This window comes from Heterodontus francisci, chromosome 7 (assembly GCF_036365525.1).
Source record: "Heterodontus francisci isolate sHetFra1 chromosome 7, sHetFra1.hap1, whole genome shotgun sequence".
NCBI lineage: Eukaryota > Metazoa > Chordata > Chondrichthyes > Heterodontiformes > Heterodontidae > Heterodontus > Heterodontus francisci.
This window is the reverse complement of record NC_090377.1, coordinates 96,482,150-96,962,713: the sequence shown is the minus strand read 5'-3', so window position 1 is coordinate 96,962,713 and position 480,564 is coordinate 96,482,150. Positions and strand designations below refer to the sequence as shown.

Below are 480,564 nucleotides of genomic sequence, written 5' to 3'. Positions count from 1 at the left end.
TATTAATATTGGTATGTTGTATTACTATTGGTGAGGTTATTACTACTATTGGTAATGTTTTAGTATTGGTAGGCTGTATTAATTGTGGTAAGCTAGATTAGTATTGGTAAAATTTATTATTAGCAGTGGTAAGGATATTATTATTATTGGCCAGGTTATTATTATAAGAGTTGGCTGTGGTGGGGAAGAGACGGTCGCACACCTCCTCCTGGAATGTGCCTTTGCAAAGCAGGTGTGGAAAGAGATGCAGTGGTTTTTGTCAAGGTTCATCCCAAGCAGCTCTGTAACACAGGAGTCTGTGCTCTACGGGCTGTTCCCAGGGACGCACACCGAGACAAACATCAACTGCTGCTGGAGGACTATCAATTCGGTGAAAGACGCCCTTTGGTCTGCCCGAAACTTGCTGGTCTTCCAGCGCAAAGAGTTGTCCACCACCGAATGTTGCAGACTGGCACATTCCAAGGTCCAGGACTACGTGCTGAGGGACGCACTAAAGCTTGGGGCAGCCGCAGCAAAGGCTCAATGGGGAAAGACCACAGTGTAAGGTTCCCCCACCAAGCTGGACTGAGGGGCTGGATCCATGGGAAACCCCTCGAACTGTATCGTTAATATTCTCAATTGCTGTAAATGTAAAACTGTAATTGACATGACAATTGTGAAACGGAAGGGTTGGGAAGAAACTCATGACCGTATTGAAGGAAACTGATCTCCCTTGCAATGTTTGTATTTTTTGGTGCTGTTTGGAAACTGTTTGGCAATGTAATTTTTACAGATTTTTATGAATAAAGTATATTTTGGAAATTAAAAAAAAATATTATTATAAGAGTTATCATTGTATCATAAGGTTTAGACTAGTAATGCAGAAAAGCAAGGAACAAAATAAGGTAGAATGTCTAGATTGGAAGAAGGCTAATTTCAATGCAATGAGAAGGGATCTAACCAGGTAGAATGGAACCAAAGACTGGCAGGAAGAGTTGTATCAGAACAATGGGATATCTTTAAGGAACACATGCTTCAGGGACAGGCTAGGAACATTCCAACAAGGGTGAAAGGTAGGGGAACGAAGAACAGGGCTCCTTGGTTGACGAGGGAGAGAGAGATGATGATGAAACAAAAAAAGAGGGTGTATGATGCATGTCAGGTGAATTCATCAAGGGAAAACCAGACTACATACAATAAGTTGAGAGGGCAGGTGAAGAGGAAAATAAGACTGGTAAAAAGGGAATATGAAAACAGGATGGCAGCAAGGAAACTCAAAGACCTTCTGGCATGTAAATAGTAAGTGAGTAGTAAGAGGAGGAGTGGGGCCTATTAGGGACAGTGAGGCTAATATAGTAATATATGCTTAGAGATGCAGGGCAAGGCTAATGTACACAATGAGTACTTTAGCCTCGAGTGTTCACTAAAGAAATGAAAGCTGACAAAATATCAGTCAAAGCAGAGAGAGTAGAGGCAATGGATAGGATAAAAATTGAGAGGGGAGAGGCACTAAAAAGGTAGGCTACACTTAGGGTTGATAAGTCACCTGGTCCGGATGGCTTGCAACCCAGGTTGCTAAAGGAAGTGGAGATGGAGATAGCAGAAGGGCTTGCCATAATCTTCCAATCTTCCCTGGATACAGGGGAGATGCCAAAGGATTGGAGAGTGACAAATGTGACACCCTTATTCAAGAAAGGGTGTAAGGACAGCCCTAGCAACTACAGATCAGTTAGTTTCACATCAGTGGTGGGTAAGGTTTTAGAAACTATAATCAGGGAAAATATTAATGGACATTGAGAGGTTCAAGTTAATTAAGTATAGCCAGCGTGGATTTGTAAAAGGCAGATCATGCTTGACTAATCTAATTGAATTCTTTGATGAAGTAACAGAGATGGATGATGAAGGGAATGTGGTGGATGTCGTTTATATGGATTTTAAGAAAGCACTTGATAAAGTGCCACATAAAAGGCTGGTTAACAAAATTGAGGCTTATGGAATAGGAGGGTCAGTGGTCAATTGGATAAATAATTGGCTTAAAGACAGAAAACAGCGAGTTATAGTAAATGGTTGTTTTTCAGACTGGAGGATGGTAGACAGTGGTGTTCCCCAAGGGTCAGTGCTGGGCCCACTGCTTTTTTGCCATACATAAAAGACTTGGATCTTGAAATACAGTGTAGAATCACATCGAGACAAACAGTGAGGATGAAATGAACTGCCTGCAACACTGTAGGAGTTTCTCAGGGTAGTGTCCTAGGCCCAACCATCTTCAGCTGCTTCATCAATGACCTTCCTTCAATCATAAGGTCAGAAGTGGGGATGTTCACGGATGATTGCACAATGTTCAGCACCATTCATGACTTCTCAGATACTGAAGCAGTCTGTATACCTACCCCAAATGGACTGCAGCGGTTCAAGAAGGCAGCTCACCACCACCTTCTCAAGGGCAATTAGGGATGGGCAATAAATGCTGGCCTGGCCAGCAACGCCCACATCCCATGAATGAATTAAAAAAACCAGGATATAGATAGGCTAGCAGAATGGGCAGACAGGTGGCAGAAGGAATTTAATACTGACAAGTGTGAAGTGATGCATTTTGGCAGCAGGAATAGGGAGAGGCAATATTTACTTAATAGCACAGTTCTAAAGAGTGTACAGGAACAGAGGGACCCGGGGTGCATGTGCATAGATCTTTGAAAGTGGCAGGACATATTGAGAGAGTGGCGAGGAAAGCATATGGACTCTTGGGCTTTATAAATAGAGGCATTGAATACAAATGCAGGGAAGTTATGCTGAACTTTTATAACGCTCTGGTTAGGTCCCAATTGGAGTACAGCACCCAGTTCTGGTCACCACACTTTCGGAAGGATATGAGAGCCCTTGAGAGGGTACAGAGGAGATTTACCAGAATGGTTCCAGGGATGGAGGATTTTAGTTACAAGGTTAGGTTGGAAAATCTGTGTTTGTTCTCCTTGGAACAAAGGAGATTGAGGGGAGATTTAATAGAAGTGTACATGATTATGACAGACTTAGATAAGTTAGACAAGGAAAAACTGTTCCCATTAACTAATGGTACAATGACTAGGGGACACAGATTGAAAGCTTTGGCAAAAGATGAAGGGGGAATATGAGGAAGCACTTTTTTACGCAGCGGGTGGTAATGACCTGGAATGTGCTGACCACAACGGTGGTGGAAGCAGAAACTATTTAATCTACGTTGCCTCCAGTCCAGAACCAAGGCCACTCCAACCTCTGTCATTGAGCTGCAGTACACTGACAATGTTTGCATACGTGCACACTCAGAGGCTGAGCTTCAAACCCTCGTTGATGCATTCACAGAGGCGTATGAAAGAATGGGCCTTAAGCTCAACATCCGGAAGACAAAGGTCCTCCACCAGCTGCTCCCGCAGTGCAACACTGTCCCCCAACTATCAAGATCCATGGTGAACCACTGGACAATGTGGATCACTTCACATACCTTGGGAGCCTCCTCTTAGCAAGGGCAGACACCGCTGATGAAACTCAGCATCGTCTCCAGTGTGCCAGCACAGCCTTCAGTTGTCTGAGGAAAAGATTGCTTGACGACAAAGACCTCAAACCTGGCACCAAGCTCATGTTCTGCAGGGCCGCAGTGTTACCTGCCCTCCTGTACGCGTCGAAAACATGGACACTATACAGCAGACATCTCAAAGCCCTGGAGAGATATCACCAGTGGTGCCTCCGCAAGATCCTGCAAATTCAGTGGCAGGACAGGCACTCCAATATCAGTGTCCTCTTTCAGGCCAACATCCCCAGTATCGAGACACTGGTCATGGCTAGTCAGTTAAGTTGGGCGGGCCACATCGTCTGCATGCCTGACACAAGACTCCCAAAACAAGCTTTCTACTCTGAACTCTGTCACGGCAAGTGGCTACCAGGAGGGCAGAGGAAACACTACAAGGATGTCTTTAAAGCCTCCCTGAAAAAATGTGGCATCTCCACTGATTCATGGGAATCTCTTGCCCGACACCACCCAAAATGGAGAAGAAGCATCTGCCAATGTGCCAGCCAGTTTGACATTCCCAGGCAGTGACCAAGTGAAAACAGCAGAAGGAGCATTCGGAAATTCGAGCATCCCATTCATTCGCCTCACCAAACACTACCTGCCCTACCTGTGGCAGAGTGTATGGATCCAGAATTGGACTATTCAGTCACCTAAGGACCCACAACCCTGGAATGAAAGAAAGTCATCCTCGTTCCTGAGGGACTACCTACGAAGGAGGAGGAGGAAGCGGAGATGATCAATGACTTCAAGAGAGGCCACCTGAGAGAAATAGACTTTCAGGGCCACAGGGATCAAGCTGAGGAGTGGAACTGACTGCACAGCTCCGTGGACAGCCGGCATGATGAACTGAATGGCCTTCTGTGCCGTAAATGACTCTATGACTCACTTAGGCTGTATTTGTACTGCAGCTACTGATCAGAAATATGTTTGCATTGCTTGACTGTTACCTGGTTGGAAGTTTTCTGCCCCATTCAGAGAAAGCTCTGTGTATGCATGAATATATGTATGGGCAGAGCCATCTCCCCAGAGTTACAAATTAAAATCTTTAGAGAATGGGGAGCCATTCAAACTAAGGAACATAAAAAATAAGCCTAAATCACAGGAAGGAAGAAAGACACATTCATATAGTGTCTTTCATGACCACCGGATGACCCAAAGTGCTGTACAGTCAATGAAGTACTTTTGAAGAAGAGTCACTTTTGTCAATCATGATCATGTTTTCCTCATCAATTATACTCTTAATGTCTTGAGTTGCCCACCAGTCACAGAATGATCTGGAGTTACGTTGGGGTCCTGGATTTACAGTCTGTTTAGTGTCAGTACAAAGCTACAATTGCTCTACATCTATGCTAAATTTGCAGTGTAAATGCCACCTTAATGACATGTTGTACTGAAACATGTTTTAATATTATGAAAAGGTGTCACATAAAAGGTTACTACACAAGATAAGAGCTCATGGTGTTGGGGTAATATATTAACATGGATAGAGAATTGACTAACAATAAACAGAGAGTTGGAATAAATGGGACATTTGCAGGTTAGCAAACTAACTAGTGGAGTGCCACAGGGGTCAGTGCTGGGGCCTCAACTATTCACAACCCAAATTAATGACTTGGATGAAGGAACCAAGTGTATTGTAGCCATTTTTGCTGATGATACAAAGATAAGTAGGAAAGCAAGTTGTGAGGAGGTCACAGAATCTGCAAAGGGATATGGATAGGTTAAGTGAGTGGGAAAAATTTTTGCAGTTGGTTGTCCACTTTGGCAGGAAGAATAGAAAAGCAGAATATTATTTAAATGGAAAGAGATTGCAGAATGCTGCAGTACAGAGGGTGTCCTTGTACATAAATCATAAAAAGTCAGCATGCAGGTACAGCAAGTAATTAGGAAGGGAAATAGAATGTTGGCCTTTATTGCAAGGGGGATGGAGTATAAAAGTAGAGATGTCTTGCTATAATTGTACAGGGCATTGGTGAGACTGCACCTGGAGTACTGCGTACAGTATTGATCTCCTTACTTAAAGAGGGATATACTTGCATTGGAAGCAGTTCAGAAATGATTGACTAGACTGATTCCTGGGATGAAGGGCTTGTCTTATGAGGAAAGTTTGAGCAGGTTGAGCCTATACTCGTTGGAGCTTAGAAGAATGAGAGGAGATCTTATTGAAACATATAGGAGGATTGACAGGGTAGATGCTGAGAGGATGCTTCTCCTTGTGGAGGAATCTAAAACTAAGAGCACATTTTAAAAATTAGGGGTTTCCCATTTAAGATGGAAAGGAAAAGGAATTTCTTCTCTGAGGGTGGTTAATCTTTGGAATTCTCTTCCCCAGACAGCAGTGGAGGCTGGGTCATTTAATATATTTAGGGCTGAATTAGACAAATTTTTGATCTACAAGGGAGTCAAGGATTACGGCGGGCCGGCAGGAAAGTGGAGTTAAGGCCATAATCAGATCATGATCATATTGAATGGTGGAGCAGGCTCGAGGGGCCAAATGGCCTACTCCTGTTCATATTTCTTGTGCTGTGCTGCTGTGGAGAAACAGTGATTCCACTATGACAATGAGCATTACCAGAAATAGATCATTATTACGCCCTCTTCTCTGCAGAAGTTGCATGCCTCCATGCCCCAGGGAATTTTGATAGTGGGATCTTAGGAACATTTAAAATAGGACACTGCAATCATACAAAAGCATTTGGCATTTTTAAAAACTTATTAGCCAAACACAACACCTGATTAACAACAAAATACTGTGGATGCTGGAAATCTGAAAGATTTAAAGTTAATGTTTCAGGTCTGTGGCAGGCAGGTCAGTTCTGATGAAAGGTCACAAACCTGAAAGTTAACTCTGTTTCTCTCTCCACAGATGTTGCCAGACCTGCTGAGTATTTCTAGCACTTTCTGTTTTTACATTACCTGATTATGTGGGATGAGGGACTGTAGTTCTGTGGGGAGAATAGAGAAGCTGGGATTGTTCTTTTTAAAGCAGAGAAGGGTAAGGGGAGATTTAACAGAAATGATCAAATGATAAATGGTTCTGATGGAGAAAATAAGGAGAAACTGTTTCCAGAGGCTCGAGGGCCGGTAACCAGAAGACGTAAATTTAAGATAATTGACGAAAGAGCCATAGGGGAGATGAGAATTATTTACACAACCGTTGTTATAATCTGGAATGCACTACCCGAGAGAATGCTGGAAGCAGATTCAGTCCTTCTCTCAAAATGAATTGAATATGTACTGGAAAAATAAACTTTTGCAGGGCTATGCAGAATGAGCAGGGGTATGGGATTAATTGGATAGCTCTTTCAGAGAGCCTGCACAGGCACAATGGACTGAATTGCCTCCTTCTGTGCTGGACGATTATGTAATCTGCATCCAAACGTATTATTGCTTGTCGCTGATGGTATTACGATAACATAGTGCGGCTTTTCTGACTCCATCCATACGGTGTACCTTCCAGATTTATTTTCTGTAACCCTTTTGCGCTTTGTTTACAACTCATGCATCTTAAAAGATGCAGTTTGGACGGCTATATTTCCAGCGATTCTTCAAAAGCAAAATCGGAGGCTTGGGGGGGGAAAAACGCACGGAGCCCGCAAAACAACTGAATGCAAACGATTGTGTAAATGAACAAATTGCCAATGCAACCAACCTCCTGAAGAGATGAAGCGGTGGCAGAGCACATTTCAAAGGCAAGTGCAGAAGCGGGGACGCGGTGGGACTGTGTGTTGCAGCGCTCGCGCTCTGCCTGATGCTGGCGTTCGAATGACATCAGTGGAAGGAATCCTATCGGGTCGGGCTGCTCGCGCGACTTCCGTTCCGAGGGTTGGTGGAGGCGGCGCGTGGGGCGGCCGTTGCGTTGCTCTCGGTTTTAAAAATTAATTTCCATCATCAGTCGGCGAGAAGGGGAAGGAAGTAAAAAAATCCACAACCGTCATCGGTGCTACTGCGAGCGGCAGGACGAGGTGGGAGGGGGGGTGTGCATGTGAGCGGCAGAGGAATGGGTGTCCTCAAGCTGACGGAGCAGGTAAGAAGCTCTGAGACCGGGACCAGGGGGAAGATGGAGGAGGGGAGGGGAAAGGAGTGAGAGGGCAATGGAGAGGAGAGGAGGGAGACCTGCCAACTTGCACAAGCGTCGAGCTGAAAGGAGAGTTGGGCCGGGATATGAAGCAGAAGCATCTCCGACCTCCGTATTCACCCTCACCGCATCCTGCAGCCGAGCTACATTGTGGGCTCGGGTGGGGGGGTGAGTGTGGGGTCGAGGCCAGGCACCGCTCAGCGCTGTCAAAAGGAGCTGTTAACCGTCGTGCTTTAAACCAAAGCCAGCTCAAATGCTGATCTCGCCAGTGGAACGTGAATAGCTTGTGATGGGGTTTTGCATTTTTAAAATATTTCGATTTTTACTGTGGAGTAATGCCGTGCAACGGCTTATTTGTAAGGAAAGAAGCTCCGGGCTGTGTTGCTGTTCTGAGAGCGGCTGCTCGGACCCTGCTGAGAATAAAAAATACATTTCATATGTTTCTCTTCGTTTTATGTTTAAACTCTACATTGAAATAACATTACAAGACTCCTGTTTGCAGCAATTCAATTAGATTAGTTGTCAGAAAGATGAAAGCTTCGTGAGCAAGCAGCTGTCGGATCTTATAAGGGGGAGGGCAGGTGGAGGGTGTGGGAAACATTAGTTAATATATGTATATATATATATATATTTTTTTTTTCTTCATTGTAGCCTCGTAATTAAAATGATTTGTGTGATGTACGAAAGTACTTACTGGTATATGTCACCATGAGATGTTCGCTTCAGAGTGTGTGAGAAAAGGAAAATGATAAAATCTTGAAGATTTGCTCCCCTCTTCCCTACACTAAAATGTTAGTTACGTTTTGGATCAAGCCTGTTCAGTAATCTACTTCATCTTGACTTCCTCTTTCGAGATGTTGCGAAGAGTGAGATGCGTGGTTTTTGGTATTTCAATCCCGGCAAGCGGAAGGAACTGCAGTGGGGGATTATAACATTGAGACATATTATTTAAAGCTAGTCATTATATGTATTTCAATTGATTTTTTAAAAAACTTTTGAGTTGACATGGCGTTCCAGTTTAAAGCTTTGTAGCAAAGTTAGATACAGTTTGACAGGAGTTGGAAAGAATTGTCTTTCATGTGATTTTTCTAATTTGATATGCTCGTTAAGCAAATGTTTTGGATTGTTTCTTGTTTTGGTTGCAGATTATTGTAGGAGATCTGCTATGTTAATAAGAACAGTCCTTTGTAAACGATTAGTTTTTGCATTCCTTAACTACAATTGGTGCAAACTACACTGAAAGCAAATACTGCAGAGTAGAACATGTTGTGATCAGAAATGTAAAGTTTATTTAAAAGAAGTTGAAGTAAATTGTTTAAAAAGGCATCACCAAAAGTTTTAACATTTTTGTAAAATGTCTACATATAGTCACTGTGTCATACATGCCTTGTGTCACACTTTGATGCAAAATTTGACTGCTCTTTGGACTTTATTTTGCCCTTCTGTAGTACAGTAAAGATTTCCTCCTATCAATTGATGCAATCAGATCAATAATAAAAGCAGAAAATGTGAGAAACACTCATCAGGTCATGCAGCTCCTGTGGAAATACCTGGATTAATGTTTCAGATGTGGACCCATTGACAAAAGTGCTTTGAAGGGTCCACCCCTGAAATGTTAGTTCATCAGTTTTCTCCACAGATGCTGTCAATTTGTGTTTCCAGTAGTTTTCTGGTTTTTGTTTCTGTTTTTCAGTGCTTTGCAGATTTTTGCTTTGTTATATCAATCAAATTCTAATGCCATCAAAGAAGGAAAAAAATCGAATTTATGTAGTGACAGTCACAATCTCAGGATGTGCCAAAGCACTTCACAGCTAATGAAGTACTTTTGGTGTACAGTCATTGTTGTACTGCAGGGAACTGCAGCAGCCAAATTATGCCCTGCATGGGCCCTCATACAAAAATTAGATAAGTGTCCAGATCACCTGTTTTTGGAACGTAAAGCTTTTATTAGCATCCCTTCCCATAAGTTTAACTGTTACCAACTGCTGTTTGTCTGTTCATATCATTGAAAAGTATTTTAGTGGTTGTGTGCAACATTTCAATTTGAGGTTTGGTAGGTATGTAGTCCACCTGCTAAAGTTAGTCTTTTGAAAATGAAGGAGCGGGATTCTGAAAATTGGTAGCCTTTAATGTTTCATGATCTTCGATAAATTAACTTTTCAGGTGCATTCAAAAGGATCATGCTGCAAATTATTTTATATTCCTAAATTCCCTTCTATAGGTCTCTGTGAACCATCAAGGAGGGTGTGGGATGACTAATCCCAGACAATTGACAGCACCACATTTCAGCAGTTACTAAGGAGAGTGTGTTGGTTTTGCCATTTTTATTTTCAACTTTTTCTTGTGCAAAGTGCTTGGTTGTGTCTCAGCATCTTATGTTGTTAGTATGGGTTATAATTCTGTTATTGTTTGGGACATTGGGATGCAAATCCAAAACTCCAGAGATTTGAACAAATAGGAATAGAGTTTGCACATTGGCGCAATCGACGATCTGGGCACAAATTGTGCTTAAAATGGTACTAGTTTTCTGAATTAAATTTTTTGCTCAAGTTTCTGCTCAAACTTATTTGCATATTGTCCAATGTGAAATCTTCAGTGACCCAGCGTAAATTGGACCGCATTTTATAATTACTTTTTTTCTTGCATTTAAGAAGTATTCCTTGATACATGTAAGAGTAGAAACCTGTTGCAGTTTTACTGATAAAGCTGAAATGGGTTTATCACAAAAAAGCACCTTTAATAGAAATGCCTAGTCCACCACCTGATTTTAAATAATTGAAAATGACTTCAAAAAAAACTATACAGAACCATTTACTTGTATCCTTGGTGTATAATCAATAATATAAGTCAGTTTCTTGGAAAATTATTTAATATTTAAAAGTTTTTCAAAAGTTGCCCTTGCACTAAAAATATGCTTATTTCAAGCACCATGTTTGAATTCTTCCAAACATCAGGTTTCCGCCCCTGCCACAGTACTGAAATGGCTCTCACCAGAGTCACAAATGACATCCTATGGGACTGTGACAAATGTAAACTATCCCGCTTCATCCTTCTTGACTTCTCTGCAGCCTTTGAACAGCTTAATAAAGAGGGAAAAAATTGATTGTGGAAGTAAATTGGCAAGAAATATGAAAACAAACAGCAAGAGTATATAAGAGTATATAGGTATATAAAAAGAGAGTAGCTAAAGTGAGCGTGGGGCCCTTGGAGGATGCGACTGGAGAATTGATAACGGGGAACAGGGAAATGGCAGATAATTTAAACCAATATTTTGCATCGCTCTTCGCTGTGGAGGACACTATAAACATCCCACAGATAGCAGATAAGCAAGGAGCTAATGGGAGGATAGATCTTGTAATAGTCTCTATCACGAGGGACAAGGTATTTGACAAACTAATGGTACTAAAGGCAGACACCTCGCCAGGACTTGATGGCCTACATCCAACGGTTTTAAAGGAGGTGGCTGCAGAGATAGCGGAGGCATTGGTCGAAATATTCCAGAACTCACTGGATTCCGGGAGGGTCCCAGCGGATTGAAAAACCGCCAATGTGATGCCCCTGTTCAAGAAGGGAGGGAGACAAAAAGCAGGGAACTATAGGCCAGTCAGCCTAACATCGGTTGTTGGGAAAATGCTAGAGTCCATTACTAAGAAAGAAATAGCAGGACATTTAGAAAAGCTTAACACAATCAAACAGTCAACATGGTTTGTGAAAGGGAAATCATGTTTGACAAATTTTCAAGAGTTCTTTGAGGATATAACAAGCAGAGTTGATAAAGGGGAACTGGTAGATGTAGTGTATTTGGATTTCCAGAAGGCATTCGATAAGGTGCCACATAAAAGATTATTGCACAAGATAGGAGCTCACGGTATAGGGGGTAATGTATTAGCATGGATTGAGGATTGGTTAACACACAGAAGACAGAGAGTCGGGATTAATGGTTTTTTTTCAGGTTGTAAAGACGTAACTAGTGGAGTACCACAAGGATCAGTCCTAGGGCTCAATTATTTGCTATCTATAGTAATGACTTAGAGGGGGCAGAGTGTAATATATCCACATTTGCTGATGATCCAAAAATAGGTTGGAGGACATGTTGTGATGAGGACATAAGGAATCTGAAAGGGGATACAGATAGGTTGAGTGAGTGGGCAAAAACTTGGCAGATGGAGTTTAATGTAGGAAATTGTGAGGTCATGTACTTTGGTATGAAGAATCAAAAGGCAGACTATTATTTAAATGGAGAGAGACTCAAAAAAGGTGCAGCACGGAGGGATCTGTGTGTTCTTGTACATGAAACACAAAAAGTTAGCATGCAGGTGCAGCAAGTAATTAAGAAGGCAAATGGAATTTTGGCCTTTATTGCTAGGGGATTGGAGTTTAAAAATAGGGAAGTCTTGTTGCAACTGTACAGGGTGTTGGTGAGGCCGCACCTGGAGTACTGTGTACAGTTTTGGTCCCCGTGTTTAAGAAAGGATGTATTGGCCTTGGAGGCAGTTCAAAAGAGATTCACTAGGCTGATTCCTGGGATGAAGGGGTTGACTTATCAAGAAAGGCTAAACAGGTTTGGTCTTTATTAGCGTCATAGAGTCGTACAGCATAGAAACAGGCCCTTCGGCCCACCGCGTCCATGCCAACCATAATGCCTATCTATACTAATCCCACCTGTCTGCATTAATTCCATAACCCTCTATGCCTTGCTCATTCAAGTACCTGTCCAGATGCCTCTTAAATGTTGCTACTGTTCCTGCCTCCATCACCACCTCTGGCAGCTCATTCCAGATACCCACTATTCTTTGTGTGAAAAAGCTACCCGTTTGATCCCTTTAAACCTCCTCCCTCTCACCTTAAATCTATGCCCTCTAGTTTTAGTCACCCCTATCATGGGAAACATACTCTGGCTATCTACCCTATCTATGCCTCTTATAATTTTATATACCTCTGTCATGTCCCCTCTCAGCCTCCTGCGCTCCAGGGAAAACAGACCCAGCCTATCCAATCTCTCTTTATAACTCAAGCCCTCCAAACCAGGCAACATCCTCGTGAATATTTTCTGCACCCTCTCTAGCTTAATCACATCTTTCCTGTAGTGCGGCCACCAGAACTGCACACAGTGCTCCAAATGCGGTCTAACCAACGTTATGTACAACTGTAACATGACGTCCCAACTCTTGTACTCACTGCCTCGGCCGATGAAGGCAAGCATGCCATATGCCTTCTTCACCACCCTGTTTACCTGTGTTGCCACTTTCAGGAAACTATGTACTTGCACCCCAAGGTCTCTCTGCTCAACAATACTCCCCAAGGTCCTGCCATTCACTGTATATGTCCTGCCCTGGTTTAACTTCCCAAAATGCATCACTTTGCACTTGTCTGCATTAAATTCCATTTGCCAATCCCTTGCCCACTCTCCCAGTTTATCTATATCCTGTTGTAACCTTAGACAACCTTCTTCACTGTCCACTATATCACCAATTTTGGTGTCATCTGCAAACTTACTAATCATGCCCCCTACATTCACATCCAAGTCATTAATATATATGACAAACAACAGATGGCCCAGCACCGATCCCTGCAGCACACCACTGGTCACCCGCCTCCAATCTGAAAAACAAACCTCCACTACCACCCTCTGCCTCCTGTCACCAAGCCAATTTTGTATCCAATTGGCTAGCTCACCCTGGATCCCATGTGTTCAAACCTTCCGGACCAGCCTACCATGTGGGACCTTGTCAAAGGCCTTGCGAAAGTCCATGTAGACAACGTCCACCGCCCTCCCCTCGTCAATCCTCTTGGTCACCTCCTCAAAAAACTCAATCAAATTTGTGAGACATGATTTCCCACACACAAAGCCATGCTGATTATCCCTAATCAGGCCTTGCCTTTCCAAATGCATATAAATCCTGTCTGTCAGAATCCCTTCCAATAACTTTCCCACCACTGATGTAAGGCTCACTGGCCTGTAGTTCCCTGGCTTATCCCTGCTGCCCTTCTTAAATAAAAGCACAACATTAGCTATCCTCCATCTTCTGGTACTTCACCCGTAGCTAACGATGATGCAAAAATCTCTGCCAGGGCCCCAGAAATCTTCTCCCTTGCTTCCCATAGCATCCTAGGATACACCTGGTCAGGCCCTGGGGATTTATCCACCTGAATGCGCTTCAGAACCTCCAACACCTCCTCCTTTGTAATGTTGATATGCTCCAGGATATCGCTGTTCCCTCCCTTGAACTCACTAGCTTCCATGACCTTCTCCACGGTAATTACAGACAAGAAGTATTCATTTAAGACCTCGCCCATTTCCCGTGGCTCCACACATAGATTACCACACTGATCCTTAAGGGGACCTACTCTCTCCCTACCTACCCTTTTACTCTTAATATACTTATAGAATCTTTTATCTGCCAGGGAAATCTCATGGCCCCTTTTCGCCCTCCTAATTTCCTTCTTAAGTGTACTCCTTACATTCCCTATACTCCTCGAGGGACTTGCTTGATCCCAGCTGCCTATACCTGACATATGCTTCCTTCTTTGTCCTGACCAGACCCTCAATATCCCTCGTCAACCAAGGTTCCCTAAACTTGCCAGCCTTGCCCTTCCATCTAACAGGAACATGCCGGCCCTGAACTCTTCCTATCTCACTTTTAAAAGCCTCCCACTTGCCAGACGTCCCTTTACCTGTAAACAGCCTCTCCCATTCAACTTTTGAGAGTTCCTGTCCGATGCCATCGAAATTTGCCTTCCCCCAATTTAGGACTTCAACTTGAGGACCAGTCCTATCCTTTTCCATAGCTATCTTGAAGCTAATAGAATTATGGTCACTGGTCCCAAAGTGCTCCCCCACTGACACATCAACCACCTGCCCAGCCTCATTTCCTAAGAGGAGGTCGAGTGTAACCTCTTCTCTAGTAGGGCCATCCACATACTGCTTCAGAAAACTATCCTGGACACACTTAACAAATTCTTCCCCATCTGATCCCTTAGCACAAATGCAGTCCCAGTCAATATTAGGGAAGTTAAAATCACCTACTATTACAACCCTATAATTCCTACACCTATCAGTGATTTCCCTACATATATGCTCCTCCAATTCCCTCTGACTATTGGGGGGCCTATAGTATAATCCCATCAAAGTGATCACCCCTTTCTTATTTCTAAGTTCTATCCATATGGCGTCGCTGGACGTTTCCCCCGTGATATCCTCCCTAATCAACAGTGCAACTGCCCCTCCTCTCTTAGCTCTACCTCTGTCACACTGGAAGCATCGGTACCCCGGACCATTGAGCTGCCAGTCCTGCCCATCCCTCAACCACATTTCCGTAATAGCTATAAAATCACAATCCCATGTACCGATCCATGCTCAGAGTTCACCTGCTTTACCTGTAAGGCTTCTTGCGGCACAGTGGCGCAGTGGTTAGCACCGCAGCCTCACAGCTCCAGCGACCTGGGTTCAGTTCTGGGTAGTGCCTGTGCGGAGTTTGCAAGTTCTCCCTGTGTCTGCATGGGTTTCCGCCGGGTGCTCCGGTTTCCTCCCACAGCCAAAGACTTGCAGGTTGATAGGTAAATTGGCCATTGTAAATTGCCCCTAGTGTAGGTAGGTGGTAGGAGAATGGTGGGGATGTGGTAGAGAATATGGGGTTAATGTAGGATTAGTATAAATGGGTGGTCCCGTTGGAGGCTCCCGCTCACTCGGCCGCTCCGCGCTGTTTCCACGCGGGCTTTCCCCGCGGCTCTGGCTCGGCTCCCGGGTCCCGATCCCAGTGGCAGTGCATCATTGTGGGGGGGACGATGGTGGGAGCTGGTGAGGTGTTTTGTTGCCTGCACCCCCTTCCCCTCGCACCCCTCTCCCCTACCCCCTGCTGCCTCCTTCCCGGCTCCCCCTCACACCATCTTCCCCTCGCGCCCCCTTCCCCTGCACCCCTCTCCCCTACCCCCTGCAGCCCCCTTCCCGGCTCCCCCTTGCACCATCTTCCCCTCGCGCCCCCTTCCCCTGCACCCCTCTCCCCTACCCCCTGCTGCTCCCTTCCCTGCTCCCCCTCGCACCATCTTCCTCTCCCGCCCCCTTCCCCTGCACCCCTCTCCCCTACCCCCTGCAGCCCCCTTCCCGGCTCCCCCTTGCACCATCTTCCCCTCGCGCCCCCTTCCCCTGCACCCCTCTCCCCTACCCCCTGCAGCCACCATCCCAGCTCCCCCCTCGCACTATCTTCCCCTAGCACCCCCTTCCTCTGCACCCCGCACCCCCTTCCCCCCACCTCCTCCCACCGGCATCCACCTACCCCTGTGTAGGGGCCCTAACAACTCCACTGCCTTGTGGGCGTCTCGGGAGAGACCAAGGCTAAGGGAGTAAACCCTAACAGAAAATCCGGAGCGGAACCCTGAAGGCGGTCATGTGTCACCTTTGGCATGTTTCCGGCAGTTCCTGCAGCCATACCGGTGCCAAACGTCGTGCTCTGCACTCCTTTGGACCCACCAGGAAGGCCAAGAGGGGGATTTTGACGCTTGGGCAGCTCACAACCTCCATACATCCGCCCAAGCATGCGCCATGGAGAGGTCACCATAGTCGTCTCACAGCGACCAAATCAACACGGAAGGCAGCAGTTACGGGTTCTAAGTCCAGCTCAATTGGCATAGAGATTGGGCGTCATGGGTTGCTTTTGTCGGTGGGAGAGGTCATCGCATCTCACTGGACAGCTACCACCCGCCTCAAACAGGGCAGCCCCCGGTCAGTAAGGTTCTGTCCCACCACAGTCCACCTGCTTCAATGGGTGCTTGGAGCTCAGGGTCATTGCCCGACAAGTGGACTGCAACACCACACCAAACGGCACGACCAAAAAAGGAAAGAAGGTACCAGCCCTTCGTTTTACAAGCTGGAATGTCAGAACTATGTGTCCTGGCCTGTCGGAAGACCTTACACAAATCAACGATTCTCGGAAGACCATTAACAACGAGCTCAGTAGACTCAATGTAGACATTGCAGCACTTCAGGAGACACGCCTCCCTGCGAACAGATCTCTAAGAGAGCAAGACTACACCTCCTTCTGGCAGGGTAGGGATCCTGAAGAAACAAGACAGCATGGAGTGGGCTTCGCCATCAGAAACTCTTTGCTCAGCATGATAGAGCCACCCTCAAATGGCTCGGAATGCATATTGTCCATCCGACTGTTCACCGCCTCTGGTCTAGTACACCTACTCAGCATCTATTCTCCAACACTCTGCTCCACACCTGAAGCTAAAGACCAGTTCTACGAGGAACTCCATAAGGTCATTAGTAGCATCCCCCTGCTGGGGGACTTTTATGCCAGGGTTGGGGCCTACCATGACTCATGGCCCTCCTGCCTTGGGCGCTATGGCACTGGTAAGATGAATGAGAATGGTCAGAGACTGCTTGAGTTATGTACCTATCATAACCTCTGCATCACCAACTAATTCTTTCACACTAAACCCTGTCACCAGGTTTCTTGGAGGCACCCAAGATCACACCGTTGGCACTAGCTGGACCTCATCGTCACAAGGCGAGCCTCTCTAAACAGCGTTCAAATCACACGCCGCTTCCACAGTGCGGACTGCGACACTGACCACTCCCTGGTTAGCCTCAAACCAAAGAAGCTGCATTACTCCAAGCAGAAGGGCCGCCCGCGCATCAACACGAGCCGAATTTCTCATCCACAGCTGTTAAGTAAGTTTCTAAATTCACTTGAAAAAGCCCTTCAAAACACTCCTACAGGGGATGCAGAGACTAAGTGGGCCCACATCAGAGACGCCATCTATGACTCAGCAATGACCACCTATGGCAAACGTGTGAAGTGGAATGCAGACTGGTTTCAATCTCACATTGAAGAGCTGGAACCTGTCATAGCCGCTAAGCGCATTGCCCTGCTGAACTACAAGAAAGCCCCCAGTGAGTTAACATCCGTAGCACTTAAAGCAGCCAGAAGCACTGCACAAGGAACAGCCAGGCGCTGCGCAAATGACTACTGGCAACACCTATGCAGTCATATTCAGCTGGCCTCAGACACCGGAAATATCAGAGGAATGTATGATGGCATTAAGAGGGCTTTTGGGCCAACCATCATTAGGATTTCCACCCTCAAATCTAAATCAGGGGACGCAATCACTGTCCAACGCAAGCAAATGGACTGCTGGGTGGAACACTACCTAGAACTGTACTCCAGGGAAAATTTTGTCACTGAGACCGCCCTCAATGCAGCCCAGTCTCTGCCACTCATGGATGAGCTGGACGTACAGCCAACAAAATCGGAACTCAGTGATGCCATTGATTCTCTCTCTAGCCAGCGGAAAAGCCCCTGGGAAGGACGGCATTACCCCTGAAATCATCAAGAGTGCCAAGCCTGCTATACTTTCAGCACTGTACGAACTGCTTTACCTGTGCTGGGACGAGGGAGCAGTACCACAGGACATGCGCGATGCCAATATCATCACTCTCTATAAGAGCAAGGGTGACCGCGGTGACTGCAACAACTACCGTGAAATCTCCCTGCTCAGCATAGTGGGGAAAGTCCGCTCGAGTCGCTTTAAACAGGCTCCAGAAGCTGGCTGAGCGTGTCTACCCTGAGGCACAGTGTGGCTTTCGAGCAGAGAGATCCACCATGGACATGCTGTTCTCCCTTCGCCAGCTACAGGAGAAATGCCGTGAACAACAGATGCCCCTCCACGTTGCTTTCATTGATCTCATCAAAGCCTTTGATCTTGTCAGCAGATGTGGTCTCTTCAGACTACTAGAAAAGATTAGATGTCCACCAAAGCTATTAAGTATCATCACCTCATTCCATGACAATATGAAAGGCACAATTCAGCATAGCGGCGCCTCATCAGACCCCTTTCCTATCCTAAGTGGCGTGAAACAGGGCTGTGTTCTCGCACCTACACTGTTTGGGATCTTCTTCTCCCTGCTGCTCTCACATGCGTTCAAGTCTTCAGAAGAAGGAATTTTCCTCCACACAAGATCAGGTGGCAGGTTGTTCAACCTTGCCCATCTAAGAGCGAAGACCAAAGTACGGAAAGTCCTCATCAGGGAACTCCTCTTTGCTGACTATGCTGCATTAACATCTCACACTGAAGAGTGTCTGCAGAGACTCATGGACAGATTTGCAGCTGCCTGCAACGAATTTGGCCTAACCATCAGCCTCAAGAAAACGAACATCATGGGACAGGACATCACAAATGCCCCATCCATAAATATCGGCGACCACCCTCTGGAAGTGGTTCAAGAGTTCACCTACCTAGGCTCAACTATCAGCAGTAACCTGTCTCTTGATGCAGAAATCAACAAGCGCATGGGAAAGGCTTCCTCTGCTATGTCCAGACTGGCCAAGAGAGTGTGGGAAAATGGCGCACTGACATGGAACACAAAAGTCCGAGTGTATCAAGCCTGTGTCCTCAGTACCTTGCTCTACGGCAGCGAGGCCTGGACAACGTATGTCAGCCAAGAGCGACGTCTCCATTCATTCCATCTTCGCTGCCTCCGGAGAATCTTTGGCATCAGGTGGCAGGACTGTATCTCCAACACTGAAGTCCTCGAGGCGGCCAATATCCCCAGCATATACACCCTACTGAGTCAGCGGCGCCTGAGATGGCTTGGGCATGTGAGCCGCATGGAAGATGGCAGGATCCCCAAGGACACATTGTACAGCGAGCTTGTCACTGGTAACAGACCCACCGGCCGTCCTTGTCTCCGCTTTAAAGACGTCTGCAAACGCGACATGAAATCGTGTGACATTGATCACAAGTCGTGGGAGTCAGTTGCCAGCGATCGCCAGAGCTGGCGGGCAACCATAAAGGCAGGGTTAAAGCGTGGCGAGTCGAAGAGAAAAGTCAGAGCGCAAGGAAAGAGCCAACTACGTAACAGCCCTGTCAACCAATTTTATCTGCAGCACCTGTGGAAGAGTCTGCCACTCTAGAGTTGGCCTTTATAGCCACTCCAGGCGCTGCTTCACAAACCACTGACCACCTCCAGGCGCTTACCCATTGTCTCTCGAGACAAGGAGGCCGAAGAAAGAGAAAGAAGAAGAAGAATAAATGGGTGGTTGTTGGTCGGCACAGACTCGGTGGGCCGAAGGGCCTGTTTCAGTGCTGTATCTCTAAATAAAAAAAATAAGAATGAAAGTAAATGCACTTTCGCCTACCAGACCTTCCACGCTCCCTGTCCTGCCTGCCTACTGGACTTGCTTGCTTTAACCTCTACATTTGTCTCAACGATCTCATCAGAGAGACTACTACTTTGGGTCCCACCTCCTGCCAGACTAGTTTAAACCCTCCCGAGTAGTACTAGCAAACCTCCCCGCAAGGATATTGGTCCCCTTCCAGTTCAGGTGCAACCCGTCCCTCTTGTACAGGTCACCTCTGCACCAGAAAAGATCCCAATGATCCAAGTAGCTGAAGCCCTCCTGCCTACACCAGCACTTCAGCCATGCATTCATTTGCCTAATCCTCCTATTCCTACCCTCACTAGCACGTGGCACAGGGAGTAATCCTGAGATTACAACCCTAGAGGTCCTGCTTTTTAACCTTCTACCTAACTCCCTATATTCACTTTGCAGGACCTCATCTCTCTTCCTGCCTATGTCGTTGGTACCAATATGGACCAAGACCTCTGGCTGCTCACCCTCCCTTTCAGAATGTCCTGCAGCCGCTCCGAGACATCCTTGGCCCTAGCACCAGGGAGGCAACATACCATCCTGGAGCCTCGTTTGTGGCCACAGAAACGCCTATCTGCACCCCTTACGATCGAATCACCTATCGCTATAGCTCTTCCACCCCTTTTCCTCCCCTGCTGTGCAGCAGAGCTCTCCGTGGCGCCACGAACGTGGCTGTTGCTGCTTTCCCCTGGGAGGTCATTACTCCCAAAAGTATCCAAAGCGGTATATCTGTTTGAGAGGGGGATGGCCACAGGGGACTCCTGCACTACCTGCCTGCGCCGCCTACTATGTCTGGTGGTCACCCATCCCTTTTCTGCCTGTGCAGCCATTACCTGCAGTGTGACCACCCCACTAAACGTGCTATCCACAACGTCCTCAGCATCGCGGATGCTCCACAGTGAATCCGCCCGCAGCTGCAGCTCCGTAATGCGGGTAATCAGTAGCTGCAGGTGGATACATTTCCTGCACAAATGGTCGTCAGAGACACTGGAAGCATCCCTGATTTCCCACATAGTGCAGGAGGAGCTTTTCACGGGGCTGAGCTCTCCTGACATGACTTACCCTTCGATTAATTAGTTACTCCCTGAATTAAAAAATACTAATTACACGAGGGGCCTTGTTCTACCCACTCAAATCTAAAGTCCTCAATAAGCTACACTGAATTAAAAAAAACACTTTAGTAGTACTCATCTTATCACCAGAGTTTTTTTTTCAAACAAAAAAAACTTTCCCCTTATTTTTTTAAGAAATTTAAATGCACTCACAGCAGTGACTCACCCAACCAATCACCTTGCAGCTCTCCTCTGATGTCACTGTTGGCTTTTTTTCTTTTTTTTTCAAAACTCCGGCGCGCTGGAAGAGCTCCTCTCCGCTCCCCTCCCTGAAGGTAAGAGACTAGGCCTCGATCCTCGGGCTGGATTTATAGGCTCCGCTCTCGGCATTCTCCCCACAGGTCCGCTCTGCTCTTGGAAGGTAAGAGTTTAGAAGAATGAGTGGTGATCTTATTGAAACGTACAAGATTCTGAGGGGGCTTGACAGGATAGATGTTGAGAAGATGTTTCCACTAGTGGAGGAATCTCGAACTAGGGGACATAGTTACAGAATAAGGGGGCACTCATTTAAAACCGAAATGCGAAGGAATTTCGGTAGTGAATGTCTGGAATTCTCTACCCCAGAGAGTTGTGGAGGTACGAAAGAGGAGTTGAGGTCTGGGGCAGATAAGCCATGATCTTACTGATTGGCGGGGCAGGCTTGAGAGGCCGAATAGCCTCCTCCTGCTCCTATTTATGATCTTATGACCATACCATCCCCTCCAACAGCTCTCTACTGTCATCCAGCTGGCTGGGACTGCTCTTGCCTGGTTCCATTCCTACCTATCTAAACGTATCCAAAATATCACTTGCAATAGCTTCTCTTCCTGTTCCTGCACCTTACCTCTGGTGTCCCCCAAGGATCTATCCTTGGATCCCTCCTATTTCTCATCTACATTCTGCCCCTCAGTGACATCACTCGAAAGTATACACTGACGATACCCAGCTATACCTCGCCACCACCTCTCTCGACTCCTCCACTGTTAAATTATCATCTGCTTTTCGATATCCAGTGCTGGATGAGCAGAAAGTTCCTCCAATTAAATATTGGGAATATTGGCCCCCGCTCCAAACTCTGTTCCCTATCTACCGACTCCATCTTTCTCCCTGGCAACAATCTGAGGCAAAACCAGACTTTGTTTGCAACCTTGGTGTCATTTCCAAGCACACATTCCACCTATTTCAATCTCTGTAACTTTACCCCTGCCTCAGCTCACCTGCTGCTGAAACCCTTATGTTTTCTACCTCTAGACTTGACTGTTCCAACACACTCCTCGCTGGTGTCCCGCATTCTACTCTCCATAAACTTGAGGTCCTCCAAAACTCTGCCCATGTTTTAACTTTCACCGGTCCCATTCAGCTATCACTCCTATGCACGTTGACCTACATTGGCTCCTGGTCAAGCAAGGTATTTGATTTTAAAAGTCTCGTTCTTATTTTCCAAGGCTGCACCCCTCCCTATCTCTGTCATCTCCTCCAGCTCCAAAACTCTGAGGTATTTGTGCTCATCAAATTCTGGTTTCTGATCACCGGTTTTAATTGCTCCACCATTGGTGGCTGTGCTTACATATGCCCTAAGCACTGCAATTCTCTCCCTACACCTCCGCCTCTACTTTTTTCTTTTCTCCTGTAAGATATGCCTTAAAACTACCTCTTTGACCAAGCTTTTGGTCATCTGACCTAATATCTCCTTATGTGGCTCGTGTCACATTTTCTTTTATAATGCTCCTGTGAAGTGCCTTATTAAGGAGATATTAGGACAGATGGAAGTCAAAATCCCATGGCACTATTAGAAGAAGAGTAGGGGAGATATTTCAATGTCTTGGCCATTACTTATCCCAAAACCAGCATAACTAAAACAGAGTAAGTGGTCACTTATTTCATTGCTTCTTGTGGGAGGTTGCCATATGCAAATTCGCTGCTGAGTTTCCCTACATTACTAAAGTGACTACACTTAAAAGTACTTTGTTGGCAGTGAAACATTTTGGGCTGTCCTGAAGTTGTGAAAGGCAGTCTATGAATCTAAGTTCTTAATCAAATAATGTGTTGGTTACCCCATTCATGCCCTATTTAAAATGGAGTTGGGGTCCTTTGAATAAAATAAGACCCAAATTACATAAATTCAAGGCAGGTGAACCATCTGCTTGTGGAACCCTGCAGGTTAAAATCAGCCACGTTGCGAAAGCGTCCTGTTATGAGTGAGTAAATAACCTTTATTTTAACTGTCCTCCTGTTCCTGCTGGGTGGGTGGGATTAAATTCAATCTTCAAGTGTTTCACCAATTTTATTTGGGGGTGGTGGGGGGTGGCGGGGTGCTAAACGCACAAGAAGAAATGCATTAAAGTATGAAATCAAAAACGAAAACTCAAATTATCACCTGTGTTTGATCATTAATAATAGCATTGACATTTTCTTACAGTTGTGAGAGTGTGAAAGACATAGGCCGGAATTTTGCGCCCTCTGCTCCTCTTTCTCCCCTCTCTCCCCCCCCCCCCACCGCCTCCCGAGCGTGGAGGTGGAGTGGCACGTAAAAATCGAGAGGGAGGCTGAGGGTGCTGTTCCCGTTGTCAACCCGTCCCCGCTGCCATTTTACCAGTAGCGGGGCAGGTGAAAAAGCACCTTCCCCTGGCGAATTGAGGCCCTTTAAGTGGCCAATTAATTGCCACAAGTGTCTCCTCCTGCGGCCACTGGTGTATTACCAGCCGTGGCCGGGCACTTTGCCAGCTGAGAAGGCTGCCGGTAATACCTGGCCTCTTGATTGGGCACCCTGAACCCCATGTAGGGCACCTCCAGCGGCACCAGCCACCCCTCTGGACCACCTCCCTTGGCCCTGTCAATCAACCCAACTCCCCCCACCTCACTGGGGCTCAGTCGATTGTCCCCGGTGAGGCCCCACATACATATCTCTGTTCCGGGGCCTGCTCCATCTAGCTGGTCCTGGCTGGGTTGAGTCCAAGCAGTGCCCAACACTCCCAGTGGTCTTACCTGCTATCTTGTTTATTCTGCTCTTGAAAACTGGTAAGGAATTAAAAATTATGCAGGTGAAGGGATACTAAAAACAAAGGCAGTTTTTACAGAATAATGGCAGGATTGAGGAAATAATCTCCAAAGCACTAGTAAAAGTCTCAGAATACCACTTACTAAAACCAGAATTTGAGATCTTCAGACATTATAACTAAAATTAAAAGAACATTTTCATATACTATCATGGCTCAGGATTATATTGCTACACTTTTCCATTTAAAAATCAGGTAAGCACAAAATGCGATATCATATCCTTTCAATATGTGTTCAATTGATCTGTTCATTTCAACTTAAAATAACTGGGGAATGTTACCTACATAACAGCCCATTGTATAAAACTGCAAATCCTCTGCCTTACTGAGAAATGCCACAGGAGGTCCGCATGCATTCTCTTGCCTGTATAAGAATGGTACAAAAAGAAAGACTTGCATTTATATAGTGCTTTTCATGATCACCAGATGTTTCAAAACGCTTTACAGCCATCTAAGTACTTCTGAAGCATGGTCTGCACCTGAAGAACTGGGACAAATATTCTTGCAGGAAGGTTTGCTAGTCCTGTTGGGGATGGTTTAAACTAGCTTTGCAGGGGGATGGGAACCTGAGTGCAGTCTTAGATGGGACCAATTTGGGGCAGGGAACAGGAGGCAGAAAATTAGCGAGAGACTCTGAAAGACAGAAGAAGCAAAGGTTTAAAAAGTGTGCAGCACAGGAATTTGGCAGTGTTAAAGGGTATTTATTTAAATGCAAGGAGTATATTAAATGAAGCCGATGAGCTGAGGGTACAGGTAGACACATGGCAACACGATATCGTTGCTAAAACGGAAACTAGGCTTAAGGAGGGGCAAGAATGGCAACTCAACATCCCTGGATATAGAGTTTTCAGGTGTGATAGAGAGGGAAATAAAAAATCAGGGGGTGTTGCATTATTATTTAAGGAATCAATAACTGCTTTGAGGAAGAGTGTTATGCTAAATAAATCATCAAATGAGGCCATATGGGTGGAGCTCAGAAGTAAAAAAAGGGGCAGCCACACTACTAGGAGTGTACTATAGACCCCCAATTAGTGAGAGGGAGGTAGAAGAACAAATGTAGGCAAATTTCTGAGTGCAAAAACTATAGGGCAATAATAGTTGGGGATTTCAACTACCCCAATATCAACTGGGATACAAACAGTGTGAAGGGCACAGAGGGGACAAAATTCTTGAACTGCAGTTGAGAACTTTTTTAGCCAGCACGTAACAAGCCCAACAAGAGGGGGTGCAATTCTACATTTAGTCTTCAGTAATGAAACTGGGCAAGTGGAGGAAGGAACAGTGGGTGACCATTTTGGAAATAGTGACCTTAATACAGTAAGTTTTAGCATAATCATAGAAAAGGACAAAGATAAAACAGGAGTAAAAGTTCTAAATTGGGGGAAGGTAAATTTTAAGAATCTGAGAGGTGACCTGGCAAAAGTGGACTGGTTACAGCTATTTGAAGGAAAATCAGTGGCAAACCAGTGGGAGGCATTCAAAAGCGAGATACTACAGGCACAGTGTAGGCATGTCCCCACAAAGATAAAGGGTGGTACTGTCAAATCTAGAGCCCCCTGGTTATCTAGAAGCTTTCAGGGTAAGTTAAAGCAGAAAAAGAAAGCTTATGACGATCACAAAAATCTTAATACATGAGAAAGCCTATAGGAGTATAGAAAGTGCAGGGGTGAAGTAAGAAAGGAAATTAGAAAAGCAAAGAAAGGACATGAAAAGTTATTGGCAGGTAAGATCAAGGAAAACCCAAAGATGTTTTATCAGTAAGAGCAAGAGGATAACTAAGGAAAGGGTAGGGCCTATCAGAGATGTACAAGGCAACTTATGCGTGGATGCAGAAGATGTGGGCAGGGTTCTTAATGAGATTTTTGTCTCTGTCTTCACAAAGGCGAGGGTTGATGTAGATATTGTAGTTAAAGAAGAGGGGTGTGAAATATTAGATACGATAAGCATAATGAGAGAGGAAGTACTAGAGGGTTTGACATCCTTGAAAGTGGATAAATCACCAGTGCCAGATGGATTGCATCCTAGGTTGTTAAAGGAAGCCAGGGAGGAAATAGCAGATGTGCTAAGGATCATCTTCAAATCCTCACTAGATACAGGAGAGGTACCAAACGATTGGAGGTCTGCGAACGTTGTACTATTGTTTAAAAAGGGTGCGAGGGATAGACCAAATAATTATAGGCCTGTCGGTCTGACCTGGGTGGTGGGTAAATTGTTAGAATCTATTCTGAAGGACAGGATTAACTGCTACTTAGAAAGGCACGGATTAATCAGGGATAGTCAGCATGGATTTGTTAAGGGAAGGTCATGTCTTGCTGACTTAACTGAGTTTTTTGAGGAAGTAACAAGAAGGATTGATGAGGGTAGTGCAGTGGATGTGGTCTACATGGATTTTAGTCAGGCATTTGACAAGGTCCCACATGGCAGACTGGTCAGTAAAATTAAAGCCCATGGGATGCAGGGGAATGTGGCAGGTTGGATCCAGAATTGGCTTAGTGACACAAAACAAAGGGTAGTAGTCGACGGATGTTTTTGTGAATGGAAAGCTGTTTCCGGTTGCGTTCCACATGGCTCAGTGTTGTGTCCCTTGCTGTTTATGGTATACATTAATGATTTGGACTTAAATGTGGGAGGCATAATTGGGAAATTTGCCAATAACACAAAAGTTGTCAGTGTAGTTGTTAGTGAAGAGGATAGCCGTAGACTCCATAAAGATATCAATGGTTTGGTTGAATGGGCGGAAAAGTGACAAATGGAATTTAATCCAGAAAAGTGTGAGGTAATGCATTTGGGGAGGGCAAAAAAACGAGGGAATACACAATAAATGGGAGGATATTGAGAGGGGTAGAAGAAGTGAGCGACCTTGGAGTGCATGTCCACTGTTCCCTGAAGGTGGCAGGACAGGTAGATAGAGTGGTGAAGAAGGCATATGGAATGCTTTCCTTTATTGGCTGAGGTATAGTATTCACAAGCAGGGATGTAATGCTGGAACTGTATAAAACGCTGGATCGGCCACAGTTGGAGTATTGCCTACAGTTCTGGACACCACATGACAGAAAGGTCATAATTGCTCGGGAGAGAGTACAGAGGAGATTTACAAGAATGTGGCCAGTGCTCAAAAGTTGCAGCTATGAGGAAAGAAGGTCAGAAGTGGGGATGTTCACGGATGATTGCACAATGTTCAGCACCATTCGTGACTCCTCAGATACTGAAGCAGTCCGTGTCGAAATGCAGCAAGACCTGGACAATATCCAGGCTTGGGCTGATAAGTGGCAAGTAACATTCGCGCCACAGAAGTGCCAGGCAATGACCATCTCCAACAAGAGAGAATCTAACCATCTACCCTTGACATTCAACGGCATTACCATCGCTGAATCCCCCACTATCAACATTTTAGGGGCTGCCATTGACCAGAAACTGAACTGGAGAAGCCATATAAATACCGTGGCTACAAGAGCAGGTCAGAGGCTAGGAATCCTGAGGCGAGTAACTCAGCTCCTGACTCCCCAAAGCCTGTCCACCATCTACAAGGCACAAGTCAGGAGTATGATGGAATACTCTCCACTTGCCTGGATGGGTGCAGCTCCAACAACACTCAAGAAGCTCGACACCATCCAGGACAAAGCAGCCCGCTTGATTGGCACCCATCTACAAACATTCACTCCCTCCACCACCGACGCACAGTGGCAACAGTGTGTACCATCTACAAGATGCACTGCAGCAGTGCACCAAGGCTCCTTAGACAGCACGTTCCAAACCCGCGACCTCTACCAACTAGAAGGACAAGGGCAGCAAATACATGGGAACACCACCACCTGCAGGTTCCCCTCCAAGTCACACAGCATCCTGACTTGGAACTATATCGCCGTTCCTTCACGGTCGCTGGGTCAAAATCCTGGAACTCCCTTCCTAACAGCACTGTGGGTATACCTACCCCAAATGGACTGCAGCGGTTCAAGAAGGCAGCTCACCACCACCTTCACGAGGGCAATTAGGGGTGGGCAATAAATGCTGGCCTGGCCAGCATCGCCCACATCCCACGAATGAATAAAAAAAAAAGAATGGATAGGCTAGGGTTGTTTTCCTTGGAACAGAGGATGCTGAGGGGTGAATTAATTGTGTACAAAATTATGAGGGGCCTAGATAGAATAGACAGGAAGGACCTGTTTCCCTTAGCGGTGAGGTCAATTACCAGGGGGCACAGATTTAAGGTGGTTGGTAGAAGGGTTAGAGGGGACATGAGGAAAAACCTTTTCACTGATGGTGGTGGGTGTCTGGAATTCATTGGCAGGAACGGTGGTGGAGGCAGACACCCTCAACTCTTTTTGAAAGGTACCTGGACATGCACCTGAAGTGCTGTATCTGGCAAGGCTATGGACCAGGTGCTGGAAAGTGGGATTTGATTGGGCGTCTAGTTTTTTTTTCCGGCTGGCACGAACATGACGGGCTGAATGGCCTCCTTCTGTGCCGTAAGTTTTCTATGGTTTTATGGTCACTGTTGAAATTTATGAAACGGGGCAGCCAAACTGTGCACAGCAAACTACCACAAATGTGATAATGACCAGATAATCTGTTTTTTGTGAAGTTGGGGATAAGTGTTGGTCAGGACACCTGGGGATATTTCCCCTCCTCTTATTCATGATAGTGCTATAGGATTTTTTTGCATTTACCCGAGAGGGCAGCTAGGGCCTCGGTTTGACATCTTATCCAAAAGACAGCACCTCCGACAGTGCAGCATTCCCTCAGCACTGTGTTGGACTGTCGGCCTTGAACCTGGGACTTGGAACTCTCGCCTGAATCACATCAGCTGAGCCACAGCTGACACTGATGCAGACTGTTTTGAGATTTGTAAAATTTTAAGGTGACATTTTGAAAGTGTGTTCTAACACTATTTAAACATGTTCTACACTCCCCACAGTTATTTTAAGTTCAATTGGACAGCTCATTTGAACACATTGAAGGGATATGATATTGTACTTTGTGCTTACCTGATTTCTAAATGGAAAAGTTTAGCAATATTAATCCTGAGCCTTGATAGTATATTAAAATGTTCATTTAATTTTAATTTGGTTTTTAGAAAAACATCTTGGCTTGTGCTTTGACATTAATGCAGTGCAAGGTTTATCAAATGGCCAATATATGAGCTCTGAAATGAGGTTTGTGGAGCAGCTGTTCCTGGTTGTTCTATGAATAGTTTGCAGAAGCATTTTCTCTTTCTATAACAGACAAGTGTCTTTTTAAAAAAAAAATTACAACATTAATTTAGCTAATATTGCTCTTCATCTTTCCTCGTCTCCTGTCCCCAAATAAAATCACACAAATGTTCCTTTTTAAGAGACTGCAGCCAGTAACCAGGACCTCCCTCCCGCCTTTCTGCCTTCCTCCAAGAAGTCCTTCCTTACTCCTTTGTGGATCAGTGCCTGGGGGCTGCCTGCTATTTTCCCTCCCATAGACCAACTTCGATTGGGATCTTTTGACATCGAAAATTCAAGGTGAAAATGCTTATATTGCTCAATGACGCTGTACATTGTTAGCCAATTGCTGTACTACTTGAGCTTTTGATAAAAATCCATCCAAAATGAAGGAAAAAAGTGATGGAAAGCAATTGGGTGAGTTGCTGAGGATTATTGGAAGAATCCTGGGGATGAGGCTTCTGAAAAGAAAAATGGCCACTAAACAGGAATTCTTAAATGTAGCTTTGAAATATTTGTATGCATCTCTCTGCACTCTTTAGAGAAACGGTTTTTAACCTGTGGTTAGGATGTGTACAGTATGGCTAGATTGCCTCATTCTACTGAAAATTGACACTATTCATGTCCTAGATTTTATTTTACTTATTTTAGAAGCATCTCGACCAATTTGGCCTGTTGACTGAAATTAGTATTTCAAACCTACAATAAAGCATTCCTTTGTCGAGAGTTAATTATCACTCTTTAGTATGCGCCATGTATGCACAGTTACTGAGCAAACTGTGTTAAGATCTTGTTCCTTTGTGGCTGTCGTAGAAAAACAAAATGTACGTATTTAGTTGTGGTTTAACAGTTTTCTATCAAGTTGAATGAAACACGTGCACATTCTGTCGCTGTCGATTTAGGTTTTGCTCATGCTTTGAAAAAATGGTAGGCGAAAAAATGGTAGGCGAGAAGATTTCAGGATGTCCTATTACCAGAATGTACAATAAGTTGTGATGGTAAACTTGAGTATATTTAGTGGAAATCTGAATTTAAAAACAAAAATTTCTCTTTATATGACGGGACCACTGGCACCTGAAAAGAGAGAAGCCATTAGCTTGGATTTTATGTCAATAATAATGGTGAGGCTAATAGCTCTCACCATTATAATGGAGTAAATCTGGCATCCAAACATGTACATTTGAACACGGAAATCTGGAAATCACTGTCGGTCACCTCGCTGCTCCACAGGGTATATTGTAACAGTCCTCATCGATGGGCTCTGCACTGAAATCAGTGAAATGGTGTGAAGTTGGGTTCTTGGTTTCCCACCAAAGGTGCCCAAAAAAAGTTGGGGCTGATGTGTTCAAGAAAAAGTGAATTTTTAATGGTGTGTTAAGTGATAATTACTGCCCAACAATTTCTCTAGCCCTGAAAATTTAATTTTACAAGTGAGAAGTGTCATTCCTTCTGATGTTAATTGTTGGAGATTTAGGAAAAAAACTTGATACATTTTGTTTTACTTTTTCTGTCTGCATCTTTTATCTTCTCACTCCCATCTGTCTTTTCCAATCTTGATTTTTCTTTCTGTCCATTTGTTTAAACCAGGTAATGTAATTTGGATTTACATACTGCATGTCTCAGCGAGGATTCTTCAATCTCGTTGAAGAACCTTGGTGTTTCTGTCCCTGCTCAGATACCACGGATACCCTACGAAGCGTACTGTGCTGGATGAGATGCCGGGTTTGAGCAAGTCCCCATTCAGAAGCCTGCAAAAACTTTGTGGGCAGCTGTCAGCGAGGTGAAGTGTGAGCACCATCCCCTCATGACTGACTGCAAATTCTAGGCCGGTATAATTAGTTGGGTGAAACGGCTTTGCTAGTTGTAGGTGTTGGACAGAGATGGAGAATTGAATAAGCAAGTACTGTGATGTGGAAGTTGTATGGAAGCATACTATAATATATGCCTATTTGCCTGTTAGACCTTATATTTGCATGTTTTTGGATTTTATATTTGAAAAGAGTTAAACTTTTTTGAAAGCATTCATTGTGCATGCAATGATTTCCAAAATTTTATATTTGAAGTTTTATTATTGTGACTGTCATTTTTGAATTTTAATGTGTGTAACACTGTTAGAGTGCCACAAATAGAAATAACATTTTGGGTTTATTTAAAGAAAAAATTGACACCTGAAGAAGTGGAGGGTACAAGCTGAAAAATGTATTTGGGTGAGATAAATGCTGACCTGGGTTATTAAAATGAGAAGGGTTGTGTGCACAAATAAAGAATATGGCGGCGCAGTGGTTAGCACTGCAGCCTCACAGCTCCAGGGACCCGGGTTCAATTCTGGGTACTGCCTGTGTGGAGTTTGCAAGTTCTCCCTGTGTCTGCGTGGGTTTTCTCCGGGTGCTCCGGTTTCCTCCCACAAGCCAAAAGACTTGCAGGTTGATAGGTAAATTGGCCATTATAAATTGTCACTAGTATAGGTAGGTGGTAGGGAAATATAGGGACAGGTGGGGATGTTTGGTAGGAATATGGGATTAGTGTAGGATTAGTATAAATAGGTGGTTGATGGTCGGCACAGACTTGGTGGGCCGAAGGGCCTGTTTCAGTGCTGTATCTCTAATCTAATCTAATCATGATTAGAGAGCTAAGATGGGTCATTAAAGTGTATTATCCATGGAGCGAGGAATGCTTATCACAATTTTTGTCATACGTGCATAGAATAAAATGGTATTCCATGTCTGTACAACTTTATGTGTATATAACCTGCCATTGATGAAATGGAATGGTCATTTCTTTAATACTTAGTGGATTGTGGGTCTACTATCTTATCAGTTACCGCAATGGTTTATTTAACAGTCGTTCAAAATAATTTGAACAGTAAATCGGATTAGAATCAACAAAGAATTACCATTTTCTCATGATCCGTCTCTCTCTGTGCCCGTCTCGGGCGCTCTCTCTTCCTGTGCGTGCGAGCGCGCGTGTGTGTGTGTCTCGCAGTCCCTCTGTGACAGAGAGGGCGAGAGAGAACGAGCGCTCTCGTGTCTCTCCATTCCAGCTTGCAAGCTTCGATCTCTGCCTGCTGACTGACCACCTCTGGCTACAATCCGAAATCCCTTTGGAGGAATTCATCTGCATCACTGTGACCGAGGGACCAACCAAATCAGTCATCTATCTCTTCAAACTAAAAGTCTCAGGAGCACCGAATTCAGCTAGAAGCCAGCTGAATCACCAAACTCCACATGCTGCATACCCCTTTATTATATGGTCTCTAATTTGACCAATCTCCCCTTTCCCCTGTCTGTATCCTATTTGTGTGTGTGTGTGAAAGTTTGAGCATACTTTATTATTTTACTTAGTTCATTTTAAGTACAATAAAGTTAACCTCTTTCTTGGTTAAACTCAAGAAATCCTGTCTGGTTCTGTTTATAATCATAGCAAATAAGTAATCAAACACTTAATGAATTGGCCAGTACATCCACTTTTAAAAAAAGAATTTAACCTATTGTGGTCAAACAAGGAGAGGGAAAAGAGGGAAGCCCTTCTACCCTTCCTCGTCTGACCATAACAATAGGAATGAAATTAAACACAAGACTAGCCAGCAGTAAACTTGATTTAAAAACAAGAACTGCTGGAAATACTCAGCAGGTCTGGCAGCATCAGTGGAGAGAGAAACAGAGTTAACGTTTCAGGTCAGTGACCCTTCGTCAGAACTGGCAAAGGTTAGAAATGTAATAGGTTTTAAGCAAATAAAGGGGGGGGAGCGGGGCGGTGGGGCAAGAGCTAACAAAAGGCAAGGTGTTGATAGGACAGGGTCGCAGAGAATAACTGACCAGAAGGTCATGGAGCAAAGGCAATGGTATGTTAATAGTGTGTTGAAAGACAAAGTGTTAGTGCAGAGAGGGTTATAATGGACAGAAAAATGAATAGCCCTGGCCCAAAGCACAAACATGAAAAAAAAAAGCGGGCAGGCACACGGTAAGAAAAATGAATGATCAAACAAACTATAATAAAATAAAGAAGAAAGAAATAACTCAAAATAAAGGGTGGGGGTGGGTGGTGGGCCGTCATGCTCTGAAATGATTGAACTTAATGTTCAGTCTGGCAGGCTGTAGCGTGCCTAACTGCTAAATGAGATGCTGTTCCTCAAGCTTGTGTTGATGCTCACTGGAACACTGCAGCAGGACAGATATGTGGGCATGAGAGCAGGGGGGGAGTGTAAACTTGATTTGCTGCATGATTCTGTTTCCCTTATAGAAAGATCTAGAGAAGGAGGAAATGGTTACTGAATTGAATGAAGCCTTGCAAGCAACAAAGATGCAGGAACTTGTGGTTGATTGCTGACTTTGAACGAAACTGAATGATGCCACATGTAGCCTATAGGAACCAGAAGAAGGCATTTCCTTTTCAAATAGATCATGATAGAATCCATATTCTGTTGCTTTTTTTTATTTATATATATATATATATATATATATATATATATATATATATAAAATGTTTAGAAATCTTTTATTTGTGAAGGACAATTTTTATCTAAGATCTTTAAATCTGTTGTTTGATGTACACCAGCTGTTGGCAGACTTTTCTTTGTACGGCACACAATTTGAGTTGTGGCCATTCATAGCAAAAGTAGTGCTATCATTGCAGAAAATGTTTATTAGTATACAGCAAGATAGTGAATATGCTGGTAAGTTAGTAAGTATAGAGTTTTGTCTTTGGGGAACTTGCTTTTATTTTGGGTCATAGAGTCGTTTATGGCAGAAGAAGGCCATTCAGCCCATCGAGTCTGTGCGGGTCTCCATAGAGCAATCCAGTCACTCGCATTCCATCATTCTACCCTGAAAGCTTATTTCCTTTTGAAATCGTTGACCACTTCCATCACCTTCATATACAGTGAATTCCAGGTCATTCGCACTCGGTGTGTAAAAATGTTCTTCCTCACCTCTCCACTTCCCCAAAACCTTAAATTTGTGTCCTGTAGTTCTTGTGCCATCAGATAATGGGAACAGTTTTTCTTTGTCTAACTTATCCAAACCTGTCATAATCTTGTACACCTCTATCAAATCTCCCCGCAATCCCCTTTGCTCCAAAGAAAAGAATCCCAACTTCTCCAACCTAACCTTGTAACTTAAATCCCTCATCCCTGGAACCATCCTGGTAAATCTCCTCTGCATACTCTCAAGGACCCTCCCATCCTTCCTAAAGTGTGGTGACAAGAACTGGATGCAGAACTCCAGTTGTGGCTTAAGTAATTAATTAAATTTATTAATGGAATTTATCAATTAATTAAAAAAATCTGGAATTGAAAGCTAGTCTCCGTAATGGTGCCATGAAACCATCATTGATCGTCGTAAAATCCCATCTAGTTCTCTAATGTCCTTTAGAAAAGGAAATTTGCCCTCCTTACCTGGTCTGACCTCCATGTGACTCCAGACCCACAGCAATGTGGTTGCCTCTTACCTGTCCTCTGAAATGGCCTTGCAAGCTACCCAGTTGTACCAAACCACTACAGAAAGGTCAAAAAGGAATAAAACCAGACGGAGCACCTGGCATCGACTTGGCACTGAAAATGACAACGGCACACCCAATCCTGCAAAGTCCTCCTTTAATAACATCTGGTGGCTTCTGCCTAAATTGGGAGAGCTGTCCCACAGACTAGTCAAGCAACAGCCTGACAAAGTCATAGTCTCAGAATCATACCTTACAGTCAATGTCCCGGACACCACCATCACCATCCCTGGGTATGTCCATTATGTGCAGAGGGTTTGCATACTATGCTTTTCCTTTGCAGTCTTTTCCTGCCAAATTTTCACTTGTCTCCATGCTTTCATATATACTCAGGCACCAACTGTATTCTTCTGCCAGCACACTTGACACTCCAATTGTCTAACTGCCTATTTTAAGTCTTGGATGCCCCATTAACTACTTCAGTTATGCATCAAGACTGAAAGCACCTTGCTTGGCTCCCGCCAAAAGCTTTCTACCTCAAATGCCCCTATTTCATTCCCATTTGCTTGTCTGAGTGAATCACCAACAATAACAACTTGCATTTATAGAGCATCTTTAACAACATAATAAAACATATCAAGGTGCTTCACGGGAGCATTATGGAACAAAGTTTGACACCGAGGCACAAAAAGAATATTGAGCTCGATGGCGAATAGCTTGATCCAAGAGATAGGGTTTAAGGAGTGTCTTAAAGGAGGAAGGAGAGACAGCGAGGCAGAGTGATGTAGGGAGGGAACTCGAGAACTTTGAGGAGTGATTAAAATCAGGACTGCTCAATAGGCCAGAAATTGCAGAGTGCTGCGATTTGGTGGGGGTGCGGTGTTGTAGAGCTGAAGGATATTAGAGATGGGGAGGGGAGAGGCCATGAAATGATTTGAGAACAAGATGAGAATTTTAAAATTAGCTTCTGGTCAAGCAATGCCTCAATGTAGATTAGTGAACACGGGTGATGGGTGAGCGGGACTTGGTGTGCGTTAGGACACAGGCAGCTGAATTTTGAATGACTACAAGCTTGCAGAGGGTAGAATGCATGAGACCAGACCAGAGAATGTATTGGAATAATCAAGCCTAGAAGTAACAAAGAGATGGATGTGAGTTTCAGGAGCAGATAAGCTGAGACAAGGTCAAAATCGGGCAATAATACGGAGGTGGTCTTGGTGCGGATATCTGGTCGGAAGTTCATCTCCTGGTCAGATATAACACCATGGTTGTGAACTGTCTGATTCAGCTGCCGACTGTTGCCAGGAAGAAGGATGGAGTTGGTGGCTAGGAAATGGAGTTGTGACAGGGACTGAAAACAATGGCTCCTGTTTTCCCAATATTTAATTGGAGAAAATTCTTGCTCATCCAGTACGGGATATCGAGCAACTTACAGACAGAGGAGTGGTCAAGGTGGAAAGGTAGAGCTTGCTATTGTCAGCATACATTTGGAAACTGATGCCATGATTTCAGATGATGTTGCTGAGCTTCAGCTTGTAGATGAGAAAGAGGAGCGGGCCAAGGATGTCTCCTTGGGGAATGCCAGAGGTAACTGTATGAGAGTGAAAAGAGTAGCCATTGCAGATGATTTTCTTCCGATGACAGGATAGATACAAATGGAACCAGGCAAGTGCAATCCTGCCCAGCCAGATGAGAGTGGAAAGGCGTTGGAGTAGAATTTTGTGGTCAACCATTTCCAAGGCTACAGACAGGTCGAGGAGGGATAGTTTACCTTTGTCACAGTCAATTAAGATGGCATTTGTGACTTTGGTAAAAGCAGTCTCAATACGATAACTGGGTGGAAAGCTGTTTGCAGGGATTCAAGCAAGTAGTTCCAAGTAAGATGGGCAACGATTTGGGAGGTGACAGCATCTTCAAGAACTCTGGAGAGGAAAGGGAGGTTCAAGATGGGGTGGTAGTTTGCAAGGACAGAGGGGTCAGGGTTTTTTTTTTGAGAAGGGTGATGGTTGATATGAAGGACAGGATCAGAACCTGAGGAGAGGGAACCATTACACATACCTATGTTAACTGGCATTGTTATGTCCTGTCCCACAGCAGGACTGATCCACCAGAGGTGACACATTTGTATACAGTTGTGAAGGAGTGGCCCTGGGAGTCTTCAACATTGACTCTGGATCACATGAAGTCTCATGGCATCAGGTCAAACATGGGCAAAGAAACCTCTTGCTGATTACTGTCTACTGCCCTCCCTCAGCTGAGTCAGTACTCCTCCACGTTGAACACCCACTTGTAAGAAGTGCTGAGGATAGCAAGGGCACAGAATGTACTCTGGTCCCCAATGTACATCACCAAGAGTGGCTCAGTAGCACCATTACTGACTGAGCTCACTGAGCCCTGAATGACATAGCTACCAGACTGGGTCTGAGGCAGGTGATGAAAGAACTAACACAAGGGAATAACATACTTGACCTCGTCCTCATTAATCTACTTGTCACAGATGCAACTATCCACAACACTATTGGTAGGAGTGACTATCATACAGTCTTTCAGAAGATGAAGTCCTGTCTTCTCACTGAGGGCATCCTTCATTGTGTTGTTTGGCACTATCACTGTGCTGAATGGGATAGGCACGAAGGCAATGTAATAATTGTGGGGGACTTTAATCTTCATATAGACTGGGACAATGAAATTGGCAGGAGTGGTCTAGAAGATGAGTTTGTCGAATGGAGCAATACGTTGTGGAGCCAACTAGGGATAAAGCTATCTTAGATCCAGTATTGTGTAATGAAGCAAGGTTAATTAGCAATGTCATAATAAAAGATCTGCTGCGAAACAGTGATCACAATACCATTGAGTTCCATGTTAAGTTTGAAAGTGACATGTTCCAATCACAAACAAGAATCTTAAACTTAAAGCCAATTATGTAGGTGTGGGGGAAGAACTGGCTTGGGTAAATTGGGTAAATAGACTAAAAGGTATGGTGGTAAATGAATAGTTGGAAACCTTTAAAGAAACAATTCAAAATATTCAACAAAAATACTTTCCATTGAAAAACAAAAGCTAGCAAGAAAAACCCATCTGTTGCTTACTCAGGAAGTTAAAGATTGTATTAGATTAAAAGAGGCTTACAATGTTGCAAAAAAGAGTAACACTCTGAAGATTGGAAGTGTTTTAGGAACCAGCAAAGGACCACTAAAAAGTTGATGATAAAGGAAAAAATAGGAGAGTAAACTAGCCAGTAATATACCAAAAAAAGTTCTTACAATCTGTTTTTTTATATCACAAGGAGATTACCTAAAGTTCCGAAGAAGGGTCACTGACCCGAAATGTTAACTCTGCTTCTCTTTCCACAGATGCTGCCAGACCTGCTGAGTGGTTCCAGCATTTCTTGTTTTTATTACCTAAAGTAAACGTTGGTCCCTTAGAAGCAGAGACAGGAGAAGTTATCATGGGGAATGAGGAAATGGCAGAGGCATTGAACAAATATTTTGTGTTTGTCTTCACAGTAGAAGACATAATTTTTATACCAGAAATAAACAGTAACTTAGGGACTAAAAAGAATGAAGAAATTAAGGAAATTAATATAATCGGAGAAAAAGTATTGGAGAAACTTAAGGAATTAAAATCTGACAAATCTCCAGGACCTGATAGCCTACACCCTCGGGTTCTAAAAGAGGTAGCTGCAGAGATGGTGGATGCGCAAGCTATGATTTTCCAAAATTCCTTAGATTCGGAAACGGTCCCATCAGATTGGAAGTTGGAAAATGTTACATTGCTTTTCGAGACAGGATGGAGAGAGAAAACAGGGAATTAACTACAGGCCAGTAGGCCTAATATCAGTCGTTGGGAAAATGCTGGAATCTATTTTTAAGGAAGTCTTAACAATGCACTTAGAAAAGCACAATATGATTAGAACAAGTCAGCATGGTTTTACTAAAGGGAGATCCTGTTTGACAAATTTATTAGAGTTTTTTGAGGATGTAACTAGTAGGGTAGATAAAGGGGAACCAGTAGATGTAGTATACCTGGATTTCCAAAAGGCATTTGATAAGGTGCCACACAAAAGATTAATAAGTAAGATGAGGGCTATAATCTATATTAATGACTTGAACGAAGAGACTGAGAGTAATGTATCTTAGTTTGCTGATGATACAAAGGTAGGTGGAAAGGGCAGCTGTAGGGATGACATAGGCTGCAAAGAGATAGTGACAGGTCAAGTGAGTGGACAACAAGATGGCAGCTGGAGTATAATGTGGGGAAGTGTGAAGTTATTCACTTTGGTCGTAAGAATAGAAAAGCAAAATATTTTTTAAAAGGTGTGAAACTTGTAAGTGTCGATGTTCAGAGAGACTTGGGTGTGCTTGTGCAAGGAACTCAAAGTTAGCATACAGGTACAGCAAGTAATTAGGAAGGCAAATAGCATGTTGCCTTTATTGCAAGGGGATTGGAGTACAGAAATAAGTAAGTCTTGCTACAGTTGTACAGGGTTTTGGTGAAATTACATTGGGAGTACTGTGTGCAGTTTTGATCTCCACATTTCAGAAAAGATATACTTGCCTTGGAGGTGGTACAGCAAAGGTTCACTAAATTGGTCCCTGGAATGAGGGGGTTGCCCTATGATAGGCTATGTAAATTGGGCCTATATTCTCTGGCGTTTAGAAGCATGAGAGGTGATCTCATTGAAACATAGAAGTTACTGATGGGCTGGATAGGGTAGACGCTAAGATTGTTTGCGCTGGTCGAGGAGTCTAAAACATGAGGGCACAGTCTCTGGATAAGGGGTTAATCATTTAGGACTGAAATGAGGAGAAATTACTTCACTCAAAGGGTTGTGAATCTTTGGAATTCTCCACCCCAGAGGGTTGTGGATGCTCCATCATTGAGTATATTTAAGGCTGGGATAGACAGATTCTTGGTCTCTCAGGGAATCGAGGGATATGGTAAGCAGGCTGAAAGGTAGAGTTGAGGCCTAAGATCAGCCATGATTGTTCTGAGTGGCGGAGCAGGCGAGATGGGCCATATGGTCTACTCCTGCTCCTATTTCTTGTGTTCTTTATTCTTGTACTCTAATCCCCATGCAGTTGAGGCCAATGTGCCATTTACCTTCCTAATTGCATGCTGTAACTGCATGCTAATTTTCTGTGTTCCTTGTACAAGTACATCCAAGTCCCTCTGAACATCAACATTTACAAGTTTCACACCTTTTAAAAAAAAAATTCTGCTTTTCTATTCTTGCTATCAAAGTGAATAACCTCATACTTCCCCACATTATACTCCATCAGCCACCTTGTTACTCACTGTTACGACCAACCGCTCCAGTCAAAGCCCCCAATCAAAATATACGATTCTGATTGTGGTGGGAGAAACGCACTGTTAATTCAATCCCGTCCCTCCACAGATCGCCTAACAATCATTTTAAACTTTCCAAATTAAAGAAAGACCCAGCAAATTTGTACCCTCTATTAACCCCCGAATGAGGTTAACCAAACCATGTGTCTTTAAATCAACAAATTAACTGTTTAATTAGAAAAGCTAAATTCTTAAACACTAAGACATAAACAACATTTAAAATAGAAAAAATTAGAGTCCTTGCAGGTTTATGCTCTTGCCAGATGTGGAACAGTCCAAGGTTACTTGAAGTCCTCACAGCTGTCTAGTGGGGGGATAAAAAAGGTTCTTCAACAGTAGAACAGTCCGTAGTCTAATTCAGAAGTCGAAATAGTTGCTCCTTTTCCAGCGATGGATTTCAACAATTAACAACTTGCAAACACTTTTTAATGAATCAATTTGGCTTTAGAATTTTTGAGGGATAAACGATTGTTACAGTCTAACTTCCCTTCCTTCAGTTTAAATTATCAGAGATCTCTGTTTTGGCTTGACTTTTTGGAATTTTGAGAGAGAATAATAAATAGACTAAATTCTCTTCCTTCAGTTTAAATGGTTTAAGAGCTCTTCTTTTCAGGCGCTAACACACAGCTGTCTGTCTGTTTCTCCTGTTGCAACAGTCTGTCTCAACTAAAACGCCAGTTCAAAAGATAATTGCAATGGTATTTGGTCTCTGAATGGCTGCCAGGTAACCAGGATGCATTCTTTGAAGCTGGTTGGTTCCCTCTCCATATGGTTGTATCCAACGGCAACAGAAATGCACTTTCTCTAACTCCTGAGGCTTGCTGGTTCTTAAAGCAGTACGGCTCCTTTTCCAGCCTTAAAGGCACACCGCATTCTTCCCGGAAAAAAAACTACATGTCATAACACCACTCACTTCGCTTGTCTATATCTCTTTACAGCCTCTTTGTGCTTTCCTCACAGCTTACACTCCCACCTAGCTTTGTATTACTAACATACTTAGATACATTACTCTTGGTCTCTTCATCTAAGTCATTAATATAGATTGTAAAATAGCTGAGGCTCCAGCACTGATCCTTGTGGTGCTCTGCTGTTCACAACCTGCGAACTTGAAAATGCCCTGATTATCCTGACTCTCTGCTTCCTGTCCGTTAATCAATCCTCTATCTATGGTCGTGTATTGCCCCCAACTCCATGAGCATCTTGTGTATCAAATGTCATACTTTATTACCAACTGAATATGTTCCAAAATAAATAAAACGGAACATCAAGTTTCACAGCTGTGTCGCAGAAATGTAGCAAATTTATGGCACAGAAAGAGGCCATTTGGCTCGTCATTTGCAGTCACAAAAGAGTGATCCAGCCTAATCCCACTTTCCAGCTCTTGGTCCATAGCCCTGTAGGTTACGGCACTTCAAGTTGATAGGCAAGTATTTTTTTTAAATGTGAGAAGGGTTTCTGCCTCTACCACCCTTTCAGGCACTGAATTGCAGGTCCACACCAACCTCTGGGTGAAAAAAAATTCTCTTCAATTCACCTCTAATTCTTCTGCCAATTTACTTTAAATCTATGCTGCCTGGTTATTGACCTCTCTGCCAAGGGAAATAGGTCCTTCCTATCTGCTCTATCTAGACCCCTCATAATTTTATGCACCTGAATTAAATCTCAAATGTCAAAATGATACTGATCACCATCATTCTTCTAACTAACAATTTAGAATTTCTGTAATACCTATTCTTCAATAACTACCAAGCTGCATTTGGTAAATGCTGGTGTTTGCAGCATTTTTTAAGTTTTACTTTTTGCTCTTCAATGGGTGTCACCAAATGAGGTTACTGTTATTTATTTGGAAAGTGTGATACTTGGTGAATCGGAGGATTAATTGTTAAACTGAATAATTTTGGATGCTACTATGTGGGCAGTTGCTTCAACCCCATCTTGTCTTTTTAATTAATATTTGTGAAAATACCACTGTAGTGGTTTTTTAAAAAAAAAAGAGAAAAAAAAATCAGCCTCTAATTTTTCCAGGTCTCTTTTTTAAAAAAAATCTGGAAAAGTCAAGAGTTACAAAACAATATGGGTCAATGCAATAATTCAAGAGAAACTTTGAGTTTACAATATCCTTCAGTCAGTGCTTAAAAAAAAAAGCACTGACTGAAGGATACCCAGGCAAGCTTCAGGCTTGGCTTGATAAGTGGCAACTAACATTTGCACCACACAAGTGCCAGGTAATAACTGTCCTCAATAAGAATCTAATCATCTCCCCTTGATGTTAAAAGGGATTACTGGTGCTGAATTCCCCACCATCAACATCCTGGGGTCACCGTTAACTGGAAACCTAACTGGACCAACTACATAAATACTGTGGCTACAAGGACAGAGCAGAGCTTTGCCACTCTGGCAAGTAAATCAACTCTTGACTTCTCAGAGCCTTTCCATTGTATACAAGGCACAAGTCAAGAGTGTGATGGAATACTCCTCACTTGCTGGAGCTGCACTCATCCAAGCAACACTCTGAGTTTGACACCATCCAGAACAAAGCAGCCTACTTGATTGGCACCTCATCCACCGCCTTAAATATTCATTCACTTCCTCCACCAGTGGTGTACTGTATCTGCAGTATGTACCACTTACAAGCAACTCGCCAAGGCTCCTACCATAGCATGTTCTAAACCCGCGATCTCTACTGCCCAGAAGAACAACGTCAGCAGATACATTGGAATACCACCATGTGAAAGTTCCCCTCCAAGCCACACACCATCCTGAATTGGAACTATATCGCTGTTCCTTCACTGTTGCTGGGTCAAAATCCTGAACTCCCTACCTAGCAGCGCTGCAGGTGTACCTACATCACACAGACTGCGGTGGTTTAAGAAGGCGGTTCTTCATCACCTTCTCGAGGGCAAAAAGAGATGGGACATAAATGCTGGCCTTCCATGAACGAATGAGTTCAAAAAAGAGCTGTTTTAAATGTTGGAAGAATGCAACTATGATCAAGTTCTTCATGGAATGTTATTGGAATAAAATTGTCCAGTTGCCAAATTAAAATGCAATATGATAAATGAGTACTGTATGTAGTTGGAAATAATATTGAGTCTGGTTAATGGAATTTTTTTGAAGGTCTATTAACAGAACTGCATTCGAAAAAGACCTAAAACTCGTAAATTGTACATGATTATAATCTGTACTCGGCAAGGTGGGGCTGGGGGATGAAAAGGAGAGTCATGAGAACCAGTGAAAGGTTGGTCAGATATTGTGTAACAATATTTAAATATGGTGCACAACTTGTAGCTTTTTAATACTGTACCCTGTTTATTGTGTGTGAGCATTCTGAAGTAACTGAGAGCTGTTTACATATTTATATAGTGTATCTTTTTTATTTTATTTTTTAAAAATATTCAGTCTTACAATAGTAGGTGACACTTCCAAATCTGGGTAGTCTGATGTTGGATTTATACTTTGGACTTGGGAAGTCAAACTAGTATGAGAGAGTCTCTTGATGGGGGTTTCACATATTTTGATGGCATTGATCGTGGGATAAATGTTGGCTAGGACAGCAGAACAACTTAACTCTTCAAATAATACCATGGGATCTTTTAAATCCCCTTGAACAGGCATCCAAAAGATGGGTTTCAAAGCCAATCAATGAAACCCACGCAGAGCCTTTGTATTCATGATGGACCTGATATTGAAACCGATTTTGTTCTGATAAATATCAGGCCTTTTGCTTTCTGTTTCTATTAGGATTATATCAATGCTTTGCTAGAAAGCTTTTGGATTCACTGTAAATATTGTGCTGTGAACAAAGACCTGGAAAGTGGGATTAGGTGTAATAGCTCTTGGCCGCACGGACACAATGGGCCAAATGGCGGCCTCCTGTACGGTAAATTTTCTATGTAAACAAATTATTTTGCAATGGGGGCTGCAGGCGGCTCTGCTTGACACTACTCCTTCTGAAATGTCCAACCCAAGTTGAAAGAGCTGAAGGAAGAACATGTATTTTATAAGTTGGCTGTGTTGTCCTCAAGATGCTCAAAGTTCTTAGGAGCCAGTTAAGTACTTAAGTGCAGTCGCTATTGTAATGTAAGGGAACACAGCTGATTTGAAAAGTTGCACAAATAGCAATGATTAATGTGTTTTTCTTAATGATATTGGTTGAGGGGTATATGTTGGCGATGGCACTGGGAGAATGCCCTTGCTTGGTGATGCAATCTTTTACGTTATACTGAGACCCAACCTGCCCCCCTCTGGTGAATTTCTCACACAAAAGATGGCATTCTGTGCAGCATGCTCTCCGTGCTACATTTTAGTGTCAGCCTCGATTTATGTGCTTTAATTTCTGGAGCAAGGCTTGAATGAAAGCGAGTTCTGTACACAGTTGGATGAAATACAAGGAATTTACTGAGACCAACAACAGGATATCGATCCATCAGTAGAGCTGGAGATGAGCTTTGCTTGAATCAAACTTGATGGTGCATCCAGTTTGTTTGGTGCTAGCAGGCTTGATTTTCCATAGAAAGAAATTCAGATAAAACACTTGTATTTCATGCTGTGTAGCAGAAAATGTTAAATTACTCATAAATAGGCCAGATCCTGAAGAACAACACTCACTTTGTAGCAAATAAAGAGACATTGGAGACAGAAATAGTTTGTTTTTCCAGTTGCAGTCCAGTTGTACTGTGTGGACTATCTTGCAAGTTGTTTCTCATACTTTTTTCATTTCCACTCTGAACTTTCTATATTTAGCTTGGTTCAACCTGACATCTGTCATACGTACCCTTTTTCTGCATCATCTTACTCTCTATCATAATCCAGGGAGTTTGTCCTACCTTTTCCCCTTGTGAGAATGTACCCCGACTGTATCGAAACCATCTCTTCTTCAAAGGCAGCCCATTGTTCCATTACAGTTGTGCCTGCCAATCTTTGATTCCAATTTACTTTGGCCAGGTCCCTTCTCACCCTACTGATATTGACCCCCCCAATTAACTATTTTTACTCCGGATTGCTCCTTGTCCTTTTTCCATAGCTAACCTAAACCTTATGATGCTATGATCACTGTCCCCTAAATATTGCCCTACTGACAGTTGATCCACTTGACCCACCTCATTCCCCAGAACCAGATCTGGCAATGCTTCCTCCTTCGTTGAGCAGGAAACATACTGATATAGAAAATTCTCCTGAATACACTTCAGAAAGCCATCTTCTCTGCCCTTTACACTATTACTATCCCAGTCTATATTAGTACAATTAAAGTTCCCCATTATCACTAACTATAGTTTTTGTGCCTCTCTAATTTCCTTGCAAATTTGTTTCTCTACATCTTTTCCACTAGTTGATGGTCGACAGAATATACCCAGTAGTGTAATAGTACCTCCATTGTTTCTTAGCTCAAACCAAATAGATTCTGTCCTTGACCCTTCTAGGACATTGTCTCCTTCCAGCACTAACATTCTCCTTAATCAGTACTGCCACCCCTCCTCTTTTTTCTTTTGTTGCCTGTCTTTCCTGAACACCTTGTATCCAAGAATATTTAGTACCCAGTTATGCCCTTTTTGTTTGAATCAGGTCTCCGTTATCACCATTACATCATATTTCCCCCCACCCCATGTCTGTCTGAGCCTGCAGCTCACTGACCTTTTCTACTACGCTTAGTGCATAAACCTAATTTGGACCTTATTGCATTCCCTCTTACTCTGACCCCAACTAAAGCCTCACTATTTCTTACTCTAGTGCAGTCTGTCTTTTCCAGTCCTTTTGTGCATCTTGTTTTTCCTTTCTAATGTTACATCCTGATTCCTATCCCCGTTAAGTTAGTTTAAACACTCCTCAATACTAATAGCAAACTGCCCTGCAAGGACATTGGTTCCAGCCCTGTTGAGGTGCAACTCATCCAGCCTGTGCAGTTCCCATCTTCCCTAGAATTGGTCCCAAGAATCTATGACCCTCCCTCCTGCAGCACCTCTCCAGCCACGGAGTCATATGCTCTATCCTGCTATTTCTGTACTCACTAGTGCATTGTACCAGAAGTAATCCAGAGATTACTACCTTTGAGGTCCTGCTTGCGAGTCTCCTTTGTAGCTCCCTAAAATCTGCCTGCAGGACTTCATTCCTCTTTCTACCTATGTCGTTGGTGCCGATATGGACCATGACCGCTGGCTGTTCACCCTCCCCCCTCAGTGTGCTCTGGAGCTGCTCAGTGACATCCTTGACCCTGGTGCCAGGGAGGCCATCCTGGATTCATGTCTGCGGCTGCAGAAATGCTTGTCTGTTCCCCTATCTATGGACCTCCCTATCATTATTGCTTTCCCATTCTTCCTCCTGACCCCTTGTATAGCTGTGCCAGTAAAAGGGTGGGATGGAGATGTCTCTTAGATTTGGGCCTGCGCAGCACTGTGTTTCATCAATGATCCAAGCCGTAAAGTCAAGAACAACCCAGATATGGAAACATTTTGGTCCTGTTCCTGATTGCATTGAAAGAGAGACAAATTAAGCTGGGCACTAGAACCAACTTCTGTACTTTGGATGCTAGAGAATTGAGGAGAACACTGTTTATGGAGATGATCTGAGACAAAAGATAAAGATTTGTTATAATTACTGAATAGCCTTTAAATGTTGTTTTAAAACAGTTGTAAAAAGTTCCAAAACATTAACTAGTTAATTTTATTTCTCCATTGACAGTAAGTAATATGCAGTTTGTTGGTCCAACTCATCAACTGGAAACCCCCTCACATCTATTGACAGTCTGATAACTTTATGGTTGTGAACAGAGGAAGATAAAGCATAGTCAGTCAGCTTTTTGAAATGGAAAGCTGCAGAGCAGCCACCCCAACCAGACTAATGGATTACAAATGCTTAGGGACATTTAGAAGTGATCTTGTTCGTCGACCGGTGTTGGGGAGTGCGCATGTGAAAGTCTTCAGGTCACAATAGAGTGTTGTGGTACACGCCCATGTTAGGCTACCATACAAGCAGATATAGGGCAGTATAGATCAACTTCCATAAAAGAGAGTCACTCAGACTGCTCAGGAAACTGATGGCATTGAATCTGAGAAGCTATGTAATGTGAGCCCCTAAACTTGTTATATCAATGTAGTAGAAAGTATTGCAGAAACATAAAGTTATTGTAGAGAGAAAGTACTTTAAGGATTGGACTGTTTGTGCTTCACTTGAACAGCCATTGCCTTCCCTCTCCCCGACCCTCTCTTTGGTGTTATTGGAAAAATTTATCCAATTTTTAGTTACTGAATGAAGAATGCTGTTCCCAGAAAAGATAGCTCCAGTGGGCTGCAATTCTCAGTGTTGGTCTTTCCCCAAGTGTGAGAGAAGTCCACAGTAGTTTGAGTCATTCTGCACTGCTTGTACATAACGACTAATGACAAGTTGATTGTCGTAGAGACCTGGAAACTGGTTGTTTCCTTGTCTTCCTCTGGAATGAGACCAGGCCTGTGATTGGGCATTCTTTTATTGCTGATATCCTGTTGCTTTTTCTAGCACAAACTGAACAAATCTAGATTTTTTATTCTATTTCACTTTACTGTCGCTTTTTCTTTTAATCCATTCAGTATTACTTTCAAAAAGAAGCAAATTAATTGGTCTGCAAACCAGCCATTTTGAGACAACCACACCATACTTCCTTGCTATTTTCAACAAAATGGGTGTAAATTCCAGCAATTTGCAGTACCAGGTTTGTACCCCTTCTTTGTCAACTGAATAACATCTAAAGCTCTGTGTCTGTCAGTTAGTTAAAACTGAGTTCTTAGATTTTCTAAATTGTTGCCTTGAGGATGGTTTGGAACCTTGGTTCATGGGCTAAATCTGAACCACTTCTGAATCTAAGACTCCTAATAAAAATGTAATTCAGTTGCCACCACCAGTTCTGAATGGATATGAATTGACATTTCTGAACCAGAGGAGCGCAAAACTTACCCATTTTTGTTTATTGTATGAACCACTTGTCACCAAGACTGCTCACAGGTGCTTAGCTTTTAGCAATTTTAAGAAGAAACATGCAGACACCTTTTTAATTCTCCAAGATCTGCTATTAAGTCATTTTCTATTGCAGCCAGTTTCTGAGGGCTACTGTGCAGGGAATGGAAAAATGCAAAAGCCAGTTACTGTTGGCTGTCGCTGTGCTGCTGGAAGTGGATTTGGAAGAAGCAAAGATGTTGGATCTTTGGCTGTGAAATAACGTATGGCACAAAGGGCAACGGATAAAATAAAATTTAGAACTGGGGAGATGAAACTTAAAATCCATGGGAAAGAAGATGGAGAACAAAAATAGATGTCGCTGTTTCAGAATTGTTTCCATTCTGAACAGGTAAAGATTTGCAAATCTGATTTGTTAAATTTGTAAGTGAAGGGATTAAAATGATTTTATAGATAGAGCAATAGTTATCAAAGGATGAATTAAATGTGTATATTGACTCACTGGTTTCATGTCTGTACATAAGCTAATGAGGTTTGCACATTTTTCCAAATTATCTTTTTCAAGTATCATTTTGTATGATGTCTTGTTTGTGTTATGAAAAAACAACCAATATTGTCATTTTGTGATCTACAAAAGAAGAGAATGCCTTCTGGTAATTGAGTTATAAATGTCATAGAGTCATTTACGGCACAGAAGGAGGCCATTCGGCCCATCAAGTCCATGCTGGCTCTCCACGGAGCTGTGCAGTCAGTCCCACTCCCCGGTTTGATTCCTGTAGCCCTGCAAGTCTCTCTTTTCTCTCTGGTGGCCATCCAACTTCCTCTTAGTCATTGACCATCTCTGCTTCCACCACCCTTGTGGACAGCGAGTTCCAGGTCATTACCACCCGCTGCGTTTCAAAAAAAAAAAATGCTTCCTCATATACCCCCTGCATTTTGCAAAACTTTCACTCTGTGTCCCCTAGTCCAAGTACTATTTGTTAAATGGGAACAGTTTTCCTTGTCTAACTTCTCATAATCTTATACACTTCTATTAAATCTCCCCTCAATCTCCTTTGTTCTAAGAAGAACAAACTCAGCTTTTTCAACCTAACCTTGCAACTAAAATCCTCACCCCTGGAACTGTTCTGGTAAATCTCCTCTGCACCCTCTCACGGACCCTTACATCCTTCCTAAAGTATGGTGACCAGAACTGGATGCAATACTAATCAGAGCTTTATAAAGGTTCAGCATAACCTCCCTGCTTTTGTATTCAATGCCTTTATTTATGAAGCCCAAGATCCCATATGCTTTACTAACCACTCTCTATTTCCTGCCACCTTCAAAGATCTGTGCACATGCACCCCCAGGTCCCTCTGTTCCTGCAAGCACTTTAGAACTGTGCCATTAAGTGTATATTGTCTCTCCCCATTCCTTCTGCCAAAATGCATCACCTCACACTTACCAGTATTTTCCCCTAACCTCCCATCTAATTGATTTCCTGATTTACTTTAACTTGTGTCCTCTCATAATTGACTCACTGGTCAGTGTTGCCAAATTATCAACACTTAACTCAGCATGACCCTTCATAATCACAGTTTGCATATATGTCATTTGGTCTCATTAGTCAATTTTGATATTAACTAAATTCCTAAATCCTCTTTTATGTTTTTTCTATTAGTTCTTGGGATGTAAGTGTCACTCTCAAGGCCAGCATTTGTTGCCCAACCCTAATTGCCCTCAAAAGTGGTGGTGAGCCACCTTTTTGAACTGCTGCAGTCTATGCGGTGTGGATTCACCTACAGTGCTGTTTGGAAGGAAGTTCTAGGATTTTGACCCATCAACAGTGAAGAATGGCCATGTAGTTCCAAGTCCGGATGTGTGGCTTGGAGGGGAACCTGCAGGTGGTGGTGTTCCCAAGCATCTTTTCCTTCTAGGAAGTAGAGGTCATGGGTTTGGTAGGTGCTGTCAAAGGAGGCCTAATGAGTTGCTTCAGTGCATCTTGTATATGGTACACACTGCTGCCACTGTGGGCCAGTGGTGAAAGGAGTAAATGTTTAGGGTGGTAGATAGGATTTTGATCAAGCAAGCTACTTTGTCCTGGAACGTGTGGAGCTTCTTGAGTGTTGTTGGAGCTGCACTCATCCAGGCAAGGGGTGAGTATTCCATTGCACTTTTGGCATGCCTTGTAGATGGTGGACAGGCTTTGGGAGTCAGAAGGTGAGATACTTGCAGTAGAATTCCCAGACTCTGACCTGTTCTTTTAGCCACAGAATTTATATGGCTGGTCAATGGTAACTCCCCATGATGTTGATAGTGGGGGGATTTAGCAATTGTAATGCCATTGAATATCAAGGGGAGATGGTTAGATTCTCTCTTGTTGGAGATGGTCATTGTCTGGCACTTGTGTGCTGGAATCCATGGTTTGTGGGACAAGTGGGAGAGTGTGTCTGAGATGGTGTCTGAACAGTCGACATGTCTAAAATGGGTGGTATTTCAAAACTATTGCACACCTGCTTCTTGAGTCAAGAATGCTTCTCTGTCGTCTAGCTGGGTGGACTGCCCTCACCTGATTTTATTCTTACCTAGCCAGAGAATCAACTGTAATGGCTCCCCTTCTCACTCCTGTGCAGACCTTAAGGGATCTGTACTTGGTCCCCTCCTATTACTCATCTACATGCTGCCCTTTGGTGACATTATCTGAAAGCACAATGTTAGGTTCCACCTGTATGCTGATGACACCCAGCTGTACCTCACCACCACCACCTGTCTTGACCCTTCCACTGTCTGTGATTTGTCTCGCTAATTCAGCAGAAATTTCCACCAACTCTTTGTCCAAGGCCGAACCAGACCATCTGCAATCCTGGTATCCTTTTTGACCTTGAGATGAGCTTCCAACCACATCTGCTTCAGCAAGACCGCCTACTTCCAGCTCCATAACATCACCCATCTTCACCCCGGCCTCTGCTCATTTGCTGATGAAACCCTCATCCATGTCTATGTTACCTCTAGACTTGACTATTCCCAATGCTTTCCTGGTGGGCCTCATACCTTCCACCCTCCATAAACTTGAACTCATCCAAAATTCTGCTGCCCATATCCTAACTCGCATTGAGTCCCGTTCACCCATCACCTCTGTGTTTCCTGACCTACATTGGCTACAAGATTACAAATGTTCAGATTTGAAATTCTCATCCTTGTGTTCAAATTCTTCGATGGCCTCTGTCTCTCCCCCACTGCATTGCTACAACTCTGGTCTCTTGTGTATCTCCTATTCCATTTGCTCCACCATTGGCAGCATGCCTTTAGCCTTCTAGGTCTGAAACTCTAATTCCCTCCCTCAACCTCTACTTTTCCTCCTTTATGACACTTGTTATGATCAGGTGAGAAGGGGTCACAAGACTCCTTCCTTGTCCTCCTCCTGGTTTGACTGCAACAGGGTTTATTCTCTTTTAAAATAGTGGTTGTACTTACCACTTCAGTGAGTGTTTTACCTTTGTTGTGATCATAAAGAACCAATCGGATAGGTTTCCTTGAGTTTAAACAAGAAAAAGGTGAGTTTATTGTACTAAAAAAACTAAACCGAATCTAGATAAAATCATAAAATTACGCTACACTTCCACTCACACATGCACACGAGAATCATACACACGCAATTAGAGTACAGAGTGATAAGAAATAATTTGGTTTGGATTAGAGTCCAGCACAAGTAAAGATTAATACAGTCTGTGGGGTTGGGTGATTCTGTTGTCTTCTGGCTGATGTTGTGATCCTGAAACTCTGGGTTGATAGTTGTTCTTGGAGACAGTTGAGCAGGAGGTGTCCTTCCCAGGGTCTTTGTCTTTGATCTAGCAGCTGGCAGCTAGGCTTCACATGCCCCACAGGAGGTCTTCTGGAGAGAGAGAAAGAGAGGCATACACCCCTCCTGGCTCTGCACAGATTTAGTCTCTGGTTTGTTTGCTGTCTGTAACAAAACTCCCAGTTTTACACAGCCTGGTGGGGGACTGTCACATGGTTCTCTCAATTACCTTTGTTTTTAATGAGTTCCAAAGTCTAAAACCCAAAACCTTTCTCGGGGCATTGTCATTGTTTACCACCTGGAGGGATGTTTCCACTCATGAAAGTCTCAAGATGGCTATGAATGTCCTGCTAATGAAAGCAATCTTGGGTAGTTCAATCAGTAGGACAAGCCATTGTGTTGGGGACGTACACCTCCCTTTGATGCCTTGGAATGTTTCGGATGGAAATTGCGGTGGCTATCTTGGCTGCCAGCTTTTTAAAAGTTAACTGTAGGATTCCAGCTTTTTTTTTTCCATTAAAATTTTAATGTAGGTTTTAATGATGAAATTTTAAAAAAATCTTCATTTGGCATAGCAGGTTTTCTTGTCACGCTCCTTAAAACCTACCTCAAAGTTTTTAGTCAATCCTCCACTATTTCCGTTCTGACGAATGGTTATCGACCTGAAACACTAACTCTGTTTCTCTATCCACAGATGCTGCCTGACATGCTGAATATTTCAGGAATTTCTATTTTATTTCAGATTTCCAGCATCTGCAGTATTTTGCTTTTGCTCCAATATCTCCTTTTGACAGTGTCAATTCTTGTCTTATTTCACTCCTGTGAAGCACACTTCCTATCTTAAAGGCACTATTTAATACAAGTTGTATATTCATTTTTAATTTTTTAAAATCTTAGTTGCAAAAGGAGCTAATTTGTAGAATACCTTAACTCTTTTTGTTACGATGCACAAGTTGCCATGCATTTCATCGGAGTTTCAACATATAAATTGAGAGCAAGCAAAATTCTCATAGTATGTCATGTCTCTTGGCCATAAAGTGAGTTTCTTTCCAGCTTTGTGGCTTTTACATAATTTATACCCCACTATTTAAAGGAAAGTTTATTGGATTATAGTGTCCCTGTTCCTGCTGCTCCCAATTCGGTGTACAATTCCTCAGAGACTGTCCTCGACTTTAGTTTTATGTTTCTACTACTCTGTTTACTTTTCCTTCCATATTTGAATAAATGTAAAGAACATTAATGATTGCAATCTTTCCACTGCTGTTTTAGCTCCACACCTCAGCTGAATGACTACCTCAGTTCAGACCTTGTCCTGTCCTGTGACCGTATCCTATCAACATCTTCTCTTTGGTTATCTCTTGCCCCAGCCCCGCTTTATTTGCTTAACACCTGATACATTTCTAATATTTTGCCAGTTCTGATGAAGGGTGACTGACCTGAAATGTTAACTCTGCTTCTCTCTCTGTAGATACTGCCAGACCTGCTGAGTATTTCCAGCATTTCTTGCCCTTTTAATTGCTGTTTTAATTGGAGGGAGCAATGGCAGCTGTGGGAATGGAATGCCTTGCTACTCTTCGCATTCAGTGTCTGCATCAAACACCTTTTGGATTGGGAATAAAGTCAGGGTGGGGTTTGTTGCAGCATTAGGCTCCAGTTTTTTAAAAAAAAAGTACCTTCTACAGCATATTATGACATTTTCAGCTACTCTGGCCTCTGCTTTGTAAATTTCGTGCTGAATTACATGCTGCAAATTGGCATATAATACTTATCCTTGAAGGTGACGCCCTTTTAATCTGATTTCAATGTGGAACCCAGGTAACTTGATTTTGTGGTGTTTTTCTTTATTTGGTGAAAGGAAGAGAAAACACCCACTGTGGCACTGGTAATATTTGCAGAGGAATAAATTGGATCCTCAAATTGATCTTCAATGGTGTCAACACTTGCCATGTTTGTCATTGGTATGTTCGTTGTTGATGAGCAAATTAGATGTTTTTTCATTAACTATGGTACACATGCATCTTTATTTTGTTCCCGTTTTACATACATTAATTTATTGAGTATTAGATTTAATGATATCAGCTATATCCTATGTCTAAAATAATGTGCAGTATAGCTTTTTAAATAGCACAAAATGCCCATTTGCTGCAGTTTTGACAAAATGCATTTTGTTCCTTTCAATCTTAAACATCTGCGAGTAAAAAGTAGAGAAGATAAAGCATTGTGCCTCCACACCTGGCTGAGTGAGTAGCAAAGATTGGAGAACTGTTGTATGTGGGGATTGAAAGATATAAACTTATGTTCTACAGTGTACCATTGTATGACTCGGAGCTTCATGTGGTGTGCTCCTGTGCTGTCCTCTCAGTGGAAATACAGAAAAAGTCACTGACTGAAAGGAGGAAAGAACTTTTGATGTAAAATGTTTGTGTAGAAAACAAAAAAACCCCCTGAAAATTTAGCATAAGTAGACCAAGACTTTTTGCTCCTGAAGAATATTGCTCTGGCAAGGTGGCAGTGTGCATTAGGGCCACTGTTGTCCATAGAATTGTAACACACTGATTTGTAGCCAGAATCATTCCAACACAGAGCTCCTTTATTTGGTCTTTCTGTTGCGGTGAAATTGGAGGGCAAGTCACTTTCAGCTATTGTAGCTGAATATTTGAATCCTGATTTGAAAACTACTTTTGCAGAAGCCTGCACCTACTTGCCCTTGTCTGTTTCCCAGCAAGGTGTGAGACAAATGCAAGATAGTGCCTTTTTAAAAATCAAAGACTGTTCCAAATGGCCACCACTTTTAATTTTAACAGTTTATTTTACATTTTTGATTGATCAGTTGTTGACTTTCTCCTAGCCTCCTGCCTTTGTTTCCAAGCCACAGCCTGGTAGTACAGCACCACTGGGCTGGACCGTACTGCGCACTGTCTGCTGGTCGTAGCTTGCCTGTCTGTTTGCTCACTTGCCTCCCATCCTGTCATGCTAGGGTGCCAGCAGACTATCTGCTATTTGCTGGCCATAGTCTGCCATCATCTTTTGCTGCTCACTGCCCCAGGTCTCCTCTATGGTGTTTGCCAATAAACCAGCATTTCAGTTCTGGAAGTGCTTTTAATAAAATTTCAGTTAAGTGGTGAAGATCAGAGATGAGGCCTGAGGAGTCACACACAAAGCAAATGGGGAAGGTGATGGGCAACATAGCCTCTGATTTACTGAGTTGTGCTGTAGAATATATAGATAGCTTTCAAGAATCTTTCTCAAAAAATATTCTTTGGCAAGCATTGAATTAAAATGACAAGCAGAAATAGGTTTATAATTTCCCCAATTTCATTTGCTTGGAATTTGATTGTTGACTTGGTGTAAAGAGATTTTCATCAAATGTGTTTTTGCCTTGTTAAAATATTTACAATTAATGGGAATATGAGAGGTTCTTGGGGTACTGCTGAGGTGGATATTACAGTAAGGTATTTATACTCTTCTAAGTCCCACAGCTTTCGTTAAAAGTGAAGTAACGTAACAACAATAACATAAAACAAGTTTTTAAATAATTAGCTCTCCTTTGCAAGCATCTAGGTCTCTCCATTCAGTTGTCTCTTTCCAGATATTGAATCAAATGTGAAGCAGATGTATTTTTTAAATAAAAAAAACACAGTTGGAAATACAGTTTGTCAATATTGGAAGCAGTGTAGTGCATTCTAACAGATGCTGAGAATAGGAGTCAAACCTTTGGGACCCAGGAAGCAGTGCAATGAATTACAATTTGAAATGCCTGGGAAGCAGCTGAATCAATTCCTCTTGATTTTCATTCCTGTAGTTTCATTGTGCTTCCCTTTTACCTCTCCTTAGTTTCTTGTTGGTTTTTAAATGTAATGCTACAATTTGGAAACATATTTGTCAATGTTCTTTTAGAAAAAATACTATTATAGTATTGGATTTTAAAACAGCAAGTAGAGACCTCCTAATGGAAGACAATATATGTAAATGAACATACCGGTGGTGGGAAAGCTTTTAGGATTGATAAAATGCTAGTTACTTGGACAAGTGTGGATTAAGGACTGCCAGCAGGGATTTGTTGAAGGCAAATCGTGTTTAACTAATTTGATTGAGTTTTTTGATGAGCTAACAGAGAGGGTTGATGAAGGTGAGGGTACATGGACTTCCAAAAGGCGTTTGGTAAAGTGTCACAAAACCAGGGGTCAGCAACGTGTCAGTGTTTTTTTAAAAAAAAGGTTAAGGTCCGTAACTGGTCAGCAAAGGCAGCCTTTAAAATTACAATGCAACCACTAGGTGGTGCAGTACTGGCACATGTGCAAATGCAGCCTTATTGACTGAAACGTCAATATCTGCGACGTCTCAGGCAGCTGCAATCTTAGCCATTTGGACATGAGGCAGCTTGTGAAGTACCAAGTGGGGTTGGGGAGTGGTGGAAGGTGCATTGGGTGAGAAGTGGCTTTGAGCAGAATTCCCATTTCCATGTCCCCTTTCACCATCATCCCTCTCACGGCCCAGCTGTATTTCCCTGCAAGCAATGTGCTGGAGAGCACATTACTTCAGATCAGTGGGCATCAGAATGGCATCATAATTAAGGTGACATTCGCAGTGTGCAAACCATTAGTGAAGGCCTGCATGCATTTGTAATTACTGCATTTGATGGTCCATGCAAGTGGCCAGTCTTTCCATGGACGAAGACATCATTGCAAAGGCCTGCGACATCATGCCACTCATGCTTGAGACGGACTTCTCCAGTCTCTCTAAGCATGCACAGTGCAACTGGAACACTTACCAGTAAATTGCACATTCTCTGCTGCTGCTCCAGAAGTATTGTGTTCATCGGTCCCCGAGATACTTCATCTGCATCCAGCTGAGCAGCACTTGGGAGCATCCTGCACCCTCTGCCACAGAATGTCCACTGCTCTCCATGTCGTCGTCTTCTGCTTTTGCTCACTTGTGATGTGTGAGTCAGCAGGTGAAAACCCAGCTATCTGCCTTGCGAGTCCCACTGAAGTGCCAGTAACTGAACTGGTGCATGATCTGCGACATGTGTCCTCATAGCACATCCTCAGAGGGAGTGACCTCCACGAAGATGTCAGCACTGGCGGCTGTGACAATGACCTGGACCACCACCAGCTGGACACGTGAAGGCCCTGGCTGTGGAAGATAAAAGACATGAACCAGTACTGTCAAATTAAGACTGTTTGTTTGAAATTATTATGCACATAACCATATTTCACTCTGACTACAAGTGAGTGTTGTATGCCTTGTGGATGTCTGATATTTAATTCTGTCACCAGGCAGCTAGGAGACCCCCATCAAATGGCCAGGCGAGTTGAGATTCCACTAATTTCCAGCACCTGCATCTTAGTTGTGAGATGGCTGCAAGGCCATCTTTGGTTCTGTGCCTCTTACTGGTGTTCTGTGCCTCTTACTGGTGTTCTGTGCCTCTTACTGGTGTTCTGTGCCTCTTACTGGTGTTCTGTGCCTCTTACTGGTGTTCTGTGCCTCCTACTGGTGTTCTGTGCTCTCTCCTCCAGCAAGGAGGGAAAGAAGAGATCTTTGAGTGATGAATGGAGAGCATTTGTTCAGGATGACTGAGGGAGAGGCACGACATTGTAAAAGGATGAGGGTGAGTATCAATGATTGATGGACAAGTGGGGATGTGAGGATGTGCATTGACAGAGAGGGATGGGTGGCTGTACTTTCAAAGTAAGTTGGTGTGAGGAGTGTTGTCTTAGAGTAGGCTTGAGAAGGCAGAGTGAGGAGGTTGGGGTGATATGCACATCAGGATTTAGGTGAATGTGCCATTGTTTTCACCTTTACTTTTTTGTTTATACCATTGAGCCATTTCCTGAATTGTTTCCAGGAGCATGGCAGCATGTTCCTGCTGCTGACCTCTTGTGTCACCTCCAACCATGCCTTCTTGGTGTCACCAGTTGGCGGATACTTCCTGCTACTAGGGGACAGTATATCCCTCCAGAGTTCCACAGCCACCAGTAGCACATCCAAGGGGGCATCGGTGAAGTGGGGTGCAGCCTTTGACCTTTCATGGCACTACTTCTTCCTATCTCTGACTACTTCAACTTGCATGTTTGGAGTGTTCCTTCAAATAGTGGAGTTGAAATTGTGTCATGCAGGTGTCCATCATGCCTGCTGACATTAATTGGCTGCTGACATTAATCGGTTGCAAAACTGACAAATCATATGTTGAGATAATGGCTGTGTTAAAAAGCCAGTGACAAACGTGCTTGGTATACTTCTGGATTTCTCATGCTTTATTGGGCTCATTTACTGTCAGCGTGACTGAACATTAAAATCCAGGCCAAAGGCATTAAAGGTGAGTTTTTTGAGGGACTCTCAATGACTGGTTTTGAAAGGAAAGGGGTCAGTGCCTGAGGAGAGGAAAAAAAATTACGTAGTCAGCTAGCCTAGGGCCAGGAAGGGAAGTTGGGTGGTCAACTGTTTTGAGAAGGTGCCAAATATGCAGGGAGTGAGTCTTATGGACAAGATGAACTTGAAGGAAATGAGGTAAGAAAGGGAAGCTAGAGGGGGCACTTAGTGCAGAGGCTGAGGAAGGATGGGAGGGAGGATATAATGGTGAGAAAGTGGAATTTGGAAAGATGACAGAGAACTTGAAGGAGAGATAGGAGTGAGCATGCTGAGGTGCTTGATGTACTAGAGGAGTAAGGGGAGAGACCAAGGTGGGAAGTTTTGTTATGAAGGCCATATTGCCACTGTGACAGTTTGGGCAGGCCAGGTGATAGAAAGTATTACCTGGTGGGGAGCAAGGTGTTATGTGAGCCAAGTTTTAGTCAAATCCAAGATGTCAATGTAATCATTCTCAATAAGGTAGTAGATGACAAGGACTTGTTTGTGGCTTCGTGGACATTCTGGAGGGAAATGTGGAGGGGGCAGTAATTATTTATTTGCTGGCAGAGTCCAAGCTAACAATGGTGGGTGGGATATTTGGGATGGGAATCACAATGGCAAGTTTTAATCCCAGCAGCTGCACTGAGAGGTAAGGTTGGTGAGAAAGGAGGATGGGGATGAGTTGTTCATGGAAACAGCGCTGGGTGTCTTGACTGGCCCTCTGGAAAAATGACAGGAGGCACAGAGGGTAGCTGTGGTCTTATCTAAGGGGCATTTAAACCTGGAACAGTGGCTGGAAAGTTAGAAGGAAAAGAAGAAATGTGGGGGAAAATACTGAAGAGGGGAAATGAAAGGTCCCATGACTGATGGGAAGGGGAGGAGAGAAGGGTCAAGAGAGAGAAAAAGATAGAATTAGGGGGCTGTGCTCTGGAGCAGTTGCCAAAATGTGCATGCAAATGGACATGGTTCCATATGCCTAGCAGAGATTACAATAGACAACTCCTGGTTGTAAACAGAAAACTTTTCCCCATATTCCAGGTGCGTTGTATTAAATCGGTGTCAAAAAATTCTGCACACCTCTGTGATGCCCCCTTTTCCTCTGTGCCAATCCTTGACAACTTCATAGAGACCAACTAGCTTCGGCATGCAAGGTTACTTGTTGAATTGTTTTTCTGCTCAGTTCACCCTCCATGTTCCAGAAAGCAATGACTTTTTCTTCTGGATTTGTTTCCACGTGCACCAGTTGTCCTCTGGTAGATCGGTCAAATGACTATTCGATAGTGCAAGTCAGTGGTAGTGTTTAAAGGCTACTGTCTGCAGAGAGATCCTCATGGAACTTGATCCCATCCTGCCCAATGATTACGTGCTTGCACTTTCTGCAGGTGTTGCTGGAAAGCAGTTAAGAGCAGGAATCCCTGTTCTGCTACCCTGCTACAACAGTAAAATAGTTGTGCAATAGCTCACTTAACTTGTTATAATATAGGTTATTAAGTTGATGGAGTTGAGAGCTTTTGTTAATTGAGATGATTAAAAGACTACTTGTGCAGCCAAGCTCTCTCAATATTGCTGGAGGGAGGGAAGAGAATTGCATTGCATCACACAAAATATCTGTATTATGATCTGTTTAACAGAATGGACAAAGTATAGAAAAGTTGATGGTTTGTAGAGTTTTCTCCAGACTTTGTTAAAAGTGTAGATGTCATTGCCATTTCAAATTGGAGCAACTGGTAAGCAATGTTCTCTCTAATTTTTTTTTGGAGTTCACAGGTGATTTATTTAAGTGTGTAGCCCCTTTAATTTTTTTTTCATATGGCCTCATATGCGTGGTAACTTAGAGGTCGCCTTGTGCGCGACCTGCGCGGGGACTTTCCGGTTGCTGTGTGGCTGTGCAGTTTACAGGGAACATTGCTGGAAAGCCATCTTTTAGCTATTAGAATAACGATGCATTTGTTATTCATTCAAGTGCCAGATATTTCTTTTTTTTTTAGTGTCTCCGCACAGGGTATTACTATCTGTAATGTTATGCTTCGGTGACATCCAACTTCTGTGTAAACTCTGGCTGAAACCTTTCGTTTTTTGAAATAGGAACAGCATTTGATAGAATGCGAAACCTCCAGTTACAGGGTGCAAGAATATAACAGAAGACAGGAATAGGCTGTTTAGCACCTTGAGCCTGTTCTGCCATGCAGTGAGCTCATTGCTCATCTGCAACCTAACTCCATATTCCCCACATTTGCCATATATCCCTTAAAACCTTAAAACAAAAGTCTATCAATCCCAGATTTAAAATAAACAATTGACCTTGCATTAATTTCTGTTCGCAAAAGAGTTCCAAACTTCTACCACCCTTCCCATGTGGAAGTGTTTCCTAAATTCACTGCTGAAAGGTTTGGTTATAATTTTCAGACTAGGCACCCAGTCTGATACTGCACAACCAGGGGAAATAGTTTCTCTCTATCTACCCTGTTCCCCTTAATACTTTAAATGTCAATCAGATCACCCTTAACCTACCGATTTTTCCAATGAATGCAACCTCAGTTTGTGTAATCTTGCCTTGTAATTGAAATTCTGGTAAATCTATGCTGCACTCCCTTCTAGGCCAATATATCCTTCCTAAGGAATGGTACCTAGAACTAACAGTATTCCAGGTATGGTCGGACGAGGGCTTTGTATAGCTGAAGCATGACTTTTACCCCCCTGCATTCTTGTCCTCCATCTATATAGGCCAGCATCCTATTAACCTTTTGATTATTTTCTGTACCTGTTCATGATATTTAAATGATCTATGTACCTGGACCACCACTGTTTGTAGTTTTTCACCATTTAGAAAGTACCCTGTTAGAACCATTTTAAGTCCTAAGTGGATGACCTCACATTTGCCAACATTGAAATCCATTTGCCATAGTTTATCCCATTCAGTTCACTTAATCTATCAATATCTCTTTGTAATTTTATGCTAACATCTACACTGCTTACAATGCTGTCTATCTTTGTGTCGTAGGCAAATTTGGATATGTGGCTTTCTATCCCATCATCTTAGTCATTACTCAGTACGGCGAATAGTTGAGGCCCCAACAGAAATCCTTGTAGGACACCACTGGTCACATCCTGCCAATTAGAGTACCTGCCCATTTTCCCTACTCGGTTTCCTGCTACTCAGACAATTTCCTAACCAGGTCAATAATTTGTCTTGAATTCCGTGGGATTCAACTTTAGCTAATTGTCTCTTATGAGGGATTTTATCAAATGCCTTCTGGCAGCCCATATGAGTAACATTCATAGATATTCCCCTGTCCACTACTTTAGCCACCTCTTCAGAAATTCAATTAGGTCTGTCAGGGAGGACCTACCCTTTACAAATCTATGCTGGTTGTCTCTGGTCAGCTGAAAATTTTCAAGGTGTTCAGTCAATCTATCCTACAGACCCTAGTAATTTCTTGACAACCGATTTTAGGCTAACTGGTCTGTAATTCTCTGTATTCTCTGTCACCTTTCTTTAATAGCAGAGTGACATGCACAATTTTCCAATCGAACAAAAGGGTTCCTGAATCGAGAGAACTTTGCAGATGTCCCAACTATAAATTTCTAATGTTCTCTCCTACTTCCTTCAAAACTCTTAAGATGGAAAACCTCTGGTGCTGGGGATTTATCACTCCTCAATGCTGTTATTCTCTACATTACCATTATTTTGCTCATGTTAATTTTGGTGAGTCCCTGCCCTGATTCAATGTTTTCCTTGGGCTATCTAGCATGCTGAGTTTTTTCTCTGCTGTAAATACTGACGCAAAGTCTTCTTTGGCCTCCTTATCTCGAGAGACAATGGGTAAGCGCCTGGAGGTGGTCAGTGGTGTGTGGAGCAGCGCCTGGAGTGGCTATAAAGGCCAATTCTAGAGTGACTGGCTCTTCCACAGGTGCTGCAGAAAAATTTGATTGTCGGGGCTGTTACACAGTTGGCTCTTCCCTTGCGCCTCTGTCTTTTTTCCTGCCAACTGCTAAATCTCTTCGACTCGACACACTTTAGCCCCGCCTTTATGGCTGTCTGCCAGCTCTGGCGAACGCTGACGGCTGACTCCCACGGCTTGTGATCAATGTCACAGGATTTCATGTCGCGTTTGCAGACGTCTTTAAAGCGGAGACATGGACGGCCGATGGGTCTGATACCAGTGGCGAGCTCGCTGTACAATGTGTCTTTGGGGATCCTGCTATCTTCCATGCGGCTCACATGGCCAAGCCATCTCAAGCACCGCTGACTCAGTAGTGTGTATAAGCTGGGGATGTTGGCTGCCTCGAGGACTTCTGTGTTGGAGATAAGGTCCTGCCACCTGATGCCAAGTATTCTCCGGAGGCAGCGAAGATGGAATGAATTGAGACGTCGCTCTTGGCTGACATACGTTGTCCAGGCCTCGCTGCCATAGAGCAAGGAACTGAGGACACAGGCTTGATACACCCGGACTTCTGTGTTCCGTGTCTGTGCGCCATTTTCCCACACTCTCTTGGCCAGTCTGGACATAGCAGTGGAAGCCTTTCCCATGCGCTTGTTGATTTCTGCATCTAGAAACAGGTTACTGGTGATAGTTGAGCCTAGGTAGGTGAACTCTTGAACCACTTCCAGAGCGTGGTCGCCGATATTGATGGATGGAGCATTTCTGACGTCCTGCCCCATGATGTTCGTTTTCTTGAGGCTGATGGTTCGGCCAAATTCATTGCAGGCAGCCGCAAACCTGTCGATGAGACTCTGCAGGCACTCTTCAGTGTGAGATGTTAAAGCAGCATCGTCAGCAAAGAGGAGTTCCCTGATGAGGACTTTCCGTACTTTGGACTTCGCTCTTAGACGGGCAAGGTTGAACAACCTGCCCCCTGATCTTGTGTGGAGGAAAATTCCTTCTTCCGAGGACTTGAACGCATGTGAAAGCAGTAGGGAGAAGAAAATCCCAAAAAGTGTGGGTGCGAGAACACAGCCCTGTTTCACGCCACTCAGGATAGGAAAGGGGTCTGATGAGGAGCCACCATGTTGAATTGTGCCTTTCATATTGTCATGGAATGAGGTGATGATACTTAGTAGCTTTGGTGGGCATCCAATCTTTTCTAGTAGTCTGAAGAGACCACGTCTGCTGACGAGGTCAAAGGCTTTGGTGAGATCAATGAAAGCAATGTAGAGGGGCATCTGTTGTTCGCGGCATTTCTCCTGTATCTGACGAAGGGAGAACAGCATGTCGACGGTCGATCTCTCTGCACGAAAGCCACACTGTGCCTCAGGGTAGACGCGCTCGGCCAGCTTCTGGAGCCTGTGTAGAGCGACTCGAGCAAAGACTTTCCCCACGATGCTGAGCAGGGAGATTCCACGGTAGTTGTTGCAGTCACTCGGTCACCTTTGTTTTTATAGAGGGTGATGATATTGGCATCGCGCATGTCCTGAGGTACTGCTCCCTCGTCCCAGCACAGGCATAGCAGTTCATGTAGTGCTGAGAGTATAGCAGGCTTGGCACTCTTGATTATTTCAGGGGTAATGCTGTCCTTCCCAGGGGCTTTTCCGCTGGCTAGAGAATCAATGGCATCACTGAGTTCCGATTTGGTTGGCTGTATGTCCAGCTCATCCATGACTGGTAGAGGCTGGGCTGCCTTGAGGGCAGTCTCAGTGACAACATTCTCCCTGGAGTACAGTTCTAGGTAGTGCTCAACCCAGCGGTCCATTTGTTTGCGTTGGTCAGTGATTATATCTCCTGATTTAGATTTGAGGGGGGCGATCTTCTTGATGGTTGGCCCAAGAGCTCTTTTAATGTAAATACTGACGCAAAGTAAATGTTTAATATACACCGTGCGTTTGTATAAAGGCTGCTTATTTGGGCTACACGCCCTAACCTGTCCTTCCGCTGTAATGTTTTACTCACGTGTTTCTTATTTCTCTCTCTCCTGCTTTAATTAATTACATCTTTTAGTTTTCTCTTTCCTGGTAGTGCCTTAAGCACAATTTCTGACTGTTACTCTCTTTCGTTTATTTTGGAACTATTGTTTATGCTGCCTTTTCCACCTGAGCCCACCTCCCCCACCCCCCCTCTTATATTTCAAATTTATTAAAGTTCTTGTGACCATCCTATTTATCCTTTCCTCGGACTCTGTTCCTTGACCGGGTCAGGTGGAACCTGTCTCAACAGTAGAGTTCCTTCCTGTGCCAGTGTCCCATGAAATGGAACCCATCTTTCCCACACCACTCCTTTAGTAACATAGGTTCACCTTGCCAACCTTGCTTATCCCTATGCCAGTTTGCATGTGGCTCAGGTAATAATCCAGAAGCTATAGCTCTTGAGGTCCTGTTCTTCAATTTAGCTCCTAGTTCCTGATACTCTGCAAACAGGACATATTGCCTACTCTTCCCTATATTATTTATCCCAACACAGATCACAACAACTGGATCAAGCTGGTTTGAGCTGTCTTCACACTCGCACCAGGTAGGCAACATGCCATGTGGGACTCTCAGTCTTTCTTACAAAGGTTTCTATCTGTCCCCTAATTATGGAATTTCCCCACAACTATCACATTACGTTTCCCCTTTTCCTTCTGTTCCCTGCCCAAGCCTCCTGCTCCAAGCTGCCATGGTCCATATTCTGGCTATCCTTCTGACAGTCTTTATCCCTGTTCACACAAGTAAGAAGTACATTGTTTCAGTTTAGTTTCAGGATCCTCATTCACTGTCTCATGGGTTCCCCTTAATCTGTACTTTGTCAGTCGCACCAACTCTGTTCTGAACCTGAGCCTCTGTATGAGGTGTGACCGAAGTCTGGAGCAAACTGTCCAGATACTGCCACGTTCCCCCTCCCATGTGCGTTGCAGTGTCTCCAATTCCCACTGCAGCTCAATGACTTTGAGCCAGAGAGATTAGAGATGGAGACATCTATTGCAAATGTGCTTGCTTGGGACACTTGCTGTCCACAAACTCCCACATACTGCAGTCCAGCCACACAACCTGCTCTGCTGTATCTTAGTCTAAGTTGTTTGCATTATTTATTTCTGCTTTTCAGTTTGTTGTAAGTTTTTTTTTTCTGTTTCTTTTTCTACACACTAACTTGCACTAAAATATTGGACAAAAATTTTAACTACTTACTGCTTCAAGCTTACATGTCTTTCAATGACTATAAGTATTGGAGGCAAAAAACAGCATGCCCTTCTCCCTCTGCACTGAATTTCCACACTCACCGAATTCCCAACTTTTGCACTCCTTTAATGACCACACTGTGTGACAAGACTCAAAGAAGACATTTTTAAAAAATAGTGTTCATTACGAAATGCACTTTCTTAGACAATTACAAACATGACTTGAATAGATAGGTAACTTTACTTGGATTTGCATTTGCTTTCTTGAGGTTGTGTTTGTCCTCTAGATGAGGTTTTTTTTTAATGAACAGCGGCTATTCAAATAACCATTCTGGGTTCCGCCATTGCTAGTGTGATGTTTCTAGTAACCTTTTGGCAAGGGAATCAAGCATGCCACCTATTTGGCAGTTTGTTTTTTTCATCAAATGATTGCTTTTATTTTTGTCTTGTTTTGTCAAATCTAAAATCTTAAGTCTTTTGTAGCTATCTGGTGGCACAGTATATTGGCACACAAATGCTGCACCACAATAATAGTAAGAATGGCTTAGTATCTGAACATTCCTTTGTGGTAAGTCCTGCATTTATTAATTTGGTATTAGTGATGTTGAGACTGAGAGACTCAATTTAACTCTGGTAGACAAGAATGTGGCCCTTTTGTCTTATATAAATCCAATAAGAACTTCCATGCAAGCCAGCACTAAGAAGTAAATGTTAACATGATTTTTAAAAAACTTATCCTGTTTGATTCTTACTGAATATGCCTCGGTACAGCTAAGATTGAAATTCTTTCACACAATATTTACTGCTATGGAAGTTTGCAATGCAAATGCTAAGATGATAAACAAAGGCCATAAAGTTTTGAATGTGAAAAGGAATCAAATATATTCTACAGTGTAAAACATTTAACCCAGGAGTGCCCAACCTTTTCGCGTGAGGGGCCACATTATGTGGCACCTTATCGAATGCCTTCCGGAAATCCAAATACACTACATCTACTGGTACCCCTTTATCAACTCTGCTTGTTATATCCTCAAAGAACTCTAGCAAATTTGTCAAACAAAACCCTTTCACAAAACCATGTTGACTCTCTTTGATTGCATTAAGCTTTTCTAAAGTCCTGCTATTTCTTCCTTAATAATAGACTCTAGCATTTTCCCAACAACCGATGTTAGGCTGACTGGCCTATAGTTACCTGCTTTTTGTCTCCCTCCCTTCTTGAACAGGGGTGTCACATTAGTGGCTTTCCAATCCGCTGGGACCCTCCCGGAATCCAGTGAGTTCTGGAATATTTCGACCAATGCCTCCACTATCTCTGCAATTCCAAGGGCTGACATTAAATCACTGATGTTGATATTGCAGAGAATTCCAACCAGTCGGTCAACTTTAAATTTTCTGAGCCTAGGTTGTTATGAAACAGTGCTTCAGATTCTCTGGTCAGTAACAACAAATACCACCATGTACTGTGTGTGCTTCCAAGGGTAATTCCCCATTGCAATAAACTCCAGTGACTGACAACTGACATAATAAAGACTAAAAAGTATGTCCGTGCATCTGCTTTCTGGTAAAGCATATTTTTGGAATGCATGCCAACTCATACAGGTCCAGAATACCATCTGTAAAGACAAAATTAGAACAAAACAGTTTGCTTATTTATTTAATACGACAGACAGCCAATCCAGTGTAACCAAGATACTGGCTAATCCCAATGCATAGCATTAACATTTTTCTCTAGAAGATCAATATAAAGAGTTAGTACCATGTTTCCAGTTGATGTATTAATGCAGCAAGCAGCTCTCTCAGTATTTCAAATTGGAAGTAAAATTTTTGATATGTTTAGCATTCTGTAGCCGCATTCTTCTGCCATGAAAACAGTTCTTTCTATTTTTCTAGTCGGATGGCAGAAAACTATTGAACATGTTTGTGGTACGAAAGTGAGATATATTCCCTCTTTTTGCACCCCATGTTTTAAACCAGCAACTGCCAGAGTTCAGAGACTTATAATTTGCTGAAGTTATAATTTGCAACTTGCAACCTCATTTAAACTCCTTGATTTGTTACTGTCTGGTATTATAATTCCTTTCTTCCTGTCCTTTTATTTTTGGTGTCAGTGTATTACAATATTTCCATGACAGGGCATGTATTTTGAAAACAAAGCCAGGGAATATGCCAGGGAATGAGGGACTTGAATTATGTGGAGACACTAGAGAAGGTTGGATTGTTCTCCTTCAAGCAGCAGAGAAGGTTATGGAGAGATTTATAGAGGGTGTTCAAAATTATGAAAGGTTTTAATGAAGATAAATGAGAGATTTTTTGCACTGGTAACAAGAAGACACCAATTTAAGATAATTGGTAAAATAATTATCTTAGGGCAGATGAGGATTTTTTTTAATGCAGTGAATTGTTATGATCTGAAATGCACTGCCTGAAAGTGTGATGGAAGCAGATTCAATAGTAACTGTCAAAAGAGAATTATATATATATATACTTGGTGAAATTTGCAGGACTATGGGGAAAGAGCAGGGAAGTGGCACTAATTCAAAGATCCAAGAGCCTGCACGATGGGCTGAATGGTTCCTTCTATGTATTATTCTATGATATTGGTCAGTGGAAATAGAAGGAACAATCTAATCTGTACTGTCCTTTTTGAAGAGGACTTTTTGTGGTTTTCAACCAACTTTTACAATGTTGGCAGAGTTTCTGTTCTGGAATTGGACAGTACTATGTTGAATCATGAGTATTAAATCAGCTGTATTGTCTGGGCTGCAAATGAGGAAAGATTCTTATTTCAGTTCTTTGAACTCATCAAAAAGTGACAGACAATTGAGGTATCAAGCTTAATGCAGCTGTCAGCTGTTGACGTAGATGCTTTTAATTACTTGATGAAACAAATGGAAAAATGTAAATATAATAACCAAAATATTTATGACTTGGGATACCTAAGCAGATAAGCAGTGAAGAAATTATTCATTAAGTTGTCCCCTTCTTGCAGATTACCTTTTTAAACTAGAAATTTAATTCAATTCAGAAAAGTAAATTTCAAGTTTCTAAATGTATGTAGTTTCTGTTTGTACTAGTTCATCCATAACATTACATTGAACTAATGGGTTTGAGTTCTGAGATGGGCAAAAATAAGAATTTAAATCTTGCATTGCTGTGAAACTTCAAAATCCATCTTAATATTTAATTTCTATTGTGATTTTCTATTTTTGTGTGTTCTAGATAAACTAGTGAAAATAATTACTTGCTAGAGATGGCTTGTAATGGGGTCACTGTTGACTTTGTGAAACAATAAAGGCAGATGTTGAAAGAATTTGAATATTTCCAAGAATTGTGCTTGTATTGGTTGTATATGTAGTATGATGTACATAAGCTATGCTGATACATTGTATATGGTATAACATTTCTATTATGTGTACATTGTTTGGTGTATGGTTACAATTCAATCTGTAGTGCATCAGATTTCCAAATAAATCTAAGGCATGGACATGATTGGTCACATAATTATTACTTTCACTCCTCTCTCTTATTATCTGCTCCCATCCTTTGATGTTCTGGCTGACACCAACTTCTCTGTCCCATCAGTGGTCCACCACACTTAGCATTGTGGAGGCAATCTGACAAAAACATTTAACAGCGTGTATTTTTATAATCTACGCTCAGACTTGTCTATTATATGTAGCATAAAGGATGTAGCTCCACATCTCCAGATTCAGATGGTGTATGATAAACAGATTGAGCTTCTCTTTCTCAGTTTTATGGCTTCTGAAATCAATCTTGTGGTATATCATTGCAAGTCACACCTTTTTTAATTATAATGCATACAAAGGATTTTCTCCAGTGTAAATCCTTGCATTCTCATGGGTACTGCTAGTATTATAATTATAACGCTGGTTGTACATCGTTGGCACACTATCTGTCTTATGCAAAGTCGTACAAAAAAGTTCAGTGACCATAGTAATTGGTGACAGGAATGGGATGTATGAATTATTGACTGACTTAAATAGGAAATCTATGACATGTAAGAGAAAGCTACTTACATTTACAATATAATCTTGATGCAAATCATGTTAATCAGTTGACCTGCATCTTTGCGGCTTATGATATTATTTGAGCACAGAGACAGTTTTTGGAAGATCCTAGCAACCCGCAATGTTCCCAGTAACTGTTCCTCTATTACATGGTCAAATTAAGAACGGGGAAACTTCCAATGGTCTGTGCAACTTTGTAGCAACACCTTTTGTTCAGTCTAAAGGAAAAATAGTTCCTTGCGCAAATACAAAGAAGGCTATGTTTTTCAAACCTTTTTTAATATGCAAGATACTTCCATGTCTTGAGAGAAATTTTATGTGCAAGGGCAGCTATAATGTATTGTCTTGATTATTGTGTTGTACTCCATAGTCCTTCTTTATCAAGGGAAGCCATTTAATTTCTTAAAATGAGGTGGTAGAATCAGCAACCATCCAAATGAAAACATTTATACTTGTCCAGTGGGACTAATTGCAGTTTTTTTGGCAATACATTTAGTTGTATTGCAATATGCACAGGCTCAAGACTTGTAAACAAGGATAAGTTGACTGAAATTATTTTCTTTTGCCTGTCTGCTCTCTTAGATATAGAATCCTAAATAACATTATGTTGCTCCTAGGTTTGGTCTAATTTTGTTGACCGCTGAGGCATGGATTAGTAATACAGACATTGCATTGTTCCTGCAGAAGCAATGTACAAGCAAACAGTAGTACGCTTTGTGATTGAAGTGACACATGACCCCTACGAGTTTTTTTTTAGATTAAGGATGCTATTCTGAAGGAATGCTGCTGGCTGAAATTATTTGGGGTAGTGTGTTCATGTTCTCAATTTGTGGCGAAGAAAATTTCTAAAATCTGGCGCTTCAGAGATTCTCCTTTTCCAGAGGTGCTGGTAGAGAACTACTGGTAGGATTGCCAACTCTCCAAGATTATCCTAGACTCTCCAGGCCTTTAAAGATTAATCTCCTGGAGACTGCTGTGAGTATTCTGGGTGAAAATTCATAAGGGCAGTAGGAAAAATATGTTTTTCCTTATTTTCTTTGAATACTTCCTTGTTTATTAGTTATAACAATATTGGGGATGGGGTGAAAAGCTAATTGAAGACTGGAGGTCATGTGATAAAACCCTGCAGGAACATAATATGTCCGAACAAAGTTGGCAACCCGAAGAGTAACTCTGCCACATTTTACCTTCAGCCTCTGCCAACGTTAGCTGTTATTAGGCAGGGAAGGTTCAATTGCAAGAAAGTGTTGAAAATTCAACAATGATTCTCAAATTGAGTTTATTCTGTCGAAAGACTCAAATAGCATCAAGATGACTTTGAAAGATGCTAATTTTTTTTACTGCAATTATTTTAGTATATTAGAAACTGCTTTGTAGCAAAGCCTTCAGGGTTACTAATGTGCTTTCCTGTAACAGCCAAGAGTCTGTCATTATATGAAATGATACTGCAGAATATAAGGATACTTTCCAATTAGACATTTGGAAAATTTCTGCCTTAGTTCTGTATTATAATAACGTTCTTCTTTTCTTCCTCCTCCTCCTGCTCCATTTTTGAAGGTATCAGCTCCTTTGGGATGTTAGTTTTATCAATGCTGCTTGTCCTCCAGTACCTCACTCAAGTGGCCATATGTAATGCTACATATCATTACATACTTCATATGTAATGCTACATATCATTTGAGTAGCTTGCCACTGTGAGCATTGTCAAGGTGTTGAATGGCTTCGCAACTTAGCCTGATCCACTTACCCTAAATCTACGCATGCATTTCTCAGCCTGCTAATTGTCTGAGGCTGAATCAGATTTCACAACCACAATGTTGTATTTGACCCTGAGATGAGCTTCCAACCACATACACCGCCACTAAGATTGCCGAGACTAAGATTGCCTATTTCCACCTAAGTAACACTGCCTGACTCCACCTTTGCCTCAGCTCATCTGCTGGTGAAACCTTCATCCATGCCTTTGTTACCTCTGGATTTGACTATTCCAATGTACTCCTCGCCATCCTCCAACATTCTACCCTGCATAAACTTGACGTCTGCTTCCCATGTCCTAACTTGTATCAAGTCTCACTCACCCATCACCCTGAGCTTGCTGACCTACATTGGCTCCTGGTTAAGTAATGCAGCCATTTAAAAAATTCTCATCAGTGGTTTCAAATCACTCCATGATCTCCCTCTACGGCTTCCAACCTCATAGTCCCACAACCCCGGACAGCCCGCTTCTACCTCCTTCCCAAAATCCACAAACTGGACTGTCCCGGCAGACCCATTGTGTCAGCCTGCTCCTGCCCCACTGAACCTATTTCTTCCTATCTAGACTCTATCTTTTCTCCGCTGGTCCAGTCTCTTCCCACCTACATCCGTGACTCTTCTGATGCCCTACGTCATTTTGACAATTTCCAGTTTCCTGGTCCCAACCGCCGCCTCTTCACTATGGACGTCCAATCGCTCTACACCTCCATCCCCCACCAGGATGGTTTGAGGGCTCTCCGCTTCTTCCTGGAACAGAGGCCCAACCAGTCCCCATCCACCACCACCCTCCTCTGCCTGGCTGAACTTGTTCTCACATTGAACAACTTCTCCTTCAACTCCACGCACTTCCTTCAAGTAAAAGGTGTCGCTATGGGTACCCGCATGGGTCCTAGTTATGCCTGTCTTTTTGTGGGATATGTCGAGCATTCTTTGTTCCAGTCCTACTCAGGCCCCCTCCCCCAACTCTTTTTCCGGTACATTGATGACTGTATCGGTGCCGTTTCCTGCTCCCGCCCCGAACTAGAAAACTTTATCAACTTTGCTTCCAATTTCCACCCTTCTCTCACCTTTACATGGTCCATCTCTGACACTTCCCTTCCCTTCCTCGACTTCTCTGTCTCCACCTCTGGGGATAGGTTGTCTACCAATATCCATTATAAGCCCACCGACTCCCACAGCTACCTCGACTACACTTCTTCACACCCTACCTCCTGTAAGGACTCCATTCCATTCTCCCAGTTTCTCCGTCTCCGACGCATCTGCTCTGATGATGCTACCTTCCATGACGGTGCTTCTGATATGACCTCCTTTTTCCTCAACCGAGGATTTCCCCCCACTGTGGTTGACGGGGCCCTCAAGCGTGTCCGACCCATTCCGCGCACCTCTACCCTCACCCCTTCCCCTCCCTCCCAGAACCGTGACAGGGTTCCCCTTGTCCTCACTTTTCATCCCACCAGCCTCCATATCCAAAGGATCATCCTCCGCCATTTTCGCCACCTCCAGCGTGATGCCACTACCAGTCGCATCTTCCCCTCCCTTCCCCTGTCAGCATTCCGAAGGGATCGTTCCCTCCGCGACACCCTGGTCCACTCCTCCATTACCCCCACCACCTCGTCCCTGTCCCAGGGCACCTTCCCCTGCAATCGCAGGAGGTGTAATACCTGCCCATTTACCTCCCCTCTCCTCACTATCCCAGGCCCCAAACACTCCTTTCAGGTGAAGCAACGATTTACTTGTACTTCTTTCAATGTAGTATACTGTATTCGCTGCTCACAGTGTGGTCTCCTCTACATTGGGGAGTCCAAGCGCAGACTGGGTGACCGCTTTGCGGAACATCTCCGCTCAGTCCGCAAGCAGGACCCTGAGCTTCCGGTTGCTTGCCATTTCAACACTCCCCCCTGCTCTCATGCTCACATCTCTGTCCTGGGATTGCTGCAGTGTTCCAGTGAACATCAACGCAAGCTTGAGGAACAGCATCTCATCTACCGATTAGGCACACTACAGCCTGCCGGACTGAACATTGAGTTCAATAATTTCAGAGCATGACAGCCCCCCATTTTACTTTCATTTTTAGTTATTTTTTCTTCCTTTTTTTTACATTCCTTTTTACATTTTTTACTATCTTTTTTTGCATTTATTTCATTTCATCTTAGTTTGTTCAGTTTGCTTACCCACTGTTTTTTTTCAGGTTTTTTTTCAGGTTTGCACTTGCTGCTGTTCAATATTCAGTGTATTCACACCTAATCTGTACTAATGCTTTGTCTTTCAACACACCATTAACATATTGTTTGCCTTTGCTCTGTGACCTTTTGGTCAGCTATGTGGCCTGGTCCAATCTGTACCTTCTCCTTTGTTATCTCTTGCCCCACCCCCACCTCACTTGCTTATAATCTGTGACTTTTCTAATATTTGTCAGTTCCGAAGAAGGGTCACTGACCCGAAACGTTAACTCTGCTTCTCTTTCCACAGATGCTGCCAGACCTGCTGAGTGATTCCAGCATTTCTTGTTTTTGTTTCAGATTTCCAGCATCCGCAGTATTTTGCTTTTATTACTCCATGATCTCATTGCTCCCTATTTCGGTAACCTCCTGTAGTCCTACAATCCTCCAGGATGTTTGCCCTCCTCCAATTCTAGCCTCTTGAACATCCCCAATTTTAATTGCTTCCACCATTGCCAACTGTGCCTTCAGGTGCCTCGACCTTAAGCTCTGGTGTTCCCTTCTTAAACTCCTCCATCTCACTCCCTCTCTTTCTTCCTTTAAGACGCTCCTTAAGGCCTACTTTGCCCAAGCTTTTGGCCATCTGCCCAAATATCATCTTAGGTGGCTCAGTGTCAGATTTTGTTTGATAACACTCCTGTGAAGTGCCTTGGGGTGCTTTACTACGTTAAAGGCATTATATACAAGCTGTTGTTGCAGAGGGCATTGAATGATGCCAGATCATATTTGTAAAGTCAATATGCAATTGGGTGCTTATTAACAGGGCTCTTTTACTGGACATAGTATGTTGTTTTCTGAATTTTTTTCCATGTTGACTCAACTACTAATTTCATACTTGAGTTAGTGTACATTTTCTTTTGTTTTGAGGGTTGGAAGCTTGATTTGGAAATCAAATATTCCATGCTATCGTTGCTTTTTTTCCTTTAGTACCATTTAAGTAACCTGTGAAGTAGAGACAATAATGTATTTATTGTAGAAAATTATGTAATGTTTTACTAGCATTAGCACTGCTTTGTAAAAGGGGATAGTTAATTTTGTATATTGCTGGCAGTTTTTCTTTTTTAGTATCCCCTATCCTGGATGTTTGATTCTGAAGCTGTAATTAATGGGACAGCACCAGATTGACTGTGTGCTGGTCATTGTTTTATAGTCTCTAGTTTCTCCCATGAAAGCAGAATTTAGGGTTGAGAATTATGTAACTAGTTAAACTAACAGCATTCAAAATATGCTAATGTTTCAGATGTGGTTTTTTTTTAGGGGTGGTGAAAATCTGTGCTTTATATGCTTCCACCGTCCATATTGTTCCTTCCTAAATTGAAAGCACCAGAAGACAAGATAAATATACTGTTTCCGTGATTTTGAGGTTTTACATTAAAAACATGTTGTGACCCTTGAAATATACGTAGCTCATGATTGCCAAAATGGCTTTCAGTGAATATATGGAGCAAAGCTTATTTTTATAAGCGCTGTGTTCTGAAATAAACAAACTTCTGACATTTCGATTTTGTCATTGAGATGCAACTATGAGGTTTGTTTGTGACATGAGCTGTTTTTGGACAAAAACTACTTAACTTTCTCACAGTGTGTAGTTCTAATTAAGGTGGAGTAATCTCTGGAAGAAAGCATACTGTAATTATGGTGCAGTATTGTTACATTTGTATTGTAATACTGAAAGTATACAAGGTGAAAAAGAGGGAAAGTACAGGCATTACAAATAGGGAAGATACAATCCTAAAGGATTGTTACCGATCTAGATCTCTCTACTAACTGTGCACAGGACATTATGTTTTAGATTTTTGTTCAGAAGAAAGGGGGCGGGAGAATATTTTATTTTATACAGTATATCATACTGTTTTGTAATACTGAAATTGGATTAATCTAAACTTGTGATCTTTTGTGAATTTTGAAAGGCAAATATTCAATGAGAAATAGTGTGCCACAGAATGGTAGGAGGTGGGTTTTTACCTGCAATTTTCTTGCATGATGAGTTCCTAATCTCATCAACAACATGGGAAAAACATAGCAGAAGTTGAACATTTCCCTGCCTAGAAGGAGGAAGGATGGAATTGTCAGTCACTCTGAGCTGATCTTGCATATCTACTAGTGACCAACATTTGTCAAGACCCAATAACAGGTTTCCTTTCAGCAGAGAATATGCATGGTCCTGGAAAACCAGAAAGGAATGATGACATGGGGAGGATGGTAAGGAAAGGTACAACAAAGGGATAAACTGAAATCTCTTCTCTGAATAAACTATCTTTTGTATATGTGAAAGTAAAATTAAAATTTTGTAAGTGTACATTTTACTTTTCTGTAGTTATTTGCATATGTTTACACACCAACTGCAGCATAATCCACAATGTCAACATTACAGATTTCTCTTATCAGAGTTCAAATGCCAAGTTCCACCAGACAAGATAGAAGCATGTGTTTAATGTATATTAGTTTGATGTATTTCACTCGTACTGTGCTAGTAGATCTAATTAATGTTTTATTCAGCAAGTACCTGACAGCAAAATAATGGCATTAAATTTAAGATCCTAGCAACAAAAAAAAACTGCTATCTTGCAACATTAAATCAGTTCATAGGAAGTTTATCTTGGATAAAGGTACAATAGTGAAAAAAAAATTCAGTCAGACTCACTTTTGTGTAAGTGGACAAAATCAAACTCAGCTAGAAGTGGTAAAAATTGATCATCAGGATCACCCATTTTAGGTGTTATTTTAGAATAGCATTGGAGTAAACCTAATTATAGAATTGATGTGGATGTGCATTCTCGAGTTACTTTTAAAATCAAACTTGTAAGCTTCCACCTTTATTGATGGGAAATGATACCAGACTTGAAAATTCACTGTCATTATTCAATTCTTAAATATTTGAAGATCCATGTGGTTAAATAGTATGCTTGAAATCCTATACATTCTACTTCTTTTCCTTTGGCATTTAAAAAAAAAAGTTCATTCTTGTACCTTGGAGGGTTAAACTTCATTAATTTTTTAAATGCATAATACAGTTTATGTCAGTTTGTTGAAAGTTGGGCTATTTCAAGCAACGCAAACCATAGAAAGGCAGGGGAGTGGGACAAGCTGAGTTGCTCTTAGAGAGAGCTGGCACGGACACGATGGACCGAATGGTCTCGTTTGGTGCTGTAACCAATTTATGAATTTATAAAACCTGTAAAATTTGCTCTGTGTTGACTTCAGTATTGTTGATAGAAATAAAAAAGTAGCAAGTAATGTTTGAGTGGTTTGAAGAAAAACAAGGATGCTGTAAATCTGAAATGAAAACACGAAATGCTCAACAGGTCAGGCAGCAACTGTGGAGACAGAGAGTGAAAGAGAAACAGAGCTACCGTTTCAGATCGATGTTGACCCTGTTCGTCTTTCCACAGAGGCTGTGTGACCAGAGTATTTCCAGCATTTTCTGTTACCTTATATGAAAATTGAATGTTTTGCTTTGGTAGTTTATCTTTACTATTTTAGCTTCTCAATAATGAGTTCTGCAGTACTTATTGGAAAACTGTTAAATTTATTAGTTTTCTTGGAGTATTGAGGCACCTTTTGTTTAATGTACTCTAATGAAAAGAAGGGGCCACAATTGAGCAGCTGTCCTAAAGTTTGGAACATGCCATATAAGTTGAATATAGGAATGTTGTGTGCTGTCAACCTGTTTTCTGAGTTCTTCATTACAGATATTTGATTCTTTTGAAATTGTATACATATTTTCTAAATGATGTAAAATTACCAAATAGAAAAAGTTGTTTTTTTTCTCTTCTAGCCTCCGTTGGTCCAGGCAATATTTAATGGTGATCCTGATGAAGTGCGGATGTTAATTTATAAAACTGAAGATGTCAATGCTTTGGTAGGTCACTGTTAAGGTTTTGCCAAAAATGTGTTTCCAGAACACACACACTTCCTTTATTGAATAGTTCATAGATTTGGATCTATAAATTTGGGTCACTGGCTGGTCAACTTCAACTGACTGGACACCAGAGTCAAATATTGCACGGTTCACAAACCCAAGCGTATATTGGCAAAACCAGGCATTTCTCAATGGTTATATTTGGCTGACATCATTCATTCCAAGAATAGTTTGCCAAATACTTGAAAAAATGCCATTGGAATTAGATTTCTCTCTCTACTGTGGGAGGTTTGTGGTTTGAAATCTAATTTACATGACGTGTATAGATGGCCCTGTAAGATGTAGGCCAAATGAATGAACCTATTTATCACACTATAGGGTTCTATTGTACACAAGCCACCATGCATACAGTTCATTTGCATGTAATGCTGTACCTTACCTGAGGACAATGAACTCAATTTTCCTGATTGGGAATTTGTTGAAAAGGCTAAATATGCAAGATTCATTTGAAGAATTCATTTTAAGTATATCAACATTACTATGCCATAGTATCACCATTTTCTTCTCATCTGGCTCTTCTAGCCAGTTTCACAGTTATTCATTTATTGCTTGTGTGTTTTCCATGGTAACAGTCACACTCTGCCACCTTGGCCAACTGAATATTATTTATGTTTAATCCTTGGCAGAGTGTTCACAGGCCATTTTATCACGGGAGGCATCACAGCCAAGCTGAACCCTTTTTCCCAACCAGCGTTCACAAACATCCTTCAAGCAAAGGTCATTGAAGAGCAATTTAGAGTGTGATGCCTTGCTGGCGTTTTTTAACTCTTCCCTAATTTTGAGATGCTGAAGCATACTGTAGCTTCGCTGAAGTAATCCATAGCTTCCAAACTCCTTCAGCAGAACCTCATTCCTCGTTGTACCTATGTTGCTGGTTCCTGTATGTACTGGTGCCAGTGCCCCACAAATCAAAATCCCAATTTCCCACACCACCCTTTGAGCTACGCATTTAACTCTCCGATGTGTTTGACCCTGTGCCAATTTGGGCATGGCTCAGGTAGTAATCTAATGGGATTTGCAAAATAAGCAAATATACTGGAATATTCCTCCCTCAGTTTCAACTGCTGTCAGCTTGGCTTAGTTGGAAACGTCTTCACTGAGTACAGCAGATCATTCAAGTTGGGGGAGGGTGTGGTGAAAAGCAATGTGGAGGTGGTAGGGGACAGTAGAGTCAGGGGAATAAATACTGCTCTCTGCAGCCACAACTGGGAGTTCTAAAGGTTGCGTTGCTGACTTGGTGCCAGGGATAAGGACATCCCCTCGCAGCTGAAGAAGAATCTGGAGGGGGAGGATCCAGTTGTCATGGTCCATATAGGAACCAGCAACATAGGTACAATGAGGAATGAGGTTCTGCAGAAGGAGTTTGGAAGCTAGGGTCCAAATTAATGAGCAGAACCTGAAAGGTTATAGTCTTTAGATGAGCCCAAAGTTGAATGCATAGCTCAGAAGGTGGTTTTGGAAATGGGGATTTTGATTTGTGGAGCACTGGCACCAGTACTGGAGAAACAGGGAGCTGTTTGTTTGGATTGGCTGCGCTTAAACCAGGCTGGGACCTTTTTTGTCCTGGCGAATAACTAGGGCTTTGAACTAAAAAAATTGGGGTGAGGGAGGGTTGAAATAAGAGAAAATTTATAAATCTGAAAAGTCAAGGCCACAGAGCAGTGTAGAAATTTGTATAAAGATAAGTAACGTGCGACAAAAAGTTTAACGGTAATCGTGCATCAGTGAATAAGGTCGTTAGGAAAAAATGATAAGTAAAAATTGAAAGTGCTTTATCTGAATGCTCGAAGTATTTGTAATGAGATGGATTAATTAATTAAATAGAGATAAATGAGTTTGGTCTAATAACCACTTCAGAGAAGTGGTTGCATGATGGCCAAGGTTGGGAACAACATATTCCAGGGTACTTAACGTTTTGTAAAGAGACACAAAATCAAAAGGGTAAAATGGTGGTAGCCTTGATGAAGGACAGTAGTGAGGAAGGATCTTGGCTTGGAAAAACAAGAAGTAGAATCAATAGAGATGAGAAATAACAAGGCTCAGAAAACACTGGTGGGAGTAGTTTATAAGATCGCTAACGGTAGCGTATATTGTTGGACAGAGAATGAGTCACGAAAAAAGGAGGAGCTTGTAACAAAGGCAATGCAATATTCATGGGAAACTATGATCTTCATATAGACTGGAGAAATCAAATTGGCGAAAGTGGTTTGGAGTTCCAGTTCATGGAATGTATTCCAGACAGTTTCCTAGAACAGTACATCATGGAACCAACCAGGGAAGAGGCTATTTTGGATCTTGTATAAGGAGACAGGGTTGGTTAGTAATCTCATAGTAAGGAGTGCTCATAATATGATAGAATTTTACACTGAGTTTGAGAGTGACGTGCAGAAGTCCAAAACTAGATTATTTAACTTAAATAAAGCCAATTACATAGGTTTGAGGGACGAGTTGACTAAGGTAAATTGGGAAATTCGATTAAAAGGTATGATAGTAGGTGAACAATGGTAAAGAAATCTTCCATAATTCTCAACAAATCTAAATTTCATTGAGAAATAAAAAACTCCATGGGAAAAGAGATCTATCCGTGGTATATTGAAGAGTTTAAGGATAGTTTTAGCTTAAAAGAAGAGGTTTATAATATTGGCAAGAATAGTCAGCCTGAGGATTTGGAGAGTTTTATAAACCAGCAAAGGATCACCAAAAGGGAGAAAGTAGAATATGAAAGGAAGCTATAAATATTAAAACATATTCTGTGATCTTTTATAAGTATGTAGAAAGGAAGAGAGTAGTGAAAGTAAGTGTGTGTCCTTTAGGGGCTGAGACAGGACAAATTATAATAGCGAAGAAGGAAATGGCAGAGACATTAAACAAATATATTATGTCTACAGTAGAAGACACAAAGAAATACCAGAAATAGTGGGGAACCAAGGGTCTAATGAGAGTGATGAAGCTAAAGTGATTAATTGTAAAGAAAAAGTACTGGAGAAATTAATGGGACTGAAAACCAACAAATTCCCTGGACCTGATGGCTATATCCTAGGGTTCTAAAAGAGGTGGCTGCAGAACTAGTTGTGATCTTCTGAAATTCCCGAGATTTTGGAATGGTCCCAGTGGATTGGAAGGTTGAAAATGTAACACTGCTCTTCAAGAAAGGAGGAAGAGAGAAAACAGGGTACTGCAGGCCAGTTAGCCTGACAGTCATTGGGAAAATGCTGGAATCCATTATTAAGGAAGTGAAAATAAGGCACTTAGAAAATCATATAGTTAGGCAGAAAATCATAATATGATTAGGCAGAGTCAACATGGTTTTATAAAAGGGAAATCACATTTGACAAATCTATTATAGTTTTTTTGAGGATATAACTGGCAGGGTAGATAAAGGGAAACCAGTGAATGTAGTATATTTGGATTTTTAGAAGACATGAAAGGCTGTTGTACAAGATCAGTTCATGAGGTTGGGGGTACTATATGAGCTTGGATATACGATTGGTAAAAGGACAGAAAACGGAGTAGGAAAAACGGGTCATTTTCATGTTGGCAGGCTGTTCCTAGTGAGGTCCTGCAAGAATCCGTGCTGGGGCCTCAGTTATTTTACATCTATATTACTACAAAAGTATATTCGTATTAATATAGATGTAAATGCCTGAGGCCCCAGCACTGATGACTTTTTATTTTTTTTTTATTTAGAGATACACCACTGAAACAGGCCCTTCGGCCCACCGAGTCTGTGCCAACCAACAAGCACCCATTTATACTAATCCTACATTAACCCCATATTCTCTACCACATCCCCACCATTCTCCGACCACCGACCTATACTAGGGGCAATTTACAATGGCCAATTTACCTATCAACCTGCAAGTCTTTGGCTGTGGGAGGAAACCGGAGCAAACCCACTTGAATAAAGGGACTGAGTGTAATGTATACAAGTTTTCTGTCAATACAAAGTTTGGTGGGAAAGTAAGCTGCGAGGAGTACACAATCTGCAAAGGGATGTAGACAGGTCGTGAGTGGTCAAGAAGGTGGCAAATGGAGTAAAATGTGATGTTATTCATTTTGGTAGTAAGAATAGAAAAACCATTTTTTTTAAATGGTGAGTAACTATTGAATGTTGGTGTTCAGAGGGATTTGGGTGTCCTTGTATAAGAAACACATGTAGGTACAGCAAGCAATTAGGAAGGCAGATGGTATGTTGGCCTTTATTGCAAGGAGTTGGAATATAGGAATAAGGACGTCTTCCTACAATTGTACAGAGCTTTCGTGAGACCACGCTTGGAGCACTGTGTATTGTTGTGGTCTCCGGAATAAAGAAAGGATACACTTAAAGGGGATGCAATGAAAGTTCACTAGAGTGATTCCTAGGATGATGGGGTTTACCAATGAGGAGAGTTTGAGTAGAATGGCCTATACTTTCTTGAGTTTGGAAGAATGAGAGGTGATCTCATGGAAGCCAAAGATCCTGCAAGCATTTGACAGAGTAGATGCTGAGAGGCTGGAGAGTCTAAATCTAGGGAGCATAGTCTCAGGATAAGGGCTCGGCCATTTCAGACTGAGATGAGGAGAAATTTCTTCATTAAGAGGGTTGTGAATCTTTGGAATTCTTTGCCCAAGAGGGTTGAGTATATTCAAGTCTGAGATTATAGACTTTTGGACTCCAGGGGAATCATGGGATATGGGATCAGGTAGGGAAGTGGAGTCAAGGTCAAGAATCAGCCATGATATTCTTAAATGGTGGGGCAGATTTGAGGAACAGTACGGCCTACTCCTGCTCCTATTTCATATGTTCTTAGGTGAAGTGGGACAGCTTCAAGATGTGATGTATTGCTACATAAATGAATGTGAAATGCTTTCTTATTCAACGATTTAACTCTCAGCTGTTGGGGGAAGTCCAGTTTTTAATGTATTAAATCAAAAAAGAGAAAAGGCTGGAGAAACTGGGACTGTTTTGTGTTCAAATGACGTGCCTGAAAGGGAACTTTATATAGTTACATTAAATAAAATAAATCTATTGCAATGCTTCAAGCAAAAGGACGTACAAACTTGCATTTCTTTAGCACCTTTATCATCCTCAGAGTGCTTCACAATCAATAAATTCCTTGAATTGCCATCAAATGGCCAGCTGCATGTAGCAAAGTTGCACACTCAGAAAAGAATTTAAGTGATGAGTTAATCGCTTTTTGATGCTGTAGGTTTGGGGACTTTTAGCCAGGGCCTCAAGAACTCCCTGAATTCCATTAAATAGTGCCTGGAGTAGGCGCGAACAGAAGAATAAGGCAACATGTAAGTTAGTAAAAAGGTCAGTTTAGGACTGAGTTTAGGAGCAACATCATGCTGATGCTCATTGGAGCAGTCATCTTGAAAGCTGGGCAGTGGAAACAAAAAGATTAGATTCAGTCAAGAACCTGTTAAATGCTATGAAGGGGCTGTAGTCCGCTGTTTTCCTGAATTAATGAGCAAATATGGTTTGAATGGCCAACCTCATTGTGATCCAGTGATATGCACTGCACTGTTTATACATTTTTTTTCTAGCTAAAGCTTTTGGATTCTTCCTTCCCAACCTCCACCCTCCCCCCGACCCCCCCCCGCCCCCAACAAATTCTCATCTCCCATCCTATGCACCATTTCCTTAATTGAAAATTACGGGTTGGTTGTGGGTCAGACAGTCTATTACCTGGTGTCTGCCGACACCACTATTGCTCCCTTTCGTTCCTAATTGATGAGAGAGAAGACTTGCCCAACACGCAGGAATTTCTATAGCTGCATTCTGTAATGTTCCTTAACTAGTGCACCAAGAATTGTAAATGAAAGTCCCACCTCTGAATGCCAAGGAAATGTGAATCGAAACCAGGATTCTTCATATTCAGCTCGGCTCTCAAAAAGATCTGATCTAGACTTATAGTTACCAGCCTAACCCCCTTCCTGCAAGTATGGTTTAGTTTTTTTTTTCCTGCTTATCAACTTTAATTTGCCTTCTTTACTTTGTAACTTGGTTTATGTCTTGTTCCTGCTATTTGACAGAATTATCAGTAATTGTTACGTCTTCAATGCAGCTTTGATTCTCAGAGCTTTGAGCTTTATAAATAAGCCAGGCTAAGATCACCTAATGTAGAATAACACAGTTCTGTACAGTATAGTTCCAGTGTGGTCACTGCATTTAGTAACGAGGAGTAGCCTCAAGAATTTTTAATGGAACTAATTTACATTTATAACAAGTATGTGCACCAGACTGGTATATCAAAGTCTGGTAGAAATCTGGATCATATTCACAATTCCCTTTGGAGTCACCATCTCGATTGGCTGACGGAAGAGGGCGAGGGGACTCGGTAAGTTTCCTGAGCTTTTTCCCAGTGATTAGCTTTTTTAATGCTTTCGTGGGGTGTGGGCATCGCTGGCAAGGCCAGCATTTGTTGCCCATCCCTAATTGCACTTGACAACTGCGTGACTTGCTAGACCTTTTCAAAGGGCAGTTAAGAGTCAACCACATTGCTGTGGGTCTGGAGTCACATGTAGATCAGACCAGTTAAGGACAGCAGATTGCCTTCCTTAAAGGACATTAGTGAACCAGATGCATTTTTACAACAATTGATGATCTATTTATGGCACCATTACTGAGACTAGCTTTCAATTTCAGATAAAAGCAAGTTGCTGGAAATCTGAAATAAAAACAAAGTGCTAGAATACTCAACAGGTCTGACAGCATCTGTGGAGAGAGAGACAGAGCTAATCTTTCAGGTCTGTGACCTTTCATCAGGCTTTGAGCAAGTGAAAAGGGGGAGGGGGAAGAAGAACAAAAGGAAAGGTGGATGATGGGGCAGAGAGCAGGAGGGATTAAATGCCAAAGATGTCATGGGACAAAGGGAGTGCGAATAGTTGTGTTAAATAAAGCAATACTCCAAAGAGTGTGTTAACGGCAGAATAATGAACAGCTCTGTCCAAAAGCAAAAACCTGTAAAACATATTTAAAACAGGCTCATGGTTAAAAAAATAAAAAACTAAATTTAAAAAAAAAAGGCAGTCATGCTCTGAAATTGTTGAACTCAATGTTGAGTCCAGAAGGCTGTAGAGTGCCTAATTGGAAGATGAGGTGCTTTTCTTTGAGCTTGCGTTGAGGTGCACTGGAACACTGCAGCAGCCCAGGACAGAAATGTTGGCATGGGAGCAGGGTGGTGAATTAAAATGGCAAACAGCTGGAAACTTGGTGTCATGCTTGCGGACTGATCGGAGGTGTTCCACAAAGCAATCACCCCATCTGCATTTGGTCTCCCAATGTAGAGGAGACCGCATTGTGAGCAGTGAATACAGTATACTAAATTGAATGAAGTGCAAGTAAATCACTGCTTCACCAGGAAAGAGTGTTTGAGGTCCTGGATGGTGAGGAGAAGGGAGGTAAAAGGGCAGGTATTACACATCCTGTGATTGCATGTGAAAGTGCCGTGGGAAGGGGATGAGGTGTTGGGGATGATGGAGCAGTGAACCAGGGTGTCGCAGAGGGAACAATCCCTTGGAATGCTGACAGGGAAGGGGAAGGGACGATGTGTTTGTTGGTGACATCATACTGGAGGTGGCAGAAATGGCGGAGGATGATCCTTTGGATGTGGAGGCTGGTGGGGTGGAAAGTGAGGACAAGGGGGAACCCTGTCGCGATTCTGGGAGGGAGGGGAAGGGGTGAGGGCAGAAGTGCGGGAAATGGGTTGGACACAGACAAGGGCCCTGTCAACCACAGTGAGGGGGTGGGGGGGAAAGACTTATCAGAAGCCCTGTTGCGGAAGGTAGTATTATCAGAACAGATGCATCGGAGACAGAGAAACTGGGGGAATGAAATGGAGTTCTTCGAGGGGGAGGGTGTGAGGAAGTGTAGTCGAGGTCGCTGACGGTGTCGGGCTTATAATGAATATTAGTGGACAGCCTATCCCCAGCAATGGAGACAGAGAAGTTTGAGAAGGGAAGTGTCGGAGATGGACTGTATAAATGTGAGAGAGGGTGGAAATTGGAAGCCAAGTTGATGAAGTTTTACAGTTTGTGCAGGAGCAGGAAACTGCACTGAGTCATCAATGTACCGGAAAAGGAGTTGGAGGAGGGGGCCTGAGTAGGACTGCAACAAGGAATGTTCGACATACCCCACAAAAAGACAGGCATAACAGGGACCCATGCAGATACCCATACCTTTTATTTGGAGGAAGTGAGTGGAGTTGAAGGAGAAGTTGTTCAAAGTGAGAACAGGTTCAGCCAGGCGGAGGAGTGTGGGGGTGGATGGGGATTGGTTGGGCCGCTGTTGAAGGAAGTAGTGGAGAGCCCTCAGACCGTCCTGGTGAGGGATTGAAGTACAGAGGGATTGGACGTCCATAGTGAAGAGGAGACAGTTAGGGCCAGCAAACTGGAAATTGTCAAAATGACATAGGGTGTTAGAGTCATAGATGTAGGTGCGAAGAGACTGGACCGGGAGAAAAAATAGTCAAGATGGGAAGAAATAAGTTCAGTGGGGCAGGAACCGGCTGAAACGATGGGTCAACCGGAACAGACCTGTTTGTGGATTTTGGGAAGGAGGCAGAAGCAGGCTGTGTGGGGTTGTGGAACTATGAGTTGGGAAGCTGTAGAAGGAAGATATATACAAACATACGAATTAGGAGCAGGAGTGGGCTATTTAGCCCCTTGAACCTGCTCCGCTGTTCAACAAGATCATGGCTGATATGATTTCTAACCTCAACTCCACATTCCCGCCTACCCCCAATAAGCTTTCACACCCTTGCTTATCAAGAATCTATCTACCTGTGCTTTAAAAATACTTAAAGACTCTGCTTTCACTGCCTTTTGAGTAAGAGAGTTCTAAAGACTCATGATCCTCTTAGAGAAAGTTCTCCTCAAATGGGCAACCCCTTATTTTTAAACAGACCCCTAGTTCTAGATTCTCTCACAAGGAGAAACATCCTTTCCACATGCACCCCTGTCAAGACCCCTCAAGATCTTATATTTTTCAATCAAGTCGCCTCTTACTCTCCTAAACTCCAGTGGATACAAGCCTAGCCTGTCCAACTTTTCCTAGTTAAGACAACCCGCCCATTCCAGGTGTTAGTCTAGTAAACCTTCTCTGGACTGCTTCCAACGCATTTCCATTTTTCCTTAAATAAGGAGACCAATACTGTACACAGTACTCCAGATGTGGTCTCACCAATGCACATCATAACTGAAGCATAACCTCCCTACTTTTGTATTCAATTTCCCTTGCAATAAATGATAACATTCTGTCAGCTTTCCTAATTACTTTCTGAACCTGCATACTAACCTTTTGCGATTCATGTGCTAGGACACCCAGATCCCTCTGTCTGAGAGCTCAGCAATCTCTCACCATTTTATTCTTCCTGCCAAAATGGACAATTTCACATTTTCCCACATTATACTCTCTTTGCCAGATCTTTGCCCACTCACGTAACCTATCTATATCCCTTTGTAGCCTCCTTATGTCCTATTCACAACTTACTTTCCTACCTATCTTTGTGTCATCAGCAAATTTAGCAACCATACCTTCAGTCCCTTCATCCAAGTCATTTATATAAATTGTAAAAAGTTGAGGCCCCAATACAGATCCCTGTGGCACACCACTCGTTACATCTTGCTAACCAGAAAATGACCCATTTAGGCCTACTCTCTGTTTCCTGTTAGCTAGCCAATCTTCTATCCATGTCAATATGTTACCCCCCCCCCCCTACACCATGTGCTTTTATTTTCTGCAATAAACTATGATCAAGAACACCAGAAATAGGAGCAGGAGTAGACCATATGGTCCATCGAGCCTGCTGCGCGATTCAATACGATCATGGCTGATCTTGGGCTTCAATTCCACTTTCCTGCCCACTCTCCATATCCCTTGATTCCCTGTGAGACCAAAAATGTATCTATCCCAGCCTTAAATATATTCAATGATGGAGCATCCACCAACTCTCTGGGGTAAAGAATTCCAAAGGTTCAGAACCCTTTGAGTGAAGTAATTTCTCCTCATCACAGTCCTGAATGATCGACCCCTTATCCTGAGTGTGTCCCCTTGTTCTAGATTCCCTGACCAGTGGGAACAATCTCTCAGCTTCTACCCTATCAAGCCCTTTTAGAATCTCGTATGTCTCAATTAGATTGTCTCTCATTCTTCTAAACTCCAGAGAATATAGGCCCAATTTACTCAGCCTCTCATCATAGGACAACCCCCTTGTCCCAGGGACCAATTTAGTAAATCTTCACTGCACTGTTTCCTGTGCAAGTATATCTTTTCTTAAATGTGGACCAAAACTGTACACCGTTTTCCAGGTGCAGTCCCACCAAAGCCCTGTTCAATTTTAGTAAGACTTCTTTATTCCTGTACTCCAATCACCTTGCAATAAAGGCCAGCATGCCATTTTCCTTCCTAATAGCCTGCTGCACCTGCATGTTAACTTTGTGCTTTCTTGTACACGTATGCCCAAGTCTCTCTGAACATGAACACTTACCAGTTTCACGCTTTTAAGAAATATTTTGCTTTTCTATTTTTCCATCCAAAGTGAACATCTTCACATTTCCCTACATTATACTCCATTTGCCATCTTGTTGCCCACTCACTTAACCTGTCTATATCTCTTTGCAGCCTCTCTACATCCTCCCCGCAGCTGATCTTTCCACCTAGCTTTGTATCATCAGCAAACTTAGATACATTACTCTCTGTCTCTTCATCCAAGTCATTAATATAGATTGTAAATAGCTGAGGCCTCCAGCACTGAACCTTGCAGCACCCCGCTATTCACTGCATGCCAACTTGAAAATCCACCATTTATGCCCACTCTCTGCTACCTGTCTGTTAACCAATCCTCTATCCACACTAATATCTTAGCAGTGCTTTTTGAAAATCCAGGTATACTATATCTACTGGTTCCCCTTTATCCTACTAGTTACATCCTCAAAAAACTCTAATAAATTTGTCAAGCAGGATCTCCCTTTAGTAAAACCATGCTGACTTGTTCTAATCATGCTATGCTTTTCCAAGTGCAATGTTAAGAATTCTTTAATAATAGTTTCCAGCATCTTCCCAACGACTAATGTTAGGCTAACTGGCCTGTAGTTCCATGTTTCCTCTCTACCTCCTTTCTTGAAAAGCGGTGTAACATTTGCCAACTTCCAATCTGACGCGACCATTCCTGAATCTAAGGAATTCTGGAAAATCATAGCCAGCGCATCCACCATCTCTGCAGCTATCTCTTTTAGAACTCTTAAGATGTTGGCAGTTACGTCCCAGGGACCTGTCAGATTTTAGTCCCTCAAGTTTCTCCAATACTTTCTCTCGGCTGATATCCATCTCCTTAATTTCCTCACTCTGTTTTTAGCCCCTAGGTTACTGCCTATTCCTTGTGTCTTGGAACTTGTGTCTTCTACTGTGAAGACAGACACAAAATATTTGTTCAATGCCTCTGCAATTTCCTCATTCCCCATGATGATTTCTCCTGTGTCTGCCAACATCTATGTTAGCTACTCTCTTCCTTTTTATGTCCTTATAAAAGCTCTTACAATCTGTTTTTATATTGCTGGCTAGTTTACTGTCATTCTATTTTTTCCCTTTTTATCAACTTTTTGATGGCCGTTTGCTGGTTTCTAAAACACTTCAAATCCTCAGACTTGCTACGATTTTTTGCAACATTGTAAGCTGTTTCTTTTAGTCTAATTCTCTCCTTAACGTCCTGAGTGAGCCACTGATGGGTCATTCTTGATGAATTTTTGTTTTTAAATGGCATGTACTTTTGTTGAACCCTTTGAATTATTTCTTTAAATGTTTCCCACTGTTCATTTACCATCATACCTTCCAGTTTTATTTACCCAATTAACCTTAGCTAGTTCTCCCCTCATACCTTCGTAATTGGCTTTGTTTAAGTTTAAGATTCTTGTTTGTGATTGAAATGTGCCACTTTCAAGCTTAACATGCAATTCAGTGGTATTATGATCACTATTTCCCAGTGGATCTTTTACTATGACATTGTTTTTTAACACTGCTTCATTACACAATAAGAGACCTAAGATCGCTTTATACCTAGTCGGTTCTACAATGTATTGCTCCAAGAAACTGTCACAAAAGCATTCTACAAATTCACCTTCTAGACCAATTTGATTGTCCTAGTCTGTATGCAGATTAAATTCCCCCACAATCAATACATTACCTTTTCTACATGCTCCAATAATTTCCCATTTAATGTTCTGTCCAATAATATAACTACCATTTTGGGGCCTGTAAACTACTGCCATCAGTGTTTTCTGACTCCTGCTATTCCTAATTTCCACCCAAACTTCTACCTCATGATTTTCTGTGGCCAGATCCCTTCTTAAATGTCCTTATGCCATCCTTTACTATCACGGCTACCCCTCCTTCTTTGCCATTCTGTCTGTCTCTCCGAAATATTGTGTATCCTGGAATATTCATTTCTCAACTTTGATTTCCTTGTAACCATGTCTCGGTAATGGCATTTAGATCGACATCATTTACCTCTCTTCGCTCCGCTAGTTCATCTATCTTATTACAGATGCTTTGTGCATTCAGATAAAGGAACTTTAATTTCATTTTTTTTTACCTCTGTTCCCTGCAGTGACCTTATTTGCCAATGTACATTTTTTGTTAAACTCTCCGTCCCTTCCTGTCCCATTCTGTTGGGCGTTACCCACAACGCTATCCTGCTCCGATGTCCTGACCTCTCTTTGGATTTCTAAATTTCCCTTTACCCAAACCCTCCCCCACTCTCTCTTAGTTTAAAGCCCTAGTTATGCAATTGGCCAAGACACTGGTTCCAGCCCGGTTCAAGTGAAGCCCATCCCAACAGAATAGCTCGCTCTTCCCTGAGTACTGATGCCACTGCCCCAAGAAGCTTATAAGGTGGCACCTTATCAAATGCCTTCTAGAAATCCACCAGTTCCCCTTTATCCACAGCATATGTTAATACTTCGAAGAACTCCAATAAATATGTTAAACATGATTTCCCTTTCACAAAAGCATGTTGACTCTGTCTGATTACATTGAATTTTTCTAATTTCCCTGCTATAATGTCTTTAATAATAGCTTCTAACATTTTCCCTATGACAGATGTTAAGCTAACTGGCCTGTAGTTTCCTGCTTTCTTTCTGTCTCCCTTTTTGAATAAAAGAGTTACATTGGCTATTTTCCAATCTAATGGAACCTTCTCCGAATCTAGGGAATTTTGGAATGTCAAAACCAACGCATCAACTATCTCACTAGCTGCTTCTTGTAGGACCCTAGGGTGAAGTCCATCAAGACCCGAGGACTTGTCAGTCTGCAGCTCCAACAATTCGTTCAGTACCACTTCCCTGGTGTTACGACCAGGTGAGAAAAGTGTCTCGGGGTCCCTTTTAGCCTTCACCTGGTCTTATTGTAACAGGAACTTTTAAACACCATGTTTTGAGCTTCCCCTTGGTGAATCCTTGTTCCCCACTTTCCAATTATAAGGCAAAAAAATGAGCACAAACAGACCATCTTAGGTTTAAAGAAGAAAAGTGAAATTTATTCAAACTTAATCTTTAATTCAGTTAATGCCCACGGATATACGACGCGCCCACGCTATCATACACACGCGATACACGCAAATAGGGACTGAAGAGAAAAAAAAAATAAAGTAGAGAGGTTTGAAGCAATATCAGAAGAGTTTCTTGTTTTCTGTGCTTCGAGCTCACTGTAGTCCTTTTTGTAAGTTGGGGCCCAGTATTATTCTTAAACCTTATTCACTGTAGGAGACTTTTCTCTCTTGGGGTTCATGTGCCTTCAATGGGTCTTCAGTTCTGTGAGAAAGAGGTGAGAGCAGACAGGAGAGAGATGTTCTCAGTCCAGGAGCAAAGAGCTTTCTCTGTTTCAAACACTCAGTGGCAAGTTCAAATTCAAACAGCCAGTTAGTCATGAGATAAACTGGTCTGACCAGGTCTTCTGTGTATTGGCGAAGCAGGGACTGGGTCTTTTGTTCCAACACTGTCTGCTAGTATGCAAAAAAAGGTCTTTCCGGCAAGGGGCCTAGCAATTCCTTGTGATAGGCCCTCTTTTCTTTCCAGCAACATTTTAACATTTTTTCAAGTTCTTGGTGAAATAATGTGTGCCTCATTCTTGGCAGGTGGGGGCCTTCATGACACTGATGATTGTAATTTTCTTGAGTTCCTCCCTCCCTTCCATTTACTATTTCTTGGATGTTACTTGTATCCTCTATAGTGAAGACAGATACAAAATATCTGTTCAATTCTTCTGCCATCTCATTTTCCCTTAGTAATTCCCCAGACTCCCTTTCTATAGGACCAACGCTCACTTTAACTTTTGTTTTTTAAGTATCTACTGAATCTCTTACTAACTCTTATTATGTTTCGAGCTAGCTTTCTCTCGTTCTCTAATTTTTCCCTTCTTATTAATCTCTTAGCTATTCTTTGATCTTTATATTGTTATGAAAGTGCTTCCTTTATCAATATTTTTTGAGGACTCTTGGTTAAAAATTATGGAGATGGATTCCTTTAAAGACTGAGGAGATTCCATAGATGGTGGACTTTTTTTTTGAAAGGTCACTGGATGGGCTTTGGGACTTTGTTAGAAAATGCACTTACTGGAAGTCAGTAAGCTAAGTAAACAGCAGAAGCCTTCTGACTAGGGGAGTTATTTACAGGGAAGTGACATGTCAAGATTTATGGTGGTCAAGAGTTGGTTTCATTTTGGATATTGTTTTGGTTCAGTTGGAGGTAAACCTGCGAAGAGAAACCATCAGCTCATCCTTTTTCTGCCACTTTGAGAACCCCTGAGAATCCAGTGTGATAGCTGAAACCCTAATGTAGTGATTTCTCCTGGAAAGCCTGCCAGACTAATCCTCAACGTCACCTGAAGAGAACTGCTCCAAAAAGATCCCATTGACATCAGTCTACGTGTATTGGGACGCCAGAATAAAGGGACGACTGAGATGATTCCACCTCTTATCCTTTTCTTTCTTCAATAATTAACTAGTATTTGGCCGAAGTATTTTTTTGTAAAGAGACCTCTACAGAGAAAACTTTATTTTTTCTTTAACTTGAGTGTGTGTGTGTGTGTACGCACTTGTGCGCGTGTGGTGGGTTAATTTAGAAGGGAACTTTCATATTTCAAGCTGTGTGTTAATGCGCTTTGCATCTTTCCTGAAGAAGTCTTGTTTTATAATAAATTAATAATTCTGTTCATTAAAGAAACCTGGTTGGTGGGTTTTATTCTGAAATAAAGATGGGGTATAATTGGCCGTAATAGTAGCTGGGTAAAACACTTTAAATATATGTTGTGACCCGTGGAGAAGTGGAACTAGAGAAAGACAGTGCACTCTTCCAGCCTTGATCGTAACAATATTCTGTCCAAATGTCTGACCTGCTACCCATCTTTGCGTAATTAAATGCTTTTTCTTTGTTTGATACCATCTTTAACTTTTGTAGTTAACCACGGATAGTGGGTTCTCCCCTTGGAATTTTTTTTCTCATTGGAATGTATCCATTCTGTGTATTCTGAAATATCCCTGTAAATGTCTGCCACTGCATCTCTATTTGTCAGTTCATTTTAGCTAGCTCTGCTTTCATACCCTCATAATTGCCCTTCTTTAAGTTTAAAATACTAGCCCTAGTCCCACTTTTCTCTCCATCAAACTGAATGTAAAATTCAATCAGATTATGATCACTGCTGCCTAGGGGTGCCTTCACGTTGAGGTCATTAATTAATCCTATCTCGTTGGACAATAGCAGGTCTAGTATAGCCTGCTCTTTGGCTCCAGAATGTGATGTTCGAAGAAATTATGCCAAAAACATTCTATGAACTCCTCATCTAGGCTATCAGATTTTTCCAGTCTATATGTGGATTAAAATTCCCTATGATTATTGCACCTTTCTGACAAGCTCCCATTATTTTTTCCTTTTGTACTCTGTCTTACCACGTGGTTATTGTTAGCACGGTTCAGGTGTAGACCGTTCTGACGGTACAGCCCCCATTTACCCCAGTGTCAGTGTTGATGCCAGTGTCCCACAAACTGGAACCCACTTCTACCACACCAGTTTTTGAGCCATGCATTCATTTCTCTATCTTATTTGCCCTATGCCAATTTTCACGTGGCTCAGGTAATAATCCAGAGATTATTACCTTTTGAAGTTCTGCTTCTTAATTTGGTGCCTAGCTCCTCATATTGACGATGCAGAACCTCCTTTCTTGTTCTGCCTATGTCATTGGTACCTACATGGACCACAACGACTGGATCCTCCCCCTCCCACTGTAAGTTCCTCTCCAGCCTTAAGCAGATGTCCAGACCCTGGCACCGGGCAGGCAATACAGCCTTCTGGACTCTCGCTGTTTGCTGCAGAGAACAGTGACAATCCCCTTCACGATACTGTCCCCTACTACCACTGCATTTATGTTTGCTCCCCCCACTTGAATGGCTTCCTGTACCATGGTGTCTAGTCAGTTAGCTCATCCACCCTGCAGCCCCCACTCTCATCCAGACAAGCTGAGAACCTCAAACCTGTTCGAGAATTGTAAAGGTTGAGGCTTCTGTCCTCTGGGTCCCCTTACCTGCCAGAGCTGCAGCCACACTCTACTGTCTCTGACCACTGACTAAATTAGAAGACGCTATCCTAAGGGGTGTGACCGCCTCCTGATACAAAGTGTCCAGGTAACTTAACCCCTCCCTGATGTGTCGCAGTATCTGCAACTTGGCCTCCAGCTCAATGACTCTGAGCCGAAGCTCCTCGACCCATAAATACTTACTGCATGCATGTTTACCCTGGGTCACACTGGCATCCATTATTAGTGTGTAGCATCACATCCTGCAGCCGTGACAAATCACCTGACCTGCCACCCTTAATGTGTTTTAATTAACTACTTAATTATTTTACTGAATTATTTATTTTCCTTTTTTAATATGTTTTATTAATCTTACTACCAGTTCTTGTACTATTTTAAACCTTAGAAATAGAATAGACCTTAACCATTTAACAGATACTCACCAAACAGCTAGCTTCTTCCCCAAACGCCCAGCACTCTGTTCAAGTTGCACTCTCAATTCTCTCCTCTCCCGTTGCTTCTCTCCAAATCTCTAGAGGAGATGAGATCAGTAACAGTCCTGGAGACGGTGGCTTGAATTTCAATGGTGGGGTCATAGTCCAGGGGGAGGGTAGGGAGAAGTGTCTGAGAGTTGGCGCTCAGCCTCTTCAAGGTAGAGGTCTATACGCCAGACAGCAGCAGGTTTGATCACAATGTCAGGGTTAGACCTGAGGGAACAGAGTGCAGTAAGTTAAGAGGGAGATAGGTTTGGGTGAGTGATGGGAATGGAGAAATTAAGACGGCCGATGTCATGCCGACAAGTGCAGATATTTTATTAATTGATTTTTAAAAAAAGTCCACCAGCTGCTGTGGTTGGATTTGAGCCCATGTCCCCAGGGTATTAGTCCAGGCCACTAAGATTATTAGTCCAGTGACATTATAACAAGCGGGCATAGATTTAAGGTAAGGTGCAGGAGGTTTAGAGAGGATTTGAGGAAAACTTTTTTCACCCAGAGGATGGTTGGTATCTGGAACGTGCTGCCTGAAGAGGTGGTAGAGGCAGGAACCCTCACAACATTTAAGTATCTAGATGAGCACTTGAAACACCATAGCATACAAGGCTACGGGCCAAGTGCTAGCAAATGGGATTAGAATAGTTAGGTGCTTGATGGCCGGCACAGACACAATGGGCCGAAGGGCCTCTTTCTGTGCTGTATAACTCTATGACTCTATTACCACTAGGCCACTGTAAGTGGTATAGGTGGCTGCCCACAGTGTGGTGAATAGGAAAGTAAATTTGAGAGAGAATAAAAATTGAAAAGGAAGAAATGAATGAAAGCCTGATCAGCCATGCTTTGGACAACATTCCCAGTTCAAATCCATATCTGCTAGGTTTCTTAATCCCAGAATCTGGGATTCGAAATGCAAGGTACCTCTGCAGTACATTGTTTTTCTACTCTGGTTGTGGTGGCAAATACAAAGTTGTTCCCTGCACATGAACAAATTGTACCAGAGAACTGAGTGATTTGGTGCACCTACACGCTTGATTTAAACTGATTAGTTCACTTGCATTTTAACCTTGGACAAGCCATTTTAACCCAGTTGGCTCAGGATTCTCCGGTCAATTGATTGGCAAGGTTGATTTTTAATCCATGTCCCCCAACTCCAAGTTATTTACTAATGGCATTTGGAAGAAAAAGTTGTATGTAATTGGTTTCAATATGCTCCATTGTAATTTTTTCAAAAGGATTCTGAGAAGCGGACACCCCTGCATGCGGCTGCCTTTCTTGGTGATGCTGAAATTATTGAGCTCCTCATCTTGTCAGGTATGTCCAGCAGGTAGCATTGCTATATTTGTGCGAGTTAATTCTGAAGAGCAGTGCTAATGCGTACAGCATTGTGTGGAATCAAACATTGTGCTCATTAAAAATTCAAGAAATAGTTGTTGGAAGTGTCCTGCAGTTCATGCATGCTATTTTTACTTTTTCCCCTGTTCCCTTCCTCTCCCCCCAACCTCCCCACCCCCAACCCCTTCCCGCCCCATCACAGAGACATTATGACCCTGTTGGAAGAAGGCTATTGGCATATATCTACCTGTATTATTGGTTTCATGTTGTGTAATATGGAGGAAAACCTCTGCAGTATTAAGAAAACATTTCCCAAGATCTCATACTTGCAAGATTTCTATAATTCCTAAGATATGTGGATCCATGAAAAAGCTTTAGTGATTTTTTTTTCAACACCCTTGGAAATATTTAGTGTTTCTTGCACATAAAACAATACTTGACTTGCATCTAATGTCAGTAGCAAAATGATGCATGCCGTCAATATACAGAGTTTTCAACTGTGGAACATGCAAGAATCCTACGAAGCTAAACTGAGTTCTTTTTTGCATTTTAGGGTCTAGCATTCTTTATCTGTTGCAACAGCAGCAACCTGTGTTTATTATATAGTAAGGACATGAAAGGTGCTTTACAAATGTACGTTCTTTATAAAAGGTAGTTTGCAGCTGAGTCAGGTCACAGAGCCTAGCCATTCAATCCAGTGTTTACTGTATAGTAGCCTTCTGCACCTCCTTGGCAGTCTGGGAATTACTGGTATTCAATTTGAAATTTCCACATCTAATCAAATAAGTCCCTCTGAACTCCCAACAACAACTTGTATTTACATAGTGCCTTGAACATAGTAAAATGTCCATAAAATATGTTAGGATAGGTGATCGAAAGCTTTGTCAAAGCAGTAGGTTTGAAGAGTGACCTAAAGAAGGGGAAGGAGGTGAAGAGGCTGAGAGGTTCAGGGAGGGAATGCCAGAGCTTAGGGCCGAGGCTGTTGGAAGGCACAGCCAGCAGTGGTCGAACGAAGGAGATCAGGAATGAGCAAGAGGCCAGAATTGGAGGAATGCAGGGCTGGATAGGCCACAGGGAGGGGTGAGGCCTTGGAGGGATTTGAAAATAAGAATGAGAATTTGAAGATTAAGGTGTTGCAAGATCAAGAACCAATGTTTGTCAGCAAGCACAGGTGTGATTAGTGGATGTGACCTGCTGCGAGTTAGGATACGAGCAACAGGTTTTGGATGAGCTCAGTAGTGTGAAGGATGGTTAGTGGGAGGCCAACCAGGAGTGCATTCGAACATTCAAAGAACTGCTGTTGTCAAAACATATTCAACAAGATCATCAATCCTGATAAACTGGCTTAGAGACAGCAGTTTGTGATTCATTTTTGTGCCAATTTGAATTATGTATTCATGAATCTTTTTGTTGATGCCACTTGCCCTAATTTAGTAACTTCAAAAGGAGTGTAACATTGTAGTTTTAAAGAGGAATAAATGGCATCCTTAATGCAAGGTACCAAGGAAGAACTTTCGCAGTGCTTGTGTTTATTTTAAATAAACAAGGAAAAATTATTGTATTTGCCTTTCTTACTTTACAGGAGCTCGTGTTAATGCTAAAGATAACATGTGGTTAACCCCACTTCATCGTGCCATTGCGTCACGGAGTGATGTAAGTTTTTCAACCTGATGTTTGTACTGTTCTTTGGACAACATTTTGGAAGGAGATTTAAGGGGCTTCTTAATTATCAAACCAAATATTTTTAAATTGTTGAACTTTGGTTGCTATGATTGCACATATAAAATGACATTACCACCTCATATAAAATCATTTTTTATGTTGCTGTGCTTTTGTTCGACTTTTAATAGGTTAAATATTTAGAAATAAAATAATTTATAGTAGTTACAGGTTAGTTACTTTGGGCTTTATTTCATACTTCTGAGTGTCTAACCAGAAGAAATTTCTATTTTGATACCCAATACAGGTTAAAGCATCTGAATAAATGATATGAATTAGCTTGCATGCATTTCTAGCACAGAAGTTCCCAGGAATCCAGTACTGCAGGAAATATTGGAAGTACCATTTCCTCTCATGTCAGATAAATCATTTGGTTCATAAAGGCATGATCTCACTTGGCAAGTGTGGATCCATTCAAAAAAAAATCAATCTTCTGTGAAGGACCTTGAGGGTCTGCCTATATTTGGTGTCTCCTATTTCTTGGACCTTCCCTATAATACAATAAATAAGGCGGATTTAACACTGGAGTTGCTTATTCCAGTACTACATGTACATTTACAGTTCCAATATTCACTATAAATGACGTAGTAAAGGAGCAGTTACCCAAAGAACATTGTGTCTTTTTATTTATTCGTTCGGGGGATGTGGGCGCCGCTGGCTATGCCAGCATTTATTGCCCATCCCTAATTGCCCTTGAGAAGGTGGTGGTGAGCTGCCTTCTTGAACCGCTGCAGTCCTTGGGCTGTAGGTACACCAATAGTGCTATTAGGAAAAGAAATCCAGGATTTTGACCCAGCGACAGTGAAGGGATGGCGATAGAGTTCCAAGTCAGTATGGTGTGTGTCTTGGAGGGGAACTTGCAGGTGGTGGTGTTCCCATGTATCTGCTGCCCTTGTCCTTGTAGTTGGTAGAGGTCGTGGGTTTGGACGGTGCTGTTGCTGCAGTGCATCTTGTAGATGGTACATACTGTTGCCACTATGTATTGGTGCTGGAGGGAGTGAATGTTGAAGGTGGTGGATGGGGTGTCAATAAAGTGGGCTGCTTTGTCCTGGTTGGTGTCGAGCTTCTTGAGTGTTGGAGCTGCACCCATCCAGGCAAGTGGAGAATATTCCATCACACTCCTGACTTGTGCTTTTGTAGATGGTGGACAGGCATTGGGGAGTCAGAAGGTGAGTTACTTGCTGCAGAATTCCCAGCCTCTGACCTGTTCTTATAGCCACAGCATTTATGTGGCTGGTCCAGTTCAGTTTCTGGTCAATGGTGACCCCCAGGATGTTATTAGTGGGGGATTCAGTGATGGTAATGTCATTGGATGTCAAGGGGATATGGTTAGATTCTCTCTTCTTTGAGATGGTCATTGCCTGGCATTTGTGTGGCATGAATGTTATTTGCCACTTAATAGCCCAAGCCTGGATGTTGTGCAGGTCTTGCTGCATTTCTACACTGACTGCTTCAGTATCTGAGAAGTCGCAAATGGTGCTGAATATAGTGCAATCATCAGCAAACATCCCCACTTCTGACCATATGGAGGAAAGGTCATTGATGAAGCAGCTGAAGATGGTTGGGCTGAGGACACTACCCTGAGGAACTCATGCAGTAATGTCCTGGGACTGAGATGATTGACCTCCAACAACCACAACCATCTTCCTTTGTGCTAGGTATGACTTCAACCAGCGGAGAGTTTTCCCCCGCGATTCCCATTGACTCCAGTTTTGCTAGGGCTTCTTGATGACATTCTGGTCAAATGCAGCCTTGATGTCAAGGCAGTCACTCTCACCTCTCCTCTGGAGTTCAGCTCTTTTGTCCATGTTTGGACCAAGGCTGTAATGAGGTCAAGAGCTGAGTGGCCTTGGCGGAACCCAGACTGAGCATCAGTGAGCAAGTGCCACTTGATAGCATGGTCGATGACCCCTTCCATTGCTTTGTTGATGATGGGAAGTCGACTGATGGGGCGGTAATTGGGCGGGTCAGATTTGTCCTGCTTTTTGTGCACATTGCCGGATAGCTGCCAGTGTTGTAACTGTACTAGAACAGCTTGGCTAGGGGCGCGAGTTCTGGAGCACAGGTCTTCAGTGCTATTGTCGGAATGTTGTCAGGGCCCATAGCCTTTGCAGTGTCCAGTGCCTTCAGAACTTTCTTTATTTCACCTGGAGTGAATCAGATTGGCTGAAGTCTGGCGTCTGTGATGTGGGAGACCTCAGGAGGAGGCCGAGATGGATCATTCACTCGGCACTTCTGGCTGAAGATGGATGCAAATGCTTCAGTCTTGTCTTTTGCACTGATGTGCTGGGCTCCTCCAGTGTTGCAGATGGAGATATTTGTGGAGCCTCTTCCTCCTGTCAGTTGTTTAATTGTCCACCACCGTTCACGCCTGGATGTGGCAGATCTGCAGAGTTTACATCTGATCCATTGGTTGTAGGATTTCTTAGCCAGATGTTGGTATGGAGGGCTTAGCAGGGTCGAAAGGGCTGGGTTTGCAGTTCGTTGTTTCCAGTGCCTAGGTCAATGTCAGGTGGTCTGTCCGATTTCATTCTTTTTCTTAGACTTCTTAGTGGTTTGATACAACTGAGTGGCTCAGTCCATGTCAGAGGTCATTTAAGAGTCAACCACATTGCTGTGGGTCTGGAGTCACATGTAGGCCAGACCAGGTAAGTATGGCAGATTTCTTCCCTAAAGGACATAAGTGAACCAGATGGGTTTTTATAACAATCAACAATGGTTTCATGATCAGCACGAGACTAGTTTTTTTAAGTCCAGATTTATTATTTGAATTCAAATTCCACCATCTGCCTTGATGAGATTCAAACCCATGTCTGCAGAGCATTAGCCTGGGGCTCTGGGTTTCTAGTCCAGTGACATTACCACTACGTCACCACCTCTGTGAAGTTTATTGGCTTATGAACAAACCCATGATATTTGGCAGGGAACTTTAATAGAACATAACGTACGAATTAGGAGCAGGAGTAGGCCACTCAGCCCCTCGATCTTGCTCTACCATTCAAAAAGATCTTGACTGATCGGATTGTAACCTCAACTCCACAATCCCGCCTACCCCCAGTAACCTTTCACCTCCTTGCTTATCAAGAATCTATCTACCTCTGCCTTAAAAATATTCAGACTTTGCTTCCACTGCCTTTGGAGTAAGAGAGTTTCAAAGACTCACGACTCAGAAAAAAATTCTCCTCATCTGTCTTGAATGGGTGACACCTTATTTTTAAACAGTGACCCCCCCTCGTTCTAGATTCTCCCACAAGTGGAAACATCCTTCCCACAAGTGGAAATATCCTTTCCACATCCACCATGTCAAGCCCCCTCAGGATCTTATGTTTCAATCAAGTCGCCTCTCACCCTTCTAAACTCCAGTGGGTGCAAGCCTAGCCTGTCCAACCTTTCCTCATAAGACAACCCAGCCATTCCAGGTATTAGTCCAGTAAACCTTCTCTGAACTGCTTCCAATGCATTTACATCTTTCCTTAAAAAAGGAGACCAATACTGTACACAGTACTCCAGATGTGGTCTCACCAATGCCCAGTATAACTGCAGCATAACCTCCCTACTTTTGTATTCAATTTCCCTCGCAATGAATGATAGCATTCTATTAGCTTTCCTAATTACTTGCTGTGTCTTGCATACTAGCCTTTTGCGATTCATGCACTAGCAGACCCAGATCCCACTGCATCTCAGCTCTGCAGTCTCTCACCATTTAGATAATATGCTTTTTAATCTTCCTGCCAAAATGGACAATTTCACATTTTCCCACATTATACTCTATTTGCCAGATCTTTTTCCACTCAGTTAACCTGTCTGTATCATAAAAGCAAAATACTGCAGATGCTGGAAATCTGAAACAAAAACAAAATGTGCTGGAAATACTCAGCTGGTCTGGCAGCATCTGTGGAGAGAGGAGCAAAAGTTAACGTTTCAGGTCTGTGACCTTTCATCTGATCAGTTCTGATGAAAGGTCACAGACCTGAAACGTTAACTTTGCTCCTCTCTCCACAGGTGCTGCCAGACCTGCTGAGTATTTCCAGCACTTTTTGTTTGCGTAACCTGTCTGTATCCCTTTGTAGCCTCCTTATGTCCTTTTCACAACTTACTTTCCGACCTATCTTTGTGTCATCAGCAAATTTAGCAACCATACCTTCGGTCCCTTCATCCACGTGCTAGGTTCCCGTCTATTTCTGGCATGAAACTTGTGTCTTCTACGATGAAGACAGAGACAAGATATTTGTTCAGTGCCTCTGCCATTTCCTCATTCCCCATGATAATTTCCCCTCTGCTTCTAAGGGACCAGTGTTTACTTGAACTACTCTTTTCCTTTTTATATACCTATAAAACCTCTTCTAATCTGTTTTTATGCTACTGGCTAGTTTACTCTCTCTATTTTTTTCCTTTCTCATCAACTTTTCGTTTTCTAAAACACTTCCAATTCTCGGACTTGCTACTCCTTTTTGCAACATTGTAAGCCTCTTCTAATCGAATACTCTACTTCCTGAGTGAGCCTCAGATGGGACTTGCTTGCTGAGTTTTTTTTCAAATAGAATGTATTTTTTTTGAATTTGTTGTTTGATTCGCTTCTTTAAAGGTTTCCCATGTTCAGTTACTGCCATACCTTTTAGTCTATTTCCCCAATTTACCTTAGCCAGTTCTCCCCTCAAAGCTATGTAATTGGCTTTGTTTAAGATTCTTGTTTGTGATTTGGAGTATGTCACTTTATATATGGGATTAGGCTGGGTGGCTCATTATTCGGCCGGCACAGACACAGTTGGTCAAGTGGCCTCTTTCTGTGCCGTAAACGTACTATGATTCTATGACTTTCAGACTTAACGTGGAATTCAATGGTATTATGATCACTATTTCCCAGTGGATCTTTTACTATGACATTACTAATTAACCCTGCCTCATTACACAATACTCGATTCAAGATAACTTTATCCCTAGTCGATTCCATAATTTATTGCTCCAAGAAACTGTCCTGAAGACATTCTACAAACTCCTCTTCTAGACCACTGTTGCCAATTTCATTGTCCTAGTCTGTATGAAGATTAAGATCCCGCACAATTATTACATTGCCTTTGTTACAAGGTCCAATAATTTCTTCTTTAATGCTCTGTCCAATGGTATAACTACTTTTAAGGAACCTATAAACCACTCCCACCAGTGTTTTCTGATTCTTTCTATTCCTAATTTCTACCCATACTGATTCTACTTCATGATCTTCTGAGGCCAGATCCTTTCTCACTAATGTCCTTATGTCATCCTTTACTATTAGGGCTACACCTCCTTTGCTATTATGTCTGTCTTTCTGCAATATTGTGTACCCTAGAATATTTATCTCCTAACCTTGATCACCTTGTAACTATGTCTCTGTAATGACGATTAGATATAAATCATTTACCTCTATTTGTGCCACTAGTTCATCGATATTATTGCAGCTGCTTCATGCAGATAAAGAACCTTTTTAATTTCATATTTTTTTACTTCTGTTCCGTTATTCGCAGATGTACAATTTTTGTTAAACTCTCTGTCCCTTCCTGTCCCATTCTGCTTGTCTTTACCCACAATGCTGTTCTGATGCCTCGACCTTTCTCTTTGGATTTCTAAATCTCCCTTCACCCGAAACCTCCCCTCGCCACCCCACCCCCCCGGCCCCCCACCACCATTAGTTCACAACTTTCTAGCCTTATTTGATGGTGCACTCTTAAGTTTGTATGCTCTGTCCCTTCCTGCCACATTCTGATTATTGTTGCCCTTATTGCTGTTTTGCCTTCTCCTCTCTCTTTAAATTGTCACATCTGTCCTCACTTGATCCCTTGCCCCCACTATTTAGTTTAAAGTCCTCTCTACTGCCCTAGTTATATGACTCACCAGAACACTGGTCCCAGCACGGTTCAGTACTGGTGTCAGTGCCATGAATCAAAACCCTTTTCTCCCACACCAATCTTTGAGCCACACATTTAACACTCTAATCTTTATTTACCCACACCAGTTTGCTCATGGCTCAGATAATAACCCAGAGATTATTACCTTTTGAGGTTCTTTTTAATTTAGCCGCTAGCTGCTCATACTCGTTGTGTAGAACCTCTTTCCGAGTCCTGTTTGTCATTGAAACCCGTGGGGATCACAACAACTGGATCGTCCCTCCAACTGCAAGTTCCTCCTCCTCCCACTATAAGTTCCTCTCCAGCCCTGAGCAGATGTCCCGAATTCTGGCACCAGGCAGGCAACACAACCTTCTGGACTCTTGCTCTTGGCTGCAGAGGATGGTATCTACCCCCTGACTATACTATATCCTACTACTTCTTCTTTGGCCTCCTTGTCTCGAGAGACAATGGGTAAGCGCCTGGAGGTGGTCAGTGGTTTGTGCAGCAGCGCCTGGAGTGGCTATAAACGCCAATTTTAGAGTGATAGACTCTTCCACAGGTGCTGCAGATAAAATTGGTTGTCGGGGCTGCTACACAGTTGGCTCTCTCCTTGCGCTTCTGTCTTTTTCCCTGCCAACTGCTAAGTCTCTTCGACTCGCCACGCTTTAGCCCCGCCTTTATGGTTGCCCGCCAGCTCTGGCGATCGCTGGCAACTGACTCCCACGACATGTGATCAATGTCACAGGACTTCATGTTGCGTTTGCAGACGTCTTTAAAGCGGAGCCATGGACGGCTGGTGAGTCTGATACCAGTGACGAGCTCACTGTACAATGTGTCCTTGGGGATCCTGCCATCTTCCATGCGGCTCACATGGCCAAGCCATCTCAGGCGCCGCTGGCTTAGTAGGGTGTATATGCTGGGGATGTTGGCCGCCTCCAGGACTTGACTGTTGGAGATACGGTCCTGCCACCTGATGCCAAGGATTCTCCGGAGGCAGCGAAGATGGAATGAATTGAGACGTCGCTTTTGGCTGACATACGTTGTCCAGGCCTCGCTGCCGTAGAGCAAGGTACTGAGGACACAGGCTTGATACACTTGGACATTTGTGTTCTGTGTCAGTGCGCCATTTTCCCACACTCTCTTGGCCAGACATAGCAGAGGAAGCCTTTCCCATGCGCTTGTTTAATTCTGCATCGAAAGACAGGTTACTGGTGATAGTTGAGCCTAGGTAGGTGAACTCTTGAACCACTTGCAGAGTGTGGTCGCCGATATTGATAGATGGAGCATTTCTGACGTCCTGTCCCATGATGTTCGTTTTTTTGAGGCTGATGGTTAGGCCAAATTCATTGCAGGCAGCCGCAAACCTGTCGATGAGTCTCTGCAGACACTCTTCAGTGTGAGATGTTAATGCAGCATAGTCAGCAAAGAGGAGTTCCCTGATGAGGACTTTCCGTACTTTGGTCTTCGCTTTTAGACGGGCAAGGTTGAACAATCTGCCACCTGATCTTGTGTGGAGGAAAATCCCTTCTTCTGAGGACTTGAATGCATGTGAGAGCAGCAGGGAGAAGAAGATCCCAAACAGTGTAGGTGCGAGAACACAGCCCTGTTTCACGCCACTCAGGATTGGAAAGGGGTCTGATGAGGCGCAGCTTTGGTGGGCATCCAATCTTTTCTAGTAGTCTGAAGAGACCATTTCTGCTGACGAGGTCAACGGCTTTGGTGAGATCAATGAAAGCAACGTAGAGGGGCATCTGTTGTTCACGGCATTTCTCCTGTAGCTGGCGAAGGGAGAACAGCATGTCAATGGTGGATCTCTCTGCTCGAAAGCCACACTGTGCCTCAGGATAGACACGCTCAGCCAGCTTCTGGAGCCTGTTTAAAGCGACACGAGCGAAGACTTTCCCAACTATGCTGAGCAGGGAGATTCCACAGTAGTTGTTGCAGTCACCGCGGTCACCCTTGTTCTTATAGAGAGTGATGATATTGGCATCGCGCATGTCCTGTGGTACTGCTCCCTCGTCCCAGCACAGACAAAGCAGTTCGTGCAGAGCTGAAATTATAGCAGGCTTGGCACTCTTGATGATTTCAGGGGTAATGCCGTCCTTCCCAGGGGCTTTTCCGCTGGCTAGAGAATCAGTGGCATCACTGAGTTCCGATTTTGTTGGCTGTACGTCCAGCTCATCCATGACTGGCAGAGATAGGGTTGCATTGAGGGCGGTCTCAGTGACCACATCTTCCCTGGAGTACAGTTCTAGGTAGTGTTCCACCCAGCGGTCCATTTGCTTGCGTTGGTCAGTAATTGTGTCCCCTGATTTAGATTTGAGGGGGGCGATCTTCTTGACAGTTGGCCCAAAAGCCCTCTTAATGCCATCATACATCCCTCTGATATTTCCTGTGTCAGAGGCCAGCTGAATATGACTGCTTAGGTGTTGCCAGTATTCATTTGCGCAGCGCCTGGCTGTTCCTGGTGCAGTGCTTCTGGCTGTTTTAAGTGCTACGGATATTAACTCGCTGGGGGCTTTCTTGTAGTTCAGCAGGGCAATGCGCTTAGCGGCTATGACAGGTTCCAGCTCTTCAATGTGAGATTGAAACCAGTCTGTATTCCGCTTCACACAATTGCCATAGGTGGTTATTGCTGAGTCATAGATGGCGTCTCTGATGTGGGCCCACTTGGTCCCTGCATCCCCTGTGGGAGTGTTTTGGAGGGCTTTTTCAAGTGAATTTAGAAACTTGCGTAACAGCTGTGGATGAGAAGTTCTGCTAGTGTTGATGCGTGGGCGGCCCTTCTGGTTGGAGTGATGCAGCTTCTTTGGTTTGAGGCGAACCTTGCTGCACACCAGGGAGTGGTCGGTGTCGCAGTCCGCACTGTGGAAGCTCTGTGTGATTTGAACACTGTTTGAAGAGGCTCGTCTTGTGACGATGAGGTCCAACTGGTGCCAACGACGTGATCTTGGCTGCCTCCAAGAAACCTGGTGACAGGGTTTAGTGTGAAAGAATGAGTTGGTGATGCAGAAGTACACAACTCAAGCACTACTACATTCCTATTTACTCCCCCTGCTTGAATGGCTTCCTCTACCACAGTACCATGGTCAGTTCGCTCATCCACCCTGCAGCCGTCGTTCTCATCCATATTAGTTGAAAGAACCTCAAACCTGTTGGACAATTGCAAGGGTTGAGGCTGCCTTCTTGATCCCCTTACCTGCATCACTTGCAGTCACACCCTCCTGTCCCTGACCAAATCAGAAAACCTTATTTTAGCGGGTGTGACTGCCTTCTGGAACAAAGTCTCCAGATGACTTTCCCCCTCCCTAATGCATTGCAGTGTCTGTAGCTCAGCCTCCAGCTCACTGACTCTGAGGTGATACTTCTTGAGCTGCAGACATGTTTGCCGTAGACTCCACTGGCGTCCACCATCTCCCACATATGTTTTCTAAATTAATTTATCATTAATAACCCCAGTACGAATAAGCTGGTAAACCTTACTACAACTAATAAAATCTTACTAAAAAATTACCTGAGTTGCAGAAGATTCATCTTGTTATTTCAATTAATGTTTTACTAACCCCAATTAAAATTCCTTAGTTTGGATCATTGGTTGTTGAGCATTTTCTCTTTTCAATCAGTTATTTTCTGTGCTGGAGCATCTTACATCAATTCCACTCCCTCCACTCCCCCCACCCCCCCACACATTGAATTCCCATGTGAACTAAATTCCCACTTCACATTCTGAATACGTTTCACTCAGGTGAGGTCTCCACTCGGTTCTCGACCCTTCTGCTAATGGGAAGTTTTTCTCTACTCTCGACCCCTTATGATTTTGAACACCTCTATCAGATCTCCTCTCAACCTTCTCTTACATACAAACATACGAATTCAGAGCAGGCGAAGGCCACTCAACCCTTCGAGCCTGCTCTGCCATCAATGAGATCATGGCTGATCTGATTGTAACCTCAACTCCACATTCCCGCCTATCCGAGATAACTTTTCATCCCCTTGCTTATTAAGAATCTATCTACTCTTGCCTTAAAAATGTTCAAAGACTCTGCTTCCACTGCCTTTTGAGGAAGAGAGTTCCAAAGACTCATGAACCCCTCTGAGGGAAAACATTTCTCCTCATCCTTGTCTTAAATGGGTGACCCCTTATTGTTACAGTGACCCCTAGTTCTAGATTCTTCCACAAGAGAATCCTTTCCAGATCCACCCTGTCAAGACCCCTCAGGATCTTATATGTTTCAATCAAGTCGCCTCTTACTCTTCTAAACTCCAGCGGATACAAGCCTAGCCTGTCCAACCTTTCCTCATAAGACAATACACCCATTCCAGGTATTAGTCCAGTAAACCAGCTCTGAACTGCTTCCAACGTATTTACATCCTTCCTTAAATATGGAGACCAATACTGTACACAGAACTCCAGATGTGGTCTCGCCAATCCTTATATAGCTGAAGCATAATCTCACTACTTTTGTATTCAATTCCCTCGCAATAAACAATAGGCTGCATTTGCTGACAATGCAACCACTAGGTGGTGCTGCAATGGCACATGCACAAATGCAGCCTGTGCCAGTAAAATGTCGCTGTCTGCGATGTCAGGCAGCTGCCAGGATTAAAGATGGCGCTGCTCAAATAATCACAAGATGGCAAGCAAAACACATGGCAGCACACAATAGCTGGGGAGGGGGTGGGCAGTGAACGAGCGGGGAGGGGAAGGGAGAGCGCGGGCGGGTGGCACTGCAGAATGCAGCGCATGCACAGAGGGTAGGAACCAATTTGCGCATGTGCGCATATTGGCGCGGTCGGATGACGTTAGCTGCTGGCTGCGTTGTCAATAATCACTGTGTAAATGATAACATTCTATTAGCTTTCCTAATTACTTGCTGTACGTGCATTCCAACCTTTTGCGATTCATGCACTAGGACACCCAGCTGCTTCTGCATCTCAGAGCTCTGCATCTCTCACTATTTAGATAATCTTATTTATTCTTCCTGCCAAAATGGACAATTTTACATTTTCCCACATTATACTCCATTTGCCACATTTTTTTCCCACTCAGCTAATCTGTCTATATCCCTTTGACGCCTCCTTATGTCCTCTTCACAACTTTCTTTCCTACCTATCTTTGTGTCATCAGCAAATTTAGCAACCATACCTTCGGCCCCTTCATCCAAGTCATTTATATAAATTGTAAGAAGTTGAGGCCCCAGCACTGAACCCTGTGGCACACCACTCGTTATATCTTGCTAACCAGAAAATGATCCATTTATGCCTACTCTCTGTTTCCTGTTGGCTCACCAATCTTCTATCCATGCCAATATGTTACTCCCTACACCATGAGCTTTTATTTTCTGCAAGAACAAAGAACAGTACAGCACAGGAACAGGCCATTCAGCACTCCAAGCCTGTGCCCATCTTGATGCCTGTCTAAACTAAAACCTTCTGCACTTCCGGGGACTGTATCCCTCTATTTCCATCCTATTCATATATTTGTCAAGATGCCTTTTAAACTTAACTATCGTACTTGCTTCCACCACCTCCCCCGGCAGAAAGTTCCAGGCACTCACCACCCTCTGTGTAAAGAACTTGTCTCGCACATCCCCTCTAAACTTTTCCCCTCGCACCTTAAACCTATGTCCCCTAGTAACTGACTCTTCCACCCTGGGAAAAAGCTTCTGACTATCCACTCTGTCCATGCCACGCATAACTTTGTAAACCTCTATCATGTCGCCCCTCCACCTCCGCCGTTCCAGTGAAAAAAATCCGAGTTTATCCAGCCTCCCCTCATAGCCAACGCCCTCCAGACCAGGCAACATCCTGGTAAACCTCTTCTATACCCTCTCCAAAGTCTCCACCTCCTTCTGGTAGTGTGGCGACCCAGAATTGCACACAATATTCCAAGTATGGCCTAACTAAAGTTCTGTACAGCTGCAGCATGACTTGCCAATATTTATACTCTATACCCCGACCGATGAAGACAAGCATGCCGTATGCCTTCTTGACTGCCTTATCCACATGTGTTGCCACTTTCAGTGACCTGTGGACCTGTACGCCCAGATCTCTCTGCCTGTCAATATTCCTAAGGGTTCTGCCATTTACTATATACTTCCCACCCGTATTAGATCTTCCAAAATGCATTACCTCACATTTGTCCGGATTAAACTCCATCTGCCATTTTTCCGCCCAAGTCTCCAACCGATCTATATCCTGCTGTATCCTCGGACAATCCTCATCACTATCCGCAACTCCACCAACCTTTGTGTCGTCCGCAAACTTACTAATCAGACCAGCTACATTTTCCTCCAAATCATTTATATATACTACAAACAGCAAAGGTCCCAGCACTGATCCCTGCGGAACACCACTAGTCTCAGCCCTCCATTCAGAAAAGCACCCTTCCACTGCTACCCTCTGTCTTCTGTGACCGAGCCAGTTCTGTATCCATCTTGCCAGCTCACCTCTGATCCCGTGTGACTTCACCTTTTGTACCAGTCCGCCATGAGGGACCTTGTCAAAGGCTTTACTGAAGTGCATATAGACAACATCCACTGCCCTTCCTTCATCAATCAACTTTGTCACTTCTTCAAAAAACTCGATCAAGTTAGTGAGACACGACCTCCCCTTCACAAAACGATGCTGCCTCTCGCTAATAAGTTCATTTGTTTCCAAATGGGAGTAAATCCTGTCCCAAAGAATCCTCTCTAATAATTTCCCTACCACTGAGGTAAGGCTCACCGGCCTATAATTTCCTGAATTATCCTTGCTACCCTTCTTAAACAAAGGAATAACATTGGCTATTCTCCAGTCCTCTGGGACCTCACCTGTAGCCAATGAGGATGCAAAGATTTCTGTCAAGGCCCCAGCAATTTCTTCCCTTGCCTCCCTCAGTATTCTGGGTAGATCCCATCAGGCTCTGGGGACTTATCTACCTTAATGCTTTGCAAGACACCCAACACCACCTCCTTTTTGATAGCGGCATGACCAAGACTATCTACACTCCCTTCCCCAGACTCATCATCCACCGTCCTTCTCTTTGGTGAATACTGATGTGAAGTACTCATTTAGTACCTCGCCCATTTCCTCTGGCTCCACACATAGATTCCCTCCTCTGTCCTTGAGTGGGCCAACCCTTTCCCTGGTTACCTTTGATGTGGCACCTTATCAAATGCCTTCTGGATATCTAAGTACAGTGCATCCACCGCATATGTTCCTTCTTCAAAAAAACTCCAATAAATTGGTTAAACCTGCTTTCTCTTCCACAAAACCATGTTGACTGTCTGATTACCCTGAATTTTTCTAAGTTCCCTGCTATGACATCTTTAATAATAGCTTCTAACATTTTCCCTGTGACAGATGTTAAGCTAACTGGCCTGTAGTTTCCTGCTTTCTGTTTCCCTCCCTTTTTGAATAAAGGAGTTAAATTCGCTATTTTCCAATCTAGTGGACTTTCCCAGAATCTCGGGAATTTTGGAAAATTAAAACCAACGCATCAGCTAATTCACTAGCCACTTCTTTTAAGATCCTAAAATGAAGTCAGACCACCTCTCCAACAATTTGCTCAGTACCACTTCCCTTGTGGTTGCAATTTTCTTGAGTTCCTCCCTCCCTTCCATTTCCTGATTAGAGCTTATACTGGGATATTACTTGTATCCTTTATAGTGAAGACTGATGCAAAATACCTGTTCAATTCATCTGCCATCTCCTTTTTTCCCCTTATTAATTCCCCAGACTCACTTTCTACAGGACTGACACTCACTTTGTTAACTCTTTTTTAAATATCTAAAACTCTTATTATCCGTTTTTATATTTCTAGCTAGCTTTCTCTTGTACTCTAATTTTTCCCTCCTTATTAATATTTTAGTCATTCTTTGCTTTTTATATTCTGTCCATTCTTCAGACCTGCTGCCCATCTTTGCTCAATTATATGCTTTTTCTTTAATTTTGATACTATCTTTAACTTTTTTAGTTAACCATGGGTGGGGAATCCTCCCCTTGGAATTTTTCTTTCTCATAGGAATGTATTTATTCTGTGTATTCAGGATTATCCCTGTAAATGTCTGCCGCTGCATCTCTATTGACCTATCCCTTAACCTAATTTGCCAGTTCACTTTAGCTAGCTCTGCTTCCATGCCCTCATAATTGCTCTTATTTAAGTTTTAAAATACTTGTCTTAGACCTACTCTTCTCTCCCTCAAACTGAATGTAAAATTCAATCATATTATGATCGCTGCTGCCTAGGGGCGCCTTCACTATGAGGTCATTAATTAATCCTATCTCGTTGCACAATAGCAGGTCTAGTATAACCTGCTCTCTTGCTCTAAAATGTGCTGTTCTAGGAAGCTATCCCGAAAACATACTATGAACTCTTCATCTGGACTACCTTTGCCCATCTGATTTTTCCAGTTGATATGTAGATTAAAATCCCCCATGATTATCACCATACCTTTCTGACAAGCTCTCATTATTTCTTCCTTTTATCCCTATTGTGTGATTACTGTTAGGGGGCCTGTGCACCACTCCCACAAGTGACTTCTTGCCTTTATCATTTTCCATCTTGACCCAAACCGCTTCTACATCCTGGTTTCCTGAGCTTAGGTCATCCCCCTCTATTGCACTAATACCATCATTAATTAACAGAGCCACCCCTACGCCTTTTCCTCGCTTCCTGTCCTTCTTAAATGCCATGTACCCTTCAATATTCAGCTCCCAATCTATGTCATCCTGCAGCCATGTCTCTGAAATGGTTATCAGATCGTACTTATTTAATTCTATTTGTGCTATCAGTTCATCTGTTTTGTTTCGAATGCTACGTGCATTCAGATACAGAGCCTTTAGTTTTGTCCTTTTTATTATTTTTGTAACCTCTAGCCTTATCTGCTGATTCACACTTAAATTTGTACACTCTGTCCCTACCTGTTACAGTCTGTTTATCATTTCCCATATTAATACTTTTCTCTAAGGGGAACAGTCTCAGCTTTTCCAATCTATCCACGTTACTGAAGTCCCTCATCCCTGGAATCATTCTCAGAAATCTTTTCTGCACGCTCACTATAAAGCCTTTGCATCCATCCTAAAGTGTGGCGCCCAGAATTGGATACCGTACTCCAGTTGAGGCCGAACCACTGTTTTATAAAGGTTCACCTTAACTTCCTTGCTTTTGTACTCTATGCTTCTGTTTAAAGCCCTGGATCCGTTATGCATTATTAACCACTTTCTCAACCTGCCCTGCCATCTTCAACGATTTGTGTGCATACAATCCTAGGTCCCTCTGCTCCTGCACCCCTTTTACAATTGTATCCTTTATATTGCCTCCTCTTGTTCTTCTTACCAAAATGCATCATTTCACGCTTCTCTGCAGTTAGTTTCATCATGTGTCCACACATTCCACCAGCCTGTCTAGCTCCTCTTAAAGATCATTACTATTCTCTTCACAGTTTGCAATACTTTTCAAGTTTTGTATCATCTGCAAATTTTTAAGTTGCGCCCTGTACTCCCAAGTTTAGGCCATTAATATGGATCAAGAAACGCAGTGGTCCTAGTGTCGACCACTGGGAAACCCCACTGTATACTTCCCTCCAGACTAAAAAAGAAATTCACCAATCTCTGCTTCCTATCACTCAGCCAACTTGGTATCAGTGCTGCCACTGTCCCTTTTATTCTATGGGCTTTAACTTCACTGCCAAGCCTGTTATGTGGGACTTTATCAAACGCCTTTTGGAAGTCCATGTACACCATAGCAACTGCATTACCCTCATCAACCCTTTCTGTTACCTCATTAAAAAAACAATCAATTTAGATCTACATGATTTGCTTTTAACAAATTCGTGCTGGCTTTCCTTAATTAGTCCACATTTGTCCTAGTGACTGTTAATTTTGTCCTGGATCATTTGTTTCTAAAAGCTTTCCCACCACCAAGGTTAAACTGACTGACCTGTAGTTGCTGGGCTTATCCTTTAACGTCCCTTTTTGAACAAGGAGGTAACATTTGCAATTCTCCAGTCCTCTGGCACAACCCCAGTAACTAAGGGGGATTGGGAGATTATTGCCAGTGCTTCCACAATTTCCACCCTTACTTTCTTCAGTGTCCTCAGATGTATTTCATCTGGTCTTGGTGACTTATCGACTTTTAAGTGCAGCCAACCTTTCTAATAGTTCTTCTTTATCAATTTTTAACCCACCAGTGATTCAGCTACCTCCTCTTTCACTATGACTTTGGCAGCATCTTCTTCCTTAGTAAAGACAAATGCAAATTACCCATGTCCTCTGTCTCCATGCTTGGATTCCCTTTTTGGTCCCTAGTTGTCTCCACCTCCCTTATTACCCTTTTACTAGAAGACTTATGAATTCTTTTATGTTAGTTTCCAGTTTCTTCTCATAATCCCTCTTTGCTTCTCTTATCGCTTCCCCTCTGAATGTTTTATATTCAGCCTGGTTCTCACTTATACTATCAAGCTGACATCTGTCATATGCACCCTTTTTCTGCTTCATCTTACTCTATCACTTTCGTCATCCAGAAAGCTCTGACTTTGTTTGTCCCACCTTTCCCCCTCGTGAAAATGTACCTTGACTGTACGCAAACCATCTCTTTAAAGGTAGCCCATTGTTTGATTACAGTTGTGCCTGCCAATCTTTGATTTCAGTTTACCTGGACTCATTCTCACCTCAGTGAATTTGGTCCTCCCCAATCAATTTTTACTCTGGATTGCTCCTTGTCCTTTTTCCACAGCTAACTTAAACGGTATGATACTATAATCACTGTCCCTAAATATTTCCCTTCTGATTCCTGATCAAGTTGACCCACCTCATTCCCCAGAACCAGATCCAGCAATGCCTCCTTCCTCGTTGGGCCAGAAACATACTGATCTAGAAAATTCTCCTGAACACACTTCAGAAACTCTTCCCTCTCTCTGCTCTTTACACTATTACTATTCCAGTCTATATTTGGATAATTAAAGTCCCCCGTTGTAACTGTCCTATGGTTTTTGCATCTCACTCTAATTTCCTTGCAAATTTGTTCCTCGATATCTTTTCCACTAGTTGGTACCCTATAGAATACACCCAATAGTGTAATGGTGCCTCTGTTGTTTCTTAGTTCTAATAGAATAGATTCTCTCCTTGACCCTTCTAGGACATCCTCTCTCTAGCATTATAATATTCTCAATCAGTGCTGCCACCCCTCCCACTTTCCTTCCCTATCTTTCCTAAACGCCATGTATCCTTATACCCAGTCCTCCGCTTTTTGAATACTGAATCTGGAACTTTTTTGATTCTGTTTCTCTGTACAACATCATACAATTTATTTATTCACTGAGCCATCATTAGAGCTCATAAAATGCAATTTTAGTGGAATGTATCATCTTTGAGAGGACTGGCACATTTTTTTTTAATTCCCCCTATTTCCTGAAGACACACATTCCTCTTAGGATATGGTTATAAAGGCACTAGATACAGTCTGATACGTCACCCAAATACTTGTTCTTTAATAGTGAGTACTGCAAGGCAATTGAGTTGATGCGAATGCAAAAGCTGAGCACAATTCTTTATCTGATCACATGTACTTTCGAGCAGAGTTGCTGGGTAGGGAAGTCTTTACCAGATTTTTTTTATCTTCCTCTTAGCCATGGGGGCTGAGTTATATGTACACCTATTGCTACCCTGGCTGAGATCAGCCAGCACAGTACAGACAGGGATGATATTTGGATCTTACTAGGACTCATTTTCATACAAACATAAGTGCAGATGAGGCAGGCCTTTAATTTCATTTTGCTCATCTGTCCCTTGAAACTTACAATTCGCCCCCCTTCACTCCACCCAAAGTATCTAAAGGGCCTCTAGGGTATGGTAGCTATGATACTGGATACTGGACCAGTAATCCAGAGGTCTCAACAACTATTTGGGAAACATGAGTTCAAATCCCACCACGGCAACTGGGGAATTTAAATTCAGTTAATTGAATAAATCTGGAATAAAAAGCTAGCATCAGTAATGGTGAACTAGAAACGACCAGATTGTTGCATCGACTCACCTGGTTCAGTAATGGCCTTTAGGGAAGGAAATCTGCTGTCCTTATCCAGTGTGTGACTTCAGAACCACAGCAATGTGGTTGGCTCTTTATTTGCCTCTGAAATAATCTAGCAAGCCAGTCAGTTGTATTAAACCGCTATGAAAACATCTAGTGAGAATAAACCCAGATGGATCATCTGGCATTGACCCAGACACCACACATGACAAAGGCACACCCAGCCAAGTTGACCCTGCAAAGTGATCCAGACTGACATCTAGGGACTTGTGCCAAAATTGGGAGAGCTGTCCCACAGACCAGTCAAGCAACAGACTGACATAGTCACTGGATCATAACCTTTCAGCCAACGCCCCAGACTCCTGGGTATGTCCTTTCCCACTGGCAGGACAAACCCACCAATGGTGGTGGTGCAGTGGTCTACAGTTGGGAAGGAGTGGCCCTGGAAGTTCTCAGCATTGACTCTGGACCCCATGAAGTCTCTCAGCATCAGGTCAAGAATGGGCAAGGAAACCTCTTGCTGATTGCTGCCTACTGTTTTGCGCCAGCTGATGAAGCGGTACTCCTCCATATTGAATACCATTCGGAAGAAGCACTGAGGGTAGCGAGGGCACAGAATATAACCTCCCATCAGTCTTCTCTCAATCATCAGCGAAGTGATGGAAGTTGCTGACAACACCTTCCATAAAACAACATCTACTCATGAACTAGCTGCTCGCTGATGCTCAGTTTGGGTTCTGCCAGGACCACTCTGCTTCAGACCTGGACAACATTCAGGCTTGGGCTGATAAGTAAGATTCGGAGTCTGACCACCTACCCTTGACTTTCAATGGGATTACCATCGCTGAATCCCCCACTATCAACATCCTGAGGATCATCATTGACCAGAACCTTAACAGGACAAGGCACATAAATACTGTGGCTACAAGAGCAGGTCAGAGGCTGGGTATTTTATGGCAAGTAGCTCACCTCCTGACTCCCAAAAGCCTTTCCACCATCTACAACGCACCTGTCAGGAGTGTGATAGAATACTGTCCACTTGCCTGGATGAGTGACGCTCAACACCATTCAGAACAAAGCATCCCACTTGTTTGGCACCCCAGCCATCACCTCAGATATTCACTCCCTCCACCACAGGCACACTGTGGCTGCAGTTTATACCATTTTCATTTGGTGTCTTTCAAGGCTGTAAGAGTCAAGATTTTCAAACACTTTCTCACAGCTCAGTCCCTTAATATAACAGACCAGCATCATGGCCCTAGTCTACACTGCTTCTGAGCGTGTATGCTTCCCTGTGCTTTGGTGACGAGAACTAAATGCTGCATTTAGATGCAGTCTGGCAAGAGTACTATACGCTTCAGTATGGCATCAAGACGTATTCTACTAAATTGGCATTTTATGCCCTCAACATATGGTTCTGAAAATATAACAAAGTGAACTATGTTTATACTTCCCTTCCCTCATAGATTTTGTCCCTCAAAGCAAAAGTGACATAAGTGTGGAAAAAAGTAAAAAGAAAGTGCAGCCTAAATGGTGGTGCTAAGGCATTTAAAAATAGAGTCCTTAGTATCTAGTAGATACAGATTGATTTGTATAGAATGCAAAACACAAAGTTTACAACCTGAGAAAATTGCCTCTAAAATTACTTCATTTGTATCTGTTAATTAAAGTGTTCTGAAAGCAATTTTTCAAATAGTCTATGTGCTATACAACTCCTTTTTTGCTGAGCTTGGATTTTCATTTGAGTAATCCCTCAGACAGCAGAATGTGTATAATAATAGTGCAGCTAAAGCTGCCCTAGATTTATCTAATATCCTTGGTATAAGTATTGAGAACTGAAATTATTTCAAATTGAAAGTGGCTCTTGAATATAAATTTTACTTGAATCATTTTCTGGGTTGTGTGTGCATCACCAGTGACCACTTTTTGAATTGATTTAAATTGTTGTCTTAAAACTGGTTGCTCCCAAATGAATTTTTTAAATCACATACTTGTTTCCTATGGAACGCATTTGGTGAGAGATGATCTGTACCCTGAATTTCAGAGTAACATAGGAACAGGAGTAGGCTAATTAGCCCCTTAAGTCTGTTCGGCCATTCAGTGAGGTCATGGCTTATCTGTGACCTAACTCCATGTTCCTTATGCCCTATCTTCCTTAATACCTTTGGTTAACAAATATCTATCCACCTCAGACTTTAAAATTAACAATTGATCGAGCATCAGTTGCAGTTTGTGGAAGAGTTCAAAACTTCTACCACTCTTTGTGTGTAGAGGTTTTTCTAATTTAACTCCTGAAAGATCTATCTCTAATTTTTAGACCTTGCCCCAAGTCCTAGACACCTCAACCAGCAGAGTTTCTCTCTACCTACCCTATCTGTTCACCTTAACATCTTGCAAACTTTGATCAAATCACCCTTTTAACCATCTAAATTCCAGGAAATAGAGTGCTAGTTTGTGTAATTTCTCTTCATAGTTTAACCCTTGGAGTTCAGGTATCATTTTGGTAAATCTACTCTGCACTTCTTCCAAGCCCAAAATATTATATCCTTTCAATAGTGTGTTCAGAACGGTTCACAGTACCCAGTTGTGATCTAACCAGTGCTTTGTACAGCTGTATCCCAATGATATGCTTCCTTCCTTTTCCAATATTGGTGCAGGTTCCTCATGAAATGGAACCCCTTTTTCCACAGCACTCCTTCAGCCATGTGTTCACCTCCTTAATCTGTTTACCCTTATGCCAATTTGCATGTGGCTCGGGTCATAATCCTGAGACTTATAACTCTTGAGGCCCTAGCTTCTAGTTCCTTGTACTGTCCAAACAATATTGTTACGTTAGATGAATCTGATAATTTGATTGAGGCACCATTGTTGCGGCCACACAAGGTATTGAAAACATTGACCTATAGCATTAGGATATATTTTACTTTGAAGTAAAACTTATTGGAATTATTACGTAGAACTGCAATAGGTTTCAGGAGTGTTAAATACAGCTTCTGATAGTTATACTTGTTTTTTTGTTTGTGCTTTGTAAAGGTTTTTAAATTGTGGAGGTAAGTAAAAATGGCTGGCTCTTAATCAGTTACCAGTATTTATATTGAATTTTTGGTTGCCGTTAGGTCACTGCAGTGGACATCAATATTCCAGAAGTAGTGAAACTCTCCTGTAGGTGCATGGTTTAAACCATCCTCATACAGCCAGCATATGTATTGGAAACTAAATAGCAAATAGCAATCTTTTCCCTTGCTTTTTGGCTTGAATGGCTGGCATGGAGGTACGCAGCTGTGACGGATGAATAAAGGAAAGTGAATGAGCACTGCTACTGATTTCTTATAACTGAGTATTCAACAGGTCAATAAATGTGAAATAAAAACTGAAAATGTGAGAAGTACTCAACAGGCCTGGGAGCCATCTGTGGATAGAGAAATGGAGTTGATGTTTCAGGTCAGTGACCATCAGAACTGGGAGTGCTTAGCAATGCAAACAGTTTTTAAAATTTTAGAGCAGGGTTGTCCAGTGTTTTCGGGTGGAGGGCCGCCTTCGGATATTTGCTTGGCCCGAGAGGCCGGTGAACAAATTTCAAAAGATAAAGGCATTAAAGATTTATCTTACGACTAAAAACAACAACAAATGTGCATTTTTGTGAAGAAGCTTTAAATGAGAAGACTAATTTATTGACTTACTTTCTTGTCACTATTTTGAAAACTGATTTAGTGACATAGCTGGCATTGTTTTTGCTTGTATAAGTAGTCAATCTGTGCCCACACACTTGATGTAGCGATGCAGAGTATTCTGGATAGATTTCCATGTCGGGAGCGTGTGCGTGCGTGCGTGCACGTCCCTCTTCCCCATCGTTCTGTCTCCAGCCCTGCTTGGGTCTGCAAAACAACAAACCCAACCCGAGCCCAACAGAACCATATCCAACCCAAGCCTGGCCCGGCCCAAGTCCTTCCATGTTTTTCCACGCCCGACCATCAGATTAGATTAGAGATACAGCACTGAAACAAGCCCTTCGGCCCACCGAGTCTGTGCCGACCATCAACCACCCAATTATACTAATCCTACACTAATCCCATATTCCTACCAAACATCCCCACCTGTCCCTATATTTCCCTACCACCTATCTATACTAATGACAATTTATAATGGCCAATTTACCTACCAACCTGCAAGTCTTTTGGCTTGTGGGAGGAAACCGGAGCACCCGGAGAAAACCCACGCAGATACAGGGAGAACTTGCAAACTCCACACAGGCAGTACCCAGAATTGAACCCGGGTCGCTGGAGCTGTGAGGCTGCAGTGCTAACCACTGCACCACTGTGCCGCCCTCAGTTAACGTACCTTCCGTTTTTCACTTTGTTGCTGATCTGCACAAGCTTAAACAACTGTAACAAAACCACCTTTCTACTCCAAAAACTAAATTAACGTCGGAGCCACTTACTTGTGATATAGCGTGTCCGACCCAGCTGGACCCGGAAGTGCAACCCAAACCTGACGTATGTCGTCGGATTCAGGTCGGGTAGCCGACCTTTACCGTGTTCCCAGTTCCCTGCTCCCCGTTCCCCACTCAGTGTTTCCCGCTCAGTGTTCCTTGCAGCAGCCATTGCCACAACAAGATACTTACCCTGCCTGTTTTATTTAAGTTGGGCTGAGCGGAGTCGGGAACCTGCCCATTGTGCAGGATACAGGACATTTACTGATTAGCGTGAAAGCAACAGGGGTGGCTGATCCAAGGGTACCTGTGCCGCAATCCACCAATCAGTGCTAATGCTGCCTGGGAAGCCCCCGTCAGTCACAGGGAATGACCAATCACAGACAGGGAGACCCTGCCCGTCCGACACCATTCCCATCTACATCCTCCGCCTGACATGCAGAGGAGCCATGAATCAGAGCTGAGCCACTGGCAGATTGGCGGGCCAGTTGGAAATCTTTGGTGGGCCAGATTCTGGCCCGCGGGCCGTATGTTGGATAACCCTGTTTTTGGGAAAGCGGGGAGGGGAGCAGAGGAAGAAGGAATAAAGGGCAATGTCTGTGATCGGTTGGAATGCAGGAGTGAAAAATGATAAAAGGGATGGTAATGGGACAAGCGCACAAACGAAAGGTGCTCGAGAGGACGCGTAAATGGGAAAAGCAAGAACTGACGTCAAAACAAAAGGTTGGAGGTTATGAAATTGTTGAACTCCGTGTTGAGTTTGGAAGGCTGTAAAGTGCCGAATTGAAGAACTGTTCTCTCTAAGCACTCCCAGTTCTGATGAAGGGTCACTGACCTGAAGCAGTTCTCTCTCCACAGATGCTGCCAGACCTGCTGAGTATTTCCAGTATTTTCTGTTTTTATTTCATATTTCCTGCTTCCCATAGTACTTTGATCTTGTAATAATTGTGAAATTGGAGTGGTTCAGGTAATATGTCTTGTGTTTTAACCACGATTGTGTCTAAGAAATCCTGATTCTTTCAGGAAGCAGTTCACGTTTTGATCAAGCACTCTGCAGATGTCAATGCTCGTGACAAAAATTGGCAGACGCCGTTGCATGTAGCAGCTGCAAATAAGGCAATGAAGTGTGCAGAAGCAATCATTCCATTGCTTAGCAGTGTCAATGTTTCTGATAGAGGAGGCAGGACAGCCTTGCATCATGCTGCACTCAATGGACATATAGAGGTACGTCAAACATTCCTAATCTTGCATGTCTCTGTGGGAAAGTGGAAAAGGGGATTTGTGCTTGGAAGCAGATGCTCACACTATAATTATAATTAACAGTAAAAGTTTCCAAGTCTGTTCTCGGTAAAATACTGACTGCATTGTCAACCCTTAAAGATGTATGTCATAGAGCCATTACGGTGCAGAAGGCTATTCAGCCGATCAAGTCCATGTCGACTCTCTGTCGAGCAATCTGTTCAGTCCCATTCCCCTGCTCGATACCCGTAGCCCTGCAAGTTTATTTCCCTCAAATGCCCATCCAATTTCCTTAAATGACCAACAGTGTAGGTTGGATCGGTTGATGCTGCTGCAGGACAACGTGGAAATCCAGTGGACTGGGAGAGCTATAATAATAACAATGGGATTAAAAAACAAGGAATTGGAAAAACTTACAAGGGATAGGAAGCTAACAGCAGGATTTTTACAAATATGAGAAAGACAGGAAGGGCAGATGCAGGCGAGGCTATAATGGATAATATGAAATGGCAGGCTTGTTAAATCTGTAATTTTTAACCATTTTTCACAGTGGAGTAAGACAACAAAATATCAATGATACAAGGAAATCTAAAAATCAAAGGGAGGAACATTAGCGGATTTAATATAAGTAGAACAATGGTAATGGAGAAAATAATTGGACTTGGAATAGACAAATCTCCAGAACCTAATGGTTTCCACCTCCATGTATGAAAAGAAAAAGGTGAGGAAACTGTAGTCAAATCAATCAACAAGGGGGCATGCATATTAGATTTAGTAATGAGCAATGAGTCCGATTTAGTTCACAGCCTAACATTTGTGAGCATTTATCTATTCATGACCATAATATGATCAAGTTCAGTGTAGTGTTTGAAAGTGAGAAATACGAAGCAGATACTAAGGGCTGGATTTTATGGGCCCCCCTGAGACGGGAGGGGGGCTGCCCATAGAATCGTGGTGGGGGACAGAGGGCCTGTTGCCAAGCGATTCTGCTGGGGGCGGAATAGGCCAATGATGGCCTTCCCACCCAGAGGCCAATTGAGGCTCTTAAGTTATTAACAACCACTTAAGGGCTTCCCCCTCCACCCTTGCCTCTGGGATTTAACCAGTGGCAGGGGGTGCCTCTGCCACGTGGCAAGGGCTCCCAGTAATATGAGGCGCCCTCCCTGGGTTCTTGTGTGGGTGGAGGTCCCTCCTCCGTGGGCAATCTGTGGCCCACGGAGGATGCCTGCTGGGAAAACATACACCTTCATGGACACCTCCCTCCCCCCCCCACACCGGGGCCTTCCAGACTGGCCCCGGCGACCCCGCCTCACTTAACTGTGGTCCAGGGTTCCAGCGCTGGGCCTGGATCCAAGGCCTATGCAGTACAGGCAGTGGCCAGTGCTCCCAATGGCGCTGCTGATACTGGTGAGCTGCCGTCGAATCACAGCTCTTGGAGTTGGGATCCCCATCTTTAAAGGAATGGAGATCCCGGCGCCTGGGAGGGTCTTGAAAAGGCAGAGGCGGGTTTCCTTCGCCTTTTCGGCCCAGCACTGGGAGCCCTGCCTGCTGCACAAAGTCCAGCCCTAAGATTCTAGATTTGAGAAAGGCTGCCTTCAGTGGGATGAGCGAGAGATTCTCCATTGTAAACTAGCTAAGTCTGTTAATGTGTAAAGCAACAGCAGTTTGGTGGGACTTTTTCAAAAAGGAATTCAATCTAATACTGAGCCAGTTTATACCCCTCAGGGGAAAGAGCTCTATTTGGCTAAAAAGACTGCCATGGACAACTGAAGAGGTATGAGCCAACATAAAACTAAAAGGAAAAGTATATAAAAATTCAAAAAGTAGCATCGAACCTGGCAAATGGGAAAAATACCAAGAACAGCAAAGGGTGACAAAATAGATAGTAAGAGCCACAAAAAGGGAGTATGAAAAGAAACTTGCAGGGGATATCAGAATCAACACTCATGATTTTTACTATCATATTAGGAAAAAGAGGGTGGTCAGGATCATTGTGGGTCCCTTTAAAACCGATAATATGGTCAATTAAGCTAAGGAAATGGCAGACATGTTGAAAAATTACTTTGCATCAATATTACAGTAGGGGAAGAGGTCAACATGCTGGAAATCTCAAGGAAACTAGTACTGAATTGTTGTCAAGACACTAAAAGCTTTCCAAGAATATTAGCAAATCGAGGGGAAAAAGGGAGGGAAGAACTTGAAACAATCACTATCACTAGAGAAAAAGTATGAGGAAAACTAATGGGACTAAAGGCTGATAAATCCCCTGAATCTGTTGGACTGCATCCTGGGGTCTTAAAAGAAGTGGCTGCAGAGATAGTGGATGAATTGGTTGTTATCTTCCGAAATTCCCTAGATTCTGGAAAGGTTCCAGAGGATTGGAAATGTAACACCTCTATTCAAGAAAGGAGGGAGACCATAGATCAGTTACCATAACATCAGTCATATTGGGGAAAATGATGGAATCCATTATTAAGGAAGACGTAGCAGGACATTTAGAAAAGTATCGTACAATCAAGCAGAGCCAACATGGTTTATGAAAGGGAAGCCGTGTTTGGCAAATTTATCAGAGTTCTATGAGGATATAACGAACTGGGTGGCTAAGGGGGAGCCAGTAGATTTAGTGTATTTGGATTTCCAAAAGGCATTCAATAAGGTGCCACATAAAATATTACTACACAAGATAAGAGCTCATGGTGTAGGGGGTAATATAATCATGAATAGAGGATTGACTAAGTACTAGGAAATAGAGTGTCAGGTTAAATGGGGCATTTTCAGGTTGGCAAACTGTAACTAGTGGGATGCCACAGAGATGAGTGCTGGGGCCTCAACTATTTACAATCTATATTAATGACTTAGGAAATAGGAGCAGGACGTGGATGAAGGGGGAGAGTGCATTGTCGCCAAATTTGCTGATGACACTGTTATGACCTCAGTGAGACGGTTATTATTAAAACAGGAAATATGAACTCTCCAGACCAATTTCAAGAATTACATGACAATATTTCCCATTTTAAGACTTTTATTAGAACAACTAAACTAAAAGAAATCCCCATGAACTAAATAGTACTTTGTAAGTAGTTGATACCCCAAATTACATAGAAAGGTATTTTCTTCCCTTATTAAAACACTTGACAACTGTACACCACACTTATGCGTTACACAGACTTCCTTGATGGCGAAATCTTAGCAGTTAAAAGTCCCAAATTCCTCACAATAGCAATGGGTTGGATCTCTCAGACCTTTCTCAAAGTCGATGTCCTCCTTGCTCCAAGCACTTTCGACCAGGACTTCCGTGAAAAAGGTGATCCCCAGTGATCCTCTTGGTCTTTTTGTTTTCAACTTTCAAAACAGGTTCAAGTCTTCGCAGCCTTTCACTCTATCAGTCTTCTGAGAGCAGGTGTTCCCTCTCTCTCTGAGGCTGCTACCATTTGTCGTCTTCCTTACAGCCTGCTCGCCTTCAGAAAATTTGTTGAATTTATCCGGAATCAAAAGTCAATAGTCTTTTATAATATGCAGAGTCCACAAATCTGGCTACAGCAGAGCCAACCAGACTTCCATTGTTACCAGGTATTAACTGCCATTCGTATTTACATTTTCAAAACTGGTGACTTTGTTTACGATCTGCAAGTCTGGGAGGTGCAACCCATTGTTCTTCACATGTTATGCCCCTGCAGTCTCTGCTTTTGAAAAAGATCTTTGATCTGGATTCTTTGTTGTCCTAGTAACTGAGATCCCTGTCTTGTCTTTAAGCAGAGTTGATGTGAGGTCACCTGACTTCTCTGATTCCTTTTTAAACCACATTAAACATCACAGTTTTGAAAACAAAGTCCAGCGTTCAAAACAATACAATGTTAGATAGGAAACCAGGTAGTCAACAGTTTACAAAGAGTCTGCAAAGGGATATAGATAGATTAAGTGAGTGGGCAGAAATTTTGCAAATGGAGCATTAATGTGGGAAAATGTGAGGTTATCTACTTTTGGTAGAGAGAATAGAAAAGCAGAATATTTAATTGGAGAGAGATTACAGAATGCTATGGTACAGGGATCTGGGTGTCTTCGTACATGAATTGTAAAAAGTTACCATGCAGGTACAGCAAGTAATTAGGAAGGCAAATGGAATATTGGCTTTTATTGCAAGGGGAATGGAATATAAAAGTAGGATATCTTGCTACAACTGTACAAGGTGTTGGTGAGACCACACCTGGAATACTGCGTACAGTTTTGGTCTCCTTATTTAAGGAGAGATATACTTGCATCGGAGGCAGTTAATTCACGAGGTTGATTCCTGGGATGAATGGGTTGTTTTAGGAAAGGTTGAGCAGATTGAACCTACACTCATTGGAGTTTAGAAGAATTAGAGGTGATCTTACTGAAGATTCTGAGGAGGCTTGACAGGGTAGATGCTGAGAGGATGTTTCCCCTCGTGGAGGAATCTAGAACGTGGGGCGCAGAGTTTCAGAATAAGGGGTCTCCCACTTAAGACGGAGATGAGGAGGAATTTCTTCTCTAGGGTGGTCGTTAATCTTGGGAATTCTCTTCCCCAGAGAGCAGTGGAACCTGGGTCATTAAATATTTTCAAGACTGAGTTAGAGAAATTTTTGATCTACAAGGGAGTCGTGGGTTATGGGGGCAGGCAGGAAAGTGGAGTTAAAGCCACAGTCAGATTAGCCATGATCTTATTGGTGGAGCAGGCTCGAGGGGCCAAATGGCCTACTTCTCCTATTTTTTATGTTCTTGAGCTCACAGGGATGAAGAAAGTAATGGCACTAAAGAGTGACAAATCCCCAGGATCAGCTGGTTTCCATCCAAGAATTTTAAAGGAAGTAGGTGAGAACATTGCAAATGCCGTAACTATAATCTTTGACGGTTCTCTCGATTCAGGGACCATTCCATTAGCTTGGAAGATTGCGCATACCACTCCACTGTTTAAGGAGGGAGAGGGAGGAAGCCAGAGAATTTTGGACCTGTTGTCAGGAAATTACTAGGTCTATAATTAAGGATAGGGTGACTGAACACCTTAAAAATTTTCATCTGATCAAAGAGAGCCAGCATGGAATGTTGAAGGGTTGGTCCTGCCAGATGAGCCTGATCAAATTTGTTTGAAGAGGTGTCTGGGGAATGTCAATGGATGCTATTTATATGGCCTTCAGAAGACATTTGATAAAGTCCCTCATAAGAAACCTTTAGCTAAAGTTGAATCCTGTGCAATTGAAGGCAAATTATTGACCTGGTTAGGAAACTGGTTGCAAATTGGAAGGAGACAGAGAGTAGGGGTAATAGGCAGCTACTCTAATTAGCAGGGCATGACTCGTGGTGTCCCACAAGGATCTGTGTTGGAGCTTCAACTATTTTCTGTATTTACTAATGATGGAATAGAAAGCCACATATCCAAATTTGCCAATTACATAAAATTAGCGGCATTGTAATATAGATGGATGCATAAAATTGCAAAGAGATATTGACAGATTAAGTGAATGGGCAAAACAGTGACAAATGGATTTGTAGACAAATGTTTATCCACTTAGAACTTAAAAAGGACAGAACAGGGTACTTTCTAAATAGCAAAGAACTAGTAATGGTGGAGGTACAAAGATACTTGGCGGTCCAGGTACACAGATCATTAAAATATCATGGACAGGTACAGAAAATAATCAAAAAGGGTATTGGGATGCTGTTTTTTATATCTAGTTGTATTCCCTCAAATTTAGAAGACTAAGTGATAATTTGATATAAGTTTTCAAGATATGATGGGGAGCAGGGTGGATAAAGAGAAACTATTTCTGCTGGTTGGGGTGTCTAGGACCAGGGGGCATAAACTAACAATTAGAGCAGACCTTTCAGGAGTGAACTTGGGAAACACTTCTGCACGCAAAGGGCTGGCTGGATTTTGCTCCCAGCCCCATCGGGTTCCCTGGCCATGGTGGCGGGGCGGGGTGGGGGGGGAAGAAAATCAGAATGGCAGCTGCCGACACGGAATACAATGCTGGGATTTTCAGGCCATAGCTTTCCAGTGGCGGGGAAGCTCCGTGGTGGCCCCTCTGCCACTCTGCAACAAGACCCGACTTAGCATATTTAAATAACACATTGCATGAATTAAAATATAAACCACAGCGATCTCGCCTTCAGTTCCTGATCCTCAGCACGACGAGTGACACTTGCACCTTCAATTTCCTGTCCAGGGAATGCTGGCGCCACCGAGGTGGGGAGGGGTGAACTCTGCACTCTGATGGGTGGGGGCGGGGGGGGGGTATGTTGAAGGGGAGGGGTGAACTCTGGACTCTGATGGGTGAGGAGGGCATGGGTTAAATCTGCATTTTGTATATAGGAAAGGGGTGAACTTTGCACCTTGTGTATAGGCAAGTGGGGGAAGGGGTCAACTCTGCACTTTGTTGAACTGTCTGCAGGGCTGGCAGCCTTTTCAAAATGACACCAGCATCTGCTTCCAGATCGGTGATGCCATGAATGGCGTTGCCAATGCTGCGCCTGCCATGTGATTGGGGCAGTAGGGGCAGCTGCCATGAATAGCGGCGGCGCCGGTCTCATGTGGGACGGCTGCCATTTTCTGTGCAAAATCCAGCCCAAAGAGTGGTACAAATGTGGAACACTCTTCTGTAAACGGCAATTGATGCTAGATCAGTTTTGAATTTTACATGCTAGATTGTTGAGGCTGTTGTTAACCAAAGGTATTAAGCAATTTGGGGAAAAGACTGGTATAGAGTTAGGTCGCAGATCAGTCATGATCTCAATGAATGGCAGAACCGGCTCAAGTGACTAAATGGCCTAATGTCATAATATTCTAATGTTCTCTAGATTCAGGAATTATGCCTTTAGATTGGAAAATTGCATCATTTAAGAAGGGAGGGAGAAAGCTGGTTACTCCAGACCTGTCAGTTTAACAGCAGTTGTGGGGAAGTAAGTATAATCCACCATCAAAGATAAGGTGACTGAATACTTGGACAAGTATCAGCTGATTGAAGGAAGTCAGCATGAATTTGTGAAGGGTTGGTCATTTCTGCACTGCACTGCACTGCTGAATTACAAGAAAGCCCCCAGCGAGTTAACATCCTTAGCACTTAAAGCCGCCAGAAGCAACGCGCAAAGAACAGTCAGGCGTTGTGCAAATGACCACTGGCAACACCTATGCAGTCGTATTCAGCTGGCCTCTGACACAGGAAACATCAGAGGAATGTATGATGGCATTAAGAGAGCTTTTGGGCTAACCATCAAGATGACTGCACCCTCCCACCCCGCCCCCCCCCCCCCCCCCCCAAGACTAAATCAGGGGAAACAAGCAAATGGACCGCTGGGTGGAGCACTACCTAGAACTGTTCTCCAGGGAAAATGATGTCACTGATACCGCCCTCAATGCAGCCCAGTCTCTGCCAGTGATGGATGAGCTGAACGAACAGCCAACAAATTCGGAACTCAGTGATGCCATTGATTCTATAGCCAATGGAAAAGCCCCTGGAAAGGACGGCATTAACCCGAAATAATCAAGAGTGCCAAGCCTGCTATACTCTCAGCACTCCATGTACTGCTTTGCCTGTGCTGGGGTGAGGGAGCAGTACCACAGGACATGCGTGATGCCAATATCATCACCCTCTAGAAGAACAAGGGTGACTGCAGTCACTACAACAACTACCGTGGAATCTCCCTGCTCAGCATAGTGGGGAAAGCCTTCGCTCGAGTCGTTTTAAACAGACTCCAGAAGCTGGCTGAGCGTGTCTACCCTGAGGCACAGTGCAGCTTTCGAGCAGAGAGATCCACCATGGACATGCTGTTCTCCCTTCGTCAGCTACAGGAGAAATGTCATGAACAACGGATGCCCCTCGACGTTGCCTTCCTAGATCTCACCAAAGCCTTTGACCTCGTCAGCAGACGTAGTCGCTTCAGACTACTAGCAAAGATCAGATGCCCACCAAAGCTACTAAGTATCATTACCTCATTCCATGACAATATGAAAGGCACAATTCAGCATAACGGTGCCTCATCAGACCCCTTTCTTATCCTGAGTGGCATGAAACAGGGCTGTGTTCTCGCATCTACACTGTTTGGGATCTTCTCACTGTTGCTCTCACATGCGTTTAAGTCTTCAGAAGAATTTTGCTCCACACAAGATCAGATGGCAGGTTGTTCAACCTTGCCCATCTTAGAGCTAAGACCAAAGTACGGAAAGTCCTCATCAGGGAACTCCTCTTTGCTGACGAATTTGCATTAACATCCCACACAGAAGAGTGCCTGCAGAGACTCATCGACAGGGTTGCGGCTGCCTGCAACCAATTTGGCCTAACCATCAGCCTCAAGAAAACGAACATCATGGGACAAGATGCCAGAAATGACCCATCCATCAATATCGGCGACCACGCTCTGGAAGTGGTTCAAGAGTTCACCTACCTAGGCTCAACTATGACCAGTAACCTGTCTCTTGATGCAGAAATCAAAAAGCGCATGGGAAAGGCGTCTGCTGCTATGTCCACACTGGCCAAGAGGGTGTGGGAAAATGGGGCACTGACACGGAACACAAAAGTCTGAGTGTTTCAAGCCTGTGTCCTCAGTACCTTGCTCTACGGCAGCGAGGCCTGGAGAACGTATGTCAGCCAAGAGCGCCCTCTCAACACATTCCATCTTCGCTGTCTCCAGAGAATCCTTGGCATCAGGTGGCAGGACCGTATTTCCAACACAGAAGTCCTGGAGGCGGCCAACATCCTCAACATATACGCCCTACTGAGCCAGCGGCGCTTGAGATGGCTTGGCCATGTGAACCGCATGGAAGATGGCAGGATCCCCAAGGACGCATTGTACAGTGAGCTTGTCACTGGTATCAGACCCACTGGCCGTCCATGTCTCCGCTTTAAAGACGTCTGCAAATGCGACATGAAGTCCTGTGACATTGACCACAAGTTGTGGGAGTCTGTTGCCAGCGATTGCCAGAGCTGGCGGACAGCCATAAAGGCGGGGCTAAGGAGAGGCGAGTCAAAGAGACTTAGCAGTTGGCAGGAAAAGTGACAAAAGTGTAAGGAGAGAGCCAACTGTGTAACAGCCCCAACAACTAATTTTATGTGCAGCGTCTGTGGAAGAGTCTGTCACTCTAGAATTGGCCTTTATAACCACTCCAGGCGCTGCTCCACAACCACTGACCACCTCTAGGCGCTTACCCATTGTCTCTCGAGACAAGGAGGCCAAAGAAGAGGTCATTTCTGACTAATTAATTAGTGGAATTTATTCAGGAGGTCACGAGCATGTTGAATAGGAGAATGCCCATGGATGTTGTGTGTATGACATCCAGAAGGCATTTAATAAGATTCAACAAAAGGGATTATTAGCGAAAATGAGAGTGTACGGAATGGGTCAGCAATTGTTTAGAAGGTAGGAAACAGAAAGGAGGAATGAAGGGTTTGTTCTTTAATTGGTGGGATATGACAAGTGGTGTTTCCTGGGGACCTGTACTGGGGGCTCAGCTTTTCACTATATATATATATATATTTAATGACGGATGAGGGAATAGAGTTGTATACCCTAGTTTGCAGAGGAAGCACAGTTAGTTGAGTATTGAGTACATGGGAGCAGGAAGTTTAAAAAGGGGCATGCACAGACAGAGTGAATGAGGAAAACTATAACAAATAGATTTCAATGTGGGAAACTGAGGTCGACCATTTTGGGTCTGTAAAAGAGAAATTGCATATTTTCTTGATGGTAGACTAAGACCTTCAAAAAAGCAGAAACAGCACCACGAATGCTGATCGTTCAAGGCTGCCTCAATTACATCGAGAATATGTGAAAACAAGTCGTTCCTCTGGCTTTGTAACTTAAGCCATGGGTATGTCAAAAATTCTTTCACTTGAGACGATAAATGCAATACATCAAAGCCCAAAGCAGAAAGTACAAAAGATGAAGTCACAAACGTCTTGTTGCATTACTTGCATGATTTTAAGCATTTTATGCTTCACAGTGGATATATTTTTAATCTTTTTATTTTAAAAATGGGTTTTTAATAGACTAACCAAACCATAATTTTCTGCAAAGTTACTATCATTCTCCCACATCTAACCTCTACCGTTGTTCACAGAGACAGTATATCCCATCTGCCTCCCAAACCCTTTTAAAATGATCCTCTCTTTCAGTCGTCCCAATTCACACTGGCACCATGCTAACCATTGGGAAATCCACTTCGATATTTAGGTGTTACATCTGTAATTATGAACACCCACTTGAAAATAATCAAGGCAAGGTCACTCCGAAATATAAAAGGAAAATAAACATTTGTGGTTGCTCAAGAATTGGATCCAGCTCAAATGGTAAAATAAACCAATAATGAGAGACTGTTTTACCATTTTGTGAAAATTTATGACAATGACTACACTTCAAAAGTACTTAATTGATGGTCGAACCCTTTGGGATCCCCACCCAAGGCTGTGAAAACTTCTAAATAAATGCAAATATTTATTTTGCTACAAGCCAGGAAACGCTAGTCTGTGTGAGTTACCTCTCAACTGAGGTAGTGTGAGAGGTGCTACCAGTGGCCTCCGTATGCTTCTGAGTTAAGGTCTCTGCTCTCAGGCACATTGTGGAGAGAACACTTTTGAGACAGGGTCAGCGAATTGGTGTTTGCTGATAAGAATCAGAGACCAAGCCCATACTCGTCAGCGCTGTTTCTACCAAAGACCTGCTGCTAATGCAAGAAATTCACGTTGCTACAGAATTCTCATGAGGAAAGCAGTTCTTGTTGGGATCCTCTCCAGTAGCAGCCACATTCAGGTTGAATCAGAGCAGAGAGGAAATGAAAGGAAAATAAATGAAGGTGAGAGAAATGGGACAGAGGCAGAAAGCAGTCCTTGGGGACTTGTCCTCTTAAATTTAATCTGGCATTCTTCTCCTCCAAGTAAGCAGGTATTCTTCCATTCTCCCATTCAAGTTAGCATTTCCAAAATTCTTTGTGGCACTTTTTCTTCCCCCTCCCATGCTTATGTTATTGTTGCCACTCTCCATTCCACCCAACTACTTTACTCTTTCCCGCCCCTCCCCAAGGATTTCTTTCTGCTTCTGTCCTATTTCTCTCACCTTAATTTATTTTCCTTTCCTTTCCTCTCTGCTCTGATTCAACCTGAATGTGGCTGCGACAAGAGAGGATCCCAACAAGAACTGCTGTCCTCATGAGAATTCTGTAGCAACGTTGGTTTCTTGCATTAGCAGCAGGTCTTTGGTAGAAATAGCACTGACGAGTATGGGCTTGATCTCTGATTCTTATCAGCAAACATTAATTTGCTGACCCTGTCTCAAAAGTGTTCTCTCCGCAACACGCCTGAGAACCTAACCCAGAAGAGTACTGAGGCCACTGGTGGCTCCTCTCACACCACCTCAGTTGAGAGGTAACTCACACAGACTAGTGTTTCCTGGCCTGTGGCAAAAGAAATATTTGCATTTATTTAGAACTTTTCACAACCTTGGGGATCCCAAAGGGCTCGATTATCAATTAAGTACTTTTGAAGTGTAGTCATTGTCATAAATTTTCACAAAATGGTAAAACAGTCTCTCATTTTTGGTTTATTTTACCATTAGAGCTGGATCTAATGTTTGCAAATCTTGAACAACCACAAATGTTTATTTTTCTTTTATATTTTGGAGGGACTTTGCCTTGATTATTTTCAAGTGGGTGTTCATGATTACAGATGTAACACCTAAATATCGCAGTGGATTTCCCAGTGGTTAGCATGGTGCCAGTTGTCATTAAGTCATGCAAATACTAAAATAATGCAAACGTATTTTGTGGCTAAAATACTGCTGGTGTTAAAACATTGAAAACATATATTTACTTAGAGAAACTGCTTGTATGTACTTTCCTCGCTTCATGGAATTTTTACTTTGTTTTTGATGTCAGTGCATTGGGTATCTCTCTTCAAAGAGGAATTGTGTAAATGTTGAAATTTTTGTGGTGACAAGGCTATGACACACAATAGATGATGCAGTGACATTTGCAGTTTTTTCATTTACTGCATTTTCTGGCTGTCACACTTCGAGAGAACTCTCTTCAGCATCATTCACTTTTCACATTGGAAATTTGTGTCTGTTATACCGACTGTTACTTTAGAAAACTTTATCTCCATTAGATCCAATTTGTATTGACATTCAAATCCAAATGATGCAATGATTTTGAATTTTTTAAACTTTTACTGCAGTATTTTTCTTTCTCTTCCTTCCTTTCCCTCGGCTTCAAGATGGTAAATCTCTTATTAGCAAAAGGGGCCAATATTAATGCTTTTGATAAGAAGGACAGAAGGGCCTTGCACTGGGCAGCTTACATGGGTAAGTAATATTGTGTTCCAAGTATCTCTGAATGATTAAACTGATTATGCAATATTTAATCTGCATATGAACTGATAATGTATCAAGTTTCATTTGTTTATGAAAGATGAAATTATTTTTCATTTGACGTTGGCACCTATCCATTACAATTTTGTCCTTTTCCTCGGACATGAATTCTTCCATGAATTCTGTTTCTTGTTTGATTACCACGTAGACAAATGTGGGAAGGCACGGCAGATTTCCTGAATTTTGTTCCCTTTTACGTGTTTGTGTAAATATTCTGATCCATTTCATGTCATGTTGTGAAGAAATTCAGGTTGTGACATGAAATCTCTTTGTGAAATATTTCTTTGCACAGTGCATTATGAGCAACCTAAATGATATGACTACATGCATTCTACTATTTTCTAATAAATTTGATTCTGAATTTTGACCAGTAATGTGGGTGTGAGTTCTGACTCCCTTACTTCCAAAGCCTTTTGACCAGGTGCAAGCCTGCATGACACAACCCAGGAATGTGATGGAACACTCTCCATTTGCCTGATGCATGCAGCTACAACAACACTCAAAAAGCTCAACATCAGTTGGGATCAAGCAGTCCACTTGATCAGCACCTCATCCACTTGCCTAAACATCCACCTTCTTCAGAACTGGAGTACCATAGCTGCAGCATGCATCATCTACAGGATGCACTGCAACAGCACACCAAGGCTGTTTTGACAGGACCACCCAAACCCACGACTTTCACTAGCTAGAAGGACAAAGGCAACAGGTGTATGGGAACACCATCACCTCCAATTCATGCACCATCATGATATGGAGATAAAAACAGAAAGTGCTGGAAATACACAGCAGGTCTGGCAGCATCTGTGGAGCGAGAAAGAGTTAACATTTCAGGTCTGTGACCTTTCATCAGAGTTCTGATGAAAGGTCACAGATCTGAAACATTACTGTTTCTGTCTCCACAGATCTGCCAGACCTGCTGTGTATATCCAGCACTTTCTGTTTTTATTTAAGATTTCCAGCATCTGCAGTATTTTGCTCTCATGATATGGAGATATATTCCTTGCTGGATCAAAATTCTGGAATTCTCTACCAAATAAAATTGTGGACTCATCTTCACCCATGGACTGCAGCAATTCATGAAAATCCATTATTATTTTCTCAGGCCAACTAGGGATGGGCAATAAGTGCCAGTGTTGCCTACATCATGAAAATGAATAAACTAAAACAAAAATTAGAATTTGCTGTGCAGAGAGCCTGCATCTATTTTATCCCATGATATCTAATTTTATTTATATTCTGTTTAACATCAGAAATTTATAGTAAAATAAACGTCTAGGTTTGGAAAGTCATGAAGACTTAATGGGTGTTGAGGGTTTGGCGTATTTTGTCCATTCTCCATGTAAAAACAACAGGGAAAGGTGATGTATTTCATTCTATGTATAATATGAAATTTTGTACTGTAGGTCATGTAGAAGTAGTTTCTTTGCTGTTGAATCATGGAGCCGAAGTTACTTGCAAGGATAAAAAGGGTTATACTCCACTACATGCAGCTGCATCTAATGGACAGATTAATGTGGTGAAACTACTGATTAATCTTGCTGTGGAGGTAAGTGTTGTTTCCTTGCAAAATGTAAGGAGCTAGTGTGTTTATTTTCTCCTCAAAAAGTGCAGTGAAAAAAATGTACAATCAAATAGGTGAGAAGCCAGCAGGTGAATAGAAACAGAACAAAAGGTACATTTCTAGCTCTCATTTGTGTTTTGCTCCCAAAAAGCATTAGCTTGGCTCAGTGGTAATATATTGTCAGAAGGTTGTTGGTTCAGACCTCACTTCAAAGATTTGAACATACAATCCAGCTTAAAACTTCATTGCAGTATTGAGGGGAGTGCTGCATTGGTGGAAGTGCTGTCTTTTGCATAAGATGTTAAACTGAGGGCCCCGTCTGCCTGTTCAGGTGGATGTAAACAAAAATCCCTAGTACTATTGGAAGAAGAGCAGAAGGTTTGCCTGGTGTACTGGTTAATATTTATCTCACAACCAACACTGCCAAAAATAATTAATTGGTACATTATTTTATTGTTATGCACAAATTAGTTGCCATGTAACTATGACTACTCTTCAAATCATTGCGTGTGAAGCATTTTGGTATGTCCTGAGGACATGAAAGGGTCTGTATAAATATAAGACTTTTTTCGTAAAAAGATGAAAGAATTTTTTTTTAAATGTGCTTTTTTAGAGCTGTTGGCTTCATTAAAGCACCATTAAGATTCAGCATGGGAAGTACAAAATTGAACTGCCATTCAGAAGAGGGGCCGATCATAGTGTCATAGAGTTACACAACACAGAAACAGGCCCTTCGGCCCATCGTGTCTGTGCCAGCCATCAAGCACTTAACTATTCTAATCCCATTTTCCAACACTTGGCCCGTAGCTTTGTATGCAATGGCGTTTCAAGTGCTCATCTAAATACTTCTTAAATGTTGAGGGTTCCTGCCTCTACCACCTCTTCAGGCAGTGCGTTCCAGAATCCAACCACCCTTTGGGTGAAAAATATTTTCCTCAAATCCCCTCTAAACCTCCTGCCCCTTACCTTAAATCTATGCCCCCTGGTTCTTGACCTCTCTGCTAAGGGAAAAAGTTTCTTCCTATCTAACCTATCAATGCCCCTCATAATTTTGTATACCTCAATCAGGTGTTCCCTTCAGCCTTCTCTGCTCTAAGGAAAACAACCCTAGCCTATCCAGTCTCTCTTCATAGCTGAAATGCTCCAGCCCAGGCAACATCCTGGTGAATCTCCTCTGTACTCTCTCCAGTGCAATCACATCATTCCTATAGTGTGGTGCCCAGAACTGTACACAGAATCCAGCTGTGGCCTAACTAGCATTTTATACAGCTCCATCATAACCTCCCTGCTCTTATATTCTATGCCTTGGCTAATAAAGGCAAGTATCCCATATGCCTGCCTAACCACCTTATCTACCTGTGCTGCTGCCTTCAGTGATCTATGGACAAGTGCACCAAGGTCCCTCTGTACTTCCTAGGGTCCTACAATCCATTGTATATTCCCTTGTCTTGGTAGTCCTCCCACAATGCATCACCTCACACTTCTCAGGATTAAATTCCATTTGTCACTGCTCCGCCCATCTTACCAGCCCATCTATATCGTCCTGTAATCTAAGGTTTTCCTCCTCACTATTTACGACACTACCAATTTTCGTGTCATCTGCGAACTTACTGATCATACCTCCTATATTGACGTCTAAATCATTAATGTACACTACAAGCAGCAAGGGTCCCAGCACCGATCCCTGCGGTACACCACTGGTCACAGGCTTCCACTCGCAAAAACAACCCTTGACCATCACCCTCTGCCTCCTGTCACTAAGCCAATTTTGGATCCATTTTGCCAAATTGCCCTGGATCCCATGGGCTCTTACCTTCTTAACCAATCTCCCATGTGGGACCTTGGTTATCAAAAGCCTTACTGAAGTCCATGCAGACTACCATCAGCTGCTTTACCCTCATCTACACATCTCGTCACCGCCTCAAAATTCAATCAAGTTAGTGAGACACAATCTCCCCCTGACAAAGCCATACTGATTATCCCTGATTAATCCCTGCCTCTCCAAGTGGAGATTAATCCTGTCCTTCAGAATTTTTTTCAGTAGTTTCCCTACCACTGATGTTGGACTGACCGTGCTGTAATTACCTGGTTTATCCCTGCTACCCTTCTTGAATAATGGTACCACATTTGCTGTCCTCCAATCCTCTGGTACCTCTCCTGTGGCCAGAGAGTATTTGAAAATTTGTGTCAGAGCCCCTGCTATCTCCTCCCTTGCCTCACACAGCCTGGGATACAACTCATCTGGGCCTGGGGATTTATCCACTTTTAAGCCCACTAATGCCCTTTCAATGCTAATATGTTCAAGTATATCACAATCCCTCTCCCTGATCTCTACACCTACATCGTCCTTCTCCATAGTTAACACAGATGAAAAGTAATCATTTAAAACCTCACCTACGTCCTCCGGCTTCCCACACACATTGCCACTTTGGTCCCTAATGGGCCTTACTCTTTCCCTGGTTATCCTTTTGTCCTGGTTATCCTCTTGCCCTTAATATACTTATAAAATGCCTTAGGATTTTCCTTTATCTTGCCCGCCAGTATTTTTTTCATGTCCCCTGTTCACTCTCCTAATTACTTTTTTAAGTACACTACTTTTTGAACTACACTTTCTATACTCCTCTAGTGCCTCTGCTGTTTTCAGGGCTCTGAATCTGCCATAAGCCTCCTTTTTTTCCTTATCCAATCCTCTATATCCCTTGACATCCAGGGTTCCCTGGACTTGGTCCTGCCCTTCACCTTAACTGGAACAGGTTGGCTCTGAACTCTCACTATTTCATCTTTGAATGACTCCCTGATGTAGACTTTCCTACAAGTCGGTGCTCCCAGTCCACTTTGGCAAGATCCTGTTTTATCATATTGAAATCTGCCTTCTTCCAATTCACTACCTTTATTTCCAGTCCATCTTTGTCCTTTTCCATAACTACCTTAAATCTTAGAGTTATGGTCACTATCCCCGAAATGCTGCCCCACTGACACATCTACCACTTATCTGGCTTCATTCCCTAGGATTAGGTCCAGTACTGCCCCTTCTCTTTTAAGACTTTCTACGCGCTGGCTCAAAAAGCTCTCTCCTATATGCATTTTAAGCATTCCGCCCCCTTTTAAATAATAAATAATAATTCAAATAACAGATGATGCCTATATTGGAAAAATTATCAGTGATGGAAAAAGAATGTGCGGTCACATAGTCTTTATTAATCTGACCGCCATTGCTGACACTGACACTTAGGTGACTGCCAGTTCATACATTTCATTCACTTATTTCAGTGAAGGTATTGCATTCATCCATATTAAGACTCGCTGACAATGTTGGCTATAATTAATTATTTTGAGTGTGTGAACTTGCAACAAGAGTAGGAGCTTTGCTTCTAATGGGGGTTGTTGAGGAACTACTTATTTGTCAAAATATCTGACAGTGGCTTCATGTTCCAATCTGTAAAACTAGTTACATTAAATTTTTGAGTCATTTTGGTTCAGCTTTGTGAATCCCTATGAGATTGTGTGCTAATTTCGCTGTTTGAAATGTGTACTGTTACAACTGCAGCGATTGGCTGGTTTTCCGCTATTAGTTTCTCTGGTAATATTGGGGGCACCCACCTTTTTTATTGGTGGGTGTACATGTGACAGAAGGTAGTTGCTTAACTCATTTTAAGCAGAAGAGGAAAATAAACCCACAGGTGTTTTAAATCCTTTTAAGGAATCTGACTTTTTTTTTACAAGTTTAGTGTTTTTAAGTTGCATAAATGAAGTTTAAAAAAATAAATAATCCATATATGTCTGAAGGAAAAGGGTATTTAAGGAAAGTTAAATTTTAGATACAAATGTATAATTTGCAATTTTTCCTCTAATATGTTTTTTTTAAATGAAGGCATAAGACCTGGTTCAGCATGGTGACTAGTTAATGTGGGGCAGAATTAGCATTGAGTGACTTCTTTCTGTCTCATTCATTCATGCTACCTTACTCTATTCATTTCAACCTACGAATGTTTCATATCATGCCCTTGAGTTACTACCCCATATGGGACATTCCCTATAAATTTAATGTTGACTTTAGATTTTAAAATAGTACTAATAGTTTTATTACAAATACTAATGCTAAATGTGTTTACCTTCTCTACACTTGAATTATACAAAATTTACTGTCCACGGCAGATTGATGAACCGAATGTATATGGAAATACGGCACTCCACATTGCATGCTACAATGGACAAGATGCTGTGGTCAATGAACTTATTGACTATGGTGCTAATGTGAATCAGCCCAACAACAAGGGATTTACTCCTTTGCACTTTGCTGCTGCTTCAACCCATGGTGCTTTGTGTCTTGAACTATTAGTAAATAATGGAGCAGATGTCAACTTCCAGGTAAATCTAAATCTTTATCTCTTGTTCCTTTAAAGGGAATATAATTTTTTTATATGCCATTTGTTTATGGAGGGCAAGTAGAATTGTTCTACAAGTCTTGATTTTTCTTTTGAGTCTAACTCTTGTGTCTTTTCAAAATAAGAACCTGCTTTAATCTATGAGTGTTAGTGATCATTGCAGAGTACCTAAATGTCTTATCCAGTTGCTGAAGATTCATTATTACATGCCAGATGCCAATGGGATACCAGTGCTGTTGATCAGTTTAAAACTCATTGGTGCTCTTCTGTAATCCTAAAAGGCATACGTAATGAACTTTGAGTGCATTTGAGTTTTGTTTGTCTTTTTCTTGAAAGAACCAAGAATCAAGGGCTCACTTGATGGCTCAGTTGCCAGAGTCTGCATGTAGCTGAGTTATACAGATTGGGTTTAGTTCTCTGTGTCGTTAGTTCACTTGACCTCTACAGCTACAGCATTTATAATATGCTTAGTCTTCCCCTGGAGTATTTCCTGTATAAATTGAAATCTAATTATTAGTTTTCCATATAAGTGTTATTTGGATTTAAAAGCTGTCTGTACACAAATATAAACTGCTGGTTCAGAAGTATTCTATGTTGAACATTTTACAGATCCCTGTGTTTTTGAATAAATGTATGCAATTTTCTGAAATGTGTTTTGTTACAGTGACTTTAGGATTATGTCTCATGCAAAAAAGGAAATAAAGGGTTTTAAAGAAATATCTTTTATATACTTCAATAATTCCAATCAAGTGATGTTTCTCTATCCTGTTGTAAATAGGAACAATGTTCTTTACTTTCTAAGAAAGGATACAGATCAGTAACTTTCAGAATTTATGGGGTGGAATTTTGTGCTGGCGGTCGGAGTCTTGATGTTAGGGGATACCGAGGCCGAGATCCCCGTGTCGGCTCTTGTACGGAAGGCCTGCAAAATTTAGTGCCAATCAGGCACTTCTCTAGATAGCGCGGGCCTTCCGTACGATTTAGAAACCCATCGCCAGAAGTCCCATCTTTGCAGAGCTATCGGCCATTCAGAATTTGGCAGCTGCAGCGCCACCGGAGAGTGGCTAATTGCAGCTGCGGCGGGAAGAGGCCCTTAATTAGGGGTTAATTACCCAGTTAAGGGTCTCAATTGGCAGCAGGGCAGGAAGGCCGTTCGCAGGCCTTTCTACCGAGGACTAAATTTTGGCAGACGCGAGATGGTGACGGGGTCCTCCTCGCCACAATCCCACTGGATTTTATGCTCTTCCTGTCTCCAAACCTGCCACGGGGGGGAAGAGCATAAAATTCCACCATGGATACTAAATTGAAAGACAGCATATTCACTTGTAATTGAAATTTGTCATCTCAAAATGCAGTGATTCTGGGCTCAGCACAAGATTGCCGAACTAGTTAGAGTCTTTGATAAACCATATTTTCTTTGTACAGGGGGGAAGCTAGTGTCTTGTGTGACATCTGGTGAGCTGCTGAACTGAATTAGCAGTTTTCTGAAGAGAAACAAGCATCAGGCGTAAGCAGGGTTTCTCAAGGAACTGTGCTTGGTCCTCTCTCTCTTACTCATTTTAATCAACCTATTTTCTATCTTCTATGAAATATTTTCCAACTAAGAAGACATGACCATTTTGTATGTGCATATGGTGTTGGATTATCTGCGATCACATTCAGTAGATGATTACCTGTAAACTTTTAAGTGAAATATGTACCTTTATTATTTTACAGAGTAAAGATGGCAAGAATCCATTGCACATGACTGCTGTCCATGGCCGATTCACACGATCACAAACGCTCATTCAAAATGGTACATTTGGATTTTTTTGCGCTCTAATCTGTTATAGAAGTTTAACAAATCCTTGCATGCATAACTTTTTTTGTAAGAGTCATCATGGCTAAAATCCAAATTTTAAACGAAAACTAAGGACTGCTCATGCTTTTGATGCAGTTGGAAAAAAAACCTTGGGTATCTTAACTTACTAAGCACATAGCATTTGGAACCAGGAAGATTGTTCTGTTGTTCACAGTATCTATTCATGAAGTTTTGCTGTTATTGACTCACCTCGTTAACAGTGCTATATCAAAGTTTTTCTTAATGAATTTAGTTTTCATTGTGCATAAATATTTATTCATTAACCCAGAGTGTATGGATTCCTTTTGATTATAACATTTTTACTTTTGAATTTTCATTATTATAAAATCAAAAATATGTATAATGAAGTGCTGTAGTCTGTTGAGGTATATCCCAAGGGGAACTTGCAAAAAGGTAACGAAGTGCAGTTTATGCTGTTGAGTATAGTGTCCAAAAAACAAAAAATAAGAAGGTATTTGGTTAAAGCTGTTTACATATGTAGTTCTTCTTTGGCCTCCTTATCTCGAGAGACAATGGGTAAGTGCCTGGAGGTGGTCAGTGGTGTGTGGAGCAGTGCCTGGAGTGGCTATAAAGGCCAATTCTAGAGTGACTGGCTCTGCTACAGGTGCTGCAGAAAAATTTGTTTGTCGGGGCTGTTACACAGTTGGCTCTCCCCTTGCGCTTCTGTCTTTTTTCCTGCCAACTGCTAAGTCTCTTCGACTCGCCACACTCTAGCCCCGCCTTTGTGGCTGCCCGCCAGTTCTGGCGATCGCTGGCAACTGACTCCCACGACTTGTGATCAGTGTCACAGGACTTCATGTCGCGTTTGCAGACGTCTTTAAAGCGGAGACATGGACGGCCGGTGGGTCTGATAGCAGTGGCGAGCTCGCCGTACAATGTGTCTTTGGGGATCCTGCCATATGTAGTATAGATGTAATCAGACATTTTGAAAAGAAAATCTACTTCGAAAAATTAAATTTGCATTGTATTTGTCTCTTTAGTTTGACGTTCCTACAATAAGGTTCATGACTAAGATTTTAATGATTTGTCACTGGGATATTGTTTATAGGGATAGATGGAAGGGGATATACAGGCAAAAATACTGCTATTGTAAATTACCTTGCTGCAAGTATATTTTTAAATAAATGTGGAATATCTTCAGAGATGTTCAAGAGTATTCCAATGAAAAAATAATCTTCCAGAAAACAGCCAGTTTGTGCTTTCCGCCCAAAGAAAAGCCACCTATCTAATGGGGTCAATTTTGGTTGGCTGCCATTGCAGTGAGGAGGGATTCTTATCCCTTGCAGTCCTTGATACTAATCTATACTCCAGTGTATCTAAAGTTTAACAGCAGTCAGGTTTCCAGCTGACCACTTTTTCTAGGGAGGACTGAGGCTACCTTCTATCAGGTCGGAGACATTCTTGTTAATCATTTATCCTTACAAGATGTCTGGAGGATGTACTTATGCTTGAAACTTCTTCTTCTTTCCCTGTTCAAATCATTGTGTTGCATCATTTGAGTTAAATATAGAGCAACCAGTTTATGTTGTACTTGAATTAAAGATTTATTTTTATACTTCCAATTAAATTTAACCTCCTTGTAAATGATCACTCACCCTCTCTCCCACCTCCCCGTTTTCAGTCAAACTGTTCTGATGTCAAGAATCTAGGCAGCTTGCTCTCAGTTGACCCTAAGTTTCCTGTGATTAGCCCCCATGCATATACAAGTGGGTTTCTTCCTTCAGCTTCCCTCCACTGCAGGAGATACTGTATTCTTACCTGGAGATTCCCTCTTTCTGCCCTTCCCTTGCTGCAGCTCAAATTGGATACTGAATAGAGAAGAGCTTTTCCAAATCAATGGTTCTAACCAGTTGTTCTCAAAAGTCCAAACCTCTGCACCAACTTCTTCAGGATTCTTCAATGAGATTTATCTTGAGATTTAATCTCAAAACAGTTGATGAAATCCATGTGTATACCAGTTGATTAAATTTTAGTATTGATTCAGACTACTTTGCTCTCACTGTAAGATAACTATTATAAATGGGTGGTTGATGTTCGGCACAGACTCGGTGGGCCGAAGGGCCTGTTTCAGTGCTGTATCTCTAATCATAATCATAATCATAATCATTATTTCTTTGGTGTATTTAGAACAAAAGGTTCAAGTTGTGTGCTTGGCAGTAATGGCCCATGACATTAATATATTTGCCATATGCCAGTGGATTAGATATTTTCCTGATATAAATGTTAAATCACCTGGAATGTAATAGATCTTTGAATTATAATAATTTGAAACAGCCCTTTGTTCAGAAACTATTGTGGAGTTGGTTGTATGATAGACTTCTTGCTCCATCTGAAGTAAATGAGTACTGGGGAAAGGTATGTGAAATAGTCATTCTTTTGTTCCATGCAAAATATTTCCTGCATGAAGAAAAACTGCAAGCATTTCTGAACTCTTATTTCTGAACACTTGACATTGTGGATTTTCAAAATTGATGTGCAAGGGAAAATGTAAGTATGCTCATCCCCTGTCTCTGTCCCCCACCACCCAATCTATGAAGAGTTTTAAATCCATTTTTACTGAACAGGTTGAGGAGTACTTTATACTGGAATGCCCTTCCCCACTTGTACTTTATCAAGTAAAAGATGTACTTGAAAGTGAGCAATTCAATTTTTGGAAATGGACTTATTTAAGCAGTTGTGATTGTAAATCTTTTTGTATGAGGAAAAGATCCAGCCATCTCAGTCTTGACTATCTATTATTAGCAAATCATTGTTATAATGTGTAAAAAAAAATGTATCTGCTGTAAATTGACATTTGGAGTTCTTTAGATTTAAGAAGGTAGTACTATCCACTGGAAATATTAAAAGCCACTTTTCTTGTCAAATTTCAAACATTGATTTATAAATTTTAATCTTTTGAATTATGCTGCACATGGTGCTATTTGATATTTCTCCACCTCATCACAAGTATGACCACGTTTTGGCTTCATTTGAGTGTCTTGTGGTTGTTCTCTCTAATCATTCCTTAGAGATTGCACAGAGTTCAAACTCTAGACATTTTTACCAAAATATGTTTGTTTTTCCCATCATGTCTTAAAGAAAGACTTTGTTTTTTGAAGTCAACCAAATGATTTTAGGCAAATCCTCATTCACTATAACATTATGTGGCAGCGTGCTGCTGCTTTTGTTTACAAATCACAGTAAAATTTCTGAGGAAACGCAAATGACACTTTCTCTATGTAAATTTTCAGCTTACCAATCAATTTTTGTGTATTGCTGGGCAGGTAACATGATCTTTGGGCAGCTATGACTCTATTCATAGACCTTCTTCCGAATTAGTGTGAATTGCAAAAGATAATGCAAAAAGTAAAAAGTCATTATAACTAAATGCCAAACCAAGAGCTCATTCATATTTTATCCAGTGATGGAACAAAGCATAGAAAACCTGAAATATAAAGGAACTGTTTAGTAAACTGCCATTTAACCACCATTCAACAAAATAATGGCAGGCAATTGATTGTGTCAGAACAAGAAACTATTGAATGCACATTTGCTAGCTGACTAATAATCTTCTTTGTGCTGCCTTCTGTTAGAGTGGGGCATGTTAATACGGTATTCTCTGTTTCAATTTTCTGTTGAATGTAATTTCTAATATATACAGAATCATTAGTAGGTAATTCCGTGAATGCCGTGCCATGGTGGTGGTCTGCCCAAGTGTAGGTCCTCTGCTCTTTTTCTCCACGCAGGAGAGAGATGTGCATGACTATGGAAGAGGGTATATGAGGTGGTTTCCCGTGGCCTTCCTCAGAGTGGAACGGGAATTGAACCGGCGCTGTTGACATTGTTCTGAACCACACGCTGACCATCCAGCCAACTGAGCTACCCGGTCCGCCAATTCCCAAATACAAGGTTTGGGCGGCACAGTGGTTAGCACCGCAGCCTCACAGCTCCAGCGAGCCGGGTTCAGTTCTGGGTACTGCCTGTGCGGAGTTTGCAAGTTCTCCCTGTGACGGCGTGGGTTTTCGCCGGGTGCTCCGGTTTCCTCCCACAGCCAAAGACTTGCAGGTTGATAGGTAAATTGGCCATTATAAATTGCCCCTAGTATAGTTAGGTGGTAGGGGATGGGGTAGGAATATGGGATCAATGTAGGATTAGTATAAATGGGTGGTTGATGGTCGGCACAGAATTGGTGGGCCGAAGGGCCTGTTTCAGTGCTGTAGCTCTAAAGAAAGAATAAATAAATAAAAAATGTGTGAACTGATGTTTGACAATGTTTTGATCATAACTGTTGGACTTAAAAACACTGATCTATGTCAGGAATTTAGAGGAAATTCAAAATGGGGGAAAGATTTATGAATAGTGTTACGACTGAGGTGGGAGGAGTGCATTGTCTTTTCTCGTTCTACTACTTCACAGGTCACAACATATGTTTAAATGTTTTCTCAGTTACCGATGCGGTAAATCATATACTCTACTCTTTATCCCAGAATAAAATACATCAATCAGGTTGCTTGAATAAACAACAAAATTATCAGTTTATTATAAAACAGGACTTAACGAGAAAAGAAGCAAAGCATTAATACAGAGTGAAATATGAAAGTTCCTGTTTACCTTAGCCCGTGTGTGTCTCTCTCTCTCTCTCTCTCGCACACGCACCAGTTAACTGAAAAATAGAGATTTTTTTCTTTAGCTCTGTTACAAAAAAAACGACAAAAAAAATAATTTGGCCAAATACATGCTAATTCTTGAAGATAAAAAGAGAAGATTTCGAACGATGTCAGTTGTCCCTTTTTGGTTTGGCATCCCAAATACGGCCGTCTCTGGGATCTTCCCAGAACAGTTCTTTTCTGGGGACTTTGAGGATCGGTTAGGCAGGCTTTCCAGAAGAAACGTGACAACAGGGATTTCTGGCAGGTTTTTCAGGAGAAATGCAGCATCAATTTCTCTAATTCTTACACTCGCTTCTAAGAGCTTCTCAAAGAGATGGAAAAGCTGGCAGGCTTTTCAAAGAGATGGAAAAGGGCAAAGCAGGGTTTTGTCCCAGGCAGGTTGATTCTTAAACTCCTTTCATAACACTGTACAAACCCCAAATCATTGTCCAAAGCGAAACCAAAAACAGCATCTCAAGAGTCAAGCCTCGTGACCCTTATAAATCTCGACCTGTCACTTCTCTGTAAACATCTTCCCCAGGTCAACAAAAACCCCCGCTGGGTATTTATCTGAAGACAGGTGAGTTCCAGCAAATGTTGTTTTCAAACAAGACCTCTCTGTGTCCCTTCAATGACCCCAGTGAAAAATAATCCATGGAATAAACTAATGTTCATAATTCTAAAATACATGAGGCCTCAGAAAGATACTTAAAGATAAACGTACTGTCATAACACCTCCATCCCTGGAGGAATGAAACACCATTTTCAAATGTGTTTCATTACAAAGAGTGGGGGATCAAAACAGAAGATGAGAAATATTTCAAAACGCATTTCACACGCACACTCATTCAGTCTTTACCTATAGCTAATACAGTTCTGCTTTGTGCCATCTTTGCACTCAGATAACTCAAAGCAAAGTTAAATCCTGGACAAAACATCCGCAATTACATTATTTTATCCCGCAGTGTGGATAATCTTTAAGCGATAAGGTTGCAATCGTAAACTCCATCAGAATAGTCTGGCATTCGGGTTTTTGAATTTTTCCACAAAGGCTAGGGGATTATGATCAGCATATACCAGTGTCTCTCTAGTCGTGGCAGACATAGACCTCAAAATGCTTAAGAGCTAGTAATAAGCCTCGGGTTTCTTTTTCCACTGTTGAAAGCTTTTTTGGTGTCGATTTTAGCTTTTTGGAAAAGTATTCCACTGGCCTTTCTATGCCTAATTCATCATCATGTAACAGGACTGTACCAACCCCCAGGTCACTAGCATCAGTTGCTACCTTGAAGGGCTTAGTGAAATTTGGGGCAGCCAGCACTGGTTCATTGATCAAAATGGCTTTCAGCCCCTCAAAAGATGTTTGACACCCCCCCGACCACACTACCTTGGTTTCTTTTGTAGCAAATCTGTCAAGGGAGCAGCTGTAGTACTAAAACTTGATACAAACTTGCAGTGGAAACCACACATCCCCAAGAACCTCATGATTTCTCACTTAGTCCTAGGGCATGGGGAACTCCACCAATGCTTGTATTTTCGCTGTTCTTGGCAACATTTGTCCTTGCCCGACTCTATGCCTGAGGTAGGGGCGGCGCAGTGGTTAGCACCGCAGCCTCACAGCTCCAGCGACCTGGGTTCAATTCTGGGTACTGCCTGTGCGGAGTTTGCAAGTTCTCCCTGTGACCGCGTGGGTTTTCACTGGGTGCTCCGGTTTCCTCCCACCGCCAAAGACTTGCAGGTGATAGGTAAATTGGCCATTGTAAATTGCCCCTAGTGTAGGTTGGTGGTAGGGAATATGGGATTACTGTAGAGTTAGTATAAATGGGTGGTTGTTGGTCGGCACAGACTCGGTGGGCCGAAGGGCCTGTTTCAGTGCTGTATCTCTAAATAAATAGGTTACTCTGGCTTTTGCAAATTCACTTTTGGCAAGGTTTATCACTAAATCAGCCGATTGTAATTTTCTAAACAGAGCTTCTAGTTGTTCCAAGTGGTCCTGCCAAGGGTCACTGTATCCCAGCACATCATCAAGGTAAACCACACACTTAGGAACACTGACTACCACTTGGTTCATTAATCTCTGAAAAGTTTTTAGCCCGAATGGTATCACTCGGCATTGGGAAAGACCATCTGGTGTGACATAGGCCGATATTTCTTTAGCTTGGGGTGTGAAAGGAATCTGCCAGTATCCCTTGAACAAATCTATTTTTGTCAGAAATGTGGCACTGCCCACTCTGTCAATACAGTCTTTCAGGCGACGAATTGGCTAGAAGTCTGCCTTTTGTTACTGTATTAACCTTTCTGTAGTCTATACAGAGTCTCGTTGAACCATCAGGTTTAGGCTGTAACACCACTGGAGAACTCCAGCTGCTTTGACTAGGTTCAATTAGGTGGTTTTCCAGCATAGAACCATAGAAAAATGACAGCACAGAAGGAGGCCATTCAGCCCGTCGTGTCCATGCTGGCCGAAAATACTAGCCGCCCAATCTAATTCCACCTTCCAGAACCTGCTCCATAGCCTTGCAAGTTTCAGCATTTCAGTTGCATGTCCAGGTACCTTTTGAAAGAATCAAGGGTTTCTGTCTCCATCACTGTTCCTGGCAGTGAATTCCAGACACCTACCACCCTCTGGGTGAAAAAGTTTTTCCTCATGTCCCCTCTAACCCTCCTACCAATCGCCTTAAATCTGTGCCCCCTGGTAATTGACCTGTAATTGCCTGTATTGGATTTCTGCTTTTACCTGGGCCTGTTGCTCTGGACTTGAGCGATAAGGATGCTGTTTTATAGGAAAGGATTCCCCTCCATCCACAACATGTATGGCTAAGGTTGTACATCCTGGTTTGTCCCTACAGACTTTTTAAAATGCTGTGAGTAACCTTGTTAGGTCTGCTCGTTGTTCTGCATTCAAATAGGAAAGCATAATGTCCAATCTCCCAGCACTTCAGTGTTGGCTAACCAGATAGTAGGAAGTTCAGTTTGAGAATTGTCTCGGCCTCCTTCTGCCTCATTCTCATTATCCCTTTAATCCTTCGCTGTCACTACTACCTGACATACCTGTGCTTGCTTATCCTCCTGCCGGCGATGATATTGTTTCAACATATTGATATGACACTGCCAATACTTTTTCCAGCAATCTGGGGTGTCAATCAAATAATTGACTTTACCAATTCTTTTGACCATTTTATGTGGACCACTGAACCGTGCTTTCAGCGGTTCTCCCTGTAAAGGCAGTAATACTAACACCTTACCCTTGGTTGAAATGTTCGGATCTTGGCATGCTTGTCTGCCCATTTCTTCATGGTTTTTTGGGAAGCTTTAAGGTGTTCCTGAGCTACTTTGCAGGCTCTCATGAGCCGTTCCTGGAATACGGATACATAATCTAACACAGAAGATTCGTCCCTCTGTTGTAAAAACCTTTCTTTAGTTTTAGAGGACCTCTTATCTTATGTCCATAAACTAATTCAAAATGCCTAAAATCTAGTGGCAAACAAGAAATTCTAACCCTTTATCCCAGTCATGGGGATATTAATGACCGTATACCCTGATCATCGTTTTGAGGGTCTGATGGTACCTTTCCAAAGCCCCTTGTGTCTGTGGGTGATATGCTGAAGACTTTTACTGTGTTATACCCAAATTACCCATAACTTCATGTAAAATTGGGCGGCACAGTGGGGCAGTGGTTAGCACCGCAGCCTCACAGCTCGAGCGGCACGGGTTCGATTCTGGGTACTGCCTGTGCAGAGTTTGCAAGTTCTCCCTGTGACCGCGTGGGTTTTCGCTGGGTGCTCCGGTTTCCTCCCACAGCCAAAGACTTGCAGGTTGATAGGTAAGTTGGCCATTGTAAATTGCCCCTAGTGTAGGTAGGTGGTAGGGAATATGGGATTACTGTAGGGTTAGTATTAATGGGTGGTTGTTGGTCAGCACAGACTTGGTGGGCCGAAGGGCCTGTTTCAGTGCTGTATCTCTATGACTATGACTATGAGTAGGTCAACTTCGTCTACAGGCAAACTGTGGCCAACTCCTACAGTTACCATTCCAGACATTAGGTCACACTCTCTAGGTACACATGATGCAAAGTTACGGGTATATACTCCCTGCTGATACCATTCACTGAAACCTTGGTATTCAGTGCACTCTCTGGAAAAGTTATGCCTTTCCCCAGCAAAAGAATTTGGGTGGCTCAGGTATCTCTAAGTATAATTATAGGTTTATCTGCCTCATTTGAGGGATAAGGAGTTACCTTTCCTTTTGACAAGAATTCCCTATAACTCTCTGTCTTACAACCCCTGCACTCACATTTTGTTTTTGTACTTGGCCTTACAGCTGCAGTCAGAGCTACAGCCAGATCTGTCATACTCTCAGTCAGGGCCCCCTTCTCTACATTGGCTTTGTGTACCCCAATAAATACCATGGGTTTACCCCGCATCTTCCGGCATTCTGCACGAAGGTGTCCTACCTTGTGGCAGTGGTAGTCTTATGGCTTGCGCACCTCACTTCCACCCTCAGCATCTTCCTTTCTGGCCTGAGGAGGAATCCTAGGGTGTTGCCGGCTGTCCCATCTTGTCCCTGGCTACTTGTCTTCCTGTCACCCTCCCAGCTTCTATCCTTCTTGGATTTGTGGGGTTGATGGACAAAGGATTTGGGCTTATAAACAAGCTTGTAATTATCAATTTCCGTTGCCTGTCTGGCCGTTGATACTTTCTGGTTCTCTATATGGGTTATTACTAACTGAGGGAGTAAATTTTTTAATTCTTCCAGGAGAATTAGTTCCCTAAGATTCTCATGCGTGGTCCCAACCTTTAGTGCCCGCATCCAATGATCAAAATTAATTTGCTTTACCTTCTCATTCTATATAAGTCTGCCCAGACAATCTCCAGATGTTCCGAAATTTCTGCTGGTAAGCTTCAGGGACCAATTCATAAAGAGCGAGAATAGCCTTTTTTGCCACCTCATAATTTGCAGAAGTCTCCTCAGAATGCATGGCATGAGCTCTGCCCATCAACCTGCTTTGCATAAGCAGTGTCCAGCTTTCCTTTGGCCACTTCATCTGTTTGGCTGTCTTTTCAAAAGAAACGGAAAATGCCTCTACGTCCCTTTCCTCAAACTTAAGGAGGACTTGTACAAATTTAAACAGCTCTCTACTGGGTTCTGGGCTGGAGACAGGTCTTTCCCCACCCAAATTTTCATTGGGGTCACGGGCATCTCTTTTTGTCTAGTTCTAGTCTTCTAATCTGGTATTCCCTTTCTCATTTTCTTCTTTTTCTCATGCCCTTTCTCCTGCTGCTCTGCTTGCTTGAAAGACTCTCTTGCCCTTTCTTCAAGTTCAAGCTGCATCATCTGCAACAGAATTTTAGCTAATTCAATAGCACTACCATCTGGTTTGCCGCTGCTTTCTTCCAATTGGAAATGTTGTGCTATTACTTCAATTATGTCTTTTTTTGGCACCTGGTTTTAACTCTAATGCCAACAGGTCTGCCAGCTCCTTTAGTCTAACCTTGTTTTTTCTCAAATTGCTCAGGGATACATTCTCCTTCCCCAGAAAGCTTGTAGCAACTAGCAAAAACATTCTGATAGTGTAAACTTTATTCTAATGCACGAGAAACCTGTTTTTTCCTTTTCCTTTTTTTCAATTATTACCCCACTTACAATTGCACATAGTCGGCGTTGGGTTATCCAGCACAGAGCACCCAATTATATGTTATGACCAAGGTGGGAGGAGTGCACTGTGTTTTCTAGTTCCACTTCTCCACAGGTCACAATATATATTTAAAGGTTTACCCAGTTACCGATGCGGTCAATCATGTACTCTACTCTTTATCCCAGAACAAAATACACCAACCAGGTTTCTTTAATAAACAACAAAACTATCAGTTTATTAAAAAAACAAGATTTAACCAGTAATGAAGCAAAGCATTAATACAGAGTGAAACATGAAAGTTCCTTTTTACCTTAGCCCCCCTCTCACACACACACGCACACCCCTTCCCCCCCCCCACTAGTTAACAGAAAAGTAGAGATTTTTTTTCTTTAGAGCTCACTTTTTTTTAAAAAGACAAAAAAGAATACTTTGGCCAAATACTTGCTAATTCTTGAAGTAAAAAAGAGAAGCTATAGAAATATGTCAGTTGTCCCTTTTTGGTTTGGCATCCCAAATACGCATAGACAGCTGTCTCTGGGATCATCTTAGAACGGTTCTTTTCTGGCAACGTTGAGGATTGGTTCGGCAGGCTTTCCAGAAGAAACACGGCAACAGGGGTTTCTGGCAGGCTTTACAGGAGGAATGCAACATCAATTTCTTACACTCGCTTCTAAGAGCTTCTCAGATGTAAAAGCTGGCAGGCTTTTCAAAGAGATGGAAAAAGGCTGAGCTGGAGTTTTGTCCTTGACAGGTTGATTCTTAAATTCCTTTCAGAACGTTGTCCTAACCCCAACTCACTGTCCAAAAGCAAAACCAAAAATAACATCTCAAGAGTCAAGCCTCCTGACCCCTATAAATCTTGACCTGTCACTTCACTGTAAGCATTTTCCCTAGGTTAGCTAAGACCCTGCTGGTTATTTATCTGAAGACAGGTGATTTCCAGAAAATGTTGTTTTCAAACAAGACCTCTCAGTGTCTCTTCAATGACCCCAGTGAAAAAAACATCCATGGAATCCCTTTCAGTTTTCCCAAATAAAACACTGTCCATAATTCTAAAATACATGAGTCCTCAAAAGAAATACTTAACAAAAAATATAGTAGGACCATCATAACAATTGTTGATTGTATGGTGGGACTTTTAAGGTAGTCTTTGTACAAGGGGATCATCAAGAAATCTTGTGGGTGCCATGCAATTTGATTGATTCTCCTTCTCTCTTCCTTAAGCATGAAATAAAGTGTTCAAAAATGCATATTTCAGAACAAATTTGCGTCAAATTGTTTGACAAACAGAATTTAGGTACTGGTTTCATTTTAGTGCTGAATTAGGTCACAAATTAAGTGCAATGGCATGATATGATTTGTCGCTCCTGTTAGTGGTATGCTGAGGAATAGCGATAAATTAGGCAAATATTCCCTTGTAAAAGAAGCGGGAGGTTGAATGTTGGAGGACCACATTGGCCACCACTTTGTAGCCCAGAGCAACATGACAATGACCCAGGGTAGAGGCCTGGAAGCAAATCACTTGTCCAATTTTGTGCACGGTCAGACGAAATGGGCAAATATTCTTGGGATGGGTGGTGTTGGGGTTTGGGTGAAGTTAAGAGTTGCAAGCAGGGGATGAAGAGAAGGCTAATAGTAGAAATCGTAAAAGTGCATTTGAAGATGAGGGGAGAGGTAGTGAGGTTTGGAAGAAAATTCCTGATTGCAGGGTATGTTGGCTGAAGTCTTCACTACCAATAGTGAAAGGAGGGGAATGCATAGTAAGCTAGAATTGGAAGATTGGAGGCGTGCACTGCGATGTAAAACTTGGAGAAGATTACTGAGGTAGAAGGGAGGGAGGCCATGGAGGAATTTGAAAATGAGGACAAGTGTTTCTAAATTGACACACTTGTGGAAAGGAAACCAATAGATTTTGGCATGACTATGGGTATATAAAGCCTGGCTACCCGACCCGAACCCGACTTCATGTATCAGGGTCTGGTCGGGTTGAAATTCCGAGTCCAGCATTTGGCCTTGGCTCGGGTGGGGCTGGACACTGCTTCCGGGAAGTCATTGGATCAGGCTTACCCATGATTCCCCACAACTCCAGCTGCAGGAATCGCCTGCTGCTTGAATAGACGAAGGAGCTTCGGATCGGGTCAGGCGCAAAACAAAATTCTCGGGCTCGGGTCAGGTTCGGGTTGGCTGTGGTTGGGTCGGGCCCGGGTCGGGTTTTAATTTTATAGCCGAGCCAGGCTTTAGGGGTGTAGGATTTGGTACAGAACAGGATATGAGTTCTGATTGAGTTGGACTTTAAGTAAGGTAGAACTTGAGAGGTCACTAAGAATTATATTGGGAAAATTGAGCCTGGAGATGGCCAAGCTGTACATCAGGTGGTGTGGGAATGTGGGCAGGTGATCTTTGGAACATGGAAGACTTTCACACCAATATAGCCTGTATAATGGTATAATTTCCTATCCTGAGTGGCGTGAAACAGCCACTCGGGTGTTCTCGCACCCACACTTCTTGGGTTTTTCTTCTCCCTGCTGCTTTCACATGTGTTCAAGTCTTCTGAAGAAGGAATTTTCCTCCACAGAAGATCAGGGGGCAGGTTGTTCAACCTTGCCCGTCTAAGAGCGAAGTCCTAAGTACGGAAAGTCCTCATCAGGGAACTCCTCTTTGCTGACGCTGCTGCTTTAACATCTCACACTGAAGAGTGCCTGCAGAGTCTCATGGACAGGTTTGCGGCTGCCTGCAATGAATTTGGCCTAACCATCAGCCTCAAGAAAACGCACATCATGGGGCAGGACATCAGAAATACTCCATCCATCAATATCGGCGACCACGCTCTGGAAGTGGTTCAAGAGTTCACCTACCTAGGCTCAACTATCACCAGTAACCTGTCTCTAGATGCAGATATCAACAAGTGCATGGGAAAGGCTTCCACTGCTATGTCCAGATTGGCCAAGAGAGTGTGGGAAAATGGCGCACTGACACGGAACACAAAAGTCCGAGTGCATCAAGCCTGTGTCCTCAGTACCTTGCTCTACGGCAGCGAGGCCTGGACAACGTATGTCAGCCAAGAGCGACGTCTCAATTCATTCCATCTTCGCTGCCTCCGGAGAATACTTGGCATCAGGTGGCAGGACCGTATCTCCATCACAGAAGTCCTTGTGGTGGCCAACATCCCCAGCTTATACACACTACTGAGTCAGCGGCGCTTGAGATGGCTTGGCCATGTGAGCCGCATGGAATATGGCAGGATCCCTAAAGACACATTGTACAGTGAGCTCGCCACTGGTATCAGAACCACTGGCCGTCCATGCCTCCACTTTAAAGATGTCTGCAAACGCGACATGAAGTCCTGTGATATTGATCACAAGTCGTGGGAGTCAGTTGCCAGCGTTCGCCAGAGCTGGCGGGCAGTCATAAAGGCGAGTCGAAGAGACTTAGCAGTTGGCAGGAAAAAAGACAAAAGCGCAAGGGGACAGCCAACTGTGTAACAGCCCCGAAAACAAATTTTTCTGCAGCACCTGTGGAAGAGCCTGTTACTCTAGAATTGGCCTTTATAGCCGCTGCAGAAAAATTTGTTTTCGGGGCTGTTACACAGTTGGCTGTCCCCTTGCGCTTACCCATTGTCTCTCGAGATAAGGAGGCCAAAGAAGAAGAATGGTACAATACTGAAATATTTTGTGTAGGTAATCTGTATTATCTGCAATTTGTTTAAAAAAAATTTTTTTTTTTTCTTGAAGGTGGTGAGATAGACTGTGTTGATAAAGATGGCAATACACCATTGCATGTGGCAGCCAGATATGGACATGAGCTTCTGATTAATACCTTGATAACCAGCGGAGCTGAAACAGCAAAGTAAGTTTCCAAAGGAACGCTGTTCTGAATGACTCTGCATGTCATCTTAAACTGCTTTTAACATTTCAATACAAACTGCTCGTGTTTATTTTTCCAGTTGTTAACTTGGCATGTAGGTTTGCTGTAGTTTCAAACTGCAGAAAAGACTGCCATGCATTTTCCCCCCAGAGCAATTCCAAATAAGTCACATTTGTTTGAATTATAGGACTTATGAAGTTAATATTGTTTCATTCTGCCCAATTGTGTTCTCCACAGAAAGCAAGTTCACTTCACTGGTCGCACATTAGTTAGTTGCTTAAAGAGGTTTCACGTGAGCTTCTCCATCGAACGGTTCAATGTAATTTTTCATCCCTAGCCAACACCACGCACCCCCCACCCTCCCCGCCCTTGTTTGCTATTTCCAGTTTTTCAACTAAGTGTAAACTATTTTTGTTGAAGCATATGTGGAAAGATAGGGAGATTTCCATTTTACAGTAGTTCGAGTAAATAAGATTTTAAAAATTGCAGTACATTAGCTGTTTCTTAAAAGAAACATGATTAGTTCAAATATGTCCTTGTGGCTGGGCAGTCTGTCTTTGAAATGTGGATGTATGAGGTCTTGTGCATTTAACAGGAATGTATTTGTCCAGAAATATACAAACAAATCTGATCTGAAAACTTGTTAGATTATATGGCGTAATTGTAATGTTTCTTTCTTAGGTGTGGCATCCATGGTATGTTTCCTTTGCATTTGGCAGCATTAAACGCACATGCAGACTGCTGCAGGAAGTTATTGTCATCAGGCAAGTGTTTTAAAAACAGTATTGGACCACTTTAATTCCATGGACAGCTATATTTTTGTTGACTTATTGCTGAATGATTTCCTGTGCTGTTCTGTTCTCTAATGTGTGTCTCATTATGATGGTAATTCTGCACAACACATGGCTTTCCTGAATGGCTGTGTGTCAATAGTTGCAGCATCCTGTATTATTTTAGAAATCAATGGGCTGATTTGTTTATCTTGGCACAAGTTGAGACAGTGCTGACTACTGATTGTTGGCAATTGCCAGTTTCCACACGATTCTTAAAAAGCAGCTTTTGTGTCAATGAATAATCCTGTTAATTTTACTGTCTCAAGTGCACTATAACTATTTCGCTAATCTTGTGTACATTTCAGAAGTTATACTGCTTTTCTGCCTAACTGTAAGCAATAGGCAGCAAATCTAGCTCGAAATTTGGTATGAAAAGATTTTTGGCACCTTGTTTACAGAGAAGCAGAAAAACCGATAATGTACTCTGCTTTAAAAAAAAGTTTGTCTTTTCAGTAGATGTAACGTAGTAGAAATTGAGTTAAAAACTAATAGAATGTAATTGTATGTATCTAAAATTACCTAATATTTGAAATTTAACTCTTGTTTCCTGAAGTGCCACCTTAATTTTATAAGATTTAGTGACTTTTTAATCAGTTTCAAAGGAAACCAGTTGATTGGGCAGTTTGTGAACCTTTTCCTATGCTAATTTGATTTCTGTCTTTACAACATTTCTTGTGGTCTACTAGGACAAAAATATAGCATAGTGTCATCATTTAGTAATGAACACGTGCTGTCTGCAGGCTTTGAGATAGACACGCCTGATAATTTTGGAAGGACTTGTCTTCATGCTGCTGCTGCAGGAGGGTGAGTTCATTTCTGAATAATCATGCATTTCTCAAATGCAATTTATATTGCTTTTCTCTATTAAATTCTTTTTTCATTATTCATTTAAGTCCTGAGTTCTCTGACTTGAAAATCAGCACTTTAGAAAGGATCATTTTACTTTTTATCAATGTTTTAGGAAAACTTCTCGTTGCTCCATGTAATGTTTTGTTCTCATAATGTTAATGTTTTGTTTGTAATTTAGTTTGGGTGTTTGACCTCAATGAGAGGGCATATTTGTTATTAGATTGGTCGTACACTATTTCACTCTAACATACCATATGTTTCATCACACAGCAATGTTGATTGTATAAAACTACTACTGAGTAGTGGAGCAGCTTTCAATAACAAGGACAAATGTGGGAGGTGTGTGGCTTACTCTCAATTTTCATAATAAATCCAATCAGCAAAACCACAATCTAACAACAGCCAACAGCATATGGCTTGCAGCATAAATTTATACTTATTTTTGCTTTTGTATCGAGATGATTTGAAGAATTGAATTTAAAGTAGAGAGTATAATGTACAAACGTGTATTGATGATTTGTTGGCACAAGTTAAATGATAGTTAATAAAACCAAAAAATGCTGAAAATACTCAGCAGGTCTGGCAGCATTTGTGGAGAGAGAAGCAGAGGTAACGTTTCAGGTCAGTGACCTTTCATTAAAAAGGTCACTGACCTGAAACGTTAGCTCTGCTTCTCTCTCCACAGATGCTGCCAGACCTGCTGAGCATTTCCAGCATTTTTTAGTTTTATTTCAGATTTCCAGCATCTGCAGTATTTTATTTTTAATTAAATGATAGTTAAGTCTGGATGTTTGTGGAGAGCTTTTCAGAATACCCACCTCTTGGACGTTTTGCTGTCCGTGACATGAGACAAACTGTGGCTGTAGGTGTGATCAAGTCAGTTTCTAAGAAGGAATCTTCTGTGAAAACTACCAAGGCTGCAAGTAAAATATTAAAGAAGTGAATATCACCACTGAGCCCTAGCATTCAGCAAACGCTGTTGAGACTGACATCATGAAAGTGTTTGATTTTTTTCCCCAAAACTCCTTAAACAGTTAACTGGTACATTCAAGTCACAGTTTTTAAAAAAGCTAATTCTTTCTTAAGGTTTGGATATGACTGAAAATAGTTTTAAAAATCCATTTCTATGTATTGTTGTTTTGCAGGACTCCATTGCACTATGCAGCTGCGAATTGTAATTACCAATCTATCATGACATTGGTGTCAACAGGGGCCAATATTAATGAAACAGATGAACGAGGTTGCACTGCTTTGCACTATGCGGCAGCATCTGATATGGACAGAAAGTAAGGGCAGCTGTTTATATGTGGTCTAGAGTTATGAGCTGCAGCACTGTCCTGCAGCTGATGACTCCTGTGCTGTAACGCTTTGACCAAATAAGTTTTCAGTGCTTATTTAACACACACTGGACATGAATTCACTTTGAAGTAAGCCTACTTGAATTTTTCACAGTTCGTGGGGGCCAGAAAAGCCCTTCTTGTACATTTTCAATATAAGAACAAATTCAATACTTTCAAACCACAAAATTACTTAGAATTTAATTTGATAATATTGGATTTTGGGTATTTTGTGATAATGATGCAATTGGTTTGTTAAAAACGAAGAAGTATGACTAAAGGGGAAGGAACTACAATTTAAAAACAGCTTGGAAATCCTCCCAAATGTTTTTCTAATGATGAAAAGAATAGGGTAACAATGGCTTTATTTTGAAATCATAGTTAATTAAATTAAACGCCCTAAACCTCCTGAATGTTTTGATTCTTTCACCAAGGAAAAAAAATATCTTGGGAAATTCAGATGCAAATGTCGAAGAGCTTGATAACACAAATGAGACGAAAGAGAAAGAGGCCTCGTTGTAAGTTGAAATTTTCCAGACATAATGGTTGAATTAAAACATCTGTGGTGGTTCTTTCTTCTTTTTGGGCTTCAACTTTACGATTTTTGTTAACTTTTGAGTGTGATTTGCTGTAAGTTGGGACTAAATAGTTTTCTTTAAGCTTCAACATTGAAGGATTTTCTTCATTTTTGGAGTGTTCTATATCATGTGTATTCTGCCAGTTTCTCACTTTTTGGCTGAAATGGGTGCACTGCTGCACTGAGCAAGTTTATAAGAAAGTTACTGGCCAGACGAGCTAGATGGTTGCGTAAAATGGAGAGGGAGGCTCCGGGAGGCCTTCCCAACCCGCTTCTGCCTCCCTTTACGTGGGACTGAGGGGGTGAACAATGACCCGCCCACCCCAGGCCAATCAAGGCCATTAAGTGGCCACTTAAGGGCCTTCGCCTGCCTGCACACGGATTTTACATGTGACAAGCAGGCATCCTGGAGCCAGGAAAAGCAGCATCCTGGGGGGAGGCCCTGCTCATCGGGTACAGGGTACCCGATGGAGGGCCACCCCCGCTTCCCCAACCACCCCAAAGACCCAACACACCCCCCTTCCTCCTCCCCCCCCCCCCCCCCCACCCCAAAAACAAACGAGCACTTTTGCCTCACCGGGGCCCAACTGATTACCCCCGGCGAGGCAACCAAAACATACCTTATTTCCCGGCTCCCAGGCATCCTGTTGCCTTGCTGGGCTGTAGTCCCAGCAGTGGCCACCGCTTCCAGAGGCGCTGCTTGGACTAAGAGCTGCCGGTCCTTTGGCTGGCAGCTGTATTAGGCGGGACTTCCTACCTCAAGCGGGTGCAAGTCCTGCCTCTCATCAATTAAAGACTGGGGACTCATAAAACACGAAACGGCAAGGCAGAAGCGTGTTTGCTGCCTGCTCCTGTCTGCCCACTGTAAAATCCAGCCCAATGTCTTAAATTGCCTCCTTTTACACCTTTATCTTTAAACATTTTCTGTAGGTTTACCTTATACACAAGCATACATGAACATGCACACACACACACCCCTACCCTCACCCAATGATACCATAAAACTTAATTTTCCCATTCTTTTATGAAAACTGAATTCAGTGAAGGTATGGGCTCTTCCTGCACCTGGTTACCGATAAGTACGGAGGGCGATGCAACTTCAAAATTAGGCCTTATCGTTAATAAATTGTTTATGTAAAGCTGCTCTTCACTGACTTTTATTTCAGTGCTGCTCATAAATCTTTGTCGTGGTTAAATCTATAGACGTAAATTGCCTATGAGGCAAGAAGTATAAGTTTTTTTTATGTGATCTTAAGGATATTTTAAGTCTTCAACAAACCTTTCCCCTCAAAATATTTAATAATTGGTGTATTTGATGGCAGAAAATATGGGAAATACAATTTTATGCACTGAAACTGTCTCTATGTTCTGAGCAGCTTCTTTCGCATGCTTTGTCTGCATTGTACTAAACCTGCTGTTTATATTTTCCTGTTGACTGTTGCAACCTGTGCTTGTGTATAAACTGCTAAACAGCAATTTAATTCTTCCCTGATAGTTTTTGCTTGCTTTGAAACGTGACTGAAGCCATTGCCTTTGGTCGCCGCCATGAACTCCGCTCCCTTGCCACCGACTTCATCCATCTCGGTGCAACCTCGGTGTCATATTTGACCCTGAGATGTGCTTTTGACCACATTCACCCGCCAACCCTCCACCCCCACCCCGCACCATCACTAAGACCACCTATTTCCACTTTCGTAACATTGCTCGACTTTACCCCTGCCTCAGTTCATCTGCTTCTGAAACCCTCACCCAGGCCTTTGTTAACTCCTACTTGACTATTCTAACACACTCCTGGCTGGCCACCCACATTCTACCCTATGTAAACTTGACATCATCCAAATCTCTGCTGCCCATGTCCTAACTCGCAGCAAGTCCCATTTACTCATCACCCCTGTGCTCACTGACTTAAACTGGCACCCAGTTAAGCAGCACCTCAATTTTTAAATTCTCATCCTTGTTTTCAAATCCCTCCATGGCCTGGCCCTTCCCTATCTCTCTAATCTCCTCCGGCCCTACAACCCTCTGATATATCTGTGTAATTTTAGTAATTGTAAGTTTTTATTCATAGTAGTCAGGTTTACTCATAGCGATAAAGCTTATTAGATTGGCTGGTGAGTATTTCCTATTTATCTTAACTCGGGAATTTCAATCGGGTTAAGTAGAACATTTATTGAAATATGAATATAAGCACAGGCAGAACTGGAAACCTCAATTAAAACTTAATCAGTAAAATAATTAATGAATTGAACGCTACAAAGATGGCAGGGCAGGTGGTGTGTGGTGGCTGCAGAATGCGGGTGCTCATGATCCAAGGCGAACACGTGCAGTGAGTGTTTGCGGTTGGAGAAACTTCGGCTCAGAGTCTTTGAGCTGGAGGCCGAGCTGCAGACCCTGCGACACATCGGGGAGGGGGAAAGTTACCTGGACACTTTGTTACAGGAGGTGGTCACACCTCTTAGGATAGGGTCGTCTGATTTGGTCCATGGTCAGGGACAGAAGTGTGACTGCGAGTGAGGCAGGTATGAGGATTGAGAAGGTAGAAGTGGAAGAGCCTCAGCCCTTGCAATAGTTTTGAGGTTCTTTCAAGTAGTATGGTTGAGAGGGAGGGCTGCAGGGTAGATGAGTGAATTGAACATAGCACTGTGGTACAGGAAGCCATTCAAGTGGGGTGAGTTAATAGAAATGTAGTGTTAGTGGGGGATAGACACTGTTCTGTACAGCTGAGAGTGAGTGTCCATAAGGCTGTGTTGCCTACCCTGTGCCCGGGTTCTGGACATCTGCTCTGGGATGGAGAAGAACTTGCAGTGAGAGGGGGAGGATCCAGTTGCCGTGGTTCACGTAGGTACCAACGACATAGGTAGGACTAGGAAAGAGGTTCTGCTTAGACAGTATGAGCAGCTAGGGGCTAAATTTAAAAAGCAGAACTTCAAAGGTAGTATCTCCGGATTATTACCTGAGCCATGAGCAAACTGGTGTAGGGTAGATAAGATTAGAGAGTTAAATGTGTGGCTCAAAGAGTAGTATTGGAGAAAAGGGTTTTGATGTATGGGGTATTGGCACCAGTATTGGCGAAAGTGGGAGGTATACCGTTGGGGCAGTCTTCACCTGAACCATGTTGGGACCAGTGTTCTGGCGAGTCGTATAACTGGGGTGGTAGAGAGGGCTTTAAACTAAATAGTGGGGACGAGGGATCAAGTGAGGGAAAATGTGATGAATTAAAGAAAAAGGACAAAGCAAGAGAGCAAGGTAGCAATAAGGGAATTGATAATCTGAATGTGGCAAGAAGGGACAGAGCGTACAAACTTTAGCATGCACCAGCAGAATAAGGCGAGAGGTTACAAAACTAATAAAAAGACCAAATTAAAGGCACTCTATCTGAATGCACATAGCGTTCGCAGCAAGGAAGTTGGATTGATGGCACAAATGGAAGTAAACAGGTATGATCTAATTGCCATTATGGAGACTGGCTGCAGGGTGATCAAGCTGGGAACTGCATATCCAAGGGTATTCAAGATTTGGGAAGGATAAGCAAAAAGGAAAAGAAGGTGGGGTAGCGCAGTTAATAAAGGATGGGATCAGTGCATTAGATCGGAAAATCAAGATGTAGAATCAGTTTGGGTAGAGCTAAGGAACAGCAAGGGGCAGTAAACATTGGTAGGAGTTTTTTATAGACCACCAAACAGGAGTGGTAATGTAGGACATGGTATAAATCAGGAAATTAGAGGTGCATGTAATAAGGGTAATACAGTAATCATGGGGGATTTGAATTTACATACAGACTGGGTAAATCTAATTAGCACTAATGCTGTGGAGGACGAATTCCTGGAATGTACATGAAATGGTTTTCCAGAACATTATGTTGAGGAACCAACTAGAGAAAGGGCTATTTTAGATCTAGTATTGTGCAACGAGGAAGGGCTACTTGATCTTGTTGTAAAGGAGCCTCTAGCGAAGAGTGACCATAATATGATAGAATTTTATGTTAAGTTTGAAAGTGATCCAGTTCAATCCAAAACTAGGCCTTTTAAATTTAAACAAAGGAAACTACGAAGGTATGAGGGGCAAATTTGCTGTGGTAAATTGGAACACTGTATGAAAAGATATGACAGTAGACAGGCAATAGTTAGCATTTAAAGAATTAATACATAGTTTACAACAAATTTACATTCCTTTGAGGCACAAAAACCCAGCAGGAAAGATGATCCAACCATGGCTAACAAGAGAAGTTAAAGATTGTATAAGATCAAAGGAAGAGGCTCATAAAGTTGCCAAAAAACTAGTAAGCCTGAGGATTGGAGCATTTTAAAATTGAACAAAGGAGGACCAAGAAACTGATAAAGAGAAAATAGAATTTGAAAGTAAACTATCGAGAAACATAAAAATGGACTGTAAAAGCTCCTATAGGTATGTAAAAAAGGTTAGCAAAGAGAAATGTAGGCCCACTACAGGTAGAGCCAGGAGAATTTATAATGGGGAATAAGGAAATGGCAGAGAAACTAAAATACTTGGTGTCTGTCTTCACAGAGGAAAATACAAAGCAGTGACCAGCTATACTAGAGAACCAAGGGACTAGCGAGAATGAGGAACTGAAAGAAATTAGTATTAGTAAAAAAAAAAAGTATTGGAGAAACTAATGGGACTGAAAGTTGATAAATCCTCTAGACCTGATGATTGACATCCCAGAGTGTTGAAAGAGGTGGCTGTAGAGATAGCAGATGCATTGGTGGTCATCTTCCAAAATTCTATAAATTGTCGTTTGGTCGTGCAGAACTTGAGAATTGCTGAAAATAGAGACAGTTTGTCGAAGCTTTTTGTCTTGCACTCATCAGGATACTCATAAAGAATACCAATGTAAGGGAAAACAACGACTTTATACTGTGTGAGAAGAGAGTGCTGATTGGTTGGCAAGTGAACTATGTTTGGGAGACACGTTGCCATAGAGAATGCACCAGTTTACTGTGACTGACAGTTAAATGCCAAGCTTTGTTTGAAATTTAAGCCAGGCAGCTTGACTCTGGTCAAGGCATTGCCCTGAGGAATGAACCAGCGAATGTCTGTCACCTATTTTGTTTAGCTGAAACAGGCGCAATGTTTGTACATGTTCTTTCTGTCTACAAAGAACAGGGCCCTTTGTATTAATATATGTAGCTTCCAGTACGCGCAAATGCGCCACACTGTGAGCCCTATTGACAATCTTAAATTGGTTGTTAGCGTAATTCTTAGCACACTGCGGATTATTTAGCAAATGTTGTCCAATCATGGAATCACATCTAATGTTGGACACTGTGTTTTGAGTTTTGCAAGCGTAGGCTGGTTGGGTACAGCCTGTACCTTGCCCATTGCGAACAATAGAAGGGACATATTGTTTGATACGATCTGCCAATCTTTGGGACGTACAGCCTATATACCGAGCATCACATTGGCATGGAAATTCATATATCATATTACCCATTTGTGTGATAGGCAGGACATCTTTTTGGCTCGACGGCAGCATCCTGTTAGTGGCAAACAGCACACGTGGGTAATTTGAGGTAGACTGGGCACTTTTCAGGGTCGAAAATGAAGGCTTGAAGCCCGTTCATAAGTTTGCGCGTTATACAGCGAGAAATTATCTGATCAGGGTAGCCATTGTCACGCAGGATGTCTTTGATTCGCCCTATTTCAGCATCAAGCTTGCATGGTGAGTAAATGGCTTGGGTTCTGAAACCTTTTTTGAGGATGTAACTAGTAGAATAGATAAGGGGGAACCAGTGGATGTGGTGTATTTGGATTTTCGGAAGGCTTTCGATAAGGTCCCACACAGGAGGCTAGTAAGCAAAATTAGGACACATGGGATTGGGCATAATATACTGGCATAGATTGAGAATTGGTTAATGGACAGAAAACAGAGTAGGAATAAGCAGGTCATTCTCAGGTTGGCAGGCTGTGACTAGTGGGGTATGGCGGGGTATGGCAGAGTTCAATGCTGGGGCCCCAGCTATTCACAATCTATTTCAGTGATTTGGATTTGAGGACCAAATGTTTCCAAGTTTGTTGATGACACAAAACTAGATGGAAATGTGAGTTGTGAGGAGGTTGCAAAGAGGCTTCGATGGGATTCAGACAGGCTAAGTGAGTGGGCAAGAACATGGCAGTTGGAATATAATGTGGAAAAATGTGAGGTTATCCACTTTGGTAAGAAATGCAGAGTATTTCTTAAATGGTGAGATATTGGAAATTATTCATGTCCAAAGGGACCTGGATGTCATTGTTAAGTCACTGAAAGCTAACATGCAGGTGCAGCAAGCAGTTAGTAAGTCAAATGGTATGTTGGCTTTTAGTGCAAAAAGGATTTGAATACAGGAGTAAAGCAATCTTGCTGCAATTCTATATAGCCTTGATGAGACTGTACCTGGAGTATTGTGTACATTTTTGGTCTCCTTACCTAAGGCAGGATATACTTGCCATAGAGGGAGTGCAACGAAGGTTCATCAGACTGAACCCTGGGATAGTGGGATTATCCTATATGGAGAAATTGGGAAGACTTTGCCTATATTCTCTGGAGTTTAGAAGAATGAGAGGTGATCTCATTGGAGCATACAAAATTTTTACAGGGCTCAATTGGGTAGATGCAGAAAGGATGTTTACCCTGGCTGGGGGGTTGAGAACCAGGAGACATAGCCTCAGAATAAGAGCCATATAGGACTGAGATGAGGAGGAATTTCTTCACGCAGAGGATGGTGAATTTTTTGGAATTCTCTGCCTCAGAGTGCTGTGGAGGCTCAGTCATTGAGTATATTCAGGACACAGATTGATAGATTTCTTTATGTTGAAGCTGTGGGGATAGTGCAGGAACATGGCGTTAAGGTTGAAGATCAGCCATGATCTAGCTGAATGACACAGCAGGCAGGAGGGGCCAAATGGCCTACTCCTGCTCCTGTTTCTTATGTTCCTCTAATTCCAGCCCCTTGAAAATCCCTGATTTTAATTGCTCCACCATTGGTGGCCATACCTTCAACTGCCTAGGCCCGAAGCTCTGGAATTCCCTCCCAAGACCTCTCCGTCTCTCTACCCGTCTGTCCCACGTTATAGGCGCTATATAATATGCAAGTTGTTGTGTTAGATTTCTTTTCTCCAGCACATTTATAATATAAACCAATGGAGAGGGTTTTAAATCAGTTCAGAGTAAAGGGACATAACTTGTATTAATATGGCACTTTAAATGAAAAGGGGTCTCGAGGCACTTCAGAGATGAAGCATCTGCCAAGCCAGAATCGAAAAGTTTAGAAAGAATGATGAAATCATGGTTGAAGGTTGGAGTTTGAGACAATTTTTAAAGAAAAGAAAAGTGGAAAAGATTAGGGCGACGCAGTGGTTAGCACTGCAGCCTCACAGCTCCAGCGACCCGGGTTCAATTCTGGGTACTGCATGTGTGGAGTTTGCAAGTTCTCCCTGTGTCTGCGTGGGTTTCCTCCGGGTGCTCCGGTTTCCTCCCACATGTCAAAAGACTTGCAGGTTGATCGGTAAATTGGCCATTATAAATTGCCCCTAGTATAGGTAGGTGGTAGGGAAATATAGGGACAGGTGGGGATGTGGTAGGAATATGGAATTAGTGTAGGATTAGTATAAATGGGTGGTTGATGGTCGGCACAGACTTAGTGGGCCGAAGGGCCTGTTTCAGTGCTGTATCTCTAACTAACTAACTAACTAACTAACTAACTAACTAAGATGAGAAGCTAGATTGTTAAACATCCTGCTATGAATGGGAAAAAGGGCAGGGTTCAGGGAAATGAGTATCAGACCAGAATCAGAAGAAGAAACTTTTTTGGGGGGTGGGGGGAGCATGTCTAGTTAGAGGAGGTTTGAGAAATGGGATAAGTCAAGGTAATGAGATTAAAAGACAAATGTGAGGATTTAAAATGTCATACCTTTGGAGATGGGAGCCAGCAAGGACAGAGTGATGGAAGAGCAGGGGTAATATGGAATAGTATTTGTGTCACAGATTTTTGGACATTGTGTTTGTAGAGGATGGGGGAAGAGAGGCCGCTAAGGACTTCATTGGAGTAATTGGACGTGGAGGTAACAAATATTGTGATGACAATTTCAACAAAAGTCTTGAATTGGGCAATGTTTTGGAATTAGAAGTTTGGCTTTGTGATGGAAAGGAGGCGGAGTCTGAAACTAAGCTCAATATGGAATTCTTAATTACAAATGAAACACAATTTAATCTGAAACTTTCCAGCAGAAATTGAGATCTCTGATGGAGTAAGACAGCACATTTCAAATCTTTGGGCTATCCTAAAGTGCTTTACAACCAGTGAGCTACTTTGGTACTGTAGTCACTGTTTTTTTTCGGTAAATATAGCAACCAATTTACTCAATGAGGTAAGTGACCAGTTAGTCTGTTTATGATAGGAATTTATGATACGAATTTGGCCTAACCATCAGCCTCAAGAAAACGAACATCATGGGACAGGATGTCAGTAATGCTCCATCCATCAATATCGGCGACCACGCTCTGGAAGTGGTTCAAGAGTTCACCTACCTGGGCTCAACTATCACCAGTAACCTGTGTCTCGGTGCAGAAATCAACAAGCGCATGGGAAAGGCTTCCTCTGCTATGTCCAGACTGGCCAAGAGAGTGTGGGAAAATGGCGCACTGACACGGAACACAAACGTCCGCGTGTATCAAGCCTGTGTCCTCAGTACCTTGCTCTACGGCAGCGAGGCCTGGACAACGTATGTCAGCCAAGAGCGACGTCTCAATTCATTCCATCTTCGCTGCCTCCAGAGAATCCTTGGCATCAGGTGGCAGGACCGTATCTCCAACACAGAAGTCCTCGAGGCAGCCAACATCCCCAGCTTATACACCCTACTGAGTCAGTGGCGCTTGAGATGGCTTGGCCATGTGAGCCGCATGGAAGATGGCAGGATCCCCAAGGACACATTGTACAGCGAGCTCGCCACTGGTATCAGACCCATCAGCCATCCATGTCTCCACTTTAAAGACGTCTGCAAACGCGACATGAAGTCCTGTGACATTGATCACAAGTCGTGGGAGTCGGTTGCCAGCGATCGCCAGAGCTGGCGGGCAGCCATAAAGGCGGGGCTAAAGTGTGGCGTGTCGAAGAGACTTAGCAGTTGGCAGGAAAAAAGACAGAAGTGCAAGGGAAGAGCCAACTGCGAAACAGCCCTGACAACCAATTTTATCTGCAGCACCTGTGGAAGAGTCTGTCACTCTAGTATTGGCCTTCATAGCCACTCCAGGCGCTGCTCCACAAATGACTGACCACCCATTGTCTTCCGAGACAAGGAGGCCAAAGAAGATAGTGTTAGTTGAGAGATGAATGTTGGCTGGGGATTTCGCGCAGTGCCCTGCTCTTTGAATAGTACTATAGGATTTTTTTATGTCCAGCTGAGGGGGCAGATGGAACCTTGGTTTAACGTCTCACGAAAGGCAATGTGATAATTCCTCAGGATTGCACTGAATGTAATCTAGATTGAGTTGAAGTACTGCAGTAGGGCTAGAACCCATGACCTTTAGGCAAGAATGCTAACAGTAAACCAGGGCTGGCACCTCAAGAAATATTGATGCTTTTGGATGAATATTGACTGGTGCACTGGACTTAGAAACTGTCTTTTCTATTATGGGAACGAGATTAAATTGTAGCTCCATCTGCTAAAATAGTCTCCTCTCTCACGTGCATGTGAGGTATTAATTAAAACAAACAGTTTGCAAACTAAATTCTGCTTGGGATGAGTCCACTGTATCTAACTAATAAAATAGCATTTTAAATTAAAGGAGGCCACAAGGATGGTTCTTGTCGGAAATGGGGAAATTGCATTGGTGTAAGAGGTAGCCTTCTGATATTGGAGCTTAAGATGTGAGAGAGAATAGCGTTCATAGAGCGTTCCTTGTTATTTGTATTTGCATGGAAATGCACGATGATGGCATTGATTACTAAATGGGTAATTGTTGACCTTCCCAGCACTGACATTCCTTACCATTACAATCAAATGTGGTCAAAGAACCTGTACAGCATTTTACAATCTGAGCAAGTATTAAATGAGATGCATCTGAACTGGCAAAATACCAACCTATCTTGACCCATTTTCCAGCAAGCCATCCTAATTGATTCTTGGGTGATTTTTTTCCCCCTTCCTCTGCCCCCTTTTCTTGGCTAAGGTAACATCCAGACCAAACTCAAGGCACTACTTTGAATTTCTTGGGTACATGCATCACAAAGGCTTTGAATAATTATTGGCAGCTTGCTGTTTGGGCAAATATTATCAAGCACAGTAAGGATCTGCTTATGATCTAATACTTGTTTTTCATGGCACCTTCACTAACATAATCCACATAATATGCCTGTCTAATCTGCCTCTTCCAATTGCTTTCAGTATGTGTTTCTGAAAGCCCATATTCTTGACAAATATTAGCTTAATACAGTTTATTAGGGTCTATTAGTACAAACTGTTGCTGTTGGGTTTGTATGAACTGTTAATGTTGATGCAGTTTGTAAAATGTTATTCAACTTGTAGCTTGTCATCATTTTAGTGCATATACAATGAATTGTCATATGTATGACATTCATTTTGTTGGAACAACTGATTTGAGCAACAGTATCAAGGGTGTTTAACATTTTCTTAGAAATTCTGAAATTGAAATTGCCTATAGTGGTGGATGGTGCAAAATATTTTAGTATTAAAGTGCTGTGCTACCGAATATTGGCGGGTGGTGATTCTCCACCTAATATGTTCTTTACTGTTGATACAGTTTGAAGACATAATGCTGGTATAAGCTTTTCGAGGTACAGTGCTTTCTGCACAGGAAGAAAGGAGAAGACCACCAAGGCCAAGTCAATAGATACTATGCTTCCACACATCCTGGTGGCTGGTATAAGCTTATGGGTTTACTGCCCTCTTGGTTGAAAATTGCAATGCTTTTCTGGAGTAGGGGAAGGAGAAATCGATAAGAACTAAATTGATTTATATATGGTGGCCAAATTTGTAATATCTATTAAGAGAAGGCTGAATTCATCATTGTCCTGCAGCTTTTTCCTTGCTGCCCTTTCATCATAAATATTCAGTTTATAAAATAATCACTTAGCAGATTAAAGAAATATTCCTTTTGAATGAAAATACTCCACAGGTTAGCATTACCTGACAACAGCAAAAACCTTTATTGTCGATTAGTTATGCACAGCTTTAAATTATCATACTTTAAAAAAGATTAGAAAACATATATTTTACACAGTTGCTATACCATTTTGTGTTCCAGTGCCTACAGGAAAGTATATTGACACATTTGGTGTTGCTACTGCAGTTTGTGACTCCCAAGGGTTTTGCTGGGCCCAGGCGATCCAAGGTCCTGCTTGATAAACCAGACTACAGCAGCACTGCCCTGTGCGACTTGTTGAGAGGGTCCATCAGTGGGTCAAAGTACAGATCCAGGTGGATTGGCTCTGTTTTGTAATGTGGCCAGGTCCTCAAAATGTATTTAATTTGGAGGCTGCTGGATGAGCTGAACGTGCCTGCCAATTGGAAGGCTGTGGGGTGGGGGTTGGGAAAAGAGAGGAAGGAGGGGAGGAAATTAGAAGAATACAACACTGCTTAATTCTTTATCTTTTGTCAAATGTGTTACAGCTGTTTGCAGTATTTACTTCACAATGATGCCAATCCAGCAATAAGAGACAAGCAGGGTTATAATGCAGTTCACTATGCTGCTGCATACGGGCATAAACAGTGTCTGGAACTGGTAAGCGATTTTATTTATATTCAATGTAGACACTTCTTTTGAAAGCTTTTTTTTCTATTAATGTTGATTGAAACCTGTAAATGTCATTTAGCTACAGTTAGTGTTGATTGCTTGACTAGGCTGAGATGAATACAATGCATTTATGATGGCAACTAGTAACTTTATGGTGTTTGAGGGTATATTTACAAAAAAAACTTCTGCAATAAGTTGTAGTAACACAAACTGCATCATAATGTTCTTAAAGCTGCTGTTTTCAAAAAATGAACCATTCATACAAATTATATACTTGATAATACTTGATTTCTTTGGGTTGAGACTTTCTAATGTAACTTACTTTTTTTTTGAACCAACTTCATTATCCTTGAACTGGCCTCAGTTACCCCAATTCCAATATTAATAATTTAGACTTGAACTACTGGTCTATTAATATCATATAAATTCAGAGTTGCCCATCATAGACAGACTTTCATGTGTGTTAATAGTTTGCCCAGTACACTGGAATAAATCTGCTGGGTTATATTTTTCACATGCTGGCAATAAACTTGCAAAACATGCCTTATGGTGTGTACTGTCTTCCTTTTAACAAGTGTTCCAGGAATATTTTTTGAATTCTCGAAATTGAATAGAGCATCAGAACAAATGCGCTCGAGTAGCATTTTCAAAATGTTTTAAATCACATTGGGAGTGCCTTCTCTTGATCTTCCTGCATGCCACAGAACTAAGCTTATGAGGGGAACCTCAAATTTAGAAACCATGTTACATATTTTATGCTCATTATAGTCTCTTGAGTTAGGCACCTTCAACTTGCACCACTAAAATGGATTAGTAAACTTAACTATTTTTGTGGACTCTTGTGATCTCCTGCCTTGCCCTCTTTAGAGAAATAATGACCACAGACTGACAAAATTGGACAAATCAAGGATATACAGATTTTCTGAAAGATGTTGCATTGAAAAACTCAGCTCTTTCAGTTGAAAGTTTTGAAATTACAGCCATTTCATATTGATCTTCATGCATTCTTACCACATGGTGCAGTTACAAAACTACAGCACTGCAACTTAATTGAGGCCCAGTGAGGAGACTGATAGAAAACTCTTAACTATTGAAAAATATTCAGAGAGCAACAATAGTTGAAGATTTCCTATTTGTGAGTACAGTTTTGTGATTTCGAGCTCGATGCACTTGAATTTAAAAAGGAAGTAAAGGAAGTAATTCAATACAATTTAAGTATACAAAGACCTTTGACGCCCTGTGATTGAGAAACCCAAATGTGCAAGTATGTATGGAATGCATGTAAATGTCATTCTTCTGATGGAATTCTTGCACTGCTGACAGCTGAAAAACAGGTGTTAATAGCAGGAATATATTGGGAATTATAAACAACTCTGTGTCAATGTACAGCATTTTTTGCCAACTTCTTTGGCCTCCTTATCTCGAGAGACAATGGGTAAGCGCCTGGAGGTGGTCAGTGGTGTGTGGAGCAGCGCCTGGAGTGGCTATAAAGGCCAATTCTAGAGTGACAGGCTCTTCCACAGTTGCTGCAGAAAAATTTGTTTGTCGGGGCTGTTACACAGTTGGCAACAATGCTTGAATATCAATGTGAAATGTCTGTGCACTCGTTTGAACTGTCCCAAAGAAGTGGTTAACATTTGCACTATTAAAATACATCTTTTTATGTATTGCAATTTTTTATGAAGTTACATTGTATCAACTTTACTGTAAGGATGTATCGCATGCAGATTTTGTATTTGTTGAATAAGATCATAAGAAATATAAGATCATAAGTTGGCCATCTAGGCCCTTGAGCCTGCTCCGCCATTCAATAAGACATTGCTAATCTGATTGTGGCCTTAACGTCACTTTCCTGCCACCCCCCCCCACCCCTCCCCCATAACCCTTGACTCCCTTGCAGATCAAAAATCTGTCTAAATTGGCCTTGAATATATTCAATGATCCAGCCTCCACTGCTCTCTGGGGAAAAGAACTCCAAAGATTAATGACCCTCTGAAAGAAGAAATTCCTCCTCATTTCTGTCTTAAATGGGAGACCTCTTATTTTTAAACTGTGCCCCCCGCCCCCCCCCCAAGTTCTAGATTCCCTTGTGAGGGAAAATATCCTCTCATCTACCCTGTTAAGCCCCCACAGAATCTTATATGTTTCAATAAGATCACCTCTCATTCTTCAAAACGCCAATGAGTGTAGGTCCAACTTGCTCAACCTTTCCTCATAAGACAATCCCTTCATCCCAGGAATCAGTCTAGTGAAGCTTCCCTGAACTGCTTCCAATGCAAGTATATCCTTCCTTAAGTAAGGAGATCAAAATTGTACGCAGTACTCATCAATGTCCTGTATTGTTGTAAAAAAAACTTCCCTACTTTTATACTCCATCCCCCTTGCAATAAAGGCCAACATTCCAGTTGCCTTCCTAATTATTTGCTGTACCTGCTTGCTAACTTTTTGTGATTCATGTACTGCAGCATTCTGCAGTTTCTCTCCATATAAATAATATTCTGCTTTTCTATTTTTACTGCCAAAGTGGACAACCTCACACTTTCCCACATTATATTCCACCTGCCAAATTTTTGCACACTCACTTAACCTATCTATATCCTTTTGCAGACACTTTACGTCCTCCTCACAACTTGCTTTCCGACCCATCTTTGTATTGTCAGCAAATTTGGCTATAATACACTTGGGCCCTTCATCCAACTCATGCATATAGATCGTAAATAGTTGAGGCCCCAGCATTAATCCCTGTGGGATCCCCCTAGTTACAGTTTGCCAACCTGAACACAAGAAATAGGAACAGGAGTAGGCCATTTAGCCCTTCGAGCCCGCTCCACCATTCAATGAGATCATGGCTGATTTTCTACTTTATTACTACCAGATGAGAAAGATGTCTAGGGGTCCCTTTTGGCCTTAATCTGCTCTTATTGTAACAGGGTTTATGTTTTTAAACAGTGTTTTGAGCTTCCCTCCTTGGTGAATCCTTGTTCATTGCTTTCCAATTATAAGGCAAAGAAATGAGCACAAACAGGCTTTCTTAGGTTTCAAGAAAAAAAGTGAAATTCATGAAAGCAAACGTAAATTCTAATTCAGTTAACACCTACGGCGACACGCCACGCCCCACGCTAGCACGCATACGCAATATGCACATGCAAATAGAGACTGAAGAAAGCAGAAGAAAAATAGTGGAGAGGTTTGAGGCAATCTTTGAAGAGGGTTGTTTTTTTTTTTACTGTGCTTCAAGCTCGCTGTAGTCCTTGCTTGTGGTAGTTCTTGCTTTTCGTTAAGGCCCAGTATTCTTCTTAAACCTTGTTCACTGTAGGAGACTTTTCTCTCTCGGGGTTCATATGTCTTCAATGGAAAACGAAGCTGGTGAGAACGAGATGAGAGCAGGAGAGAGGTCTTTTCCAGTCCAGGAGCAAACAGCAAACACTGTTTCTCCAATTTAAAACTCCCCTAGTTGGCCAACAGTCATGACTGACTGGTTTGACCAGGTCTCTCTTGTGTATTGGGGAGCAGGGACTGGTTCCTTTGTTCCAACGCTGTCTGCCAGAAGGCAAAAAATGTCTCTCCAATCAGGGGCTTGGCAATCCCTTATAATAGACCTTCTTTTCTTCCTAGCAACAATTTTAAAATTTAATGTCCATGTGGCAAATTATATGTGCCTCATTCTTGGCAGGTGGGGGGGCATGCATGACACCTCCACAGGGGAATGAAATGCGATTTGGGAAAATAAGGCACATTTCATTAAAAAGGTTTGAGAGAAATATAAGATACAGAAAGAAAAACCATGCATTTCTCTCATTCATTTCCATTCATTCATCAATCTTCAAGCATTTTAAAATTGTCTTTTAGTTTAGTTTAGAGATACAGCACTGAAACAGGTCCTTCGGCCCACCGAGTCTGTGCCGACCATCAACCACCCATTTATACTAATCCTACACTAATCCCATATTCCTACCACATCCCCACCTGTCCCTATATTTCCCTACCACCTACCTATACTAGGGGCAATTTATACTGGCCAATTTACCTACCAACCTGCAAGTCCTTTGGCTTGTGGGAGGAAACTGGAGCACCCGGAGAAAACCCACGCAGACACAGGGAGAACTTGCAAACTCCACGCAGGCAGTACCCAGAATTGAACCCGGGTCGCTGGAGCTGTGAGGCTAACCACTGCGCCACTGTGCAGTGTCAGTGCTGCTTTAATTTCCCCTTTTTGGCATCCCAGTAACCATGTGGTTCTTTGGGGAAGCTTTTCTTCAGTTTTCCCATTGCCATGACTGCCTAGGGTTTTGTTTCTGTTGAGGTAATGTTTTTTTTCAGGAGCGTTAGTAGTGGGCGGTTCTATCCTGAACACTCTTTCTGTGCTTTGCTGAGTCATGCAAAGACTTTTGACTTCAGGGTGGTTCCCTTTCCCTCTGAGCGTGGGGGAAGATTCTTTGTTAATCTCCCCTTTGTTCTCTGGGACACTGCTACCTGCACTTGTTTGTGCAGACTTGACTGCACTCTCCTGTGGCACTTCGACTAGGTGAGGCATCACCCTCACGGTTTCTGTGCCCCCTAGAGATGTCTCTTCGTCTCTGAAAGTTCTTGTAAATGCTGTTAGCAACTCTGGTGGGGTGCTTCTAGAATCTGCATTTGCATAGGAGGATGTGGGGTTGAACATTTCATATTTTTCGGGGTTGACTGACCAGACAATAGGGGTTTTCATCTGGGATTCCTCCTGGACTTCCTTTAACCTGCCTTCTTGGTCACTTTTTTCCCTTCTCTTTCCAAAGTTTTGCCAGCCATGTGCCTGCCTATTCCCTTTTGTTCTCAGCGGGGGTCCTTTACAGTTCACCAGCGCTCTCCTGGAGGGTCCTCCTAACAGTGGTACTGGGCTTAGGGGTGCAGGTTTCACTGTAGGTTGGGGTTTCCCCTCAACCCGGCACATGTGGCAACTCCTGCAGGACTCCACCACATCTTTGTGGAGTTTTGGCCAGTCAAGCTACTGTCTTATGTGGGCTTTGGTCTTTCGTATACTGGCATGTACAGCCACTGTAGTCTCGTGGGCCCTTCTTAATACTTCTCCCGGGTACCTCTGTGGCACCACTAACTGATGAACTACTGTCCACTCCTTGTCCTCAGATCTATGAGGAGAACTCCATTTCCTCATCAGTACCTCATTCTTTAAATAGTAGCAATCAGGGATTCCCTCTGCTTCACTTTCAGACTGGGCAGCCTGTGCTAACTCTTGCAATACTGGGTCAGCTCACTGAGCCTCACATAGGGAAAATCCATTGAATTCATTGCCTGGGCCTCCTAACTTTCCAAAGAAAGTCTCGGACAGGCAGCTCTCATGGTCATCTGCCTGCAGTGCCAATGCAGTCTCCTCTGGGGGCGCTGGTTTGATCATGGTCTGACCCACTACACATTCCGGGCCACTGCAGGGGGCTGTCTCCTGCCACTGCCCTGTCTCTCTGACCTCCTGCGGTCTTTCTTTCACTACTGGGAGTGCTACTACCTTCACCACCGCCAGATCATTACCTTAGAGCAGGTCAACCCCATCCACAGGCAAACTAGGGACAATCCCTGCGGTCACCGGTCCTGAAACTAGGTCGCGCTCCAGGTGCACTCAGTGTACAGGTACAGGTATACACTGACCTCCAATACCATTCAGCACCATTTTGGTGTTCACTGCACTCTCTTGGGGGAAAAATCAGGTCTTTTCCCTGTAAAAGGTATCTAGTGGCCCTTGTGTCCATGAGAATCGCTATGGGCTTGCTTGCCCCATTTGAGGGGTATGGGGTTACTTTCCCTTCGGACACAAAACCCTGACAACCTTCAGGAATCCTATTAAGTTTTTCTGCACTGGCTGTAGTAAGCTTCCTGGGTTGTACTCTTACTGCACTTAAAGCCACAGATTCCATCAGGGTCCCGTCTTCACTGAGCGGGTGTGCCCTGATTAACCCTACCAGTTTTCCCTTTATTTCCAGCCATAGCTTTTAAATGCCCTGTCTTATTATAATGGAAGCACACAGGTCTCCAGGTTTCACTCTTGCTCACAGCAATTTCCTTTTTGGCTGAAGGAGGGTCCCCTGTGTCTCCTGCTTTCTTTTCTCTCCAGGACTGCCTGGGCAGAGATCCCCTTCCCACCCTTTGACCTTTTCAGATTTGTGGGGGTGATTAGGAAAGGTTCTCCCCATAAATTAAAGCAAACTCATCAGCCAGAACTGCCACTTGCCATGCTCCCTGAACCCGCTGCTCCTCTACATAGGTCTTTATTGAGAGTGGGAGAGAGTTTTTAAATTCCTCTAACAGAATTACTTCTCTGAGAGTCTCATAGCTGAGCTGATTTTTAAGAGCCCTCAGCCACTGGTCAAAAGCTAGCTGCTTACTACTTTCAAACTTATTGAGGGTTCTAAACTTTTGGCGGTAGGCTTCAGGTACTAATACATATGCCCCGAGGATAGCATTTTTGGTCAGTTCATAGTTTGATGAACTCTCATCTGGCAACAGAAGGGCAACGTTGAACAACCTGCCACCTGATCTGGTGTGGAGGAAAATTCCTTCTTCTGAAGACTTGACCTATAGGGCTGAATTTTACGCCACCCCAAAGAGCGGGGGGAGGGGGGGGTGGCGGTGGTAGCGTAAAATGGAGCGGGAGGCTCCAGGAGCTCTTTCCAACCCACTCCCACCTCTGCTGCCACTTAATGCAGTTCGCCCGCCCCAGGCCAATCAAGCCCTTAAGTGACCACTTAACGGCCACTTAAGGGCCTTCACCTACCTCCACATGGATTTTATGCGTGGCAAGCGGGCGTCCTAGACCCGAGAGAAGCCACCTGACAAAATCAGGCAGCTCTTGAACGACCGGGGGGTGGGGGGGAGTCCCTCCTGCTCGGGCACCCTGTGCCTGATGAAGGGCCGCACCCGCTACCCCAATCACCAGCTTCCCCCAACACACCCCCCCCCCCCCCCCCCTCATCAATCGAGCGCCCTTGCCTCACCGGGGTCCAACCGATTACCCCTGGCAAGGCAACCAAAACATACCTTTGCTCCAGGCTCCCCGATAACTTTTCTTTTCTTCACGCTGGGCTGCAGTCCCATCAGTGGCCACCACTCCTGGTGGTGCTGCTGGGACTAAGAGCAGCCGGCCCAAAGCTCGGCGGCCCGCATAATACGGGTTGGCTCCCCATGCGAGGCGAAAGCGGGATTGCCTCCAACTTCTCAGTCGGTGGCCGCCTCCCAGCTGCCAAGGGTAATATCCCAGCCATAGTTTTCTGTTTTCTGTCTCCCTCCTTTCTTGAATATAGGTGTTACATTTGCAGTTTTCCAATTTGCTGGGAGCTTTCTGGAATCTAGGGGGTTTTGGAAGATTACGACCAATGCATTCACGATCTCTGCACCACCTCTTTTCAGACCCCAGAATGCAGGCTATCAGGTCCATGGGACTTGTCAGCCTTTAGCCCCATTAGTTTTCCTAGTATTTTCCTCCAGGTATAGTGATTGTTTTAAGTTCCTCCCTCCCTTTTGCCTCTTTATTTTCAATGATTCTTGGGATGCTTTTTGTGTCTTCTGCTGTGAAGACAGATACAAAATATTTGTTCAAAGTCTCTACTATTTCCATGTTTCCCAATATTAATTCCCAGTCTCATCCTATAAGGAACCAATACTTACTTTAGCTGCTCCTTTTCTTTTTATATACTTGCAGAAGCTTTTACTGTCTATTTTTATATTCCTTGCTAGTTTACTCTCATACTCATACTGGAAAGAAACCGGACGGACCAGCCGGCATCGACCTAGGCAACGAAAACGACAAACCCAGTCCTGTCGACCCTGCAAAGTCCTCCTTACTAACATCTGGGGGCTTGTGCTAAAATTGGGAGAGCTGTCCCACAGACTAGTCAAGCAACAGCCTGACATAGTCATACTCACGGAATCATACCTGACAGACAATGTCCCAGACACTGCCATCACCATCCCCGGGTATGTCCTGTCCCACCGGCAGGACAGACCCACCAGAGGTGGCGGGACAGTGGCATACAGTAGGGAGGGAGTTGTCCTGGGAGTTCTCAACATCGACTCTTGAGCCCATGAAGTCTCATGGCATCAGGTCAAACATGGACAAGGAAACCTTCTGCTGATTACCACCTACTGCCCTCCCTCAGCTGATGAATCAGTACTCCTCCATGTTGAACACCACTTGGAGGAAGCACTGAGGGTGGCGAGGGCACAGAATGTATTCTGGATGGGGGACTTCAATGTCCATCACCAAGACTGGCTCGGTAGCACCACTACTGACCGAGCTGGCCGAGTCCTAAAGGACATAGCTGCTAGACTGGGTCTGCGGCAGGTGGTAAGGGAACCAACACAAGGGGAAAGCATACTTGACCTCGTCCTCACCAATCTGCCTGCCGCAGGTGCATCTGTCCATGACAGTATTGGTAGGAGTGACCACCGCACAATCCTTGTGGAGAAGAAGTCCCGCCTTCACATTGAGAATACCCTCCATCGTGTTGTGTGGCACTACCACCATGCTAAATGGGATAGATTTCGAACAGATCTAGCAATGCAAAACTGGGCATCCATGAGGCGCTGTGGACCATCAGCAGCAGCAGAATTGTACTCAACCACAATCTGTAAGCCCATGGCCCGGCATATCCCCCACTCTACGATTACCATCAAGCCAGGTGACCAACCCTGGGTCAATGAAGAGTGCAGGAGGGCATGCCAGGAGCAGCACCAGGCATACCTCAAAATGAGGTGTCCACCTGGTGAAGCTACAATCTGCGTGCCAAACTACATTAGCAGCATGCAATAGACAGAGCTAAGCAATCCCACAACCAACGGATCAGATCTAAGCTCTGCAGTCCTGCCACATCCAGCCGTGAATGGTGGTGGACAATTAAACAACTAACTGGAGGAGGTGGCTCCACAAATATCCCCATCCTGAATGATGGGGGAGCCCAGCACATCAGTGCGAAAGATAAGGCAGAAGCATTTGCAACAATCTTCAGCCAGAAGTGCCGAATTGATGATCCATCTCGGCCTCCTCCTGAAGTTCCCAGCATCACAGATGCCAGACATCAGCCAATTGGATTCTCTCCGCGTGATATGAAGAAACGACTGAAGGCACTGGATACTGCAAAGGCTATGGGCCCTGACAATATTCCGGCAATAGTACTGAAGACCTGTGCTCCAGAACTTGCCGCGCCCCTAGCCAAGCTGTTCCAGTACAGCTACAACACTGGCATCCACCCTGCAATGTGGAAAATTGCCCAGGTATGTCCTATACACAAAAAGCAGGACAAGTCCAACCAGGCCAATTACCGCCCCATCAGTCTACTCTCAACCATCAGTAAAGTGATGGAAGGTGTCATCGACAGTGCTATCAAGCAGCACTTGCTTAGCAATAACCTGCTCAGTGAAGCTCAGTTTGGGTTCCGCCAGGGCCACTCAGCTCCTGACCTCATTACAGCCTTGGTCCAAACGTGAACAAAAGTGCTGAACTCAAGAGGTGAGGTGAGAGTGACTGCCCTTGAGATCAAGTCAGCATTTGACTGAGTATGGCATCAAGCAGCCCTAGCAAAACTCTCCGCTGGTTGGAGTCATACCTAGCACAAAGGAAGATGGTTGTGGTTGTTGGAGGTCAATCATCTGAGCTCCAGGACATCATTGCAGGAGTTCCTCAGGGTAGTGTCCTCGGCCCAACCATCTTCAGCTGCTTCATCAATGACCTTCCTTCAATCATAAGGTCAGAAGTGGGGATGTTCGCTGATGATTGCACAATGTTCAGCACCATTCGTGACTCCTCAGATACTGGATCAGTCCGTGTAGAAATGCAGCAAGAGCTGTACAATATCCAGGCTTGGGCTGATAAGTGGCAAGTAACATTCGCGCCACACAAGTGCCAGGCAATGACCATCTCCAACAAGAGAGAATCTAACCATCTGCCCTTGACATTCAATGGCATTACCATCGCTGAATCCCCCACTATCAACATCCTAGGGACTACCATTAACCAAAAACTGAACTGGAGTAGCCATATAAATACCGTGGCTACAAGAGCAGGTCAGAGGCTAGGAATCCTGCGGCGAGTAACTCACCTCCTGACTCCCCAAAGCCTGTCCACCATCTACAAGGCACAAGTCAGGAGTGTGATGGAATACTCTCCACTTGCCTGGATGGGTGCAGCTCCAACAACACTCAAGAAGCTCGACACCATCCAGGACAAAGCAGCCCACTTGATTGGCTCCCCATCCACAAACATTCACTCCCTCCTCCACCGACGCACAGTGGCAGCAGTGTGTACCATCTACAAGATGCACTGCAGCAATGCACCAAGGCTCCTTAGACAGCACCTTCCAAACCCGCGACCTCTACCAACCAGAAGGACAAGCGCAGCAAATGCATGGGAACACCATCACCTGCAAGTTCCCCTCCAAGTCACACACCATCCTGACTTGGAACTATATCGCCGTTCCTTCACTGTCGCTGGGTCAAAATCCTGGAACTCCCTTCCTAACAGCACTTTGGGTGTACCTATACCACATGGACTGCAGCGGTTCAAGAATGCAGCTCACCACCACCACCTCCAGGGCAATTAGGGATGGGCAATAAATCCTTGCCTAGCCAGCGATGCCCACATCCCATGAATGAATTAAAAAAAACCTGTAATTTCTCCCTTTTTCTAGCAATCCTTTACTTTTTTTCCTTGTAAATCCCGAGTAGATTTGATTCTGTGGAATCCATGTTCTTCCAAAACATCCATCCCTCTGACTGAACTTAACATAAAAAATAGGAGCCGGAGTACACCATTTGGCCCCTTGAAATTGATGGCTGTTCTTCTGCCTCAACTCCAATTTCCTGCCCACCCTTGACTTCCTTTGATTCCCTGAGACATTAAAAGTCTGTCTATCTCAGCCTTGAATATATTCAACAATGGAGCATCCAAAACCCCCTCGGGTAGGGAATTCCAAAGATTCGCAACCCCCTAAGTGAAGACATTTCTCCTCATTTCAGTCCTAAATGATAGACCCCTTAACCTGAGGCTGTGCCCCTGTATTCTAGATTCCTCAGTCAGGGGAAACAACCTTTGTGTCTACCCTGTCAAGCCCCTGCAAAATCTTAAACTTCATCATTACCAAAAATTCATCAAGTTTAACACCAACTTCTAGGAATAAATTTGGAAAGGGGAGGATAGAAGGCAAAGAAATATGACTCGAGCAGTTTGCTTTGTATTCATTTATTTGCAAACATTTACTAGTCAATATACGCGTTGGGAATCCTACAGCTCCACGCGCTGTAAGATTGGTCAGAGCGTGGCTGTTTTCCTGGATAGTGTCAAGCTCCTTGAATGTTGGAGCTGTACTCATCCTGATTTGTGCCTCGTAGATGATGGAAAGGCTTTGGGGAGTCAGGAGGCGAGTCACTTGCCACAAAATACCCAGCCTCTGGCCTACCCTTGTAGCCATAATATATATGTGGCTTGTCCAGATAGGTTTCTGATCAATGGTAACCCCCGGGATGTTGATGGTGCGGGATTTGGCAATGGAAATGCTGTTGAATGTCGAGCAAATGTGGTTAGACCTTTTGGAGATGGTCATTGCCTGGCACTTGTGTAGTGTGACTGTTACTTGTCACTTATCAGCCCAAGCTTGAATGTTGACCAGATCTTGCATGTGGGCATGGATTGCTTCATTATTTGAGGAGTTGTGAATGGAACTTAACACTGTGCAGTCATCAGTGAATATCCCCACTTCCGACTTTATGATGGAGGGAAAGTCATTCAAAAAGTAGTTGAAAATGGTTGGGCCAAGTGAGGTGGGGGTGGGGCAAGAGATAACAAAGGAGAAGGTGCAGATTGGACCAGGCCACATAGCTGACCAAAAGGCAGGTTTGATGACCATGTCGGGGTTAGACCTGAGAGAACGGAGTGCCTCAAGTTCAGAGGGGGACAGGTTAGAGTGAGTGAGGGGGGCAGAGAAATTGAGACGACCAATGTCTTGCCGACAGTTTTCAATGAAGAGATCAAGAGCGGGTTAGAGGCCAGGGGGAGGGGTCAGCTATGTGGCCTGGTCCAATCTGCACCTTCTCCTTTGTTATCTCTTGCCCCACCCCCACCTCACTTGTTTATAATCTGTGACTTTTCTAATATTTGTCAGTTCCGAAGAAGAGTCACTGACGCGAAACGTTAACTCTGCTTCTCTTTCCACAGATGCTGCCAGACCTGCTGAGTGATTCCAGCATTTCTTGTTTCTGTTTCATCATAACTTCCTTGCTTTTGTACTCCGTTTATAAGGCCCAGGTCCCTTATGCCTTATTAACCACTTTCTCAATCTGCCCTGTCACCTTCACTGATTTGAGCACATATACCCTCAGGTCCCTCTGCTCCTGCACCCCCTTTAGAATTGTACCCTTTATTTTATATTGCTTTTCCTTGTTTTTCCTACCAAAATGAATCACTTCACACTTCTCTGCATAAAATTTCATCTGCCACTTGTCCACCTATTCCACCAACCTGTCTAAGTCCTCTTTAAGCTCATCACGATCCTCTTCACAGTTCACAATAACCAGACGGCTGCCAATCGTCCGGGGGGTTTGGGGGGGGGGGTGGCAGTGGAGGAGGGCCTGATCATCGGGCACAGGGTAAAATACGGAATGGGTCCCCAGGCCAGGCGGAAGCGCATTCGCCACCGACTTTTATGTCGGTGGCTGGCTCCCGTCCGCCCACTGTAAAATTCCAGCCTAGGTCTTTTATAAAGATTAAGAAAAGCAGTGGCCCTAACAATTACCCCTGGGGAACCCCACTAGAGATCTTCCTCCAGTCCAAAAAAACAACCGTTCACCACTGCTCTGTCACTCAGCCAACTTCATATCCATTCTGCTACTGTCTTTTTTATTCTGTGGGCTTTAACTTTAATGTCAAGTCTGTTATACATAAGAACTAGGAGCAGGAGTAGGCAATTTAGCCCCTCGAGTTATGTGGCACTTTTTTGATTTCCTTTTGGAAGTCCATGTACACCACATCAACCACATGACCTTTATCAGCCCTCTCTGTTATCTGATCAAAAAAACTCCATCAGTTAGTTAAACATGATTTACTCTGAACAAATCTGTGCTGGCTTTCCTTAATCCACATCTGCCCAAGTGACAATTTTTTCCCGAATTATCATTTCTAAAAGCTTACCCACCACCAAGGTTAAACTGACTGGCCTGTAGCTGATAGGCTTATTCGTACACCCTGTCTTAATGTTATCTCATCTCTGGAATTCTGGAATTCCATGTTTGGATCAAATCGATAACTATGTCTGGAGCCAAGTAGTCTTAGCAGAACCCAAACTAAATATTCATGAGCAGGTTATTGGTGAGTAAGTGTCGCTTGATAGCTGTCAGTGACACCTTCCATCAATTACTGATGGTTGAGAGAAAGCTCATGGGACAGTAATTGGCCAGATAGATATTTTTATTCATCCTGCTTTTTGTGGACAGAGCATACCTGAGCAATTTTCCACTTTGCCAGTGTTCTAACTGTACTAGAACATCTTGGCTTGAGAAGCAGCTAATTCTGGAGTACAAGTCTTCAGCACTGCAGCCAGGTTGTTGTTGGGGCCCATAACCTTCACTGTGGGTTGGGGGGGAGGGTGGTGGGGGAGGTTGCGTGGAGCAGGAGAAAGATTGGGAAAGGGTATTCTATAGTTGGGGGAACAGACTGGGTGTTTCCGTGGCAGCAATCGTGATTCCAGAATGGTATATTGCTTCCCTGGTGCCAGAGTCAAGATATTACTGAGCGGTTGCAGAATACCCTGAGGGGGAAGGGTGAACAGCCAGAGGTTGCAGGTTGTCGAGGTACCAATAACATAGGTAGAAAGAGGAATGAGGTCCGGCAGGTAACTTTTAGGGAACCAAGAAGAAGAATAGCAAGCAGGACCTGAAAGGTAGCAATCTCCAGATTATTCCCAGTGCAACGCACTAGTGAATATAGAATTAAGGAGGATAAAGCAGATGAATGTGTGGCTGGAGAGATGGTACAGGAGGGAGACCTTTAGATTCCTGGGAGATTGGGTCTGATTCTGGGGAGGTGGGGCCTATGCAGGCCGATCCGATTGCACCTCAACAGAACTGGAACTAGTGTCCTTGTGGGGTGGTTTTCTATGCTGTTGGGGAGGGTTTAAACTCTGCATAACAGATTGGGAGAGACAATGCTATAGTAAGAAATAATATGGTATTAAGGGGGTCAGAGTATGAGGTAATGAAGTTGGGTCTCAATTAAGTTTACAGTGTATTTATATAAATGTATGAAGCATGACAAATAAGGTTGGTGAGCTGCAAGCTCATAACCATATGGGAATATGATATCCTGGTGAAATCAGAGACATGGCTCAAAAAAGGACAGGACTGGATATTAAATATTACTAGATACAAGATGTTCAGAAAAGATAGGGAAGGAAAATAAGTAGGGGGGTGGCGTTATTGATTAAGGAGAAATATTATAGTGGTAGAGAGAGAGAGCATGTCCTAGAGGGGTCAAGGACAGAATATAATTGGTTAGAGCTAAGAAACAGTACAGGTGCCATTACACAACTGGGTGTCTTCTATAGTTTGCTAGCTAGTGAGAAAGATATAGAGGAACGAATTTGCAAGGAAATTAGAGGTGCAAAAACGATAGAGTAGTAATAATGGGAGACTTTAATTATCCTAATATAGACTAGGATAGTAATGGTGTAAAGGGCACAGAGGGGGAAAAGTGTGTTCAGGAGAATATTCTTGATCAGTGTGTTTCCAACTAGGAAGGAGGCATTGCTGGATTTGGTTTTGGAGAATTTTTTATTCATTCATGGGATGTGGGTGTCGCTGGCAAGGCCAGCATTTGTTACCCATCCCTAATTGCCCTTGACAACTGAGTCAACCACATTGCTGTGGGTCTGGAGTCACATGTAGGCCAGCCCAGGTAAGGACAGAGGATTTCCTTCCCTTAAGGACGTTAGTGATGTTTTTTTGTGACAATCAATGATAGTTTCAGTAATGGTGCCATGAAACTAGCTTTCAGTTCTGGATTTTTTATTTATTAATTGTATTTAAATTCCACCAGCTGCCATGGTGGAATTTGAACCTGTGTCCCCAGGACACTAGCCTGGCCCTCTGGATCACTAGTTCCACTGACATTACAACCATGCCACCATCTCCCCTTTAATGAGGTGGATCAAGTGTCAGTCGAGTAACATTTCGGGAACAGTGATCATGATATGATCATAAGGTTTAGGTTAGCTATGGAAAAGGACAAGTAACAATCCAGAGGAAAAATATTTGATTGCAAGAGGGCCAATTTCAGTGGGGTGAGAACGGGTGTCCCAGGTAAATTGGAATCTAAGATTGGCAGGCCGAACTGTAACGAGACAATGGGCTGTCTTTGAAGAAAAGATATTTGGGTACAGTTGAGGCACATTCCCAAGAGGGTGATGGAACATAAGAAATAGGAGCATGAGTAGGCCATACGGCCCCTCGAGCCTGCTCCACCAAGCCATAAGATCAATCAGAAAGATAGGACAACCAAAGTCAGAGTTGTCTGGATGACAAAAGAGATGGAGAGTAAGATGAAGCAGAAAAAGTGTGCGTAATGACAGATGTCAGGTTGATCGTACAATTGAAAACCAAACTCAGTATAGAAAGTTCGGGGGAAGTGAAAAAGGAAATAAGAGACAGAGAGTTTGTGAAGACAATGGCAGCTACTATAAAAGGGAATTAAAAAGTCTTCCATATGCATATCAGTCGTAAAAAGGTCATAGGAGGGATGGGGCTGATTAGGGACCATAAAGGGGATCCATGCATGGAGACAGAGGGCATGACTGTGGCACTAGATGATTGCTTTGCTTCAGTCTTTACCGAGGAAGAAGATGCTGCCAAAGTCATAGTGAAAAAGGAGGGAGTTGAGATGCTGTATGGGCTAAAATGTGTTAAAGACGAGGTATTAGAAAGGCTAGCTGTACTTAAAGGACTGGATGGTATGCATCTGAGGATATTGAGGGAAATAAAGGTGGAAAGTCAGTGACCATAATCTTCCAATCCACCTTAGCTACAGGAATGGTGCCAAACGACTAGAGAATTGCATATGTTACACCCTTGTTCAAAAAGGTGTATTAGGATAAACCCAGCAACTACAAGCTGTCAGGTTAACCTCGTTGGTGGTTAGCTTGCTTTTAGGAACAATATCCTGGATGAAATTAACAGTCACTTGGATAAGTGAGAATTAATTAAGATTTGTTAAAGGCAAATTGTGTTGAACTAACTTGATTGAGTTTTTTGATGAAGTAACAGAGAGGATTGATGAGGGTATTGGGTGATGTGGTGTACACTGACTTCTAAAAAGCATTTGATGAAGTGTCACATAATAGGCTTGCCAGCAGTTTTGAAGCCTGTGGAATAAAAAAGACAGTGGCATCATTGGTACGAAGTTGGCTGAGTGACTGGAAACAGAGTAGTGGTGAACTAAAATAAAAGTAAAATAGTGCAGATGCTGGAAATCTGAAATAAAAACAGAGTGCTGGAAATACTCAGCAGGTCAGGCAGCATCTGTGGAGACAGAAGCAGGTCTGTGACCTTTCATCAGAACGGATGTGGTGGTGAACTGTTGTTTTTTGGACTGGAGGAACCTATATACTGGGGTTCCCCAGGGGTTAGTACTGTGACCGCTGTTTTTTTTGATATATATTAATGATCTCTACTTTGGTGAACAAGGCGCAATTTCAAAATTGGCCGATGACACAAAACCTGGAAGTATTGTGAACTTTGAGGAGGATAGTGGTAGACTTCAAGAGGATGCAGACAGGCTGGTGGAATTGGGGGGCGGGGTGGGGGGGGGACATGTGGTCGATGAAATTTAATGCAGAGAAGTGTGAAGTGATTCATTTTTGTCAGAAAAACAAGGAGAGGCAATACAAAATAAAGGGTAAAAGTACACATCGTTGCAGGTGCCAGGGCAGGTTGAAAAAGTGGTTAAAAGGGCATATGGGATCCTGGGCTTTATAAATAGATGCATTGAGAACAAAAGCAAGGAAGTTATGATGAACCTTTGTAGAACACTGGTTCAGCCTCAACTGGAGTATGTGTTCATTTCTGGGCAGCACGTTTTCAGAAGGATGTGAAGGCTTCAGAGAGGCTGCAGAAAAGATTTTACGAGAATGGGGATGAGGAACTTCAGTTATGTGGATAGATTGGAGAAGCTGAGGTTGTTCTCCTTAGAGAAGAGAGGGTTGAGAGCAGATTTGATAGAGATGAGGGGTCCAGACAAAGTAGATAGAGAAAAACCGTTCCCATCGATGGGGGGTGTTGAGAACCAGAGGACATCAGTTTAAGATGAATGGCAAAAGAAGCAACGGCAACATGAGGAAAAGTTTTTTAACTCAGTGAATGGTTAGGATCTGGAATGCACTGCCTGAGAGTGTGGTGAGATTCAATCATGGCTTTCAAAAGAGAAGTGGATTAGCACCTGAAGGGAGAATATTTACAGGACTACGGGAGAAAGGGTGGGAGTGTGGAACTAGCTGAGTTGTTGTTGGAGAGCCGGCATGGGCACGATGGGCCAAATGGCCTCCTTCTGTGCTGTAACCAATCTGTGTTTCTGTGGTGTTACCGAGCCACTCTTAGTCATGAATGTGAAAGTCTCCTACCCAAAGTACATTGTCTTTGCTACTCTCAGTGCTTCTTCCTGGTGGTGTTCAACATGGAGGAGTACTGACTCGTTAGCTGAGGGAGTACGATAGGTGGTAATCAGGATATTTCCTGGCCAATGTTTGATTTGATGCCCTGAGACTTCATGTGGTCTGGAGTCAATGCTGGGGACTCCCAGGGCACTCCCTCCCAACTGTATATTGTCAGTGTGGATTTGGGGAGGACAGATCACGCATGACTGATCCAGTTGAATTTTTTGAGGAGGTCACTCGTATTGTGGTAGCCCCGTATTCATGGATGTTGTTTGTATGCACATCCAAATGGTATTTGATAAAGTTCAGCCCAAGAGATTATTAGGAAAAATGTGAGTGCACAGAATTGGAGGTAACCTTGTGATGTGGGTTGGTAATTACTTAGGAGGTAGGAGATAAAGAGTAGCGATAGTTTGTTCTCTGATTGTCAGGAAGTGACGAATGGTGTTTCTGAGAGATCTGTACTGCGGCCTCATCAGTACACACACATTTTAATGACTTGAAGTTGTATATCCAAGTTTGTAGGTGGTATGGTTAGGAGTTGTGTGGATGGGAAGTGGCAGTTACAAAGGGGCATAGACAAATTAAAAGCAAAACTATGGCAGATGGATTGCAATGTGATGAAGTGTGAGGTTTTTGACTTTGGATCTGAGAAAGGTAAATCAGAATAAAGAACAAAGAACAGCACAGGAACAGGCCATTCGGCACTCCAAGCCTGCGCCAATCTTGATGCCTGTCTAAACTAAAACCTTCTGTCGTACCTGCTTCCACCACCTCCCCCGGCAGCAAATTCCAGGCACTCACCACCCTATGTAAAAAAAACAAACTTGCCCTGCACATCCCCTCTAAACTTTGCCCCTCGCACCTTAAACCTATGTCCTCTAGTAACTGACTCTTCCACCCTGGGTAAAAGCTTCTGACTATCCACTCTGTCCATGCCACTCATAATTTTGTAAACCTCTATCATGTCGCCCCTCCACCTCCGTCGTTCCAGTGAAAACAATCCAAGTTTATCCATCCACTCCTCATAGCTAATACCCTCCAGACCAGGCAACATCCTGGTAAACCTCTTCTGTGCCCTCTCCAAAGCCTCCACATCCTTCTGGTAGTGTGGTGACCAGAATTGTACGCAACATTCCAAGTGTGGCCTAACTAAGGTTCTGTACAGCTGCAGCATGACTTGCCAATTTTTATACTCTATACCCCGACCGATGAAGGCAAGCATGCCGTATGCCTTCATGACTACCTTAATCACCTGCGTTGCCACTTTCAGTGATCTGTCGACCTGTACGCCCAGATCTCTCTGCCTGTCAATACTCGTAAGGGTTCTGCCATTTACTGTGTACATCTCACCTGTATTAGATCTTCCAAAATGCATTACCTCACATTTGTCCGGATTAAACTCCATCTGCCATTTCTCCGCCCAAGTCTCCAACCGATCTATATACTGCTGCATCCTCTGACAATCCTCATCACTATCCGCAACTCCACCAACCTTTGTGTCGTCTGCAAACTTATTAATCAGACCAGCTACGTTTTCCTCCAAATCATTTATATATACTACAAACAGCAAAGGTCCCAGCGCTGATCCCTGCGGAACATCACTAGTCACATTCCTCCATTCATACTTAGAGAGACGAGGTACTGTGATGGGGCAAAGGGATTTAGCTGTCTATGAACACAAATGACTCTAAGCTAATGCATGCTACAAAAAGGATTCAGAAAAGCTAATGAAATGTTGGCTTTTATTTCAGGGGGTTTGGAATTCACTGCTGATGCTTCAGTTGTACGGAACCTAAGTTAGACCCGATCTGAAAGACTGCATTCAGTTTTGGGCACCGAGGCTCGGGGCAATGTATTGACTTTGAAAGGGCTATAAGTGCAGATTCAGCAAAATACCAGCGCTTTAAGGGTTAAATTATGACAAGCTGCATAAATTGGTTTGTATTTCCTTGAGTTTAGAACATTGAGAACTGATTTAATCAAGGTGTTTAAATGATAAAGGGATTCAATCAGGTAAATCCAGAGAAACTGAAACTTGAAATTTTCAAGACTGAGATCAGTAGTTTTTTGATTGGTTCAGTATATTGTGGAATATGGGACTATAGCACATAAATGGAGTTGAGGTACAGATCAGCCATGATCTAATTAAATGGCAAAAGAGACTTGAATTGTGGCATGGCCTTTTCCTGTGGTGCCTGGATGACCTTGAAAATCTTCTTAACTGAAAATGGGAATTTAGTGCTCCAAATATCAATTTGGAATAGTTTTATTTATTGGCCACATTTGAAAAAAAAATGGCACTGATTTTTAAGAGCTAAGTTATGAACATGTCTAAAATGTGAAAGCCACGATCATCATTCTTGCTGATTGGTCCTGTTCTGATTCAATGGAGGTTGCTATGTGCGGACAGTTTTCATAAACACAACAACCACTTGAATAAATAAAGCTGTAGAAATCAATAGCAGTAAGAATTGTTGCCTTATTATTTTTAAATATTACTTTTTTAAATAATTTGTCGATTAACAACCAATCATACCACTAAATAAACATGCTCGTATTGTTCATGTGCATTGATTGGGTAAATTGCACAGGAGGCTCTTGTTGCTATTCAGTATTAGAGCAAATGTTGATGTAGTTGCAATCTCAAAATCATTATTAAATTTATGAAGAGCACAGTTAGCACATAATGTAAGCAAATGTTGTTTAGCCTTGATTATTTATTTTCCAGCAACAATTGAGTGCAATCAAAGTAAACACAATTTACCTTAAATGCCAAAAACAGGACCATCCTGGAAATGATTTTTTTTTAATGTGTCTATCTGAATGGACATTCTCCTAATTAAATGTGTTAATTAAAATCAATGACTATCAGAAGTAATTTTTATTGTTCAAACTGAAGAACTGAAGTTCATTTCCATATTGTCATTTTTATTTCTATGTATATTGCCATTATTTTAACATCTACTTTTTTAATTAGATTGCCAGCAAAAACTCCTTGGAGTTTGTAAGTAATTGTAAAGTGACTGCATGATACTTTTACTCTTTTTCATTGGAATGAATTTGATCATACATGGAACATCCTTCTGTGCAGTTCTCATTTAATTATTCTGTACAATGCATGCTGTGATTTTCTGCTGCAGTAAGCTACAAGACTTCAAATTTCCTAAATATTTTCTAAATGTGAAACTTCAAGGCTTTTTTTTTTAAATGGTGCAGATTTGTTGCAATGGGGTTTCAGTGTTCCCTGAGGTCATGTTTCTGCTGTACATATCTCTGGCACCAAGACACTATTGTGTACAGAATTATTATAATTAAATGCAAGAGAGATAGATGTGCGCTATAGAGGCTAGATTCAACAGTGCTTCACTTCCCACAAGGTGCTATGATGAAAAAGAGCATGAGTCGGAGATGGGCTACAGCACTGTAACTGCAACTCATGGTCTCTTTTTTGTGACCAGATGAGAATAGTAGTTCCATAAGAATTTGAACGTGCTTCTTTAAAACATACCATTGGGTCTATTGTACCTTTGAAGCAAAATATATTCTGCACAAATATTGATATCGCAATTTATTTTTGATAAATTAGCTATAAAAAGCACACCCACGCACTCAGACCTTATAAATAAGTATTTGGAATTTAAAAACCTTATTTTAAAAAATTGTGTGGCTTTCAAGTCCTGGACACTTGTTTATAATACCTGAATATACAGCTGTGTTTTTTTAATGTTCCCAAAAGAATTTATCAAAGATGTGACCCTATTCCTAGTATTATTTTCCCCATCTTCACATGAGCAATATGTGTTGATGTTATGGCACATCATTTTTCTTTTAATTGTTGCGTTTTTGTTTCATTCAGGTGCCTATTTTTGCTGAAATGCAGTTCATTCTCATTTGTTTCCATAACATGTTCAGATATCCATAGTTTTTGTTTGAACAGTAGAAGCATCATCTTTAATGCTTGGTTAGGGCATGTGACTAAATTTCTGAACTTTTTGATAATATGACAGCAATAAAGTAACCTGCAATTTCAGCACATAGAGATTTTACATGGCTATATTGACAACTTTCTGCTTGTTTTTGGTTGCCTAATTAAAACTGAGCTTTCAAATTTCCAATCTTTTGCATGAAGATATGTTTATGGGTTTAAATTTATTTCAATAAATTTTCTCTAGGTATAACACAATGTGAAATATTAGTTATGTGAGCAAACAAACAATTTTCATGAGCAATTCTACAAGTCTATGAACAATTGTAATTTTTAATACCAATTTTAGTTGAGTTCAGTTCTGCAAGCTGTATTATTGTTCAGGAATGTCAGCTGTATATTTTTGTACAACACCTTTATTTGCCACATTAAATTTGTTTTTAAGTGTTTAGGTATTGTTTCTATGGTAATTTTTTTTAACACGAGTAATTTTTCTTTTATAGCTTATGGAGGCTACTGGGCACAGTTTTGATGACTCTGATTCAGCAGCTCCAAAGAGCCCTTTGCATTTGGCTGTAAGTTGATTATTATTCTTTGTCACCAAGATTGAAACCATCCAATCACTGCCTCTGCGATTCCCTATCTCTGTAATCTCCTCCAGCCCACAACTCTCCAAGATATCTGTTCTTCTCATATTCTGGTCTCTTGAGCATCCCTGATTTTACTCCCTGCACCATTGGTGGCTGTGACTTCAGTTGCCTAGGCCCCAAGCTGTGGAAAACTTCCCTACACCTCTCTGCCTCCCTAGCTCACTTCCTCCTTTAAGACACTCCTTAAAACCTACCTCTTTGACTAAGCTTTTGGTCAGCTGACCTAATATCTCCTTTTGGGGTTCGGTGTCATACTTTGCTTTATAATGCTCCTGTGAAGCGCCTGGGGACTTTTTATTACATTAATGGTGCTATATAAATACAAGGTGATGTGGTTTACTTTGATTCTGTTGGACAATGTAATAAGAAACATTCAGCACAATATTACTCCACTTCAAAACTCTTCACTAAATTTTTCTTCTCTGCTCTGATTTATCTTCTTTCTTAGGCCTATAATGGTCATCACCAAGCACTTGAAGTACTTATTCATTCCATTATTGACCTTGATGTGAAAGACATGAATGGACGTACAGCCTTAGATTTATCATCCTTTAGAGGTCACTCTGAATGTGTCGAAGCCCTCATTAATCAAGGTGCTTCCATCCTAGTAAAAGACAGTGTGGCTAAGAGAACCCCACTTCATGCAGCAGGTACTTCTACATATCTTTTATTTTTCAGTTAACTTATGGTTGAATTATAACATATCACCAGTGAATTTTAGGTGTAGTATAGAGCGAGGTGATCAGTTACTTTATAGAAATTAATATTATTGTTGAAATTAATGTTTCCTTAGTTGGTGGGATCATGTAACTCTGCTAGAGAAAGAAAATTGCAGAACAGTAGTGCAACTTGAAAGTTCAGACAGATATTTTGGAGTTTTGCTTTGTCATCTTTGAGCGGTAGTGAGAAATTTTGTAGAACCCTTTCTCGGAATATAAATACATTTTATGAAGTCCGTGGTTGGGTGAATATAGAATCTACAGCCTTTTTTTCCCATGTGCTATGTTCTAAGTTTCGGCAGCCTCTAACCTACATAATTATGCCATTTCTAAAACACAGACATCATCCTTTTGTCCTTTTTGAGTGAAGATGGCAATTTAATGGCAGTTTTATGCAATTGACTCATGCCCAATGAGACCTAGCTGAAACTCACTTTGGACCTGATATTTAACATGAGATTTGCATCTCATCTCTTCATATCATTGGACGGTAGCATGGATCCCAGAATTGAAAGGACAGTCTACTCATCTGCTGTGACCCAATTCAACTTTTATTAATGTTGTGCAATATCTGTTTACATTCTTCTGGGTTATATATCCATTTTGTTGAAGGGAATGCAGGTGAACTTCTCTAAGGTCTTTGCCAGTGGCAATCTGTGATTGGTTCTGAGGCAAGAGTAAGCAGGTGTCTTGTCCAATTTCTCCTTCTATTCCTTCCTCCCCAAGGGGAAATCATCTGGCTTTTTCTCTAAATCCAGTGGTACAACTGATATTAGTTTTTCCCTGTTTGGAGAATCTATGATGCAACCTAGCTTCCTTCTACTTCTTCGGGATTGGATGTGGAGTTCTATGTGCCTGTTTTCAAGTTTGTCTCTAAGAGCTTTAGTGAAAAAGATTGCCAAGTATGCAGGGGAAGGGCTTGATATTTGTGAGCATTATTCATTAGATGCCTTTGAGGTTCTTTAAATTTCTTAGCTATTCTGGATTAATTCTGGCATTTTACTATGTGCAAAGGTTATGCCAGAAATGTGGTCTTGAAACCAATCATCTAACTTTGTGTATTTGAGAGGGGTAAGCAGGAAATGAACACCAGGTCCTTTATCAAATTTTTCATACTAGTAAAAACCTCTCGTCTTGGCACTGTTCAGACACTTCAGTAATGGCATTTGCATTGAGTCACACATTTTCCATTAGACATTTCCACAGTAACATTCAATATTAAATAAGTTCTTAATTTGTATATAATTGTTTTTTTTAAAATTTGATTCTATAGACTGATTCAGCCACAGATGTGATTTTGAATAACTGATCAAATTGTCCACATGCAAATATATTACATATCAAATACTTAGCACGTACAGTAAACCTTTGACGATTGGTTTACATTTATTTTTCATCTCTTCATAATCCACATTCAGAGGCTAGAATTCACACTACATTGGCAGCTTCAGATTACCAAAGCATCAGTCAAGCTGCATATATTTAAATGGTAGTCTCATTATATTTAGCATGTGTATATCATGACTGAAACATTCAATGTTTCTCCTGATCTTAAATTTTACTTTTTTTTTTTACAAGTGCTGAAATATACTCCATCTTTACCATGAGGATTGATGCAGGCATTAAAAGTTAAACAGGAAAATAATGGTGAATAGGCTGAGGCTATCAAATTCTATGACTAAGTAATCAGACTGTTTGCTCAATGGAGGGAGGAGGGAATGGACTGCTGTCCGTGTAATAAGTACTTGTAAAACACAACCTAAGTGTACAAAATCGTAATATTCCTTTGTTGTCATTATTTTCTCAAACTCATGATGCAGTCTTATTCTTTGTGTGAACAGAGTGGCGTCGCAAAGGGGAGTAAATGTCAGTCTATTTTCTGTTGTATAGTGTCCAATGGTCATACAACATGCCTGCGCATGTTAATAGAGGGTGCAGGTGACTTGGATGCGGTTGATGTGACAGATGGCAAAGGACAGTAAGTAGATATAATGATTTTATTTTTAAAAACTACTTTTACCCTGGTAATATTTAGAGCCTTTTTTCTGGAAGTGATTTTTAATAATGCTCAGCATAACTGGGATTTCTCTACTCTGCCTCCAAAAGATCAGTTATATTTGTCATAGTATATTAAAGCACAGAAGGAGGTCATTCAGCCCATCAAGTCTGTGCCAGCTCTTTCGAAGAGCACTCAGGTTAGTTCCACTTCCCCGCACTTAACTCATGTCCATGTAATTTTTTTCCCCCTCAAGTAGTTATCAAATTCCCTTTTCAGGCTACTATTGAATCTGTATTCACCACCCTATCAGGAAGTGCATTCAAAATCCTAACCACTCATTACATAAAAATGATTTCCTCATCTTGCTTCTGGTTCTTTTGTCAATCACCTTACATCTGTGCTCTCTGGTTACTGACCCTTCCACCATTGGAAACAGTTTCTCATTGCTTACTCTATCTAAACCCTTCATGATTTTAAATAGCTCTAACAAATCTCCTCTTGACCTTCTCTGCTCTCAGGAAATAACCTCAGCTTCTCCAGTCTATCCACGTAATTGTAATCCCTCATCCCTGGAACCATTCTAGTAAATCTCTTATGTACCCTGTCCAAAGCCTTCACGTCCTTCCTAAAGTGTGGTGCTCAGAATTGGACACAATACTCCATCTGGGGTCAAACGTGTTTAGCATAACTTCCTGGCTTTTTTACACTCTGCCATTATTTGAAAAGCTCAGGATCCAATATGCTTTATTAGCTGCTTTGTTAATCCTGCTGCCTTTAAAGATTTGTGCACAAACACCCCAAGTCTCTCTCTTCTTGCACCCTCTTAAAAATGGTACCATTTAGCATTTCTGCCAAAATGTATCACCTCACACTTTTCTGTATTGTATTTCATCTGCCATTGCCACCAGCCTTTGTCCTCTTAAAATCTATTACAATCTTCCTTACTGTTTACTACACTTCCAAGTTTCATGCCATTTGCATATTCTGAAATTGTGGCCTGTACTTCCAAGTCCAAATCATTAATGTATATCAAAAGTAGCAGTGGTCATAGTATTGAATCTTGGGTAAATCCGTTCCACCACCCTCAAGTCTGGAAAAACAGCAATTCACCACAACTTTCTGTTTAACCTTTAGCCAGTTTTGTTTCCATGCTTCTACTGCCCCTTTATCCTACAGGCTACAATTTTGCTAACAAGCCTAATATGTAGTACTTTATCAAAGTCGAAGTCCATATCCATAGCATCAACTTTACTGCCCTCATCCACCCTCTCTGTTACCCTCATCAAAAAAAACTCAAATCAAGTTAGTCAAACATGATTTGTCTTTAACAAATCTGTGCTGGCTCTCCTTTATTAGTCCGTACATGTCCAAGTGGCTGTTAATTTTCTCAGATTTTTCTAAAAGCCTCCTACCACTGGCATTAAACTGACCTGTAATGCCAGATTTATCCTTCTCCCCTTTTTCAAACAAAGGTGTAATATTTGCAATCCTCCAGTCTTTTGGCACCATCCCTGTATCTAAGGAGGATTGGAAGATTATGATCAGCACCCCTGCAATTCCTACCTTTACTTCCCTCAGCAACCTAGGATACATTCTATCCAGATTAGGTGACTGAACCACTTTCAGTATTTCCAGCCTTTCTAGTACCTCTATCTATTTTTATCTCATCTAGTATCCCAGCAACCTCCTTTTTTTTTACCATAATTCAATTGCTAACTCTTTCATTCTGTGTTCTGATTATTTTAAAATACTCCTGATTTAAATGTTATGAGATAACAGGTTAACTATTCTTTCTTTTTAAAAACAATCTTAACTAGGACACCACTGATGCTTGCAGTTGCTAATGGACACATCGATGCTGTCATTCTGTTACTTGAAAAAGGTGCAAATATAGATGCAGCAGATAAACAAGGCTGCACAGCCTTGCATCGTGGGGTGAGGAATGCATTTGAAACATAAGTGCAGACTTAACTATTCAAAAGAAAATGCACATGCATTTGAAGTCTTTTAAAATTTAAACCAACTCAGATTCTGAAGAGCTAATTGCAATTTTAAGACTAATTGAGACTCCTACATTGTCTCATTTTTGTTATTTTTAGTAATAGATTGTTGTCATTGGTTTGAATATTTATTTTGTTTGGTGATATTTTCAAAATCACTGAAAACAAATATAATTCTACTGATTATTTGAATTCTTGAATTGAAAATTTATTTATGTCATATGTAAAATAATTAACATTTGAAATGTGAAATATTTCTGCTGTGCTGGGGTAACTCTGATATGGATTCTACTTCAGAACAAATTCCATAGTAGAACTCTCCCTCTACTGCAACGTATTTTAAAGTGTGCCCATGTGGATCTGGAGTGGAATTTTCCCAGGCCAGTGGAGGTGGGATTGATTTGGGGGGTGGGGGAAACAGCAGAAATTGCCATTGGGATAGTATCCCAACATCTTCCTGCCTCCTTCCTTCCTTTCCCAGGGGGTGCCGGGGAGTGAAGTTGGAAACCCCCATGGCTGAGCCAATTGAGGCAATTAAAGTGGCAATCAAGAGCCTTTTTACGCTTGCAATGCTTCTTTCCTGGCGGCACACAGGTCACACGCTGTGTCGGCAACTTGGCAAGTTAGAGAAGGCGAGTGCACAGCGGAAAGTCATTGAGGGCTGAAACCTACGTTAAATGACCAGTATAAAGGGGGAAAGCAGCAAGCCTTAGGCCAGCCATTGTCAAAGGCTTGTGCTGACAGGAGCAAGTTCTTCAGGCAAATATAATAGATTCTGTTTGGAAAAAGCAACTTGGTGCCATTTCATTGAGGAGACTTGGATACCTAAATGGGGCTTTTTACTAATGCGCCTGGAAACTTACACAGTGACTTGGGATCCACTTATTCTGAAGTAGAGTGGGCCACTGAATATTTGTTGCAGCACCCTTCAGCTCAGCAGCAGGGACAGCAACTGCAAGAGGAACAGTACCTGCAGCAGACAACACAGCCAGAGGCATCTGGACACAACAGAGAGGATGGCCACAGCACAGTGCCTAGAAGCAGGCACTATCCTCTGCACAGTGTCGATAGGCCAAGGGTCAGCTTCCTGGACCTCTCAGAGTAGCAGTGCCTCTTAAGGCTGTGGCATTCGTGTCAGGTAATTGCAGATCTCCGAGCCCTCTTGGAGGAAGACCTCAGGCCAATAGGAGCAGATGGCCACCCACCATCCGTGACAGTCAAGGTGACTGTAGCTTTCAATTCTTTTGCGTCTGACTCAGCTGCTGACGTCTGCCGATCTCTCAATCTGCAGTTCACACTGCATCAGCCAGGTGACGGATGCCTTGTTTGGGAGGGCATAGCAGTACATTAGTTTGAAACTGATGCATCCAGTCAAGCACAGAGGGCTGTTGTCTCCCTGGCAGGATTTCCTCAGGTCAAGGGTTTAATGGACTGCATCCATGTGGTGATTAAGGCTCCATTGGAACAGCCAGATGCATTTGTGAAATGGAAGGGGTTCCACTCTTTCAATGTGCAACTAGTATACCACCACCGCAAGAGGATACTGCAGAAACTAGCTGCACCCCTAGCCAAGCTGTCCTGTACAGCTACAACACTGGCATCTACCAGGTAATGTGGAAAATTGCCCAGGTATTTCCTGTCCACAGAAAGCAGGACAAATCGAATCTGGCCGATTTCCGCCCCATCAGTCTACTCTCAGTCATCAGCAAAGTGATGGAAGGTGTCATCGACAGCTGTATCAAGCGGCACTTGCTCAGCAATAACTTGCTGACCAATGCTCAATTTGTTCCACCAGGGCCACTCGGCCAAACCTCATGGCATTTTTGTTCCAAATATGGACAAAAGAGCTGAATTTTAGACATGAGGTGAGAGTGACTGCCCTTGACATCAAGGCAGCATTTGTCTGAGTGTGACCTCAAGGAGCCCTAGCAAAATTAAAGTTGATTGAAATTAGGGGGAAACTCTTCACTGGTTGGAGTCATAGCTAGCACAAAGAAAGATGGTTATGGTTGTTATAGGCCAATCATTTCAGCCCTAGGACATTGCTGCAGAAGTTCCCATGGTAGTGTTCTAGGCCCAACCATCTTCAGTTGTTTCATCAATTTTCTTCCCTCCAATTTAAGATTTGAAATGGATATGTCCAGTGATGATTGCAGTATTCTGTATGATTCGCAACTCCTTAGAGACTGAAGCAATCCGTGCCTGCATGCAGCAAAACCTGGACAGCATTCAGGCTTGGGCTGGTAAGTGGCAAGCAACATTCGTGCCACACAAGTGCTAGGCAATGGCCACCTTGATGTTCAATGACATTACTGCTGCTGAATCCCCCACCATCAACATCCTGGGGGTTACCATTGACCAGAAACTTAACTAGGCCAGCCATATGGCTACAAGAGCAGGTCAGAGCCTTGGAATTCCGCAGTGAATAACTCGCCTCCTGACTCCTCAAAGCCTGTCCACCATCTACAAGGCACAAGTTAGGAGTGTGATGGAACATTCTCCACCTGCCTGAATGAGTGCAGCTCCAACAACACTCAAGATGCTTGACACCATCGAGGGCAAAGCAGCCCGCTTGATCGGCATCCCATCCACCACCTTTATACATTCACTCCCTCCACCACTGTTGCACAGTGGCAGCACTGGGCATCATCTACTAGATGCACTGCAGCAACTCGCCAAGGCTCCTTCAACAGCACCTTCCAAACCCACAACCTCTACCATGTAGAAGAGGGGCAGCAGACGCATGGGAACACCACCACCCACAGTTCCCCCCATGTCACGCACCGTCCTGACTTGAAACTGTATTGCCGTTACTTCACTGTCACTGGGTCAAATTCCTGAAACTCCCTACATAACAGCACTGAGGGTGTACTTGTACCACATGAATTGCAGCTCACCACCACCTTCTCAAGGGCAATGAGAGATGGCCAATAAATAGTGGCCTTGCCAGCAACTGTCCCATCCCTTTAAAAAAAAAAGGTGTGTATGAAGTTTCCAGGGAGCTTCCATGACTTCTTATCCTTCGTCAGTCTCGGGTGCCCCAACTCTTCACACCACCAGTCATCCACAGTGGTTAGCTCTTGGGTGACATTGACTTGCTAAAAATGCAGTTATAATGCCTTGACCAATGTGGGGTTGTCCTTCAATGTGGGCTGGCAAGAGTCGCCTGGATGGTGGTGGTGCGCTGTGCCCTGCACAGCTTGGCACTTCAATGAGGAATGGAAGTGGCAGCAGACAAAGGTGGGGAGAGCCTGGCTTCCTTGGAGGAGGATGACTGAGGAGGAGGGCCCAGCGGAGCATGACCATCCAGAGGTGCTGCTGATGCCTGCTGCTGTTGACTTACATGCCAGAGAGGCCCAAAAGGCCTTCATCCAGGCATGCATTAGCTGAGTACAGTGCACGTAGCATTGCTCTTGTACGATCCATAGCTCTATGGCAAACAGTATAGCCACACCCAACACCCACTTCCAACATATAAATCTAATCGTTGCAAAAAACATTCCATTTTCAGCCTTACATTGCCATCCAAGAGTCTCATACCACAACGCTACTTTCACCTATCCATGGTCAATGTGGAATGGAACAGAAACAACACCATGACATTCATCAGGGAACAACAACACATACCTCATGTGACACTAACATTGGAATATGTACCCATATGATTCCCTGTGTGCACTAACACCATTTCTGCAAGCTATTTCTCTCTCTCCTATGTGGTGCTACCCTGTGGCTGGAACAGAACTAGAGGCAGTCAGCTCATTTCCACACTCCAATATATTAGATGCCCATGGCGGACGTTCTTTGGGTTGTGGAGTCCATGAGGATCCTGCTAAAGATTGCCCCACCCACATCTGTGCAGGAGCAGCCACGGTCATGGTGACAGGATGCAGATAGACTCCTCCATCTTCAGTGCAAGGGTGCTCATAGCCTCTGGAAATTCTGGCAGATGCCCCCACACTTCTCTTTGCTGCTCCAGAAGTACCCATTTTGTGTATGACCCCCGAGGCTCAGCATCTGTGTCTATTTGAGCATGGCAGGAGATGTCCTCAGGCCCCTGATTGGGACCCTCAAGCACCTGCTCCTGCTCACATATGAAATGCTCCTCATCTTGTGCCACTTGTTCTATCTATGATGCTGGACACATTGAAGTGAATGTATTTGTGCTGGTGTAGGGTGCGCTTGAGTCATGTGATCGTGCTTCTTCAGAGTGATGCTCCTCCTCTGAAGACTGCACTGCCTCCTCCTTCATCTCTTGGTGCCCCTCCAGCAATGCTCCTGCAGCAGATGAAAGACTTTCATTAGTGCTGTACTTAATTGACAGAGAGATCAATCCCTAGCATTTTGCAGAACATCATGTTTAATAAATTGGCAACAAAGGTCAGTGCCAAGTGGCAGTGTGATATATAATGCTTTCACCCAGTCTCTGTGCATCCCCATCTTTCCATTAACAACAGCCTGCATGGTGCAGCTCTGCTGATTTACAGGGCATCCTCCTCCATTGCCATCAGGATGACCCAAGAATGTAACTCCACCCCATTTCTCCACCTCTCCTGGTTGTCGGCTCCCTTCTTCTGCAGTGAGAAAAGGCAGAGTGTTAGGACTATTAGGAATACAGTCTTTGCTCAGGAAATAGGCATGACATTTGAGGGGGATCACTGTGAGATGGGGAGCACTAGGTCAGTATATTGAGGTTGAGTGTCAGTGCTGTCCGGGTAGATGGAGAGTTAAGGTAGAGTTTAGGGAGACATTCTGTGTGGCTGCAGATTGTGTGCCTCAGAGGATATCTGTGCTGGAGACTGTTAATAAAATAGAGAGTGATGGCTGCCAGCTGAGAGTTGCATGGCAGTCACCTTGCCAGATCTCGAGATCATTGAACCTGCACTGGATCCACATTCTCTGCACCACATTTTGACTGCTAACCTCCTCTGTAACCTCCAGCCAAGCCTCTTTGGTGAAGCTGACTGGCCTTCTCCTGCCATCTTCTGGAAAAAGCACCTGCCTTTATTCCCCGACTGCTTCCAATATCACCTCCAGGGATGTGTCTGTGAAGCGTGGGGGCAGCCTTCCCTGTTTCCCATCTGTTATGCTCGTTTGTGCCTCTCACTGAGCAAACTACACTGCACAATGCTGACACTGTAATTGTAGCGGTGTCCTTTTAAATACTGATCCTTTTATTTGTGCTTTTGATGCTTCATTCCACTCGCTCTCCCCAATTGGACGGCAATCCTGGAGGGGCTCACTTAATTGGTTGGCCCCTGCATAGAGCAGCCGGAAGGCCCGTTACTCAGAGGGTTGAGTTCCCGTCCAGGAAATGGTCCTGTTGTTGCGCTAGGGACTAGGTCCTGAGATTCCACCCCAGAGTCTGCCTTCAGTCAGTTCCATTTATCTTGCAGCAGAATGGGCTGTCTGTGTAGTGACTTGATATTACTGTTACTTTAGATTTTTGAAGCTGGTTTTAAAACCTCAGGTGTGTAGTTTGTCTAAATGTTGTAGGTGCTGGACCAGTACCTGGACTGAGTCTATTGTAGTCATACTGAGAACATGTGTTGGCTTGGCTTTAAACCACCATGGGAGTACATTATTAAAACGTTGATTTTGTTTTTATAGGTCATTACCGGCCATGAAGAATGTGTGGAAACATTATTGGAACATGATGCATCTATTCTATGTCGTGACTGCAAAGGAAGGACCCCGTTGCATTTTGCAGCAGCTTGTGGTCATGCAACTTTATTGTGCAATTTATTGCAGGCAGCACTTTCTATAAGTTCCTTAACAAATCTAATAGATAATTGTGGCTATACACCTTTGCACTGGGCTTGCTACAATGGTAAATAATTTCAAACCTTAAAAATAGTAAATATAAGCTTCAACAGATTTTTACATACACCTTAACTTTGGAAACCATGTAATAATACACAATACACTTTATCTGAAATAAAGACTGTTAAATTAAACTTAATGGTGAAGCATTTGCCATGGAGGAGTAGGGGACAGATTGTATCCCCTTTTTTCCCTGCCAAAAAGTGATTTCTGTTTTTTGGCTGTGCCATCATATGAAGTCAGCAAGGAATGGTTCAGGACTTCAGTAGTGGGAAGGAGGAAGACATTGGAGGAACAGTGATCCCCAGCCGTTTTTGCATATTTCCTAGTGGTAGTCAATGCCAAGGCACTAGCTAAGGCCTAGGAGCACTTGAGCTCTTTCTCTCCCAGCTAGAAATGCCAGGCAACATGAGGAAAGTCCAAGGAGAGAAAATAAATTGACAAAAAAATAAAATTAGAATAGTAGAGACCCGGAGTGTAAACTAATCGAAGTGTTTTTTTAAAGAGAAATTCTTACTACTGATTACCTATTTATTAATAGGAATAATGTTCACAAACATATTCATAGAATATTGAATAATCCTGGGAATAAGCTATAAGGTTGTTAGCTAATCTTGTGGTTCAGATCGCCTGACATAAAATTGAGCCGGAGGCTCTGGGAGGCCTTCACAACCCGCTCCCACCTCTGCCCCACTTTACATGGGGTGGGGGGGGGGGGGTGGTGGTGAGAAACAGGCTGCCCACCCATGCCAATCAAGGCCCTTAAGTTGCCACTTAAGGGCCTTTGCCCACCTCCACGGGGATTTTACCCATGGCAAGTAGGGTGCCCGATTGAGGGCTGCCCCCACTTCCCCAACCAACCCCACCACGCCCCCCCTTTACCCCCATACGACCACCCTTGCCTCGCCAGGACGCGACCGATTACCCTGGTGAGGCAACCCTAACTTAGCTGCAGTCCTGGCTGCATGTCCTCAGCTGGGCTGCAGTCCCAGCAGTGGCCACTGCTCCCTGTGGCGCTGCTGGAACTAAGAGCTGCCGGCCCAATGATTGGCCAGCAGCTCAATGAGGCGGGGCTTCCTCCCTCAAGCAGGTGGAAGTCCCGCCTCAGAACAATTAAAGCCTGGGGAGCCGTAAAATGCGGGGACAGATCCCCAGGTGGAGCGGAAGCGGGTTCGCCACAGACTTTTACGTCTGTGGCCAGCTCCCGTCTGCCCAACATAAAATCCAGCCCCATGTGTCAAAGTAATACAAATTATGTGGGGGGTATCAAAAAATGTGTGGTTTAAAACTGATTTTATGAAGAGTCTTTGCAACATTTTTAGGAGAAAGTGTCAAATTCCTAGGATACTGATGAAAAAGGATTCAACTGCAGCATGTTTATCTGAAAATAATTTGCATTAATTCACAGAGAATCTCCACGGTAAATACTGTATTTTACTCTTGTATAGCTATTTATTTGTCATACAGATTTTACAATTCAAAAATGTTTGTTTTGTTAGGTCATGAAAGTTGTTTGGAGGTCCTACTGGAACAAAAAGGATTTATCAAATTTGAGGGTACTCCTTTTACTCCTTTGCACTGTGCTATGTAAGTCAATTATGATGTAATGCTTCTAAGTAAGGTGAATATTAATCTTGGGGGAGATGAAATTACATTATTTACTTAGATTTGGAATATATCAAAACTAATTTTATGACTGGCATCCTATAACATTCTCACATGTTTGAATAATCACCCATTGTCAAATCTTTAACCAGGCCCATAGTCTAAGTTTGGTATGTTATATTCAGCACACTCTTCCACAGTATTCATTGTCTTAGTGACTTTACTGAAACAGAACATAACAGTCAAAGAGTTTAGAATGAGTTGAAGGATCGTGGATTTGAACCACCACTCCACAGTTTGGTTTCAACAGCACTAGGCAGCACAATTATGTGGTACAAGCTAGATGGGCCAGTGAATCATTTCCTTTTTTTCCCATGTTTGTATGTTGCCCAACCAGTCTTGAACTTTTTTTTTAAATAGTGCAAGGATATGATCAGAAATTTATATTGAAAAATACATTAAGGCAGTTGGTTGTGTGCATTGTGGAATTATTTTTTTACTGTCAATTTCGTATTTCCATTCATTTCACCTAACTGGGACAAATTTAATTGTTTTTAATGAATTAAAAGCAGATACAGAATTCATGATTTTAAAAATCGTGAACTTCGGATTCAAGCTTACCTCAATTAATTCTCTGTTAAATAAATTTATTTAAGGAAATTATTTGTACAGTATTCGGACTAGAAGAAAACCTCTTCACTATCTTTATTGATTTTAAATGTCATGTTCCAACCTTAGGGTGAAGACATGGCATTGGAAAATACACATTGTTAAGATTTATTAGTTAAATGTAAATGCTGCTTCTGTAGTCAACATTTATCCACATGAATGCCTAAGTGACAATTTTTACACTTATAGCTTTTCTGTTGGGTGGAACTCTCTAGTGGCCGATTAGTTAGATTGTGTTGCCATTCATTGTGTCTCCATTAACGTTTGAAGTTATTGTGCAATTCAGTACTTTTTTTGAATGTTGTGATTATTCAGAAGTGTACTTTTTCGTGCTGCTTGTGCAAAAACTTTTGTTTTCAATTATGTATTCATTTTCAGAAGGGAATAGTCTAAAATAGGCATCTTTTAAACATTTTTAAGGTGTAGTAAAAACCAGTAGTTTGACTTTAATATTTTCTCCCCACCTGTAAATTGTGAATACTGGAGCATTTTAAGATCGTAAAGTACAATGTTAAATTAGATCTTCACATTCTGACTTTTCTATACATTTTTCTGTTTGATTTGCTTTCTTGTTTAAATAAACTTTTTTTTTAGCTTTTCTCTGTGTTTGAGGTTCAAAGGGCTCTATTGCTGAATGTCGAAGTGTCTTGTACTTCTAATGAACTGTTTTGGATTAGGCCACATAGTAGAATATTACTTTCGTAATCTTGTTTTGAATGAGTATCAGCCTGATGGTGTGGAAGTCCTTTCTGTCTATATTGCTTGTAAGGATGGGTCGTGAAGTAAATTTGGATAAAATACCACAGCACAAAACTGCCTTAAATTCACTAGTCACATTCACTGAAACAGTTGTAGGAAATGCACAAGTTAGATTGTAGGGTGTGCTTTTGAGCTTTTACCTGGTGCACATTTAGGCCAGAGTTGAAGACAGTTTACCCTTTAATCTGACTTATGAATATCTGTTTCTGACATTAGGTTTAAAACTGGAGAAACTATTTCCTAGCAATCACATTCCATACTTTGAGCACACAATATATATTTCTTAAAAACTTATAAGACAACTGCTCCATGCATAGAGGAAATTAGAACTATTTAATATGGATGGAGTTACAGATACATAGAAATATATAAAAGTTACAAGACAGAAATCCGACATTTGGCCCAATCAAGTCTGTATCAATGTTTACCCTCTATGTAAGCAAATAGTTTCTCTCTTAACAACTAGCCCTGAAAATTAATTCCGCAGCTTTTCAATCATTTCTGTGTGAAGCTAGTTCTCTCTATTCTAAATCTCTTGCACTTTTAATTTTAAATCTCTGGCCCCTTGTTCTTGAACCCACAACTACTGCATACAGTCTGCTTCTGTCTACCCTGCCGCATCTTTTGATAATTTATGGATGATGCTGATCTTTAGGAACTGTAAAATTGAAGTTTCTTCTTCCGCACATGAGTTAAAAAATATTCAGCTGTAAAGTTGGTCAGCTAAATCCTGTTCAGGATAGAAGCATAAAACACTGACTAAAGTTGTTGATAGGCATCTGAATTTTGTGGTTTGTGGTTAAAATACACACCATGTGAATTTAGAAAGTGATTACATGGTTGCATAAATGAATTGTTTTCCCCATGACCCCAGTTATATTTTAGCTATACTCGCAGTGACATTAAATTCATAAATTCATTGCTGTTTTCCAGTGGTCTAAACATTACAAATCTGCACAAACTGTTCAAACAATTGAATCTTTACATTTTAAGTGTTTTTTTTCTGTGTATAATATATATATAAATATATAATTTTATTTTACGCTTATTGCTGTGTTATAGAATGCCCTCTAGTGGTGATTCAAAAATAGTGTGCACCTTCTTAAAAAATAAACCTATGACAGGACTGATCCATAAATATATATATAAGTCTAACTTTTGCAACTGTCACACGCCAGTAGCACACAGAAAAGTATAGAGCTTTTCTGATTCAGCTCAGATTTCACACTTACCTAAAAAGCTATTGATCAAAAGTACGCTGAGATACTGGCCCCAATATTTATGGGTAGGTGGGAACGGTGCAGTGAAGCCGAAAATGGCCAGAAATTGTGTTGAGACTGGGGACATAGAGGTCTTGGTGAATTTAACATTACAATTTTTATCTATTGTTTATTACCTAGCAGTGCCAAATTGAGGACATCCCCGGCAACCAGGAGGGGAAAGCTGAAGATCAGTGCTCGAGGGGAGGGGGTAGCGAGGGGGACTTAGGAGGGGGGGTGTCCGCTGCAGTCGTGGCATGTAGCAAACATGGGTGTGTGGGGTTGCATGGGAGGGAGGTCTGCGATCACGGCTGGGGCAAAGAAACAGGCTTCAATCAGGCGAAAGAATGCCAAAGACTTATTCGAGGGGCTGGGGGAGCATTCCTGCTCCTCGTGGCCCACATGAAGTGCTGTAAAAGTCACTAAGCTTCTAGAGCTGGCAGCTCTCTCCCTTTACTGCTGGGTTTCCCAAGCCCTGGGAAACCCACATGGCAATTTTTCAATTTAAATCAGGCTCCAAATTGCACTTTGGGAGCCTAATTTAAATACGTTACTCAAGTGTCTGACTGCGCCACTGTGGGGCCCTTGCATGCCACAAACCCCCCCCCGCCCCCCAATAAAAGCGATAGCAGGCATGTACATGCTGTGTTAGGAATGCGTTCCCCGTTTAAATTTTTTTTTTAATCCCCCAGATCCTCTCGCACCCATCATGGTGGGCGGAGAAAATTAACATTGAGGCCACTGTACACTTTACTGTCTCCAACATCCATATGGTTCCTTTTTGAACACTAAAATACAAAATTACTAAGTCCTTTCAATGGACCTCTCGATTCTGATCCCCTCTCCTATATGTCCTAAAATAAAATAAATTAATTCAATAGTTTTGTACAAAATTTCAAAACTTGCCAATAAACTTTATCCATTCCATCTCCCGCAGTTTCCACAAACTTTCTTCTTCAAAGGGCTATTCTGCGCCCCCTCCCTCAGACCCCTTTCAACAGCTTCTCTTCATTCCATGCCTATGCTTTGTCCCTTCCCCTTCAAGTTTTGGTCCTGTACAGTTACAGCATGTAATTAGGAAAACTAATAGAATGTTATTGTTTATCACGAGGGAAATTGAATACAAAAGTAAGGAGGTTATGCCTCAGCTATACAAGGCGTTGGTGAGACCACATCCTGGAGTACTGTGTACAGTACTGGTCTCCTTAGTTAAGGAAGGATGTAAATGCGTTGGAGGCAGTACAGAGAAGGTTTACTAGACTAATAGCTGGAATGGGCGGGCTGTCTTATGAGGAAGGATTGGAAAGGCTAGGCTTGTATCCGCTGGAATTTTGAAGAGTAAGAGGCGACTTGATTGAAACATTTAGGATCCTGAAGGGTCTTGACAGGGCGGATATAGAAAGGATGTTTCCCCTTGTGGGAGAATCTAGAACTAGGGGTCACTGTTTAAAAATAAGGGGTTGCCCATTTAAGACAGAGATGAGGAGAAATTGTTTCTCTGAGCGTCATGAGTCTTTGGAATTCTCTTCCTCAAAAGGCAGTGGAAGCAGAGTCTTTGAATATTTTTAAGGCAGAGGTAGATAGATTCTTGATAAGCAAGGGGGTGAAAGGTTATCAGGGGTGGGTGGAAATGTGGAGTAATCAGTTCAGCCATGAACTTATTGAATGGCGGAGCAGACTCGAAGGACCGAGTGGCCTGCTCCTGTTCCTGCTCCTAATTCGTATGTTTGTATGTACTGAAGGCTGCATTTAGTCTTGACTGCCTGTGTGCAACATTACAGGAGATTGACTGGCAAATGATATTTGCTGGGTTATTCTTGTATATAATTGCAGGTACTCTTGTCCTGGATTGCTAATTTGCTAAGCTAACATTGCCATATTTAATTCCAATCTTACTTTGGGAAGAACAAAAGAGTTTGCATTTATGTTTTCCTTTACAGTGCTATTGGACTTTGGAACTGTTCAAAGTTGGACCAGAGGACATAAGTTATTGAAAATATATTTGAATCTCATGTCAGAAACAACTTTTTACTCAGTGATGTTTGGAATAACTTGCTAAGTGCAGTGGAGATTTAAATGTTAAGGACGTTCAAAATATAGTTGGGTGTTGTGATGGAACATTACAGTACAAGTGAGCTGAGCTTTGATAGGCAGACTTGTGTTTAATCATTCTTGGCTTCTTCTGTACATAAATTTTCACTACGATAAAGTTGGCACAAAGGTGTACAAGGTCACTGAGTAAGTAGAGTACAAGATACATTACATTCCAGACCCCAATTGTTCCGATATGCTTTTGCTGTATCAGCATAACCACACATTTTCCCTTCGTTTACAGAATAAATGACCATGAAAATTGTGCAGAAATGTTAATAGAAGCTTTAGGTGCTACGATTGTTGATTCCAGAGATGCCAAAGGAAGGTAGGTATAAGAAATGGAATTTATAGTTGAACAATCCTAAATTTTTTTTTAAATTGAGCATTCAAAATCATTTGTTCTATTCATAAATTAAACATGAAACTGATTTTTCTTTGTGAGACGTTAAAATCAAACTGAAATTTATTGTGATGTGCAAAAAATGTGACTTAAAATATTGCATTGCACAAATTGGAACCTTAATCCCCCTTAGTTATTCTGGAATATTTTTATGATCTCAATAGTTGGGGTTAGAAAGACTATGGACTGGTGGGAAAGAGAGGGAACTTCACTTTGTGGATTTTCCAAACCTCTTGCAACTTTTGCCTCTTCACAATTAAGATTGCTTAAGTGCCGTTTTGAATATTTTTTTTATTCATTCATGGGACGTGGGCGTCGCTGGCTAGGCAGCATTTATTGCCCATCCCTAATTGCCCCTGAGAAGGTGGTGGTGAGCTGCCTTCTTGAACCGCTGCAGTCCATGTTGGGTAGGTACACCCACAGTGCTGTTAGGAAGGGAGTTCCAGGATTTTGATCCAGCGACAGTGAAGGAACAGCAATATAGTTCCAAGTCAGGATGGTGTGTGGCTTGGAGGGGAACTTGCAGGTGGTTGTGTTCCCATGCATTTGCTGCGCTTGTCCTTCTAGTTGGTAGAGGTCGCGGGTTTGGAAGGTGCTGTCCAAGGAGCCTTGGTGCGTTGCTGCAGTGCATCTTGTAGATGGTACACACTGCTGCCACTGTGCGTCGGTGGTGGAGGAAGTGAATGTTGGTAGATGGGGTACCAATCAAGCAGGCTGCTTTGTCCTGGATGGTGTTGAGCTTCTTGAGTGTTGTTGGAGCTGCACCCATCCAGGCAAGTGGAGAGTATTCCATCACACTCCTGACTTGTGCCTTGTAGATGGTGGACAGGCTTTGGGGAGTCAGGAGATGAGTTACTCACTGCCGGATTCCTAGCCTCTGACCTGCTCTTGTAGCCATGGTATTTATATGGCTACTCCAGTTCAATTTCTGGTCAATTGATATTGATAGTGGGGGATTCAGCGATGGTAATGCCATTGAATGTCATGGGGAGATGGTTAGTTTCTCTCTTGTTGGAGATGGTCATTGCCTGGCACTTGTATGGCACAAATGTTACTTGCCACTTATCAACCCAAGCCTGAATATTGTCCAAGTCTTGCTGCATTTCTACACTGACTGCTTCATTATCTGAGGGGTCACGAATGGTGCTGAACATTGTGCAATCATCAGCGAACATCCCCACTTCTGACCTTATGATTGAAGGAAGGTCATTGATGAAGCAGCTGAAGATGGTTGGGCCGAGGACACTACCCTGAGGAATTCCTGCAGTGATGTCCTGGAGCTCAGATGATTGACCTCCAACAACCAGAACCATCTTTGTTTGTGTCAGGTAGGACTCTAACCAGCAGAGAGCTTTCCCCCTGAATCCCATTGACTCTAGTTTTGCTAGGGCTGCTTGATGCCATACTCGGTCAAGTGCTGACTTGATATCAAGTGCAGTCACTCTTACCTCACCTCTTGAGTTCAGATCTTTTGTCCATGTTTGAACCAAGGCTGTGATGAGGTCAGGAGCTGAGTGGCCCTGGCGGAACCCAAACTGAGCTTCACTGAGCAGGTTATTGCTAAGCAAGTGCTGCTTGATGGCACTGTTGATGACACCTTCCATCACTTTACTGATGGTTGAGAGTAGACTGATGGGGCGGTAATTGGCCTGGTTGGACTGGTCCTGCTTTTTGTGTACAGGACATACCCGGGCAATTTTCCACATTACTGGTTAGATGCCAGTGTTATAGCTGCACTGGAACAGCTTGGCTAGGGGCGCGGCAAGTCTGGAGCACAGGTCTTCAGTACTATTGCTGAAATATTTTCAGGGCCCATCGCCTTTGCAGTATCCAGTGCCTTCAGTCGTTTCTTGATATCACACGGGGTGAATCGAATTGGCTGAAATCTGGCATCTGTGTTGCTGGAGACTTCAGGAGGAGGCCAAGATGGATCATCAACTCGGCACTTCCGGCTGAAGATTGTTGCAAATGCTTCAGCCTTGTCTTTCACACTAATGTGCTGGGCTCCCCCATCATTGAGGATGGGGATATTTGTGGAACCACCTTCTCCAGTTAGTTGTTTAATTGTCCACCACCATTCACGGCTGGATGTGGCAGGACTGCAGAGCTTAGATCTGATCCATTGGTTATGGGATCGCTTAGCTCTTTCTATTGCATGCTGCTTACGCAGTTTGGCACACAAGTAGTCCTGTGTTGTCGCTTCACCAGGTTGACACCTCATTTTGAGGTATGCCTGGTGCTGTTCCTGGCATGCCCTCCTGCACTCTTCATTGAACCAGGGTTGATCTCCTGGACTCATGGTAGAGTGGGGGATATGCCGGGCCATGACGTTACAGATTGTGGTTGAGTACAATTCTGCTGCTGCTGATGGCCCACAGCGCCTCGTGGATGCCCAGTTTTGCATTGCTAGATCTGTTCGAAATCTATCCCATTTAGCATGGTGATAATGCCACACAACACAATGGACAGTATCCTCAATGTGAAGGCGGGACTTCGTCTCCACAAGGACTGTGCAGTGGTCACTCCTACCAATACTGTCTTGGACAGATGCATCTGCAGCAGGCAGATTGGTGAGGACGAGGTCAAGTATGTTTTTCCCTCTTGTTGGTTCCCTGACCACCTGCTGCAGACCCAGTCTAGCAGTTATGTCCTTTAGGACTCGGCCAGCTCAGTCAGTAGTGGTGCTACCGAGCCACTCTTAGTAATGGACATTGAAGTCCCCCACCCTCAGTGCTTCCTCCAAGTGGTGTTCAACATGGAGGAGTACTGACTCCTCAGCTGAGGGAGGGCAGTAGGTGGTAATCAGCTGAAGGTTTCCTTGCCTATGTTTGACCTGATGCCATGAGACTTCATGGGGTCTGGAGTCAATGTTGAGGACTCCCAGGCCAACACTCTCCCTACTGTATGCCACTGTGCTGCCACCTCTGTTGGGTCTGTCCTGCCGGTGGGACAGGACATACCCGGGGATGGTGATGGTGGTGTCTAGGACATTGTCTGTAAGTTATGATTCTGTGAGTATGACTAGGTCAGGCTGTTGCTTGACTAGTCTGTGGGACAGCTCTCCCAACGTTGGCACAAGCACCCAGATGTTAGGACTTTGCAGGGTCGACGAGGCTGGGTTTGCCCTTGTCGTTTCCGGTGCCTAGGTCGATGCCGGGTGGTCCGTCTGGTTTCATTCCTTTTTATTGACTTCATAGCAGTTAGATACAACTGAGTGGCTTGCTGGGCTATTTCAGAGGGCATGTAAGAGTCAACCACATTGCTGTGGGTCTGGAGTCACATGTCGGCCAGACCAGGTAAGGACAGCAGATTTCCTTCCCTAAAGGACATTAGGGAAGGCAAGAAGAATGGTGTTGATTCTTGGCAATAAGGATGGCGTTGCTGTTCAACTGTTATGTTTTTGTTTTAGGATATTGAATGTTTTTTGAATGTTGCTTTTCAAATTCTAATTTGTACTGTAACTGTGCCCTGGTGCTTCCAATCATATATCCAAAGCTCTGAAAATGGCTTAAAAGTATTTGAGTTGAGGGAAACTGGATGGCGGCATTAGTTTTATACCTCTGGACCTGGGTTCAAATGCAGTCCAGTCTAATGAGACAAAAATCTGTTCTGTCTGCAAGCTGTAAGAGCTGTTTGTGGAATGAGTTTGAGTCTCAATCAAGTTCCTTGTGGACATTGGCCCACAACATAAAACTAGCACAAATTGATCTCTTAAGAGAGGCCATAGGATGGCTGTTGGTGGAAGTGAGAAAAAATATCACACTGATGCAGTAAGGGTTACTTCTGAATAAGGTTGGAGCTGAGGCATCTTGTTGGTACAGAGTGGAAGGATTTTTATATAGCATCTGGCTGAGATGGAGTCGTTGATCCTGACATTGTGTGCCTTTAAATTAGAAGAATTCCAGTCCCTGTACTAACTTCCTCCAGCTTTAAGGGGAATGAACAGTTGTGAGTGGGAGACTGATTAGAGGCTAAGGGGTGAACCACAAATGGCGCTGATTTCTCAATCGCAAGTCCAGGCAAATGGACAGCGTCCAAAACATTAACTGGTTAGCACATATGATTGGACAAGACATGGTCTAAATGGCACTGTTGCTCTGACTGATTTTGTTCATTGGAACTTTTGTGATTAAATTACAAAAGACAATACATGTTGAAAATAACTTGGTCTGGGATTGTATTTTTAGAACCCCACTTCATGCAGCTGCTTTTACAGACCATGTGGAGTGTCTGCAGTTACTGTTAAGTCATAACGCACAAGTGAATCCCGTTGATAAGTCAGGGAAAACTCCATTAATGATGGCAGCCGAAAATGGACAGTGTGGAGCTGTAGGTATGTAATCTTGACTTTTTTCTGCTTTCCAAAACAGTTTTAGTGGTAAAGCAGAAAATAAAATTGTTTACCTCTGTAAAAGCATTTCTGCCCAAAAGTGCCCTTGAATTGTCAAGACTATAAATATGTCGCATTGTCCAAGCCATTACATGTGGGGTCAGAACCCACGTGATGTGGGAGTGAACTCTGTTTTCAATGTCAGTTGTTCTCGTTTAGTATTAACCTTTTCCCCTCCCTCCATAGGTAAGACAGAATTTCTAGGAAAATGTATAATATTTATTCAAGATACTCCTGACTTTATTTCACACAAGTATGTTGTAGCTCCCAGTATGCTGGTGTGTTGTCATTTTCAAAATGCTACTTGTTATTACCCTATTGATACTACTTCAATGATTAATTATTCCATTTGCATTGAAGTTGGTTAAGTGGAGATTTGTGAACTTGATCTCAAATTCAGCTGGGCTGTAAATTGGAGGCAAAATGTTTCCCAAAATGAAAAAAAATGGAACATTGAGAAGTGATTAGAGGAGTGACATTGAATGAGGATATGAAACGCTGTGTAGCTTGCAGAGCGGGCAAAAATGTAAAGAACATAGAATAAATTTATAGTAATAAAAGTAGAAAATTCTCGACACTCAGCAGGCCAGGCAGCATCTAAAGAGAGTTAATGGGCTGAATTTTAACTTGCCACCTTGAGCTGGTGTCAGTGAGTGTGGGAGGTTAAAGAAGCAAAAAATGACGACGTGTCAAGAAGCCAGCAGGAACCCACTGACTTCTGCAATTGACTCGTATAATCTCGTGCACGTATGTTAGTGTGCAGGAAACCCTGATGGGACAGGCGGGTCTGCAGTTAACATATGATAAAGTCAATTGACCACGTCTTTAACTTTGATTTCTGGCTTTAACTGCCAGTGCACGGATTTCCCAGGCTGTCTGAAACTCACCAGGTTGAACAAATGTGAGAGGACAACGGGGATTGGAATTAGTTGCTTCTTTGCTTAAGTGAAAGGCTTTTGCTCACAAAACTGCTTCTGAGAGTGTGCTTTCACTGCTTTGGAGGGGATTTCCTAGATTTTGGATGTCATTTCTGCTATCTTGGATTTTTTTGATTTTGATCTGCACTTCCCACCTGTCAGCCTTCTCAACAGCATGGAAGCCACTTCTGCAACTCCAGCAACACCATCAGAAGCAGCCTTCTCCACAGCCACCTGCCATTTCATAGTACAGTGGGGATGAACACAGTGCTCCAGCTTGCAGGCAGCAATACACCCAACACACAAGGTTATAGAGGCAGAGGATGAGCTTCCTGGACATAGCTAAGCATCAGTGCTTCAGGAGGCTCAGACATTGGTAACAGACAATGGCAGGACGTTGGTAACATTTGCAACCTTCTGGAACAAGACCTCCTTTCAAGTAGACTATCTGGGCACACATTGCTCATACTGGTCAAGGTCACCGCAGCCCTGAATTTCTTTGCTTCTGGCTCTTTCCAGGGATCTGCTGGTAACATCTGCAGAATCTCTCAATCTGCTGCATACAAGTGCATCTCCCAGGTGACCAATGCCATATTTGCTGACGCTGCCACTTGCGTCCGCTTCGCTCCTGTGAGGTCAGTTAGAATGAGTGGACCCTCTGATTTGCTGCTCTGGCTGGATTCACACAGGTATAGGGAGTCATAGACTGCACAAATGTGACCATCAAGGCACCCTCAGATCAACCAGCAGTATTCATCAATCGAGAGGAATTCCACTCCATTAATGTTAAGCTGGTATGTAACCACTCCAAGATTATTATGCATGTCTGCACATGATACCCAGGAGGCTGCCATTATGCCTTCATTGTGCACCGGTCAAATCTGCCATAGATCTTGGCACCTCCAAGCAGAGTCAGTGGATCACTCCTTGGAGATGAGGGCTACCCTCTGTGGATGTGGCTGATAGCACCTGTGAGGAGCCCTCCTGCTGTTACAGAGAAAGGGTATAGCTGGAGCCATGAGCGGTCATGGAGCAAACCATTGGGTTGTTGAAGATGCGATTCAGGTGCCTGGACAGATCTGGGAGCATTGTTCAGTATGCCTCAGCAAGGGTGTTCAGAATGATAGTGGTCTGCTGTGCCTTGCACAACGTAGCGCAACAGAAAGGACTAGAGCTACAGGAGAAGGAAGGTGAGAACTGATCTGCATCTTCAGAGGAGGAGCAATGGGAGTAGCCTGATGTGCAGCAGTAAACTTAGCTGCTAGGGATGCACAAGACAGACTCATTTAAGGTATGCTTCAGCTGAACAGAGGCAGTGTAGCCATCTGGTACACCAGTTCTGAACCCTACTGTGCCAAGCCCCAGCACAAAGCAGCTCCACAGTCAACAATCCATCCCTCTCTGACGCCCATTGCTCGTCTTCATACCCCATTTTGCGCAAGGCTTTCTCCTCTTGTTCCTATTACTCCTATATGGCGCTACCCCTTTAGCTTCAGCAGAGCTAGAGGAACACTGCTCTTACCCCTGTTGTGACTGCTCAGTTGCTCGTGGCCAACGTCCTCTGGGTTTAGGGGCCCCTGAGGGCCTCACAAAGACTGCCCTGCCTGCACCTATATAGGGGCTGACTCTACCATCGGGACAGGAAGTGGTATGTGGAACTCTGACTGAAGGACGCGGGTAAGAGGGGAGGGGTGGGAAAGAGTGGGTGTGCTTTGAGCGGAGTTCCCATATACAATGGATGGTAGGACAATAGGAAGTACAGTGTGTCAGAGGGACCTTGGTGTACTTGTCCATAGGTCACTGAAGGCAGCAGCACAGGTAGGTAAGATGGTTAGGAAGGCATATGGGATACCTTTATTAGCCAAGGCATAGCATATAAGAGCAGGCAGGTTATGATGGAGCTGTACAAAATGCTAGTTAGGCCACAGTTGGAGTACTGTCTACAGTTCTGGTCGCCACACTATAGAAAGGATGTGATTGCACTGGAGAGGGTGCAGAGGAGATTAACCAGGATGTTGCCTGAGCTGGAGCATTTCAGCTATGAAGAGAGATTGGATAGTCTAGGGTTGTTTTCCTTAGAGCAGAGAAGGCTGAGGGGGGACCTGATTGAGGTATACAAAATTATGGGGGGCATAGATAGGGTAGATAGGAAGAAAGGTTTTCCCTTAGCCGAGGTGTCAATAACTAGCGGACATAGATGTAAGGTAAGGGGCGAGAGGTTTAGAGAGGATTTGAGGAAAAAATTTTCACCCAGAGGGTGGTTGGAATCTGGAAAACTGCCTGAAGGGATGGTAGAGGCAGGAACCCTCACAACATTTAAGAAGTATTTAGATGAGCACTTGAAACGCCATGGCATATAAGGCTACGGGCTAAGTGCTGGAAAATGAGATTAGAATAGATAGGCTTGATGGCCAGCATCTCATAGAGGGGATCTCATAGAAACCTACTAAATTCTAACAGGACTGGACAGACTAGATGCAGGAAGAATGTTCCCGATGGCGGGGCAGTCCAGGACAAGGGGTCACAATCTAAGGATAAGGGGTAAGCCATTTAGGACTGAGATGAGGAGGGATTTCTTCACCCAGAGAGTGGTGAACCTGTGGAATTTTCTACCACAGAAAGCAGTTGAGGCCAAATCATTAAATATATTCAAGCAAGAGTTAGAAAAAGTTCTTGGGGCTAAAGGAATCAAGGGATATGGGGAGAAAGCGGGAACAGAGTACTGAGTTTGGATGATCAGCCATGATCGTATTGAATGGCGGTGCAGGCTCGAAGGGCCGAATGGCCTACTCCTGCTCCTCTTTTCTATGTTTCTATGACACTGTGGGCTGAAGGGCCTGTTTCTGTGCTGTATGACTTTGACTCTTCCATGTGCCATTTCTCCATCTTCCCTCTCACTGACCACCTGCATTTTCCTGCCAGCCAAGAGCTGAAGAGCACTTCAGTCAGGCGCTTAATGGCCAAGGTGAGGCTTTGCTGCATGATATTTAAAGTGGCAGACAGTGTGTGCAGGCCATTGGTCAGGGCTAGCATGCACCCGGTTACCTACCACGTCTGATGCTCCATGCAGGTCATCACTTCAGCACAAATACTTTAGACATCGTGGTATTCATGGTGGAGATGGACTCCTGCAATCTCTCTCTCTGGAAATGCTAACAGAACCTCATATAGTGTCTGCTGTTGCTCCAGAATAGTCCTCTTTGTTGATGACCACCAAGGATGAGCATCTGTGTCCTGCTGAGCAGTGCTTGTCGTGCCCTGCGCCCTCCGATGGGGACTCTCCCCTGCTGCTCCTGCTCACTTCTGATGTGTGGCTTACCATGTGACAACCCTACTACTTGTCTTGGAGGTCCTACCAAGGTGTGTGTATTTGAGTTGGTGGAGGGTACGCATCAGTCATGTGACGGTGCTTCCACAGAGTACACAACCTCCTTTAAGGCGTCTTCCTCCTCCAACACCAGCTCCAGAGGAATGCTTGCAGGTGTTTGGGGAGAAGAAATACATGAATTCGAACTGACAAGATAAAAGTGTATTTCAGTGGGCGGCTGGCATCAAGTCAAAGCGAGTGACTCTGGTACGCCGTGTGGCTGTGATGTCCCTCATCTGTCCATCGCAAATGGCCATGCATTCCAAGACTTTGCTTATCTCCAGTGTTATGTCCTCCACTGCTGTCACGGTGGCTATGACTGGAGGGCAACCCCAATTCTCTGCCTCTCCCTGGTGTTCTGCATCTTTTCTGCAAGTAGATAAAGAAAAGAGTTATGGGTGTGAGAAATGAAATGTGTTGAGAGAATGGAATGACAACATTTGTGGAGGGTGACTGTGAGGGCTGGATGTGAGAAAGTGTCAAGATGAAGGTGGCTGTCAGTGGCTGATGAGAAAAGGAGGTGAGGATGTGCCTGAGAGAGAGGAATGCAAGGTGTGTTGGTCTGAGGAGTGATGTGCAGAATAAGGCTGGGGAAGTCAGAGTGAACACTTGAATGTGGCATGCCACTCACCTTTCCTTCCCTTTTGAGGTCATTAAACTGTTGCAGCACTTTATTCATGAGTGAGGGACCACACTGCTGCTGCCCACCACCTGAGCCACACCTAATTGCTTTCAGAGCCAAGCTTCCTCTTTCAGTCTGCTGGAACAAAATTTCTCTGCATACCCTTATAGGCCACAGCATGATCTCCGGGGATGTTTCAGAGAACGGGGGTGCAGCCTTCCATCCTGAGACTCCATCACTCCAGATGTTGTCTCTCAGTTGCCAGTTGTAGAATGCTTCCATTCTGTCCCTTGCCAGGATCCCCTTAAATACTGAAGCTTGAACAGTCAAGTGCAGATCTTGATCACACCCACACATTCTGATTGGTCAGGATCTCTGGAAGTGAGATGGTAATACCATGGCTCAGTTAAAGAGCCATGGAAAGAGCCACTCCACCAGCATTCGGATTCCTGACCTTCTGCTGACGTCCCCACTGCAAGCAGGTCCAAGAGTTAAAATTCAGCCCAACATTTCAGGTTGCTGATCTTCCATCGTAAATTTCCAGTGATGGTGATCTGATGTACTATTTGAGAGCTTTAAGTCGCAGCAGATTGCTGTGAAGTGTTAGCTCATATATAACAGTGTCTTAAATTTTTGATTTTCTTGCATTTAGACTGTCTATTCCAAAAGAGAAGCAATACAATGAATATAATTTTTTTTTTAAGTAATTGCATTGCAAGGTACTTGAAAATTCTCATTGCTGCACAAAATACATTGATAATTGAGGAGGGAACACAATATGAAAACTCGAGGCAAGTGGCTTATCTGCAAAATTTTTAAATTATATTTTATAAATTCAAACTATTTAATTTTAAATTTGACACTTGCAATCAGAATTCTAGTGTGGCTAGATTCTTATTGGTGAAAGTCAAATACCATGTTAAATCCCTATGTTCAGTCAACTCCACTCTTGATCAGCTAAACTTGCTGTTAAACATCTAATATCAACTCCAAGCATCCTGTGGACTTGCTGGCAAATTGGAATAGCAGAACAAAACGATAGTTATTATAAGATGAAGGAAGAACCAAATTTGTAGATATTTGAAAAAAACTGAAAACTAAAACATAAAAAAGAGAACCAGACATTTTAGAAATGTTATTTATAAACAGGAAATCTAGCAATTTCTGTTGACGGAAAATGCCATTGCAAATGCTATGTGTGGTAAGTATGCCTCTTTAAATTTACTTTAAAAAAAACACGCACAGAAAATATCCATATTGAGAGTCTTGTACTGTTCAGTTAAAGTGGACCAAAGAATTAGAGGGGCACCTACCAAACAAAACATGTTGTTAACATTGGTCCCTATTATTGTTAATAATGTGACAAATGCTTGGTGGACACTGAAACCAAAAAAGTAAAGGGCATGCAGGTTTCTATCCATCTCTCAAATCACCAGTTCCACTGAATTTTGATAGCTTGAATTTTTAATGTGATGTCTGTGCTGCAATTGGAGTTTTATCCATACTTTTATAACCAGTGTTTTTTTCACCATTTTTCCATTTCAGAGATCTTGGTAAACAGTGCAAAGGCTGACTTAACTTTAAAAGACACCAACAAGAATACAGCTCTTCACTTGGCATGTAGCAAAGTAAGAACTAGAAAAGGCCATTTGGTACCTTATACAGTCTTCATAGTGAATTCTATCCAGAACATTTAATCTTAAGAGGGGACTGACTGTGATAAAACTTCCAAGTGAATTATTTTCTTCCCTAGCTCCGTGCGTTAACTAGCAAAACTCTAGAATTTCAGTCTGACAATATAATCCATGTTATTCAAAACTGATCACTTCACATTCCACAAATTACATTTCTGTGGCCCCAGTGTAATAGGATTCATTGTATTCCAGATTATTTGACTCTCTGTATTTATCCTTATTGTTGCACCTTTCAAACCTGTTCTTAAACAGATACTTAAGCATTGCTTATAAAAGAACATTATGGTACAATTCGTTAATATGGTCTTCTATCAAAGTCACTTCCAAGAGCCAGTTTGTGTTCAGATTGATCCTTTTCTATGATCGCTACTTCTATTTGTGCCAATCCTGTTGGTCAGTCAGTCATTGTGGCTTTTAATTTTGCTTTTTGCAAGAACTGACTTTCCGATTTTCTGTCTTTAAGGAGGAGCTAAACTTGCTTTTGCCCTCCAGGATATGAGTGTTCTTTTAATATATATATGGTGCAAAGCCAATGTAGTGATTTGTTGCTTGGAATGGACTTTGAAGTAGTGGAGGCAAAAACATTTGATTATTGTTGAGAATTAGATTCTATGGCTGGAATTTTACAGTGGGTGGATGGGAGCTGGCCTCTGATGTAAAAGTCGGTGGTGAACCCGCTTCCGCCTCCCCTGGGGATCCTTTCCGTATTTTACGAGTCCCCAGGCTTTAATTGTTCCAAGGCGGACCTTCCACCCACTTGAGGGAGAAAGTCCACCTCATTGAGCTGCTGGGCAATCAGCGGGCCAGCGTCTCTTAGTCCCAGCAGCGCCACTGGGAGTAGAGGCCACTGCATAGACTGCAGTCCAGCATGCAGAGATGATGTCTGGGAGCCGGGAGGAGAGGTAAGGTTTGGTTGCCTCGTTGAGGTTAATCGGTCGGGCCCCAGCAAGGCAAGGATGGTTGGTTGGGGGGAAGGGAGGCATGTTGGGTGCTGGGGGTGGTTAGGCTAGTGGGGTTGAACCCTCCATCAGGTGCCCGATGAGCAAGGCCCCCCCCCCAGGACAGTCATCAGCCACTTGGTTTTCCCAGGCGGCTTTTCCCAGCTCCAGGACGCCCGCTTGCCACATGTAAAATCTGCATGGAAGCGGGCGAAGGCCATTAAGTGGCCACTTAAGGACCTTGATTGGCCTGGGGCAGGCAGGCCATTTTTCGCACCCACCCCAACCCCCCCATCCCGCCCTACGTAAAGGGCAGCAGAGGCAGGAGCGGGTCGGGAAAGCCTCCCGGAGCCTCTCGCTCCGTTTTATATTATCCCCCGCCACCATCCCGCTTCTTAGGGTGGCGTAAAATTCCAGCCTATGTTTCCCAGGTAAGAGTTAAAATAAGGGAAATAGGTTTGCTTTTCCAAATTGATATTGTGATCTTGCAGAACTTTGTTGGCAAGAGCCAAGTCTGTGTCACCACCACCAGTGGCTCAGCTGCACAGAAGGGGAGGAAAAAGAGTAGGACAGCTATCGTGATACGGGATTCTATCGTAAGGGGTACAGATAGGCACTTCTATGGCTGCAAACATAACTCCCAGGATGGTATGTGGCCTCCCTGGTTCCAGGGTCAAGGATGTCATGGAGCGGCTGCAGGACATTCTGAAGGGGGAGGGTGAACAGTCGGAGGTCGTGGTTCACATTCGTACCAACGACATAGTTAGAAGGAGGGATGAGGTCCTGCAACAAGAATTTTGGGAGCTAGGTAGCAGATTTAAAAAGCAGGACCTCAAAGGTTATAATCTCTGGATTACTCCTGGTGCCACGTGCTAGTGAGTATAGAAATAGGAGGATAGAGCAGAGGAATGCGTGGCTGAAGAGATGGTGCAGGAGGGAGGGCTTTAGTTTCCTGGATCACTGGGTCTGTTTCTGTTAAAGGTGGGACCTGTACAAGTCAGACAGGTTGCACCTGAACCGGAACGGAACCAACATCCTTGCAGGGAGGTTTGCTAGTGCTGTTGCGGGAGGTTTAAGCTAATTTGGCAGGGGGATGGGATACAGAGTGGAGGTACAGTAGGGGGTGATGCACAGCCAAATATAGAAGAGAAACTAAGTCAGTCTGGAAGGCAGAGCAAATATAGACCTGTTAAGGCACAAGCAAATAATGCAAGGCGAGATTGCATCTATTTTAACGCATGGAGTCTTGAAAGTAAGGCAGGTGATTGAGCACATTGATTAACACTTGGGAATATGATATTATTGCTATCACAGACATGGTTGAGAGAAGGGCAGGACTGGCAGCTTAATATTCCTGGGTATAGAATGTTCAGGCGTGACAGGGGGTGTGTGTGAAAGAGGAGGTGGCATTGCATTATTGATCAAGTAGTCAATTACTGGAGTAAGGAGGGATGATATCTTAGGTTCCTCAAATGAGGCCATATGGGTAGAAATTAAAAACAAAAAGGGGGCAATCGCTTTGCTGGGAGTGTACTACAGGCCTCCAAACAATCGGGGAGAGATAGAGGAGCAGATATGTAGGCAAATCTCAGAGAGGTGTAAAAATAATAGGGTAACAATAGTAGGGGATTTCAACTTCCCCAATATTAACTGCGATAGTCTTAGTGCAAAAGGCTCAAAGGGGGTGGAATTCTTAAAGTGCATCCAGGAGAGCTTTTTGAGCCAGCACGTAGAAAGTCCTACAAGAGAAGGGGCGGTACTGGACCTAATCTCAGGGAATGAAGCCAGACAAGTGCTAGAAGTGTCAGTGGGGGAGCATTTTGGGGATAGTGACCATAACTCTGTAAGATTTAAGATGGTAATGGAAAAGGACAAAGGTGGACTGGAAATAAAGGTACTGAATTGGAGGGTGGCAGATTTCACTAAGATAGAACAGGATCTGGCCAAATTGGACTGGGAGCAGCTACTTGTAGGAAAGTCTACATCAGACCAGGGGAGTCATTCAAAAATGAAATAGTGAGAGTTCAGGGCCATCATGTTCCCGTAAAGGTGAAGGGTAGGACTAATAAGTCCAGGGAACCCTGGGTGTCAAGGGACATAGAGGATTGGATAAGGATAAAAAGGAGGCCGTAGAGGAGTATAGAAAGTGTAGGGGGGTAGTTAAAAAAAAAAAGAAATTAGGAGAGGAAAGAGGGGGCATGAAAAAACACTGGTGGGCAAGATGAAGGAAATTTCCAAGGTGTCTTATAAGTATATTAAAGGCAAGAGGATGACCAGGGAAAGAATAGGGCCCACTAAGGCCCAAAGTGGCAATCTGCGTGTGGAGCCGGAGGACGCAGGTGAGGTTTTAAATGATTACTTTTCATTTGTGTTCACTATGGAGAAGGACGATGTAGGTGTAGAGATCAGGGAGGGGGATTGTGATATACTTGAACAAATTAGCATTGAAAGGGAGCAGGTATTAGTGGTTTTAGCAGGCTTAAAAGTGGATAATTCCCCAGGCCCAGATAAGATGTACACCAGGCTGCTATGTGATACAAGGGAGGGGATTGCAGGGGTTTCGAACACAAATTTTCAAAACCTCTCTGGCCACAGGAGAAGTCCCAGAGGACTGGACGACAGCGAATGTGGTACCATTATACAAGATGGGTAGTAGGGATAAACCAGGTAATTACAGGCCAGTGAGTCCTACATCAGTGGTAGGGAAATTATTCAAAAAAATTCTGAGGGACAGTATTAATCTCCACTTGGAGAGGCTGGGATTAATCAAGGATAGTAAGCATGGCTTTGTCAGGGGGAGATCATGTCTAACAAATTTGATTGAATTTTTCGAGGAGGTGACTAGGTGTGTAGATGAGGGTAAAGCAGTTGATGTAGTCTACATGGACTTCGTTAAGGTTTTTGATAAAGTCCTGCATGGGAGATTGGTCAAGAAGGTAGAAGCCCATGGAACCCAGGGCAATTTGGCAAATTGGAACCAAAATAGGATTAGTGGCAGGAGGCAGAGAGTGACGGTTGAGGGTTGTTTTTGTGATTGGACGCCTGTGACCAGTGGTGTACCGCAGGGATCGGTGCTGGGACCCTTGCTGCTTGTAGTGTACATTAATGATTTAAACGTGAATATAGGACATATGATCAGTAAGCTCGCAGATGACACAAAATTTGGTGACGTCGTAAGTAGTGAGGAGGAAAGCCTTAGATTACAGGATGATCTAGATGGGCTGGTAAGATGGGCAGAGCAGTGGCAAATGGAATTTAATCCTGATAAGTGTGAGGTGATGCATTTTGGGAGGACTAACCAGGCAAGGGAATATCGAATGGATGGTAGGACCATAGGAAGTACAGAGTGTCAGAGGGACCTTGGTGTACTTGTCCATAGATCACTGAAGGCAGCAGCACAGGTAGGTAAGATGGTTAGGAAGGCATATGGGATACTTGCCTTTATTAGCCGAGGCATAGAATATAAGAGCAGGGAGGTTATGATGGAGCTGTATAAAACGCTAGTTAGGCCACAACTGGACAGTTCTGGTCGCCACACTATAGGAAGGATGTGATTGCACTGGAGAGGGTGCAGAGGAGATTAACCAGGATGTTGCCTGGGCTGGAGCGTTTCAGCTATGAAGAAGACTGGATAAGCTTGGGTTGTTTTCCTTAGAGCAGAGAAGGCTGAGGGGGGACCTGATTGAGGTATAGAAAATTATGAGGGGCATAGATAGGGTAGATAGGAAGAAAGGTTTTCCCTGGTGTCAATAACCAGGGGGCATAGATTTAAGGTAAGGAGCAGGAGGTTTAGAGGGGATTTGAGGAAAAATTCTTTCACCCAGAGGGTGGTTGGAATCTGGAACACACTGCCTGAAGGAACCCCCTCACAACATTGAAGAAGTATTTAGATGAGCATTTAAACGCCATAGCATACAAGGCTACGGGCCAGGTGCTGGAAAATGGGATTAGGATAGATCGGCTTGATAGCCGGCACAGACACAGTGGGCTGAAGGGCCTGTTTCTGTGCTGTATAACTCTATGACACTATGTACTAACTATTTTGAGCATTTTCCACTCTGTATTTACTTTTCCTGCTGCCCATGTACCATCCTCTGAAAACCGGAAAAACTGCTCCCAATTGTCATTGTGGCTCTATAACTGGTAATTTGGAGGATGCATTAGGGACCCAGATGATGTGTTGTGATATTTTTCTTCACCTTCACTGTCCTTGTGGAAAAAATAGCCCAGCAAAGGCTGCCAATTATTGGTTTAAATCTGTATTATTGTATTCCATAGTATATTAGTATTGCTGTTCCACTGCATAGGTTGTTGTAAATTCATTTAACATGACTTTTTAGAAGTTATTCATACACACGTTGAGGCATATGATCTAATTTATAAAATATGAAAAGTTGAGAGGGAAAGTGAAAAAGGAAATCAGAAAGGCAAAGAGAGTAGGAGAAGAGGCTAGCAGCTAACATATAAAAGGGAATCCAAAAGTCTTCTATATGCATGTAAATAGTAAGAGGATGGGTAGGGCCATTTAGGGACCAAAAAGGGGATCTATGCATGGAGACAGCGGGTATGGCTGAGGTACTAAATGAGTACTTTGCATCTGTCTTTACCAAGGAGGAAGATGCTGCTCAAGTCATGGTGAAAGGGGCGATAGTTGAGAAACTGCATGGGCTAAAAATTGATAGAGGAGGTATTAGAAAGGCTGGATATACTGAAAGTTGATAAATCACCAGGACCTGATGGGATGCATCCAAGGATGCTGAAGAAAGTAAGGGTGGAAATTGCAGAAACACTGGCCATAATCTTCCGATCCTCCTTAGATACAGTGGTGGTGCCAGAGCACTGGAGAATTGCAAATGTTACACCCATGTTTAAAAAAGGGTATAAGGATAAACCCAGCACCTACAGGCCACTCAGTTTAACCTCGGTGGGAGGAAAGCTTTTAGAAACGCTAATCCAGGATAAAATTAACACTTACTTAGACAAGTAAAGCTTAATTAAGGAAAGCCAACATGGATTTGTTAAAGGCAAGTTGTGATTAACTAACTTGATTGAGTTTTTTGATGAGGTAACCGAGGGTTGATGAGGGTAACCATAGCCTTGCTGAACCATAGAAAAATTACGGCACAGAAGGAGGCCATTCAACCCGTCATGTCCTATCTAATCCCACCTTACAGCACCTGGTCTATAGCCTTGCCAGTCACGGCACTTCAGGTGCATGTCCAGGTACCTTTTTGAAAGAATTGAGGGTTTCTGTCTCCACCACCATTCCTGGCAGTGAATTCCAGACACCCACCACCCTCTTGGGTGAAAAGATTTTTCCTCACGTCTCCTCTAATCCTTCTACCTATCACCTTAAATCTGTGCCCCCTGGTAATTGACCTCTCCACTAAGGGAAACGGGTCCTTCCTGTCTACTCTATCTAGGCCCCTCATAATTTTGTACACCTCTATTAAGTCACCCCTCAGCCTCCTCTGTTGTAAGGAAAACAACCCTAGCCTATCCAATCTTTCCTCATAGCTGCAACTTTCGAGTCCTGGCAACATTCTTGTAAATCTCCTCTGTACTCTCTCCAGAGCAATTATGTCCTTTCTGTATTGTGGTGACCAGAACTGTAGGCAATACTCCAACTGCGGCCGAACTAGCGTTTTATACAGTTCCAGCATTACATCCCTGCTTTTGAATTCTATATCTCGGCTAATAAAGGAAAGCATTCCATATGCTTTCTTCACCACTCTACCTGTCCTGCCACCTTCAGGGACCTGTGGACATGCACTCCAAGGTCTCTCACTTCTTCCAGCCCTTTCAATATTCTCCTGTTTATTGTGTATTCCCTCGCTTTATTTGCCCTCCCCAAATGCATTATCTTACACTTTTCTGAATTGAATTCCATTTGCTACTTTTCCGCCCACTCAACCAAACCATCGATATCTTTATGGAGACCACGGCTATCCTCTTTACTGTCAACTACACAGCCAATTTTTGTGTCATCGGCAAATTTCCCAATCGTGCCTCGCACATTTAAGTCCAAATCATTAATAAATACCAAAAACAACAAGGGACCCAACACTGAGCCCTGTGGAACGCCACTGGAAACAGCTTTCCATTCACAATAACATCCGTTGACTACTACCCTTTGTTTCCTGGCCCTGAGCCAATTCTGGATCCAACCTGCTACACTCCCCTGTATCCCATAGGCTTTCATTTTTCTGACCAGTCTACCATGTGGGACCTTGTCAAATGCCTTACTGAAATCCATGTAGACCACATCCACTGCACTACCCTCATCAATCCTACTTGTTATTTCCTCAGAAAACTCAGTTAAGTTAGTAAGACATGACCTTCCCTTAACAAATCCACATTGACTATCCCTGTTTAATCCATAAAATAAAAGCAAAATACTGCGGATGCTGGAAATCTGAAACAAAAACAAGAAATGCTGGATTCACTCAGCAGGTCTGGCAGCATCTGTGGAAAGAGAAGCAGAGTTAACGTTTCGGGTCAGTGACCCTTCTTCGGAACTGACAAATATTAGAAAAGTCACAGATTATAAACAAGTGAGGTGGGGGTTGGGCAAGAGATAACAAAGGAGAAGGTGCAGATTGGACCAGGCCACATAGCTGACCAAAAGGTCACGGAGCAAAGGCAAACAATATGTTAATGGTGTGTTGAAAGACAAAGCATTAGTACAGATTAGGTGTGAATATACTGAATATTGAACAGCAGCAAGTGCAAACCTGAAGAAAAACAACCTGAAAAAAACAGTGGGTAAGCAAACTGAACAAACTAAGATGAAATGAAATAAATGCAAAAAAAGATTGTAAAAAATGTAAAAAGGAATGTAAAAAAAAAAGGAAGACAAAATATCTAAAAATGACTAAAAATGAAAGTAAAGTGGGGGGCTGTCATGCTCTGAAATTATTGAACTCAATGTTCAGTCCGGCAGGCTGTAGTGTGCCTAATCGGTAGATGAGATGCTGTTCCTCGAGCTTGCGTTGATGTCCAATTTCCACCCTTCTCTCACCTTTACATGGTCCATCTCTGACACTTCCCTTCCCTTCCTCGACTTCTCTGTCTCCATCTCTGGGGATAGGTTGTCTACCAATATCCATTATAAGCCCACTGACTCCCACAGCTACCTCGACTACACTTCTTCACACCCTACCTCCTGTAAGGACTCCATTCCATTCTCCCAGTTTCTCCGTCTCCGACGCATCTGCTCTGATGATGCTACCTTCCATGACGGTGCTTCTGATATGACCTCCTTTTTCCTCAACCGAGGATTTCCCCCCACTGTGGTTGACAGGGCCCTCAACCGTGTCCGACCCATTCCCCGCACCTCTACCCTCACCCCTTCCCCTCCCTCCCAGAACCGTGACAGGGTTCACCTTGTCCTCACTTTTCATCCCACCAGCCTCCATATCCAAAGGATCATCCTCCGCCATTTTCGCCACCTCCAGCGTGATGCCACTACCAGTCACATCTTCCCCTCCCTTCCCCTGTCAGCATTCCGAAGGGATCGTTCCCTCCGCGACACCCTGGTCCACTCCTCCATTACCCCCACCACCTCGTCCCCTTCCCAGGGCACCTTCCCTTGCAATCGCAGGAGGTGTAATACCTGCCCATTTACCTCCTCTCTCCTCACTATCCCAGGCCCCAAACACTCCTTTCAGGTGAAGCAGCGATTTACTTGTACTTCTTTCAATGTAGTTTACTGTATTCGCTGCTCACAGTGTGGTCTCCTCTACATTGGGGAGACCAAGCGCAGACTGGGTGACCGCTTTGCGGAACATCTCCGCTCAGTCCGCAAGCAGGACCCTGAGCTTCCGGTTGCTTGCCATTTCAACACTCCCCCCTGCTCTCATGCTCACATCTCTGTCCTGGGATTGCTGCAGTGTTCCAGTGAACATCAACGCAAGCTCGAGGAACAGCATCTCATCTACCGATTAGGCACACTACAGCCTGCCGGACTGAACATTGAGTTCAATAATTTCAGAGCATGACAGCCCCCCACTTTACTTTCATTTTTAGTCATTTTTAGATATTTTGTCTTCCTTTTTTTTTACATTCCTTTTTACATTTTTTACAATCTTTTTTTGCATTTATTTCATTTCATCTTAGTTTGTTCAGTTTGCTTACCCACTGTTTTTTTCAGGTTGTTTTTCTTCAGGTTTGCACTTGCTGCTGTTCAATATTCAGTATATTCACACCTAATCTGTACTAATGCTTTGTCTTTCAACACACCATTAACATATTGTTTGCCTTTGCTCCGTGACCTTTTGTTCAGCTATGTGGCCTGGTCCAATCTGCACCTTCTCCTTTGTTATCTCTTGCCCAACCCCCACCTCACTTGTTTATAATCTGTGACTTTTCTAATATTTGTCAGTTCCGAAGAAGGGTCACTGACCCGAAACGTTAACTCTGCTTCTCTTTCCACAGATGCTGCCAGACCTGCTGAGTGAATCCAGCATTTCTTGTTTTTGTTCCTGTTTAATCCATGCCTTTCTAAATGGCAGTTTATCCTGTCCCTCAGAATAGATTTTAACAATTTACCCATCACCGAGGTCAGACTGACCAGCCTGTAACTGTTTGGCCTATCCCTTGTACCCTTTTTAAACAATGGTACAACGTTCGCAGACCGCCAATTGTCTGGTACCTCTCCTGTATCTAGTGAGGATTTGAAGATGATCCTTAGCGCATCTGCTAATTCCTCCCTGGCTTCCTTGACAACCTAAGATGCAATCCATCCGGCCCTGGCGATTTATCCACTTTCAAGGATCTCAGACCCTCTTGTACTTCCTCTTTCATTATGCTTATTATATCTAATATTTCATGCTCCTCTTTAACTACAATGTCTACATTCCACATCAACCCTCTCCTTTGTGAAGACAGAGACAAAAAACTCATTAAGAATCCTGCCCACATCTTCTTCATCCACGCATAAGCTGCCTTGTACATCTCTGATAGGCCCTACCCTTTCCTTAGTTATCCTCTTGCTCTTAATGTACTGATAAAGCATCTTCGGGTTTTCCTTGATTTTACCTGCCAATAATTTTTCATGTCCTTTCTTTGCTTTTCTAATTTCCTTTCTTACTTCACCCCTGCACTTTCTATACTGCTCTAGGCTTTCTAAAGTATGAAGATTTTTGTGATCGTCATAAGCTTTCTTTTTCTGCTTTATCTTACCCTATCAGTTTCTAGATAACCAGGGGGTTCTAGATTTGGCAGTACCACCCTTTATCTTTGTGGGGATATGCCTACGTTGTGCCTATAGTATCTCGCTTTTGAATGCGTCCCACTGGTTTGCCACTGATCTTCCTTCAAGTAGCTGTATCCAGTCCACTTTCGCCAGGTCACCTCTCAGATTCTTAAAATTTACCTTCCCCCAATTTAGAACTTTTACTCCTGTTTTATCTTTGTCCTTTTTCATGATTATGCTCATCAGGTAGTGAGAGAACCAACAAGAGGGAAAAATCCACTTGACCTCGTCCTCACCAATCTACCTGGCACAGATGCATCTGTTCATGACACAGCACAGTCCTTGAGGAGACGAATGCCTGTCTTCACACTGAGGACATCCTCCATTGTGTTGTGTGGCACTAAATGGGATAGATTCAGAACAGATCTAGCAGCTCAAAATTGGGCATCTATGAGGCACTGTGGACCAGCAGCAGCAGAATCACCTTCAACCACAAACTGTAACCTCATGGCCTGGCATATTCCTCACTTTACCATTACCATCAAGCCAGGGGAACAACCTTGGTTTGATGACGATTGTAGGAGAACATGCTTGGGAGCAGCATTCGGCATGCCTAAAAATGAGGTTCCAACCTGGTGAAACTGCAACACAGGACTTACATGCATACTAAACAGCGGAAGCAACATGTTATCGACAGATCTAAGCGATCCCACAACCAACGATCAAATTAAAGCTCTGCAGTCCAGCCACATCCAGTTGTGAATGGTGGTGGGCAATTAAACAACTAATCAGATTCCACAAACATTCTCTTACTCCATGATGAGGGAGCCCAGAACATCAGTACAAAAGACAAGGCTGAAGCATTTGTAACCATCTTCAGCCAGGAATGTTGAGCGGATGATCAATCTGCCTCCTCTTGAGGCCCCCAACATCGCAGATGCCAGTCTTCAGCCAGTTCAATTCACTGACATGATATCAAAAAGCAGCTGAAGGCAATGGATACAACAAAGGCGATGGGCCCCGACAACATCCCAGCTGTAGTACTGAAGACTTGTGGTCCAGAATAGCTGCACCCCTAGGCAAGCTTTCCCAGTGCAGCTAAAACACTGGCATCTACCCAACAATGTGGAAAATTTCTCAGATATGTCTTTGTCCACAAAAAGCAGGACAAATCCAATCCAGCCGATTGCCACCCCATCAGTCTACTTGCTGTCATCAGCAAAGTAATGGAAGGTGTCATTGGCAGTGCTATCAAGTGGCAATTGGTCATCAATAACCTGCTCACCAATGTTCAGTATGGGTTTTTCCAGGGCCTCTTAACTTCAGACTTCATTACAGCCTTGGTCCGAATATGGACTATAGAGCTGAATTCCAGAGGTGAGGTGAGTGTGACTGCCTTCGACATCAAGGCATTTAAGTACGGCATCAAGGAGCCCTAGAAAAAATAAAGTCAGTAGAATCAAGGGGAAAACTCTCCAGTGCTTGGAGTCATACCGAACACAAAGGAAGTTGGTTGTGGTTCTTGGAGGCTGATTATCTCAGTCCCAGGACATCACTGCAGGAGTTCTTCAAATTATTGTCCTAGGCCTGACTATCTTCAGCTGCATCATCAATGACCTTTCCCCCATCAGAGTATCGAAAATGAGGGCTTTCACTGATCATTGCACAGTGTTCAGTGCCATTCGCAACTCCTCAGATATTGAAACAATCCATGCCTGCATGCAACAAGACCTGAACAACTTTCAGGCTTGGACTGATGAGTAGCAAATAACATTTGCACCACATAAGTGCCAGGCAATGACCGTCTCCAACAAGAGAGAATCTAACCAACTACCCTCAACATTCAACAACATTACCTTTGCTGAATTCTCCACCATCAACATGCTGGTGGTTACGATTCACCAGAAACTTAACTGGACCAGCGTCTTTACTAAAAAGGAAGCAAGGAATAGCCCTTGTACTTTCACTTCCCACCAGAAGCAAGATTAGGGGCAAAGTGTTCTCAGAGCTAGAGGCTCATCATTTGGACAATGAGGAAGGTTTGGACAAACTCTTGAAATTTATGGATAAAATTTATATGAAAGATGACTTATTGAGTCCCTATGAGGTGTGGTCGGACTTTGATAAATTTAGAAAAATGCAAGGTTGCAGCGATTCTGCTTGGACATTCCTAGATCAGTACTTGCCTTCAAATTGTTGGACTCTGCTAGGATATCAAACATGGATAGGCTCTTGGTATTAACCGGAGTTAGATTCAAAGAAAGAGATACGCTTTTTGATCAGATGTCTGACGCCCCCAAAAAAATTTGGAGAAGAAATTCCTTTTCAGCCGCATACATGGCACAGATGGGCTCTTCAGCGGTGACACCAAAGATGGAGGATACAATGCAAGCAGCTTTCCAAGACTGTTCAAGTATGGGGCCCAAACGTCAGTACGAAAGGAGAAACACACACAAAACGAATGAGGATAGAGACCCTTTTGGCAGCTATCACAGACGGCTGGAATTAGATAATTGTGGCAGAAGGATGCACCCCAGGAATAACCAAGGGGTGGTCACAGGTGTTTCCGATGTGACTCAAAGTATCACTATGCGTTGTACTGTCCAAAAAGGAATAACAGGGTTTTTGAGATGACACATGACGTGGAAGGTTCAGAAGGCGAGGATGACGCTACTGACTAATCAAAAGGAATTGTACTGGTCACGAGAAGCTTCAGTCTGGTAACGAGTGTCCTAGTCGCAGATTCGTTCAGTTGCGCGGTACTAGACAGTGGGTGTACGTCCACAGTGTGTGGAATGGACTGATTAAGGTGTTACATGGGTTCTTTGAGTAAGGAGGAGACTGAAATAAGGTCAAAGAATATAACCGTTCTACCTGTTTCAGGTTTGGGGATGATAACACATTGAAATCACTAAAAAGAGTGGTAATTCCGTGCAAAATAGCAGGGGTAAACCATTTTATTAGTATGGATGTAGTATCCAGTGAATTACCTTTGCCGTTAAGTAAACTGTCTATGAAAAAGGCTCTGATGAATTTGGATATGGAACATGATAAGGCGATTGCCTTTGGGAAATCTGTAGCTTTGTGGTTTACGCAGCCGGGACGTTATTGTATTCCTTCAGCGAAACCTAACCTCTCTAAGCTGGATGTTAAACAATTATTAATGACATCCGGAGACTGGGATTTAAAGGAGAAAAGGCAAATTATTTCAAAACTACATCGACAGTTTGCACATCCATCTTGTCGTAGGTTGAAGATTCTGTTAAAAGATGCAGGGATAATAGATCATGACTACACTAAACTTATCAAAGATATCAGTGAAAAATGTGACATCTGTAAAATAAAATACAGGAGGACGCCACCGCGACCCATAGTGAGTTTCCCATTAGCAAGGGACTTGAAGATATGGGATAAAGACAGAAACATGTTTCTTCTACACTTGTAGACGTAGCGACTAGATTCAGTCAGTCGACGGTAATTTATAGTGATGACAAAAAAGTAATAGTGAACAAGATAATAGAAAGGTGGATAGGAATGGGACTGGGAGCACGGACTAGGTTGCTAACTGACCATGGAGGAGAATTTGCTAATGATGAGCTCAGGCATAGGTGTGAACATATGAATATTGCAGCTGAAAGTCCTTTTAGTATTGGGATTTGTAAGAGAAATCATGCTGTGATTGACAAAATGCTTCAAAACATTTTAGCAGACCAGCCAAATTGTAAATTGACTACTGCTGTGGCGTGGGCAGAACGTGTGAAAAGCACACTTCAAATGGTTGGGGGCTACAGCCCCTGTCAATTAGTTTATGGCAGGAATCCGAAAATACCTTCGGTAATGTGGGATCATCCCCTGGCTTTAGGGGGTCTACAATTCATTCAATTTTTGCGGAACATTTGAATGCCATGCATGCAGGGAGACGAGCATTAATTAAGGCGGAGGTTTCAGAAAAAATCAGGTGAGCTTTGAGGTCTCGGATCAGGCCATCAGAAAATAATTTTGATACTGGGGTTACGGTGTATTACAAAAGAGAAGGGCAAGAAGAATGGAGAGGCCCAGGAAAAGTTACAGGCACTGATGGCAAAATGGTGATTTTGCAACATGGCAACCAAACTGTTAGATAACATTCCTCAAGACTTATTGGCACTGATTATACATTGACAGAATCTGAACGAATGGTGGATGGACACTGATGATGCACCGTGTACTTTGCATACACATACACTGGACCTTTGCGAGCAACAGATTGTGGCAGATAATGGGCTAACTGAGAGTGGACCAAGTGATAGTGAAGATCCAGATAAGGCCATTTTTCTCAAAGGCCAACTACTGAAAGTTGGGACTAGAGTGACACAGGGTGGCGCAGTGGTTAGCACCGCAGCCTCACAGCTCCAGAGACCCGGGTTCGATTCTGGGTACTGCCTGTGCGGAGTTTGCAAGTTCTCCCTGTGTCTGCGTGGGTTTTCACCGGGTACTCTGATTTCCTCCCACATCCAAAGACTTGCAGGTGATAGGTAAATTGGTCGTTGTAAATTGCCCCTAGTGTAGGGAGGTGATAGGGAATATGGGATTACTGTAGGGTTAGTATAAATGGGTGGTTGTTGGTCGGCACAGACTCGGTGGGCCGAAGGGCCTGTTTCAGTGCTGTATCTCTAAATAAAATAAATAAATAAAAATATGCCAAAAGGGGCTAGTGAATGGAGGGAATTCACCATTATATGGAGGGCAGGAAAGGCCTCAGGGAAATACAGACATTGGCTGAATGTGCAAGACCAGCGACAGGATATCAGACTTATAGACTGGCAGAAGGAAGTGAAAATGTGGAAGGCCAGAAAATGTAGTGTAAGTTCAGACAGTGGGCCTGAAGATAATCATAGCCCAAGGAACAGGTCACGGACTTATGAAAGGAAGTCTGTAGGAGGGACAGGTTGAGTAGTAGCAGTCCAGAAAGGGATAGGAAATCGAGTAGGGGATGTGGTTTCACAAGAGCAAGGACCGGAGAGCAGGCAAGGAGTGCCACAATAAATAGGAACCCTTACAATAGAGAAGCTCTAGTGGCTACTAACAAGTTAGATGGTAAATTGATAAAGGATGCAAAGCAAAAAGAGCTTGACAGTTGGAGAGAGTTTGGCATATACACGGAGGTGCCAGATAGAGGACAACCAGCATTGTCCCATAGATGGATCTGTACAGAGAAAATACTTCCCGATGGTACTTATAAAGCGAAGGCCAGACTTGTAGCTCGGGGATTTGAGAAACGACTAGGCGACCAAGAAGTTAGAGTGGACTCCCCAACAGCAGGAAAAGCAAATTTGAGGATTTTCCTAGCCCTTTTAGCGACACATTCATGGGAATGTAAGTCCGTTGACCTCAAAGCAGCATTTTTGCAAGGGGAAAAATTTCAATGGGAAGTATTTTTAAAGCCACCAAAAGAAGCTGTAGATATAGAAGGGAAATTATGGAAGCTAAACAAGTGTGTTTAAGGGCTAAATGATGCATCCAGGGTGTGGTATTTTTCAGTTAGGTCCGTCCTACTAAAAGCTGGTTGTATTCAAGTAAAAGTGGATCCGGCAATGTTTTATTGGTACTATGAAGAAAGACTAGCAGGCATTTTCTTGATGCACATGGACGATTTTCTGTGGGGAAGATCTGAGGCAGTTGAGACGTTTGTGGTAGATAAAGTTCTGCAGGAATTTAAAATTGGAAGTCCGGCTTCCAGAGTTTTTAAATATATAGGGTTGAATAGTAGGCAGACTAAGTTGGGGGTAACCCTAAATTATCAGTCTTACCTAGAGAATGTTAATAGGATCCCAATAAATCGGGCCAGATCCTCACGAAAGGAAGACTCTGCAACCAAGGAAGAAGTAGACCAGTTAATGAGCTTAATCAGGCAGTATAACTGGTTGTGCACACCAACAAGGCCGGATGCTTGCTATGATGTATTAGAATTGAGCACCATGCTGAAATATGTTCCTGTTGGGGAAGTGCTGAAAGCAAATAAGACATTGAAGAGATTGAGTTTTGACAAATGTACACTCGAGTTTCCAGCACTGGGTGACCCAGAAGAAATAAAATTAGTCATTTTTAGTGACACCTCACACGCTAATCTTCCCGATGGATATTCGAGCACAGCAGAGTTCATTATATTTTTGGTGGGAAGAAATGATAAACGTTGACTGTTAGCCTGGGAATCAAAGAAAATAAAGAGAATAGGTAAGAGCACCTTAGCTGCTGAGACACATGCACTGATCGAAGTGCTAGATATGGGTATATATTTATCGAGTATTTTAAAGGAATTATTATATAAGGGGCAATCTGAGAAAAGTTTTCCTACAGAATGCTACATAGATAACCATTCTGTCTGGGACAATGTCCATTCGACAAAAAGTGTCAGAAAAGAGGTTGAGGAGTGATCTCGTGAATATAAAAGAAATGTTGGAAAGAAAATAAATTTCCAAAATAAAATGGGTTGACGCAAGTCATCAGTTGTCAGATTGTTTTACGAAGAGAGGTGCTTGTTCGAACCATTATGTGAATGCAGCTGGTGGGATGAATCTGTCCAGCAGGCCCAAGGTGGAAACTTGGTTAAACTCCCCCTGGGTTTAAAATTATTTAAATCACATCCAGCTTTTGGACTGCATTCTATTACTGTCTTCCATAGTGTGTTGAGAGTAACATGTACAAAGGTTAACAGCTAAAGTCTAGAAGATATTTCTTGCAGAATTTGTTCTTCGTTCATGGGATATGGGCATGGCTGGCAAGGCCAACATTTATTGCCCATCCCTAATTGCCCTTGAGAAGGTGGTGGTGTGCCGCTGCCTTAAACCGCTGTAGTCCGTGTGATGCAGATGCTCCCGCAGTGCTGTAAGGTGGCGAGTTCCAAGATTTTGACCCAGCGACAATGAAGGAATGGCAATTATATTTCAAAGTCAAGATGGTGCATGACTTGGAGGGGAACTTGCAGATGGTGGTGTTCCCCACCCGCCTGCTGCCTTTGCCCTTCTAGGTAGTCGAGGTCATGGGTTTGGAAGGTGCTGTCTTAGGAGTCTTGGTGCGTTGCTGCAGTGCATCTTGTGGATGGTACACACAGCTGCCACTGTGCGTCGGTGGTGAAGGGAGTGAATGTTTGTGAATGGTGTGCCAATCAAGCGGGCTGCTTTGTCCTGGATGGTATCAAGCTTCTTGAGTGTTGTTGGAGCTGCACCTATCCAGGCAAGTGGAGAGTATTCCATCACACTCCTGACTTGTGCTTTGTAGATGGTGGACAGGCTTTGGGGAGTCAGGAGATGAGTTACTTGCCACAGGATTCCTAGCCTCTGATCTGCTCTTGTAGCCACAGTATTTATATGGCTATTCCAGTTCAGTTTCTGGTCAATGGTAAACCCCAGGATGTTGATATTGGGGAATTCAGCGATGGTAATGCCATTGAATGTCAAGGGGAGACGGTTAGATTCTCTCTTGTTTGAGATAGTCATTGCCTGGTGTGATTGTTACTTGCACCTATCAGCCCAAGCCTGGATATTGTCCAGGTGTTGCTGCATTTCTACATGGACTGCTTCAGTATCTGAGGAGTTGCGAATGGTGCTGAACATTGCGCAATCATCAGCGAACATCCTCACTTCTGACCTTCTGTATGCTTGTATGCGACTGTAAGTGAACTAATTTTATCAGAGCTCAAACCTTATTGCCAATGAGGTACAAAGTTGTGTCTGTGAAATGCTAGCTCGACTGAGACTACCTACGGTGACAGTACCAGGAGCAGTGGATTGTTTTGCATTCTCTGAAGAATCCTAATTTTGTGCTTATGAAGAATTATAGACATTTGTAAATGGAAATGTAACACATCATCTTCTAGGCAAACTGTACACAGCTACAATTAACCAAAATATCTTTAAACTGCACATGACAGTACAAAAATAATTTTTAGTAGTTTGTAAAAATACCCAGCAGTATATTTTTATTTTGCTACTGTGGGATATTATAGCTTCTCCTCACCCCTTCAGTATTCTTATCCTTGCATATTTCTTCTAAATGTGTTAATGCACGTTGGGGGAAGATTTTAGGGGTAATTGTATCCTGAAGTTTCTCACCCAAATGTGAATTTAGACCGAGTATGCTGGGAGCCAATTGGACCATGGCTGAATCACAGTCAAGCCTCATCCTTTTCTCTCCAATTTCCAAACATGGGAATTTTTCGGCAGAGGACATTGGATAGCAATTAAAAGTGGAAACTATGAATTTTTGTTTTTCTAGACCAGGAGTGCTGATGCAGTGCCCCCAAGTACTGTGCTGTCAAATATCAGCTAATTTACCACGTATAGCAATTGAACCTGGGGCTTTCTGGTGTTAGATGTCACAACTTTTGGGAAGATGTTGAATAAATTATTAAATGCCATACATGTAGAAAATAAAAATTAAGTTAGTAGGGCTGCAATAAATCAGATTTTGTTTTGGGGAGTTGGTAGAGGGTCTTCAAAGCTTTTGCTTCAACTGATGTTAGAACTGCAGAGTATGAATCGAACTGCAGGAAGTAGAAATTTGTTTGGGATGCAGAACAGGAATTGAAGCTGTCACAGTTCAAAACCAACATATGAACAAGAAAAAATATTCAATGAATAAAGCTTCAAAGCATGATGTGAAGTATGCACACAGCTTAATGTTATGAATTGTGCCCCTTTCTGGCAGGGTCATGAAAAATGTGCCTTGTTCGTCCTTGAGAAGATGGATGGTTCAAGCCTTATTAATGCAACAAACAATGCTCTGCAAACGTAAGTAGTAATTGATGCTCAGTAAATTTACTTTTTTCTAAAAGTTCAAAATGCTTGTAGCTATTTTAGAGAAAGTAGTATTCTGTGGAGAGGAGGGCGATTTTTAGAATGCAAACAAACCCAAATGCGTATCAGAAATCTTTTTAGTTGGGCAGAAGTTAACACTTCTAAGTGGTGACCTGTAGACATGTTTTGACTTAATTTGAAGTTGTGCAACCTGCCCGACTCCTCCCCTGCCTCAGCTGCTGTTGAAACTCTTATCCATGCCTTCATTGCCTCTAAATTTGATGATCCTAATGCTCTCCTTGCTGGCCTCCCCTCTTTCACCCTGCATAAACTTGAGCTCATCCAAAACTCTGCTGCTCATATCCTAACTTGCACCAAGTTTTGTTCGCCCATCACCCATGTCTTCACTGACCTACCTTGGCTCCTGGTCTGGCAATGCATCAATTTTAAAATTATCATTCTTGTTTTCAAGTACCTCCATGGCCTTGCCCCTCCTTATCCCTGTAACCACCTCCAGGCTGTTACGAAAGTGCTTCCATTTTTATGTTAAATCTTTTGAGGACTCGTATTTAAATTTTGGAAATGGGTTCGATTTTGAAAGGCTGTAGATTTGATAGATGCTGGACATGTCTTATTTGTTGACAGTTCACTGAAAGGACACAGATGTTGTGTTTGAAAACCACCTTTACTGGATGCCACATGCCTTACGATAAATAAACAACAGAAACCTTGGTGACCTGGGGAAATGTTTACAGAGAAGTGACATATTAAGACTTGTAGTGGTCAGGAGGTTCTGACCTGCTGTTTGGGATTTCACTTCTAAGGTATTGTTTTGGTTCAGTTGGGTGTGGACAGTGTTTGAAAAGCAGTTGAAGATCAGCCTGCTAATAAGGAAAAAAACCCCAGCTCATCTTTCCTGTACATCTCTAAGAGACCCTGAGAGTTCCAGTGTATCAGCTCCTCTTTCCTCCTGTCTTTGAAAAATCCCTGCATATTCAGTGTGATAACCGAAACCCTTGATGCTACATTTCTCCGGAGAAGCTGGAGAAAAAGCTGCCAGATTAATTCTCGATGCCACCTGAAAATATCCCAGTGACCCGTCGACATGTACTCGGACGCCAGACCAAAAGAAACAACTGACATCTTTCCATATCCTTTTTTTCTTTCTCTTCAAGAATTAGCACGTATTTGGCCAAAGTATTTTTTTTTGTCTTTGTTTTTGTCATGGAGCTCTGCAGAGAGAATTTCTTCATTTTTTTCAGTTTGTGTGTGGGTGGATTTAAAAAAGGAAATTTCATATTTCAATCTGTGTGTTAATGCTTTGCTTCATTACTGGATAAGCCTTGTTTTTATAATAAACTGATAATTTTGTTTATTAAAGAAACATGGTTGGTGTATTTTTTATTCTGGGATAAAGAGTAGAGTATATGATTAACCGAATTGATAACTGGGTAAACATTTTTAAAATATATGTTGTGACCTGTGGAGAAGTGGGACTAGAAAAGACAGTACATTACTCCCACCTTGGTCGTAACAAGGCCTACAAACCTCTGAGATCGCTGCGTTCTTCCAATTCTGGCCTCTTGCATATCCCAGATTTTAATCATTCCACCATTGGTAGCCGTTAGCTAGCTAGGCACTCGGCTCTTGAATTCCCTCCCTGAACTTCTCTGCCTCTCTACTTCTCTTATCTCATTTGAGACACTCCTTAAAATCTACGTCTTTCACCAAACTTTTGATCATCTGCCCTAATATCCCATTCTCAGGCTCAGTGTCAGATTTTGCTTGATAACATTCCTGTGAAGCGCCTACATTAAAGGCGCTATATAAATGTAAGTTGCTGTTGTCATTGTCTGATAAATGAACTCTTTACTTACAGAGCATTATTGCTATTTGTAGTTTTTTAGTTTTCATCAGGTCCATTGTGAATATCGGTGTTGAAGGTGGGGGAGAAAGCCAAAAAATTATACAATGGCATCTGAATGTTGCAATTTTTAAAATTGATTCTCAGGATATGGCGTTGATGACTAGGCTAGCATTTATTGTCCATCCATAGTTGCCCTGAGAAAGTGGTGATGGGCCACCTTGTTGAACTGCTGCAGTCTGTATGGTGAAGATGCACCCACATGCTGTTGGGTGGGGAGTTCCAGGACGTTGACACATTGATGATGAAGGAACGGTGATATACGTCCAAATCAGAACGGTGGGTGACTTGAAGGGGGACCTTGGATTGTGCTGGTGTTACCATGCAACTGCTGCCCTTGTCCTTCTAAGTGGTGGAGTTTGCAGGATTTGAAGTTGCTGTGAGGAATCCTGAAGATATTTTCCAATGCAACCACTATATGCTGGTAGTGAAAGTGGTTGATATTTAGGCTACTGGATGAAGTGCTGATCAAGCAGACTGCTTTGACCTGGTTAGTGTTGAGCCTGTGTTATTGCAGCTTTACCCATCCAGGCAAGTGGAGAGTATCCCATAATGCTCCTGGCTTGTGCCTTGTAGGCTGTAGAGAGGCTTTGGGACGTCAGTGAGCCACCGATTGTAGAATATTTAGTGGTTGTGACATTTAAGTGGCTGATTCAGTTGAGTTTCTGGTCAGTGGTGATCCCCAGGATATTAATGATGGGGAACTCGGCGGTGAAAGCGCCATTCAGCATCAAGTAAGATGATTTGGCTGTCTCACTGCCTTGCACACCTATGGCATGAATGTTACATACCATTTATCTATCCAAACCTGACTGTTGTCCAGGTCTTACTACCAGTGGGAATGGACTGCTTCATTGTCTTGAGAAGTTGTGAATGAAACTGAACACTACACGATCATCAGTGAACAGCCCAATTTCTGACTTTATGATGGCGGATAGGTCATTGATGAAGCTGCTGAAGATAGTTGGGCCTAGGATGCTGCCAGAGAAACTCGTGCTATCTTGATGTCCAGGGTAGTCCTCTCGCCTTAAGTGTGTTTATGCATGTTTGAACAAGGTTATGATAAGGTAATCAGATTATTGGTGTTTAAATGCTCGTGATGGGGCTGATGACAACTCCTTCCATCAGTTTCTTGTTTAGAAGTAAGCTGTGTTGGATCTGTACTGCTTTCTGTGAACATAGCATATCTGGGCAATTTTCCACATTGTCTAGTAAATGCCAGTATTGTCATTGTATTGGAACAGCTTAGCTAGACACACAACACATTCTGGAGCATCGGTCTTCAGCATTACAGTCAGGATGTTGTCGGGAGTCATAGCCTTTGCTGTGTCTGTGCATTCAACCTTTTCTTTATGTCACATGAAGTGAATTAAATTTGCTGAAGACTGACATCCATGAAGGATCATTCGCTTCTCGCTGAAGATGATTGCAAATGTTGGAGCCTCATTTTGTGCACCCGTGTGCTGGGCATCTTTGAGGGTGAGGATGGGCATATCATCTTCTCTTCCTGTTTGTTCTTTAATTGTCCATTGCCATTCATGATTGGATATGACATGATTACAGAGCTTTGACCTGATCCATTGGTTGTGGTATTAGCTTCTGTTGATTAACATGCATGTCATCTGTGTTGTAGCTTCCCTGGGTTGGCACCTCATTTTCAGGTTCACCTGATGCTTCTCCTGGCTGGCAGGTCCACATTTCTCATTGAACCAACTTTGTTCATCCGGTTTGATGGTGATGGAGATGCAAAGGATACGTCTGGCCATGAGGTTACCGATTGTGGTATACAATTCTGTTGCTGATGATGCCCTACCTAGCTTCATGAATGTCCATTTTTGAGCTATTAGATTGTTCTATCCCATTTAGCATAGTAGTAGTGCCACATGACATGATGGAGGGAGTTTTCAATGTGAAGAAATGGCTTGGCTTCCACAAGGATTGTGCAGTGGTCACATCTACCAATGCTGTTTTGGGGAGTGGCCTCTGTGACTAGTAGATTTACTAAGAGTAGGTTAAGTAGATTATTTCCTTATGTTGGTTCCCTCACTCATTGCCACAAGTGCAGTCTGGCAGCTATGTTTTTCAAGACTTGGCTAACTACGTCAGTGGTGATACTAGCGAGCCACTGTTGGTGATGGATATTGATATTCCCCACCCAGAGTATATTCTGTGTCCTTGTTGCTCTCAATGCTTCCTTCAAGTGATGGTGATCATGGAGGAGGACTGACTCATCAGCTGAGGGAGGTTGGTAGGTGGTAATCAGTACAAGTTACCTTGTGCTTGTTTGACCTGAAATCATGAGTCTTTTTTGGTTTAGAGTCAATATTGAGGAAACTCTGCCCCACCTCCAGTGGGTATTTGCTGCTGATGGGACAGGAGATACCCAGGGATGGTGACCTAGGAGTTCAGACACCAGCATGATTCCATTAGCATGCTTTTGTCAGTCTGTTGCTTGATTAGTTTGTGGGACACCTCTCTCATTTTGGTACTGGTCCCAGGTGGTAGCAATCGTGGGTTTGGAAGATGCTGTTGAAGGAACCTTGGCAACTGCTCCTTCAGCAGCACTTTGCAAATCTGCGACCTCCATCACCTAGAAGGACAAGGGCAGTAGATGCATGGTAATGCCACCACCTGCAAGTTCCCCTTCAAATCACACATCATGCTGACTTGGAACTAAAGCATGATTCCTTCATCGTCACTGGGTCAAAATCCTGGAACTCCCTCCCTAACAGCACTGTGGATGTACCTCCATCACATGGACTGCAGCAGTTCAAGAAGGCGGCTCACTACTGTTACGAAGATTTCCATTTTTTTGTGTTAAAACTTGAGATTCTATATTTTTAAAAACTGGAAAGGATTTCAGTGGACATTGAGACATCTGGAGATAGCTGAACCTTATAGTTGTTTTTGAAAGGAAGTTCAAAAGTTGAATTGGAAAACAGGTAATTTCAAGGAAACCAGCAGAGGGTTTGACCTAAGAACTGTCCTCTCTTGTGACAAGAGAGAATTTATGACTTGGCATGTGACTTGTTTCTGGAAGGTTTTTGTTTCATTTTTGAATTTTAAAAGCCAGTGGATTTGGACAAAAGCAAGCAATTGGAATTTGATTTTGACCTGCCTGGAGATCAGAAAAAGAACCAGAAAAGTATTACCTCTCCGTAAAGAATCCTTGTTCTGGAAAAGCAAAAGTTTGTATGAAGTGGTACTGTTGCCTCCTGCATTTTTGAAGAAACCCTGAATTTGCAGAAATCTTGCATCTTTAAAAAAGGACTTTTGCATTGAATGTGAGAACTGACACCTGTTGCTGCACCCCTGATGGAAGACCTATGTGAAGCCTTCTACCGTTGAAGTTCTTCGAATGCCTACCCATCACAGCCTGTTCATCAACCTCGCCTGGAAAGACTTCTAGTGGCATCCAACTATTCAACTTTGGGACATCTCACCAAACTAAAGACCTTCTTTCCAGATCATTACAGTTTAAGTTTTTTAAAAATTCCTTTTATTTCTATGAAACAGCTGTAAACCAAAATCCCTTTTCTTCTGGTTAACCGGTTTTTGGATGTATGTGCGTGTGCATGAGGGCTAGGGAATAAATAAGGAGCTTTAATATCTCAATTCATTATATATATATATATATATATATATATATTTACTTCATTACTGGTGAAGACTTGGTTTTATATTAAAGGGTTAATTTTGTTGTTGATGTAAGAAACCTGGTTGGTGTGCTTTATTCTGGGGACTGATAGAGTGTCTAATGGGCTGTTTAGTTAAGTGAAAATTTATTGATATGCTGTGACCTGTGGAGAAGTGGGACTGAATTAACAGTGCCTCCCTCCTGCCTTGGTCATAATACTACCACCTTCTCGAGATGGGCAATAAATCCTGGCCTTGCCAGCAATGCCACATCCCAAGAACGAATATTAAAACAAATTTGGTGAGGCGAACTTTGTAAGGTTGACTGTGTTGGATGTGCCTTTGTCGTGTCCCGATTTAATACTTAGGTTGCAGCTGAGTGATTCATCCAGATTGATTCCTTCTCTTTCTTAGCAGTTTAATATAACTGGCTTGCTAGATCACTTCAGAGGCCAGTTCAGAGTCAGCTACATTGATGCGGGACTGAAACTGCATGTTGGCCAAGCTGAGTAAGGATGGCAGGTTTCCTTCCCCGAAGAAATTAGTGAACCAGTTGGATTTTTACGATAATCCAAAAGTTTGGTGATCACTTACTGGTTCCAGTTTTCTTTAAACTGAATTTTTTTTTAAAATTTTATTTATTTAGAGATACAGCACTGAAACTGGCCCTTCGGCCCACCGAGTCTGTGCCGACCAACAACCACCCATTTATACTAGCCCTTCAGTAATCCCATATTCCCTACCACCTACCTGCACTAGGGGCAATTTACAATGGCCAATTTACCTATCACCTGCAAGTCTTTGGCTGTGGGAGGAAACCGCAGCACCGGGCGAAAACCCACGCGGTCACAGGATGAACCCAGAATTGAACCCGGGTCCCGGGAGCTGTGAGGCTGCAGTGCTAACCACTGCGCCACTGTACCGCCATATGTTGTAATTCAAATGGTGAGATTTGAACGAATGCTCTCTGGATTTTTAGTTCAGGTCTCTGGGTTACTCGTGCATAACCTCTGCGCTACTGTTTTGGTAAATCAACAACAATCTTCAGTAATACAGTCTTTAATAAAGTAAAATCCCAATATGCTTGACAGGAGAACTTGACACTGAGCTGTAATCGAAGGATTAGGAGCGAGAGGTTTTGAGGAGGCCTTTAGAGGAGAGGGTATAAATCTAGTTGCTGCCCCATGTATTCTCTTACACAATTACTATCTTACTTTGTCATGTGCTTTGCTCATCCAGTTTGTTTGGATGTACGTTGTTTACTTGTCCTCATACTTGGGTGGTGTTGATCTGACACAATTTTTTTTTAAGTCATTAGTTTTATTTAACAGATGGATGACTATAAGTATCACCTTGCATGACAAATCCTTGTTGGTAACTCAATGTTAACTCTTGATTTTATGGTAACTTGTATTTTAAATGTATATTTTCAGACCTCTTCACATAGCTGCACGGAATGGGCTTAAAAATGTGGTGCATGATTTACTAAGCAAAGGAGCAAGTGTTCTTGCTGTGGACGAAAATGGTGAGTAAGGATTAACTTATAATGTTGCTGCTCTCAATTTAATTCAATACCCTACCAGAAATAACAATTTAATACTACGACACTTCTTAAGTCTAACTGAAAGCACTCCTAACTTTGGCATGACTTAAATAATAAAAGCAGACTTAATGAAAGCAACATTTGAGTTGCTGTCTTACCTCCCTTTTTGTTTTTGCATAAGACTTATATACTAACCGTTCCCTTGTCTGCTTTTGTGCCCAGGTCACACCCCAGCCCTGGCTTGTGCTCCTAACAAAGATGTGGCTGACTGTCTGGCACTCATTTTGGCTACCATGATGCCTTTCTGTCCTCGCAGCACAATGACGTCCTACAGCATCAGTTTAATAAAAAATGACAGTTTGAACACATCTCTATCCTATGATTCCCCTAATACGGGTAGCAATATTAGTTCTTTCGACAAACAATTGTATAACAGTGTAGGAAAAATGGATGTGTGTCGGGAAGATGACGATGAAAATGATTCAGACTCTGAGACATTCTGATTGGTTTTAGGACGCTTGACATGCATGGGAAAAGCCTAACTCTTGATTTGTCGCTCAACAGAAGGATTATAGATTGATCAATCAATCACTGCGTATTAAAAAGCACTTATTTAAAAGGCACTTTTGTTACAGGAATTACGAGGAAAGCAGAACTTGGGGTATTGATTCATAAAGAGGACTATTGAGGAGGGCAAGTGATTTGCTATTGTTCAAATCTGCCAGAAATTGGCATTTTCATTGTCTCTGGGACATTTTATGCAAATTTGTGGTACTTGGGCTGCAAATCTTTCAACATGCAGTAACTGTGGAAATTCATGGAATTTGTCATGGGATGCCATTCTGTTCCATGCCAAATTGCTTGCCCCACAAATAAGATATTAGAACCTTAATAAATCAGCACAAACATGCATTTGCACTTCAGTAAAAACTTGCGGTTTTCGAGTTGCTAGGGACTAACTATACACCTGAGCCGTTAACTACTGATAAACAGTGAATAAACTGTTCCAGATTGCAGTGTACAATATTCATAGGTTCCAAGAAAACTTGATGGCACCCTTTTGTTTTAAATGTACCAGCAAATTTAGGCTAGTGTTCTGTTAGCAGAGTGTGGTATTTCATACCTTTTTATACAGCCTCATTGGCAGCCTTTAAACAATGCATAGCAATTTTGTTGAAATCTACCCACCTGTAGGATGAAGAGAGTAACTGCCACAAAGAACAGTTCTGATAAAGTCTGCTTCATCTGCCAAAGCCTATGTGTTAAATGGACCCATTCTCTCACCTGTGACAGGAACACAGCAGGTGGAATGACAAGTTCTTTTTATGTCTGACCAGCTATGCCAAATGGACCAAACACGCTACAGATTGGGACTGTTGCTGTTTTTGTTCTCATAAAATTAAAGTCTTTTTTGGTCATAATTTTTTTTACAGCTACACTAAAGTAGCCTGTTTCAGTAAACAATGCAGTATTTGAAATGCAAATAAAATGCGATTCACATAAGTGAGTTCAGATATTGTTAGATTAGAAATCAACAAGATAAAGCTTCAGAATAATTTACAAAACCTCACTTGGGAACTATTACATTGCTCTGTGCAGTGGCTGAGCAATTACTCAACCTCGCTATTTTGACTGAAAGCACTGAAAAACTTTCATGAAACCTTAATTATCTTGTTACAGTAGTACTGTATATAACCGTTCCAAGCAGATAAATTCCAGAATAGAGACCTCTGATATGAAATTGCTTTCACGCAATAAATACCATATCGTATTAAAGCACTGAAATTGAAGGAAAAATGCCAAAAGTAATAGCTGTACATAGATAAAAAAAGTGTTTTGTTTATCAATTTTGTTAAGAGCTTAAAGCTGCAGTATTATTTTGGACCTATCTGCTTCTCCATTTTATTCACTGAAATGGAATTAGCTAGTGATTTCTCTGTACTGTGGCTGTTTTATAAATACATTTTTGTTTGTGTATTGAAAGTTGACTTATTTGATGAATCAGTGGAATACAAAATTAATACATTTTTGAGTGCATAAATTTGAGCAGGTTTTGATGTACTTTTAAACTTTTTATAGCTTTTAATATAAGCATAGAAAAAAGCCTGAAAAAAATACTGGAACTTTATGACCATTATATTGTGATTGGCAATCTTTGCAGCAAATGGTTTCACTTGGGTTGAGTTCAAATACTATTTTGGTTTTGTTGCGTTATGAAATAGTTAGAGTGCCTTTCTGCCCATGAATATTTTCCAGATGATTTCCAAATACCTTGTAGAATTTTGCTAATTTAGTAATATCCAAGCAATAATGTTAATTTAAATTTTAACCTTACAGTGAATGTAACATTTTCTTTTTAAAGGTCCACAAACATCTGAATGAAGAGTGGTTTGTTCATAAAACCATCATGGATTGTTTTTGCAGTGTTTAGAATATTTTAAAAGTGATGTCTTGCTTAAAAGACTTAGCTGATCATAAATTGGTAATATTTGGAAAAGGGCATTTACAAATTAGACAATCTGACAGTGTGTATTTTAAAACCATAAAAACAATTATTTGTGGAAGCATATGCAGTGGTCTATCCATTTAAAAAGCCTATCTCTTCCATTTGGTAATCTGATCTACTTATATGCTTTAGCATGTGCAATATGTCTTGTTATGATATAGTACGGTATCATGATCCAGTGACAGTGTTATATTTTGTTTTATGCAGTGAATGTGTAACAATCTAGTGTAAATGAACATGTATGGTGGAAGCAGTAGTAAATGGAAATTTTATGTATTTGGTCATATTTCTACAGTTAAGTCGGAGTTATAAACCTTAAGACCTTTTTGATGTAATTCAAGACTGTCAAAGTATAAGAAGTAAATCCAAATCAATCTAAATCCAGCCTGGACCTCAAGCACACTTTGCTCTTAGACTTTTGTGAACTACTGAATGCTTCAGTGATGTTTGGAGTACCTAATTGTAAACTTTTTTTTAAAAAAGTATTCAGATGCTGTATATTTTTATGAAAATAAAGTGTACAGACGCTGATGCAGCAAATTCATTTATGTAGTCTTTCTTGAACTGCTTCCTGAACTTCCTGCACAACTGCAGCACAAAATGTTTAATAATTGATCCCTTCTCCCTTTTGTTGAGAAGCATGCTGAGGCTGTTTATAGCCATTAATTGCTAATTACCTATAATAATAGTTTTTATCTGTCCACATTTTCTGATTGGCCAGTGGTTTGATTTGGTGGGTGGAGTCTGACGCACGTACCTCCGCTCCTGGCCCCTGACTCTTGCTGCTCCCTGGCCTCGACTACTGGGCTCCAGCTTTCACTGCTGCCCAGCCCAGTTACTCCTTGGCACTAGTTGCTGGCTCCCGGACTTAGTTACTTGCCCCTAACTCTGGAAGGAGGTGAAGGGGAAATGGCATGGGAGAGTGGCGGGGGGTCGGGGGGGGAGGTGGTGAAGACTACAAGGGAGCAGAGGGCGGAGGTGGGACGGCCTGGGAGATGTGGAATGGCGATGGGAATTTAAAGAAGGACTGTTGCAATAAAGATACTAATTTTACCACAAATGTTTTGCAGGTGTCTGCTAGTTGCTTAGTAATTTGAAAAACTACTTGGAGTCGATTTTGAGTGCTCTTGCCTGGCATTAACAAGGTGGTAATGGTCTTAAATGGGCTTGATAGCCCTGACGGCACCCAGTTTATGACGGCAATGCATCCAACTCCATTTTAAAAGGGACCCATCACCAGTTATCAGAAGTGCCTTGGTATTTCAGGTTAGTCCCCTATTAATATGGCAATTGGGGTTCACAGGCATAATAAAGACCCTGATTCCCACTTCCAATCAAATCCATGGATTAAGACAGAGAAAGAAACTTTCTAAAAGTAAACCTTGCATTATTTTTGTGGGCCCCAGAAGAGAAAGAGTGCTCCTCCAGGGCCCACAAGAGTAATCTGGGCCACTATCGTGGGGGGCCTGCACTCTCCACGATTGTGAACTCCCCTCACAACTTAACCTTGCTGGTAAGCTGCGTCATGATGCCTGTCTGGCAACTGCAGCTTGCCTGGCGAATTTAAATGAGGACAGAGTCTCAGAAATGGGTGGCCACTCGGAGTGCATCACCGGTCAACTGCCCAAAAGTCAAAAGCTACATCTTTGTGTCTTGACATTAAGTATCTTGGCCCGGAGTTTTACGTCACCCCAGCGAGCCGGATGGTGGTGTGAGGTGGCATTAAATGGAGCGGGAGGCTCCAGGAGGCCTTCCCGACCTGCTCCCGCCTCCGCTGCACTTTATGTAGGGTGGGTGGGACAAAAAATGGGCCACCTGCCCCAAGCCAATCAAGACCCTTAAGTTGCCAATTAACGGCCACTTAAGGGCCTTTGCCCACCTTCACGGGGATTTTACCCGTAGCAAGCGGGCATCCTGGAGCTGGGAAAGAAAGCTGGCGGCCTCTCAGCGCCCTGGGGGTGGGCCGAGACAAATGGGCACAGGATGCCCAATTGAGGGCCGCCCCCGCTTCCCCAACCACCCCCAGGACCCAAGACGCTCCCCTTCCCTCCCCCCAAACCAGCCTTGCCTCGCCAGGGCCCAACCGATTAACCCCGGCGAGGCAACCAAAACTTATCTGTACTCCTGGCTCCATGTCCTCGGCTGGGCTGCAGTCCCAGCAGTGGCCACCGCTCCCGGTGGCGCTGGTAGGACTAAGAGCTGCTGGCCCAATGATTGGCTGGTAGCTCAATGAGGCGAGGCTACCTCCCTTAAACTGGTGGAAGTCCAGCCTTGGAACAATTAAAGCCTGTGGACCCATAAAATGGGAAGCGGGTGCGCCACCGACTTTTATGTCGGTGGCCAGCTCCCATCCACCCGACGTAAAATCCAGCCCTTGGAGTGCGCCAAGGTCTGATGATTGGTCTGTAACTTTGCACCCAAACAAAAGCTTGGTTGCGCGAAAGTAAACATTTTTTCTCTCCCGAAGGCAATGATTTTTGTGTTAGAGTCAGGTATCATGAAAGCCACCAGTCCTCAGGTATTTTGCTTAATTTGTCATTCTTCACTTGTTAGCCTGGGCAGTGAGTTGTTGGTAAGCTCTTATGGTCACAACAAAGGGTTGTTCATCCAGCAACAATAACCTCCATTCAGATTCAGACCCAAGTGGTTTTAAACAACAAGCTTTAAGAAATATTGACTAATAACAGTATTGCAGTAAATTGCGAGTGGCTAATCCAATCTGTTTATGCTTCCATAAAGTCTCATGTAAGCTGATCAGACTTGTAATCTTTCAAAGGTGTGCTTCCGACTACCCTAAGAACTCTCCCACATGTCAGCTGAGATAGCGACCAGAGGGGTGGATAATGCTTCATTTAAAAACCTCCTTACAGCAACTAGCTGAACAGGAGTAAACATGTTCATTGCTGACAATTTCGAGTGCTACATAAAGGTATATCGCCTTTTATTGTTCACTTGCTGTTGGAGGTTTGAAGAGGACTTTTGAAATACATCAGGTGACTTTCTGGGACATTTTGTCAAGACTTCAATAAGCTTATCAACGTTTATTCTGAAGGTTCTCTGAGGACTTGACCTAAAAAGGGTGAGTCCTATGCTACTCCACCTTATTGGATATATTATTGGAGTCACCAGGACAAAGGGAGTGCTTGGTCACTGGCATCTTGCTCTAAGTCATCCTAGGCGGTGACTTCAACTGCATCATCGATGCAGCTGGACGATCCGGTGGAGACGACAGCAAACTGAACGCTACGTCCAGATTCCTAATAGAAACAGTAAAAGATGCCAAACTGCACGACGCCTTCAGCAAACCTGCAGACGGAGCGCAGCATAAATACACATGGTCAAGATTGGACGGGTCTGCCCGTTCCAGGATTGACTTCCTGTTTGTGTCCCTGGCTGTCACGGTCAGATCCACCAACGTCAAGCCGGTGTTCTTCTCCGACCATTGCCTCTTACTGGCTGACTGTCACTTACAGGACGACCAGTGGGTTGGCAGGAGGATATGGAAGCTCAATGCTACACTGCTAACCCCAGAGAATGTTGAGGAACTCAAAAAGGATTACAAAGGTTGGAGAACCGTGAAACCCCTCTTTGAGTCTCCAGTTCACTGGTGGAAGGCAATCAAGGAGAACATCAAGAGGTTCTTTATCTCCAAAGGTGTTCAGAGGGCAAGAGAGAGACAGAGAGAAATGTCCCGACCCCACAGAAGTATGCAAGATCTGCTCCGGCTGCAGACGATGGGGGTCGAGGTCGAGGACCTCCATGAGGTGAAGAGCCAGCAGGCCTCGCTCTTTGCCACGGAGGCCTCCAAGATCATCTTCCAGTCCACCGCTCCATTGAGCAGGATGAGACGTGCTCGCGTTACTTCTTCCGAAAGGTACACAGAGCGCTCTGTTATCAGCAGCCTGAAGGAAGAGGATGGCTCGGTAACGTCTTCGCAGTCCGACATACCAAGGATCAGCAAATCCTTTTAAGCTGGACTGTATGACGCGAAGTCCACAGACAGCAGAGCCTCCCAGTCCTTCCTGTCATCTATCACAGAGGTCTTAGATGACAGCATGAGGGAGACACTGGACAAGCCGCTAACTCTGGACGAGCTGACAAAGGCCGTCAAGTCCTTCGAGACGAGTAAAACTCCCGGAAGCGATGGCTTACCTGTTGAGTTGTATTCGGCCCTGTGGGACTGGGTCAGCCCGGACCTGCTGGAAATATACGAGAGTATGCTCCTGGCCGGCAGCACGTCAGAATCCACGAGGAAAGGCATCATCACCCTCATCTACAAGCGGAAGGGGGAGAGGTCAGAAATCAGAAATTGGCGGCCCATCTCACTGATTAATGCTAACTACAAGATTCTGTCAAAAGTCATAGCCAGTCGAGTCAGGTCTGCTCTGGAGTTGGTGATCCACCCTGATCAGACCTGTACTGTACCCGGCAGGAAGATCTCTGATAGTCTCGCGCTACTCAGGGATACGATCGCCTTTGTACGGCACAGGAGGGTGGACACCTGCCTCATCAGGAGAAGGCTTTTGACAGGATATCGCACACCTACATGATGGACATGCTTTCCAAAATGGGGTTTGGGGAGGAAATCTGCAATTGGATCAAACTGCTCTACACAAACATCAGTAGCGCAGTCTCAATCAATGGTTGGGAATCAGAAAGTTTCTCAATCCAATCTGGAGTCAGACAGGGCTGTCCTCCCTCCCCTGTCTTGTTTGTTTGCTGTATTGAACCGTTTGCTGAGTCTATTGGGAAGGATGCGAGCATAGGAGGGGTGAGAATTCCAGGCAGTGGAGGCATTCAGATTAAAACATCCTGTACATGGATGACTTCGTCGTCTTCTGCTTGGACCCGCTGTCTGTGCACAGACTGATGAGCATCTGCGACCAGTTCGAACTGGCCTCGGGAGCCAAAGTTAACCACGGCAAGAGCGATGTCTTTGGGAACAGGGCTGACCGATCCTTTGTCCCCTTCACCGTCAGGTCAGCCTACCTGAAGGTGCTGGGGATATGGTTCGGAAGGGCCGGGGCATGCACCAAAACCTGGAAGGAGTGAGTAGCCAGGACACAACACAAGCTGAGCATGTGGGAGCAGCGATCTCTCTCCATTATGGGTAAGAACCTGGTCATCAGGTGTGAGGCGCTCACATTGCTGTACGTGGCAATAGGTCTGGCCCATAGCCCACTCCTGCGCTGTGGCGGTCGCCCGAGCCATTTTCCGCTTCATCTGGGGATCCAAAATGGACCGGGTCCAGAGGGGCACGATGTTCAAGCCTCTGGATAAGGGCGGGAAAAATGTGCCCAACACCGCCCTCATCCTGATGACTACCTTCGTGTGCGGCTGCATCAAGCTGTGCGTAGACCTCCAGTGCGCAAACTCCAAGTGTCACTACGTGCTGAGGTTCTATCTGTCCCCGGTGTTGCGAAGGATGTGTCTGGTCACATTGCCGCGGAACGCTCCATCCAGTTGGACTGTGCCGTACCACCTATCCTTCGTGGAACAGTTTCTGCGGAAAAACACCTTTGACCATCAGGCAGTGGTCTGCACGGAATGTCCCCAAGGCCCTATGGGAAAAGGAGATGGTGGATACTGTCGGATGGTTCCCCGAGCAGACCGCCAAAGTCATTTGGCGGAATGCCTCATCACCAGAACTTTCAAACAAGCACCAAGATGTAGCTTGGCTGGTGGTGAGAAGAGCCCTCCCTGTCAGATCCTTCCTGCATGCCCGAAGTCTCACCCCCTCCGCACAATGCCCTCGAGGTGGCTGTGGTGGGGAAGAGACGGTTGCCCACCTCCTTCTGGAATGTGTCTTTGCAAAACAGGTGTGGAAAGAGATGCAGTGGTTTTTGTCGAGGTTCATCCCAAGCAGCTCGGTAACACAGGAGTCTGTGCTCTACGGGCTGTTCCCGGGGACGCACACTGAGACAAATATCAACTGCTGCTGGAGGACTATCAATTCGGTGAAAGACGCTCTTTGGTCTGCCCGAAACTTGCTGGTCTTCCAGCGCAAAGAGTTGTCCACGACCGAATGTTGCAGACTGGCACATTCCAAGGTCCAGGACTACGTGCTGAGGGACGCACTAAAGCTTGGAGCAGCCGCAGCAAAGGCTCAATGGGGAAAGACCACTGTGTAAGGTCCCCCCACCAAGCTGAACTGAGGGGCTGGATCCATGGAAACCCTTCGAACTGTATCAGGAAAATTTTTGTTTGCTGTAAAATGTATATAGCATGAAAAATGAAATGGAAGGGTTGTGAGGCAACTCACTCCTGTATTGAAGGAAACTGACCTCCTTTGCTCTGTTAGTATTTTTTGACAGTTTGGAACTGTTTTGTAATGTATTTTTTACAGATTTTTATGTATAAAGTATATTTTGGAAAAAAAAAATCTTGCTCTGAGTCCCCCTTGGTCTGCAGGAGAGGATGTGTTCAGGAAGTGCAGCACCAGCTGCTGCAGGAGAGAGGGACAGGAAGGACAAGGTTTACTGCTTTCCCCCTGCTTCTCTGGATCTCCTCCAGCAGAACCTTTTAGTGCCTTGTCAGACAATTTGTACACCCTCTCACTCAGTCCCTGAGCAATCCTAAAACCTACTGCTGTGTGTCATCCAGCCCACTCAACATCTTTAGAAGTGGTTGCATGGAGCCCACATACACTGCTCCATGAAAATTGCACTTGATCACATGTACGCTAAATCTGCAGGTATCTTTATTTAGCGCCTCCAGGTAAGTTCAAATTATGATCAATTAGGATCAAAATTTTGTACTAAAACCAGACGTTCAAACAGGCCTGTCTTATTAGCAAACCACCCAGTTTTACCCTTCCACCAAAATACCCCCCTGAAACCTAAGTTAGAATGAAAGGGAATAAATATTTGAAGAGGAGGAATATAAAACGATCTGGAGGAGGAATGGGGTTTCACGATTGAGCATCAGGACTGAGGTCCAAATGGACTCCTGTGCTGTAGTTTCTATAATTTTGTGAAAATTCTCCTTTATTGAGCCTGAGCCCAGAGAATGGATTCAAAATGTTGGTGCTGAGCCAAGTATAGGACTATGTGCCCTGTGAGAAGTGTCAAAAACACTCAGCCTTGTGCGATCACTCAGGTTGATCTGTACCAGCCAGCTTTGATGTGTAAAGTCCAAGTACAGATCAGCTTCGCCCAAGGTTCCCAGTTCAGAGTTGTCACCTTCACATGGAACTGGAGTCTAAACCAGAATCCAAGGATATAGGGAGAGAGAGGTCAGCCCTGTTAAAAGTGGCATAGACTGGGTAGCCTGATTCCACACTCTGCAATGCAAAGGCTTTCAGCTAGTGTTGCAAGGTGATTATAAACGAATTATAAGATTATTACTAGTTACAGGTAGGATATTGTGACATTACACCTATTATTACCTATAGACTATTGGTAATTTTTTTTATTGGTTATGAGGAGAATATCATTGTTAGCAATATTAATAATTATTGGTGGAAATTCAGTGAGTTACTATTCATTACTGGTGAAATCAAAGTTCTTCCCTGTTATATATTGTTGTACTATCTGTTAAGTGCTAGGAACTAATTAGTTAGGAACTAGTTGTTATGTGTAAGTGTTCCAGTGGGGCCACATTCACGGCTACACTGGAGAGTCATGGGATATGTAACACATAACCCGTTTCACCAGTCCGACAGCAGGCAGCATGCTGGCTGAACAAATAAATGAAAAGCTTAAGCCTTTCTAAGTTTAAAGTGTGATTATTTCCAACATCTGGGAACCAGAAAACAAGAAGAAGTTGTAACATGGTGGCTGCAAGTGTCTGTGAGTAAACCTAGAACATTTTAAAAGAATTAGATTGGGAAAATTGACCTAAATTAGTGCCAGAGAGAGAGAAAAAAAAACTGCGTGACTTGTGCAAAAACGAAAAACAAGATGTCAGTCAGGACCAAAATGAATGCATCGCTATAGCCCATAGTGAAGTGGGAAGCTGAAGGTGTAGAGGCATTTGAGAAGTTTAAACAAAAGTGCAGATTGACATTCAGTAGTTTCCTAAAAGGCACTAGTGAAGAGGGGTGGGTCAGCTATCTCCTTCTGTGGGCTGGAGATAAAAGATTAAATTTATTTAACAGCTGGGACCTAAGTGAAGAGGACAGCAGAAACCCAGACAAAATTTTTGAAAGATTCAGCACCTATCCCCAGCCAAAATCAAATCATCGGATATACCGATATAAATTTCAAGGCCTCAGACAGGAACTAGGTGAGCCTGTTGACAATTTTGTAACAAGATTGAAAAATGCAGCCAGAAAATGCAAATTTAAGGACACAGATGAAAGGCTGATAGATCAGCTCCGTTTGGGGTTCTGCACCTCCTGAAGTACAGAAAGCTCCAATCAGAAAGGACAAGCTCACAATATCGCAGGCTGTAGACACTGCCAGAGCATATGAAGCCACGAGCAGACAGATGAAGACACTGACTAACCAAACGGCTAGCCTTCAGTTGAGCCAAGAGGAAAGCAGCAGGGTTGGTGCAGTGAAGCAACAATGAAAAAATGTACTCCAGACAGAGACAAAGATGTGCAGGAGCTGTGGACAACCGCACGAATTGACAAACAGAAGGAAATGTCCCGCATATGGATCGATCTGCAGAGCTTGCGGAAACACCAAACACAGGGAAAAGATGTGCAGAACAAGGCAAGAAGGTAGTAGACGAGTCACCATGGCCAGAGTAACAGGGCGAATGAGTAGTGAAAGAAACCAAAACATCCATACCCTGGAAGACGACAATGGGTTTGAGAACATGATAGACGTAGGAACCATACAATTGCATGAAATGTCTGGATGTGACAGTTCCCAGAGAAAAGAAATTCACACAACCATTCAGATCAGGAAGAGGGTGAGAAACAAGCCCACAATGATAAATCTGAAGCTGAAGATTGATACTGGAGCACGGAGTAACATTATCCTGCTCAGACTATACTAAAAGATCGTTCCTGAAAATTTGGAAGAAAATGGTTGTCCAAGGAAAGGTTCTCTGAAACCAAACAATGTCGTGCTAACAGCATACAGGAGAACTGAGATTCGACAGCTAGGAACAATGCAAATCAGAGGGACACACAAAGGAAAAGAAATTAACTGTATGTTCTACGTAATGAAACAGATGGTCCAGCTATCCTGGGGTTGAGCGGTTTATCTCAGTAAGTTGAAGGAGGCAACACAGAAGGTTGAAGACGGTACAAACATTGAAAAGCGACCTCTGATCAGAAGGAAAGAAGATCTGGTACGAATGTACCCAAAGTGTTTTGATGAGATGGTTGGATGCTTTGAAGATTTTGGGTATCACATCACTATTGATCCAGTGATGAAACCAGTGATTCATCCCCCACGTAAAGTACCAGTAGAACTAAAAGGAAAGCTTGAAAGAGAGCTCCAAGAAATAGAAGAAAAGAAGGTGATTACCAGAGTCACAGAGCCTACAGATTGGGTAAATCCTATCGTGGTGAGAGAGAAGCCAAATGGACAGCCATGAATTTGCCTAAATCCCAAAGATCTTAACCAAGCAATAAAGAGGAATCACTACCCTATTCCCACACTGGAAGAAATCACACCAACACTGGCAGGGGCAAAAGTTTTCAGCAACCTTGCTGCCAGAAATGGCTACCAGAATGTGAAGCTAGATGCAGAATCTTCACTGTTGACAACATTGGACCTTTGGACGGTACAAATTCCTGCGTCTACCTTTTGGCCTCAAACTCTGAGTCAGGGTGTGTTCCAACAGAAAATAGACGAGACATACAGGGGCAACAAAGGAGCAGTCAACGTAGCAGATGATATCCAGATATATGGTATAGATGGAAAAGATCATGACAACCATCTACCTGAAGCCATGGAGAGAACCAGGAAAGCTGGGATTAAGCTAACCACAGACAAATGCATTGTGAAAGTGACAGAATGCAAGTTCTTCAAAATGGTGTATGCAAATGGGAGTCAAACCAAGTCCTGAAAGAATCTCAGCCATTTTTGGGATAAGAGAGAGTTGAGAAGTTTCCTTGGTTTGATGCAAAACATGAGCTCCTTTATTCTGCATGTCAGAACACACAGCAAACCTGTGGGAGCTGATGAAAGAAGATGTAGAGTACCAGTGGTCAGAGTCACGTGACAGGAGTTTCAACAAACTCAAAAAGGTAGAATGCAAGGAGAAAAATCTGTTATACTATGACAGAAAGAAACCTGTCACTCTGCAAGTTGATGCTTCCACAAAAGGATTGGGAGCAGCCCTTTGCATCCAAAGCTCTAACATCAGCTGAGACAAGATATGCCAAGAGACAAGAGAGCTTTTGGCAGTCGTGTATGGATGTGAACAGTTCCCACACATATCTCTATGGGAGAAGGTTCATAGTGGAGAGTGATCATCGTCCACTGGAGCAGATCTACGAGAAAAATCTATGTAAAGCACCAGCAAGACTGCAGAGGTTACTCTTGAGGCTTCAGAGTTACGATTTCACTCTGAAATATGTGCCAGGAAGAGAAATGGTGCTGGCAGACACCACAGGAAAAACACAAGATAGAAGATCTAGGTATAAAGATTCGTCACCTAGTGAATGTAACACAGTTAAGTAATGCATCAGTTTTAAAGTTCTCATCCTTGGTTTCAAGTCCCTCCATGGTATCACCCCTCTCTATCTGTAACCCTTTGAGATCTGTGCTCCTCTAATACTAGCCTCTTGCACAACCCTGATTTTAATTGCTTTGCCTTCAGTTGCCTAAGCCTAAGCTCTGGAATTTCCTCCCTGAACCCATCTCTCTCTTTACCTCTGTTTCTTTAAGGTACTCCTTAAAACCTACCCCTTTGACCAATCTTTTGGTTATCAGTCCTAATAGCTCCTTATATGGCACAGTGTTTAATTTTGTTTGATAACCCTCCTTGTGCCTTGGAATGTTTTGTGATAAAACTGCTATATAAATGCAAGATGTTACTTCTGTAATGTCCTCTTGTCTTACTAAACTAATATCAGGGATGGGCGGGTTGTCTTATGAGGAAAGATTGGACAGACTAGGCTTGTATCTGCTGGAGTTTAGAAGAGTAAGAGGCAATTTGGTTGTAACATATAAGATCCTGAGGGGTTGTGATAGGGTGGATGTGGAAAGGATGTTTCCCCTTGTGGGAGAATCTAGAACTAGAGGTCACTATTTAAAAATAAGGGGTTGCCCATTTAAGACAGAGATGAGGAGAAATTTTTTCTCCGCGTCGTGAGTCTTTGGAACTCTCTTCCTCAAAAGGCAGTGGAAGCAGAGTCTTTAAATATTTTTAAGGCAGAGTTAGATAGATTCTCGCTAAGCAAGGCGGTGAAAGATTATCGGATAGGCAGGAATGTGGAGTCAAGGTTACGATTAAATCAGCCATGATCTTATTGAATGGCGGAGCAGGCTCGAGGGACCAAGTGGCCTACTCCTGCTCCTATTTCATATGTTCATATGTCTTACAGCCCTGCGAGATCGCTGCACTCCTCCAATTCTGGCCATTCCCCATCCCCTATTTTAATTGCTCCATTGTTGAAAGTCTTTCTTTAAGCTGCCTGGGCCCTAAACTCCGGAATTCTCTTCCTAAACTTCTGTGCCTTGCTACCTTTCCTCCTTTAAGATACTCCTTAGAATGCTTTTGGTCATCTGTCCTAAAATCTCCTTATGTGGCTTGATGTCAAATTTTGTTTGATAATGCTCCTGTGAAATGGCTTGGGATATTTTAGTGTTTTAAAGGCATTATATAAATCCAAGAAGTTGTTGAGTTACCCAAGATTTAGTGCTAGGACCCTGCTGTTTTTAATAACAATTACAACTTATATTTATATCGCATCTTTAATGTAATAAAACATCCCAGGAGCATTATAAAGCAAAATATGACACCAAACCACATAAGGAGATATTAGGTCAGATGACCAAAAGCTTGGTCAAAGAGTTAAGTTTTAAGGAGTGTCTTAAAGGAGGAAAACGAGGTTGAGAGGCAGAGAGGTGTAGGGATGGAATTCCAGAGCTTACGGCTTCGGCTGAAGGCACAACCATCAATGGTGGAGCAATTAAAATTGGGGATGCTCAAGAGGCCAGAATTAGATAGGTGCAGATATCTTGGAGGGTTTTGGGGCTGGAGGAGATTACAGAGATAGGGAGGGGAGAGGCCATGCAGGTATTTGAAAACAAGAATGGGAGTTTTAAAATCAAAATGTTGCTTGACTGGGAGCCAATATAGGTCAGTGAACTGGACTTGATGCGAGTTAGGATATGGGCAGCAGAGTTTTGGATGACCTCACGTTTCTGGAGAGAAGAATGTGGAAGACCAGCCAGGAATGTGTTGGAATAGTCAAGTCTAGAGGTAACGAAGACATGAATGAGGGTTTCAGCAGTAGATGAGCTGAGATGGGGCGAAGTCGGGTGATGTTACAGAGGTGGTAATAGGCGGTTTTAATAGCATGATTATGTGCTTGGAGGCTCATTTCAGGGTCAAATATAATACCAAGTTTGTGAAGAATCTGGTTTAGTCTCAAACAGTTGTCGGGGCAAGGGATGGAGTCAGTAGCTAGGGAATGGAGTTTGGAGTGGGAGCCAAAAACAATTGCTTTAGTCTTCCCAATATTTAAATGGAGGACATTTCTGCTCATCCAGTACTGGATGTCAGATAATCAGTGTGATAATTTAGTAACAGTGGAGGAATCAAGAGAGATGGTGGTGAGGTAGAGCTGGGTGTCATCAGCCTACATATGAAAACTAAAGGGGCAGCATGTCGATGAGAAATAGGAGGGGGACAAGGATAGATGCTTGGGGGACACCAGAGCTAGCGGTGTGGGAGCAGGAAGAGAAGCCATTGCATGTGATTCTCTGGTCACAATTGGATAGATAAGAATGGTACAATGCAAGAAAAGTTCCAGCTAACTGGGCGATAATGGAGAGATGTTGGAGGAGAATGGTGTGGCCAACTGTATCAAAGACTGCAGACAGGTTGAGAAGGATGAGGAAAGATAATTTGTCACATTCACATAGGATTATGTACATTAATGATTTGGATTTGGTAGTACAGGACAAAATTTGCAATTAACACAAAAATTGGAAGTGCAGTAAAATGTGAGGAAGCTAATAAACCTCAAGTAGTCATAGACAGGCTGTTGGAATGGGCGGATACATGGTTGATGAAATTCAATGCAGAAAATTGAGAGGTGTGCTGATACATTTTGTTAGGAAGAATGAGGAGAGACAATATATGCTAAATGATACAATTTTAAAGGGAGTGCAAGAGGAGAGAGACCTTGCGGCTGTTGGTACACAAATATTTGAAGGTAGGAGGACAGGTCAACCAAGCAGTTAATAAAGCATATGGGATCCTGGGCTTTCTAAATAGAAGCACAGAGTACAAAAGCCAGGAAGTTATGTTAAACCTATGTAATACACTAGTTCAGCCCCAGCAATTCTGCGCACCACACTTTAGAAAGGAGGTGAAGGCTTTGGAGAGGGTACAGAAGAAATGTACCAGAATGGTTGCAAGGATTATAATTATGTGGATAGACCAGAGAAGCTGGGGTTGCATAAAAATTTTGGAGCTTTTCCACGATTATATAACTGGATGTGACCTTCCCTATATGGAAGAGGATATTTTTCTGTGTCATTGCAAGTCATTTTTGAAAACTTTATATTGTCCCCTGGTTGTATTGACTCGCTCATGTGAAACACATATGCAGCAGTGTCCTCCCCTTTTGGTTGCTTGGCTGGGTATAAAGTTATGATTGTATTATCTATGTCATTACTATAGTTTTGGTTGGCTGTCTGTCCAGCTCATCCATGACTGGTAGAGGCTGGGCTGCCTTGAGGGCAGTCTCAGTGACAACATTCTCCCTGGAGTACAGTTCTAGGTAGTGCTCAACCCAGCGGTCTATTTGTTTGTGTTGGTCAGTGATTATGTCCCCTGATTTAGATTTGAGGGGGGGGCGATCTTCTTGATGGTTGGTCCAAGAGCTCTCTTAATGCCATCATACATTCCTCCGATGTTTCCGGTGTCTGAGGCCAGCTGAAAATGACTGCATAGGAACTCGGAACTCAGTGATGCCATTGATTCTCTAGCCAGCGGAAAAGCCCCTGGGAAGGACAGCATTACCCCTGAAATAATCAAGAGTGCCAAGCCTGCTATACTCTCAGCACTACATGAACTGCTATGCCTGTGCTGGGACGAGGGAGCAGTCCCTCAGGACATGCGCGATGCCAATATCATCACCCTCTATAAAAACAAAGGTGACCGAGGTGACTGCAACAACTACCGTGGAATCTCCCTGCTCAGCATAGTGGGGAAAGTCTTTGCTCGAGTCGCTCTAAACAGGCTCCAGAAGCTGGCCGAGCACGTCTACCCTGAGGCACAGTGTGGCTTTCGTGCAGAGAGATCGACCGTTGACATGCTGTTCTCCCTTCGTCAGATACAGGAGAAATGCCGCGAACAACAGATGCCCCTCTACATTGCTTTCATTGATCTCACCAAAGCCTTTGACCTCGTCAGCAGACGTGGTCTCTTCAGACTACTAGAAAAGATTGGATGCCCACCAAAGCTGCTAAGTATCATCACCTCATTCCATGACGATATGAAAGGCACAATTCAACATGGTGGCTCCTCATCAGACCCCTTTCCTATCCTGAGTGGCATGAAACAGGGCTGTGTTTTCGCACCCACACTTTTTGGGATTTTCTTCTCCCTACTGCTTTCACATGCGTTCAAGTCCTCGGAAGAAGGAATTTTCCTCCAAACAAGATCAGGGGACAGGTTGTTCAACCTTGCCCGTCTAAGAGCGAAGTCCAAAGTACGGAAAGTCCTCATCAGGGAACTCCTCTTTGCTGATGATGCTGCTTTAACATCTCACACTGAAGAGTGCCTGCAGAGTCTCATCGACAGGTTTGCGGCTACCTGCAATGAATTTGGCCTAACCATCAGCCTCAAGAAAACGAACATCATGGGGCAGGACGTCAGAAATGCTCCATCCATCAATATTGGCGACCACTCTCTGGAAGTGGTTCAAGAGTTCACCTACCTAGGCTCAACTATCACCAGTAACCTGTCTCTCGATGCAGAAATCAACAAGCGCATGGGAAAGGCTTCCACTGCTATGTCCAGACTGGACAAGAGAGTGTGGGAAAATGGCGCACTGACACGGAACACAGAAGTCCGAGTGTATCAAGCCTGTGTCCTCAGTACCTTGCTCTATGGCAGCGAGGCCTGGACAACGTATGTCAGCCAAGAGCGACGTCTCAATTCATTCCATCTTCGCTGCCTCCGGAGAATACTTGGCATCAGGTGGCAGGACCGTATCTCCAACACAGAGGTCCTCGAGGCGGCCAACATCCCCAGCTTAAACACACTACTGAGTCAGCGGCGCTTGAGATGTCTTGGCCATGTGAGCCGCATGGAAGATGGCAAGATCCCCAAAGACACATTGTACAGCGAGCTCGCCACTGGTATCAGACCCATCGGCCGTCCATGTCTCCACTTTAAAGACGTCTGCAAACGCGACATGAAATCCTGTGACATTGATCACAAGTCGTGGGAGTCAGTTGCCAGCGTTCGCCAGAGCTGGCGGACAGCCATAAAGGCGGGGTTAAAGTGTGGCAAGTCGAAGAGACTTAGCAGTTGGCAGGAAAAAAGAGAGGCGCAAGGGAAGAGCCAACTGTGTAACAGCCCCGACAATCAAATTTTTCTGCTGCACCTGTGGAAGAGCCTGTCACTCTAGAATTGGCCTTTATAGCCACTCCAGGCGCTGCTCCACACACCACTGACCACCTCCAGGCGCTTACCCATTGTCTCTCGAGATATGGAGGCCAAAGAATGGACTATAGTTTTGCTTCATTAACTCATACAGCTCCTGTTAAGTCTGCCAGCTACCACAGTTGTATTCCCAACTAAACATCAAAGGCAATTGTGAGAAGTGAAATGTTCGTACATTCACCATCTATTAGCGTCATAGAGAGATGCAGCACTGAAACAGGCCCTTCAGCCCATCGAGTCTGTGCCGACCAACAATCACTCATTTTATACTAATCCTACATTAATCCCATATTCCCTACCACATCCCCATCATTCTCCTACCTACACTAGGGGCAATTTATAATGGCCAATTTACCTATCAACCTGCAAGTCTTTGGCCGTGGGAGGAAACCAGAGCACCCGGCAGAAACCCACACGGTCACAGGGCGAACTTGCAAACTCCGCACTGGCAGTACCCAGAACCGAACCCAGGTCGCTGGAGCTGTGAGGCTGCGGTGCTAACCACTACGCCACTGTGCCACCTTTTGTGATCTATTGTGATCCCTATCTGTTCCAGTTGAGAGTTAATCACTGTTTCATGTTCAGAAGTGGAATACCCTGATCTCTTCAAGTCAAACTTACAAGAGACAAGAGTTATGTTTGCTTGTAGCACTTTGTTGCTTCTCAGTAGAGCACAACGTTACTCGTGCTGCTCTTTCTATGCAGTTTCACATTTAATTTGCCACAACTTTATGCTGCACATAGCTGCCAAGAATTGTGAAAGATGAAATAGAAACAGAAAATGCTGGAAATACTCAGCAGGCCTGGCAGGATCTGTGGAGAGAGAAACAAGAGTTAACTTTTCAGATCAATTACCTTTCATCAAAAGTTCTGATGAAAGGTCATTTACCTGAAATATTGAATGTTTTTTGTTTCAGATTTTCAATATCTGGAGTCTTTTGCTCTTGTATTGTGAAAGATGATCTGACTGTCACTACAGGTGCCATGTCTAGGAGGGATCCTGCTGGGTTGGCAGTCCACTGATGAAACTCCCTGCCCCAGGCTGGGTAATATAGCCTGCAGAGAATGTAGAAGACACCCCCACAATGGGGGATGCGAAGGCCACAGTGGGCCCAATCGGAGTTAACCCCTCTCTCCTGGAAGTGATTGCAGTCCTCCCATCAGGTTTGCCCGTGTTAACTGTGAATGAGATGTTTGACCAAAGCCCCATCTTCCCTCTCAAGTGGATGTAAAAGATTCTATGGCATTATTTAAAGAAGGGCAAGGGTGTTCTCCTGGTGTCCTAGCAAATATTTATCTTTCAACCAACATCACCTTTTAAAAAAAAAACAAAGAATTTATTTGGTCACGCATCACATTGCTATTTATGGGACATGGGTTCCAGCCCCTCGGTGTACTATGGTGGGAAGACCTTAGACAGTGGCCTTTCGCTGACAGTGTTGTGTGACTGCTTGTGCCGTATCCTAAATTATTTGTTGAATTCTTTGATCCTGATTTGCTTGGTTTTGAGCAAACCATTGTTTAGTTTCTTGTTATACCAATGTGTTTTGTTGAATGATAATTTTCTTTAAACACTGACTGGAGATCTGAATTTATATTTTTTTTAAAGACTCTTTTAAAAGACAAGCTGCTTGCAAAGTCATCCTTTCAGCTTAAGATGATCATCTAGTTTGCTAGACTGTATACTACATTGCAAAGAACTGTGAGGAGAGAGATGAAATGTCTGCTCAGTTCCCAGCAAGAACCAAGACCCAGGAAGTTTAAAGAAACTGCTTGTTCTTGTTCTTTTTGTAAGAGCTATGTTTGACTGACTGAGTGACTGTCATGTGACAAGCCCCTCACCATCTGTAGTTTTTAAGCTGGTGTTTCCTCTGCAGCAGAGGAGAAGCAATTGAACTCTGACATGAGCAGACCCTACGTGGGGTTCCTCCCCCCTCTCTCTCTCTCTGTCTCTCCATTCTAGCTTGAAAGCTTTCAAATCCTGCTTGTTGACTGACCACCTTTGCATACTCTGGCTACAATCAGATATCCCATTGGAGGAAATCATCCGCTTTGCAGTCTCCAAGAGACCCACCGAACCAGTCATCTATCTCTTCAAACTAAAAGCCTCAGGACCACTGAATTCAGCTAGAAACCAGCTGAATCACCAAATGCCATAAACTGTATACCCCTTTTTTCTATGGACTCTAACTCAACCAATTTACCTTTCCCCACTCTATAACCGATGTGCGTGTGTGAATTTCTCGTGTGTATGTGTGTGTGTGTGAGTGAAAGTTGGCACATTGTTTATTATTTTATTAATTCAATTTAGGTACAATAAAGTTAACTTCTTTCTTTGTTAACTCAAAAAATCCTGTCTGATTGGCTCGTATGATCATAGCACATAAGTAAACAAACACCTACTGAATTAGTCAGTGCATTCACTTTAAGAAAGAATTAAACCTGCTGTGGTCAAACAAGGAGAGGGAAAAGAGGGAAGCCCTTTGATCCTTCCTCACTTTGACTGCAACAGAAATTTGGGAGCCCACGTCTGGGTTCAAACCCAAAGACAAATGGGAAATTGGAAGCGGGAAACTAAATTGATCCTTCGCAATAATTTCAGAACTTCAATACAGGTTTTCTTGTGGTTTCGCTGCTGGAATACTAAAATGTCCACATTCGAGGTCAGTACCTTCCTAGAACAGAGTGAAGTAACTTGGGCCAGGTTAAAAGCCCTATCTGTTCAAGAGTTGAGGAATGTAGCTGGGCAGTTAGAGATTACTATCCATCCAAAAGCTAGGAAGCCTGAAATCCTAAAACTTGTGGCCAACCATTTTAAAATTGACACTGAAGAACCAGAGACAGGCATAGAATTTGAAACAAAGTAACCTTAGCTAAGGTACAAGTAGAACAGAGGAGATTAGAATTCCAGAAGGGGAAAGAGCAGAGAGAGTTTTGGGAAAGGGAGATAGAAAGAGAATTCCAGGAAAGGGAAAAAGGAAGAGCTTTTCAGAAGGAGAAGGAGGAAAGGGAGTTAAGGCGGCTCAAACTAACTAGGGGGCGACCCAATACAACCAGTGATGGTACCGCTAGTGAGGGAGTTACCCCTAGCTCAGGACCAGGTGCTGAGCTCTTAAAGTTCTCTAGTTGATACTAAAGTTCAATGAGGGGGATGTGGAAGCATTTTTCATCTGTTTTGAAAAGCTTGCAAAACAGTTGAAGTGGCCAGTAGACAGCTGGACACTGTTATTGCAAAGCATGAGGTTTATTCACTGTTACCTGATGAGAGTTCATCAGATGATGAGATAACTGAAAATGCTATCCTGAGTGCATGTAAGCTAGTACCGGAGGTTTACCACCAAAAACTCTGAAAACTCCGAAAGCAGCCTGAACAAACTTAACTCGCATTTGAAAGAGTTAAGCAGCTTGCTTTTGACCGATGGATATGAGCACTTAAGATAGAGTCCACCTATGAAAATCTTAGAGAGGTGATCCTCCTCGAGGACTTCAAAAACTCGCTTCCCCTTTCCATAAGAAACCACGTGTGGGAGCAAAAGGTTCCAAGAGCCAGGCAGGCAGCAATCCTGGCTGCTGATTATACACTTATTCACAAGCCCTTGCCCTAAGGGAAACCCTCCCCTAGTCACTTCTAAAAACCTGAAAAGGATAGAAGGTGGGAGGGTGATAGGAGGATGAACATCTGTGGGTGGAAAGGGAGAGCTGGAAACACAGTGGGCCTCCCTCAGGCCCAGAAGCTAACTGCTGGAAGTTACGGGGAAAACCCATAGGTTTAGTCAGGGTACACCAGACCAGTGCAGATAAAGGGATCCTGATGGAAAGCACAGCAGACCAGGCTGTGACTTTAACTGCAGTAGTAAAACCCCGTAAACCTACAGCTGAGAGTGCAGGAGAACTTAATAAAATCCCTAAGAGTCACCAGGATTTTGTAACCAGAGGAAAAGAGATTCCATACCCCTCGAGTGAGGCGAGTAAGCCCATAGTTATCCTTAGGGATACGGGGCCACCCAATCCCTCCTGCTGGGAAAAGGCATGACCTTTTCCCCCAGAGAGTGCAGTGAATGCTAGAGTGCTAGTAAACAGTATCGGGCGAAAGTATATGCCCATACCTTTATACTGGTTGCACCTGGAGTGCAGCCTTGTTTCAGGACCGGTAACCATGGGGATTGTCCCTAGTTTACCTGTGGACAGAGTCCACCTGCCCCTGGGTAATGAAATGGTGGGGACAAAGGTGGTAGCTTCCCCAGTGGTTTTAGAGAGATTGAAAGAGGTCAGGGAGACAGAGCAGTTACAGGAAAAGGTCCCTGACATTTTCCCTGACTGTGTGGTGACGTGGTCCATGGCTAAACCAGCTCCGTCAGAGGAGGCTGAACTGGCACTGCAGACAGATGGCCCTACTGTCTGGTTATCTGAAACCTTCTTTGGGAAGTTAGAGGAACCAGAGGATGAGTTAAACAGGTTTTCCATGGTTGAGGCTCAGCAAGCCGACCCAAGGTTAAAAAAGTTAGTGCAGATTGCCCAAACTGAAGCTGAAGCAGAGGGGGTTCCAGAGTGCTACTAATTAAAGGATGAGGTGCTGCTGAGGAAGTGGAGACCTCCTCACAGATCTGCAGACAAAGAGTGGACAGTGGTTCACCAGGTAGTCGTGCCTCCGAGGTGCCATTGGGCAATATTGAGAATAGCCTATGAGATTCCAATGGCTGGACATGTCGATATCAGAAAAACCCAAGCCCACATCAGACAGCATTTTCACTGGCCACAACTCCACAAGGATGTGGTGGAGTTCTGTAAGACTTGCCACACATGCAAGGTTGTGGGGAAGCCTCAAACTGCAATAAAGCCTGCACCCCTAATTCCCATACCGGCTTTTCGGGAACCGTTCAGCAGAGTGCTGGTAGATTGTGTGGAGCCCCTGCCGATAACAAAAGGAGGCTACCAGTATCTTCTCACCATTATGGATGTAGCTACTCGATTTCCAGAGGCTATCCCTCTAAGAACTATCCTGGGTAATGATCTGGCAGGAGCAAAGGTGGTAGCTTCCCCAGTGGTTTTAGAGAGACCAAAAGAGGTCAGGTGGTGGAGGGGCTAACCCGATTCTTTACCTGGTATGGGCTGCCTGCTGAGATCCAGTTTCATCAGGGCACAAATTTTACGTCCAGTATTTTTCAAAGGGTCATGGATAACCTGGGCATAACCCAGCTAAAGTCCTCAGCCTACCACCCACAGTCACAAGGTGTTTTGGAGCAGTACCACCAGACCCTAAAGACAATGATCAGGGCATACTGCTATGAGTACCCCCATGACTGGGAGAAAGGGCTGGGAATTCTTCTGTTTGCCACCAGGGACTCACCCAATGAGTCCACTGGTTTTAGTCCCTTTGAATTAGTTTATAGACAAGAGGTGAGAGGTGCACTTAAACTAATCAAGGTGAGGTTTTTGGGACACAGGGATGCGTCTGTCCTGTTAGACTACATTTCCATATTCTGGGAGTGACTCACAAAACCCTGTGCAGTGGCTCAGGAGCATCTAAAACCTCCCGGACAGCTATGAAAAGGCAGGCGGATAAACATACCAAAGCCAGAAAATTTCAGCCCAGAGACCATGTATTGGTACTACTCCCAATTCAGGGTGAAACCCTGAAAGCCTGGTTCAGAGGCCCATACTGAGTGGTAAAAAGGATTAGCCAGGTAAATTATTTGATTGATACCCCAGACCCGAAGGCTGTGCCATGTTAACATGTTAAAACAGTATCACAGCCGGGAAGGGGACAGACAAGCACAGATCTGTCAAACAGTCAAGAAGGAAGCAGACGAAAGGGACAATGAGGACGAGTTAGAGGAAGGTTTTGGGAATTCCCAAATTGAACCCCCTACTACCCTTTTTGCCAACACAGAAGTCTTGGGTAACTTAGACACCACACTCTCCTATTTAAATGCAGAACAAAGAGAAGCCCTAGCAAGGCTGCTCACAGCATTTAAAGAAGTCTGCAAGGATAAACCAGGGTGCACAACCTTAACCCTACATGATGTGGAGGTAGTAGAGATCCCTCCCATAAAACAGAACCCTTTTCGCATAGGTCCCAGGTAACTGGCCCAGGTTCAGGAGGAAGTACAGTATATGCTAGAAAACAACCTGATTGAGCCCAGCCAGAGCAGCTGGAGTTCCCCAATTGTGCGAGTTCCCTAGTTGTGCTCTGGCCCAAGCCTGATGGCTCCACAAGGCTCTGCATTGATTGCAGGAAGGTTAATGCAGTGACCAGAGCTGATTGCTACCCAATTCCCTGCCTGGAAGACTGTATTGATAGAGTAAGAAATGCCACCTATAACCAAAATAGACCTGCTAAAATGATATTGGCAGGTTCCCTTAACACCCCGAGCCAAAGAGATCCACTTTTTCCACTCTAGATGGCCTATTACAGTGCTGAGTGATGCCCTTTGGTTTAAGGAATGCCCCAGCCACCTTCCAAAGACTGATGAACTGGGTAGTGGGTGGCCTACCCAACTGTGTAGTATACCTCAATGATTTGCTGGTACACAGTGAGACCTGGGGGGACCAACTAGCCCAGTTAGATACCCTCTTCCAAAGGTTACAGTCAGCTAACCTAGTAAACCTTGCAAAAATTGAGTTTGCTGAAGCTCAAGCTCAACTGGGCATGTTGTAGGTCAGGGGCGAGTGCTGTCCAGGGCAGCAAAAGTACAAGCGCTGTTAGATTTTCCTGTCCTCATGACAAAAATGGAAATAATGTGCTTACTGGGCATGTGCGGGTTTTAATGCATGTTTGTTTCAAACTTCAGCACTATAGCGCTCCACTGACAGACTTACTACAGAAAAGAGCCTTTGAGACGTTAAAAGCCACAGTAACAAATGTACCGGTTCTGGCAGCTCCCAACTTTAATAAACCATTTAAACTGGCAGTTGATGCTTATTACCCAGGAGTAGGTGCTGTCCTGCTTCCAGATGATGAGACAGACATTGAGAAATCAGTAGAGTACTTCTCCAAAAAGTTAAACTGACACCATAAGAGATATTCCACTGTGGAAAAGGAAACGCTGAGAACGTTGCTAGCTCTCCAGCACTTTGAGACGGTGGTTTATACAGACCATAATCCTCTAAATTTTATGGAGAAATTCAAAAATCAAAAATGCAAGACCAATTCGATGGAGCCCATTTAAAAATTACCCACATTGCAGGAAAAAAAATATATAATCACTGATGCATTGTCCAGGGTCTAACCCAACACAGAACCATCCCAGACAAAACTACAAAAAATTAAACCAGAATAGCGCTGTAGACAATGCCAGCTGCAGCAATTCTAAGATTGATGTATAAACTTGAGAAGTGAGTGTTTGAGAATGAATGTGTGTGGTTTTTTTTCTACAACCTTGAAATGAAATGTTCCCATGGTCACATTTCATTTTGTGTGGTGTGGAGGTGTGAATTAAACCTGCTATGCCAAAGGAGGATTGTTTTAATTAATTGATTGGAAACCTGTATTGAACTTTTAATGAAACAGAAAGAACTGGAAATCTTCAGTTAACTTTTTAGAAAAACAAAGCTGGCAGCCAAGATGGCCACTGTAATTTGCATTTGAATACCTTGCACATTCCAAGGCTTCAAAGAGGAGATACAGAGCTGATGAGCCTGTACCCAAAACAATGCCTAGCTCTATTGAGTGAACCACAGGAGATTGCTTTCATTAGCAGGATATTCAAAGCCATCCTGGAACATTAACCTTAAAAGGGCCAACCCTTCCAATTGTAAATATTAACATCCTGAGGCCTGAGGGACTGAAATTGCTAAACTTGAATCTCATTAGAAGGTTCCAGGCAATGAGGCAGTCATGTGACCATTTGCCCATCTCTGTGAAAGCTGGGAGCTTCCCTTGGACAAAGGAGACAAGCCAGTGACTCATTCTGTGCAGAAGCCAGAAGGGCTGTCTCTTTCCCTCTCTCTCGCTTTCTGTCTCCAGAAGGCCTGGTGGGGGCATGTGAAGCCTAGCTGCTGGTTGCTGAATCCAAGACAAAGACACCAGGGGAAGAAAGCCACCTGCAATTTTGCCTACAAGAAAAGCCTGAACCAGATGTGCCAGCCAAAAACTGCACGTTTACCAGCCAAAGACTTCAGAAACATGACCTCCGCCGGAAGACAATGGAAGCATCCAACCCCACAGACTGTGTATTAATTTCAATTTGTTCTGGACTCTAATCCAATCACAAATCTACTCCTCATCACTCTAATCTATTTGTGTGTGAGTGTGATTCTCGTGTGAGTGTGAATGTGTAGCATAATTTTATTATTTTATTTAGATCGGGTTTAGATTGTTAAGTATAATAAACTCACCTCTGTCTTGTTTAAATTCAAGAAAACCTATCCAATTGGTTCTTTTACGATCACAACAAAGGTAAAAGGTAAAACACGCACTGAAATGGTAAGCACATCCACTGTTTAGGAATAAACCCTGTTGTGGTCAAATAAGAGAAAGGACGAAAGGGGAGCCTTGTGACTCCTCCTCACCTGATCGTAACATTCTCCACGATGCTGCCTGACAAAAAGAACAAAGAACAGTACAGCACAGGAACAAGCCATTCGGCTCTCCAAGCCTGCGCCAACCTTGATGCCTGCCGAAACTAACACCTTCTGCACTTCCGGGGCCCATATCCCTCTATTCCCTTCCTATTCATATATTTGTCAAGATGTCTCTTAAACGTCGCTATCGTATCTTCTTCCACCACCTCCCCTGGCAGCACGTTCCTGCCGAAAATTTCCACAATTTTCTGTTTCTATTTCAGATTTCCACAGTATTTTGCTTTTTTTTATTGCGTAAGAGTTCATGTCAGCCTATGATGTGTGCTATTATATAATGTGTTTTATTATAGGAGGCAGGCAGCTTTGGTGCTTCTCCCTGAGGATTGAGCCTCATCTCCCTGAAGCTGGGCTTCAGCAGTGGGGTGTAGGAGTCGGTGAATTGAATTAGGTTTGGTTTTGATTTTATTTATTGTTTTTATTGGTTTCATTGTTATCTAACTAATCATAGCAGGATATTCACCTGCAATGGTTTCCCCTCCTGCTCCTGCATCATTATCCCTGGTACCCTCCAAGTATCTATCATCGGTCCCCACCGATTTCTCATCTACAGGCTGCCCCTTGGCAACATCATTGGAAAACAGTTTCCACAAGTACACTTATGACACCCTCACCACCACCTCTCTCGACCCCTGCACAGTCCTTAAATTGTCAGATTGCTTGTCCAATTTCCGGTACTGGATGAACAGAAATTTCCTCTAACTAAGTTCTTTTGGTCCCCGCCACAAACCCTGCAACCCTAGCCACCAACTCCATCTTTCTGTCTGGCAATTGTCTGAGGCTGAACCAAGCTATCTGCAAAAGCAAAATACTGCAGATGCTGGTAATCTGAAATAAAAACAGAAAATGCTGGAAATGCTCAGCAGGTCAGGCAGCATCTGTGGAGAGAGCAACAGAGTTAATGTTTAAGGTCAAAGGTCATCAACCTGAAACGTTAGCTCTGTTTCTCTCTCCACAGATGTTGCCTGACTATCTGCAATCTTGGTATCATATTTGAACCTGAGATCAGTTTCCAACCACATATCCATGCTGTCACCAAGGCCGTATGGTTTCACCTCTCTAACATTGCCTGACGTCACCCCTGCCTCAGCTCATTTTCTGCTGAAACCCTCATCCAAGTCTTTGTTAGCCCTAGAGTTGACAATTCCATTGGAGTCCTGGCTGACCTCCCACATTCTACTCTCCGTAAACTTGATGTCATTCAAAACTTTGCTTCCAGTGTCCTAACTTGCACCAAGTCCTGTTCACTGACCTCTCCTGTGCCTGCTAACTTACATTGGCTCCCAGTTAAGTAAGGTTTCAAGTTTAAAATTCTCCTCATGATTTTCAAATCTCTCCATGGCCTCATCCCTCCCTATCTCTGTAATCTCCTCCAGTCCCACAAACCTCTGAAATACAAGTTGTAGTTATTTATAACTTGCTGTGTATTGTTAAATCTTTACAATGACTTTAGTTAGGTGTTACATTTATATTTATATTTTGTTGAATCAGTGGTATTTGCTTGGTGTTTCGCATTGTGGTTGATATTGTAGGAACATCACAGATGTATTTTTATTTAAAAATACCTTTATCTTTTGAGTATTTTGATATAAATTATTAGTCATCTCATTAAAACAAAAAGTCAGATAATTTAACCGGTGCTCGGTGAGTCTGAGACACGAAGTGGGCAAATGTCAGGTGATTAAATGTCAGCCATGGCTCAGTGGTAGCACTATCACCTCTGAGTCAGAAGATTTTTGTTCAAGTCCTGCTTCAGGACTTGAGCGCAAAAATCAAGGCTAATACTCCAGTGTAGTACTGAAGGAGTGCTGTACTGTTGGAGTGCCATTTTTCGGATGAAATGTTAAAGTCCCTGTCTGCCCTCTCAGATGGACATAAAGGAACCCATGACACTATTTCGAAGAAAAACCGCGAGTTCTTCCTCGTGTCCTGACCAATATTTATCTCTCAGTCAACATCACGAAAACAGATTATCTGTTCATTATCACATTGCTGCTTGTGGGAGTTTGCTGTGAGCAGGTTGACTGCGCATTTCCTACATTACAACAGTGACTACACTTTATTGGCTGTAAAGAGATTTGGGATGTCCAGTGATCATGAAAGGCGCCATATAAACGCAAATCTTTATTTTATGTGATTGTGTCAAGTGATTGAGGTGCGTGCTCAAATCTCCAAGCATACATGAAACCAGAGTTGGCAATCCTAAATTACCTGATCCGTTACTTTGAATCAGTACAATGTTTCAGCCGTGTATAAGTCAGGAATTACTGTTCATGTTATTTCCATTGAGTTGTTGATTGTTTTAACCAGTGGAGACCTTATCACTTACCTGGAGAGAGTCGGAAGCGGCGGCAGCAGCGGACCTGCGAGGAATAAATCCAGACCTAGGCTCGAGGCCTTCCACTTAGCTGGAGGCAGTCGGGAGTGGTGGCGGCAGCAGTGGACTTGCAATATGTTGCTAGTCTAATGAGAAAGAAGGCACTGCTAGACCTGGTTCTTGGGTATGAGGTGGGCCAAGCAGATCAAGTATCAGTAGGAGATCATTTAGGGAACAGTGATCATTGTATCATAAGGTTTAGGTTGACTATGGAAAAGGACAAAGAACAATCCAGAGTAAGAATAATAAACCGGGGTAAAGCCAACTTCAATGGGTTAAGAACGGAGCTGGGGCAAATAAATTGAAGTTGAAGGTCGGCAGGAAAAATGGTAGCTGAGCAATGGGCTACCTTCAAAGAAGAGATAGTTCGGGCATAGTCAAGGTATGTTCCCTTGAAGGGGAAAGGTAGGCTGAACAAATCTAGAGCTCCCTAGATGACAAAAGAGGTAGAGATTAAGATAAAGAAGAAAAAGTGTGCTTGTGACAGATGCCAGGTAGAAAATACTATTGAGAACCAGGCAGAATATAGAAGGTCCAGAGGGGAAGCAAAAAAGCAAATAAGAGAAGCAAAGAGAGAGCATGAAAACAGACTGGCAGCTAACATACAAACATTAGGACATACGAATTAGTAGCAGGAGTAGGCCATACAGCCCCTTGAGCCTGCTCCACCATTCAGTAAAATCATGGCTGATCTGATTGTAACCTTGATTTCATATACCTGCCTACCCCTGATAACCTTTCACCCCCTTGCTTATCAAGAATCTATCTACCTTTGCCTTAAAAATATTTAAAGACTCTGCTTCCACTGCCCTTTGAAGAAGAGAACTCCAAAGACTCACGACCCTCTAAGAGAAATAATTTCTCCTCATCTCTGTCTTAAATGGGTGACCCCTTATTTTCAAATAGTGACCCCTAGTTCTAGATTCTCCCACAAGGGGAAACATCCTTTCACCCACCTTGTTAAGGCCCCTCAGGATTTAACATTGAGGGAATCCCAAAGTTTTCTATAGACATATAAATAGTAAAAGGGTGGTAAAGGGAAAAGTTGGGCCAATTAAGGACCATAAAGGGGATTTACACATGGAAGCAGAGGGCATAGTTGAGGTATTAAATGAATACTTTGCATCTATCTTTACCAAGGAAGAAAATGCAACCCAGGCAATGGTGATAGAGGAGGTAATTCAGACACTAGAGGGGTTTAAAATTGATAAGGAGGACATGTGAGAGAGGCTGTCAGTACTTAAAGTAAATAAAGCACTAGGACCGGATGAGATGCATCCAAGGATACAGAGGGAAGTGAAGGTGAAAATCGCAGAGGTATTGGTCATAATTTTTCAGTCTTCCTTAGTCTCGGGGGCAATGCCAGAATTCTGGAGAATTGCAAATGTTACACCCTTGTTCAAAAAGGGGTGTAAAAATAAGCCCAGCAACTACAAGCCAGTCAGTTTAACTTCAGCAGTGGGGAAACTTCTCGAAAGAATAATTCGGGACAAAGTTAATAGCCACATGGATAAATGTGGGTTAATTGAAGAAAGCCAGCATGGATTTCTTAAGGGAAAATCATGTTTGACTAACTTGCTGTAGTTTTTTTGAGGAGGTAACATAGAGGGTTGATGAGGGCAATGCAGTTGATGTGGTGTACATGGACTTTCAAAAGGCGTTTGATACAGTGCCACACAACAGACTTGTGAGCAAAGTTATAGCTCATGGAATAAAAGGGACGGTAGTAACATGGATACGGAATTGGCTGAGTGATGGGAAGCAAAGAGTAGTGGTTATGGATGTTTTTCATGCTGGAGGAAAGTTTGTCGTGGGGTTTCCCAGGGGTCAGTGCAGGGACCCTTGCTTTTCCTGATATGTATTAATGACCTAGACCTTGGTGTACAGGGCACAATTTCAAAGTTTGCAGATGGTACAAAACTTGGAAGTGAGGAGGATGGTGTAGAACTGCAAAAGGATATAGACAAGTTGGTGGAATGGATAGTGACAGACGCAGTTCAATGCGGAGAAATGTGAACTGGTTCATTTTGGTAGGTAAGAACATGGAGAGACAATATAAAATAAAGGCTACAATTCTAAAGGGAGTGCACGAGCAGAGGGACCTGGGTGTGTGTGTGCATAAGCAATTGAAGGTGGCAGGACAGGTTAAGAGAGCAGTTAATAACGCATACAGTATCCTGGGCTTTATTAATAGCGACACAGAGTACAAGAGCAAGGAGGTTATGTTGAACTTATGTAAGACACTAGTTCAGCCTCAGCTGAAGAATTGCCTCCACTTCTGGGCGTCACAATTTCAGAAAGGCGTGAGGGCATTGGAGAGAGTACAGAAAAGATTCATGAGAATAGTGCCTAGGATGAGGGACTACATCTATGAACTTAGATTGGAGGTTAGGACTGTTCCTTGGAGAAGGTGGAGAGGTGAATTGATAGAGCTGTTCAAAATCATGCGGGGTCTGGAGAGAGTGGATAGGGAGAAACTGTTCTCACTCATGAAAGGATTGAGAACGAGAGGGCACAGATTTAAAGTAATTGGTCAGAGAAGCAAAAGTGACATGAGGAAAAACTTTTTCAGGCTGCGAGTGGTTAAGGTCTGGAATGCACTGCCTGAGAACGTGGTGCAAGCAGGTTCAATTGAAACATTCAAAACAAAATTAGTTATCTGAAAAGGCAGAATGTGCAGGGTTACGGGGAGAAGGTAGGGAATGCAAGTGAGGGAGTTGCTCTTTCAGAGAGCCAGTGCAGACACGATGGGCCGAATGGCTTCCTTTCGTGTTTTAACGATTCTGTGATCAGGGACTAAAGGGCAGGTCTCTGGCGACATTACGTCGGATGACGTCTCTACGCCATCTGCTGAAGTCTGTCAAACGTGATAAGTGAGATTTGCAGCGTCCGCACTGTTTTGCTTTTATTTTAGTGACGACCCAGACGCCGTGTTCCCTTCTCCAGTTGGGATTAGAGGAGTTTGTGTGCTCCTCGCTTGATTGACAGCTTCCTTCTCCAATCAGGGGCCGGCTCTCCAGAGTCGAGTGGCAGCACGTTAGGTGGCTGCGGCCGAGTCGGCAGCGCGGTGATGGCTGGCGAGAGGATGAGGTGTTTACCTCCAATATTGCAGGGCTTTCTAGTGGCTTTTGTGGGTCTCGGAATATGGGACGTGTTGTTCGTGTATGAAGAGAACAAGTGCAGCATGACTTACATGTTCGAGTACCCAGAATATCTTGTAAGTTGCTTCAGCCTCGGCAGCCGAATGGAGACTCCCAGTCTCTGCAGTGGATGAACTTGCAAGTAGTTCCCCGCCTCACAGTGCAACAGGCCACTGGGGTGCTGCCTTTACAAGTTTGCTCTGTACCAAGTGTTTTATTATTTTGCTAGGATTTTAAGAGACCGGAATCCAATAAACTTTCTATTTTAATAGTTTTTTTTAAGCCAATACATAAAATTCAGTGTTAACTTTGCCCAGGTTCTGGTTGGCACCTGACCACCTTTCCTTGCACTATTCGAGTAGTGTCTCTTCCACACTACCATTGTGCCATGCTCTGCACTATTAAAATCATTGACATTTATAACAAAGAAGGCGGCCATTTGGCCCATCATGCTGCTCTGGCTTCCACTCCCTGTTCTTTCCCATATCCGTTTAAATGTATCTTCTGAAAGCTGTTGTGGTTTCTACTTTCGCTACTGCTTTATTGTCGGGCTTCCCTTGCCCCAACAGTCCTCCATTTATAGCAAAAAAAGTTCCATAATTTCATCTTTTGATACATTTGTGCTCTTTAGGTACACAGTCACCACACTTCCATCAGGTATCATCTTAATATTTTGTTCCAATGAAATGAGCCCTATTTTTTCTTTTTGCCTACAATGAAAGTCTCTTATTCCTAATATCTAAGTGAACCTGTACCATGTCATGACCTCAAGTGTCACATCCTTCCTAAAGTGATGTGCCTATAACTGCACCTACTTCTTCTGGTCTAGCCAATTATTTCTGTAGATTTTTGCATTTGTATTTTTTTTAAACCTAGGATCCTATATAATTCTTGTACCGAATTGAGCAGCTCGCCCACATTTAAGAAAGACTCTATAGTGCCTTTCACAATCTCCGGATGCCCAAAGTGCTTCACAGCCAATTAAGCACTTTTAAACTAGTTACTTGTAGGAAATGTGACAGCCCATTTTTGCACAGTAAGCTCCCACAAACTGCAATGTGATAATGATCAGATAATCTGTTTTTACAATTTTGATTGAGGGATAAATATTGGCCACGACACCAGGGATAATTTCCCAGCTGCACTTCCAAATAGTGTCATGGGATCTTTTATGCCCATTTTAAAGATTCTGTACCTGAACGAATAAATCTTTATTGGAGTTTCCTGCTTTTGTTAAGCCCAAAACTAGAGTTTTGATGCTTGCTGCTGATGAATGTTATCAATTAACTGCCAAATTGTAAGACACAGAAGAAAATAACCTATCTTATAAACCAAATTTTTGATATATTTTCATTTTCAAGTGTCCACTCAAAAATAAGATTGTTTGGTCAAAACAAGAGTTGCAATTCCAGTCCTAAATTAAACCCTATTTTAACTATATCCCCCACCACAGCCAAAAATGGTCTTTGAGTCAACTTGCCAGACCCCGGTTTCTCCAGTGCAGCAAATGCATTTTTGATACTTTTTTATGCAAGACTATTTATCCATGTGTATAGCACAAGAAAATGTTGGTGTTCATAATTTTAGTGGTTGTGTTCCTTCTTTATTCTAATGATAGTGCACTCAGTTCATTTGAACTCGAAGGGCAAAACTTGGTAGTGGAAGCAGGATCTGAAATGACTCAACATAACGCAATTGATGCAAATACACCCTTATGTAGTTTTTTTTTCAAATGATGTTCATAACTTAAAAAATTGTCTGGGGGTTCTGCTTATATGGCTTTTGATTCAGCTGAGCCCCACAGTTGTGTTGTAACTTTCCAACACTCCCAAGATAGCTGTAATTCAACTGTTATTTTCGAAGATTTGATTGTAAAAATTAAGGACTGTGGTATTGAAGATAAGAGTGAAGCAAAGACAGAGGGGTTAGTTCAAGAATATAAAGAGTCGGAGTGAACAGATTGGAAAAAAATGTAACTGATGGTTTACCTAATAGTCTGTGTTGGGCCATCTCTTGTTCTCAATGATTTAGTCAGGAATCTCATTGCAGTTTTCTTACAGTACCAAGTTTAGGGTCATGGTAAATTGTTAAATAGATTGTGACAGGATAGACTTAAAGGGAATTGTAGGATTTGTATCAAGTGCAGTTCGACACAAACACGTGGAATAATGCATTCTGGGGAAAATAAAGACAAAATGAAAGTTAATGCTGAATAATAAATTTCGCCGCAGAGTGGAGAGAGCTCTAGGGGTGCAGCTCTTTAAAAGCAGGCAGGTGAGATTCTGGATTTACATATAGTGACATTGGATATAAAAATAAGGAGGTGATTATGAATCTACATAAGGCATTAGTATTATCACAGTTGGAGTGCAATGTACAGTTGTGAGTATCCACTATATAAAGGATATTGAAGACATTAAATGCTGTAGTATAGGTGGGGATTAGATGATACAGTTACGATGAGGCACTTGGAAAAACTATTTCTGTGTTCAGTGGAGTTGAGAAGGGTAATGGGAACATACGTGTTCAAAATATTGACAAGGTTTGAGATGGGAAAATTGATTATTTCCATTGAGTGGCAAATAATGAGGCATAAATTTAGGACTAGCACCAAAAAGGGGGCGTTTAGAAGAATTTTTGCAGTGGTATGTATTGAAACCAAGTGAATCACCATTTTTGACTGGCAATTAATAAATACTTGAAGGATGAGGGAAAGGGAATTAGGGTTAGCAAATCTGATGTGCAGATAGCAATTGGCACGGGCACAATGGACCAAATAACCTGTGCTGTTGTACAACAACAACAACTTGCATTTGCATAGCATTGTTAATGTAATGTTTATCCCAGAAGAGCGTTATCAAGCAAAATATGACACTGAGCTACATAAAGAAGATATTAGGTGGAATGACCAAAAGTTTGGTCAAAGAGGTAGGTTTTAAGCAATGTATTAAAGGACGAAAAAGAAGTAGCAAGACAGAGAGGGGAGGAATTCCAGAGCTTAGGGCCTAAGCAGCGGAAGGCATGACCACAAATGGTGGAGTGATTAAAATTGGGGATGCACAAGATGCCAGAATTGGAGGACCACAGATATCTGGCGCGGTTATAAGGCTGAAGGAAGTTGGAGGCAGGGAGGTGCAAGACCATTGAGGGATTTGAAAACAAGGATGAGAATTTTAAAACTGAGTTGTTGCCTAACCGGGAGCCAATGTAGGTCAGTAGGCACAGTGATGATGGGTGAATGAGACTTGTCCATGATTCATCCATACCAAATAAAGTAAAGATTACTGGAGGAAGGTTTGTAGTTGAGTTGCCCGAGGGTCAGTTCCTGATATATATTAATGACCTAAACCTTGGTGCACAGGGCACAATTACAAAATTTGTGGATAGTACAAAACTTGAAAACATTGTGAACTGTAAGGAGGATAGTGTAGAACTTTGAAAGGACATAGACAGGTTGGTGAAATGGGCAGACAAGTGGCAGATGAAATTTAATGCAGAGGAGTGTGAAGTGATTCACTTTGGTAGGAAGAACAAGGAGAGACTATATAAAATAAAGGGTGCAATTTTAAAGGGGGTGCAGGAGCAGAGGGACCTGGGTGTATAAATCATTGAAGGTGGCAGGACAGGTTGAGAGTGCAGTTCATAGAGCATACAGCATCCTAGGCTTCTTTAATAGGGGCATAGAGTACAAAAGCAAAGAAGTTATGTTAAACTTGTATAGAACACTGGCTGACCCTCAACTGGTGTATTTTATCCAGTTCTGGGTGCCACAGTTTAGGAAAATGTGAAGGAGGGAGTGCAGAAAAGATTCATGAGAATGGTTCCAGTGATGAGGAACTTCAGTTAAGTGGATAGATTGGAGAAGTTGTGACTCTTTTCCTTCGAGAAGAGCAGGTTGAGGGGAGATTTGATAGAGGTATTCAAAATCATGAGGGGTCTGGACAGAGTAGATGGGGAAAAAACTGTTCCCATTGGTGGAGGGACCGAGAACAAGAGGGCACAGATTTGAGATAATTGTCAAAAGACACAAAAGCAACATGAGGAAAAACTTTTTCATGCAGAAAGTGGTTAGGATCTGGAATGCACTACCTGAGAGTGTGGTGGAGGCAGGTTCAATCGAGGCATTCAGGAGGGAATTGCATTGATAACTGAAAAGGAAGAATGTGCAGGGCTATGGGGAGAAGGCTGGTAAACTGCTCTTTCGGAGAGCTGGCACAGACACGACATGCCAAATGGCCGCCTCCTGTGCTGTAACAATTCTGTGATATGCTTAATTTATATTTGCTTAATTCAAATATTCTGATGTTTGCGTGCTAAATTTCTAATTTACTTTTTTCAAATTACTGGATAATTCAAAATTTTTTGTAAAAATGACTGAATTAGCAGGAGTGCTTTATTGTTTACTTACTGATTAAAGCTAGATACACTGTCTATATTATTTCAATAAATTGTAGAACCGGTGAAAGGTTCTTGGTTAGTGGTGAAATGCGGAATTTGTTGTATCAGTTTGTTTGACGTTCATCTTACTATAACGGTTAGACATTTTGTTCATTTTCTACTCAGCAAAATACAGAAAATAGAACAGTTAGCATTGTTTACTGCAGGTATGAATTATGGACTTGCTGTAAAGTCCCATCACTATGACTGACCTTCTGTGGTCAATGAGGCTGATTCAACATTGTCTAATAATGTAAAGGATATGTTTAAATATTCTCTGTATCTGTCAGGATTCAGTTCACTTAAAAAAAAAGCTACAGACTTCTTTCAACTCTACCATACAGTAAATAGTCTTTCTGATGTGTTTTTTCAAACAATGAAATATTATACCCAGGAATCTGATAAACATTTGCATTCCTAATCTCTTACCTGCTTTGATTTATCTCATATGCTGATCAAGAAAACTTTGTATTAAAGTTCACCTTTAGTGTTGTGTTTAAAACTATATTTTTGTTTCTACAGTTGGCCTACTATCCCCAAGAACACTGGTCAGAGTTTCAGGTTCTAATTGTTATTCATTCCTGAAAGTGCAGTCTATGTGGATATCTGATGAAGATGCAATCAGGCTTGCCTATGAATGTGCCCTAATTCACTGACACTATTCATTCGAGCACTTAAAAATGGCTAGTACTTGGGTGCCTTTTGCTGCTCTGCATGAGTAATTGTGTTCAACAGAGGATGGGTGTGGGTAGAAGCAATCCTCACATCTGCTTACTGTCATCAGCCTACCCATTTATGAACTAAATTCAGTTTAAAATTTCCTATTTATGGTCTAACTTTTTGACACCATGCAGTTTTCTAGTTTGCAGGAAACATTTTCTATTCAGTATCTGACCTGGCCATTTTTTGTGTACCCTAGTTATTATATCAATAAATCCTTAAATTGTTGGTTATTTGTATCATTGTGATATTAGCTTTTCTCTGTGTTGTATATGTTTATATGGGCAAGGCAAAAATGTGAGCACTTCATTTTGAAATCATTGTATTTTTATGAAACATAAAACTTGTTATAAAGGCAGGAGATATAACCCCAATTAATTTTTCTTTATTCTCTGTGAGCAGAAAATCAAGCTTCCGAGAAAACTTTCCAGTAAGTACCCAAGTTACGGCCTTTATCTCTATGGAGAGGGAGACTCTGCTGAAACACGGAAGGATCTAAAAGTCACAGGAATCCCTGTTTTGTTTCTTCCTGGAAATGCCGGGAGTTACAGACAAGGTACATTATTAAATTTGTTAATCATTTTTTAACAGTTCCTGTCCATAAAATGATTGTACAGTCTGGTCTCAAGAAAGGTTGACAAATTAGTTGAATGGCACAGAGTAAACACAACTTTTAATATGTGTACATTAAAGACACTCTTAAATTGGTCAGAATAATCTAGTTAGAAACTCAGTTTTATTTATGTTTTTTTATCTGCATTTTAACAAATCCTTTTTATTTTGGTCTTGTGTTTCAGTTCGTTCCCTGGGCTCTGTTGCACTAAGAAAAGCTGAGAACATACATAACAAATTCCACTTCAATTTTTTTAGCATTGATTTTAATGAGGAGCTTGTTGCACTTTACGGTGGAAGCCTTGAAAAACAAACCACGTTTGTACATGCATGTATAAAGGTCATTCTTAAGCTTTACAAGGTAAGATTGGAACAAGATTTTTCCTTTCAAAATACTTTATTGATGAAAAACTAAACTGTTTCAGCATTACTCGCCCTGGAACTTATTTCGAACTCTGTTTTTACTCAAACTCCAGTCGATCATAAAATTGCACAGCACAGAAACAGGCCGTTTAGACTATCAAGTTCAGGTGGGTTTTTCTCAATCTGAACCACCTGGACTAGTCCTGCTCTCCTGTATACTTTCCATACTATTGAATATTTGTCACTTTCAAGGAACTATCTAATTCCCTTTTAAAATGGTTCATAGACTCTGCTTCAACAGTGGTTTATGGCAGAGAATTCACATCCAAATCACACGCTCTAAACTATGAGGGGGTCAAACTGATCAATGATAGTAATGCAAAACAGGCTGACAGTGAACCAATGTTGACTTCCATTGTAAAGAAAATCAGGTACAGTGTAAAGCGGGCTGCTAACTTTCTATAAACCTGTTTTGAGATGCAGCCATTGACCTAATTTCTCCCCCCCCCCCAAATTATTTTCAAAATTTTTCTTTAGTTCTTTTTGTGATTATCTTAAATTTGTAATTTTTTGTTTTCTTATTGACTATTGGAAAAAATCAATCACTATCAGGTCAGCTTTTTCTTTATTTGTTCATGGGACATGGGCAGTACTGCAAGGCAGCATTTATTACCCATTCCCAGTTATCCTGAAGGCATTAAAAATCAGCCATGTACTGTGGAGCTGGAATCCACGTCAATGGGACGGAGTCGGGTGGCAGGTTTCCTCCCCTGAAGGACATTAGTGAAACATTTGCGTTTTTACAATGGTTTGGCATTCAGATGACTAGATTTATTGAATTGAAGTTCACAACTTCCTATGACGGGATTTGAACTGACAACCAAAAAAAATGCCCTAACATCTTGAGTTTCTCTCATTTCTATTGGGCTGGATTTTAAGAGCCCATTGCTGAAAAAAATGGCGGCTCGCATCTGCAGAGCCACCGCGATCTCCCATGTGGTGGCTCATCTAAATAGCCGGGGCAGCCACCCCCCCACAAATCATGTGGAGGGGGCGGACTATCTGTTCTCGGCAATGGTGTTTCCTGCCTGTGCGCTGGCACCATTTTTAAGGAGCAACCAGTCCTGCCCGCAAATTTAAATTTTTAAAGATCACGGAACCCAAGACGTCGGGAGCCCGGTAAAATCCAGCCCATTATCTCTCTTAGATATATAGATATAGAGCGATACAGCACTGAAACAGGCCCTTCAGCCCAACGGGTCTGTGCCGACCAACAACCACCCGTTTATACTAATCCTACATCAATCCCATATTCCCTACCATATCCCTACCATTCTCCTACCACCTACCTACACTAGGGGCAATTTACAATGGCCAATTTACCTATCAACCTGCAAGTCTTCGGCTGTGGGAGGAAACCGGAGCACCCGGCGAAAACCCACGCAGTCACAGGGAGAACTTGCAAACTCCGCACAGGCAGTACCCAGAACCGAACCCGGGTCGCTGGAGCTGTGAGGTTTCGCTGCTAACCACTGCGCCACTGTGCTCTTCCTAGGTATCATCCATGTGGATCTACAATCTACCTTTTCCATTGCTTTTGTATTCTTTCTAAAATGTGGTTCCCAAAATTATACATAATGCTCCAACTGCAATCTGTCTCGTACTAGTTCAACATTACCTCCTTGCTTTTGTATTCTGTGTTTCTAGATACAAAACTAAGGATTCTGTTTGTTTGTTTTTTTAATGGCCTTATTTACTTGTGCTCCAACTGTTAATAACTTACTTATTTTTACACCAATGTCCCTTTATCTCTACTTGAAAATTTACCATTTAAAATACATTTCCTTTTCCTATTTTTCTAAAATTTATTACTTTATCTTTTGCTGCATTAGACTTCATTTGCCATCTATCTGTCCATCTGTTAACCTATGTACTGCAGCCCTTGAGAGTCCTTGTTACAATTTTAAATTTGCTGGAACCAGCCAATTTCATTATTGTTCCCTCAATTCCTATGTCTGGATGATTTATTATAAAGTAAAAAAAGGAGTGACTCAGTGGAATATCAAACTACATTTTATTGGTTTGAGAAGTTTATTTTTATTTCAATCCTTTGTTTTCTGCCCTCCAACTATCTCTCTGTGTGTGGTCACATTCCACATAATGCCGTATATCTCCTATGTTCTTCGTTATCAAATGCTTTTTGAAAAATTAATTGTATTTCCATTACCTGTCATTTTCTGTAAAAGGTTCTACTAAAAATATCTGTTATTTTAAGCAATATAAAGCTCAAATAAAGTTCAATTAATAAAAAAATCCTCACATGCATGTTATTTAATTGGAAAATTGTTTTTCAGTTTTTGCTTTGAATTCTTAATTTTCAGTTCACACAACATGCTGTGTATTGATCATAACCAGCAAGTAGAATTATAACTCTACTGGTGGATAAGATTAATCCCCTCTTCCCCTGACCCTGCCACACGATTTACTGGTCATTAAAATCTGCATGAAGATGTGCTGCAGTTTGTGATAAAAGTCTAAAGGTGTAGCAAGACAACAATTGCTTCTTCTGCAGGAACCCTTCATTACACCATATTTGATTTTTGCAATAGGTTATCAATCTACCTTGCCAGCCATTCCCTATGTAAATTTCAATCCCACATTTAAAAAGTAATGTTGGCCATTCTTTTCCTATTTAAAAAAATATATTTTTGTTTTTCATGTCCATTCTCAAGCATCCAATCCATATGATGTTTCCTGGTTGGGAAGATCCAACCTTCATAGAAGTGCAGGAGGCATGTTTGAATGATGTGGACAGGAATTGTTCTTTCGTTTTCCTTTTGTCTCCCTCCCCCTAATGAAGCTGAGATTAACCTCCCCTTGCTGTAAAACTTTAGGGAGTGTCTGAATGAGGCATAGGAACACAAGAACGAGAGTAGACCTTTAAACCCCTCAACACAGTTCCATCATTTAACTAAAATATGGTTGATCTGGACCTCAACTCATGCCTTGGATCCATATCCCTTGATACACTTACTCAACAAAATAGCGATCAATCTCAGTCTTAGAAATTTGAGTAACAACTTGGAATCCTTATACACGTCAGGATCCCACAAAATGTCAAAGTAAATTTATTATCCAGTTGTATTAAATTACATCTGTTAATCTTTTGCAGTAAAATTTAGGGTGGCATTGTGATATATAACATGGAAACCTAGTCTTCCATATTTGATACTTTATGCCAAATTTCTGATATTTTTACAGTTGTACTGCATTGTTATGGGAGTGATTTATCCAACACTGATTCTATTGACGTGTAAAAATTACCAATTGGCATGTAGGAATGGGCATTTCCCCAATTCAATATCCGAAGACTAACTTTCAAAAGAATGCATAGAATCTTAAAGCTTAGTATATATATCTCAAAAATACACCACGTCTGTGTAGATGTACAACAAATGTCAGTTGGAGAGCATAGACTTTTTATTTGGAGAACAAGTTTGAATGTGTTCCTTGACTGATGCTTCCTTTTGAATTTCCTAGGGACAGAGAGAAAAAGGATGAAAAGCTGAAAAGGAAGGGAGTCTCAGCAATTTATTTAGATAAATTGATCAAAGAAAGGCACTGGAAATATTGTGGGTGATCTATAAGGTAGAAGGTTCAGAGGATGTGAAATTGAGGGAGGGAGTAGTAAGAGTGTAGATAGTTTATAATCATCACAATTGCTTCCTAATTATGTTTTCATAAATTAGAAGAAATACATTTGAATTTTAAAATAATAGCTTCCAGTTCCTAAGGTGCTCTGGGCCAGACACCTTTCCCTGCTTGAGATGATGGTCTTCCATATCTCCTTCTGTGTTCACAAAAAATGTCTGAGCAATTCTCTCTCTGCTGTACTGTGTACTTTGAATGCTAAGGCACATCACTTTTAATGATAGAGCAATTTAGCATCCAATATATATATTATAAATATTTATTCTCATATCCTGTTACTTGCCATTACATCCTAAGTTATGTTAAGGGTGAAAATAAATGTAAAGTGAGCACTGAAGTGAAAACTACTTTCAGTTTTCTTCTCAAAAAAGTGCTAAAAAGGTCTTGAGTTGTAGTTAAGTCTTTTAAACTGAAGGCATTTTCTCTTTCTATGGAGATCCAACATTCTGAATTTCTGGACTCAGCAAGAAGTTCTTTTGCTCAGCAAATAGAATGCTGGACACAGCAAGAGAATTAACATGGTTTAGGGCATTAGAGCACTAACGAGGCTTTGTATAACTACTGGCAGAACATTGGACTCCTAACAATAAGAATTTAAGAAAGCTGGGACAGATGAAGCACGCTTGACTCATCAAGCGTGCCTGGCCTCCCCTCTTTCCCCCCCCCTCACTGGCCCCGGCACCAGGCCATGCATGATTACTTCAATTATGGACATCAGCCCCAAACCTGCTAGAAAGAAGGTGTTGGTTTTTGACTCCCACATCTCTCAATCAAGCTCACTTGGTGAGTTTTTGCAGTCTGCAGCAGACTTTTGCGCTGGAACAGTTCTCATGTTTGTCTCATGTAGTAAAGGGAAAATCTAGCAGAAGTAGTCTGCCCTGAGGAAGCACCCCACTTGTTTTTTTTTCACAAAGAGTAGGTGTTCTGGCCATGGAGCGTTCAGAGTCTTCCAAGTTGAAGAAAGGAGTAGCCCATTGGGGCATTGTAAAGAGGAATACTCAGAACAAAGAGAAAACTTTGGATATTACCCACTTAAAAATGAAATCCCAAAATAAAAAACCTGAGATACTTTTTATAGTTATTTGGATGTACAAAAAACTTTACAAGATTCTTCATCTTGTGACAAATTTGTATGACTCATTAAATTTCGGAGTTCTTCTAACCTGGGTGCTGCAGTGAGAGAGACATTCTGGGATCTAGATAAGAATCCATCCTAAATTGCTGCTGGCTGTAAAGATCTGTCCTATGTTTAATCCAGTTCCTAGTCGGGATATTTCAATAACAATTTATCTTTACATAATGTCTTTAATGTAATGAAAAGTCCTAAGGCACTTCACGGGAGCATTATAGAACAAAGACACCAAGCCACAAAAGGCAGTATTAGCAGATGACAAAAAAGAGGTAGGTTTTAAGGAATGTCTTAAAGGAGGAAAGTGAGGTAGAGCGGCGAAGAGGTGTAGGGAGGAAATTCCAGAGCTTAGGTCCTAGGCAACTGAAGATGTGGACACCGATGGTGGAGCAATTAAAATCAGGGACGCTCAAGAGGCTAGAATTAGATGAGCACAGATATCTTGGAGGGTTGTGGGGCTGGAGGAGATAACAGAGATAGGGAAGGGCGAGGCCGTGGAGCGATTTGAAAACAAGAATGAGAATTTTAAAACCAAGATGTTTCTTGAATGGGAACCAGTGTAGGTCAGCGAGTACAGGGGTGATAGGGGAACAGAACTTGATGCAAGTTAATACAAAACTCTTCTAATTTGACATTCATTAGCATTCAGCTCTTACAATATTTAGTGTGAAATGTAAATTAATGCCATGCTGGTACAGTAAGAGGCATTTTTCGTGGTTAGAGCTAGGATACAGGCTGGAGTTTGCTCTTGTCCCAAATGTTGTTGAACAACCTCCTTCAATCCATTTGCATTAGTTGTTCCCTCATTTCTTTATATTTAGCCCTTTTAAAGTTTTATATCTGGCTTTTAGTCTTTCCAACTCCCAAATTATTCTATGAATGTTGTCCCCCAGAGTTCTGTGCCTTCCATTTCCTTTATACTGTCTGGGTCATGAACGAGTACCAGCTCAAGGTGAGCACTGACTCATGGGGCTGAATTTTCCGTGCCTGTGGATGTGGGTTAGGAGACGTGATCGGGTACCAAGTTGGGGAACAGCATTTTGGGTTGACTGCTTGGCGCATTCCCACCTCTGAGCAATCTTACCGGAGGCAGGGTCAATACGGCAGAGGCTTCTTGCATGGCAGCAGCGAGTATCCAAATGGACCATTTCGGCCAATTGGGGGAAAGGTGATAGTGCCACTAGGGTCCTCTTGTTGGCGGACAAGCCCCTCAATGGGTGCGGAGCCCAGCAGGTAACTGGAGGAGCCTCCTGGTGGCAGGGTGGGGGGAGGGGGGGTGTTGGTGGGTGGCTATCAACGTCCCCTGTCAGTCACCCCAGCATGGTCGCAGCCGCAAGCCATCCTGTGAAGGGCTGCAGAGAACGCCTCCATTTTGAGGCACCCTCACGGTCTCCTGCCTGCCTCAGCAGTGCCCACCTCTCCCAGTGGGGTTGCCAGCTGGACATCATTGCAGACCATCCTGTTGGACTTCTGACTTCCCTGGTCTGCCTGCCGTCCTTAATTGGATGGGGCTTCAGGAGCGGCTTCTTAATTGGCTACCCATGGGAAGTACACAACTGACATTCCACCACATCCACTTCCAGGTTCCAGACCCGGAATTGAGGCCGATGTCAGGATTGCGACCCAACCAGGAAAATTCAGCTCATGGTTTCCTTGATGCAGTGGATTGTGATTGTCACACCTTGGGAGCCTCCTGTCAGCAAAGGCAACAATCGCGATGAAACTTAGCATCGCCTCCAGTGTGCCAACGCAGCCTTGGGTCATCTGAGGAAAAGAGAGTTTGATGACAACCTGGCACCAAACTCATGTTCTACAGGGCTGCAGTGTTACCTGCCCTCCTATATGCGTTGGAAACATGGACCCTGTACAGCAGACATCTCAAAGCCCTGGAGAGATATCACCAGCGGTGCCTCCTCAAGATCCTGCAAATTCAGCGGCAGGACACGGCTCCAATAGCAGTGTCCTCTTAGGCCAACATCCCCAATATCGAGACACTGGTCATGGTTAGTCAGTTACGTTGGGCGCTCCACATTGTCCGCAAGCCTGACACAAGACTCCCAAAACAAGCTTTCTACTCTGAGTTCTGTCACGGCAAGAGGTTACCAGGAGGGCAGAGGAAATGGTATAAGGGTGTCCTGAAAGCCTCCCTGAAAAAATGTGACATTGCTACTGAATCGTGGGAATCACTTGCCCGAGACTGCCCAAAATGGAGAAGAAGCATCCGCGAAGGTGCCAACCAGTTCAAACAACGTCGACATGCACAGGCAGCGACCAAGTGCAAACAGCGGAAGAAGCATTCGGAAATCCGAGGATCCCGTTCACTCCTCTCGCCACACACCACCTGCCCCACCTGTGGCAGAGTGTGCGGATCCAGAATTGGACTACTCGGTCGCCGAAGGACCCACAACCCTGGAGTGGAAGAAAGTTATCTTTGTTCTCGAGGGACTGCCTAAGAAGAAGAAGGATTGTGAAGCAGTCATGCATTACATTTGCTAACACTAGCTCTAAACTCTTTGGGGTAGTGTTTCCACTTATTTATGCTACTTTTGCGCCCAGATTCCACTGCAATTGGCCACATCAGTGCCACAAATTCTGGAATTTTAAACATAAGGTATGCCCAAATTGCGCTCACTTTCTTAGATACAAAGGCACTAGTAGGCACATTTTAAAAGTTTTTTTTAATATCAAATAATATTTAATTTACTAAGAAACTGTGCACATCAATGAAACTGTGAAATGGTTCAGTCTTTTTTAGAAGTAATTTTCACTGATTGTAATTCAAGTTACTCACGAGTGGAGGACTGGACACCTTTATTAGAAATGCTTATTTTTTTTGTGAAAAATCTCATTTTTGACTGTTACCACTCTTTAATACATCAAGGAATACTTTTTAATGGAATGGAAAAAAAGCAATTATGATTTACTATGCTGCCTGATTGCACTGGTTCATGGAAGATTTTATGTTTGTGACCATGCAAATTAACCTTAGCAGAAACTTGAAGCCTAATCTAACCACCACAGTTTTGAGCACAATTTCCTGATTGTGCCCAAAGCAGAAATTCTACTTCTTTGGGTTTTCTCAGTTTGTCTTAGGCTGATTGAGATGTCTCATTAAAATAACTTTCTTGTTCTCATATATATTTCCTATTTCTTCATAGAATAAACTTCTTTATGCTGACCTGGTGATTTGTAGCATACCCCAAGTATTAGCTCATTTTTTTTTACAGTTGTTTGATCAAAGTAGTTGCTTTTGTATCTTTCCACACTGCACAAGAGCAACTTTTACTCACTTGATCACAAATTTACCAAACCAAAAAAATGGACTTTGCTATGCTCATGACATCTGTTTTGTTTGTTGTAGTTGTGGGGAATTGACTTCAAAGTCTCGTGTTTTTTTTGTTGCACAATAAAATGGTTTACAGTGGGCCTCTCAGTTAGTCATTTAAGTAGCTTGACAGAGGTGAATTTCTTCAATTTGTAATATATATACATGGCATTGAAAGGACACCTTCCAGCACATATCCAGGTTTCAGATGTTGTAATTGTTTTACTGGGTCTGGAAAGTTCCACTCACCATCTAGTCCAGAGAACATTGCTATCTAGTTTAGATAAGTTGGCCAAACAAATCAACTTCCCAACCTACAATGCCAGTGAATTTGACTGTCAATTTTCACTCTCATTATGTTTTTCGAGTGTCGTCTTATCAAGCTCTCCATTGCCTATTGTAGTTCATTATAGCTTATTCCAAATGTGATGCATATATAATTCCTGATGTAAATTTTTTGGTGGTTAATGTTCAAATTATGGTACGGGTGAACTTTAAAACAATGAAGTTCCAAACCAAGTTGCAAGGAACTTTCACAACAGTTCTCAATCATTAATTTTACTCCACATTAACAGGTTGAAGTCAGATGTCTGTCTGTTTTTAAACTGTCCACCACATTCCTTACAAACAACAAAAAAATCAATACTGAACAATTTTAGGAAAACTACTCTCAACCAGAAAGAAACCAGTTATTTTCTCACACTTTTTCTTACTTTCAGATACTCTGAAAAGGTTGTTGAGATAACAAGGAAAAGAACCATGCATATCCAATTTAGAAAAACTTCTACAACAACAACAATTAGCCTGTAAATGTCAGGGGACCCATTTAGATCACTTCCCAACAGGGGATACCCGAGCAGTGTTCTCAACGGGTCAGGTTAATTTCGCAGCTAAAAATGATAGCAGTGCTGCAAACTCCACACTACCCAGGAGCAATAGATCAGCTAGTAACAGTCAGTTTACTAAAAGCACGTGTTAGCATATACAGATATTCCACTCCATTACACACGCAATTTACAAGGTTTTCCTAACAACAATTAAAACGAGTATCTCTGTTTAACTTGTACTGCAAACTTTCTAGCTTTAGAATGGAGAGGCCAGCTTAAACCAATTTCACCTTACAGCAGAATAATAAATTGTACTTTATGTTGTGTTAATACATTATAAAAGAGCATGTCGTCTGATTTACCATGAACAGTGCCACAGAAGGCTGCTAGTGTATATATAATATATATATTTTTAAAAATCTTGTATATCGTACTTCATGTTTTAAATGTGTCTAGCGCAAATAATGGCACACTTTACTTATTGGCCCAAATTTCCTACGTGCCAATCAAAAAACACTTTAGCTATATTTACATTATGACTTGCCGCTTACTTCATTACCTTTTGCCACATGGCTCACAAACCTTTGTCATATTCTGGGCCTCATTATTAGCATAGCTAAAGGAGATTCACCTATTCCTATACAAATGTATACCCAGAGTATAGAATGGAAAGGATGCGAGTAATCTGACCTGTGCTTGCAAAGAGCAATCTTTATAGACCAAAATGTGTGCTTCTGTTTTCCTGTCATCTGGATAGAGAAGTAGTTAACTTTCTATTTTGCATTTCTCCAGTTTCAGTCTTGTTAAAAATTTCAAGGATCAATAGGCCCCTAACAAAATAGGTATGACCAGCAATTGCAGGTAATGGCTGAGCAATCCCCCTCCTTCCCACTCTTTGAATTTAAGTTGGCAGAGTTGTACTACGAACTTAATTGTCGGTGCTGTTCAGGCAAATTTATATGTTCTTTGCGAGACATAGGTGTCAATTCCTTTTATGGCTGCAGTTACTTATGAACATACGAATTCGGAGCAGGAGTAGGCCACTTGGCCCTTCGAGCCTACTCCGCCATTCAATAAGTTCATGGCTGAACTGATTACTCCACATTTCCACCTACTCCCGATAACCTTCCACCCCCTTGCTTATCAAGAATCTATCTCCCTCTGCCTTAAAATATTCAAAGACTCTGCTTCAATCGCCTTTTGAGGAAGAGAATTCCAAAGACTCACTACCCTCTGAGAGAAAAAAATTCTCCTTATCTCTGTCTTAAACGGGCGACCCCTTATTTTTAAACAGTGACCCCTAGTTCTAGATTCTCCCACAAGGGGAAACATCCTTTCCACATCCACCCTGTCAAGATCCCTCAGGATCTTGTATGTTTCAATCAAGTTACCTCTTACTCTTCTGAATTCCAGCGGATACAAGCCGAGCCTGTCCAATCGTTTCTTGTAAGGCAGTCCGTCCATTCCAGGTTTTAGTCTAGTACTGCCTCCAACGCATTTACATCCTTTCTTAAATAAGGAGACCTGTACTGTACGCAGCAATCCAGATGTGGTCTCGCCAATGCCCTGTATAGCTGAAGCTTAACTTCCCTACTTTTGTATTCAATTTCCCTCGTGATAAATGATAACATTCCATTAGCTTTGCTAATTACGTGCTGTAGGTGCATACTGACCTTTTGCGATTCATGCACTCGGACACTCCGATCCCTCTGCATCTCAGAGCTCTGCAATCTCTCACCATTTAGATAATATGCTTTTTTATTCTTCCTGCCAAAGTGGACAATTTCACACTTTCCCATACTCCATTTGCCAGGTCCTGGCCCACTCACCTAACCTATCTATATCCCTTTGTAGCCCCCTTATGTCCTCTTCACAAGTTACTTTCCTACCTATCTTTGCATCATCAGCAAATATAGCAACCATACCTTCGGTCCCTTCATCCAAGTCATTTATATAAATTGTAAAAAGTTGAGGCCCCAACACATCCCTGTGGTACATCACTCGTTACATCTTACCAACCAGAAAATTACCCATTTATGCCTACACTCTGTTTCCTGTTAGCGAGCCAATCTTCTATCCATGTCAATATGTTACCCCCCCCTACACCATGTGCTTTTATTTTCTGCAATAACCTTTGATGTGGCACCTTATCAAATGCCTTCTGGAAATCTAAATACAATACATCCACCGGTTCCCCATTATCCACATGTAACTCCCTCAAAGAATTCCAATAAATTGGTTCAGCATGATTTCCCTTTCACAAAACCATGTTAACTCTGCCTGATTACCTTGAATTTTTCTAAGTGCCCTGGTATAATGTCTTTAATAATAGCTTCTAACATTTTCCCTAAGACAGATGTTAAGCTAACTGGCCTGTAGTTTCCTGCTTTCTGTCTCCCCTTTTTGAATAAAGGAGTTACATTCGCTATTTTCCAATTGAATGGAATCTTCCCCGAATCTAGGGAATTTTGGAAAATTAAAACTAACGCATCAACTATCTCACTAGCCACTTCTTTTAACACCCTAGGATGAAGTCCATCAGGACCTGGGGACTTGCCAGCCCACAGCTCCAACAATTTGTTCAGTACCACTTCCCTGGTGATTGTAATTTTCTTGAGTTCCTCCCTCCCTTCCATTTCCTGACTTACAGCTAATACTGAGATGTTACTTGTATCCTCAATAGTGAAGACCGGTGCCAAATAACTGTTCAATTCATCTGCCATCTCCTTATTATCTATTATTAATTCCCCAGACTCACTTTTTATAGGACCAACACTCACTTTGTTAACTTTTTAAAATATCTATAGAAACTCTTACTATCTGTCTTGTCAGCCTGCAGCTCCAACAATTTGTTCAGTACCACTTCCTTTGTGGTTGCAATTTTTTTGAGTTCCTCCCTCCCTTCCATTTCCTGATTTACAGCTAATACTGAGATGTTACGTGTATCCTCAATAGTAAAGACTGATGCAAAATATCTGTTAAATTCATCTGCCATCTCCTTATAATCCATTATTAATTCCCCAGATTCACTTTCTATCAGACCAATGTTCACTTTGTTAACTCTTTTTTTCAATATCTATATAAACTCTTACTATCTGTCTTTATATTTCTACCTAGCTTTCTCTTGTACTCTAATTTTACCTTCCTTATCAATCTTTTAGTCAATCTTTGCTGTTTTTTATATTCTGTCTAATCTTCTGACCTGCCTCCCATCTGTGTGCAATTATAGGCTTTTTCTTTAAGTTTGATACTATCGTTAACTGTTTTAGTTAACCATGGATGGCGGGTCCTCCCCTTGGAATTTTTCTTTCTCGTTGAAATATATCTATCCTGTGTGTTCTGAAATATCCCCTTAAATGTCTGCCACTGCATCTCTGTTGACCTATCCCTTAACCTGATTTGCTAGTTCATTTTAGCTAGCTCTGATTTCATGCCCTCATAATTGCCCTTATTTAAGTTTAAAATACAAGTCTTGGACCCAATCTTCTCTCCCTCAAACTGAATGTAAAATTTAATCATATTATGATCGCTGCTACCTAGGGGTGCCTTAACTGTGACATCATTCATTAATTCTGTCTCGTTGCACAATACCAGGTCTAGTATAGCCTGCTCTCTGGTTGGTCCAGAACGTATTGTTCTAAGAAATTATCCTGAAAACATTCTGTGTACTCATCTAGGTTACTTCTGCCCATCTGATTTTTACAGTCTATATGTAGGTTAAAATCCCCCATATCGCTGTACCTCTCTGACAAGCTGCCATTATTTCTTCCTTTATACCCCGTCCTACAGTGTGGCCAATGTTAGATGGCCTGTACACCACTTCCACAAGTGACTTCTTGTCTTTATGATTTCTCATCTCTACCCAAACTGCTTCTACATCCTGGTCTCCTGAACTTAGGCCATCCCTCTCTATTGCGCTAATGCCATCATTAATTAACAGGGTTACTCCTCCACCTTTTCCGAGCATCCTGTCCTTCCTAAGTGCCATGTACCCTTTGATATTCAGGTCCCAATCTATGTTGTCTTAGTAGTGGCTATCAGATTGTACTTATTTATTTCTATTTGCACTCTCAGTTCATCTGTTTTGTTTCGAATGCTGCGTGCATTCAGATACAGAGCCTTTAGTTTTGTCCTTTTATTATTTTTGTAACCTTGCACTGAAAGCTTTCTAGAAAGTTGGGTTACAAAGGATAGCTCTCAATTATTAACTTGTATCCTGACACTAATCGTAAAACTGAAAATTCCTATCCATCATCACACGAAAATGTGCATAAGCAATTTAATGTCATCTCTTCCAATTTCCCAAAATCGTTTACCCAAAATATTTACTAAGAAGTTAATTTTGGTCTGTTTATGTCCTAGGATAAAAAAGCTGCGCCCAGCAGTGTTGCTATTGTGGGCCATTCAATGGGTGGCATCGTTGCAAGAGCACTATTTACTTTACCCAACTTCAAACCTACACTGATAAGTCTTATTATAACTCAAGCCACGCCTCATGTTGCACCAGTTCTACTACTGGACAGCTATCTCATAGGTAAGTCTGGAAATCTGAAGTGATCTCATTCATAAAACTTTTGCTGGTCCAAATTTAGCTCTTTCATTTCTGCAGGGGTTCCCTCAACAAATGTGGATATAGAAAAGATTTATTGAAATCAGTTTCCCTTTAATTGCTTTTTTTCTGGTTACAGCATGATGTACGTTACATTCATGGTATGCAAGCTATAATAAAAGTAATGAATTTTAGTGAGTTTTGCTGAATGATTGGAGTTGTGCAGAACACTGCTGTGCTCACTCAGTGGGCTGAATTTAAGGCTAGGGGAACCCCGCCTTGGCCCCTCGGAGCACCCCCCCCCCTCCTTCCCCCCAGCGCAATTCCATGGCGCTCGGGCAATTAACCGCCTGGTGCAGGGGTCCATGTCACTTTAAGGACGGGATCCCGCCTCCCAGAGCTGCCAGCCAATCAGAGGGCCGGCAGCTCAGTGGTAACAGCAGCACCACTGGGAGAAGTGGCCACTGCCAGTGCTGCACCAGGCCTGGGACCAGGCCCATTGCTGGATTCCCGGATCCAAGGCAAATGAGGCGGAGTTGGTGGAGAGGTGGTTTTTAAGGGCGGGGGCTTTATCAGAGGGTTGGTCTTTGCTGCCGGGGGCCCTCCAGAGGCCACAGATTGCCCATGGAAAAGGCCCCGCCCCCAAGCCTGCACAGAGGCTGCCTTTTTTAACTGGGCGACCTGCCCCTGTGGTGGAGGCTCCCCTGCCTCTAATTTAATTCCAGCAGTGGTGGGAAGAGGTCCATAAGTGGCTATTAACTGGCCACTTAAAGGCCTCAATTGGCCTCTAGGTGGTGTTATGTCCAAGTGAGAGGGGGGTCTCGGGCTCCCCCTTTTGCCCCTTCTCTTGTTTGACCGCAACAGGGGTTTATCCTTCATTAAAACAGTGGCGGAGCTTACCACCTCAGTGAGCGGTTGCCCCTGTTCCTCTAACGTGATTTCAAAAGAACCAATCAGACAGGTTTTCGAGTTTAAACAAGAAAGAGGTAAGTTTATTACACATAACACTCTAACCCAATTTAAAATATTAAAAATACGCTTCACATTCACGTATGCATTCACACCGAGTCACATGTACACACAAATAGATTACAGAGGGAAACAGACTTGGTGGTTGGATGAAAGTCTAGAATAAATGGAATTTAATTGCCGTATGTGAGTCCAATAGTCCTCAGCTACAATTGTAGTCTTGAAGTCCTCGTTGGGCAGCATGCATAGTGGTTGGCTTGCTTTGCTCAGGGCTCCTGAAGGCAGAAGGGTGGTGGTTGATTCTTGTCCCCTGATTGCTGGCTGTAGTCGTCTTTAGGCTTGGGGGGTGGGGTGGTTTCCAGTTGCAGCTGGATCTTCTCGATATTTTCTGGGGGGAGAGAGAGAGCCTGCTTCATTGGCTTTTCAGTTACTGCCTGTCTGCTGTCTGTGTGACAAAACTTACAGTTTCTTCAGAGCTGCACAGGCAGTCACAAGGCTTTGTCAAATCCCTTTGTTTTTAATGAGGTTTTTTCTGGAATCTTCTGTGATTCAAGGTCTCAAGATGTCCAGTCACACTTAGAGGGGGTTGGCTCTTCCAATGTCAATGGGTGTAGATGGCCTTAACGACTGTGTTCGTAAAGCAGTTCTAGTTAATTCAATCACTGAGAGCAAGCCATTGTTCTGGCTGGGCTTGGTTAGACTTTTCGTCTCCAGTTTAGTCGTCTGGTGTTTCAAATGTAAATTGCAGTAGCCATCTTGGCTGCCATTTTTTTAAACGTTAACTTGTTGGATTTTTCCATTAAAAGTCTAATGTAAGGTTCCAACCGATGAAATTAATATTTCCCATTTGGCATATAGGGTTTTCGTGACAGTGGGAAGGTTGTCTTCGGCCTTTCCTGCCCCTGACTTAATTGCAGTGCAATGGGAAGGTGACGGGTTCTTCGCTCCTCTGCCTTCCCTTGTGATTCTATGGGCATCCCCCGTCTCCTAGCCCATCTCCTGGCGTCCATTAAATTCCACACATTCTGTCAGTGTGTGACAAGTTTTAAGTCAATTACCAAGCATTTGACAGCTGTTTTAGGTGGGGTGGAGCAGACATGCTACAGATGCTTGGCATGCATCGCATGTGAAATCAGCTTTGGATGTCTCATCTAGCTGTTGGCAGGCCGCCACAGTGGATCATTCCTTGGAGATGAGGGCTACCCTCTGTGGATGTGGCTGATAGCACCTGTGAGGAGCCCTCCTGCTGTTACAGAGAAAGGGTATAGCTGGAGCCATGAGCAGTCATGGAGCAAACCATTGGGTTGTTGAAGATGCGATTCAGGTGCCTGGACAGATCTGGGAGCATTGTTCAGTATGCCTCAGCAAGGGTGTTCAGAATGATAGTGGTCTGCTGTGCCTTGCACAACGTAGCGCAACAGAAAGGACTAGAGCTATAGGAGAAGGAAGGTGAGAACTGATCTGCATCTTCAGAGGAGGAGCAATGGGAGTAGCCTGATGTGCAGCAGTAAACTTAGCTGCTAGGGATGCACAAGACAGACTCATTTAAGGTATGCTTCAGCTGAACAGAGGCAGTGTAGCCATCTGGTACACCAGTTCTGAACCCTACTGTGCCAAGCCCCAGCACAAAGTAGCTCCACAGTCAACAATCCATCCCTCTCTGACACCCATTGCTCGTCTTCATACCCCATTTTGCGCAAGGCTTTCTCCTCTTGTTCCTATTACTCCTATATGGCGCTACCCCTTTAGCTTCAGCAGAGCTAGAGGAACACTGCTCTTACCCCTGTTGTGACTGCTCAGTTGCTCGTGGCCAACGTCCTCTGGGTTTAGGGGCCCCTGAGGGCCTCACAAAGACTGCCCTGCCTGCACCTATATAGGGGCTGACTCTACCATCGGGACAGGAAGTGGTATGTGGGACTCTGACTGAAGGACGCGGGTAAGAGGGGAGGGGTGGGAAAGAGTGGGTGTGCTTTGAGCGGAGTTCCCATATACAATGGATGGTAGGACCATAGGAAGTACAGTGTGTCAGAGGGACCTTGGTGTACTTGTCCATAGGTCACTGAAGGCAGCAGCACAGGTAGGTAAGATGGTTAGGAAGGCATATGGGATACCTTTATTAGCCAAGGCATAGCATATAAGAGCAGGCAGGTTATGATGGAGCTGTACAAAATGTTAGTTAGGCCACAGTTGGAGTACTGTCTACAGTTCTGGTCGCCACACTATAGAAAGGATGTGATTGCACTGGAGAGGGTGCAGAGGAGATTAACCAGGATGTTGCCTGAGCTGGAGCATTTCAGCTATGAAGAGAGATTGGATAGTCTAGGGTTGTTTTCCTTAGAGCAGAGAAGGCTGAGGGGGGACCTGATTGAGGTATACAAAATTATGGGGGGCATAGATAGGGTAGATAGGAAGAAAGGTTTTCCCTTAGCCGAGGTGTCAATAACTAGCGGGCATAGATGTAAGGTAAGGGGCGAGAGGATTTGAGGAAAAAATTTTCACCCAGAGGGTGGTTGGAATCTGGAAAACTGCCTGAAGGGATGGTAGAGGCAGGAACCCTCACAACATTTAAGAAGTATTTAGATGAGCACTTGAAACGCCATGGCATACAAGGCTACGGGCTAAGTGCTGGAAAATGAGATTAGAATAGATAGGCTTGATGGCCAGCATCTCATAGAGGGGATCTCATAGAAATCTACTAAATTCTAACAGGACTGGACAGACTAGATGCAGGAAGAATGTTCCCGATGGCGGGGGAGTCCAGGACAAGGGGTAAGCCATTTAGGACTGAGATGAGGAGGGATTTCTTCACCCAGAGAGTGGTGAACCTGTGGAATTTTCTACCACAGAAAGCAGTTGAGGCCAAATCATTAAATATATTCAAGCAAGAGTTAGAAAAAGTTCTTGGGGCTAAAGGAATCAAGGGATATGGGGAGAAAGCGGGAACAGAGTACTGAGTTTGGATGATCAGCCATGATCGTATTGAATGGCGGTGCAGGCTCGAAGGGCCGAATGGCCTACTCCTGCTCCTATTTTCTATGTTTCTATGTTTCTAAGAGTAGATTTTGAGGAATCTTTCCTGTATTAACTTGAGACAGTAAGTTAATTCCTTTGACTGGACGATCTTCCATACTACCTCAGTTTCCATTGACTGCTGGAAGGGATTGTCCTGCCATCACTTTCGTGGGATGTACCAGTAGGCTGTGATCTGGGAAAAACTGCAAGCTTTCCCATGTTAAACTTCAGAGGTATCACAACAGGAATGCCCAAGCAGTAGTGCACCAAATCCATTAGAAAGAAAAGAGGCCAAGTGAGTAATGTGTACTTTCTGAAATAAATTGCTTTGTGTTTCGGGCCATATATTTTTTATTCATATGGCAGTGACATTAAAGGGAGACAGCATGACGAATAGTAAGAGAATAAAGTAAAAAAAAAAGAAAGTAGATGCAAAGTGAGATAGAAATGTGAGAATTTGGAAAAACGTGTAAAAAAAAACGATTACATTGTTTTCAGCCAATTCTTTTGGTGTGCTTTTCCTAGATATGCAGGAAAACCAAATAGGGAAAAATAGAAGAGAAATATTATCATAGTACAGGAGCTACTGTTCTTGGCAAACCCAATTGTATATATCCTGTGATCTTGATCCTGTAAAACAATAAATTGTCTTTATGTTAATAAATTTAGTGTGGTTATTGTTTTAAATAACATTGCTGTAGAATGCAGAGAGAAACCACATTAGATGGGTATTGTAATGCTGGGTAGTGAGTGAGAGAGAAAGGGAAGAATTGCAGATTTTGACATGGTCAAGAATAGATCGGGTATAGTATTGAGTAGTGAAACGATATTGAGTAATAAGAAAGGACTTGCATTGACATAGAACCTTTCATGTCCGCAGGATGGACCAAATTGCTTCACAGCCAATTAATTATCTTCGAAATGTAGCTCAGTGGTGACACTGTCACCTCTGAGACTGATGGTTGTGGGTTCAATCCACATTCCTGAAAATTGAGCACATAATCTAGGCTGACACTTCAGTGCAGTACCATGGGAGTGCTGCACTGTTGGAGGTGCCATCTTTGGAATGAGACATTGAACCGAAGCTCAGTTTGCCCTCTCCAGTAGAAGATCTCAGGCCACTATTCGAAGAGGAGCCAGGGGTGTTCTGTTGGTATGCAGGCCTATATTTATGCCTCCACCAACACCTAAAACTGATGACCTGGTCATTATCTCATTGTTGTTTGTGGGAGCTTGCTGTGCACATATTGGCTGCATCGTTTCCTACATTATGACAGTGACTACACTTCACAAGTAGTTCATTGGCTATAACGCACTGTGAGATTAGATTAGATTAGAGATACAGCACTGAAACAGGCCCTTCGGCCCACCGAGTCTGTGCCGAACATCAACCACCCATTTATACTAATCCTACACTAATCCCACATTCCTACCAAACATCCCCACCTGTCCCTATATTTCCCTACCACCTACCTATACTAGTGACAATTTATACCGGCCAATTTACCTATCAACCTGCAAGTCTTTTGGCTTGTGGGAGGAAACCGGAGCACCCGGAGAAAACCCACGCAGACACAGGGAGAACTTGCAAACTCCACACAGGCAGTACCCGGAATCGAACCCGGGTCCCTGGAGCTGTGAGGCTGCAGTGCTAACCACTGCGCCACTGTGCCGCCCATCATATGTCCTGATGTTGTGAAAGGAGCTAGGTAAATGGAAGTCTTTCTTTCCTTGTAGATATAGAGTAAAACACTAACTGGTTTGTAGAATTTGCTAATTTTGTGTGTCATGTATTTTAATATTTACATAAATTTAAAAATAAAATAATGACTATCGGACCAATATTGGAGTTTGTAGAGTTGCATTTGTGTTTATGGCATTTGCTGTGAGAGATCCAGAGAAGTGCTAATTAATGGAGCCATGGATGTTGCATGTCACTGACTATAACTTGCTGCCTTTTTCAGAGGTTATACTATTCTTCTAGAAGTCTAGAATACAGTATCATGTTACCTGATTAAGGAAAAATGTAGCATCATGTGTGGACATTTAATTAACTAAAACATTCATTCTTGTAGACTTTTACACCACTGTGAACAACTACTGGATTCTCAAGGAAAAAGACTTAAGAAACATCACCATTCTCTCGATGGGTGGTGGTTTCCGTGATTACCAAGTCCGGTCTGGTCTAACCATTGTGCCAAGCCTGGGCCTTTACAATAATACTCTAAATGTTGTGGTAATGTAAAAATTTTTTTAAAAGATTCTTTTAAATATTGGTTCCTGTTGGTGGTAACAGAAATGTGTTCATATTGGTGCTATTTGCACCTTTGTTGAAAGAGGACTGCATGTTCAGACAATCTAGTTTACATTAGCAATGCTACAAAGGCTTAGGGAAGATGCACATCTTGAGCAGGAGTTCAGTGTTCTTGCTGTTATTTTATATGGATGTATACTGCAGTTCTTCAGTCACTTGAGGGTGCCTTAGTTCCAATTTTATTGCCTTAATGCTATTGTTATGACCAGGTGAGAAAGGTGTCTAGGGGTCTTTTACTGTGCTTTGACCTGGTCTTATTCTAACCAGGTTTTATTTTTAAACACACTGTTTGAGCTCCCCCTTTTGTGAATCCTTGTTCACAGCTTTCCAATTATAAGGCTAAGAAACCAACACACCAGGTTTTTCTTGGGGTTAAAGGAGAAAAGTGAAATTTATTAAAACTTAGACTTAAACTCTAATACGGTTAATGCCTACGGATATACGCGCGCCCACACTAGCATGCACATGTGATACACATGCAAATAGGGACAGAAAAGAGGAGAGGAAAATATAGTAGAGAGGGGTTTGAGGCAATATCAGAACAGTTTCTTGTTTACTGTGCTTCGAGCTCATTTGATTATCAGTAGTCTTGCTGTTCTTTGGGGCCCAGTGTTCTTCTTAAACCTTGTTCACGTAGGAGACTTTTCTGTCTTTGAGGTTCATGTGTTTTCACAAGATTCAGTTCCGTGGGAAAGAGATGATGGCAGGCAGGACTGCTAGGAGCCGGGCATGTGGCTTTCTCAGTTCAAATCCTCTGTTGGAAGTTCAAATTCAAAACCTCCAACAGTCAGTTATGTGACCAAAACTGGTCTGACCACTTCTGTGTATTGGGGAAGCAACGACTGGGTCCCCACTGCTCCAACACTCTCTGTTACTATGCAAATGTCTTTCCAGTCAGGGGCTGGCAATTTTAAGTTTTAATGTTCATGTGGCGAAATCATGTGTGCCTCAGTCTTGGCAGGTGGGGGGTTTGCCTGGCACTACCTTGCTAAGAATCTATGTTTATGTATGTGTCTGAAACTTCAAACACAGCAACATGTTGTATAAAAGTTAAGTTAATCAAACATTACAATAAAGTTGGATTTGTACTACTTTTGGCTTTTCTGACCATATTTTTCTAATAGTACTGAGCAACAGCAGTGCTTGTCAGGTAATGCAAGAGCTTCATGTCGACATAAAATATTTGAATACAGTCAGCCAATAGTACTTTAGAAGTTACTGAAGAAAATTAGGAAGAGTTAGTTTATGCTTTTTCCCCCTAGCACTTCAAAGAATGCTGCTTTGTGGAAAAATAAGTACGCTGTGGAGTTCATTAATATGTCTGGTCAGGGAGTGTCTTGAAAGAAATGGCAATTTGAGAACAAGCACCTGTATTGTGCTGAGAATAAGTTATTGGCAAATTCTGCATGTTTCTAGTAATGTTTTTTATGCATGACTTAACTAGCTTTTATCAGTTTCCCTGGTTAGATGTTTTTCTTACATTTGTTAAAATGGATTTCCTTAATACTTTTAATTCTATACTGTGTTCCTTTGGTACAGTTCCAAACTGGAGTCTACTGGTTTAGTACATTCGTTCAGTTGGAGAAGATTTATCTTATTGGTTTTTATTTTACCAATTCAGCATATTTATCCAACTTTGTTTCTATTGGTCTAATAGTTTTGCTGTATAGTAAAAGCTTTGTTAGCCAGCATATGCCAGACCTGAGAGGTGTCGGATAATCAAAAATTCCGGTTAATCAAGAGTTATACTTACCAAGGTGGGTGGAGATCGGACCTTCCACTCCAAAGCTATTGCTAGAAGACTAAAGGATGCCCAGGGGCCAGTATTGGGAAAGCCCATTTTTAATTTTCCCATACTCCTTTGGGGTCGGTGCGCCAATCTATTTGTAGTACACTTGAGAGTCAGCCCTTTGCAACGAGCATCACTTGCTAATGCCGAGAACAATCGACTACACTTGGGAAACTCGGCCCGGGAGAGCTTTGGGAGATTTTGGAAATTCCGGATAATAGAGCTTGTATTTGGTGAAGTACTGCATAACAAAGCTTTTACTGTATATTGTCATGATTAACCTCTTGGTGCACCTTCTGGAAGTTCTGATCTAACTTTCAGGCCTGCGAATCATTTATCAAAGAGCAGAAACTTTTACTTCATTATAAGGAAATTTTGAGGCAAGTGAAATACAAAAGTATCTTATGCACTTTGTCCCACTGTGAGGTAATTGTACTTTTCAGGCTCTGTGGTAGTTTTTAAAAATTCTTTCATGGGATGAGGGTGTCGCTGGCAAGGCCAGCATTTGCTGCCCATCCCTAATTGCCCTTGACAACTGAGTCAAGGCCATTTCAGAGGGCAGTTAAGAGTCAACCACTTTGCTGTGGGTCTGGAGTCGCATGGTAGACCAGACCAGGTAAAGACAGATTTCTATCCCTGAAGGACATTAGTGAACCAATGGGTTTATATGACAATCGAGGGTAGTTTCGTGGCACCATTACTGAAACTAGTTTTCAGTTCCAGATTTTTAAAAATTAATTAATTGCATTTAAATTCCACCAGCTGCCATGGTGGGATTTGAACTCCTCTCCCCAGGGCATTAGCCTGGGCCTCTGGATTACTAGTCCAGCGACATTACCACTTTGCCACCATCTCCCCCGAGAGTTAGCTCATGCTATTATAGTAGTAACTTGTTAGACTCACTTTTTAAAGTGCATGGGATTCCAAAATACATGTTGGGAGTAGTTTTATTTTGTTCTCTAGGTTTGACCTACAGAGTTTAACTAATATACCTAGCAGACTAAGAGTAGTAACCTAATTGTAATAGTAACCTAACAGTTAATAGTAACCTAATTTTATAATAGTTAGGTTAATTATTTTAAAATTAAGCACAGAAGAAGGAAGATGCCTCATTCTAAAGTGTGCCTGGCATGCTTTTATACACTCTGCATAGAACCAGAGTTCATCTGCTAGCTTAACAACGGAGGCATAGGGGAACTGCTGGGCCATGAGACTACAGATTGTGGTGGTGCAAGGAAGTCATACTAAACATTTATAAATCCCTGGTTAGGCCTCAACTGTAGTATTGTCCAATTCTGGAAACCACACTTTAGAAAGGATGTCAAGGACATGGATAGGATTAAGAAGAGATTTACCAGAATGGTACCAGAGATAAGGGACTTAGATTATGTGGAGAGACTAGAGAAATTCTCCTTTGGGCAGAAAAGGTTAAGGGGAGATTTAATTAAGATGTTCAAAATTGTGAGGGGTAGGGAAGGTAAGGAGAAACTGTTTCTGGCAGGGGTGTCAGTAACCAAAGGACACCGATTTAAGATAATTATCAAAAGAATAAAGGAGGAGATGGACATTTTTAATGAAGTAATTTGTTATGATCTGGAATGCACTGCCTGAAAGGATGGAGAAAGAAGATTCAGGAGTAACTTTCGAAAAGGAATTCGCTAAATACTTGAAAAGGAAAGATTTGCAGTGTTATGGCAAAAGAGAAGGAAAGTGGGACTAATTGGTTAAGTCTTTCAAACATGGCACAATTGGCTGAATGACCACCTCCTGTGCAGTGTGGGTCTTTAAATTCTATGAATTCTGCTGCTGTTGATGGTTCATGGTGACTCATTAGTGCCCGGTTTTGGGCTTCTTAGGTCTGACCTTATCCTGCCCACATAGCATAGCAGTTCTGTTACACGCAGTGGACAGTGTCTTCATTGCGAAGATGAGACTTTGTCTTTACAAGATCTGTGTGCCAGTCATTCCTACCAATTTTATTGTGGACAGATCTGTTGGTGGCAGACAAGTTAGTGAAGTGAATTCAAGCGGATTATTCTCTCTTGTTGCTTCTCTCGCCACCTGACACAGGACCAATCTGGCAGCCGTGTCCTTCTGGACTCGGCCAACTCAGTCAGTAGTGGCACTACCAGGCAATACTTGGCGATGAATACCTTTTTATGGTTTGGCTTCCTTCAACTGGTGGTCAACATGGAGAAGCACTAAGTCATCAGTTGGGGTGAAGGTGGATAATAACCAGCAGGATGTTTCTTTGGTCTGTTCAGACCTAAAAGTCATTATATTTCATAGGGTCCAGAGTCAAGGTCGATTATTCCCACCCATGACTTATGCTATATCTGTCCTGCCTATTGAACAGGAATTACCCAGGGATGTTGATGGAGGAGTCTGGGATTTTGACTCAAAGCTATCACTTTGACTATGACTTTATCAGTTTATTGTTTGCATCGTTTATGGAACAACTTTCCTAAATTGTGCACCAGTCTCCAGATATTGGTGAGAAGAACATTTCTAGGTTGACTGGTCTAAGATTGTTGAGTCTTGTCCTGATCTTATGCTTCATTTGTTGTTGATGGAGAGAAGTCAGAATTTTTTTCATACAGATGGTCACTAGGACGTGGAGTGTTGTAGATGGATATTGAGACAGAAATTAAGGCATCAATAGAAATGGAATTGAAGAAGAATATAGAAGAATATAAGGAAAGGGCAGGGTAAGATGGGAGCTAGCACAGGCATGATGGGTTGCATGGCCTTCTGTGCTGTAACTTGATTTGATAGTTTAAATATTTCAACAGAGATCAAGTGGAGAGTTGGTTATCTGACTGGAGATAATGCATTTTGAAATCTGGAGGCTGAGAAAGTATATAAAGGCCTGCACATTCTAAATGGCATGCTTGGTATTTTAACACAAGTCAGGAGTTCTGTTAATTGGACTAACAGGGATATACAGCTTTCTTTGAAGCCTCTTGGACATGTTGCAGCTCTTTCCCCATACCAGGATTGTTTTTGCTCATGGAGAGCTATTGGTCTGCTAATGGTGCGACTGTTTTATAATGCTAAACTATCTGGACTGGAAATACAAATAGCAGTTTGTTTTTTGGGGAGGGGTTCTGCAAAACAATTTTCCATTTGAAACATGGAATAATCTTTCAGTATCAAAGTGTGTTTTATGGAAGGATGCTGGAAATCTGAAAATCTTTGAAGCTGTTCTTGCTGTGGGTCTATAGTTAAAGCAAATTTTTGGTCAACAGTACTTTCTCAGACTTCCATAAAAATATTGTTTGTAATTGGAGATTGAAGGGAGCCCACAGCAGTGGCTTCACTTTATTTCTTCCCATTTCAATTTATTTCCCTGGCAATAGTTTTACTCGTTACTTTACAATCTAAATAAAATATCTTTTTTGTACTCTTATCATTGACTCTGTGCAACAATAGAAAAATAATGTGCATGGCCTCCTTCTATGCCTTAATGACTCTATGACTGTATCTCAGTCATATTGTCTGAGAATGGTTTACTGTTAGTTTTGCTCGAGAGTAACTAAGCTGCTCTTAGACCCCATATTACCTTGAACCTGTTGTTCACTATTATTAGAAGGCCAGGGTGTGGTAGGATATTGCTTTGACGTTTCCCACAAGAAAATTTCTTGAGCTCGGATGTGCAATCAGGAGACTGTAACAAACAAACATTAGGTATTTCTTGATAGTGGAATAGTGTGTAATGCTGCAGCTTTAGATAGGCATTTGATAAAACCTTCAGAGGTACACAGATTAACTTGATAGTTCTTTTTATTTCTTAGACATCAGCAGTTCCAAGGGCCTGGCTGTCAACTGATCACCTTTGCATAGTCTGGTAAGTATAAGGAAGGACCAGCTACAAGCAAGGCCCTCACTATAGAAAGCAATGTTAAAAAAAACCTAAGTGCACTACTCCAGCCAGTTGTTAGTAATAGTAACAAAAGAAAAAAAACACATTAATGTTTGGAAAAGCTATGGGAAATTCCTCACCAACTCGCTAAGGTAATGATGTAGAAGCTGCTAGTAAGTGCAGAGGCTTGATTTGAAGGCACTGGACTTCTGTATTTCCCCATGATGTGGGGGAAATGACAAAACTCTATAATGTTGCAATTCCTGATGGTCCAATCAAGATTGACAACTAATTTTTATGTTGTTGCATTTGTCTGTCAAATTTTAAATGTTTTTTTTTCTCTTTTACTTTTCACATTAAGTAAATTATAGAAAAAACTGGATTTGTGAATGTTTGAATCCATTAAAAAAGTTTAATTTTATTTTAGATTATTCTAATGTAAATGCATTGTGAGTCTTCTGCTTTTCAAACTTTATTCTTCAAATATAAGCTGTAACCTAATTAGAATTCTAATTATAGCAAGATACATGATATGACTGCTTTTTCTTTATATTCTCAGGTGCAAAGAGCTGGTCCTAGCCACTGTTAGAGCTTTTTTTGATCTTGTTGATCGTCACACTAATCAGGTAGATTAAATTTATGTGAGTAGTTTTATTCACTATTAATATTTGTTATCCGAGTTTTAGTGATAAATGTCAAAACCTTGCATAATTAACTGTAGTGAGATAAATAGAGCCATTTGAAACTAATTATTTAATGCTCCAAACTATATGATAAATTCCAGAATGAATCCATTGAACACTATGTAAAGGTATGTTCAAGGCATCTATCTGATCACTGTGTGTTTTATTAAAAGGCAGTGTCTATCCTTCTCTTTTCTTGGGTCTTAGCATGACATAACTATCCATTTCCTTTTTTACTTGTTATTGTATTTTTTCCATCTTTTGCTGGGGGAGTGCTTGGCCTTCACATAGAGCTTCCCCATAGTATGTTCCAGCAGCAGTTGGATAAGTGACCAGTTTTTTATCGTGTTATTTGAGGGAGAAATGTTGGATGTGACACAAGGAGAATTTCCTGTTTTTTGAATTCTGTCATGGGATTGTCAAATCCCATTGTAACAGGATGGCGAGGCTTTGGTTTAATAGATCCCATGGCAGACAAGATCTTGGTTTAATGTTGCATCAAAAAGATGACATTAAATTTACAATAATTTACTACAAGTAAGAAAAATGAATAAAACTAACACAAGCCTTTGCAACAGACAAAATAGTGTACTTTGAATTTCCATAGTTTTGCAATTAGGTAGTAGACCTAAGAAAAGAGATGGGGTCGAATTTTCAGTGGCCCATGGCGACGGGTCTGGAAAACGGGAGGAAATTCCGTCAGGAAAGCTCCATGACAGATTCCCATCTCCATGGGATTTTTAAGGAGAAAGATTGATGGCAGGAATGGTTACCCGCCTGGCCATGGCGGGTTAAGGGCTTAATTAAGGCCACTCTTCGGACACCGACGGCATTTTCGATCCGGCACACAGGGTGCCTATTGCACCCTGTCCATGAAACTGTGGCGGCCTCCCAGTTGCACGGTGAGCAGACATTGACGCCAGAAGCTCCATCTATTTGGACTGTACCTGTTATTGTGGGTGTGGCTTTCCCCCTGATCTCTGAAGGCCTTAACCCTTCTGGCCTTGTAAATTACCTGATATGTGGCCGGCAACCAGGAATGGAGGCGCCTTTACGCCTCCCTGCATACTTAAGCAGCACCCACCTCTGACGGTGCAGTTGCCAACCGTTGACTACTGGAAGGCCTGCTATTGGCCCTCCAGACTGAGGATCCCGCCCACATCCATAATTGAGGATGGGGCTCCCGGAGGCGGCCACTTTATTGGCCGCTGCCTGCAAAATCTCACTTGGGATCCTGCTGCCGGCATAGGTGGGTTCCGGACCTGCATTTGCTTCCAACGGCAGGACCGGGAACCTGGAACAAAATTTAGCTCATTATGTCTTTGTACTTATTTTGTGATCTCTAATACTGTTAGATGGGAGAGAAAGATCTGGTTTGTAGTATCAAAGTCTTTTTATAGATGGATGTAATTGTGATAATATTGTTAGTGGAAATTCAAGATGGCTACAAGTTTTAAAAAAATGTCATTAGTCTCGTGGAAGAGATGGCAGAATAAGCTCCGCATGATGCAATTCCCTTTTGTTAAAAATACCTTTTGCTCTCTCTGCCTGCCCACCAACAGTTAGACTTCCTGTACAGGTCATATGAACTGGAAACTTTGTCAGGGCTGTGTGTAGGGTCTTGAGTAGACGAGGGCCACTGTTGCTGTGCACAGTGCTCTGGCTGTGCTTCTCCCATGATGTTCCAGTGAGTTTCCAGACCAGGTTCACCCTTTTTGGCTGGTGCTGATGAGATGAGATTGCAGAATACTACATGATCCTGCAACCACCATGTAAAGATCGTGGACATGCAGCTAAATGCTGTCATGAGGACGGTGTTGTGTTTACTTAAGTCCACTCACACTGAGTGTTTCACAGTGGTGTGCCACATTGCCCTGCTTGCCATTTGCCGCGACGCCTTTGTGCTCCGTAAGATGGACAAAAGTCATGAGCATCACCAACCTTCCCATTCATGAGGTCTTGAAAAACCCACCAAGAAAGTGCTTAAATTCATGCCGACCATTCTGGGAAACAGTTGGTATCAAATACTATCCAAATGGACAGAATTGTGGGATGCATGCAGCTTAAAGAACCAGCACCTCATCACTGACCCAATAAGCAGAGGTCTCTGGCTTCGACCTCCCTCGAAGACAGTCGACAGGGTTCAGACAAATCTACACAGGGCATGGATGATGCAGCTCCCTGCTCCATAAGTGGAAGATGAGGAACAACCCGAAGTGCAGTTGTGGTCATGAGTCCCAGACCATAGAACAAATCACAACAATTTACCCACTAAGATCTGTTGTAGGAGGCACTTCATTTCTCCACTTGACATCTTAGGAGGCCACTGAATGGATAGCCAAACTAGACATCTCCAGTAATCTTTTCTTGAGAGTGTTAGCTGCGGTCACTTGTCTAGTCTTGGATAGAATATTTGCATCATAAAAGAGATCCCTGCCAAGAGTGGCTTGATAGCACCACTACTGACTGATCTGGCCGAGTCCTAAAGGACATAGCTGCTAGACTGAGTCTGCGGCAGGTGGTGAGGGAACCAACAAGAGGGGCAAACCTACTTGACCTCGTCCTCACCAATCTACCTGTCGCAGATGCATCTGTCCATGACAGTATTGGTAGGAGTGACCACCGCACAGTCCTTGTGGAGACGAAGTCCCGTCTTCTCATTGAGGGTACCGTCCATCGTGTTGTGTGGCACTACCACCGTGCTAAATGGGATCGATTTCAAACAGATCTAGCAATGAAAGACTGGGCATCCATGAGGCACTGTGGGCCATCAGCAGCAGCAGAATTGTATTTAACCACAATCTGTAACCTCATGGCCCGGCATATCCCCCACTCTACCATTACCATCAAGCCGGGCGACCAACCCTGGTTCAGTGAAGAGTGCAGGAGGGCATGCCAGGAGCAGCACCAGGCATACTTGAAAATGAAGTGTCAGCCTGGTGAAGCTACAACACAGGACTACTTGCATGCCAAATAGTGGAAGCAACATACAATAGACAGGGCTAAGTGATTCCATAACCAGCGGATCAGATCTAAGCTCTGCAGTCCTACCACATCCAGTCGTGCATACTGGTGGACAATTAAACAACTAACAGGAGGAGGAGGCTCCAAAAATATCCCCATCCTCAACGATGGGGGAGCCCAGCATATCAGTGCAAAAGACAAGGCTGAAGCCTTTGCATCCATCTTCAGCTAAAAGTGCTGAGTGGACAATCCATCTCTGCCTCCTCCTGAGATCTCCAGCATCACAGATGCCAGTATTCAGCCAATCCAGTTCACTCCACGTGATATCAAGAATCAGCTGAAGAAACTGGATACTGTAAAGGCTATGGGCCCTGATAACATTCCAGCAACAGTACTGAAGACCTGTGCTGCAGATCTAGCCATGCCCCGAGTCAAGCTGTTCCAGTACAGCTACAACACTGGCATCTACCCCGCAATGTGGAAAATTGCCCAGGTATGTCCTGTGCACAAAAGGCAGGACAAATCCAACCCGGTCAATTACCACCCCATCAGTCTACTCTCCATTATCAGCAAAGTGATGGAAGGGGTCATCGACAGTGCTATCAAGCAGCACTTGCTCAGTAATAACCTGCTCACTGATGCTGAGTCTGGGTTCCGCCAGGGCTACTCATTTCCTGACCTCATGACAGCCTTGGTCCAAACATAGACAAAAGAGCTAAACTCCAGAAGTGAGGTGAGAGTGACTGACCTTGACATCAAGGCAGCATTTGACCGAGTACGGCATCAAGGAGCCCGAGCAAAACTGAAGTCAGTGGAAATCGGGGAAAACTCTCCACTGCTGGAGTCATACCTAGCACAAAGGAAGATGGTTGTGGTTGTTGGAAGTCAATCACCTCAGCCCCGGGACATCACTGCAGGAGTTCCTCAGGGTAGTGTCCTGGGCCCAACCATCTTTAGCTGCTTCATCAATGACCTTGCCTATATCATATGGTCAGAAGTGGAGATGTTTGCTGATGGTTGCACAATGTTCAGCACCATTTGTGACTCTTCCGAACAGCGCTGTTGGTGTACCGAGACCCCAAGGACCACAGTGGCTCAAGAAGGCAACTCACCACTACCTTCTCGAGCAATTAGGGATGGGCAATAAATGCTAGCCTAGCCAGCAACGTCCCATCCGATGACCGAATAATCAAAAGGATCTGAAGTGATGGAAATAATGCAAACTGTGGCTTTACCAGGGTTTTATTACTTAAGTAACTGATGCATTTTAATTGGACGATTCATGGCTATAGATTTGACAGTTATAAGATTATGCTACATTATTGTAGACTGTGCAGTCATAAAATTACTAATAATTTCTTGATCTGTATTTTTCAAAAGCTTAGTTGTGACTTACTGATGGTTTGTTTTTAAGCTAACAACAGATCTAGAGAGGAGGATGTCTGTTCTTCACCATCATTTTGTCAAGTATTCAGGAAAAGACTCTGAGGATAATCTTGAGTCTTCTGCCTCATTCTCAGGTTTGAAGCAGTGCATTGTTTAAAATTAGTGATTTGGCCAAATATATAAAATATGTTTAATATGTGTATTTATTTTAGGTTCATCTATATGGAGTGAAATTAAAACATACAAATGGACTTATAACAGTCCAGAGGTACTGGATGCTGCATTTGTAAAACTATTTTGACATATTCTGAACAAGTTTTCTATTTTGAAATTATATATGTGCCAAAATATGTTTCAGTTTTCTGCACGGGAACCCAAGGCAACATATTTTATTTTACCGCTTCCAAGTGAGAGGGAACCCTACAGTAATTTATATTGTCGAACTACCAATTTGGTAAGGAAATGTGCCTTTTATGATCAAAATATTGACAACATTTTCTCAATATATTGCTGGAAAAAAACGAGGTGGCTAGACATCACAAATAGGAAAAATTTGCAGCTTTGAGAAACTATTTCTCATCAATTATTTACAAAGCATTGTTAAAGATCCTTTACGTTGGACACAAAAGTATGCTTTTATGACTACCCTAGACCATTGTTTTGTGCCTCAGTTCACTGACTCATACAACTCTGTTGCATTTTAAATTACTTTGATACAACCTTGAATGCATCTGGATTTTTGAATTGACAGGAACCCAGTAACTGGATCTATGGATGTATGAAGACTAACCAGTCTGTTTGGTAAGTACTTTTGACAACAGATTTTTCCTTGTGAAACTGCTTGTGTGCACAAATATGTTAACATATCAAGTACTTATTTGATAGATTGGTGTTCAAAAACGAGGGGTGAGATTGACCCCATGTTGTCACTTTCTACAGTTTCCTGTTGGAAAAACTTATTGCTTATATTATGGGAATATAAAAATTCACAACCAAAACTTGATGCTGGAAGTTGTCACCCATTTAGTGTATCATTAGCTGTATAAGAATAAATTTAACTGGGCGTGAAGTTCGTGTGCGATTGACAAATTGCATCTGAGTGGAAAAATTGGGATCTGGACACTGTTTGGCACTAACAGCAAGGCCTGAGAAACCCCTGAACTGATAGTTTTGTAATTTTTAAGCTCATGCATGATAAAGTTGAAGAAAGACTAATATTGCAATAATGAAGCTACCCAAACACTGCAACATTAATTCAAACCTGAAATATATATTCTGAAAGCACATTTTGAATGAAAAAAACTATTTAAAAGCTGTGCTCACCATTTTGTTACATTTTTGAACTATTGTGCAAGATTTTGCTTTGGAGTCCGTGTGACTGGCCGCTGTTGTATATGACCCTTGTGTCACCCTACAAATCAGACTGTGTCTTTCTTTACCTGCCTAGCTAGGTAAATATAGCAAGACCCAAGGTTCAAACATAGAACTTTTGTCACTGCGCCTCTTACTGGAATACATGCACCTATAATATCTCCTGGTCTTCAATAAGCAGAAAAGCTGAGACTTAAACTATAAACCACTCAACAAATTATTGGAAATAATAATGGCTAGATGAACAGTATGCAACCCAAACAATAGATTTACAGTAAATAGAGACTTGACTATTTACTTCAGAATTAAAACAACAAATGTGCTTTCCCAGTGCTAACTCTGAACTGAAACCTAATTCCTGAAACACTAGGCAATTTCTTTTTATGTGATGGTCCACTACCATGGAGTCTTCTAACGATCCCTCTATCTCAAATTCTTCCAGTTTGTGTGCTGTCTGTTTGTGTTGCAGCCAAAAATATAGCTCTATTTTCTTGAAGATGTCCCACAGCAGAAGGACATTAAAAACTGTATTTCACTTCAGTACATTTGATGGTTAGCTATTCATGGGGTTCAGATTAATGTTTGCCTACATGAATGCAGCTACCAAACATACATGTAAGATACTGACAAATACCAGTAATAGAAAAAAACGCTACTTTGTCAAGCTTGGTCATCCCCTTTCTTACCCTCAAATCTCACTTCTTCCCTGTTTTCTCCCTATTGGCCCCCAGAAAAAGATTGTAGATGGATAAGTAAATGCATCCATGGCATGCTGCATGTTAAATTGTATCTCCTTTGAACTTTTCGCTGAGGTAGCATTGATGCAAATCAGATTAAAATCTTCAGTTCAGACACCAGACTTTTGCATTGCAAGCTGGAATGTAAGGACCATGCTGACAACCTTATGCAGGTCAATGATGCACACAAGATAACTGTGATCGACGAAGAACTTACAAGGCTCAATGTGGACATTGTTGCGTTGCAAGAAACGAGGCTCGCTCAAAGTGGATCCCTTAAAGAGAAACACTGCACGTTCTTGTGGCAGGGGAAAGCCCAAGAGGCAACATGTAAGCATGGAGTGGGTTTTGCAGTAAAAAAAAAACATGCTACTTGTGATGATTGAACCCCCACAGAAGGCTCAGAGAGACTTCTTACTCTTGGCTTGTCAACAGGTATGGGCCCAGTTAACCTCATGTGCATCTATGCCCCGACACTCACCTCCACCCTTGATGTCAAGGATCATTGATGCTGCCATCAGCAGAATTCCCAGCACCGAGGGACTGTACCTACTACAAGAATTCAACACAATGTGTGTACCGACCACACAGTTAAGCAGGGAATCGGCAAGATGAATGAAAATGGACAGAGGTTGCTGGAGCTATGCTGTTACCATGGACATGTGAGGAACAACTACTTCCAAACCAAACTGTGCCACACGGTGTCCTGCAAACATACGAGATCACGCCATTGGCACCAGCTAGACCTCATCATCACCAGATGTACCACCTTCAACAGTGTCCATCGCTTGCAGCTATCACAGTGCTGGCTGTGACACTGACCACCCCCTGGTGTGTAGCAAGGGCAAGCTTCAGCCAAGGAAGCTATACCATTCCAAGAAAGATCGTCCTCAGATCAAAAATTGCTGTACCACTGACCCAGAAAGCACCTAAGAGTTCCTCAACATCATCGATCAGGCTCTTTCAGACAACAATTCCCAAGGCCAGAGTGCGGTGTCAATATGGGATCATCTGTGCGTCATCATCTATAATGCTATACTCACTCTTCTTCTTTGGCCTCCTTGTCTAGAGAGACAATGGGTAAGCGCCTAGAGGAGGTCAGTGGTTTGTCGAGCAGCACCTGGAGTGGTTATAAAGGCCAATTCTAGAGTGACAGACTCTTCCACAGGCGCTGCAAATAAAATTGGTTGTAGGGGCTGGTACACAGTTGGCTCTCTCCTTGCACTTCTGACTTTTTTCCTGCCAGCTGCTAAGTGTCTTCAACTCGCCACTCTTTAGCCCTGCATTTAAAACTGTCCGCCAACTCTAGCGATCACTGGCAACTGACTCCCACGGCTTGTGGTCAATGTCACAGGACTTCATGTCACGTTTGCAGACGTCTTTAAAGTGGAGACATGGACGGCCGGTGGGTCTGATACCAGTAACAAGCTCGCTGTACAATGCGTCCTTGGGGATCCTGCCATCTTCCATGCGGCTCACATGGTGAAGCCATCTCAAGTGCCGCTGGCTCAATAGGGTGTATATTCTGGGGATGTTGGCCGCCTCGAGGACTTCTGCGTTGGAGATACAGTCCTGCCACCTGATGCCAAGGATTCTCCGGAGGCAGCGAAGATGGAATGTGTTGAGACGTCGCTCTTGGCTGAAATACGTTGTCCAGTCCTCGCTGCCTTAGAGCAAGGTACTGAGGACACAGGCTTGAAACACTCAGACTTTTGTGTTCCGTGTCAGTGCGCCATTTTCCCACGCCCTCTTGGCGTGGACATAGCAGCGGACGCCTTTCCCATGTGCTTGTTGATTTCTGCATCGAGAGACAGGTTACTGGTGATAGTTGAGCCTAGGTAGGTGAACTCTTGAACCACTTCCAGAGCGTGGTTGCTGATATTGATGGATGGAGCATTTCTGACGTCCTGTCCCGTGATGTTTGCTTTCTTGAGGCTGATGGTTAGGCACTGTGTACAGGGAATGAGATCAGAGGAATGCTGACTGGTTTGAGGATTATTGAACTGAAATGGAGACAGTTACTGCAACCAAGAGGAGAGACCTCTTGAACTATAAGCAAGTTCCCAGCAAACAAAACCTGAATGCTCTCAGAGCTGCCAGAAACAATTCTCAAGACTGCTCGGCACTGCGCCAATCAATATTGGTTGAAACTCTGCGACAGCGTACAATCTACTGCTGAATTTGGGGATGCTGGAGGGATGTATGAAGGAATTAAGAAAGCAACAGGCCAAGTAGTAACTAAATCAGCTCCCTTGGAAACAAAGACAGGGGTGATCATCACTGAATCTAGCAAGCAGATGGAAAGGTGGGTCAAGCATTACCTCGAATTTTATGCAACGGAGAATGTTGTCACTGAAGAAGCTCTCAGCGCCATTCCAGACTTTCCTGTCATGGAAGACCTGCTCAGTGAGCCCACCATAGTAGAGCTCAACAAGGCCATTGACCATGTCGCCAGTGGTAAAGCCCCGGAAAATGATGGCATCCCACCTGAAATCACCAAAAGTGGAAAACTGGCACTGCTGCAGCATCTCCACAAACTTCTGTGTCTCTGTTGGAAGGAAAGATCTGTGCCTCCAGACAAGTGTGATACAAACATAGTCACCTTGTACAAAAGCAAGAGGAAATCGTAGTGACTGCAACAATTACCGAGGCATCTCCTTGCTAAGTATTGTGGGGAAACTCTTTGCTCATGTTGCTCTGACCAGATTGCAGACCCTGGCGTCACGCATCTATTCTGAGTTTCATTGCAGCTTCAGAGCTGACAGATCAATAGTCAACATGATTTTCTCACTTCAGTTATAGGAGAAGTGCTGCAAACAGTGCAAACCACTCTACATTGCCTTCATAGACCTCACCAAGGCCTTTGATCTCCTCAGCAGAGACGGACTCTTCAATCTGCTGTGGTAAATAGGCTGCCCTCCTGAGCGTCATCTGTTCCTTCCACAAGAACATGCACAGTTCCATCAGTTACAATGGAGCTACATCAGACTCTTTCAAGATCAGTAGTGGGGTAAAGCAGGGCTGTGTCCAGGCGCCAACTCTCTTTGGCATATTCTTCTCCATGCTGATATTGTACGCTTTCGGTGAATCAAATGGGGATGTCCACCTGCATACCAGAGCTGATGTCAAGCTGTTCAACTTGGCGAGACTGCGCACCAAGACCAAAGTGCATAAAATCCTAGTCCGTGAGTTTCTATTTGCTGGTGACGCTGCTCGAACATCCCATAATGAAGTTCACTTGCAGCAGCTTGAAGATTGGTTCACCCGGGCCTGCAGTGAGTTTGGACTGACAATCAGTGTCATGAAGACTAAAGTCATGGACCAGGAAGTAGAGACTCCACCTTCCAACAACATCAACAACCTCACTCTGGAGGTCGTCAACAGCTTCACATACCTTGGATCAACAATCACCAGCAACCTGTTCCTGGATGTCGAAATCAGCACCAGGATTGCAAAGACCGCAGCTGTCATGTCAAAGTTAAGAAGGCAGGTGTGGGCCAACAGCAAAGTAACCGAAAATACAAAGCTCCGCATGTACCAGGCTTGTGTTCTCTGTTATAGTAACCCTCTGTAATAGTAGTGAAGCATGAACTACTTATGCAAGCCAAGAAAAGCAGCTGAACAGCTTCCAGCTCCACTGCCTCTCCTGGCAGGACAGAGTGCCAAATACGGAAGTGCACCAGCGTACAGGGATCCCCAGCATGTTTGTCCTCGAGTCAGTGATGACTCTGTTGGTTGGGTCATGTGAGCCGAATGGATGATGGTCGCAACCCAAAGACATGCTCTATGGCGAGCTTGCTATTGGCACGAGACCAACAGGTTGCCCATGTCTGTGACAGAAAGATGTCTGCACGCGAGACCTCAAGTTAACCGGGATCGGAGTTTATGCATTGGAAGTTCTTGCTGCTGACTGGAGTGCCTGGAGACAAGCAGTCGGGAAGGGTGTGGGAAAAAGCAGAGGACAGAAGAAATGACCAGATGGTGGAAAAGAGAGCCTGGCGGAAGGAAAAAACATCAGTCGTCCTTGGGCCAACGTTATTCATCTGTGCCAGCTGTGGAAGGGATTGCCAATCATGAGTCGGCCTCTTCAGCCACAACAGACGATGTTCAATCCAGAAGTGATATACACCCCAGGCATAGTCCATCGTCTCCTGAGATGGACGGATGCCATCTGGCCCATGGCATGCTGTATGTTAAATTGTATCTCCTTTGAGCTTTTCGCTGAGGTAGCATTGATGCAAATCAGATTAAAATCTTCAGTACAGACTGTCCTGCCCTTTTGTCTGAAGGAAAAATAAAGTGCAAATTATTTTTAGGCTACCCACTTACTCCTTCCTCATAATGTATTTACTGTTCAATTTCAATACTGATGCATATCCGATGTGTGACAAAATTTTCAGAATTGAAAAGTACAAATATTTGTAGGGCTGTGGAGGCTCAGTCATTGAGTATGTTGAGATTGATGGATTTCTCGATATTAAAGATATGTCAAGGATAATAGGGATAGTGTGGGAAAATGACATTGAGGTAGAAGATCAACCATGATCTAGTTGAATAGCAGAACAGGCTTGAAGGGCCAAATGGCCTACTCCTGCTCCGGTTTCCTTTTTTCCTGTGTTAATATGGCTTACCTTTTCATCAAATATAATTGCATAAACAGTGCAGTGAAATTTCAAGCGAACCAGCCAGGCTTTTAACATTTTAGATTTGGTAGCCTGTGGGGGGGGCTGTCTTAGTAGATGAAAACGGAAAATCTACTTTTCTCGTTTGGAAATCTTGGATTAGATTTATGGAATTAAAGACCAGACTTTGGTGTGTTGGTTTGTAATGCATTTGACTAATTTTGGTCAGTGGCAAATGTACAAGCATTTCTTTTGGGCGTCAACTGTATAAGTACAGATAAGAAAATGTAGCAAAAGGCCTCCAGAGGGCAATGTATAATGGTGCCTGACTATACTGGACTGCAGTATGCTGAGAGGATTGTTCATACCATTGATTTTCCTGGACAGAGTGTTTTCGGTTTCAGCTGATTTGTTTTAAGGGCTGCTTCCCCTGAAGACACAAGGATGAGTCAACTCTCAATAGACTGGTGGTGCTTCTAGCACTGGGTGAAAGAGTGACCTGGGTAGAGCTTAGTGATCAAGTTTGCCATTTCAGGTGATTTTAATAATACATTTTTGTTGCTCTGGTCTGAGGAAAATGACCCCCAGGTGCTTCTCTACCCTTTATTTGGTACAATTTTGTTCCAGGCTGTTCAGGTATGGGCCTGAGAATACATTATTTGCTATTTCTGGATATGCTAAAGAGTCAAAAAGTATACATTGAATATCCTGGTCATGAATCTGGTGAATTTCATTGTACTCTGAATCAGTGCCGCTCCATCGGGTGTCTGCAACCATTTTATTCTTCTACAGCAGCTGTTTATCTAATACAGAAACAATCAGTTATATATGTCTTATCGTGAAGTAGTATATGAAGCATCCTGTATGCGAAATTCATTTAGCATGGAAGGCAGGATCACAGCCCGTAAGTTGGGCATGTTCATCTTTTTTTTGTGGTGGTAGGCCCACCGAGAGCCAATCCCAACTGTCAGCGTGTTCACATCTTGACCCAATTCTGTGTTGCAATGTAAACCTGTAGGGCTGAATGGCTATATGCACTTAGCAGGTCAGTAGGGGAGGTGGTTGTTCTGTAGATTGGAATACCCACAGAAGAAAGTGTGTCTCTTCTGTCCCCAGAAAGAAAGAAAAGACTTGTATTTATATAACACGTTTCAAGACCTCCGTACATTTCAAAGCACTTTTCAACCATTTTGAAGTATAATCACAATTGCAATGTAGAGAACATATCATCAATTTGCCCACAAACCACAATAATGACCAGATAATTTGTTTTAATGATGGTGGTTAAGGGATAAATATAGAGCAAATATAGAGAGTAAGCCACTGCTCTAATTCAAATAGTGCCATAGGATCTTTTGTCCACCTGAGAGGGCAGACAGGGTCTCGGTTGAATATCACATCCAAAAGACTCAATCTGCAACTGGATACAGCTAGGATTTTGTACTCAAGTTTCTGGAATGGGACTTGAACCCATAACTTTCTGGTTCAGAAGCAATAATGCTGCCATTGAACCATGGCTGAAACCATAGGTAGGTTTCGATATTCCCAAGTGTAGCTGGATGGCAGAAATTGAACTTTTGCCTTTAGCTGATTTTTATACCTTCAGTTACAGAAGTGGCAGGATGTGAGAAGAACATATAACTTGCCAAATGAGGGCAAGAAAGGAAGACAGGAAGAAAAGTACTAATGTTTAATTGTTATAGAGAAGTTTGCAAACAGCACACCAATATTACTAACAGTTAGTGGTGGATTTGGTGAATGGAATCTTGGTGCACCAAGGATGATTGTGATCTATTGATGAGTGAAATTTTATTTCCGTATTTTTCATGGGGATCCAGTGAGCTGCTGTTTCATTTATACTTGGCAAGAGCAGGTACCAAGAAGAGGGAATATATCTGTATTGTATGACCTTTTGATATAGTTATTATGGGATTTAAGATGCCTCCATCACAGTTGGTACCTGTCAGTAGAGCTAACATTCAACATAATCCTTGTTATTTTCTGACTTATGTTTTGTTTTGTTTTTTATGATAGTGCTGGCAAATGGAACCCTTTCCCTTTTTATGCTCTCAATGACCACTTGAAGTACTTCTCTGTTAGGTATGACATGGACTGGTTGCATTGCAGGTCTAGTGCCTGCATTGCTTATGCAGCTGAATCCCGATGCCAGAAAGGCACCCCTACTTGCACCAGTGCATGTTCCAAGACAGTGTACACTCCTTTCTTTCCTCTTTCCATTTCTCCCCCCCTCCCCCCCCCCGCCCCAGTTTTTCATGTGACTTAAATCAGAAATTTGCAGTAATGCATCATTGGAAGATTTCTAAGCATGTCGTTTTGCACTTGTAGATGTGATGATGCTTCCCCTTCTTGATGCAGTTTGTAATGACTGTGGTCTGCGCTGTGTTTTTCAGGACTATAATTTTAAATAGCTGTCAACAAATGTAAATAATTGTTAAACCTGCATTATTTAAGTTTCATATATACTGTTTCACTGCTGCTTAATTCTGATACTCTTAAACTTAAAAAAAAGCCTGATCACATTTAGACCACAGGGATAACTCTTTTCAGGGCTACAGTAGTAGATCTGTTAGAAAAATAGATCTGCAAGGTGACGGCATGTTTTAATTTATGTTGAGATATTTTAGTTTATGAAAAGATTACTGAAAGTTTAATGAGTGTTCCTTACATGTCTCACAGCAGTTACGAATCACTATCAATGTAGTAATTTGTTGCCTCATTGACAGTCCAACAGTTTGGGCTATGGAGTGTTTGATTGAGTTTGATATGGAGTCATTGATAGTGACTCATTATTTCTTCTTCTTGGCTGTGCCAGCTGGGCCATGTGGCAAGTAGCAGAAGTGATTCACCCTGGGATGATTTTACACATCTTGTGAACAGCCTAAAAAAGGTAATGTCAGTAGCCTGGAAGCAAGTCACTTGCCTACAATGCAAGTGGTTCTTTGGTGCAGAGCCCAAGATATGCTGAGACCTAGAGAAACAGAAAGAAACCTCCAAAATTGAGGTGGAGAAATTTCAGCAATTCATTTGAACAAATGTTCCATATTTTGAAAGCTGAAAAGACAGTCCTCGAAGTGGTGAAGCTAAAACTTTTTGATTAAAGCATTTAGCTAAAACTTTTTGATTAAAGCATTTAGCTCTTATGAACATGCCAAATTCAAATGCTACTTTGATTGACATTCACAGTTGCATTCCATTAAAAGTTAGTTGCAGTAAGGCTGCCTGAGAGAAGAGAGGACTAAGTAGGGCCTGCATTGCTGAAGTAGTCTCAGTAAAGTCTGGGAAAGAGCTGTGGATGGAGCGATTCCACTGTTCCTCCCAACAAGAATAATATGGATTGGGATGGAGACTATCCTAATTTGAAATCGGAATATCATGTAGAAACTTAAAAAAAAACTTCTCACTATGACCCCCAAATATGTTAGAAGTGGAGATGTAGGAATATATGAATAGACTGAGAATGGGAAGATTTAAGTTCAAAGTACAGAATTTAGGGAAGCAAGTTCCACCTCTATCATAACTGAAGCTCATCATTTGAGAGGCAATACCAATATGAGAAATATAATAAATTCAAGGAATTAACATTTTAAATTGTAGGATCAGTGTAATTAATTCACTGATTCAGTCCCTGTTTGCTTGAATTAGAACTGATCCCGATTAATTTGGTGTGGCATATTTATATATGAGATCAAGCAATACCATTGTAATATCATAAATAATTTCTCAACTAGGTTTAGCTCTTTCTTTGCAAACCTATTGTCATTTTGGTCCCATGTTTATAGTCTGTCAGCTGGATGCAGTGGAGATATGTTGCATCAGTGCTGTTGTTTGTGTAGGGTGTTTCAGGTTGTAAATGCTGTATGCAGTTGTATCTTCATTATTTCTACAGATGGGCAATAAGCCTCGTTTTGCTGAGCATGCACCTGTGAGGAATCTTGCCCACCCCTAGTGCATATCAGAAAACCATGGCACCCTTCCTTTAATTTTCCTTCCAATGGACAGGAATTGTGAGCAATGTGTAGGTGATTTCCTTATGTGTTGGCAGTGAAAGTTGCTCACAGCCAGTGCATACTTAAAAATTTCCTTCATAGTCTAGTTAAATAAAGAATTTGATGAGGTTCAAAAGCTGAAAAAGGGGAAGTTTGTTAGATACTCTGAAGATTGGAAAAGTTACATATTTTTCAGACTGATCAGGTTAGCTTAATATGGTTTATTATTGTCTGTGACTAGATTAAAAACTTAATCACCATTATTAGTTAACAATTCATTTCACTTTCAACAGATACAGAAATAGGATGACATAAAAAGCAGCATAGGTACCAAGAAATATTTATTTCAGGAATTAATGTTGATTTAACAGTAACCAAGTAGAATTAAGTTCGAAGGTCTTATGTATTCCATGTAAATTCTTAATCCTTATCTAGTGCACTCTGTTTCCTTTTCATGTTTGACATTTAATCCTGAAGGGAATGCGGAGAGTTATCGAATGTGCATGATTAGTGATTTGCTGTGGCTACTCACTTCTTTGCGATTTGTACATTATTTTTGAATTACTTTACTTTTTACTGTTTGCTTGGGAATGTTGCACGAGTTCTCTGATCCACTGCAGTGAATGTCAACCTTTGTTCTATTTTTGTTTTACCATAAACACTCTGTCCTACAATTAAATTTCCCATGCAGCCAAGAAGGCATTGACTTGACTGGGGAGGCAGAATTGTTGAAAATGTACAAGGTAAGCTTAGAATTATATTTTTACTTGACCTAGATAGATCTTACTTCTATCAATAATTTAATGTGATACTGTGCACAGTTCTGACGCTAGTTTTTTTTTCGCTGAGTAAAAATCTATTTTTTTTGGCTTTCCTGTTAAGGTAGTCTGCCCTAACTGTTATCCTTCATTTAGAGATCCAGCACTGAAACAGGCCCTTCTGCCCACCGAGTCTGTGCTGAACATCAACCACCCATTTTTTATACTAATCCTACACTAATCCCATATTCCCAACAAACATCCCCACCTATCCCTATATTTCCCTACCACCTACCTATACTAGTGACAATTTATAATGGCCAATTTACCTATTAACCTGCAAGTCTTTTGGCTTGTGGGAGGAAACCGGAGCACCCGGAGAAAACCCACGCAGACACAGGGCGAACTTGCAAACTCCACACAGGCAGTACCCGGAATCGAACCCGGGTCCCTGGAGCTGTGAGGCTACGGTGCTAACCACTGCGCCACTGTGCCGCCCATTATGTTGCCTGTACAACTTTATCAGTTCCCATTGTTTTTACAATGTCTCATTCACGCATCACTAATGGCCATTTTATTCTATAAAATTAAATTCCTCTTGGTGAAAGATTATGATTCTAGAACATAAAGTGAAAGCGGCAATTCAAGCATGCAATGCAAATACCATGTTCAGTCTAAATATATCCTTAGTTGAGCACTGAAGGAGACAACAGGAATATTTGTACAGTACAGGTTCTGACCAAAGAACCAGCTGGGAGTTTGTAAGAATGTGCTTTTGATTCTCTGCACATATTGGGCAGAATTTTCTATAGAAGTTTGAAGTGGGGATGGTGGTGTGGGAGCATGGAGAATTGCTTCGGAAGCGTCCGTCTGGAAATCTGTTGTCGTGATGTTGAGACCTGGAAGGCCCCGGCTGCATGAGGGTTTCCTACCCTGGTGCAGGGCTCTTCTCGGGCGTTGCAGCTGCTGGAGCTGGGCTTAGTGGTGGAGTGGCTGAGGAGCTGGTGCCCGCACTCGGAGCACCCTGAGGGGAGCCCCCAGCTGTCGAGGTCAGCCTCTCCTCCTCCCTTTCAAGGCTCACTTGAACCTCCTGGTTCACCAGAGAAGGACGAGGAGCTGGAAAAGACTCCAGGTGCCTTGTCCTTCTCTTGCCTTGCCGGTGCTGCGTTGAGCTCAAGACCAAGGCGATGGTGTACAGGGCTGCACGCATCTGTGGGATCTGGCTCTCCACGAGGGTTGCCAACCTCTTGCTGGAGGAAGCCATGCGCTCACATGCCTGAGACAGGGCAGCACTCATGGCATGGATGGACTCCTCCATCGTCTGCTCATGGCTGCACATTGCCTCTGGCATTTCTGCCAGATGTTGCCTTACCCCTCTGTGCAACTCCAGCATGCCCTGTGCTGTTGACATTCGAGCTCATCATCAGCTGGGGTCCTCCAACTGTCAGAGGCCTCATCTGTCTCAGCCTCAGCCAGCTGGTCGCGCATGTTTGCGGTGCTCTTACCAGCTTGTGACCTTTGTTCTACAGCAGCGCAGAAACCCATCAAGGTGAAAGTATCTGCGCTGGTGGAAGGTGCAAGAGAGTCATGGAACGGTGCATCCTCTGAGTGCTCGTCCTCCTCCTCAGAGGTGGACATCTGGCCCTCTTCTGGCTGAGTCATGAGACCTGCATGAGAGAACGCAAATATGTGTGGGTTGGGCTGTGCAGATTTCATCTTGCCAACCATATGTGTTGTGGGTCTCCAGAAGTGAACTGTATGTCAATGAAAGCCAATCCTCGCTCTCTTGCGCGCAGATTCCAGTCTTTCCATTGGATATGGCGCAGCTCCCCTTGGTCTCTGCCAATTCTAACGCCTCTTCCTCAGCTGTGGAGAGAGGCTAAAGATCTGGGATTCCTAAGCCAGTTTGGGCTGCCTCCCTCCTGTTTTTTGTTATTTCCAAAATATACTTTATTCATAAAAATCTGTAAAAATTACATTCCCAGTTTCAAACAGCACCAAATCAAAAAATACAAACCGTGCAAAGGAGGTCCGTTTGCTTCATTACAATCATGAGTTGCCTCACAACCCTTCCATTTCACATTTGTCATGCCAATTGCATTTTAACATTTTACAGTAAATGAAAATTTTCCCGATACAGTTCGAGGGGATTCCCATGGATCCAGCCCCTCAGTTCAGCTTGGTGGGGGGACCTTACACTGTGGTCTTTCCCCATTGAGCCTTTGCTGCGGCTGCTCCAAGCTTTAGTGCGTCCCTCAGCACGTAGTCCTGGACCTTGGAATGTGCCAGTCTGCAACATTCGGTGGTGGACAACTCTTTGCGCTGGAAGACCAGCAAGTTTTGGGCAGACCAAAGGGCGTCTTTCACCGAATTGATAGTCCTCCAGCAGCAGTTGATGTTTGTCTCGGTGTGCGTCCCTGGGAACAGCCCGTAGAGCACAGACTCCTGTGTTACCGAGCTGCTTGGGATGAACCTCGACAAAAACCACTGCATTTCTTTCCACACTTGCTTTGCAAAGACTCATTCCAGGAGGAGGTGGGTAACCGTCTCTTCCCCACCACAGCCACCGTGGGGGCATTGTGCGGAGGGGGCGAGACTTCAGGCGTGCAGGAAGGATCTGACGGGGAGGGCTCTTCTCACCACCAGCCAAGCTACGTCTTGGTGCTTGTTTGAAAGTTTTGGTGATGAGGCATTCCGTCAAATGACTTTGGCGGTCTGCTCGGGGAACCATCCGACAGGATCCACCGTCTCTTTTTCCCGTAGGGCCTTGAGGACATTCTGTGCAGACCACTGCCTGATGGGGTCAAAGGTGTTTTCCCGCAGAAACTGCTCCACGAAGGATAGGTGGTACGGCATGGTCCAAATGCGTGGAGCGTTCCGCAGCAATGTGACCAGGCCCATCCTTCGCAACACCGGGGACAGATAGAACCTCAGCACGTAGTTACACTTGGAGTTTGCATGCTGGAGGTCTACACACAGCTTGATACAGCTGCACCCGAAGGTGGTCATCAGGATAAGGGCCACGTTGGGTACATTTTTCCCGCCCTTATCCAGAGGTTTGAACATCGTGTCCTTCCGGACCCGGTCCATTTTGGATCCCCAGATGAAGCGGAAAATGACTCCGGTGACCGCCACAGCACAGGAGTGGGGTATGGGCCAGACCTGCGTCACATACAGCAACAACGTGAGCGCCTCGCACCTGATGACCAGGTTCTTACCCACAATGGAGTGAGATTGCTGCCCCCACATTCTCAGCTTGTGCTGTACCTTGGCTACTCGCTCCTCCCAGGTTTTGGTACACGCCCCGGCCCTTCCGAACATATCCCTAGCACCTTCAGGTAGTCAGACCTGACGGTGAAGGGGACAAAGGATCGGTCAGCCCAGTTCCCAAAGAACATGGCCTCGCTCTTGCCGTGGTTAACTTTGGCTCCCGAGGCCAGTTTGAACTGGTCGCAGATGCTCATCAGTCTGCGCACAGACAGCGGATCCGAGCAGAAGATGGCAACGTCATCCATGTACAGGGAGGTTTTAACCTGAGTGCCTCCGCTGCCTGGGATTGTCACCCCTCTTATGCTCGCATCCTTCCTAATAGACTCAGCAAAGGGTTCAATACAGCAAACAAACAAGACCAGGGAGAGAGGACAGCCCTGTCTGACTCCAGATTGGATCAGGAAACTTTCCGATTCCCACCCATTGATTGAGACTGCGCTACTGATGTTTGTGTAGAGCAGTTTGATCCAATTGCAGATTCTCTCCCCAAACCCCATTTTGGAAAACACGTCCATCATGTAGGTGTGCGATATCCTGTCAAAAGCCTTCTCCTGGTCCAGGCTGATGAGGCAGGTGTCCACCCTCCTGTCCCGCACATAGGCGATTGTATCCCTGAGTAGTGGGAGACTATCAGAGATCTTCCTGCCGGGTACAGTACAGGTCTGATCGGAGTGGATCACCGACTCCAGAGCAGACTTGACTCGACTGGCTATGACTTTGGACAGAATCTTGTAGTCAACATTGAGCAGTGAGATGGGCCGCCAATTTCTGATTTCTGCCCTCTCCCCCTTCCGCTTGCCTCCCTCCTGTTGTGGGCCCGTTTGTCCTGCAAGTGGAAAGACAGAGATAATCAAACCTGACAGTTCTGCTAGTGTCAGCCCCTCATCCCCCTAGTGGGGTATCACATCCAGCTCATGCTTCTACCCACTCTCAGGGGAGTTGATGAGGGTGTGACAGAAACCACACCTGCTAAAATTAGATATATTAATTTTGTCATATGGAACATTATTTTTGAACTGTTACTGGACTTAAAATAACTTGTTTAAAAAGACTACAACAGTGGCTGAAACAATGGCTGCATATTTGCATTCTAAAAGACAGTTGCGTGAAGAAGAAATTGGGAGTACTCCCTTATTCAATTAACCAGATGGATTTGGTCAATAGTGATGATCAGGAGACATCGAGAGTCATTGATGCCGCATTCCACTTCCACCACCACCACCACCCCTCCCCCACGCACTGAGTGTGTCTGGTAAGCTTGAAGGAATCCACAAAACTCGCAGGCGAGGCTGCTCTAAACAAGGAGCTAGTTACATGATGAACCTGCTGGTCAACCTGGAGTTTTTTTGAATTATGCCTGACCCAGAACAGTTTGGATAGAGACTGCAACTGAACTTCAAGAGAGCATCTCTCTCTCGCTCTCTCACGCAAAGTTCCAGGGACCCACAGAAGTAACTCAAGCTTCAATACAGAAGACCAGCGACACAAGTTTGAAAGTGTGGACTGGGCCCCGACGAGAGCTGCAATCGAAGACTTTACATCCAATCCAAAACCAGTAACTGAACTTCAGCTATTACTTCAAACCTTTCCGCTTCTTTCTCCTCCTCTGAATGCATACTAGCGTAGTTGCGTCGCGTATTTTTAGTAGTTTTAACTGAGTTACAGTTTTAAGGTTAATAAACTTACACCTTTCTTGTTTAAATCTGAGAAACCATGTCTGGTTGATTTCTTTGCAATCACAATTAGAGAGCAGTGAGCAGGGACTCACTGAGGGGAAGCTAAAAACCACGATGTTTTAAAAATTAAACCCTGCTACGGCCAAATCAGGAAAAAGTTGAGAGGGGAGTCCTAGACCCCTGCCTCACCTGGTTGTGACAAGGGTGAGCTGTGAAAGAAGGTAGTGTGTGGCTGAGATGCAGCCATGCAGCTGACTGGATGAGGTGAAGCTTGACCCCTCTGCCGCGCAGTTGTAATGCCTCCCTCCCCACGTTCGCTTCGTACTTTGCAGCCACTTGCTACCCTAAAAAGGAGAGAGTTATGGAGCAGTCACCTCGGCAGAATGAAGGAGGTGGTTGACCCTCTTGCTGAACTGGACCCAGTTGCGTTGGCTGACCCCATGGCGACTAAACTCCTCAGCTATCTCTGTCCAGGCTTTCTTGGTCAGGTGGGAAGACCTCTTTTTGCCATCGCTGGGGAAGAGGACCTTCCGCCTTTCCCTTGCATCCTGGAGGAGAATCTCCAGGGAGGCATCGCTGAACATTGGGGCCCGGTGTCTTGCACCTGACATGGCCCCTCATGGCTTCTGAGGAGCTCCTTGATTTCTGAGTCCTTGGTCAGCAGCAGAGGGACTCCACGCACTGGGGATCAGCAGCATGGCAGTTCAGCACCAGCAGGACTCCAGGTGATGGGTGGGGGGGGGGGGGGCAGGTGGTGGTGGTCAGCAGTATAGCAGCAGAGGAACTCCAGGAAAGTTGGGGGGGAGGTGTCATCAGCACAGCAGCAGCAATGGCAATATTTCATCAAAGGAAAAGCAGTTGCAAAGTCAATAAGTGAAGCAGCAGTTTATGCAGGGCTAGCAGCCCTTTATATATGGCGCCAATACCTGTGTTGTCTCCACTGACAACACCATTGGTGCCTCACTGCTTGTCCCCGGCACATGATTAGTCGGACCTCATGCCTTCCTTATCATAATTGGCCACCTGCCGCATGACGAGTGGCAGCAGCGCCCACTTCCGGGACCTGCGACGGGTTCACTAAATCCTTCCCATTGTTTTGTCCTTCCAACTTTGATGTATCTTTCATATAATATATGATCAAATTTTAAGCTTCAAAATGCTCCCGCATTGGGTTTGAAGACTTTTAATGTCAGTTTACTATGTGTGAATTCTATTTGTCAAAAGTGTCAATTGGAAGATGATTTTAACTGGATTATTCTATCGACTATTGGAACACATTGATATCCAGCATCAGTTTATTTAAATTAATTATCTGATCAATAAATCTGGACTAACAGTTTAACCAATTGGCAGTACCTTCAACTAGGATTATTAGCCTTGATTTTCTTAGATTGCTAGTTTAATTACAATGCAGAGCAAAGCATATCTTCTAAATCCTAATCTGTTTGTTCTTCAGATAGTGAATTTCAATCTGGACATGTACCGTTCTTTCTCTCATTTTGTCATTCATATATCCAAGACTAGTGTTAATAAACGGGTAAGTGAAAACAAAATGACATAGACACAGTCATGCTACTTCCATTAATAACAAAAATTTCTATTTTACTCCCTTCACTGCTGAAATTATGACAATTTTTATTGCTTTTCTTTTTATTTATAACTAGTGCTAAATGTATATGCTTATATAAAAGCAGCAACACACTGGAGAGTTGAAAACTAAATTAATAGATCAGAGTTCAGATCCCGCCTCTGCTTGTAGTCTTATCCAAATTATCTGGGGGAGGGAAAATAGTTAGGAACGATTGCTTCCCACTCGCTTGAAACAAGATTCTTGGCAGATTATAAGAAACCTATGAAATATACCAACTGCATTTTGAAAGCTCCTAATATTTTGCTTCTATTATTGTGCCTGGAAGATTATTCCAGACATTTCTCACCTTTACATAAAGAAGTTCTTTCCAATATCTTTTTGAAAATTTTGTTTTAATATTTCAATTTTTTGTCCTCTGGTCCTGCTAACTTGTCCTACATTGAAGTAATATTCTGCTTTTACCTCATCTAAAGCATTTAATACTTGTATATCAGATGAAGTCTCCTCATTGAATGTCGTCTCTCTAGTATAACTCGGATGTAAAGTCATCACACATTGCATCGACTTTCCACTGACTGCAGTATAACTGCTGGACCAACTAGGACTTTTAAACTTAATTTTTAACCTTTTCATTGCTAGAAGAGCATCATCTATCCTGTTGAGTCATGGATTACTTTAAAATCTAACAAACATTTGAACACTGCTGTACTCTAGTTTGGAGTGTGCTGTGGGGCTAGCTATATATCTTGGACTACTGGCATCTGTTAGTCTCAGCAGATGCTGAACTCAAATTGATGTCTTTTGTATAACTGTACCTTATTTTTTGTCACTTCATAAGGTGTAGTTCTGTTAGCACTGATTATCTTTTGCTAACTCACCTAAGTGACCATTATTCATGTGTGAGCCTTGGCAGTGAATGTCAGCGGGCTATTAAGTTGTGTGGAGCATCATAGTCAGGTTTACTTCTGTCCTTGCCTAGTGCCAGCTTGTGCACACTTCCAGCAACAGGTACTGAAGCAGGAAGTCTGACAAGTTTTCACAGGAATAGCAGTAGACCATGCAGGCCTTGAGCCAGTTCTACCGTTCAGCTAGATCTTAACTCCATCTATCCACCTTGGTTCCATAGCCCTTCATATCCTTGCTGCACTTGTGTAATAGGGTCAGTTGTAGTGCTGCTACCATTGCCTTACCACAGACTTTTCCAAGAATTTCTGGTCTGTATGTATCAACTACTGACTGGATAAATTTTCTGAGCCATTGGGGGAAGTTCATGGCCTTACTCTTTCAACTTAACTAAAAATGAAATTTGAATAGTTATTTTGTAAACATGGTGTGATGTATAATGTGTCATGATATCTTTTGACAAACAATTTTATCTGTTTCGTTGAGCAGAAAGAGAAGTAACTGGGGTCACAAGCTATCTATGTAAAACATACTTTCCAGAGTCTACAGTTCATGAGTTCTGAAGAGAAAACAATAAACCTGTAATAATTCAGCAATAGAATTGTCAGATACTTCATGAATTATTTGTGTTGCATAGCTCCTCTATGGAACAATATTGCTTCCAAAAATTGACAGATGCAGTACAGTGTAAAGTTTTGATGTGGAATTTTGCTGAATGTATGTGTGTGTGTACTTAATTCATGAGACTTCACATTATTGAGGCATGTATTGGATCAAGTTGGAGTTGTCAGCCATTATTTAAAAAAAAAGGTAATGAAATTTGCCCCGACTGGCAGTTGCCTTTATGCTGCTTGAGGACAGCAGGTTGACTGATGGAACGATTGGATGCTTCCATGCACTGTGCTTTATAGATGTTTCAGTTCACTTATCCTTACTTTGATCTTTTGTATTTGTTTTTTGTATTTTGTTTCAAAAACAAAAGTTGTAGAACAAACACCCTAATTGTTCAGTAAATTTTACAGCTGTTTCCAATAACAATCGTGCATCTGCCAAATCCAAAAATAGCCTTTGATGTCTGTTTGTCAGATTTCCAGATATTCATCTTTTGAGAAGTTTTTAAAAATCATATTGCAAAGGTATTGTACATATTGTATTAGTATATAAACAGGAAAACTGCTTCACATCAAAGCTGAAGGGTTAAGTTCCCATGAGTACGAGGAGCAAGGGAATAATATTTTTAAGTTCAAAGAAAATAGTTAATTTCGACATCCATCATTCTGCAACCCGTAGGCAATCAACTACCACCTCTTCCCCTGCTGTAGCTTTCTTTGGGCGAGTAGGACATTATTCGCCATGGGTTTCCCCAGGACTGCCACCAATTTTGATCTGTAATCATCCAACAGGAGGTGTGTGTGAAACTTAATTATCCTAGTGCTGCTTGCCGCGTAGCATATCTTGGCCAATAACCTTAACATGCACCCAAAAAGAGTCAAATTTGGAATACCATTTGAGGCTCTGATTTTTACAGGGTCTTCAGCTTTTTTTTGCTGGTGATACTGAGACACACATTTGTCCTTTGAGAATCATTTGAGAATGTTTTTGTGTTGGATGCAGAGAGGGAAAATTGTGAAGAGAATGCAATTTCTAAACATAATTTATGTTTATAAATTCTATAACTTTCCTGTTGCAAATTCTTTCACAGTTCAGTATAGAGTGTGAATTCTTGACTGCAACGTCCAGAATGACGTCCACCCCAGTGACAAATATCCTGTCTTTCGGTACATGATTTTCTTTTTCTTCCTCTATTACATTTGTTGCAGAAAACTTAATTAACTGTGTTCAGAAATTGCTTTGAGAAACTAAATGCATTTCTTCCATGTAGGTGCTTCTACCAATAGAGTCGTTATAAACTCTACAGGTCTAATGCACAATGTACAGCTTCAGAACTTTAACCAGGTATTGTACTGTATTAGAGTGATTATTGTGCAGCGTGAAGACTTATTTCAAAGAGTGATCTAATAACTTTCACAGTGCTAATATTTATATCTCTCCCATTTAGATATATCAGGCTTTTGAAATCCATGTAAGGAGCCAATGCCAGTTCACCGATGGTAAGTTATCATTCTGAAATTAATTGTATCAATGTGTGCCCAAGTTTCTTATTGTAAATCATTGAACTGCACCTATGCACTCGGGCATCATTTCACCTCAGGAGGCATTCTAAATGCACAGATGTGTATCCACCAAGAATTCTTCGTCTTTATGGCAGCTTTCACTAAATTGCAGCGCTTGAGAAATTATCTGTTTTCCAAAAAGCTTCTGCATGGTTTGGAATATAGTGTAGAACATAAGGTACTGCGAAAAGGATGTTTCTTTTCTAAGGGAGCTCTTGAATGTTACTGTAAATGCAGAGGCATTTTGTGTAACATGCCATTATAAAATGTAGTTAACTTGACACTGGACCAACGTGCAAAGTTTTCCTTTTTACTGCTGCTTATGTGTTTTTAACATTGATTTCAAACAAAGGGGCATGGTGAAATGTGAGGAAGATTGTAGTAAAACGATGACAGATCAGCTAAATGTTCAGATAGATGCACTTCATTGGAGAGAAATGTGTAGTAGTATGCTTTGGGGGGGGGGAAAAGAGTGAAAGGAAGTATACCCTAAATGTCAGAATTCTTAATGGAGTGGAAAACAGAGAGATCTAGGCGTTCAGCTACATAGATCTTTAAAGGTAGATGTGCAGGTTAAAAAAAAAAAGGCAAATGAGATTTGGGGTTTCATGCACAGAGGCACTGTGATGTGAAAATGTATAAGACTTTGGTCAGTGTTGGAGGGTTGCATCCAGTTCTAAGCATCCTGCAGGGTACATAAAAAATATTGAATCCATGGCAGAGGTACAACGAAGGTCCACCAGTATTAATGCCAGGAGAGAGAAGTTACAGTTATGAAGAAATGGTTGAAAAATTGAGGCTTTTTGATTGGAGCACAGATGGTTAAACGGAACCTAATGGTCAAAATTATGAAAGATTTTGGGATGGTAAGTAGTGAAAAATTGCTTCTTTTGGTGAGCAAATTGGTGAGGAGGAGGTATTAACTAAGGGTTATAATGTAGAAGGAATATTTTCATATAGAGGGCTTTTATAATATGGAACGCTTTACCACAAGTGGCTATTCAGGCAGGGATTATAGCATCATTTGAAGTGGAAAAATATAAAATGATATGGGGAATGGACAGGGAAATGAGATTTTAGCTTTAGTTAAAGTGCTAACAAAGGCCTGTTGGGTTAAATGACCTATTTTCTGTGCTGCAATTTGCATGACTGAAATAATTTTTTGGGTTTCTGTTTTATCAATAGCAGTGCGTAGTAATTCATCCACAAAATAAGCATTGTTTTTGCTATTTTAGAGTATTCGGGTTTTTTGCACTTTGTTGTTAAGAACGGCACAGGTAACTTGCCTGCTATCTGAAACAGTTTGGTGGTTTACAACAACAACGTGCATTTATGTGGTGTCTTTATCTAGTAACACATCACAAACTGATTCACAGGAGTATTATCAAACATAATTTATGTGGAGATATTAGGACAGATGACTAAAGATTGTCAAAGAGGTGGGTTTTAAGGAGCATTTTAAAGGAGGAAAAAGAGGTGGAGGATGTGAATTCCAGAGTTTGGGACCTCAGCAGCTGTAGGTATGGTCGCCAATGGTGGAGCTATTAAAATCGGGGAATGTGCGAAGCCAGAATTGGAAGAGTTAAGGGTGCAGAGATCTCAGAGGGTCAAAAAGCTGGAAGACGCTACAGAGATAGGGAGGGGTGAGGCTATGGAGGGATTTGAAAACAAGCCTGAAATTTTTTTTAATTGAAAGGTTAGGTTGCTGGTCTGGGAGTGAGTACAGGGGCGATGGGTGAACTTGGTGTGAGTAAGGATATGGGCATCAGAGTTTTGGATGAGCTCATGTTTATGGAGGGTGGAAGTTGGGAGGCCGATCAGGAGAGCATTGGAATAGTCAAGTCTAGAGCAACAAAAGCATGGATGAGATGTGTATTGTGATTTTGCTCTATCTAGGGTGCACCAATGAAGACTAAGACAAGAATACATATTTTAGCTTCACAAACGTATAGCACAATATTCAACATAAGGGTTTTATCAATCCTAAAATAAGAAAATGTGAAGTTTAGTGTAAATTAGAGTGATAGAGGCAAATCAGACTTCATTTGTGCATGTTATTTATCTTCGCTGTAAAGCTTGTTTTTATTGTGGCTTTTAATTATAACAGTTCCTCCCTTTCTATCTTTGTTCAGATTATGTGTATTATCTTGCCTTTGTTCCAACTTGGTCTCCCAACTTCCACACCAAACTTTAGCCAAGAGATTGAGCAAGAGACGATCTCCTCGGCTTCTAACTACAGAGCTTGCAAACTAGATGTGTGTGTGTCACCAGGTTGATTTTTTTCCCTTCTCCCTGGAGCAAGGTGTTCAGCTGCTGCTTGCTGCTTATTGACTGAATGTTGTTGAGAATACATGATCTTCCAAGATCAGGATTCCTTTGTCTTCCCACCTACACTCGTGCTTAGGTGTCAATAAAACTTATTTTATAATTTAATACAAGGAAAATAGGCCACTTTCAGCATTATCTGTGGTTACCATACCTATTATCCTCATTGTGCAGCAAAGTTTGACCTCTGAGCAAAATGGCAAAAATATAAGGTGGGTCTGCTGAAACTGGGAAGGAAACAAGACTATTCATGAGGGGAACGCAGAGAATCATTGGACCTTTGACCGCTGACTGATTTTCATTCACAAACTCACTAAGAATACATTGGATCTGAAATGCTGACACCACCACCCCAACTGTAAAGATTTTAATAATGACTTGAGGAACAGACCATCAACAGATCCTGAAGAGGTCTGACACTTTCAGCTCCGAATAGTTTCCACCATTTTTAAGATATTTTATCATGTGACATCTTCAAATTGGATATTGTTATTATATGTTCGAGATTGATGAAGATGGTTGTACTTTTTTAGATGTTTGTTACATAAAGCCCTTTCTAATCTGACAGGGAAGACAGCAGACGTGTACAGGTTCCATGTTCCGTGGTCGCATGAAGATTCTGTTGTGACAACAAGGCCAGTCTTACATTATAAACAGCTAGACTTAAGACTATTTTAAAGCATAATCTTAAGGTTATCATGTGTAAAGTTTACAAAAGTATGGTTTTCCTGTCTTTCTCTCTCCTTTTGTAGCTCTTATTTCCGTATTCTTTTTGTCTCCTCAATTCCCAAGTAGACTTGGAGTCAGTCATGGGGCTGTGACCTTCTGACTGCTGCAGAAATTATCTAGTTACTTCTGCCTGTATAGAAAAGAAGGAATAGGGTGCAGGGCTGGGAAGCAAGGAAGGTTGGAGCGGGGGCTCATACTGGGAGGAATTGGGAAGTGCCGAGGTACCAGAATAAAAAGGGGCAGGAATCTGAGGCCTGGGTCGAGGTAAAGAGCAGAGTTGCTGCAAAAGACCAAGGGGTTAGGGTCTGAGTTTGGGTACATCTTTACCCTAGGCTTGGCTGGACTGTTTCCGAATCTATAGCCAAGCCTGGTTTCCAGAGTTGACTTACAAATGTAAGCGAGAGAGAGAATCTGGGGGCCTACGCTGGAAGGGAATAGGGAATACCAAGCCCTTGGTAAGGCTGAGAGGAAGCAGTGACATCCGGGGCTGGAGTCTGCGGGGGTGTTGGGGTGGTGAAGAGATAGAGTGTAAATGCTGGGTTGGATGGGTCATAATTGGTGTCAGGTAACAATATGAATGACAGTACATTAACAGTCTCAAGCTCAGTATTTACCAATCATAGGTAAAGTTTGGTTTTCACTATTGAAGCAGTTCTCTGAAAATATATAACTAACAATCAATGCCAGATTTTTTTATGTACATGAATAATAACATAAGTAGATTGTTGGAAAATCTTATATATATAAACCATTTCAAGTTTTGAAAAGAAATTTGTCGGATAAGATACAAAGCTAAATTTTATACCTTCTGTCTGGCAATATGAATTTTTGCCTGTTGCAGGTTTTAAAATATTAAAGCAATGTGTATGTATCATTGCAATTGCATTTGATCTCTTTCTAAAAATACTCAAGAAACCATTATTTAGTACAGTGGAACAAAAGCACACAATTAGTGTAAGATTTCCTGTCGCTGACCTTCAAACCATTTTAACTTGATTTTATAGACAATGTTACAGAATGAAGGGGATAAAGCACTTTACATGGTGTAGCTATAGACTTTGTTGCCAATTAAGAGGGTGGAAAGGAGTTGTTTTGAGTTAATGGTGATGACTGATGCAGCAGGAATTTGTCATTTATTAACCTGATCAGCCTGTAAAATGGAAAGTATGGGCGAATCATTTGGACGTAATTGGGATTATAAGTGTGGGAAGTGGGAGTTTGTTAGCCTGCCAATAATTCCCTGAGTTCTGCTTATGTTTAAGTGTGAGAGGGGTTGATGAAACAATGGTACTTTCATCTGAAATGTTCTGCTAAGATTTTTAAATTAATAGATATTTCCCATGATTGGTTATGTTGCTTTGCTAAATATTAGTACTGACATTCATGTGGAGCATGTTTAAAAGATGTTCTTTCACCTGTATACAAGAACCAATGCTTCATCACTTTTAAATGAGCTTTATAATTTTGATGAAAGGGGATCAACCTGAAACCTTGGGCTAGATTTTCCTAGTTGGATTGTGATCCTGAAGTCGGCCTCAATTCCTGGTTGGGAAAGTGGAAGTGGCCGTGGCGAGACATCGCTCGTGATCTTCCCGGATGTGGCCAGTTTAAGAGGCCGCCTCCAGGAGCCCCATCTGGTTGAGGACTGTGTGGGGCCCAATCAGAGGGCTGGTTACAATGTCCAAAATGGAGGCGTGCTCTACCACCTTATAAAAGGTAAAATATTCCTCGTGGCCACAGCTGTCAAGCCATCGGTGTAGAGGGGGGCCCCCTCTCTCAGATCCCAGTGGGTCCATGCTGGGGTGACGGAGAGGAGGCGTCAACGGCCTGCTGCCGGGAAGCCGCCTCCAGTGCAGTTCTGGGCTCCGGCCTCAGCAGGGGGCCTGGCTGCCATCAGGAAGATCCCAGCGGCAGTGGCATCTCAATCAATTGGCCCAATAATAGGCCTAATAGGCTACCCTCTGTTGCCTGGTAGGTCGCCTCTGCCGCTCTCACCCTGCTTCCAGCAAGATTGCTCGGAGGCGGGAATGCTTCAGGTAACCTGCCCGACATGCTCTTTTCCAATTTTGCTCTCAATCCAAATTCACTCCCTTAACTCTTTTTCGCTCTCCACAGATGCTGCCAGAGCTGCTGAGTATTTCCAGCAATTTTTGTTTTTATTTCAGATTTCCAGCATCTACAGTATTTTGCTTTTTTAGAATCCTTACCCCTCATCAGATTCCATTTCTGTTTGAAAGAACACACAGGAAACTGGTAACATTTATTATATGCAATATTGGCTCCAGTGATTTGAAAGTTAATGGATTTTTCAATTTCTAGTGAAGGTTTAACCATTTTCTGAAGTTTATTTTGCCATTTTTAAACGACAGAATTTCTTTCCAAATAACTGGAGCCAACATGACCTGTCTAACCAATTCATAAATGGGAATGGTGTCTGATGGGACAGAGAGACTTATAAAGCTCCTTAAAAAATGACAAAGTATTGCTTCTTATCAAAAAAAACCTGCAACAACTTTATCCATTGGTAAGTTGGTTTTCTGTATTGCATTGTAATATAAGACTATTTTCATTTCAGTGTACCGTCTTCTATTGTGATCTTTGCCAAACTGCACAGAGCAAGACCTGAGAATGATAGCTCTGTACCAGAGTTGCAACTTCACACAGCTAGAAGTTGTCGATATGAGGTAGATCACAAGCTTCCTTTGGTCTTCTACTTTTACCTTGTCAATGAATAATTTTGCCCATATAAGACTGTATTTTGGACAAGGCAGAACATTATAATAATGCCAGGGTCTTCTGCATACTGCACAACTTTGTCTTGCAAAGAGGCATCGCTGCAGCCTCACAGAGCAGCAAGGGTACTACTCAGAGGAGCAGGAGCAACCTGAAGAAGTTGTGGAAGAGAACTTGATACTGATTGTGAGGGTTATTAAGTAAGCGCTCACATGGGAGATCTTGACTATTTATCCACTACATTATCACTTCCCTATGGACTTCACTAATATGCCTTCACTTGCATTGTGTTAAATCTGCCTCATCAATCACAAATTTTCTAATTCCTGCCTCCAAATGAAACATTCCTGCAAACACATTCTGCATGCACAGCAACTTTAGGTCAGCCAGATTTCTAATAACCAAATATGTCGTGTTTGAGTTGGTTTACTTCCATGATGATTCCCTTTAGTGGCAGAGTGTCATGCATGCGCTCTTAAACCTGGTGTTTTATCCATAAGCTCAGAAAGTGCAAGGTGGCTGTGTGTTTTGTGTGCGTAAGTGGTGCCCCCCCCCCCCATCTCTCTGCACCTGACTCCTAAAATACAGACTGCACTAATTCCGCAACTGTGTGGATAGTGTGGCTTGGATGCTTTCTGTCACCTGCAGTTATTGTCAAGGGCTGGCAGGAGTATCTGATGTTTTATCATTCCAAATTCCTGCCATGACTCTGCTACTGGCCATCAGCTGATATGGACACTAACCTGCATGTCAACAGATCGAATGACACCAATTAGATAAATGAATTCTTGCTTCATGGTGTTCTCTAGGTGATCCTCAAGCCTGTTGAAGCAAAAAGAGATTGTCCATTCCACGATGGAACCCCAGACTTCTTGGACAGCAATTTAAGCATGAAGTCCAGATCCCTAGAATCATGCTTTGTGTTTCACCTGATACATTCCTGCTAGCTCTGTGTCTTAATCCAACAGGATGTGTTTGAGCTGGTAATTCGAAGGGATAAAGTGAGTTGTGGTGTATGCAGGCTCAGTGAGGCCAATCTTGGCTTCCTCCAGCAGGGCTAAGAAAAAACAAGAGGAAGATAGATTACAATGGTGATATGAGCAGCTTTCACATATAACTTTCAATAGAATGAGTGTCAAGGTAAAGTACTTTGGTGTATACTTTATTGCCAGAAAATGAAAGAGAGAATCGAATGAGAAGAAAGAGCAGCAGAATATTGTAATGAATTCGGAGTTGGTGTGAATCTTCCACCTACCTCATATGTAGCACCTTCTATGGCGTTTCCAGCATTCTATGTAGAAAATCTACACTGCTGACGCTTGAAGTTTGTACAGTCTTAGAAAAACTAACGTTAGACCTTGTGAAATAAATAAGTGAATAGATCAGGAGGTTGAGATGATCTGAATGAGGTGTTTTAAAATGATAAAAGGAATTTATTGGGAAGCAAAGGAAAGATTCATCTATTTAGTAGGAGAAGCCAGAACATGGGCAGAAAATGGGCAAAAACCAAGCGCTGAGGCCTACCATTAAGCTCCTGGTCTAAGCTAGGTTTTTATTCCTCACATCCGCTGAAATAGTTGCCTGTTGTTCCTTGCCCATCTGCCACATAACTATCAGTGAGGGAATTTGGGGAGTGATGGCAAGTGGGTGCATGGCGGGAACGGGCAGTACACAAATCCTTCCTTTTGGGCTGAGGCTAGGAAAAAGTGTTGCTGTCCTCTTTGGGGCTTTTTTGTCTCATTTCAATTTATGGCTCTCTTCAGATGTTGCAGCAGTGACCATGCTGCAACACTGGCAGAATGGGGTGGCGCAGTGGTTAGCACCGCAGCCTCACAGCTCCAGCGACCCGGGTTCAATTCCGGGTACTGCCTGTGTGGAGTTTGCAAGTTCTCCCTGTGTCTGCGTGGGTTTCCTCTGGATGCTCCGGTTTCCTCCCACATGCCAAAGACTTGCAGGTTGATGGGTAAATTGGCCATTATAAATTACCCCTAGGTTAGGTAGGTGGTAGGGAAATATAGGGACTGGTGGGGATGTGGTAGGAATATGGAATTAGTATAGGATTAGTATAAATGGGTGGTTGATGGTCGGCACAGACTCGGTGGGCTGAAGGGCCTGTTTCAGTGCTGTATCTCTTTTAAAAAAAAAAAAAAATGCCCCTCTTTGGCAGTGTTCTTCTTTGTGGCAGAGCCTGCCCTGCATCAGTAATGAGATCCGACTCAGGAAAACAGGTGGGAGTTGCAGGGTGACAGTCACAATGAAAGCTGAGGTCCCACCTTCCTGTTGGCTGGCCAAGAAGAGGAGAAACCAGCCCATGCTATGGGTGGTAAGGTGCATGTTGTCCAGTGCACCACACCATTGAGTAGTGAGATGCAGGCTTGTGCCATGGTCCTTCATAAAGTGAGTTGTCATTCTCAGTAGTATTGCCTTGGGGTGTTTTGAGCTGAAGCGATACTGGAATGGAGCAAGAATCATCCTGAGGTATTCTTATGTACATCTTGATGGCCAGTTTCATAATGGTATTGGCAGGCATCTTGGAACAGATTGCTTGCTGCAGTTCTGGCTTTGGATGATCTGAAGGGCAAGAAATAAATAAAATAATTCTAAAGAGAAGGCATGCAACTTCACTAAGCCTTTCTCTCCCCATTCTGCCTCACACCTTAGGAAAAACACAAAGAAGCATTGGTTATATAGAAAAGGTGGCCCACAACAAAACATCCAGGAAAGCAGTTTTTAGATTAGATTAGAGATACAGCACTGAAACAGGCCCTTCGGCCCACCGAGACTGTGCCGACCATCAACCACCCATTTATACTAATCCTACACTAATCCCATATTCCTACCAAACATCCCCACCTGTCCCTATATATTTCCCTACCACCTACCTATACTAGTGACAATTTTATAATGGCCAATTTACCTATCAACCTGCAAGTCTTTTTGTGTGAATATATTTTACAGAGGTAAAATAATCACACTGGCCCTTGTTGCTATGGTAGCCTTAAGCCTACTCAGTAGTGATGGATAAGTTATAGCTTCAGCAATCCTTGTGAAAACCAGAGTTGCAGCTTGAGATGGGATATAACTGCTGGTAATGGTCACTGGAGAAATTAAGGTACATGAAATCTACAGTCTGCTCTATCTGAAATTGGTTGCCTCCTCTTAGTTTAATTCTTACAATTACGTTTGGCGATAAGCTGAATGTTTGCAAAGGATACTCCCATTTCGACGACCTCATCTGGGTTTGCAGGTCATCAGGCTACTTTGAAAGGGAATGGATGTGCTGGATATTAAAGTAATTATTCTTAATTTTCTTAGTGAGAAAAATCTATTCAATGAGAAACAAGAAAATGTTTTTGTATACCCATTTTGACAAATAGGTTCCAGGTCAGCCTTTCCTTATACAATTTGCTGATAAAATCAAAAAATCTATTAAGATAGAGTTTTGAGGAAGAGAAAAGCTAATGCATTTAACAATTAAATAAATTAGTGAATATGGGCTTCAGTAAATACTGCATCTTTCTATTTATATCAAACACAAAGGAATTGAAAGGGGAAGGATAGGAGTTGATATTTCAATTCATTTAACTCTGCTACAATTAGTTAATGGTTTAATGAGAGCTATTACAGCATTAGGTTGTAATTGGGCAACTCAAGATTATGTTCACAGATGGTGAAACCTTTGCTGTGTGCAGTTGTCTTCATTGTATGTTGCTGAATATTTGTGTTGAAATAAGCATTGCTGTTATCCATTAAGACTTTTCTAAGCAATGGTGTTTCTCATTTTCTTGTTAAAATCCTCATTGAAGAAAACATAATGATTTTACTGGTCATCAACTTGTACATTGTAAAGAAGAGCACAACATAATTGCTGTTTATACAGGATATTAGTTCCAACTAAATAAAATTTTAAAAAAAAGGTCTCATGGAAATAGGATAAAGCCCTTGTGTGTTTTAATGAAATAATTGCAGCATAATTAAATGACCTGAGGAATCATCTTGAAGGACTGTTCAATTATGCTCATTGTTAACAGAAATATAAAGCACTTTATAAAGTTAATCTACAGTAATCTGATTTTTAAATATAATACAAAATATAGATTTTTCTTTTTCTCAAAAATTCAATTTCCTTCGTCTGTAAAATTCTTTCAAGCCAGTATACTGGATAGTGCTATCACCACCTATCAGATCATAACAAACAGGAGCAGGAGTAGGCCATTTGGCCCCTCGAGTCTGCTCTGCCATTCAATAAGATCATGGCTGATCTTATTGTGGCCTTAACTCCACTTTCCTGCGTGCTCCCCATACCCTTGGCTCCCTTGTAGATCAAAAATCTGTCTAACGCAACCTTGAATATATTCAATGACCCAGCCTCCACTGCTCTCTGGGGAAGAGGATTCCATTAGCGACCCTTTGAGAGAAGAATTTCCTCCTCCTCCTCCATCTTAAAAGGGAAACCCCTTATTTTGAAACTGTGCCCCCTAGTGCTAGATCCACCCCAACAAGGGGAAACATCCTCTCAGCATCTACCCTGTCAAGCCCCCTCAGAGTTTTATAAGTTTCAATAAGATCAACTCTCATTCTTCTACCAAGGAAGATAGGCCCAACCTACTTTACCTTTCCCATTAAGACAACCCCTTCATCCCAGAAATCAGTCTGATGAACCTTCTCTGAACTACTTCCAATGCAAGTATATCCCTCCTTAAGTAAGGAGAGCAAAATTGTACACAGCAAGGTACAGTCTCTCAAATGCCCTGTACAGTTATAGAAAAGCTTCCCTACTTTTATACTGCATCCCCCATGCAATAAAGGCCAACATTGCATTTGCCTTCCTAATTACATGCTGTACCTGCATGCTAACTTTTTGTGATTTATGTACAAAGACACCCAGATCCCTCTGTACTGCAGCATTCTGTAGTCTTTCTCCATGTAGATAATGTTCAGCTTTTCTATTCCCGTCAAAGTTGATAACCTCACATTTTCCCACATTATACTCCATCTGCCAAATTTTTGCCCACTCACTTAACCTATTTGTATCTCTTTGCAGATATTTTGTGCCATTCTCACAACATGCTTTCCTACCTATCTTTGTATTGTCTGCACATTTGGCTACAATACACTCTGTCCCTTCATCCAAGTCATTGATATAGATTGTAAGTAGTTGAGGCCCCAGCACTCTTACCTGTGATAATTCACTATTTACAGTTGCCAACCTGAAAATACCCCATTTATCCCGACTTTGATTCCTGTTAGTTAGCCAGTCCTCTATATATTACCGTGAACACCATAAGCTCTTATCTTAAGTAATAAGATATCTTGTCGATGCCTTTTGGAAATTCACATACACTGCATCTATTGGTTCCCCTTTATACACCCTGTTTGTTACATCCTCAAAGTGGCCTAATAAATATGTCAAACATGATTTTCCTTTCATAAAACCATGTTGACTCTGCCTGATTGCATTATGGTTTTCTAAATGTCCTGTTACTACTTCCTTAATAATGGATTCCAGCATTTTCTTAATGACAGATGTTAGACTAACTGCCCTATAGTTTCCTGTTTTCTGTCTGTCTCCTTTCTTGAATAGAGCTGTTACATTTGTGGCTTTCCAATCCGCTCAGACTGTTCCAGAATCTATGGAATTTTGTAAGATTGCAACCAATGCATCCACTATCTCTGTAACCACTTCTTTTACGACCCCAGGATGCAGGCCATTAGGTCCAGGGAACTTGTCAGCCTTTAGTCCCATTAATTTTCCTAATACTTTTTCTCTGGTGATAGTGATTGTTTTAAGTTCCTCCGTCCCTTTTGTCTCTTGATTTTCTACTATTCTTGGTATGCTTTTTGTGTCTGCTACCATGGAGACAGATACACAATATTGTTCAACGTCTCTGCCATTTCCTTGTTTCCTATTATTAGTTCCCCAGTCTTATCCTCCAAGGGACCAATACTTATTTTAGCTACTTTTTTGATATATTTGTAGAAGGTTTTACTGTCTTTTTATATTTCTTGCTAGTTTACCGTCACACTCTAATTTCTCCCTCTTTATTATTTTTTAGTTATCCTCTGTCCTCTGCTGGTTCCTAAAATTTTCCCCATCTACTGGGCTACCACTAATCTTTGCAGTATTGTACGCCTTTTCTTTCAATTTGATAACATCCTTAACTTCCTTAGTTAGCCACTGATGGTGCATCCTTCTTAAAGTCTTTCTTTCTGAATAGAATATATCCTTGTGGAGAGTTATAAAATATCTCCTTAAATGTCTGCCACTGCTTCTCTACTGTCTTACCGTTTAACTTATTTTCCCAGTCCACTTTTTCCAACTCTGCCTTCATACCCTTGTAATTGTCTTTATTTAAGTTCAAGACACTAGTTTCAGACCCAAATTTCTCACCCTCAGAATTTCACATTCATCTTATCATGTTATGATCACTCTTGCCTAGAGGATCTTTTATTAAGAGATCATTTATTAATCCTGTCTCATTACACATTACCAGGTCTAAAATGGCCTGCTCCCGGGTTGATTTCGGAACCTATTGTTCGAAAAAAAAACTGTCCCTAATAGATTCTATGAACTCACCCTCCAGGCTAACTTTGCCAATTGTTTAGTCCAATCTACATGAAGATTAAAATCACCCACGATTATTGCACTGCCTTTTCTACAAGCCCCCCTTATTTTTTGATTTATACGTTGTCCTGCAGTGTAGCTACTGTTAGGGGGCCTATAAACTACTTCCACAAGTGACTTTCCTGTGCTATTTATTACCTTAACCCAAACAGATTCTACATCTTGATCTTTCGAGCCAAGATCATTTTTCACTACTGTACTGATCTCATCCTTTATTAACAGAGCTACCCCACCTCCTTTTCCTTCTTATCCTTCCAAAATGTCAAATACCCTTGAATATTTAGTTCCCAGCCTTGGTCATCTTGCTATCATATCCTACCCATTTAATTCTATTTGTGCTACTGATTCATCCATCATGTTATGAATGCTGTGTGCTTTCAGATATAGACCCTTTAATTCTGTCTTTTTACCATTTTCCCCTACTCTGACCTTATTTGCTGCTGCAACGCTCTTATGTTTGTATGCTCTGTCCCTTCCTGCCACATGCTGGTTATCATTACCCGTATCGCTACCCTGCACTATTGCCTTACTCTTTCTCGTTAACTTACTCCTCATCTGAACCCTTCCCCCCGCCCCCCCCCCCATTATTTAGTTTAAAGCCAAAGCCCTCTCTACACCTCTAGTTATACAATTTGCCAGGATGCTAATCCAAGCGCAATTCTGATGAAGGCTGTCTCAACAGTGCAGCTTCCTCTTTCCCCAGTACTGGTGCCATTGCCCCATGAATCAAAACCCATTTCTCCCACACAATCTTTGAGTCACACATATCAAACATATCTATTTGTGCTATCAATTCATCCATCTTGTTACGAATGCTGCTTGCATTCAGGTAAAGAATTAGCCTAAAACATCGATATAAATATTAAATATTTCAGAGATAAACAACAAAAATTCTTTTAAAGTTAGCTATTCTTCTTTGTAACTGAATTTTAAGAAGAATCCTGATTAGTAAGATACCGTATTTATAGATCTAGTTTTCCACAGTTCCCACTACAGTTTGTGGTCCTAAGGTGCTGTCAAATTATAAATATTAAAAATGTGAGCTGCATAAAATTATTTCACAATGAATGCTCAGTGAATAAGAGCTGAAACCCATTAAATAGTAATATTTAAAGAACAACACAGGGACCCACTGGGTCGCTGCAGTATGAAGTATATCTCAAGCATTTTGAATAAAAATCATTTCTATGCACCCTAAATTATTTTAAAACTTTAAAAATTGTGACATTCATTTACATCTTTACTTGCTTTGTCAGAGATTATTCTTTATTTCTACATCTCAAATTAGAATTTTGCTTGTTCTGTTTTAGATAACCATCAGGACATCTTTCTTTGAAGTACTTGGGCAGGTAAGGTGATTATGTTTTAGTTTGCATTTCATTAGGGTGTTGTGAATACCTTCTGCAATTGTATATGCAATTAAGAGTATTTACTGTTCAACATTTGTGAAGAAATCATTTTGCTTAAAAATCTCGGGCTTTCTGTTAATGGAGGAGTATTCCCTGGTTTATTGCCCAAACAGCATCTGAAAAACCATGCAATACAGAGGGAAAATAGGCATCTGTCCTTTTCCACCTTTATGTGCCTGAATAACATTGCCACAGAGTTTGCTGTATCACTTTCCAATTTTATGCAAATAAAATGGTATTGACTTGTGCACATAGATTTCAAGTGTCATTTACAGTTTGGGCAAACTCCTCCCAGGGAAACCTTGCGCTACAGCTTTTACAGCTGCAGTTTTAGTGCTATTTGTTTGATACTATAATCAAGAAATATGTTTATTTGTGGCATTTTAAAAAAAAAAATGGACTTTCTGCATCTGTACTTGTTGCAGAATATTAGTTCTTTACATTTAATGATGGAGGCTTAATTTAAAATTGCTATTCCTCCCCCCTTTTGAGATATGAAGAAATAGCTTATTTAAAGGCAGGGAAGGGAAATCAAACTTGGCAGCTCCTGAAGTCATTTGCCTGGGTCTCTTTAGAACCACAAACAGCTGCTTCCCTGCCACAGTGTAGGAGTCCCCCTCCCAACAGTACACATGCTCCGTGCCATCTAGAATAAAACAAGAAACCTCACAGTCAATCCAGCAATATCCTCCTGATCCTAGCACCATCGTTCTCCATACTCCACTTGTTTTCCTTTGTTCCTCCATATGCTGCTTGGCACAATGGTGCCAACCTCTTGCCAACTTCCTCCAAGTCAGAGGTGCTATCATTCACAAGATGGAACCTTTAAATTGACATGAAGACCATCAACATACAAATTGCACTTCTTGTCTCACCTATATTAAATTAAAAATGTACCATAAGTCACCAGCACTATGAAAATCCTGTTCCTTTGAAGACACAAAGTTCTTCTGAGTCTCTTATGGGGCCGTTTACCATACCAGCCCCTTTTGTAGTGCTGCAATCTTTAAGGTCCAGGCCGAAATTGCTGCTGGTCTAGCTGTCATCTAGCAGTGCTCAAAGTCTACATTCCCTACTTGTAGTGAGGACCATCAGGAAATCTCGGTGCTCCCTTACTTATACAAAACAACACACAATATTCCAATTGGTGTGTATATTTTCAGCATCTCTTTGTTTTTGCCATCACATTCAACTGTTCCTTGACTGAATCAAGATATAATTTTCCAAAGCTCAACATAGAAAATTGGTTGGTGGACAGGAAACAAAGAGTTGGGATAAATGGTTCTTTTTCCGAATGGCAGGCAGTGGCTAGTGGGGATCGGTGCTAGGACCCCAGCTATTCACAATATACATTCATGATTTAGATGAGGGAACTAAATGTAATATCTCCAAATTTGCAGATGACACAAAACTGGGTGGGAGGGTGAGTTGTGAGGAGGATGCAGAGAGGCTTCAGGGTGATTTGAACAAGTTTAGTGAATGGGCTAATGCATGGCAGATGCAGTATAATGTGGATAAATATGAGGTTATCCACTTTGGTAGCAAAAACAGGAAGGCAGATTATTATCTGAACGGCTATAAACAGAGAGGGGAATATGCAGTGAGACCTGGGTGTTCTCGTACACCAGTTGCTGAAGGTAAGCATGCAGGTGCAACAGGCGGTAAAAAAGGCAAATGGTATGTTGGCCTTCATAGCGAGAGGATTAGGGTACAGGAGCAGGGCTGTCTTGCTGCATTTATACAGGGCCTTGGTGAGGCCACACCTGGAATATTGTGTGCAGTTTTGGTCTCCTTATCTGAGGAAGGATGTTCTTGCTATAGAGGGAGTGAAGGTTTATCAGACTGATTCCTGGGATGGTGGGATTGACGTAAGAGGAGAGATTGAGTCGGTTAGGATTATATTCGCTGGAGTTCAGAAGAGTGAGGGGGGATCTCATAGAAACCTATATAATTCTAACAGGACTTGACAGGGTAGATGCAGAAATGATGTTCCCGATGGTGGGGGAGTCCAGAACCAGGGGTCATAGTCTAAGGATACGGGGTAAACCTTTCAGGACTGAGATGAGGAGAAATTTCTTCACCCAGAAAGTGGTGAGCCTGTGGAATTTGCTACCACAGAAAGCAGTTGAGGCCAAAACATTGTATGTTTTCAAGAAGGAGTTAGATACAGCTCTTGGGTCTAAAGGGATCAAAGGGTCTGGGGTGAAAGTGGGAACAGGCTACTGGGTTGGATGATCAGCCATGATCATAATGAATGGCGGAGCAGGCTCAAAGGGTAGAATGGCCTACTCCTGCTCCTATTTTCTATGTTTCTGTTGACCGAACTGAAGCCATTGGTTTGATTCCAGTCAGGAACCTTCCACCTTAACCCCACATTCCCCTTGACGGCCTTTCCTGGCAGTTTGCTCAAGCTAAACCTGATAGTCTGAAAACTTGGTATTCAGTTTAATCTCAATCTAAGCCTGAAATCCTGCGTCCATCATCAAGAGCTCCCATTTCCACTCTAGTCGCCTTCTTTAGTCCTTAACTTGGTCCCATTACTTCTGAAACCTTCGTCTACCTCTCTGAGTTCCAGTCTGCACGAACTTCAACTCAGCAGAGTTGCATCACCTGTATTCTAACCCACATCAATTTCAGCTGACTCACCATCCCTTTCCTCACCAACTGCAATGGGTTCCTATGTCCCAGTGCATTGTCATCAAAATCCTCCTCCTGATAAATAATCCTGGCAGGCCTCGACCTCGATTCAACCTACCTTCAGAACTTATCTCCAGCACCGTGCTTGTATGCATGCTCTGCTTGCTTCATCCTGTTGCACCATCTGCTTTCACCCTCCACTTCACCACCGGTTCCAGAGCCTTTACCTGCATGCTGGAATTTGCTTCGTAAACCTCTGTGAAGCTCCTTGTCACATTGTTCTCCATTTTCCAAAACCTTCTCAAAACCTGTTCCTTTCACCAGTTCTCCTCTAATAATTGATGTTTTAGTTTAAATTGCAGGAATCTTGCATTCATGTGCCAACTTCTATCTTTTCAGCACTAAATAAAGTTCCCTAATCCTTGTGGCAGATCGGCATTTAGGGTTAGTAACTGAGACAGAAGATTATGGGTTCAAGTCCTCACTTGAACTTGAGTACGTAATCTACTACGACTGAGAATGTGTCACATTGTTAGAGATACCATCTTTCAGGTGAAACGTTAAATCCAGGCCCGAATCACGTGTTCAGGTGGACATGGTAGTAGTGGAGGAAAAACATTGGATTTCTTCCAGTATCCTGGCCAGCATCCAACATCAGTTGAGTTGGTGTTGTAGAGGCAAACGTGGCAGCCAATTTATTGCTTGTGGGCTGTTGGTATGCGCAAATTGGTTGCCATGTTTGCCTGCAAAATAATAGTGAGTACACTTCAAAAGTAATAAATGAAAGACATTCTTTAAATGCATCACAATATGTCTTCACTCTCCTTACTCTTGCTTTGATGTCAAGTTTCCATTGGGTGGAAGGGAGGGGGGCTATTTTGCTAGGTTAAATGCTAGTTTTTGAAAAAATAGAGGTACCATTACATTGCTGGGTGTATTCTGTAGGCCACCAACTAGTGGGAAAGATATAGAGGAACAAATTTGCAAGGAAATTAAAGAGAGGTGCAAGAATTAGAGGCGTTATAATGGGGGACTTCAATTATCCTAATCTAGACTGAGATAGTAATACTGTAAAGGGCAGAGAGCAAGAGTTCCTCGAGTGTATTTAGGAGAATTTTCTAAATCATATGTTTCCAGTCCAATGAGGACAGAAGCATTGCTGGATATGCTTCTGGAGTATGAGGTGGGTCAAGTGGATCAACTGTCAGTAGGGGAACATTTAGGGGATAGTGACCATAGCATCATAGGTTTAGGTTAGCTATGGAAAAGGACAAGGAACAATCTAGAGTAAAGATAATTAATTGGGGGAGGGCCAACTTCAATGGAGTGAGAACAGATCTGGCCCAAGTAAATTGAAATCAAAGATTGGCAGACAAAACTATAACTGAACAATGGGCTGCCTTTAAAGAGGAGATGTTTCGGGTACAGTCAAGGTACATTTCCAAGGTAGGGAGCAGTAGGGCAAACAGATCCAGAGCTCCCTGGCTGGTGAAAGAGATTGCGACTAGGATGAAACAGCAAAAGGTTGTGTATGATAAATGTCAGCTGGATAGTACAATTGAGAACCAGGCTGAATATAGACGGTTCTGAGAGGAAGTGAAAAAACAAATGAGAAGCAAAGAGAGAGTTTGAGAAGAGACTGGAATCTAAAGTAAAAGAGAATCTAAAAGTCTTCTCTAGGCATATAAATAATGAAATAGTGGTAAAAGGGGTGATTGGGGATCCAGAAGGGGATTTACACATAGAGGCAGGGGGCACGGCTGAGGTACTAAATGAGTACTTTGCATCAGTCTTTACCAAGGAAGAAGATGCTGCGCAAGGCATGGTGAAAGAAGAGGTAGTTGAGACACTGGATGAGCTACAAATTGAAAAAGTGAAGATATTGGATAGGCTGTCTACGTAAAGTTGATAAGTCACCAGGACTGGATGAGATGCATCCAAGGATACTGAAAGAGCTAAGGGTGGAAATTGCAGAGGGGCAGAGAGAGGCAAGAATTTCTAGAGTGTTATGTTTCCAGTCCAGTGAGGACAGAGGCATTGCTGGGTATGGTTCTGGGGAATGAGGTGGGTCAAGTGAATCAAGAGTCAATAGGAGAACATGTCGGCGATAGTGACCATAGCATCATAAGGTTTAGGTTAGCTATGGAAAGGCCATACTCCTCCAGTCCTCCTTAGATACAGGGGTGGTGCCAGCGGACTAGAGAATTGCAAAAATGATACACCCTTGGTCAAAAAAAGGGTGTAAGGACAAGCCCAGCAACTAGAGGCCAGTCAGTTTAACCTGGGTGGTGCGAAAGCTTTTAGAAATGAAAATTCAAGACAAAATTAACATTAATTTGAACAAATGAGGATTAATTAAGGAAAGCCAGCACAGATTTGTTCAGGGCAAATCGTGTTTAATTAAATTGCTTGAGGTTTTTGATGAGCTAACAGAGAGGGTTGATAAGAGTAATGTGGTCGATGTGGTGTACATGGACTTCCAAAAGGCACTTGATAAAGTGCCACATAACAGGCTTGTCAGCAAAGTTAGAGCCCGTGGAATAAACGGGACAGTCACAACATGGATATGAAATTGGCTGAGTGACAGGAAACAGAGTATTTATGAGCGTTTGTTTTGGACTGGAGGTAGGTAAACAGTGGGGTTCCCTAGGTATTGGTACGATGACCTGCTTTTGTTGATATATAATAATGACCTAGACTTGCGGATTTGCAGAAGACACAAAACTTGGAAGTATTGTGAACTGTGAGGAGGATAGTGATAAACTTCAAGAGAACATAAGCTGGTGGAATGAGCGGACAACTGGCGGATGAAATTTAATGCAGAAAAGTGTGAAGTGATTCATTTTGGTAGGAAGAATGAGGAGAGGCAATATAAATTAAAGGGTGCAATGTCTCACGAATTTGACTGAGTTTTACGAGGAAGTGACCAAGAGGATTGACGAGGGCAGGGCGATGGACATTGTCTACATGGACTTTAGCAAGGCCTTTGACAAGGTCCCGCATGGTAGGCTGGTCCAGAAGGTTTGAGCACATGGGGTCCAGGGTGAGCTAGCCAATTGGATACAATATTGGCTTGGTGATGGGAGGCAGAGGGTGGTAGTGGAGGGCTGTTTTTCAGAATGGAGGCCGGTGACCAGTGGTGTGCCGCAGGGATCGGTGCTGGGCCCTCTGTTGTTTGTCATATATATTAATGACTTGGATGTGAATGTAGGGGGCATGATTAGTAAGTTTGCAGATGATACTAAAATTGGTGGTATAGTGGACAGTGAAGAAGGTTGTCTAAGGTTACAACAGGATATAGATAAACTGGGAAAGTGGGCAAGGGATTGACAAATGGAATTTAACGCAGACAAGTGCCGAGGCATTGAGTACAAGAGTTGGGGCGTCATGTTACAGTTGTACCTAACTTCGGTTAGGCCACATTTGGAGTACTGTGTGCAGTTCTGGTCGCCGCACTACAGGAAAGATGTGATTAAGCTAGAGAGGGTGCAGAAAAGATTCACAAGGATGTTGCCTGGTTTGGAGGGCTTGAGTTATAAAGAGAGATTGGATAGACTGGGTCTGTTTTCCCTGGAGCGCAGGAGGCTGAGAGGGGACATGATAGAGGTATATAAAATTATGAGAGGCACAGATAGAGTAGATAGCCAGAGTCTGTTTCCCATGGTAGGGGTGACTAAAACTAGAGGGCATAGATTTAAGGTGAGAGGGAAGAGGTTTAAAGGGGATCAAAGGGGTACATTTTTCACACAAAGATCAGTGGATATCTGGAATGAGCTGCCTGAGGAGGTGGTGGAGGCAGGAACAGTAGCAACATTTAAGAGGCATCTGGACAGGTACTTGAATGAGCAAGGCATAGAGGAATATGGAATTAATGCAGGCAGGTGGGATTAGTATAGATAGGCATTATGGTCGGCATGGACGCGGTGGACCGAAGGGCCTGTTTCTATGCTGTCCAACTCTCTGACTCTGTGATTCTAATTCTAAAAGGTGCAGGAGCAGAGGGATCTGGGTATACGTACACAAATCATTGAAGGTTGCAGGGCAGGGTGAGAAAGCAGTTAATAAAGCATACGGGATCCTGGGTTTTCTAAATATGGGTGTAGAGTAAAGGACAAAAATGTTATGATAAACGTGTATAAAACATTGGTTCGGTCTCAAATGGAGTATTGTCTCTAGTAGTGGGCACCACACCTTAAGAAGGATGCTAAGGCATTAGTGAGGGTGCAGAAAAGGTTCACAAGAATGGTTCCAGAGATGAAAAACTTCAGTTGGAGAAGCTGGTTCTGTTCTCCTTGGAGAAGAGGAGATTTGATAGAGGTATTCAAAATCGTGAGAGGTCTGGACAGAGTAGAGAGGGAGACACTTCCCATTGGCAGAAGGATCCAGAACCAGAGGATGCCGATTTAAGGTGTTTGGCAAAAGAAGCAACAGCGACATGAGGTAAAAAACAGCCAGTGGTTAGGATCGGAACACACTGCCTGAGAGTGGTGTGGAGGCAGATTCAATCGAGGCCTTCGAAGGAAAATTGGATAATGAGCTGAAGCGAAAAAATTTGCAGGGCTGTGGGGAAAAGGGTGGGGGAGTGGTGACTAGTTAAGTTGTTCTTGCAGAGAGCCAGCATGGACATGATGGGCCTAATGGCCGCCTTCTGTGCTGTAACCATTCCATGATTCTTATAAGATCCGTAAAATGCTGACAGTGTTTACTTTAGTCTGTATCTGATTACAGTGAATCATTTAAAATCATAAAGCTGACTCATCAATGGACAGAAACGTCAGATGGTTAGCGTTCTAAGAGTTGTTTGTAGGCTAAGGGCCTGCTACCCAACCTGAACCTGACAGGACCCGATGACGTGTGTCGGTTCGGGTCTGGTCGCGCTTTTGGGTCCGGGTTGGGCCGGGTCCAGGTCGGACACACACAGTATTAATTGGACTTGAAAGGTTGTTTAAAAAGATGAAGGTTGGAGCCATGATGTCAGTGATTGTTTGGTCACGAGTTAAACAGAAACCCATGGAGTTGCACCCAGACAGCTTGTGCCACACTGTACCAGTATCTGTATTGCTTAAAATAAATGCAGCAATTGCCCGAAGGCTCAGAAAATATCATTATACATTACCTAGACTCCTGCTTTACAGGTTGAAATACAAGTTTATCCAGTGAGCAGCTGAGATACAGAGACCAGGAAGGTCCCGAGTGATTAATTATAAAATATACAGTATTTATATAAATAATATGAAATGATCACTGTCAGGACTCTAGTCTACACACATACAGTACGTGAGATGCAGAGGGATCTGGGTGTCCTAATGCATGAATCGCAAAAGGTTAGTATGCAGGTACAGCACGTAATTAGGAAAGCTAATAGAATGTTATTGTTTATCGCGATGGGACTTGAATACAAATGTAGGGAGGTTATGCTTCAGCTATAAAGGGCATTGGTGAGACCACATCTGGAGTACTGAATGGAGTATTGGTCTCCTTATTTAAGGAAGGATGTAAATGCATTGGAAGCAGTTCAAAGAAGCTTTACTTGACTGATAGCTGGAATGGGTGTGTTGTCTTAGGAGGAAAGATTGGACAGGCTGGGCTTGTATCGCTGGAATTTAGAAGAATAAGAGATGACTTGATTGAAACATATAAGATCCTGAGAGATCTTGACAGGGTGGATGTCGAAAGGATGTTTCCCCTTGTGGGAGAACCTAGAACCAGGGGTCACTGTTTAAAAATAAGGGGTCGCCCACTTAAGACAGAGATGAGGAGAAATTATTTTTCTCAGAGGGTCATGAGTCTTTGGAACTCTCTTCCTCAAAAGGCGGTGGATGCAGAATCTTTGAATATGTTTAAGGCAGAGGTAGGTAGATTCTTGATAAGCAAGGGGGTGGAAGGTTATCGGGGTAGGTGATAATGTAGAGAATGAACTTATTGAATGGCGGAGCAGGCTCGAGGGGCCGAGTGGCCTACTCCTCCTAATTCGTATGTACCAGACCAAAAACCGAAGATGGCAGAGGGGTGCTCCAGGGTGGCCCACGTTTCAGCAGTGCCTCCCTGCTCACTCACTTCCAGGCTATGCGGGCAAGGCGGGAGGTCCTTTTCCCCAGCGATGGTAAGAAGAGGCCCTCCTGCCTGACCAAGGCAGCCTGGCTGGAGGTGGCAGAAGAAGTAAGTAGCCTTGGGGCCATCCGGCATCAAAGAGTCCAATGCCGGAAGAGGATGAACAGTCATTCCCCCAGCCAGCTGGGGCCCTCCAGGCCTCGTGCGCACAGAGTACGACTGCCAGAGACATCCACAGCCAAAGGGCAATCTGATCAGCAGCCTTCCTCCAGTCAGTTTGTGAGCACAGAAGTGGCATTGCGAAGGAGCACCCACAAGCGTTTCCAAAAACCACCGTGACACAAGTGGGTCTACGCGGGTGACACAGCACTGTAAAAAGTTCAATCTCTAAATCTTTTTCAGTATTGTGTGTTGATTTTACTGTGTGAATGAAGTGTGCCAGCATGTATTGATTGTGTCTCCTCCCATTACATCATTGTCCTTTCAGAACTGCCAATATATGGAATAACATCATTGCCATGCCAGTATTACTCATGTGTGTCTCCACGGATGCAGTAACATGGACAATGGCTCAGTCTGCTGCTACCAGTAATGGACGCAAAGATGTTGCAGATGCGGATAGCTGCGCAACAGGTGAACGAGGGTGCTATGTGGCTTGTAGAGCCCATGTTGGTTCCTATAGTGTGGAAAACCTGTGATCAATAAGGCGTTGCCGTACATCTCTTGCTTGCTGCTCACCCTGCATGCAGTGCCTGGATGCACTGTTCTCCCGTGCGCCTTTCCTGCTGTAAGTCCTCAGCGTCCTCATCGTCCGAGAAGGATTCCTGCTCACATCTGTCCTAATCCTACAAGGCCTTTCCCCTATTGAGTGCGTAATTGTGCAGAGCACAGCAAACAGTAATGATACAAGCTACCCTTTCCTGCTCGTAGTGCAGGACACCACCTGATCTATGCAGGCAGCGGAAGCACATTTTCAGCATGCCGATCGCCTGCTCAACGATGGCTCCTGTAGCTCAATGGCTAGCGTTGTATCTCTCCTCTGCAACAGTGGTGGGGTGTCTCACTGGTGTCAGGAGCCATGTCTGCAAGGGGTAGCCCTTGTCTCCAAGAAGCCACCCCTTCATCTGAGCCAGTTCAGTGTGCAGCAGTGCCAGCTGTGACTGGCACAGGATGAAGGCATCATGGCAGCTGCCTGGAAAGTGGGCACAGATTTGCATAAAGGGGTTATGTTGATCACATACTAACTATACGTTGAGCGAGTGGAAGCCCTTACAGTTTACTTATGCAGCTGGTCACCCGGCAGGAGCCTTGATGGCCACATGGGCGCAGTCTATGATCCCTTGCACCTGTGGGAATCCTGCAATCGAACCGAAACCGATGGCCCTCTGGGCCTGGCTCTGTTAGCGAGTACTCCTACTTCTGCGGTCCCCGTTGGCTTTCCTCATTTGTGAACGGGACGGCACGTGACAGCCACCTGTTCAGCGAAAAATGCAGAAGTGTGGAGCAACGGGCAACAGGATGCATAATCAGGCAAGATAAGTAGTGCTTTATATATGGTAATTGGGGTGCCGCCGCCAAGCAGCGCTGGGGCCACTCTGAGGTCCCGCCACTGCCCATAAAATGAGGCGGGGCCTTTCCAGTGTCGGGGAGCATGACAACTCTCTCCCGGAAGTATTTTCCGCCCCCCCGCCCATCACAACCCCCAACGTCAGGTCAGTAAAATTCAGACCAGTGAAACTACCAGTTAAACACGCCCAGTGTTTTGTTTTAGCAGGATAATAGTGTGTGCAAGTTGAAATTTTAGCTGATACCACGGATTTACCACAGTGAAGCACATTAAACCTTCATAATGATGCTTGTCCAGTTGAGCAACTGTTGTCCTGCAAAAGCTAATGATGTGGGACTTCTGTGTTGCAATTCATGATTCCTGTATCCAGTTGTTACGACCGAAGCGGAAGCAATGCACTGTCAACTCAGTCCCATCACTCCACAGATCGCAGCTTATTATTAAAGTTTCCCACCCAACTGGAAAACAGCCAAATTAAACACTCAGTAACTCCCAGAATAAAACAGACCAAACCAGGTATCTTTAGACAACAACACATTAACTATTTATTAAAACTAAATCTTAAGCACTATTAAGATAACCCTATAACTTATGACCTTATAACTTCTTATTTTCACCTAACTTTCCCCATTCACACACATACACCCAAAAATCACGGTTAACCCGTTTCTTAAGAAAAATTATGTTTTAAAAATAGCTGTTTCTTAAGAATAAATAAATAACTGGGTTGTTAGTCTTTGTGGGTTATGTTCCTGATGGGTGAGATATCGTAATGTAAAAATGATCAAATGCCACTCGAAGTCTCCACGTGGATTTTATGAAACAGTCTCTTAGTAGATAGGCATTCAAAGCACTTCGGCTGCAGCAGGCATCACACAGTTCTTCCAATGATGCCTAAGGAGGAAAACCCCCTCTGAAGAGACTATTTGTATTGCTGGAGGTAGCAAAATCGACAGTCTTTTGGTAAAAACTTTACTGCGAATTCCAGAAAACACAATCAGTCAAGAGAGCGTCAATCTTGAAGCAAAGACTCTTAGGTGGGAAGTAAAGAAAAGGAATTTTGCTACCTCCAGCAATACAAATAGTCTCTTCAGAGGGGTTTTTCCTCCTTAGGCAATTAACATGGCCTGTAGCTCGTTGTAGAATTTCTGCTGAGACAAATAGACAGCTCTTTTCTCCAGTAAGCAGGTGGTGTCTCTTTAAACTTGTTTTGGCTGGTTTTTCCACACAGTTAAATTGAAACATTATACCATGTGACCTCCTCAGTCCAGCTGTTGCTTAGGTAACAGGTGCAGCTGGCACACTGTCCCTCTTAGTTTTTAAAGGCACACTGTTTTTAAACAGTCTTTAAGGCACACTGTTTTAATCCGAGGAGAAAATAAATACAGTCCCGTGACGACGTGAAGTTCCATCTGTTGATTTTGGTCTGTTTTATTTTCTATTGCGGATCCAGTTCATTCAGTGGAACATTCATAAGAGCGGAGACAAGATTTCCAAGTGTGGCTACAGTTGGATGCTTTTGTTCCGTTTGTACTGTCTGAGTGGGAACACGCAAGTTTAGGTGCCATCTGGAAGACTGCGTTTGACTCAAAGGGACTCTATGACACTTGTTTTCAAATCACTTCTTGGCCTTGCCCCTCCCTATCTCTGTAATCTATTTCAGCACTACAATTTTCAGTCTGGGGTCGGGAGCCCGACGCCCAGATCATTTCCGGGTCCCGGGTCCGCATCGTGTCGGCGTCATTGCCATGATGCTATTTTGATATGCAAAGGCCTTAATTGGGCTGGAGGTGAATTTGACACTCACTAAGTGGCGCGACGTGCTGTCTGGCATTGAAAACTGGCTCTGGAGGGTGATTCTCAAAGGCAGATGGCAGCCAAAACTGGGCTTGCCATTTCCAAGCGGAATGGAGCAGGTAAGAGAGCAGAGGGTCACCAGCCTCATGGCCCAAATAAGTGCCCAAGTGCTTACTGATCAGATAATTAATCTGTTCTTTTCTAGCGATGGCAACTTTGTGCCACTGCATTAGCAACTCAGTTTGACTTTCACTTTTGTTTCAAGACTTTATATCAGCAGCAACAATAAGTAGTGGCTTCCACTGTGCTCCCGACAGCTGTGCAGCAACGTACCTCAGACCCTTTCTTACCTTTGAAAATTACATTCCGCCCCTGTCCAGCCTGTTAACAAGCTTTTCAACGAGATTTGCAGCCAGTTACTTGGAGGTATGTGGGTTGCCAGATTCCCCCACTCTCCGCCCTTCCTTTGAAAATTGCAGCATGTCACGGAGCTGCAGGAAGACTGACACACCATTCGAGAGCTCCATATTCAAAACGCGCCCATACCTGACCTTGCCCCCACAGCTGATTGGTATTCCAGCCCTAGATCACTGCACTCCACCACTTCTGGCCTCTTGAGCGTCCCCAATTTTAATTACTCCACCATTGGCAGCTGCGCACTCAACTACCTAGGCCCTGGAGCTCTGGCATTTGCTCCTGATAGCACCCTGCCTCTCTCCCTTTCTTTCCTCCTTTAAGATGCTCCTTAAAACCGACCTCTTTAACTAAACTTTCGGTTATCTGGCCTAATTGCCCAGGTATATCCTGCACACAAAAGGCAGGATAAGTCCAACCAGGCCAATAACCGCCCCATCAGTCTACTCTCAATCATCAATAAAGTGATGGGAGGTGTCATCGACAGTGCTTTCAAGCGGCACTTAGCAATAACCTGCTCAGTGATGCTCAATTTGGGTTCTGCAAGGCCACTCAGCTCCTGACCTCTTTACAGCCTTGGTTCAAACATGGACAAAAGAGCTGAACTCAAGAGGTGAGGTGAGAGTGACTGCCCTTGACATCAAGGCAGCATTTGACGGAGTATGGCATCACGGAGCCTTAGCAAAACTGAAGTCAATGGGAATCGGGGAAAACTCTCCGCTAGTTGGAGTCATACCTAACACAAAGGAAGATGGTTCTGGTTGTTGAAGGTCAATCATCTGAGCTCCAGAACATAACTGCAGGAGTTCCTCAAGGTAGTGTCCTCGGCCCAACCATCTTCAGCTGCTTCATCAATGACCTTCTTTCAATCATAAGGTGCGAAGTGGGGATGTTCGCTGATAATTGCACAATGTTCAGCACCATTCGCGACTCCTCAGATACTGAAGCAATCCGTGTAGAAATACGACAAGACCTGGACAGTATCCAGGCTTGGGCTGATAAGTGGCAAGTAACATTTGCGCCACACAAATGGCAGGCAATGACCATCTCCCACAAGAGAGAATCTAACCATCTCCCCATGACATTCAATGGCATTACGATTGCTGAATCCCCCACTATCAACATCCTAGGCATTACCATTGACCAGGAACTGAACTGGAGTAGCCACATAAATACCGTGGCTGCAAGAGCATGTCAGAGGCTAGGAATCCTGCGGCGAGTAATTCATGTCCTGACTCCCCAAAGCCTGTCCACCATCTACAAGGCATAAGTCAGGAGTGTGATGGAATACTCTCCATTTGCCTAGATGAGTGCAGCTCCAACAACACTCAGGAAGCTCGACACCATCCAGGATAAAGCAGCCCTCTTGATTGGCACCCCATCCTCAAACATTCACTCCCTCCACCACCGACGCACATTGGCAGCAGTGTGTACCATCTACAAGATGCACTGCAGCAACGCACCAAGGCTCCTTAGCACCTTCCAAACCCGTGACCTCTACCACCTAGAAGGACAAGGGCAGCAAATGCATGGGAACATCACCACCTGCGTTCCCCTCCAAGTCACACACCATCCTGACTTGGAATTATATCGCCGTTCCTTCACTGTCACTGGGTCAAACTCCTGGAATTCCCTTCCTAACAGCACTTTGGGTGTACCTACCTCACATGGACTGCACCTACCTCACATGGACTGCAACGGTTCAAGAAGGCAGCTGAACTCCACCTTCTCGAGGGCATTTAGGGATGGGCAATAAGTGCTGGCCTAGCCAGAACGCCCACATCCCATGAATGAATAACAAAAAATAATCTCCTTAATTGGCTTGATGTCACATTTTGTTCCATAATGCTCCTGTAAAGGGACATTTTATTATGTTAAAGCCACTATATAAATGCAAGATGCGGTTGTTGTTGAACCACTTAGTCTAAAACTTTGAGTGAATGAAATAGTGTTAATGTACTCTTGTATGATTTTTGTTATTAATTTTCCTTGTTGGTGCTGATTCATGCTGGGCTCTGGTAGTTTTCCTTTACCTTATTGAATTGACCATACTTCAAACATGTGCTCAAATGGTGAGTGTCAGCAGGCTATTTGTTAATGGGAACATCGCAGTTGAGCCTCATCCTGTCCTCCCTTTACATTCAAGTATATGTACTTTCCAGCAGAGGTCATTAACTGTTGAGGTAATGGCATCTCTGACTATTTTTCTACTCTCAGAAGGCAGGGTCTGAGGCCAGTTACATTAGTTTCTTGGTTGATAATTGACACAGACAAGGAATTGATTGTCTTGATCTTTAACACCCACTGTAGAGCCCTATCATCTTTTCTTTAAAAAAAAATACGGATTTTGAGTTTGAGGGAAACAAAGGAATGCGACTGTACGCATGCGTCTCACCATATTCTACAACAGTTTGACATTTTCTGTGAAAATTGTCAAATTTGCTTCTTGGCAGCAATAAGGAAATAAATAAGTGGCATTTAAACTTAATCTAAATTTTTGTTCTAATATTCTGAGCGTTTTAGATGTTTCAGGGGCTATTTTGTTACAACACTGGTGCTAATCCCAGTATATGTAACAGGGTATGGTGGTTTCTGCTCATCATCCTGATTTTGCTGTAAACCCTCTGTGATCCAGCTTTTGCATTGATGTCGGTTACAAGCACTAATTTACTTAAGTCCTTCCTACAAAAACATGTCATCTCTCAACTATACCTCAACTAAGTATGAAGAAGCTAATACGGTTTTTGCACCAGCTAATATGCTTTCTTTTGAGAATTCTGATTTACAGTCAATATATATCGGGGATTAGATGGGGGATCAAATCAAAGCTCTACAACCAACCGATCAGATCAACCCTCTGCAGAACTGCCACCCCCAACTGTGAATAGTAGTGGACAATTAAACAATGAACCGGAGGAGGTGGCTCCACAAACATCCCCATCCTCAATGATGAGGGAGCCTAGCACGTCAGTGCAAAAGATAAGGCTGCAGCATTTGTAACCATCTTCAGCTGGAAGTGCCGAGTGGATGATCCTTCTTTGCCTCCTCCTCAGGTCCCCAGTATCACTGATGCCAGTCTTCAGCTAATTCAGTTCTCTCCACGTGATATCAAGAAATGGCTAAAGACGCTGGATACAGAAAGGCTGTGGGCCTTGACACCATCCTGGCAATAGTACTGAAGATGTGCTCCAGAACCAGTCACGCCCCTAGCCAAACTGTTCCAGTGCAGCTGCAACACTGGCATCTACCCAATAATGTGGAAAATTGCCCATATATGTCCTATCCACAAAAAGCAGGACAAATCCAATTTGGACAATTACTGTCCCATCAGTCTATTCTCGATCATCAGCGATGTGATGGAAGGTGTCGTCGACAGTGCTATCAAGTGGCACTTAGACAGCAATAACTTGCTCAGTTTAGGTTTGCCAGGGCCACTCAGCTCCAGACCTCATTACAGCCTCGGTTCCAACATGGACAAAAGAGTTGAATTCGGGAGGTGAGGTGAGAGTGACTGCTGTTGACATCAGAGTAGCATTTGACCGAATGTGGCATCAAGGAGCCCTAGCAAAATTGAAGTCAATGGGATTCAGGGGTAACTGTCCACTGGTTGGAGTCATACCTAGCACAAAGGAGGCCAAACATCTGAGCCCCAGGACATTGCAGCAGGAGTTCCTCAGGGTAGTGTCTGAGGCCCAACCATCTTCAGCAGCTTCATCAATGACCTTCCTTCCATCAGATACTGAAGCAGTCCATGTCTACATGCAGCAAGACCTGGACAACGTTGAGGCTTGTGCTGGTAAGTGGAAAGTAACATTTGTGCCACACAAGCCAGGCAGTGACCATCTCCAATAAGAGAAATTCTAACCATCTCCCCTTGACATTCAACATCCTGGAGGTTTGACCAGAAATTTAACTGGACCAGCCATATAAATATGTGGGTACAAGAGCAGGTCAGAGGCTGGGAATTCTGCGGCAAGTAAATCACTTCCTGACTCCCCAAAGCCTGTCCAACATCTACAAGGCACAAGTCAGTTGTGTGATGTTATACTCTCCACTTGCCTGAATGAATGCAGCTCCAACAGCACTTCAGACTCTCGATGCCATCCAGGACAAAGCAGCCACTTGGTTGGCACCCCATCCACCAATTTAAACATTCACTCCCTCCACCACCGATGCACAGTGGCAGCAGTGTGTACTGTATACAAGATGCACTGCAGCAGTTCGCCAAGGCTGCTTTGACAGCACCTTCCAAATCTGTGGCCTCTACCACCTAGAAGAACAAGGACAGCAGATGCATGGGAACACCACCACCTGCAAGTTCCCCTCCAAGCCACACACCATCCTGACTTGCAACTATATGAACGTTCCTTCACTGTCACTGGGTCAAAATCCTGGAAATCCGTCCATAACAGCTCTGTGGGTGTACTGTATTGGTTCAAGAAGGCGGCTCACCACCACTTTCTCAAGGGCAATTAGGGATGGGCAACAAATGCTGGCCTTACCAGCGATGCTCACATCCCATGAAAGAATTAAAAGAATTAAAGTGAGGTATGAGCCTGCACACAAAATCAAAAGACAGTACAACTAGCTGTTGAATCTTTTACTACCTTATTTGGCAAGCATCATTTCAGAATCTGAGTCAACAGAGCAGCAGTTAAGCAGTGCATCGATGTTGCCCACACCAAGTCATTATTCAGTCAAAGATAAGCAATGTGAAGGGGCATTTATCTTTTAAAGCTACATTTTCCAGCATGTATCATCTCGTTTTGATTACTGTTACATAAAACAGTGGTCCTATTCTTTGATAAAATAAACTAATTAATTGTTAAATTTTTATCGTAGGTGCTTAAGTTTGGTTTCCACTGAATTCTAATCTTCCTCATTTGTGTGTATGAAAGCAAGGAATATAAGTAGAGCCAATTAAGTGTCGTGTTCTGAAGGGGTTCATTTTAACTACTGTTTAAAAAAGCTGAAGTACTGCATAATGAATGACTGTGTAACGTCACAGGCCTTTTGAAACTTGTTCTCAAGCAGAATACAACTTGTAATAAGCTTCCAATTAATTTTCCTTCATATGCTTTTATATTTGTTTTCTCAAGCAGCCAAAAATTCACCAGAAGTTTGCATTATTCCTAACAGTAGTAAATATTTGCACCAACCAAGACAAGCTGGTTGTAAATAACACAGTGTAGTTCTGGAATAGTGAGACGCAATTGGATTTAGAAGCTGGAAATGAAAGCAGATCTATAGGCAAAATGTTTTGATTACCTTTTCATTAAAACCTAAATCCGGTCCAAATTGGGCTACTATCCATTTGAAGTAGTTAGTTGTATTTAATATTATTGTTGCATAAAATGCAGTTAGTAGCATGTTACTATATAGCACCAGATAAGAGTGTTGGTTGTTTATGCAGTAAACTCGCATTCTGTGTTTAGTGCTGTGACTTTGTAGACGTTATACAGTCATGTAGATTTACATTTACTCTTTCAGTTTTGAATTTGTAAATCACTTTTAGACAATAGTACTGTGTCAACGCTTCACAGTAAAATCATTCTTACACATACTTGTTGGCAATAACTTAAGACACTTAAATGTAATCAATTGATTTAAAGAAGGAAATGTTTGAAATACAGTCTTAGCCCCACAATACTTTTCAAAGAGAACAAAATAGTAATATTTGGTGCAGTTTTTAGAGGAGTAAGCAATAGTGATTAGTTCCTGTTTAAGTTGTGGGAGTGTGTTAGAGGCTTGCAGTGGCTTTTCCAGATTGGTGGGTTTTCCGTTTGTAAATCTATTATGTTGGGCTAATGATTTAAAAGGGTATTTGTCAACATTAGTGAACAGTGTAACCAAGAAGACTGCAGCTGATTCATTCTGACATATGTGAAACTTGGTTACTGGCTGGGATTTTGAAATGTGAAAATGTCCCTTCCGCAGTGAATGAATTCTAATACTTTGTGGAAGAAATGGCTTTTCTTGAAGTGGCACACACTTTCTGTGAAGAAAACATAAAGAAGCATACAGCGTTGTTCCAGGAACAAGACTGCAAACACAACCGGCTTATCAAAGAAAACATATTGTCAAGGGAAGAATGCTGTAGGTATCTTACACCATTGAAATTGCTGGAAATAGAAAAGTGGAGACTGACTGTAATAGCAGAGAATGAAGTGACACTGAAGAGAACAAAAGTCCCAAAATACAAAATGGCAAGAGAGCTGATACCGACAGAGGCCTCTGAATTTTATATCTATCCTCTGCATGCATGGTCAGGTGAAAGGAATCTGAGTATCATGTTTCAAGAGAACAAAAGTGCTGGGTTACATAGAGATAACTCTAAGCAATTTAAAACCTCTTTTAGTGCATCCGGGTTGCCACTACAATTACCAAAGTTTCCATTCTTGTACCTGAGCAAGAGATACGCTGTTTCTTCGTCCATAAGCCAGACCTCATTAGAAAATCGCTTTTATAAAGTCGGCACTTGCAGCTCTTTCATTCGAAAACCTTTGTGCACTCCAGTAAAAACTGGTGCCTCTGCCTGAATTACCCAGACACACAAGAATGCTTCAGGCTGCTTTTTCAAAGAAAGCGCCTGTAACAGAATTTCTAGTAACTCCTAAATGCAGGTTTATACGTTGAACAGTGCGTTCTAAATATTTTGAAAATCAGCTTTCAAGATTCAGTGATACAGAGGAAGTTATTTTAAACAATATAATACAACTGCAGTTTTTAAAAATGTTTTCTTTACAATATTAACTGTGTATGTAGTTGAAGAAAGCAACATTGTTCATATGTGAAACAATTCTCCTGATTGCCGTTTTACGTATATGAGGGACAGTGGCTTCCTATAACCAGGGGTTTCAAATGTAGCTGGATATTGCAGTGGTTTTGACTGGACAAACCTTTTCAACATACCTTTGCTAACACTTTTCTGGAATTTTTTCTGTATTGCATACCTGGATTTGCTAATATTTTTACCGATGCAGCTTAATATTGTGTTTTTGTAATGTATATATTTTTTACAGTTTGATTTGGCCTCTGAGAATGTAGCAAACATCAGAAAACAAAAACAAAATTACCGTATACCCCATTCAATGATTTGTCAAATCTGAATCACTTTAGCTGAGAACGAGCAGTGGCATAGAATTTGACTTGCCTATATTGCTGCAATAAACTTCATTATTCAGGGATTCGAATTCCATGAGTTTTGAACATGATAGTTCACAAGTACATTTGTTCCTTTTGTTTAAGCCAAAATTAAACCTGTCGATATTTCACAACTTTACCATGTCTTTCTCAAGTTTGTAGAAAAAACTTTTAAATATCCACCGCTTATAGCGGGCATGATCATGCAAGTGAGATTTGGCCACTGTATGTGATGGCTGGAATAATGAGGCAGAGCTTTATCATGGGTGTAAAAATTTTCCAGATGGGGATCTGAGCAACGCCATACACAAGAACAACTTAAATTTTCTCTCTAGATGCCAAGGTGTAGATTGTCTGCAAGCTACAGTTTGAGGACTGTAATATGGAATGACCGGTGACTGGGTTGGCGGACGCGATCCTATTACAGATGTTTGGAACCACTTGTTGCACAGTGACGCTGCTTCCTTTTCTTTTCTGTGCTGTTGATTGCTCACAGCCTGGCCCAGGTCACGTCTCACTAAACACAGATGGGCTGTAGTAATGTCACTCTGTTAAAGGGATATTCTGCTGCTTTAGTATTGTCCTAAATGTGAATTGGAACAAGGCTAATATATATATATATATATATACTGCTTGTGGGTTTGCATTGAGTGCCAGAGATGCCTCAACAAAGAAACAATTGAACGAACCAGGAGACTGGTTAAATCATGTAATTCACAGAATTCACCTAATTTAATTCAACATAATCTGAGTTCCACAATGATCAGCATGGAAAGGAAAGATACCAATTCATTAAATTGTCAGGGACCCTTGATACGGCTTTTTATGCCTGAAATAAACAGCACTTAATACACCATAACCAGCAACTTTGAATTTGACGTTAAAGCAAATACGTAAGAATTATCACTTTTTGAGCGATATAAGTGACAGCCCGTTGTAATCGTGGACATTCTAAGTGGTGGGTTTTCACTTAATGAATTCATTTAATGCGTTCTTAAAATGTGAATGTGGGGCAATTTTACAATTAAAAAAAAAACACGAAGTGCTAACTCTGAAAATATCTAAGTAAATCACAGGCACAGTGTGACTGTATGTTATAGTTATACTTGTATAATTTGTTGATACTAATAATCAGCAAGTACAGTTATAGCAGACCAATAAACACCAAAGCAACATTGCTGAGCTCTATTGGCAGATCAGTAGAGCATAAGTCTGAGGCCATCATGTTTATGCAGTATCACAGCTATAAGATTTCACACTTTTTGATCTTGGCAAGGGATTGATCGTGACAGCCAAAGCTTGTGACAGTAATATTTTATTGGTGTGAAGCAGAGATTAACGTATATCAATGTTTAGGCAGCGATACGTAGCATCATCAGGATCATATACTTCCCATTTCGATGTTGGATGGAGAAGCGTTTGACCATGATTCTTGAAGTCCTTTTCTTCATCTTCTCTTTCTTCCTGTTGGGCCGTCTTCAATGCACTTTTTGTCGATGATGCATCACTTTTATACTTTTCCATTCACACCTCCTCTTCAACCTCAATCTATCCTATACCTCCACAATCGTTCTATTCCAACCTCGTCAATCGCTGATCGCTACACATCTTCATGCATTCCTTTAACCTTGTCAATCACATCGCAACACCAGGTGGTTACTTGCAATTGTACCATTTCAGCTTGCTCAAGCACTTTTTTGTTACTTACATATTTTCCCATCATGCACCCAAGAGCAAAGGTTACTTAAAATCCTACACAGCGTAGAGCGTAACCCCAGATCGTAATGTTAACTGAGTGAATTGTCAACAGAGTGGGAAGTTTAGAACTTGGTAAGAGTATGAATTCGGTGCAGAGGGGGTAGGAGGAGTTCTTTTTGCCTTTAAAACTTGTAATAATTTGTGTAAGCTTGCGGCAGTAAGTAGTTAAAATTTTGTTCAATATTTTAGCATTTAGTGTAAGTTAGTTCTTTCTTTCTTTTGGGCCTCCTTATCTCGAGAGACAATGGATACGCGCCTGGAGGTGGTCAGTGGTTTGTGAAGCAGCGCCTGGAGTGGCTATAAAGGCCAATTCTGGAGTGACAGGCTCTTCCACAGGTGCTGCAGAGAAATTTGTTTGTCGGGGCTGTTGCACAGTTGGCTCTCCCCTTGCGCCTCTGTCTTTTTTCCTGCCAACGACTAAGTCTCTTCGAATTGCCACAATTTAGCCCTGTAAGTTAGTATACAGACTAAAAGGTAATACCTATAAATAAATATAGACTAAGATGAGGTAAAGACCAGAGATAAAGAACTAAGAATGAGGTTTCAATAAGCATGGAATTTTCCAATAGCTTCCATTCAGCTGAGCTAAACAACTCCCGGATCTGGAGATGTCACAGGACAGCAGGTTGTTTATTGGCCAATAAGTAATACATATTGTTTGGAGAGCAAACAGTAAGTAATTTTTTTTTTAAACTAAAGCTGCTTACCTAATTTTAATTCAGGCTATGAATAAACAAATAAAAAATAAAAACAAGAAATACTGGAAATACTCAGCAGTTCTAGCAGCATCTGTGCAGAGGGAAGCAGAGTTAATGTTTCCGGTCAGTGACCCTTCAGAACTGACAAATATTAGAAATGTGAAAGGTTTTAAACAAGTTAAGCGGGGGTGGGGCAAGCGATAAAACTTGCTTAAAACCTTCACATTTCTAATATTGGTCAGTTCTGAAGAAGGGTCACAGACCTGAAATGCTAACTCTGCTTCTCTCTGCACAGATGCTGCCAGACCTGCTGAGTATTTCCAGCATTTCTTGTTTTATTTCAGATTTCCAGCATCTGCAGTATTTTGCTTTTAAATAAATAAAAAAGACTAGAGATGACCGGGCAGGCTATGTTTCGGGAGTGTCATAAGTGGGAGCTCGCCAACACTGAGGCTGTCCTGGATTCCCACATCTGAACAAATGTCTCTGCCTTCAGTCACTTTGGCTTGGAGTCATTGAGCTGGAGTGTGAGTTAGAGACACTCAAACATAAGGACGGGGGAGAAGTTTCTAAATTTATCTACAACTCCCAACATAACCCAGAGGAAAGCATAGCTTGAGGAAGGGGAGAGTATGATTGTCAGAGAGTTGGATAGTGAGAACTTCGGAGAGGTTGCAAAGGAGATCCAGCAGACACTGATCCTGTCCAACTGGCAAAATGTACCCATGACCTGTGAGAACAAGGGGAAAGACTGCAGGGAAACAACCACAATGCGGCACAAAGCTCTGTGGCTTAGAAGGTTGCCCAAGGGGAGAAGAGCAGATTAGAAATGTGGTAGTGATTGGGAATTCTATAAGTAGGGAGCTAGATAGCATCCTCTGCAGACGGGAGGAGAGTGCTGAAGGTTGCATTGTCTTATTGCATTGTCAGAGTAACGGATATCTCGAGGTGGCTGGAGAGGCATTTGGAAAAGGTGGGGGGTTTTCCAGTTGTCCTGGTTCATATTGGAACAAACGGCATAGGTCAGAACAGGGAGGAAGTCCTGTCAAGGGAGTATCAGGAGTTAGGAGCTAAATTAAAAAGGCAATAATCTTAGGATTGTTGCCCGAGCCACGTGTAAATTGGCATAGAGACAGACAATTCAGGAGAATTAACGTGGCTGAAGGGCTGATGTGAGAAAGAGGGATTCTGTTTCATGGGACACTGGCACCAGTAATGGGACAGGAAGGAGCCATTCTGTTGGGACAGGCTTCACCCTGAATGGGCATAAGACCGGTGTCCTAGCGGAAAGGGCATTATGCAGGTGGCAAAGACTTTAAACTGATAAGACAGGGATGGGCGCAGAGGGATCTACAAGAAATGAAACAAGCCGAACTATGAACAAGACCGGTAAGGAGAGCATGGGTCAGACTGAAATGAAAGAAGTAAATGACCAGGGAATAAATAGAGTTATAGAGCAGTTGTATAAAAAGATGGGTAAAAATAAACTGTGAGAAACTGCTCTTAAAAATGGCTTAAAACTATCTGTACAGCAATGCACACAGAGTCTGAAATAAAACAGGGGAACTGGAGACAGTAATATGCTGTAAGGAACCAGATGTAATAGGTATTACTGAGACATGGCCCAGAAAAATCAGGACTGGGAATTAAGTATTTCAGGGTATAACATAATTAGAGAGGGAAAAAAGGGAGACAGAGTAGCCTTAATTATTAGAGATAGCAGTAGAAAAAAGTGACTATCAGCCAGACAGAAATAGAATCCATGTGGCTAGAGATAAAAGATAATTAAGGATCAATCACACTACTGCAGATAGTCTATTGACTGCCTCATAGTGGAAGGGAGGTGGAGGAAGAAATATGCAAAGAAATTAGGAATATGATTTTTTAAAAACAGAGTAATAATTATGGGGGATTTTCAACTACCCTGAAATTAATTGGCCAGAAGAGGGAATAAGGGAATCCCTACAATGTGTACAGGACCCCTTTTTAACCTAGTATGTACGAAACTGAATAAGGGAGGATTCAATACTACTAATGAGGAATGAACCAGAGCAGATAAGAGAAGTAGAAGTACTGGAGCAGGCAATGACCATCTCCAAAAAAGAGAGAATCCAACCATCTCCCCTTGACAATGGCATTGCCATCATTGAATTCCCAACTATCAACATCCTGAGGGTAACCATTGACCAGAAATTTAACTGGACCAGCCATATAAATACTGTGGGTACAAGAGCAGGGCAATTCTGCGGCAAGTAACTTAGCTCCTGACTTCCCAAAGCCTGTCCACTGTCTACAAGGCACAAGTCAGGAGTGTGATGAAATAATTTCCACTTGCCTGGAGGAGTGCAGCCCAAGATGCTTGACACCATCCAGGACAAAGTAGCCAGCTTGATTGGCACCACAGTCAACATTCACTCCCTCCCCAAATGCCACACAGTGGCATCAGTGTGTACCATCTACAAGCTGCACTGCAGCAACTCACCAAGGTTCTTTAGACAGCACCTTTCAAACCCACGACCTCTCCCACCTAGAAGGACAAGGGCAACAGATGCATGGGAACACCACCACCTGCAAGTTCCCCTCCAGGTCACGCACCATCCTGACTTGGAACTATATCAACATTCCTTCACAGTCGTTGGGTCAAAATCCTGGAACACTCTAACAGCACTGTAGGTGTACCTACCTCACATGGACTGCAGCAGTTCAAGAAGGCAGCTCACCAGATATTAAAACAGTTTTAATATCTACTTCCAAGACTCATTCTCCCCATTTTACTTCATAAATATGGTTGAGGTTAGTGATCTTATTGGTGTTGTGCACTACTCCAAGTCTATGCTTTGATAATGAAAGTTGTCTGTGTGAATAACAACATTCATTGATCTACTGAGGCAGAGGTCAGGAGCAGTGATCACCATCCTTCCATCTTAAAGTTCAGCTCTATTTTTAAACATATTTGATTTGTGAGCTTCTGTGACATAGAACCAGAAATGTATCCTACAACAATGTTTTTTGTAGGGGAAGAATTTGAAATAGAAACATGTAGCCCATCCATGTCAATGAATATGGGAACATATTTAAGTTGTTTATGGGCTTCAAAATATGCTACTATGTCCTGTTTTTTTTTCTTGGAGCCATTAGTTTGAAGAGGTATGTTTTTTGTAAAAGAATTGTGATAAATGAAGCATTTATGTATGGTTCATAGAATCATACAATACAGAAGGAAGCCATTCAGCCCATTATGTCTGTGCCAACCCTTTGAAGAGCTATGCAATTAGGTCCACTCTCTTGCCCCACAGTTCTGAAAATTATTCCTTTTCAAATATATATCCAATTCCCTTTTGAAAGTTAATTGAATCTGCTTCAACCACCCTTTCAGACAATGCATTTCAGATCATCATAACGCGCAGGGTAATTAAATTCTCCTCATTTCTCCAGGCTTTTTTTTGCCAGTTAGTCTAAACTTTTCAGTATGTACAGCTCAAAAATATACCACATGGTGCAGTCACTTGCTAAGCAGTCAAGGAAGTAGTTTTTTTCCCGGAACATTTTCATTTAACATGTTGATGAGGTGAAATGAAATTGCATCAGTGTATAAGGTGGTGGACGGGGAGAATATCGATTCCCTTGGCAGGGATATCGATCAAGCAGACTTCTGTCGGGATGGTGGCAAGTTTCCTGAGTATTTGGCTGCATTCATTAAGATTATGCTCTTGACCTGCGTGTTGTAGATGATGGGGAAGTTCTAAGGGGGCAAGAGATGTGCCACTTGTCAGAGTACCAGCTTGTGCCCTGCTTTTGTAGTCACAGTGTTAATATGGTTGATCCAGTTAAACTGGACCCCCCCCCCCCCCCCCCCCCAAACCTGATGTTGATGGAGGAGGATTTGACATTTAGCAATGGCGATGCCATTGAAGGTCCGGGGAGGCGACTGGGCTTTTTTCCCCCCTCTGTCGTAATTTCCTGACAACAGGTGTTAGGCTAGCTGGTCTATAATTCCATGGTTTTCCCCTCTCAACCTTCTTAAATAGCAGAATGACGTACAATTTTCCGATCTAAAGGCACAATTCCTGAATCGAGCGAATTTTGGAAGGTTATAGTTAGGATAATTCTCACCTACTTCCTTTAAACCCTGGATGGAAACCATCTGGTCCTGGAGATTTGTCACTCTGTAGTGCCATTATTTTCTTCATTAGTATTATTTTGCTGAGGTTAATTTTGGTGAGTCCCATCCATGATTCAGTCGTAAATTCCTTGGTATTTCCGGCATGCTAATGACTTCCTCTACAGTAAATACTGAGCAGTTATTTAGCATGTCTGCCATTTGCTTATTTTCATTGACAATATCACTATTAGCAGTTTTCAAGAGGTCCACATCGCTCCTGACCACCCTTTTGTTCTGAATATAATTGTAAAAATTTTGTGTTGATTTTGATTTTCCTTACAAGTTTCTTTTCATACTCCCTTTTTGCAGGTCTTACTATCCATTTTGTCACCCTTTGCTGTTCTTTGTATCTTTCCCATTCACCAGGATCTGTGCCATTTTTGCATATTTGTGTGCTTTTTCGTTTAGCTTTATGTTGTCTCTTACCGATTTAGTCATCCATGTTTGTCTTTTTTGGCAAGTAAAGCTCTTGCCCCTTAGGAGTATGCCTTAATATGTATCACATTGAATTCTTTTTTGAACTTCTCCCACTGACCACTGTCATTTTACCCATTCGTCGGCTTGCCCGTGTTATTGTGGACTGTCGCTGTCTCGTTAAATTAAAGTCAGCCTTACCTAAATCTAGAATCTTAGTAACTGTTTTGCATTTCCCCCTTTCAAACACTATGTTGAACTCGATCAGATTATGATCGCTATTCGATAAATGTTCATGTACTGTTCGGCTGTTAACTAAATCTTGCTCATTGCTAAATCTGATATGGCAAGCTCCCTTGTTGGCTGTAAGACATATTGCTACAGAAAAAATCCTGGACACACTCAAACAATTCACTAGCTTTCGAACATGTGCTAGTTTGTTTATCCCAATCTATATGGAAGTTAAAATCCCCCATTAAAACCACTCTGCTTTTGCTACATGTTTGTTTAATCTGTGCATTTATGCAATCTCCCACGTCACTGCTGCTACCAGGGAGATGATACAGAACTCCCAATACAGTCTTAAATCCTTTTCTATTTCTTATTTCTATCCACTGCCTGCTTACCTTTTCTGATATCCTCTTATCCTTGAAGTGACTTCATCCTTAATTTTTTTTTATTTCCAAAATATACTTTATTCATAAAAGTCTGTAAAAAAAAAAAATACATTACCAAACAGTTTAAAACAGCATCAAGTCAAAAAATACAAGCAGTGCAAAGGTGATTAGTTTCCTTCTATACAATCATGAGTTGCCTCACAACCCTTCCATTTCACATTTGTCGTGCCATATACATTTTTACATTATACAGGAGACAGAAATTTTCCCGATACAGTTCGAGGGGTTTCCCATGGATCCAGCCCCTCAGTTCAGCTTGGTGGGGGGACCTTACACTGTGGTCTTTCCCCATTGAGCCTTTGCTGCGGCTGCTCCAAGCTTTAGTGCGTCCCTCAGCACGTAGTCCTGGACCTTGGAATGTGCCAGTCTGCAACATTCAGTCGTGGACAACTCTTTGCGCTGGAAGACCAGCACATTTCGGTCAGACCAAAGGGCGTCTTTCACCGAATTGATAGTCCTCCAGCAGCAGTTGATATTTGTCTCGGTGTGCGTCCCTGGGAACAGCCCGTAGAGCACAGACTCCTGTGTTACAGAGCTGCTTGGGATGAACCTCGACAAAAACCACTGCATCTCTTTCCACACCTGCTTTGCAAAGACACATTCCAGGAGGAGGTGGGCAACCGTCTCTTCCCCACCACAGCCACCGCGGAGGCTATGCGGGGAGGGGGCGAGACTTCGGGTGTGCAGGAAGGATCTGGCGGGGAGGGCCCTTCTCACCACCAGCCAAGCTACATCTTGGTGCTTGTTTGAAAGTTCTGGTGATGAGGCATTCCGCCAAATGACTTTGGCGGTCTGTTCGGGGAACCATCCGACAGGATCCCCCGTCTCCTTTTCCCGAAGGGCCTTGAGGACATTCCGTGCAGACCACTGCCTGATGGACCGGTGGTCAAAGGCGTTTTCCCGCAGAAACTGCTCCACGAAGGATAGGTGGTATGGCACAGTCCAACTGCATGGAGCATTCCACGGCAATGTGACCAGGCCCATCCTTCGCAACACCGGGGACAGATAGAACCTCAGCATGTAGTGACACTTGGAGTTTGCGTACTGGAGGTCTACACACAGCTTGACGCAGCCGCACACGAAGGTGGTCATCAGGATGAGGGCCACGTTGGGTACATTTTTCCCGCCCTTATCCAGAGATTTGTACATCGTGTCCGTCCGGACCCGGTCCATTTTAGATCCCCAGATGAGGCAGAAAATGGCTTGTGTGACCGCCACAGCACAGGAGTGGGGTATGGGCCAGACCTGCGCCACGTACAGCAACAACGTGAACGCCTCACACCTGATGACCAGGTTCTTACCCACAATGGAGGGAGATCGCTGCCCCCACATGCTCAACTTTTGTTGTACCTTGGCTACTCGCTCCTCCCAGGTGTTGGTGCACGCCCCAGCCCTTCCGAACCATATCCCCAGCACCTTCAGGTAGTCAGACCTGACGGTGAAGGGGACAAAGGATCGGTCAGCCCAGTTCCCAAAGAACATGGCCTCGCTCTTGCTGTGGTTAACGTTGGCTCCCGAGGCCGGTTCGAACTGGTCGCAGATGTTCATCAGTCTGCGCACAGACAGCGGATCCGAACAGAAGACGGCGACGTCATCCATGTACAGGGAGGTTTTAACCTGAGTGCCTCCGCTGCCTGGGATTGTCACCCCTCTTATGCTCGCATCCTTCCTAATAGACTCAGCAAAGGGTTCAATACAGCAAACAAACAAGACCGGGGAGAGAGGACAGCCCTGTCTGACTCCAGATTGGATCGGGAAACTTTCCGATTCCCACCCATTGATTGAGACTGCGCTACTGATGTTTGTGTAGAGCAGTTTGATCCAATTGCAGATTCCCTCCCCAAACCCCATTTTGGAAAGCACGTCCATCATGCAGGTGTGCGATATCCTGTCAAAAGCCTTCTCCTGGTCCAGGCTGATAAGGCAGGTGTCCACCCTCCTGTCCCGCACGTAGGTGATCGTATCCCTGAGTAGCGCGAGACTATCAGAGATCTTCCTGCCTGGTACAGTACAGGTCTGATCGGGGTGGATCACCAACTCCAGAGCAGACTTGACTGGACTGGCTATGACTTTGGACAGAATCTTGTAGTCACCATTAAGCAGTGAGATGGGCTGCCAATTTCTGATTTCTGCCTTCTTCTCCTTCCGCTTGTAAATGAGGGTGATGATGCCTTTCCTCATGGATTCTGACATGCTGCTGGCCAGGAGCATACTCTCGTACACTTCCAGCAGGTCCGGGCCGACCCAGTCCCACAGGGCCGAGTACAACTCGACCGGTAAGCCGTCGCTTCTGGGAGTTTTACTCGTCGCGAAGGACTCGACGGCCTTTGTTAGCTCGTCCAGAGTTAGCGGCTTGTCCAGTCTCTCCCTCCTGCTGTCATCTAAGACCTCTGAGATAGATGACAGGAAGGACTGGGAGGCTCTGCTGTCTGTGGGCTTCGCGTCATACAGCCCAGCATAAAAGGATTTGCTGATCCTTAGTATGTCGGACTGCGAAGACGTTACCGAGCCATCTTCTTCCTTCAGGCTGCTGATAACAGAGCTCTCTCTGTGTACCTTTTGGAAGAAGTAACACGAGCACGTCTCATCCTGCTCGATGGAGCGGACTCTGGACCGGAAGATGATCTTGGAGGCCTCCTTGGCAAAGAGCGAGGCCTGCTGGCTCTTCACCTCTTGGAGGTCCTCCTTGACCTCGACCCCCATTGACTGCAACCGGAGCATATTTTGCACACTTTTCTGGAGTCGGGACATTTCCCTCTGTCTCTCTCTTGCCCTCTGAACACCTTTGTGGATGAAGAACCTCTTGATGTTCTCCTTAATCGCTTCCCACCAGTGAACTGGAGACTCGGAGGGGTTTCACCGTCCGCCAACCTTTGTAATCCCTTTTGAGTTCCTCAACATTCTCTCGGGTCAGCAGTGTAGCATTGAGCTTCCACGTCCCTCTGCCAACCCGCTGGTCGTCCTGTAAGTGACAGTCGGCCAGTAAAAGGCAGTGGTCGGAGAAGAACACCGGCTTGACGTCGGTGGATCCGACCGTGACGGCACGGGACACAAACAGGAAGTCAATCCTGGAACGGGCAGACCCGTCCGATCTTGACCATGTGTATCTGCGCTGCACTCCGTCTGCAGGTTTGTTGAAGAAATCGTGCAGTTTGGCATCTTTAACTGTTTCTATTAGGAATCTGGACGTAGCGTCCAGTTTGCTGTCGTCACTGCCGGATCGTCCAGCCGTATCGATTATGCAGTTGAAGTCACCGCCTAGGATGACTGGCCTGGATGTTGCCAGCAACAGTGGGAGCTGCTGGAAGACAGTCAGCCGCTTGCTGCGTTGTGCCGGGGCGTACACGTTGATCAACCGGAGCGGAGCGTTGTTGTACATCACGTCTGCTACGAGGAGGCGACCGCCCACCACCTCCTTAACTTCGGAGATGGTGAAGTTACCTCCCCGCAGCAGAATACCCAGGCCGGAGGAACGGCAATCATTACCCCCCCCCCGACCAGATCGATGGCCCGTGGGACCACCATCGCGACCACTGACTGTAGGTGCTGAGGTGTGGTCTTCCACACACCTGCAGAAACAGTAGGTCAGCTTTGACCTTGGCGAGGTAATCCAAGGTTGAAACACATTGCGTAGTAGATTTAATGCTACTCACATTAATGGAAGCAATCCTTACACCCATTTTTTTTAAAGTTAGTTGTTGCTTCCCATAGCATTTGTCCTTGCTAGTCCCCGTCCTTCGGGATGTTCCTGCATACCCATCGTGTGCGCAAGCAGTTTCACGTTGGTTGGGCTCAGAAACCCCTCTTGGTTTTTCATGCAGGGTTTGTTCCACTGGGGTGACATCGGGGGGGTCTTGTTGGCAGCAAGGATTGGGTTGTCCTCTGCTGCTTCCCTCTGTTCCTCCTCGAAAACATCACTGCTCCCGGCTTCCCGGAGCTGAGGTGCGCCAGACGTGTCTTTACTCTCGGTGTCCCGGAGCTGGGATGCGCTGGCCATGTAGTTAGGTGTGGCGCTTTGGGGTTGGGGCATGCCGGGCCCATCACAGCTTCCAGTGCCCGGGGGCTGGGATGCTTTATCTTCCAGCTCCTTGGAGTTCTGCCGCCTCTTTTTTAGGGGCAGTCGTTCCAGCATTTCCTCGTCCAGTGAAGAGGCGCTGTTGTAGTCTGTTTCAGAAGGTAAACTCCTCTTGCCACTGGTTTGGGTGGTGGCCTGTTCCGCTTTTGGATTTTTTTTCTTCGTGGTTTTCCTCTGGACCACTTGCCACTGACCTGTTTGTCCATCTGCTGCCTCCTCCTCCACTGAATCTGTCTGTGGAGGAGGGGTTTCCGGGCGCAGGGTAGGTGCTGGGTCGCTGGTTTCAGCTGCCTCCCCTTCCTTCCTTCCTTCTCAGGTTGAAGTTCCTCACTGCGGAGATGGTTGCTTGTCTCATTTCGAACACCGGACGCCTTCGTCCAACCTTCTCCCGGCCTTTCCTTGGACCTTGCCGCCTGAGCATAACTGAGGCAGCGTTTGGGGCAGGTTTTGTAGAGGTGGCCTGCTGCACCGCACAAGTTGCAACACTTAGTCTGCTTACAGTCCTTGGCCTTCCTCCTTGCAGTTCTTGCAAACAACCGTGCTGCAGTTGGCTGCCACGTGACCAGATTTGCCACAGGTGCAGCAAACTCTGGGCTTCCCAGTGTAGACCAAGAAGCCTCGACTTCCCCCGATAACGAAGCTGGAGGGAGGGTGGATGATGGCTGCACTGGGATCGACCTTCAAGGTGACCTTGACCTGCCGCTTGCTGGTCCAAATCCCAAAGGGGTCCTTGACATCAGTGCTGCTGCCGGCCACCTCGACGTACCTGGCGAGAAAGGTGAGTACATCCACCACCGGAACATGGGGGTTGTAGAGGTGAATCGTCACCACCCGGTCCCATTGTGACGGAAGCGTGAAGAGCGGTCCTTAATCTCTAAAGTTATTTTATCTTGCTTGTAGACCTTATAACCTGGTATATTTAGTTCCCAATCCTGACCGTCTTGCAACCATGTTTCAGTAATGGCAACCTTGTTATACCTTGCAAGTTGAATTTGCGCCTGGAATTCATTAAATTTGTCCCTTATACTTTGTGCATATGTATAATGAATGCTTATTTGGACCACAGACTCTATCCTGTCCTTCAGTTCTAATGTATTCACACGTTTCCTATTTCTCTCTCCTGGTTTAATCACTTTTCATATGTTAGTTTTCCCTTTACCTGTATTGCCTAAAGCACAATTTCTGACTTCCCTTTTGTTTTTTTTGAACTGTTATTAATATTCCCTTTCCCACTTGAGCCCTCTCCTCCCCCACCCTTTCTGAGTTTAAAGTTCTTGTGACCTATTTATAATTTCCACTAGGGCCCGGGCCCTGGCCCCAGCCCAATTATGGTAGAGTTTGTCCCAATGATGCAGTTCCTTCCTGTCCCAATACTGGTGCCAGTATCCCATGAAATGGCACCCTTCTTTCCCTCACGAATCTTTCAGCCATCTGTTCACCTCCCTAATCTGCTTTTCCCAACACCAATTTGCATGTGACTTGGGTAATAATCCAAAGATTATAACCCTTGGGGTTTGAGGTCCTGTTCCGTAAATTAACTCCTAGTTCCTGGTACTCTCCAAACAGAACATTGCCTACTCTTTGATGTGTTGTTAGTCCCAACATAGACCACAATGACTGGACCCTTCCCCTCCAGGAATTGAGCACAAAAATCAAGGCTGACACTCCAGTACAGTCCTGAGGGAGTGCTGCACTGTTGAAGGTGCCATCTTTTGGGTGAGACGTTAAACCGACGTCCCATCTGCTTGCTCGGGTGGATGTAAAAGATTCCATTGCATAATTTTGAAGAGCAGGGGACCTGCCCAATATTTATCCCTTAATTAACATCACAAAAAATAGGTTATCTGGTCATTGTCACATTACTATTTGTGGCGGTTTGCTGTGCGCAAATTGGCTGCTGCATTTTCTACATTACAACAGTGACTATACTTCAAAAAGTACTTAATTGGCTGTAAAGAGTTTTGACACGTCCAATGATTGTGCAAAGTGCGATATAAATGCAAGTCTTTTTACCATTCTTCCTCTAATATCCTTTCAATCCGGTTCAAGATATCCCTCACCCTGGCACCAGGCAGGCAACCAACCATGTGGGACTTTTGATAATGCTTACCAAGGAAGCTGTCAGTTCTCCTAATTATTGAATCCCCTACAGTACCACATTCCCCTCATCATCCTATCCCCTTTGGACAGCCTTCTGCTCCAAGATGCCATGGTCTGCATTCTGGCTGTCCTTCTGATATTCTTTATCCTGGTACATTGTACAGTGTTAGATAGGATGTTATGAGTGCCAGTGCCTGTCTTAGTGCTCATATGCAGTGCTACCCCGTGGCTTCAGCATGGCTGGCAGAATGCTGCTGATATTCAGTGGGGGAGACTGCAGATGGCCTTGTAAGACCCCTCAAGCAGCTCTGAGCCTAGAAGGCCCGCCTTCAGACTGCAACACCTTGACATGGGCAGCAGCAGTCTGGGCTGGCTTGCTGACAGGTAACAGCAAGGGCAGTGGTGGGAGAATGAATGCTGTCATCCTGAGGGTGGATAGCAGGTTCATGCACCATGGAGTCACTGCCATTCTCCCAGGGCCATGCCTCTGTTGGAGGACAGATTGCTGGAGTGCTGCGAGACTCTGCAAGCCCCTTTGAATGCTAGTTTCCGTAGCCATGATGGCAGCAGTCTGAGCTTGCATAGCAACAAGCTGAGATTTCATGACTTAAGTCTGAGCTTCCACTGCAGCACTGAGATGTTGTGTGGCTTCTGTTAGTACCACAATGGAAGCGGAGACATCGGCCATCAGGTGCTGCATCATGGTTAGGTGTTCTCTTGGAGTTGACCACCACCTCCACGCTGGAAAGGATGGATTCCAAGCACTGCGCAAAACCCTATGCTAAGTTGGTACCGGATTCCTCCATGCTCCTTGACAGTGTCAGCAGACTTTCTGGCAGTCCTGCCAATGCAGTAAGCAGTTCATTATGCATGTGTGACGACCAAGGTGGGAGGAGTACACTCATTTCTAGTTCCACTTCTCCACAGGTCACAACATATATTTACATGTTTACCCAGATACCGATGCAATCAATCATAGACTCTACTCTTTAGCCCAGAATAAAATACACCAACCAGGTTTCTTTAATAAACAACAAAATTATCCGTTTATTATCAAAATAGGACTTATCCAGTAACAAAGCAAAGCATTAACACACAGATTGAAATATGTAAGTTCCCTTTTTAAATTAGCCCCTCACACACATTCACTGAAAAAAATACAGAAATTTTCTCTCAACAGAGGTTTGTTACAAAAAAAAAAGAGAATACTTTGGCCAAATATTGCTAATTATTGAAGACAAAAAGAGATGTGGAAAGATGTCGGTTGTCCCTTTTTTGTCTGGTATCTCAGTTACACATAGACAGCTGTCACTGGGATCTTCCTCGAACAGTTCTTTTCAGCTGATGTTAAGGATCAGTTTGGCAGCCCTTTCAGAAGAAATGTGGCAACTTTTTCAGTCTGTTTCTTACACTTGTTTCTCAGGGCTTCTTAAAGAGATTGAAAAGCTTGCAGGCTTTTCAAAGAGATGGAACAAGCTGAGTTGGGGTTTGCTCCTTTGGCTAGTTTTCTCCAACTGTTTTTTTTTAAAACACTGTCCAAAGTGAAATCAAAAACAATTCTCCCTCCTTCTGTCTGTTTGCTGCACCAAGGTCGCATCTGAGAAACTTGAAGCATGCTGTCTGCCTTGTTGCACCACTAGTCACCTGCTGCAACCAGAATGCACCTCCCTTTTAGGTGGTGCAGGCTAGCTTTAAGTGGAGTTAGCCTTGCACAAACCTAGGCCCACCGCTGAGGCGTGCAGCCATTCAACAGCGCGTTTAGCACTGGGCTGCACGCTACTATCATTTTAAATTGGCAGGCATCTCAAAATTTGTACACTTGCCTGCATTGATAGGAATCAGCACAGGTTAATCTCGCATTACGATCCCTCCCCCCATTTTCAGGCCTTATCCAATTTTTACCCCAGTAACTTGCACAGTAGTACCTATTTAGATTCCGTACCTAGTGGTGATTCTGCACACATTCAGCCACATAGTGTGCTGCATTTACTGAATTGTATAAAACTGCTGTTGCTAAGTGCAGTAAAGAAATCATAAATCGACTCAAGAGCTTGACGTCTTAATTTTTCTATTTTCCAGTCATCAGCTTCTTTTGCACTTACCTCCCATAGGAAGTACCAGAGATCATATGATAACACACGACAGCAGCTCAGCTGAAAGGTTAACATGTTCTTCGAGGAAAAGGGCTCCATTATAAATGTCAAACACTTGTTGGATACCTTGATGTGCAAGATTATGAAGATGTTGGCACTCTGTAAAATCAACAGTAATAGCCTTTGCCAAAAGATCATGTTTTCAGGTGTAACTGAAGGGGCTCATTTCCTTGTTCACTCAGGTAGAAAGTTCTTTTTCTTTTCTTCTTTTTTCTTTTGGGCCTCCTTATCTCGAGAGACAATGGATACGCGCCTGGAGGTGGTCAGTGGTTTGTGAAGCAGCGCCTGGAGTGGCTATAAAGGCCAATTCTGGAGTGACAGGCTCTTCCACAGGTGCTGCAGAGAAATTTGTTTGTTGGGGCTGTTGCACAGTTGGCTCTCCCCTTGCGCCTCTGTCTTTTTTCCTGCCAACTACTAAGTCTCTTCGACTCGCCACAATTTAGCCCTGTCTTTATGGCTGCCCGCCAGCTCTGGCGAATGCTGGCAACTGACTCCCACGACTTGTGATCAATGTCACACGATTTCATGTCGCGTTTGCAGACGTCTTTATAACGGAGACATGGACGGCCGGTGGGTCTGATACCAGTGGCGAGCTCGCTGTACAATGTGTCTTTGGGGATCCTGCCATCTTCCATGCGGCTCACATGGCCAAGCCATCTCAAGCGCCGCTGACTCAGTAGTGTGTATAAGCTGGGGGTGTTGGCCGCTTCAAGGACTTCTGTGTTGGAGATATAGTCCTGCCACCTGATGCCAAGTATTCTCCGAAGGCAGCGAAGATGGAATGAATTGAGACGTCGCTCTTGGCTGGCATACGTTGTCCAGGCCTCGCTGCCGTAGAGCAAGGTACTGAGGACACAGGCCTGATACACTCGGACTTTTGTGTTCCGTGTCAGTGCGCCATTTTCCCACACTCTCTTGGCCAGTCTGAACATAGCAGTGGAAGCCTTACCCATGCGCTTGTTGATTTCTGCATCTAGAGACAGGTTACTGGTGATAGTTGAGCCTAGGTAGGTGAATTCTTGAACCACTTCCAGAGCGTGGTCGCCAATATTGATGGATGGAGCATTTCTGACATCCTGCCCCATGATGTTCGTTTTCTTGAGGCTGATGGTTAGGCCAAATTCATTGCAGGCAGACGCAAACCTGTCGATGAGACTCTGCAGGCATTCTTCAGTGTGAGATGTTAAAGCAGCATCGTCAGCAAAGAGGAGTTCTCTGATGAGGACTTTCCGTACTTTGGACTTCGCTCTTAGACGGGCAAGGTTGAACAACCTGCCCCCTGATCTTGTGTGGAGGAAAATTCCTTCTTCAGAGGATTTGAACGCATGTGAAAGCAGCAGGGAGAAGAAAATCCCAAAAAGTGTGGGTGCGAGAACACAGCCCTGTTTCACACCACTCAGGATAGGAAAGGGCTCTGATGAGGAGCCACCATGTTGAATTGTGCCTTTCATATTGTCATGGAATGAGGTGATGATACTTAGTAGCTTTGGTGGACATCCGATCTTTTCTAGTAGTCTGAAGAGACCACGTCTGCTGACGAGGTCAAAGGCTTTGGTGAGATCAATGAAAGCAATGTAGAGGGGCATCTGTTGTTCACGGCATTTCTCCTGTATCTGACGAAGGGAGAACAGCATGTCAATAGTCGATCTCTCTGCACGAAAGCCACACTGTGCCTCAGGGTAGACGCGCTCGGCCAGCTTCTGGAGCCTGTTCAGAGCGACTCGAGCAAAGACTTTCCCCACTATGCTGAGCAGGGAGATTCCACGGTAGTTGTTGCAGTCACCGCGGTCACCTTTGTTTTTATAGAGGGTGATGATGTTGGCATCGCGCATGTCCTGGGGTACTGCTCCCTCGTCCCAGCACAGGCATAGCAGTTCATGTAGTGCTGAGAGTATAGCAGGCTTGGCACTCTTGATTATTTCAGGGGTAATGCTGTCCTTCCCAGGGGCTTTTCCGCTGGCTAGGGAATCAATGGCATCACTGAGTTCCGATTTGGTTGGCTGTATGTCCAGCTCATCCATGACTGGTAGAGGCTGGGCTGCATTGAGGGCAGTCTCAGTGACAGCATTCTCCCTGGAGTACAGTTCTAGGTAGTGCTCAACCCAGCGGTCCATCTGTTTGCGTTGGTCAGTGATTATGTCCCCCGATTTAGATTTGAGGGGGGTGATCTTCTTGATGGTTGGCCCAAGAGCTCTCTTCATGCCATCATACATTCCTCTGATGTTTCCGGTGTCTGAGGCCAGCTGAATATGACTGCATAGGTGTTGCCAGTAGTCGTTTGCGCAACGCCTAGCTGTTCTTTGTGCAGTACTTCTGGCTGCTTTAAGTGCTGCGGATGTTAAATCGCTGGGGGCTTTCTTGTAGTTCAAAAGTGCAATGCGCTTAGCGGCTATGACAGGTTCCAGCTCTTCATTATGAGATTGAAACCAGTCTGCATTTCTCTTCGCACTTTTGCCGTAGGTGGTCAAAGCTGACTCATAGATGGCGTCTCTGATGTGGGCCCACTTGGTCTCAGCATCCCCTGTGGGAGTGTTTTGAAGGGCTGTTACAAGTGAATTTAGAAATTTTTGTAACAGCTGTGGGTGAGAAATTCTGCTCGTGTTGATGCGCGGGTGGCCCTTCTGCTTGGAATGATGCAACTTCTTTGGTCTGAGTCTAACCTTGCTGCACACCAGGGAGTGGTCGGTGTCGCAGTCCGCACTGTGGAAGCTGCGTGTGATTTGAACACTGTTTAAGGCGGCTCGCCTTGTGACAATGAGGTCTAGCTGGTGCCAACGACGTGATCTTGGGTGCCTCCATGAAACCTGGTGACAGGGTTTAGTGTGAAAGAACGAGTTGGTGATGCAGAGGTTATGATAGGTACACAACTCAAGCAGTCTCTGCCCGTTCTCATTCATCCTTCCAACGCCATAGCGCCCAAGGCAGGAGGGCCATGAGTCATGGTCGGCCCCAACCCTGGCATTAAAGTCCCCCAGCAGGAATAGGTGTTCGGTGTTGGGGATGCTGCTAATGATGTTATGGAGTTGTTCATAGAACTGGTCTTTAGCTTCAGGTGCGGAGCAGAGTGTTGGAGCATAGATGCTGAGTAGGTGTACTGGACCAGAGGTGGTGAGCAGTCGGATGGACAGTATGCGTTCCGAGCCATTTGAGGGAGGCTCTATCATGCTGAGCAAGGAGTTTCTGATGGCGAAGCCCACTCCATGCTGTCTTGGTTCTTCAGGATCCCTGCCCTGCCAGAAGAAGGTGTAGTCTTGCTCTGCTAGAGAGCCACTCGCGGGGAGGCGAGTCTCCTGAAGTGCTGCAATGTCCACATTGAATCTACTGAGCTCGTTGTTAATGATGGCGGTCTTCCGAGAATCGTTGATTTGTGTAAGGTCTTCCGACAGGCCAGGACACATAGTTCTGACGTTCCAGCTTGCAAAGCGAAGGGCTGGTACCTTCTTTCCTTTTTTCATGTTGTTTGGTGCGGTGTATCAGTCCACCTTTCGGGCAATGTCCCTGAGCTCCAAGCACCCATTGAAGCAGGCAGACTGTGGCGGGACAGAACCTTATTGACCGGGGGCTGCCCGGTTTGAGGCGGGCGGTAGCTGTCCAGTGAGGTGCAATGACCTCTCCCACCGACAAAGGCAACCCGTGGCGCCCAGTTTCTACGCCAATTTATCTGGACTTATAACCCGTAACTGCTGCCTTCCGTGTTGTTTTAGTCGCTGTGAGGCAACTATGGAGTGACCTCTCCATGGCGCATGCCTGGGCAAATTTATGGGGGTTGAGAGTTGCCCAGTCGTCAAAACCCCCCTCTCGGCCTTTCTGGTGGGGTCCAAAGGAGTGCAGGACACGACGTTTGGCACCAGTATGGCTGCAGGAACTGCCGGAAACATGCCAAAGGTGACACATGACCGCCTACGGGGTTCCGCTCCGGATTTTCTGTTAGGGTTTACTCCCTTAGCCTTGGTCTCTCCCGAGACGCCCACAAGGCAGTGGGGTTGTTGGGGCCCCTACACAGGTGTAGGATGGTGCCGGTGGGAGGAGGGGATGCAAGGGGGAGGGGTAGAGGGAGGGGGTGGGGGGGGGGGGGGTTGCAGGGGAAGGGGGTGCGGGGTGAAGATGGTGCGAGGGGGGGGCGGGCTGGGACGGGGTTGTGAGGGGGTGAGCTGAGAGGGTGGAGCAGGGAAGGGGACGGGGGTGGGGGGGGGGGTGGAATCTGGTGCAGGTAATAAGCCATTTCCTCAGTGCCCACCATCGACGTCCGGAAAGCTCATCCACGTCCTTCGGGAGGTGAAGCATCATTTGGCAGACTTAGAGGTGATTACATTTGCTAAGGGTTTTTTTTTTGCAGTGGTTTAAATAAAGGCATGCAGCATTGCCGACAGTGCGCTGCAGATGCTCTCCGAGCCATCTCCCGCGGGCGCTTTGAAGTTGCGGCCGGGGGGGCCGTTCGTGGATGTTTTGGGTGTTCGGGGCACCTTTTCACAGGACTTCTCTCGGGTCCCGCTGCTCCTTCTTCACCTCAATGGACTTACCGCATGCCGTGGCTGCAGACACTCTGGGCGGTGAAGACAGCAGGATCGGACTCACCGCACTCCGTGGCTGCAGACACTCTGGGCGGTGAAGACAGCAGGATCGGACTCACCGCACTCCGTGGCTGCAGACACTCTCGGCGGTGAAGACAGCAGGATCGGACTCACCGCACTCCGTGGCTGCAGACACTCTGGACTGTGAAGACAGCAGGATCGGAGATTGAAGTATCGGCAGCTGTGCTCGTCAGTTTCATCCGGATCAATTTCATTGAGAAAACAAAGAGCAGGTGTGGCTGGGGGAGGGCAGTGGGCCCAGGTAACATACACTAAACTAACTGTTAACTTTTAGATAGGGCTAAAATGAACTGATTTAAAGAGCCAGGGGAATTTAAACAGTTTAAGAGGGCAGATTGGGGGAGAAAACGTTAGGGATGGGAGCAGATGGCCATGGATAGAGTTGAACAGCAAGGGAGCTTCCTAGGGAGCTTCCAGCCCAGGAGCCATCTTGAACATTAGTATCTGAAGGGGCTCATTTCCTTGTTCACTCAGGTAGAAAGTATTATTTACCATAGTATTACAGGCAACTAGCAGATTCATGGCATTGTAGTTTTTTTTTAAGGTAGATTGTTCAGATCATCGACTGATGTACAGGCCCAGGACACTATACACCAAGACATGAAAATATATTACCCAAGTCACTCAATGTATCATAAATCCTGAATGTCACCCCCTACCTTCCTTGCTTGTATCCCAAAATAACTTGAGAGTCAGGTTAATACCGGTGTAGCCCATGTTTCCGCTCAGCTGCATGAATCCGCTACTGTATAGCACATTGGGGTGCAAGAACAGGAGTAGGCGATTTGGCTACTCAGGCATGTTCTGTCAATCAGTGAGATCATGGCTGATCTGTGACCTAATTCCATATACCCACTTTTGCCCCTATATCTTATAATACCTTTAGTTAACAAAAATCTATCAATCTCAGATTTAAAATAAACAATTGATCTAGCATGAGTTGCTGTTTGCGGAAGAGAGTCCGAAATCTTCACCACCCTTTGTGTGTAGAAGTGTTTCCTAATGTCATTCCCGAAAGGTCAGGCTCCAATTCTTAGACTATGCCCCCTATTCCTACACTCACCAACCAGCAGAACTAGTTTCTCTCCATCTGCCTATCTGTTCCCCTTAATATCTTGAAAACTTCAATCGAATCACTCCCTAACCTTCTAAATTCCAGGGAAGTCAATCCTTGTTTCTGTAATTGCTCCTTGCAATTTAATCCTTGGAGTTCAGGTATAATTCTGGTAAATCTCCGTTGCTGTCCGTCCAAGGCCAATACTTCCTTCCTCAGGCATGGTGCCCAGAACTGCTCACAGTACTGCGGGTGTGGTCTAACCAGGGCTTTGTATAGCTGAAGCATAGCTTTTGCTCCCATGTATTTTAGTCCTAGGTAGGCTCAACTATCACCAGTAACCTGTCTCTCGATGCAGAAATCAACAAGCGCATGGGAAAGGCTTCCACTGTTATGTCCAGACAGGCCAAGAGAGTGTGGGAAAATGGCGCACTGACACGGAACACAAAAGTCCGAGTGTATCAAGCCTGTGTCCTCAGTACCTTGCTCTACGGCAGCGAGGCCTGGACAACGTATGTCAGCCAAGAGCGACATCTCAATTCATTCCATCTTCGCTGCCTCTGGAGAATCCTTGGCATCAGGTGGCAGGACCGCATCTCCAACACAGTAGTCCTTGAAGCGGCCAACATCCCCCAGCTTATACACGCTACTGAGTCAGCGGCGCTTGAGATGGCTTGGCCATGTGAGCCGCATGGAAGATGGCAGGATCCCCAAGGACACATTGTACAGCGAGCTCGCCACTGGTATCAGACCTACCGGCCGTCCATGTCTCCGCTTTAAAGACTTCTGTAAACGCGACATGAAGTCCTGTAACATTGATCACAAGTCGTGGGGGTCAGTTGCCAGTGATCGCCAGAGCTGGCGGGCAGCCATAAACCACTGACCACCTCCAGGCGCTTACCCATTGTCTCCCGAGACAAGGAGGCCAAAGAAGATTTTAGTCCTCTAAACATATAGGACAGCATTCCATTAGCCTTTTGATTATTTTCTGAACCTGATTGTGACATTTTAATGATGTATGAACCTGAATCCCCAAGTCTCTTTGAACCTCCACTGTTTCTAGTCTTTCCCCTTGTAGAAAGTACCTTGTTCTATCCTTTTTAGGTCCAAAGTGAATGATCTCACATTTGCCTACGTTGAAATCCATTTGCCACAGTTCTGCCCATTCACTTAATCTATCTGTATCTCTGTAATTTTATGGGGCTTCCATCTACACTCCTCACAATCCCTCCTATCATTGTGTCATCAACAAATTTGGATATGTGGCTTTCTGTTCCATCATCTAAGTCTTTAACCAACACGGTGAATAGTTGAGGTCCCAAATCCTTGCGGGATACACGTTATCACATCCTACCAATTCGAGTACCTGCCTATTATCCCTACACTCTGTCTCTTGCCACTTCGCCAATTTGTTTTAGTTGATAGTGATTTTTAGTTTAGTTGTTACAATACAAGTCTTAAAATGTGAGATCTTGTTGGGTAGTTCTTTAAATTGGTCTGGGGAGTTCTAACGTTAACAGTCTCACTGAGGTCGTAACAGCTTGGTGCCTGTTCTGACAATCAATCCATGACATCAGTACCTCAACTTCATTTACCCTTGCCTCACAAAAATCTATTGATTTCAGACTTGTAAGTTTTAACTGAGCTAGCATCCACATCCTTTTTGGGGCGAGAGTAGCAGATTTCCACAACCCTTTGTGTGGAAAAAGTTAAAACTTGCCAGTTCAGAACATTCTGTGCTTCAAGTTGTTACTAATTATTGGAACCACCTTCATATTTAGACTGTAAACAGATCTAAGTGGTGATAAAGTCTTGAAAGGTTTAGCTGTTTGTGATAATAGATCATTTATTTGTTTGGGGTCAAGGGTTCTTCAGAGACTGAATATGTATACATAAGTCACAACGACCATATTTCTTCAGCCAGCATGGTAGTGTATTCTGAACAAAGCATTATTTACAAATGTCTGATTCATGAGTTTGTTAAAATGAGATTTCTTTTGCAGATATTAATTCTCAATCTCCCATGTTCCCCTTCACAAACTATAGGTAATGTTTGAAATTCAAAAGCACCTCAAGGAAAGATTTTGGGAACCTATTAGAACATCGCCTCTCCTTAAAAGGCCTTCTTGTCCACCATCCCAAACCCATCCAGCTTCACAGAATTATCCTCCCTTATTTTATTTTCTTTCTCAACCGTGCCAATTTCAATCTTCATCTCAATTCCCTTTGCATTCTTTCCTGTAAATTTATGCTCTCCTGCCTTCCCTGCACCTCTCCAAACAGAGAAGCCCTCTTAAGCACATCACAACTACCCCCTGAATCTCACCACTACCATGGCCTCTCTACTGTTGTGTGCCGATCAGCGGCAAGGCCATCTCTGATTGCTTCCTTGTATCACTCAACACCAACATCCCCCTGCCCTCATTCAACATCACTTATTTCTGAATCTAACCCTGAAAAACAATTAAACAAAGATTATTTGATAATGCTGACAGCTTAGCATGTATGGTACAACTTCATTAATTTATGATAACACTGTTCTGTCCTCAGTTAATTGTGTTTTTGTTCAGCATATTGGCAGAGTTTATGAACTCTTAGCTCGTTCCACAGTAAATATATTGCTCTAATATAGGCTTCCAAAAGCTATGCTGATAGATAAATAGTCCGAGCACTTAGGTATAAACTGTAAGATATCCTGGGCAAGGGGACAATATATCATTTGTGAACACTACAGGTTGATACTTGTGGCAGGGCTGCCCATTATGTGGAGTATTCATGTTACGGTCAGGTGAGGAGAGGTTGAAAGGCTCCCCTCTTGTCCTTCTCCTTGTTTTACCACAACAGGGTTTATTTCTTTTAAACAGTAAATATGCTTACCAATTTAGTGAGTGTTTAACCCTTTTATGTGCTATGATCATAAAAGAACCAATTGGACAGGTTTTCTTGAGTTTAAACAAGAAAGAAGTTATTTTATTGTACTTAAAACCAAAATCCAATCTAAGTAAAATAATAAACTACGCTCCAACTTTCACACGCACACACACGAGAATCAGACATGTACAAATCAGTCACAGAGTGAAGAATAGATTGGTTGGGTTAGAGTCCAGAACAAATAAAAGTGTATACAGTCTGTGGAGTCTGGTAATTCCGTTATCGTCTGGCTAAACACATAGTCCTGAAGTTTCTGACTGATAGAGGTGGTCACCTGGTTCAGGGTTTTCTTGGAGACAGTGATGTAAATAGTTTTCTCCCTGGGGTCTCTGTCTGCAGCAATGATAGACTGGGATGTTTTGCAGCCAGCATGCCGGGTTCGAACTTACAAGATTGCATGGAGAGTGACAGACTCCCACTTGGGTCCTGAACTGGTCAAACTCGGGTGCATGTCCACTGTAGAGAGAAGTGTTAAGACCAGGTGAGGAGGGGATCACAGTCGCCCCTCTTGCCCTTCCTCTTATTTGACCGCAGCAGGGTTTATTCGTTTTTTTGAACAGTGGTCGTACTTACCACCTCACTGAGTGTTTTATCTTTTACCTTTAATGTGATTTTGAAAGAACCAGTCAGACAGGTTTTCTTGAGTTTAAACAAGAAAGAGGCAAATTTATTACACTTAACAATTTAAACCCAATTTTTAAAAATATATAAAAATACGCCACATATTCATGCACACATTCACATGAGAATCACACACACACACACACAAATTGATTACAGAATGGAAAGTAGATTTTGTGGTTGGATTAAAGTCCAGAATAAATGAAACCTAAATACACAGTCTGTGAGCTTGGATGATTCGGTGTCTTCCGGCTTTAAGTTGTATTCTTGAAGCTTTTGGCTGGTCAAAGTGCACTTTGTGGCTGGCCCACTTGGCTCAGGGTTTTCTGGGAGACAGTCTTGTAGGTGGCTTTCTTCCCCTGGTCTCAAGCAATCTGTAGGCTTGGATCCACAGCAACAGACGGTTTTCAAACTTGATGTTTTCTGGTGAGAGAGAAAGGAAGGCACACAGCCTTCTGTACTGCAGCAGTCTCAGTTACTGCTGGTCTTTTTTTTGTGTAACAAAACTCCCAGTGTTACACAGCCTGGGGAGATGGTCATATGGTTCTGTCAATCCCTTTTGTTTTTAATGAGGTGCAAAGTCTAAAATCCAAAATGTGTCTCAGGTGGTATTGCCGGCGTTTACCTCCTGGAGGGACATCTCCACTCATGAATGCCTGATTGCCTCAAGGTGACTTTGAATGTCCCGCTAACGAGGGTGATCTGGATAATCTACTCAGTTAGCCAAAGCATTGTCCTGGCTGGGCTTCTTGTTTGACTTGTGTCTCCAATTCGGTGTGCTGGAATGTGAGGTATTTAGATGCAATTGCGGAGGCCATCTTCGTTGTCGGTTTTTAAAAAGTTAACAGTAGGTTTTTTTCCATTAAATGTTTAAGTTTCCAACTGATGAATTAATATTTCTCATTTGGCATATCGTGTTTTCTTGACAGAAGAAACTGCATTTTTTCACACAGATGGAGAGTTTGCCACATGATGGCCCAATGTATTCTCTCTTTTGCATCTTAATGTGTTCAAGTCTTGAGAATTCCAATCTCTCTCGGGTCCCATTGTTTTAGTATTTACCCTTTGAGGTCCGTTTCCACCAGTATTAATGTTCCAAGATGACATTGAATCTCATGTTAGTGGGGGTAAGGCGAGTAGCTCATTCAAAATTCACAAGCCATTGTTCTGGTGGGAGATTAACCAGACAGTCATCTCCACCTCGAAACTTTGGTATGTGAGGTATTTAGATGCAAATTGCATTGGCCAGTTCAGCTGCTACCGGGGATCCTTTTATCAGTTCTTTGTCTCCTGCTTGCTTATTAAAGTTTAATTCAGGTTTCCAACCGATAAATTAAAAATAATCATCTTTCGGCAAAGCACGTCTTCATCACAAACAGCAGATCCAAGGAACCTGTGACATTGTAAGCATAGTAATTGGAGTTCTTTTTCAAATGTGCCTGTTTGAAGACCTTGACATGGCTCTAAATAGGATAGATTTGGATAAAGGATAAATTTATTTTGAGAAATACAAAACATGAGATTTCATCTGCAGATGTACCGTTGTCTGTAAACTGTAAACCATGATAATCCCAGTAAGGGAGGGGAAGGGAAAAGAGGTTTTAGGTAGAGATATCTGAGTTCCCACTATGTCACAATGACACCTGGCAGAAGACCCATCAGTGTAAAGCTGTGCATCATTGCAAGTCCAATAAAACACTTGGGGAAACGATAAAGTACTGTATTAAATTTATAGTTTAGATTAATTAACAGAATTCCAATTCTGGGGTAAGTATAACTAACTAAATTAATAATAGTATTAGCACAGAGCAGATCTAGAGACATTTTAATTAAAATTAATAGTTTATTCAAGGTGCTAACTAAATTATAAAAGAGGGAAGAGAAATATTTTTCTTAGATCATGGATGGGAAGCTGAGACCTGTTGCTTGCAATCCTGTGCCGTGTGGGATCTTCAGGACACTTCATGTGGCTTGGATGACCATGTGTATAGGAAACATCTCCAGCTGCTTGAGCTCAAGATTTACGAGCTTGAGGAGCAGCTGCAGTCATTGCAGAGCATCAGGGAGCAGGAGAGTTTCCTAGATCGTACGTTCTAGGAAGTGGTCACCCCACAGGCAGTGAGAATTCAGGATAGCGAATGGGTGCCCATCTGGAAGAGTAGGAAGAGGCAGGAAGTGCCCCGCAGTCTTTGGAGTGTGTGCCACTGTCAAACTGGTATGCAGCTTTGGAGACTGCTGGCAGTTGTGGTACCTTGAAGGAGTGCAATCCAGACCATGGCATCAGTGGGAAAGGAACTGCATGGGAGGGATCAACAAAGAGTAGCCAGGCCCATGCCCCAAACACTCCTTTCAGGTGAAGAAGCGATTTACTTGTACTTCTTTCAATGTAGTATACTGTATTTGCTGCTCACAATGTGGTCTCCTTTACATTGAGGAGACCAAACGCAGACTGGGTGACCGCTTTGCGAAACACCTCCGCTCAGTCCGAAAGCATGACCCCAAGCTTCCAGTTGCTTGCCATTTCAACACTCCCCCCTGCTGTCATGCTCACAGCTCTGTCCTGGGATTGCTGCAGTGTTCCAATGAACAACAAGGCAAGTTTGAGGAACAGCATCTCATTTACCGATTAGGCACACTACAGCCTGCCGGACTGAACATTGAGATCAATAATTTCAGAGCATAACGGCCCCCCCCCCACCCCCATTTTACTTTTATTTTTAGTTATTTTTTTCTTATATTTTTTTTGTGTTTGTTTTATTTTATTTCATCTTAGTTTGTTCAGTTTGCTCATCTACTGTTTTTTGTCATGTTTGTACTTGCGGCTGTTCAATTTCAGTCCGTTAACACCCTATCTGTACTAATGCTTTGTTTTTCAACACACCATTAACATGTTATTTGCCTTTGCTCCATGACCTTCTGGTCAGCTATTCTGTGACCATGTCCTATCTACACCTCCTTTTGTTATCTCTTGCCCCACCCCCGCTTTACTTGCTTATAACCTTTCACATTTCTAATATTTGCCAGTTCTGAAGAAGGGTCACTGACCTGAAACGTTAACTCTGCTTCTCTCTCCACAGATGCTGCCAGACCTGCTTAGCATTTCCAGCATTTCTTGTTTTTATTTCAGATTTCCAGCATCTGTCGTATTTTGCTTTTAATTTAACAAAGAGTAGCAATGTAGTTGTCATAGGAGATTCCATAGTTAGAGGGACAGACAGGCATTTCTGTAACTATCATTGTAAGTCCTGCATGGTGTGTTGCCTCCCTGGTGTTAGGGTAAACGACGTCACAGAGAGGGTGCAGAATATTCTGCAGGGGGAACGGAGTGAGCCAGAAGTTGTGGTGCAGGTCAGTACCAATGACAGAGAGAGAGCAGGTATTGAGTAAAGGCCTGCTCGTGTCTGCAAAAAAAAAATCTGACCCAAGCCTGACAGAACCACATCTGACCCAAGCCCAACCCAGTACGAGCCCTTCCATTTTTTTCCCGTGCCCGACCCGACCCAACCCAACCATCCTTTTTTCACTTTGTTGCTGATCTGCACAAGCTTAAAATTACTGTTACCAAACCTCCTTTCTAATCCAAAAATTAAATTAACATTAACCTGTGATAGAGCGTATCCGACCCAGCCTGACCCGAACCCGAATGCCGGACCCGGGAGTGCAACCCGACCCGACTTGAACCCGACACATGTCGTCGGGTCCCATTGGGTTTGGGTCGGGTAGCCAGTTGAGGTTCTACAGTCAGAATTTCAGGAGCTAGGGAGGGAGTTAAAAAGTAGGACCTCAAAGGTTCTGATCTCTGCATTACTCCCAGTGCCACATCCAGAGAGTAGAAATAGGAAGAGAGGGAGGATCAATGCATGCTTGAGGCATGGTGCAAGAAAGAGGGCTTCAGATACTTGGGTCATTGGGGCCAGTTCTGGGGCAGGCAACACCTGTTCAAAAGAGGCAGGTTGCAACTCAACAGGACTGGGACCAATGTGCTCATAGGAAGGTTCACTAGTGTGGTTGGAGAGGGCTTAAACTAAATTGGCAGGGGGGTGGGCACCAGCATATGGAAGTAGAAAAGAGGAATAAGGTGCATAAAGGAATGTTGGATAGTACTAGAGAAGGAAGTAGTACCATATTAGATAGGAACAGACTAAGAAGAACTACGAGAAATACAAAGACAGGTTTACAATGCATGTATGTAAACGCACAGAGTGTGGTGAATAGGATTGGTGAGCTACAAGCACGAATAGCCATGTGGGAATATGATATAGTTGCAATAACGGAGATCTGGCTTAAAATGGTGAGGACCGGTGTTTAATATTCAGGGATACTAAGTGTTCTAAAAGATAGGGAAGAAGGAAAGGAGGTGGGGTGGCAGGTACTGATGAGGGAAGACATTGTAGTTTTGGCAAGAGGATGTCTTCGAGTACACAAAGTCTGAATCCATTTGGTTAGAGTTAAGAAGCAGAAAGAGGAGGATCACGCTGCTGGGGGTATTCTGTAGGCCTGCTAATGGTGAGAGAGTTGGAGGAACAAATCTGGAATACTCCGCATTGCTACAAGAGTTCTGCAGGCAAATATTGACTACATATGCAAGCAAAAAAATGCCAGATATCTCATTAAATCAGTGTCCAACATAGTGATGAGAAAATAAATCAATAAATTAGTCTTCTCATTTGAAGCTTCTTCACAAAAATGCATGTTTGTTGTTGTTTTGATTAATAGTAAGATAATTTTTTATGCCTTTATCTTACCAAAATTGTCTCACAGGCCCCCCATGTAAGACAAAAATTGTAATGTGGCCCCCCACGCGAAAAAGTTGGACAAACCTGTGTTGTTAGAGTAAAGGGAAAGGAGTGGGAAGGAGGTATTGCTGGATCTGGTGCTGGGGAATGATGCTGGCCAACTGTCTGTGGGGGAACCCTTGGGTGAGAGTGACCATTGATGATCTAAATCTTATGATGGAGAAGAGCAAGGAACAATGTAAAGGAGAACTTCTAAATTGGAAGAGGACTAACTTCAGTGGAGTGAGAGGGGATCTGGCCAGGGTAAAATGGAACCAAAGATTGACAGAAAAATCTGTAACAGAGCAATGGGTGATATTTAAGGAGGAGATGTTTCAGGCACAGGCTAGGTACATGCCAACAAGGGCAAAGGGTAAAGGAAGCAAAGCTAGGGCTCCTTGGATGACGAGGGCAAATAAAGAATATGATGAAACAAAAAAAGATGGTGTATGATACATTTCAGGTGAATTCTTGAAATGCGAACCAGGCCAAATATAATAAGTTGAGAGGGGAAATGAAGAGGAAAATAAGACTGGCAAAGAGTGAATATGAGAATAGAATGGCAGTCAACGTAAAAGGGAACCCAAAAATCTTCTACAGGCATGTAAATAGTAATCAGGTAGTAAGAGGCGAGGTGGGGCCCGTTAAGGACAAAGAGGGTGATACATGAGAGGCTTAATGAGTACAAAATACTTCATGAGTAGTGTGTTTACTAAGGAAGAGGATGCTGACAAAATATCAATAAAAGCGGAGATGGTAGAGGTAATGGATGAGGTGAAAATTAATCAGCGGGATGTACTGGAAAGGCTGGCTATGCTTAGAGTGGATAAGTTGCCTGGTCCAGATGGCTTGCTTCGCAGGTTGCTGAAGGAACTGGGAGTGGAGGTAGTGGAAGGGCTTGCCATAATCTTCCAATCTTTCCTAGATACTGCGGAGATGCCAGACGATTGGAGAGTGGCAAATTATTCAAGAAAGAGTCTAAGGACGTTCGTAGTAACTACTGGCCAGTCAGTTTTAACATCTGTGGTGGGTAAGGTTTTCGGAACAATAATCAAGGAAAAAATCAACAAGCACTTGGAGTTGATTAGGGAGAGCCAGCATGGATTTGTAAAAGGATGATCGTGCTTGACTTATCTAATTGATTTTTTTGATGAAGTAACAGAGAAGGTTGATGATGGGAATGCGGTGGATGTTGTCCATATGGATTTTAAGAAAACGTTTGACAAAATACCGCATAAAAGGTTGGTTACCAAAATTGAGACTCATAGAATAGGAAGGTCAGTCTCAGCTTGGATAAAAATTGGCTTAAGGACAGAAAACAGCGAGTCGTGGTAAATGGTTGTTTTTCAGGCTGAAGGATAGTAAACAGTGGTGTTCTTCAAGGGTCAGTGCTGGCACCAGGTGTGGCAGACAGTGAGGATGATATCAATTGACAGTCGTAGATAAGCTACCTGAATGGGCAGCCAAGTGGCAGATGGAATTTAATACAGAGAAATGTGAGGTGCTGCATTTTAGTAAAAGGGATAGGGAGAGGCGATATAGACTAAATGGTACAGTTCTAAAGCCTGCACATGGACAGAGGGACCTGCGGGTTCATGTGCATAGATCTTTAAATGTGGCAGGCCATATTGAGAGAGTAGTTAGCAAAGCATATAGGATCTTGGGCTTCATAAATAGTGGTATTGAGTACAAAAGCAAGGCAATTACACTGAACCTTTATAAAGCTCTAGTTCAGCCACAACCAGAGTAATTGCGTCCAGTCTGGTCACCACACTGTAGGAAGGATGTGAGGGTCCTTGAGAGGGTGCAGAGGAGATTTACCACAATGGTTCCAGGGATGAGAGGTTTTAGCTACAAGGTTAGATTGGAGAAGCTGGGGTTGTTCTCCTTGGAGCAAAGGAAATTGAGCGGAGGTTTGATAGAGATGTGCAAGATTCTGACAGGTTTGGGTAGGTAGACAAAGAAAAGCGATTCCCATTAGCTGATCTTACATGGGTTAAGAGACACAGATTTAAAGTTTTGGGCAAGAGATGCAGGGGAGTGGGGGGGGGGTGTGGGGTGGAATGTGACGAAGAACTTTTTTACGCAACGAATGGTAATGACCTGGAACTTGCTGCCTATGAGGGTGGTGAAAGTGGAGATGATAAATGATTTCTAAAGGAAATTGAATGTGCACTTGAGGGAAATAAACTTACAGGCTTACAGGGGGGATAGAGGCAGGGAATGGGACTGATTGGATTGCTCTGCAGAGGGCCGACATGGACCCAGTAGGCCGAATGGCTGCCTCTTGTGCTGTTACAATTGTATGACGCATTACTGGGTTTGTAAACAAATAAGCAGAGGACACAGATCATTCACAAAATTACAAAGTAGGCTGTGGTTGTGCAGTGATGTTCCCTCTCCCCCAACATTCTGCTGACAGTTTGAGAAGTAAGCAAGTATCAGGCAAATTTTTTTTTTTTACCTTTCATCAATTATTCTCAAACCTAGTGGAGAACCTCATTCCAGCCTTGATCTAAGAAACTGCAGGACAAGTGTTAGCCTTGATTCAATATAGCACTTTTACATCTGAGTCAGACGTCCTTCTCCAGAGACTTGAGCATATAATCTAGGCAGATGCTTCCAGTTCAGCACTAAGGGAGTGCTGCACTGTTGGAGGTGGTGTTCTTTGAACGAGATGTCAAACCTGTCCCCTCAGGCAAAGGTAAAAGATCCAATGGTACTATTTCCAACAAGAATAGGTGAGTTCTCCCTGTTGTCCTGGCCAATATTTAACCGCAAACCATTACTACTAAAACGATTAGCTGTTATTCATTTCATTGCTGTTGGTGGGAGCTTTCTGTGCACAAAGTAGCTGCCGTGTTTCCTATGTTGCAACAGTGACTATACTTCAGTACTAAATTGGCTGTAAAGTGCTTTGGGATGTCATGAGGTTGTAAAAGGCTTTTACCTATTTTTCTTTCACCTATGGTTGTCTCATCAGAAGTTGCTGTTTTCTTTTGTGCTTGTTGCTACCATTACATTTACTGATACATTTTCAGCACAGTGAAAAATTCAAGGTGGTGATTCAAACCAATTCTCTTGTATTTTGCTATTTGCCAGTTCAGGACAGGTATTTCCTATTAACCAGTTGGGAATTGATATATTTCAAATAAAAGGCATGATTTGATTGCTCAGTTTTCTGCTGCTTACTCATTGTTCATTGGTTCTTCTTAAAAATCAAAGTGCTTTAAATTCCTAATCATATTTAGTCAATCTTTTGATTATTGACTGAACAAACTTATTTTAATTTTGCCAATTAGTATTTTTTGCCTTTAGTCCCTGTGATGCCCTAATGAATGTGAATTAGATAACAGCATTTTTAAATATCTGGATGCATGGGTTGTCTATTTTTGATACATTTTGCAATGTCGTAATAAAGCTAAATCTAACATTGTCATAAGATTTGTTATGCAATATCATTTAAAGAAATGTATTTTTTCTGGGAACAAATGGTCTTACAAAGGTTACAATTATCATCCAAGTATGTGTCCGACTGCTATGAACATTGTTTTATTGTTAAAACTAAGTTTAGTTTTGATTATTTGTTTCCTGAGCTTTATTTGGCGAATAACAGTTTGTTGCGATAACCAGATTACGAGCTAACAAAACCCTGTTGATAGATAGATTTGGTACTTCACTTCATTTCCCTCCCTCAGCCTTTGCACCAAGCGATTTCTCATCCTCGGTGATTTCAACCTTTATCTCAACTCATGGTCTCTCTCCTCTGAGTCCACTGCTCTTTTATCCTCCCTAATCTCTGACTCCATGTAAACACCCTAACCCATATTCACAGCCACCCCGTTGACCTGGCTTTGCTACTTCCATCATATCAATCACAGATAAGGCCACCTCTGATCACTTCCTTATCTCACTTGCCACTCACATCCCCCTTCCACATCCCAACCTTACTTCCTTGTGTGTCCACCCCTGGAAAAAACTATTACTTTATTTTTCTTCTCTTTTCTGTCCCCATTTGCATGTGCGTATCGCGTATGCATGTTAACGTGGGGCACGGTGTGTATCCGTAGGCGTTAACCGAATTAGAGTTTAAGTTTAATAAAGTTCATTTTTCTTCCTTAAACCTAAGAAAACCTGGTGTGCTCATTTCTTTGCCTTATAATTGGAAAGTGGTGAACAAGGATTCACCAAGGGGGAGCTCAAAACACAGTGTGTTTAAAATTAAACCACAATAAGACCAGGTGAAGACAGTAAAAGACTCCTAGACACCTTTCTCACCTGGTCGTAGCATCGTGAACTTGCTGAGGTGTTGAAGATCTCTGGTGGTTAAAACTTTTAAGTGGAGGCGGTGGTCACTTTAAGTTCTCTGCTGCAGCAAGTTGAAGTGTAGAATTAGCAGTAGGGCTTCTTCCTTGTGCTGGTCCAACATCACAGCCTTTGGCTGGACTGGCATATGTTAGTTTTTCTCAATCTCCCCTCTCTTCAGAGGGCAACTTTTTAAGGTAAAACTCCATCACCTTTGATTTTCTGTTAGGTAACACATGGCTCTCTTCCCTGGTGTAACCACACAATGGACCTAGGATATGGAAACCATGGCGATCTGTTGATGACTGAATGGGGACCATTCTGTTTTGATGGTGCTACTCTAAATCTTTTCATTTTGTTTTGGACTGTGAGTCAGCTTGTCTCCAGAACCCTTTGTTCATTCGTTCATACAGATAAGAGTCATCAATATGCAATGGTGCTCCTTTCAATTTCAGTAGGTTCTCCCCAGAGCTATTCAGACAAGGTAAATGAGTTTCTTCACAGACAGGTGTGTTGATTTCTACTCAATGAGGGGGTCACGTGATCGCTACTTCATTTTGACTGTGGTACAAGTGTGAATGTTCTTGTGGTTTAGTTTAACAGTTGACTTCCACGGCTCCTTCTGTGCATGACAACGCAGACTTGAAAAGATATGGCTGACAACTGGTTTAACCATTCAGCTGCCCGATCTGGCTGAGCCACAAAAAGCGGTATTGGGCCCTGTTCTTGCCTGCTGAAACTGCTGACTATTCCAAGATCATCCTGGGATGCAAAAATAACGCGTTTTTTTTCTACTGCTAACCGTTGTCTTAAACGGTCTCCTCCACCCTCAGCGCCAACAATAAGTGCAAGGAGCTCATGGATTTCTTTGTCATTAAGATTGAGACCATCCAATCGGCTGCCTCTACCACTTCCCTTGCCTACCCTCCCCTGCCCATCAGGCCAAACCTCCTTTAAAGTCCCCCCCCCTTTCGGGGCCCTATCCCTGAACTTGTACCTTCCTCTAACTCCTCTCCCATCTCCCCTCATGCCCTCTCCGAACTCCTCTTATCCACGAGATCCATTTCCTGCACACTCAACCTTATTTCCTAAACTGTTGACCACCCAACTTCCCTTCCTGGTCCCCATGCTAGGTGATATTGTTAACGGTTCTGTGTCCCTCTCTCCTTCAAAACTGCTGTCATCACTCCTCTCAAAAAACCAATCCTTGACCCCACTGTCCTTGCAAACTACCACCCCATCTCCAACCTCCCTTTCCTCTCCATGGTCCTTGAATGTGTTGCTGCTTCCCAAATCCATGCCATCTTTCCTGGAACTTGATGTTTGAATCCCTCCAATCAGGTTTCCACCCCTGCCATTTTACTGAAATGGCTCTTGTCAAAGTCACAAATGACATCCTCTGTGACTGTGACAACGGTAAACTATCCCTCCTCATCCTTCTCGACCTGTCACAATTGATAGCACCATCCTCCTCCAATGCTTCTCCACCGTCCTCTAGCTGGAGGGCACTTCACTCTATCTATTCAATCGTAGCCAGAGTATCACCCGCGATGGCTTCTCTTTCCGCTCCCGCACCATTACCTCTAGTGTTCCCCAAGAATCTAGCCTTGACCACTTCCTATTTCTCATCTGCCTGCTGTCACTCAGTGACATCACCCAAAACATTGTTAGTTTTTACACATATGCGAACAACAGCCAGCTGTGCCTCACCACCACCTCTCTTGACTCCTCCACTATCACAAAATTATCAGACTGCTTATTCAATATCCAGTACTAGCTGAGCAGAAATTTCCTCCAAATAAACATTGGGAGGAATGAATCCATTCATCTTAGTCTCCACTACAAACTCCATTCGCTAGCTACCAATTCCATCCCTCTCTGGCAACTGTCTGAGGCTAAACCAGACTGTTCGCAACCTTGGTGTCAAATTTGACCCCAAGATGATTTTCCAATTACATATCTGTGTCATCGCTAAGACTACCTATTTCCACCTCCGTAACATTGCGCGAATCCACCCCTACCTTAGCTCATCTGCTATTGAAAGCCCCATTCATGCCTTTGTTACCTCAAAACTTTACTAATCAAATGCACTCCTGGGCGACCTCCCACATTTTACCCTCGCTAAATTTGAGGTGATCCAAAATTCTGCTGCCCAAGTCCTTATTCACATCAAGTCCCATTCCGCATCACCCTTCTGCTTGCTGACCTACACTAGCTGCAGATTAAGCTATGCCTTGATTTAAAAATTCTCATCCTTGTTTTTAAATCCCTCCAAGGCGTTGCCCCGCCCTGTCTTTGTAATCTGCTCCAGCCCCACAACCATCCAAGATATCTGCGCTCATCTAATCCTGGCCTTTTGAGCTGATTTTAATTGCTCCACCATTGGTGGCCATGACTTCAACTGCCTGGGCCCTAAACTATAGAACTTGCTCCCTAAACTTCTCCAGCTCTCTACCTTCTCAAGGGCAATTAGGGATGGGCAGAAAATGCTGGCCAGAATGAATAAGAAAAAAACCTTAAAACCGACCTCTTTGTCCAAGCTTTTGACCATCTGCCATAATATCGTCTTATGTGACTCGGTGTCAAATTGTGCTTTTTAATGCTCCTGTAAAATCGCCTTGGGATGTTCTATGACATTTAAAATCACTATATAAATACAAGTTGTTATTGGTGGGGGCTTCAAATCATGACCAAACAAGTATCTCATCAACCATGTTCTGGTTATCTGATGCTGTGGCTATTTAGACATTTATTAGAGCTATATATATGGGGGCAGTGGAGCAAATACTGTATGTGTTCATGTTGTACTTGTTAAATGCATAGCGGTGGCTTTTGTCTTCAAATATAATCTTAACAGCAATATGTCCTAGATGTAACAAGGGGCAATATTAGATTTAGTGGAGTAATGAGCCAAATTTAATTAGTAGCCTAACTGTGCGTGAACATTTATCAAATAGTGATCACAACATGTTCGAATTCAAGGTAGCGTTTGAAAGTGAAAAGCACGAATCAGCTACTAAAATTTTAGACTTGGGTAAGGCTGTCTTTACCGGGATGAGACACAGACTGTCCACGGTAAACTGGGAAGATCTGTTAATGGGCCAAACGACTGAAGAACAGTGGAGAATATTTAAAGAAACATTTAACGAAATACAGAGCAAGTATATACCCGAGAGGAAAAAGCTCCACTTCACAGAAAAAACAGCCATGGACAGCTAAAGAGATTAGGGATAGCATAAAACAAAAATGCAAAATGCAGCACAGATCCGGCCAAATGGGATAGATACAAAGACCAGCAAAGCGTCACAAAGCAGCTTGTAAGAGCTACTAAAAGGGTTTATGAAAGGAAACTTGCAAGGGACATCAAAATCAATAAGAAGAAATTTTATAGTTACATAAAGGGAAAGCGGGTGGTCAAGAGCAATGTAGGCCCACTAAAAGCTGAAAATGGAGATATTGTCATTGATAATGGGGAAATGGCAGACATGTTGAACAATTACTTTGCCTCAGTATTTACAGTTGAAAAGGAGGATAACTTGCTGGAAGTCCCAAAAAAAATTAATAGCTGATAGGGGACAGGGACTTAATACAATTAACATAAGTAAAACATCAGTAGCAAGGAAATTAATGGAACTAAAGAGTGAGAAATCCCCAGGACCTGGCGGTTTCCATCCGAGGGTGTTAAAGGAAGTAGGGGAGCGCTTTGTAGATGCCCTAACTATAGTCTTTCAGAGTTCCCTAGATTCAGGAGTGGTCCCTCTGGATTGGAAAGCTGCACATGTCACTCCACTTTTTAAGAAGGGTGAGAGGGGGAACCAAGGAAATTACAGACCAGTTAGCCTGACCTCTGTGGTGGGGAAGTTGCTGGAGTCTATAATCAAGGATAGAGTGACTGAACACCTAGAAAAATTTCAGTTAATCAGGGACAGCCAGCATGGATTCATGATGGGAAGATCATGCCTGACAAATCTCATTGAATTTTTTGAAGAGGTGACTAAGGTATTGGACAGGGGAACGTCTATGGATGTTATTTATATGGACTTCCAGAAGGCATTTGATAAAGTCTCACATAAGAGACTGTTAACTACAGTAGAAGCCCATGGAGTTGAGGGCAAATTATTGACATGGTTAGGAAATTGGTTGAGTGGTAGGCAACAGAGAGTGGGGATAATGGGTAAGTACTCCGATTGGCGGGATGTAACTAGTGATGTCCCACAGGGGTCTGTGTTAGGGCCTCAATTATTCACATTATTCATTAACGACTTGGATGATGGCACAGTAAGTCATATATCCAAATTTGCTGATGATACAAAGTTAGGCAGCATTGTAGACAGTCTAGATGATAGCATAAAATTGCAAGGAGATATTGACAGACTAGGTGAATGGGCAAAACTGTGGCAGATGGATTTCAATGTGGACAAGTGTGGGGTTATCCATTTTGGACCAAAAAAGGATAGAGCAGGGTCCTTTCTAAATTGGAAGAGGTTAAGTACAGTGGATGTCCAAAGATACTCAGGTGCACAGATCTTTAAAATGCCATGAGCAAGTGCAGAAAATAATCAAAAAGGCTAATGGAATGCTAGCCTTTATATCTAGAGGATTGGAGTATAAAGACACAGAGGTTATGCTGCAGCTGTACAAAACCCTGGTTAGACCCCACTTGGAGTACTGTGAGCAGTTCTGGGCACCAGACCTTAGGAAGGATATATTGGCCTTGGAGGGAGTGCAATGTAGGTTTACAAGAATGATACCTGGAATACAGAGGTTAAGTTACGAGGAGAGATTACACAAATTAGGCCTGTTTTCGCTGGAATTTAGAAGGTTAAGGGGTGATTTGATCGAAGTCTTCCAGATATTAACAGGAAAAGACAGGCTAGATAAAGATAGACTAGTTCCACTGGTTGGAGATTCTAGAACTAGGGGGCATAGTCTAACAATTAGGGCCAGACAGTTCAGAAGAGATGTTAGGAAGCACTTCTTCACGCAAAGGGTGGTAGAGGTTTCGAACTCTCTCCCACAAACAGCAATTGAAGCTGGAATAGTTGTTAATTTTAAATCTGAGATAGATAGATTTTTGTTAAGCAAAGATATTAAGGGATATGGGCCAAAGGCAGGTATATGGAGTTAGGCTGCGGATCAGCCGTGATCTCATTGAATGGCGGGACAGGCTTGAGGAGCTGAATGGCCTACTCCTGTTCCTATCTTCCTATGTTAACTATGCTTGCTAAGTGAATTGTTGCATTTTTCCAGCTGGTCCGATTCCATGGTGTACACCTGCCTATGTATATTGTTGCAAACATTTTATTAACATTTGGAAGACAACTAATCCATCTTTATTCTGAAGGTAAGAAACAAGAAAATGTCTACAGTTTTTTTTTTTAACGAGTCAATTTATATGTAAACAAAATAGTCACTTGGTGCTCCACATCATACAATGTAGCACCAATGTCCTGCAGCACGGGACAAAAAACTGGTTCAGCTCCCTCCTACCCTGTTCACTTTACCACATTTGCTTTGCAGAATCTCAACTTCTCAATATGGTTTCAAGCTATTCCTTAAATTAGTCCAGTGTTCTGACCACATAATCATGGGGGATTTTAATCTACATATAGATTGGAAAAATCAGGTGGGCAAAGGTAGCCTAGATGAGGAGTTCATAGAATGTTTTCGGGATTGTATCTCAGAACAGCACATTCTAGAGCCAACCAGAGAGCAGGCTATACTAGAACTGGTATTGGGCAACGAGATAGGATTAATTAGTGACCTCATAGTGAAGGTGTCCCTAGGCAACAGCGATCATAATATGGTTTAATTTTACATTCTGTTTGAGGGAGAGAAGAGTGGGGCTAAGAGTAGTATTTTAAGGGCAATTATGAGGGCATGAAATCAGAGCCAGCTAAAGTGAACTGGCAAATTGGGTTAAGGGATAGGTCAATAGAGATGCAGTGGCAGACATTTAAGCGGATATTTCAGAATACACAGAATAAATACATTCCAATGAGAAAGAAAAATTCCAAGGGGAGGACCCACCATCCGTGGTTAACTAAAAAAGTTAAAGATAGTATCAAAATTAAAGAAAAAGCATATAATTGCGCAAAGATGGGTGGCATGTCAGAAGACTGGACAAAATATCAAAGCAGCAAAGAATGACTAAAAGATTAATAAGGATGGAAAAATTAGAGTATGAAAGAAAGCTGGTGAGAAATGTAAAGACAGATAGTAAGAGTTTCTATAGATATTGAAAAAAGAAAAGAGTTAATAAAGTGAGCGTTGGTCCTATAGAAAGTGAGTCTGGGGTATTAATAAGGGAAAATAAGGAGATGGCAGATGAATTAAACAGGTATTTTTGCATCGGTCTTCACTATAGTTGAGACAAGTAACATCCCAGAAATAGCTGTAATCAGGAAATGGAAGGGAGGGAGGAACTCAAGAAAATTACAATCACCAAGAAAGTGGTACTGAGCAAATTGTTGGAGCTGCGGGCAGACAAGTCCCCAAGTCCTGATGGACTTCATCTTAGGGTCTTAAAAGAAGTGGCTAGCGAGATAGTTGATGCGTTCGTTTTGATTTTCCAAAATTCTCTGGATTCAGGGAAGGTTCCATTAGATTGGAAAATAGTGAATGTAACTCCTTTATTCAAAAAGGGAGGGAGACAGAAAGCAGGAAACTACAGGCCAGTTAGCTGAACATCTGTAATAAGGAAGATGTTAGAGGTTATTATTAAAGATGTTATAGCAGGGCACTTAGAAAAATTCAAGGTAATCAGGCAGAGTCAACTTGATTTTTTGAAAGGGAAATCATGTTTAACCAATTTATTGGAATTCTTTGAAGAAGGAACATGTGGTGTGGATAAAGGGGAACCGGTGGCTGTCCTGTACTTAGATTTCCAGAAGACATTTGATAAGGTGCCACATCAAAGGTTATTGCAGAAAATAAAAGCTTATGATATAGGGGTAACATTTTGGCATGGATAGAAGATTGGCTAGCTAACAGGAAACAGAGAGTAGGCATAAATAGGACATTTTTGGGTTGGCAAGATGTAATGAGTGGTGTGCCACAGGGATCAGTGTTGGGGCTTCAACTTTTCACAATTTATATAAATGACTTGGATGAAGGGACCGAAGGTATTGTTGCTAAATTTGCTGACGATACAAAGATAAGTAGGAAAGTAAGTTATCAAGAGGACATAAGGAGGCTACAAAGGGATGTAGATAGGTTAAGTGAGTGGGCAAAGATCTGGCAAATGGAGTATAATGTGGGAAAATGTGAAATTGTCCATTTTGGCAGGAAGAATAAAAAAGAAGCATATTATCTAAATAGTGAGAGATTGCAGAGCTCTGAGATGCAGTGGGATCTGGGTTTGCTAGTGCATGAATCGCAAAAGGTTAGTCTGCAGGTACAGCAAGTAATTAGGAAAGCGAATAGAATGTTATCATTTATCGCGAGGGGAATTGAATACTACAGTAGGAAGGTTATGCTACAGTTATACAGAGCATTGGTGAGACCACATCTGGAGTACTGTGTACAGTACTGGTCTCCTTATTTCAGGAAGTATGTAAATGCGTTGGAAGCGTTCAGAGAAGGTTTACTAGACTAATACTTGGAACTGGCGGGTTGTCTTATGAGGAAAGGTTGGACAGGCTAGGCTTGTGTCTGCTGGAGTTTAGAAGAGTAAGAGGCAACTGATTGAAACATATAAGATGCAGAGGGGTCTTGACAGAGTGGATGTGCAAAGGATGTTTCCTCTGTGGGAGAATCTAGAACTAGGGGTCACTGTTTAAAAATAAGGGGTCGCCCATTTAAGACAGATGAGGAGAAATTTTTTCACTGAGGTTCATGAGTCTTTGGAACTCTCTTCCTCAAAAGGCGGTGGAAGAAGAGTCTTTGAATATTTTTAAGGCAGAGGTAGATAGATTCTTGATAAGCAAGGGGGTGAAAGGTTATTGGGGGAAGGTAGGAATGTGGAGTTGAAGTTACAATCAGATCAGCCATGATCTTATTGAATGGCAGAGCAGGCTCGAGGGGCCGAGTAGCCCACTCCTGCTCCTAATTCATATGTTCATATGCATAGCGAGGTAACCAGTAATTTTCCTCTTGAGGGAGGAAGAAGAAATGGATGGGATCTCCATTGTGTTGCCTTGGCATACCACAAAGCAGTACAAGACAGTGGCATTAGTGGATGGTCTGGGATCAGCCTGCCCATTTCACCGTCGTGAGTATTGGAACTATATGACCTGGGAAGGATGTGAGAGGGCAGTATGTTTGGCGAAGAGGGCTGGAAAAAGATAGTGATGGGATGTTCCATTCACTTTCGCAATAGAGCAGTTAACTCTGAAGCAGAGTGCTGGGACTTAAGCTCATGTTAAACTAACTCTGCATTTATTGCAGCAGTTTTCAACCGACTAGAAACTGGAGCACTAACCAGCCCTGCTATCCAAATGCACAGTGATTGAATAGTCTCCCTCCTTAGCAGACGGAGGAAGGAATGGTAGCTGGAGGCAGTGAGGAGTGCTTAAAGGAAAAGTGTACATATTTAAAAAGTGTAATCATGATGCTAACTTTGTCAGTTGTGAGGAACTCTCAAATCCAAACTGCAGTTACATCTCGAGGTATAGTTCATTCTCCTCAGCTGGACATTTGAAAGTTTCTATATCTGTTTTTATTAGTTGCTTCTAGTCTAGGTGGCTTTTCTTATTGCTTGACAGGTTAGATCAATATGCCATTGGTAGGCAGGATATTCCAGTTCAGGTAAGGAGAAATTGAGTGCATTCTACCTGAATAGTGTCTCCTAGTGGATTACCACAGGTCCAGTAATAATGATTAGATAAGTCATAGATGGACCATAGTTTCCCAGTGTCCTGGGAGAGAGAGTTGGCACTGAGTTCCAATATAAGGGTGGAGAAATGGGAAGATTGTGTGAACAATGTAGGCTCAATTGGGGCATTCACGCCAGCATGGACTGATTTGCCTCAATGTATATTCTGTGTAATATAATTATATGGCAATATGAAATTACACTTCTATTTTTAATAATGGGCTGGATTTTGCGGTCAGCAGCGAAGCACAGTGCTCACCGCTGACCTCGACGAAAGCTGCCCATAAAGTTGTAGCGATCTCTGGAATGGATTTCCTCTTTCCCAAAGGCAGTTTGTATCTGGTGCCCAGGCAAGGGGATCTCCAGGCATCCAGCAGCAATGATATCTGCAAACAAGATAAGTAGCCAATCACATTGAAGCATTTTCACAGACAGCAAACCAGAAAGTTAAAAACACTTATTATCCTTCAATTTTACATTTTCAGATAGCCAAATAAATGATTATGATTAGATTAAAAGCTAAAACATCATGAACAAACTTTAATTTTTAAAAATTATTTTCAAGGTTATATGGAATTTTTTATTATCATGGAGAAATTTGATATTTTGCAAATAAAGAATTGTTTTTTCCGGACTGGTGAGGGTGTTAAGTAGTAATTATGAACTTAGTACACCATTAAAAACTCAGTTCCACTTCAGTCAACAAGGTGTAACTTTTTCAAGGGTTATTTCAGCTTGACTAAAAGTAGAGGTTTTCGTCAGTTAGAAGATTGCTCATGATCTGCACTCTGGGGGGGGGGCCTTAGGCCGAAGGGCCTGTTCCTGTGCTGTAATTATCTTTGTTCTTTGCGACATGTTTAGAGAGAGGATCTGGATCGGCGCAGGCTTGGAGGGCCGAAGGGCCTGTTCCTGTGCTGTAATTATCTTTGTTCTTTGTTCTTTGTTCTTAACACTGCACTCACTGGAGAGGTGTAGAATCACTGACAGCAACTTATGGATTTCCATGTTATTCTGTGCATTTTAGAATAAATGTGACCATAATACAGTTAAATTTAGCATAATCATGGAAAAGGACAAAGATAGAACAGTAAAAGTTCTAAATTGGGGCAAGACAAATTTTACGAAGCTGAGAGGTGATCTGGCAAAAGTGGACTGCATACAGCTACTTGAAGGAAAATCAGTGGCAAACCAGTGGGGGGCATTCAAAAGCAAGATTCTCGGGGCACAGTGTAGACATGTCACCACAAAAAAAACGGTGGTACTGCCAAATCTAGGGCCCCCTGGTTATCTAGAAGCATACAGGGCAAGATAAAGCAGAAAAAGAAAACTTATGATGGTCACAAAAAACTTAATACTTTAGAAAACCAAGAGGAGTATAGAAAGTGCAGGGGTGAAGTAAAAAAGGAAATTAGGAAAGCAAAGAGAAGACATGAAAAATTATTGGCAGATAAAATCAAGGAAAATCCAAAGATGTCTTACCAGCATATTGAAAGCAAGAGGATAACTAAGGAAAGGGTAGGGCCTATCAGAGGTGTACAAGGGAACTTATGCATGGATGCAGAAGATATGGGCAGGGTTCTTAATGAGTTTTTTGTCTCTGTCTTCACAAAGGAGAGGGTTGATGTCGACATTGTAGTAAAAGAGGAGTGTGAAATCTTAGATACAATAGGCATAATGAGAGAGGAAGTACTAGAGGGTCTGACATCCTTGAAAGTGGATAAATCACCGGGGCTGGTTGGATTGCATCCCAGGCTGTTAAAGGAAGCCAGAGAGGAAATAGCGGATGCTCTGAGGATCATCTTCAAAAACTCACTAAATACAGGCGAGGTACCAGAGGATTGGAGATCTGCAAACATTGTACCATTGTTTAAAAAGGATGCGAGGAATCAGCCAAATAATTATAGGCCAGTCAGTCTGACCTCGATGGTCGGCAAATTATTAGAATCAATTCTGAGCAATAGGATAAACTGTCACTTTGAAAAGCACGGATTAATCAGGGATAGTCGGCATGGATTTGTTAAAGGAAGGTTGTGTCTTACTAACTTGATTGAGTTTTTTGAGGAAGTAACAAGGAGGATTGATGAGGGTAGTGCAGTGGATGTGGTCTACATGCATTTTAGTAAAGCATTTGTCAAGGTCCCACATAGCAGACTGATCAGAAAATTAAAAGCTCATGGGATACAGGGAATGTGGCAAGTTGGTTCCAAAATTGGTTCAATGACAGGAAATAAAGGGTAATGGTCGACGGGATATTGTGAACCTAGTCAAAAAGAAAAAGGAAGCATTCGTAAGGGCTGGAAGGCTAGGAACAGACGAATCCCTTGAGGAATATAAAGACAGTAGGAAGGAACTTGAGCAAGGAGTCAGGAGGGCTAAAAGGGGTCATGAAAAGTCATTGGCAAACAGGATTAAGGAAAATCCCAAGGCTTTTTATACATATATAAAGAGCAAGAGGGTAACTAGGGAAAGGGTTGGCCCACTCAAGGACAGAGAAGGGAATCTATGTGTGGAGCCAGTGGAAATGGGCGAGGTACTAAATGAGTACTTTGCATCAGTATTTACCAAAGAGAAGGACTTGGTGGATGATGAGCCTAGGGAAGGGAGTGTAGATAGTCTCAGTCATCTCATTATCAAAAAGGAGGAGGTGTTGGGTGTCTTGCAAAGCATTAAGGTAGATAGGTCCCCAGGGCCTGATGGGATCTACCCCAGAATACTGAGGGAGGCAAGGGAAGAAATTGCTGGGGCCTTGACAGAAATCTTTGCATCCTCATTGGCTGCAGGTGAGGTCCCAGTGGACTGGAGAACAGCCAATGTTGTTTCTTTGTTTAAGAAGGGTAGCAAGGATAATCCAGGAAATTACAGGCCGGTGAGCCTTACGTCAGTGGTAGGGAAATTATTAGAGAGGATTCTTCGGGACAGGATTTACTCCCATTTGGAAACAAATGAACTTATTAGCAAGAGGCAGCATGGTTTTGTGAAGGGGAGGTCATGTCTCACTAATTTGATTGAGTTTTTTGAGGAAGTGACAAAGATGATTGATGAAGGAAGGGCAGTGGATGTTATCTATATGGACTTCAGTAAAGCCTTTGATAAGGTCCCTCATGGCAGACTGGTACAAAAGGTGAAGTCACATGGGATCAGAGGGAAGCTGGCAAGGTGGATACAGAACTGGCTCAGTTATAGAAGACAGAGGGTAGCAGTGGAAGGGTGCTTTTCTGAATGGAGGGATGTGACTAGTGGTGTTCTGCAGGGATCAGTGCTGGGACCTTTGCTGTTTGTAATATATATAAATGATTTGGAGGAAAATGTAGCTGGTCTGATTAGTAAGTTTGCAGACGACACAAAGGTTGGTGGAGTTGCGGATAGTGTTGAGGATTGTCAGAGGATACAGCAGGATATAGATCGGTTGGAGACTTGGGCGGAGAAATGGCAGATGGAGTTTAATCCGGACAAATGTGAGGTAATGCATTTTGGAAGGTCTAATGCAGGTGGGAAGTATACAGTAAATGGCAGAACCCTTAGGAGTATTGACAGGCAGAGAGATCTGGACGTACAGGTCCACAGGTCACTGAAAGTGGCAACGCAGGTGGATAAGGTAGTCAAGAAGGCATACGGCATACTTGCCTTCATTGGTCGGGGCATAGAGTATAAAAATTGGCAAGTCATGCTGCAGCTGTACAGAACTTTAGTTAGGCCACACTTAGAATATTGCGTGCAATTCTGGTCGCCACACTACCAGAAGGACGTGGAGGCTTTGGAGAGGGTACAGAAGAGGTTTACCAGGATGTTGCCTGGTCTGGAGGGCATTAGCTATGAGGAAAGGTTGGATGAATTCGGATTGTTTTCACTGGAACGACAGAGGTGGAGGGGCGACATGATAGAGGTTTACAAAGTTATGAGCAGCATGGACAGAGTGGATAGTCAGAAGCTTTTTCCCAGGGTGGAAGAGTCAGTTACTAGGGGACATAGGTTTAAGGTGAGAGGGGCAAAGTTTAGAGGGGATGTGCAAGGCAAGTTTTTTTTACACAGAGGGTGGTGAGTGCCTGGAACTTGCTGCCGGGGGAGGTGGTGGAAGCAGGTACGAATGCGACATTTAAGAGGCATCTTGACAAATACATGAATTGGATGTGAATAGAGGGATACGGTCCCGGAAGTGCTGAAGGTTTTAGTTTAGGCAGGCATCAAGATCGGCGCAGGCTTGGAGGGCCGAATGGCCTGTTCCTGTGCTGTACTGTTCTTTGTTCTTTGGATGTTCTTGTGAATGGAAGGCGGTTTCCAGTGACGTTCCACAGGGCTCAGTGTTGGGTCCCTTGCTGTTTAAGGTATATATTAATGATTTGGACTTAAACGTGGGAGACATGATTGGGAAATTTGCAGATGACACAAAAATTGCCATGTAATTGATAATGAAGAGGATAGCTGTAGACTCCAGAATTATATCAATGGTTTGGTTGAGTGGGCGGAAAAGTGGCAATTGGAATTCAGTCTGGGAGAAGTGTGAGGTAATGCATTGGGGAGCGCAAATAAAGAAAGGGAATACACAATAAACAGGAGGATATTGAGAGGGTAGAAGAAGTGAGAGACCTTGGAGTGTATGTCCACAGGTCCCTGAATGTGACAGGACAGGTAGATATAGTGGTGAAGAAGGCATATGGAATGCCTACCTTTATTGGCCGAGGTATCAAATACAAAAGCAGGGATGTATTGCTGGAACTTCATGAAATGCTGGTTAGGCCACAGCTGGAATATTGCATCCAGTTCTGCTCACCACATTTCAGGAAGGACATAATTGCTCTGAAGCGAGTGCAGAGGAGATTTACAAGAATGTTGCCAGGGCTTGAAAGTTGCAGCTATAAGGAAAGATTGGATAGGCTAGGGTTGTTTTTCTTGGAACAGAGGAGGCTGCGGGGTGACTTAACTGAGGTGTACAACATTATGAGGGGCCTAGATAGAGTAGACAGGAAGGATGTGTTTCCCCTAGCGGAGAGGTCAATTACCAGGGGGCACAGATTCAAGGTGATTGGTAGAAGGATTAGAGGGGACATGAGGAAAAACTTTTGCACCCAGAGGGTGGTGGGTGTCTGGAATTCACTGCCTGGATCAGTGGTGGAGGCAGAAACCCTCAATTCATTTAAAAGGTACCTGGGCCTGCACTTAAAATGCTGTAACCTGCAAGGCTGCGGACCAGGTGCTGGAAGGTGGGATTAGATTGGGCGGTTGGGTTTTTTGGCTGGTGCAGACATGATGGTCTGAATGTCCTCTGTCTGTGCTGTAACTTTTCTATGTTTCTAATATGATCATGTTCTGTTTGTTAGGCCGTTGCTTGGATTTCAACATTGCCTTAAATGTGGCAGCAAAACCATACAAAGTTATTCCATTTGTCAATCTTGCTGTGTTTCTTTTAAGGTAAACATTTCAAATTCAGTTTTTAAGTTAATCAAAAATATTATAGTTTTGTTTTATTCCCTCAATTTTTTTTAAATTTCCTCTGCTTCTAGCTTTGTTTCTACTTCCTAACTGAGATGAAGGTGTATTGTTTTTACAGATATGACTGGTTTAAGGAGATGTGGTCCGTTCTTATGCTGCCTGAAATTGACATCCTTATTTTAAATGCACAAGGCATCTCCAATGCAATGATATCGATTCTCCTTTTCTTATTTGGGACAGCTGTTGCCTATTGGAGTGGAATATTCTTGCATTTGTTACTTAAACAGCTCTCCTTCTTGTGGTCAGTCTTTCACAGGTGAGGATTCTGTCAGCTGAATGTGTACACTAGGTGGGGATGGAAAGGGAACTCCTGTTGTCAGTCATTTGTGCACTTTCTTGTAAGTCTGATTTTACAAGACCGCAAGATTATTTAATATTAATACTGCATTCAGTGCGGTGCTTTTCTGACGTTGAGAGGGAATAAGAACTTAGTTGGGCATCATGTTCCGGGAGAATGGCTTGTCTGCTCTCCTTGATCACATCTCAGCTTTAATGCTGCCACCTTCATTGTGCATGCTGTATGCACTGTTGAAGTGTTGCAGTGCCAGAACAAGCTCTTGTGATGGAGAGGAAGGGCGGAATCAAAATGTGAGCTCCTCTCTTTAAGGCTTGCAATAACACTTAACTATCAGCCTCAAACAACACCTAAAAACAGATAATCTGGTCATGATCACATTGCTGTTTGTGGGATGTTGCTATGAACAAGTTAATTGTTCAGTTTCCTACATTACAACAGTAACTACGCTTCAAAAATGCTTAATTGGCTCGAAAGTGATTTGGGCTATCATGAGGTTACGAAAGATGCCATATAAATGCAAGTTCTTTCATTCTAGCGGTCACTACAGCTGAGCTGCTGCATAAAAATTAACCCTTACCCATGAGACATTATTTCATTTTTCCCAGTGCTGCAATTAAAAATGAAGTCTTTAAAAACCTTTTAGGTGCATTCATCTAAATTTGCAATTGTAATTATGGCTGCTGGCTGAGTGCCACTAGCACACACTTGGTGGCATTAAAATGTGTCTGCACTGCAACAACACAAAGGTCTGATGAATCTCCAAGATGTTTTATCAAATTTAACTCAACTCAACAGAGGCAGAGGGGTTTTAGCTACCTCCGTGAGCTAGCGTGCCCTCTTCTCTGCTCTTCCCGTGCTCCCTTGCTGACCCAAGATCTCAACTGTGTGGTTTCTGTACCCTGACATGCTCCTGACCTGAGCTTGCAATCCTGGTTTAAAGTCTCGCTCCAGGGTTCCTTGGGGGGTCTGAATAATGTTTTTTTAAGTGAGTGAGAGACATACAGAAAGAATTGAAAAACATGAGTGATGCAGGAAACATGTAGATCGGAGAGGAGACAGAGAAGGAGATACTTGCAAAATGAGAGTATGTGCAAGAGTTGTTGGAGACAGAGAAGCCAACAAAAGAAAGTGTATGAATCATAGAGAGAGAAAGAGGAAAACAAAAAGAAAGGAGACCAGCAGGGAGACAGTTACAGAGGAAGAAGTGAGAGAAAGATGTATTTTGGTGAACAGTGCTATGGGAGATCAACTAGTAGTAGGTCAAAACTGCTGCATTCAGCTCATGTGAATGAGGTTTAAACCTTTGCGAATGACTTTGTCATGATTGCTGCAATAATGAATCTCACAGGATAAGGCATTGGCCATCAATATGATGACTTGATGCGTCATGCTGGAATTTTTCACTACCTAGGTATAAACAAAAGGATTTGAATTCTTCCTGTGCCCATAGCATGCCTTTGTTTTCCTTTCTGATTAAAGCTATCAGTCTTGTGGGATGACTGACAGATAGTGACATTTAGCTGTTGCTGAAGAAATTGCAGTGTGTTGTTGATTTCCATCAGCTGTTGGTAATGTACTTTATGTTTAAACTCAACGAACCTTAAATAAGGTCAATTGACAGGAAGATGAGGAACAGACCATAGACTGTTTTTCAATTAAAATTCTTCATTTTTTTTTTACTGAAGCCTCACGTTGAAGTATACCTCTCCACTGCTTAATATTTAGAACTTTTATGATGTTGTTTATGTGCATAGGGAAGTAGACTGCTTTGGCAAGAGTTTTTATTGTGACATTTCAAATTTAACTTTCCATAGATACCGTGAGGCAACATAAGACCAAGATTTGCTTATTTCGTTGGCCAATTTATCGAACAATTATGAACATTTCTATTCTGTAACTGAATTTAATTATTTCTATCAATTTAATGATGTGGTGTACAAAGAAAAACAAAATGTTCTCTTGTGTAACAGCACTGGGACAAAATAAGCCATGGTATAACTTGTTGAAATCATTTGAGTTTCAAAAAGGGGCATTAATGGCAAGACTTGCTCTTCGGAAAACAAAAAAATTGTAAATGTTCCTAGTAGATTAAATGAGAATTGATTCATTTCAAACTCCAGTTGTAAAGTTGAACACTGCTGTAGTGCATTTCATTGTTCCCATCTTGCAGGCCATGTGTTATTAAAAAGGAATATAAGCCATTAAATGTTCAAAGTTCCAGTATTATGATTTTCCTGCTCTTTATCGTCTGGACAACCTGTGGTGCTGTGGCTCTCATACTTGGGTACATTCTTTATCTTGTTAAGGTAAGCTTTGTTTATTAATTAGCTGTGTCAATACATTAGTCTTAGATGATCTAATGTTCATGAAGTAATTTGTGGTCAAATTGATGTCCAAGGTAGTAATCATCATCATTTTATAATGAAAACTGATCTGTTGTCATACCATGGCATTTATTCAGTGAAAAGTATATACTTCTGAACTACTTCTGAAAAATCCAAATTAATATATTTCTTGATCAAACATTTCAGATTGCATTACTGAAGAGGTGCATCAATTTATTTTTATTTATGTAGTCAAAAAGCAGGATTTAGAATGATAGGTGACTATTTCCCCATATTTCATTCTTTAGCAATTCTTCCCCTTTTTGAGGGTCTCTATGTAATGCATGATTCCTCAACAGAGATTGGGCTGTTGGTCTAATTCCAGGCATCTTCCAATCTTGAGTTGGTGGGAGTTGCCTCATCAATGTATGGGTCATACAAAATTGAGACTGGAGCAAATGGGAATTTATAGCCGTGCATCTGCATGTGACACTCTCATGCACAAAATTGACTATAGCTTGGGCTGCAATCCACAGGTGTTCAAATGGGGCCTCAGGTAAAAAGAGTAGCACTTTTCAGCTTCTTTTCACTCATAAAATTGTACGGTAGATTTTCCATGGCCTCTGCCTAGTTTTGCGTTGCTATATCAGTTTTGGAAGTGCAAAAGGGAATGAAGAGCCATTACACCAGATCTTTGCCCACTTCAGTGCCTGCCTCATTTTTCCACCATGATTTCTGGAGACCGATGGAAGTGCCGCCATCTAAAATATCGATTAGAGGTGGGGCTGTCTTGCACATCACTTTGTGGTGTGCAGAATGTCAGACGCAAATTATGTCCATGTGAAATGAAAGCTTCCAGGATTGTTAGGTGGCAGTAATATTGTGGAAAGGCCACAATGGGTGGAATCTCACCCATTAATGAACTGTTCATCAATTTTTTGTTTTTTGCCTGCTGTCACTTAGGCTCTTGTGAGCCTTTGTGTCAATTATAAGCTGAGGTATTTTGAAGGAGAGTAGCAGCAATGAAGGGGTTCCAGGCAGGCTAAGCTGCCCGACAATTGCTTTATATCCACCCGCCAATACTTGTGCACCTGCATCTGTAGACAGAGGTGAATATACCTCACCTTGGGACGCAGTTTATGCTACCTGGTGAAATCGACTTATAAACTATAGGTGTGATCATGGGTGCATATACTAAGCAATTACATTCTATCTGAAACTTTGCATGAATGAACATAACCAAATTCTGGAAGTGCAAAGGACTACCTGTTGGGTATTGATGGGAAGCAACGGAAGAACTTCAATGCAGTGTGACGAGAGGTCATTTTAAAGTACAGTTATGCTTAGTACTGTGAATTCTCTGAAGGTATGTACGACTTCTCTTCACTTGCCTGATCGATGAGGTCACTGAACATTTTTCTGCACTGCTGTACTTTGCATGGATTTGTTGTATGAACACTAACTGCCCCAGCTACCTCCTTCCATTGTCCCTGTCAGTACACTTCATATTGGGTGATCATAAATATTGCTGTCTCCTCCTTCCTGTCAGTGTTTTACCCAAGCAGATTTCTAGGCTTTTCTGTCTTTGTTTTGTACATATGTATATATTGTTTATAAAGCTTTTTTAAATGTAATCTTGGCCACTGTTCACCTGAGGGCAGTATCTCACACTATAAATAATTCATAGGGTACAGCAGCCTTTTGGTATCTTACACAAGTGATCATTTATATGAATTGAATCGTCAATTTAGACAGACACTTAACTGCCATACACCAGATGTTAAACTGAGAAACTGTTTTTTCATGGGATGGTCATGATTCCACGACAGTAGATCATAAGGTAAAAGAGAAAGCAGCTCTCCTCATCTCAGTTCATCCAGTCAGAAAGATACTACAATCCCTCCATTACAGTATTGATCTTTTTGTTTAAATGATACCAGAATTTTTCATCTGTACTACTACTCTTAGAAATATTGATCATTCTGTGTATTAACATCTGCCTGACATTGCTAAATTCACCTTTTACTAGACTCTCGCAATTTAGTTTGAAATATTATTCTGGATTAACTTTTTCCATACTGGTTATCATCTTTTGCAACTCTATAAGATAACCTTTCAGTCTCCTCCTTTCAAGACCGAAACGCCCAAGTTTCTCAGACTTTCCTCATAATTCAAACCTATGACACAAAGTTCAGTACTTTTCTCTGAGCTGCCTCGAGCCCCTGAATGTCTGCTTTGTGCCATGATGACACAATACTCTAGGTTTGGTCTGACCAATGCTCTCTGCATTTGAGTATGACTTCCTTTGACATATATTCTGTTTTAGCTACATAGTCCGAGCATTCTATTTTCTTTCTGAATTGCTGTTCTGCAATGTTTAGACATGTTGAATATCTCAATCCGTTAATTTAAATTTTAGTTACTTATACATCATTCATGGAGAGAGTTGCCTCCTCAGAATCAGCTGCCTCCCCACTCAATGTACTATTATCTATAAATTTGACCAATTTGCATTGATCCGAATCCAAGTAGTTGATGTCAGGTAGAAACTGCAATTGTCCCAATATACTTCAATCAGTTACTTATCCATTACATAAGAACCTTAAATGGAAGAATTAAACTATCAATCTGAGGTTAACTAGCATTTTCCAAAGAACTTAATTTAATTTTGGACAGTCTGCTACATCGCAAGATGTCCAGTTAATTGCAGATGAAGAAGGCCATTCAGCCCATCTTTATGCATCTGTTCAAAAAAGTCTTAAAGTCCTTCTATTACAGAATCCAGTTGAATGTATCCAGGATTCTCACCTCCACCATATTATCTGGAATTCAATTTCATGCTTTGATCACCCTTTGTGTGAAGAATTATTTGCTGAAATAATATCTGAGTTTCAGTTTTATTAGGTTGAACTTGTGTCATCTCAGAATTTAATTAATACTAACACTCCAGATTTACTTTTCCCATACCCTTTAGTATTTTGTATAATTCTAGAGAACCACCTCTCAGATGCCTCCTTTCCAGGCTGAAAAACCCAACTTCCTCTAGTCTGTCTTTGTAACTTAGACCACTGGCACTATTAATCAGCCTTGGGGTTCTTCTCTGCAGTGCTTCCAGTGCTTAAATATTCTCAGCGCTCGACACCCAAAACTGGATACAGTATTCAAATTGTGGTGTAACTAGAGCTCTGTACAGTTTGATCACTGCTTCTTTTGACTCGTTTTGTACTATTTCGCCTCTGTAGTTCAGCATTATTGTTTTGATTGCTCTTCTTTGGCTGGATATGTTGAGCATCGAGTCAACAATCCTACATCTCTATCAGCTTTATCTGTAGCTGTTCAGCACCATTTATGGAAGTCATGTCACCTAGTTTTCCTTCCTTAGTGCAGTATTTTACACATGTCTGCATTAAATTTCATTTGACATTGCTCTGCACACTTACATATTTTCTCCAACTCTTTCTGTAACTTCAAAGCTGCCTCTTCCAATTCTACTGCCCCTCCTTAGTTTGATATCATCTGCAAATGTAACCACTTTGAGATCAAGTCATTGATGCAAATTATAAGCAGTAGTAATCCTGACACCAAGCCCTTGGGCACCCCACTCCATACAAGCCCCTCAACCTGGCATAACTCCTCTAACGAGTACTCAAATATTTTCTAAATTTAAGCCCATTTTTTATCCATTCCCAAAATTTACCCTATCTATAACTTTGAGTTAGAGTATTAGTTTTTGTATGAACTTTGTAAAATGTTTTCATGGAAGTCTAGATACACCATGTGTTAGGACTTTCAACAGTGCAGTAGGGCAGTGGTCTTCAAAAGACAAGAAGGTTGGTCAAGCAGGATGTTCCTTTTCTGAATCCACTTTGGCCGCAGTTTACTAGGTAATGTACTAATAATCCTCAAGTTTATTACTGCTAATTGAATGCATTATTTTAGATGGAATAGAAGTTGCTATGACTATTTTGTATGTAAACTTAAGCTCATCCAAAATGATGCTGTCCATGCCCTAACTCTCACCAAGTCATATTCATCCATCACCCCTATGCTCGCTGACCTACTTTCGCTCCTGGTTATGCATTGCCTCAGTTTAAAAATTCTCATCCTTATTTTTAGATCCCTCCTTGACCTTGCTCCATCTCATCTCTTTAATCCCCTCCAGTCCTACAACCCTCTACAATACCTGCACTCCTCCAATTCTGGCCTCTCGAGCATCCCTTTATATCTCCACCAGTGAAGGCCGTGCCTTTAGCTGCCCTAAACTCTGGAATTCCCTCTCTAAAGTTCTCCACCTCTCTACCTCTCTTTGGTGGTCCTTAAAACCTAACTCTTTTACTAAGTTTTTGGTCATCAGCCCTAATATCTCTTTATGTGGCTCAGTGTCAGGTTTTGTCTAATAGCACTCCTGTGAAATGCCTTGGGCATTTTTACTAGGCGCTTTATTAATACAAGTTTTTGTTAATGTCACCCTTTTGAACATGAGAATCACGTTAGCCTGTTATCAATCTCCTGGTACCTTTGCAGTGCCCTTCTGCATCTTCTTTCTCATCCTTTTTGAAATTGGCACTATGTTATTCTGTTTCCAGTCTACTGGCACCATCAGAATATTTATTGACTCCTTCGAGATCACTGCTGGTGCCTCACAACTCTCTACTGTCTCTCTCAGTAGGATAAATACTGTCCTTCCTTGGGGATTTATTTGTTTTCAGTCATATTAGCCTGTTTTGGACTTCCATTTCATCCCTGTCTGTCATTTATTCTGGTTATGTTATCGCTATTTCAGTAGAGGGCAAGTTGTTCTTGTTCTAACTTGTGAATACTTGGAGGATATATGCTTTTAGAATGTGAGCTAATGCTCATCCTCTTTCAGCCCTATTTTTGATATCCTTTTTGCTCTGGATAATTCCACTGAGTCCCTTCACCATTCTCCTTGCATGATTTGTGGAGCTTTTCTTTCTACTCGTTGAATTTTGATTTCTTGTTCATTTGTTTAGGGTCATGCTTATTTAGTCTATTTATTCTGCATTATGTCTTGGTAGGTGTTTTACTTCTCTACTGGGCTGTTGTTAAGCAACAATAACTTGCTTAAGCTGTTCCTTTATTTCTTTGAAGCTAGCCTTTTAAAAATTATATACCTGGCTCCTGGTTAGTCGGCTATTCTATAGTTGTTATCCCCTAATGCACCATGACTTCCATTTCCTGTGTGTTGTCTGGGTCACTTATCATTATGAAGTCAAGATGTGCACTGCATTTCCTCCAACGGGTCACACATTGGGCTGCATTTTAAGAGCCCACCACCGCTCCCGATGGTGGGCGAAAAAATAGCGGCCCACACCTGAGTGCCACACGCCACTGAGCTGCCACGGTCTACCATGCGGCAGCTCGTGTAAATACCCGGGTCAGCCTGCCCCCCCCCCCCCCCCCCCAATCACATGGCAGGGACAGGCTGTCGACGCCGGCAATGGCATCAGCTGCCTGTGCGCAGACGCTGGCGTCCTTTTTAAAGGGCAGCCAGCCCTGCTGCTCGATATAAATTTTTAAAGAGATTCCCCCTACTGTGGCAAACAAAATTCTAATGTCCCTTTCCCAAACCCCCAATAGCAATAAAGTTAAGTATCTGCCCTTCCCCCCCCCCCCCCCAAAAAAAACACTTAACTTACAAATATGACCTTCCCCCTCCAAACTGTACAAAGTTCACAGTTCACCCCTTCCCACCATTCCCTACATATGATTATTTGACCCCGCACTAAAAATCTTACTCCCTTCCCCCTCCCCACCAGTTTCAAGCCTGCTTTCCACAGACGGATAAGTGAAGGCACGGGAGTGCCAGCCGCTGCACTGAAGATTGTGACAGGCCCGTCAGATGGGAGATAAGTTTATTTAAATGTATTCACGGTGCTCATTTTAATATGCAAAGCTGGATCTCGTCACCGGGGGGTGGTGGAGGAGGTGCCGCCACGGAGCTTCGCTGCCGTCGGAAAGTTCGGGCCCCACCCTCCCAATCTCAGGCTCTATGGCGGCTCTGTGGCTCTGCCGGGATGATCGTCCAGCCGCCCACCCCTTCCCTGCCACGGAGCCCAATGCCGGTAAAATCCAGCCCATTATCTTTACTAACTTGGACTCTGAACCATTTAGAATCACAGAATCAAGCAATGGTACAGCACAGAAGGAGGCCATTTAACCTTTTGTGTCTGTGTCAGCTATCCTATTAGTCCCCATTGCCCTTTTTCCCCATAGCCCTGCCATTTGGGTATTCCTCATTTTATATTTGGTTAATTAAAGTCATCCACAACAAAAGTTTTACATTAAGTTTGAGAAAGAGAAAGATCGCAGATAAATTGAGGTTTGAAACTTGTGGGGCTGGCTTCGAAGGAATAAGATATAAGCTGAACATGTGAAACTGGGCTGAGCTGTTAACAAATAAACCTCCAGAAAAACAGTGGGAGGTATTAAAAGAAGTATTAGTACAATTTGTGACTATTGCATGCTCCTAAAATTGTTCAGCCAAGCAACCATGGTCAGAATACAAGGTAAGATGCAGTATATAGGGGAGGCGGTGGCCATCTTATGATGGCCATGAAACCATTGTCGATTGTTGTAAAAACCCATCTGGTTCACTGATGTCCTTTAGGGAAGGAAATCTGCTCTGCTTACCTGGTCTGGCCTATATATGACTCCAGACCCACAGAAATGGCCTCGCAAGCCACTTAGTTGTATCTAACCGATACGAAGTCAATACGGAATGAAACCGGACGAACCACCTGCCATCGACCTAGGCACCGGAAACGACAACAGCAAATTCGACCCTGCGAAGTCCTCCTTACTTATAACTGGGGGCTTGTGCCAAAGTTGGGAGAGCTGTCCCACAGACTAGTAACACACAGCAACTGCGTGACATAGTCATACTCACCGAATCATACCTTACAATGTCCCAGACACTGCCATCACCATCCCTGAGTATATCCTGTCCCACCGGCAGGACAGACCCAGCAGAGGTGGCGGCACAGTGGTATGCAGTCAGGAGGGAGTTGCCCTGGGAATCCTCAACATCTACTCCGAACCCCATGAAATCTCATGGCCTCAGGGCAAACATGGGCAAGGAAATCTCCTGCTGATTACCACCTACTGACCTCCCACAGCTGTTGAATCAGTACTCCTCCATGTTGAACAGCACTTGGAGGAAGCACTGAGGGTGGCAAGGACACAGAATGTACTCTGGATGGGGGACTTCAATGTCCATCACCAAGAGTGGCTCGGTAGCACCACTACTGACTGAACTGGCCGAATCCTAAAGGACATAGCTGCTAGGCTGGGTATGCAGCAGGTTGTGAGGGAACCAACAAGAGGGAAAAATATACCTGACCTCGTCCTCACCAATCTGCCTGCTGCAGATGCATCTTCCCGTGACAGTATTGGTAGGAGTGACCACTGCACAGTCCTTGTGGGGATGAAGTCCCGTCTCACATTGAGGATACCCTTCATCATGTTGTGCAGTACTAACACCTTGCTAAATGGGATAGATGACAAACAGATCTAGCAATGCAAAACTGGGCACTGTGGGCCATCAGCAGCAGCAGAATTGTATTCAACCACAATCTGTAACCCCATGGCCCGGCATATCCCCCACTCTACCATTACCATCAAGCCGCGGGACTGACCTTAGTGCAATAAAGAGGGCAGGAGGGCATGCCAGGAGCAGCACCAAGCATACTTCAAACTGAGGTGTCAACCTGGTGAAGCTACAACCCAGGACTACATGCATGCCAAACAGCTTAAGCAGCATGTGATAGACAGAGCTAAGCGATCCCATAACTAACAGATCAGATCTAAACTTCTGCAGTCGTGAATGATGGTGGACAATTAAACAACTAACTGGAGGAAGTGGCTCCACAAATATCCCCATCCTCAATGATGGGGGAGCCCAGCACATCAGTGCAAAAGATAAGACTGAAGCATTTGCAACAGTATTCAGCCAGAAGTGCCAAGTTGATGATCCAACTCGGCCTCCTGCTGAAGTCCCCAGCATCACAGATGCCAGTCTTCAGCCAATTCAATTCACTCCGCGTGATATCAAGAACCGACTGAAGGCACTGGGTACTGCAAAGGCTATGGGCCCTGGCAACATTCCAACAATAGTTCTGAAGACCTGTGCTCCAGAACTTGCTGCGCCCCAGAACTTGCTGCGCCCCATCCAAACTGTTTCAGTACAGCTACAACACTGGCGTCTACCCGGCAATGGGGAAAATTGCTCAGGTTTGTCCTGTACACAAAAAGCAGGATAAGTCCAACCCGGCCAATTACCACCCCATCAGTCTGCTCTCAATCATCAGTAAAGTGATGGAAGGTGTCGTCGACAGTGCTATCAAGCAGCACTTGCTTAGCAATAACCTGCTCAGTGACGCTCAGTTTGGGTTCGGCCAGGGCCACTCAGCTCCTGACCTCATTACAGCCTTGGTTCAAACATGGACAAAAGAGCTGGACTCGAGGTGAGATGAGAGTGACTGCCCTTGACATCATGGCAGCATTTGACCAGGTATGGCATCAAGGAGCCCTAGCAAAACTTAAGTCAATGGGAATCAGGGGGAAAATTCTCCGCTGGTTGGAGTCATACCTAGCGCAAAGGAAGATGGCTGTGGTTGGTGGAGGTCGATCATCTGAGCTCCAGGACATCACAGCAGGAGTTCCTCAGGGTAGTGTCCTATGCCCAACCATCTTCAGCTGCTTCATCAATGACCTTTCTTCAATCATAAGGTGAGAAGTGGGGGTGTTCGCTGATGATTGCACAATGTTCAGCACCATTCGCGACTCCTCAGATACTGAAGCAGTCCTTGTAGAAATGCAGGAAGACCTGGACAATATCCAGGCTTGGGCTGATAAGTGGCAAGTAACATTCATGCCACCCAAGTGCCAGGCAATGACCATCTCCAACAAGAGAGAATCAAATCATCTCCTTTTGACATTCAATGGCATTACAATCACTGAATCCCCCACTATCAACATCCTAGGGGTTACCATTGACCAGAAACTGGAGTAGCCATATAAATACAGTGGCTACCAGAGCAGGACAGAGGCTAGGAATCCTGCGGCGAGTAACTCACCTCCTGACTCCCCAAAGTCTGTCCAGTATCTATAAGGCACAAATCAGGAGTGTGATAGATGGGTGCAGCTCCAACAATACTCAAGAAGCTCGACACCATCCAGGACAACCAGCCCGCTTGATTGGTACGTCATCCACAAACATTCACTCCCTCCACCACTGATGCACAGTGGTAGCATGTGTGTACCATCTACAAGATGCACTGCAGCAACGCACCAAGGCTCCTTAGATAGTACCTTCCAAACCCGCGACCTCTGCCACCTAGAAGGACATGGGCAGCAGATGTATGGGAACAGCACCTTCAAGCCACACACCATCCTGACTTGGAAATATATCACCGTTCCTTCACTGTTGCTGGGTCAAAGTCCTGGAACTCCCTTCGTAACAGCACTGTAGGTGTACCTACCCCACATGGACTGCAGTGGTTCAAGAAGGCAGCTCACCACCACCTTCTCACGGGCAATTAGGGATGGGCAATAAATGCTGGCCAGCCAGCGATGCCCACATCCCATGAATGAATAAAAGAAAATAAAGCTGATGGAAGTGGCTTATGCCAAGAAAAGTAGTAATTCAGCAGACTGGAATAAATATACAAAGCAACAAAAGGGCACAAAGAAAATATCAGGAGCTGTAACACAGGAATGTATAGAACCTTCATGTAATGTAAAGGCTGGTATTAAAAGCTTTTAGAACTATATTAATAAGAGACTGGCTAAGGGAGATTTGGACTCATTAAAGACAGAAGCAGATGGTACTGTAATAGACAGCACAATAATGGAAGATTTCTTAAGTGAATACTTTGTATCCATTTTCACAGCTAAACAAAAAAGATATTGGAGAAAATAATAGGAATTAAAATTTCAGGAACCTGATTGTTTCTACCCCATCATATTAAAAGAAGTACGTGAGGAATTTGTAGAAACGTTAGTTGTTATCTTTCAAAGCTCTCTTGATTTGGGAATTATTAGATTGAAAATTTGCAAATGTTGCTCTATTATTTATGAAGGATGGGAGAGAGAAACCAGACAACTTCAAGTCTGTTAGTTTAATATCAGTGGTGGGGAAGCTGCTAAACTCTGTCATTAAGGACAGAGTGGCTGGGCACTTGAACAAATTTGAGCTGATCAGAGGGAGCCAGCATGGCGTTGTTCAGAGTAAGTTGTGTCTAACTAACTCAGCTGATTTTGTTGAGATCACCAATAAGGTCTGTGGATGTTATTTGTGTTCCAGACGAGATTATTAGTGCAAATAGAGGACACGGAATTGGATATGGCTTGGAAATTGATTGGGAGTTAGAAGGTAGAGTGGGGATAAAGGGTATGTGCTCTGATTGGTGATATGTGACAAGTGGCATTCCCCAGGGATCTGTTATAAGGCCATATTTATTAATGTCTTGGCTTAAGGAGTAGAGAGTTGTATACATTTTCATATGACACTCAGTTAATAAGGATGGTGAATAGTGCAGATAGAAGATATGAAGGTATCCACTTGGGGCCCAAAAAAAAATATCCGAGTATTTAGGAATTGTAAAGGATTGGGTGTCAAATAATTAAAAACTAGTAGGTAGGCAATCAAAATGCCTAATGGAACATTGGCTTTTATCTCTGCAGATTGGAATACAAATGGAAGGAAGTTATGTTTCCTTAGGAGTTTTAATGTGCAATTGTAAATGAATGGAGGGAGAGCTTTTACAAGGTAGATGCAGCAGGAAATGAAGCTGAAAGAAGGTAGGGTGTAGTAATCAAGGATACTAGGAAGTGGTTTAAGCTGGCCTTGTTGGTGAAGACCATGGGCTGAGTTTTATTTTCACGCCACCGGGAGCAGTGGCGGGCGAAAGAATGGCGGTCCACACGCACGGGCCGCATGCCGCCACCCTGCCACGATCTAGCGCACAGCGGCTCATTTAAATACGTAGGGTGGCCAAGCCCCCCCCAAATCACGTGGCGGGGACAACCTCAGCAGCGCAGTAAACAGGGTCAGCTGCCTCAGTGCAGGCACTGCCGCCATATTTAAAGGGCTGCCAGACCTGCACAGAAACTAGAGTTGAACCTTGTACACCACCCCACCCCCACCACACTGTAAATAAACTTCTGACCCATCTCTGCCCCCCCCCACCTCACAATACAATGAAAATAAATGGTTGCCTTGTTTCCCCCACGACCAAAACACTCGCATTGAACATTGGATCTCTTCCCCCGACACCATTCCCCCCCCCCCCACCACCCCCAACTGTATAAAGTGCAGAGGTCACCCATTTCTCTTCCCCCCCCCCCCCCCCCAACTACAGTAAAAATCCAAAGTTTCCCACCTCAGTGGCACCTGCTTTCCCTCGGCGGGCAAGTGAAGGCGCAAGTGCCACCCATCGCTTGGAAGATCCCGGACAGATTGTAAGATCGCGGGGAATTGTAGGTAAATGTATTCGAGGTTTATTTAAATATTTAAATCAGGTCCCGTTGCCAAGTCAGGTCCCGCTGTAGAGCCGCGTCGCCGCCGGGAAGGTTGGGCCTGGCACGTCCAGCGTCGGGCTCCGTGGCAGGCCGCTGTGATCTTCTGTCCCTCCCTCCCTCGCCACGGAGTCCGACGACGGAAGCCTGGTAAAATTCAGCCCCACGTGTTCAGAGGTCATGAGATATAGAAAGGTAGAGATGTGGCAATGAATGTCAGCTGGAGAGTAAATGGAAGGAGGGGTTCGCGTGCATCTTTTTTTAACCCAAGCAGTTAGTGTTGCAACTACACGAGCCCCAAAGGAATAAACTTCATTAACCTTCCATATGTACCTGATATATAGCACTGTACCATCTCCTTTCCAATCTAAACTTGATACCTTTTTTTGAGTCTGATATTCCTATTACTTCCTGATTGTCGGAACAGCAGCTAGTTTCAGCATTATATTTTTAATGCTTCAAGCATTCGTGAAACTGCATTTTATTTTAGATTTTCCTTTTTCTTGGCTACTTTCATTCTGCTCTACAATCACTCTCGTCTGGGTTCCAAATTCATCCAATTCTCCTTTCCCACCTACCTATTTTAAATTGTTTTTTAAACTGTCTTCCTATTACTCGCTTTTCTTATTGCTTCCATTTTGTTTAGATGCAAGCTATTGCTCCTTTTTGTCTGAAAAGTGCTCCCTGTTATTATAAAGGTAGCATCATTATTTTCAATTTATGCTTTTCTTGGGTGCCCTTTTAACTTGTTTCCCTCAGGCGTTCCCTTTAAAATTAAGTTCTCTCTTGTTCTCTTGTTAATTTTATTTCACTTGGGTTCTCTTCCTTTTAACATAGCTTCTCTCAATTGCTGGCCTTTTAATTATGTTCCTCTTGAATGTTCCCCTTTGACAGTCCCCCACTTTGTAATTTGCTTCTGCTTGGTGATGGCCTTTTACGTTTCCTCAGCCAGGTGCTCACCTTTTTATATCCTCCACTTCCCTCTTCAAGTTACCTGATCTCTGCTGCATCTTTATGCCTATTTGAGGATTTTGAAGGTTTGATGAATGATGAAATGCTGCGACTTTTTATTTAAAAATTTTTTGTTATCATGCCTTTGAAATATCAGAGGTTCCGGCAGAGAATGTAGTCTTCCTTTGTTCTTTTGACTTTTTCTGTGCGCTTCGATTTCTGTCTACAACTAGGTTGTTGCGTTGCTTTGACAATTGTGGGAGCCCTTCCAAGAAGCAACTGTGTCACTCAAATGGAAGAGAACAGAATTAACCAGCAAAGGATGTAATTTGAAGAAAAGTATGCAGTTCTCCCAGTGCCCTAGCCAACGTTTTCCCCTCAACCAAAACCACAAAATGCAGATTAATTGGTCACGTATCTCATTATTGTTCACGAGCCATTATTACTACAGAATTGCTGCCTATTATGCAAACGTGATGGTTATTGCATTCCAAAAATAATTAATTGGGTAAAATCTTTGAAATCTTTCAACATATTAATACACTATGTAAATGACCGTATTAATTGTATTTTATTGTAACTAGTTTCAGCCATTGCCATAAATTTAAATTAAATCATATGTTTAAGATTCTTATGTGTAAGAATTCGAAATGAAACAATTTTATTTGATTACTGTATCAAATATTTGTAGATATCTCAATTTTAATTACAGGTAAATACCTTATTAAATTAACTTGCGTTTTCCTCTAGGTCGTAAGCCTGCAAACTTCAGTGAAAACAATGAAAGGCATTCTTAATTTGGTATGACTGATTTTTATTTTTGGTATTTTACTTGTGTTAATGTATAGTTTGTAAGCGCTGTTCTTCTATTGGATGATCCAACCACTTCCTGACCAAAAACAATTGTCCGGTCTCCTGCTTTCAGGGCCTCTCTCTGCACTATTCTTACAAATGTACTAGAGTAACTGGTGAGGGCTTCCTCAATGATTTTTATTATAGCTCTTTTACAACCTGACTGAGATCAACTCGTTGACAAAAACCTGTGTGCAACAACCCTTGGCCCAGCAAGTTTGATCCTGCAATTAGAGGGAATAAATTAGTTCTCTTTTTGTTAAAACACCAGTTTATTTATTGGTACACTTGTTCTATTTATAATTAAATAAAAAATCCAGAGTATAGAAATGCTTTTCTTTTTCAGTATTATAATTAATATTGCCATACTTTAATGTTGCCACAATGCTTAAGAATTTTGATAATGTATTACGTTTAAAAGAATTATCTTCAGTTACCAACTAAGATGTACATATTCTGAAATACTAGCACATAAAAGGAACAGGGAAGAATACGTATATGAAAATTCATATTTTTACCATTTAAAAATTAACAAACTTGAGTCAGATTTTGGTGGGTTTCTATAATTCTAATTGTTGAAATTGCTCTACGCTATTATTTGGATCACACTCGTGTTAATTAAGAGAGCAGGCCTTGTTCTGAAGATGCTATATCTTTTAAGTAATTTACATCACTGCCTTAACCTTGCACTTGTTTAATCTTGCTCTCCACCTCAATGCTGAAAATGTTCATTTTGACCTGAATTTGTTTTCTCTTCATTTATGATTCCAAAGTTTTAATTCCTTTATACAGATTTGTACTGGAAATAACATTGATTAGACACAGCTTTTGATCTATGTATGGAAATGAAATACCGTTTCATTCTCACTCACTTAAGGAAAGAGAGAGGATGTTGCACATAACTGGGATTAGGGAAAATCTTGTTCTTGGTACCTAGGAATAGGATCGACAGCTTTCACCTTCACCACTTGGGCATCCAGTGGTGGAGCAGATCACCCAACATTGCAGAATCTGTCCAGTTTTCATTTTTATTCAGCAGAGATGAAGATCAAGTGAATTCTGCAATTGCTGGGTGATCCACTCTGTCAGTTTACCACCAAAGAGCAACGGTGAAAATTGCCCCCATTAAACCTGTTAGTTTCTGTCAAGTGTAATCCATTCTACCATTTTTGCAGCCTTTTATAGTTATTCATTTCAAATTGTTCTTTTCAAAATTATTTCTTCTGATATCACCATTTTGTATTATCTTCTCTTCTGGACACTCCAGCTGAGAGTAAAGACTCAAAAATGCAAGGAATTAATTGCTGGGGACATGAGAGAGAAACTTCATCTCTTCATTTTGTAAGAGTACTTGAACACATCAGTATGCTTTGCCAACTTATATCTTCTGTGATTCATAGTACTTCAGCTGTATCACTGGAGTAAAACAAAAACAGGTTTTGAGATTTATGGAGATGGCTTTTAAAATAATATATTAAAAATTAAAGCTTGTAAATGCAGGCTAAACATTCAAAATTTCTATATGAAGTTCTTAAAGTTTTATGTTCAAGATATGCAATGTCACTTCTTCAGAATGGAATATTTTTCCACTTTTGGTATCCACTGACAGTTCAGATAAAGCACAGAAAGATTCAGAGCGGCCTTAAATTCAGCCTCGGAAGAGCATCCCACCTACACTCATTCTCTTTCCCATATATGATAATTCTGAGTGGTGTTGCTAATTTAACGCCAATTTGTGCCAATATGTCGGCTGACTTGTGTTGTCAGCTAATACCTGCAGGAACCTGGGTCAAGACTGCCCAAATTAATTTCACATATGGGGCTGGATTTTACCAAACCCATGACATCGGGCTCCGTGGCGGGGGTTGCCAGAAGATGGTTTCAGCAGCGGTCTGCCATGGAGGCCGATGCCGGGAGGGTCCAGCCCGATCCTCATGGCGGCCCCCCCCTCCCCCCATCGCTGGATGACGGGACCTGGATTTAAATATTTAAATTACTGACATGCATAAATCTAAATCAACTTATCTTATATCTTCCGGGTCCGCCGCAACCTTCTTCACGGCGGCCGGCACTCCTGTGCCCTCAATTCCCCATCCGGGGAAAGCCAGCGTGACACTGGTGGGGAGGAGGGAGGAGCTAAGATTTTCAGTGCATTGGTGGGGACACGGGGTCAAATACACATAATGGGTGTAGGGCATGGTCGGAAGGGGCGAACTTTAAACTTTGTGCAGTCGGGGGGAGAGAGGTCAGATTTAAAAGTTGTGTTTTGAGGGGGGAAAGGGCAAATAGTTAATGTATTTGTTATTGGAGGGTGGGAAAAGGGCGTTAGAAATTTATTTGATAACTTTTGGGTGGGCGCAGCTTTAAAATTTTAAATATTCTGGCAGGGCTGGCTGACGTCTTGCCAGGGATGGACAGCCCACCCCTTCAACGTGATTTGGAGGCGGGCCACACAGGCTATTTAAATGAGCTGCCACGTGGGAGATTGCAGTAGCTCTTTGGTGTGTGGCCCGCATGTGCGGGCCGCCATTTTTTGAGCTCGCTGCTGAGATTGGCAGCGGGCCTTTAAAATCCAGCCCATGATAAAAGGAGGCTTGCTTCCCATCAGTCAGGCTGGATTCAAACTCAGCTTCCAAAAATGAAAGGACACAATACTATTCCATTGCTGAGTCCGGTTGTTTACTAGATCATATTTCAACAAATATTAGCAGTATTTTACACAAATGTTTGTGGAAACTGCGGCAAGTAACTTGGTTTAACAAAACTTTAATGTAACTGTTAAATGCCAGTTGTTTGAGTAGAAGTTATTGTCTACTACCCTACGTGCTTGGAAAAAAGGCCAAATTCTTTGGCATATTGTGTTAATTGAATAGCTTTAGCACAATACTGCCTGTTAACTACTGTGAATATCACTTTTGTTTACCTTTATAAGATTCTGTTAGAGCACAACCTGCCTCTGGAATGAAGTGAGTGAGGTTCCCTGGAGGGGATACTACATGAAGTGTACATGGAGAGTGGTGTCAAATGTGCTTTCCAAAATGCTATGGAGATGTCCATCAGACAGTGTGCACTTTGTCTAACCTTATTTTAAATGTTTAGAAAGCATGGATTCTCTGGCAATGTGTGTATCCACACATATGCAAATCTTTCCCCTAAAACAGGAGCAGAACCAAACAATGTGATTAGGATTAGACCAGTAGCTGTAGTGTAAATGCACCTTTAGACTCATTTACCTTAGTCCTCTTATTTCTCACCTAGAATCATCTTGCAGTAAACTTGGGGAGAATCTGACTCATTTATATTGAATTGTGCAAGGTTGTAAGCTGCTCACAGGGCAGTTTTGATGACAGCCATGAAGCAAAGTTTGCATTCTATCTTGTTGTTCTTGTTAAAGCTGAATTTATGGAAGCTTATGGCATGCAAGGGATATTCATTGGGTAAAAATTCAGAAATGAATAAACGTAGAAATGTTTTAGATGGCCATTGACTTTTTAAATTTTGAATTAGATATTGTAATAAGAAAAGATGCCTGATCGGTTTGTTCCTGTGGTTACTGACAGGATGGGCCTTCAGGAAGTTGTAGTTGCACCAAATTAATTCAAAATATCTCTTTTGAGAATGTCACGCTGATGCAAGGAACAGTTATGAACTAAAGTGAACTGATGAATTAAATTCCAAAGAATCGACACACTTTTATTGCAGACAAGCTGAAGTAAGAGGCCAGGTGACCTCTCCTGTACTGCAAATATAAATTGTGACTGTTGGAGACCAAACTCATCATCACATCTGCACTAGTCCTGGAGAAGGCACATTAAAATGCTAAACTGTGTTACAACCAAGGCAGGAGGAGTGCACTGTCTTTCTCTAGTTCCACTTCTCCACAGGTCATAACATATATTTAAATGTTACTGATGCGGCCAATAATATACTCTATCTATTTTAGTTTCAGAATAAAATCCACCAACCAGGTTTCTTTAATAAACAACAAAAGTATTAATTTATTGTAAAACAAGACTTAGTCAATAAATATGCAAAACACAGTTTGAAATATGACAGTAAATATATAAAATAAAGATACTTTGGCAAAAGTACTTGTTAATTCTTGAAGAAAAAGAATAAGATATGTTATGTTCCAGATGACATACAGTCTGGCATTCGAGTACACGTAGATGGGTCACTGGGATCTTTTCAGAAGCAGTTCATTCAGGAGATATCGAGAGGAAGTCTTCCAAAAGCTTCTCAGGAGAAATGCAGCACCAGGCATTACAGCTATCACACGCTGGATTTTTTGCAAGGTTTCTCATAGAGGTGGAGAAAAGATGAGCTGGGTGTTTCAGCAGGCAACAAACCCAACAGTCTCAGAACAGTATTCAAAAGTGTAACCCACTCTTGAGCACCATAAATCTTGATGTGTCACTTCTCTTGTAAACAACTCCCATAGTCAGAAGGCACCTGTTGTTTACTTAGCTGAAGACATATGACGTCCAGTAAATGTTTTTAAATAGAGTTCTTCCAGTGAGCCTTTAAAAAAACACATCCATGGAATCCCTTCAGTCTCAAATGAATCCACAATCCTCAAACACAAGTCTTTAAAAAATATTTTTAAAAATCGAAGCACTTTTATAACAACAGCCCATTCAATGTTAAATGGCTCCTATCTTCAAGAATTGGGTTGACAAAGATCTTTGCAGACAGGCAGACTCCAGATTCAAAGCCAAGATAATGGGCTGAATTTTACTAGCCCTCCGGCGTCGGGGATCTTGGTGGGGTGGCCTGGAAAATTTTTCCGGGAGAGGCCTGCCACGACCCCCGACATCGGGAAGGCCCCGCCACATTTTACTGGTGGAGGCGAGGCCTTGGTGCAGACCCCCACTGCTCAGCTTCATCTCCATATTGAAATCAATGAAAATAAATTTAAATTAACTTACCTGGTCCCGACAGCCGTCCCACGCTGATATTGCGGCTGCTGGCCGGAGGTCCCACGCCTTCGGATGTCCGCACAGACATCAGAGGTGTGACACTGGTGGGGAGGGGGGAGCGGGGAAAACACTTTCTATTGGCTGAGGGGATGGTGGGTAGGGGTTGAAGGGCAAAGGTAACGAGGTTCAGGGGGAATGTTCGGGTTGGGAATTAAGTTTATTTTGGATGGGATAGGCCCAAAACCAAACATTGTGGGGGAGGTGGGAGAGGGTATTCCAGCTTTTACTTAGTTTTTTACACAAATGAGCAATGAATGTCTCTTTAAAAATTCAAATGTAACTGCAGGACTTGAAGCCCTTTAAATAAGGTGCCAGCACCTGTGCGGTGGCGCCGGACGCTGTTGCCTGGGACGGGGCGGCCGCCCCCGATGAAATATCGCGGGGGCTCGGCGACAGCGCATCCGGGCCTGAAGACCGCTGAGATCAGAGTTCTTAATATCAGCCCAATAGGTGGGACATAACACCACTTTACCAAGAAAAGCCACATTCAAACCCCATTGTGTGTCAATGGCCACACATTCAAAAACATTGTATGAACACACCAGGGGAGATCATCTATGGTCACTTGACCGAAACCAAATGTGATGAGGTTTTTTCTTAAAAAAGAGCTCTCTGAAAGTCAGAGACAGAAAGCCAGCCAGCCAGGAAGCAGAAGATCGATTCCAGCCAAGAAGACCACCTGGCCTGAACATCATTAATCCACAGAGGTAGAGACTACAAGGTGACTTTGAAATCCCTCCACCTGAGAAATCGTAATAGGATTTCTCACTGCTGACTTCGACTGAATCTTAACCAGAGGAGTCTGCAGTGGACCAGGAAAAGGAACACCAGGCCTGCACTGCTGTTTAGAAAATGCCTCCTGAAAAACCAAGAAAGTTTCAAAGTGAACCTTTTTACAACAATTTGACTTAAATGCATGCTATCCTCTATTCACTATCTCCTGTTGTGTGTGCGCATGTGTGAGTGGGTGAAGCTGCAGATATTTTTCTGGTATTGTTTAATAAATAATTTATCTTTTAATGCTACAAGAAAACCTGTCATTTGTCTGTTTATTTAACCTCTGAAACCCTCAGGGACTAAAACAATCTCTTTTTTACTGTCTACTGTCAGTTGAGAGGTGAAAAGTGGAAGTCATCCAAACTATCTCCACCCATCCATAACAAGAGGAGATATTCACTGCAAGCTTTCTTTAAAAGAAGAGTATTTGTGGAGAACGTTTGTTCTCCTTTCTGCCCCCCCCCACCCCCCTGTAATATACTTCCAATTTAAAAGACTGCACCATATTTCACACACTTAGGGCTAAATTTTGCTGAGCTCCTAATGTCGGGATCCGTGGCGGGTGGGAGCGCTGTAAGATCGTACAGGCAGCAGCCCGCCACGGAGCCCCCCAACGTCGAGAGTGCTGGGTCCGATCTTCCCAGCGCCGGCGAGGCTCCAAGGTGGACTCCCGCCACTCAGCGACGGGACCCAACTTTAAATATTTAAATAAAGAGCATGAATACATTTAAATGCAATTCCTCGTATCTTACCGGCTGTCTGCGATCTTGCATGGGGCGGCCGGCACTCTTGTGCCTTCACTTTACCATCCAGGGAAAGCTGGCGCCACCGAGGTGGGGAAGGGGGGAGCTTAGAATTTTTAGTGTAGTGGGGGGCGCGGGGGGTGGTTATGGGGTCCAATCAGCATGTGTAGGGGAGGGGGGTAAGGGGTGATCTCTGCACATTAAACAGTTAGGGGCGGGCAGTGAGGTCAAATCATCAATGTAAGTGTTTTGGGGGGTCGGGAGAGGGCAAATATTTTATGTAAGGTTTTTTTGGGGAGGGAAGGGACGACATTTTATTTGTGGTGTACTGGCAGGATACAGGGTTAAATGCTCAAATTTAGCGGCAGATCTGGCAGCCCTTTAAAAATGGCGCCAGTGCCTGTGCAAACGCAGCTGTCACTGTTGCCAGTGTCGCAGAGCCCGCCCCCACCAAGTGATTTGGAGGGGGAGCGGCCCAACCAGCGTATTATGAACTGCCATGCACTAGATTGTGGCGGCATGTGCGGGCCGCTATTTTTTTCACCCTTAGACTTTATGTACTGTACTTGCAAGCAAGGGATTTAAAGACACATTTCCATTCATTGCAGTATGCAACGAGAGAAATCATCAAATGCATTGATTCCAAAGCTAAATACTAAGGGCTGGATTTTGTTCTCCCCCAGGCGTCTGGTTCCATGATGGGAGGGACCTGAAAATGGCTCCAGATGAGGCCTGCCACAGAGCTCGGCGCCGTGAGGGCCCAGCCCCATCCTCCCGGCGGCGACGAGGCTCCATGGCAGCCCCCCTGCCGCTGGGTGACGGGATATCAATTAAAATATTCATGTTAAAAAAATGAATCCATTTAAATAGACTTACCTGCGATCATGAGGGCTCGCCGCAATCCTCGGCGCTGTGGCCGGCACTCCCGTGCCTTCAAATCCCCGTCTGGGGAAACGCGGTGACATGCTGGTGGGGAAGGGGCAGAAAGTAAGATTTTCAGTGTGGAAGGTGGGGGGAGACGGGGTCAAATTAACATAATGGGCTGAATTTTACACCCCCCCAAGGTCGGGGGGGTTGGTGGGCAGTAAATGCCTCTGAGAGAGGGTCGTCTCACACTGTTACGCAGTGAGGGCCTGGCTGGGAAAGGGACGTTATAAATTTATTTATTTAATTTTGCAGGGGGTTACTTCTTTAAAAATTTAAATGCACCGGCAGGGCTGGCTGCCCTTTAAAAATGACGCCAGCGCCTGCACGCAGGCAGCTGACGCCATTGCTGGCAATGGACAGCCCGCACCCTCCACATGATGGGGTGGCAGGCTGCCCTGGCTATTTAAATGAGCTGCTGTGCAGGAAATTGCGGTGGCTCTTTTTTTTTGAGCTTGCTGCCAAGCTGTTAAAATCCAGCCCTCAGAATGGAAAATGCCCAGAACAGACTGGATTGTGACCCGCAGCTAACCTCCATGTCATAATTCCAGCATATTGTTAGCTTTAATAAGCAAAAATGAAACATTGCATTTCAATACTGAAAATTAATACTCAAGGTTTTGTTAGTTTCGATTGCTGCTTGGAATTCATCTTTAATTATGCTACTAATTCAGAATTACTGAAATTTAAGTCAAACCTCTATCAGCAACTGACCATTTTTATTATATTTCCTTATATAATATTTCTGGCTTTGTTATTAAAAAAAAACTCTTAAGCAAAAATTCTATTTTGCAGGCACCAAAACCAGTAGCTGTGAAGAAAGGTGCAATGGCTTCCAGTGCAAAAGAAGAAAAAGGAAATTCTGGAACCACAGAGTATCTCCCAAAAGAACCAGAACAGCTGAGCCTAGATAGCGATAAACTGCTTTCAGTTTCAGATGTTGATGATGCTGTGGATACTCTACGGATTCATATTACAATCCTACATTTATTGAACTGGATTATTCTATTTAGTCTACCTTCATTTATTTACTGGTTAAAAAATCTCAGGTAAGATCTTTTTGTTAGCAATTTGAGTAACCACTGAGAATCTTAACCTTTCATGTGGAGATCACCAACAAACTAAAAGAATCGAATCCATCAAATGCCCTCAATTTAGGAAACCAAAAATCAAATGGACAAGATTTCACTTTTATAAATTTTACTGTAACACTCAAACCAAAACAAACATAAATTAAACGCAAACTAACAGTTAAATGCCAGTCAATCTGTACATCTTAAAGGTTACACGTTAGCAGATGCAACAAAGATAGTCCTTACGAGTCATTAGAATAGACTTATCAGAAAGGCGGTACCAAACAGTCTCACAGTACAACAAAATCAGTATCTTCCTCAGGTAGTTTTTCAAGTTCTGTCCTCCTGGATGCAAATACAGAAGTAATGACGTCCCGTTGACAGCGAGCGATGCAATCTTCCCTTTAACAGTTTGGTCTTGTCACCTCTTGAATCACCTCAGCCTTGCCACTGCCATCCAGATGGCATGGTATCACTGATAATTTCTCAGTCACCGAAGACAACTGCCGTAAGTCATTCACCAATGGTTAGCCCTAAGTCCAGGCCTCTTTGCTGACAGCCAAACTATTTCAAGCAGCTGATTTATTGTCTGATTCTCTTGAAGCCCAGAAACTTGCAGCTTTCAGTTTTCTCTTTAAAATAATCTGGCTGATTTTCCATCCACTGCAGAACCCTTCACAACTCCCCAAAAGTCTTTTTACAAAACATAAAGCGTCCTTGCAGCTATCTTCCACCTTTTTCAAAACATTTCTGGCCTACACAGCCAGCTTTCCATTTAGCTGGCTTAACACATTGTAGAGCTTTTTTTTTACAAACTGAAACTAAAACTTCTAGTCACATGTCCTTGGTTAAAAAACTGCATGTTCTCAGTTACAGGACTGTTTGTTTCTCTAACCTAGGTATGATTCCCCAGAATCAGAAAACTTAAGTTTCAATATCAAATCAGGGACTGTCTCAAAAAAAACACAAGCTGTGCTGCATGACACATGTTACAAAATTATTTAGCATTAGTGGTGAAAAGGTGTATGCATGCAATCTGTCAAAATTATCGTATCACTACCATTATATTTTATTAAGCAGAACTGAATTGCTTGGTTGGATTCAAAACAAGTGAGTGGTACTTTGAAGCTGATGTGAGAAGGCAGTCTAATAATGAGTTTGGTTTTTAAGTGGGAATTTCATTTCTGGGGAAAGCAACATGCACTGTGACATTGCACGTGTTGCCTGCTTTGCGATTCTTAATGCTTGGACACAGAACAGCACTGATGGTGAATGTGGAGAAAATTACATCCTATACACTTCCCACATTACTAGCTAGTTGAGGCATAAAGCCTATGAAGAGGGCATAGTTTACATCAATTGGATCCACATTGCACAGTCAAATAGTTATACTCATCTATGACCATTGCACTCAAGTGGGTTGTCCAGTATATAAATATATCACTGCAGACATTTAGTATTATTTAATCAGCCTCCCACTGTGTTCCATAATGAAAGAGGGTGATGCAAGTTAAAAACTGCACTGGGATTCTCCTCTATGTAAGGTGAGTAAAGCCATTCTTGAAGTTGTGTGATAAGATGAATGGATACTGTAAAATTTTAAAGCACTAAGCCTGAATTCTAAAAGGGTCAACTGACCAGAGGAGAGGGAAGTATAAAGAAGTGCACTGTTTTACTAGGATATGATAGTGTTTTTATGTATAGGAGAGAAATTATAGTCTACGGTTTTCATCAATCAACAAGTGAGTGACAAGTCTCTCACAATCTGACACTGAAGTATGAAGTTAGCTATTAAAACTTGACAGCTAGGCATTGATGTGTCAAGATTTCACCATATAAGGGAATTTCATTCAAATTGTTGTTCCTGTAGTGTGATGTGATAGCTCTGTCATCTCTACAAACACACACAGCCATTGGGATCCTTGCAATGCAATTCTTCTTAATTTAGCAAACTCACTCATTTTACAGTTAGAAACAAATTTGGCATTTTTCAAAGAGTTAAAAAATATAATGGAAGAAGGAAAAACATCCTGCCAACCTACATTTGTGAAGTACAAGACTTGTATAGATCTAAAACCACACTGCTTCCTTCATGCAACTATAACTTGATGTGTATGTCTTTACCTCCGAATAACCACGATTAAACGTTATTTGCCAGAAGTTCCATTTATGTATGTAAGAGCAATTGCACAGCTGAGATAGAAAATGAGATCTAATTGCTGAGCCACTCTTTAAATGTGCAGTGGATTTATCACTTTGATTTGTCAGTTTTTTTGGTCCATGTTCTCAAATATTGTATTAGTAGTATAATATTTTTGTTCCATTCAACAGGTATGCCAGAAGACTTGATCCTGATCCTTGTGGTTTTGTTGCAATTACCCTTGTGTTGACAATGGGAGTTCTCATTAATTCACATTCAACTTCGGTTAAGAGAAGGTAGTTTTATTTTGCTTTTGCATTTCTATAACTTATCAGCAAAATACATAGTGCGTTTCATGCTGATCTATTTGTGGTTTCCTGCCATTCATTGGATATTTTGATGGAGCTAGCAACCCCTGTGTAATTCTTCAAAAAATGTGAACATGTTAAATTTTGACAGCTAGGTGTTGACATGGGAGTGTAAAGACAGCTACCTAACAGCCCTACCAGCAGGAGTTGTTGCTAACACACTATTGTAGTTATTCCCTTTACCTAACTCATCTTTCAGAACCAATTAACCAATTTCTCCATGTAATAGAGCAGTAAAGTCATGGGATATTGAATGATGTGGATGTTGTAATTATTATCTGTTAGCTCCACACTAAAAATACAGTCATGAGCATAAAAGGTCATTTTTCATTTTTATCCTGCAAAATAGAGTCATAGAGTTATACAGCACAGAAACAGGCCCTTCGGCCCATTGTGTCTGTGCCAGCCATCAAGCACCTAACTATTCTAATCCCATTTTCCAGCACTTGGCCTGTAGCCTTGTATGCTACGGCGTTTTAAGTGCTCATCTAACTACTTCTTAAACGTTGAGGGTTCCTGCCTCTACCACCTCTTAAGGCAGTGCGTTCCAGATTCCAACCACCCTCTAGGTGAAAACATTTTTCCTCTATTCCCCTCTAAACCTCCTGCCCTTAATACTTAAACTAAGTCGTCATATTTAGAGAATATTGAGAAAGGCTTTGATCAGAGACATAATAATGCACGAGCACAAGGCAGAATTCTCAATTAAGCAAATTATGCAATATTGTAGGGCAGTGGTTCTCAAACTTTTTTGGTTGAAGGAACCCTTTTCAAATGGATTAGTAATCACAGACCACCTTATTTGAATTGTAATACTATATAATACTTAGAGTATGAAAGTGCTGCCCATTAAGAGTTTTTTACGAATTGCTATGATCAGGTGAGAAAGAGGTCTAGGGCCTTCTAGAAGACCAACCTTCACCTGGTCTTACTGTAACAAGGTTTAATTTTAAACATACTATGTTTTTAGCTCCCCCTTGGTGAATCCTTATTCACCACTTTCCAATTATAAGGCAAAGAAACCAGCACAAACAGGCTTTTTTAGGTTTAAAAAAGAAAAGTTGAAATTTATTAAACTTAAACTCTAACTCGATTGACGCCTATGGATACACGATGCGCCCATGCTGCCATGATAACGCAATATGCACATGCAAATAGAGACAGAAAAGAGCAGAAGGAAAATAAAGTGGAAAAGTTTGAGGTAATATCTGAAGAGTTTTTGTTATGGTTCTTCGAGCTCACTGTAGAGTCCTTGATTGTAGGTAGATCTTGCTTTTCATTGGAGCCCAGTATTCTTCTTAAACCTTGTTCGCTGTAGGAGACTTTTCTCTCTTGGGGTTCATGAGTCTTCAGTGGATTCAGAGGCTTGAGAGAAAGAGATGGGAGCAGACAGGAGAGATCTTCTCAATCCAGGAGCAAAAAAACCACTCGAGTTCAAACTGTTTGGACAATTCAGAAAAACCTAGGTTGCCAAGCAGGTTAGTCATGCGACTAGCTGGTCTGACCACGTCTTGGATTGTATCACCTTAGCTGTCTCTGGAATGCTCCTCTTACACACAATACCTGGTGATCAAGTCCATTGTGGGTTGAATGTGTCAGTGAATGGTCCTCTGTCCTTCCAAACACTGTCTGTTAATATGCAAATATCCTTTCCAACCACGGCTGATCTATTTATCAAGTCCTTTCTTCACTCCAGTAACAGGAGCCTGGAGATAGCAGAGCACAGGGAAAACAGTCGGGGAACAGAGCACAGTGAGAGTACTAAAGGAGCATGAAGGGAACGGAGCATGCCTCTGGCCACTGCTCACTGGCTTGCTCTTGACCAAAGCACCCTGGACTTTGTCTGCCCATAAGGCCAGCCTTAGAAAGTCTCTTCGGACCCTCAGGTGTCTACGGACCTGTTTGGCAACCACTGTTGTAGGGTAATTCTGGACCTCTTATGCAAGTAGTGGTTTATACAAAATCCTTTCAAAGACTGCTTCTCAACTTTGATTGCTCCATGATGATTTTAACTCTTTTTAATGATGTAAAATAAAATATTTGATGATCCAGGAACATTTGGAAGCAAATTAAAATGACCTTATTTTCAGTACTTTAATCTGCATTTTGCCATCACTGTCTGACTGAAGATGAAGATTCTTTGCAAAAGCAGGGAACATTTATAGGCCATTTGCAAATAAGCCAACAGTATCGATTTCAGCCAAGTATTTTATTGATTTTTTTGAGACAGTGGCTTGTTTACATATTAGATTATCCATGTTGTAAGAGTAAGACTTAGCTTGACCAGTTTCTTGGAATCTATGAGCCTTGCACATGAAGGTTTCATTGTCATAATGTAAATTAAATAACGCTGTATTTTGTTCTCTACTCGCATTTCATATTGACCCAATTTTGAGGAAAAGCATTGGCGTGTTAACAATACACGTTATTACTAATGCACAAATCAACTAGCAAGTTCAAGAGATATGTGAGAGTTGTGAATCTTTAGGACTGGCTGTTGATTTACATCACTCTGCCATTTGCTTTGTACAAACGGCATCTTGCCCTTGTCCACCCTGTTCTTTTTAAGAACTTGCTGGATTTGCACGTTAAACTCATCATGGAAAGTCAAATCTGGTAATTAAGAGCATAAGCACCCTTTTCAACAATGTGATTGTTATTGCAATGCCAATCAACCTCTCTTGGCCAGAAAGGGAGCAATTTAAACTGTTCAATTACAATCTGGATGTAGTCATAGTAAAAGATTTTAAAAATGTAATTTGTTTTCTTACTTTTCCTTTGTCTCTTTTTTTTCTCTCTCAAATTCCAATCTTTCTTTCCTTCTGTTTAGTCATCTTTCAGTACTTGACGCTAATGCACCTTCATCCTCCGTTGTTCCGTTTTCTTTCTCCAACCTTGGAATTTGTTTTGGCTCTCTGAGTTAATTAGCTGCAAGTCCTTATCATAGATCAGCTTATATTTGATTGAAATGCTGACCATATGGCTCTTAGACTGTTGTGGAGTTTTACCTGAAGTCATTTGTCAGTTTCATTTGGGTAAAGAATTTACCTCATTATTTGCTCCACTGCTACATAAGCTGGATTTCCACCATGTAGATTTTGGCAGAGCTCTAAGCAATATCTCTCTCTCATGATACATTTGAAAAGTATAGACAGGTAATGGTTTCCTATATCGAATCAAACAGTAGACAGCTAAATAGATGGCTGAGTGCATTGAGTGACTATCACCTTTCAGGGAAAAGTTCAAGGGATGACAGGCTAAAGGTCATTCCACTTTTTGGGCAAACCCTCAATCAGTTCCCATTGATAGCTTTTTCAAAGCCATCACATGAAGCCGATCTTACACATTTGCTAAGCATTACTTTCTAGATTTAACTAAGCATACAACAAACCTTTGGCAGATCGGTCCTTACAGCCGGAGTTACAGAACCTCTGTAGAAGTCTCCCTCCCTCTTGGTTGATACTTTAGTGTGCTTCAGTGCTTTGCGGATGATACTTAAGCAGAGAAGAAAGGTGAATTAGCCACTTCATGAAATTATCTTCAGTCTTTGAATGATACGCATCTCCTACATACCACAATCCCACCCCATAAGTATTACATAGATCTTTGAAGGGTGCAAGTTGGAGATCAGTTGGTCAAAATCAGCTGGCACCATGGAGCAGGTCTGATTATACAATACAGAAGTAGGAGATCACAATTGATCTGCAATGTCACAGTAAAAGGTTTAACTAATCAAGCTAAGCTTTATTTCTGTAGTATATGGACAAAGAATATCATTCAAAGAATGAAGAAAACCCTACAAGATAGTTAATCTGCCTTTTCTCAGCACTAGGGAATTTAAAGTGATAGAGGATTAGAGGGGAGATAAGGAAAAGTTTTTTCACCTAGAGAATAGTAGGGGTTTGGAACTCACTGCCTGAAAGGGTAGTAGAGGCAGAAACTCTCAACTCATTTAAAAGGTGTCTGGATATTCACCTGAAGTCCTGTAACCTCCAGGAATACGGACCAAGTGCTGGAAAATGGGATTAGGCTAGGTGGTTTGTTTTTCAGTAGGAGTAGACACGATGGACCGAGTAGCCTCCTTCTGTGCCATACAAGAGGAGGAATGAACAGGGATGTGGGGAGAGGACAGGGGAGTGGCAGTTTGTGAATTGCTCCTTAGCAGGACTAGCAGGGGCACGATGGGTCGAATGGCCGCCTTCTGTGCTGTAATGATTCTGTGATTCTTAGTGAAGGTTGGAGCACATATCTATCTTTTTCGTCATTCATTCGACTACTTGCATTGGAGTATCTGAAGAAAGTAGCATACAGAGTCGTTTAAGTTTCTCAAACCATGGAATTACCAGATTCAGTGTAGGATACTGGTCTGCCTCCAGTTCCCTCTGAGCTTCATAAAATAGTCGAAGGAAATCAACCAAAAACTGCATGACATTGTAGTTTTCCCCACACTGTTCCAGTTTCTCATGCAGCTCATGATAAATATCTTGAATTGAATTCAGTGTCAGAACGCAGTACTGTACCTCGTTTCTCCAATTGGATTTACAGTTTTAGACAACTGTGCAGCAAGACCAGACTGTTTAATGAATGTACCAAGGCTTTGGCATGACATATAGTTTCTACAACATCCAGAGCTTCATAAGCTAATTCCGTTGGATCAAGTGAATGTCAAAGGACCGTGTTATATACACGGTCCTGACAATCCAGACGTCGATATGGTCTAAGAGCAAGCACTATGTTAGCACCCTGATCTGTCACCCAGACTAATTTATTTAAATTTGCTGGGTCGAATTCAAAAGTATTCACTAGCAACTTTAAAATCTCATGCCTGATGTTTTCGGCAGTTTTGGCGTGCTCCAATGGAAAGATTGCTGTTGTTAAAACTTTGGCATTAAGTTTCAAATCTGCTGTGATGTAATGACAAGTTATCGATATATAATCAATTTTGTGGTAGTCGTCCGTCCACATGTCAGTTGTCATTCCCACATTCACAGCCTTCAGTGTGTCAGTAATCTGAGAAATTATTTGTTTTTGCTTCACATCACGACACCTTCTTGAAGCTGTACTTGGATTTGGTAACACACTTGATGCTGATATTCGACCATATGTAGCACCCACGTTGATAAACTCTTGTGCTAGCTCAATAAACCCTTCACCAGAGACAGTTTGGAAAGGACAAATATCCTTCCAACAGAGACTCTCACATTTGTCTGTAATTTCTGATTTCTTGCTAGTGGGTATGTTTTTTTTGCTCATCTGTACAAACGAAGTTAGATACGACTGACTTGGCCCTGCTGCGGGTTGAGTAAAACCTTTTTCAATGTGCTGCTGCAAAGATGAATTTCCTGTCTTTTTGCTGTCATATTTTAGTAGAGGTTTGCAAGATTTGCATTGTACAAATCCACTTGACCTTTTACTATCGCAGGAAACAACAGCGTTGAAATGTTTCCAGACAGAAGAGTTACCTTTTCCGGCTACAGGACTTTCCACTGCTAAACGTTCTCCATAGACAGCATTCGTTTTACGTTCATACTTAGTGTACTGTCGAATCACTTTTGGCTGCATGGAAGCTACAGAATGAACACGATGATGTAGAGACGCTCACTGCAGAGTGCAGACTGAACGTTTCCTGTCTTGACCTTAATGTTGAATGAAAGATTACTTCCGATTACTGGAGGCAGTACAATCCAGCCTGACCCGAGCCCGAATACTGGACTCGGAATATAGACCCGACCCGAACCCGACACATGTAGTTGGGTCTAGTCGAATTCGGGTTGGGTAGCCAGGCTTTATACCACTGTGCCGCCACCTCTGGTGGGTTTGTCCTGCCCATGGGACAGGACATACCCAGGGAAGGTGATGAAGGAGTCTGGGACATTGACTGTAAGGTATGATTCAGTATGACTATGTCAGGCTGTTGTATGACTAGTCTGTGGGACAGCTCTCCCAATTTTGGCACATGTCTCCAGATGTTAGTGAGGAGGACTTTGTAGGTTTCACTGGGCTGGGTTTGCCATTGTCGTGTCCATGTCTAGCTCAATGCGGGGTGGTTCGTCTGGTATTATTCTTAGTAGTTTTTCATACCAGTTACAGATCATTGGCAGTGCATTGTCCAACAAAAGGATAATAGTTATTTCTAAAATCTTTAATTATTAGTAAGAGTCCTATCTATAATTCAGATCTTAAGTAGAACATCAGTTTCAGTCCAACAGTGGACTTGATATATTGCAGTGATGAGGAGTAGTCACATTTTATAGTTGTGGAATAATAGACTTGTTATTCTCCCTATGCATTTTCAAGGTTCTGAGTTTTCCATTTTATAAATGCACATTGCATTAGTAATACAACCACACTGTGCATCATTGGCTGTTTAGAGACCCCTGCCAGTGTAAATTGGGACAAATTGGACTCACAGTGAACAGTTCACTCACATGAAAAGTCAGTCAGTTCTGCTCAAAGCCTTCAATCAGCTTGGAATGTATAAAGAATCTTGGGAAGAACCCATGCCTGGGTGAGTTTTTCCACTAATAATTCCCTGGTTGATATTTTCTCCTCTCTCTATCTTCCTGCTTAAATGTTAGTTAAGGGCTATTTGCAGATAGCCCCAGCTCTAGCCATTGAGTTATGCAGCATGGGGTCCTTGAATTTGAATTCGGTTGGAACATTGCCAACTTCCACTGCAATCAACATTACATCTTGTGCACCTGTCGGCATAGCCAAAAAATGAAATGTCATGTCCCAACTTTATTTGCAACATTACCAATCATTTTACATCATGTTTCCTCACTTTGGTTGTTGTGAGTTAGTTTAATAAAATCAAATCCTATTGCTCATTTTTACACTTGAGATTTTTTGACACGGTAAGGCATTACATATTGCAAGCACCTTTAACCTAAATTCAAATGCAAGAACTTGATGTTTAATTCTCTGGATAACTAACGATTGTTTTTATTTTTCATGTTAGCAAGCTACTGAAACACACAGCAAAACTGCAGCTCCTCTTGGTCATTGCCATGGCGGCCTTTGGATTAGTGCACTTGTACAGGGTTCCTTACTTTGTTACAGTTTCATTAGTTTTACATGCACTTGGTTGCCTGGTATAAATGATCTTGTACCGTGATGGCTTGCCAATTTAACTCATTACACATGCAATGTCTCACAAAATGTATGTTTTGGTTTTTTTTTTAATGTAATGGTGCTACATAATTGTATTTAGTCTTTATTGGCATGCCTTCGCTGAATTGTTACATGATGTAACTTATTAAAAGTTCCCAGTATTTGGAAAATTTTAAAAGATAATACTTTGTGTACAGTTCTGTAAAATTTAAATTTTCTTGCTATAAATGAAAAATCCAGTGTATTATATCTTTAAATCCTCTTCAAGACGTGACTGTGAATTAGATTACTCTCTAGGCACATTGCAAATTGCCTTGTGTGGTAGCCTTTTTAAAACTGATCATTTCAGGGTTTTTATACATAACATCTTTGACCACATTCAGACATCTCCAAAGAGACTTGAATATGATTTGATTGCCTATAATAATAATTTCAGCATAAAAGATCCAAAAGGTAGTTTTGAATTTTTGGGATCCTGGCTACAACTACCCTGAGTAAAGAGAAATTATAAGAACAAAAGCAAAATACTGCAAATACTGGAAATCTGAAATACAGACAGAAGATGCTGGAAATATGCAGCAGATCAGGCAGCATCTGTGTAGAAAGAAACAGAGTTAATGGGCTGAATTTTACCTTGGGCGGACGGGAATTCGCCACCAACGTGAAAGTCTGTGACGAACCTGCTTCCGCCTAGCCTGGGGATCCGTCCCATATTTTACAAGTCCCCATGCTTTAATTGTCCCGAAGTGGGACTTCCACCCACTTGAGCGAGGAGGTCCCGCGCCAGTGAGCTGCCGGCCAATCAGCGGGCCGGCAGCTCTTAGCCCCAGCAGCACCACCGGGGGTGGTGGCCACTGCTGGGACTGCAGCCCAGCCGACACAATGGACCCTGGAGAGTGAGTGAGTTGGGCATGCCTCACCAGGGGGATCAGTCCTTCCCTGGAGTAGTAGTTTGGGGGGAGGGCGGGCGTCCTGGGTCCCGGGGGTGAGTTGGGAGGCGGGGGCGGCCCTCAATTGGGCACCCTGTGCCTGACTGCCATGCCCCCCACCTCCCCGGGGCGCGGAAAGGCCGGCAGCTATCGCTGGGCAGCTTTTCACGTCCCCAGCACACCCGTTTGCCACAGGTAAAATACCCGTGGAGGCGGGCGAGGGCCATTGTGGCCACTTAAAGGCCTTGATTGGCCTCGGACGGGCGGGCCATTTCCACCCCACGCCCGACCGCCGTAAAGTTGACCGGAGGCGGGGGCGGGGCGGGTAGGCCTCCCGAAGCCTTCCGCTCAATTTTACGCCACCCCCACGCCACCAACTGACCCGCTGGCGTGGCGTAAAATTCAGCCCAATGTTTTAGGTCAATGGCAAAGGTTATGGGTATAACAGGTTTTAAGAAAGTATAGAGCCAGGGAGGAGGAGAGGAAAAGAACAAAAGGAAAGGTCTGTGAAAGGCAGGAGAGATTATACAACAAAAGGGATGATGGTGCAAAGCAAAATGGGGTGGTAAATGGACAAGTGAAGAAACAAAAGATGGGTCTGGGGAAGCTGTAGATGGCAACAACCAAATCATTACCAGCAGCTGCTGTCCAAAAGTAAGTGGGAGCAGTGGTTATTATCTGAAATCATCAAATTAACTGTTGATGCAGTAGGCTGTAAAGTGCCGAATCCAGAGATGAAGTGTCATTCCTTTAGCTTCCATTGAGCTTCATTAGAACATTATAAGAGGCTGAAGGTGGAGAGGTCAGAGTGGGATGGAAAGTTAAGATGAAAAGCAATAGGAAGCTCCGGGTCACACTTACGGACTGAGTGGAGGTATTCAACAAAGCAATCGTCCAATTAGCATTTGGTCTGTGAGTCTAGAGGAGACCACATTGTGAGCAATGAATTAAGTATACTAAATTGAAAGAAGTACAAGTAAATTGATGTTTCACCCAGAAGGAGTGTTTGGGGCCCTTGACAGTGGGAAGGGAAGAGGTAAAATGGCAAGTGGTTGCATCACCTGTGCTTGCATTGGAAGGTTTCATGGGAAGGGGTGGGGTTGTTGGGGGATTGAAGAGTGGATAAGGGTGTTGCCACGGAAGCTTGAAGAACAGCACCTCATCGTTCTATTAGACACTTTGCAGTCTTCCGGACTCAACACGTGAGTTAAACAATTTCACATCATAATCACTGTTCTCATCTTTTTTGGAAAACAAGTGCTGGTATTGGTTCTGCTGTTGCCATTTACACTTCCTCTAGATCGATCTTTTGTTTCTTCATTTGTCCCAGTACCATCGTTTTTTGCCTTGCACCATCATCCTTTTTGTCAGTTAATCTCTCCTCGTTTCCACTCTATCACAGATGTTCCTTTTGGTTCTTGTCTCCCCTACCCACTTTCCCTCCCTCAGTACTTGCATAAAACCTGTTACATTGCTAACCTTTGCCTGTTCTGATGCAAAACTAATGGCCTGAAATGTTAACTCTGTTTCTCTCGCCACAGTTGCTGCCTGACCTGCTGAGTGTATCCAGCATTTTATGTTTTTATAGCTTGAGAATCTTGATCGCAGGACTACAGTTTTAGCTATACTTTGTATGACTGAAAGCCCAGAACAAACTACAACTCCCCTCACAGTCAAGTTATTCCAGATTTTAGCTAACCCTCTCAATGGTGCACCATATATTAGATGGAAGAATGATGGTAGGATCACTTTAGCTACAGGGAATTCTGTAAACTAAACTATCTTTGCTCGAAGAGGAAAATGGCAGTGTGAGACAGCAGTACAGGAATTGCAAAGAGTGATAATGCAAAGGGATAAACAGTGCTTTAAAATTATACCATGAGATTGTAGCATGCAAAAGCATAAAATGTTCTTCAGAAATTCTTCATTCTACTAGTTGAGTAAGTCATTAAACATTTCAATGCATCCCCTAAAATAACAGAAGAATTTCAGACAATCATATTCAGCTTTTGTATGCTACTATCCTGTGACATAATTCCAGGGCTGAGGTATTTTTAAAAAAAGGGAGTATTGCTTGAAGTGCCTTTAGATAGTTTTAGACATCAGTTGAAACACAAAATTGGAAGACCCTCCCCTGAATCTAATACTACAGCATACTTTGTGCAGGATAAAGCCAAATTATCTTTGCTCTTGCATCCCCTGTGCTTGGGAAGCAAGCATGCCAGATCGATTTTGAGAATGTAATATTTGCAATCTTATCCTCCAGAACATGAAAAAAAGTAAAATATTGATCATGTACACAAACAAAATCAAAATTTGACTAATGTGTATGATGACATGTTTGAAAGTTTTTTAAATTAACTAAATGTTTTAAAGTTTAGATATCATATCCTACATAACATTATTTAAAATTAATTTACCTTTTTTGAGCTCTTTAGTTACCTCTGGTGGAGAGGATGGGCAGTAGTCTACACTTAGGTTCCACCAGTCCTTCTCAGTAAGCACTCAAGGTACAGATGAGAGACACAATATGACTCCCTGTTCCCCTCTTCTGCAGCATCATCTCTAACTATATATTCATATATGCAATTGATAGCTAATATTGAGACATTTGGAAAATAATAAACAGATTAAAACTATACATCTATTTCAAGACTAAAAACCAAGATTGGATTAGTATTAACATTCCGCTACTAAGTATCACACACATTTCATAAATACTACAGGTATTTATAAAGAATGCTAAAGACATCTAGAAACAACGCTTCATTACTGCACCATTGAAATTCCTGATTCCTGAAAATTGGACAGGGGGAATTTCATTGAATTCATGGTTTCATCAAGTTAAATCCAATGGTGCTTTACTTACAGGTTTGCTTCAGTTTGGGAACTCATTTACTGAGAATCTCAGTTTGGTCAGCATAAGGGGGGAGGGTGAATACCCAGCAGTCATGGTACATATTGGTACAAATGACATTGGTAGAAAGAGGGATGTGGTACTGCAATCAGAATTTGGGGAGCTATGTAGGAAATTATCAAGCAGGACCTCAAAAGTAGTAATCTCTGGATGACTCCCAGTACCACATGCAAGTGAGTATAAAAATAGGATAAAGCAGATGAATGGAAAGATGGTGCAGGAGGGAGGGCTTTAGGTTCTTGGGATGTTGGGACTGGCTCTGGGGGAGATGGGACCTGTCCAGGCCGGATGGGTTGCACCTAAATAGAGCTGGGACGAGTTTCTTGAGGGATGATTTGCTAGTGCTATTGGGGAGGGTTTAAAGTGACTTGGCAGGGGTGTGGGGACCAGGAGAAAATATAAGAGAGGAATACCAAGGTGCACAGAATACTGGGAGAGATAGCCAGCTCTAGAGTAGGGAATGCTAAGTTACTAGGTGGGATCAGAGTAAGGGAGGAAGTAATAAAGTTAAATCAGGGTTAATGTAGTGTGGTTAATAAGATTGGTGAGATTGATCTGAGGAAATGTGATGATGTGGCTATAACAGCGAGTTGGCTCGAAGAAGGGCAGGACTGGGATTTAAATATTCCTGGATACAAAGTGTTCAGGAAAAATAAGAAAGGAAGAAAAGGGGGAAGAGTGGCAGTATTGATTAAGGACAGCATTACAGTGCTGGAGAGAGAGAGGATATGGTATGGAGGGCGCTAGCTATGAAGAGAGGTTGAGTAGATTAGGATTATTTTCATTAGAAAGACGGAGGTTGAGGGGGGACCTGATTGAGGTGTACAAAATCATGAGAGGTATAGACAGGGTGGATAGCAAGAAGCTTTTTCCCAGAGTGGGGGATTCAATTACAAGGGGACACGAGTTCAAAGTGAAAGGGGAAAAGTTTAGGGGGGATATGCGTGGAAAGTTCTTTACGCAGAGGGTGGTGGGTGCATGGAACGCATTACCAGCGGAGGTGGTAGACGCAGGCACGATAGCGTCTTTTAAGATGTATCTGGACAGATACATGAATGGGCAGGAAGTAAAGAGATAACAGACCCTTAGAAAATAGGCGACAGGTTTAGATAGAGGATTTGGATCGGCGTGGGCTTGGAGGGCCGAAGGGCCTGTTCCTGTGCTGTTATTTTCTTTGTTCTTTGATATCCCAGAGGGGTCAAGGACAGAATCTATTTGGCTAGAGCTAAGGAACAAAAAAGTGTACGAAGGTATGAAAAGAGACTGGCAGCTAAAATAAAAAGAAATCCCAAAATCTTCAATTGGCATATAAATAGTAAAAAGGTGAGAAAGGAGGAGTGGGACAGATTAGGGACCAAAAAACAGATTTATACATGGAGGCAAGGGGAATAGCTGAGGTGCTAATTGAATACATTGCATCTGTCTTTACCAAGGAAGAAGATTCTACTCAGGCCAAGATGAAAGAGGAGGTAATTAATACGCTAGAAGGATTTAAAATTGATAAGGAGGAAGTATTAGATAGGCCGACTATACTTTAAAGTGGATATAGCACCAGGACCAGATGAGATGCATCCAAGGATACTGAGGGACGTGAGAGTGGAAATTGCGGAGGACTGGCCATAATTTTCAGTCGTCTTTAGACTCGGGTGGTACCAGAGGACTGGCGAATTACAAATGTTACATCCTTGTTCAAAGAAGGCTGTAATGTTAAGCCCAGCAACTACAGGCCAGTCAGTTTAACTTCGGTGGTGGGGAAACTTCGAGAAACAATAATTTGGAACAAAATTAATTGGCACATGGACAAATGCAGGTTAATTAAAGAAAGCCACCATGAGTAACTGGCATAAGCCCAATATAAAACTTCTGAATTTTTAATGCACAACTTATATTTAGAAAATGGAAGCTTCACGTTTAGATGAGAGGTAAAGCCAATGTCACATGATTTTCTACCCATTTTTGAACCAATAAGCAACTTGGGAAAAACAGTGAACCTGTTGGCACAACCTGTAGCTGACACGTGCACCAAAGTATCAGTCAATCAAACGGCCAAACATATGCAGGTTTTAAAGTCAGTGAATAAGTTTACATGTGCTTTGACCATGATATCACTGTTGTGACTTACTGAAATATAAACTTTGCAATGGAACCAGTTACCTGTGCTTTATTCATTTTGAAAGGATATTTGTGAAATTTGTGTGATGTAAACATTTTTGTAATCTATTTAGTGATGTAAACTGTGTTCATTTTGGAACAAGGTTGTATCAGTAATGTTTACAAGGTTTATACAAGCTAATGATGTACAATTTCTAACTCTGAAATGGTTGTGTGCGGACAATCAGTTGTGGTACTTAACCAAAAGTCAGTAATGCCATTTTTAAGAATTAAACCTAATTCAAAAACATTAAATGCTGTTGTATATTTTGTACTGTTTCGTTTTACAAGTGACTGGCAAATCAGAAGAGCGGCTTATTCTCAATGCTCAATCAATATTCCTCAAACCTTCAATGTCGTACAGTTTCCTGATCTCATTGAGAAGCTGGATGTTTGTGGCATATCCATTGAGCAGGTGAGCTGATATGTGACTTAGCATGTGCCAGCGCTGAATAGAATAAATGTCATTTTTCTATTGCAACACCTACTTGAGCACACAAGGAAGCATGTTTGGTCCATCCTTTTTCTCATTGTTTTAATTGATCACCTCAATGTAATCAAAAATTATGGCCTAACTTTTGCGGCCAGCAGCAAAGGGATGGCGCTCGCTACTAACATGGAAATAGCGGCCCACAAAGATTTAGCGGGTTCTGGGACATCGATTTCACTGAGTTCAATGTGATTTTCAGTCTGGCGCCATCTATAGGGAATCTGGCATCCAGCAACAGTGAAGTCATCAAGGAGACTGATCAAGCAATTAGATTGATGAATTCTAACAGCAAACCAGGAAGTAAAATACACGGGTTTTTAATCATTTTACAGAAAGTGAAGTAAAGATTGGGATTATACACATGGTCTTAAGGTAGAAACTGAAGTAATATAAGCAAAAAAATTTAAAATCTAAAAGAATAAGTTTTATTTTTTCAAATCATGGAATCATTATCATGGGATGAAAGGAATGACAATGCAAACCTGTAAAACTAGTTTTTCAGGCCAGAGAGGTGGTAATTATGACTTAGTATGCCATTATAAACTTAGCTACATCTTATTCAACAAAACTTAACATTTTCAAGAGTGAACCTGGTGTGTAAAAAGTTAAAGTTCATGTCAAATCACTGATTCTGTGTTGATTGCATCAATGAAGACTGCAACATCACGATACCCATTGTGAAGGAGCAGGGTATCTCTGACAACAACATGCAGACCTCTTCATTTAACTGTACATTACAACTGCAAATTTCAGACCTGCTGACAAAGATACATAGAACTGGTCAGTGGACAGCAAATCACGGGCTGGATTTTATGGGCCCCCCTGAGGCGGAGGCAAGGGGGCCCATAGAATTGCAACGGATGGCGGGAGCAGAGGGCCTGTCGTTGCCCTGTCGCCAAGCGATTTTGCTGAGGATGAAATTGGCTGCTGTTGGCCTTCCTGACCACAGGCCAATTAAGGCTCTAAAGTGGCTTATTAACGGTCATTTAAGGGTCTCATTTCACCGCCGCTGGGATCTAACCAGCACCAGGGGTGTGCTTCCACAACCTTATAAAATTAGGTGCACTCACTGCGAGCTTGGGGGTGGCCCACCCCCCTCCCCTCACCATGGGTAATCTGTGGCCCACGGAGGACAGCCGCTGGCAAAATCTCCACCTCCATGGAGTCCCTCCCCCTGGACCTCATGCTCACCCTCCCTTGCCAGGGCCTTCCAGACTGACCCCAGCGACCCTGCCTCACTTACCTGAGGTCCGGGATTCCAGTGCTGGGCCTGGGCCCAAGGCTGTTGTAATAGCAGCACTGGTCACTCCTCCCAGTGACAGTGCTGATACTGCTGAGCTGCCGGCCCTGTGATTGGCCAGCAGTTCTTGCAGGTGGGATCCCTGCCTGGAAAAGGACGGCGATCCCAGCACCAGAAACTTTACTTCCGTTACAACGGCTGATGGCACTGGGGGCACAAAAAGATGGGGGCGAGGTTCCCCTTGCCTTTCCGGGAACCCTGCCACCTCCAAAAGATCCGAGACGATATCTTTCCTTTCATGCTGAGAAGACTCGTCAGTAACTCTGCTAAGGAAAATTGACTATGATGGCCTCATCAATCTCTACTCTTAAGGTTGCAATGTCCTTTTTGGTTACAAATATCTCCCTCGATTTGCAGTTTTGTAGGTAATTGGCAGCAGATCAAAAATTGTCAAAATTAGGAGCTACTTTCCAAATGTTAGAGAAAGCTATATGTTGTATAGAAATACTTGCAGTTATATCACAACCTCAGAACTTCCCAAAGCACTTTACAGCCAAATAAAGTTCTTTTGAAGCGTAGCCATTTTTGTAATGTAGGAAATGCAGCAACCAATTTACACACAAGGCCACACAAACAATAATGTGATAATGACCAGATAATGTGCTTTAATGATCTTAGTTGAGGGATTAATTATTGGTCAGGAGACCTTCCCTGCTCTTTGAAATAGTGCCATGGGATCTTTTACTTCCACTTGAAAGGAAAGATGGGCCCTTGGCTTAAAGTCTCATCCGTAGGACAGCACCTCCAACGGTGCAGTAGTCCTACAGTCCTGTACTCGGATATCAGTCCGGGTTTTATGCTCAAGTCCCAGGAGTGGGATATGACCCCATAACATTTCAACTCAGGCAAGAGTGCTAACACTGGGTCACGGCTGACACCTAATGATGAAAGAGTTCTTGGGCTGCATCAGACTGGGATAATGTAAACATAAAGTAGAAATTGGCTCTTGATAGCAAAATTGAAGGGAGTTCATTTTTCTTGAAATTGAGGGATTCACCAATTTAGGAAACTCCTGATCCACCTACACTTTTAATAAGAGTCTACTGATTTCCTTTGTGGCGGGCACCATCCGTGTTCAGAAAATAAAGTCAAGTTTTGAGGTTAGAGCATGTCTTTCTTTCAAAGTTGATGTAAGCTGGCGGACTGAGGAAGTAAATTAGTTCATTATTTCTAGGAGTTGACCAATCAGGGGGTCTGTGAGAGGAAACTAGCTAATGTGATTAGCATTTACAAGAAGAAAAGCACTGGCATAGGTGCTTGATTTTAATTCAGGTTTGTTTCTGGGTTTGCTATTTGAATACTATGTAGAAGGCAGCAGTATTGCCTCATCTACATGCAAACTTTGCATTTGAACATCCTCAAAAGATCATCCTCCAAAAGTCATGCCAGTTATAAAAATACAATCTGAAGAAGATATTTTTACCTCTGTGCATGGTGCATTACGGCCATCACACAGATTCATATTTCTGGAAGGAGACAGTTCTCTTCAGAGTAAAATTATGCACTGCTTTATCAAATAGAACCTGGCACATCTGGCTTGAAGTACTTGCATAGTGTAAACAGGTACCATCACTAGAGCTAGATTTATGCAACTGTTGAAATTCTGCTCCATCTTGATTTCTTCTAGGTTGATTATAAAAAAGTACATAGTTTCAAAACAGGACCAAATGCAATTGTCTGTTATTTATAGATTCCGGGTTATGCATCTGCTTCTGGACATCATCCAAAAAAATAACATAACAAGGAAAGTCATTGAATTTCCTCGTTGTTTGCACTGTACTGCACACCAGTTAATTGGAAATCTGTTTGAAAGGCAGCATTTCTCAGGCATTGATTATTAAACAACTGTACATTCATTAAGGTTTTCCGAATGGAAGTGATTAAATAAAAGCCGCATTGCACTGAAAACTGGAGAATAAATTGAAATATTGGTAGCTTCTTTCCAAATATCTATGATAATATCTACATACTGATTGACATATATACTAAAATTACATTAAACAATAATGAAAGGAAATCAGTGGATTGGGATGATAATTTTCTATTGAATAGAGCAAATGACTCAAAGATTTACGGTGGAATTTCAACTGAATAGACCCATCCACAGCAGGGAGGTGGTAGTGTATGGGGAACTCATTTGTAATTGAAGTGGGCTTTGCTCTGGCTCTGGCTCTTTGCTCAGCCTGGCATTAGCATCCTGCTTCTGGGTTTCCCAACCAGTGAGAGCAGGTGGTATAATGCACCGAATTTGTCTAAGGAAGGATTTCTAATTAAAGGAACCCCGGCAGGGGTTAGAATGGCTGACCTGTACATTGATTCCTGCCACTTCATCAGCCACAGGAATAGAAAAAGAGCTCTAGGAATGCTTTCCTCCTGAGTCTCTGCTTCTCACCTGGAGGTCCTCCTGCAGGACCTGAGAGACTGAAGTGAGGTGATGTTTGCTAAAGATGTGGGGAATAGACTAACCTCTCCAACCAAGCAGGGGAGGCATGGATGGAAGTGGCCAAGGAAGTGAGCAGCAGGAGTGTGGTCCCTCAAACTTGGAGACGAGGTTCAATTACCTCAGCAGGGCAGGAAGGATGAATGGCATAATACTTTCAGGTGCCAAGTCCCACAGTCTGATTTTCCCAGTATTTTCTGCACAACATACCTTGCACCTTCACTCATTCCTCTCTTTTCAGGCACCTCCTCACATCCCCATCTGAACAGCCAACACTCACACTCATCCTCATCTTTGTGCCATCTCGCATTCATGCCTCACAGTCACCCTCCACACTTACTGTCCTTCCCTTCTCTCCACACAATCCATTTCTCACAATCTTATCTCTGCTTTCTCTCCTTGCAGGAGAAGAGCACGCAGAATTCCTGGGAGAGACAGAAAGCTGGGGGAGGGGGGTGGTGGGGAGGTGCGGTGGTTGGAGCAGTATGTAGGCCTCTAGTGATAGTCACCTTGACAACCACTGGCAATGCATGCTCACCTGATCCACTGGGAGGGAAGTCTTGTTCCAGGAGGCTGCAGATGTTAGCAATGGCCTGCCATGAAAGCCTGACCTCTGGGAAACCAGAGTTAATACTATGAATTTGAATTAATGTTTCAAACTTACAACTACCAGGAATTTCAATCCTACCATAGTGTGCCATGGACTCAAATTGGTGTTTAGAGTTATATTGCCACTTTTACAACAGTGCAAAGTAGAGAATACCTCAGAGCAATGCAGAAGTGATCGTATTACAAACTTAAAGAGATAGATGTCCTAATAATTTCCCCATTTTTATTAGCTATCCTTTCCCATGGCATGTGTATTGAACCCTTTTAAGAATTTTGACTAGCACTGAACTATGAGTGATCTACTCTTTTTCCTTGTTCAGGTAACATGGCCTATCCCATACAGCACAAAGTTATCCTTTTCAACCATTCATGTCAGAGATACTTATGTAGGATTGCAATTTGATTTACCGAATTATAAGTTAATAATACACATTAGACAAAATTGCTATGTGTGCATTAATTGTTAGTGGATTAAACAAATTTTTAGATGAACATACTCTATTGAATAAAGTAGATGGGTGCTCAGTGGCATGATTCAAAGAATTAGAGTCTCTGAATCATGAGTCATTCTGCAGAGGCACAATTACTGTTTCATGAAAACAAACCTAGAGTTCTAGATGCTGTCAATTGTATGAAAACATTCGAAATAATTCTGCTCAATTATGTCGCATCACAAGGTGTCTATTAAGGGTTAGCTAAGGGTGCATTGAAGTAATGAAGTATTCAATAGCTTGGTCAAGTGGTAAGGTGCAAAGTATGGTTAATACCAACGGCATCTGGAGAGAAAACTCAGTTATCTAAGGAGTTGGATGTAATAAAATGCTCAAGTTAAAGGATTATCCTTGTAAGACACGTACACATTCTGGATATGATTGTGAAACATACAAAGCATATGCACATTCTTCTTTAGCCATGTGTTGTTAATTAGCACTCTTATAGTAGCTTGGGTAAGGAATGTGCCAAGTTGAAGAATAAAGCAAACTAATATCATTGCTCATTGACAGATAATTCTTAATAAAGTCTGGAAAGAGAGATGTTATCCGATTGTTGATCACAGGTCTGGGACTTCAACAAACATATCTTCAAATTTCTCTGGGCAGTAAGGCAAACAAAAATACACCTCAGATGTTCCCAACTCTGCAGAAGAGGAGTGGGCTGCATGTCCCAAATTTAAGTGCTAATACTTGGAAGCCCAAATCTATGGCATCATTCCTGGGAACAAGGCCTCCCCCAAAACCTTTGGTTTGTGATGAGGTTATATGCCATTCTATCAGTCCCCCCCACACAAATTCTTCATAAAGACCTAAGCATGCATAGAAATACCATCCCTGACCCTGGCAATCTGGAGGGAAGACTACAGCACACTAATGATGTTCGTGGGCTTGTCAGCTGTCTTCCCCCTTTGTTGCAACAATGATCTGCTTGAGCATCTTTGTGCTGGCTTCAAAGCATGACATGGCATAGGTTGGGCAAACTGCAACCCCAGGGCCATCTGGCTGATTACATCCAATAGCTTTATGTTCATCACTTCAGCCAGGACACCACCATGCTCTGTAAAATCTAACTCAAGCTAACTTTTAGAGTTGGCTCTCTACACTGCTGAACCATTCCAATGGTACATCTCAAGCTGTAAAGTCATCTCAGCATCTGTGCAATTATTTGCTGGTTTACCCTGATTGAATTTGTGACCTTAGTGATTTATAAAGGGCTGCTCATACTGCTGTTGCCTCATTGATTGATAAATTATAAATCAAAACAAGATCTGTTGGGATCCACAACTGAAGATCATAAAATCATAGCATGATCCAGAACAAAAGGAGACCATTTGGCACATTGTGCCTGTGCTGGCTCTGTGGTAGAGCTATTCAACTAGTCCCACTCCCCATAAGTCCTGCAGCTTTTTCCCTTCCAGATATTTACCCAATTCCATTTTGAAATTTACTATTTAATCTACTTCCGCTACATTTTTAGGCAGTGATTTCCAGATCACAGCAACTCACTGTGTAAGAATAAATGTTTCATCTGTTACAACCGACTGCTCCAGTCAAAGCCCCCAATCAAAATATACAATTCTGATTGTGGTGGGAGAAACACACTGTTAATTCAATCCCGTTGCTCCACAGATCGCCTAACATATCATTTAAAACTTTCCAAATTAAAGACCCAGCCAAATTGTACGATCTATTAACCCCCAAATGAGGCAAACCAAACCAGGTGTCTTTAAATCAATAAATTAACTCTTTAATTAGAAAAACTAAATTCTTAAACACTATGAAGATATAAACAACATTTAAAATAGAAAAAGAGTCCTTTCAAATTTACAGTCCAATGTTGCTTGAAGTCCTCACAGCTGTCCGATGCGAAAAAACGGTTCTTCCACAGTAGAACAGTCCGTAGTCTAACTCCAGCAGTAGGTGATTCTTTCCTTCTCCAGAGAATTTCAACAATTAATGACTTGCAAACACTTTCATTAGAATCAATTTGACTTTAGAGTTTTTGAGCGATAAAAGATTGTCACAGTCTAACTTCCCTTCCTTCAGTTTAAATTACCAGAGATCTCTGTTTTGGCTTGACTTTTTTAGAATTTTGAGAGATAATAATTAAACAGAATAAAATCCTATTCCTTCAGTTTAAATGGTTGAGAGCTCTTTTTTCAGGTGCTAAACACCACAGCTGTGTCTATTTGTCCTCTGTTTCTGTGTTCTGTTAGAAAAAACTGTCTTCAACTAAAAAGCCAGTTCAAAATTGAATTGTAATAAATGTATCACTTGATACTCACTCCCAGTGGCTGTATCTGTGGTAACGAGAATGCACCCTTTGAATCGTAGTCTCCAAATGGCTGTTTCTAGGCAATGAAAATGCACCTTCCTATAACTCCTGAGGCTTGCTGCTTCTTAAAGCAATCCTTTTCAAGTCTTAAAGGCAAACTGCATATTTCCGGAAAAAAACTACAGGACCATGACACCTCTCATCAGCTCTGGTTCTTTTGCCAATCACCTTTAATCTGTGAGCTCTGGTCAATGGCCCTTCTGTCACTAGAAACCATTTCACTTTATTTGCTCAATTAAAACCATTTATGATTTTGAACACCTCTATCAAATTTCCTCCTAACCTTCTCTGATATGAGGAGAGCAACCCTGGCTTCTCCAGTTTGTTGAGGTAACACAAATGCCTCATACCTGGTGCCATTCTAGTAAATTTCTTCTGCATCCTCTCTATGGCTTTGACATCCTTCCTAAAGTGTGGTGCCCAGAATTGGACACCTATACTCAAGCTGAGCCCTAGCCAGGGTTTTATAAATGTTTAGCATAGTTTCCTTGCTTTTGTACTCTATGCCTCTATTAATAAGGCCAAAGATTCCATATATTTTTAACAGCCTTCTCAACTTATTCTGGATGTCCAAAGATTTGTGTACACATACACCTAGGTTTCATTATCCCTGCTTTCCCTTTAAAATTGCACTGTTTAGTTTATAGTGCCTCTTCTCATTCTTCCTACCAAAATGTATCATTTCATACTTCTCTGTATTAAATTTCAACTGCCATGAGTCTGCCCATTTTGCCAGTCTGTCTATATCCTTCTGAAGTCTGAAATTATGCCCTGTTCACCCAACTCCAGGTATTAATATATATTAAAAAGAGCAGTTGTCTTAATACTGATCCCTGGAAAACACCACAGTTCCAGTCTGAAAAACAAGAGTTCACCTCTGCTTTCTATGTCTTCGCCTATTTCGTATCCACACTGCTCCTGTCCCTTTAATTCCATGGGCTCTTTAATTTTACAAACAAGTCTATTATGTGATACCTTGTCCAATGCGTTTTGAAATTCCATATACACATCAACCACACTACCCTCATCAGCCCTCTCCGTTACTTCTATGCAAATTGAGAGGAATTTGGTTTTAAAGTTTATGTGGCCGCAAATCTCCATTGTGTGCATTTATGTGGCCCACTAAATCAATAAAAAAAGACACCGGGTTTACATGGTGCAATAATTTCTTCCGAACAGCCGAATTCAAACTTTACCCAGTATAAGGAGGATAAGACCTTGAATTGTGCAAATTGGCTGCCACATCTATTCACACAGGAGTGACTGCATTTCTATCCCACCAGAGAAGATACGTGTTGCACTGCGATCGGAAGCCTATTTCTGATTGTCTAATCTTTTGAGAGCTGATCCATTGTAATAATATATTCTTTTGAAATTACATGTTTTGGATTTTAAGCATGCGAGCTCGATGTATTTCCTCATCCATATGTTTTTTTCGAAGACTTGCTTTGGTGCGATTTCAATTGTAATGTTTTGCAGCGTCGTTGGACGCCTGGTTGAGCCAAGGGTTAGCGCTGTCTGTGGTCCTGAATGGAACCTTTTAGGCTTACCTGAGGAAATTAGTGCTTTCGAATGTTAAAAGACTGTTCCGTCGGAGCGGTCAGGGTTAGATGAATCTCTATTGACATTCCAATCGCTTATTCCATATTAGGACCTGAGACACGATTTCTGAAACAATGCTCCCATTTATTAGTGATAGCTATTCCAGCTTTTTCTTTCTCCAATCGCCGTTTCCAAATGATTATTTAAACAGGAAAATCAATTTACTTTTATCATCCGAGGCACATTCTGTTCCGTCGGAAAGAACACACACATGAATAAATTCTGTACATCAGTACAGAAAGAGAATGAACAATTCATTGAAGATTTGGAAGATCTAAAAAAGAGAGGGAACTTTGGTGTCACCTCGCTGAATACGTTTAATAAGTCATTGTTCTGTCCCTCAAAGAAAATAACGCGAATACATCTTTTACAAGTAATAGTTATGGCGGATTATCATCGAAATGCTTATCCACCAAATACAAGGGACAGAAGTTAGACCGGGCAGCCAGCTTCTCTCACCGATCCAAGCTATCTCAAGTGCAATGCCTAAATTCTGTTAACTTTCCCTTAGAATTCCTGGGAGATTAACCAGGACATAACACGCAATTTGTAGCTTTTAACATTTCCCGAAGCTATATTCACCCCTATGATTGATGCAAAATCAATCATATTGATACAGAACAACTTAATCAGCGTGAAAAATTGAAAAATGAAGCAAGATTCATCCCATCAATTTAGTGTTTAGGTCTTCTAGAAATGCAACATGCTTTTTTTTTGCTTAAAGGCATTTTTATAGATTATGTGCACATAGATTTCCCCTTCCTCTCATTTTTATTTGGCTCCTCAAACTCCCTCAAGCACGACTGTCAACTATTCGAGGGTCTTGTCTCAATTCGGTTCACCACAAACAAACGCATTGTAAACCAAAATTATTCTGTTATTTCCGCGTCTTATGCGGCACTACATTCTAATTGATGCTGTGTACCGCCGGTACTTAATATTTCATTAGTAAAATACAAGTTTCAAATGAGAAAATGAAACCTGTTTGAGCCCATAGAAGGCGCCATTATATTTTAGCACGGCCATTAAGGAAATAATAGATAGAATCATTCTACCCCCAGTAACTGATAGTCATTTCAAAATACAACATATGGCCGAGCATTTCGGCTGCGCCGCTGGCCACCCACAATTTTCTCGAGCATTAAAATGGGGTGAGGGGAGGATTGCGGGGCTGACGAAGTAATAAACGGGAACTCTCTCCCGTAAGTGCGAATGGCTCAGTCTGCTTTACCATATAGTGACAATCATTACTGCAACTACGAAAGAAAGAGCGATACAGGTGCAGTTTGGTTCCTTTACTTTCAGTCCAGGTGTGAGAAAATGGTAACCCGAGAAGAATATGAGGTAAATGTCGTTTCGGGAAGAATATCAACTTTTTAAAGAGCAATTTGAAGAGATAGAGCTTCCTAATCAAGCTTGCATTAAGAGCCTTGGGAGATGCCTTTTCACAATGTGTCTACTTGGAGACAAAAAAAGTCAGGAAATGCGATCAGTAACCCAATGACACCGTTTTCTCCGGTTTCCAAAGCGCAAACTACTAACAGTTTTATTTGAGAATACGACTACAGTTGTATTTCTACTTTAATGTCGTTGCGAAGTCGGTTTGGTTGTACAACTAGGCAAAGCGACATGACAACTCAGAAAACTGCCCAGTCCACCAAAGCGCAGTCCTTCCTTCGCGGAAGCCCTCTCACAACCGTTTGAATTCCCAAAGTGTAAGCGACAAACCTAGACTGCAGCGAAATCAACATCTTTATCCGCCACCACCACCCCCCCACCCCCCACCCCCAAGCAAGGACTCGATGGGCCGAATGGACTCCTTCTGTACCTTAATTTCTCGATGACTTCTGCAAAGTACCTATCCCTCGCGACTGTGAACAACAAGGGATCTGGTTAACCCTTTAACTGCGGCTTTCTTCAGATTTAAAAGCTGATAGCTATAAAATTCAGGTTTGAAGTTACCGAAAATTAAGAATTTGCATTTACAAAGCGCGTTTCGGATCTTCAGGGTTTCACAGTTAATTAATTATTTTTGAAATGGAACCACTGCTGTTTATTCTTAAGAGCGGATTCATCTGTTTTCGAGATATTGAGTGAGAGGTAAATGATGCTTTTTTTAAACACAGTGCCACGGGATCGTTAAATTTCATCTAGACAAGGTCTCCATTTAATGTCTTATCTGAAAGGCAGCACCTCCACAACTCAGAGGACCGCTGTGCTGTATTTAAATCAGTCTGAGTTATGTAATCACATCTTGCTACGGGACTTGCCCCAAGCCATTCTAACTCAGGTGAGACTGCTATCACTGGGCCAAGCTGACTCCGGTGTAGCCTGTAGATTTTATTAAAAATTGCCAAGGTTTGGAAATAACTGTTAAAATTAGGTATTAAATTTCAGATTCCAGAATCTCCTATCTGGATGAATGTGGTCAAGGGTCATATTTTCTAATGCAGATACATAATAATTTCCGTTTTGAATGAAATGATGGTTAGTTTATTCCCTGGAGTTTCTTATCAGACCTATTGAAATATCATTACTCTGGTACACTCTGCTAACGTCACTGACACCCACACAAACTACCGCAGCTATAAAATAGAATTAGCTGCAGTACAGTCAGCGGCATTTCCAAGCTGCACAGCAATTGGTAGCGCGAACTGAAGTTGCTTCTTGAGTGTGGAGACAGTCTGTGAGTATAAAGATCTTCCTGCCCCGTATTCATATATTTTGTTTGAAATTTGTATGAGATAACCCTTCTGATTTTCTTTCCAGTAGCATCCAGACTCTATCATGCTCAAAGTGCAGGTTTTTACTTTCTGCCTAACTGTCTCCCTCGTGACTTTAGTCCATACCATTCCCCTGGAGTCTAAGGATGCTTGGAAATCTTTGGAGAACCCTAGAAACAGGGAGCTGGTAAGAGTTCAGTTTTGCATTAGTTCCATCAACCTAGACCTGCTTATCTGCTCGGTAAAGTGCAAGCGTCGGACCAAGTGCCAGCTCTGTTAGTTTACTGTCTTGCAAACATTGGTCTGATTCACAATGGGGGTTTTTTTTGGATTAAACTATTAGGGCTGGGAATGTATTGGTATGTTGTCCGGCAGAAATATTTTACTATCGAATTATTTTAAAGATTTTTTTTGTTTGCTGAATTGGCGTGTTTAGTAAGTTGTGCCTGTCTGTATTATCGAGGAAACAGCTACAGTTTTAGTACCTAACACACACATAAAGGCACTAAAATAAAAGCAAAATACTGCAGATGCTGGAAATCTGAAATAAAAACAAGAAATGCTGGAAATACTCAGCAGGTCTGGCTGCATCTGTGGAAAGAGAAGCAAAGTTAAAGTTTCGGAACTTCGAAGAAGGGTCACTGACCCGAAACGTTAACTCTGCTTCTCTTTCCACAGATGCTGCCAGACCTGCTGAGTGGTTCCAGCATTTCTTGTTTTTATTTCAGCATCTGCAGTATTTTGATTAGATTAGATTAGAGATACAGCACTGAAACAGGCCCTTCGGCCCACCGAGTCTGTGCCGAACATCAACCACCCATTTATACTAATCCTACACTAATCCCATATTCCTACCAAACATCCCCACCTGTCCCTATATTTCCCTACCACCTACCTATACTAGTGACAATTTATAATGGCCAATTTACCTATCAACCTGCAAGTCTTTTGGCTTGTGGGAGGAAACCGGAGCACCCGGAGAAAACCCACGCAGACACAGGGAGAACTTGCAAACTCCACACAGGCAGTACCCGGAATCGAACCCGGGTCCCTGGAGCTGTGAGGCTACGGTGCTAACCACTGCGCCACTGTGCCGCTTTTAAGTTCTGCCAGACAGTGAATGATAAAACAGCTTGCAAACAAATGGATACGTTAAGCAACTTAAACTAGAACTTTGGTTCTTTTTCTCTCTAGTTTTTCCGAACACTTCAAGCTTATTTTTCTGGGAGAGGTGTTGATGTTGGGAAATTCTCGAAATCTTTCAGAGTAGACAACAGAAGACCATTCGGAGCAGCCTCTCGTTATCCGGACCGCATCGCCTCTGCCTTTTCAGACTACGAAGGCCAGAAAGATTCCTTTGCAACGTTCTTGAAAGGATGACTATAATGACATATAATGACAGCATCTGATTATTTCAGCAGTAGCCTAGAATTCATTACTAATCAACTCAATAAAGTCACAAACTCCTCATGTTATGTTCAGTCTCCTGTTTGAGTCGATTTTTTTCCCTTTAGTTCCAACGTATTTCTTTAAATTACCAGACGTATTACATGTAGTACTTAATGGTTTTTACCTACCAAGAGTTTAATTAGAGACGTTACTTTCTGTATGTTTGGATGCTATTTTGCTCGAATATGTGCTCCTTTATTTTCCTTCAGCCATGTGATACAAAGTTTTCATCCTTTCAATGTGGCATTTCAATGCAATGAAGGCCAGATTTTTGTCTGGCTATAAATAAATGTTAAACAAAGCCAGGGCAATGTATATAAACATGTAAATCATATTAAGTTCATCCTTGTTTTTTTAAAATCTTCCCCAGTTTCTTTGCACTGCATCATGCTGGATTTTTGAAGGAAAGAGCACAAGATGTTGGCATCAAACCCAAGCTGATAAAATATTAACAACAAGTTAGTGATGAAATCAATAAATTTTGAGAAATTAGACATTGTTGGTTTAGAATAGGTTCAAACTTTTAAATGGAAGGGTTAAGACTGATATCAGAAAGAGTCTTCACACAAAAAATGAAGGGCCTCCTGGATGGAGTAATGGCGGTGAAAACTCCAGAATCATTTAAGAACCAACTGAATGTTCAAAGGGATGGATGTATTTAGATGGGCTAAATAGCCATCCATATCAATAAATATCTAATGATCCTGTGATTGATAACAATGTCAATTGAAAGAAGTACTTACATTTCTTATGGGAAAGTGGGTGCTTTAATTACCTAACTTATTTCTAAATAAATCCAAGTAACATAAATTGCCAGCCTTTTCTAGATTAGAGTAGCAGTGCAATGGTTTATGATGTCTGATATATATGAAACTGATTCTTACCATGTCACTAATTGGTATCAAAGTTATCTGTGCTTGTCCTTGCCCATTACCTGTTCCATTCAGCTACTTCCTCCTTCACTTCATGCCATGTGTATGTAGATTGGCAATTTTTATGCCTCTACTAAAGCTACTCTGCAATTGACTGTTGGGAAATGCAAAAGAATGGCCGAAGGAAGGAGCTTCCCTCCAATTTTCCTTCCCTCATTGGGGGGATGTATTCAGCCTCCACTTGATGCACTTCCACAGTGATATTGCTGAGACTAGTGCCTCACCATAGTATAGCATATTAAGGTTTCAATATTTCATACTCCCAGAAACAGAATCACAATACTTGAATCAGAAACCTTTCTTTATCACCATATTGCATCATGGTTATGAACTCCATGTTTCTTTGCTGGCATCAAAAGGAATGTTGGGAATTATAAGGGTGATATTCTTACTTGCGGTCATTTGGGACTAAAACGGGGTCATGTAAATGTGTTGCAAAATGAGTATTGCATTCTTAAAAACTAAAAGATTAAGACAGTTTCCTTTATCAAAGATAAAAGTGGTTGGTTTCATGGTCTTAATTATATATCCAAGTTACCTTTCAATCAGTTCTACCACCCTTTCAGGCAGTGTGTTTGAGATCGTAATAACTCGCTTTGTAAAAAAAACTTCTCATCTCCCCTCCAGCACCTTTGCCAATTATCTTAAATCTGCATCTCTCCTGCCAGTGGGAACAGTTTCTTCTTATTCACTCTATCAAAATCCCTAACAATTTTGAACACCACTATTAAACCTATTAAATAAAATAATGGAGCATCCAAAACTATGCACATTGCTTTGTGGCCCAACCAATGTTTTGCGCAGATTTATCATTGCTTCTTTACTCTTGTACTCTATCCCATTTATAAAACCCATGTGCTGTTGGTCTTATTGTGGTTTTCCTTACCTGCACTTGCACTGCTAAGGAATTTTGTATTTGACCCCTAGATCTCTGTTCTTCCATATCCTTCAGCTTCTTTCCACTCCTAGTTTTTCTTTCCTTCCAAAGCATATTAGGCAGCCATTCACATTGTTTCAGTCACCACTCTGTCCATTATACTAATCTGCTCATGTATTTCTGCAGTCTTCTACAGTCCTCTTCTTTTCCAACCCTCTTACTCATGTTATATCCAAAGTTTGAGATTGTGTCCTTATGCCTAAATCCAGTCCATATATATCAAGAATAAAAGTGACCCCAACACTGACCCTTCAAGTACACCACTTCCAAATATTCTCCAGTGCAAACTACATTGACCTCTTTACCCTAATTTTTTGTATTCTGTCCATCAACAAACTTTCTCTTCCTGCTGATACATTTCTTTTTATAATATATGCCTGAAATTTTTAACAAGCCTCTTGTGAAACACTTCATGGAATATCTTTTGTATATCTGCTGCATTGTATTCTTTTGTGAAGAACTTGATGCGCTGAACTAACAAACTGTTTCTCTGGAGAAATATGATTGTGCTTAAATCTTTGCAGATGGATTGTGTAAACTTAAATTGTATTATGCAAATGTGTCAAATTCCACACTTGCACAATGCATTTAATCGTATGCTAATGATTATCCATGGCCTTGCTCATGGTTAGTCTGAGGAAATGGTAATAATTTTGGCTGTTTTTGTTGTAACAGGCTAAAGGGGGGAGTGGGGGTGTGGGTGGGTGGTTACAGCTCCATCTCTGGAACAAATAAAAATAACAGCCATTATAATGTTATCTATTGATTTACATGTGTTGAAGATGTGACAGAGTTAATATAAGGATTTTAATTAATGCTGGCCAATCTCCCATGGCACTGTTAACAGAAAATTTATGGCACAGAAGGAGGCCATTTGGCCCAACATTGTTTATTCCAGCCAAAAATGAACTATCCAGCCTAACCTACTTTCCAGCTCTTGGCCCGAAACCCTGTAGGTTACTGCACGTCTCGCATATCCAAGTATTTTTTTAAATGTGATGAGGGTTTCTGCTCTATCATCCTTTCAGGTTGTAGTTAATGTTAATTGGAGGAAACTATAGGTTTTTTAAAACTGTGTGTTCCAGTATGAGAGTAATTATAGTATCACCTCTGGAACAGGCAAGAAGAAATACAATTCTTTTAATATTGTGTTTTTTTACAAATAAAGGAGCTGCCACTGGTGGAAATAAGAAAAATAAGCATGATCATTACGGTTTTATATATTGATATCCAGAGGCTTGGAGTATTGCAGCATAATCTATTCATTTCACAATTAATTGAGTGCCAGAATCAGAAAAAAAACTCAAGGGTTTTAATATCTGCTAGTCAATTTATCCTAGCATTGCATTTGGGAAGTAAAGATCAAGGATTTCTTAAGGTGTAGCAGGATGTGAGGGAGAGGATAATTGGACCAGAATTCACAAATGTAATTCAGTTTTTATTTCAAAGTCATAAATGTTGTCCTTGTTTGGATTTAATACTTTGATATTATGTGTAATTAAATATCAAAACTGACAGAAGTTTAGTAAGCATAGTAGAGTTGGTTGCAGCATGTGAGTTTCTTCAAGTAAAGGCTGAGGAGCTGGGAATTGTACAGTACCAACACTGGTGGGTGGGTAAATTTACAATGTGAGAAGTTTCCAGTGGACAATGGACATGATACAATGAAATAAAATGTACAGCACAGAAACAGGCCATCCAACCCAACTGGTGCATGCCGGAATGTATGCTCCACACAAGCTATCTCCCACCCCTTGCCATTTAACTTTATTAGCTGAGGTGAGGTGAGGTGAGAGTGACTGCTCTTGATATCAAGGCAGCATTTGACCGAGTATGGCATCAAGGAGCCCTAGCAAAACTGAGGTCAATGGGAATCAGGGGGAAAAACCTCCGCTGGCTGGAGTCATACCTAGTGCAAAGGAAGATGGTTGTGGTTGTTGGAGGTCAATCATCTGAGCTCCAGGACAACACTGCAGGAGTTCCTCAGTGTAGTGTCCTATGCTCAACCATCTTCAGCTGCTACATCAATGACCTTCCTTCAATCATAAGGTCAGAAGTGGGGATGTTCGCTGATGATTGCACAATGTTCAGCACCATTCGTGACTCCTCAGATACTGAAGCAGTCCATGTAGAAATGCAACAAGACCTGAACAATATCCAGGCTTGGGCTGATAAGTGGCAAGTAACATTCACACCACACAAGTGCCAGGCAATGACCATCTCCAACAAGAGAGAATCTAACCATCTCCCCTTGACATTCAACGGCATTACAGTCGCTGAATCCCCCACTATCAACATCCTAGGGGCTACCATTGACCAGAAACTGAACTGGAGTAGCCATATAAATACCATGGCTACAAGAGCAGGTCAGAAGCTAGGAATCCTGAGGCGAGTAACTCACATTCTGACTCCTCAAAGCCTGTCCACCATCTACAAGGCACAAGTCAGGAGTGTGATGGAATACGCTCCACGTGCCTGGATGGGTGCAGCTCCAACAACACTCAAGAAGCTTGACACCATCCAGGACAAAGCAGCCCGCTTGATTGGCACCCCATCTACAAACATTCACTCCCTCTACCACCGACGCACAGTGGCAGCAGTGTGTACCATCTACAAGATGCACTGCAGCAATCCACCAAGGCTCCTTAGACAGTACCTTCCAAACCCGCGACCTCTACCAACTAGAAGGACAAGGGCAGCAAATGCATGGGAACATCACCACCTGCAAGTTCCCCTCCAAGTCACACATCATGCTGATTTGGAACTATATCGCCGTTCCTTCACTGTCGCTGGGTCAAAATCCTGGAACTCCCTTCCTAACAGCACTGTGGGTATACCTACCCCAAATGGACTGCAGCGGTTCAAGAAGGCAGCTCACCACCACCTTCTCAAGGGCAATTAGGGATGGGCAATAAATGCTGACCTAGTTAGCAATGCTTACATCCATGAATGAATTAAAAAAACCTTCTATTCCTTTCTCAATCATTTGTTTATCTAGCTTCCCATTAAATGCATCAGGCATGAAGTTGCCTCATGTAGCGCTGTTTGTAATGGTGCTATTGAGGCCTTGTGCTGCTCTACCTGTGTTCCCTTCGTTGCCAGCTGCTTCCTGCCTGACCCATGCAGCATTGCTGGATAAAAAGGGAGCATGCTAGGGTATTCCATTGTTTGTGATGGAAGACATTGAATGATCACTATCCAGCATCTTGGTGTGCATGCCCCATCGAGTTCTTCAACTGAGTTCTCTGCCACCTTGCCCCCTGCTGAGCTGACAAATGAACCATCCTCTACCCTGGCCTGGCTACAGCCCACACGTACCCAGTGATTCACCATGTGCTGATTTCAATTCTATACTAGCCTCCAAGGTATGAGCAGTGCCAGTATCTGAGCTGGTGGTTACAAGTGTCAAATCAAATGATGGGGCCTCTTCATTAGTACTGTGCTGTTGCTCTCTTTCCTCTCCTGGGGCTCCTGTGGCTGGGCAGGCATCAGTTTTTGGGTGTCTGAAAACAGAAGTGGAAGGTTGGTGTGGGGGAAGTGGGGTTTGGGTGGGAAGCAAGAGTTCCATGGTCACACCACCTGCCTTGCTCATCATGCCAGATAGCAGGATCAGGATGTGCTGTGAGTTGAGAAGGGGCATAAGACAGGAACATGCCATCATCCTCAGTGTTCTCACCGATTTCAGATCCCATGGTGTTTGTCGTAGCTGGCCCTTTAATGTGGAGAGCCATCTCCTTGTCCTTGTCCCCCACCAGTTTTGGTCTGCATCCTTTTTGTTGTGTTCCACCTTGTCCTGCGAGAGAGGGAAGAATGTCACTGGTTGTGTAACACTGTGTTTGGATGATGTGTCTGCCATAGCTGAATAGCTGGCGGGAATGTGAAGTGGGTGTGAGACTGGCAGCATTGATACATGTGTGAGGGTGAGGTGGAGAATCTGGATGTTACACATTCATCCTGAGTGCCTGGGAGTGCTGCTGGGTGTCTGATGAGCATGTGATGCATTGAGCAGCATGAGGTTGGTGGTCTGGTGGGTAGGGGATGTCATGAAAATGCATTCACTAACATTGACCACCTGTGTGATGTCATTAAACCTCTAATGACGCTCCTGCCATGTCCTTGGGTTCAGACTCTGGAATCGACCTTCCTGGCCACCTGCTCCCATTCCCTTCTGAGGGTGACCCCCTTCAGGACCATGGCGTCTCTCCTCCTGCCCACCTGCACCACTAATGCCTCTAGCATCACATCCGCCACTATGGAACCCTCTCTCTGCCCTAGTGTTCACTTTGTAATAGTTTACATTGCAGCTATATTGTTGAGAGCAGCAGAGTTGGGTGGGAAGCAAGAGGTCCGTTGTCATATAATCTGCACCTTGCTCATCAAGCCAGAAAGCAGAATGAACGTGTGCTGGGAATTGAAAAGGGGCATAAAGCCTGTGAAAAGAGCAGAATGGTCGTACCTGGTCTGCAAACAACCCCTCCTGTGCGCAGCGACTCCAGACAGCGTTCAAGAGTAGACAACACTGTGGGATCTGCTCGGATCAATGATACATTCATTCAGGTGAAGTGAGTACACCGTGTTTGTGTGTTGCCCACCTTGAGCTGAATGGATGTGGGCAGGACACAAATTGTGACCCCTGCTCCCAAAAAAGGCACTATCCAATTTCAAGCCCATCGTGCATAATAGAAAAAGATGACACAAAGAATTGTGTGCAAATGTAAGTTTTTTTATATGAAGATAGAAGCACGCACGACAATATTTATCAGGTTTATCTGCACACTATATTTTAAAGAAAACCAATAGGAATGTTGGTTATGGGCCTAAGGTCTAATTCTGGAATTTGAAATAAAGTATAAGTTTATTTAATTCTGGTACTTCATCGGGTAAAAAAAAACAATTTCTTCCCTGCTTGTGGGATGCGGTGTATTACCATATGACAGGGCAGCAACAAATATTTTACAAATGGTCAAAACCAATTGAGGTCACCAAGTGAAAAACCTAAACTTTGGTTATGGAATCTACTCAGATGGGTATATTAATTCAAAGCATTTCTCATTAAGTATAATTCACCATTACAGACTTTCTCATTGTCTGCACGTGTATAGAGGTTGTACTTTTAATATTTACTAGATATTTATTTTATATTGCTATCTAATTGTCAATAAATACGTGAGTCAATTTAATCTGTAAATTTCTGGTCATGTGTTAATACTCACCAACTCAAATGATGCTGATTATATATATGTATATATATATACACACACACTCATAAAATAATTGGGAATAAGATGCCAGAATTGGAGCCTGTTATGGCAGTAGGGACATACATGTTGTGAGAATATCAGAAACAATGCTAAATATAGAAGATAAAAGTAAATGTAACATTCAACGGTATAGGTCGTTCAGAAAACAGAGGCTTCAAAAAAATGATGCGGACACGTATGGCAGGAACACCTGGAATGTGAAGAGTTAATCCTGTGGCAGTAGGGTTGGATGTCTGCACTTAATCTCAGAGAAATACCTGGTTGTATTTTAAAGTGTTTGCAAGCATCTTCAGGCAAAAGGGCTGCTCCTACATTGCCTCATCCTGAAGGCCCCACTATCAGAAACACATATGTCCAGCCAACTCATTTCACTCCACATGATATTAATAAGTGGTTGTGTATAATCGAGGCAGCAAAGTTATGAGTCCTGACAATATTTTAGCTATAATGCTGCAAACTGGTGCTCCAGAGCTAGCCCCTCCCCTAGTTAAGTTGTTCCTACGCAGCTACGACATTGACATTTATTCAACAATATGGAGGATTGACAGACAAATTCAATCGGCCAATTACCAACTTATCAGTCTCCTCCAAGTCATCCATAAAGTCACTGAAACAGTCTTCGATTGTGTCATCAGGCAGCAGACAGTCCCCAGTAATCAATGTTAAGTTCAGGTCCTACTGACCTCCAGACCTCATCACAAATGTTGAACACCAGTGGAGAGGTGGATTGGCTGCCTTCAACATCAAGGCAGCATTTAACTGAGTATGACACCAAGGAACCCTAGCAAAACTGAAGTGAATGGGGGTCACGGGGAAAACTTCCCAGTGGCTGGAGTCATACCTGATACAAAAAAGGTAGCTGTGGTTGTCAGAGGCCAGTCATCACAACCCCAGGACTTCACTGCAGGAGGTCCTCAGGGAAGCATCCTCAGTCTCACCACTTTCGACCATGTCTCTGT

General features: G+C 42.8%; 2 protein-coding genes across 14 annotated transcripts; both read left to right on the top strand.

The window, feature by feature from the left end:
* Window positions 1-7,323: 7,323 nt before the first annotated feature.
* LOC137372162 (serine/threonine-protein phosphatase 6 regulatory ankyrin repeat subunit B-like) lies at window positions 7,324-454,523 on the top strand. Of its 13 annotated transcripts, none has more exons than XM_068035683.1 (29): window positions 7,324-7,547; window positions 64,316-64,366; window positions 76,790-76,873; window positions 95,203-95,281; window positions 96,885-96,955; window positions 120,348-120,548; window positions 132,779-132,866; window positions 134,336-134,478; window positions 138,649-138,861; window positions 140,595-140,673; window positions 154,731-154,845; window positions 155,545-155,627; window positions 156,383-156,500; window positions 156,816-156,884; window positions 157,691-157,831; window positions 158,317-158,400; window positions 170,085-170,196; window positions 192,315-192,386; window positions 192,910-193,111; window positions 195,071-195,158; window positions 196,997-197,114; window positions 202,790-203,009; window positions 204,502-204,589; window positions 209,630-209,713; window positions 213,976-214,121; window positions 220,630-220,712; window positions 239,598-239,680; window positions 246,680-246,771; window positions 284,705-284,825. In XM_068035683.1, exons 1-29 carry the CDS (start codon window positions 7,521-7,523, stop codon window positions 284,734-284,736), a joined length of 3,066 nt encoding a protein of 1,021 aa, XP_067891784.1. In that variant the 5' UTR covers window positions 7,324-7,520; the 3' UTR covers window positions 284,737-284,825. The 13 variants fall into 13 exon arrangements, with proteins under 13 accessions (XP_067891784.1, XP_067891786.1, XP_067891787.1 ...); XM_068035685.1 differs by lacking the exon at window positions 284,705-284,825 and adding an exon at window positions 249,152-249,839; XM_068035686.1 differs by lacking the exon at window positions 284,705-284,825 and adding an exon at window positions 247,984-249,839.
* Window positions 454,524-471,090: 16,567 nt separating this feature from the next.
* On the top strand, window positions 471,091-472,406 carry LOC137372163 (uncharacterized protein C2orf66 homolog). The gene is made up of 2 exons (XM_068035691.1): window positions 471,091-471,213; window positions 472,221-472,406. Exons 1-2 carry the CDS (start codon window positions 471,091-471,093, stop codon window positions 472,404-472,406), a joined length of 309 nt encoding a protein of 102 aa, XP_067891792.1.
* The last annotated feature ends 8,158 nt before the right edge of the window (window positions 472,407-480,564 follow it).

What these genes read in the sequence shown, in the direction of transcription:
- LOC137372162 (XM_068035677.1), top strand. Translation starts at nt 7,521, where the DNA reads ATGGGTGTCCTCAAGCTGACGGAGCAG. An exon ending in CCATTGCGTCACGGAGTGAT is followed by an intron (nt 96,956 to 120,347) that starts GTAAGTTTTTCA and finishes TGATTCTTTCAG; the next exon opens with GAAGCAGTTCACGTTTTGAT. An exon ending in ATAAACAGTGTCTGGAACTG is followed by an intron (nt 170,197 to 192,314) that starts GTAAGCGATTTT and finishes TTTCTTTTATAG; the next exon opens with CTTATGGAGGCTACTGGGCA.
- LOC137372163 (XM_068035691.1), top strand. Translation starts at nt 471,091, where the DNA reads ATGCTCAAAGTGCAGGTTTTTACTTTCTGCCTAACTGTCTCCCTCGTG. An exon ending in ACCCTAGAAACAGGGAGCTG is followed by an intron (nt 471,214 to 472,220) that starts GTAAGAGTTCAG and finishes TTTTCTCTCTAG; the next exon opens with TTTTTCCGAACACTTCAAGC.